At 38.1% G+C, this 498,955-nt stretch overlaps 7 protein-coding genes and 1 long non-coding RNA gene across 43 annotated transcripts; 3 read left to right on the top strand and 5 right to left on the bottom strand.

Moving 5' to 3' along the window:
- The first annotated feature begins 27,600 nt into the window (after nucleotides 1–27,600).
- ENTREP2 (endosomal transmembrane epsin interactor 2) lies at nucleotides 27,601–195,141 on the top strand. Of its 6 annotated transcripts, XR_015701556.1 has the most exons (16): nucleotides 27,601–27,843; nucleotides 87,191–87,247; nucleotides 124,359–124,469; nucleotides 136,210–136,341; nucleotides 155,988–156,095; nucleotides 165,692–165,852; nucleotides 166,470–166,605; nucleotides 172,913–172,988; nucleotides 174,949–175,539; nucleotides 179,668–179,742; nucleotides 180,437–180,765; nucleotides 182,805–183,002; nucleotides 188,290–188,464; nucleotides 192,960–193,139; nucleotides 194,602–194,685; nucleotides 195,097–195,141. XR_015701556.1 is itself a non-coding variant. In XM_087744974.1 (13 exons), exons 1-12 carry the CDS (start codon nucleotides 27,601–27,603, stop codon nucleotides 182,988–182,990), a joined length of 2,205 nt encoding a protein of 734 aa, XP_087601100.1. In that variant the 3' UTR covers nucleotides 182,991–183,002; nucleotides 188,290–188,757. The 6 variants fall into 6 exon arrangements, 5 of the variants coding, with proteins under 5 accessions (XP_087601100.1, XP_087601099.1, XP_087601103.1 ...); XM_087744974.1 differs by lacking the exons at nucleotides 192,960–193,139; nucleotides 194,602–194,685; nucleotides 195,097–195,141 and having other exon boundaries at nucleotides 188,290–188,757; XM_087744977.1 differs by lacking the exons at nucleotides 188,290–188,464; nucleotides 192,960–193,139; nucleotides 194,602–194,685; nucleotides 195,097–195,141 and adding an exon at nucleotides 163,008–163,025 and having other exon boundaries at nucleotides 27,633–27,843; nucleotides 180,671–180,765; nucleotides 182,805–184,379.
- APBA2 (amyloid beta precursor protein binding family A member 2) lies at nucleotides 184,515–312,810 on the bottom strand. Of its 14 annotated transcripts, XM_087744963.1 has the most exons (16): nucleotides 297,519–297,874; nucleotides 293,366–293,424; nucleotides 256,725–256,797; nucleotides 255,704–255,800; nucleotides 230,121–231,127; nucleotides 218,924–219,004; nucleotides 217,511–217,547; nucleotides 211,190–211,335; nucleotides 209,808–209,843; nucleotides 208,125–208,211; nucleotides 200,553–200,738; nucleotides 196,883–197,062; nucleotides 194,701–194,913; nucleotides 193,758–193,877; nucleotides 187,295–187,435; nucleotides 184,515–185,814 (listed from the first exon to the last, which is right to left on the bottom strand). In XM_087744963.1, the coding sequence occupies exons 5-16, from the start codon at nucleotides 231,087–231,089 to the stop codon at nucleotides 185,743–185,745; spliced, it is 2,268 nt and encodes a 755-aa protein (XP_087601089.1). In that variant the 5' UTR covers nucleotides 231,090–231,127; nucleotides 255,704–255,800; nucleotides 256,725–256,797; nucleotides 293,366–293,424; nucleotides 297,519–297,874; the 3' UTR covers nucleotides 184,515–185,742. The 14 variants fall into 14 exon arrangements, with proteins under 14 accessions (XP_087601089.1, XP_087601092.1, XP_087601088.1 ...); XM_087744966.1 differs by lacking the exon at nucleotides 255,704–255,800; XM_087744962.1 differs by lacking the exon at nucleotides 293,366–293,424 and having other exon boundaries at nucleotides 255,704–255,803.
- MCEE (methylmalonyl-CoA epimerase) lies at nucleotides 303,892–312,927 on the bottom strand. Its single transcript, XM_087744978.1, has 3 exons — nucleotides 312,748–312,927; nucleotides 307,455–307,795; nucleotides 303,892–304,577 (listed from the first exon to the last, which is right to left on the bottom strand). The coding sequence occupies exons 1-3, from the start codon at nucleotides 312,776–312,778 to the stop codon at nucleotides 304,425–304,427; spliced, it is 525 nt and encodes a 174-aa protein (XP_087601104.1). The 5' UTR covers nucleotides 312,779–312,927; the 3' UTR covers nucleotides 303,892–304,424.
- A 499-nt stretch (nucleotides 312,928–313,426) lies between these two features.
- MPHOSPH10 (M-phase phosphoprotein 10) lies at nucleotides 313,427–322,422 on the top strand. Of its 3 annotated transcripts, none has more exons than XM_087744956.1 (11): nucleotides 313,427–313,876; nucleotides 315,270–315,912; nucleotides 316,756–316,904; nucleotides 317,322–317,496; nucleotides 317,785–317,926; nucleotides 318,343–318,410; nucleotides 319,130–319,267; nucleotides 319,495–319,605; nucleotides 319,848–319,955; nucleotides 320,510–320,740; nucleotides 322,216–322,422. In XM_087744956.1, exons 1-11 carry the CDS (start codon nucleotides 313,560–313,562, stop codon nucleotides 322,363–322,365), a joined length of 2,232 nt encoding a protein of 743 aa, XP_087601082.1. In that variant the 5' UTR covers nucleotides 313,427–313,559; the 3' UTR covers nucleotides 322,366–322,422. The 3 variants fall into 3 exon arrangements, with proteins under 3 accessions (XP_087601082.1, XP_087601083.1, XP_087601081.1); XM_087744957.1 differs by lacking the exon at nucleotides 313,427–313,876 and adding an exon at nucleotides 313,954–314,456; XM_087744955.1 differs by lacking the exon at nucleotides 313,427–313,876 and adding an exon at nucleotides 314,130–314,456 and having other exon boundaries at nucleotides 319,498–319,605.
- On the bottom strand, nucleotides 314,465–323,154 carry LOC148050255 (uncharacterized). Of its 2 annotated transcripts, none has more exons than XR_015701558.1 (3): nucleotides 323,027–323,154; nucleotides 318,215–318,345; nucleotides 314,465–314,797 (listed from the first exon to the last, which is right to left on the bottom strand). It is a non-coding gene; the product is annotated as an uncharacterized LOC148050255 (long non-coding RNA). The 2 variants fall into 2 exon arrangements; XR_015701557.1 differs by having other exon boundaries at nucleotides 314,465–314,780.
- An 11-nt stretch (nucleotides 323,155–323,165) lies between these two features.
- FAN1 (FANCD2 and FANCI associated nuclease 1) lies at nucleotides 323,166–347,736 on the top strand. Of its 6 annotated transcripts, none has more exons than XM_087744948.1 (14): nucleotides 323,166–323,299; nucleotides 324,020–325,459; nucleotides 330,658–330,798; nucleotides 331,811–332,006; nucleotides 334,341–334,574; nucleotides 335,083–335,214; nucleotides 336,349–336,457; nucleotides 337,196–337,315; nucleotides 339,665–339,829; nucleotides 340,817–340,985; nucleotides 343,469–343,572; nucleotides 345,557–345,751; nucleotides 346,147–346,275; nucleotides 347,118–347,715. In XM_087744948.1, exons 2-14 carry the CDS (start codon nucleotides 324,157–324,159, stop codon nucleotides 347,253–347,255), a joined length of 3,135 nt encoding a protein of 1,044 aa, XP_087601074.1. In that variant the 5' UTR covers nucleotides 323,166–323,299; nucleotides 324,020–324,156; the 3' UTR covers nucleotides 347,256–347,715. The 6 variants fall into 6 exon arrangements, with proteins under 6 accessions (XP_087601074.1, XP_087601079.1, XP_087601078.1 ...); XM_087744953.1 differs by having other exon boundaries at nucleotides 347,083–347,219; XM_087744952.1 differs by lacking the exon at nucleotides 347,118–347,715 and adding an exon at nucleotides 346,699–347,069.
- Nucleotides 347,737–348,395: 659 nt separating this feature from the next.
- Nucleotides 348,396–388,875, bottom strand: MTMR10 (myotubularin related protein 10). 10 transcript variants are annotated; one of them, XM_087745461.1, is made up of 18 exons: nucleotides 388,312–388,327; nucleotides 386,775–386,835; nucleotides 379,776–379,894; nucleotides 379,392–379,567; nucleotides 373,422–373,558; nucleotides 372,224–372,296; nucleotides 371,457–371,599; nucleotides 362,081–362,171; nucleotides 359,567–359,744; nucleotides 359,050–359,137; nucleotides 358,806–358,894; nucleotides 357,663–357,793; nucleotides 357,468–357,537; nucleotides 357,214–357,284; nucleotides 356,167–356,336; nucleotides 354,642–354,812; nucleotides 353,508–353,690; nucleotides 348,396–352,964 (listed from the first exon to the last, which is right to left on the bottom strand). In XM_087745461.1, the coding sequence occupies exons 5-18, from the start codon at nucleotides 373,431–373,433 to the stop codon at nucleotides 352,365–352,367; spliced, it is 2,070 nt and encodes a 689-aa protein (XP_087601587.1). In that variant the 5' UTR covers nucleotides 373,434–373,558; nucleotides 379,392–379,567; nucleotides 379,776–379,894; nucleotides 386,775–386,835; nucleotides 388,312–388,327; the 3' UTR covers nucleotides 348,396–352,364. The 10 variants fall into 10 exon arrangements, with proteins under 10 accessions (XP_087601587.1, XP_087601588.1, XP_087601589.1 ...); XM_087745462.1 differs by lacking the exon at nucleotides 379,776–379,894 and having other exon boundaries at nucleotides 388,312–388,354; XM_087745463.1 differs by lacking the exon at nucleotides 379,392–379,567.
- Nucleotides 388,876–396,031: 7,156 nt separating this feature from the next.
- TRPM1 (transient receptor potential cation channel subfamily M member 1) lies at nucleotides 396,032–492,596 on the bottom strand. The gene is made up of 27 exons (XM_087744334.1): nucleotides 492,504–492,596; nucleotides 491,320–491,427; nucleotides 444,157–444,236; nucleotides 443,121–443,316; nucleotides 441,727–441,940; nucleotides 439,827–439,951; nucleotides 438,954–439,125; nucleotides 436,121–436,295; nucleotides 433,839–433,962; nucleotides 429,267–429,339; nucleotides 428,305–428,405; nucleotides 425,327–425,500; nucleotides 424,116–424,250; nucleotides 423,112–423,162; nucleotides 421,411–421,551; nucleotides 420,110–420,139; nucleotides 417,816–418,105; nucleotides 417,035–417,263; nucleotides 415,390–415,512; nucleotides 414,916–415,047; nucleotides 412,730–412,858; nucleotides 411,182–411,433; nucleotides 410,315–410,489; nucleotides 405,184–405,328; nucleotides 402,812–403,011; nucleotides 401,506–401,638; nucleotides 396,032–399,644 (listed from the first exon to the last, which is right to left on the bottom strand). The coding sequence occupies exons 1-27, from the start codon at nucleotides 492,594–492,596 to the stop codon at nucleotides 398,366–398,368; spliced, it is 5,079 nt and encodes a 1,692-aa protein (XP_087600460.1). The 3' UTR covers nucleotides 396,032–398,365.
- Between the last annotated feature and the right edge of the window lie 6,359 nt (nucleotides 492,597–498,955).

Raw genomic sequence — 498,955 nt, 5'->3', positions numbered from 1 at the left:
GTAATTTCAGCTACCTGGAACATCAGTTACAAAACTCATGTTTAGACAGTTGGGTAATTATTTATGAATATGGAGCTAAGAAAATACAGTTGTTTTTGAAGGCCTTCTCAGCATTTGAGACCTTAGTATTTTAATAGATGATTTTAAGCCCTTTTTAACTCTTCATTTTTTAAATTGTCTTAAGAAAATAGTGATTTGGAGTATAGATAACAATTTTTCTATTAACAAAATAAAAGTTAAATCTTGAATGTTCTGTAAATACCTTCATGTAGCCTCATAGGCATTGAAAAAGTCTACACGTAACTTTAATTTTAATAATGTCATTTTTCTGAAGACAGAATGTTTCAATCCAAGAAGATCAAAGATTTATTTATCTGTAGTAACTATTTTCTGTCAAAATGTGCTAATCTTGAGTGATGAGATCAGGTAATGTTCCTTGCAGCAATCACAGCTGAGTAAGAAATCACTTTCTGTTAAGCAAAAAATTGACATTCCAAAAATATTTCTGCTCTTGACTAGAATGAACAGATATTTTAAGCGTTTAGTGAGGCAATGAAATTCAGGGATCCATCTGTGCATCATTTTATTCTTAGCGAATGTTAAGTTCTAAAAATATTTGGAAAAGGATGCTGAGGTTCTGGTGCAGAGTTATGTAAGGATAAATATAACTATGGAGAATAGTGTTTGCTTATGGTATGTGCAGAATTAGAGAATTTTATTCCCCTATGTTTATGGGCATGGTGTTGGCTAACTAGTTTTGTCAGTATGTTTACTTTGCATTAGGAACAGCCATATTGTGACCAGTGACTACGTAGAAAGAGATAACCGAAAGAAGGTGTCTTAAGTAATTTTTGTCATTCTGTATGTCTTGGTAAATAACGAGCATATACAAGGTCAGTCTTCCTAGTAAAACTACTAATTTGTGGCCAAGTTTTCTTATGCGAATCACTTTACATGTAAGTAAAGGTGATTAAGTAGAAGAAAACAATAATTCCACTATAGAGACGCTTTTTGAGAACCTTCTAAATATTATGAGACCTCTTTTAAATGTATGTGTATTTGGAAAATAAATGACTGAGGGAGACTTATACTAATCATCAAGTATCTGCGGGTGCTAAACTTGTAGCTAACTATGACTAGTTTGGGGATGAGAGTCATGCCATGACCAGTAAGATTTTTCTGCATCTTTGAACTTCCTTCCTTGCATGCTCTGCAGTGTTGCCACTTGGCCATTTAGCCATTTTGGAACCATCTTTCCCTGTAGTCATTCCCTTTTATCCTTTTTTGTCTATGTTTTTTTGCCTGTTTGCCCACTAGTGTGTGGTCTGCTTAATCATACTGTTGTTGAAACTCAAATTAGCACCAGCCTGTTGCCACTTGGCAGCTGCATCCAGGTGTATGTCACTGAAACCTCATGATTATAGACTGTATAAAAAGCTGCTGTGTGGGGTTTTTTTTAAATAGATAAAGAATTCCTGGACATTGAGGAGTGATAGGGACCTAAACAGATTCTTATTCTTTTAAGAAATTTCTCTCTGTAGAATAAGTGCAAGCTTCGTGGCCACTATGAGCAATCTCATTGTTACAATATCAGCTTTTACCAAGCGATAAATGACTGCTTTTTCCTCCCTACAATTTTTATAGGAAATATTATACCTCACATAGTGCTGAACTTTTTTTAATGTTCATGCATCTTTGAAATTGTCAGGGATTTTCCAGCTTTTCCCACACAAAATTTAATATGTGTAAATCTGGGCTTGTTTAGACTTTAACGTTTTGGTCCATTGCAAAAAGTGAGAAGTTTTGGTGCACTTTAAAGACTTCCCCCCTCCCCCCCCATCTACATTTCCAGTGTGTGTTTAATGATATTGCTGTACTTGAGTACAGTGTTTTTGCTCATGTCTCCCCCTGGAACTTTTGCTGGTTCATATTATACTAAACTGTTCTAGAAACAGTTTCTATACCAGACAGTGAGAGGATATTATGCATATTCTTTAACTTTTGGGGCAGATTGAATGAATGCAGTGCCTAGCCTATAAGAAGATCTCAGAAGAGCATAAAAATGAGAGATCTCCAAATAGTCTGACTGTCACATGTAGTAGCTGCTCAGGGTTTTCTTTTTCAGTGTTAGTTCAAATACACTTCAAGAAATGTTTTCAGTGTATTTGGGAAAGGAAAAGCATGTTGAAAAGAGGTAGAGCAAAAGCGTATCTTGTACAGTCATAACTCTTCTGAAACAGTAGTGCTGCTCAACTGTGGTGTAGCTGAATGCATAGCTAATTTAGTTACATGCGGAAATGAAACTGTTAATTTTCAGTCCCAGTGATAAGAGTCACAAAACATACCTTTAATCTACATCTGAAAAAAAATTTTTCTAGTCCACATCGTTTGTGATTCTAATATATAAATGATGTTTTCCTTTCAGAAGGCAAATTACCATGGTAAGAAAAAGTTGCACTGTGGGTATGCGGCTGTGTCCATCAGGCCTCATGAAATGACTTGCTTTTCTTCACTCTTTTTGTACTTCAATATGGCATAAGAAAACCTCCCTGCTATGCTGTATGTTGCCATCAGACTACCTTCCGAAGGTCTCAGCAGGAAACACTCATGATTCACCGAGTTGAACATGAGCTAGCAGTGTGCCCTTGCAGCAAAGGTGGCTGTAATCGTCTCCTGGGCTGTGTTAGGCAAACTGTTGCCAGCTGGTCAAGAAGGGGATCCTTCTGCTCTGCTGAGCACTGGTGAGGCCACACCTGGAGGGCTGTGTCCAGTTCTGGGCTCCTCAGTACGAGAGAGACATGGACATATTGGACAGAGTCAAGATGGTGAAGGGCCTAGGGCGTCTCTCCCATAAGGAAAGGCTGAGAGAGCTGGGACTGTTTAGCCTGGAGAAGAGAAGGATCAGAGGGATCTTTTATATATTTATTTATTTATAAACAAGCTACCAGAAGGGCAGGGTGCAAAGGAGATGGAAACAGGCTCTTTTCAGTGGTGCCTGGTGGCATGATAAGAGAGGCAGTGGGCACAAAATGAAATGCAGGAGGTTCCCTCTGAACATCACAAAACACTTTACTGTGAGATTGCCCAGGGAGGTTGTGGACTCTCCATCATTAGAGGTATTCAAGAGCCATCTGGATGTGGTTGTGGTCAGCTAGCTCTAGGTGGCCCTGCCTGAGCAGGGGGGTTGGACAAGGTGACCTCTGGAGGTCCCTTCCAACCTCAGCCATCCTATGATTCTTCTGGCCACATAGCATGACATTCATGCTAGCTCCAGTGAAGCTGCTCCCTCATTTTTAAGAGTCTGTGTGAGTTTTAATCTATGGACTACTATGGCCTGCTAACTTAGGGAGAATCTGATTGTGTCCAAAGGAGCGTGGTGACAAAAATACTGTACTTCATAGAGGCTCTTTCCTTCTGTAAGATACCAAGGTGGCTTAAAAATTGGTTAAGGAAATAGGTGAGGTGCTGTTATTCCTACTCTGGCCTGTTGTTTGTGGAAGAAGATTGGAAGTAAATAAACATAACGGCTAGTTCTAGCTCAAAATCCCTGTTAGTGGGTTACACGTTTTTGCTGTTAATTGAACAAAATGTACTTGTAGCTGTCCATAGCTCTACTTTAACCTAAATTGTTTATATTCAGTGAGGCTTCCTGAATTAAATGGCTGCAAAGTTGCCACAGGGTAGTGTGGATGTTGCTGGTGGTGCTTTTACTGTGTAATGTGATCTTATCATGTAATACTTTGAAATTTTCACTCTGCAGACATTAATGCTGTAAAGCTTTTCTTATTTACACGGTAATTGTCTGTCATCTTTAGCAGGTAAATTAACTCAATTGTATTTGGTGTCTAGTGTCAAGAGGTATTAAAAACTCTTAATACTAGAAGTGATCTGGAATTTGCAGCGGTGGTAGCACTCTGCTGCCTAGGCAGTTGCTTTCAGCTGGATGATGCTGCAGCTCCCTCTGTCTGGGGAATCGCTGTGCTTGGTGCCTGCACGCAGCAAGGGCACTGTGACACATTCCTGCGCTGGCGGGGCAGGCACAAATAGGACACCATGGATCATGCAGGTCTTCAGCTGTTCCGGTCCGTGTAACTTCAGGGTTGAAGCTGTGGCTGTATTTCCTTCGGTATGTGTGTTCCATTGTTCCTTTTCACACCTGAATAGTTTCTCACTGAACCTTCCCATGAAGGTTTCATGTTTGACAATAAAATCAGTTCGTACCACCCAATGAAACTTGGCATACCTTTGAAAATAGAATGAGGGGAATGGAGGAGGTAACACAGGTTCTTACTAGAATCTCCTTTTTTTCCACAGTTAAATATTTACAGCCCGTGTTTTATTGCTTTAGAGAGAATTCAACAGAAAAAGATTAGAGAATTGAGACTTAAGAGGTTTTTTTGTTGTAGAACTTCTGAGATTCAGCACATGACAGAAAAGGTGTTTTTAGCTTCTAGAATATTGCAATCCATGCTTTATTTACAAAGTGTCCCTGGCAGGGACACTAATTCTCACTTTGCTTGCAGTGCAAAAGCTGCAAGGCCAGCTGTTTTAAATGATGCTAAAGCAGCCTTTTTATACATGGGTCTCTAGAGGAGAAACTTTCCCCGATTGTATACAGTTAAGATTTACCTCACCTTTTCAGTTTTTGTGTGGGATCGTTAATTGTGGACTGTTTGGCTTCAAGTGATGACTGAAGTTAGATTTTATTTGCAACTCTTTAAGAAATAGTTCTCATGCTGATTTGGCAAATGAATTGCACTTTCATTTTAACTGTCACTCCAGCGCTTACGAGGAAAGCTGTTTGCCACCTTACAGCTAATGAATGTCATAGACGTTTGTATCTAGCTGTCACAGACATTTGTTTCTAGCCATCATAGACTCATTAGTCCATTCAAATGACAGGTCCTTTCTAACATGTAATAGGCTGCCCACTGTGTTTGACTGTTCAATAATTGTTAATGTGATCCTCTGTTGAAGCAGAGGACTCCAGCTAGTAATTTGAAATGCATGCATGCATACTGTTAATCCAGCCTTGGTGTACTTATGTAGATTTTACACCAGTCTTAACATGATGTGTAAGGAGTCATGATCTCCAGTAAAAAAAGGAGAATCAGCCTTTGGATTTTTCCTGACAACAGAAAGATCACAGGAGGGTCTTGTTATGGACATAACCCAGACACTGGAATGCTATCAGGAGCAAATACAATAGAGACTAGAAGTAATAGTAATGTCAGCATAATAATTAAGTCAAAATAATGCTTTACTGGCTGGACATCATCCCCCCCCATGCCCCCCCCCAAAAAAACCCAAACAAACCAAACCAAACCAAACATCATACTTCTACATTTTCCAGCCTCAGGTTTCTAACAGGTGCCTAAAACCTACAGCTGACACCAGCTTTACTTTGCTCAGAGATCACAACTTAAGAGAACAAAGCCTACTGTGGACCTGGAATATACCTTAGGAACAGGTGAAACAATAGCTGTATCACCTGAATTTAGTAACTTTTCAGTTTTCTGGCTTCTACTTAGAGTTTTTTAAAATCTACTCTTAATTTGACATTGTGGTTGGTGAAATTTTTAGCATTTTAACTACAGACTTTTTGGAAATGCCAAGAATGAGCTACACTTACTTTCTACAATATCAGACAAACAGCACTTATTTTGTGCCATTTAAAATGAAGTCTAATCTCTTATGTCTGAGTTCTCCTTAGTCTTTTAGGCACTCCTCTGAAATAGCCGTGCAGTTCAGGCAGCATGGGAACATCCGTGCTTTTAATGTCCTCCACTGACTTTGGGATCACTTGCTCCATCTTTCTAGCTACTAAAGGGGGATTTTCTGTCCTTACTGCACATGAGGAAACGGAACTTACTGCTGCCTCTGTCACCGAAAGAGTTAAAGACAAGGACAGTGAAGGCAACAGACCTTAAAATGCTAGACTGACTTAGATGAGAAGATGTATTGATTAACAGCTAGCTCTGGGTAAATAAGTGGGGGACCCTGCCGGACTAGTTTTTCTCCTTTTTATCTTATACTGCTTGTATAAAATAAGCAATTCTGAAATCCCTTGTTATGGGCGCATATGGCAAGAGCTGTGTAATTAAGCAGTTATGCCTGGATAGAGATTGCTGATGAGACGAATGATAGATGACTGCAAAGAAGTCACTGCCTAATAATCCATGCTGTTGCCTAAGTCCTTGTGTTGCACTCTCTGGTGTGAGGCTGGGAAGCGCGCTGAGCGCTGGCATGCGTGGCCCCACCTCGCGGCAGTTCTCCGGCGCTCTGCTCGTCTGATCTGCCAGCTCCTGCACTTTGCATTGTGGTGGAAACTGGCTACTCCCTGCTGAGTGTTATGGGAAAGAACAATTAATATTTAAAATTTAAGTAGTTCGGTGTAAGATAGCATGGGAGGAAAAAACCTAACTATAAATGACTATGGACACTTCAAAATACCTTTTAACATAAATCAATGGCTAAGCTCTTCTATTGTTTTTGGGGTTTTGGTTTTGGTTTTTTTTAGCATTGCTTCAAAAGGGTTTCAAAGACTGTTTTTTGCGGAATCTTACCCTGCTAGTGCATCTGTCCTTCCACAGGGAATTATGAAAATAGCAAATCATAATGCAACTTGTGGCATAGACTTCTGTTTTCTTAAGTGCCATTTGATATGTATAGGAATGTCAGCAATTGACTCTCAGAAGGATAATCTACTTCATTACCAAATGTAAAAATTATGAACAGAAAATAGATTAAACTGCCTATCAAGAGACTCTAATATCCAGCAGTCTATGCAGAGCCCATTAACACTGCAAACCTGCCACCTCTATGCACTCTGCTGTATGTGAAGGGCATATAGGGAAACAGACCTCAATAATCAAGTCCAGCAAATCTACTGCAGTTTGTTTGCAGTAGTAATTAATTTGGTTTTAAGTCCCTCATTAGAGTATCTTTGGATACACCCTTTCCTTTGGAGATGATCAAAAGACTACTTTCTTTGTTGGCAACTTTCCCACGTGTGAAGAAGAGTTCATGGTAGGTCCTGAACTTGGGTTGAGGAGGACTGGAATGGCTGTGCTGTACTGAAATGAGATTACTCTCTGATGCTGTCCAAGAAGATTTGTTAAAACAGCTTATACATTTTGGTAAACTGTGGCTTCTGTATACATCTTCATCAGGCAGTGTACTTTTTCTGTAAACAAGCTGCTATCTACGGTTTTTCACAGACTAAATATAATTAGAAATATTTCAAATTAAGAAGGGATGATTTGTTAGGTGCTATAGTAAGATCAGTTCCTAGGATATTAAAAATTATGTTTTGTAGTGTGTTTTGCTTAATGGCAGCCAAAATCTTTAGTACAGGGTTGAGTTTGCTCAGTGGAATCTCCCACGCTTCTCTAATACCAGGGTCTTCTCAAAACCCAGGAAATGGGGAGTTGAGAGGCATTCCAATACAATTCCAATATATATGGCCTTGGTCCACTGTATTAACTGCCTTTTTTTACCATATTCAGTCCCATTCCTTATGGGGGAAAGGAGTATCGTGAGTTTTGTGGGCTTTTTCCGTTCCAGGGTTTAAATTTCCAGGCTTGTTTTCAAACTCCCCAGGACCACCTTTCCCAGCTCCCTTGAATGTCAGCTCCCAGTGACATGATCTCAGGCCCTGACAGAGAGACAGGTTCTTGTGTGTTTGAGTCCTGAGATGAAGGCTGCAGATATGCTCTGGATCTGCATTAGCTTCGTAATTCTTACTACTCCTCATAACAGCTCTAATCTTTCTCCTCTGTTCCTTCCTGGCCCCTTGTAGTCTTTCCCTAAATAACTAAGATAATGATCAATCAATCTCCTGTTACAGAGTGGAGATCTACCACTTCAGGGAACCTGTTCCAGTGTTTGACTACCCTCATAGTAAAAATAAATAATAATAATAAAAAGGTCATATACTATTTTGTTGACTAATAATACATACTCTGAATACTCACTTTACCCTCTTCTAAAGCAAAATGATCTTCATTCCTTCAAAGCTGTTATCTTCAGTTACAGAATTTACTCTTGCACAGAAATCTCTGCCTTTAGTGCTGCCTATGCTATGCTAATTACTATTAGTCCTTAATACTTGTAATGCCCTAAGCCTTGGAAAGAGAATCACAGCAGGTGAGGGAGTGGAAGCTGTCAGGCCAGGGGCCCAGTAATGTAAAATATGTGCTACCAATCCTATCGTTTTATGTTGTGAATCAAAGGATAAAGTCCTGGTTTTTGTTGGATTATAAACTGTTATTTTTATTCATATGGGATAGAAAAAAAAAATCAAAGAAAAAAACATTGTGTAGTTTATGAAATTTGTTCATACTAATGACACTTCTATCCATATCTGTAATATTGCTATTAAAAGGGACTTAATTAAATAAAATGCTTTGTGATTTATTGAAATAGCCTGTAATAGCTCAATGTGCTTTTATAGCTTCCTCTTGAAATTCCAAAACCACATTGTGCTAATGTAGCTAATGGAAAGTCCATCATTACACTACCTGTCTGTGATTTGCAAGGCCTATTAAGCCTATTTATCATTCAGCTGATAAGGAACAGAGAAGAAAGAATGAGGTTAGAATAATTTTCATAGAGGAAAATATTTTTTCAAAAGTATTGAATTCCCTAAATCAAAGTTAGTAATGCATAGGCTCCGAGCGTTGTTCTTCCTTTTTCAATCAAAAAGGCAGCAATTTAATTTGATGCTTAGATCTTTAGAAATACTTGTGTGTTAGACAAGTGCATTAGCTAAAATTTTCTCTTTATTAAATCAAAAAGACTGCCATTTCATTTGATTTGGGGGGGGGGGGGGGCGGGATATTGAAGGGAAAAAAAGGTAGGGTTCCCCTTCAACAGGAGAGAAGTTAGACAAAATCACCTCTTGGTCAGAATGAAAATAACTGATGTCTCTCAAAATGTCTGTCTTGTGTCGGCTGGTTTGTGTGAATGCCAGCATTTTTCCAGATACAGGAAGCTTACAGATCCTCCTATGTTATAAAAAGTAGCTTCACAGGGTAAAAACATAAAATGATTAAGAGGAGGCAATTTAAATTCTAGAAATGTTTTTTTAAATGTTACATATTTCAAGATGAAAAGGTCTTCAACTTTTTAGTTCAAATTTCTATCTAGAGATGACTTTAATGAACTTGAGTTCATTTTAGCCTTGCTGGCACTTTGTTCCCATACTTGAGTGGTGTTACCTACATGGAGAGCTAACAAAGCCTACACCAAATAACCGGGCTGCTGCCTCTGTGCTATGTTGAGTGAGTGTTGGTGAAGGTAGATTAGAACTGAAATATTTGGGCATATTGAAAAGGTTTTTGGTCACTGTATACAAGTAACCAGTCTGTGCTATGCTTTAAAGGTCTTTGCTGCAACTCAGCCAGTGATGCTAATGACAGCATGGTTTGGTGGCTCTGATACTGAGTTCCTGTTGTTCCACAGAGTCGTCTATTGGGGACTTTGTATGAAGTTTCTGCAACCTTTCCTAACATCTATAAAAAGCCAAAATGAAAACTTAATTGGCACTGCTGGTAACCAAAGGCACCAGTGCTCCTTGAGGCCATGAGATAAAACTGTAATTTCTCCGTGTAAATGTTTGAGCTGTAAGAGTGAGACAGTTGAGCTCTACCCATGTACCCAAAAAACTCTTTGATTTGACTTGTCTTTTGGGAAAAGTTCTTCTCATTAAATAGCATGAAGGTAGATAAGTTATCCATGTCAGGAAGACAGAATCAAGCTTTTATAGTACTATTTGCTTTAACTTTACTGCTGAGGAAAATGGTATTTTCTGATGTTCTTTTGTATGTTCAGAAAGGAAATGGTTTTGCAACAGGGATATGAAATGAGAGAAAATGACGAGAACTAAAATATCTTGTCAAATAGTCACTCAGCTTTGAAAAAAAAAAGTTTGAGTAGTGTTAAAAGAAATACAGGCTTAGAAAAGAACAAAAACTGAAAATATGCTTGAAGAAAACTGAGGAAAATAATATTAAAAACTGGAAAGGGTAAGTGGAAAAATCCTTGCATGAAAGAACTTTATTTGATCTGGCATAGAACTGTGCATCAATATGCGTGCAGCAGGGACAGTTCTTTTCTATTACTTTTAAATGTGAAGTACCATTTAATTTTTTTGTCTTGTTTTTAGGAATGTTGTGCACTATTAACAGTGTTAGATTAGGTTCTCATTTTGAAAGGAAAAAACCCCCAAGTAATTCTGCCTTCTTTTTGCTACACCTTCCAAAATTATCGCACCTAAGAGTAAAGAAAGGAATGGGAGGAAAAGTAGAACTGTTGAAATATAGGATTTTTCTTATTATAACTAAATACGTCCAAGTTTATAACTTCTGGTGAGCCCTGAGTGTTGTGGGGTTTTTTGTTTCTCAGAGTCTATCAGATAAAATTGCCCTGTGAAGGTCTGTAGAAAGATGTTTGTGATCTGTCTAGAATAAAACCCCTTGGAATGGAGCTTTAATATGCAGACTGGCAGAATCGCTACTATAGTATCGTTAGCTAAACTATAGCTTGAATACCTGCTGCAGCAACAAGCGTGCTGTTTTCTACTGTTCTCGTGTTGTGTATTTTCCTCATTTTATGGCTAGCTGAGCCATCTCAATTTGGATGAGAGTTAAAAGAACGGAGTTACTCGAACTTTGTGTAGATAGACAAAGAACAAAAGCAGTTAACAAGTATAAGCTGTAATATTTTCACTTGGATTCTTTTTGTCGTTTTGGCAGGGTGCATTGTGCTCTTGTTTTCCAGGCAGAACTAGCCAAGCGCTTTTCAGGAAATGAAGTAGGCAAGGTGAAGCATCTGCTAAACTAAAATAAAATAGTGGAAAACTTGTTCAGTCACAGTTCTCTAGTTCTTTAAATCCTAGCATTTTTTAAGAACAAGTTGGAATGTTCCCCTAGACTTTGATCAAAAAAGCAATTTTTAATGGGTTTCTGGAAAAAAAAAAATATCGTGGTAGATTCTTGAGAGTGCCCTGACAGACATCCTTCTCTTTGCAGTCTGATAATCAAAGGGAGTAGACTATGGGGCTTATCCAAGTCCTGAATTACATAGAGTAGACATCTATTTTGGATAAATTTTGGCTCTCCAGCAGTGCAACTCTAATGTAGATTTTAGTTTAATTTAGAGCTGCTTCTCCTCCAGGATAGCACCTGTGGCTTGTAAGCAGTTTTCACAAAGGTCTAGGCTATGTGCTAATTCTGTATTCATCTATCAACAATCAACTGAAAATATAAATATAAAAAATAGGTTTATTTATATATATATATATACACACACACATGCATAGCAGGAAAAAACCCCAAACAACTAGTAATATAACAGAGATAAGAAGCAATTGCAGAATGCTATATAATCACATTAAAAATGATGTATTGCTCCAGTAGCTTTATCTGGGAGAGGGAATGCATTCTCTTCTAGTTGCATAGATCACATTGGAAAGATGATTTAATAATTATGTTTCAGAGTGTGTTTATTCAGTCCTGTCTTATGTGAATAATATGCTGTTCTATCAGCTTCTACCTCTACATCAAAAGTAAAAATGTCCCTTATCTTTAATAGCAGCAGAACACTTACAGTAAATGCTTTTCTTAAAAACAAACAAAACCCCCCTAAAACTTAAGCATAGCCTCAACTCACAGAGAGCATGTAGGGCCTAATCTTCCTAGGACACTGACTGTAGTGATCCAAGGCAGCAGAATACCTGCGAATGTACTTCATTGGCAGTGTTTGCAAGTCCTATGTAAATCGAAGGCACTACTTTCAAAAAGGTATGTAATCCTCTCTAGTTGTTAATGCAAAACGTTACTAAAGAAAAAGAAGGGTTGATAAGTTCCAATAGCCTTCAGAACTCTGTATGAATGGCGAATGCTGTGAGAATTCATGTAGGGTAAGAAACATAAGCAGAATAGCAGATTTTTTTTTTCATTGTTTCTGAATTATTAAAGCTTACAAAGTTACTTCTCCAACCTCAGTAACGTTTCACCCTCATAATGGTTAGAGACTATGTGACATTACTAACACAGAATCACCACTGCTGAATAGTAGGGAGTGTTATCTTTAAAAGTTCAAGCATATATTCACCATAAGGCTCTTCAAGCATGTTCCTGCATATGCCCACTTCACGTGGTGCTGGAAGAGTCTCCTGAATGGCTTCAACTCCAAATGGAGCAAAATGAAAAAACAGAAGTATTTTCATATGCAACCATTTTGTGATATAGTATATCCAATGGAACTGTTCTTGCAAGCTCACTACAGTGTCTCTTAAGTAATGTGAGGGCATCATACATTTCACTAGTCTGAAGACTAAGACCAGGTTTACATCTTCTATGGAAGCAATGGGTGCATGTTCAGCACAACAATATATATTCTTTTGTCCTGGAGACATCCAGTTGCTTTGATTCATGGGAATTAACATCATTAGACGCCTAAAAAAAGCCCCTACTCAATTCAGTGCTGTGACTGGCCCCCACATCTTCCCTCCAACTTCAAGGAAGAAAGTTATGATCATGCATGTGACTGGTTAACTTTTATAAATTACCCAATGATTCTTTTACTTAAAATTGTTAATTAAGCCCCATATTGTCTATGTTGGTTGAGTAGGTTGCTGTAATTGTAAGGACAAATCACAGTAACATACACTTCCATGTGAAATATGTGCCTAGCACACGCCTGTCTTAGGCAGTAATTTGGTTGAATTGGGTAGTCGGAACCCTTTGACGCTACTAAAGCTAACGAACTAGTCATTAACAATGCACATCTCTACCCAAATGGATGAGAAGAATTGTTTCATTGTCCAATGTGAACAATTTATACATTTTCCCATAATAACAATTGCTTAAGTATTAACTTTCCTAAAACACTAGTGACTTCGTGATGTCCTCATCTCAGAGCAATTCTTTTTTTTCTACTTTTTTTTTAGGTTTCATTATATTAAACACTGTATTTGTAGAAGGACTGACTGAATTTTTAGCAAATTTTGAAAATGTTCTCATTTTAAAAAGCCAAAAAGAATACAGTACTGAGAGGATAAGTTGTACAATGATGTATTCGAGGACAATGTTTCTCACGTAGAAAATGATACTCATGTTTTATGTAATCTTCTGGGAATGTATATACAAATAAATGGCATGTATTAACAGAGAAGTAAGATTTCTCTCATCTTTGTCATCAAGGTGAAATGTAATTTGGGCAAAAAATGATTTGTGAGATTCCAGGATGCTGTTACACAGCTGCTGAAGCCTCAGTCTTATAAGTGTGTTGTTATCTGTGAAAATAAGACAGAATTTGGTCCTTGATCATAGACGAGTTTATCTCTAACTCTGCGATTGGCAAATATGCCTCATCTTCACTGCTATGTCATTCCATTCCAGATTCTTCAGGGATTGCAATGAATAGTTCTGTCCGTACTATATATTAAAGCAGCACTATAAGGTGTTGTGTTACCTTCTTTTACAGTAGCTATAAATTATTTGAGATTATATTCCAACTTTGAGTAAGCCTGCAACATCCAAGAGGTCTGTTTAGAGAACCTGTTTAAAAGGTACCTCTTCTACCAACAGTAAATGCACAATTCTGGAATTGTTCGCTAAACCGTTGTATTACTTCCTATTATATGTATGACAAACGGCAATTTGCACGCTGATTTCTCTCTGGCTTTGGCTACCTTTGCTCCTTCAGTGTAAGAGGTGTTTTGTCACTGCAAGAAATGTATCTGTGAAAACCAGAAGTCAGCCAAAAATGTTAACAAGTTTGCACCAATGTGCAAAGTCTCAGCCCAAGACTGCTCAGAAACAGTTACTGCGCCAGAAACCGTGTTCAGTCAGTAGTCTGATGGGGGACGGGGAGGGGGGATTAACCAGTTCTTAGATTTACATAAAATCTTCTGAACTACTGAGCGATAAATGGGCTTTTAGTGGGGGGGAAAAAAAATTAAAGGCCTTTACTAAATTTGTGTTCTCCTTAAGTGTTTATCCAACAGCTGTTCCCCTAAGGGACTCCCTTCTGAATTATTCAATTCCGCAATACAACGTATACTCCTACCCAGAGAATTGGAATATTCAGAAAGAAATTGAAATAAGAATCTTACTAAGTCTCATATTCTCTTAATGGAACAACTGCCTCCAAATTGTTCTTGGTATCTCAGGCCCCAGTGTCTTTTCAGCTGCATCGGTATAATGCTAAAGATGTGTATGAAATTGTACCAGTTTCAATGGGGGTAAATCTGGCCCTTTCGATCGCTGGTGGTGCCAGCAGGAGAAATGCTTATTGCTGCAGGGTGAAATAGAGGGCACCGAACAATCTGGCAAACTGTAAAAAGGCCCCTTGGGAAGAAATGCTTTAACAAGAGGGAGATTTAAAAAAAAAAAAAAAAAAAAAGTGTTAATTGTGCTAAAATACTGGATGAAGAGTAATCCTAGCTGTACTCAAGCTGACCTTGTTAATTTTGCTAGTTCTTAGAGAAAGAAGCACAAAGCCTTAATGAAACTTCTCACAAATTCCTTTGTTTGAAGGGCAGCAAGACAATCTGCTTAATTATTTTTGGCAGTTAAGATGAGTCTGCTTTTTAAAAGCTTGTCATAGTAACTAATACTCTGTTAGAGTAATTGCTTTTTCTGTACACCTCTCTATTTAATGGGTTTGTATTATTGTTTTTATTATAAACCCTGCAGGGAATTTTTCTCTCTGCCAAACCATTTTATATCCTTGGCTTACATTCTGCCTATATAGTTTTTGCCAGATTTTCCTGTACTAGTCTCTGATAACCACCACAATTTAAGAAGGATGTGTAAGGTACTTTTTGTATTTTTTAAATTATCACCAAAATTTTTTCCATTTTGAGAGATCAAGAAATGAAAAACAGAGGTTGGTGATTGAATAGAATTCTTCAGCATATTAAATAATTCTCATCTTGGCACTGCCAAAACCAAAGGGAGACTTTAACTCCACCTGTCGTCTTCACAGACCCCCGGCCACTGTGGCTAGGGATGCTGCCAGCACTGCTCCCCGGGCAGCCATGGCAAAGTACGCTGCTCATTAGGCACCGATGCTCCGCATTGATTTCCCCCCCGCCCCCTCAGCCAACAGTAAGCTGCTTTTGAAAAGATACAGGCAGTATTCCTTTAAAAAGAACAAACGCCTCCCACCTGCCATCATATGGTGCATAAGCAGGCAACTGTTGCGAATTTCAGTCTTTCAGATAGAAGAAAGACTGTACTGGAAGTTATAGACGAGATTATTTTCCTTGTGAGGAAACCATCTTCTAGCAATGTTACTAGGTGCGATCATTTGAATAGACAAGAGTTGCTGTTTGTTAGAACAGTAACAGAACCTCCGAAGTGCTTAAATAATAGTTTTCAGCTAGAGTGGCCAGCGTCTGTCACACTGACTTGGCCACAATGAAGCATGTGTATTTTAGATGTCCTGCTTGGAGTGATCTGTTCCTTCCAAAGTATAGATCTGAATCGTGAATCCCGTGACCTTTTTTTTGCACTTTCCGACATAAGAGTGTTAGTTCTGATAAAACATTTAGCCATTTACTTTCTGACCATCCAAACCCTGTTTTAAAGAGTGCCACACATCCATGTTGAATGAATACCCTGTTCTAAAAGCACTTTGAAGGGGAAAAAGTTTTCTATGCTGTTTAAAAACAAAACCACACCCAACATTCAGAACACTGTCAGAAATTAAGTATTGGATTTTTATACCACTTTAAGTAGACAGCTAAGACAAGCTTTTCACAGAACAAATTCATGATTTATTCTGTACTTAAATTATAGTTTTGTGCATAAATAAACCACTTAGATTACAACAATACAATTAAAGATTCTTCGTATGTACGGTTAACAATTTTACAAAGGCTTTTTCAAATATTAATTGTACATGAATCAAATATATAAAAATTAATTCTGCAGAAGTTATAATCTCTCCCTGAAGACTATTTTTTTTCAGAAAGTGTAGATTAATACTGTTTCAACTTCTTTTTGTAGTAAATATATATATATTTCTGTCAAATTCTATTTAAAAAAAAAAGTCCATATAATGCCTAATAATCCCACATATCTCAGGGAAGCACGGAATTTTTTCAGATAGAATATTTTATATGGGTGATGCATGTCAGAAGAAATAGCTTCTGTTCAGACATTTGTTTTAAACAAATAGTATTCTATTGTACGTCAGAAAAAACACTTTTCAGCCAATACGTTGAAGTCAGAAAAAGAGTTTCCCTGCAATGCCTGGACAGAGACGAACAGTAATGAAAGTTTGACTTAAAAAATAAACCTTCATTACAAGTGAAAAAAATTTAAAAAGAAATAGCAAATTGGAGTAGGAAACATAAGAATAAAAAAGAAAATGGACATAATTATAATTCAAGAGAGATTGAAAGGGTCTAATTAATAACTTTGAAATTTGGTTCTTCTCTAAACTTTTCAGTCCTTACGTAGTCGTCTACTTATTTGGCCATTTGTCATCCTCAGCAGCAGGTTCAGCTGTACCATTCTGCCAAGGGAAACGTTAGGGTTCTGGTTGACTTCCTTCAGAGCAGCGGGTTTCTTAACCTTTCTCAGTTTAGGGCAACTAAAAACTGCTGATGAAGTGTGGATCTTAGATGTTTTTATGATGGGTATTTACACAGTGGAGTTGTCTGATGATAAAATTATGCTAAAGCAATTGTTACTTTTTCTGGTGCAAGTCAGACTAATGCAATATTCTGAACGGAAGTGATTTCCTTAACTGGGTTTAAAAAAAAAATCTGTAGCCCTAGTGTAACAAAAAATAATTCTTTAATTCTTCTCAAAGTGCAGCCAGTGTAACCTTGGAGTTCTAGAACGAATGGCTGAAGAACTGTACCCCTATTACAGAAACTTTTCTTCTTTGTTGTGGTTTAACCCCAGCCAGCAACTAAGCACCACACAGCTGCTCGCTCACTCCCCCCCAGTGGGATGGGGGAGAGAATCGGAAGAGTAGAAGTCAGAAAATTCATGGATTGAGATAAAGACAGTTTAATAGGTAAAGCAAAAGCTATGCACACAAGCAAAGCAAAACGAGGAATTCATTCACTAGCAGGCAGGCGTTCAATCATCTCCAGGAAAGCAGGGCTCCGTCAGGCGTAACGGTTTCTTGGGAAGACAAACACCATCACTCCAAACGCCCCCCCCTTCCTTCTTTTTCCCCCAGCTTTATATGCTGAGCATGACGTCATATGGTGTGGAATAGCCCTTTGGTCAGCTGGGGTCAGCTGTCCTGGCTGTGCTCCCAACTCCTTGTGCACCCCCAGCCCACTCGCTGGTGGGGTGGGGTGAGAAGCAGAAAAGGCCTTGACCCTGTGTAAGCACTGCTCAGCAGTAACTAAGACATCCCTGTGTTATCAACACTGTTTCCAGCACAAATCCAAAACGTAGCCTCATGCTAGCTACTGTGAAGAAAACTAACTCTATCCCAGCCAAAACCAGCACATTCTTCTAACCTGCCATTGAAACTGTGTGACTGAAAGTGGGAGAAGTATTGGTTCAGGCTCTCATCAGGCAGGGAAAGTCACCCGTCCCTAGATGAAGAAAGCTCAAGAAAAGTGTTTTCTTATTTCTGAGGTAGGAAATCTAACTCTCTCAGACAGGCTAAAAAGAGATTTCAGTCAAGTTACTAATATTCTATAATTCCTATGCAAACTATACACATTCAGAGAAATCATCAATTTATGCCATCTAAAACAAGAAAGGCTTTTTTTTCAGGTTCTCAGTAACACATAGACACCATGTTGAACATCAGTGGTATGACAAATCTTGTCCAATATTTGGCCTTTCACATGTGCTTTTACTTGGTACTTTTGTTTGATCTCTAAGTATTTCTGCATGGTATGTTTGTTACACAGGCAGCATTATGTTGCAAATCAGTCTTTCTCAAAGTTCTTGTAAGTGTGCTCTGAACGTGCAATAGAGTATTCTTCCAGAGTAAAAGGTATTAAAGGGAAAAAAAAAATCAAAATGCTGCATCAAACTAAAAGTATTTAGCAGTTCTGTGGGTTGTGTAAAAACTTATTAAAGGTAAGTAGAGGAGTCTCGGTTAATGAGCACTTAGAATGACAAATTTCAGCCTCTGCATCAGAAGTGTTTTGTATCACCCTTTGAACTTCTTGTTAGCCACCTCTGTCCTCCCCAGGAAGGTTACAACACACAATTAAAAAAATAAGCTGTAGCTACCTTCTAGCTGCCCTCATTTTATTTAAATATCTGACAACCTTACTACCAGCACAGATTACGTGTAACAAATGCATCTAAACAGAGAAGGTTGCACAAAGTACATGACAGATAAGGCATCCGCATAAAACATCACTTGTTCGGCAGTCAGTGCTTCTCTGCATCTTAATGCCCAAAGCTATCCAGGACATTTCATAGTCTTCCCTGCCTTGATGGATCTAGAATTTAAGCTTACAGTTTGGGGGTTTTTTGTTTTGTTTGTTTGTTTTTTCTTTTTTCTCTCCCCCCTGCTCTCTTTCCTTTCCTTTGAACTGTGACACGCACAAAACCTGAAGCCCAAATTTTACTCTTAAAATGATAGTGCTTTTCTTCAAGTTCTCATTTGTAGGTTCAGATAGACAAATTTGTCTAGTTTTAAACTATGAGAGACCACCTAATAGTTGCATGGGGTAAACTAAATTGGTGTAAAATAGTCATTTTATGTTGGTGCATCCTTTGGGGCAGAATGTGTTTATTTTTAAAATAGCAGGCTAATGATTTCCAAGTGATGAAACCGAAGCACAATTACATAAAGACTTAAGGCTGTTGACTTTAATGAACATGAAACCAGTGTGTTTATTGCTACAGCAGAGCTGTTGATGTTGTAGGGGATCAGAAGCAGAAATATTAAATAGCACAGAAATAAATATGGTAGACATGACCAAATGTCAGTTCATAAAAAATGTAAGTGGAAGCCAAGTACTGTTTATCTCAGTCTCAGTTCTGGACTACTAGCTCTAACACATAACTTCCTGTAGTGCTTATATGGCTTGTAAAGACTTGCTAGCTTGGAATAATAAAGATTGTTTTATGTGAGGGAAGCTTTTTCCTGTGGTTGATCCTAAACACATCCTGTATTTCATCAGCAGTTACAACAAATTCGTGCTATAGTCGCCTATGATGCTCAAGTAAACAAATGGCAGCACAACATTTTCTTTCTTGAAGTCTTCTGCTTTCAAAACAGACTTGATGGGAAAAAAAAAAGATCAAAAAGGTTATAATAGCCTAATAAAACTTTCAATGTGCTCTGCAAGTATAGATTTCCAGACAATGTCATTTTCCTCACTTTACTCTGCATGTTGTCGCTCTGAAAACCTAATCTAGAACACTTATTTATTGAGAGCTATTTAGGGAAGGCTAGCAGTATTTAAGAAGATTAGAGAAATGCAGAGGATCATAGGGGCTAGGTAAGCAAACAGGAAAGGAAGGCAAATATGTAGATGTCAGTGGAAGTACACCTGTGCTGGTGGAAAATACTAGACTGGAGAAGAGGGTGTGAACTAAAAATATTATACCAGTATCTGCAGGTTTCTGCTTGCAGTCTAGTCCTGCTGTTTCTCTGGAGCAAGGGGACAAAGCGGTAGGGCCTCGAGTATCATCAGAAGGTTCCTTCTCCTGTAGGTCATTTAGTCTCCAAAGGAGGAGAATGAGTTTAAGACAGACCCGTTTCAAAACTGCAAGTATATGGCAGCTGTATTAGGTGTGGGTAGGTGGATAATACTGTGAAGCAAGTTTGCCTGCCTTAGAAATCAAAGTTGAAGCCCTGTGTTGGGAAGGAAGACTTCTTGTGGCAAATAGATTTGAGATATTATTTAAGAAAGTTTCTGTATTACAGTCTAACCCTTAGAGTATGGCCAAGGTCAGTGAGTGATTTGCTGTGTAATTGCCAGCTGTAGAAGTCTAAGGTTGCCTGAGGGCTGTTCCAACTTACACATGCAAGTTTTCCACAAATGTGATAAAACTGTGTGGCTTTTCTGAGTTGCTTCTTCTTCATACAATTTTTTTTGTATGTTAGTATACAGTTTAACCCTTTCAGACCTGGCAAAACTGCTATACTGTGTCTAATCATGTATGGTCAGTCATGACATAAAATACTGAACTATGACTTCTGATTAATTTGAATGTGTTTCAGATACATACAGACAGCCAATTTTGCCTTCTGAATTTTCAGCTGCATTTCATAAAGAAAAATCTCGAGAAAATGATCTGATATGTTGGAGACTGATTTAATGAATCTCAGTAGCAACTTCATACGAAATAGATATCCCAGATGAATTACCATTTCACCTAAGAGCCAGGGTTATTTTAATAATCCTTGACTTCAGCTCACCTGAGTTTCTATGCTGAATAGTCCTTCTGATTACTCCAACTATCTAAACTAGAAAAAGCTGGGTTCATCTAGTCTGGGCTTTAACTGAATCGGTATGAGCAGCTCAGCTGGCCTTTAAATTATTTAGATTACCTACCCTATACCTCTGAATAAAACTGGCATGTCTCAGCCACCAAACACTCATTTCTGGTTCTCCAAGAAAGGTCTTTTTGCCCTATGTTTAAAACTTTACTCATCTACACATGACAACTAGAAAGACTGTGCTTTTAATAAGCTACTTTCTAGAAAGTGTATCTATCCAGCTAAATAAGAGAGTTTTTCTTGTCTTTAAATTTTTGTACCATACTTTTTGGTTAATTTGGAAGCCAAACATCAGTGTTATTGCTGCTTTATTTTTTGCCAGCTCCCATTACCAAATAGTTGTGATGGAACCAATAAAACTAGGACTCTTATCAACAGAAAAGCCTGTGTAAAAGGAAAAATCAATAAAGACAAGACTTGGAAAGTTTTTCCTAATATTTTGATGGGTTTTACCTGGTAGCAGTTGGAAAGCTGTTGGTTTTTTCCTTTTATCTTTTCAGTAATGCGTACATGTCTAGGAAGAATAGGTAGATCCACACAAGCAGGTTAATTTCTGATCCCATGTCTTTTACCAGAAAATCCACAATCTCAGCAAGATACTTAGGGGAGGGACTATTGAATTTTTTTTTAATCATCCTAAACACTTTAAATCACTTACCTGTAAATCAAACAAACTAATTTATTGAAAGTTTTATTTCTTGAATCGTAATAAGAAGTTTTGAGATGTTTTTCTCAGCAAACTGTTTGACTCCCATTACACATAAAGCATAACTGTCATTTTTCTTTCAGTAAAGAAAATAAAAACCTACTTGCAAATGCTTAAAATGATTCTTCAGCTAAGCCACTAAAATCCAGATGTAATTTTTAATGAAATATTGATATTGTGCACTATTAAAAGTGATCACGTTAAGTTTTATTTGGGACTTTTAGCTACTTAATTTCTACAGTAGAAAATAATGCAATAGACTCTGGCCCTGTGAAGTCCAATCATTTTAAGAGACAGTATGAAGTAGCTAATTCTACATTACCACATTTTTTTACTCTTGGCAATGGGATCAGTAAGGAATCTGATCACTACTACCAGTTATGTATATACAGAAGTGTTGCACATCTTAAAGTTTTATAGAAGAAAATCGGTATGGTTTAATGCACCAAACAAACTTCTGTCCAAAACTTCTTGGATGATACTGGATATATATTTTTCCTTGTTTTAATTTCTTAGACCAAAATCCTGATTAAGAATAGGTTTGCTAACTTTTGCTAATGCTTGAACAGAAAATACCAGGTACTTCTTTGTTTTATGTAATTTCTATTTATTTTTGCAGAGTGATTACATTTTCTGCCAGGCCAGGGGTGATCTTCTGGGAAAGAAATCTGTCTCTTTTTTAAAAAAAAAAAAAAAATCTGAGTTCTAGCTTGCCTTTTGTAATACCACAGGGCAATCTGCTTTTCGGATCCAAGATGCATACCCAATTTCAACTTTCAAGCAGTCATAAAATGCAGAGCAATTATCTTGATGTCAGTGATGTCTTTAGCACTCCAGGACATTCATCAGGGCAGCCAATCGCACGGAGGAAGTAATGCCAAGGTAGGTATTTCTGAAGAAGAGACCCAGACTATTTTCAGATTAAAGCATGGAAACTGAGATTTCTTTCATTTTTATCTGCAAAGCTTTCCTGTTTTAAACCCCTTTGGCTTACATATGGAAGTAAATCCTATGGGTTTATATATGCTTAAATTATGTTGTTAAAGGATGCTATTTTTGTAAAACCAACTAATCTGTGATTATCTGCTGTGTAAAAACATGAGAAAACAGAACAATAGCAATGGGTGTAAAGTAACGGCAGTTACTTCTCTTTATCGTCTTCTTCAGGTCTGCTGTCTGGTTAGGGTAACGGACCAATGCATGGCTACAAGGTGGTGCAGAAAACAGCTGAGAAGTTCAGGGATCCACATATAACTCCAAGTCCTTGAACAGACAAGTGAGAGAATCGTTCCTCTGTGCACAATCACCCCACCAAGGGCAGCATTCTGCAGCCTACAAGTGGAGGAGACATGACAGTCCTCTTTGTGTTACCTCCTGGAAACAGACTTTGCCTAGGCATTGGTTTATTACAGGGCTCTTGATGATTGTGAGGTTGATGCTGTTGATTTTAATATATCCTTTCAAAAAACTTTCATAAATAGGTACTTAGGTTTCAAGCACAGAAGTAGGGCTTAGTCAAAATCTGCTGACCTTCACGGTGTTCTTTGTATGTTTTTATTCATACCATTTCTGTACACAAAATCAGTGTGCTTTGTGAACTCTTCAGTCATTCGCTTCCACAGAAAAATGCTGTAAAAGATGGGACTGGTAGTGATGTTGTACGTACGATTTGCAAAGTGAAAACTTGTCTGTAAAAACACAATAAATACTTAGTATAAATTAGTATAAAAGTGGGGGGGAGTGATTTTTTTTTTAGAGGTTCATTACTTAGCTACAAGTCTATCAGAGACAGTCGTCCTGTTTTAAGAAAAACCTTGAGTTATTGGGAAGCAAAACAACACCAAAGACAGCAGTGCCACTGTAAGGGTTAAACAAGTCTACAGGCTTAACCCTATAGTCGTTTCTTATATCTGTGGGCACTTGCATGTATCATCTCACTGTCTTTGACACATTTAGTATCTGCTAGCAGGATTTTTTTTTCTTATTTTCAAATTATAAAGCCGGCAAAGCAGGATAGTTCCTGAATGCTATATATAGTTAAAGCAGTCTTTATTATTTGGTGCCTCCTTTTCTCTCCCTGCCCACCACAACTTTTTGGAAGATAAACCTAAGGAAAGCTGATTGCCAAGTGTGAGGAAATGCAAACAACTTTTTTAATTTACTGAAATACCAGCTTCTGTTGCATTTGAAATTGAATGTCATTACATGCTTAAAAGTTGGCTTGTGAGAATATGTTGCTCTTTGGTTCTGCCAACGATACAGACTTTTTAGTTAGGTGCTTGTACCCATAAACCAATTTCATTACATCTGTAGGAATTAGGTATGTTGGGTATGGTTCCTGGTACTCTGAGGTGAAGTACGTTGGAGTGCCTTACAAGTTATTTTCAGAACAGGTCAAAGTGTAGCCATGGAAAAGTAGAATTAATTTGTAAGATATGTGCCAAGAAATAATGGTATACTTCATTTGAATTCATCCTGGCTGTTGCGGTCTTGATACTTGATTCCCTCTGAGGAACGAAGAGGGTAGGCACAGGAAGTAGAATTTCTACTGCTGGCGTTGTAAGGACCCAACATCTGAATGGCTGAGAAATTACTTGCTAAATATTAGAATAATAAAAATATGTTATCTTAAAGTCAAGATATCAAGATGCATTATGAAGGTTGGATGTGGAAGGAGGTATTTTAGAAATATTTAGAAGAAAACACACAAAATGTGTTTTCTTCTCATTTTGTGCGTATGTGTAGATATATATAAAGTATATATTTTATTTTTCAGTAGTGATACCACCTCATTTGACCAATTTCCACTACATCTTTATCTTTAGGATGTACACTGTGTGGGACAACCTGGATTGCTAGTGTTTATTAAGTACTTAGAGCTATATATACAGAGAGAGAGAGAAGAGCTGCTTAAAAAAATTACATCATGTAAAGTATGCAAATTTGAGACATGCTATATGTAAGTGACAGTGGCAGGGCCCTTGGATGTATTTTCAGTATCTATAGCCTGTAGGGCACCTTCCTAACAGTTTCCTTATCTACGTGAATTCGTAAGTGAGGCTCACTGTAACTATGAATTTACTTCTTTTTGCTCGTTTTCCATTTCTGTCATACTTGAAAATGTCATTTACTTAATTCCAAATAACAATTGCAGAGATAAAGATGCATGAAATTCACTAAAGCTGGAAGTGAGGTAGAATAAATAGAAGCCTCAATCCACCAATATAATTCCTAGTGTGAAGCATGAAGCTGCTTTCTGAACTGGTTGGGAGCCAGTGAAGACTGACAGTAATGAGACAATTACCACAGAAGTGGAATCATTATCCTGCTGGCTTCTGAGTTTTGAGGTTTTTTAATAGGCTAATAATAAGGTCTGATAGGTAGTGCCCTTCTGTCTGCCTTCAGGAAATGATCAGATTTTTTGTTTAATTAAAAATGAGTATATTATAGTGCTCAAATATAAACATGGCTACTACAAAGCTTTTGTTACTACAGTTCTGGAAGAAATTTCAGTACTGCATCCCACTTTAAGTTACACTCAATGATATGGCATTGAAAAATACCAATTAAAGTATTTCTAAAAAATCTCTTCAGCAAAATAACTTTGTTTCAAATTATTTCAAAATGATACTTCCCAAATTGCTCTCAAATCGTTCTCAAACAAATCCAGCAACTGAGACCCTTCAGAGAAAGCTAAGAAGTGTATCCAGAGCTAATTCAGATCTTCAGCAATATCTATCTACACCTGAATGCTCAGGAAAACTGGAGTGAACAAGATGCGATCTAAACTCCTGTGGATTCCTACTGGAAGCCAAAATAGTTGTTGTTTTCTGGTAGCCTTCGTTTGGCATCTTGGAAGCAGTGCACACATTGATTACTCCAGAGCTTATCCACATGTGAAGCTCACGGACAGCAGATGAGCATGTGGACTTGCAATCTCGGATCCTCCTCTGGACTGCCCGCAAATGTGGATTTTTTTCATATCTGCCAGTTAGAAAGTCCTTGGAAATGAAAGTAAATTGCTTTGTACTTAATGCATACAATCGTATCAGCACTGGGAGTTAGTGAGATGTAAATTCACACCCCTGTGTAACGTGTCCTAATTTCCCCAAGCCCTAGGGCCATCTTACTCCTGAATGAGAGCACCCAGATAGAGGTTTAAATGCATTTATTCTTTATAAGGTTTCTAATTGTCCTGCTGTTGAATAGCCTTAAGCATTTCTGGCTGGCTGGGGAATCAGCTGCATAATCATGAAGACTGCGTGGGTTCAGTTTGGTTCTGGGTTTTGTTTTGTTTCTTTTTGGTAGCCCCTTTCACTCTATTTGGCAGAATATTACAACACAGACTCTTCCTTGACTTTGAAAGATATATTTCGAAGTAATGTTTCCAACGTTGGATAGCAAACAGCTCTACTTGATAAAAAACAGTGGAAGTTAGTTTTAGTGTGAAGTGCTATGAACAAAAATTCAGTGTGATCTATTACCACGCATCCCCACCCCCCTTCATCTAGCTGTTCCACCTGGGATGTAGCACTCCTGTGCCAGCGATCAATTCAGGAATAGCAGCTGAGGCTGAGTTATTGGGGCAAGGGGGTGTGTGGTGGTGCCTTGTTTCTAACTGACTCCCATTCTGCTCATGCCCAGTCTGAGAAACTAAGACATTGTAAGCTAACTCTTCTTTTGATTACTAGTAGTATTAATTTAGTACTATTCTGCATTAGAATAAAAACTTGTAGCAAAACAGCTGTCTCTTCAGTGTAGAGTTTTGTCTCGTGCTTTTTGGATCTGATTAAAATATTACTTGCACATGTGCTGGAGCAGTATTTTAGCCATGTTGGGGTGACAGCACTATCATCTGCTATCCTTATCTGTTTTGTGGCACAGACAGCAATTTAAGTTAAAAGTAGCAAGCTTTTTTTTTTTCCTGTTACAGTAAAATATCTGAATGTTGTATGAAAAGAGAGGGGACTTCATCTTTTGACACTTCCTGTCAAGGCACACTGCCCCACTACCACCTCCCCAAAAACCGACTATTTTATGCAAAGAAGAGTTCTTAAAAGAAAAGAGAAAGGACCTCATGAACAAAGGATGTAAGCCTGGTTTACATGTGGTGTTTGAGGGTTTTTTTTTTTTGTATGAATATGGTAGTATTATAGGTACGTAGACTACACATACTAATTCCTGTATAAACGAAATTATACTCCTATAGCCAATTATGGTGCTACAAACACATTAACCCTGGGATAGTTTTACTACCTAAACTATACTGCTATATAGTGAGATGATGTTCTTGGTTTTGGGTTCTGTTGGTATGTTTTTCACAGGTAGGCCTAGCTGTTTGCAAGCAATAGGTTAGCACTGTGATTTCACTTCTGCAGAAAACTGCCTTTTAAATGTGCTTCAGGTGTTGTGGGTAGCCTTACCGTGCTGGACATTGTTGTCATGAGCAGCAGCAGAGCACAGAAGTTTTCATAAACAGAGGCTCGTTCTGGTGGCTTTTATATTTCTGGTAGTAAGGATGCTGCAAGCTGAGGCTTGTTTGTAGTTCGCTGGGGGGGAAAGAAAAAAAAAAAAAAAAAAAGGTTCAAATGACCCTGAGTATTGTGCTTTTTGCAGAGCACTGAGAAATAACCCTTCCCTTCCTCCACGGCTGGACGCCAGCGCACGGGGGCGGGGGCACCGGCTGCCCCTGCCGCACAAAGCCCAGGTGGGAGAGGTTTTCCCTTCAGGGCCCTGGCGCCCCGGCGTCCGGCCCCGGGCAGGCGGGCGGGGGCAGCCGCCTCCTCCGGCGCGCCGCGGCTCGGCGCTGTCCCGGTGCTGGGGGCGCCCCGGGCGGGGCCGGGCCGGGCCGGGCCCCGCCGCCGAGCGCTCGCCCCGCACACGCCGCTCTCCCCGCAGGGCCGCCGGCGGCCGCCGCTGATCCTCCTGCCGCTGCCTCCGCCCGCCATTGGCCGTAAACAACCCTTCCCCCTTCCCCTCCCTGCTTCTCCCCCTCCCCTCCTCCCGCCGCGGGGAGACGGGAGCCGCGGCGGACCGGGGAGCGGGGCTCCGCTTCTCCCCTGCGTGCGCCCAGCCAGCGGCGCCGGGGCCGGGCCGGAGCCGGGGCCGCCCCCGCCGGCGGCTGCGGGCGAGCCGCCCCCGCGCGCTGCAGCCCCGCAGCCCCCCCGCGCCTGCAGCGGGGCGAGGAGGCGGCGGTGGCGGCTGCCCCTCTCCCGCCCAGCCCAGCCCTGCCCCGCCCTGCCGTGCCCGCTGCCCTCCGGCCGGGGACGCGCGGGTCGCCCCGGGCGGCGGGGCAGCTCCTCCTCGTCCTCCATGCGCCGCGGCTGCCCGCCGCCCTGCAGCGCCCGCCTGCCCCGCGGAGCGCGCCCTCCCCGCCGGGCGCAGGGGGCAGGAGGAGGCGGCGCCGCCCGGCCGCGCCGTGAGGGGCCCGGCGGAGGATGCCGGTGGGCGGCGGCGGGGCAGCGCGGCCCCCCGGCGGGGCGCGCTCCCTCAGCCCCACCGCGCTGTCCCGCAGCCTGTCCCGCTTGCGCGAGCACCGCGCCCGCTCGCGGGCCATGCTGGCCCTGGGGGTCACGCAGATGGTGCTCGGCTGCCTCATCGTGGCCGTCAGCTTCGCCGCCCTGGCGCTCACCACCTCGGCCCGCGTCCGCCACTCCTGCCCCTTCTGGGCCGGCTTCTCGGTGAGTCGGGGGAGGCCTCGGGGCTGCGGCTCCGCGCCTGCAGGTGGGGGGGCGGGCGGCGGCAGCGGCGGGTCCGGGCCTCGTCGCTCGCCCGGCGGGCGGTCCTGAGGAGCGGGGCCGGCGGGTGAGGCGCCCTCCCCGCCCCTCCGGCTGCGAGCGCGGAGCCGCCCGGCAGCGGGGCGGTCAGGTGAGCCGTCCTCCCTCGGGTGCGCCGTGGTCGCCGCGGTTCCGGGGCTTCCTCCGCCCCGGCCGGCGCCCGGGCCGGGCAGCGGTGTGCCGGCACTCCGCTGCCTCCTCTGGAAGGTGAGCCGGGGTGGCTTGGCCTTCTGTCAGCAGCGTCGGATGAGAACTGGGATAACAAATTAACCTTCGGCGCCGCCGCAGCGGCTCCTGTCTCTTTCACCGGCTGCTGTTGCTGTCCCTGGCGTCTTTTGTACCGGCTCCGGCTTCAGCGCTGTCTGCGCGTTCACCTTGAGGCACGGCCGTTCCTCAGGGTCTCGGTGGTGCTCCGCGCAGATTCAGCCACGAGGTGTGTTGCGCTGACGGCAGTAACGTGAGGTAACGGCCGGAGCGGGTTTGAAGGTCCGCACGCAGCGTGGAAGGCCTCTCCGCTGGGGAGGCGCCGCGGCTTTCGGGCACCCGGAGTCCTGCCACGAGGGAGGCCGGGACGAGCCCCTGGGGAGAGGCTGTTGGTCCCACAGCACTGGGTATCTGCGGGAAGAGCTCGTTTGTTCTGAACGCAAACGCCCAAATCTGGGTCCTTCTGACTCCTTTGTGATTTTCTTGTTGACTTTCTAGGGCGTCCTGCTAGCATAAGTTTAAAAAAAAAAAAATTGCTACTCTACTCAGGTGTCCTCACTCAGTGCTGATGATCAGTGTTTGCTGGTGTGCATGGATGCAATGCACACATAGATGCATTAGTATGATACTGGTTCGTGAAAGTTTCTCTCATAAGCAGTGAAATGGGACTTGACAGTTAGGAAGAGTGAGACGTTTCTGAGGGCACTAGTAGCAGACTCTGCATTATTGGTGAAGGTTTGCTCCATCTGATGTAACGTATTATTGGTTTCAAGTATGTCTTTTCAGCTCTTTTAATGGACCAGAGAGTTTTCAGCCTTAAAAGTGTGTGTTAGAAACCAGAACTGTTAGATAAATGATTTGGGTTATTCACTTCTAAGCGCGTGGCAGAAGTGGTGTAATTTAGAAGATAACTGTTTAATGTGCTCTAATACACCATGTTACTCAATAATTTTTTCGACTCCTTCGGAGTGGAAGAGTAGATTTGGATTAATTATTTAGCTATTTTTCTTGATTTCGCCAGGATTTTTTGTAATCTTGAAAAGAAACATCAGTTTACACTAGCAGCCTTGATATTGTAATAATAATTCTTTTGAGTTTGAACCTCTGCAAGCTAATATGCAGCTGTTCATTGTGATGAGGTGCGGATTTTTAAATTAAGAATCTGGCTGCTTACATATTAATGTGCTAATAAAACAACACAGCTTAGGCAGACTTGGTTTCGTATCTTGACAGACTAAGCAGGAATGTACACAACTGATTGTGTATTCCAGTAAGTACAACAAGAATACCTTTTTTCCCCAGCTCCTGTAATCTTTGTGAAGAGAGACTTTTGGGGGTTATCGGTATGCTCTGAGATATGCCCTTTTTTGATTGTGGATGCCTTCTACTCTTTGTGCAAGGTAACCGATAAAAAAGTATGCTTTCCAGTTAGATTTCATGAATGTTACTTGCTCATCGTAGAGAAGAAAACCATGATTCCAGCCTGTGGTGTGAATTGGTAGAAGGTACAGGGAAAGTATTGCAAGACTGTTGACTAGAAGGCCTTAGTGTCCTGTGTTATCAGAATGAGGCAGGTGTATGTTGTGTCCTAAATTAAGAGCTTACTTTTTAAAAAAATAATTCCACCGTATAAATGATCTACCAGAGCATGAGAATAACCATACTTTCCTCCTAATATCCTTATCTCTAAGTCTCAAGAAATAAGGTAAAAATAGAGCAGTTTTCAAGTATGGTGAGCCTTAAAGAACTTTCTGAGGCCAAGTTAGTTGCTTATACAGCCTTTTTTAAAAGCCTTTTGAGGTATTTAGTGAGTTCAACAAAAACTGGGTATATTGTTACTCACGGCTGAAAAATATTTCTGTGGAAGAGTGAGCAGTTTTAGTTTGCTTTTGGAAAACACAATTAAAGAAATAACTAAAGGTGAATTAAGTGACATGAGAGACAAATAATTAAAGTATATTTTCTCTCTTTACTTGGTGCCAAAATCAGGCATAAATATTCACTCCCTACAAACTACTTTTTTTTTCCTCTCCCCTACTCCCCCCCAAGTAAATAACTGAGCTGCTTGATGGTCAAGTAGCAATTCTAAATTTTTTTTTTTTTTCTCTGTGTGGGGTGTGATATAGTGTAGTTTTTACTCCTTAGAAATACAAATCCTAAAACAGGGTAGCCTTGGCATTGGCGCTTTTCAGCTTTTTTTTGACACCAGCCACCCTGTCAACGTAAATGAAGGCTGCAAAAATTTGCTAAGAATCTTTAAAATGTTGTTGAAAATACTTTCCCAACGTTTGTAACATTCTAGCTGATTTAAAAAAAAAAAACAACAACAAAACAGGCTGCATATTACACTCCTCACAGAAAATTCTCTAATCAAATGCAAGGGAAGGTTCTGATTTCTCGCTTTCTTTTTGGAATCAAATCAAGTGACTGTACCAGCAAGAGCTTATTTAAAGAACAAGGCACCATAATTTCCATAAAATTTTGAAGAATTCGGAGCTTATTTAAGCATCATCCCATAAATTAAACCATTTTTCTTTATCTTATCTTTTATAGTGTTGCATTAGGAAGAGAAAAATATTTTCATTTTTTTTTTATTAAGGCATTTTAAGGTAACTAATGAGAGTCAACCTCACACTGAGCACAAGGGAATTTGGGGGTTAGGTGGGCAGGCACTGGTTGATTCTCTGCATAGGCAGAAATCATTGGCAAGATATTATAAACCGTGTGGTGAAATGCTAGGCAGTTTGTTCCCATTGCAGTCTTTCGTTCATGAGAATGGCAATTTCATCTTCTCATTCTCTCAGTTGGGTAAAAGTATATGCTTTTTCATATAAAGTATATGAACATAAATGTCTTTGATCCTTTTAAGAACATGAAGAACTGAATATTAGCCTCATTTTCATCATGGAAAAATAGCTCTCAAAATCAAGCTGTTCTGGTGGATCACTGAAACTTTTCCCAAAAATATAAGCAGTGACAAGGTTCTTTGTCTCTCCTGTAGGTCCAGAGTTGCTTGAATTTGAGAAACTATATTTCTTCACTCTTTGCCCTTTAGAATCCAAAACATACACCAATTTGTAGCTTACAGGCTTTGTATGTGCCCAGATCGATTGTGATACTTCAGCTAAGTGCGCTTAATGTGTATGGTTACTGTATCAGTGTTAGGACACTAGTGAACCACAGGCCTGATAGAGCTATGTTAGCATGATTACAAAAGCAGATGTTGCTCTTTGCAGTCATTTCTTGAAATGATTTAGAAGTTGTCAATAAGATGTTTATGCCCCCAGTCACCCCACCTTGATCCCAGCATTCAGAGAAGATTACCAGCCTCAGAGACTAGAGTTATCTCTAGTATAGGAAAGCATTAATGAAATTGTAAGTTAAATTATGAGATTACCCAGGTTTCTGAAATCATACCATGGTACTAGAAATCTTAGAAGAACATACAGCAAAGTACAAGCTATCTCTTCTTTAATATGTAGTTATTTGCCAACGGTTGTATTCTTGTGTAGAAGTGTGTTGCTTTAAGATCTTTTGCTGCATCTCCTTTTTATTAAGTTTCTTCTCAATTCTGCCTCTTTTCATCCATATCCCATTTTCAAAACAGATAAAGTCTTCTGGTTTAAAAGCAGCTTTTATGCAGTATGTCTTCAAGGTTTGTGACATACATGCTTTTTTGTGTTCTTTGAAAGAGATATATGGGGAGATTGTCAAGGTGAACTCAGACCCAACTTCTCTCTCATGGAAAATGTGAAATACCTTCTATGCTTTTCTACGTTATTAACTGAGAAATCTGAGTGTAGAGCCTTTTCTGTATTCTTCGATGACGTTGTACAAATTAGGTTTATATCCCTCAGATGATGCATAGAGGAGTTAACTTTCAAAAGCTTCTACTATCTGTGACCCTGACTCTTCCTCACATGCAGCAGGTTGTTTTAGCATGTTCCTATGCAGAATCATTGTGGAAGGGGAGCTTACAAGAAAGATGACTTGTTAGCAATTGTGAGCATTTCTCTCTTCTCCTCCATTTCAGGTACAGATTTTTTTCCTTCCTTTTTTCCCGGTTTTCTTTCCCTTTTGGGGTTTTCCATTATTGCTTGTGGATAGTCAGGTGAAATAAAGGAGGCACTAGAGTGATCGCATCTGTAGCTCGGAGGAATGACCTTTAGTTTGCATGAAAAGCCTGCTGCCAACACAGAGTCTGTTATTGTGAAAGTAGAGTTAAGCTCTTTGAGAGAAAGTAAACTTACTGCTAGCGTTGAGTGATGTATATTGTATATACTGAACTTGTAAAATCTGCTAGCACATATCATTTATTTGTCTCGGAGCTGATCGTCTCATATCTAGGACTTAAATGGTAGCGTTCTTGTCCACCTGCTGTAGGTATAAATGGAACTCTAGCATGGATATCAAGTGGTTTTGATCAAAATGTCCATTGCAGCTCTTGAGTGTGCCACATGCTTCTCTATGACAGTATATAGTATGGTTGCTTGTTGAGTACCCCTGGTTATCACACACAGCTTGAGTGCTTAACCTACAACTTTCTTAGATGAAACTCAGTTTTTTCTGGAATTTGCATAAGTAATCAGAAACATTGCTGAACATCTATTGTAACCACAGAGAGGTCACTAGCTGTCCGGGTAAGATAATTATGTTGGACTGATCACTGTTAACTCCTCACTTAAGAAGTGCAATATGCAGTAACAGTTTTAGTTACCTATAGTGGATTATGTATATTGTGTGTATACATATGTATATATACTATATATATACACATACATTATATATATACACACAATATATATAATCCACTACAGGTATAGTATGTATACATGTATATACACTATATATATATATATTGTGTGTATATATATCTCCAATTATATATACTTGTAAAAGAATTACGCTAACTCTGATTCTTTGAGACTGTCTGTTCCTGTCTACTGCTGTGTCCTTTAGTTAGCCCACCATCTCTGTTTTTTCTGACTCTACTACATGGGTTGGATTTACTAACACCTTAGGCGTGCTCTTCGTCTCCTTTGTGAGTTTGTCAGGGCTTTGAAATGTGAGCAAGCTGGGGAGGGAAGTTAACTATCTGGAACTTCGTGTCTCAGGAAGCCTGCTAGGCATGTATGTTACTGGTATTAGTAAAAAATAATCGGTGTCACCTGCATGGGCTTGCCTCTCGCCTTCATAAAATTCATGAAGATTGCAATGTGACTTGTCTAGGTAATTGATCATTATTAATTTTCTTAGCATTTTTGATTTGTACATTGTGACAATATTGTGTGATAGAAAAAAATAGAACAAAGCTGTTATAACCTGTTATTAGATGCCAGTTAAAACCTGTGGTGGTGGTGTACAAGAAGAGATCATATGCATCGTATAATCATATGGAGTAAGAAGCCTTGGGTACGTTCTCTGTACTCTCTGAAGTCTGTGGTAAGGCAGGGCTTTTGGAACAGTGGATTCATGAGTGAAAATTTTGTTTCCATACCCAGGTGGAATGATAGCAAGTTAGCTGGAAATAGGAACAATTAGAAAGAAGAGTGTTCCTTTTTTATTCTTTGATCCATACGTGGTAAAATGGCTATTTGCAGCTTTTTGAGGATTTTGGGCCACGTGTAACCTTGAGATTTCTTGTCTTCAGTGCACTGGAAAATAGCAGACTCAGGGAAGCCAGAATTATTTGTTTCATGATGCAAATCAGCTTTTATTGCTTCTGAGCATATTCTGTTGCCTAAGACTTATGGGGTTGAGAAGCACTTGATCACGCAAATTAATGTAAAAGCTTCCTGTGTTACAGGAAGGAATAGTTGAAGAAAGCAAAGATGCCCCATTATGATATGGGTGGGGGGGAGGTGTCCAATCTGTAGGGAAGAAATAGCATCAATTTTTTTTTTTTTTTTATCCTGTGTTATTATAAATTACTTCTGTTCTGAAGTCTTTGGGTTTTTTGTAGGCAGCCAGACTGCAGAATAAAAATATTACATTTTGAGTAAGTCTCTTACTGTTTTCAGCATAAATATGCGTTTATTTTTTAATGTGTAGTAGAAAGATGGGTGTATGTCTCAATCTCTTTAGGAATTAAATATTTTTCCTGAATTCTGGTTGTCCTTTCCAGATGTTCTTGTATGCTGGAAATGTATGACCATTTGCTATAAAGACAGTAAATATTGCCCTGGAACTTATAACATCTAGCTGTGTGGAACAGTTACAGTCTACTGAGAAACTTGGGAATAGATAAGTAGCTTAGCTGAAGTGGGAATTTCCAAGGTCAATTATCCAGTCATTAGCAGCTGCTGAACTTATTACACCTCCGTTTTAGTTGCATGTTGCAACTTATTGAAGGAATGAGTTGTGAATTATCATGCTTAATTGGCTATTCTTTCACAATTCATTTTTCTGCTCACTCTTGTGCCTTCTGGAATGAAAGGGCAGAACAGATAATGGGACTCCATAAGGTGTGCACTGCCTGGAAATATGTAACTTACAGGAGTATAGGTATTTCAGTGGTGTATTTAAAGAAAGATACTCTTCTAGCAGCAGAATATGGTGTGGTCATTACCTCTTCTCTATGGGAGTAACCACACTGCTTTAAAGGAATACTATGCAAATATGACAAAGGTAAGGAATTTATGATTGAGCAGTATTTATACATTTAGAGCATCACGTGCAGGCAGTATTTTAAGATGGAAATGCCCCAAAGCTAAGCCTTCCCTCTTTAGCAAAGTCACAGAATCACAGTCTCTATCCCATAACCAACGGCTACAATCTGGATTTGTAAGAACAGTGTGTTCGTAATTCCTTTAAAAGTACTTGCTCGTGCTGTTTGAAACTTCAGTCCTCTCCCCAATATAATTTGTCATTGTTATTTTTGGTAGTCTATGGATGCGTCCATATCAGTGTTTTAGTTCTGATCGTGTATGTGCTCCCTCTCACTATTCATTCACATTGTGGAGCCTTCTCACAAACTTTTATTCATGGGGGATAAAATGAAACCAAAATATGTGCCTTAAGAGAGTAGAAAACGCAGTCTGACTGCTAGTAGGTATTAAGTCTCGGGACCGGACTAGAGCTTGTCTGAAGTAGTCACCCATCCAATATATGTATAGTAGGGATGCTCTCTTCTTACGAATCAATTCTTTTGCAAAGATTTGCTCCTGTTCCATTTACTCTTTGCTAATTCAGTTAGAACCTGTAAGTCCAGTCTGAAAACTCCTGTACTGTGCAGGGGATGTGAACTCCCTACAAATTACTAGTAATCCTTTCTACTACGCAGAATTTTACTCCATACTGCTTACATCTACGTTAGTAATTTGATGCAGGTCTGCAGAGTGAAATAGCCAGTTCTGAGGACCAGATGCCAGTGCTCTGTGTGTGTTACTTTTGAGTATCTTGAGTATTTTGAGTACTTTTGAGCTAAGTTGCAGTAAAAGAGAAATACTTCTCTGAATTACTGCTGCATCACTTACAATGAGACATTGTTTTCAGATAGACTGTGATTCAAAAAAAAGGAATAATTTTACAATATTCTAACAAGTGTAGACTTGCTTGTTATTGTTAGGGTATCCAGATAAAATAAGAAAATTTAAGCACTTCAAAGAATAGGTAATTTTTGCTTGGAGGAGGCAAACTGAATGCAACTTTTGGATTTCTGATCTTTACAATGGCTTTATTTAAACATGGATAGTTGAAACAGCATTACAATTTTAAACTTTTGTGTCTAATTTATGCAGTAAGTCGCTAACTTTGCAAGCTTGCTTTCAGTTTTGAATATGAACTTTCTTCCTTTCTGGATGCCACCTTCATGAGTAACTTATGTTCTGCAGAACAAGCAAATAATGTCCTCATTGATAACTCTACAGTTTTGTTATTCCTGTCACCTATAGAGAGTCCATCTCAGCAGAATTATTTTCATGTGAGGGATATAATTTACTTACGAGATTGTTTTTGCTACTCTTTGTAGCAGAAAAAAGCATGGCTTAATCTGAAGATTTTAGGTAAGCCTTCAGTGCCAGGTGGGATAAAACCAGATGTTTTTAAGCTGAACACACTTAATCCAGAGGCACTGAGAGATAATAAACATGTAGTTTTATAATGTCACTTTTACATTCATTCTTCAGAGAAGAAACTTGTTTTCATCTAGGTAGAAATTGTGAATGCAGCTATTTTTAAGATTCGTGGTAGATTTTGACCTGCTACAGAAAGTAATACTACTCTCTCTCTTTCTCCCCCCCCCCCCCCCCCCCAAAAAAAAAAACCAAACCCAAAAAAACCAAAACCCACCCAAAAATTATTATTTCAGCCTTCATAGTAAAAAACCAATGGACAATGTCATTTATCGATAGTAAACACAGGTAATTATCTCATTATAATGCATTCTAGTGATGGCGGTTCTAGCAGAAAAGTTAAACTGAATGGTATTCTTTTGTTATAGCACTGAAAGCATTTGTTGATCAATGGTGCTAAAATAGGAGGCTTTAAATTTCTGCCTCTGAAAACAATCATCAAGAACTAAGGCACGCTCCTTAAAATAGTGCTGTGAACATGTGGCTAGCATACTGACTGCTATGTTATTCTGAAAATAACATTGGTGGAAAGTGGTTTTGTCATATATTGAAAGTAGCTATGGTTCAAACAGATTTTATCTTTCCAGAGGCTAAATCCAAAACCTTTTGAAAACTTATGAAAAATCAGACTTAGAAAATTAAATGCTGCTATGTTTCTATACAGCCAGGAGAGTAGTGTTCATGGGATATGGGGGGTGAAGGAGGCAAAGGCTCAAGTCCTGTGTGTGTGTTGCTGTGAAGGGAACTCAGTCTGTTTTACGTGTCCCAGGCGATCTGGACTGCCAAGCTACTGTCTTGACTCTGTACATTTTTCCCCCTAAATAGTAAGTTTTCCTGGGGGTGAAAAGACCACTTACTCATTCTTGCGCAAGTTCCAGTTTTGATGTTCGTGATCTTAAAGTAAAAATATATATTTAGAAAACTCCTAATGAAAGTATGAGATCTCCAGCTAAAGAGTAGTTGATCCTCCTCTTGCTTGCTTGTACAGACATGTTGGCAGCTGAGAAGTACATGCTTTGTTTTTGAAAGGCTATTGTATCTATCGCAAATGGTAATAATCAGGAAAGTGTATTGATCAGCCTATCTCTTAAACCAAATGGATGCCTTTGTACTCCTTTCTGCCTTTACAGTTGCTTTTTGAAAGCAACGTTAATTTAAGATGTGTTAGATTTGAATTTTTTGTTTTACAGTGGTTTTAAACTGAATAAAATTTCATGTGAAATACATTTTCATTACATGTAAAGAGCAAAAGGGGACATGAAAGAAGAATATTTTTCAGAGTTTTAGTTGCAAATATTTGGTTGCAAAGGATACTTGAAAAAAGTTGACTTAGGGAATGGAAGTTTATTTAAATACATCTGAATGGTATGAATAATTTTCATGCTTAAAATAACATATTAAAACCAGAACAAAGCAAGCTACGAAACACAACTGGGGGGATGGGGAGAGAAAGAAAAAATACATGTAAGATAACAAGCTTATGCCCTTGAGTCCATGTTATCACTGTGGCTGTACATGTAGGAATCTCTTACAGCTGGATCACATGATGTCCCTGATGCATCTCTGACACTTCTACAGAACCTGCTGCATGGTACAGAGAATAGCGAAGACGAGACTGGAAGGAGAAGACGGATGAGGTGGCAGGTGCACTTTCTCTCCCTGATAACATTGTACAGATTGGGTAAAATGTTAACAACTTTTCCATGTTGCCTTTTATGCATGAAGGTAGGAACTGTACCAGCAATGGTTGTCCTTTCAGAAGGACATTAGTAATGTTGCTACGGTAGGTAGGAGTAAGATTTAATATATAGGCTTAAGTCCTTCATATACCCAATTCTTCATGCTTGTTTTGGTAGAAGAGGAGACATTAGCCTTTTTAAAGGGTTCTTGAAAGACATACCTCTTGTCCTATTCATGCTTGTGTAACAAGGATTATTCTGGGCCTAAAGAATTTAGGAGGTCATTTAAGAATGACTTCCTTTCCTCCCCTTAAAAATTTCCCTTCCTTCCTCATGAAATCAGGTCATAGATTGGAAATAAAGCTTCACCATCAGACCGTACCTTGAGATCCTGTGAAATATCATTACAGTGTGCAGTAACTAGCAACAATACTAAAGCATTAGTATCTGCTTCTGAAGTTCATGTTTATTCAGTAAATATTTTCTTAGCTAGCTAAGTAGTATAAATAGTCAATGCAGCTTTTCCTTTGAGCTTTTAAAGAACTCGCACTGTGATTTGACAGACTAATTTCTCTTGGTACATAATATTTGCCCTTTGAGTGGAAAGGAACCTTTACTGTAAAAACAATAATGACAGTAGAAACAATAAAGGATTATACAGATAATAAGTATAACCAATATCAGAATGGCATTTTGCTGTCCACCAGAGACCATGTGCTCATCTTCCTTAACATAGACCACGTGCTTATCTTCCTTAACCTAACTTACTGTGAATCAAATGTCTGAAAGCTGGAATATCAAACCAGCTATTAGGAAAAGTCGTCCCCAGTGACAATACCTGTCAGCTCTAGATGAGGTTTGTCTGAAGTGTTCAATCATATCCTTCATTGGTTTGTGAATCTAAAGTAATTGGAAGGGAAGTAGAAGGAAGCAAAACCATTTTCTATTTCTGACATTGAACCTTCCTCTGAAGCAGTACACTTTTTGCTTGTGGAACTATAATTTATCACTAGACAAACTGTAGATATCCTTCCACTTGACAGTTCCTTCTTGTGTCCTGACAGTTTAAAAGCTTGCCTTACAATATGAATTGTTTGGGGTTACCTTGAGGTTTTGTCTGGATCAGCTGTTTTGGTTCCAAAACTGCACAAGTAATTATCTCGCATTATCTGGTTAATTAACCTATTTTGAAAAATAGAGAAGATAAGAAGTAATGGGCAAAAGAGGAGTCAGTTTGACAGTCACAGTTACTTTTCAATCTTTAATGTTTCTGGAACAAATGTTTTTTTTAATTTCTGGAGGGTGGTTATTTTTTGGCGTTTGAAAATTTCTTTCCTTTATCTATGTATGTTATGATTTATATAACATCGGTGAAACAAGATATGTTGGTAAGGAATTAGTTTTTCCCATATAACAATAAGTCTACATGTGCTTAACTCTAGAGCTCCTGGAAGAGAAGAATTAATTAGACTTTTTGTTTAGAGTTATGTATATTTAGGAACTGTATGAGAGTCCCCAAACAATGTATTTCCTTGTATCAACTGCAGTTGACTTAATCAGGAAAAAGAATCTGATGCCAAATGGAATGCTCCAGTAAAATGTAGTAATGGTCTGTAGCCCAAATTCTTGAAAACTAAGCTCATTTAGAAATTAGAGCAGTATTTTAAGCAATATTTCCCTAATTCAGAAAGGTCTAGAAATACTTCTGGTATCTTGCTTCAGTATGTTAACCATATAACATCAAAGATGTTAAACCAAGAAATTTTTACCTCCTTTGCCTGCCGTATAAGTGCTTCAGGATCAAGTATTTCAGACAGATAATTCAGGCTGTTATTGATGTAATTCTTCTGTACAGTTTAAGAAGGTAGACAGGAACAATGTTAGAAGTATATTTTTGCAAAAAGATTTTGCGTAAAGCATTATGGAATACAACACTGAAACTGTGACCTGTTTCAATCATTTGGCCAATAAGTTAAATCTTTAAGCAAGGAGTCATCTGATGAAAGCAGGCAAAAATATAAGCAACATCTCACGAGTCACCAGCTGCTGCAAAAGTGAGTCTTACAGTCTTACCTGTTGGATAAGTGCACACTGTGCTGGGTTAAAAACTGGCTGGACAGCCGAGCCCAGAGAGTGGTGGTGAAGGGAGTCGAATCCAGTTGGCAGCCAGTCATGAGTGGTGTTCCCCAGGGCTCAGTGTTGGGGCCAGTCCTGTTTAATATCTTTATCAGTGATCTGGACAAGGGGATCGAGTGCACCCTCAGGAAGTTTGCAGATGACACCAAGTTGGGTGGAAGTGTTGATCTGCTGGAGGGTAGGAAGGCCCTACACAGGGACCTGGGCAGGCTGGATCATTGGGCTGGGACCAACTGTATGAGGTTCAACAAGGCTCAGTGCCGGGTCCTGCACTTGGGTCACAACAACCCCATGCAACGCTACAGGCTTGGGGAGGAGTGGCTGGAGAGCTGCCTGGCAGAAAAGGACCTGGGGGTGTTGGTTGACAGCCAGCTGAACATGAGCCAGCAGTGTGCCCAGGTGGCCAAGAAGGCCAATGGCATCCTGGCTTGTATCAGGAATAGTGTGGCCAGCAGGACCAGGGAGGTGATGGTGCCCCTGTACTGGGCACTGGTGAGGCCGCACCTCGAGTACTGTGTTGAGTTTTGGGCCGCTCCCTCCAAGAAGGACATTGAGGTGCTGGAGCGTGTCCAGAGGAGGGCAATGAAGCTGGTGAAGGGTCTAGAGCACAAGTCTTATGAGGAGCGGCTGAGGGAGCTGGGGTTGCTTAGTTTGGAGAACAGGAGGTTGAGGGGAGACCTTATTGCTCTCTACAACTACCTGAAAGGAGGTTGTAGCGAGGTGGGGGTTGGTCTCTTCTCCCAAGTAACAAGTGATAGGACGAGAGGAAATGGCCTCACGTTGTGCCAGGGGAAGTTTAGGTTGGATATTAGGAAAAACTTCTTCACTGAAAGGGCAGTCAGGCCCTGGAACGGGCTGCCCAGGGAGGTGGTTGAGTCCCTATCCCTGGAGGTATTTAAAATACAGGTAGATGTGGTGCTTGAGGACATGGTTTAGTGGTGGACTTGGCAGCGCTAGGTTAACAGTTGGGCTCGATGATCTTAAGGGTCTTTTGCAACCTTAATGATTCTATGATTGTAGACATTCAGCTGTGCATCTGTTTCCCTTGTTATTATTAAAGACCAACCAGAGATAGGTTCTGTGTTTTAGAGTTATATTAAGTCCTGCCTCATTGGCAGTCCCTACAAGATGAAACAAAGCAGATGGATGTGAAGTTCTAACTAACAGCATGGACCATAGAAAATGCTAAAGGTGAATAGGATGTAAGAAGCTTATACTTAAAAATAATACGATGCTTTGTGAAGTGTTCTGTTTTCTGAAAGCAGAAAATTCAACAGTCAATGTAATTATATTTGCTAGATGCCCACAAGGAGCCTGCAGATTAACAATAATGCACAATGAGTATATTAATCAGTAGGCTCTCGTGGAAATGAGAGGTTTGATGGTAAAAATACATATAAGGATACTTTGGATGAAGTAAAAAATACTTTTTGAGGAGATCAGCCTGAAGAAGATGAAAAGTGATTTTATAATTTTATAGACAGAGATTTGAAAAAAAGGATTCCATTCTTTTCCAATTAAATTACCAAGGAATAGGCTGAAAAAGAAAAGGTAGGCTTGGATATCAGGAAAGGTGGGTTCTCTAGCATGAAAACAGATACCTCACGTAGCTATTTTAGAACATAAAGTTATAGTTGGATGAAGTGTGGTTTACTGGATTTCTCAGATGCAGGCACTAACTTTTTGATAACTTCAGTATAAGGCAATAAAATGTATTTTTAGTTTAAAAATCAGTGGATTTGGTGTCTGTTAAAGAATGCTTTTATCACTTAACTGGGAGAAACGTTTGCTCCCCCAACTGCCATTTGAAATGCCTGAGGAGTGGGAAGATGAGGATAAGCAAATAGTGTGTTCTCAGACAGGATTCACACCTCCTCAATCCCAAAAGTACTTTCTTAAGAAATGTGCTATCTGTTCCTTCTGTATTTCAATATCTGACAAGTGATGATCTGTTATTTTAGTAAGCTATAAATACTCTGTACCATTGGATAACAAGGTTGTACAAATGTGCTGAGAGAACTGTAATGATCGTAATAGTGATGAGTTCTTGCCCTTCTTTGCCTGAGCAATTAAAACTTTTTCTAGCCTAACCTGCCCATATCTTTCAAAAATAACTATAGCATGTTGCAGAGACAGTGAATTTAGTTGTTTCGCTGACCCAGTGATCTGGAGCAAGGCTTTAGGGAATGTATTAATAGATAATGCAAGGAATATTATCATTGAAATCTAGGATTATAATTGTAGCATTAGTAGATTTATAGCTTCACAGTTTATAATCCTGTGGAGCTGCAAACATATAGAAGTAACCCTCTTAAATTTAAAAATAATTTCTGCACAGTGCTTTATTGTTTGGTTTTGGTTGTTGTTGTTTTTGGGTTTTTGTTTGGATTTTGTATGATTTGGGGTTGTTTTTGGGGGGGGTGGGTTTTTTTTTTTTTTTTTATATATAGTGGGGATTTCTAGAACATGATGTTGGAACAAACTAGAACAGGGTAAGCTGACAGCTGATCTTTCAAGAGTGGACTGCTCATGGTGTTTTTTTGTTCTACAAATTGGAGGTTAGTTGTTCAGGAAAAAAGGTAATGAGAGCCAGAAAATGCTTATTCTTGATGAGGTAAGAATATCACAGTTTTGGCAGTAACTTTTCTGTCTATGAAAGTAATGGTTCTCCAGTTCCTGTGTTGAGAAGCCAGGAGCTGCGCACTGATGCTTTTGTCAGGTTGCCTGGGCTCCTAGCTCACGGTAACCTTCTGTGTGTTTGAAGGCGACTACCAAGTGTCCCTTCTATCAATAAATTAAACACTTGCAGTCTTTCCATCATGTTCTGTAGACCTATGATCTTTTCCATTGCTCTTTTTTCATCATTTAGCTCCTTCATTGTAATTATTAATCAGAGGAAAGTCTGCAGAATCCTATGTGATGATTCTTGACTGTTTGATAGTAAAAAATGGTTAAATATTTTTCATGTATAATTTTTCAACTGGTGGTGCATTTACTATAGGGGAGGAAAAAAAACAAACCCAGAAATCATTAAACTTGTAATTTATCTTAATAATAGTCCTAGTTTAATTATATGAGGAAGGCAAGAAATATCACAGTCATAAAGTTTGTGCTTACAGTGTATGATCAAAAGAAGGATAGGGTTCTTTAGAGGTCAAAGTTTTCTTCTACCAATAGAATTATCTCCTCCTGCACCAACAGAGATGAAAGGCTGACTTCCAAATGACACAGCTTTGCTAAGGGCATAAAAATAATGTCCTACATAAAAATGAAATCAAGCCAGAGAAAAAGCACTATTGAGATGGTGTTTGTGATTAGCAAGATATTTAGCAGTCTTCTCCAAGTTTCAAATACACTTCCTTTGTTAAATAGTATAATGGTGGTACCTGGGCTAGCTAGGTTGCTTTATAAAGAGTAAGCGCAGATTTGGATTTGGAAGCTGCAAATCACAAGTGTGATCAGTGATGAAAGAATTAGGAAGAGGCTAGTATAATCTCAGAGAAACCACCAGAAACTCCAAAGAAATTTTTTGAACAGTGATCACATACTAAATAACATTATTTTCATAGGCTCTAATCTAACTGCCCAAAAAAGTATCATACTTGCTGATAGTTTTTTTTTCCATTTGCTAGCCTCTGTTGGCCCACTGAAGCAGAATCTCCTTCTGATTTTTATCAAGGCATTTATTTGACAAAAATCAAAATTCACGGATCAAAAGTGGAAAAAAATGGAGACAGATAACATTAAAAAACTTATCTACATTATAGTTAGATTATAGCAAACCCAAACCAAAGTAAATTAACAGGGCAAGTAAAGATAAGATGGACTCTAAAATAGTACCAAAAGCGAATTGTTTTATCTGTATATCGTTTGATCATGGACACAAGCTATATTACACTTCGTACACTCAGATGGTAAGATTTGAGTTTTACTGGTATAAAAATAAATTTTGAGTGCTTCTTTCTCCCCCCCCCCCCCTTCCTTTTCTTTTCTCTTCTCTCCTTCAGACCACTGGCCTGCATGAATTAAACACCTGATGGTGTATAACTGTCTGGGCAGCAGCAGTAGCTTAGCAACACCAGCTAGTGCTGATGCCAAAGAACAGTGTTGGCTTTCATCATTTTAAAATGCCAGCTGGTCCTTTAATAGTTTTTCTATATTTAGAGATTAATTGATAATTGTGTTTTAACTTGTAGACCTAGGTTGGATTTCACCATCAAATTGTTTGATAAAGAATTTTGGAAGCTCATGAGTCTTTAACTGTCAGCATTGATACAAGATTTAGGAAGAGCATGGTCATAACTATAAATCCCAGAGTGAATACTGGTGATACTTGCAGATGGAGACTACAAAGAAACCTTCCTTGCTTCCTCTTCATTATAAGTGCACAAGCAAAGCTGCTTAAATGTACGAAAGGAGTGGTAAACTGCATTCTCTGAGAGTGATGAAGTTTCCTTAATAAATAGTAATGTCTGATAAATACATGCATATTTTTGAAATATGTAATTTTGAAAATAAATGAATATTGCAAATACAGACAAACATACTCTATGTGTGTGTATATATGTGTGTATACACACACTAAAATAAAACATCAAGAATGTATTTTTGTGACAGAAAGTATAAAATTATAGAAATGTGTACCTGGAATGGGTCTCAACAACTCACCTGCTCTATTATCACTGTGAGATCCATCTATAAGCATCAGCATCTCTGGTTGAGTGTTTGTTTAGATATTCCTATATTTATGTAATAAAGGAAACTTTGTTAGGTAACCTCTTTCAGCACTTAGCTATTTCTGTGTATATCCTAATATGTAGTGTAAATCTTTGCTGCAAGTTAAGCCTCTGATTTTTTTTTTTTTGTTACTATTATTCGATGGACACAAGGGCAAATGAGTTTTTTGTTTATTTGTTGTGAGCTTTAACCTACAAGAAAACTTCCACTATTCTTTAACCTGGGTAAACAAAACTAGGTCTTTCTAACTTCACTTATAAGTAATTTTCTAAACCTCTTGGCACCTTTATTTCTGACCTGGATTCTCTACAGTGGCTGGGCATATTAAATGAAATGTGATGCCCAAGCTGGGCAGGGTATTCTTGCTGAGAATCTTCGCCAGTGCTTATTGCAGCAGAATGTATACTGTTCGCTTTGTACATATAATGTCTTTTAATGTTCCTCTAACACTTTTTTATTTATGTTTTGATTCCTGATTAAACTAATCCTCCAGTCCTTTTCTGCAGTTTTCCCATTATTCTGCCAGTCAGGGCCCCTTACATCCTGAAGTATTAATCTTTTCTTTTTCTTGTGTGTGTTACTTTTTAGCAGTGTTAGAACTTCCTCATTTGCAAACATTTTTTAATTTCCTGTTTGAAATACTTGCTTTTAATTTATCAAGGTTCTTAGGCCATTCTACCAACATGTCTCCCGACTTTAGGTCATGCCTGAATGGTTATCTCAGTGTGTCTCCACAGTAATGTGTCAGTTTGGATGTGCACTTTCAAGAAGAGTTGTGCAGTTGTTTCCACAGTGTGTTTTGGTTCACTTTGTGGAGCTCTCTGAGCATGCAAACTGGATTCCTTTTGTATAACACTAAACTGGAAAATATGCTCCACCAGCGTCTCTAATGTTGTCTAATTGAGAATGGGCATTTAATCCATGGGCTCAGACTAGAGCTAGCTTTATGTGTTTAAAAAAAAAAACCAAAAAAACCCCACCAAAAAACAACAAAACAAACAACCCCTTAACAAACAACCAAAAACCCCCACAAAACTAACAAAAAACCCCACCAACAATAAAAACCCCACACCCCACCACAAAAAAACAAACAAAAAAAACCAGACCTCGCCAAACAAACAGTACTCCCCTGAAACGTGGATGGTGTGGATGTCAGCTTCTCAACAGCATCTGTTCTCTCAACAGCATCTGTTCACTCTACAGCTCTGTTCCTGTTGGCCTAGACAACTTGTCAGTGTAGTCACTGTTCTTACAAATATGATGTTTTAGTAAGCTGTACATACTCCCCATACTAATCTCACATAACAGGTTTTTTTGAGTGATTAAAAACTCTTAGGTGGTAGCTCGTGATTCGGATGTTGTTTGTGCCACTCTGCAGTGTTCTGTGCATTTCTATGGGCCATGCTTAGTTGAAGGACTCAAATTCATCTCAGTATTTTTTCTGTATTCTGATTTGCATTCCTACCCTGGAATAGCGTTAAATATCTGGTCGTAAGTATCATTTTTTGAAAAAGCCAAAAAGGTATTTTTATAGAAGGTGTTAGAGAGTTTTTCATGAAAGCTTTCCTATTAGCTAATGGACTAGTATTTTCACTTTGTGTTGCTAGAACAAGCCTTACATGTCCCTTTTTAGTTTTAGCCAGTTTTGTCTTTCTAGTTTAGTCCCTACATGATCCTCTCGATACCCTCTAATAATTTGACTGTCTCTGGTTCATTAGAGCTGCCCTTGGTAGTAGGTGTAACAGCTGTCATTGAAATGACTTTTGTAACAAGTATGTGGGATGTTTCATGTTTGTAAATCTGCCAGTTATGAATACTTAAGCATGTTTTCTGGTTCTATTTTCTCTCTTATTGTTCCTCTGAGGAATTACTGTACAAATACTTGGAGAAAATTACTTTCTCTTGTGTTTATATAACACTTCTAAATAGCTTTATAAATTGGAAGCTGGCACTATGCAACTCAAGTCATGTTTAACTCAACCTATAGCAGAAAATGACTTTGAATATTTAATAATTTTCCAGTCAAAAGTCTTCTGTTTTGATGTTAAATGTATTTGGTTGCAATAGGGAACAAATTACAGCCTTTTGCTGAAGGGTAAGCAGTGTTATAAATTCATATATGAATATGGTTTGTCATTTTCAGGATACAGAAAAATGAAGGTTGGGATTTTCAGAATAGTTTAGTAGTATTAATTATGTGATTTCCTTTCAATGTTGAATCTTATTTTCTTCATCTGCTTTGAAAATCCCAGGCTAGGACTATATTCCAACTAATATCAAGGTTTGATAAGTTAGTGATTGTTTTTCTGTAAAATGTGGAAGATGGATTTTTTTGGCTCAAAAACAACAAGCCATAACAGCATACAGAAAGACAGTTTACTTGTCTCCCTGAAGGATGACTAAATGCATGGTAAAAACCACGTTTTTAGTTTCCAAATATTGACAGCGAGTTCTAGGAAAGCGCTAAGTGTGATGTCCTGTGCTGACTCACTAAAATGCTCAGTATGAAGGCTTAGCTAGAGCTCAGGCTTTCTTTACTGTTACAAGGACTTCCTGCAGACTGCAAAGAAGTAAGGAAGGGTGAGCAATTAGGAAAAAAAATGTTTTTGAGAGGTTGTATATTTGGGGAACATAAAATCATGCAAGTGACTTTTTTTGCTGTGGGGAAAGCTAGAAGTATGAGTGACAGTCATATAGAACGATCAAATCCTAGAGTGTTTTTCATTATTATTTGTACTACTTTTAATGTTTGCAGTTTAGGTCTCAAGGATATCTGTATGAAAGCTGATTTTGCTGGTTAAATGAAAAATACAGTACCATGCCATTAGCTTGTAAGCCATGTGCAAGAGAGCATGTTTGGTAAAAGGAAGTTCTTGCCTTAGAGTTGCAGCAGTGTGTTGCTACTGTTTTTTTTTAGATAAGTGCTTTTTAAGTGTCTGATTTGAGAAAGCCTCTCTTGCTGACCACCTCTCTTAGAGATCTAGAGGTAGAAAAAGACTGGGTTTCTTTGGCTTATCCAAGTTGTAAATCAATTTAAGTGAGCTTTTCAGATCAAATTCAAGTAATTTAATTCTGTTACTAGTTACAGAATGGGCTGATATATCAAAGAGTATTTAAGAATGTGGCAAGCTGCTTTTCCTTTGAGTATTTGTAAACTGGAATCGTTACATTTTGTCTCCCTGGCTAATAATTGATAAATAGGAAATTTACTACCAATTTCAAAATCTTACATATGTCAAAACAGCAGTGCAGCAGCTTGTAGGGTTTAGAAGGTGCAGAATCAGTGTAATAGATGCATTGTCAGAGTTCTTTATCATAAAGATTTTTTTTGCGTATTTGTAACCTTTCTGTCAGGAAGGGAGACAATACCTTCAGTAAAGATGAGAGTAACTGTGATATGGGAACATGAGATTAAGTGAGGATGGATTTCTGTTGCTCAGGCAGTACCAGATGCTGGCTTTTAACTCTCTTATATTTCAGGAAGACATTTTTAAGGAATTAATGACTTTTTATATATTTGCTATCAGTGGGATAACAAGAAATCGTGGATTCTGGAGCAGAATGTATATCACATACCGAAACATGTGGGCCTGATTTGGCACTGTGCCATCAGAATAATCTTTTTGGCAGAAGGTGTCACTTTTAAAAACACATCTCTATTTGGTGCCTGTGCCCTGTCGAAACTGGTACGGCACCTTGTGAGTGGGCTTAGTGGTTTTTTAACAGATGGAGTTGAATATTGTTATGCCAGTGAATAGCTTGCAAATCCAGCCTAGGGGTAGCAGATCACAGAAATGAAAGGTTCTAAAGTTTCAGTTCTTTTCTTCAGATTCGTGTTTTGTTACCTTCACTCAGGGATTATTTTAATATACTATCATTAATGTTATATTCTGAGTTTTATGAAATGCTTTGCAAACTCTGTATCTTTCATGTTGTGCCAGTGTAATGACTTTTGGACAGAATTTAGCAGCCATTTGTTAGCTCCTTAAGGTACTATATGAAGCAATTGAAATCAGGTAGGTAAAATACCATGTTTGTTTAAAAAGAAGTCAAGTGAAATCACAGGCCTTTTCCCATACAGGAGCTTGGTTCGTGTGCCAGGGCTACCCCCCAAACTTATTCAAAGTATGACACAGACTTCTTACAAGTGTATGCCATTTTGCTTTTTAATTTAGATTTAAACTGAAACCAATGTTCTGAAGAACATATTCCCCATTTCTGTTGAGCTCTAGTAACATCTCTGATGGTTATCTTACCTGATATTTAAATATCCTGTGTTTGTAGTTATTTATGATTTGATTGGAGATTTAACTAGTCTGTTTTCTTGTATTTCAGTACTTCTACAATTTCTGATTTTATTTGTAGAAAGTAAGATTTTACGAAACAAAGGTCACCCTAGCTAAACTGGAAATGAAAAGATATAGCAAAAGGTGAGAATTGAGAGTGTTTTTACAGAGTTTCAAAGTGGCTTAAGCAACAGATTTGCACACTCGAAGAATTCTGACAAAAAATTATGTATTCTGTGTGATAGTTGCATCAATATTTTTTTAAATTTAATTTTTTTTGCTTGTACTTTTCATGTAAGTTTGTAAGCCAGAAGGAAAATATTTGAGGTCATCAAAGCAGGTATAGCTGGCTTTTTCCCTGACAAAAAGAGGCTACAGTTTACACACTGTCTCACTTGTGAACTTTAAATGCAATTATTTTGTCTTATTTTTATGAACTGATTTTTTGATCATATCTGAACAGGAAATTGTTTTTCAGTCAGTGTTTGGGTGTTGCAAGAATAGCATGAGATGCTGTTGGGTGTGGAGGAAATCACTATACACATTTGCACATAATGTACCAGTACTGACTGTGTTTGTGTAGATGCAGGTGTAGCTTGTATTATAATTTAATGTTAATGATAACAATTTTTGCCTTAAACTTCAGAGTCGGCTTCAGTATTTTTACAGTTTAAAGAGAACAATGAATATAATGAAATCAATAGTTACAGCTCAGACATGAACGTGTGGTGTAAACCAGAAAACTAGTATTATAAGAATTAAAGGCTCTCGGAATCTGAATGCTAAGCTTCAGTTAATATTTGGAGAGTGAGTAAGGTACTTCAGTCTGTAGCATGTTTGAATGAGAAAATTTTTTAACAAAGAGCCCCAAGAAACCTGGAAGATAAAGCTGTTGAACAACCCCCTTCCCTCAGCCAAATAAAACCAAAGCATTTTATGTACAAAGCAGGAACATACAATTTTAAGCTTCCTTCTAAATACATTTTAACATTTTTCCAGTAGTTGGTTTTTTGTAGAATGTCTTGTAGGTGTGTTGTTATTCATCTAGTAATCCGACCAATCATCTCTAAAAACAGAGGCAAGAACATTGTGGAAAAGCCCAGAGATATTTTTGGAGTAGATGGGAGAGAGGAAGAGGAAAAGTAAAGTAAAGAGTCAGTCTTTTAGGATCTTGCTTGGGCTGGAGGACAATGTGACTTCAAACTCCTCCTGACTCAGCTGGCCCTGATGCACAGAGCCTGGGGAAGGCATCAGGGTTTTCTGCCTCTAGAGCTGCAGTTCTTGATTTTTCCAGTTGTCATGGAACTCTTCTCCCAGTAGTCTTCTGTTTCCAGTTATCTGTAGCCCTACTTATTCCAACTTGTCTCTCCTCAGCTGACTTTCATTTAAATCTCTTAGACCTTCTTTCCCTCTTCCCAGAGTCTTCCAACAAGAGGATCATGCTTCTAAACTCATCTGCTCCAGGCTACTTAACTGCTCTGCAGCTCTCTTCCCCACTTTTTCCTGTTGCTTTCTCTGGACTGGTCAGTCAGCTTGGGTGAAGCCTTTTCTGTGCTTGTCTGTTACCAGTGTCTCATCGGGCACAGTAGCTGGGCAGCTCTGCCCTCCTGCCTGGCTTTTTCTCCTAGGAAAAAACGGTGTTGATTATTCCTCAGGTAGGAGTAAAACAAACCAACCCAAGATGCACGCTCCCTTTAGCAAAAAACTGCCTATTGGAAATTTGCCAAAAAGTACCACAAAGCTGGGGGAAAATGATTAGTAATTCTAGAAAAGTCATAACTGCTGTGGCTGCTGATTGTTTTTTGACATTTGATTTTTATATTTCAAATACAATCAAGATAGAAAATGAAAATGCTGACTGTGAAGCTATGTTGATTGTTCTCGCTGACTGAAAGTTACATCCTAGTACCTGTGGTGAGAAGAGAGTGCTTTGGCATATGTCTGTGAGCAGAAGGAGCTGCTATGCTGCATTACTAATGTATTAGCAATGAATGAATCAGAAAATTAAAAAGTTCTCTTTCTGAGTTGAGATTTTGTCCATTTCAAATTATGCAAAAATGGTGACAGTGTTCCAAAATTTGAGTTTAAGATGAGGTAGCCATGTTAATGTTCTTTGAGAGGTTGTAAATAAATTCCTAGGATTTCTTCAAAAACAAAAAGCCTCCTATGAAGCCAGATAAGGTTCCATAGGCCACTGATGTCATCTGCATTCTGAAATCTTGGACATTAAAAGCCAGCATGTAATGGGCCTCCAGGACTGAGGGGAGGCAGAATACAAATGGTTGTTAGTGGTTTGAGAACCATTTGTTAAATTTCAGGGGAATCTTGGAAATTGGTATTCTTGGGATTTACTTTTTGATGGGGAGTATTCTGTAGATCTTAGAAATATCACAGGCAGATTGCATATTCCACTTAAAGGACAGTATGCTGTACATCAATCTTGAATTTATTTCATCGGTGTCTGCGTGCTGCTTTTGGCTGGTGTGAGATTTTAATTATCCTTCTTATAACAAATTTTATTGGTCTGTCTTAAACTTTAGGAATGAAAGGATCTGCTTAATAATTACAGCTCTGATTTGTATAGAATTGCTGTTCAGTGAAAGAATCCTGTGATTCATAGCCACACCTCCTCCTGTGAACAGACTCTTCATGTCTGTTAAAATAGTATGTGCTCATGAAAAAATAAATTTCCCTAGAGCTGTAAGCTTCAATCTGCTTGCTTTTTTTTTTTTCTTTAATTGTCTACTAAATAATGTAGTTGCAGGTTAATGGTTTGGTTTCTTGAGTATTAAATAAATGACAAAGAAGCAAATGTAAAGAACAGGTATCAGTAAATAGGAAATGTGATTTTTTTTTTTTTCTATGTACAACACTTTTATTCTTACTCTTTCACAGAAATTAAACTGATACATTTTAGAACTTCTTTAACATTGTATTATGTCTTTGTTTTAGATTACTCAGTGAAAATAATGTATAGTACATAGAGAAACTATTGGGGTTTAACCTCTTCAGATTGGCCCCCAAATTTAAAACGTAAGAATTTTTTTTTATGGTCGGGTTCCAAGAAGCAGTGTTGGACTGTCATAATAATAAGTATTTCTTTTTACTCCTTGCAACTACTCTTTCCATATCACATCCATTTTTTGTGGGATTTTGCTCTAGGTAATGTCATGGGAATACTCTTTCTTTTGCTACTTAATAGGAACAAGTTGCGTGCATGAGTTCTCAGGGAAGTTCCATTGTTTATGGAGAGACAAGACAGTTTGTTGTCAAGAATAGTACTGAGTGCCAAATTTTTGTGGTATTGTAATTTCTTTAAAGATAGGCAGGGTTTTAATTTTGGTTGGTTTTTTGTTTTTTTTTTTTTTTCAATTCAGATGATATTTATTTGAGCGTCTCCAAGTAACTTCAAAACTTCTTATTCCTTTAATTGTTCAGTTCTGATTTTTGTATTCAGAGGAATAATTAAGTCTTGAATTACACTCACACTGAACAAAAAAGTAGAAGGGTTCACTGAGACTGAGACAACATATATATCAGTATATCTTCTACAGTTTAGACAGATTGTAATATTTCCAGTATTATGTTAGGAAAACTCATTTTCATAATCTAGCAAGTAAAGCAAAACAAATTAGTTTGGTAGAACACACTGAACTTTTCTGATTTAGAACTCCTAACCATAACACAACTTTGTTGATTTCAGTGTCAGTGTTTTCGTTGGAAATCTCTGCATGTGTGTTTTATTTGTTGCCAAAAGTCCACTGTTATGCCTGGAAGATGCTACATACTAATACTAGTTCTCCCTTGAGCCAAAACATAACATAGCAACAAAAGAATACATCCTTGTCAGGTGGTGGTGGTGGTATTATTATTATTATTATTATTATTATTATTATTATTATTATTATTATTATTATTATTATTATTATTATTATTTATTGTTTCAAATCCAACTCTTTCTTCAAAAAGGGTGATAATATGAGTGGATATTAACGTGTTTAAGATTTTTGAGACTGTACTTGAGATTTGCTATGAAACTGTAATCTGAGCAGTAATATATGCATTTATTTTTCAGAAAGAATGCCTTAGGTTAGTCTTATGAATCTTGGCACATGACTTAAGCAGATTGCATCTAGGTGCTTTAAATTAGTCTTCATGCATTATCCTAGGATTTAAGAATTTTTCTGCCTATCTACTGTGATAAATTTAAATTAAACGCCCTAAAAATATCTGGTTTGTTGCAGTTTTTGATTCATTGTCTGAGAGGAGAGTGATGGCATTAAGTTTATATTGCATTGATAGTATGTTTTGTAATTAATCCAGTATCTTTCGGTTGTGTGAGAGACTCTGCAGAAATAATTGTATCCAGACTAGTTCAGACATTTAACAGATCCTTCAGAGCTGTATGTGTTTACCTTTTGATACAATGCAGTTAATTTGTCATGGAATTGTTTGTTACATGAAATTACTTGCTAGGTTAATTTCTTTTGTACAAAGTAATGCAGCATATAATGAAAGCATAATAGAGCGATTGCATAATACATAGGTAATACTCCTTTCAAAACTGGGTGTGTAGAATTTTTAGCCGTGTTCAAATAGTAATTGTACTTTGATTTCTAGTAGTTCATTTTTGTTATGGTGCTAACCATTTTCACCTTCTATTGCCTCTTGCAGATATCTCATGCTGCCTAAAGCATAATCAAAGGCAACCAGTTTTCTTTGAGAAACTCAATTTTGGTGACCTTGTTCACCACTAGCTCATTCTTTTTTTTTCAAGCTTTACTACTGAAGAAACAGCTCTTAATTTTCAGGAAAATCAAGAAGCGCTTTGTAATCTATTAGCTGTTTATCTCAGAAGCAAAACTTTTAATGATGGAAACAAATATACATGGGATTCGGTGGCAAGTATTTGATGATACTGATTTCTGTTACTTTATGTGGACTGACTTAGTGTGATGGATTGTAGGTTTAGCATAGTAATGCTCGTGAAATATGTGACTAGATATGTTAATGCTTTTTCAGTTGTCTGAGAACCCTACCCTATTGCGTTCATTCATTTGTGCTCTTGCTTCTTTTCTTTAGGTGTAAAATGGCCTGCTTAATGTTTGAAAATTCTTTTAAAAAAGCTGAATCAAAATTTCATCTAAGGATCTCTATATGCAGTAAGGTTAACTCAGTGCTGACAGGGAGCCAGTGCAGTTTTATTGTTGTCCATAGGATTTTCAGTGTGGGGCTTTTTTTTTCTGTTATGCTTGATCCAGAGAATTTAACTGTAAAATAGTGTGCAAGTTAATTCCAATAAATAACAGATTTAAGCATTGACGTTAAATGCTATACAAAAGTATAGCAAAACAAATTTTTATCAAGTATGCTTGTTTTCAAGAAGAACTTATGGTTTTTTGGCAGGAAAGAGTTTTGTCCTATCCTTAACTGCTTCTTTAAGATATTAAACCCAATAGTTGTCTAGTCATACTGTGAGTTCTGTAGTTCTAAAATGATTTAAAGGGAAAGTTAAGTTTTCTTTCTTACCTATCGTACTGAAAGTAGTTATATCATTAATTCTTTTCAACATCTCTTTTTCCAATTCTGTTCTTTCTCATGCTCAGAGCTATTCAGATGCCCTGTTCTTAAACTGTATTAAGTTTAAAAGTACAAAACATTTCTCATAAAGCTTTCAAATTAAGGAAATTAAACTTTATGCAGCCTTTACACAAATGACACCAATAAACTTGATAAGTTGGATTTTACTATTATTCAAAATGTCATTATAGGCCATCTGGTTCCTATCTAGTGTGCCAGTGTGAATTTATATATGCATTTTAAAGTTCTCAATCACTGGCTACCTCCACAGAGGAAGCCCTACCTGGGAGAATCTCAGCAATCGTAAAATGTCAACTCTGCCACTTAATTGTCTGAATTGGAGTGAAGATCACCTGCATTCAGTGTATGCAGCATTATTCAGCTCGTGAGTTGTTTTTAGTTTAATTGGCTTTTCAAGTAGTCCTGTCAATATAAATGTTCATCTGGGAATACTCCAAAAGAGCTATTGTTCTGTGCTTTCATGTAATAATCTGATGCATGCAACCTTGGAAGTTTGTTATCTAATTAATTTGTATTTTTTAACAGAAATTCTTTTGAATTATTTGGCTCAGAGTTATGGTACTGCAAAGCTGAAATGGTTCATACAAGTCAAGTTGCAGCTTAGATTTACCATTATTTGAACCTTATTTGCTTTACTGAGTATGTTTTGGTTAGGAAGATAGTGCTGTGTGTTTAATGAGTGTGTTTCAGAATGGTTAAATTCTTCTGCTGTTTTCCAAACTTGAAGCCTAGGCAGCAGATTCTATACCAGATCGTACATCTCCAAAGTCTTGAGTCAATCACGTAATCTTTGCCAATTTGAATATGATTTGATACAGAATTTACTAGTAATGTTTTAACAAATTCACTAAAAATTATAATTTCAACTTTTCTGAAAAAGCGTGGCCCTGTTAAAATACTGTGGAAAACTGGAAAAATCAAGTCTTTCAGATTATTTTTAAGGTACACAGGCATGCAGGTTAATTGTTCTGGTGAAATTAAAAGTAGTTTTTTATATTTCCTGCACTAAAATATAGAGCCTGGGAAACTTCAACTGGCAATAAAGTATTTTTCATTTCTTGACCTAGGTTTTTGAAATGGTGCTTTTAGCTGTTGAACAAAACCTTAAACTTCCATCCTGGAGGTGATTGCGCTGGTGATAACATTAGTATGAATTTCTTCCCTACGTTCAGAGATATTGTGTAACAATATTTGTAAAGAATGTTGAGATCTTCCCAGAAAAGATCATAGGGCATTACACCGGCTAGTTCTGCCCGCGTGTGTGTGTGAGACAGGACTGGGACTATGAAAAGGCCACTTTTCTCCAGTGTGTAGTAGTGTGGCCAGCAATGTTTGAGATGTGGTAAACCATTTCAGCAATCTCAACCTTTCTGTATTTACCTACACTATTGACTAAAACCAAAACAAACTGAAATGTTTTCCTGTTACAAATGTTGAAGATGAACATAGCTTTTATAGAGAAACTTCCTTTTTTTAAAAAGTACATCTATCGGTATAACTTGCCAGTTGATACTTTCAGCAAAGCAATCACATTAGCAGTACCTATTAGGTTTTTAAAAATAGCATTTCTGTTTTAGAAATAGGAGCTATTAGAAGTTCAATTAAGACTAAAAGTCAGTAATGGGCGTAGCTTTTATAAGGAGAGGTCTATAGTAGACTTTATTCGTAAAATACATTTAACAGCATGGGATTAACAAAAAAAAAAATTACTACAGACATGCTTATATTTATATACTGTAATGCCATTATGTCCCTGGTTTCAAACACTTTCTTAAAAGGGATGAATAATTAACGTTTATACAGAATAGTTTTTTTTTATCAGTTTTAATGTCACACGTGTGTCACACGTGTTTCTATGAGAACCTGGTACAGAAAGAGGTAGGGATTTGTATTCCTCAATTCTTTTCTTGATTCTACTGCTAACGCATTGCATTTTGTACTGCTAAAAAGGGTGGATAGTCCGGTGTGCTGAGCCTCTGCAGTGCATACACCTTTTTAGTAAGAGGTAGATTATGCATTTTTGGAGAGAAGGTTAATTCTCTGGAATTGCCAAATGTGTTGTAAAAGCTTTTTAAAGTATCGTTCATATGAGGTAGTTTTGAAGCGCTGGAAAAATAAAGAAAACTTAATAATTTCCAGATTATTTTTTAAAAATCCAATTTTAATTAGGAAATAATAGGAATATGGATTAGCTTTAGTGTGAAAGTATCAGAGCATTATTTTTCCTACTTGTAGGAGAAATATTATACAATTATCTTTCATTTCTATAATATGTAAAATACATGTAATATATTTATAGATAATAAAATATAATTATATAGAGTTTAGCTCTGAATTTTTTTAGTACAAGATGATGAAGTTTGGAGTTTTATTCAGAGTATAGGCTCTTGAGAACTAATGTAGAAGAGACATGGGAGTTAGTAACTGTAGATGATCTCAGGAACATCTTGAGTGAATTTGTTTTACAACAATAGTTTTGCTTCATCTGAGGTCTTTGGATACTATTTTATGAAGCTGTTGTATGTCAGTGTTCAGTCGCTAGTAGACAGGTGATCATGGCATAAAGCTGTTACTATTTCTGGCATTAACTGATACTTTAAAAACAGTGTCAGCAAAGAAACAAGGCTTGAAAGGGGTTTGAGGCTGTATCTTATGAAATAATTTTTTCAGCTTATAGCAATTAAAAATGGAAGACTAGAAGTTTTACTGGGATTCAAGCTCCACGTTGAAACCCCATTTCCAATTTTTTTAAACTGGAATGTTTGAATGCAGAGGTTTCAAGAAGCTGAGCACTGTTCAACGATACTGGGATATACATATCTGCTGTTTAAGTGAAGGTGCTTTTTGTTTCATGATGCCAGTTGAAAATATAGATGTATTTTTCAAGCTGATTCATGTTGTGGAAGAAATGCAAAAGTATGGGTAAGATTGCTTACAAATCCAAACAAGGTGTGGCAATCACTAGCAGGAATAGAGGATGATTAGAAGAGGAATCAAGATATGTTGTAAAATCAATGAACTGAAATAATAAGGCTTATTTTGAAAAGATGCAAGTAACTCCGATGCTAGTACTTAGTAAAGGCTACCACTTGCCAAAATATGCACTGGGATTGGTGCCTGTGTTAAATAAAATTGTAATGTCAGTACAGTAAATTTTTTAATATGCTTTTTTATATGCCATGATATATTATAGGGCAGGAAGTAAGAATTACTCTGAACATCTGTAATTCAAGTGCACTTGAAATACATTATTCATTGCTGCACAACTAGATACTAGAAATAGCTTAAACGAGAGGGGGCTCAGAGGATGATAAAAATGATGGTGGTGTCCTAAATACTTTGTAGTGGGGTGTTTGAGACTCCATGGGTAATATTTATATACATATTGTCATCGTTCGCAGTATCAGTTTAATTACCAGGACTAGTAGGAGCTTTTTTTGATGCTGTCAGCTTTTTCTGAGAGCATTAGAATGCCACCTGTCATTTTGGGATGACTTTAAGAAAAATTTTCTGAGTTTTCAGCTACAGCTGCTGGAATGTGATGGGAACATTTAACGCTTTGATAATGCATTTCCAAAATGTCATAAACTTTATTGATTAGTATTGTACCTGACTCCTTAATCTCTTCATTAAGAATGCTGCCTTCTAATGTCAACAACAAATTGGCTCTACTGCTTTACTCTGCACCACACCAATAGAATGGGAAGTTGATGTTTTCTGACTTTTCATTTAGTTACTTAATTTTTTCCTAAAATACCTATGTAAATCTCTTAATCTCCTATAAGCCTGAAAATACTAGGTTGAAGTGGATGATATGTGTTTTTAAAACTTTAGGGAAAATGGAGTGCTGATTTTCAAATCCTCACAGAAAATAATTGTTTTTGAGAAGTACTGGAATAAAAAGCTTGGTTATTCCATTCTCTGCTATCACTATGTCACTAATGTATGATGTCCTTAACCATAAGCTTAAGCTGAACATGACTTTTAAGTTTACTATTTTTGTGCTAGATATTATCTGAAATTATTCTTGTATTTCTCAAATAGTATATGAATTAAGCTGCAGAATGCACTTACAGAAGTGGGACAATGGTGTGGGTTTTGTTTTGGTCATTTTTTTTTTTTTTCCTTTTCTGGAAAGGCAGGGAGAGGTTGCTGATAGTATCTTCTGTCCAAAAGTAATTTTCGGGGAGTGACAGAGCTCTGATGATAAGGATGACTAATTTAATAGTAGTTGAGGGAACTTCTGTGAATGATGGGAAATGCATGCAGTGGTTTAGCAGAGGTGGATGTGGATTGATGATTTAGTTTCTGAACTAATGGTGTTAGCAGTCTCACCAGTTCCACAGTATCATCCAACTGAAATGTTCCTGGAAGTATATTGTTTGGCATCTACTAAGCTGATCTATTTTATCCTCTCGGAGAGTAGGATAGATAATCAGTGTGGTCCTGCAGCTTTCAGATGCGCAACTGTGCATCTCTGTAACTGTGTTTCAAAATGCTGATTTAAGTAATGTCTGGAGCCATTTGGTCAAAGAAGATGGATTTGTCCCATATCCTGTGACTAGAATTCATGTCTTCAATAGGCATGTTTGATGGTCTTCAGAAGTTATCAATAATTTTTAGTTATTTGCATACTTGCTTTTTCTGCAGAATTTGTCTTGACACTTAAGGAGAATTCAGTGCTAAAGAGTCCTCTATAGTTGGTATTGGAAGATGCAGCAGCTGGTGGAAAAAAATCAGTGATGACAACTGGGAGGACAGGTCACTCAAGATTAAGTAACATTTATAAAATACTTATCTAGAAGGAACTGAGAAATACTTTGTTGTTATTGTTGAATTAATAAAATCCTGTCCCCCCTCACTCTTGTGGTTCTCCTTTTCTTCTTAATTTCCAAATTCTGGGATTATTCTGTGGGATGACTCGTAGTGAACACTTTCTTGTACGTGTGAGGTTGTTTCCTTGCTATGTTCTAGTTCATATTTTAGATTCTTTGCAGCATTATAACAAGTTTATATGATTCTTATTCTGATAATAATTGTGTCAGAGTAGTCTTAAAAATTATAGTTCACAGGCTTTGAAACTGTATGAGCAGATTGTCCTTGCTTTCCTCAAATCCTGGAGCATAAGCAACAGAGAGCTGTCGAAGGGAAGGTGAAGCAGGTCATACGCTGCGGTGGGTTGACCCTGGCCAGCAGCTAAGCACTGCACAGCCTCTTGCTCGCTCCCCCTGCAGTGGGATGGGAAGAGAATCGGAAGAGCAAAGTGAGCAAACTTGTGGGTCAAGATAAAGATAGTTTAATAAGCAAAGGAAAGAGGAAGGAAAAAAAACCAAAGCAAGTGATGCAAAGGTAATCACTCACAACTATCACAAGTAGACCAGTGCCCAGCCAGGCTCTGAGCAGTGGCTACCTCCCCTCAGTTCTTATTGCTGGGCATGGGATTTTATGGTGTGGAATAACCCTTTGGTCAGTCTGGGTCAGCTGTCCAGGTTGTGTCCCCTCCCGACTTCTTGCCTACTTGCTGGGCATGTTCCCCCAGAGTGGGAAAAAGAGAAAGCCTTGATGCTGTACAAGTACTGCTCAGCAACAACCCAACCACTGGTGTGTTACCAATTTAGTCACAAATCGAAAGCATAGCGCCATACAGCTGCAGTGAGGAAAATGAACTACATCCCAGCCTGACCCAGTACATCCACTATTCATGTTATGGTGATTTTCTTTGACAATCTCTTTGAGTAATTGCTGAAGTCTGGAGTGCGCTGGAGTTAACAGTTCTTAACTTCAGTAAGATCAATGTTCTGCCAATTGTTACCAATCTTTACCTGTAAAAGCTTTCATACTATGAAACAATAGGGTTCCCGTTGTTGCTAAAGCTTCGTACTTGCATGTGTAGTTTGGTTTTAGGCAGAGCAGACCTAGCCTCAGCGGTTAAGATATCGCTTCATTTTTGCAGATGTACAATATATGTTAACAGTCTTACGCTGCAGTTTAATATCTTGTATGTTTTAAGCGCAGAACCTGTCGGCATCAGGAAATAGAACTTCGGGATAGTGCAATTTAAACTCTTTAGTTATCTGAGAGTTTTCACCATGACAAAAGACTTAAAAATAGTTTCCCTAGTGTGTTGTTGCTCAATACTGGTTTTAATTCAGTTTGTGATACTGACTTGTAAACGTTTGTTCCACCTGAGGATGTAGAAGGTAATGTGAAACTACGTGACCTTGGCAAAAGCCTGTCTGTTCACGATTTAAGGTTCTCTTAAGTATAACAGTGAGAAATATTGGGAAAAGTAAGCTAATATTTTAGGGCAACTACCTAAGTAATTTTTGTTGATTTCTGCATTTGTGTGCAATGCTTTTTTCTGATGAAATGTTTTAAGAATTATAGGTATCAGTGTCAAAGATGCCTATTAATCGTTTATTTCAGATGGTGTTTCCCAGCCTCTCTCCAGGGATAGTGCCAGAATGCAGAGATTTTACATTTGTAATGATGAATTTTAGTCTCTGGAGAATTTTGCTGTAGATTTAAATGTCTATAATCACTGACACTACCACCCCCCTGCCCTACCCCCACCCCCAGATTCTGTATTTGTAGTCCAGCAGAACAGAGAAGAAATACTTGGTTAAGATTTTATACCTGTACTGAAGAAGAAAACTTTGTTGCCATTCATCTGATATTAGCTGGCATAGCATATGAGACTTTGTTTGGTTTTCATAATACAGGAAAGTACCATTCATAAATAAAACTTGTGTTTTCAGATAGCTGTTTCTTTACATTGAAGAAGCTGAAATTTTAGGTAGATAATGTTAATATGCAATATTTCTTTGATCGTTGTAGATTGGAACAGCACTCGAGTCTCAAAAATACATTACGTAATTCAAGACTATAGAAGCCGTTAGAGTTAAAACAAAAACAAACAAAAAACCCTGGAATGAATCATAATGCATGTGCAAATTTCCTGCTCCTCACCTTTCCAACCCTAATTCCTTGTGCCTTACAGCAGCACAAAAATATTACAATCCGTTCTTTAATATTCAAGTTGCGTTTATTTTCGTTGCCCTTCTTTTGGAGCTCTCTGTTACTTACACATGCTTAGGCAGGCACATGACATTTGGATTCATCAAGGTATGTGATATATTATGTTTTAACAAGTAAATTCCTTTTTCTGCATTACATGAATTGTGATATTTCTCTTAAAGATAAATGTTGCGCTCGTGCTGTAGCAAATTGATAGTTTTGAAAATGAAGTCTTTCGGGTACAAACAGTAGTAAGCAGTGTGTGTCTTAACAATTTATGCTTTACTGTTTTGTGAAGGGTGGCAGGAATTCTCCTGTACTGATGACAGGTCTCAAACAGTTACCTAGTAAACAGGTAAGCTATAAGACATGGTAAGATATCTTTCTTAGCCATTGTCAACGTTGTAGTATTGGCACCATGTCTTCGGAAGTTCAGATGTAGCATAATGCTAAGGAATGTCCACGGGAGGGGGTGAGAAACGTTCACTATGTTTAACTTTAGGGATTTAATTTAGATGCCTGTTTTCTAAACCTATGGTCTCTGTAGTTAGTGGAACGTCCAATAGCATCCTAAAGAAGAAAAATTGCTTATTACCTTTGAATATGCAGTGGTTCAGCGTTTTGACATGTAAACTAAAGTTTTGGAATGCCCTTTATTATATTTAATGATATCATTAGTAATAACCTGACTAACAAACTGTTGTAAACTTTTATCGTATCTTGAGATGTAGCGAGGGATTACTTCTATGTTTTAAAAGCAGCAGTGTAGTGATTTTTTTTCTTTGCTGAGACGGTAGAATAAGGTGTTAATTGGACAAGTGTCAGTGCTAGGTTTCACTAAGCATGGTCTGCATAAGTGCTGGAACAGTACCAAGAAAGTATTGCAGTCTGCGTCGCTGGCTTGACATAAACAAATTACTCTTCTGTGAACTGCACATTCTGTCATGCAGTATCTCTGATGCTTCTCCCTGGGTTCACTGATCATGCTGACACAGTTTCTGAAGTTTTCAGAATATGCCTGCATAAGACATAGCTTAGCTTTCATGTCAGATTTCCAGCTTTAAACGAGATAAATTTTCAGCTACACAACAGAATATTTTAAATTTTGTTGCAGTTATTTTTAGAGCTCAGGTATATATATATTTTTTTTCTGATTGCTAGAAAAATTTGATGCATTTGACTGCACTTACATTAATAGTTACAGCATTGCTTTTAGTTTTAGTGATGGTTTTAGATTGGGTCTCAGTGTTTCATGACATTTTTCTGACTTTACCACGAAAGTTTTATGACTTCACTACTCTGGCCCTCTGTTTTTCGTATCCCATTTCCCCAGTCCCTCTCTACTGCAGATCTCCCTGTTTAAGCTTTTACTCTTTTTTGTGTTTAAAAACCAAACAAACAAAAAACTGCCAGCAACAAGCCCAAACCCCACCGTTGACTGACAATGCTGTATGCTTCCTGTCTTCGTAACTCACTTTGCTTTGCTGCTGTTGCTGCTTTCCACGTCTCTTAAGATGGGAAGTAGGGTAGGAAGTCTAGTGGGTCAAAGGGAAGAGAGGAGAGTTATTGTCTCTTTTTCTTCTTCTCATGAACAGAAGTAGCCATTTTGCTGCTTCTCCTGCAGTTTTACTGTGCTCTGGACGCAACTAATCTGCAAAATGATCAATAATATTCAGCAGTACTGTTTCTTCTAAAGCTATCTTGGAATCTCTAGAACAAGTTGGTTTTGAGGTCTTGCTGTAAAATGAAGACTGAAAAAATGAAGTATGTCTCTCTGTGTTTCTCACATGTTGGTCTCTGTTTACCAGTATATGGCTAAAGAAGTTTTCTGTCCTTCAAAGCAATTATTAGCATTGTGAGAAGGTAATGAAAACACATTAGAAGATGAGTGAGGGTCCATCTATCACCACCAAATTTTTGCGGCAATCTCCATAGGAGGGATGTCAGGATAGAGATTAGGAACAGTTTTAGGTATATAAAGGTGTCTTTTCTGAAATTATTTTGAAACAATGCAATAGAACTTGTTTATTACAACACGTTAAAAGCCGAATCTGACATGTGGTATAAGGTGCTTAAGGCACTTCAAAAATTTATTGCAAGTTCATTAAATTTTGCAGCATTACAGTGAATTAGCAAAGAGCTGTCTTAATTTGCAGAGAGCCTGAAGCATAGAAAAGTGAGGTGACCTACTTAAGTGACAAATACTTGTGCTTTTCAGAATTGGGAAACCTGCTATTTGCAAAAAAACCCAGGCTTTCCGGCTTTTTCCTTTGTATTTTCTCTCTTTGATTCTGTCTCTCTTTTTTTTTTTTTTTTTTCTCTCCATGTCATTAGACCTTCCAATAGTTTTAAGTGATGCCTTCAGTCATTAATCGTCTGACTGCTCATAACCCTATGAAGAAAAGTATATAGCATTATGGTATGTGATACTGCTTTTGCGAGTGCAAGGTTAAGCCAAGGTTTTATGCTGTGTGTTGTTATGGAGAATTGGTACTGTCTGGGAACACTTTTACAGTGAGTAGGAAGAAAATTCTGAAGCAAGTGGGATGAGAAGATATAGATGAAAGTTCCTTTATATACTGAAATGCAAAAATGGCTGAGAATATAATGATTTTTTTCCTACCTCAGGAAACAAAAGTAGTATAATTTTAAAAGAGTAATTGAATCTTTTTACTAGAATTATTTATTGAGAGAATTGCTAAAATGAAAAAGATTCCCGATCCACATTAATACTGACTGAATGCTGGATATCATTGTCTTTTGTTCCTGACAGCCCCTCATCATTCTTGACTATTCTTGACATTCTTTCTTCCTCCTTCTATAAGGAGTATTTAATGAAGTAGAAGCCGTGATTAGTTGATGATGTCCATGCCATCTTAGAGATCAAATTGAATTTCAATTATAATTCCCTGTTTCTTTGTGTCCCCGGTCTCTTCTAAAGATCTCTTTGACTCCAGAATCAGCAAAAGTATATTTTGTTTGGTCTTTGGTATTCTGATCTCGTTATCTGGGCTAATCTTGTGTCTAGTCCTGCAACTGAGAAGTGCTGAGGTTGCTAAGCTGGCTTAGGATAACAAGGCTTCAAACCCATGCAGATGCTGTCCATCTCTGATTTAGCTTCTCAAGTGACTGCAACCAGTTTGGGCTGCTGGGGAATGTACTGGGTCTTTTAAAGTGACTGTGCACTGTTGAGACATTTTAAATTTCTTAATGTTCCACTGGCACTCTGTCAGGGTGTTTTATCAAGACTGACAAAGTCCAGATCTAGTGCTTTGGTGCAATCTCATTCATGTTTTGCTTATTTGTTCTTGTAAAGTGAGTCACTTGATATTCAGGACTGTCTTATACTCAGGCCAATTTAGCACTTGTCAGCTCTGCAAAATGCATTTAGCAAAACCTAAATACAAATGCCAAATTATGCATGTGCACCCATGTACTGAATTGAGGCTCATTTATTGGAGTTGTCTGTAGTCACATTTTTATACTCTTCTAAAGATAAGAGCTGGAGGAGTTTTTTAAAAATTGATTTACAAATTGCTTTATGATTGTTATGTTTCATTCTGTCTGCACTGAGATAATTTCCCTGTGACCTAGTCAGTATGCTGTATAAATAAAGATGAGTTTTAGAGGAAAAAAAAAATCTCTGAGTAAGGTATTGGACAAGTTACTCATTTTCTGGCTCTCAGATGTTGCAGAGTTCCTGTTTGTTAGGATCTCTGCTCTCCTTTCTATAGATTCTACAGTTTTCTTTTTAATTGGAAAGGAATATAAAAGTAGTCGTATATACCTTGGCATAACTTCAGCCAAAAGTTTTTTATAAGATGAAGAATTTCGTTTTACTGACCTGAGCTTGGAAATTCCTCTCACTTCTAAATTCTTCTAGTTTTAGAATTGGTCATGATTTTTTTTATTTTCTTTTGGTGTAGAAATATCTTCCTTAGAAGTATTAGTTAGGTTCCTTGTTTTAGTGTTTGCCTTCATTATGAAAAGAATATTGTAGTTGTGGATGAGTTCACTTTCTACCTACTGTTGTCACTTGCATTCCCTAGAGGAAAAGATTTCTGAAAGATTCATTCAGTTGAGACTACTAAGTTACTCTAAAATCAAAGAAACAAAAGATCACTTTTTTTCCTTTATTAAAGCTTACATTAAAAAAAAAAAGTCATTATTTTTCTTAATGTCATAACTGGAATGTGTTTTTGGGTTTTTTTGTTTGTTTTTGTTGTTTCTTTTTTTTTTCCCCCAAGCATTCATAAGATAATTTCAAGCAGCTGTGATTTACAAGTGGTAATCTTTCTTGGCCATATTGATGGCTTGCAAATTTGCTTTATTTCCTTGTAAAATTAAATAGAAATCACAGATGGCTGGGGGACTGTCTGTAGTTGGATGGTCTATTGAATAAATAATGAATTTCTAAATCAAATTAAATGATATTGCTACTTACTGAAAATCAGAATGAAATATTGAGATTTGGGAACTTACTTGGATTTTTTTTGGTAGTTGATACAGATTTAAGGTATTCTAGGGATCAGTATTTCTAAATTATTGAATTTGTTTGCTAAAACAGTCCCCTTCAATTTTTTTAAAGAAGTCACCTCTAAATTCTTGAACAAATATTGATGAATAGTCATTATAGACTATTAGTGAATGAGTGAAGACTCAAAGGAGAATTGTATTAAAATATTATATGATTTAATGTTATTTGGATTGAATTTTGAGGCTGAAAAAAGAAAAAGGGATCTTTTCCTTTAGTTAGAACGTATGTTTATGACTGCATCTGTTATATCCATTGTTTTTCCTGCAGTCTGAACTTTTATATGTTAGGGCTCATTCAGGTTTGAACTATTCTTCTTTTCCTTCTGAAATGAGAATAATTTAAAGGAGATTATGTAAAATTAAGGAAATAATCCCTTAGTGTAATGAATTGCTATTCCTTGTCTCTTTGTGAGATAAAATTTTGATAGTTTCATTCACAGTGAAGATGTCACTGAAATTTTCCTTCTGTATGTTTGAAGAGATAAAGGCACTGACAGAAAGCAGAAGACTCGCTTGTTTGTATATTTGTGTAGTTTTCTGCAACTCCAAATCAAATCATACTTCACTTAGTTTAAGGGGAAATTATTTATGCTTTATTCCTTAGCAGCATGAGAGAGAAGAAAGTTAAGAAATGATTGCAAAGAAAAATGAAGAGAAGCGCGTTGTTCTGTATGCCCTGTGTACTCTGTTTTATTCTGTCCTTGGTGGTAGTGCAGCAAAGTCTCTTCGGATTGAAAGTCAGATTGAAAGCATGGAAAACAAAGTAATTCATATTAGGAGCTGTCAGTGAAGTATATCAGATGAACAGAATACACTTTTTTTTGTTTTGGTCTTGGGAAAAGTTGAGAGGAGTTTCCTGGGGGGGGTGGATTTCTTATTTTTGAGGAGTTCCTTCCCTATGGGGGGGGAAAAGTCATTAGAGAAATTCCAAAGTATTGAAAATAAAGTTTGCTGGTAAGTAATCTCTGAGAGGAAAACAGAACTTTTTTTTTTTTGGTAAGCAGAAAGACTAAACTTTTGTGCCAGGCCAATCTGATGGTGGTTTTTTTCTGTAGTTCTATTGCAACTGATGCTTCATACCTGGTTGTCTTGTATTCCTCTGTCTTGTAGAAAGATTTTACATTGCTGCTCTACCAGTTTAGTAGTTCTATACAGTAATATTAAATATTATTTGTGGTTATTTCCCAAGTGGCTTTTTTGGTTTGCCTGCTTGCTTATTTAAAATCTGGCTTCCACACTCAGAACTATTGTGCCCATTTTAGAAGTGAGGACCTGGAGTATGAAGAGGCTGACTTAACACCACGATAAGCAGGGAGACAGGAGACAGATACTTTAAACTGATCTTCTAAATCCTGCCTTAGTACTTTAGACACCAGACAACTTGAGTAACAAGTGACTTGTGACAGGCATGGAGTGTAATAGTGAAAAACCAATATCTGTGCAGTTATTTGTGGAATGCTGAAAGACTAATCATTTTCATTTCTGTTGCATCAAGGGTGGAGAAAAGCTCTTGTTATAGGAATGCTGCTATAGAGGGAAAGAGAAAAGAAATGTTTATGTCTCCTAGTAAAGGCTGAAAAACTCTCATATGAACTAGTGAAAACATTGAGTTTTGATGCATTGTGTTGGCAAGCTTTTACAATTCATTTTCAGTGAATTTGAATGGGATGTTAGAACAGTTTTACAGCAATTTCACCACTGTTTCTTATGCCACAAAATAACTGCAAACAAATAATTGAGATAGTGCTGTCCCTTATTTCACTGTCCTCTGCCTAAAAATAATAACACTTCAACTGCAGTCTTGTCTTTAAGCCTCTCTTTTGCAGCTCAAACTATCAGACAATCTAAACCAGGTTTTTAGGTAGCTATTTTCAAATGGAAAACAGATAAGTTTTCTTTCTTGAGAAAACCAGAAAATATAGTAAAGGCTTAATCTTAAGTCTCATTGAAGTTCTTTTGTATTTAGGTTAGTGATTTTAAAGTCTCACCCTTTTTATGATGCTGTGAGAAAATACTGCAAATTCAAAGGTATCGGAAGTTTGTAAAGACTCTCTAGGTCAAGGAAGGCATTCTTTTTAGCAGTTCTACGTTATATGATTCATGGGCAGGGAAAGGGATACAGAAAAACCAAAGGCATTCATCCCTTTCTGTTTTATAATAGCAAGTTCCTCTAAGGATCTGTTATTTATTTTAAAAGATTTTAATTTTATTACGAAATTAAAGAAACTGATATCCAGAGTGAATTGTTGCAGTTATCTCTTACCCAAGTAAATAATCTTTCTTTTATATTTGCAAGCTGAGCAAGACTTTCTTAAAATAATACTATACTGTTGCCTTTCCTGGCAAAACATAAATAGTGAGTATTCAACTGTACTTCGTCATAAAAATGATTCGAAGAAAATTTAGCAAAAATTATAAATGCTAAAGAAGGTACGTCAAATTGCAGAATGTATTAGATGTTAGAAGTAACAGTTACTTTGACATTAATAATGTCCTTTGCTTGTTTTTTATAAGCATAGTGAGACAGAAAATGTTCATTTTCAGCAGTTTTCCTGCTTATGAATTTGCCATTTTGTAATACATATTTTGTAATAGTGCCTACAAGTTTGAAGTAAAAAATAAGTAAAACTAAGGTTTGTAGCTAGTTTTCTGCTATTCTATGATGCTGTTTCACAACAGCAACAAACTGTTCGGGTATATTGATTGGATTGAATAGTATAAGTTTATTACACACATTTTTAAGTTTCGGTGATTCTATAGATTCAAAGAAGTATCTCTCTGTTTTTAAAATTTACAGGTTCATTGCTAACAGCTATACAAGTATTAAGAATAAATTCTATATAAACTTAACAGATTTCTTAAGAGTACGTGGATCCAGTTTAGTAAAAAGAGACTTTTTTTATCTTACTGGATGCTAAATTGTTTTGTTGTTTGTCATCTTAAAAATTGGGAAAGTTCCAGTGAAATCCACTGATTGTCTATCTGAATTAATTAGATTTAAAAATGGAGAATATAAGTATATAGTTTATCCGCTACAGCTTCTATAGAAGTTGTCCTGTGAGACTACCGTGCGGTCCTTGCTAACAGCTGGACTTCCAAGTTTAATAGTTATCTTTACTTTTAGATATTGCTGTTTATTATTTTCTAAAAGTACATAAAATTCTTATAAAAGCCAGCTCATAAAATACAATTGATTAAATAAGTAATTTTAAAAGTTCCTATATGTCGTGATAAACAACATCATCTGCTTTACTTAGAATTTTTAGTATACCTGCAGTTCACTCTTCCTGAGAAGTAATTTAACAAACAGCTTAACAAAACGTGCTATTTGTTTGTTCTTCTCATACATTTACATTTCCCTTGGAGACCTTTATGATGAATCTAAATGCTGAGATTTTCCTGCTCAGTTGTTTCTTTGTTTCCCTGCTACAGTGCACGCTGTGAAATATCTCTTAGACCTAGTACACAAATAAGGACCTTAATGTAATTTCCTCCAGAAATGTGGCCGTGTCTCAATAAAATGAGTATTTTCTGCTAGGTCATGGAATAACAATACCCATGTTATTTGATGTACTGTGGAAAGAGGAGCTGGAGCAAAGGTGTTTACGCTGCCCAGCTTAACTGACTAAGTTAAAAGGCTAATTTCCTTAGGCTCCAAGTGCAGTCAATGGGTAGCAGTAGGTGCCTCCAGCAATTAGTTCTAAGTAGGCTCTTAATACAGTTGCATCTTCTAGAGGAGCCTATCACTTCTGACAGTATGGGAGATGAAGGAATTTAGTTATGTGCTTTGGGTAGACCTCCCACATTATCTTTTCCTTTTGTGCTGTGTTCAATGACAGCTGAATCCCATTCTGTGGCAGGACTGTGCTGCTTTGTGTCTGCAGCCGTGCAGTGTGACGGAAAGTGTATACAGCTTCAGGTAATACCAAGAAAAATGGTAAATCCCAGGAAAATCCGTACTTGCATCGCCACCATGCAGCTGGTGGCTATGTACAGCTACATAGAAATATTACTAGCACGGCTTTGGTTGGTTTTAGAAAATTGATTAAATTGATTGCTGCAAAACCAGTTCTTACATTTGGAGAACTATGATTTTACTATAAGCCATAAGCAGCAATGCCCATAAGTTATTCTGAAAGTGCAAAATGCATAGGCATTTGGGTGTAGCTCTGTGCTTTTGTCCTTGTTCATTGGCAATGAAATACTAGGAAGCTTGAAATGGTTATGTGCTCAGTATGTATATACTGCAGGAAAGGATTATTTTTATTTTTCATGTTTGCTTAATTTATTCTAACTTTTTCTTCCTCATTGTCTGTCTAGTTGTTTGCATTCATATCTTCTTTTGAACTGTCTGAATCAACAAGTAGATGAAGGAGGAGGGGAAAGAGAAGATGGGATGTACCGGTTGCATAGACTTCATTTTCATTTCTGGTGCCTGTGTGGTCTCTAACCATGTTGCTGCATTTCACTAATTTCTAACCTGTAGCCATCTAGTCACGTCAGCTGTATGGATACATACTGTACACACACCTACAGTGTGCAGAGTTCTTGCATGTGCATGAGTTTTAGAGACTGGCCAATATCACTTTATGCTAGGGTTTGTGGGAGGAGAGGAGGAGAGTTTCAACTCTAAATTTCTAGTCTAGATTGCATGTGTGTGTGCTATCACAGATATATGAATTCAGTTTTGAGCTGGGATCTGTTAGCTGCCTATATATGGAAAAACTTTCTGAAATAAAAGCTGTGGAAGCTGTAAGAAATTTGAATTTTATTTAGTAGGTTTTGAATCTTTTCTTTGACTTTTTGTCCAGTGAGAGTCAGTAGTATTGTAGATGCTTTTTAGCAATCTCACATTTCCCAAATCTAGGAATGGAAAAGAAATTGCAGATTATTTGCATAACGTGGTAGTTTCTATTAGTGTGGCTGTCACATTTTTCAATGCCATTTTGGTTTTGGTTTATTCAAGGAGTTGTTCTTTTTATCGCTGTACTATTTTCTGCCCCCTCCTGGTCCTTTCTGCCAGCTTCCTTGATACTTGCATTGATTTTTTTCTCTATTTAAAAAGAACAACAACAAAAACACCCACCCCCCCAAAAAAAACCAAAAAAACAAAAAAACAAAACCACCAAAACACTGTCTTTCTGCTAATTTTGTAGTTGATTGCCACAGTTCTGTCGTCTTTATTTTTTGCCATGTTGTGTTTTCTGTGACACAAGATAGGGTATAATTTGTGTAACAAATTATCCTGTAGAGAATCTTTTCCTAGTTAAGATACCAGTATCTGATATACCCCCTAAGCAAAGGCTCCTTGAAACGCCACACACAGGTTGTCATGTTCCTACAAATCAATAGCAATAACTGGAGAGAATCTTCCCTGGCAGCACTGGAGTACTGAGGCTGATATTCTTCACATCAGCTGCCAACTAGGTGTTTGAGATTAGCTCAACTCATGAATTTCACTTATCAGTTAATCAGCAAGCTTCAGCGTGATCCTCAGTCTGTTTGATGTTGCTAGAAAGCCAATTTTCTCTGTTAAGTGCTTTTGATACTTGATGGCTTTATGTCAGGACAACCATCGTTGTCATTGTTTTCCTGTCAACTTTATCAATGTGTACAAAGAAAACCTGCTGTCCAGAGCAGCGTTTGAAGAGGTCCATCTCTCTCAGCATTCAGCAGCTTAAAATTAAAACTTTCGCTTCTCAGATGGTAACTCTGGACAGTTAACATGGGAAGATAGTTCTAGAAACAGGTATTACACGCAAAGTTACCAGCCCATTCGATTAGAAGCTTAACCTTAGTGAAATGAAGCACAATTTTTGAAAAGACAGGTGACACCGTATCTCCTGGAATACAATCCCATTCTGTTCTGGATTTTCAGAGCTGATTTTCAAAAACATCTAATTTAGATGGAGTCTAAATGCCGAAGTTACTTTGAAGTACAAGTTCAAATTCTCAGAGTTGTGTTGAAAATCCAGGAATCTTATGTTCCTGCCTTGGTTGATTCTCTTTTTAGGCTGTGTGTCAGTATGCATAAAATGTGATAGTCCTAAATCACTTGCAAGTAAGTATTGGTCTGCCTGTCTTGTTTTCATTTTATCCTGTTGTAATGAATAAAATATTTCTAGACAACTAAAGCAGAGACATAGCTTCTTCTATGAAAGTCAGTATGTTACTCTTCTGTTGAGTCTGTGGCCAGCCAGGCTGCAGTAACACAAACATTGGAAGTGTGGGACTCTTACTTGGATGGTAATTTCAAAGCTTCTTTGTGAGTTTTTTGCGGGCAGAGACGGGTAGAACAAACCAAAGAGGCCCTGCCAGTCTTTGAAATATAATCGAGTTTGATGTACTGTGTACTCAGTTTTCTTTGCCACTGAAATTTGTTAAAATGAAGGCATTTGACAGTGTGTGATGAAGTTGGAACATGTTCATGTTTGAGCTTAATCCATTTAATTGTAATTTCTCAGGACATACTTAAGAAGGTGTTTTAAAGTTTCTGCCACTGAGTTCTCAAGAGTTCAATAAGTCACTTTACTAGAACATGGAACTGAAAAAAGAAGTAAGTGAAGACATCTTCATCTAGCCCTAACCTAAATCAATTCTGTTTCCAGTTTGTCTGAACATAGTAGTATGCTGATACAGATGTGGTTTTGTTAAGATAGAAAGAACAAAGTGTTTATATAAGGGGTGGGGAAGCGACAGAATTGTTGGAACTCTCTAGATTTCGTTGTGATTATGGCATGTACACAATAAGAATTTTCTTTCCCTGGAAGAATACATTTCCCTTGTAAATAAGATGTGAGTTGTAAATAAGATGCACAAGACCTTATTTGCACAGCTTAGCTAAGCTGAATTAAAGTGGTTTTTATTACAGTGAGAATCTAATGCTGCTCAGCCTAATGCCCATATGCGAATGGCTATACTGTGTGAAATTAATTTAAACTGTAATTTTTGTTCACAGTGGTGGATCCACCACTATAGGTCAGACATAATGCTAGTTAATCTATAATCCTTGTTAAGCAAGCATGCTTAACATTGGAATGTGAATCACTTTTTCTGGATTTTTGTTTCCTCCATCTCTGACAATACAGATGTATCTTGTATAACATAGCTTTTATTTGCCCACTAGTGATGCAGTAAGGAACCGCTGTTTCTGCAGGTCTGAATTTCTTCTGATGTAGAAGGATTCTGTGTAACCCCTGGGAACAAATTTTTAGAATAAAGTGTTTGAATCTAGTGGTAAGGTAAAAATGCATAACTACTCTTTTAAGACTGCAAGGTATTTTTCCTCTTAGTCTTGACACAAAGTGTCTATTACATTTAATAGAAGTCCTGCCCTTAGAGTCAGGTTGGAATAAGTCTTTGGACTCCTGGGACTTAATTTCTCAGTGGAGAAAGGGTTTCTCTAGAGTAAGTGAGAGTGAGTTGTGGCTGAATGGCCATTTGCAGCATTAACCTGAGTAGTTTTGAGTATACCAGGGTGTCAAAAACAACTTGAGAGAGTGTTGGCATGCAGATAGCAGTGCAAAGCTCTGAAAAATTAATGAAAGATTGAGCAGTCTTAGCATTTGCATCTAAATTTGAGTTAATTTAGACTCAGTTTTTTGGCTAGCCCGGGAGTGCGCTTGAGATCCTTCTCACTCAGTCTTCTTTTGGAAGCATAAAATAGCGTGAACCTCTAGAAAGTTAAATAATACTAGAAGGCAGACCACAAGATCTGGCAAATGGGTCTGTGTGAGGTGAGGTCTCATATGAAGATTGGTGTTTTATTCTTGCTTTATTTCCAAAATCGAGATGGAAAAAGTTTGAATTTGATGATCCAGCTTGGCTTTGTAATGAGTGTTGTACAAGATGAATTTCTGTCTGTAATGTTTCAGAGTTTGTGTATTTTGACCTTGGTTATGGTAAATTACAACTTGCTGTTCAAGTGAGTTTAGTGTTATGCATCAGTAATCTCATTGAATCTCTCACAGAGTGAAAATAGACATCATTTTAGTTGCTCTGTTATGTTTCTAGGATTCCCTCTTTCCCCACTCCCCTTGCACCTAAAATGGGTCTGGGTTTTGATTTTGGAAGTAAGGTTATACTTTATTCAGTGTTTGGACTAGCATTGCCCAAATAATCCATTGCATTAAAATCACTGAACTAGTGTACCCCATGCTCCCCAAACCTATTGCCTGCTGACAGCTTAAGAAGCCTATATATCGGAATTAGACTTCGATTAGAGGGTTTTTGTTGTTGTTGTTTTTTAATTCTTGCTTATGTTTGTCTTGAATTTGGGGGGCATGTCATATGTCAGATTTCACTAGAAAACAACTATGCTTTTGCAAAGTAGTTCTGCAGTCTTAAGCTGTAACTCCACGTCAGCATGCTACTAAAGAGCTGGGTGCGAGAACAGCTCCTCTCCGTTAGCTAGACCATTCCAATAATGTGTGTTCTCTTCTGTGAGCCTGATGGCTTTCGTTACACAATGGGATGTCATTGAAAATTCATTTTCTTGTGACAGCATTGTAGAACTTCATTTGTGTTGTTGGAGCGATACGCTGTTTTCTACTTAGATAAGTCCTTTGCTGTTTCTTTCCAATCGAATTGGAAATAGATTTTTATGAAAGTCAGTCTCAAGGGTTGTCATGCAACAGACATGCCTAGTATGCAGCTTGCCTAAAATAATGTATTTTGTTTTCAGTAATAATGAGAATTATTATAATTAAGAATAGAGCTAATGGTCTAAATTATTCTAAACGCATTACATTCTTTGCTCAGTCTATTTTGACAGTGTATCAATATGATTTCAGTCGTACAATTTGCTGCTGACAGGCTCTAAGTGTCAGGAGTTCAAGCCTCTGAGCATCCTGAGCGGGGACCTGGCTGAAATGTAATACAGTGGCTGCTGGCTGCTGATGGCACCTGCATTTCCATTCTGTGGCATCCAGGCTGGAGAGGACCAGATGGAGGTATTTCCTGATCTTGTCTCAGCAGAAAACTGGTTGAAATAAGATTTGCTTTTGGGTTGTAGGTGTTGAGAAACATTCTCTAGTCGTAGTATAGATGTACCCAATCAAACCAATGTGTTTCTGCATACTATCAGTGCTGAGTGCATTTTGTATTAATGAGTTAACATGAAACTTGCTGTTGTAGTCCATGAGAAAGAGGTATTTTGACTTAACACAGTGTGGATTAATATACTTGATATTTTTCTAGTACTGTCTGTAAAAATTAAGCAAAAACCCAGAATGACTTGGACTGCTGGTGGATTCTGCAGTTTAATTGAGGGGGGAAAAAAAGAAGAAAAAAAGAATGCATTAGTATGTTATTTCTGAGTTCAGAATAAAAGGAACTTGGGAAAAACAAGGACATTTGCATAGAAAAATGTACCTGACACAGTAACGGGGGGGGGGGGGGGAAACGGACAGAGAGAAAAATTGAAAGCTTAAATTGACCAGTCATGCAAAACTTTGTTAAATACAAACATCTCATTTAAAGAGTAGCTAATTTGCCTCTTCGCATCCTTGTTGATTAGTAAATTTGGAAAAAACAAGCTAGTTATGTAAGCAGCTGTGCTTGAGAACTCACATATAATTCTCTTTCTTAAATATAGAGCTTTTGTTCGTAACTTTCTCTTGTAAAGTTTATGGATAAAAATTGATTATATTGATTGTATGTCCGTACATATATTATAAATATGTAAATATGTTTATCTATTTGAAATATATAGCTCATTAGAACACTTTTCAAAGGAGGGAATAGCAGTGGAATACACGGAGTATATTGCATTTCTGGTTTATATCCACATATTTGTATATGTGCATGTACAGAGAAGGGAGCAATAAAAAGTAGAAAAGAAAAACTATTTTCAGCAAGGCTTCTTTGAAAAGGAAGATGAAATAAAACTGCAAGCAGGAGTCGGTGTATAGAGTTCTGTAGACTTGAAAAGGAAACTGCCAAATAGAGGAGGATGAAGGCAGCTTGCAGTCTTCAGAGTGTTTTGAGGTAAAACCGAATTGAAAGAAGACTTAGGTTTTGATCTTGAACCAATTAATGGAAGCTAAGAGTAATTTTACTGCATTTCCTAAAACTACTCTAGAAACCAAGGGTTATAGTAAAGTTTTTCTCACTTGTATGTGTCTAGTGACAGCCTTAAAACATTTTGTTGTCTTGAGAGCGCATGTTTGTAATAGGATTATGAAACATTTGAGTTTGCATTATAATCCACATCTGTAGTTACTAGATTCCATTACCCTGTGAAGTTTGCTGTAGACTTTGTAAAATGTATGAAGTTCAATTTGAAGCAGGTGCCCACGCATTTTACAAAAAAAAACCAAAACCAAAACAATGTAACAATTGATACAAATGAGAAACATCTCAGCAGTGAAGCCAATCGATAGATGGATGTATGGTTTTAATTACTCTCTTCAGGTGGTAGTTGAGTGACATTAAGTGGGATAGCAAGGTGAGAACTGAAGAGTTACTGCCTGCGCTGTTAGTAAATAATGAGCATCAGGCTCTGAAAGAGTTGGTTTGACATGTTCTGTGAGTTTTGAATTTATCCCTAAAAAATGTAACCACTTAGAAGCCATAATGACTACAAAGGAATGTATTACTTTAGGTCCCCAGGTAGTTACTGCACTGTAGCTGCAGAGCAGCAAAAATGAAATTATCGTATCATTTTTTTTGACAGAGTTCTTCTGAAGGTCAGAGATGATTGGTGGTTTGTACTAGCTATTCAGCTAGTACAACACAGGGAGGTTGGTAATATTAAAAAAAAAAAAAATCTTTACCTGGCTTCAGGGAAAGTATGTGCATTTGGATCTTTAAATCCTATTAAGTTGCAATTGATTCTCTGTTGTCTTTTCAGGGAAGAAGCTGTAAGTATCACATAAGCTTCATTTTGGAGCAAAGAACGCATCTTACTAGTGTCCTTGCTGCCTGCCATTTAAAGCATTTCTTGCCTTACTGTGTTTTATTTAACAGCTTAACCTTGAGGTGCACATTATTTGAGTTTCAGATATTCAAGACGACTTCTTACTGTTAATATGTAATTTCATTAAGTATTACTTACACTAATTGTTTTTCTAAGAACAGAAATTCTAAGTCCAAACAAGAGAAACACTGTAGGCTTTAGATATACTCATTCTGCTAATTAATAGTAATAAATTACCTTGAATATACTTTCTAGAATAGTGGGATCCTTTGAGGAAAAACAACTTTAAGAAGTACAGGTAGATACATGATGTCAGAGACATGAAATTCATCTTTAGAACCCTTGGATTGTCAGGGTGTTTGGAAGGCACCTATCCATCCTGATATTATACCTCTGCTTACACAAATTCATTTGTCCTTTGTCTCTTACGTACCATTTTGGACATGGTGACTAACAGTCTGTCATGGTTATAGATGCCTGGGAAGGGTGGTTTAGGAAAGGTGATAAATGCAGTAGTGTAGACCGCTTTCACCAAGAGTGTGACAAAAGTCAGTAGGCTAAGGGTGGAGTCAGCGTATATCTCTTATGACCATTTAATATTTGCTCTGTCCCTTTCTATCTCTAGCCTCAGTCTGTGCATCCTTAACCTTTTCTTTTATCTGGTAGCATGGCCCTGAGGCGAATCACTAATCACTCTCATTAGAGTATGAGGTTTATTACTTTTTGATTAACCTTTCTCCATGTGCAGTTAGGAATATAGCTCCAAATGATCTATGGAACTGGAGGACTGGAGCTTACTGTGTACTAGTGATGTGCAGAAGCACTGCATTTTATCTGCTTTTGGAAGCTCTTCTGAGTTTGAGGCAAAGAAAATACTGTTATTCTTGATGTTTAGATCACTTTACAATGCACTTCAGCTTTCATCCCTTGAGAAATTGTGTCAGTAATTGAAAGAGCCATCGTCTCATTACACTTATCTAAAGCAATTTCAGTCTTCATTCTTATAATTATTGGAAGAGCCCAGCAGCAAAAATCTGATTAGTGATTTCCTAACACTGCTGGAAAACAACATTTCTAGAATAATATTCTGTACTGAATCAATGATACAAGTCAAGATTGATGTGAAAACAGATTAGGAAATGTCTGAAGAAATTTATCACAATATTTTTCTTTGTCACAGCAATATGATGGATATCATAATTTTTTTTTTGGTAACTGAAACATAAAATGAAAATTCTGGAAGTGAAGTCCTCATAGCTGGGTAATATCTTTGCCTTTGTAATGGAAAAATCATGGAATCTTTTGTAACTGGAGTTAAGATAAAGTTTTCACATTCTCAACCCTTAAAGAAATTTAATGAAATAACAAAGAATTTAAAATGTACCAGTGTTTTTGGAAAGGAAATTCAGTGTACTTTTAGGCTTAGAGGTTTTTTCCCTCACAGAAATAATCTTTGTAATCTCATTGTATGGACTGCGTATAAAGACCAAGAAAATAAATATTCAGATGAGAAAACATTAACGCTTGAGTGTACAATACCTGTACACAGATCTATCATACTGGACAAACTGCTTCTAATTTCACTGATGTCTTTGGCTCACTGCATTTTAATTAAGCTTTTGACTGCTGCCTCAGTAAAACCTTCCTGCTTCAAAGGATCAAAAAGCTACCCAGAGTTGACCTGAGGTATTGTAGAGATCATAGAATCGTAGAATGGTTTAGGTTGGAAAAGACCTTTAAGGTCATCAAGTCCAACCATTAACCAGCGCTGCCAAGTCCACCCCTAAACCATGTCCCTAAGCACCACATCTACCTGTATTTTAAATACCTCCAAACATGGAAATTGCCAAAATGGAAATTGCTACAAAAGCTTCTCATGTGCTGTCTTATAATATCTCGATAGATCTTATTCTCAGTTAAAGCTCTTCACCTATTAAGCAGCATGAGCTAGGTCTTCAGTCATCTTTTTATGTCAAGTTTATTCATAAATGATCTAATAAATTTGAAAGCATGGAGGACCGGTTGCAAACTGCTTAGTTTCTGTTCTGTTTAAATACTCTTATGCTAATGGCTGTGTGCCTTATTAATACTCATGGATTATGTTATGGGACATATAAAATAATGTCATGGTGTGTTCTGTGAATGCGTTTAATAAAAACCAGATTAGAATTAAGACTGTATTGTGAGTCACTGACATGTCAGCTCTGTACTTAATATCTTATCTAAATCCCTGTTTACTGCTTTTAATACAGTTTGCATATTGTAGTGAAGTCGAGCATAACAGATCTGAACCACTTAGAAGATAAAACAAACACAAAACATGATTTTTGTTCATAATTGGAAAATATATTATTCTGAGGTATATGTGCTCCATCAGCCGTTTTTTTCTCTGTATGTCAATGGAAAAAATATCTTTTTGGATTAATCCTTTTTCTACAAAAATATTTAGTGTGTGTACTGTGATTTTATAATAATTGTTGGTTGCTTCCATAAACAAACTACAGATGTGAAACAAGCAGACTTCTGATGGGTATGGCACATATTTCGTAGGAAAACAAAGACACAAAAGAAGCTCACCCTAGAGCTTAAAAAGAGATAAAAATTGCGTACTGTTAATACATTCTGGTAGCTGTGTCAATGTATAGGTAATTTTACTGTCCTGTTCTCATGGGGCACCAAGGGATTTTGTTTCTCTGCTCTTGTTTCCATGGCAATTAGAATTAGATTAGTTTTTAGGTTCACAGTAGGTAAATGAGAGCGACAAAGCTATGATGCAGTGTTTGTGAGTCTGGAACATACTGGGGCTTTTTAGAAAATAGCTCAAAACCGTGCTTAAGTTGTTGCTTTTTTGGTTGCTGTTGACTTGCCTTGTATTTATCTTGCAACGTCCGGTTCTTGTGCTTGGGGTTAGGCAGTCTGGTGGTACTTGTGCTCTTCGTCAGTCTACATCTCCTGGTGATGTAGGCTTTAAACAAGAGAACAGTCCCTGGATTCTAGCGACAGCTGCATGTTGAAGAGTCAGTTTGCGTATCTGCAAATAAATAGCTGTATTAACTGTTTTAAAAATTCTTTAGCCTGTGACTGATTTTTGCAGTATTTTGAATGTGGTGGAATGATATGATTTTTATCAGCACCCACCGTTGTCCTGGTTTCAGCTGGGATAGAGTTAATTTTCTTCTTGGTAGCCGGTATGGGGCTGTGTTTTGGGTTTAGGATGAGAACAATGTCGATGATACGCTGATGCTTTGCTTCTTGCTAAGCAGCGCTAAGCTGGTGCTAAATAGTTGCCAAGTAGTGCTCACACTGGTCAAGGACTTTTCAGCCTCCCCTGCTCTGCCGGGGGCAGGGGGGGCTGGGAGGGGGCACAGCCGGGGGGCCTGGCCCAGACTGGCCAAGGGCTGTTCCATGCCGTATGAGGTCATGGTCAGTATATGAACTGGGGGAAGAAGGAGGAAGGGGGGACATTCGGCGTTTGTCTTCCCAACGCGTGATGCAGCCCCCCTTGCCGGGGGATGGCCGAACGCCTGCCTGCCCAGGGGAAGTACCGAATGAATTCCTTGCTTTGTTTTGTTTGCGTGCGCAGCTTTTGCTTTACCTATGTAACTGTTCTTTTTTATTTTACTTCAATTATTAAACTGTCTTTATCTCAACCCACGAGTTTTCTCCCTTTCACCCTTCCGATTCTCTCCCCCATCCCACCAAGGGGGGAGTGAGCGAGCAGCTGCGTGGTGCTTAGTTGCTAGCTGGGGTTAAACCACGACAGCCATTTAGGATGACTTTTTTAAAAGACCATTGCAAAATCACGTCACTGTTCTGTATTTGTCCATGCAGCTCTCGTGTATGTATGCATATAGAAATATATTAAAAAAATATTTTTTTTTTCTTCTGATACTTGTTCATGCATTCCTACCACCCTCACCCCAAGAGATTTTCATCCTCACTATTTTTCCAGGAACTGGAATGGATAAGTAATATTACTGGTAGATTATTCTAGTCCCCGTTTAGCTAATTCCCATGCTGTCCCGGTTGTTTTTCCTATAGCTTGTATTTCACTTACCGTCATTTTGCACTAATGGATTGCACATGCTTCAGGGAGTATTATTATCAGAAGATTCTGTACTGTGGTACTAACGTGTCACACTTCTACAGTCTCTGAGTATGTGATATTTGTGACATTACTCCCGCAATATTTAATACTTGTATTTTGTTAAATAATTATCTGCCTGTTATAAGGGCTATTGCAGATGTCACAGAAACATCATCCTTGAAGATATTTCAGCTGTTGGTTTAGTTTGTCTGTCTGAGGTACACCTAGACCCAAAGATAGTTGGGGATATCAATACTTTTTAGTTGTTCAGGTACAATTGAACTTCACCCTTCCAGGAACATTTGAGTTGGCAAAATTAACCCTTGCAGCAGTCTGTACTCCTGCAGAGGAGAGAGGGGAACCTTGGGAAGCATCAGTGGTTTCAGGCGCTTCTGAAGAAAAACAGTTGCTGTAGTGCTTTGCTGATAGAAAGCACTAGATGATGATACTACTGCTGGAAGTGCTGCTATTTACCTCCTTAGGTATAGTAAATTAGGCAGCCTGCTTGCTGCTCTGCCCTCTCCATTCAGCTGCCTTGCGCATCTGCTTATTTGTGCTGTACTTGCTTCTGCCTGGCCCACCTTGATGGACGTTGTCTAATGTGTTGTTAACAAATCCTGGTGATGGGAATTCTATAACCTACCCCTTCTAGCAATGCTGAAATGTCTTGAGCATTAGAAAGTTTTTCTTGGTGTCCAACCTGAATCTCCATTAGTGCAAATGTAAATCAATTATTGCTCATTCAGCCCTTAGTGTACTTAACTATTGATCAATCTCTTCTTTGTTACAGTCTTGTTTATTTTTGAAACTGCTGTTATGTTCCATCTCTGTCTTCTCCCCTATAAAAACCAACTTGCTTCAACCTCTCTTCATAGACATATTCTTTAAAAAGATGCATTCAAATCGAAAGTGTCTGGAGAATGACAACAAAAGGAGAGTTCGAAGTAGATATCTTTATCTTGGATAAGACATCCCTGTCAAAACTTTATTTTAACCTTAAGACCTCCTAAGTAAGGCTTCTCATTTTCCAGAGCAAATAAATAGAAAATAGAAAAAAATCTAGCATGCATTAGAAAAATGTTAGAAAATAATGATACAGAAACTCACACCAACATACAATGGTTTTTGTTTATTCCACTTTGCGTACATAAATACAATATCAAAATGTAAACATACCCTTGGACTTGCTGAAAAATCATGACACTGACAACTGATCTCCTTAATGTCTTGGGAGAAAAGGAGAAAATGAAATCTCAGTTCCAGAAAGCTGCAAGTCCTGAAATTGTGAAGAGGAGTGATTTATGGTTTCTTAACTGCATCTCAAGTCCTGTTACTAAGAATAATTAAAGGTAGTTACCTAAATGACAGCTGTATACATTTTTCCTCATTTGTAAAAGTATTCCTTTCTTTGACACCCGTATTGTTACCTTTTGTCTTACTATTCTGCATACCAGCTTGACAAATCTGCTGTTACAAAATAGCAAAAAAGCCTTTCTTAAGAAAGCATGACAAGTAATATTTTTACAGCCTACTTTTTTTAACCTAGATTGAGATGAAAATTGAAGATTTTTTTTTTTTTTTTTTGTAATTGTGTAATTTAATGTTCTTAATACCAGGCTTTTGACAGCAGCACATTGAGGGACAAGAGGCAATGGGTGTAAACTGAAACAAGAGAGTTTCAGACTGGGTCTGAGGGGTGGGAAGTTCCCCATGGGGACAGCGATGGTGTTGGTAGGTCCTGGGGTATATGTGCAGATAGGCTGTTTGGTTTCTAGGTTCACATTCACAACATACATTTTTGAAAACATATACGTACACATCTGTAAACACGTAAATTTAGCTCTTATGGCCATATAAATTTTGCTGATACTTCTATGATCGTAAGTCTATTGGTAATCATAGTCATACAACGTGTAATTGAAATTCCTCTTCTGTTTTTCATTTAGTGTGACCAAAGTTCTTGTATACCATTATATTAATTTTTTGTATCAGACTTCTTAAAATAGTTTTCTGACCTTTCATTTTAAAAGACTCATTAAATCTTTTTCCAAAATTATGTATGGATATTTGTATTATTAGAAACATAATTAGATTGCCCCAAACTTTTTATGCCCAATGCAATACCACACACAATTTTGGCTTAATGTTTAAAAAAATCATTCTGATTGTTTATGAGTAAAGTTTTTTTTTATGAGCAGTTTGAACTGAAATCACACCAAAAATACTATGTTGCTGGATTGTACGGGAAATGTGAAGTCCAAAGGAAACCATGATCAAATGCTATGCGGTGTGGAACAAGTCGGTTGAGATTAACTGGTCCAGGGACAAACCACCTTCTTGTGGTTCCAAAGAGATTACAGAATTAGCTCGTACTTCAAGGGCCCAGTTTATTCTGTGAGGCTGAAAGATTTAATTAAGATACGTGTGTCTATTACGTTTAGTTGGGATGCAGTCGAATAGAGAGTTGTAATACTTCTCTTGCATGCACTTTGCTGTTGTAAGTTGTCTTGCTATTGCTGACTGTTTGCTATCCTTCTCTTTTCAGACAAGAGGTGTCTGATACAAGGGGGATCATGGCTATCTTGTAGGCACTAACTTTCACCTCCGCAGGCTGTAGATACTTTGAAATACCACCAAGTGGTATGTAATATGTAGTTACAAAAATGATGAAGTAATTCTGAAATAACACATTGGAAGTCCAAAATATCTTCAGAAATCAAAATTCAAAGGGCATTAAAAAAAAACAAAACCAAAAAACCCCCACAAACCAAAAACCAAACCAAAAACACAACCAAAAACCCCCAAACAAACAAACAACAGTCTGCACACTAATTTACAATAAGATTAGATGTCAAAATCACAATGCTTTCCAAAAGCTGGAATTTCACCAGGAAGGCAGTATATCTTTCAGTCTTGTCTCAGAGCTGCAGAGGTGGTATGTAGAACCCTTGCATGTCTTTGGTCATCCTTAGACCATCTGTTATATCACTATTTGATTAACCACTAGGTAAAAAGGGTAAGACCTGAGTAATGAGAATTATGCATCTTCTCTTACTTTCTTTTGATTTTAGTAGACAGCAAGCGGTGACATAAAACGTAGCTACAGGTAGAGGTAAATCACTTGGAGTTGACTTTATCTGAAACTGATCACACTCCATAAAGCTCTTATAACTCTAGTGTTCAATAACACTACCTGATCGCTGTAGTATGGTGTAGCTGTTGCATACCATGGTTCCAAGGACTACTGCCATCTCTTCAGTTTCTTTGTTGATTCTAGTCTCAAGTCTCGAACTCTGGTCATTCATTGGCAGGTGGCAGCATGAGTGTTGTCTGCTCCATTGGTTTTGACTGCATGGTTAGTGTTTAAATAGAGGTAAGCTGAATGTGATGGGTACATGTGTACACAAAGTTATTTGCCCTCTGAGATTCCAAAGAACCACTCACTGGGCACCTGTATGTGTCAGGTTTTCACTTCAGACTTCCCTGTCAAAAGAGAGATGTTTTCTCAAGAAGCCATACGGGTAGTTAAGAGTTTCAGGAATATACTGTCCTCTACTGTTTCTTCTATTAAGCGAGCCTTGAATTTACTGAGCGCAGAGGAGGAATGGCCTTACCTGGCACTGAAGGGCAGGTATATATATACCTTTCATGGTGGGTTGCATTATCCAAGCACCTGAGCTTAGCCACTACCATATTTCATAGTCCGAAGAAAGAGGAGAGTTTTTTAAGAGAGTCTTTGACTCCTTTCTTTCTGCTTGTCTGAACAGATGGAGTTTCAGTAGTCTTCTCAACTGTTGTATTTTCTCTGTCCCTTAATGGGCTCCTTGTGACTTTGGAAACTCACTTAAGCCCTACTTAAGTAGTTGTGCCTTTATTTACTTCAGTATATTGCTACCTTGTCTTTTCTAAGTCACTTGGAATAACTTTTGCTAGTGGCACGAGGGCATCTGTTATACAGCAAAATACAGGGATTGATGTTGCTTTGTCAATTATACCTAATCTGTTAATATATGACAGATGATTTAAAGAGACAAGAGTTTCCATTTTAGTTTTAATTTCAGTTATTACTAGAGCTCATTTATACAGTTGGGATTGGCTTCCCTCCCCACCCCCCTGCAGGAATACTCCATGCATTTAGTAGGACAATTAAGCTGTCTATATGTTGTAATATTTCTCCTTTTTTCTAAATTTAGTTTATTGCAGTATATTTGAATTGTCATGTGTTTGAATTGACATGTCATATGCATATTGTCATATGTTTTGATTGGAAGGAAATGCAGATACATAGGATGTGGTATGCTATGGATTGTGTTTATTCAGATCACATAGAAACTAAGGATAGCCACTGTTTGCATTACTTAGTATCTTAGAAGAAGGCTAAGAAGGAATTTCTGCAATTAATGGGAATGACTTGTATGCTTATTTTACTGGTAACTGAATCCACTGACTGGAGAATTTCTCGTGTTTACAAGCTGAAAAAATGAGGAACCCTTACATTTGCAGAAAAGGAGTGGATCGCTTGACATATGGTGTATCAGCCTGAACAAGAAAGCAGGAATAAGAATAGACAAGGAAACTTGGAGTTTCCTGTAACTCATATGCTCTATATTAGTCTAGAAAAGCATTGCAAGATTCCAAGTTGTACTGAGAATAAAAGAGATCATTTGTTATATTAAACAAATGAATAATTAAACATCAGGAACTTTACATTTCTATAAATGTCTTTACCTTGATAATGGTTTGCTATATTCAATGTGGTTTTAATTAAATTAATATTTATATAAATACACATTTTATGTAGTTCAGAACAGAAGTTTAAAGGAAGCACACTAGAGAGTATATTATGTACCGTAACCATTTTGGAGATGAAGACTTGGAAAGCAGATGGTTTAACATATATTGAGAGACTGCATCATCTGATCAAAATCAGAGCCCTCTAAATTTCTAGAGACTTACCTGAGTGTGGAGGGCTGAAAATGCTGGAAAAGACACCATCAAGGGCTTTTAAAAAAAATCCTTTGTTTGCAGTCCCTGTACTGGAAACTAATTTTACCTTCTGTTTTTGTCCTGCCTCAGTATGTGCCTGTTAAATTAAATGCATCTTTTTCATGCATGAGCACAGCTTGCATTAGTGATAATGGAGTTTTCATATGCTTGTTGAAAGGTGTTCATACCTAATGTTACTGCTTTTCTAATGCTGTAGAAGTCGATGCTGATGCATTCTGTTTGTTTTTTGCTCTGTGAATCAGCACTGTTGTTATAGTCAGTGTGTACATACACCTGTAGGAATTCTGCTTAAGAAAGCTGGCAAATCTATGTTTTTTGAATGCGTTTTTAGTAGCTTTGATTTATTTTGATTATTATGTGATGGGGGGTTCACTACAATTCAGTGGGTAGAAGTTAGGTCCAAGATAGATAAATGTGCTATGTGGGCTCTGAAATCAAACCATGTTGCCAAAGTTAAGTAGGCAAGTTGTTGAAATCATCAAACTCCAATTTACTTTTTGTTTTAAGAAAGAAGAAAACCTGTGCACAGCATACATATGATGTAGCGATTTTTGAAAAACATCAGAAGACCTATAGATTGCAATGTTGAGCTATCTTTACTGCCCTTCTTGTAAGCTAATTTTCGATGATGCTAGGAGACCACAAGAATATTTACCCTAAACATTTATTCTCCTCAAGTGCTGATAACGTTTGGGGCTTGGAGAGAAGATGTTTGAAGACCTGTTGTGATCTGATCAGAACTAATTGCATCTGGCAGCTAGACTGAAATTTGTTTTAAAAACAGCTTAGTAGTACTTCTGTTTATTTTTTATTGAGAATAAAATGAAAACATTATCTTTTTAGCAGTTTGTTTCCAGCACTCTGGAAATACACATCATGACTGTATATTAAACTTCATCTTAATACTTATTTTTTAATCACACTGGTATAAACCCCATGTCTCTTCGGTGACTCTGCTCTCTTTGTTACAGGTGCTGTTGTCAGGATTGATCGGTGTTGTTTCATGGAAGAGGCCTCTTTCGCTTGTGGTGAGTGGCAATATGGCTTTAATCGTGTTATACAGTCTTTAGATAAGGGGCTAAGGGATGCTGTGGAAATAACTACCAGTGGTTTTGTCTTTGTGTAGAAGCCTAATAGCTTCTGGGGATGATTTTCCAGTGCTGTTATGTATCCTAATATTTATAAACACTTAGTACAAAAATTTTGGGACTTTGAGGTTGTATTACATAAATGATCTAGGTGACAATAATATTTTTCTACTATCTGTATTTAAGTTTTGGAGAGCCGTAATATTCATTATGTGTAAAAGAATGCAGGTATCTACTGCCCCTTCCTTGCCATTGTTACAGTCCTATCTCTCTTTTTAAAAGTGATAGCATATGGTTTAGTGATGTAAATGTAAGAACTAATGAATCATAAACATTTTGATAAATGTGTATGTCTAAAGAAAGGCTGTAGTTGATGGCGTGAAATTAAAAATGGCTGAAAATAGTGAGCATTGCTGCCTAGTAGATATGCTCAATACTGCATTATGGCTTTGGATTAATAGATATTCATGAAATAAAATATTGAAAATTATAATTTATTAATATATTTTAAAAAATAATACTGAACTTAGAAGTGCTTAGTCTGTCACTGTTGTTCTAGACAAACAGAGTGTTTGTCTGCATTTATCTTTGCATTTAACTTGCACAAAATTGCACCACAGAGAAATCTTTTTAACCATTTATCTGGATGGCAAAAAAGCATATTCCAAATTAGTAACTGTTCTCCTTTGTCTGCAAAACAATTTTCAGCTACATTATGTATTCTGTTGTGAGGCTCATGTAGTTACTTAATAATGAAAAGTAATTTAGGCTTTGTATATGCATGCTAATAACATTTTTTGTATATGCATGCTAATTAACATATTAACACAAAGCAATATTAGATTCAAATCAATCTTACTAAAAAGGTGAGATGATTGTGTCAATAAGAACGTATTAGGTAAATGTTGCCTTTGAAAAAGTGTGCCTGTGTAACATAGTAACATATGTCACATTTGTACATAGTTAATACTAAAGATAGTCCCAGGAAAAAAGAATATAATGGAAAGTATGAAATGGAAAGATCTGTATTAGTAAGAATAAGGCTAATTAGAACTTCAGGTATATCTTTCAGTATTATGAACTAAATAAGCAATGTTAGAGCTTCTGATACACATTTTTTTTTCTTTCCTTTTCCATAATTCAGTTTTCATTGTTATTAAAGAAAGGACAGATTGAGTTTCTATTGATTTACTGGTTGGTGTTTTTACAAACAGATGAACTTTATATGATGTAGAAAGCTGCCTGGTGGCAAGATAAATGTGCCCAAAATGAGGTGAAAGTGAAACAAATTAGTGAAACTAATGAATGCCCATGAGAAAGGTAGCAGGCAGGTTTCTGGACTAAAATACAAAAAAAGACAAATTTTTACTCACCACTGATGAGCAGGGAGAGCTTTCACCTTAGAACATACCAAGAAGACTGATATGTCATGAATGAGTAGTCATCAAGTAAAAATATTCAGAATTTCTCACACTTTTCCATTTAATTTTTTAAAAACAAACAAACGATGAATGTGTATATGAGAATACAGGACAGGATGGGAGTGGTCATTTGGTTGCCCCAGTATTTCTCTTGTTATCTCTTGCTGGGCAGGAACAGAAAGAGGAGGAGCAAACTATTTTTTTCGTGGTGTTACCAAAAAGGAGCGTGGCCCCAAGTGCTGTTTTCTCCATCAGTCCATCAGTAATGTAGTTCATTTTGGAGATTTTGCAGGTTTGCGGTGTTGTTTAGAGTAAGATTGTGTATCTTTGGGTAAAGATTGGACTAAATTTCTGCTCAGTGTTATGAAAAATAGCTGGTATACCTGGTTTTATTCCAGTATATTTTATATATGGGCTTTGTTAATAATAGTTCTCTACCTGGTACCTGGGAATGCTGCCTCTTTGACTGAATAAAACTAAATTGAATTGTAATAGCATTACCTATTAGAAATAGTTCGAAAGAAAAGTTCTTCTGACAGTGAAAGAATCAAGTGTGTGCTTGGTACTGAAATCTCATTTCATTTTCATTTGTGTTACACTTTACTGCTCACATATTACAAACCATTAAAACTAAAATAATTCCTCTGAATTGAGTACTTGTACAACTGTGAAATGTAACTAAACCTAAGAGTTTTCAAAATAGTTGCTTGTAAGCAACTGTAATTGCTGCTTACATCATTGGAATAAACAATATTCATGCATCAGAAATGTTATTCAGGCCTATTGAGACTTGCCTTCTGTGATTCCTGAACATATTGTAAATGCAGCCAGCCTTTCAGATATCAATTCATTCAGTGAAATGTAAATAGGCAGTCGTGGTCAGTATCATTCAAGGAAATAAGTATTAGAAACAGTAAGTGGTAGCATTAATACTCTCAGAACAGCTCACCTTCCTAAAATCTTCTCTAGGAAATTATTTATCTCCAAGATTAAGCTTAGAGCTCATGAATTAGATCCTGATTGTTTTTCTTCCATATTTCTGTATTGGCACTTGGTGGTGGTATAATAAACAGTTGGAGGAACAGGGGTCAGGGATGATGGTTTTTTGCCTCTGTGTGTGATTAAGCTGTGCAATAGCCAGTGCTAATAGTTTTGCAGTGGCTACATAGTGTCTGTTTTTTCCTTGTTGAATTGTAAATACCTTGTAGCAGTTGGAACCCATGTGTGCAGTGTGACTGTTCTGATGAAGCAATTAATACTATATAACTTCACAGCCTCATAGCACGAAGTACCATCAACATGCTAATGAATTGCATTTCTTGTGATCTGCTTATACAATACATATGCAAAATACATATGGTCAATAATTACCTTTTAACCTAATTTATAGTATTGTAAATAACTATATAATCGATTACAATACACATGGCTGTCTTTGTTGCAATGTGTTACAAGTGGTGTTCCCTAGGGCTCAGTGTTGGGGCCAGTCCTGTTCAATATCTTCACTGATGATCTGGACGAGGGGATCGAGTGCACCCTCAGTAAGTTTGCAAATGACACCAAATTGGGTGGGAGTGTTGATCTGCTGGAGGGTAGGAAGGCCCTACAGAGGGACATGGACAGACTGGATCGATGGGCCGAGGCCAACTGTATGAGATTCAACAAGGCTCAGTGCTGGGTCCTGCACTTGGGTCACAACAACCCCATGCAACGCTACAGGCTTGGGGAGGAGTGGCTGGAGAGCTGCCTGGCGGAAAAGGACCTGGGGGTGTTGGTTGACAGCCGCCTGAACATGAGCCAGCAGTGTGCCCAGGTGGCCAAGAGGGCCACTGGCATCCTGGCTTGTATCAGGAATAGTGTGGCCAGCAGGACCAGGGAGGTGATGGTGCCCCTGTACTGGGCACTGGTGAGGCCGCACCTCGAGTACTGTGTTGAGTTTTGGGCCCCTCCCTCCAAGAAGGACATTGAGGTGCTGGAGCGTGTCCAGAGGAGGGCAATGAAGTTGGTGAAGGGTCTAGAGCACAAGTCTTATGAGGAGCGGCTGAGGGAGCTGGGGTTGTTTAGCCTGGAGAAGAGGAGGTTGAGGGGAGACCTTATTGCTCTCTACAACTACCTGGAAGGAGGTTGTAGCGAGGTGGGGGTCAGTTTCTTCTCCCTAGTAACAAGCGATAGGACGAGAGGAAATGGCCTCAAGCTGCGTCAGGGGAAGTTGAGGTTGAATATTAGGAAAAATTTCTTCACCAAAAGGGTAGCCAGGCATTGGAATGGGCTGCCCAGGGAGGTGGTTGAGCCCCCATCCCTGAAGGTATTTAGAAGACAGGTAGATGTGGTGTTTGAGGACATGGTTTAGTGGTGGACTTGGCAGTGCCAGGTTAATGGTTGGACTTGATGATCTTAAAGGTCTTTTCCAGCCTGAACAATTCTATGATTCTGTGAAAACCTGGCATTGCAAAGAGCGGTAACAAAGATAGCTTTATCATTTGAAGCCATGAATAAAGTTTTATAAAATTAAACTATACACCATCTGTGATGTTCTGAAAACTGGTGAAACTGATGTTTTAAGGTGCCAGTTTCCTGCTTATTTTGGATTTGTGACTAAAACAGGGTTGGTAACACGCCAGTGTTTTCGCTGTTGCTGAGCAGTACTTGCACAGCATCAAGGTTTTCTCTTTTTTCCCCGCTCTGTGTCACTTGCTTTGGTTCTTTCCTTCACTTATTAAACTATCTTTATTTCCACCCACAAGTTTTTTCACTTTTGCCCTTCCAATTCTCTTCCCATCCTGCTGCAGGGGGAGTGAGTGAGCGGTTGTGTGGTGCTTAGCTGCTGGCCAGGCTCAGCCCCTCATACTACTGATTCTGGTTTGCTCATCGCTCTATTCATACAATTTTTTTCACAGATGCAGAGTTTTTTCTTTCAAATTTACTATTTTCTGCAGTTAAAAAGAGGAAGTTGAAGAAGCAATAAACACAAATAGTAGTTTATCAACCATTAACTCCTGACTGTATTTTACAAGAAATGTGTTATGTAGCGTTGGTACAGAAAGGAGTGGGTGCGTGGTTTAACACCTTGGAACCAAAGTAAAAACTGAGAATAGTTGTGTATTTCCAAGACATTAGCATGAGTGGTGTTTTGTCTTATCCATTCAGTAGAAGATTTACAAAAGTGTATGCACTAAGGAATTTTTATTGTGATGTTAACGTGCAGATATTTAATTACACATAGAATCTCTCATGCTAAAGTCTTTGCATAGCTTAATAATCTGAAGCATTCACTGGATTTTGTTAGCTTATCTGAATTTTATTGGTCACCACCTAGCCATCAGTTGCTTATGTTGCCAAAATGCTTTATATATACAAGGAATCAGTGTCTGTTATCAAACCAGTATTTACATTTACCAGAGGAAACACCTGGACAAAGGAGATCTTTAAATTGTTTGTGCATTAATTTTGAACAGTATTTTCCATGTATTTCAGATGTTTTCTCATTAAGCTTTCTGTATTTTTAATTACAAAATCTCAGAGAATTTGCAGTGCTTTGGGGAAATCTTTCAAGAGTCCCTTATTTGGAAGCTGAGTGCTGGCTGTGTCAGTACCACTGCTTAAGGTTAAAATGCTGTGTCAAAATAGGAGTTTGTCTCCTCATGGTTTATGGAAGTGTCTGAAAATTGGGGGAGAGCTTGTGTAGCTCCTGAGATTGAATTACCTTGTACAAAACTAACTGTGCAGTGAGATTATTTTTCTGTTACAGTCTATAGTAACTGCAAATCTGTTTGTGCTAAGGAGATTAATTCAGCCTCTGAATTGACTAGAAAGCTTCTCTGTTGCCATCTGGCATTTGGGTGATCCCAGAAAAATATTTTTACATTTCTAACTGAAAGCTTTTACAATAAACTGATAGATATAATTTTTTTTTCAAGGATCAGAAGAGTATTTTTTTAGTGTCTGTGAATGTCAGCGAATACAACACAACACTTACTAGTAAGTGATCTTTATTACTCAGATAGCTATTTAAAAGCATTTCCTATGAAATTTGCACTCCAGATACAGTTCCATGCATCAGTGAACATGCAGATCTGTGCATATACCTTTTTTTTTTGGTAAGTGGATAGGATTTTCATCATCTAAGAAAAATAAAAGGAGTCATCCTAAATAGCAGCAGTTCAACCTGCACATCAGGCACAAGAATGAATGAACTGCTGTGCAGGGTCTCAGACTGCACCTGTGGTAAGAATCAGTCAAATACTGAACTGACTTTGTTAGAAAATACTCGTCTTGGGCCAGCTTGGTAGTTTGTTGCAAAATGAGAATTTTTTTTCCTAGAAGTCCTGTGAAAAACTTGAACTATTTGAATATCAGACTTAAAACAGTTTCTTCTTTCAGTAAAAACCAGTAGAAAAAGATCTATACTGTTGTAAAAAAGAAATTACTAATAATTTTAAATAAATACATCCACATAGACATTTACCCCACAAGATGCATGGATACGTAAAACTGGTCCAAACATTTCCTCGTTGATTATCTTCTATCACTAGATATCATTGCTGAGCATAGAAGAAACAACCAAACTCAAGGAAACAGATGATACATAAAATGTGTAGAAATAACATACAAGTAAATTTCCCATATTCTGTTCAGTGATGTGGGGTGTTGACATGTTCCTGGCCATACTACTTAACCCGAGGTCCTAGAGTAGCTTAAGCAATAAGACGTGTATTTTTAGACTCCGGTAAGAAAATTTACAGCTTCCTTTCAGATGAAATCTGATTGAAATTTGGCGGGGGGAAGTCTCCCTCCACCCCCAGCTTAGCCTTGGTTTTGTCAGCTGGAATAAATAGGTAATCATAGAATCATGGAATCACTAAGGTTGGAAAAGACCCTTAAGATCATCGAGTCCAACCGTTAACCTATCACTGCCAAGTCCACCACTAAACCATGTCCTCAAACACCACATCTACCTGTCTTCTAAATACCTTCAGGGATGGGGGCTCAACCACCTCCCTGGGCAGCCCATTCCAATGCCTGGCTACCCTTTTGGTGAAGAAATTTTTCCTAATATTCAACCTCAACTTCCCCTGACGCAGCTTGAGGCCATTTCCTCTCGTCCTATTGCTTGTTACTAGGGAGAAGAAACCGACCCCCACCTCGCTACAACCTCCTTTCAGGTAGTTGTAGAGAGCAATAAGGTCTCCTCAGCCTCCTCTTCTCCAGACTAAACAACCCCAGCTCCCTCAGCCGCTCCTCATAAGACTTGTGCTCTAGACCCTTCACCAACTTCATTGCCCTCCTCTGGACACGCTCCAGCACCTCGATGTCCTTCTTGGAGGGAGGGGCCCAAAACCGAACACAGTACTCGAGGTGCGGCCTCACCAGTGCCCAGTACAGGGGCACCATCACCTCCCTGGTCCTGCTGGCCACATTATTGCTGATACAAGCCAGGATGCCATTGGCCCTCTTGGCCACCTGGGCACACTGCTGGCTCATGTTCAGGCAGCTGTCAACCAACACCCCCAGGTCCTTTTCTGTCAGGCAGCTCTCCAGCCACTCCTCCCCCAGCCTGTAGCGTTGCATGGGGTTGTTGTGACCCAAGTGCAGGACCCAGCGCTGAGCTTTGTTGAACCTCATACAGTTGGCCCTGGCCCATCGATCCAGCCTGCCCAGGTCCCTGTGTAGGGCCTTCCTACCCTCCAGCAGATCAACACTCCCACCCAATTTGGTGTCATCTGCAAACTTACTGAGGGTGCACTCAATCCCCATCTGTGCAGCGGAGAGGCAACATTAGCGTAACTGAGTTGAGACTGTAAGAGAAAAAACAAGTAAAAAAATGCACACCCTGGGAGAATGGCAGAGTCTAAAGACATTCATCACCTTGGATGTTATTGTTGGCTTTGATACTTGTGTGATGCTGATCTGCGATGCAGAATGTTACTCTGCTTTAACATATCCCTTGATCACTCTGCAGTATCATTTCAGCATGTGTATTCTTTGAATTTGTTGATCAAAATGTTCATTAGGAACCCTGCTATTAGACAAACAGTCATCTTTGAGGCTGACGCATTACTTTAAAGGTTAACAAAACACTGGGTAAAAACAACGACATCTTACATACCAGAGTTTTGCAACATTTCTGATAAACTGAGATATGGTTGAATGATGAGTATTGCTTGCTTTCAAAAAGAAACTTGGAAAGCTGTAATCGCTTCTACTTGCAAACCAAATCCGATGCTGGTTCACAAAGTAGGTCTTCTAATATAAAGCTGTAAATTTTGCTCAGAGCTGGTGTGGACTGGAGTTGTGAACCCAGGCTTTGAAACTGAGAGCAGAGTGTTTTTCTTTGACCTCTTTTCTAGGAGCATTGAAGGAAAATACTCAAATTCAGAGAAGCTGAATGCTAAATCAAGGGGAAGAGAAAGGAGGAGGGCTAGGACAGGAAGGAGGAATTAAAATGTGAGTTTGGCAACATGAGAGAGACTGATGTCAAAAGCTGTTAAGAAGAACAGGACCTAGATGAACAGAGAGGAGTGCTAGTGAACCAAAAGCATGCCAATAAGGAATCACACAGTGGAATTTCTGATTTTTTGGTGTAATTTTTAAATATAGTGCTGTAAGCACCATAACTAATTAATCCTGACTTATAATAGATTGTATCTTAGGTTTGAATGGCTTTGGTGAAGAAAGTGTGAGCTGTAAATAATCTTTTCCTATAGCTGGGACATAGTTAAGTTTTCTTTGTCTCTTCCCTTCCTCTTCTCACATTCACTGAGAGCTAGTTGTGTAAAGCACTAACATGGCTATACTGCTCTGGTAACCAAACTAGATCAACTGTCTCTGCATACGACTGCAGCATGACTGCAGTTGTACCAAAAGTCTGTGAGACAGTATCTGAAAATGAGGTTAATGTTTTGTTTTGTTGTTTCTTTTTGGTTTTGGGTTTGTTTTTTTTTTTTTCCCGCTAGTAAATTCTCTTTCCTTATTTAAAAAAGCAATTTTCTGCCAAACCAGGCTAGTAAATATCAGATTTTGGGGCCTTTTCAAATCAGCCAATAACTGTCATTCTTTCATTCCTGCTCCTTCCTTACTCCCAAGGATGTATGTACCTTTCCTACACTGGTTCTAGTAACTGTGCCAGTGGTCTGGAGGAGACTTCTTGAGAGAAATATGAGTACTTTCCATTTATCTGGCTACATTCCAGCACCCTACATGAAATGCATGGCAGCAGCTGTGGACCTCTTTTGTGTCGCCTCATGTCGAATTTGGGTCGGTAAGTGTTCAGATGCTCCAAGGAGGGCATTTTTAATTTACTGAATGCTGTTCTTGGACTGGATACTTTAGTGAAGAGAGCAGCTGAAGAGGAATAGGAGAGGAAAGAAACAGAACTGCAATTGAACAGAACAGGTCTGTTTTAGGCATCCTTAGCTGCATCCTGATTGAGCAATTCCCACAAAAGTTGGTTGTAGATCTTTCAAATTTTTTTTCTTTCCTCAGCTTCTGGCAGCACTTAAAGTTTCAGTAGTAGCAGGACAACCACAATATTTACTCTTTCCTTTCATTTATGCTTTATGTGTAAATTTGCATTTCCAAATACTTGAAGAAATAACCAACTGTGTGAGAAGGAAATGGGGATTTCTTAGGGTTTTGTTACATAAATTACCTTGATGAATAACATAACTAGGTAAAATTTATAAATATTTTATATTGCTATGCTATATTTAGTGGCTAGTTTTGGGTGTACTTGTGCTGGTTTTTGTGTTTTGTTCTTCTGTGAAGATTCAAGTGATCAGATTTTACTGGAGCACTTCTCAGAAAGTAGATTTCAAAATATTTCTAAAAGATGCATATAATTTTAGATGTGCATTTGCAGGAACGTGCCCTAGTGATGTTTGCACAGTTATTCAGAAAATAGAAGTTATCTAATCAACTACACTTGCGCAATCCAGCTTGAACCTTCATATTAGTGATGAGACTGTGGAAATTAATAGCATAGGGTATTTTATTTACTATACATTAACACCATGAGAGAAATGATGTTTTCTCCAAAACTCTTTAATAGCGCAGTATTAATTTTATTCTTAGGTTAAAGTGCCACAACCTCTGGATGCTGTTTCTGGCTTGAGCCTTTTCTGATGGCTTTCTGAGGCATTTTCCGATGTTATGCATGGATCATAAATGGGGAGTTTTTCCTGGACAGGGAGTAACTCTGGGTGGCTAGAAAGTAGCCTGTCAAATATTATCAGCTTTCCTATCTGAATGCTGTTGATAGATGCCTGTGCCTTAAATCTGAGGCTTTTGAGGGGTTTGTTTTGTTTTGTTCTCTTTCTAGAATGAGCCTTCTCTGAATCTTTATTAGATTGGGACACTGTTATTGACTCGTTTCCTCTTGTTTAAGCTGTTGGTCTTGCCTTTCTCCCGTCTTCCTCCCTAGTACCAAGTGTAAGTGTTGTGCTTTAGTGCAACTTTTGGTTGCCAAAAAGAAGAGCTTTTACATGTGTGCACACGTGTGTGTGAAGTGGGGAAATCAGAGCTTGGCTGGAATTCCCACCTGTATCCCCTGCCCTGAGAGACCTTTTCCCAGCGTATGAACTGCTGGTTTAGGCCGTGAATTAATGCCTCTTGTTGGATTGAGTAGGGGATCCAGAAAGTGTGCTCTTCAAAGTTTGCAATTAGAGTGTGTGTAAACTCTGATTACATTCATGTCCCAAATTACTTTTTGCATGTAGATTAACATAAACGTTTAGATTTTTAACAGTGCACTGTCTCACCTGTTGCTGTTTTTTTTCCTAAGACTGCCAATTCCTTTCTTCTCTAGTATATGGAAACAACTGTCAGAAAAACCTACTCCTAGTGCCATTTTATTAGAATATACCTGACAGAAGAGAAAGAAGGAAAAAAATGGAGAATGACCCAGTAAAGCTGCGAACTGGGAAAGCAACAATGCTTGAGACGAAAACAGAGGAAGTGAATCAAAGAAATCTTTATAAAGGGGGAGAAAGGTGTCACAGAGTGAAGCATCTATTTAGAATGAACGTTGTGTCCCCTTTTACCACCTAACACTTCTCACAGCATTTTCTTGCCTGGGTCGGTCTGTCTGCATCTCTCTGCTACCCTTTCTACAAAGGCTGCCTGTTCCGGGGCCCAGCTGCCACCAGCTGTCACCCATGTCAGAATCTAGACTCCTCTGTTGAGCATCCATCTGCTAATTAGTTATCCCTAGTGGCAAAATTTTAAAAGACCACAAGCAGCTTTTCCTGAAGAGCAGACAAAGCCTGCTGGGGCATAGCACTTGCCCCTTCCTAAACAAGCACATCTTAATTACCCTTAAACAGACCCTTCTACTCTCCATCTGCTCCCATTGCATCGTGTTGCCGTGGCAGCAGCTAATGCTAGCACAGTACCATGCAATAGGAAACTGTCACAGTTCCAGTGTCATTCCTGCTGCTTGTAATGAAGAGTATGGTATGAGTGCTACATTTGCCTTTCTTCAGTCCATCAGTAATTCCTCTGTTCTCACACGCTTTCTAAATATATCTGCTAATGGTTCTTCCATCTCATTTGCTCCTTCTTCTAGAAATGCAGGCTGCATCCCGTCTGGTCCTGGAGTTTTTTTGCAGCCTTTGCACAGTTTAATTTCTTCCAGTCTTTCTCGGTGTGAGTGTGGTTTCCTTCAGCATTTCTTCCTCCTTGGTAAATAATCTTAGTTTCTGACATCTGCCTCACTTCCTTTGTAAGCACTGAGGAAAAGAAATTATTTTTGTTTAGGGATGTCTCTATCTGTCTTTCAGTAAAATACTTATTTCATTCTTTAGAAGCCTGCAGTTATCTTTATCATTCACTTTTTGTTTATATGCTGGAAACATCCCATTATTTACCTTTGCTTCCGTAAGTAACTTCCTTTCAGTCTTGAGTAATCTTTTCATGTTATGGATATTTAAGTCCTATTCCTGTTCTTAATTTTACCATGTGTAGATCCTGACCATAAAGCCATAAGGAATGAAAGAACTAACTACCCTTAAATGCCGAGAGTTGGTTAGAACTTTATATTTTGGTCACGACTATGGTTAAATGCATTTCACGAGATGAATAAGAAATGTTTGTTTAACTGTATCAGCACAAGAAAATTTAGGGCATTTCAAAGGCTAGATACAAGTATAGAAATGTTAAAAGGCTAAAAAATGAGCCACTCATTTTTACGATATTATACCTTCATAAAAAGGAACAGATGTAATTGTTAATGTGTATTGTGTAAAACATTTGAGATGTGCAGCAAGAACGCAGTGTTTACTTTCTTGAGTGATATTTCATGAAAGTGCAGGCAGACATGTCAAGTGGAGAAAACTTCTGAGGAAAAGCAAGCCCCTAATTCTCAAAGCAGAGTGAACATTAAGTGTGAGATACTTTAAATTTATTATTACTCTTGCTATTATGGCAAGTAAAACTCTGTACTTGCACTTTTGGCATATGAATGATAGTGACCAAAAAAAGGATTTTACCACAAGAACAAACCTATTTGCACCATAGAGAAAAGGAGTTTGTGACAGTTAATAGGAAATATGAAATGTTTGAGGGACTCAGAAGGAGAAAACATATTAGAACCTGTAGAGGGAGAGATTAGTGGGGGTTTTGGTGTGTTTGGTTTTTTTATTTTTTAAACAACTAAGATTAATAATTTGATGCTGAATATTCAAAAAAGAAGTTCTTTCAATTCCAGCAGTTCCGTTAACGCCTGTAGAGGTTTCTAAAAATAGTAAAAAGTAGTAAGACAATTCATTGCACTTTATCAGAAATTGTGTGGAGATGATGGAGAGATAAATGATGATGTTTTTTGTTTTCAGATTACAGAAATGGAATATCATTACTTTGGGCCCTGATAGTTGATGTAGTCTCAAGAATTTTGGAAGCACTGAAGGGTTTCCAAAGTCAAAAGAAGCCAGATAGGAGCTTTGAGAGTAAAGGAGTCAATATATTTTAAAATTGTAAATACGTATATTGAACAAAATATGTGCAAAACCAACTACTTCTAATTTTTCACATTTTTACTGGTTTTGACATCTCTGCCTTGTAGAGTACCAATACAAAAGTGATTACACACAGTGTAATGTAGAAGCAGATTGATATTAGAAGCAAAAGCTATTTTGGTATCTGTGATTCATTTCCTACTGAATTCCTACAGTTACTAGATTCAGACTTCCACTGAACTCAATTGATCCCTGTTTATTCACAGTGTATAAAGCATAATCATTGCAGAAGATTTTAAACTGATGACTCAAAATGACTTAGCAGACTTACCTGGATCCCAGATTGGAAAAATTACGTTTATGGTTCAACATTTTAGTTGCTCATATATTGCAATATTTAGTTGCTCAGTGTTGCAAAATCTTTGGGTAGAAAAGCTGCACAAATCCATGATAACGCAAACAGAAATAGACCACACTCAATTGGATGCTATGCTTTCTATTTCTACGCCATAAAATAATACAGTTTTAGAGGTAAAACTATATAGTTTTTCTCTAGATATGTATTTAAAAACTGTTCAGAGCAAAGTTTTTCTGCATTTTGTCATATTTCATATTTTACTAGGATTTTCATTCAAAAGGATCTGTTCACTCTCTTCATCGTTGTCATAACAGTTTCATATTAGGAAAGGAAAAGACTGATATCTATAAATAATACAGGTGTGTCTATTCAAAAGTAGAAGTCTAATAGGATTTTGACAGTTTTTAATATATGGGATCTAATCTAGTGTTAGATAGAAGCAGGCAGTGGTTGGTTTTCTACCATATGGTAGATTTCATATAGCCATGAGCAGCAGTAATAATAATTTATCCATATGTATGTTGTAAGACGCTTAATTCTGAATTGTATGTATTTTGTGCTCAGGAAAAGAGGCAGTACATCCTAACATCCAAAGTAACATAGTAAACAACTATTTTTAATTTAGCTTCTCCTTAATGTGTTTGTTTTCAAATGTTTTATCGTTACATATAAATTTTCTACTAAATATGTGACTTTCATTCACCAGAGGTAGAGACTCTTATCTCTTCAAGGGGTGGGGAGGGATAAACTAAACAGGCTCTGCAAACTCTATCAAAGAAACAAAAAAATAACCACCACCCCCCCAAAAAAAAAGTTCTCATCTTCCAAACTGGCCAGACTTTAAGCTTGATACAGTCATGCTCTTCAGCGCAGTGCTGTATGTGATCAAATAGAGCCACCTCCAAAAAGTGGGGGGAAGGAGAAGGATGTCTTTTCTGTTCAAAGACAGTAAGCGATGAAAATTATCCTCTCAGAGTATTCCAGAGCCTTGAACTCCCTGTGTGCATCTGGCAGCAAAACACAAATCGACTGCTGCCTCTGAGATGCTGCCATAGTGACACTATTCTACAGAGGCCCATGAAGATACTAAATCCTTTAAGCTCCTGTAATTTCTGTTCCCAGTATAGCAAGGGAATGGACATGGGCAGCACAGTCAGAAGGTCAGAAGCAGTCTCTGAGCTTTTTTTTGGCCTGTGATTTTACAGGTGTTCTCTCTTTGCTGATTTCCACAGCATTATGTTGATTTCCATAGCATTACAGTATTGAAAGCTAATTAAGAGGAAAAGCAATTGAGTCTTTTGACTTATTTTGATCTCTTTTCAGCTGCTATGTTTGGTCATCAGCTGAGCTTGTTTATTAATACTGTTACCATGTTTGGTCTTCTTGAAGAGCAATGTAATTAAAAAGTCGATTTGTTGACATATTTTTGTTTCCATTTGAGTTGAAGATGGATTAGGAGGTCTCATTTCTTCTAACTTGGCATTTTTAATGAAAATTCAGCCCATCAGAATAATTCAGTGGCTTTATCCTGTTTGAGGAGACCTGCAGTTTAGGGTCGTACAAGTGACTACAGCATATACATGTTTTTGAGTGTACTGCTAAATACAGAGATGAATGTATCGTGAAGTTACTGATCTCTCTTTTTTTCTCTCTCTGTTGCTTTGCCGTATGATTTCCAAAAAAGCTTTACTGTAATATCCACTACTAAAATTTTTAAAAGCTATAAAGCTATACTGTGTCTGCTTGGTTTGCATTCATATTATAACCTGTATAGTCGTATCAGCATTTTATGTATGTAGGGATTTGCTTTATAATATAAACAAGTGACAACTATCAGGAATTGGTAGGAAAATGTTCATGCTTTCTGGTGTAGCACTAGAAGAATTGGAAATACAGGATAGTATATGTTAAACTGCTATACGCATAAGAACCACAGTAGAGAATCAGTATTTGCATTTGATTGGAAAAACTAAAGATTTGCTTCTTGTTAACAGAGCTTTATTTGCAATAGAAAAGCATATACTGGTTTTCTCCGGTACTTTTTCAGACAGTAGAGAAAACAGCAAAAACCTGACTACTTTTTGCTAGAATCGTCCTTGCATGTAAAAGTGGATGCAACAATAAAAAGGACATATATAGAATGGCTCAAGACATTGTATACTTTCCCTAATACTAAAGTGGCAAAAGAATTAGAGATACATAATATAAGCAGTCTGCCTGCCCTCCCGCTTTTCTTGTTCCCCTTACCCTGATAAATTTTCACTTGTATATGGACAGAATGGAGGAGCATAAACTTACTTATGCACAGAGCTAAAGAAATGTATATGTACATTCACACAGACAGACACACGAACATATCTGCAGTGCAGTATACTGTGGGGATTGCGTGGGAGGGGAAGGGAGAGGAGTGAACTCTTGTTAATGGGGCCCAGTGAGCAAGGAAGGGGTATTGTTGCCAGTAGCAAACAGTTCTGCCTCATGTAATCAGCGTTATAGCCAGTCCCCTCCATTAGGGTTTGTAGAGCAAAACATGTTGGTTAGAGCTTACCTTGGGAAGGTGCAAAAAACCGCCTGTGTTGGACAGGCCACTCCTGGGGTCTAGAGAGTTGGAGCAGTCCTAGTGCCACAGTGGAGAAATGAGAAATCATTCTGCACTCGCTGCTGAGTCATGTAGGCAAGGAAGCCTGGGAGCGAGAGCTGGCAATCTGATGCTGCTCTGCGGATCTTAGTCAGTGTAGACCGTCCCTCTGCTGATCAGGTCTTTTTTAATGGTCATCAGCTTTTAATTGAACTGTTCTTCAGAACAGGTAAATAGAAATACGTTGTTCATGTCATTTCCCGTGTCCTCCTAGTATAGGATTTTCTTCCATCATAAACAGTATATGCTATAATAACATAGAAAATTAAATTCTGCTTCTAATCTAGGAAAAGAAAATTATAATTTGATGTATTTGTTTTATCCATGTATGTAAAGGCAAAACTGGTGACTATGTTTTTCATCCTCTAATTTGGATAACTGGAGTAAAGCTGCATCTGTATGGTGTCACTGGAGCTGGCTAGTTGGGCAGCATGGAAAGTGTTTGTTAAACTGTATTTTGATGTAGAATGGTGAGGAAACAGTAACTTCAGAAATTTATTTTAGGCGAGAGGAATTGCATTTGAAATGTTTCTATTTAAAAGTAGAAGAAATATTTGCGTGAAGTAATAGGAAGTATTTTGAGGGGGTGATGGAGTTGGGCATGGGTACCTCATTCTTTGTACAATCAAAACTCATGGGATTTCAGTTTAGTGTGTGCAACAGATGGAAGGAAATGCACTGTTATCCAAAGAGAATCTAATTATCCTGTGCTTGTCGAAGAAAAATACTTAGATTTCGGTGGGATTTGTTTGCCAGGTGAATCACAGTTTAGATCCTGAGTTACACATGCCTGTGATCAAGTGTTTGGGCTTCCTTACTACAGATGCTCTAAAATCTCACACAACCTTATGGATTCAGTTCTACCTCAGATATATGAGTGAATGTCTTAGAAACTTTAAAGTTCATGTATTGATGGATCTCCATCAAATTATTCTTGTGAGTCTTCCATAGAAGAAGAAGAATGTGCAATTTTTCTTTAAACAGCCAAAACTATAATGAGGTTACCTTAGAATTTAATTTGGAAAAACCACTGTCCGCATTGAAGGCTTGCCTCATAAACTGTCTGATACTGAAAATGCTCATGTAGCGTTGATATAATTTAGCAGTCGTGGCTTGCTGACCTTGCTTACCTGACAGAAGCGTTCTTCCTTAATGACGAAAGTAAAAGTATTCTGATATGATTGCTTTCAGAGAGACCACACAATTATTCATTAATAAGAATAATTGCGCATGAGTAGTTAATTGCTATTAATATTTTGGGAAAGACAGATGCAAGATATCTGTGTATCTGACCTTTAAAACCTGCTTCTCTCTAATTATGTTACTGCCAGGAAGGGCTGCTTGCATAGGTTTTTGACGCCTGTCCTTGTCAGCAGGACAACATGAGCTTTTATTTCCTCAGAGTATTCTGCTACAGATGTTATGGAAGGTTAATTTATATGGAGTAGCATTTCACCGACACTTCCGTGGAGGTGAATCCTTCCAGCAATGTCACACTTGCAAAAAGTAATATATTATATATATGGAGGACCCTATTAATGCAGTTGCTATGGAAGTATAAACTCAGTCTTCTGTAGATTTGTTTTAAAGTTACTAGAGTGCTCACATTTTTTTTTAAATATATTAATTTCTAATTACTGATTTAGCTGGCTGTTTTGTTTAAATATGGATTGCTTTGTTTATATACAAAACTAATTCAGAAAAACGTCATCTTTCCTAACCTAACCATGTTCTGCCATTGTCATGGAACATTTTTGAGAAATAGTATTTTATTAGGTAATTTTTTAAAGTTTCAATTTTTACTTCCTCAGAGAATATGTTGGAAGGAAAATTAAACTGGTATGGCTGAGGTAGTTGCAAGTTTTACATCTGGCTTATGTGGTCAAAATGCTATTCAGAAAGCATTTATGTTTGAGGTGTTTATGATCACACTGGATATAAACTCTGCTTTTTCCACCCAATTGTAGAGCCACAGCAGTCATTTTTGAAGCATTTCAAATTGGGAACATTTTCAGTGGCATTAAAATAGGTTAGTGCTGTTTGCTTTCTTTCTCTTTCAAAATCATATTTTAAGTTAGATTTCATGTGCATGGATTTTTTTTATTTAGGGAAGCACTGGTGTATAAATGGAAATGTCAGTGATAATTATACAATATAAACTACTATATAACATAATTTTTTTTTGTCAAAAGGAATTCTGTTGGCTGCCTGTACATATAGTAAACATCATCTGATAATTTTTTTGCAATATTAACTGCAGATCACTGCAAGATTCTTTTGAGTGCTTATTTTCACGTTGCAAAATTTGTCTGAGGTTCTGTAGTGTACCAGCTCTTATTCCCTCTTGCCCTTTTAATAGATTATTTGACAAAACTTAAACTTGTTCTCTGCTATGAAAATAATTACCAGCAAGCTTTGATTTGTTAAAATTGCCGTTGGAAGTGTGTTGCATTACTGAAATACTTCAAGAGAGGGCTTGAATTTTATCTGCAAAAAAGTAAAGCTCCTTTTCTTGTTCCTCTTTTATATAGTAGTAGCCTGTGGGCCACTGATGGTAAGGTCAGTATAAAATGCACTTTTCACATGAGTGAATGTGAAAAGAAGTATGTCATATTGTCTACTTTAAGTTTTAAATATATTGAATAGTATAATACAGTCTATTGAACATGTGATATGTATGATGTAATTATATAATTTATATTTTAGAATATGATTTGTTATTTTATATTTATGTGTATTTATATATTTGTATATTTATTGGAAGCCCTGAAAGTTTGGGTACTTTGTAGCAAGGGTCAACATGCCGAATCTTAGAGAATTTGAGAGAACCAGTTTCAGCATGTAAATGTTGGGGGGCGCAAAGGGGTGTGTTTGTCACTCATGGAATAGATTGACACAGTCAAATGCCTTATAGGCCCAAGGTTTCTAGCAGACACAGAAAATCTGTTTGTTTCAGGAACCTTTGGTGCAAAGATCTTGAAAGCAAATGGTTAAGACTTTTAGTATGAATTTGCATAAAGCAGTGGTAATGCCTTTGCCTGATACGTGTTCATCCTCATGTGGCAAGTGGATGCCAAAGCAGTGCCGAGAGTATGAGGCTCCCTTTTGGAAAGGATCCTGTTGCAGTGTGGCTGCAAAATCCTTTTACTTTTTGCTTCGTCAGAATTTCTTCAGCTGTGGCTGCGGTCAGCACCTTAGCAAAGAATGGAAAAATAGAAGCAAATAGGCCTGAAACCTGCAAGTTAACTTCTGTTGCTGCTCATGGGGTCGGGGAGAAGGAGGGGAGGACAAGAGGGGAATGGATTATTGTTAGGGCATGGGAAGGGTTTGAAACTGGCTGAAAAGTTTTTAGATATCAAAATTAATTACTGCAGATCTAGATCCAGAAGTGTTTGCTGCCCTGCTAAGAATGGTAGGGAGATGGTATAACCAGCAGAGCAACTAATAAAATTATCTGTTTGGACTAAGCTTTTCATTTTCAAATAGGACTGAAAGTTGTCGGTGCTTCATTCTCAAATTATAGCTTACATACTCCATGAGCTGTACGATTCTGTATAGGAACTTTTGTTTATGCTTCAGGGGAAAAATGCTTTGGTTACTAAGCTTCGTAGAATTACACTTTGTTCCTTTTAACACACTTCAGAAAGGTGTAGATGTTAAAAGTGTTGATTAGAATCAAAATAGTAGAAAATTAATAGATGCTGAAGTATCTAGTTTTGACAAATTTCTACTTAATTAATGTTTCTGAGCTGAGAGCACAAAGGCTTTATTACTAAATCAGGCCCCTTGTTACACTTCCCTAAAAAATATTAACATAAACTGTAAATTGATACTGCTGTAATATAACATTACAGAAATAACAAACATATATTATTGTATGTATAATATGACAATGCTAAACTCACTGTTGTGTTGCAGTCCTTTAATCTGATAACACTTGAGGAAATCTCTATGGCCATCATAATTTCCACCTATGCAAATTGCCTTTACTGAAAGGGAGTTTCTTGAAGGTATTGAATAGAATAGTCTACTCTTATTATGAGGTATTAGAGGAGATTTGTTTTAATATAAATAGATCTTTCCCTTTATCTGTCACTCTCTACTCCTGTTTACAGAGATAAGGTCGCATTTTGGATTCCAGGGTTCCTGAAAAGCCTGGGAAACATTACCAAATCCCTAACTTTATTATTGTTATTGTTATTTACTACACAATGATACAGGAGAAAACAAAACTACTACTTCTGGTCTTTAAATAGATGATGTTCTTTGTGGTGCAAATCGTACTGGAAACACAGTGCCCCTTCCTGTTGCCCACTGTGCTCTTGTCAACAGCTTTCAGATAATTATTTTGAAGATATGACTTGCTGACTCTTGGTCGAAGCTGGTTGCTACTCTAACAATAAATAAAATAGAGTAGGAGAGAGGCATAATTTCTTCTTGTAAATTAAAAACAGTAGCGTTTATTATAATCTCAAATAGCATAATTTTTGAAGTTCTAGTTAGGTTTTTCCACAGAAAATTTTTATAAAGAAATATAGAAATGACAATACAACCAAGCAACTAGTAATAAATTCATTAAGTTACTAGATCTATTTGAATGAAAACAAGTTAATAGGACCATAATGTGGTCAATTAAATCATGTACACCAAGTTTAATTTTAGAAGTTTTCATCTGAAATATTTAGCTTTGAAATTAGAAATAGTTGCATGTATTTTAATATTTATACCAAGGTTTCGGTTTTCTCTTCAAAGGTTAAATAGCCTCATTAGACCTAGTCAAAAGAAATTTTATCTGGAGGAAATGTAATTTAATTTAATAATGACTGGAATTGAATGGTTCTATATATTTTAGGGTTAAACGGAATATAATTCATGGTTATTAAGATAAAAGCATTAAAATCTTTAACCTGATGCTGTGCCACACAGCAGGGAATATTTCTGCCTATTTAATACAGAACCTTGCTTTAGACCTAGAGAAAATATTTTTGTTCAAACCTTTATTTTAATTTAGGCAAAGGGCATGGAATGCTGAATTAAACACATCTGAAATGCCAACGCTTTTTCATTTTCGGTCTCTTCTTGGCAAGTGCTGAGAAATAATTTTGAAAGTGATATAATTGAATCATGAAACAAAAGAATCTCTATTATAAGGCAAATAACGGGAAGCCAAATTTTGTTGTTTCTTGTGCACTTGCAAACCATTAGTTAACAGTGTTGGTTTGATTGACGTTTCTGTGTAGTAATTTTTTAAAATGGGCTCATTTTAAAATTATGTGCGAGTTGTCTATTTAATTCTATTATCTGTAATTAAATGAAGTTTCAGTTTTATCTTCTGTTATTTTTGTGTTGTATGCTATATAGCTGAATAAATTACAAGGGCAGAAGGGATCAATAAAATCATGTGCTATGACATCTTAAAATAATAGCCCAAACAACAACCTTATCATGAACTGCAAAACTTGCTTTGGAGTTGTGGCATGTAGTCCAAAATATTTTTTTATTAGTTCATGGTAGGACTTGGATTGATGGACTGGATTGATGGGCTGAGGCCAACTGTATGAGGTTCAACAAGGCTCAGTGCTGGGTCCTGCACTTGGGTCACAACAACCCCATGCAACGCTACAGGCTTGGGGAGGAGTGGCTGGGGAGCTGCCTGGCAGAAAAGGACCTGGGGGTGTTGGTTGACAGCCAGCTGAACATGAGCCAGCAGTGTGCTCAGGTGGCCAAGAAGGCCAATGACATCCTGGCTTGTATCAGCAATAATGTGGCCAGCAGGACCAGGGAGGTGATGGTGCCCCTGTACTGGGCACTGGTGAGGCCGCACCTCGAGTACTGTGTTGAGTTTTGGGCCCCTCCCTCCAAGAAGGACATTGAGGTGCTGGAGCGTGTCCAGAGGAGGGCAATGAAGTTGGCGAAGGGTCTAGAGCACAAGTCTTATGAGGAGCGGCTGAGGGAGCTGGGGTTGCTTAGCCTGGAGAAGAGGAGGCTGAGGGGAGACCTTATTGCTCTCTGCAACTACCTGGAAGGAGGTTGTAGCGAGGTGGGGGTCGGTTTCTTCTCCCTAGTAACAAGCGATAGGACGAGAGGAAATGGCCTCAAGCTGCATCAGGGGAAGTTTAGGTTGAATATTAGGAAAAACTTCTTCACTGAAGGGGCAGTCAGGCATTGGAATGGGCTGCCCAGGGAAGTGGTTGAGTCTCCATCCCTGGAGGTATTTATAAGATGGGTGGATGTGGTGCTTGAGAACATGGTTTGGTGGTGGATTTGGCAGTGCTAGGTTGATGGTTGGACTTGATCTTAAGGGTCTTTTCCAACCTTAATGATTCTATGATTCTATGATTAAGGTAAAAATAATAATAGTAATAATTTAAATTATTGTAATAATAACAACAACAAAGTATAATTCCTGCTACTTGATTTAATGAAAAGTAATCCTGTATTGTTAGGGTGATATGTTGATAAAATTTTTGAGTTTCTTCAAAGTTTTCAAAGGGACCATTGGAAGAGAGTATATATACAAACTATTATCTGTTACTCAGTATAACAGGTCTTAAAACTTCATCATACTATTATTAGAGGTGTGATTATTTAGGGAAATAGGCAAGAAGAAATGTTAGTCTGAAATAAGGTAAGGTATGAACGTACAGTGCTTTGGCTACTCACATAAATTTCCCATGAGTGCACTATTAGCCATAAAAATGTTATTTATCCCTTGGTGAAACGAGATGAACTGCTTGTCTGCGTTGCAAGGATAGAAATGCACGTGTTTGTTTTGGAGAAGCTGACTTCACAGAAAAGTCAGAGATCTTCATATTAAATTCAGCATCCATCTGATCCAACAGGTAGCTTGTGTCTGTATCCCAGATAATCTTGCATTAGCTTAGTACTGGCACAGTTGCTGATCTCACCGCTTCATGATGCTTGGTGCTCATAAATTTTCAGTTTTGCTTCTGGTTGTGTCCTTATGCATCTCTTTCAGGGAAACCATAAATTTTGTAGAATAAATGATAACAAATGGTACTCTGTGTAGACTGTGTAAGCCAAAGCTTTGTGAGCAAAATACCATGCTGCAAGTTTTTAATCTACTTATACAGTAGTTTACAGAGACAAGCACATCTGCCTCTGGCTATTCTTGCTGCTTTACAAATCATAAATGTGTGAATTAAATTGTATATATTTTAAACCACATTAAATACATGCATACATATTTAATGTGGTTGGAAAATGTCTGTAGTATCTAATGTCAAACTAGTGTCTCAAAAAATCTGCTTTCTACAAAATATTTCAATAATGTAAAAAAAAATAGTTCATTCAGGGATGACTATGACCTTTCAGAGAACTACAGGACAGGAGCTAACAGGAGAAAACACAAAGATGCGGTATTACAAGTAGAGAGGATTGGCAGGTTTGCAGAAGCAAGCTTAACATGTCAATTCCTGATTTTTCTCAAAGTACACTGCACAGTAGTGTTGAGTAATATGTTTCACCAGCACAGAAGGTAACATTTTCTAAGTGTTAGTGTCTTGACTATCAAACCACTGAAAACCATGAGTGGAAGTAGTGATTGAAATGCCAGCAATGAAAAGAAAATCCTGTTTTGTATATATCTCCAAAATCAAAGTGTGAGGAATGAAATAAAAGCTTGTTTTTACAAATATGGTTTCATCAGATACAATATTTACATCACTTCTGGAGGGCTTCGACTACTTCGCATAGAGAGACTTCTTCCTCCTTGTAGTAGGAAGTCATTCTTCAAACCATATTTAATGCGTGCTGTTCCTTTTTACTGTGCTCCTGATTTATTCATATGCAGTAGTTATTTTGCTTTACATGTTTGCGTATTTTCTTCCACATAACAGGCATAAAGGTATGTGCACCCCCTTGGTATCAGGTACTGAAAACGTAGGGATGCTATGTATTTGATATAATTGCTTATGGCTAAAGTTTTCAGTGAGTCAGCTTTCACACAGTTACGTTTGATGTGAGGTTGTGTTGTATTTTGACATTCAGTTGAAAGTGAAAGTGCAGACTACTCCTGGGAAGATGGCTCATTCTGGATTGGCTTATTCATCCTTGAAACTTTTTCTTCAAACACTTTAAGGGGCTTTGTAACTGAAAAAATGCTCTATATGTGCTTTAGTTAGCAAAACCAAACGGGTGTTTTCCATAAGAAGTGGTACAGTAAGATTCAACACATTGCCAAAAGAAACTTTTGAAGCTCACTGAGCTCAAGCTCACAAGGCTGGACCTTCAGAAAGCTGAAAGAGCTCTTGATTTATGTATTCTGGTACATAAATTCCTGATTCATACTTTTTGCAAATAGTTAATATGGTTAGATGCATGAAGGTACTAATGAAGTTATACAGTCTCAAAGTTCTCACTTCTGATCTCTGGAAAAGGCGTTCAGTTGAAGTAGCTTCCCTGAGGCCAAACAGCTGGTCATTAGCAAAGCCAGAGTTAGGAGAAAGACATGCTACCCTGTGAAATCTGTTTGATCCTCTGGCGTTACTTCCTTCCAGCGTTGCTTTGTACGAGTGTTGCTATATCAAAAATATATGTACTCGGTATCCTATGTATGACTTGTTGCTAGTGGGGTAAATGCTACAGAGGAGGACTTAGAAGTTGAATTATGCTAAATGCTGTATGACGGAGAAGTTCAGGACTTGGCATTCAGTAATACATATAAAATGCTAGCTATTATTAGGAAAGAAATACAGAACAAGCCATAATATCTTGTTATGTATGTCACAGTTTAAACCCACATATTGAATGCTGAGTGTAGTTCCAATTATCTCATTGGAAAAGCATAAGAGAAAGGTGACAAGGAATAGCGATAGGTAAATGATTCTTTGTCTTGAATAAAATAGATTCAATTTTACCGAAGGCATTACTGGCCTGAAAAAGATCAATAGGGCATAATTATTCATAATTTTTCTTAGCAAAAGGTGGCACCAAATGAAATGGCAAGTTTTAGAACAAAGGAAGTATTTTTTGCAACAGCTCATAATGAGATTATGGAACCTGTTGTAAGGAAGCTAGTTTAACCATTTTTTTAATCTAAACTTCATGCCTACAGTTTTGAAGCATCACTTCAGGCATTGGTTATCAGGAAAACATTACTCTACCCACATGAGAGTTAGCCCTTTGAAAGTGCACACTAAGTTGTTACATCCCTAGGTGAAAGATTTAGAGGTGCTCCTCTCTCCCTATAGGCATCAATTAGTTTTCAACCATGTCAAGTCCTGGTATGAGACCACTGGGTAGATACTCATCCAGCGTGCAGTGTTAACTGTGCTGGGTCTCAGTGTGTATCAGTATGGTTACTGACAAAGACCTTCATCCAAGCTTGACACCCACAGAAAATTGTCATTGGAGATGCCATTGAGATTCTTATCTAGCACAATCTTTACAGAGAGCTGTGGAGATTAGGCTTCTGTTGGTGGATTGTCCTGTGATTGACTTCACTTGGAGGGCCCTGATGATCATCTGTGGGTAATTTGCAGTAATAGAGGAGGATAGTATTTAGAATTATACAGAAAGTGAATATTAATAACATGGAGAAGAAACTGGAGTTACTTACCAGTATTTAAGAGTTAAGGAAGAGTTTTCTGTATGTATTCACTCTCCACCTCTATTCTTTTGTAGTTTGGACTTCTTTGACCTCTTGCTTGAAAGGAAACAATGTCGTGTGGTCTTTGTGCAAATATGGAAGAAAAAGAAGGGCCAGTTAATGAACTGGAATACAGATGCTCATTAGGCACAAAATTTTTGGTCTTAAATGGTTGTAATACATGATTACGCGCTGTATGAGTATGCGAATGCCACATATTGGTCATAAGCTTACAGGTTTTTTTAAGAATTTCACGCCTTCAGTCTTAATTATATATTATCATGTCCAATGCATAGTCCACACATTCAATGACTTCTTTGATCTTAAAGTGAAAGCTTTGACCAGTTTCATATTTGGCAAATTTATTTCTAAAATTCATGTGCAGAATTTTCAGTATATTAGCAGTATTAATTGAGAAGATTAGATAGCAATGTAGAGGAATGCATTGGCACTTAGATAATGGTTTAGTTAGCATGGACATTTTTGGAGTATTTCCTGGTTATAGAAATTTAATAATGTCTGTTAGTTTTTTCTTTATTTTATAATATGATGCATTTAATTAAATATGTAACTGATGGTTCCATTCAGACATCGTGAGGACCCTATCTTTGCAAATATTAATTCTGCAGTCAGGAGTCCCTAGGTATGTGTATTACTAGCAGTTTTAACATTTTTTTTTTTTTTTAAAGAACGTGGATGATACTGAATTATCATTGTAATGGAATTCGAAGTTCTCTCGTTATTAAATTTTTCTCCTTTTGCATAAGAAACTGTGTCTTCTCAAACTTACTTCTTTAGAGTAGTACTAGCACACTATAGCTTCTCCAACATGTTTTTTGTTTGATGTACAACTTCAATGAATTTTATTTTTGGTAGAAAGCTGTATGTTGGCAGAAAATCTGAAATGTTAATGTCTTCTGTACCAAGTCACAAACTGCAGTGTATGCTAGAGTTGGTGGTTCTCTTATTTCTCCTCTTTTTTCCTCCCAACACATCAAGAACATATTGTGAAAGACACAGTAAGAGTAAGGCAAAAAGGTGGTTTGAGCCAACTATCTCAAGGATTAAAGATTTCGGTTTTGCAGGTAATACAGTTTTAATTGTGCCTTTGGGAAATAAGATGAAAGGAAGTCTAAAGATTATGGGAAAAACAAAAGAGAAGAAATTGCTTGAGGCCAATTGTGGAGAAAAAAACCATATTAAGAGACAAAAATGAAAGTGATTGTCATGGTTTAACCCCAGCTGGCAGCTAAGCACCACACAGCCGCTCGCTCGCTCCCCCCAGGTGGGATGGGGGAGAGAATCAGAAGGATAAAAGTGAGGAAACTCGTGGGTTGAGATAAAGACAATTTAATAAGTAAAGCAAAAGCCACGCATGCAAGCAAAGCAAAACAAGGAATTCATTCACTACTTCCCATCGGCAGGCAGGTGTTCAGCCATCTCCAGGAAAGCAGGGCTCCATCAAGTGTAATGGTTACTTGGGAAGACAAATGCCATCACTCCGAATGTCCCCCCCTTCCTTCTTCTTCCCCCGAGCTTTATATGCTGAGCATGACGTCATATGGTGTGGAATAGCCCTTTGGTCAGCTGGGGTCAGCTGACCTGGCTGTGTCCCCTCCCAACTCCTTGTGCACCCCCAGCCCACTCGCTGGTGGGGTGGGGTGAGAAGCAGAAAAGGGCTTGACCCTGTGTAAGCACTGCTCAGCAGTAACTAAGACATCCCTGTGTTATCAACACTGTTTCCAGCACAAATCCAAAACATAGCTCCATACTAGCTACTGCGAAGAAAATTAACTGTATCCCAGCCAAAAGCAGCACAGTGATGAAAAAGAATGGAGTGAGAGAATATATCAGGTTCTGTAAATCCCTTTGATTTTTTTGGTAACATCCATAAAATTAAGATGATCTACTTTGGGACATTCTGAAGGCAGGTGTGTGGTTGTATCTACATTTAAGAAATGTGCAGGAAAAAACATTCACAAATAATCTCACTGAGAATACTAATAATTTTCTAAAAGTTGCTAATTATCAGATTGCTGTAGCTATACTGTCTGCTATTCTTAAAAATTACCTTAAAATGAGCTATATTTTTGAACACAATAAAATGCCAAAATATGTTGACCTGTAATCATACATGTTTTTGTACAGTATCACTGTTTGAGTATTAAATTTCTTACACCCAAAAAATGTTACATGATGGAAAATAATAAGGAATCTCAAAGTTTTCATAGGAGATGGACATCTGAGAGCTGCCATTGTGTGTGTATGCACAGTGCAAGAAGACACTTGTATTGAAAAGGTTCATTATCCTTCACCTTTTTCAACTGTCCCATGTTACGACAAAAACAATTCTCAGACAAAAACATGCTTTAAGCCGGAGTTATAGGTAAGAGAAACTTATGATACATTAAAAGAATTTTGCAGACATGCTCCAATCAAAGCATTATTCATTTTTACAGAAATCTGGTTCTGCACAGATATGGAAGTGTAGATTTAGGGCTATCAACCTCTCTTTGCCCTAGAATCTTCAGACTTTCCACGTTCCCAGATCTTCTGAATTGCTGTGTACAAACCTATGTTCCAGTATTTTTCTAAAGAAACAGTATTTATGAAGTCTCTCTCTTTGTCTGCTGTTTCCCCCCAGTAATGTTTGAGCCAACAGAACAATTTTAACCAAATCTGACAGAAGAATATAGGTTTTAAAGAGAGAAAAATCCCTGAAGTATAGATAAAATTCGTAACTGAGTAGAGAGTATAACCTGAATGAGTGTTCCCACTAAGGGAAAGACTGTAGCATGACTTGAACACTTTTTCCTATTTGGTGGGCTAACTGATCTGCCAAGCACACCTACGTTGGTCAGACAGCACACGCAGTTTGTAACTAGTCGCAGACCCGTGGTGGCTCTTGTTGGTGGCAGATAACTGGACAATGGAAAGATAGAAGGAAAAGGAACTTGAGACTTTGAGAGGTGATAAGAAAACATAGAAGAATGCAATGTGAATAAGAAATGTGGTTGAAACAAAACTTCATAGGAAACCAAGCTTCATTTTTTACAGTACTCATAGAATAACTGGTTTATTTTTAGGACTGTTTTTCCATGTTCTTCAGAAGTTAAGGTTTCTTCCAAATGTAATTTTAAGTATAGCTATAACGATCATCACAAAAATGTTTTTGACTCTGACTGAACATTTTAATATTAATTGTTTTTAAAGAGACATTTTACTTTCCTTTTAACCACTAGTCCTAAGGTCACTGATGAGAATAGAGAAGGTACCATAAATGTCCTATGTTAGCATTTTTAGACTTTATAAGTTTAGCTTTAATGGTGAACTTTTGGCAACATAGAATTGCAAGCCATTTTTAGTCTCTTCTACCCAAAATTCAAGTGTAGTATAGGTGGGCAGAAGTTCTTTTGTCATTGCAGCGGATTTAAGACACCATAGTGCCTTTTAATCTAGCTCAGTTACGATGCCAGAACCATCTCCCACAAAGACCATATTCTGTCTCTCTACTTTCTGAGAACTGAAGTAGTTGCTGAAATGAGAACAAAGTTGGCATAAATGACTCTTGTCGTGGAAGTTTTGGAGCTTCCACAATATTTTGCGGGAATATAATTACAAGGGGATGAGAAGGGAGAAGAAAGAAAATTAGAACAGTATATGGTTCTGAAATGCAATTTTTTTTTTCCCCCCAGGATATCTCCCTTTATTGACATGTCAGTAGAATTATTTTCTTGAGTCCAGGACAATAAGGAACTAATAAGGAAAACAAAAACAATTTATATGGTGATGTACAAATGGATTATATTACATACTACTTTATCTAGAAAGTATGGTGGGGAACTACCATACCTTATAGATGACTTTTAGTTTCAGACTTCATATCTCAGAAGCATCCAGACACCAGTGTAGATGCAGGTTTCATACAACTTCAGACTGTCGGGCAATATGGTTGTTTTTAAATGTTCTCTCTGCTATATTCAAATGTGCATTTCATAGAATAAATCAAGTAAAAATCTGTCCTTAGCATATCTCTGTGAGGGTTTTTGGTATTGAAGTACTAAGTTTATTTCTGTTGTTGAAAAGGCATGAATGACCAGTATTGGAATAATCAAGATAACAGGAAGATAGTTGTTCACTTGTATTTTTGTTCTATAAAATACAAATGCAATGCATATTCATAGTGGCACTTCAGATCTTTTTGTGGGGGTGTTTGTCCGTTTTGCCAAACTGGAAATTCTTCCTTCCTGAAAGAGATTGAACTGTGAAAGTATTGAATATTGAATAGCAATATAGTCTTCAGTGTTTGTTGTCTTGCAGTATGATTAACAACCACTTTGACACTGATTTAAGCTGTGTATTAGTGTCAAACGAGTGAGTGAGTTTTGAGGAATATAGCTGTCTTTCAAATTAGTTTTTCATGTTTTGTTGCTCAAACTGTGATGACTGAAAAATACAAGGCAGAGTTGTGACATTGATAAAAGAAATGTTCTTGCGATGACGTATGCAGTCTGTAAAACAACAATTATATTTACATATTTTCATGTTATTTATTAAATATACCTGCCGCCTTAGACATATGTCCTCTTAAGAAAGTTGAGAACATTGCAGAACATTCTGCTGTGACGTGACTAGGAAGTGATGTTTGCAAAAGTTCTTTCCTCATTTTAAGTATAGTCCAGCGACTAAGTTTTCCAAATTACACTTTAAATATTTTTTTATTCAGTTATCAAAAATAGCATTGTGTCAGAAATGTGAAAAAGGAATAACAATGATCAGAGTAGGAAAAATAAGTGATAACTGCACTGTATTTTCAAACATTTTCAGTATATCCAGGTCTCCTTAGTGTTAATGATTACCATGGTACTCTTTATTTATTTTTAGAGGCATGTTTACAAATCTGGCTAAAGATAGGATTACAAATAACTTCCTTTATAGCGGAAAGATAACATAACCTGTTAGGGTTGGGGCTTAAATAATTTTTTTTTCCTTTCAATATGGAAGGTCCCTTATTATGGGCTGTCCTTTGTAAAGGCATGGTGAGAACTGATTTTTCATTCTGTGCAGATGTGTATGGTGTGGTCTCTTATTAAGCATACCTGTTGGGATTGCAATGATAAAAACTCATTCTTGATATACTCTGCATATTTATACTTAAAACTGTTTTCAGAAATGTGTAATTCAACTAAAACCAATTTCTGGAATATGTAAGTGGGTTAATCCCTTGCCAAATTTCAGTTTGCTTTCTTTCACCTGATGCCCATCTTACAGTATCCCTTAGTATTTTGCAAAATATTTTGCATCAGGTTGATACTGCAGAAATAATCAAGGCTTATCAGCGCATTCATGATAATTAAACCTTTTTCTTTTGATTGGGATAATCTTTTCTAGTAATCCCAGTTGTTTGCCCGAGAGGTCATGTCAAAAGAGAATTTACAGAGAAGTGCATATATGCATTACAGTTGCATTGATAGCATTAGGCCAGGGGCTGCTAAGTGCCTCCTTGTCAGAATCCCAGAATGTAGTATTTCTATTTGTGGATTTGTGCATGGTGGGTGCTCTTTCTTGGTGTCATTCATTTCAAGTAATTCAGAAGCAGAGGTTATCCTGAACACTGAATGTATGATTCCCTTTTTCTAAGGACACAGAAATGACTGAAAGGCAGGATTCCCCTGTTCTTTCTTTCAAAAATAATTCACCTTTGAAGTAATGATCAGAATGAGATGCTCATTCTACTGGAGAACATAAAAAAGTCGTCTGCGATCCTGCACGTCTTGTCTTTTATTTATGCTTTTTTCAGTGATCTGCTCAGTCAGATGAAGATCTGTATAGATACTTGGCCTAGCAATGAAGTCTCTAGAAGTGACCCCTATATGAAATAACCCAATATGCTTAATTTCTTTTTTCTCAAAAGGCAATGTACCTACCTCAGACGTGAATCTTTATCTAGATAGTGAACCTTAATTTTGCCTATGAGGAAAACACAATGGAATCACTTCAAAGCATTTGCAATACTTTAGGAAAAAACGTGCACAAATGTATAAATATGTGGAATATGTATATATCTACATTATTCAAAGAAACATTAATAGAATTATGATAATATTTTTTCTTTCACTATATTAATCTTAATGCTTTATGTTCCTTTTTATGCTTACAAGTTAACACAAAAGGGGAGGAGATTAAGCAGTTGTGTTAGTTAAGTATGAACATGTTGTGGGCAGAGCGAACAGCAGGACTGTGCGTGATCTGGCATCTCTTCTGTTTTCTTTATTGTTGCTGCTGAAGGAATGAAATGAGCCAGTGCATTTGTTTCACTTTGTAGAAAGATAAGCTTCATAAATATTGGTGGCTGGCAATCTGGTTAGTCCTTGAAGGCATATTACTCCACTTCTGTTTTATATCAATATGAAAATTCTTGTTTTGCAATTCTCCACCAGCACGAGCTGCATTAAGGTTGATAATTTCCTGTATTCTGTACCCTAAACAGTTTTTTCTTCACTGTTTTCAATATTTTTCACAAATGAAAGATATTTGGCTGTTTCTTAGTTTTGTTTTGTACTGTATCATTTCACTTACTTACTACTTACTACTAAAATTTGTATCTGGAAAAAACCCAGAAGAATCTAATGGTTAATTCTTATTCTGTCGAAGGATCATGTTCAGTACTGTTGCTCTGAGCATCATTTCTGCTTTAAGCTAATGTTATTCCATTTGAACATTTCAGTAATGCAAATTAAAGCCAGATTCTTCTTACCTGTGAGGAGTGTAAAGGGGAGCCTCATGTGGCTCTGCCCTTCCTTATTTCCTGCGGTGGCTCTTCAGCTCTTCTGCCATAGCATAGCACCAGTGCAGCCTTTTTTACATTGCTGCATTCTGCCAGCTTTCTGAAGGAATAAAGAGTAATCAGGGGAGAAATTGTTTGAATTGTAAATTTATTGTTGGCTCTTCTCCAAAGTTTTGGGAAGTATAACTTCCAGCACAGCAGGTAAAGATACCTACATCAAATGTCTAGTTATAGTCCTAAGACTGTGAACAAAATCATGGTGAATTTCACAGGGCACTGTTGAAACAAAGCAACATTATAGTTTAGTTAAAGACAAAATCAGAAATAATCCTTCATTAATTACTTTACTGATCAATTAATTATTCAATCTGATGTATACAACATTTTATTTATGACTGCTAAGGAAAACCGCAACTCTGTAAAAGTTTTGTAAGAAAACAATAGCATGAATCTAGACTGTTTCCAAAATACAAATGGTGAAAATAACACATACCCTTCCAAAGAGGATTTTTCATCAATAAATTTCAAACCACTCTGCAAAAAGTTTTTGTGTTCACATTCCCATTTTACTGATAGTCCAGCTGTACATATAAATCTATAATTAAATAAAGCCAGAAACTTTGACTGGGAAGGAGTCTGACAGAACCTGGAGAATTTGTTAGTGTAACCCAGTCCCTAAACTTTCATTGAGGCTTTGATTCATGAATAGGCAGAATAAAAGGAAGAACAAGGTTGATCCCTGTCTTTTCCACCACAACTGTATTTGATGCTGTGGTAGGAATTTCAAAGACCAGCTCTAGCTGTATTAAACTCAGCTGTTGAAATTCTGTGACACAGACTTAAAATTCACCAGCTTTCTTTTAATGAATTAGGTGGAGGTGGCTGGTTTTGAAATTTGTAGTCTTGGATCAAGCTTTTTAACTTCTTTATGTGATGATCAAGTCGCCTAGAAAGTGTTTTATTTTAGATTAAATCTGAGAGATTCACATAATCATATGATCATAGAAGTTGAGACTTCTGCAAAGAAACAACGTAACTGATGATTAAATAGAAACTGGTAAGGTTGCTTGCTGTTGCAATCTATTCCTACAACCAAATGTCCTTCATCCCTCTCTTTCAGGAATACAGCAAACACATTCTATTAGGCTCTGGCCTCAGCCTCCCTTTGCACTGGGAATTTTTTTCTCTTTTTGGTGGAGAGCTGCTGTGAAGGCTTTATCTTTTAAGTAGTTTTATTCTTAAAGACAGAAGTTATGAGAAGACCAGGAGAACCTATTTCATCTAACCTGAACCTCAAAATTATTGAAAAAAAAAAAAAAACCCAAATGAAAGAAGCAGACTAAGGTCATGAAGAGAATTAAGCTAGTTATATTATTCCCGGTGCAAGATGACATCTCAAATTATGAGTTGTTATATCATTGTAAATCATTAGCTAATTAGTTTTGTAGAATTAGTTTAGGACTATGGTAACATTTAAGTAGGAAATCTTATTAACATTTCTTCTATAGAGTGCTTTGTGTAGAATATCAGCTTTGACTTCTCCAATTAATTCTGCTAACTCCATGTCGTAATAAATCAATTGGCTTCGCTTTTTGTTTATGTACTAATTCTCGGTGGCTCTAAAGCTTTTGGAGCTCAGTGGTATCAATGCATCTTCCCGAATACTAGGAACGCTTTGTCTTGTTTATGTGTCATATCTAGAAAGGTAAAGAAAATAATAGTATAGTTTTAAAGGGGCATTAAGATGTCATAGCCCTTCAGTGTCTGACACTTAATTCTGTGTTTTCTTCAGTGTAAGCTCTTGCCCTTGGTCATTGGGTTAACTGCATCTTACATCCTTTCCTAATAGTTTCATACTGCTCCTGCAAGTATGTCACGTGGAGCTGTCAGAGCAAACATTCAGTAGCTCACTTTCTGAGGAAAATTTTAATGTGAAAATTAGACATACTTAATTTCACAAATAATGAATATCTACCTTCATCTACAGTGTTTCATAGTGTAATGTTGGCTCTCCATCATAATCCACAATGACCACTCCTTCAAAGGGTTGCAGGTATGTTTATCTTTGCTGATGTACTTGTGCCAATGTTAGGAAAGACTGATTTGTGATAAAAACATTAAGCACACTGAACATTTTTTTTTTTTTTTATGCCTGTTAATGTGGTAATTGATACTTTTATGCTTCCTCTTCTCCGTTGTGGCTTCCAGCGTGGTGAACTTCACCTCAACTTCCAGTTGTGGTGAACTTCACCTCAAAAGTTGTGATAACAGGATAACAGACGTGTCCTATTCCATTAGTAGAAAGCTTTTTTGGTATTTATCTGAGAAGCTTTAAGGAAGGATATTGGAAATATTTAAATTGCTTTTATTAGGCTCTTTGCAAGAGGCAAGGTAGCTGCAAAAGGCTTGCACTGGACGTGAGTTTTCCCTTCTAACTACCTGCCCAGCCCAGCTTAGGTAGTGCATTGCCCGGGACATTGAGAAGTGAGGCGTAAAATAGCAAAACTGGGAAGACAAGTGTGAGAGAGACCTTCAGTGTTTGATATGTGACCGTGTCACTGGTGGCAACTTCTACACAGAATGTGAGACTTAGACCCACAGAGTAGAGCAGAAGTTGTAAGAGCCTGTTACATGATTTTGACAGAGTGCTGGATCCTTCTCTCTTGTCTTTGTAAGAGGAAGAGATTACTTTGGAAATGCCGATAGAGGTTTCATCATTAATGAATGCTGAAATGGAGAAAGTACTGTAAAGAGAGATAAACCTGACATAGGTTCTAAACCTTGTTGTCAGCTGTGATGCTTGGAAGAATGTGAAGCTGGTAACTAAAATTTGTAATGCAATTTCTGTCCTTTGGTTAATAATGTGGAGATTACAGAGGGTTTTTTGTTTGTTTGTTTTCAAAAAAGTGCTTGAGGTAGCTTTCAAGAACTATTTGGGACTCTTCTTGAAGGTATGTGACTAATGAAAGGCATTTGGAGCAGAGCTGATACAGAAGGTTTTCCTTCAGCATAGAGAACTCTATTGTCCTTGAGCTTTCAGAACTTCGTAGACTTTATAGAACTTTGTAGAATTCATTAGCTGAGAAAGGATTCTTGAGTAGCAAGTGCTGCATTGGTTCTGCCAGGGACTAATGAGGGGACAACTGAATAAATAAGGAAAATGTTTTAACCATGAAGAATTAACTACTATTCAGTGTTGTAGCAGGAGAGCTATAAAGGGGATTTGGTGTTGAGATTCTGTGCAGTTCTGATGACTTTATATGGAAGTTATATGTCAGCAAAGGACTGGATTTCATCAGCCTTAGCATCACACCATGTATTTTTCATTTCCTGTGAGCCTACCCAAGTCAATCAGCATAAAGTTGGAGGATGTTTGCCTTTTCTTACTTTGGTGGTTTTTGCAACAGCTGAAGTTTCATATGCGAACTGTGCTTGTCAGGGAAAAGGTGTCTGATGTTTAAATTTTTTTGAATCAAACAAATTTTGATATCCATTTGCATACCTGGCTACTCCTTTCTGTAAGGCAATCAGGGCTTCTTTAAAGACGTGAATTTTCAGGAACATGTGTATGGTTCATAAAAGGAATATGATATAACCAACAATGTAGATTTACTCCAGGAGAATTTGCAGTACAAGGTTAGCAATTGAAATACCGGCAACATAAAAAATAAGCAATAAAACAAATAAATAAGAAGAAATCAATTTCTTATTTTTGTGAAAGTTCCATTACCTGTTCAAAAGAATTTGCAGTTAAAGGGCTAGAATGAGTATGTTAAAAATCATGTTTAGTATGTTAGAAAGCTCAATGCTTTAACAACTGTCACTCTATCAAGTATGTTAATTTTTGCCTGTATTAGCAAAAATAAATGCATAAAGCTCTTGGGTTACAATGATTAAATATACAAAAATTAAGAAATAATAAAATGAGGTGATATATAAATATTGAGTCTGCAAGGTGTCCGTTAGTGCAGATTTTATACTACTTTATAGTATTAGTGTTTCTCTGCATATGTGACAACATAGAGAGACACAGACATTATCTAGTTGCCCGTTATTATGTGGTAGCAGTATGTCTTTTATTCTAGAAGTTTTGACTTTGACACAGATTTGTCACAGGTTCTTTTTCATACACACAGTATAAGAGTATTAAATTGTAAAAACACTTGAAATCTTGTTTTCTATCAAAATATACAATGGAGATATAATTTAACCCTTAGATGTATCAACTGGGAATTTTTCTGTCAAGTAAGGCTTTGGTTGGTGAAGAGCGAAACTGTTCAAATTCTTGTTTTTCATTTGAAAAACATCAAAAAAGAATCAACCATTTTGGATTTAAGCTTGCCCAAAATATTTGTAGCCTTTGCACTGACAGAAGATAACATCCTGTGAGAACAGTGACCAGAAAGATTGTAAACTATGGGCCTGAATACGGAAAAAAGATGCCACGGAATTTCTTACTAATTCCAGATAACTCAATAGGAGTATGAGTATTATATGGCAACGTGAACACCGATTATTTAAGGTGGCCACATATTGAGGACATATTTATTCTTGGCCTCTTCCTGCTTGTGCCTTTCTATCTCCCTACATATTGAGTTTGCTACATATTGAGATTTCTGTCTGCCCACACTGGGCCAGGTTTTTTACGTTCAAAGCAATAAAATGATAAGTAAGCTGATGCAATAAAGTTAATGATTGTTTTGACATATTTTGAAAAGTGGGGAAAAGAGTAATTAACACAATGGGTAGTTGATATGGAGGATGCTGCTTAAATTGTAAATTTTAAAAACCAAGTAGTTATGTATATCCAGAATTTTATTCACCTTTTTTCCCCCAACTTGTACGGACTCATGATACATGATATTCACAAATACTTTTCCTCTTTAAGCTAACCATATCCTCATCAAAAGTGATTTAAATTGTTTTAAGACTACTTTTGATTATAAATATACTTTTTTCAAATCATACTTGTTAATAATGCTCATTCATAAAACCCATTAAATTTTCAGAGTGTGTGATAAAAGTGGGATATAAATGGATGATTTTGAAATAGCTGGAGGAAAATAGATGATAGTCAAGTCTAGTTTTTATTTAGCTTTCTCATACAGTGTGAGACTCAGGATGTTGTCAGATTAGAAAATATTCTACTTTTTTCTTTCAAATGTATAAAATGTTACCATCCATGTAATTGTATGACAGGCTGGAAGTTCTTGAATGTCTAAATGATATTTTTTTTCTTATTTGCCTCTTGCAGTGAATAATAATAGGCCGTTTGTTTTTTTTTCCAGATAACCTTTTTCATGCTGCTGTCTGCAGTGTGCGTAATGCTGAACTTGGCTGGTTCCATTCTCTCTTGTCAGAACGCTCAGCTGGTAAAGTCCCTGGAAGGATGTCAGTTGGTGAGTAATGAAAAACAAGTCTCTTATAAAGGGCAATGGATTTTATTTTTCATTTGTTTGTTTTTTATACACATATTTCTTTAATTTTCAAAACAGTATGTGTTTCGTAGAACCATCTATAGGCATTACAACATGAAAAATCACGTTGAGCAAAGTTTGAGTTAAAGTGCTAACGTATTTACCGTGTTTTGTCACCTCAAAAGCAAGTTGTAATATTAGAAAGACTTGCTTCTTAGTGTCATGGTACAAATTGATGCTTAAACAGAATAGTTGGAATACAGACCACATCAAAGCAATGCAGTGATTACCATTTGATGTCAGCAGCATCAGGATTTCATCCAATAGCTCCTTGTACAGCCAGTGTATTTCACGGATGTACTGATAGTAATGTTTTGGTATGTGTATGTTCATATTTTATTTGCCAACCTAAATTAGTTCTTTTTTTTAATTTCTAAAGCAAATGTATGTTACTTATGTTACATAAAATACAGAATAATAAAAATTATCATGATGTGGCATGCTCTAAGTTGTTAAAAGGTACAGTATACTTAAAGTCTTTATGTTTTTAACTGAAGAAAAAAGTACATATGCATTGAACTCTAATATATTTTCTGACATAAACTAATGAAGGTGTCTACAGAACTAAACTCACGTCTGAAATCTCTGATTTCAGGTAAGTAATCAAACAATGATTCCCCCCCACTTCAGGAAACGAATGACGTTAAGTTGTCAGATTGACAAATGGACTGGAGAATGTTTATAGGTATAAAGAGCAGCAGATATAAAGAGCATTGAGAGCAGCCCTGAGGAGAAGGACTTGGGGGTACTGATAGACGAAAAGCTGGACATGAGCTGGCAATGTGCTCTCGCAGCCCAGAAAGCCAACCATATCCTGGGCTGCATCAAAAGAAGCGTGGCCAGCAGGTCGAGGGAGGTGATTCTGCCCCTTTGCTCTGCTCTGGTGAGGCCCCACCTGGAGTACTGCGTCCAGCTCTGGGGTCCTCAGCACAGGAAGGACATAGACCTGTTGGAGCAGATCCAGGGGAGGGCCACAAAAATGATCAGAGGGGTGGAACGCCTCTGCTATGAGGAAAGGCTGAAAGAGCTGGGGTTGTTCAGCCTGGAGAAGAGAAGGCTGCGGGGAGACCTTATTGCAGCCTTTCAGTACTTCAAGGGGGCCTACAAGAAAGATAGGGATAGTCTTTTTAGCAAGGCTTGCTGCAACAGGACAAGGGGTAATAGTTTTAAACTAAAGGAGGGTAGATTTAGACTGAAAGCAAGAAGAAAAATTTTCATGATGAGGGTGGTGAAACACTGGAACGGGTTGCCCAGAGAGGTGGTAGATGCCCCATCCTTGGAAACATTCAAGGCCAGGCTGGATGGGGCTCTGAGCAACCTGATCTGGTTGCGGATGTCCCTGCCAATTGCAGTGGGGATGGACTAGATGGCCTTTAAAGGTCCCTTCCATCCCAAAGCATTCTATGATTCTATGATATGCATCAGTGCTCTTTTTCATATAATCTGGCTGTTAGTAGACCAATCAATCTGTTTAAACTGTATGAGTATGCACTCACAGGATTCAGTAAGTATTAGGAGTATGTGCACATACGCACCCCAAGACATTGATTTCAATGATAAAGAGAAAAGACATTTTTCTCTCTAATGCCAACAGATGACTTCACAAAATGCTTGTGCACCTCTTCAGCCATTGTTTTCCTCTTTTGTTGTCAGGTTTTTGTCCAGTAAAACTCTTCAGGCTTCCGTTTGCACACAATATATTTAATAAAACTATGTTAAAAAAATATAAAATGTTTCAGCAAATATTTTGAAAGGCACATGAAAAATACAGACCAGGAAACCATTTGGGTGTGACCAGTCACATGTCTTCAACTTGTTTAGTCAGCTTTTAAGCCTGTGTTCTGTATTCCTGTCACCCATCCTGTTTCAGAGGTGTATGCCTGCAGTGCCATCAGTTAGGCAGTCTGGAAAAGCTTAGGTATTCTGCTAAGCTTTCTATGGTGTTTGCCAGATAGCTGACTCAGTGGAAAACCAGCAGTGACCCAAAGAGACGAAGGGAGGATTTTCCCCTATAAAATATTCGATCTAGGAACCTCTTGATAAAGTTCCTGCCTCTGATTTTGATGGGGAGTTGGAGTTGTGCTGCAGAACTGGAAAAATCAGCTGGTGGAACCTGAAGCTGTTGTAAGATGTATTCTGTACTTTGGAGTGCTATGGGAAAACAGCTTTTCTGTTGTGGGGTGTTGGGGTTTTTTTCATGAAAAAAAGAAGTATCGTAGGTATTTTTTGTGGAAGATCTTTGAAGTGAGTCTTACTAATTTGTTTTGAGATCCTTGCTTTGATATTAGTACTATTTAGAAGACTTACAAAAATGGCTTCATGTCTGCATTGAAGAAAGAATAAACAGTCTCTCAAAATGAATGCTTTCCGAACCGTATAATGCAACCATGTAACTATATTATGTGACCTATCTGCTATAATTTTCAAACATGGTGTTTTGACCTGGAGCATCATTGTAATGAATATCTTAGGCTTGTGTCTAGACATATGCCGTGCTGGTTGATGCATGGTGTTCCATATTCTCAAGCAACGCCATCTTGCTACATCTCTCAGGTAGGATAGTATCAAAGCCCTAAGGAAAAAAAAGGAAGGAACGTTGGAATTTTAGAAACATTAATTTACCTCTTCCTTGCTCAATAGCTCATTGTTTGATTTGTTGGCAAAATCCCCTAGAATGTCTGTACTGTTTGAATACATAAATTATTTCAGAACCAACGTATTCTTAACTACTTACTGGTTTTGACAGTTAATTGACTATAATAATAAATGAAAAAAATGTGTGTGTATGTATATAATACTGAGGGGAGCCATTCATACTTGTGTGTGCAGTCTTTCACTTCTGACTCAGTAGTAACCAGTGTCATTATGACACGGTTTTGACAGACCAGTAAGCTGTGTGGATAGAATTTAAAGGGAAAATCCTGTCCCAGATGGAGAGGAATGCATGTAGCAAGAACAGTGCTACTGGTGGTGGTGCAGCTTAGTGCATGGATGGGTCTTGCTGCGTGTATGTCTGCTTTTCTAGTTCCTTTTAGGCAGTCATTAGCAAACAGGGCTACTCAGCAAAGCCTGCTGAAAAATCCCTATGCCTGCAATTCAGTTGCTTGCTCAGACTACTGTTAACTGTGATTATGCATGTGCTTGTTGGAGTCTACGTTTAAACATGTTGACAGTATTTATCATTTAATAATACGACCTAGCTGTATGTGATCTCTGTTTTGATATGTATTGTGATAATGTATTTGTGTTAGGATCCTCATAGGCCTTTGCACCAAGCAGAAAGACAAATGAAAAGAAGTGTTTTAATTTCTCCTAATACAAGCTATAATAGAGCTATAAAAGGAAGAAAATCAAGTTAGTGAGAATCAATAACATGGCATTGCAGGGACAGAAAGTTGAAATAAGCAAAGTTCTGTTTAATTAGCATATTCATAGACAAAGCAAGCACTGGCTCCGGCCAGTGGTTAGATGTTCACTACCAAGAAAAAGACCTGAGTCAACAGAAAGTCTTTTTAGTCTTTTAAATGTTCTCTTCAGTGACCTCTCTTCTGGTTATCAACCCTGTGTCTCCTCTTCAATTTTGGTCAGAATCACCACCTCTAATAGGAAAACTACTGCTGCAGAAGTAAGCAGTGACTGAGCTGTGCAGTTGAATTGTCAGATTATTGACGAAAATTAAAAGGAATAAATTTGTTTTGGATAAGGTGAAATTTAGAAGAAGAAAAAAGTTGGTTCATGAAGAACTGCTGTTCTCCCCACCCCCCGCCCTGCCCTTGGCTTCTTGAAAAAATTGTGTTTCAGCTGTTTGGGATGTTTTCCACGTGGAAATTTAATGTAGTTTCAAAATACCCTAGATTCAGTGATTTTCATGGGACCACGTTTGATCTGAACTTTAAAATAGCCTTGGGTTCTTTAACTGTAAGATCATAGAATAAATAAGATCATAGAATTGTTTAGGTTGGAAAAGACCTTTAAGATCATCGAGTCCAACCGTAAACCTAACACTGCCAACTCCACCACTAAACCATGTCCTCAAGCACCACATCTACCTATATTTTAAATACCTCCAGGGATGGGGACTCAACCACCTCCCTGGGCAGCCCATTCCAATGCCTGACTGCCCCTTCAGTGAAGAAGTTTTTGCTAATATCCAGCCTAAACTTTCCCTGGCGCAGCTTGAGGCCGTTTCCTCTCATCCTATCGCTTGTTACTAGGGAGAAGAAACTGACCCCCACCTCGCTACAACCTCCTTTCAGGTAGTTGTAGAGAGCAATAAGGTCTCCCCTCAGCCTCCTCTTCTCCAGGCTAAACAACCCCAGCTCCCTCAGCCGCTCCTCAGAAGACTTGTGCTCTAGACCCTTCACCAGCTTTGTTGCCCTTCTTCGGACACACTGTATATTTGCCTGCCTACTTCCCTCCTTTGTCTTGCCTTCTCTAGTCTTGTTCTAATCAACAGGGAGGGAAGGGTGTGGTATCAAACAAATGCTTTCAGTGGGCAGGCCGAGGGTTCGCAGATGGAAGCAGGCTTTGCCCTTGGGTAGGCATTTTGGGATTAAGAGGTTTGGTGGGTGGGCATGTAGGACCTTCCTGAGGAGGTGCTTTACCCATTCGTTCTCTTGTGGCAGAATTCAAAGGAAACCCTTGCTTGCTTCTCCAGGTTAATGCAAGATTGTCACTTAAGCAAGAATCTTGTAAATAGCATTTTACATTTTTTTCCAAAGCCCAGTGTACTTATCTAGTAAATCGTTATGTTTCATTTGTACTTCCCCGAGCTTTTCGTTCCTGCTACAGATGGAATGCGCAAATTTTCCTCTGGACTAATGACAGGATGAGCTGGCAAAAGAAGACGCAAATGTTCAAACTGCTAGTTTCAATTTTCAGAGCATGGTGAAATACTAAGTAGCTTTGCCACAGTGTGCTGTACTAGATGAGGGCAATTTAATTTCATTGTGACTGTTTATCCTATCATAATTGTTTCCAAAAAAACCCCAGTTTTTTTCTGTTCAGACCTTACTTTTTAGATTTTCCTTACTCAAAATCACATTTCAGTCAGGTTGGGGACTTGCCTGCGAATACTTCGTATTGCCATGTTGAAGTGCTTGTACGGATGACATTCTAGAGTTCTGTTCTTGTAGACTACCCACTGGGAGAGATGCGCTGTAGTGAGCAACACTGCTTTATGATTAAGCACAGGATTTGACTCAGAATTTGGTAATGTATTATGTTGAATGTATTTAATTATTTTATTACTGTTTTTCACTCAAAAAGGAAAAATACCAGTTTTTTAACAACTTGTTCTAAGCCTATATTTCATGTTAATTCCTTAGATGGCTCACTTTAGTGTTGTTGATCTGTGCAGTCCTGCACTATGTGACTGGGTGTACATTACCAGAGCTCTAAATCCTTTGACTGCCTTCTAGGATACAAATTTACTTTCTGGGATACACATTTACTTTATGGCAATGCAGCTCTAGGAGTCAAAATCCAGCTTTTGTAGGCACGCGGTTTGAGATACAGTTAACAACCCATCTAACTGTACCAGACAAAATTATGGTAGTAAATTTCCAAGCACAGTACAGTCCAAAAGTCAACTTCAAAATAAATTCTGTTTTACTCGTAGTATTTCTGTCAAACTCATTCATGCTGAATGTAGGGCTTTAAAAGTGATAATAGTATCTAGTGTATTGTGGAGTTTAAAGTCAGAAGTGTTTCACATGTAGAGTAGTTCTTTGAAGAAAAAGAATGAGAGAAAAGGGTCTTATTTTGCTTTAAACACTGGGGATTTGTTGTAGTTTCCATAATATGTATTTTTCTGTGAATATGAAAAATGTGTTCACCATATGTTAGCATTTTGAATGTGTAATTTGTGAATTTAGTATTTGTGCTCTTTATCTTGCAGCTTAGCAACATACAATACTGAGGAACAAAAAAATACCAGTAGCTTTAATGGCTTGTTATGAAAATTTAATTGGAATTTTTTCCCCATGATTAGCTGTAGATCCTGCAGCCAAAACCTCAAGATATTGCTTTAAGTCAGTGAGAGTAGGATGTGTACAGAGCAGTTAGACACTCAAGCTGTTGATTCATGTGTGTATGAGAAACAACATTTCTGCCTTATGAATTTCTTTTTCAAAAAATTGATCTCTAAAAATTGTGCTTAACATATGTGGGTAGAGCAATTTATATATTTTAATTTATATTCTATTACTGCACAAGATGGAATTTTGTTAGTGACATTTTATTTCTTGCTCTTTATTTGTTTTTACTGGGTGTACCTGTCTTATTGTAAGTCACTTATTCAATTAAAAATAAATCCTCTAGTTTTAAGCAAATTTACAGCTTCTTATTATTTAGAAAAGTAGTGACGGGGTCTATCTCTGTATTGAAAGACTGCTTATAATTTATTTTTCAGTTGTACACCTGAAATTGTCCTGTGGTTATAGCAACATATAAAGGAAGACTCCTTTTTCCCTGCATTATGGTTAGCTGGAATAGACAAAGCAAGGAAAAGCAAAGCAAGTGCAGGTTCACATAGAAATGAATGGCATAGCCCAGTTCCAGGACTGAGCTTTCTTTCTATTCCATTTTGTGCTGGAGCTACGTTCAATTCTGTCCATATTGGAAAAATATTTTAAAATTCCAGGAAAATATATGTACTACTCTGTTGTTCTTATTCACTTATCAGTTTTTTTCTCTTGATATTTCCCTACCACTCAACTTTATTCCTTACTGGATCCTCCTGCTCTTTCTCTTTGTGGAAGCTGCTGTAATTGGCTAGAGTTCCTTCCCATAAACATATCAGTGAGGCTTTCTTGCACTTCACTGCCTTGTTTTCAACTTTTGAACTTCTATATTCTGTTTTGAAATTTTGTCCTGCTGTTTTTATGTTCCCTATAAAAAACCCTGAAGGTTGATTTAGAAGAAAAAGTAAAATCTATTACTACTTTTACTGGAAGTTTTACATTTGTAATAGGGAAAGGGTAGAATGCAAAGGAACACTGTTACTTCATCCCTGACTTACCCTTTTTCTGAGAATGTGTGTGCACTCAGCAGTAATTTCTTCTTCGTTAAGACCCCTTTGATACCTAGACAGAATTTGTTGAATTGACGCAGATGAAAAAAGTCTGGTCTGCACACATTTCTGTTACTTTATTGTAACATAGGGGGCTTTGTGTGTGTGTGTGTGTATGTATTATTAATAAGTCTGAAGTTCTCTGTGTTCTTTGTTGTTGGAGGATTCTTTACTTTTTTGATCCTCTGCTGCATAGAAGTCAGATTTTAATGTTTTTATCACTTTTGAAGTAACAGTACTGCTTTTTGGCAAGATGAAATAAACTTAAAAGACAATTTATGCATGTAGGCAGCTCAGGCTGATGCTTGAAATCTTAAATACTGCTTGAATGAGGGTGTACTGGGCAACTGTCATAAATGTGAAAGTACACAAACTATACTGTGATTATCGACTGTGCTTAGTAGCATGAGTAAGAATCACAAAGTGGAACTCGGATATATACAGGAAAACTGATGGTGGGGAGTATGTGCAGGGGGTGAAGTGAATGATGCTTTATTCTTAAACTCTGCCAACCAAAAAGAGATTTAAACACAGCAGAGAGAGGAGGAAGAACACGTTTTTTGAGGCACTGCTGATGCAATTGTGTCTGAGGCTGGCAAACACCAGCCCTGCAGCTGGAAGGAGTAATCCCAACTCCTTCTCCCTGTACCGATGTAGCTCTGTTGTTTGTGCCGCTGTCTGGAAGCCACAAAGTGAATGGCATTTGAGGTCTGATCTGGACTAAAAATAAACCACTCCCACACAAAATAAGAAAAGTTAGTTTTGACAGTGTTTAGGTCGCAGGATAGCTGCATGAATTCTTGATCCTGTCTGCACAAGTGCGAGACAGCAGTAGGACAGGGATGAGCATTCTGGAGCATGAGGGCTCAAAATTGCTTTCAGTTGCTGTATTGTTGAAAGGACGAATGCAATGACATGCTCAGCCTTTTGTACTGCTCCCCATTACAAAAACAGAAGTTAGCAAAGATGTCGCTTTGCAAACGTTGAAGGAAAAGGTGCACAATGGGAAAAATTGCTAAAAGCTCTCCAGAAATGTATGTCTAAGATTAAAATAGAGTTTTGTTTTGCAGCCTGGTGGCAAATCTTAGGTGGTTTTGAATGTGTTATGATTTTTAAGATGTCCCTATGTTTTGCAGGAACTTTCATGTAAATGATTCTCTTATGTTTTGTTGTTGTTGTTTTGTTTGGTTTTTTTGTTTGTTTTTTTTTGTTTTTTAAGAATTAAGTTGAAGGGAGAGTTACTGGGCAGTACAAAGTTATGGAACATCTTTCAGAATGAATCGAGATTCTCTCATAGACAGGGAATCTTGACCAAGAAAGTATTTCTCTTTTTAGCCTTATTTCTGTGACACCTGTTCATTACATGAGATAAAAGGAGACTTGGGATATTAGAAATGTCAAATACATCCCATCATGAGCCGGTGACTATCTTTCATTGAACAGGGGCAGCATGAATCAGAGACTAAATGATCTTGCAGTAGATAGCTTTGTCTGAAGTCCATTTTCCTCATTATAAAAAGTTTTTAGCAGCTGAAGACTATTGATTTGCTCTATGCCTGGTGCTGGTATAGCAGGTGTGCTGTAGCATTCTGGCCACTGAATATGACGCAGCTCTAAATTCAAAGTGTGAGTTTCTAACTTCCTCTGTAGCATTTATCTAACAGTTGACACCATTTCCAAAGAGGTTCAGGAGCAAGACCTCCCCAGTGGCATTTAGTGCTTTGTATTTTCCATTGCTCAGATCTTTCACTTTTTAAAGGAATGTATTAAAAGATTACAGGAATTGAAAAAAAAAACACTGTCTGAAATTGTTAAAGCAGCTTTGTGAATTAAATTGTATGCTGATTAGAAATAAACAACACAACTAATAAAGGTGCTCAAACTATATTTTTTTTTTTCTTTATTTCTTTTACAGTGCCTATGGCTTAGGGTATGACCAGTCTCTGTGAGCTGCCATAGACAATTATTTCCAGTGCTGCCTTTGAGTATATGGGAAATGGTATGATTTACATACCCAGATTTTTTTAAAGCCTTTTTGTAGCAAACACTACACATCAAGGTTATCCCGCCAGATCGCCAGCCGACCCGGGCTTTATACCCCCAGCAGTAGGCGTGTCATGTTATAAGGGGCCGAGACAAGGGAGGGTCGACCCTTAACTCTTGCCGTACAGCACGTGATCTTCCGGTCGCCAGCCCTTATCTTTACTACACCTTTTTACAAATTATACTGCCTAGAGGGCAATCAGTCCCAGAATTGAAGCCCACTGAGATAGCATTCTGCCCTGAGCATGTGTCGTGGTTTGACCCCAGCCGGCAGCTAAGCACCACGCAGATGCTTGCTCACTCCCCCCAGGTGGGATGGGGGAGAGAATCGGAAGGGTAAAAGGGAGAAAACTCGTGGGTTGAAATAAAGACAGTTTAATAAGTAAAGCAAAAGCCGCGCACGCAAGCAAAGCAAAACAAAGAATTCATTCACTACTTCCATCGGCAGGCAGGTGTTCAGCCATCTCCAGGAAAGCAGGGCTCCATCAAGCGTAACGATTACCTGGGAAGACAAATGCCATCACTCCGAATGTCCCCCCCTTCCTTCTTCCCCCGAGCTTTATATGCTGAGCATGACGTCATATGGTGTGGAATAGCCCTTTGGTCAGCTGGGATCAGCTGTCCTGGCTGTGCCCCCTCCCAGCTTCTTGGGGTGGGGTGAGAAGCAGAAAAGGGCTTGACCCTGTGTAAGCACTGCTCAGCAATAACTAAAGCATCCCTGTGCTATCAGCACAGTTTCCAGCACAAATCCAAAACAGCCCCATACTAGCTACTGTGAAGAAAATTAACTCTACCCCAGCCAAAACCAGCACAGCATGCCTTCATCACTGTATATGGCAAGCATTCATTCATCTGCATCTCATCTGGTAAAGTTCATTATGTATTTTTAATGGACTCTGATTTCTGCTCTTCCAACTGCTGTTCTGGTCACCAGCATGTGAGCAGAGTACTAGATAAGCCTGATAGGAGTGACACTAAAAAACCCCCATATATTTAAATATGTAGCTATTAAGATTATATGAACAATTTAAACATTCTTCAAGGTCTTAAGCAGTAAGAAAATATTCTGTTGAAATGATTCTACGTATAAGGCTGTGTGAGGTAATTCTACAAGGAATGCTGCTCTGTGTTCAGGAAATTGGCAACATCCTAGGGAGAATTTGAATTAAAAACAGTAAATGCATATTTCATTAGGAAATTTTTTGCAGATTTGTGTCTGGAAATTTTTTTTTTTTTAAAGAGTTAAGTAACATGGTGATTCGGATCTCTCACCACCCAGCCACTATGCTTCCATCTTTACTTGGAGGAATACAGGACTGATTGAGTATGCCTGAATGGTATATTGAATCTTTTATTCTTTACCTGAAAAGCCATGGAAGTTTCTCATGAGTGTCATTCTCTACTGCTGATTATTGGAGTATAGAAACCTGGGATCTGGTATTTTTAAACTCATAGTTCAAGGAACTCCGATGTGATAATAATTACTTTTCTCAATACTAACCCAGATTGAATTGCAACAAGTGACCTGGAGAAGTAAGGTATTGTATCCCATTGTTAACGCCTTAAATAACCTGCAAAAATGGGAATGGAGAAAGCATAGAAATACCCAATTGAGAAAATTTAAAGCAATGACAGTTCATATTAACAGACTAGGTAAAAACATGTGCGACATTACATTTTGGCTTAAAAAAAGTCTTTTGGGAAGGAAGCAGAAAAATAAACATTGCTATGGTTTTTGTTTCTGGGTTTGTTTTTGTTTGTTTGTTTGTTTTTAATGAGGAAGTCAGAATCAGTATAATAAATATTTTCATTGAGCTGAATGGGATTATTTTAGAATCACTCCTAGATACTGTAACTTTAATTTACTTTTTGCAAATGATCAGGGTTCAGTATTCTTAGCGAGGCATGCTTTAATGCAAGTCTTTGAAGAACAGAATACATAGTGCCTTTTAAAATGTGAAAACGTAGAATGCTTATTGTATTCAAGACAAACTGAACATAGGAAAATAGAGAGCAAACCTTTTCCAAAGTAAAAATATATATGAGATGACATGTACATCCTACTTCCTCCACTTTTTCTTCATGCTGTGTTCTCTTTTCTCAAGTATATGTCATGGTTTCTCTTGTAATTATTTTTCCACCTATGTGTAAGTGTAAGTTACATTTGCGATCATGACTGCTTCATGTATTTTCTGACTTTTTTCCTATTATTCTTTGTCTTTCCCCCTTGGGTATGATTTGATGTTTATTCAGTTGAGTAACTCTGGTTTCATCTGCCCCTGTAAAGCAAATTTTTTTCAGAGAGAGGCATAAAAGGTAACACCCTTCCTTGGTTTTGTATCCTTTTTCTGTATTTTACCTGGGTTTATAGCTTGTATTAGCCAATGGAAGATATTCTGCTTCAGGGGATTCTGCATAGAGATTTTCATTTTGCATTTAGTTGTCATTACTGTCATAATAAGTGTAAATATAATTTTTGGGAAGTGTATTTCTGTTGATTTATACTTTCTCTGACCTTTTTTTTTTTTTTTTTTTTTCCATCCACAGATTAAATTTGACAGTGATGGTGTCTGTGTTTGCTGTGAAATGCAGCATCAAACATCAGGCTGCAGTAACCTGGGAGAAACGCTGAAACTGAACCCTCTGCAGGAGTGCAATGTTGTGAGGCTGACCCTAAAGGTGCGCTATAAGAAGAATTAACAGTTTATTTCAGTTTTAAGTAGCGAGTACTGAACAAGACAGAAGTGTGTGATGAAGGGAGTAGCTGGTGTTCTTTGTGTATATATATATATATATATACACACACACTCTTATATGCAAAAAAAAAAAAAAATCTTCATTCAACAGAATTTAGTCCTTCTATGCATGAAAATGGTTTTATGTTACACACTCAGTATCTGTATTTGTATAGCTAACTATTTTGTAAGAGGTTATTTAAGAAACAGAAGTTACAATTGGTTATGACTGACACTGGAAAGTATACGAACAGGTATCTTTCATGTTACTGCTCAAGAAAGCTAGAATCAAAGGTGGTGGTTGGTGTTGTTTAGTAATGTTACGGTAGACTGCAAAGAAGCACAAAGTACTAGCAGAATGATGAAGTATTTAATGATGTACTGCTAGCACAAGGTATTAGCAGTATTTCAGATGGGAGTTACTTTGGGAGAGAATAGTATGTGTTCTTTTGGGATAATGCCGGAAACATGCTTATAGACTGTTCTGCAATATTATAAGAAGATAAGAATCCTGTAACATTTTGTGTTACAACTACCCAGAGAAAAAAACTGAGAGTATATATTAAGAATATTGTATAAGTGAGTTAGATCCCAGTGTAGTTGCCCACATCATTGCTTTACTTCATTGTCACCAAACTAGCAAGACGTGGTGTTACGTTGGTTTGGAAAACAGTAAGGAATCAATGAAAGAACTGGTCAGAGAAAAGAACCCTAGCCTGAGAGACAGATATTGATTCATTTTAGGTTTAATTTAATGATCAGCAGAACTAACTCTGCATCTGTGGCTCTGAATTTCAAAGTATGTATTTTAATAAAGTTAGTAGAATATAATGGAGTGCAGTAGTGAAATTCAATGTGATATGGATCTTAGGGATTTAGATTATAGTGTGAGGCCTGAAAATGCTGTTATATTGATATTTGAAGCTATATTTTAAAGTTCAGAACAGGTAGAAATCCTACAAAAGGTATATAATAAATATCTAAATGTTCTTCAGCTTTGTTAAGGAAAAGAAAAAAAAGAAAAACAACTACTAAGTAATGAGGATCAGATAGAAATTAAAACCATTTGATATGGCCCCAAAATTAGGTAAGAGCTCTGTCTCGGGTTTTAATGAGGATGATAAAGGAGACTATGGGAGCAAAAACCTATTAGGTAGCAAGAATTTAGTAGGTGGAAAAGAAGCATAACTTGACATTTCTGGTCAAAAAATAATAGTTAACTGCTACTCGGAATGCTAAATTCAGGGCTGTATTCAGTGGTGCAGTTTCAGTGAAATGTGTTATGAGAAGGTAATGCAGGAAAATAACTTCTCAGAAAGACATTCTTCAAAGTATGACAGATGCAAAAACATGAACCTGTCATACAGAAAAAGCTGACTTGCTGATCCTATAAAAATAAAGATTGAGGGAGCATATGGTTGCTTGCTGTAAATATGTCAGTAAACTTTAATGAGAGAGAAAAGAACTGTTTCTCGTTGAGGACATTCTCAGCATATGAAGCGAGTAGAAGCAACATATGCTAGAAATCAGGGTAAGGTTTCTAACAAATACAGCAATAAGAATAGAAGCACAAAATATAATTTCTTCTAAAATGTAACTCATTTATAAAAGGAATTGATGACTTATCTGCTTGCACTAGCAGAGGACTGGTTTAAACACAGGAGTTCCTATGAGTATAGTCTGAGTGCAGCTTTAATTCAGTATGTTCTGAATTTTTCATTTAAGAGAAGGTAGTTAGGAAAATAACCTTTCCAGAAAGTTTCTTAAATCTTTTTCACTTTTGATTCTACGTTTGCTTTCTATTTGATTTTGAGAGCTCTATATTCCTGGCTGTAAATTTAAGAACAGCATCCTAAGCCATAAGAAAAAAAGATTACAGCTCGTTAGGTAAACAACGGACAGTGATAAGGCTCGCCTTCTTTAATTGCAATTAACAACTACAATGTGATTTTAAGAGAACAGATATTTTAGTATCAAAAGCTCAATTGTGCACATTGTTTGGGGAGCCAGAAGGAGAGAAAGTGTAGAGTACCAGAATTAAGATTATACACCTTTATGTATAACACATTTCATGCTCCTTCTCTTTATTGAGGGCGGGTAAAATCTCATGTTTCCATGAAGTCATCCTTGTGTTTTTGATGGTAGCAACTTTGGGAGCTGCATTGTGAACAGGGCAGTTGTGCACATATCACCTGTCTGATCTTGTTCCCAGTCAGTCAAACAAGACAAGGAAAAGTAACAGTGGCTACCAGTCTCTTATGTATGCTAAATTGTGCTGGGATCATGCCTTGCATGATACTCAGTGGGGCTTTTTATAGTTGCTTTGAAAAACTTCTAAATTTTTTTTTTAATTTGTTTTTGTCATCTCTGCTCTGATTTGAATTATCCCTTTATGCTCCTTTGTAAGTCGACATTCCTTTCAAACCCTGAATGAACTACCCAAACATTTTAATGGGGACACAAGAATTACCACTACAATATCTATGATCACGCATATGTACATATAGAGATATGAGCATTGATTGCAAAAGCTGACTGAGTAGGTGATCTGTGAGAAGTTCTAATTCCTGTGATTATTTGAGTAGTGAAATTTCAGCACAAAATTATATGTTACAGTAAAATGGACAAAAATACTCTGCCGTTTCACTGTTGTAAGGGTTGGGGACTCAACTCATTTCAAGGACAGTGAATTAGAGTTTTATTTATTAGATATACTTGTAGTCTTGTCTGCACATCTCCAGCAAAAATAGCAGTTGCATGATGTGACAAACTACCATTAAGATCTGCAGGTACCCAAGTCTGATCCATCTGCCCTGTTTTACAATGGAGACATTTTCTGGTCACTGTTTTTCCCCAGAAGATGCATTTTCTACACGGTTTCCTGCATTAATAGCTCATAAGCTGTCCTTGAAAATAAGGTACCTTGCTTTCCTCTGGATACTCAGGGTCGATATTCTGTGCTGCTAAGGAACGTCAGTGTCTCAGTATCTTGATTTAAACAGTAACTGCACTTCTAGAACAACTCTATTCTATGTTAGGAAGTTACTTGACTTAATTCAAAAAAAATTAAGGTAAAAGTAAATCCTGCCTGTTTACAAAATTAGTAAAAAGAGTTAGAAAGGTTTATTAAGAATCAGATGTACAGAAATGAGATGATGACCACAGATGGGATGGACTTAGGGTGAAGTGTCACTAGCATCAACTTAATCTACTTTTTCACAGAGCTGCCACCAGAAGGGGCAGTTCGGTATCTGGCTGTTTCCTGCCGCTGAGTTTGTTGGTTTGGATTTAGCAGTCATGTCATCACAGAATGAATCTGTTCCATGAACTGATCTGGTCCAAAACTCCACAGCATCTGCACTGGCCTTTAATGAAAACAATCTGGCACTGAAATCTACACTTTCTTCTGTCACACAGATCCGCCTTTGGGATTACTGAAATTCAGGTCTTCACCTGCTAGGTAGAGTGCAGCGAAGTGCTATAGCCAAGATGCCAAAAGGAGCATCTGCTTGCCTGTTCCTTCTGAGTCATCTGTTTCAACAGCAAAGTTCACTCTTAGATTGAATTCCGCTGGTGTGAAACTAGGATTTATATGCTGAACTTCATATCCCATACAAACAATATTAATAAATCATGTAAATCAAAATGAATACTTCAACGAAACATGTTTGCAAGGCTCGTGTGTACCTCACTATTCACTCTGGCCAGTTGACTGTTAGGTCCAGTTTCATGAATGTTAATGATAATGGATTCAGGTGAACTCTGGTTTAAGGAGATTTTGGGTTTATAATCAAAGATATAAGATGGTTTTACAAATGTAAGAGGGGATACTGTTATACAAGGAAATTTGCCTCAGGACATTCCTTTTAATATTTAATGATTTTTGAGAAAATAATTTTTATGGGATGAAATATTAGAAATCATTTGTCCTCTGCTACTTGAATTTTATGCAGACTTACTTTTGTCTTCTGAACTTAATTGAAGAGGAAAAGATAACATTATTCTTACAATAAAGAGATAACATTTTACTTACAGTAAAATTCCTAAAAGAAAAATACGAGCTGAAGCATGAAGTTATGGCAAAATGTTTTGTTTTATTGATACATAGACTGCCATACCTTACAATTAATGGAATCTTACAGAACTTGGTATTTTAAAATCTTAAAAGGTCCAACATATCAAATCTCTTGGGTAAAACATAAACAGCTCATTATTTAAATATCTGGAAAACAGTCACTTGACATAAATTGTTTGCCAGAACCAATAGATTTTGTGCAAATTATAGGTTGTAACTTTACTTTATCTTGTGCTTGGAAGCAATTGGATATTTTTTCACTTTCTGAGAAGGACTTCAGTTGAGCTTGTTTTGCTCTTACCTTCTGTCCAAACAAGAGAGGAGTGATTCTAATGCATAAAGTAGAAGTTCATGGCCAAAGATGCCAGGGTTTGTAGACTACTAAGGGAACTGTGAAACAGGACAGGAGCACAAACCTGTTATGAGTAGGCCTGAATTAATTGAAGAGCTGAAACTCCACTGGAAAAGTTCTTAGAGGCTCACAAACTGATGAAGATTTAAAAGCAGTGCAATACATAAAACAGCCAATCAATTTAGTCAAGGTGTTATCAGCAGTGTATTACTTTCATAGAATCATAGAATGCTTTGGGATGGAAGGGACCTTTAAAGGTCATCTAGTCCATCCCCCCTGCAATTGGCAGGGACATCTTCAACCAGATCAGGTTGCTCAGAGCCCCATCCAGCCTGGCCTTGAATGTTTCCAAGGATGGGGCATCTACCACCTCTCTGGGCAACCCGTTCCAGTGTTTCACCACCCTCATCATGAAAATTTTTCTTCTTGCTTTCAGTCTAAATCTACCCTCCTTTAGTTTAAAACTATTACCCCTTGTCGTGTTGCAGCAAGCCTTGCTAAAAAGACTATCCCTATCTTTCTTGTAGGCCCCCTTGAAGTACTGAAAGGCCGCAATAAGGTCTCCCCGCAGCCTTCTCTTCTCCAGGCTGAACAACCCCAGCTCTTTCAGCCTTTCCTCATAGCAGAGGCGTTCCACCCCTCTGATCATTTTTGTGGCCCTCCCCTGGACCCGCTCCAACAGGTCCATGTCCTTCCTGTGCTGAGGACCCCAGAGCTGGACGCAGTACTCCAGGTGGGGCCTCACCAGAGCAGAGTAGAGGGGCAGAATCACCTCCCTCGACCTGCTGGCCACGCTTCTTTTGATGCAGCCCAGGATATGGTTGGCTTTCTGGGCTGCGAGAGCACATTGCCAGCTCATGTCCAGCTTTTCGTCTATCAGTACCCCCAAGTCCTTCTTGGCAGGGCTGCACTCAATCCCTTCATCCCCCAGCCTGTACTGATACTGGGGGTTGCCCAGACCCAAGTGCAGGACCCTGCACTTGTCCTTGTTGAACCTCGTGAGATTCACACAGGCCCGCCTCTCCAGCCTGTCCAGGTCCCTCTGGATGGCATCCCATCCCTCAGGCGTCGACTGCACCGCTCAGCTTGGTGTCATCTGCAAACTTGCTGAGGGTGCACTTGATCCTGCTATGTCATTGATGAAGATATTGGACAGCACTGGCCCCAGAACAGACCCCTGAGGGACACCACTAGTCACTGTTCTCCATCTGGACATTGAGCCATTGACCACTACCCTCTGGATGCGACCATCCAGCCAATTCCTTATCTACTGAACAGTCCGCCCATCAAATCCATATCCTTCCAATTTAGAGAGGAGGATATTGTGGGGAACTGTGTCAAAGGCCTTACAGAACTCCAGATAGACTTTTGTCTTTCTTTCTTGACTGTCTCTCAGTCATCTGATATTGCTGTGCAAGTTGGCTTTTATTCAGGTAAACCCAGAAAAAATGGAGGAGGGTAAATCTTTTTTATACATACACACACACATATGTATGTAAACAAACAGACGCAGACATAGTTATAAAACCATATCATCTCTGGATTACATTGCTGATTATACTTCAGGCAACAACCTACGTCTTTTCCAAGATGAGACCAGTACGAATGAGATGCCTTTTTTTGACAGTGTTACCTCTGAGTGAGCATAACATGCTGACACGGGAGTCTGCACTGAATGTGTTGGTTTGTAGATGAAATTTTAAGGAACTGAGTTTTTCTTGTAATGTTAATTAAAGTATAAGGACTGAATTTTCCTGACAGCTTTCACCTGTGGAAATTATTCCTTCTTTCTAAGCTCAGAATGTCCCGAACTTATCAAAGACATGTGTGCAACAAAGCTTATCTTCTTGAGACTGTGTTTTGAGAGGATGAAGTTAGGTATTTAGAAGATTGAATTATTTTGTGATGTATTATTACTGTCTGATATTTGCATGTAAGAGGAGAATGTTATGCCGCTTTGGTTTAGTAATGATCCAGGAGGGTATTTTTAATTACTTTAACAGCTTACACAGCCCAGAATACCTACAGTCATGTATGCTAGTTTATGAATTTGCTATTTAAATAATTGCTTCCTACTTTACTTACAGTGCTTCTGTAGAATGGTTTTCTGACTATACAGGCTAGGGGAAAAGCCTATTCCCCCCTCTATTTTCAGCATAAATATTTGGTTTGGAGCTGCTAAAATTAAAGTACAATATAAATAATAAATGTCTTTTTCAAGTTCCTGATTCCATTAATTAGTTTGTAAGCTAGGCATCATTATTAGAGATTTATGTAACTTGTGGTTCTTGCAGTCTTCTGTGTGAATCTTTCTCTTCCTCTCCTTTGAATCCAAATTTATTGTTACTGAGTTTCCCAATGACCAAGCCTACCCATATGTTTAATTTTTTTTCCATTCAGAACATGCTTTCACTTGCAAAACAGAGGAGGATGACTCCTAACGTGTTCTTTGGAGCTTTGGGAACAGGCTTTCCTCAGATTTGCTGTATGACCAAATGCAAAATATTTAATTTTGCTGAATGACTTAACCTAAAAGACTTCATAATTTGCTTAAAATTGGATAAAGCTCAGTGTAGAATAAGTAACTTCCTATCAGATTTTTAAATGCTGGAGTTGTTTCATGTTCCTTAACAGGTAACTGAAAATATTGTCTATGCTCGGAGTGTATTTACCATACTAGATACCATCAAAAATAGAGTCGTTCAGTGTGGGCTTTGTAGTCCGAATAGTTGAGCTACAGGTATTCCAGAGTTCTAAGTAACAGTTGTATAACAGATGTAGTCTGCTCGTACTTTTTCTTCCTCGTGAGTGTTTTTGTTCCTAGCTTAGGCAATGAGTGAATATGGTTGTGAACTCCCATGGCTGAAAAGCTGCCTCTTTGAATAACTGGAACCTGTTTATTACATACTTGTCCAGTTATTTTATGGACCCTTAGTCTTTCAGGACACTCTAACTAACATATCTCCAGTACTAAATTTAATATGGGCACCTGAGTTAATGAGAGATACGCAAACTCGCATCCATCAGAGAAGACCTTTTTGAGGTTGTTTTTCTTAAGTAGCAGTTGTGAACTGCTTCCTTAAAAATATAGTGAATATTTTAGACACATATAAAATAGTGTACTGTATTGTACTTTCGTACCTTAAATCTATTTTATGGAGCATTGGCTATTTCTCCATTTACAGTTCAATGTGCATTTGAGACCCATATGGTTCAGAATTGGTTCTTTGTAAGCAAAGACAGTCTTCCTAGTATTAGAGCAGCTATTTTTTCTAGTGTTCTTCAGACATACCCAGTTAGAACAACTGAAGTTATAATTTGAGTTAAAAGGATTGTTGTCCTTGAATTCACGAATAGAAGAAATATGCAGACACTAATTTCATGGGTGAAAAAGCTTTACTGCTCATTATCTCTTTTCAGGTTGTAGTATAAGAAATGAAGCACCGTAATTGAAGTCAATCAAGGAGAAAAGAAATCATCTTCACAGAACTGCAGAAGTGAAGCTGGTTTTAGCCCTTGATCAGCGTGGATGTTTAGATCCATGTGTTCAGGGCTACTGATTACAGAGTGTTCTTTTTACACATCAGCGAGCGTATTTTACTCCTTTTATTGTATATTGACTGAGCTCTCAGTGCAAAGGATTTAAGAGCCTCAAAGACTATGAACCTTTTATTTCCACAGGAAAACAGTCTATTGAGCCAACAAAATGCGAGTGTGTTGTAAAGAAAGTTGCCAGTTCAGTATTGTTGCACAGGTTAGAACTCTTAAGAAGGTACTGGGTTTGTGCTGTGTAACTTACTTTTTTGGTAATATGAACATAAGTAACACACTTCACAAAAAAAAAAAAAAAAATTAAATGTTGTAAATAAATGTGGAGATAGAGAAGTAAGTGGGGACAAGAAGCACTGATCTGTTTCCTTCTAGAGCAAAATAGGTTAAAATACGGTTTCCCAATTCTGTGTAAGCAGCACAGCCGGAAAATCTTCTATATAATATTTGACAGAAAGAATGAATATTTTGTCATAATAGTGCTTCGTCTGTGTGGTATGTGTCTGTATTGAATGTTAAATTCCCTGGTTTGATCTTCATGCATGTAACTTAATTGACAGTACAGTTCATCGCTATGATATGAAGAGGCAAGGGAGTGATTAAGTATTTACCAAAGTCTGCATTTGAGTTGAGTTGTGAAGGTGTCCAGAGATTCTTGTTTTATTTTCGCTTACTTGATTTTTAATCTGTGTTTAGTGAGTATGTAAAAGGAATTACAGAATTGCTGCAATAGTATGGTAAAAGGAGGCGGATTAAGCAAGGACATCGGTGTTTTTTTCCAAATAGCATATAATTTTATTGGGCTTATACTAAAGTCCTTTGGTGTGACCATCATAACTTGGCTTTATTTCAAGCCCTGACAAAACAGTAGTTTGTGGTAGGTGGTTACGTAGAGAAAGGATGTTTCAGAGAAGCTTTCTGGTTTTTGACTTGGTGCTTTATGCATTTGATGAATAAAGTGTGTATGAACAAAATGAAATGCTCTCATTCCCAAGGTTAATGTGTCTTACTGCTTTTTCATAGCTATGAGTTTGGAGATATTGTATACGTGGAAGCAAAGTCCTTTAGGAATTCACCTTATTGCCTGGTTTTGTATGTAGGCTGCTGTCAGTCAAGTAGTACTTCCCTTCCAGACCTAAAATTACATTGAGTTTTTGCTGTTAATGTTGAATACACGTATTATTGCAGCTGGATTGCAGCTGTGGTTGAATAATGTGGCTTTTCTACAGCTGCTTCTGGAAGGCAAGCAATAGTAGAGAGAAATTTAGTTAACTTTGTTTTCTAAGATGAAGAAACTCTATGGATATGGCTCACCATTAGAGCAAATTGGTAATATTCCAGTTTTGCTTTATCTTCGCTGTGATAGGAGGTGCAAATTATGTTTTGAAGGGCAAAATTTCAGAAGGGTGAAAACCCTTGCAGTGAACGTTCTTTGCTTATAAAGGACCCAGTTCTGCCACCTCTTCCATCACTAACAGGGGGCTCACGCCATTGTCATTTTTCAGTTTAGATTCTGTCTCATTCCAGAGATTTTCTTTGCTTCTGTCACGTAATTGCATGTGCTAACAGCTGTTCTAAATTGCTTTGCTAAATGATTGTTTCTACAGTTGAGTTATCGAAGTAATAAATCGATCACCAATTTTTTCCAGTTTAATACCATCTGACTGCCTCATCACCCAGCAGTTTCGTGGAAAACTAAGAACAAACTGCTTTTTCAGTATATTACTGTACGTTTGTTTTTTTTTTTTTCATATGAAGTTCTCACTGAATATCCTAAAATTATATTTTTGGAATACAAAATATAAAAAAAATTCAATTAAACATTCAGATTTTTAAAAAAGTACTCAGGTTTTGTAATACAGCTTTTATTTTAATGTATTCCATAGGCTTTTGGGCATAGTCTCAGATTTAGAGAACGTGCATTTTTATGTAGTCACTTTTCAGAAAAGTGGCACACTAGAAAATGTAGGTTGTGTCTTCCTAAGACTCTGCAACAAAAAAGAAATGGATGATGTGTAGCAGTGCTGAGTGCGATTTGCTTTTATTTCATTTTTTGTAATTTATCTTAAATATTACCTGCTGGTAATCTTCATTTTGATAAAATTTGAGAGATAGTAACTTTTGCCAGTGTCTCTTCCCTTCAGTCACTCACCAATCGCAAAAAATCCCTGCCATTTACTTAGCAGCAGTCACTTGCAAACTGGTGATGGAGAGGGATACAGGAAAGAGGTAAAGATGTGGGAGCAGAGTTTCAAGGGTTGAGTATGGAAGGGGAAGGCTCAGCAACCTAAAGCATTGAAGTTTCATAACTGTTTTTCATGTTTTCTGAGCTCACTGGCATAAAAGTGGTGAGGATCCTTGGATATTTGGGAAGACAGTTGGGGTTTTGAAGAGGATGGCAGGTGCCCTCTTTTCACAATGAATTTTGTATGTAGAAGCCTATGAAGTAAGCAAGATATTTGTATGTTTTCTGTGGGAGAGGAGCTTTATTTATACTATCTTCCTATGCTTTGTCAAACTTCAGCTCCTTTCTGGAGGAAGGCTTGTCGGGGGGCGGCTGTTCCTTTCTCCTCCTTCCCTAGCACAGCCAGGAGCCGCTACAACTACCATCGGTAGAAACTAAAATGTAGAGTGGAAATACTGAACTACAACATTCAGATAATATTATTAGTAACTTTCACAATTTGAATCTGTTCAACAGTGCAAAGAAGCTCTGGTTCTAGACCGAGAAAATTACTTCCTATTCGCTTTCTTAATAGATGGTGGATATATGTACAGACAACTTAGTAATATTCAACTGAGACACAACTGTGTTGTCTATTTTTACTGAATTTCAATTTTCATTTATCTTTATTTCTTAGAATAAAATAATTAAGTAACTCTGTTTCTCATTTCTTCTTACTAGAACATACCCCTTTTAGAAAACATCCCAGATAATGGAATAGTTTTATTTTTGATTGTAGTTTCAAATAAAGTTAACTTTTAGTAAGGAGGAGGAGGGTATTGGACATTGTGGTTAACACAGTTTTACAGTCTTGAATATTATTATCAAGGCACATTGCTTACTTTTTGTGATCTTGTGTCTGTGCTAGTAATCTGGATCTGAGAAATATGATTACTCAGACACTCAGTAATGGTTATTCAGGTCTATCATTGTTTTATTAAATTGTTGAATGTATTAAGTTGAATATGTTTTGCTCTCCAGGAAGTAGAAAGCAAGAATTCCATTATGTGACATTCTGCTATACGTGGTATTACAAATGCAAGATACACAGATGACTGTCTCATATAGGTCCAAATTCTAATGAGAGACCTTTTTTCGTGGTGGGAGAGGGAAAGGTGCACCTCCAACTGCACTCCATTAACAGCTGCTTTCTGATGATTTCAGACTGCACTACTGTCTTCAGTCTCTGTATTCTTTCCCTGAATGAGAAGTTGGCTGATCGATTCCCTGTTACTAGAGGTCCACTTAAGAATCCTTTGCACATGGATAAGAAAATTGAAAGGATTTCAGTTAACTTTCCTGCGTCCTCCTTGATTAAGAATGCTTCTGCATTCAGTCTTTTGAATTTAAGGCCTTCTTACATGTGGATCATGACAGGATCTCTGTCCTACTCTCCCATCTCTCATGACCTACTCTAAAATGACGTTCTTTTACTTTGAAAATTACAGAACTTTTTCTAGGCTTGCTTCTTGTTTAGTCTGGTTTTTGCCCTATCGTATAAAGCTGACGCTGGATTCTTCTCTACAGTATCAATTAAAGTAGGTGGTATCACCCTGTGGATATCAGCTCCACTGAAATGCTATACATCGTCAGTCAAATCAGTTTCTTCCTCATTTCAGTTTTTGGTAGAGATGTTTTTAAGAGGAATCTTCTGCTTCTTAGGGTGTTCAGTAAGACTTGACTGAGAAATTTAAGTGGAAATACTTTAGTGTAAGTGGTAGTAAGGTAGTGCTCAAGTAGTTTTCTGTGTGTGGTTTGGGGGTTTTTGTTCCTTTTGAATTTCCTTTGGGATACTTGAATGTAGTTTCAGAAAGAGCAGCAATTGTCTTCCCAGATTGTGTTTGTAAACTTTACTCCTTGCTATTGTTACAAAGCAATCTGTGACTGTCGATCTAAGTGTCAGAACTTTAACATTCTTTTTTCTTTTAAGAGTGTAATTTGTGTGATTTAAATGTTGAACAGGGGTACTTGTCTCCTGAAGGGGAATAACTTCCGCTAGCTTGTCATCCAAACTTGAATAAAATTTGGGTATCCTCTGTTGGATTAAGAAGAGAAAATATCCTCTGTAAAATAAAGTTACCTGTGTGAATACTTCTCTTAAAAGCCCAAAGGTATCTGGAAATAGGCATCTAATATTTAACAAATCATGGGTGTAAGCAACTGCTTATGTGATTTTTAGCTCATGCCTTGAAGGCATCAGTGTGAAAACAGGCTGTTCCTTTCTCCTCCAGCAGTGCATGTAAAATATCATGACGCATCTGTTGGACTGAGGTAACAGAAAACTCACCTGCTCTCTAGATGCTAAGTGAAACACGGAAGACTTTGACACAAGATTTCACTAAATGATGTTTATTTTGAATGCCAATGCATATGCAGCTTTGTCCTAGTCTCCAACTTTCATTTTCAGACCTGGACAAAAGGAATTCTGCAGCCTTTTGGGGGAATATGCTGGGTGCCTGTTTTGGGTGTCTGACAGTTCATTAACTCTCTTTTCAAGAGATATGAGCAAATTTACTAGAGATTAGTATGAGGGCATAAAGGAAAAAGTGTGTTTTAAAGTTGACTTCTGGTGTATTTTCTGTAAACTTAGTTTGTTGAAGGTTTGCAAGATAGCAATGTTGTTATTTTCTCCATTACTTGGTAGAGAAATGTAGTCAGCAAAGTAGTCTGTAAATGACACTTAGTTGCAAAGATTACAGCTTAGACAGCTTACATTCATCAGCTAAAGTCTAAAAGCAATTCCATTAAAGAGAAGTAAACGTGTTTTGAATGCTCAAACACCATGTAGGATATCCAAAAAAGGCATTGGGGTTCCCTTTACAGGGCCATGATTAAGGATTTTAAAAGAATGGCACTGCAAAATATTAAGCTGACATTTTGCTGGGGAGAGACAGTTACTGCATGATTGGATTCGGCTAACTGTTGTCAGTGCCTGATAGAACACAGCAATGCAGGCCATGACTTTGGTCTGCTTAGATGTTCAGGGCTTCCAGACAGAACTCCAGGATTTTTAAATTGCAGTTTACACAACCTGTTCTCAGAGTCTTTTTACCTTTCTAAATAGTAGCCTAATTTTAACGACAGTTACAGGTATCTCACCCATGTGTCATCCACAAAAATCAATATTCAGAAAGAGCTGAGGCTGACTGCTCAGTGGGACTGTAGTACGCCAGGGACTCAGTGTGCCAGGTCATGTTTCTGTAATTCTGGAAACATGTAAAAAGCAAAAGGAACAGTTACAGCTTAGAAAAATCTGGTTTTTATATGAACTACTAACAACGCATCCCATAAGGCTGTCTTCCAGTCTAACAAGTAGACATAAACCCCAAGGAGAGGTGTTTCAGCTTAATTAGACTTAATGCATGTAAACAAGAGAGAGGAGACAAGGAATAGCTCTTCTGTTTCTGTTCAGCCGCCCCTGACATAAATAACTCTGTGATATATTGCTGCATATTAGATCTGACCGAGAGCTCCAGCTTTATTTTTTTGCCAAAATTCAAAATGAAATTAAATATATGTGTAGTGCCAAAATGGCATTTTTTGCTGAAACATTTCTACTAGCTCTGTTACAGACCTTACTACTTTCAGACTGGGGAAATGTTCAATTTCATTTTGAGCTAAGGTTTGAAAGATTTGCTTCTTGTTGTTAAGTAAGATGAAACTAAAAGGGTCTATTCTATACTTGCATTATGGTATTATTAGTTAATATTTGTTTTTCACCAGATAGTTTTCAGCTATTATGCTGAAGAAAGCACAGCAAAGGAAGAGAGTGCACACGGATAAAACTAGCTTTTGAAAGCTTGTTGATAAATATTTCAAAGCATCTACCAGATTAGTGTGCAACCCCTTAATAAGAGCTAAGGAAGTTCATTTAGCCCCTTTTTTAAGGTTATAAAGCTCATACAGTGGTTTTTGCCTCTGTTGATGGCCCAGAGTTCTATCACTAACATTTCATGGAATTCTGTAGTTAAACCATGTTTAATCTCAGAAACAGTACAAACAATTTCTATCTTCTGTTTAAGACAGCACTTTGTGCTATTTTGTCCAAATTATTTGTCAATTGCTGTATTTCTTCTTTTGTTTATAACCTTCATTTCTCCAAATATCTCAGCGACTCCTCCACAGTTACAGGATCGGCCTATTCTCTTTTTTACAGCATGTTTCATAAGAATCCTACTAAGAGAAGACAAAAAGCCGGTCAACACACATGCCATTTAACCTGGACAGCACACCTTTTCTTGGCAGTCTCTGCTTCTTAGTTTGTGGATTTATGTGAGAAGAGGGCTATACCTGACACCACTTACAGTTTTGGCTTGGCAGAATCGGTTTGATGAAGTTGCTTTCTTGAATTTAGTAGCTACTCGAGTTTGCTGCCAGCATGCATTCTTGGGGCTCAATATTGAAATTGAAAACAATGTTGTTTATAATGCTGTCTCTCTAAGAAATGTTGACACGGGATGACTATTCCACAAAGGGCTAAATCCCAATGTCTGCATCTGCTGTTCCACACACAGCCACATTTTCGTGCAATTTATCTAATATACCTTTCAACATTTTGGTGGGCTGAGAGCCTGGTGCTCCAGACTCTTTGTATGGCTGAAGAATTACATTCCTTTTGATCTTATGCTCTGCTTTCATTCTGATGATCTCCAGCTGAAATGTTTTACAAGACCACAAATTTTGTGTGACAAGCATTGTTTCCTTCTGAGTCCGTTTTGAACTTGCAGGGATGTAAGAGTATGCTTATTTCAAGAATTTACAGGATCATAAAAGGTGGCTGTGACTACTGTGGAGGAGAAAGCGTAGGAAGTGGGGGAGGGTTTCTATGAGAAGGTAATCCCTATTGAAGATGGGATAAATTCCCAATAGATACAAAGGAAAGGTTTAGTTTTAGTATACTTTCTGCTTTGTGGTTGTTTATTTTGGAAAATGTGTGCTTTTAAAATTTTTACTGCAAAGTATTATTTTAATTGTTCTAATAAAGGCAGAAAACTTTGAGGTGCAGTAGCACAAAAACAGTATCAAAAGAGCAATACTGGAAACAGCTTAACTCAGTAAAAGAAGAAAAAAATTAGATGTTCTCTCCTTAAGTAAGACATATGGATGATAGTGTGAAGAAGATTTGAGAATGCACAAGTATCCTTTGTGGGACCACAGTATAAATCAAAGGTGTCTGTTATTAGGGAGGGAAAATGCAATAAACAGTTCTGTAGGTAATGACACAATTATTTTGGTAATTATTAAGCTGTGAAAAAAATGGAATGCTACAACCATGAAATCTTGCTTTTTTCATAAATCAGTATTAAATTCAAATTCAGCTTTTGAGCTTTAAGGAGGGACATACTTGGGAAAAACAACCGGCCACAGAGAGGCAGCTCACAATGCCATCTGACTCCTGTGGGTGGGTATACATCTGAATCGATCCAGGCTCGCTTCCAGGCGAGTCTGACAGCTGCTTCCACTCTTAAAGGGATTTGTGTCCTCTGCGATTAGTGAGTTAAGGTGTGGCAAGAAAATTGTATACATAACCTGCAGAAGAATAATTCTACGTAGTACATTATACATATCAGAGCATTAATTATCATATAAACATGCTGAAGAATCAGATTTTTGTCTTAAAAAGATAAAAATACCTAGAAAAGTACCGTGTAAGAGAAAATTGGTTCAGCCATTTGTGAAGAGCAAAGCATTGTATTTCACACCATTACAGATTCGTGTGTTGTTTTTTCTGATTAGTGTAGTTCTTGCAGATATCAACCAAAAATCTGTCACTAAAGCTCCTTTCTTTTGTATTTAATACAGATTTCCTACTCTTTTAAACCCCTATAAATGTAGCTGTCTGTGGCCAGGTGCTGTGGAGAGTTAAGATTGTCCCTGTTGTGGTTACCGCTTTTTCACAGACATTTCCTAAAGGACATTTTCATTGTCATCGTGTTCCAGCTGGAATCTGCATAAGCACCTACACGGTCTTTCTGGTAGCATGTTTGGCCATGGAGGGTTTCAGATCTTGAAAGCCTGTTCCGGCTCACTTGCTATGTATAGTTGAATAAATGAGTGTCCTGTGAGTTACCCAATTACTTGTTCTATAGGGCACAGGGAGGAAATCCCCTGAAAATGGTAAATTGTCTGAGGCAGATTAATGTTTGTTTGGGGGTGGAGGGGAAGAGGAGAAGAGTTGGTTGTTGGTTTGTGGGTTGATTCCTGTTTGAGTTGAAACAGACTTTAGGGAAGAAAAAAAAAAAGTAGTAGTCTTGCTTTAAGGAATACCTAGTGATGGTGAGGATACCACAATCATTGCTCAGTTATTACCTTCACTGTTAAAAATTTAAACTTAACGTCTTTTCCAAATTTGTTTAGCTTTGCTGTCTTGTTACGTTTTTGGCTGATAGATGTCTGCTCTTTATTGATCTTTGTGAAATACATAAAAATTCTGCATCACTGCATTTGAAACATTCCAGTTGTATCTTCACCTTCAAAAAGATTGCCGTTGGGAACAAGGCGCTACCTGTTGTATGCTCAGCCTGGAAAAGGAGTCTGTGGAAAGCGGGCTGTTGTTACTGTGGACACTAATCCCTGCCCTACATAACAAATGTAATGCTGAATAGCAAACCGAGTTCCGCTACCCATGCGTGGCAAGGGAAAAATCTCAAACCACAACACAGAAGTGGTCACCATTGTGAGTGTCCAGTCCGGGACACTACTGCAGCTCATGGTTTTTGCACAGTCAACTTACTTTGTCTGTTGTTTCACAATAGTTAGCAATGAATAAAAATTAAAGCAATTGATTTGACACTGTCTGGAGAGGTTTTCTAGAATTACTGGTAGGGAATGAAAAAATAACTAAAAATGAAAAGCATTACTTGGTTTTACTCTGTGCTTTAGAGTGTGGGAGGAAGGAATTGGGGGAAAAAAATTTTAATCCTTTTTCTCTATCCATGTAGTATGAAGTGGGTTTGGTTTATTCCTTAGTTTTTATAAATGTGAGATAATTGTAATTGAGAATGAGGTTAAATTTTAGGCTTTTCTCCAATAAAAATAGTTTTGTCTTTATGATGTTCCTTCTGTCCTTACCTAGTAGCAGGATGAAGAGGGTAGTAGATCTGCAGGAAAGGATCTGGGGTTATGGTGGACAAAAGACAAATCGATGATATACTGTTGCAAAAAACCTCGGTCATTACTGCAGGATGTGCAAGGATGACTATGGCTTGTAAGCACGAGAAATAATCCTTACGCTATAGTCAGCATTCGTAAGGCCTCGGTCGTGCCCAGTTTAGGATTCTGCATTTGAGGAAAAATGTGGACCAGCTTGAGGTGAACCAAATGAAATTACTGAAAATGATCAGAGGCCTAGGAAATTGTCTTAGTCGAGGATTGGAGGAAATGGGGGTAATATGTCATACAGGAAGGGAGGGAATGACTTAAAGCATAATAATAGAGCTTAAAGGTGTAAAAGTCTGGTGTGTAATAGCCTGTTCTCAAAAGCTAAGGAAAAAAAGGAGCAATGGTTTTCAACTGTGGGATTGACGAAAGGAGGACACTGATGGTAAAGATAAACATTGGAATAGTGGGATGAAGCTGTGGGATCTTTAGGAACAGGTCAAAGAAACATCTGTGACGAGTGACAGAGGCGCAGTGGAGCCTATCCTGAGGCATGTAAGTTGTACGAGGGTCTTAAAGACGCTTTGGATCCTAATTTACAACTTTGATGTAGATTGTATTGTTTAGCATAAATGGTATAAAGTTATACATTCAGATTAGCTAAATCTTTTGGTTCTAAATGGCTGTAGTAAGCAATGAATGAAGTTTCTTGCTGCTAGGAAATAGTCCTATTTCTGCCCTAGATCTTGTGTCTGCCTTGGTGTTCTTTACCTACGTTTACCTATGGAAAGCAGAACGTGCAGGATCTCAATCTCTTTTTGTGCCACTAATTGCATCGCTAGGGATTTACTTGCCTGTTTACCTCCGTTTGAACTGTGTCTGTATGACTTTGTATTTGAATGAGTCCTCTCTATCACCTTCTGTATGTGAGTTAGAGGTTGGCCCTTCCAGTATTTTGCTGTTGATGCTATTGATTTGTTATTCCCCTGGCTGAGGGGCTGGCCAAGACGACAGAAAACTACTGCCCAGATCAGCAAGAGCAAATCTGGCTCAGTGTAAGCTATTAAATGACTGGAACTTGTTGACCCATTTAATGTCTGCCTGGTTCCCATGGCTGGCATTTCCATCTTCAAATGAAGGTCACTTGCGGAGCGTGCAATTACAGTGGGAGGAGTAAGTCTGCACCTTCCTATCATTTTTTCAGTCCTGTTGGAAAAGGAAAGCAAGCAACACATTGATTTTATCACATGGAAGTTATTTTATGCACTGGCAGTGACTGAAATATTCTGTTAAACTTGGATCCTACAGAATGTTCTTTACACAGTGAGTGTTTTTACTCATGGTATATTAACAATTTTGATTTTGTTTTTCATCTGTTCTCTGTGATGCTTTTTCTCAAATACTTGCTGTTCAGAATACTAACTGAGCCACGTAATTGTCACAAGTGCAACAGCTATGCAATTGCTGTGGAAGGATTGTAGTAGGTTTGAAATGTCACCAGCATGCTCAATCAGTGTTCCTTTTTACTGGCTGTTGGGAAAGTAAGAACAAACCCAGTGACTGGAAGAGATGGATGCTTTTTTTTTTTTTTTAAGTATACCTTTGCTATAAAAATGTTTCAGTTTTAATTCAAATGTTTCTTTTATTTTATTCTGCTTAGTAAACAGAAACGCTTTATGTTCTATTTTAAATGTTTGGGGTTTTCTCAAAAGACAACACGGCCATATCAGCACAAGGTGAAATGCCCGGATGTAGTCACTGCTTTTCTCTCCTATCTAAAAATGTTGCAGATGCATAGAGTATGATACAGGATAAAGTTCTCTATTTCATACTAGAGTTTCCATGGGATTTTTTAACACACAACCGTAAGTTGTAGGTTTCAACTACTGAAAGCAATGAAATTTCTTGTATGTATTTTCTTTTTTAATCAGAAGTCTGTTTCATAGTATCTTTCTCGTGATAGCTGTAGCTTGGAGTCCACTGTGAAAGCAGTAATTTGTCTTTTCTTTCAGGGAACTGGAAAACTTGAAATATCAATATTTCTGAGGAAATCTCTAATACCAAATGTATTGTGAGAAGTGGGGAATGGAAAAATGTTTGTTTCTGTAATTGTTCCTTTTGCAGACTGGATTAAAACATTACTACGAGCTGACTGATTTCCACACAGTTAATTGAGGCCATAGCAGTTGATAGCAGTTGACGGTGTTTATTATTATGAAATTGCTAAAAATATTTCCTGTCCTCTGTGTCCCTGAGATAAGAGATGATATTCCGATGCATGTCTTTTCACAGGACCTGTTGTTCAGTGTGTGCGCTCTCAATATCATCTCCACCATTGTCTGTGCTTTGGCAACAGCAATGTGTTGCATGCAGATGGTTTCTTCTGATCTTCTGCAAATGGTGAGTACGTTTCAGTGACAACACAGGGTGTTGTCCAACATAACATATTGTCCTTACCTGTGTGTTCTCATTTGTACCTACTCTTTGCTTATAAACTTAAGCCTATTTGTGTGTCTTTGTGTACTATTAGAATGTGTGTGTACACGGGTGTATTTTTTTATCTGCATGCATCTATGTAAGTATAGCACACAGATGTATGCAGTATGAATAGCTGCTGTGTTTAAAATGTTTACGTATTGGAGAGTTACAATGAGGATTTTGCAACTGGGAGTATGTTATTTTTGTTAACGAGGTTATTAACGAGATTCAGGTATATATGCACGTTAAATTTTCTGTCATTACATGTTTATTATCTTCAGTTTCCACACTCTCCAGAGCATTTACTTAGCTTTGCGATACTATTTTTCACTACTTTTCTGGTATGAGAACTAGGAGTTCAAAACTGGAACTTTTCACAGCCCTGTGCCAATAACTGTGTTTTCATAAGGAAAACAGGTTCAGCCTCTGAGTAGCACCTGTGTTTAAAACATTAGTCTGCGGCATAGCCAGCTGCATTACAGGATACTGTCTTGTTTTGGTTGGACAAAGACAGCTTTCCTATCCCAAATGAGTGCTGTGATTCTCAAGGTTTCAATGCAATATTGAAAGAAAAAAAAGAAAAATTTAAAATCCTTTGTATTTTGCAGGCCAGGTATACTGTTTCTAGCCCAGCTCTATTACTGGCTAGTCTAGGAAATCATCCTCTGTTTAATAAGAGTAGGCAAGTGCACAAACCTAATACCAGTCATTTGTAAATCTCTCGTCTTTTAAAAGTTTGCATAGATAGAATACTGGCCCAGCAAGTTAGCTGCAAACCATTTACACAACAGAGAAATGTTGTATAACCTGCCATGCAGGCATGTGGTTGATTTAAAAATAAATAAATAAATAAATAAAAATACGCTAGCTGCCATGGCTATTGATTTGAGTTTAAGTGCATGAGTTACAGAGATAACGCTGTCCTTTCTAGACAAGTGTTCCAGTCACTGGGTTACAAGCTTAGTTAAAGAATATCTTCAGCCTGTGATCTGGTGTTTACTTCACGTAGTAGCAGATATAATACATTAGGCACATTACGTCTACATAATGCCTACAAATGGTACGTAAATGCATTTTTTCATATAGCACTCTGTGTATTCATACTGTGCATGCTTGTAGAGGCTTGTAAACAGAGTTTATTTAATAACTTTTTTGGGGATGTCAAACAGAATTGACAAAAATAATCATTTCAGCTGATGACACATTGTATTTTAAACATTAAAGGATTTTTATCATATCGTAGGTGTTCTTTCTTTTCATGCACTCCCCCCCATGACATTTGCTTTTTACCTCACAGTGATGACAGGGAGATGAAGTGATCATCACACCTGGAAAGGTCTGTCTGTCTAGCGTAACAATGGTAGCAGTGATCCAGAAGTGTAACCATATATATTCCAGGAATCTTAACCTACACTTAATTTTATGGTATTTAGCAGTGTAAGAGGAATAAAAATGTATAGATGATAATAAACCAAGAACAATATTAAAGTGGGCACATGCAAGAAGCGGTAATCTCAACAGGAAGTCAGATACCTTAAAAGCACATTATTCTTCTCTCTGCCACTTCATTCTTTGCTTCCTCCCTAAAATTCTTTCTTTTCCGCCTGGTGACGGGGCCACTATGTCAGCTGCTTTTTGCCTCCGATGCTTTGTGCTTCCAGCTTTCTCTCTTCCTGCTTAGTTGTCTGTTCTCCCACCCTTTTGGCTCTATTGACAAGAATTTTCTTCTCTCTACACCAAAGAAAGGAATTATATCTTTCTTTCTACTCGAGCCCAGTCTTTTCTTGTTTATCCTTAAGTTTTTCCCTTTTTTTTTTTTTTTTCCAGGTTGCTGAGCCAGATTACTACCAGGCCTAAGTGAGCGTAACTTCCCCTGGGGCTACGCTGACTTAGACCAGCTGAACTCTGACCTGAGGATTTCTTTTTCTTCCACTGTTTTCAGTCTATTGTCCCATGGTCTGCAGTTCCCTTTTGCTCTCCTGCACCCAGAAATCGGATTTGCTTCCTTTTTTCTTGCTTGTTAATGCTTGAGTTGTGCTTTTCCCCTTTGCTTTTCACTGAGGTATGCATCTTCTCTTAGCAGGGTTGCACCATGCTGGAAGTTTAAGATAGCAGCAGCACGAGATACCACCCCTTTTAGATGAAAAGGTTTTAATTGTTGTGCTGATTCTTTTACTCTGCTCTTAGAGTATTCAAGAGCTACGTAGGCTTTCCTGTAGGAAGAGGAGGCATAAAAATATAATTCCTAGCCAGCAAAAGCATTATGCAATAGGGAACGTCCTCCTCAGACATCGTTAGGTTATCGTTAGGTCATCAGTTTTGTGATTCGTGTGCTGTGTTAGTGTTCTTGTCTCAGAAATTAATCCGTTAGAATGGTGAATTTTTGCAAATTTCAAATAATTTCAAGTTTTCTTCTGGCATGAAGAACATGTTCGGTGTGCTTCAGGTATTTATTGCCTAGCAACGTAAAACTGGTAGATAATAGGGTCTCAAGAAAATCTGCAACAATGTTTCATGGTATCTGCTTTCTTGCTAACTTTTGCATATGTGAGTATCTGATCCGTACAAGCAAACTGACAGTATTTTACTGGAAACTGCCACCTTCTGATGTACTGATCTTTTAGTAAAAATGCCCTGAAAAATATAAACGCAAGCTGTCCGGTAGTAAGATTAATTTTTCCAATGAATTTGAAGCGGGTTTTTTTGGTTAAAAATAATCCCACCAAACAAACATTTGGTTTCAAGCGTTAATGAAAAAAATACTGCAAAATATTGCAAACTATTTTTATTGTGTTATACTTTAGTTTCCTTTTTTTAACCTTTTTTTACTTTTGTTTTTACTTTTATAGTGTCATATTGGGCAGAAAAACATATTTTCCTAGGTTGTTCTTTCTTTGAGTTGACCGTTTCAGAATGTACCCCAATTTTTTCACGTCACTTTAACCTTCCTCACCCTGTTAAGTATACATAATTGCTCAGGAAAAAAAAATTATCAATTGTACTAAAGCTGCAAGAGTAAGTGATACCATCATTAAAGATTGAAATAGCATTTGTTAAGTGTTTCACTACTTCAGTAGTTTAGTTTAAGGCTGCACGCCGTTACAGGGCTTCCCGGAATGGTTCCTTCTGTGTACGCACCCCTCCAGCAGACAAATGTGAATCAGATCAGATTATATCAAGGTTCTGTAATGTGAAGAAATATTTCTTAATAACCAAGCTGTCACTTCCGTGATATTTCATTTGTTGCCTAAGGCAATTTCAATTTGCATCTTGTCTGATGAACGGCTGCTGCAAAAATTCACACTGTTTTCTTCAAAAGGTAGCTGCCCGACTTAAACAAAGAAACACAAGAAATTACGCCCACTGTGGCCAAGCTAAAGCGTGAAGGACACCTATTCCAGTCCTTCTTCCACTCCAAAGATGTTTATGTAGTACTTACCCTAGAAGTACTGGCTCTGATACCATTCAGCGTGTTCTGATTTTATCACCACCACTGTTAGTAACTGTTCTTCATGTTACGTGATATCCAAAACAATCTGTTGTTTTGTAAAGGAAATAAGGTAATGATGACACATGCAAGCTGTAACATTTAATTACTGTTTTCATCAGCCGTAATGATAATTCGGCATGTCATTAACTTAATAGGCTGTAGTTAATATTTCCACTCAAACACCTCAAATAAAGCACCTCTGTATGAGGATAATATCTTCCTGGCGTTGTTTAACCCCTTATCCTGGTGGAATAGTAATAAAAAAAAAAAAAAGTTCAGGATGAAGCTTCAAATTAAGTGAGAATTGATCTTAAGTTATTACATAATTTTTACTATTTAACCTAATCATATCAAAACCTAAATATTACATTTTTTGGCACAAAGCTCACTTAAAGGTACTGTAAAGCCCAGGTGACAGTCCTTTTAGAAACATCCATTGCAAGTGACATACATCCATAGAAACATCTTAAATGTAAAGACGGTTGGATAAATATTCCCCTCACCCCCACCACAAATAAAAAGGTAAAATAGAAACCTTTGGTGTAGGAAAGCTTGTGACATTTTTAGAAAATGTACCATGTTCCATTTCACATTTTATTGGTATAATAAGAATATTTAATATTTAAGACTATTTCAAATACAGTCAGTACTTCAGGAGAGATGTAGTGTCACAGACCAGTCCGTCTGAGACTACAGAGCTAATGGCTTGTGATGGTTATCGGAACAGCAACTGGAAACGACACAGCAGAAAAATCTGAATCTATGTTTTCCTTATCATAATATCTTCTGTGTTGCAATTTCCCTTCAAGATCAGGGACAAATTAGAAGAGTCAGCCGTGATCCTTCTGTTCTTGCAGACAATTAGTATCTACATTTCCCTCCAGGAGATATTGATTCCAGTGGTTCAGAAAAGGAAAAGAGCAACCTGTCCAGGAGGAGGACAGTTAATTGAAGACAGAATTACAGACCCAAGTATATTGTAAAGAGCTTTTCCTATAGATAACATGCCAGTATTTAATTATATGCAATTAGAAGTTTTTATTTCCCATTCCCAAGAATTAGCAGGTTTTAATAAATTACATATAGAGACTTAAATGAGGATAACGAACCCTCCAAAGGACTCATTTCAAAGTTACACAGTAAATTTATTAAATGTGATATGGAAGGCAGAGGTAATTACATGCAGATATGGGAAATAGTCTAGATGAGAAGATTCCCTTAGAGCACACGTCACATACTGATGTATGGCAATTACTGGTTTAGGTATGTCATAGCTGCTAAGCAGTGAATCCCAGCACTGTCGTTTACATGGAGTCAAGAGTGCTGATCAGCTGCAGAACATGTAGAGTAGAGGATGTCTTTGTTGATGTTTAGTAGGGGTGTCCCATACCTGGAAATACTGATGGAGAGTTCTTAGTCTCACAGATCTCAGGTAGAAGGGCTTACCACATTGTATCCTAGTGGGTAACTGTTTCATTAGAGAATAATATTTACAGTCATTATCTGCTGTCTCTTCAGTTCCTTAATTGAGACTCCTCCATCAGCTTTTACTTCAATATACTCAAAATATTCAGAACATAAATAAGAAACTCTAATCATTCCAGTCACTTCAGTGACCAACTTTTAGACAGCCTCTCAGTGAAGAGCTGGAAATTTGGTCTGACAATAAAAAAGAGTTTGACAGTCTTATTCATATGTATCTAATGGTGTTTATTTCCCCTTGAAGAGCTACAAACTGAGAGAAGAATTCTGTTATTCTACAAAGCACTGCCTTCTTCACTGGGAAGTGACAGCATATGTGTCTTGCTACAGGTTCTAAGCCTGCTGAGAAGGTCACTGGCGTCCAGCCCTAGATCACTGGCTGTGTGGACTTCTGAGTAGGATGGCATGCGGACCCTTGAGCATAACTGCATTTTCAGAAAGCGTTTACCTCTTCTGCTCCTGCTGGAAGTGGTGTGCTCCTAACGTTTGTGTTTCTGATTCTCTGCTTGCGAACAACTTGCTGCTGATGCCATGGCTAACTTCTGTATTGAATTCAGGTCCAAGAAAGAAGGGGGTGCAAAACTGCAGCATTGTACAGCTTCCTCGTTTACCCTGCTGCAACCGGATAGCGTATTTTATTCTTCCCTCATAACTGCAAACCAAATAACAAAATAAGTAGTTCTCAGTATGAAATAAAGATGAGGACTGTTTAAATCAGGCTGTTTAACTCTGTCAAAGTTAGGCATGCCCAATTAAAACACATAAAATTCTGTGTGCAATGTGAGCACTATGTTATATATCCATTTAGCACATGCACCGATCTATGTATAATACCTCTTAGGTGTCAGACACATTCCATGGACTAAAGTAAGGCCATCTTTAGGCCAAGGATGAAAAAAACCCCTGCATATATATAGTAGTTTGAATGCTAGCCCGTAAGGTGGGCTATTTCCTAAAAGAGGAGCGCAAATTCTAGCTCTGTATGTCGTTGCCTGTCGGATTTCTGAAAGCTCCCAGCATCCAACAACTCCAGGTGGTCAGCAGAAATGGCTGAGTATTTGGGAGTTCCAGAGCCAGGGGATATCTATTTATGCCTAGTAAATATATTCAAAATACCTATTGATAGCTATAAATTATGCAAAGCTTTTAACAGTGTTGGCTATTTATAGTCTTTACTGGTGGTGCTATTTGTTGTTTATGCTTGTCTGCAACCATTTTCTATCCATTGCTTCTGCAGTGGCCCTTGGTTTAATCCCAAAAGCCTGGCTAGGAGACCTGCTTTGAGAGTTGTTCCATAGTGTGAGCTACGGTTTTTGAAATGACATCAAATGCAACTTGATCTTGTTTATACTTGTGACCAAACAGGCCACCCCCGTTTTTGATGTGGCAGTCCTTGCTGTTGCCTGTCCTACTTGCCATCAACATTTTGAGACTGATTATCTAGTAACAACTGTCTTCTCACACCAAAACCATGTGTTTCCTTGTGAAAGCATTTGTCAGCGTTCCTCCATCTAGTCCAGCTTTGTCAGCTGTTTGCATTTTCTTACCGTGTCTTTTTCTTACCTATGGACTGTGTATTAAGTCTTTGCTGAGCCCCTGCCGGCCTTCACCATTTGAGACTAACTCTTAAAGATTTTAAAAATACACTTTACTGTAGGTAGAATAAACTTTTGCAGGCTAGTAGAGATTAGTAGATAGGGTAGTATGGAATAAGATATGATTTATTTCCCACTTAATAGCTTTCCGATTGTTTTCTCAAGGATGTCTGTTCTTTGTGATAATCCCTTATATTTGCTACTGTTTCATTTCCTGCTAGTCTCCCTCTTACAGCCTTTTTCACTTTTAATTTCTGTGCCTTCCAGCAGGATGATATCACACAGGTAAACTGTTGTTTATGAACACACACACACCCCCCCCCCAAGTATGTGCATCTTTCATGTCCGTTTTGCCACTCATTTTCAGTGTTGGTCACACAGAGTTCATTGCCATGATTTGTATTCCCAGTAAAGGTTCTTGAAAGGGATGCAAATGATTCTACTGTTAAACTGAACTGCATCTAAACATTAGGTCTTTTCCGTCTTGAACCACAGCCTCTTCTGCCCTGTGTAAAACCTTTCACTTCTGTCACATCCCGCAAAACGTATGCTGATAGTTTACTCACTGTAAAAGTGCTATGTGTTCAGTTGCCTCGCTCCGAGGGGTGTGAAGTGTATCGCTCCCTATATGTCGCTGAATGAAACAAGCTCCAGGGAACTTGAGAACTGAGAGGATGGAGCCACATGTTCTCTGGTGCGACCCAAAGCTTGGGTTCCATGGCAGTATGTGGAAATAGTCTGGGAGAAGGTACAGAAAGTTGTAAAAGAAAATTGGTTAGTTTCCAGACTGTAAAAATGACCCAAATTATTAACTCTCCTAGGAAAACTCAGTGTAGTTCTGAGTTTGGTGGGATCAAGTAGGGTACAAAATGTGAGCCAGAGTATATAGATGTTTGTCTTCATTACAATAAATCTTTATACATCTTTTAGGTCACTAAGTTGAAGTTCGTTTTGCTTACCATTTTCCTGTAAGATTCTTCAGTGTATTTGGGATGGTAGCAGACTGATGAGTGCTGGTAATTATATCACTTAGGGCAGAAGTTTGGTGTTTAACAGTTAATATTAATGTAATGTTACAGTTTGGGAAACGGCTGTTGAAAGACCAGGTGAATTTAGACTGAATGACCGTGAAAATGTAGTTTTATTCTGTAAGACAAACCTGTAGAAATGTCTGATGGTACTCAGGATAACAGCATCACATCTTACATGAAAGAGTGCTTAACAGCATCAGACATTTAATGTAACGAAGTGTAAATCAAGTAGATGTCATGTACTATCTGTAGACTTCAGTGGCTGAAAGTCATTGAATTGGGTGTAAGATGTAATGATCTAACATATTCTGCAGAGGAGGTTATTTAATAGTTGCTTGCAAAAATATCTCTAGAGAGCCGATTCGTAAGCAATTAATAGTTCATTTTCACAAACAATTGAAATTGGTCCTCCTGACCCTCTGTTGTGTTGCGTTATTACAGCTTTGACCTTTGAAACAACATACATAGAGTGTGTTTAGTAGAATTAAGATGTAACTCAACCTTTTAAATACCAAAGACTAGTATAATTTCTGTGGTAATGTAAATTCAGCATAGCTGCTGCACCAAATTAAATTTGAAAAAGTGAAAAAATATAGAACTGTGACATTAAAAATTCAGGTAATTTACTTTCTATTTGCTGGATCTCCTAAGCATAAGCATTTTCCCTTTTATTTCACTGCTTCTTAAGACTTTATCATGGATTTAAACAAATCATAATGTAACGAGACAACAGTACAAAGACATATATTCTCTTGTTCCAGTATAAAAAAGAAATGTGCCTTCAGCAAATTTTCTTAGCTCACTTGTTTCAAAAGGCAAGAGCTAAAGACCAAGTCACCTACTGATCCAAGAAAAGTGATATGACAGCAGAAGCTTGCCTGGAGAAGAAAGAATTCTTCTGTGGTTTTGGATTGTCTTTTGATCCCTGGTTATCCATGGGGACCATATCAAGCCAGGTCAAGGTGGCTGGGTTCCATGTGATCTGCAGAATGGACTATAGTTGATACTGAAGTAGTTTAAGCCTCTGCTAGAAGGCTTGTTAAGTTACAGTGCTTCTGATATTGAACGTATCAGAATGGCTTCTTGATATCACTGCTATGCTAGAAGCTGATTAGGTTCCTGTCACAAATGTTGACAGTAATGCTCAGTATTATTACTTTTTATTATTCAGTGTGGTTATTTTCTTTTTGGTTTTGAGATGTTTATATAGAATAAATGTTTTTCTCACTTTCATGCCAGTATTTAAAACCTTTATACCACATTTAAGTGTGCAGTGTCTGTATCACCAAACCATAAATGGCTATTAAGAATATTTTGTTTTACAAGAATAATAAAGAATTGTTATAAATGGCCCTTTTTTTGGAAGGGAAAAATAGGTGGGATATTTGTAGTTGTCTTATTCAAAATGCAATGAATACGTGGTAGCTTGTGTCTAGTTTGTTTTATTTGGTTTTTTTTTGGGGGGGGGTGGGGTTGGCTTTTTTCTCTATAAGCACAAGGCATTTCAGATTGGAAACAAAACCATGCAAACAGTTATTTTAGTAGCTGTATCTACTGTTCATCAATTATTAAAATACAGCTGATTATGTAGTGCTATAACAAAATTGTATTACAAGGTAGAAGTATTTATTGAAAAGTTATTTCATTTTAAATGTCTATGTTCTGCATCCTGTAAGAGTGACTGAGGCACAGGCCTCTCTGTCCTTAGTAAAACCTTGTGTTATATTTTGGCAGTTTGACTCGCACTCCTCACTGATCTCAAGTATTCTTATGCTTCCAGAAGTGTCTCTTTCATTTCAGCATGAGTATTAATGAAATTGGGTATCGGTCAGGGTTGCTAATACTGACCTTTTATTAAAATTTTTGTTATTGGTGATGATGTTTCTACCATCTGAAGGAACTTGACCTGTTCATTTTCAGTTTCTGCCGCAGAGGCCACATTCAACCAATCCTGACTGCATGACTCCACATGGAACTATCCTGCATCAAACCTTGGATTTTGATGAGTTCATACCACCAATACCACCTCCGCCTTACTACCCACCAGAATATACCTGCACACCAGTGATAGAGGCACAGAGGTGATTCTTCTTCCCTGTAGTTACAGTCACTGCATAGTTCTGAGCTACAGACTATGAAGCTTTTTCAAGGAATGGGAAGCCAAGTAATGTCCTTCACTTATATTAGGTGCTTCTTTTCCAGAGAGATGACATACATTTTTTGCAAACTTGTTAGGATGCACCTGGAAATATTTATGTTAAAGCACTGCCTTAATAGGGAAGTGACTGAACTTAGCTAAGACAAGGATAACGATATCTAAACTTAAAGCAGAGATCAGCTTGTGGGTAATCCTTTCACAGTTGTTAACATTATATACTTGAATTTGAATATGAGATCTAATTTTCTAAGGAAATCATTGCAGTTAATGTGTATTACTGTGGAGTAGTGAAGGACATTAATGACTGCAAAACGAGCTGGTAGAGATGGCTGGCATCCAAAATGAAATACAATTTTTAAAGCTACCTTGTGAATGCGGGTTTCCTTTTGGTTGTCTAGTAAACTTCTTCAATATAATTCTTTGTAGTATACGGGCTTTGAATTCAGAGAACACTCTGCATCACTGTGGTGTAGGTAATAGCTTACCAAATAAATCTAATGCAATTTCTTAATAATTAAGTTTGATTGTATTTTTAAACAGAGCTCTCCATTTGGATTTTCCTCATTCCCCATTCAGTGCTTTATATGAAGTAACCATTAACAGCCCAGCAATGCTGTATCCGGCTGAGCTGCCCCCTCCTTATGAGGCAGTGATTGGAGAGACGCCTGCCAGTCAGGTAAGGAAAGCCACAAGAAATTCTTTACATAGTCTTCCAATTTTCATGATGCGAAACAATTTTAGATAAATTTAGTGACCTAAAATAATGTAGGAGTTAATTGTACTTTGGGGGAGCAACCATTAGAAAATATTTATATTCTTTAAACACATTTTTCAGACCATTCTCTTTAATAGGGTTTAACTTACAAATTTTACTTAATGTGTATTCTCCTTATGTTCTTGTGCGTGGTTGGGCAAATGCTTATGTGAGTAGTAATATTTCAGCTGTTATCATCTGTTAAAAAAGTAGTATGATACTGGATTGTCAGTAACAAAACCTAGAAGAATGGATTGGAATCACCGAAGCACAGTGTTTTTCCTTATTTGAAAAGGATAATGATGTTCTAAAATGAAATTACATTTCTTAATTTCTGTAGGTAATAAGGAATTAGGAAGCAGGTTTAGTGTTGGTTCTTACAATGGTATGCTCTGCTCTTGACAGGATGCCTGGAACTCAGTGCCAAATTTATGCTGTAGTAGTTGTAAGATACGGCCTCCCTAAGGAGGCTCCTGTCGGGCACCAAAGTGCTAGAAACTGATTCCTGCCTCGGTGTTACACTAGCTGATAAGAAACCATACAAGGCAAAGATTTGAATGATAAAAGGATAGGGACGTGTTCTTCCTATGAAATAGCAATGAGTAGTTCTCCATCTATTGCTTATGCTTTTAGCTGTTACCGCTTTTGATAGCTTCTGCTGTTATATGGCAGAAACAGTTACTCCTGAGAGTGCGTGACACCTTTATTCTGAGCTTTGAGAAAGGATCCATTATGCTTCAGACAAAAATTTGCATTACACTTTTTCCCTTATTTTTTACTATACAGTGTCAACTCAACTGAAGCTAGAATTGTAATGTATCTGCATGTACAGCCAAAGCTGATTTGAGCAAAGTTTTGCTTGACGTGATTTGTGATAATTGAATCAGCTGTCACAAATGGGAAAATACTTAAAATTGCTTTTAGAAACTGTGATTTCTTGCAGGCTGCAGTAAAAACTCAAGGACTCAAACCTTCTAGGTATTGCTTCTCAGCTGTTAATAGCAAACTGTGGAAATGTGTGTGTTCAGGTTGGCAAATTGCACCCACGTTACAGAGGGGAGTACTTTGCATTTCCTCAAAACAAAACATTGAAAAGTTTGCTAGTGATTTTTTTCACACTGGGGGAAACCACAACTGGAACCACAAAACTAAATTACACACAAGAAGCCTATTAAGACAATTAATAAGACAAGTGTCTGAGAAAAAAAGAACATTGAGATGCACAGGCCCCGACAAAAATGCAATTAAAAAACTCCAAGATATGCCTAACTTTGCAGCTTCTATGACTGGCACCACCTGCCACAATAAACAGGCCAAACGTTGCGCTACCTTTGATTTATTTGGCTCTAATATAATAAAATGAATCGGTATGTGAGGGAACTTCTGCACAACAAAATTGGAGTTTCCAAGGCCATCTCCCTTCTAAAATTTTTTTATCCAAGTTCCATCCTTTTCGCTTTACAGTAACTCAGAGGAACCTGCAGGCCCTGGAGGAGTCGATGTTTTTCTGTGATTAAAAAAAATAATTGGCAAAAGCGACATGAATTATACATGGTTTGGGGGGAAAGAAAAGGATCGTATCTGTGATAAGAATTCGTATGTAGTACTAAGTAAGGTTTAGAAAAGTGTTTATTTATACTTAAGCATGAAATCACTTTGAGCACTCTTGTAACTGGGATTACACTTTGCATGAGCATCGACATCCAGCAGCACAATAGCACCAGCATATAACAAAAGTATAATTTAACAAGACATAATTTAAAGCAGCAGAGTCATGCTTTATGCAAGAAGAGCATGAGCTTTAATGAGCAGATGTATTGACTGTTATTTTTTGGTATCTGGGGTCAGTGTCAGTGTCTTGCCTATTACTCTCTGGCCACCTGGTTTTCAGAAGTGTTTGTTCTAATCACAAGTGAAAACAAGTGGTGATTTTTAATTTCTAAATTATATTTTAATTATATAGTTTCTTCCAGGAGTGAGTTTATGTATGCCTGATAGTTGCTGGTTCAGAGAGCTTGTAGGAGCAAAATAACAACAGGTGCTGAGTATCAGAAGTGAAGTGCATTGGCAATGCTAACTAAAGCCTACACGGGGACTTTGCAGCCATGTACTTTTCTTGACAACAAAAGCACTAATGTATCTTTTTGCAGTGAGTGTCCCAGTCGATCTGTAAATGGAGGAATGGAGCCAAAGTCTAAGACAGTTTTAGGTCTACAAGAGGAACAAAATGGAGTCCTAAATTCTTACACGATGCAAATGCTCCCATATAATATGCGCTAAGCTACAGTACAGTATGAACTGAAATAACTAGATTTATAAATCCCTCAAAGGCAGACTTTGCAATGGAAATCACGGCAGAGCTTTAGCTACAGAAGTGCTTCTGGAAACCATTATGTAATAACGTCATAATTGTAAAACCTCTTGCTGAGCATCAAGCGATAGGTTTTGTTTGTTTTTAAATGGATTGAGGTCCTTAGACTTTTATTAAATTGTATCAAATTAGACTCAATATTTCATGCATTTCACGTACAACAAACGTCAGTGCTAATTTAAGTGGTTGCATCTAGGTAAAAATCTGTACTGATTAGGAATTCCCATTTTATGACTATGAAAAAAGTGTTTTTCACACTGTTTTCCATGCAAAGTACTGACTAGGATATAGAAAAGACAACAAATAGATCAGGGTTCTGGGCGAATTATACCAGTGACTGTTCTATAAGGTTTACTAACCTGTAGGCTGTGCAGGCTTGTTAAAAGCATGTTTTTTCTTTCCTTTTCCTATTGATCGCTTAGTGACTGTCTTTACCAGCTTTATGTCTGAGGATGTGCAAGTCAATAAGGTTTTGTTACCCTAGGCTGTGCAGGAACCTGTCTGAAACCATGTGCCATCCCTATGTGAACCAAAACTCTGACCTGACTAAAAATTGTCAGTGTTATCTCCTACAATTAAAATCACGGTTCTCCTTCCCCCAAGCAAGAAGGTTAATCAACTCTAGAAGCATATAAAATACATTCAGCAATTATTCTTGTCAATGGAAAAAGAACAAGGGAAGGAAAAGGAAAAATTAACCCATTGATTGGATAAGTTTAAATGGCATATGTTTTGCAAAATATGGCTAAATAGTAAAAAAAGTAGAAAAAGAAACCAAAATTCAAATTATATCCCTGATTTCTTCTGCATGCCTGAAATCTTGAAATTTCTTATTTTCCCACTATTAAGGATGCTAGTTAACAATGAGGCCCTTAAGAGAGAAACCTTAAAGATAACGAGTGCTTTTCTGTATGTGACAGATTTTATATAGAGCGGAATAATCACCATCTTCTGTTTGGTCTCAAGAAGCAATTTCCGTGTGTGTAAATTTGTCCCATCTGTCATATTGTTGGGGTTTGGTTGTGTTCAGGTTGGGGTTTGTTGTTGGGTTTTTTTGGGGTTTTCTTGGTTTTTTGGTTTGTTTGGTGGCATGGTTTTGTGCGGTGGGGTTTTTTTGTTTGTTTTTTGTTGTTGTTGTTGTTGTTTTGTTTTTTATTTCCAGCAGTTGTAATTAGAGAAAACTGTAATATAATATAGTCTGCACTATGTAAGCAAGCATTCAGAGGTTAAGCTGAGAGGCCATGTCCTTTGATTCACATAGTAACGAGTCACCTCTAAGAATATTATCTTTATGCAGCCCCATGTCTTTAGGTATGTTGCTGCAAGGTTTTCAGCCTGTGTAGGAGCCTCTGAGATTGAGGCAGAGCCTGAGAAGGGATGTGATGTGTGCTGGATGAGCTTTTGTGGCCCTCTAAATTCCAAAGGATGTGAAAGGCTGATACAAATCTCATTGCATGGAAGAGAGTGCTGAGAACAGTTCCTCTCTGTAGTTTCCTCGAGTGAAACAGGCAGCCTTACCCTAGGTGAGCTGAAGGACTCTCAAGATTAACACCTAACTGCAAGGTAAACTAGTTTGTCTCCTGCCCACGTTGGAATACACCTTGGGCCCGTGGTGTGTTCTGTGCAAGCTCCGTTCCAACAAGATGTCAAAGCAGAGTATCGATAGCTGCTCTGTGGCTTGTGTCAAATGAGCTTAGTTGTCTTACTCCCAGGTCAAAAAGTTCTGTCAGCACTATCATTGTTCCCTTTGGCAAACTGAGCAGAAAATTAAAACAAGACATGAAGATCGAACTGTCATAATCTAGAAATGTTTGTGTAATAGGAATCTAAGGTATGTAAATACAATGTACGTATTTCTTCTGCCTGTAAAATAGTGTATTTTTCTGGGGAGATGCAATGCTTTCCTTTCAAGAATTGCTAAGGCAGCTTTTTTTCACAAGCCTTAAGTTTGCTTTATATGCTGTATAATAATGTTGTTATTTTAAATTTACTAGATCAAAGCCACAGATGGTTCTTTTTCATTAGTATGGGTTTGCGAAAACCTCAGCCTTGCATATAACTCATTTTATAGGTTTGAGGTCATTTTATAGGTAGTAGACAATGTCACTACAGCCGCCTGGTGACTGGGAGAATGTAAAAGGTCAATAAATGTTTCAGCATAAATATTCAGCAGATATTTTCCTGTCAATGATTAAGAATTTGTGAAACCACCTAGATTTAAAAAAGAACCCCTAGATTTTTAAAAAGAAACAAACACCCTTAAAACATTATATTATTTCTTCCAAAATGTAGTTAGTCTGATTGAATTTTCTCCAGCAACAAAGAGCATTTGAGAACACTTCTTTTCCAATTAGTTCCCATCAGTTCCACAGTTAGTTCCTAGGAATGGTCTGCAACTTAGAGTGACACCACTAATTTATTTTTTTTTTACCACAGATGCAATATTCTGCTTCAATAAAGAAAGATCCTTTAAGAAATTTCCAAGCAAATCGTTTAAAAATATGAGTGACTTCACCTTTGCTTCCCAGTTCTCTATCCATCTATTGCTGAGTTAAAGTATTTCTGGTCCTGCTCTTTGTTTAGAGTTGTATCTGCTAACCCTTAGACTGAAAATCACTTTTAAAAACTAAATTTGTATCAGAAGTTGTTTCCTGATCACTTGATTGTAGTAAGCTATGGATGGATGGATGGATAGAAAAAAAAATTAGTGAGCACAGTACGTTATGCATATATATGTGTGCATTAATCTACACTGGCATGTGAACTGGAAGCTATTTCCTTAATAGCTTCAGAGTAATAGTGTCACATTCAATTTTTTAGAAGGCCAGATACAAATTAAGCTCTTGACAAAAAGGTTTTCAATAAGGTGACTGATGGTTATTTCTAGACTCTGTCACCAACTGTAATAAGCTTTTACTAGTTAATTGTGGCCCTACAGACAGAAGCAGATATGATGCTTTCTGCTAAAGATGGTATCAATGTCATTCCCTTCAACTTCTCTTTTTGTATTTTTCTCATTTATTGTTACCAGCTATTTATTGGAACCATTTTTTCAATAATCATGATCCCAAAGAACTGCTAAAAATCTAATGAGACTGGCAACAAGGTCCAATCCAAAGTCTATTAAAATCAGTGGAAAGCAGATTTCCTAAATTTCAGGTGTTTATGGATCAAGTCTTTCCAGCAGGACTGACTCTGCAATTTTGTTCACATGATTCTCAAAAGTGAAGGGAAGTTACCCACTTAGATCCATCCTTTCATAAAAAAAGGTGAGTCCTAGTGTTACCTCCCTTCAGCAATCTCCGATAGGCTGGAGAGCACCCTGCATCAGCCACATTGGGTGGCAATGATATTATAGGGATTAAAAATATATTAGGTGTTAACATCTTAGCAACTAACCAAAGGAAGATACTGCTCTTGTGCTTGTTTTTATGCTTTCTGTTGTTCTCTGTCCTATTTTAGGGTGATATAATGTGGTGTAAAAAAAGTGTAATATGGAAAAATGCAGACTGTAGAAAAAGAGATTGCTTGTAATAGAACCGTTATTTTTAAGCATTGCAGACATGAAGTTTTGTAATGTGGGCCTGCAGCCCCAGCTGCCTGTGAATTCAAGATGAATTTAGCTTGTAGATCCTGGAAAAAATGAAAAATCGCTTTAAGCACGTTCTTTGCCCTGCTTTTGCTCCTGACCCAAAGACATTGTAAAATACTATATCTTTAAATAGCTTTCAGTCTGAATAGCAGCTTATATGACAGTTATTTCACATTGTCAGGTGTGTTCTTAAGATCATCAGCTCTATACTTTGTTTTGATAAATTGCAGATTAATGTGCCGTTTCATTAAACAATTTTCATTTAGGTCACTGGTACTGATCAGCAAGTATCCGAATCGAGTGTGGGTGAGAGGAACATGACCCTGGACTTCAGCACACAAGGTAATCATAGCATTATGTTTGCCTACTTGAGAAAGATGTAGTAGGATTTTTGAGTGGACTTTTCCTTCTGTTCTGCCCTTGCCGATGGAGCAAGGAGGATTTGCTTTTAGATTGTTCATGGCAAGAAGAACCTTTTCACAGTCATAAACTGATGTGGCTGGAAATGCAGAGGAGAATTTTGCTCGACAAAGCGTGCTCTGTAAAGCCCTTTGAGGCAGATACGGCAACTGTCATTTCTCTTTGAAGAGTCATGCACATAACTGGCAGTTTGTTTCTCACTATCAGCAACATGGGTGCCTTCCTGAGAGTCCCCATGCCTGGTCCATATAGTAGTTTCCCGCGTGGCTTCCAGAAGCCTGAACAGGAAGCTTGCTGCCTGAGGCGTCGATGTTGTGAATGCAAATAGATGAGTAGCAGCACACAGCCTGTTTGTTTAAAGTTTAAAAGTTACTGGAATAGGCCTCCTTAGCATGTCTGTTGATATGGAGGGCTTCTGAGACGTTACGGCCACAGTGGATCATGAGATGTTGAGCAGTTTGTATGAAATAATTATTTGAGTAAAATTTCGATTAAATACTTTTTCCACATCATATTCATATCATATTAATGAATGGACTGGCAGGTGGTCTCAGGTAGTACACTGATGGGCAGAGAGGTGGGTGGCAGAGTGGTCCAAGAAACAGCAACAGTCCTCTCTCGCCTAGCATCCAGAATGGGACTGATAGCTGAGCAGATAAGTGAGGAGCATCTGTTCCTACACAGACTATCTGTTCTGTGAAGAAGGATTTCAGTTTCCAGAGCCATCAGTGGTCACCTTTAACTACTACTATTTTTTTTTATTTTTTTTTTTTAAACTGCAGTGTTTGACAACTGCAATGGAGTGTGACAACTGAAGGGGACTAGTTTTTATGTGCTGCTGTTAACAAGGGCTGTGGCTACAGAGCTAGTTCCCAGAGTTCATAAGTACATTTGGACTTCACATCCACATATGAAAGTCTAAATTTTAAGACCAGTGCTAGAGTTTTGACTATTGGGAAGCAGCAGACCAGCTCTCAAGCCAGGGTTTTGACATTACATATTGTGCTGTGTGCACATGAAAGTGAACTACGAAGGTCCTCAGGCATGTTTTGTTCATGTAAAATCAGTCAGGTGTCACCATTCCTTGTCTTTTGAACAATGATTGCTTCTCATCTGCTTCAGGTCCCTCCTCCTGCTGTCTGTATTACCAGAAAAACCATGCCAGTGGAAGAGTAGAATAGAAAGAAGCTGTAAATACAGCTCAAGGCCCTTGAGTCCAGGTAGCAAATGGTACAAACAACCACACTCTAGTTATCAATTAAATCGAATCAAACCACAGAGAGTTCGGACAGCGAAGATCTGTGCTCTGAAGACAGGCACAAACTGGATGCTTTCATTTGTCCATGGAAACTTTATAGATATTTCAAAGCCTGACTTAAGGGAATATGTTGCAAAGAATCATCTAACTAGGTAAAAAATGTTTGGGGACTCATCACAAATATAAATAGTCCAATAAACCACTACAGCTTTGCACCTAACACATAATAACCAGTGCATATTATGCCGTTTTAGCATTATGTCAATGTATAGGTGTATTTCCATTATTGATGATTATGTCCTTTTGGGCAATCTTACGATTGCCTCATGTTACAAATTTATTTCCTGGAAGCCCCAAGAGAAAATAGTTGTTGTGATTCATTTTATGTAAGAAGAAAATGTCCTTCATAAAATCTAATTTCATGAATATTTGACTTGCATTTTGACAGCTAATTTCCCTATACTATAGAAAGCTTTCTGCTTCCTAGACCCCACAACATGGGAGCACTTAACAAACGTTCCCTAAGTCACTAAAAGATCCTAGTTTTCTATTCTGAACAACACAGTTAAAATACATTGGTCTCATCAATATGGTTTATTTCTCTCTGAATCTCTTGTTTTGCAGTTTCTGTTGAGAGCACCTCTTTGATGGTCTCTGAGGCTGTTGATATCCCAGACCATAGCTGTTCCTCTGAAGATCTTTGTTCGCTGGAAGTTCAAGGATCTCTCCATTCTGCAGATCTTTCTCCCTACTGTACAACCCCCAAAGGGGCGACGGACCAGAGCTGCAGCACTCTGGATTACAGCACCCGCTGCAGGTTCCACAGAACCTGCTCAGAGGGTTTTCCTGATGAGGATGACAGTTCCCACAGCCGAGTCTCTACAGACAGGTCTCAAGGGCAAGAAAAGAACTGTGCCTGTGGCAGGTCCTTGGACTGTTCCTCAGAGAATTTCAGCCCCTCAGAAAGAGAACTGCAGAGTTCTGCTCAAGAGAGCAATGCCACGCCGCCTTTGAAGCAAAAGAAAATCTGTTGTGCGGTCTTTAGCCAGCCTCCTGTCCCTTCCCAGACCTCTCCCTGTTTTGGGCCCACAAATACTTCATCGTACGCAAGCGGCCGCGAGAGTGCTGTCCAGCAGCATCAGATTACAAAATACCGAATTTCAAATATAGTCCGATCAACTAGTGACCCTGTATCATGTTCGTCTTATACAGAAGGTAGGTGTAGTACCACAAGGCTGATAGAGCATGGAACAAATGAGCGGTATGTGATTTATGCAGCAATTGGTGCTGCTGGAAATTATATGAAGCGTTCCAGTGAGGGTTTACTTATGTGTGAAGGCTTTAGTTCCATGCACATTTTCTAAATTCGAAAAATTTTAAGAAAAATGGAAATGGGAAAAGTGACAGAGTTAAATTAATTTTGGCTTTTCTAAATGGTACCAGCCTTTCTGCAGTGCTCAGAAAACCACCTCTTGAGGAGATGCTTCCACCTCTGTATTACTGTTATATTGAGCAGCTAAACTAAGTAGCTGAATGGTAGCTGGGGTCTATTTAAGAACCAATTAACTGGGCTGTCATGCTTGTAATACAGCAGCAGGTTGTGTTTCCTGAAGGTGACGCTGACATTGGCAGTACTGGTGCATGTCAGAGGCAGGCAGTGTGACGGCGTAGTGGCAAGTTGGACTGTAGGGTGAAAAATTTTAAAGGACAAAGAAATGAAAGATGAGGCACGTGACAAGATGATAAATGAAAAGGAAAGCTTTTGACTTCAGCTTTTGACATAAGCATCTTCTGATATGAATCTCCTTTTAGACAAGTAGGGAAGAAGAGAGGAGACAGCTGAATGGTGTATCTTCATAAAAATCTGCTTGTTAGTGGAAAAGAAATGTTTGAGTTAGTAGAGAATGGCTTGATCGAATAACAGCAGGAATGTAGAACCATTAAAACCATTTGAAAAGTGCAGGTTTTACAAAAGGATGTAAGCTGTTCAGAGAGATTCAAAGGGGTAACCTGGAGAAGTGGTTTGAAAGTAAAGATTAAAAGCTTTTAAGATGTCATAGATTGTGCTGTTACAGATGCGTTCACTGGGCTTTCTGAGGGGTCTAGAGGAAGACTAGCTCAAAACAAAAGTAGACAAAATGCTGACATAAGTGGTTTCATTTAGGAAGATGAAGTGTTGGTTCTCTTACACTTTTTGCATCGTTATTGTGTTTCTTTGAATTTCAGAGTCCTCATACTTAGCTCAATAATTGAATGTCTTTTACCTTTATAAATCTGGCCTCAGCATCCTGTCCAGGAAAAGTGAATCTTTAATCTAGAAGTCTGCATTTATTTTATGAAATTTACTCTGCTAGGATATATGTGCTATGAAGCTGCTGTGCAGACAGTAAGTAGGAATTTCTGAATCCTTTCTACTGTGCCAAAGACAAGAAGAACAGACCTTTCTTTTCTGGATCACGCTTTGCAAGTTTTCCATATTGTGTTCCATATGCTCTTTGAGCAGCATTTGAGGGAGAGATTACTGTAGGCAGCCATATCTATGTGTTCTAGCTGACTGCTGGGACACTTGGTAAAACTGATGCTCTGCATTTTTAACATGTGCTAAATACATCCATCATCTTTTCTGGAGAAGTGGCATTATGTGAATTATTTTGACTAGTTTCCAAGTTCTTAGCCCTACATGAGTTGAGGGACATGGGTTGAACATCACTGAGATGTAACTGGGCTTAGCAACGATTGTAATAAAGGAGCAGAGATGGTTCTAGAGATACTGATATACACACAGCGGGGGGGGGGGGGGTGCAAGAGAAGAAGCAACTCGGAGGGACTGTGTTTGTGCTGACCTAGTTTGCCATTGTTTTGCTGCCTACAGAAGACTCTTTAAAATGAAACCTTTAAGAGAAGCACTTGAGTCTAGATGTGCATATTTCTTTCATTTCTATGTTTGGCAAACTACAGTTTGCAAAATTTTACTCTGTGAAGGTTTTCACAACTTCACATCACTTCCCCTTCCTCTACTTTTTGTTGAACTTTATTTGGAAATCATACATAGGTTAGAAGCAGCACAATTCTGGTAATGTGTACTGGCTGTTTGTAGCAGCCCTGAAGCTTATTTTTCCTAAGCTGTAACACACAGCTGAAGTTCTTTATAGTCTTTATAACTTTGGAAAGGTATTTGATCTATATTTTTCATGACTGGCTATTGGTATATAGATCTCACTGCAGAATTTTAAAATACATCCAGAGTTGAACAATAGGCAAAGATAAAGGGTTTTTTTTTCAGTAACGGACTTATTGTTTAAAATTGTCCTGGAGTAGAACTGGTCAAATAGACTGACCATATGAAAGCCAGAACTGTAACTATGGATTGTTAATACTAATAACTCATGTAAGAGACATACTGCAGATTTTGGAGAACCAAGGGGTGGGGGAGCTTCAGGCATGTTCACAAATGGGAAAATATAATGGTCAGATTGGTAAGCAGGGTTTGGTTTTGTCTTAGGACCTTGTCTTTCTACTTTAAGAAAAATTATTAATTTATCTTCTGATTAACCTCCCTATATAAGTCAATGTGAAGAGACATAGGAGTGCAACCTTGAAATTTACTGCATAGAGTTTTGTTAAATGGGTCTTGAATGTTACTGTGATTGCGCTGCACGTGGTTTGGAACATAAGTTATTTGGCACGGGGATGTTGCACGTGTGCAACAGCGTAGTGACACAACAGCAATGAGATCTAACAAATTAGTAATCTGGGAATTTTAATGCTGGCATAAAACTCTGGGCTTTTAGGTCAATAAAACACAATTCATGTGCTTCAAGCACATCTTGACATGATGGGGTCTTTAGGGTATGTTAGTCAGTAATTCTCCTATTAATCTTTTAATGCTGAAAGTGAGCTTGTTTATTTGTGTTGAAATATCTGTCATTCGTAGTAGAGAAATTATAGATGAAAGTTTAGTTTAATAGGTGCCTTTATAGTCACTGCGTAGTCCCTGGACAATGTAAGTATGGTGGGTTTGCATATAATCTCTGTAAGAAATAGTTCCCTCTTAAAAAAAATTACTTATAGATTAGGAGTTTGCATGTTTTTCTCTCTTTTCCCCATAAAGTTTATCATAGCAAAGGAGGACAAAATCATCTTCTAGCACTGATGTTTGTTACAATAAACTTAACCTATAATCAAATATGATACAGTGTGACTATATCGGTTAAGTACCTGAGTGATTATTGTAGTGTCTGTGTTCCAGCTAATTCAGGATAATGTCTAGTGGTGTAGTTTTGACTGTGCTGCAAGTACATTAAGCAGTATAATAATGGATGGGAAGACAGAACCGCTGAAGTGTCTCCTCTTAATAAGCATGCCATGATTCATGTGTTGCAGTACTTCAGCATAATAAAGCAAATTAAAGACAGAATAGAAGCTGTCTCTTTTAATTTCTTACAGATTTCCTATGTTTGTAGCATCTTACCTTTGTTTTCCTTCATTTAATTATTCACTCCATTAGAGAGGATTATACCAGCTTTTCATTATAAACTTTCCCTGAAGATATGGAAGAAAACCTCTTCTAATCTAGCTAGAAGTTCAAAATAGTTTTCAGTCTTGGAAACAGATGTAAACAGCCTTAGCATAAATGTGAGGGTTTATTGCATCTTGACTGTCACAAGCTTGAAATCAAAAAGACTGCACTGGTAACTACTGTATAGTGTGATCTCATCGTCATTGATCCTTGTGCTGGCATCCCAGAAACTCGGTTGTTAGAAGGCAGCTATGTCCAGAGCTGTTCGTAGATGCTCTGTAACCACTTGGTATTGATTGGATCATCAGTAACCATAATGGTCATCTACCCATTAATTTAATCAGTGGTGGATAGCATTTGTCCTGCAAAGAATGCGAATCTGTAAAAAAAAGGAGGTAGAAATATTGAATAAAATGCTGGTTTTGTAGAAATAAGAGGGATTAATCTTTCTCAGTTTTTCTGTTTTCTAAGATAAACTCTGTCTGCCAAGGAAATACAGGAAAGTCTGAGGTCTGCCCTTAGCAGGGATCCTTCTGTAGCTTCAGTGCTTAGGCCTGAAATATTTAGGATTTGATAGCTGTATAACGGAGAAGAAACCATCAAGCAGGAACTACATCTTTCTGCTTGTATTTATTTAACAGCTTATAGGACATTTCTGTGTATCGTAGCTTCTCTTTATGAAGGACATTTTGAAAGTAGTATTTCTTCTGAGTAGTTTCATTCTGTAAAGGAGATCATAAAAGATTCCAAGGTATTTTTCCTTGCTTTGGGCAGAGGATAGCAGGGGTTGATTGTGCTCTTTCTGTCTCTCTCTCTGGTTAAAGGTGATAATTGTGCCTGGACTCCTATATGTAGCCAGCGTCAAGATGCAGGATTATCTCCAGCTACAGTAGAAACAGGTGAGGATCAGTTTTCTACAGCAGGATGATGTGGGTTTTCTTCTTTTGGTTTAAAAATAATTAAAAGCTTCTGATAGAGAAACAAGCTCTAGAAGATTTGGGGCAGAAAAATCACTTACTAACAGCATACATATGATGTACAATGCTGATGGAACGAGGCTTTGAGTGAAAATAAATGCTGCGAATGAAGTCCTCTGTTTTAGTTTAGCATTTTTGCTTTCTCTGTATTTCTTACTAATCTCTCTTGCATTATTCACTGCTTATAATTTTTGAGGCCTAGAAATAAGGGGAAGTTTATCCTTAAAGTGTGTGTGGGAGGGAATTAAAACATTACCAGTTACATATATAACACTGAGTAGCCGGTGTTTCCCCTTATCATTAATGTCAACTGAAGTCCCTGAAAGTAGAGGTAACAAAAATGTCTGTGATTTATGATGTACTTTAATTACCCACCCACTCGTTCTAAATGCAGTCCTTCTTGGTCATGGGATAGAGTCTTACTCTTGACCTCTGGTTAAATACCATTTTGCCACGTTTCCTTGATTGCATGTTTTTGTTATTCTTCAGAAAAAAAACAGACGTTTTATGACAACGTAAAAATTTTTGTGACAATATTTGTTTTGCCTTTTTTCTTTTTTTTTTTTTCTTTTCTTTAACTTATTACTTTAAAGATATTCTTCCCCCCCTTTTTTAGTTCCTGTTTCTGGTTCTCATATGGCTGCCTCTGCTTGTCAGCATTCTTTGAGCAGTTTCCTACCAACTGGAAAACAGAGGGATACAAGGAAAACTGATCTACACCTAAAGCCAAAGGCTTTGCACACAGTGTCAAAAGAGCGACCACACTCTTTAGTGGACCTTAAGGCCTATAAAGACACAAAAATTTTAGTGGCAAAATTTTTGGAATATTCAAACTGTAATCTCCCTCCAGAAGTACGTCACGTAGTGAACAGCATACGATCAGTAATAAAATCTGATGAGAGACACATGGAAGAAGCCATCTTCAGTGCCAATATTATAGACCAGGTAGGCCATTTAAGTTCTGAAGATTTGTTCAACTGTGATAGACACATACCTTATTTAAATGTTTTTACAGTTTTAAGTACTTCAGAAAATTCCTACAAAAGTTTTTTTATAGTAACATGGCTTTAGTAAGAAATAATTAATATTTATTGGGCAGCAATGCAATTTACACTGAAGCACTCATAAATGCATTTAAAATTCTTCAGCTGGACCCAGTAAAATCCTAGGACATCTATAGGGAGCGGATATTTACACATTGATAATCATCCTCTCTTATTTCCAATGTCTTTCTGCACCTGTGACTGTTCCATACATGAATTTGTGTTTATATACGGATATACACAGAACTGACTTGGATCTGGTGTTTTTTCAGGCAAATGTATTTGTACAGCATAAGCTACTAGCTGAAAAGAATGGGCAGACATACAAGCAGGGCCGTGATCTATCGAAACAGAACAGTGCAGTTACCCTTACTCCTGGCTAGAAGAATGATAATGACCCTTACTATTTTTAAGAAAAAGAATTGAGAAATTGTGCTTTTCCAAATGAAGGAATAATGCATCTTCTCACCTTGAGTGAGAATAAAACAGACACAAGGCTTGGAAGGAATCCTATGAAACAAGGGAATTGGTAGTGGCAGCAACTTTTATTATCTAATGTATGTTTAACGGTAAATCTTTTTTGCAGGAAGAAAGGTGATGAATCACCTCTTGCTAGCATTGTTACCAGAATGATAGCTACAGAAATGAAGTTCCTTTTATGTTGTCAGATTTGAAAGGCAGAATGCACTTAGCACTGACTAACCACATTCAGGTTGCCCGTAGGGTTTCCACAGAGCTGGACAGATGATTAAGGATTACACGCTTGGGGGCTGTTTCCTCTCCTGAGATATTGTAATTCCTATCTAGGTATTAGTCTGCTGATCCCTAAGTGAGGGACGCTGGCTAAGCATTAAAATAGGAAGTAATAGCACTTAAATAGCACGTGAGATAGTGTGATGTGTAGGAGGAAACAGACAGCATTTAATAAAGCTTGCTGTAAGATTGTTTTTGCTAACTATGAAGTAGAACAAAGAAGTAGCGCCGTATCAGTTACCTCTGTAGTCACATGGGTAGAAAAGCAGTACTATCACGGCATACTTAACAGAGTGTTGGTATGGAATTAAATTTTAACATTTTTATTGCTTTACAAAATGTATAGGTCATTAAATCCTCAAGGTTAGAAAGTTGAAAACATTTTTCTTTAAATGGAAAAGCCATAGTTTCTCGCAAAACTAAACAGTATAAAAATACTTGAGTGTTTATGTAGATCATAAAACCAGAAACCAATGGCCCAATGTTTATCTTGTGTGGATTTCTTAGATTCAGGGAGACATATGGTTTTTTCACCATTTGTTATTTCACCATTTCATTAAAGAAACCATTTTAGGAGTTATTTTTTCAGACAAAACCCATCATTAATTAGTGAAAGTCCAGGGCATCCCAGAAATCTACTTAAGAAGTCACAGAATTTTTGGTAAAATAGTTGTATAATTCAGGTTTGTGAAGTAGCTTGACAGTTCTATTAACACCAACATGTTTGTTTACCAGGCTTGCAAGGTTTTAGTTCTCTGCCACCCTCAGCAAAGCTAGTGAAGCATCTCTTTCTCCTAAAAGAAACAGATGAGTTTAATTTGCTCCAAACTTGTATTTGCTGCTGCCTTTTCCACAAGTTTCCTTTTCATTCGTATAGAAAGAGACAAATACTTGTTTGCGCCTTTGTTGATTAAACACTACAGTACAGATAGGAAGCCTGATGCCTTCCAAGCCTGACTGCGCCCTCCAGTAGCCGGTACTCAGCCCTGACCAGCTGTAAGAGCAGGAGAAGCGGGAGGGTCTCTGGATGGCTGCGTAAACGCACATCTCCTCTGGGACAGTTCCATCATTAGATAACTTAAATGAAACGATAGTCAGGGACTGAACCTTTTAAATGAAAACATTTCTTACCCTGTCTTCCCCATTTTTTTCTTTTTTCCCATTTTCCATTCCTGCCCATTTAAACAGGTAATTACAAGTTCCCAGCAGAATGTGAATACCTCTAGAAAGCGACTTCAAGAAGATCTTCATCTTCAGAGCTGTGGTGCTCTGAGCTCTCCAGTTGCCTTCTTACGTAGGTCCCATATCGCTCGCAGTTTAGAGCGGGACAGGCCTCACAGTTTAATTGGAGTTTGCCGGGAGACCATCCTTTGATAATATTCGCAGGTACGTGATTCCAGCAAAGAGAATTAAGGAAGAAACCAGGACTGGGAGAAATACAAGTAGTGGATGACTTAAAAAGGAAAAAATGTCTTCCTTTGGAATTCCACTTTTTTCCAACAGCAGGAGGAGAACACCTGTTTTTCTGAATGTAAATTTCAGCCCTGATTTTTGCAAAATTTTAACGGATTTATTAGTAAAGTCATAACAAATGTTTTCCCAACCAGAAATGCGTTTATTTCACTGTACTTATAGAAATGCTACTGATGCTGCCTAGCATTTCTTGAAAACCATTGCAAAACCGCCAGAGACCGGCTGTACAACTTAAAAGTTGTATTTATTTAATGTACCTCAAAGTGTTTTAACTATGATCAGTGTTTTAATAAAAAGTATTTCTGGACTTTGCTTTTTCAACAACTGATTTGGATAGAAATGTAAAGGTGATTCACACGCACATACAGTGCTGCTTCGAATCCATTTTTCCAGTGTCTTTCATGCCAGGCTAACTGATCTGTCCCTATTAAAACTGCCCCCCCCACCCCCGCCCCCGGTTGCCCTTTTAAATTATAGTAAAGGCTGCAGTGTGGTTTATTTTTGCTTTGTTCTGAATGCTCATGAGTTTATTAATGGAGTAGCGTATGCTATTGAAAACTGACGTTTAAGTACTTTGCGAATTGTGACCAAAAGATGCATTAGGGAAGAAGTCTTTGAATTTCTGCATTTCCAAAAAGCAGATGTCACAATCTTTTTACAAATGCCAACTGTTAGGAAGTTAGATGAATTTTTATCTAGCAGAGCCTTGAACATTTTTTCAAAAAGAATTGTTACTCCAATTAGTAGTTTTGACAATTGTATTACTAAAAAATGTCCTTGTGGTTCTGCTGCATTTATGATTTATTTAACATTGATCTTTTTTAAAAAAAAAAAAAAAAAAAAAAAGGTAAATATCATTGACACTAATTTGATTACCAGCATAACACAGGTCTGCCAGCAACGTCTTCCAGTGCAAGCTTCATCCTGGCTCTCAGAGGAAATTGGAAAGGCCTTAAACAAAAGGTTCTCATAAAGAACCTACCACAGGTTGACGTTTCAGGGGTTTAATTTTTTTGCAGCAGTGCTTGTCAGTAGCGTTAGTTTCCATTTGAGGTTTAATCATATACTGGTTTCATTTGTGTCACTCTGAGCTGGGCAGACATCCTGTGAAAAGGTCACAAAGGAATGTAGCTGAAGATGGGTAGTTTAAGTTTTACAGAATCATCCATTTTAATGTATTTTAATTATAGCATGCTTCTGTATTGATGTGAAGTCATAGTGACATCCAGTGGCAACAAGGTATGCTAACTGAAAGCATCTACTCTCAAGATAATAATGATACACAAATTGCTAATTCAAGAGATGAAATCCTTTTTAAAAAATAATCTGTGACCTTTGCAACTGCACTTAGATGAAGAATTAAATTATCTTCTGCTTGGATTTTTTTTATTACGTAAACTTACACAACAAACAAAATAAGCAAGCTTCCTTTATTATTTCAGATTTATTAGTGATAGTAGGTTAATTCTTTCCTAAGGTCAGTTGCATGCAACACACTACTCCTTGAAGTACAGTCATCTAAAGCTCTTCAGTTACTGCATGGTAAGGCTGCTTAAGTCACAGTGTATTTTCTTCGAGGCCTTGGCCAAAAAAAAAAATCTAGACGAAAAGTTACACCAATTAACATTTATGTTATCTCATAAGGAATACAACTTTACTACTAGGTTTTTTATCTACGCACATTCTAATACTGCTGATGGTGCTAGGTTATTTGTCAAAACAATTTACATTCAGAACACATTGCCTTAGGAATAAGAATGCTTTATAAAAGACAGAAACAGGTAAGCATGGCTTTCCCATTTTGAGCTAATATAAACAAAAAGGTAATATGCAAAAATTAAAGAAAAAAAAAAACCCAGCCCAACACATACATTACACAACCTGTGCAATAAGTTATCCATGAAATAACTCTGTTAAATGATAAAAATCGCAAGCATTAAAAATAAATATGTATCTAAATAAATATTTTGATTTTAATCTTGTGGCAATTATTCTTTATTTAGCATATGAAACACTTGTTACATGTTTATGTTCACACCTTGCCAAACAGGTTACACTTGTCATAACAATACCAAGTACTACAGTGGTTTTCTTTACATTAGAATCTAAAAGTTTTAACTGCACACTGATTCCTTTCCACTGAAATACCATATTCGGCACCAGTTTTAAAATTATGCAAAGCCGTCAGTATTGGACCTCTTTATGGGACTGGGATTTTTTTTTAACTTGAGGCAGCCATAACTTTCTCTAATTGCTTCTTTTTGCCATTTCCTGCAGTCTCATTCATCAAATATTCACATTCACCGTGTTATCAAACAAGACAGACATACATACATCACTCCACATAAAGGTTACAAATAAATATGTTTTAAGTTTTATGAGAAAAGAGTTTAGAAGATGTTGCAAAATACTTAAATGTTTTACAAAGATTTTTGTCAGCGATTATTGTCCTTGACCATCCTTCTCATCACTTTTTGGCAAAGAAATAAAAAGGAAGGAGAGAAAAGGCAGAGACACCTGTCTGTTCCTTGTTTCGGAGTCCTCAGGTCAGCTTCAAAGCCTTTCATTCATAAAAATACAAAATTCTCTTCCGCTATGAGGGCTTCAGCTTTGATGGAATCATTGAGTTATTTTGCTGCAAGAGAGTTGCATGCTAGATGTATAGGGGTGTCTCTTGTCCGGTTAGAAGCCTGAACATGGCAGCTGGCATAGTCTTCATGTGAATCTGTCAATTGATTTACACAGAAATTAACAGAATTGTTACTAGTTTAAAATAATCCGTAAGGCCCAATCTGGCTCTCCCTGTGGTGTAAGTGCATTTATTGTCCTGGTTTCTACAGATGAGAATGTTACCAGAGTTCCTAGTTCAAAGTTCTCTGGTTCTAACAAGCTGGATTGCTGTCTTTGCTTTTTTTGTGCATTCTTTTTTTTTTTTTTTTTTTAAATGACAACGACAGGATGCAACGTCATATAGCTAAAAAGACACCTAAACACTTTCTATTGTTATACCCTACTCCAGTTACAGCCCTTAAAAAGAAACAGCACAAACCTCTCTGAAAATTCATTTTGCTGTTCTGGTATTAACTGAACTTAGATTTTTTTCTTCTATCTTTCTTCCCTCTGGGACTGTCGTTTTGTACATATTTTCTCCTAATTGGAGTATGATCCTCTGAACGCAAAACTTGGACTTTATCACCTGATATTTAAATGCCAGTGAAGAGTTTGGTGGAACAGGTTCTCTCATGGCCGGTGTTTTTAATGTCTTTCTACAAGGAGTACGGTGATAAGTGTCAGAGGAGTTTTACAGACTACCAGGATTAAAGGCATCAGGTAATCAGAGTTGTATCAAAAATGTAGTACCAGCTGTTACTACAGACAATGCAAGAGGAAGGCAGGTAAACTTCACTAACTGATAATACAGACCTTCACCAGCCATATGCTGCCTTGATATCTTGGTCTCTTCATGCAGGGAAAAAAAAAGTTTCATACTGTCCTCGTATGTTTAGTGAGATGTTATGCAGCGAAGAGGTACCGTAAAGGCATAGAGGCTCTATTGAAATTTACAGCTTTGTTCCTGCCAACGTGCACGTACTCTGTATTATTTTTCAACTATCATTTTCCATGGGAAAACAAGTTATCTTTGATTTTTGGCAAATGAACTAGTGTAAGATCTGGCCAGGGTTGTGTACGATACTACCACTAAATTCAGTAGGGATTTTGATAAACTGGAGGATCTTGTTTATTCATTGCTTATTTCTCTAAAAGTACTGGAGAAAGATGTCTTTAACTTATTACCGAGGTAAGTCGGAAATGTTCAGTGGAAATGAAATTATTAAAATACATATCAATTGGAATCTCTTAGCTCTTTGAATGTTAATTTATTTCTATGGCAGATGCTGTAGTGATAAGCCAGGAGATATTTTGATAGCTAAAATGCTTGTGCGATTTCTTCCCTTAATTGATTGGTTTAATTCAAACAGTAGGTTGAAGGTTCAGAATCATGGCAGGAACTCTTGAGTGGAAAAATGCTGTGAATGTGCATCTAATTGTTCAAAAATCTTCTGCTAATTGTTTGTTATTAGTGCTCAACTCCAGTTTACTGAGATGCTGGTTTTAATACTATGTTAAGACACTCTTTTCAACTGAAAAAATATGTTCTTTCAACAGTTCAAATTCCTTGATAAAATATTTAATTGTTTTCTTACCTCTCCCACTGAATTAGACAACGCTTGTACTATCTTCTCATGAGCAGTGGCAACAACACTTTGTCCATTGATTTCAATAATACGATGTCCGACTCTTACCCCTCCCCTCTCAGCTATTCCACCTCGCATCAAGCTGCAAATCTGCCAAGAGAAAGCAAAGTTTATTAAAGTTTAGGAATGTCATCATGTAGCAGTTACTAGGATTTAATACATAATGACGAGTGGTGACACTGTAAGGATTCCAGAAGGTATTTGTGAAAAGTATTAAGCAATACTGTGAGTTTTTAAAGGTTGGTTTGGTTTTTTTGGTTTTTGTTGGTTTTTTTTTTCCCCCCAAAATTTCTGCAAATTACAATTTTTATTTTCATTCTCATGGTCTGGGAACATCACCTAACACAGTGATACAGGGTAGCAGCCATGCAGAAGAGTGGAGTTTGGGGGAAGAGAGAAGTTTTAAGTACTGTTGGGACAGGAGTGATTTTTAAGTATTTCTGACTGTTCCACCTGGACTCTTTCTGCAAACTACGACATTATTCTTTCTGAATAACGGGAAATATGAAAAGTGCTAAAGTAAAAATTAATCTACAACAGCAATTTTTTCACATACGTGGGGGAAAAAAAAAAAGATATAAAGCTTAATCCTTTACCCTGTACAAATGCTAGTTTAGGGTGAAGGAGAGGCTGATGCTATGCAGACTTTCTATATTTAAAGCTGGTGATCGGTCAAAAGGATCACAACGATATGAGGAAAGATCTATCTCAAAGTTACAAGGAAGAATTTTTTTATGATGAGGGTGGTGAGACACTGAAAAAGGTTGCCCAGAGAAGTTGTGGAGGCCCCATCGCTAGACATGTAGAAGGTCAGGTTGGACAGGGCTTTGAGCAACCTAATCTAGTGGATGATGGGAGTTTGGACTAGATGATCTTTAAAGGTCTCTTTCACCCAAACTGTTCTGTAAGTCTATAAAATGTGCAAATTCTGTTTCTTTTTACAGGCTGTTCCCAGCATAGTGAAGTATGACAACTTGTTTCCTGTGCCTCTGCATGTTGGAAAAGGGCACTCTGCTCTCCAGAGCCACTGCTTTTCTCCATGTTTTACAGTGCTGCTGGCCATAGGGAGCTTAGGATGAAGAAGGCAAGTCAGGCCACTGTTTCAACTGGCAGCTGCAGGTACCACTAAAGAACCAGGCACAAGTTTTGATGTTTATGCCCCATGCAATAGGGGAATAATTCTACAAGAAGAGTTACATTCACCAAACATAGTCCCAGCAGACATTGCTACTTAAAATTATTCTGAGGTTGCAACATGCGTGGTGTACAGGCAGAAAGAAAAAATCTCAATCCAGTATGGGAAATTTAAAAGAATGTTTCCTCCTTAGAAACAGTATCTGTGCTATGAGAGGGCCCTCCCTGACAGACTAGGCAGCTGTATATTAGATAGAAATTGTTGGTAAATTATTTCAGAAGACTTAAGCTCACGCAGCACATAAGGCAGATAACGTATAGCTTGAATCCCTGGAACTGAACAGAGCTTAGCAGTGCTGAGATTTACCTTTTGTTTACTGAGAAAAACCTGTTCTTGGAGGTAAAGAAATGAGTGCTAGAGCATCCAATGATGGCTGGTTCTGCAGTTACTGTCAATGGTTAGAATCATATGCCAAGAACTATTATTTGCTGAGATCTGGTAATTTGCTCAGAGCTAAATACAAGTATGATAAGATGTGGCTTGTGTCCCAGTGAGTTTGTAATCTAATTCAGAAACATAGTATGCGGGGAGATGGCCAAACTGGAATATATTGAAGGTGAAACATTGTCTGGGGTTGACCAGAATCTTTTTTGTATGACACTAGCAGTTTCCTTTAAATTCCTCTTCACAAATAACAATGCTATAAAAAATGAAATCCCTTCTTACTCAAAGTTCAGGTTGCCTGATATGGGGAGCAAAAATATATAGTTGTTCTTTGCTTATAAAAGGCCTTTCTCAGCTATCTGAAAAAAGACTTCCTCCTGCAGTGAGACTTTTCCACCACGCTATCATTAGTGGCTGAGCTTTACCTACTGTGGTTCATAAACTATTTCTCATGGAGTTTTATGGATAGAGGCACCATCAGGCCCTTCACAGAATTGTGTCTTGAATTTCAGTCACGTACGATGTATTGTTTTGCAGGTAGTCTACCTTCTAATCATATAGCTGACAAGATAAGCTGTACTACATAGATCTTCTCTTTTATAGAAAGCTTCTCAATTCAACTCACTATTAGAATAAGTTTGCTCCTTGCTGTTGGGGATTGTATGCAGTAATCTGAAAGGACAAAAAGCAGAATGTGCCAAAAGAAACCCAGTAAATATATTTTTCACAGTATAAAAGGAAATACAGAGACAGTACAGCCAGCTGAAATAAAAGCTTTCAGAGCAAATGGAACTGTGACCTCTCACCTCACTGGCATAAAGGAAAAGATAATGGCTTGCGTATCTATCCAGAGCACCTTTCATTGTGTGGCTCTCAAAGCACTTTTAATACCTTCAGTGAATTTCTTCTTTCTAACAGCCTCAGACATAGGAAGTGGTCTCTTATCTTCATTCAAGAATGTGATCCCTCTCTGGGGAAGGGAGTCAGCTTTCTTCTTGTGAGCATTAACTATTTTAATGAGGTAGAAAGAGAAACAGACACAGAGCCCAAGTGGCTCTGCCTAGCCTCACAGATCCTGTTAAGCTAGAGACAGAGTGCAGATGTAAAGAAATAGACTGTACTTACAGCACACGTTTATGTGGCTCCTGTATTTGCAAGGGGCTGACTCAAAGCAGCCTTAAGACTTTTGTCTCCAGCCAGTGGAGCTATGGCAGATTAGGCTGGAAAGTTTAAGCTGAGCAGTACCACTAAGTAAATATGATTCTATTCAGCCAGGATTGTTTAGCCTTCTATACTTGTTGAACATGGTGAGAGCTGTAATATTATTAAATAAAGCGTGATGGATCTGGATCTTCTTGTAAGCAAGAGCCTGTACTCTATTTATTATGTAAACTGAAGAAAGAAAAGAAGAAAAAAAAAAAAAAAGGAGGAAGGTGTAAACCGTACTGGTTCAATCCATTCAGCTGTTACATATTCTGCAAGGTCTTAGACAAGCTGCAGTGCATCATATGTGGAACTTCAGTACCTTCACAATCAGTTTTATTGCAACTACCCATTGTGTAGCAAAACATTAAGGATAGAACAGTGCAAGGCAAACTAACTATTTATTCTATGTAAATGCCTTAGATATAATCTGTTAAAACAGGTTTCTCCTCATCTCACTCCTATATTTTTTCCCCAGACAGTTTAAATAAATATAAACAAAAGCAAGGAAGAAAAAATAAACTGTCCGTTCTGTTAAGTTTTAGCTAGTTTTACTGTATTTTTAGATAGAATTGTGCTAGGCTAGGGACAGGGTAAATACACTTTTCTGAGACAGTGTCTGAGCTCTGAGATCTAGACTGAGAAGTGGTGAATTATCAGCAGTAAAAATACAACCGGTAATACACAGATTTTTCATAATTTAGGAAAAAAGATAATGATGTGATACAAAAGGACCGCTTATATTTAAACATAACTTTAAAAGAAGGTAGCATAATGATTTTCAGAAGGTGGCTGATAGGTCACCTTATGTTCACCTCCCCATCACACAACATTCATACTTGTTTCATATGTCTGCACAAGATTTCTTTTTTTCTGAGTGTTTTACAGTTCAAATTTTAGATTCCTTTTATAAATATGCAATGAAACATTTAATTTCGCAAAATTAGCACTGTGATTTATGCCGTTGTGCTGTTCCCTAACTAAAACTTCCAAAAGCTGCACTACTAGCACTCCATGAAGCACAACTTCAGGCTTTGCATTAATTAAACTATGCAGAATACAAAAAGAAAAGTCACCTGCAGCAGCCCAGTCTCTGCATCTTCCTGATACCCTATGCAAGCAAAACCCAGCTCAGATAGTACTTTTGTATGTCTAGGTTGTTTATGAGCTATTCACTAATACAATAGCTGCACATCCTGCACAGATGAGATAGGCAGAGTGAAAAGGAACCACCGCAAAATGACTATCAGAAGAGGCACAGAAATAAGTACCAGCTGTATGCATAATGAGGTAATGGCATATCAGTAGGAGACATTTATTTATACCTGTTCTGGCAAGACATTTATTTCTTCACTGTGCTAATGCTGAGCCAACAAAGAATAAGGATATTATTTCTGAATCCTGTGATAATTTATAACAGTTGCTGGCAATTACAAAACCGCTTTTTAAAAGTTCAGTGTCAAACCACCAGAGAGGTGTACTTTGCAGAGTTGTATTTTCAAATGTTAAGTGAAGTAAGACAGAGTTTATCTGAGGAAGGACTTCTAGGCCTTGAAGCTCGTCTATATAGCAGCCTAACAAAAGATGTTAATCTCTCCTTTTTGTTCATTGGCTTCCATATTCAAACACAGAATCTTCATAAATTAAATGTATTACAAAGCTTTCTTTTTTTATTATCCGAGAAGGATTTTTGTGCTGAATTTGGTAAACTTTATACTGGATGTCATCTAAATGTTGCTCATTTAGCTGGAATGAATTATGACCATCCAGTGTGGTGAAGATGACAAATGACCAGTAGATGGAGTGAGTACACTATGAAAGAAAACAACCACAGTCTGCAGAATTTACTAAACTAAGGTTCCAATTATGAAGATGATTAGTTGGGACAAGGTGAATAGATTGTCTCACAGACTCTCTAACTGCCTCTGTCCATGGGAGGACATGATATGCTGCTTCTAATCAACCTTGGCCTGATTCTTTCCCCTAGCCCTGACCCAACCCTCCCCCAACGCTGTGACAGGCCTCCTAAAGAGTTGATAAATGCACAATAGTATTGCTCCTTGTTCCTTAAATATATTTTCCTCTTTTTATCACAGCACCAGCTGAACATACTAGATTTACAAAGGATAGCAATTAGGAAATAAAACAACACCTCATATAGTGTTATATGCTGTTCTTGGCACTGGCACCCTCTGTGAGATCTTGTAAAACCAGATCCCATCCCGTTCATCCTTTTTATACCAAGACTTGGGATTTGCTAACAGTCTGAACTACCAGCAATAACCATACCCTCTTAACATACATGTCCACGTAGGTGAAAGGGGATCAAGCACAGGCAAAGTAGGACAGAAATATACCACACACCTGATTCTTCTGTATTTTTTTACAGACCTCTCTCTGCTCAAGTGTCAGAGCATTAATCTCAAACATGACAAATACTTTAAACCTCTGCTTCTAAAGGATGTCAGCCTGGGGTAGGTATCACTTCAGAGTGCTTCCAGCTGGACCAGGGCTTGTAGCGGTGTTCTTTATACCAATCTCTGCTGTGACCACAACATGATACGTGATTTTAGGTAGGAACACGTAAAATGTAGGTACAATAATAACAGAGATGGCTAGCAGAGCTGAAAATCTACTAATGAGCCATCTGTTTGCTAAACCACAGTAAGACCCATAAACCATATCCTGTGGAGTTACCTGCTACTCTTCCAAGGGTGGCAAACAGAAATCTGGCAACTTCAATCGATGAGTTTCACAGAACAGGGGACCAGAGCCCACAGTCCTTTGTGATGTGGTTTTCTGTGTGAGCAGCCTGATTATTTTTTTTCCTAGACTGGAGGAAGAGGAGATGGTGATGGTCCTGCACTACAGACAGTCCCTAATGCTAGTATCAGCCCCCAGAAAGGCCAGGTGACTACCCGAGCTAGTTGTGTTGGAAGTTTGCTTTGGAAAGGTATCAGAGAACGGCTTGGGAAGGAAGAGCTACAAGAGGAGGATCCTGAGCTGCATTGAGTAAGTGTTACCTGCCACATTCATTCTCCTGTTTGCTGCTGTTATTACAGGGAAACTGAAGGGATACCTGGGCCACAACCTATACAATTACTTGTAGTGAGAGGTGTTTAGTTTTAACCAGAGGACTTTATGATTACATTCCCTTGCCCACTACCATGTGATCCAAATAAATTATGCACAGCGAAATAAAAATGAAGTGTCTTCGTGAGCATGTACTGAAATTCAAAAAAGAGAAACAGGATCAGAGCTAAGATTAGAATGTTATAATTGTAAAAACCTGTTTCAGCATAACTTTTCTTTGCAACTCTGGCATGCTAATGACAGAGTTATACATGAGTTAGCTGATCCAGATATTGTACCAAACAATCTGGACTATAAATCTTGTGGCTGTATTATGTAGGAAAATCCCTCAAGAATGGCAATACTTGGTCTCCTGGTGTTGTCTATTTGCATTATACTACTCAGAGCTGTGATTATAAGGTTTTGATTAACTAAGGAATCACAGTACAAAAAGTGAGGTCATGTGCAAGGACTTTTTCAGTACTTCAGTGTGTTTCAAGAAAGAAAAAAAAAAAAAAAAACACAAACCCAAAACACTCACTGAACGCAGAAACTTACAATTCCATTCTGTACACTGAAGCCCAGCTGGTATTTTAAGTCTGGCCGTTTTATGAGGACAGTAGTAACAGGAGGACAGCTGACAATGTTCAGTTTGACTTGCGTCTGATTCTTGAGACCCTGTAAGATATTCCAAAAGTTAATATTTCTGAAATGGATCTTAATTTCCTCTTTCATTAGTGGTTTCCTAATTGCAAGAGTATAAAACAGCTGATCTGAGAAAGAACAGCTAGAGTTAAGAGAAATCTGTTGTTAACTTAGAGATGTATTTCTCAGTTTCCTTTATTTCCTAAGCTATTTGGCCCAACAAAACATATTAAAACTTTACCTTTAATTACTATAGAAACTTCAAGAAAGTTTTCAAGAAAAAACAAAACTGATTATTGCTTGCTCTTTACCAGCATCTGGCTAATTAATCTCCTGCTGTTGCTGCTCTTGGTAAATCTGCACAGACATTAGATTTATTCTCAGTGATTAAAAATAATGCATTCTGAGATTCCATCGTGTCTGGGGAATCTTCGTATGCTCACTTGATCTGTCTTGCAGTCTACCAGCCTCCATCCATTTGATGGAACCCAAAGAAGCATTGTAGGTTTTAATCCTCAGATTTTAATTTGGAGGCTGTGGGGAAGCCTGAAGCTTTTAAGATAGCTAAGTAACTTAATTTAGGCAAGGGGGGGGGGGGGGGGGGGGGGTGTTTGGCCTCGTTTGTTGTAGTCCAGTAATAAAGATGCAGTCAAATCCTCCAGTCCTAAATTCCTATGCATTATCACCCCTGAATCTCTGTTTCTAATTCTACGTTTTGTTAACAACAGACTACTTTTTTTTTTTTTTTTTTCTTCAGTGACATGAAAATCTGCTGGAAATCTACAGGGTTGCTTGTCAGAATATTGCATCTCTGCTGGCTTACAATCTACAGCATATACTTGTAAGTTTGGGGTACCTTTATGATCCCTTGGCATGTTGCAAGAGGTAGACCAACTAAGCTGGTCCCATTAATGGACATAATTTGGTCTCCAATGCTTAGTTTTCCTGAACGGGCTGCAGGGCCTCCATTCATCATGTTAGCCAGAATAACGGTGGGTAGAATGGATCCCCATCCAGATTCCACAATCACTACCCCAAGAATTTCTCCCTTCTGTTTTTCTAGCTGGAGCTGCAATTAAAAAGAAAAAAAAATGTTTTTTATTTGATTTGTCTAAATTTGAGCACTAGCATCTCAGTTGTTCCTGAATAACGCCTACAAGTTACAAAAAGAATTCTATTCTTTGCTGTTAGGTAGTAGCATGACTTCAAAAATGCTGTTAAAACTATGTAACACATACCTATTTCTTTTCAGGGGTATCCTCCACTTGTTTGTTGGAAGTCATATAGGTCCTTATAATAAGCAAAAAACTAATACATTGGTTAACTCTATAGAAAGTGGTAGAACTGAATACCAAATGAATGAATGCCAAAGAAGTTTTTATCCTTCTTGGAACCTGGCAGCTAGGGGAGGTTGTAACATTTTGTGGCTAAGGCAATGCCTCGAGCACAGGCTTGAGTTCAGCTCCACTTCTGCCATCACTGCTCAGGTTGTCTCTTGATCTCAGGCTTTGTCTGTCCTTACTTTTAGGCAAAGATCTCTTGATTATTATTGTTGTTGTTGTTATTATTAACATTATTATTATTATTATTCACATTATTGAATATACTTGTGCCTAGGATGTTAATCTAAGATCCCTGATGTGCTGATGTAATGTAAATTACAACTTCTCTTCAATTATGGTGATGCTAACTGTTCAGTAGTCGTAGCATATCTAACTTTTACAGAAGAGGAGTAAGAGTTTAAGTAGAGAACATACTCTAACAAAATACTGGGAATTATTTTCTTTCAAATGTGGAAGGACAGGGACATCCGTAATTATGGGAATCACAAAGGCCACCTGACTTTAGTTGAAGATATCAAGGCTTTGAACCAACCAACCAGTATGCCACAACTCTGTCATTGTTCAAACATTCATAAACCAATTAGAAACAAAGATGCCACAAAAATAATGACCTTTTTAATCACTTTGAAATGTGACACATTTGTATTTTTCTGTTCCTATTCTAAGTTAAACCAAGATTTGTTCAGCTGAATTTTCCTTGTTTGCTACAAGAGAAATATTTTTCATGCTTATATGCACAGGAAAACACTTTATTGATATCTAGTGACCGCAGACATATAAAACTACACATCAAATCATAACCTTTCTATCTGCAGGAATAGGTGCAAATGTGCTCTTCCCAAGAACACACATGCCGCACAAAAGAACCTGCAGTGCTAGAAAAAATGAGTATAAGTAGGAAAGCTGTGACTGAAGGATTAAGCAATTTGCAGTTCATCTCAAAGTCAGATTGCTTTAGGACTCAGCATAGAAACTCTGACCTTTGGAACACGGGCCAAACCTCTATCACACTGCAGCAATTAAGACAAAGCAGAATCTGGGTGCAACTGCACTCACCCCATTCTGGTTTGGAATGCCCAGTATTACGGTGACTTTTGTATGAAATGTAAAATGTGAAATATATGGCTATTGTACAGAAAGAATCCATTACGTACAAAATCAAATGTAAATAGTTACACTTATGTAATTTGGGGCACTTAAGGGAGATTCTTGCCTTTGTATGCATTATGAGTGAGAAACTCCATTTCATGTGGCGGTTTGGCTGGTGTTCTAATAAGGGTAGAGAAATTGTCCTGCTTAGTGGCACAGCATCCTGGATTCATGGTCCTTGTATCTATTAAGTAAGAAATCACTTACAACGTGCATTAAAATGGATTGTCATCTCTCTTTCTGTATCAATACATTTTTAAAACATAAAACCACCTTATGCTGTGTACTGTGAATAGCTCAGAGCTTATCTATGTCAGGTGTAAATGTACTTTGTTATTGTTTTGATCAATGGAAGCAGAAAGACCCTGAAAATGAAAAGACGACATTCTAAAAACTTATAAAGCTGCTTTTAGTAGCACAGTATTGATGAAGCAACACATCTTGAGATGTAAAGTCATCCTTAAAATGCCAAAAGATATTTTCATGAGAACTATATTCCTCTGAAAAAATGGATCAATCTGAAATGAAATTCCAAAACTAGTTTACCTCTTTGCAGTTTTCTGAATTGGAAAAGTGTATGAGATCATCATTGTACATCTCTTGGGTATTGATGATGTCACTGTATTCTTTCTGACTGAGATCCTCTGGGTTAATTCCATTGGCTCTTAAAAACTCTTGGTAAGCCACGCTGAAAGCCTGACCAATTGACTGAGCTATCAGCTGTGCCTAGAATGTAGAACAAAACACAGCTCAGAGAAAGGACTGATAAACAGTCTACCACTGAAACCATAAGAAACAAGAAGGAGACTGGATTTTAAGACGGAGTCAAAATAAAGGATCCTGCAAAGTTGCTGTGTTAGTATGGATATAAAGTCACTTTAAGGTCAGTTGTACAGAAAGAATCCATTACATCCAAAATCAAATGGCAAACTCCATTTAAAAACCCTGCTGATCTCCTTTCATCAGTATGTTGCAGTAGCAAGCAGCCATATGCTATTTATGTACTCGTTCCAATAAACACCAGAGAGTACTGGCTTTGTACCAAAATGGAACAGAGCTTACAGAAAGACTGTCACAAACCCTGCTTCTGATCGCAGTGAGTTTGCAGGAGTGATGAGAGAACGGATGCTCTGCTTGCACATGCCTTCACAGACATGTATGCACTGATGATTTTGGTTGTTATGTCACCTGCTGCTTCTCCACCTTGGTTTTATAGGACTGAAAATACTGCTTCAACAAAACCATCTGCTCTCCTATTACTGCCATGATACCTGTCTCGTATTCCCAGCAAACCAGTAATAGCCCTACTTACCCATTACATGTCTACAATAGCTATTCCCATTAACACCTTGACTAGCAATGTCAGGGGTGCTTTCAAGAATGCAGCCAGAGCCATGATTATAGCTTGTTAATGTTAAGAACAACTCTTTAAAATCCCCTGTGTCTTTATTAATTTTTGGAGCACTTATCTGTGCATGCATTTTACTACAGTATGCAATAAACGGTGACTTCCCATTACAGTGAGCCGTATAGCGAGTACAATTAATGGAACATTATAGTGACTGGTATTTGGATGTCTCAGAAATCTATATACATTAGAAAGAAATCTACGGAAACCGACGATGATGATGATAATACTAACAACTTTGCACATCCAGCACACTGCAAAAATCAACTAATTAAAGAATTATTGAATAGCCATAAAATTTACTTCCTTGTTCCACTAGATGGCACTGGAACAGAGAGAAACAGAGGTAGACATAAGTAAAAGGAATTCGTAGTCAACTTTTTCTCCACTTGATTTTTTTTTTTTTATTTTCCTATTCTGAGTTTACTGCAGCTCACAGGAGAATGCCACGTTGAGTTTTGTATATTTGTGGTTTTCAGGTACTGTATTCTGTCATCAGGGGATATGAGTAACTCCCAACGATCTGCGAGGAGTTAATTGCATCTTGCATCTTAAAAATATTACTAATCAAACCTGTAAAACTATGCTGGAAATGCAACCCACTTTCTTGGACAGTAGGCACATGCTAAATGCATTATGAATGCATAGGGGTTTCTGGACAACATTGTAAATCTAAATCTTCTTGCAATCTGCCGATCAGAGATGCAGTGTTGTCTTTGATGATAAAAGGTGGTTTTCTTATTTCATTTATGCTGCTGTACACAAAAGCACCAATCTGCTTGACTGGAAAATGATTTTAGAAAATCAAGGACATAATTACCCTACCCAGTCACAAATCGTTCCTTCATATTTTAAAACATCTTTTCAAATCTTATCAATATATCAAGAGGTTTGTAGTAGTATGGTAGTAGAGAAGTCATCAAGAATGTTTTTATATCATTCCATTATTAAAGTTTGTCACCAGTCCTTATTGACTTCTTTTTTCGATCAGCAGTGCCGTTGATTTCTCTGTGGTTAGTCCTTTGCTTTCACCTCCATTCTACATTCTCAAAACAAACATGTCTAGATGTCATATTCTATTCTATTACTACTAGTTAACAGCCAGTTCTCACATCTTAATTTCATCTATATCTCCAAGTTTTTATGAATGTTTATAAAAGTCTTCAGTATTATGTACAACTTCGAGATAATGTAATTAAGTTGCTTGAAAAGGTCACCCCAGCAAAGCAGTGGGAGAGCTGAGATAGTAGGTCTGAGAACAATCCCAGTCTAGCACTCTAACCTTTAGACAATGCCATTTCTCCTTCACAGGCTTAATTGCTTTAAAATAATGAAAATGATTGCTTAGCTCAAAAAATATGCAACCTGTGAGTTATGACTAGCTGAACCAAAGAACTCAATTATTTTTTAATTGGTATGACAGAAATTATATTTAAATCTGTTCCTATATAATGATAGTCAGAAATTTTTAGTACTGCCTATTACTAATACCTGTATGTCAACTGTCAAGTTAGAAACAGACAACAAATTTTGCTTTTTCTGTTTTACTCGCTTGGTATTTTTTTTCCATGACCGTTGTAGGTTGAAATTGCCTGGTCTGCCACTTCAGACACAAATATCTATTTTGCTACAAAAACAAACCTGGATGTACAATAGCAGTAAAGCAAGGTTATCTTCCTTTGCCACAAGAGGTGAAGGCATGGCACACTAGCACTTTTCACAGGGGTGAAACAGGATGCAGCGGAGATGTACAGAACTCTCTTGCAACCACTACTTCTGCCATCCTATTTTGAGAATGGCTCCAAAGTTCTTTCATCTTTTGGTATTTCTGATGCAAGTGAAAATTAGAACCTAAATTCTGAAGTGGTCACTCCTTTTTTAAACGGAATTTTAACAAAAAGTGGTTTAGGGCTAATATGGTATTAGATCTCAGAGTATCTTTTGGCAAAAAATTACTGAAATTATACTCTCTGTTGTATAGATGTTCTGAGAAAGTAGTGAGAGCGAGTTCTTCCTAGCCTTTTAACTTAAGAATTGCTAAATTCTTCTGGCTGTGAAGAAAAATTTCTATAAATATAGAGGACTATACTTCCTTAGCTCTATTGCATTTATATAAAAATTTTAATTCATAATCGTTGCTAGGGATGAATAAAGAGAACTGAAAAATAAACAGCTGAATGTGTTCTTAAATATCAAAGGATCAAGTCACATGTTTGAGAGTATGCGTACCAACTACAAGTAAGCAAGCCATAAGGGAATAAGGACTGGGTAGAGGGCAACCTTGTGCCAGGCCTGCCAAGCTGGTAGATGTTCTCAGCAACTTGGCTTCAGTTGAAAGAGGTCCAGAACAGTTCCACCTCATTGCCAAGTGTCTGGAGGCTTAAGTGTGTCACTATGTGCCAACGTGCTGAACTAAAGGATCCAATCCAGGATGAATGATCAATCTGATATCCCATAAGTTAATTTTGGCCATGAATGGCCATCAACTTCCAGACAACTCCAACTGATTAGGTACTAAAGCATTTGGGGAAGCATTGTTGAAAGAACACAAATGATTCTATAACACATGAGACAAAGAGTGGGTATTTTGGGACTGAAGAGAAGACACGAATTTGCGACATGAATTTGTGGAGACAGAAAAAAGATAGGAATATGGACAAACAACTGGCTAATGTTTCCACAGATTACCTGTAGCTTCAATCAGAAAAGATTATTGACAACAAAAATTCATTCAAGAAATCAGATGTAATTTCAGAGATTCTCTAAATGACATATGTTGTTTAAATAAATTTAATTCCATTTACTTACATCCTCTGATTCAAAGACATGGCATATCATTTTGTACTGCTTTTTTCCTTCCTGGGCACCAGGTGTTGTTTCAATACAGTCTTGAGAAGCTGATCTTGGCATGCGACGTCGCGCCATTAAAACCACAATGTTACCAATGTCGGCAATATATGAGATTGTGCGCAGCGCATGATCCATCATTGTTTCCTACATAAAGCAAAGAGAAATAAAGTCATTCTTCATGCCTGCTGTTATTCTATAAATGCTGCATCTTCCCTCTCCTTGATGGCTATTGCTTGAGAACGACAAAAGCTACAGACGTGCTTTCTATGGGCCCGGCTCTGACACCCCTTACACAGTAAATGGGCCCAAACTCCAACTGAAGGTATGGTGGCTGTTCAAGAAATTGGCTTCAATGGAAGTGTTGCCTGAGCAAATACAACATGGTTGTGTTGTAAAGCAATAATGAAGATCTATACTAATGTTTTATAAACATTTTGTATTAGTTTTGCTGAATGTAGCAGATGCATTTCACAATGACAGAACATTTTAGGGAAGTCATATGTATATAAGAAAATGTTATTGTTTCCCAATTTTTTTGAATCGTGTCCTATAATAGCAATAATATCTAAGGTAACATTTTCTCATATACATCAAAGCAATCCTTACTTTTCTTTGTAAAGAGCTATGAAGGCAGTATTTCACCTTCTCTGTAGGCAGAATTTTTAATACTTTTTTCTGGCTACCTATATATCAGATCAGTTTGGAGGGAACTCGTCTAGTGTCTGGGCTTACAGTCAAAATCTTATTCCAGTCAATGTTATCAGGCTGCCAATTCGATTGTGCTGGGAGAACTCAACTCAGAAGAGCTGTTGCCTGTGAGAATGATTTTAAGTGGAAACCTGTCCAAGCTTCATCCTAATGAACGCTTCTAATGTAAGAACACCATGAAGAGTACTAAATATGAAGTCTTGAAACTTCCTGCCTCTGTCTCAAATCCCTGAGCTCTGCATCCTTTTAATTACTTCAGCCTTTAAAACTCTTATTTTACTTTCTGCTATTAGCAGGGGAAATCCCAGCCTACTACTTCTAAATGCATTTTTCACAGGAATATATCATTATTCAGTGGCTTTAATTAAGTATTGAGTTGCCTGGGACAAATGAAAACTGAGTGCATATTTGTAGTCAGAGAAGGATATGTTGCCACTAAACTTGTTATATTTCAGGTATTACTATTTTATCTTTTGTTTCCATCTCCAGTTCATGCTTCTATCAACTGTTTCTTATATAAAAGAGCAATGAGTTCCCAGAAGGAAGAACCTTCAGGGACATTTTATAACAGTTTCTGTGCACCACTAAGTATGAACTTGTAGTAAGTTTTATTATATCTGAACTCAGCGTTAAGATGAATAAATTAATGTGGCTCAACAGCTAGCAGTCTCGTTTTCATTAAAATGTTTCTGTATGTAAAATAACGTTATTTTAATCAAACAATGTACGTGACATTGCTGCAGTGATAATTTCAAAGCCTAATATATTTTGATATATTTAGGACTGTAAAGACAAACAGAATTATATACTTGTTTACACTAATGTTTTAGACAATTATTTGTACCTTCATACAGGTTTTATTCAGGATACTGTATAAGCAACCTGATTTCTCTTTTAGTTGTTTTTTTTTTTTAATAAAAGTAAATAAAAAGCCACAACTTCTCTAAGTTCCCAGAAAGGTGTGTTGCTATGGAAGATGTTCCATAATGGTAAAAACCTTTTAGGTTTAGAATGAGAGTTTTAGGAATGCTCATGCAATCAAGTAATCTGATTGACTGTACTTCCTTTTAAGTACCTTGAAAAAATCACTGCTACTGAAGTCTGTGTATAATTATGGAGGAATAGAAATGCCTAGGAAAAAAAGGCAATATAAATTATGTTAGTAACACTTATCTAGCAGATATTTTGACAATTTAGACAAAATATTAGAAAAAGCCTCCTAGCTATAAGGACCCATAGAAGCCATAAAACTATATTTTAAGGCAGTGATAATTTACATTTTTTCCTGAGGAGACATTCAAGAACTGTATGTTGCTCTTCACTATGTGACTGTGCTGTCCCTCCTCACCCCCCTACTGCCCACATATCACCATCTGAGTTGAGGTGCTTGTCCTCTGTACTTGGAGCAGTCAGCCTTTGCTCCTTCTCAAACAAAGCCAGACTCTACTTTGCCGTCATGTGAGTGAAACGCCTGTGTCCCGTTACAATGGTCACACGATGTGTGCACTTCTTGTGTGACAAAGAGGAGACTGCAGGAGGCTCATGAGAGGTAATTTCAATATCAGGCTGACAGGGTAATTAATTCAGCTCCCAGACATGGCTGGTGTGCTGTACTGAATCCAATCTGTTGCCATTGGGTGAACATCCTTGGTTTAAGGCAAAAAAGAGTCCAAATCATATTTTTATGGGACATTTCAAACCTGAGCTTTATAGGCTTCTTAAACAGGATGCTGCTTACTTTAAAACCTTATGCTAAGTACTTATTTTAATTAAAATAAAGCCTTCTATTGAAACAAAGACGAAGAAAGTGCCTCCAAATCATGCTTTGTTAGCTTTGTTTTCTATCGTTTCTTTACATATTTTGCTATTGTAGAGATGAACTGTTCTCTTCTTTAAGAAACAGAAAGGGCCCATCTGAAAATTCCTTCTTGCTGGGGTCAGTAGTCATTTTGGAGGGTTTTCTAGACTTTTATTTATTGCTCAAACTGGAAACAACCAGAAGCATAATAGTTTTATTGATCAAACTAACTGAGTATGTCCCCTTCACACACAAACCCACCCCCCCGCCACCCAAACAAGTAAAAACATCCACCAAATTTTGCCTGAATTGGAATAAAAAAATACTTATTATTGAATCAATTTATTTTGCTTTACTTTGTGATCTCTATTAGTTTTAAGTCAGTAAATTGCTTTCTGGTGTCTAACATATCTTTGGTTCTTGGCCAAGACTGAGGTTGTTTCTGCTGCTTTTGGTATCTGCTTGGATATATATGTGGATATTTCCAATGTGAAGAAAGAAAAATTGATTACAGGTTTGTTGGGTTGGGTTTTTTTTTTAGCTAAGAAGGCCTTTTGGTTTTGTTTTTTCTGTTTTTTTTTTTTTAAATTATTTGCTAGTGGCTCGTGAGAATATCCCACTGAGCAGCATGAGGTCAGTTTTCATCTAACTCAATCAGATGACTGAGATACCCTCCTTGCTGTGTCTGTAGTGGCAGGGTTTCCTTGATATCTGATCTTCAAAAAAAACCTATAATGTGCTGTGAGATAATACATGATTTTCATCATTTGTATAAGCAGCAGCATCCTTTATATAAACAGCTATTAGTTTACCATTAGTTAAACAAATCTCTAAGGCCTAAGAGAGAAAGATTGTTCCTCAAGTCGACGAAAGTAATTGTTTTAAGAATTTCAGTACAATTTAGCTTGATAGAGAGGGGGGGGGGAAAACCCATTGTTTTTTAGAACCACCTGTCTTATCAAAGAGAATCACTACCCATAAAATTATTGTAATGATTCTTCTCAGGCTTGAAATATAATGTTCTATGCTTATCCCTAAACTATGAAAAGTGATGATGGTTAAGATATGGTTTGGGGGGTGTCTCTAAGGGTTGCAGGGGCTCAGTAGGATTTATAGCACTTCTCTCAGTATGGAAAAATGTTTTATAATGGACATCGCTCAGCAGGATCTAGGGAGCTCTGCAGAGATAATTGCTTTTCTGCAGAGATAATTGCTTTTCAGCAGTCTGTACTAAGTATTCTGTAAGGGTGTAATCATACATGCAGTGTGCACAAGAGTGAATGGAATGGGAAAATGAATGCATTTTATCTCACCTGCCAAGAAGGTCTTTCTGTCCTTATTCTCACGCAGAAGTTACTCAAAGGTTTTTTTTGTAATTTCCCCTTGTAGGGGTGAACGCAGTCATTCCCCCACTCCCTCCCACCTTTGTCCTGTCTAATGCAACTACAATTAGGAATAAGGCAAATAATATATAGTGACTGTAAACATTTCTTTACTTTTGACTTAACTTTTTCCTCTCTCATTCTATATTCCATTCCACTCTCTTTTCCATTACCATTATCTCATTTTCACCTTCTCTCCTCCTTTGTTACTTTCCCGTGAATCCTTCCATCTCTGCCCATCTGCTTCTCTATTCTTGCCCTCATCCCTTTTCTAGGCCCATCCATTCCATCCTTGTTATCCTTATATGTGTCCTTAGAAATTCAGTCTCTCCCTTAGCCTTTTTTAAAAGCCCTGTTCGATCTTCTCCTGTCCAGATTCCCCTTTCTCAGAATCTCCCTTCCTTTCTAAGGAACTCTTTTAGAATCCCATTTGTTGTCCCTCTTGAAATGCAAAGAACACCCGAAGGAGGAAAACGTAAGCATCTTCCAAGCTTTCAAGCGATATAGTCCTGTGGGAGTGTGAATTAGAAGCCTAACGAGTCAAAAGATTTTATGGAACCAACCATCTACCAGAGGCTCTGCATATACACATTTGTGACCTCTATATCTGTCTTTTTCTCTGATAGTTTTCCCAGTTGCTTCACCCCCAGCTTCTCTTCACTGAATGAGCAAGAAGATGGGAGAGGCTGCTGTGATATTTCTGCTGTTTTCGTGCAGTGACTGCAAACCTGTAAAGCTGCAGCAGTCGGGGAAGAATTGCTCTCATATGAGGCAGGCATGTGGCCAAACCTAAGGTTGCTTCTACCACATACACTAAAGAGGTGGGCAACCTGGGCTGAATGTATTCAGTAACTAAATGCATAAGCAACTAAAAAGTGGCAGGGGTGCCATTTCCTAGTGTTGCTGAGGGCAACAGAATCACCAGAGCTGGCTCTGTTCCAACGTGGCAATACACCTTACTGGTGCTACTGAGCATTTTGAGCCCTGCTGCATGTCATTTTTTAACAGAGAATTTTACACTTTAAATCAGCTGCTACCTCATGTGAGCTATACAGATGGATTAAAACACGAATGGCACACTGCAGAAATAGGTTTTATATAATTGATAAAGCCATGAAAGAACAGATTGTCTCTGCCAGCTGCCACACCAGCTGCAATAGACCTATGGTAATTACACCAGTCAGGAAACTTCACTAGCACTGAAAAGTATTACCAAGCCAAAAAATGCAAACGCATGCCGACAGCAATGCTAAAAAGTCATGGGGATAAGTCTCTTACAGCTCTCTGAAAGACCCACTGTAAAAAAAAAAAAGAAAGCAAAAAACCCAGGGCAAACACCAGAGAGCTTGTAATTATAATAATTTCCAATATTGCTATTTTCATCTAGCTGAACAGCTCGTACTAGACACCATTCCTCATGGTGCATTGCATTTTATATCACTAGACATCTCAGGGGAATCAGGAGAATAAGATAACAGTTACTTTGACAAAGTGTTTATGGTCTGCCTCAAAGGACTTTCCTTTTTTATTTTTAAAAGGGTTGGTGTTCAGCTGAAATGCTGAATATTTAAAGAAGGGAAAGATTGACTTCCACTAAGACTAATCCTTACTCAACAAAGAGAACTTATCTTTATACTGCCATACATTCCAACTATAAAATGTAGCTGTTCATCTATCAATAATTGTCTGTAGTCATCTTTACACTGATAATTTCTAGCATTTTATTTTCTGCTAATGCAAAAAGTCATAAGCTTTGGTAATATACTCTCTGGATGATGCATGTTTACCATGAGGTCAAAAAAAGGCTGAGCTATAATAAATAGTGGTATTGGTTATCATGGATGAAATGCAGTATCAGGACGATTTATGGATGGCAGATTGTAAATACTGCTGCCCATGTTAGATGGGATATTCTACTGCTCATCTGGCTCCATCTCTTGGGAGTTCTAGTGGCCTGTTAAGGACACCTGCATATGTTAAAAGAAAAATAATCCATTTCCTGGAGATACTATCATTACCCTCATATTAAAAGATGGTCACGCTCTCTTATATTTCAGGAAGAAGTAGGTGCCTCATGGTTTGCACTGTTAGAAAAACAAATTACGTACTAATTGAAAACAAACCAAAATCCTAAATGTAGAGTGCTACATTTGTCTTTATTGAAGTATCTCCTATAGTTTCAGCTCAGTTCTTCAGTTAGCCATGATATTTCTGTGCTCTGATGTTATATACCAGGATACAAGTTCAATAACCATTTTCTCTTTCCATCTTCCAAGTTGTTTATGAAAATTATTGAACAGTACTACCTGAAAGAAACATGCTTGGGAGTCTCCCTCTGCTCTTTATCTCTTTATGTTGCCATCTGTATGGCAATATATCAGAAAAAAGTGCACTCTCAGAAATTTTTTTAGCCTGCTTGTATCCCTTGTATCTAGATCATATAATCTAGAAAATATATACGTGATAAAAGTCTTATTTAAGTCAATAGGTGATGTGTGCTGATTCTGTGCCATAGACAAATATATTCCCTGTCACAAAAGAAAACGATTGATTTGACATGATTTACTTTTGACAAATCTGTGCTGACTCTTACTCGTCTCTACTCACAAATTGCCTACAAAGGGTTTGTTTGTTTTGATATCTTTCTGACAGTTGAACTTAACTGTAATCCTTGGTCTGTTCTGCTACTAAAAAAAAAAGACTAAAAGACTAAATATTACCTTCATAAGTTCTGGAAGAACATAACTGAAAGGATAGGATAAGGTCGCTCCAACCATTTTTCCAAATACTACAAGATGAATTTTATAGTTTGGCTCTATCTAGCTTAACTAAGCACTTTCTAAAAGGTTTGTTCTTTAATGTAACTTGAGGTCTTACCATTTTTCAGCTGCTGTTCGCTGCATACAGTGGAGTTTTTTAGTGAAAACTAAAGCAAAAATTGTCATTAAAATTTCCCTTTTCAAAGCCTCTTCTAAGAATAAAAATTTAAAGGCTTTCTGTAAGTATAATCAAAGGCTAAAAGATCTTGTGAGATTATTATACTAAATATTGGGATCCGTGTATAAATTATATGTATTTCATTGTAGATTCCTTAAAAAAATCCTGCGTATGAAGATCGCCTCTTATTGAATATATTTATATATGTATTCCTAGAAGATGAGGCTGATTATTGCTGTGGTCTCCAGATGCTTCTTTAATATGAATAATCAATAATTTGCCTTAGGCAAAGACGATGGTAGCTCAGATGTGGTTTATGGAAAAATAGGAGGTTAAATATTAAAAATGGCAAGATACGAATAGCTTAGTCAAAGCAGCAAATATTAGACTGTAAATCTGGTTACTGAAACTGTTTCTGAGAAACAGGGTACGTGCATTCTGAAAGACTTCTGAATCTTTTCCTGAATTAAATTATAGATCTTGGTAACATGCAGACATTTTCCAATACATCAAATAAGCAAAACTGGTGTCAGTATTACTATGTTGGCAAATAGCAAGTGTTACAACAATAGTAAATCTAACACTGCTCTTTCTGAATATTCTCACAACAGTTAATTTATCCAAATTTAGTAAAGTTTCCCACTAATAGTATAAGAGCTCAGTCTAACTCAACATTATTCTTGAAGAGTTTTAATCATAACTTACCTGTGTGTCTGCATTTAAAACTTTGATTCTCTGTGTGGAGATGAACAGATCCACTTCAGTCAAGGCCTGGGAATCTCCCTCTGAAGTCTAAAAGACAGATGCTCTGTTACAAGGGGAATTTTAATTTCCTCTTTAGAATGACAAATTCACTGATCACTTCAAGCATAATGTGATGTGAGGCAATCGCACTGTTAAACCACTACAAAGACAGCTATTCAAAGGTGTTTCTAAATACATGCAAAGAATGCTTTTATTGCATAGAAAGAGTGAAGCATACTCTGATTTAGTGGGTAAGTGAATTTTCGGAGCTCGTGGGACTGACAGCTTAAGTACTAAAATTCTCTATTTATAGCCAGAACAGGAGAAAGAGTATGGCTTTTTGTTCTCCGCTGTCTCATGGATGCACTTCAGTACTTGAGGCACCGGAATTGAGAAAGTAGGAGAATTGAGAAAGTGACTTGCTCCCCATCAGCTGCTTAGCTATTGACATCTTCATCAGCAAAAAAAGTGCAAGCTGGTGGTCAGTACTGTGGTGGGTTTTAGGGTTTTTTTGTAGAAAACAAAGAACTGAGCACTGAACTCGTATTTCTCTCATACCACAGAAAGTCATCAGCTGACTTTTAGACCTCAACTTCTGAGCGCTGCTCACTAGGGAAACAGTTCCATATCCCATTACAAAACATGGTCACAGAGCAAGTGGGATTACAGCGTAATGCCACATTGTTTCCTAAGTGTGAGTCCTGGCTCTGCCCAGGTGGTGAGAAAACAGGAGAGAAAGTGGCAAAGCAGCTGCTACCTCTCAATGAAGCATCATCCAAGAGCTTACCTAATACTCTGAGTTCCAGCAGGAACCTAGTTATTCCTCCAGGCTACGTGTCCACAGTGCGCTATTGCAACTGGTATTTAGCAGCACCCATGTTAGCAGCCTCAGAATAAAATAGCCACAGACTGTAGCACCCTGTGCTAAAGGCAGGCATCAGTCTCCAGGTCAGAGGCTGGTTCTTTGATGAAACAGTGCAAGGAAGAATCATGGTTTTGCCGCTCTTTTCTGTAGTTATGAAGACTTAGCTATGCCTATATTTAATTCAGATTAAGTTATTTGAATTAAGTCTCATCCAGCAAAATACAAAGCAAGCATATACTTTGGCAGAGATTACTTGCATTGCTTCATCCAAGACCATCAAAAAAAGCAAAATCAATTTTAGTGATATTTTTGTCAACTGTATTTAGTTAACTGAAGTATAGTTTTTAACTGAGTGAAATGTCTCCTGTATGAATTGTTCCAGCTACTACCTGGTAAATTTATTTTGTTTTTAAATATTGACAGTAATTTAATAAATATACAGTAAGTCACAAGCACAGGAAATACCTTTACTGCTTTGGTTAGTAAAATAAAAGTAAGCATTAATTAAAAAAAATCTCCCGGATAACATTGGCTGTATATCTGGACTGAACAAATCACAGGTAGTCAACAGAAGAAGAGCAGCAGACTGGCACTCCAGCAAATGAACAATGAAGAAAATGAGTTCATTTTATTCCATCCAGTGTTCTACTACTTAACAAAGAAAAAAACAAAATGACAACTTTATGAGGACCCATAATGAAAGACACAACACTCCATGGAGAACAAGTGCAACAAAAATGTAAGTAAACATTAGCATTCAAGAAAAACAGTTTACACACCGCTTTTTTCTTGATTTTAGCCGCCTTTTGCATCCTCTGAGGAGTAGCATAAAAAAAGAATGCAGACAGATGTACACACAAAGAAAGAGAAAAGACAGTGTGGGAAGTCAGGGAAACCTTTTGACTATGAATCCAGACTGTTAAAAATTAAAAATTTGGGGGCAGTGGGAGAAGGATGTGCAAGAGAGAAAGATTTGTTTATATCTTATGCAGTTCTCAAGCATAATTGGATTTAATGGCATTATGCATGTTGTCAATCGATTACGAAAAAATTGGTACCAGGGAGTGTTGTCTGTTAACAGCTGCTCGTAACATTTATCTTGCTAAATATGCAGCAGTCTAAAATGAAAGTACATACACTATTTTAAGCTCAAGATTTTCTACCCATATTAATCATATGTCTACATATAATTGTTGAACAAAACGTAACTCAAGCTCTTTCTATGGCTAGCTAAAGTAGTCAAGTATGCCTGACAGATTCGGATTGGTATTAATATATGAAACAGTTTTTAGGGAGTTAACTGCAATAACAGTTACTTGTGCTTAAGACATCACAATATGCTAAAAAGAAATTCAAAGGTTTGGAAAGTTTAAAGAACCGGACCTTTCTTGCCTTCCATTTGTTTCTAAATGCCAAATCCATCATCCATCATGACAGTCTTGCTAAGTAAATGATTTTCCCAAACTGGTTTCCTTCAAGAACAGGCAATTTTTACCAATTAAATATTTTATTGACTAAGCACATAATTCTTATATTAGCATTTAAATCTACCTTTTTCTAACCATGTGTTTATTTACATGAGGTGTTTACAGCAGATTCACAAAAAATTGTAAAAGAAGAATCTCCTACTTGGATTATTAACCAAAAAAAGCATTTTTATACACAGCTGTATGAAGCAGTCTATGCTACATTATTTACACAGAAATTGTTCCCTGTAAATAGCACCAAATCCAAACACAATAGTGATGAATCTTCTTGTCCTAAAAAAGTAATAATTCAATATATTGAGAGTAATCTTCACAATTTGTAGTAAGTTAAATTTATTAATGACATAAGAGGAAAACCATAGTCAAACAAATATCCTGTGCTTTGGCATTGGAATATTTCCTAATTGCAATCTGCAATTTGTCTTTAATACTTGAATTCTTCAGACAGCTTCCAAACAATTTTGAATAGACTCAGAAATAATTTATATTTTGTTCCTCAGAGATGCTGTATGTATCTTCATAATAAGCACTGGAAACTAATGGTATTTACAGTACTAGATCTATACTCACATAAGTGCACTTCAGAATAGGTTTGAAGCTGCAGATCCTGTACTGTTTAGAGATCAACTGTCAAAGGATCAGAGAGTATTCTACAAACCATAAAAATCCCCTACCTTAACACGGCTCACTGCCTCTTGGGCCTGCATCATTCTTATGTTTTTGGAAGGGTTGCGCTCAGAGAGCAGCTGTGTAGAGCCCAGGTAATTGGCTGCAAAGATGATTCCATCAATGAGGTCTTCAGGTTCACAAGGTCCTGGAACTGACATGAGACATTTACAGTTACTGCCTTTCAAAAGAGGGTAGAGAGATGAGAAATTGAAAAAAGGTTATTGAGGCTTGAACAACCTTTTTAATACCTTTTCTAATATGAAGCAGGTGAAGAAATCCAGTGCAAAATAAATTTCCTTATAATTATTAAAAAAAAAAAACATATTAACCAAACATGCAGTATTTAAAACATTGCATAGTGGTTTGATTGTAGAATCGTAGAAGAAAATAATTGGAAAATTTTTCCTGTGCTGCACTGATAAACACATTGGAATTATTTGCAAGTTTCAGAAATGCCGATACGTCACTTTATCATAACTTTCTTCCTGTTTATATGTATGACTGTTACAGCGCATGAGCTAAACTTCTGCTTGAATACAGATTTGAGTTTCCATATTTTTTGAGATGTTTGTAGAAGTACACAGCCCCCAAACATCTCTGGCAAAAATACTGATGAACAATGGGCACAAAGGTGTACTTCCCTTCAGCGAAAGTCCACCATGAAACTTTAACAGTTAAGAAAGTTTAGGAAACAAGAAAAGTAGGCATCTTGATGCTGTTTAGTCATGTGTAAGGCCTGAATTCAGAGACTGATAGAAAATACAGTTCCCAGGCAGCTACAGATTGTATAAACTGAGAGCTGGAGAAACATGCTTCTTGTATAGGAGTTCAATAAAATGTTCACAGTCTAATCAATGGCATCTGCACAACAGGTCATACAGACTTTTCCTCTGAAAGCAGGGAAGTCACAGAAGGCTGTTATGGAAAAGGAGAACATGGAAAGAGTATGAAAAATTTCATGTCAAAAAAGAGAGGAAAATAGTGGAACTTAAAAACATCTTGATTTTTTTTTTTTTTTTAAATTTTAGCCTTCATTTAACAAAATGCCTTTGCATGCACTTAGTATTAATTACATAGTGACTTTGGTGAGATTCTAACATTAACTTGTCTAACATTTGGCAAGTTGTTTCTTTCCAAGGATGAAAAAGAAGGGGCAGGGAGAAGAGAATAAAGGATAGTATTTATATCATACTGGGCCTATGCTCATCATCCTCTTTATTTAGCTGTTAAGCTTTACATCTAGCTTGATTAGATCAACAGGAAAGAACAGTCATTCCAGAGTTCGGCTGAAATCTCTTAACAGTGAATATTTTCTGTTCCTCAACAGTTTTATAAAAGAAATTTGCTTTGAGCTGTATCAACTTGCCAAGCTGCTAACACATTTTTTTGAAGTACATCAGTCTCGTGTGAGGAGAAAAATGACACTGAAGGGAGATGCTAATTTAAAAAAAAAAAAAAAAAAGCTTTCTTGTACAGTGGATTATTTCAATTTATTTATAATCAATTGAATGTGGAAGATTAATATATGGAGAAGGAAAAATATACAGCATGCTATGCTGGTGAAATTTACTGAAATAGTGGTTTGCACATATATAATTTTAGTGAGCATTCCTATCCCTCGTTTTCCTGTTCTAATTTAGAAAAAGTCTTCCAACAGAAAATAAACTTGATTAAAAGAAGTGACTTCCTTCTTCAAGCAATGTTGCTGACACCTATACTTCCATGCCACCTCACATTCGCCTGCTGGAAATGTCAACCTCCAGCAAAAAAACCCGTCTTTGTAATTCAGTAATCAAAGTATATAAACACAAATGTATATTTGTACCAGTCCTGCACTCTTCAGAGACCTGATATTAACTAACAATGCTCACACAAAATGGAGCTATTTGTTTCGCTACAAAACACCATAGTTTCAACCTTCGAAAGGACAATTATATACCTCAGGAGGACACATTTTGGTTTAGATCACATCCGTACAAATCCAGTAATGATTTGGATCTTCATTATAACTCAGAATAGAATTCTGTGGAATTTAAAATTCTCAGAGTATTGGGAAAGAATAAAAAAATATCATGACAATCTCCACTGAAAGTGTGAAAATCCTCCATTAAATCCTTGGGAAGCTACTAATTTAAAAAGTCACTGAAACTTTTCATGAAGGCCAAGTCTTTCAGTACCTCAAAAAATGATCCTTGTTCCTGCAGCACTAATTCACTGAATGAAATAAAAGAAAATTAAAATTCCACAAGAACTCCATTTACTATGTCTCCGTTCCTCTTTTCTTACATCTTTGCACCATTACATTTTTCAGCAGATGGATAACATATTTTATATGGTACCTCTTCTGATGATGTTATTCATATGTCTTTTCAGGCCTAAAACTTAGTCTCGTACATCTGTACTTCTTTCAGCATGCAACAAAATATTAATGTTGCATCATATTGACATCTCATTTCAAGGGTAGCAAAGAGGGAAATTAATTAAAGATGTGAATTTAATGTTAAGTTAGCAAAATTTCATTAAAAACCTGCATCAACACACTCAGTCAAAATGAAAAAGTGGCTTTAATTTTGTTTTCCTTCATTCACTTCAGGCTAAGTAAATCAGGCTAAATTGAATCAAGGTTGCTTAAACTCTAAAATACACTTACCCGCATAATGTTTAAATCAGTTTAACTAACCTGCTTTAGTAGTTAATTTAGATTAATTTTCTTGAAATATTTTGTGTGTTTGAAGACAGGTAAAATTGCAATTCTTGGTACAAATCCTAATATAGTCATTACTACATCAAGAAAAGACCAAAATTCTAGGAGTCTGCAGGATTTGTCAACAAAAAAAGTTGTGCTGGTTATTTAAAACTTATCAGGCCCTTAATTTACTTCCTTTCTATCCCAAAAGCTCTGTCTGAACTCAGGAAAGCTTGTTTTCTCTTCAATTATTTTCAAGAATGTAGAATTTGTCACGCTTCTGGTTATATCTGTGCTTTGTACATCTTTGAGCAAGACATTTTTGTCTTGATTTCCAAGTCAGTGATAGGCTACGTCAAAGGCACTTTCCTGTTTCCTAAGGACATCTTTAGAGATCTCTTTTTACGTATACACTGCTACCATCTCCAAGCATGAAACAGTAATCCCCACCATATCTTAGGGGTCTGTGAAATTAATGAGTGTTACAAAAGAAACAACAAATTCTTCTCATGTCTTGGCTGTTTGGTGACAGCAATGGTGTTTTTGACTAATTTGTCTGAAAAACTTATTGAACAAAGAAATAACCTAGAGTTTTAAGGAATTTTATTATCCTAAGTTTATTTATTTGGATTCTTTAAAGATTGGGGTTTTTTTTGGTTGGATATGGTTTCATCATCTCTTCATAGCATTAGAAAGTGATTTTTTGCAGAATCATTATACTAGCAACAAATTCTGCAACATCATGTATAAAACAACAGCATGTATAAAATGCTCATACCACTAGCTAATACAGACCCCCCTCCTCCCCTCCTTCCCCCCCCCCCCCCCCCAAATACCCACATATTGGGCAGAAAACATTTCCAACATAGATTTCCCATCATGAAGGCAATGTAAGCAATTGGCAGGTAAAATAAGACATCTGTTGGAAGGATGGAATGGTATGGAAAATTGGCAGGGTCAAATTGGGTTACCTGAGTGTTTTCTTCCCTTATCTCTGACTGCTTTAAATAATATAAAAATGCAGACTTGGCTGAGGTCCCAGCTCATCAGAGCACTTAAGCATGCCCTTGACTGTAAGCATGTGTCAGGCTTACTGATGAAGAAGGGAAGAATAAAAAAGTAGATTTGAAACTTGAAGATTAGTTCCGTGTGAACAAAGATTGGCATTTTATGTTGAGTATTGGTGCTTAAACGTTAGATAACTGTTTCTGAAAAATCTAACTGCAAATTCCTGTACTATCTTATCAATGCAACAGAGATTACTTGGTTTTCTACCAATCTATTAATGCAACAAGTATAAACATGTTTCTAGACTAAGTAGACTAAGTCTAAACATTTTTAAATTAACTTATTGTTTGTATTCATAAAATAAGAAAAAGAATACTCATTCAATAATTCAGCGTAACTGATTTTAATAATCTGTTAGGAGCATATTTTTATATTTATTGAAAATCATGTGTAAACCAAGGATTCAGACAGTGTTTAGAGACTGCGCTCAGAGCACAGAAGCACTTTCAACTTCCTGCTGAGAACCATCATACTCCCGGGAGTCGCTGAGACCTTAGGGTGCATGGCACTGCAGCAGATTTTGCATAAGGAGTAAATGGACACAGGGCATACGTCACCTTGCAGAACGCCTATCTACAAGTTTCCTATTTTGACTCATTTCTTTACTTCATCGTGGTTGTGACCGTGCAAGGGAATGAGATCTATGGTGAAAGGACAAATATGGAGAGCAAAAAAGCCAGAACGCCTGAACATGGAACTAATTATTACTACAAGCATGTAGTGGTACTACTACTGAAACAATTATACTAGCAAAAGGACATGTTTCCAATATTTGTTGTGCCTGTTATCTGATTTGTTTTTATGTCCACATGGCACATGAAAAATATTATGTATTCATAGAGATATAGATATAGCTACTGTAGTTAAGGAGTCGTGCTGAAAGTTAAGTGCCTGAACAGTTGAATATTAATATAACCAGGATATGGTTGTGGTATTGCCGTCAAAGCTCAGGGAAGAACAGGGAGTGTTAGCTGACAGAATCTTTCCTTATGTGCAGTAGGGTCCTGTTCCTTTTGGGACTCTACATACAAATTAATAATAAAAACTGTTTTTCTTTGAATTCAGAGAGCAGTCATGTTAGCTATCATAAGCTCCTAGTGAGCTACATATTTATTTGAATTAGACAATGCCATATAATACCTGCAATAGAAAAAGCCTAATAGGTAGCTTATCCTCACATTCTGTGCGACTATAGAAAAAATTCAGAGAAAGCAAAATGATTGAACTAAAAAAAAAAGTATTCTGTTATCTAAAAGAGTATACTGACTCCTTTCCAACCGAGAAGTAAGCTGATTGGTAAGAAAAGAAAAAGACATAACCTTTTTATCCCAATAAAATTAAAATGTGCAGTTGTATCTGCACGCGCTGTGAGGGGTGAATTTTCTAGTCTGTTTTAAAGCTCTGCTTGTGCTGGCCTCCCTTTATAGTTGTCCACTATACAATCAATAGATGCTTATTACAAAGTAGCAGCTTGCTTTCTTGTCTCCGCCACCTTTGGGGAATGCATTTAATTTACCTCTATTTAGGACCTGTTAGCCATACATGCCAAGTGGTATCTGTAATTTCCTTCAGATGTCAATCTGTGTAAAAGGGGCAATCTTTGAACTTTCCATTTGCTCTGCCTCTTCAAGGAAATGACTAAAAACCGAAGTTGCTAGTCAAGCTGATGAGATGAGGGAATAGAAGAAAAATGTGTTGAACATTCTAGTAGTATTCTAAATTGCCGTAAGTTTTCCCCGAGTTGAGAATAGCATTAGAAATCAAGTTTTTAACATTCATTTATGGTTTCCATTGTGAGGAAAAGTGTGTTCATGGTAGATCTAAGGGGTCAGATCCTTAGAAGTTTCCTACTGTCTTTTCTCACTTTACAGTGTAGACGTTTCCTTTGCAGGAAAAGCTGTATGCATTTTTCCCATACAAAGTTCTTCAGCTGTCTGTGAATCAGAGAATGATAATGTTTTCCACTAGGCTTTTCAGTATAATCCCATTTTATCTCTGTCCACCTTCTTGTCCACAATAAATTGACTTATTTTTCTCCAAACAGAAAATATGTAATAGCAGTGCAAAGGAGATTGAAGAAACACATGAAACATAGTTCTCCTAAACAGAGGATTGGATTGTCATATCAGGAGAACCTTTCTGTTTGTGCCAACAATTGAGATTCCCAGAGTGCAATAACGGGCATCACATCAAAGTGATAGAGGGGCTGCTCTGAACAGTGAAATGACTCCTTCCTCTGCACAAAGTCATGAAGAACAGGGTGCTCTTACACCTTCATAAATCTCCACCCTGGTGGGGCCCACTGTTACCACCTTTTTTACCCCCTTCCAGATTTGTAGCTGTCTCCATCTTCACCTTAGTCCTTCTGAGAGCTCTATCTCCTCCTCCTTTTTATCACCACCAAGCTCCGATTGCCACAGAGGGGGATGAAAATATTAAATACTTCAATACTTAAACTTTTCAGCTGTATTCTCTTGGGTTTGAGTGGTTTTTAGAACCGTGATCTTTAAAATACATTAAAGCATGTGCTTCCGTTTTATCCTACTTTAACTATGGATGATGTAAAACTTACCATCAACAAAACTTGGAAATGAAGAAACTTTCTTTGTCTGTTGAGAAATAAAAATGGTATAGCTGTAACAAAATCATTTTCATAAACTGAAGTGAATTCATATTATATTTAAACAGCTGACCATTGTTTATGAAAAATCAAATTTCTCTGTATAACTTCTGCATAGCCACTATTTAGCACAGTGAAACACATTACATCACAGTAATTAACCCAACCTAACTGGTTGGTGCTGTTTACCTGGAATCTCAAAGCAGATTAAGCAGATCCCACCACACAAAAAAATAAAGGAGGGTGGGGGGAAGAACATGAAAATGAGCTAGGAAGTCAGCTGTCAAATGAGCAATACAAACCAGCAATTCCCAGTCCAGTAGTTTGTCTACTAGATCACATTGCCTATTAATGATATCCCAAATTCCCAATTAAGAACATTTAACAATATTATACAAAGCAAGATTCCGGGTCAGTGAATAAAAAGAACTGTCCCTGATTGCACAGTACGTAGCATTATACTTAATCTCAGCAGGGGCCACAACAGTGCTCTTTTTATGCTGCTGTCTCTATTCTCAATAAACTGATATAGTCCTTCCATTTGCTTGTCTTTTGCCAGCCTCCTCAAGCATTCCTGTCTCCAGGAAAGAGGCTCATTTCTCCATTATGGGAAAAGGCTTGAGAAACATGCCTCTTCATTAATGTAACACGCTAGAGGCTAAATATGTTGTATGTTTCTGAGAAAACAGACTTCTGCTTTTAAGTGTGAATTTCATTTCATTGTGTCTAGCCTCAAGCATAACCTCATTCTGCATTCTTAGATGTCTTCTTTGTGCCAGTCTTCAGTGACAAGAGCAGGTCTGCCTATCACTGCATCTTTTTCACAGCTGACTGAGCCAGGACACATCTTACCACAGAGGCCACTCAAAAAGATGTGAATCATTTGAGCCCTCAGCACTGAATGATGTGCTTGATATTAGGCGTTATTTAAAGAGAATTATTCCTGTGGGAATTAGGCAGTCCTTTGGTTTCAAAGACTGACCTTTGGGGGCGAGGGTGAAGAAAGAAAAAAAAGCAGAAGCCAATTTCTTTTTGATGCTACTTTTGCTCTCCAATAATCCAAAAAGAGAATTTTTGAAGTGTTCTCCCTATTCTGTGTGTCATCAGAAAATTTTAGGCTTGAGTACATGCCGTGGACTGTTACGTAAAATGAATGTGGCAGCAACAGTTTCATGGGTATATCGTTCAAAGACTTTTTGGAATATGCAGATGTGGTATTTATTGTCAGTTCAGGAAAAGAAACAGAACCTAAGTGTGTGTGTGTGAGGGGCAGAAAGCTGACAATTCGGTGCCTGCTTTCCCTCGTGGAAGCCTGATGGCGGTAAGATAGGCAGCAGAAATGGCCTAACGGCCCGAGGTACCTACCTCAGGTGTATTATTATTGTCAACTGGTCCATTGAGGTCTGAACGCTGTTGCTTCCTTGGCTGCTCTAAACCATTGCACATCTATAAGAAAAAAGAGAAAGGATTCCAAATCCTTTTGTCTTCTCAAAAGCTTCAAAGAGAGCAGAGATTTCAGTGGAAGTCCATGGTGCAAAGACAATCAGAAAAGTTTCACTAGATGAAATTACATTCAGAAAATTTTAATAAAAATTCATAAAACATTAACATATGAAACTGTATTTAGCATGTTCTCCATTATTTTACAACAGTCATTGGTCATGAAGCTGTTCTGTGTAGTTATTTACATGTAGTTATTTATATGTATTTATATGTAGTTACTTATGTGCAATCAATATTCATTACTGAGACTGAAATGTCATAATGTGACATAATAGTTAGAATTTCCTATTGTAATTTAGCAAATATGAGATTCGTATAAAAATGTTGAGCTGTTTAATTATAATAAAAGATCTACTTTGATGTAAATAATACGACATTTCAATTATCATTAAGTAGCCGTTATGCTACTGACTTAAATTTAAACTAAATGATTTTATTTCAATGCAAATTTTTCACATAAAATTAAGGCAAATGCTGACATGTTCAGATTGTTCAGAAGCCAAAGTCAGAATTTTTAAATGTGTTTATGCTCAGTACTGGACAAAATCAAAATAGTCCTAACGGCCACCTCTGATCTGAAAAACAGAATCCTAGCACTGAATATAGGATTCTCTGTTCATGGGAGATACCTCATGGCATTTCCCTCCTCTTGGGCCACACAAATCTATACGATGCTGGAAGCACAGTTTCAGGCTTCTGAAGAAATGTAAAAAAGGAAAATATAAAACCTTACACAAAGAAAATACTAAGTCTTTTAAACCATGGAACACTCTTTTTCTTCTGAGTTCCAATATTCTCAGGGGCAGAATTTCTTCTCCAGACCTGACACAAGTCACAGAACACCAGCACCAAGCACAGGGAGCACCTGTGTCCCGTGCGTACTGAGAAAATGAAGTGCTCATGACTCCCAAGTTTCAGTGTTAGAAATCTGGAAAACCAAGGTGATTTCTGGAACAAATTTTTATAGCTTAGGATATTTCATTTTCCTTTTTTCTCAGTTTCCCCGTTATGTATAAAAAAGAGTGCCTAAATGCCACTGTCATTGTAAGGCTTCACAAATAAGAACTTGTATCAACAATTGTGCAAATGGAAAACGCTGAGCCAGTGTTATTTCAAAGGGTCAGCCTGAATGTTACCTGTGAACATAACTCCTTGTCTTCTGACTTCCAAATGCAATATGTAGCTGTACTCAAAGAAAGTTTGCATGTTCATCTCTAGACGAATTATTACCTATGAGTAATATTTAGTCAGCTGAACAAAATGTGCTAATGAAGCAGGCACATTAGAGCTATTCGCTCAGTAATGCTAATTCTCAGGTAGGACAACATATACAAAGCAAAAATTCACAAAGTAGTAAGCAGGATTTTAGGAAAGAAAAGACTGTCTATCTGAGATGATACACACAGAGCACCAAGACTTGGGGACCCACTGACTAGTGCCCTGTCTACATGGCTGTAGTAGCTAAGCAGCTTACCATATCCCTGCTTATAAATGCTATTCTGTTTGAGACAAGACAAATGTAATTATATTGCATGGCTAAGCTAATATGGAGCAATATGTGTTGATGTGGAGTGAAATATATTAATAAGGTAAACAAATATCTAGAGGGCTTTAATAAAACAAGCATAATAATCATACATTATTCCCTAAAATAGTAGGATTAGATCAAATATGCTTTAAGCAGGGAAAATGACATGGCCACAATGAAGATAGATACATTAAACTGTAAACAGTGACAGCAAATAATTAACTCCAGTATGTACAACAGAATGTTAATACTTTTAAAGCTTTGTCACTTCTGATTATCACACACTTGACTGAACTGAAAATGTACCTGCACATAAAGAAAGAATTGGTTGACTGGTTTAGGAAGTATACTGTGGGTGCCGTAAACATTATTGAAACATGTCTCTGTCACAAATCTTACGTGTCAATGGACTTACTCAGCCCTGGGGATCATAATACCAATCATGCTCTCTGGTAATAGTTGCATATATAATTCCTGTAGTCTTAATATAAAAGTATGACTAAACACTTGGATGACATTTCCATTTTGATTTATACATACTGTAATTTACGGGAGTTCCTATTTTCAAGATTTTAGGAATATAAACAAGCCTTGCTTGTTTATTGTTTCCTACTGACATATGTAGTATATATGTGTCACACGTGTAGTATGTTTGTTGTTGTGTATTGGCTGGGTTCCAAAGAGAAGTCTGTGCAGAATACATGATGAGTTGGGATCAATCACATCACCTCTGCAAGGAATATAATAAATGTTTTTTATTTACTATTTGGTGTCTGTACAGGACGGTGATTTTTTTTTTTTCCCCAGTGTTTCGCCTATGTGTTTAGGAGCCCCAGTCTAATTAGGCAGAATCTCAGGTACAAAGAATTCTTCCATTTCTTTTATGCACATCTATGTGCACAATATGTTTCACCTCTGGCTGATCTATTAACACTTTGTTCTTCAAAAGTGTTGTGATGGGGAGGGGAGGGTGTCACTGCGAGCACTTCCTCCAAACAAAGCTGAGTTTAATATCACATTCTTGAGATCTTCTCAGCTTTGGAGTGTAGCTATGTCCCTTCAGCAGCAGCAAGAAATATCAAGTAGTCAGTCAAGGGAGCTGTGCCTGTCTGAGACTTTCTGTGCCCAACGTTTGCCTGCAAATATGTGGGCTGTTACAATGACCCTTTACAAATTAAGGGTTGAGATATTCATGCTAAAGAAATGTTTGCTAACATTGTATCCCAGACTGAAAGGGCAGAAAGAAGTACAGGGAGAAGGGCTTCCCTTTTTTTCCATAAGACTTACAGTGTCAAAGGAGAGAACTATGCAGAGTAGGCATGGCTGTATCTCCCGTACACAGTTACAAACCATGTGGTCTCATATATATGGAAGGAAATGCTTCTAGATCAAGGATGAAGGGACTGTTTTGGAGCTTCTTTATGGCATAATTTTTATAAAACATAACATAAATTCTGGTATTCAGTATGGGCTGAAAGTTGGTTCATGCTCCCAGGTGATCTAACCCATGTCAAATAAATTATCATACTCAATACTTGCTTTCTTCATGTTTCTTACAGAGTTTCCAATTTATATTGTTGTTTTAAGTGTTACAATAGCTAGAAAAATCACATTTGAGGGAAACACTTAGAAGGTATTATAAATACTTTATACTCTGATTTGCAGTTTAGAATAGGACCTAAAGCTAAACCGGAAATCTGGAACTGACTGCACACTAACACAGCTATGTTAAAAGTCTCTTATCCTAGGATAAGATTCTGGTAAGAGGACAGATTCTCTAAAAGAAAGATATAAAAGTATTAAAATATTAAAGGTGTAGCGTTATTAATACTTTTGCCTCTGAGCAAGTACTGAGGCAGTGTACAGTATCATGTGAAGGAAGGTAGGGCAGCAGAAAATGGCATCTTTAGGCTGAGAGGAAAACCAGCCTCTACTTATTTGAGGTCACTGAAGCACCTAGGCACATCTTTCAGAAATAAGCCTGCAGCTCTACCCATGCCCTGTCTAGCCCTGTCCTGATGCCTAATTGCCAGGCCTGCAGCCACCTGCGCCACCCTTCTCCCACCAATCTTGCAGGGCCCCTCCCAGCCAACCAGGCCCCCTTTATAACCACCCCTTCCTGCAGTATAAAGTCCCTCTTAGCTAGAGGTGAGGGCTGGTAACAATTAAATTCTGCTGTTTCTTAACACTACTGGTTGTTTACTCCAGTGTGAGTTGTTTAGCTTTTTAGTCAAAAGCTCATCTTAGCAATATGGTCCTCCTCAAAGTTGCCACCTGTGATCCTGAATGCTGCTGTGGTGCTCAGTGCTGATGAAGCCAGTTCCTGCTGGGGAATGTTCTGCTGGAAAACAGCAGGTTAGTCCCTTTCTTGATTTACTCAGAGGAATAATTTGGCTGAGAGAGGAAGGAAAGATTAATTTTTTCAGAATTGTTAACCCTTTTTGTAAAGAGTTGGTAAGCAAGCACTGAGTACAGCTCAAAGACATGGTAAGGCTTTATTACTATGTTTAAACAATTGAATAATGAGGCTTATGATGTGTACCTGCCAATCTCTTTACTAGCAACACTGTTCAAATATTACCAAATAATGTGTTCAGAAACCAATGTACTGGCTTATATATTTTGAAACTCATCTTGAAGACTCATAAGCTTCTTGGAGAAGAGATGTTTTGTGGTAGGTTCCAGTTGAAAAAGGTTCCTTGTGGTAGGCTCCAAGGAGAAAAAACCTTCTTGGAAAAGACATGTTTTGTGGTAGGTTGACTAGATTAAGTTACCTGTTGCACAAGTAAATCAATAGATCTAATTGACTTTTCATCCAGGTTTGCTGTCTCTCTAGAACAAAGATAAAGCAGATAGGTATTGTTATGTTTGCCACTTAAGCATAAAACTTCAGTTTCTATTTTCAACTTCTATGATCTTCTGTTGGTTTCTGAAGACAGTTTATTATTGGGCTATGTGTCCGCTTGATATTTAAACACTACTAGGTTTATAGAAACACATCAAGATGCATCTAAAACATCTTTTTGAATCAATAGATGGTAACCTAGTAACAAGTCTATTATGGCAGTACTATTCCTATTAAACTACATTGACTGAAATAACTTCTCTTGTAGATGCTGGTGATGTGTAGTGGGAATGGCTTAATGAGCTGCTGCATTAGTTATCTAACATCAGTAACATGCTGTTGTCAGCAAAAGCAATTTGACCCATCAGGATACACTTACAAAGATAGAATCTGAATGAGGAAGTTCTTGACTAGCTGAAGGATTTCTGATTTTGATCACAGAAAAGAGGCCGGACTTCACACTCTATTCTCTCACAAAGATTCCATTACTTATGTGCTAATTTAGAGGTGGTGCTAGCATATGTCAGAAGTGAAGAGGAAAATATTTGTAGAAAGGAGTAGTTCCAAGTAAGCAAGTCAAGTTAGAGTACAGCACTGGTGTTATAAAAAGAGAAGGAGCCAAAGTAAGTTTAGAGACCTAAGCATTCCAGAAAAGAATTTCAATATTCTATCCAATTTCAATAAACATTAAAACAATCACCAATTGATTTTTATCATCTTAAAGAACTAAGAGTTTTTTTGTCCTTGCATATATTTAAAATTGAGAACCAGCCATGATAAGAGTTTCAGAGAAACAGCTGTGTTGAATGGTGCATTTTTATGTGGATGTAGCTTGGAGTGCATGCTGCCTTCTGCTTTGAACTTCCCAGAGAAGACTGTCACTAATGCCTCTTTAAGTAAGAGGCATTGATTTTGCTGTCTCCTGGTGTTGGGAGTTTATTGCTAAAAAGTCATGACTCAGCCAATTAGCACAGAGAAACTGGTTTTGTTTGAGAATGTTTGGACTGTTTAGCGCTTTTCAGTAAGTACTTATACTTGCTAAGTTTGGGAACTGTTACTCCGTAACAGATATTTAATATCTCTGCCCCACAGCTGCCTAGAACACATGGGAGAATGCAGCAAGCTTTAATACTCTTTATTTACACCCATTTGTGTTTTCGACAAATCCTGTCAAATAATCTCATAATACTCAGACTGAATTCCAGTAAGACATTCCTAAGATACAGGTTTTCTAAAATGTCTATCATCTTAGCTGCTTCAGACTGTTCTACGGGTGAGATCTTTTATGGACAAAAGACACCTGGATTTGGGCTCTCTGCAGCAGAAGAGCACTCTGCCCATGCCAAGAGAAGGGAATAAACCTCAAATATTTTTGTCAGTACTGAGCTCTACTAGCACAGGTAAACAAAACACAGTAGCAGCACTGATGTATGCAAAGGTGCTAGAGAACAAACTGAGACAAAAAAGAAGACTTTGTAAAACTTCCTTTCACAAATTTTTTTGTTAGTAATATTTTATCTGTCTCTGAATGTCCACGTTGAAAAAGTGTAAGCCTATATGGAAGTTGTGAAATGAGACTAACACTGCAGAAGCTCGTGGTGTCCCTACCAGGGGAGCTGGAGCATATTTGGTTAGGTTCTCAAATGTATGCCAGTGATAGGAAAGTATGACTGAGAAATGAGAAGCAATAGGATTCACGTGTCACAGGCAGCATCATTAAAAAGTAGACTTCCCCCTAAGATGCTCCTTCTTAATGGTGATAATGGCAAATCCCTGTTTCTTCAAAAGGGTATAGGTGAAAGTAGGGTGTTGGTGCTGTTTAAAAACTTTATCTTTTATTGTTAGTAAATAAATTTGTTTGAATAGGGTAGGAGAGAATAAGCATACTCAGGAGTCTGCAGTCTGAAATCTAAGTAGATGAGACATGAAAGACCAAAGGGCTCCTTAGACTGTCAATGCTCAAGTGTTGAGTCCCATAGTCATCTTTAGTCCCCACTCATCAGAAGTAGCTCTCAGGCCATGCCAATGTCAATATTTCATAAAAGTATGACTCTAGTTGGGATGAAATCAGTAAAATTTGCCACATACGAGGTTCCAGAGAGGAGCAATTATTTAATTATGAGTCCCACTAGTGCAAAGGACATCTTCCATTTGTATTATTTCAGCTGCTGTCCCATGTTTTGCTAACTTTTTTCTTGACTGCTTCTACCATTTTTTAATTATGCTACCTGACTGTATAGAGTTAGCATTAACTTAGTATTAGTAAAATAATAGGCAATGTCATTGTTCTCTGCAGATGTCTTATGGGTGCAATAATAGAAACTAAAGTTCCAAATGCTGTCAGGGAGCAGCAGGATGGGCCTGGGACTGCCTCATATCATACTGCTTTGTGGGGAGGAAGCAGGGCAGCATACATTGCAGTCAACTGATCTGGAGACAAGCTTTTTGTGGGTCAAGCTTTGGTTTAGACCAGGCCCTTGTTCATATTTTGTGCAGTACAAGCACTCATCTGCAACAGGAGACTACTCATTTTCCACCTAGTAAACTTGTTCCTAGGTTGATTATTAGTGTGCCAAACCAACAATATTCTAGCTAAACTTGAAGCTATGCAAATGTAATAGTATTCCAAAAAGAAAAAAATTTCCAAGTCAACAGCAAGTACTTTCACACAGGAACACCACATGAATTTAAAATTTCTGGTCATACTGTATACTACTGTCAGCTGAATGAACCATTCAGTTCCTCTTCTTCCTTATTCCACCTAAAGATATACCTAAGTCAGTTAATTAATGTTTATTTTACAATAAAAACTGTGATAATTCAGGAGAATACATCAATAGGGTGTCTGACCATATTAGACTTCTCTGCATGAAGCTGAAACATATAAAATGAAATTATAAGCAAAAAAGAAAATTTCTTCATGTGTCGGATAAATTAACAATTGGCTCAGTCTGAGATGACTACGATGTCAAATGGAGGTGGAGGAAACTCCTAGCTTGAGGAGGCTGTTAAATTTGAGTTGTGTCATAAAATGCCCAAAATATTCAGTTTCAACTTCACAGATATGCCTTTCTTAAATAATGTACGCATAGAAAACCTGCAAGGAATAAATGTTGTACTAAGCAATGAGTTAGAGCAAATATACACTCTAAATGTGTTCTAGGTTTTTCTCAGGCTTGTCTAGTGCAAATCTTCTGCACTTCCTTAGGGGTATTTACAAATAAAGGCTTATACAAGCAAGCTCATATATCCCTAAAGCTTTCAAGGGTGAGCAAGTATATTCAAGACTGGAGACTGACCCACACTGAAAGTAAAATGAGATGCTTACTTTGTTTTCCATTCTCTGTAGATTGTTGGGTCTTTCTTAGAAGTGACTACTGTTCTCTGGGGATTAATTGCTGAAAACAAACCCAGCAACTGGAACCTTTAAAATTGCTTTTGTCTACTGGTTATTTAACATTTTGTATGTAAGACAATTGCTAGCATTTATCATGGGCTAAGAATTAATAACTATATATTTTTAAAGGTATGTAAAAATGTATTGTGTATCAGTTACTGTTAATTAACCTGAAATTTTATGCAGCAGTATTACCACCTATGGGAGGCAGGAAAGGAGGAGAGGAACAGAAACATGAAAAAAGGCTAAGGACAGCAACAGTATGTGCATAAAACCACAAAATGCACATTGCTGTTTGCTTATTGTTTACAAAAACTGACATACACATAGTATCTTATTTTATCTTCAAAGCATTCAAATCTACATTTACTTAAAGAATCGGGGCAAAAAAGTGTTCCATAGGCAATATGTATCTTTCTGTGTCATCCCTCTCACCATGATATTTTGTACTGTGTGATGCACACTTAATTAAGTGAAATCTTTTAGCAAGATGACAAAACCAAGGATCTTCCAAGTAAATTCTCTGCAAACAATAAGTTTGGCATGTAAATCTACTGCAAGTGGCCTTGGGTTTTTCTCCTTTCACTATGTAAGAACTTTAATTATTGTAATTAAAATAATGACTACCTCCATTTCACAAATGAGACAGGTTCATTTAGACAATACACTAATTGCATCCATCCATCCCTTAGACACTTTATAGTAAATAATAAAATAATTGAATGCCCCAGAAGAAAAAGAGAAAATCCTCTGCACTTTATCTGAATTCTTTGAGGTCCAGTATCTATGTTAAAGGTCCAGCCACACCTCATGTTAAGGACATTTAAGGACCTATTAAGAATAAAACTCGTTTGGCAGAAATGGATACTGTACTCTTACTCTAATGCCCTCACAATGAGCCTGATTTTTAGGTAAACCTGAGGATGATAAGCAACCTGCAGTAGGTGAACAGAACACAGCAAGATAAGACCAGTCTTGTTATGATAAACACATTCAAGTAATGCTTGCCAAAGATTATTTAACCTGCTTTTTAATCTCTTTTATATCCCTGGAGGCTTGGGGTGGAAGAGGGGAGAGTCTCCTCATGTCTCCATTTGTGAGCCTCTGTATCTCCATAGGAAATGCTGCTTCGCACCTTTATGCCTTGGAGACATATGTGCTCTTCTCTTCAGTGAAGGTGCCCACAGCAGCTTTGTCTTGTCTCCTTTCTTACAAATTAAATGCATGTCTTGTCACCCAGTTTGTTTATCCCTTCACGCTGAACTGAAATGGATACCTGTACTGCTGTATCTCTGGCTGAGAAACGACTTCCTTTTTCTCTTCATATTTGAAGGAATGAAATATCGTGTATTGTTTAATGCTCTATCCATTAGACAATAGTTTGTGGGTTTTATAAAGAGTGAGTGTAGAAACTCAATGGCTACATGCCAGCCAGTGGCTACCTATCACAGCAGCACTTCCTCCATTATTAAGAGATTAAGGCATTGGCCCAAGACTGACTGAAATACAATTAAAGCTCAGACAGGCAACTCAGAAATACTTAGGTCCCTTTGTTTATTTTCACACCAGTGGCAGTTATATCAATATCCTGGTGTTACAAAACCCCCAGCTGCTAGCAGTTTGGAAAGAATAATAATAGAGATACAATGCAATCTAGCTCAACATCTGCTAAATAAACTTTGAAAGAGTACAAAAAGATGTTGAAATTAAAGTCTGTTTTGATTTCTGGTTTGAATTGGCAATCATTCAGGGGAAAAAACCCCAACAATTTCTTATTCAAGCGTATAGAAGAATTCACAAACTTCCTTATTCAAGAGCTCCTCTTCTTTTTTGTTTTGCAAATACTTTCAAAACTTAGCAGCAACACTCCCATAGCAGCTACTGGTGTACTGTGCCAGAAAGACCTAGTTCATCATTAGTCTAAAACATGCTACTAGACCTCTCTGCTCCTAGCCAATACATAGTAACTATTCAAACCATTCAAGATCATCAAGCTTATTCACACAAGCTAGAACTTTTGTGCTGGCAGTAAGGCACTGAATATAGTAAGTTACACAATTTGGTTCTAATTGTACTTCTGAAAATAGAATGTAGAAATGAATATTAAAAGCTTGCTGTAGATATGGGAAATCTAAGATTTTTTGTTCATATTTGTAATAAAGGTCAACCTGTTTCATCAGCATATACTTAAACATTTGTTTTCCTCTCACTGTTTTTTAGAGGAACTGACATATTATGTCTGTTTTTAATGGAATCATCTAGGTTAAATTGTTTAACTGTGGGGCAATTAACTATAGAAAATCAAATATTTATAGATTTGATAAAGGTGAAACAGGAAACTTCTACTTTATTAAAAAAGCATTTTAATTAAAGATAAAGCAAAATAATTCACTTATCCTTACTAGTCTGTCATATAAATACATGTTATGTTTTACGTCTTTTAGCTAGATCTTTCTTCATTGCACAAGATAACTTATATTCAGCTGCATATAACTTCAGAGATGCAAAGTCAAAGCTTTAAACTGACCTTAAAGCAAAGGGAATTAGATATGTCTCTCTATAAGGAAGTAAGCACATTCAATTTGAAACTTTAAAAAAGAAGAAAACCTCACACCTCTGTTCCTCTAGAAAAGCTTGAGCTTCATTCCCAGCTTCTTTTTTCTGGCACTTAACATCAGAACAAGAAAAGATCATGCATGGTTTAAATGAACATCTACGCTGTTCTTGTGATAAAACTGCTTAACAGGATTTTTGGTACAAGTAAAGCCCCTATTTATTCCTTCTTGCCAAGGTCAAGAGATGCCCAGCTAGTACAAACCCACAGTAATATGCAGGTACTTCTTGCAGTTGTTTTTGACATGCAGTATCTGGCCTTGGCATATTTCTATTGAAAATGAAAGAAATTAAAAGTAATCACCCTCTAAGGCAACAGAACAGGAGCCCTTAACAGAAGAAAACCCCTTCAACTATTTCAATGCTGACCCCAGTTCTATCTAGTGTGTTACTGCAGAATAAAAATACTGTAAATAAACTAGTTTTGCCCCATGCATCTGGAATACCTTGTTCTACTTAGAATTGTCTGTACTCTGCAAAACCTCTTTCCTAGTTCTCTACCTAAACTGACTACATTCAGCACCTTTTTTTAAACATACAATGTGATTACATAGCTGTGAATGCAATACAGAGTAAAAAAGTAAAAATATAGCGCGCTGACTTTGTTTGGAATACATAACTAACATAATATTTGCATAATGCCTCTGACAGTCTGATTAAACAGAGAACCTCATACCTGCTCTTGTGGCCACTTCTGTCTGTCCTCTGGGGTTCTTGACTTTGCTTTAAAACCTCTAGGCATATCTCCACTGTGCTTAGAGGCAGATGGGATATTCAGTGACTTTGGCCTCCCCTCATGCCTGTTAGCACTGTGAACAGCTTCTCCCTTTGAACAAGTCTCTTTATAGTCATGTGCCATGTTTTCAGTCCCAGTGTGCTCTGGACTCATTTCTGTTGTACTATTAATGCTGCTCATGCTCATACTCATCTTGATTTCTGCTACAATCTGGTCAATGTCCTCTTCCTGCTCTTCCAGCTCTGCATCCTCTTTTCTAGAATGGTATGGTGATATTGCCTGCGAATTTCCATTAGCCTCTGCTGGGTAATAGTCCGGATAGCCACCTTCACTTTGACAATACTGTATGTTTTCTTCTTGGTCTTGAATCTCCAAAGATGACACTTCATCCTCCAAAATCTGAACACCATTATCTTGACCTTCCTGCCACTCTTGCCTGTCCGTCACCTCATTTTCATCTTGGTGCTGAATTTTACCTTCAGCCCATTCTTCTACAGCTTCCTGACATTCATCTGTTTCAACACGGTGTTCCTCATGGGGAGCATACTCCTCCCCATTGCAGTCCATTCCTTCCAGGTAACTGTCATCCTCTGGACAGTATCTAATGTAATATGTGATCCCCTCTTCTTCTTCTGGCAAGCCTTCATCATAGTCCTCCTCCTCAGAGGTGTTATTCACATAGTCAGAGCTGGAGTCACCATCTCCACTATGATCATTGCACTCATGTTCCACAGGTGTGGGGCTACCTTGTCTGACAGTTGCTAGTTCTGCCTCCTTTGCTGCATAATCTTCAATAGGAAGGTCACTTTCTTCATTTTCAGGCTCCCTGTTGTGAGATGAAGTAGGGCAAGTTCTCACTCTGTGATCCAGCATGCTGGCTGTAGTGCTTTGATGTTTCCTGTTTGCCATAGCCAACTCCTTATATGACAATCATTTCTAAGCAATTACTGCAGGGAAGATGGAAAAACACGCATTCAGGAAAAGGTCATCAGTAGAGATCAGTGATGTTAATAGGAAACAAACTGATAGATTTATGTGGTAAAAAGGATGTGTTTGTAGATATTTAAACCAGATTCACAGACAGCTAACTTTTAAAATGCTCATGTTATGGAACCATGAAATCAAAGTAATAACTTGCACACTGAAAGGAACAGATAAAGAGAAGGTTCTACATTTACGCTAAATGTATTCTAGTGTAGGATCTCCTCTGTCAATTTGACAGAGAATTAATCCTGAACCTTGAAATTAGTTTTCAATTTCTCTTTCTTGCCAGTAAGGGGTAATACATTGATCACTATGCAGTAAACAGGAGCTCTTTTCAATTTTCAGCTTAGGCATTTATTTAATGTGTACTGAAAGCATACATTTAGAGTCTGACCTGCTCTTACCAAAACTAACAGAAAATAATTATTATAACTTGGCAGTCACATAAGGCACTAAAGGATAATGCACTGCTATAAAAGTTATTAAAAAAAAAAATCACTCACTGGTTTATTAGCTCTTACTAGCTAGATGCCATTAAGTACCTCCCATTGTTAAACCAAATATTTGTTTTTAGAATAGACTAGACTATTTCAGTTGGAAGGGACCTACAATGATCATCTAGTCCAACTGCCTGACCAATTCAGGGCTGACCAAGTTAAAGCGTGTTAACGGCATTGTCCAAATGCCTCTTAAACACTGACAGGCTTGGGGCATTGACCACCTCTCTAGGAAGCCTGTTCCAGTGTTTGACCACCTTCTTGGTAAAGAAATGCTTCCTAATGTCCAGTCTAAAGCTCCCCTGGTGCAGCTCTGAACCACTCCCACATGTCCTATCACTGGATACCAGGGAGAACTCAGCACCTCCTGTCTTCACGTCCCCTCCTCAGGAAGCTGTAGAGAGCAATGAGGTTATCCCTCAGCCTCCTTTTCTCCAAACTAGACAAACCCAAAGTCCTTAGCTGTTCCTCATAGGACATGCCTTCCAGCCCTTTCACCGGCTTTGTTGCCCTCCTCTGGACACATACAAGGACATTCACATCCTTCTTAAATTGTGGGGCCCAGAACTGCACATAGTACTGCAGGTGAGGCTGCACCAGTGCTGAATACAGCAGGATAATCACCTCTTTTGACCAGCTGGTTATACTGTGTTTAATGCACCCCAGGATGCCATTTGCCCTCTTGGCTGCTTGACTCATATTCAGCCTGCTGCCAACCAGCACCCCCAGACCCATTCCTGCAGGGCTGCTCTCCAGCCACTCCTCTCCCAATTTATACTTGTGCCTAGCATTACGCTGTCCAGGTGCAGAATCTGGCATTTCGACTTCCTGAATTTCATCCCATTAATCATAGCTCAATGCTTCAGTCTATCTAGATCCCTCTGCAAGATTGTTTTTCAAACAATCTGATCTATATGCCAGGTAAAAAGACACATTTGCAATAAAAGCTCGTTAATTCTTCCCACTAAATAATTGTGCTACTTTAAATTACATACTTTTGTCCAAATACTGGATTCTAAATAAATAAGCAGAGATTATATGAACTGTATCAAAACCAGTCAAAATAAAGAAAATGGGTAATTCTAGACAGGCTTAACAACTGTGATCTGCTGTGTGTGATTTGGATGGGGAAACAACGTAGTTTCAGTATATATGTTTCTCTGTGTTTCATTGTTGTATGCTTATAAGCTTGGCCTGTGCAGTTGCTTAATTGGGGTGAACTGAGCTCAGACATAGGCTTCTGAAATGCACCACACAACTGCATGCTTTACTATATGCATATAACAAAGGCATGTCAGCCAACCACATGATCATTTTGACATAACCAGTTTCCCAAGTCTTGTGTGCACAGATAGAGCAATAAAACTAGCATGGAGCTAGAGGATACAGAGATGATAAATTCGTAATGCCTAGGAAATTCAAAAATATCTTGTCACTGTAACCTAAAACCTCATCAATATCCCTGCAGAATTTCTGATATCACAAGGAAAACCTCAAACCTTGGTTTGTGATAAATACAGGAATCCGATGCATCTATGGATTAGTGCAGTGGCACCACATGACAAATCTGAGCTCTCCCTGAAACAAGGATTCTAGATTCTGGGATACAAAGCAGAGATGCATGTTAGTCACAGGAGAAGACATGAAAGGAAGCCAGTATGTGAAGCTCTTTAGTTATTGATACCTTGCAGAATTAGTCTTGACAGAAAGCTTTGAAGTAAATAGTAAATCTGAAGTATTAAATGAGAAAATCAGAGGAGAAGGCAAAACTTTCCCAGTGATTACTTGCACCTTCTCACTATTAGAACAACTAGCAGAGTTACAAGACTTTCTCAATATGATCTGTATGCTCGCTATGATCCCTTTAATAAACTACCTATCAATTCTTACTTTGGAGTCAATTATAAGAAACTCGGAACACTGAGCCATCTGTCCACTAGTGTTGCCTCTGATTTAGTTAGCTCTACTTACTGCAAACTAAGGCTATTTCTACCCTGTGACTGCAGTATAAACAAAACTTACTTTACATTGGATTAAAGTAGCAATCTAGTCACAACACTGCAGTGTTCTGCACAGGCTGCAAAAAACTGCCCACAAGCAAGACAGATTGCTTGTCTGACCAGATCAGGAACGAGTAAGCACACTATACAAACATGTCTAAAACAAGTTAAGACTGAGTGCTACAAAAAAGATATTTTTGAATGGCAACACAATAAAGAGCTACAGACACCTCCTCTGTCTTAACTGAAAGTTATTTCTTGACAAGACCAGAACAAATTAGTATCTCTTAGGGAAAGAAGTGTTCTCATCTGCAGTGGCCTCAGTCTACTAGTCATTGGAAATGTTCTCTATATTAAGTAATACTTAGAGATTTACAGTGCTGTAAACCCTGCACACAAGTCACTACAGTGTAGCTGAAGATAAAGAAGCACAAAGCATGTAATGCGAGCATAGTTTGAAACTCATGACTCAGATTTTCCTAAAGCATATGGAGATGAGAACCCTTTTTTTAGCCAGCGTAATGGAGTTTTTCCACCCACATCTAAGAATCTTTGTTTAGTATCCAGGCCCTGAAACTGCCTTAAGTGATATTACTGCAGTGATATCCTTTTATAAATTCCAGTAGTTGAATGTTCATAGATGTTCCTTACCCACAAGAAAATCTGCGCCATGCTAGATATTGTGTAACAGTGCATGTCACAGGAAGCCCTTCGTATGTACTCTGAGAGCCAAAAGCCAGTGGCTGGACAGGGCATGAGACTAGAAGGGAGGGATGGTTGATACCTGGTAGCCACAACAGCTGTGAGGAAGTGGCCAGGTTACGGCCTCTGATAAAACGGTTATCAGCTGAGCAGCATTAATGGCAGCAGCTGCAGTTCTCCCCCAACAGTGGCATGTGGAAGTGCAGCATATGCACTATGGAAGGGACTGTGAAGGAAGAACTTCAAACAAATAGTGGCAGACTGGAAACTTTTTGGAGCATAGGTGATAAGAAATAGAGAAGGGAATTCCTCTCAAGCATGTCTGGCACTGACATACTAGTAGAAGGACATTGGAAACCGGTTTTCAGTTAATTCAGTCTGAGGACATGACTGAAGACAGTGCTTTACCCCTGTATGCTGAAATTGAGGCACATGTTCCCAATGGAGGTAAAATAAGCCTGATTTTTCAATGAGAGGCAAGGCTGCTCTTAATACTATGGAAACTGAAGTTGCAAAGCAATCTGTGCACAACAATTACAATTCTAGTCTGCCTCCTTACCTGTGCCATCTCCTCAGTCAGGCACTACTTTTTAGGAAACCAAGTACTGATCACATTAAAATAAAAAGGCAGAATTTATTATTCTCAGCCTCTGAATTGCAGACTGAATGTGCGCTGACTGTACCATCTTCAACTATGAAATGTAACTTCTACAACTGTACCAACACATCTGAATTACTAAACAGAGTTTTCAAACACAAGTCAGAATTGCTCTTTATGGAGCTGCACATTCATTTCTGTCAAGGAAACAAACAGCTGTATTTTAACTCAAATATTAGAACAGCCAAGGTAGCCTGCTTTTCTTGCACTGTTTCAAAATCTCTCTCAGGCTTCCTAGAAAAGTACTTTAGTCTTACATTAGGTTTAGCATAACCCAAATCTTTTAAAACCTAAAATAGTTCTAGGTTTTTTCTAAGTTGTTTCAGTCACACAGCAAGGTGCTAGTTCCCGATGGCCACAGGTCCAAACTCTTCTGTCTTCTCACCTATAGAGATGTTAGTTTATCTATGTGGATGACAATTAACTGAACGCAATGCATTCAGATTTTAAAAGAACAGAACCAGAACTTGGATGGTTTTTGAGAAATGCAATAGATACCAAATTTTTACCACACATTCTGCTATTCAGTCTACTGTGCAGAAGCCTTCTGAGTCACCTACTACAGGGATTAATACTTTTCCTAATTTTCTCAAGAAATCTATGGTGTTAGAAGGTTACATAGCTAATATTCACATATCAGTTACTAAGAATGCTATTGAAATTGGAGAAAATACCAGATTTCTGTCTAACACTACTCCAATGTCCTCTGAAGCGAAGACAGGAGTAATGAGTTGCTGAATCCAGAGGCACCTTATGAATAAAGGCTTCAACTGGGTCAGCAGGTCATTTCCTCTGCTTGGTGTAAGACTCCCTCCTACTTTTGCTATCTCAGCTCCCTCCTTGATAGTGGAGACTTAGGTCAAACTTCTGTATTGCTCCAAGTGCATTTTTCAACTTCTGACTGGGGGGAAGTGTTCCTGAGAACATGGGGGGTCAGTGCTGTATCCTTCTTCATTCTCCTCAGGATTCAGTAATTTTATCTTCCCGAGACAAGCAAATACAGAGTTGTATTGTACAGCGCACCACTAAAGCTCCATCAGCATTGTCAAGATTAGTGATTAAGGGGCCAGGTTATGTAGGGTTCTTAATAAAAATGTTTTGCTTTCAATAATGGTTTTGCTTTTTTTTTTTTTTTTTTTTTTTTTAGTTTCCCTGCCTCAGCTCAATGTTGAAAGGAAAAGGAAAACAACCTCCAGAAAACACATGTTGCATTCCTACATGGCAGTAAAAAGGAGTATGCATAGGAGAATCAATCTCTTCTGCTCCTAGAAACAGGACTACTGGCTTACAGCTGGAATTTATTCTAATCAGTGCTCATTATAGAGTCATTAGCTTTCTCCTGAATTCCTTGCACCTAATCCCAGACAGCTGCAGAGAGGATTTATGGAACTTAACATTTCTACATCTTTTCACCTGTGTAGAAAGATACTTTCACTACTTTCTTCCCATGGAGACAGACCAATTCAATTAGCATTAAAAATGGGAAATAGTACACAATTGTAAACATGGTGATAAAGTGAAATACCCAGTATAATACTCCTGGCTGTGTTTAAAGAACTGCTTTACATATGTACTTGCTTCACAAGCTGAATAGCATTCTAGTGGGAGCAAAACAAGGTCTCTGACAGTTTTTCATTTAATGTGCATAGTGATCTGAGGGGATTGTGGGTTGGGGGGGTTGTTTAGCTTCTTTTGGCAACAAACATGTACTACTGCATGCTTATCCACAGCCGAATGATCTTTTGAGCCCTGCTTTTGCAACCTATAGGTGAACCTAAGAGTTTTACTGGCCTCAATTTGATATACCTGCTTTATTTTGCAAGGCCTCTTTCCTGTCCTTACTCCTCCCCAGGTTCCTTTCTTCATCTACTTCTCAGTCTCCTTTCTCCCACACTTCAAATATCTGCACCCTTTGTCAGTTTTGACAAAATTCCCACACAAGTTTTGCTTCCCTGAAATTGTTCAATACCTCCTATTTTCCCCAAATACCCAGTACAATCTAGCTACTCTTAAATTGGTTCTAAAAAGATATAACTCTCTACCCTTTATAAGTCATCTTCTGATGTAAGTGGAACATAAGTATTGCAACACAATTTACTGTCAGGCTAGATTATAGCACATATGGCCTACAGCCTTGCTTCTCTGCTGCTGAGTGGTGTTTTCAATGCACTGCTGCCTTAACCTATTCCATATGGTAGCCTTACACATTCATAATCAATAAATGCTGTAAAAAAAATAACAAACCCCCCCCCCCAAAAAAAAACCCCAACACCCAACCCTTTCAACACAGACATATGTTTAGAACTGCTATATTTATCATTACTCAGTTCAACTGTAACTGAGATAATAGTATTTTTCAACAGAACCGCACCAGAAAATTCATGATTGCTGGACTTCACACTAATTATACTAGTCTCTTCTCCAATAAGCAGATAAGTTAAAGTGGAAAAAATCCAACTTCATTTTCTTCAAAACAATTTTAATATCAAACTAATAGTATTTCTCAGCAGGCTTTCATTACAGAAGACTTAATAGACTACCATCTGCTAAGTCAGCCAAGATGAATTGAGACTGATCCTAGACTGGGAGCTAGAATTTTTAATAAGCAGATAACAGAACACGAGCCTGCCATGACTATGTCAGGTTCTGCAGTCATTTGATTCCCCAAGGCCAAACTGCATTAACTTCATATTAATTTTTCAGTAGATCTGACTCTACAGACCATGAGAATTCATCATGCAGAGCTCCAGAAGCAGAGTGCAGGATAACCTGCCAACTCTTCTAAAAGCAGGTATAAATGGGATTCTTACTCTCCTAGGAACCCTGATCCACTTGTGTAATTCATAGCAGACTAAGCATGTGGACACTGATTTCAGAAGGAGCACAATATCTCTAATGAAGGAAAGGTAGAAGGGTATATAGCAAATGAGGACTGGGGATATTGGTCCCCCATACATAGAGTGTGCCTGTGTAACACTGATCTTCTAGCATCTGCATATAGAAACAATAAGATTGTGTCCTACAATCAGAACTACCACAACGTAATTAAATTAAAGTCATGTTGTGCCGTTCAGAGTGGCATCTCAATTTTACTGAAATTGAGAAATGTTTCTCTGAGTAAGGCTGGCACGGCCTGACACTATTAGCCAGGCTTGTTAAAAATGTCTAGCCCTTTTCTCTAAAGCCTTTGAATTTAAAACAAAAAAAACTCTACAAAACCACAACCCATTATTTCAGGGAGAGGAAAGACCTAGGACAGAAGTTTCAGTTCTTTATTAGGACATAAGCAGAACTGGTACTTTTATGTCCAGAATGTTAGATCTGCACGTGCAGATCTGCACATGCAAATATGTCAAATGCATGCATGTTTTTTGCTCAATGCAAGTCCAGCATATCCCAAAATGCCTGTTTCTCTGGGATTTTTGTGGCCATAGATGATGCAGGTGTGCTGTTTGAACCTGCAAGTCTTAGAGATGGCCAATTTTCTCAGCCCTCCCCAAAAAAAGCCTTTTTGGAGGGGAAAAAAACATCACCAAAGACACCGGAGAAATCTAGACATGTGTTAGTGCTAAGCTCTAGTCTCTGTGACCTGGTGTCTTACTTGGAGCTGGTTTGTTCTTTAGAAACCAATGAAATGGCTTCATTCACCTATTTGTGAAAATATACCATAAGGAATACTTTCAAGTAAGGAAGTGTCTGGGTCAAAAATTAGTAATTTTTAGCAGCTTAGATCTGATTTTTCTACTGTGAAACCTGAGATTGAAAACTGGACTGAGGTCTAGCATTTGTTTGTGTACAGAACTCCAATCTGAGTACTGACAGCCTAAGCCAGCAGTTAAATTGGTCTTGTGAATGCCACTTCTACGTTTTACGGTATATGCTAGCTATCCTCGTTCAGAAAGCTTTCTACATACTTTATTAAAACTCTTTATGAATACAACAAGTATTTAGGCAAGCCACACGAATGCAACCTTGCAGACATATGTCACTTTTCCACAGTGCTATTGACACTATTTAAAATAAAATCAGGCGAACTCAAAGAGAATTAGAGAGGACACTGAATTTATGGGGAGTATATTTCTTCCTATGAGTTGTCATGCATAAACAATACATTTGATGAATTTTTAAATTACTAAGATGACTTTTTGCAGAAAAGCCTGACTGAAAATGGTCAGAAGCCATTTAGAAAATAAACTTCAATAAATATAGTATATATGAATAAACCTGAAGTGTTTTGTCAGTGCTGTTGACAATTTAGGACATTTCCAGGAAGTTTAAAGCTTAACTCGATGTGAATTTCCAGTTTCTGTTGGCTTTTGCTAAATGCCCTAAACAATCCTTTCTACTTCCTCTTTCTTCGAAGAGAATTTTCATCCCAACCCACAACAGGAATGAGAGGGCTAACAGAAGCCAAACAAGTCTTAAATGCGATCTTTTGCTATTTATTTTAAGATATTTCTGCTCTCACATACTTGACCTCTTCTAGATAGTGGTCTAAAAATAAGAATTGCAAACATAAAATGTGGATAGAATTAACAGCAACTTGCTATTTAGATTTTCCATATTTTTCCTTCATTTAAAATAAAATCCAGCAAACTTCACATAAGAAAATACGTTTTAAAGCACTGTTGTCTGCAGCAAGCAGAAACCTCTTGGGCTTTAGAAACGCATTTTCTTTTGTCCTGTGAAATTCCATTCAAAATTATCCAATTTTAATCTGACTCTTTCTCTTTTCCATGAGTGCCTTTAGAAAATGTTGACAGTCTGTCAAAAACTTTTTACAAAATCAACACTGTAGTTAGATGTCTTTCAATATTTTTTTTCTCAGCCTCTTCTATTAAGACCTAGTTTCCCATCTCCCTGCTGGGCCGATGTAAGGCTGGGGTTCCCTCAAGTCCAAAGGAAAGAAAGTACTTCGCACCCTCTGAATAGACAAGCCAGAAAACCACCAAACGTCTCCTGAAGAGAAGAGATGACCTATGTTCCCCCAGTGCCCATAGCTCATATAATAACACCATGAGTTTGGTAGCTCAACTGCAGAGGCTAAGTGGCAGTGCTGAGAGCAGTTGGGGTTCATACAACACTGACCATGTGTTCAGCTGTACACAATCCCTTATTTTCAGTAAGGACAAAAATAAAGTAGGAAGTTACAAATTAAAAATATCAACAGAAGTTATTTAAACTTGTTAATTGTAGCAGCAAAAGTTCCAGATTCATGATCTTCCTTTTAACCTTAACTTGTCGCCCTCATACAGTGTACATATGTTTTATAATTTTATGATTACATATTATTTTATACCACCTGCCTTCTGCTTTGTTCAAAGCACAGCTGGGATAGTCTAGGAGGAAAAACAGCTAAAGGGAACTATAAATTTGGTGCTATTTAGTGTTTCAGAGCTTCAATTTATCATCTAAATATTATTTTAATATGCTTAAAATAATTGAAACATAGAATTAGAAAACAGCAAGAGATTTGCATGGGAAACAAAGAGAAAGAATGATTTTTTTTTATTTTTTTTTTTTAAAGAATGAGGGAAATGTGGGGGAAGTGAAAATGAGCAGCATCTAAAAATAGATGGTATTAAAATACATGACTTGCTAGTTATCTCAAAAGTAGCCACTAGGGTCTTTCTGTGTAGCTAAGGGGAAAAATAAAAATTCTCTTATCGTTCACTGGTTACTCAAATGTGTCTACTGTGAATCTGAGGTAGTCACAAAAGACATTAATTTGGAAAAAAAAAATTACTGAACAGGCAAACAGGAAAGAAAATTATATATCCATTTTTACTCACATTTATGCTTATTAATTTAACAACTGACAGTAGAGTGAGAAATTAAAGTTCTGAGATAACAAATGCATGTTTCTGTATGTTAGGATTATTTCAGTTGCAGTCTTGCAGAAATTCTGCTTAAAGCTACAACAGCTGCAGTATACTAGATACCTCAACGGCCTAGGATTTCCAAAATACACATCCCTGTATCCACAGGCAATGCTTTTAAAATGGAGCAGACTGTCCTGAGTTACTACCTTGCTATAACAAAAATTTGTCAGCAGTCAGGTTGCGTTCTGAGTAGAATATGAAATGCATATGCATATATTGAAGAAATGAATAGCATATATTGACCAGTCGTATCTAATGCACACCTCCTCCTCCCCCTGAAAGCAAAGAGAAACAATAGATAATTTGCAATGGAATGTCTTTTGCTCCTGTTAAACCACATCAGCATGATCCCTCAGAATATTTGAAATGTTTCATTACCTCACATGAAAGTGAAATCTTTACAATTACTTTTCTATAGGTCAGACAATCTTCCTTTCATGATATTCACCAGATGATATCAAGAGGTATTGGAGATGACTTAACTATTTTTCGTATTTTTAAAAGATTGTACATTCTGAACTATGTTCTTGCATTTCTTTTCATGGCATATAATATTTTCTCTGTTTAGTTTAATCTAACAAGCCTTTAAAATGCAATAATTACCTTGTAAATGGCATTCTAGAAGTGCTCTATAATTAGAACCCACCAACAGAAATTAAAAGTAGAACAGAGACAAATATATGCTAAAGACAGCATAAAATCCTATGGCATTGCAGAAATGGTATTCTTGAATGTATATCTCAACTGAATGTAGCTTTTATAATTAAAAAGATTAGCTATTTCCTGCTGAAGTAATAAAAATATGTGTAATCACATATTTAATTATAATTTATTGTTGATGTGGCTTAATCATTCTTTAGTGTTTAATTCCACAGCTCAAAGAGGGACACTAAACCTGTAGTGCCATATCGATATAGTTGCTTGAGTAAAGATTTTAGGACTAGTTATCGGTTTTGCAGTGTTATGCATGCTATAAAAAAAAAAAAAAAAATTATATATAACCTCATTAGAGATATCTTAAACTGGGCAAGGGACAGAAGCAGAATATTTTTATTCAACAGAATAAGATGAGCCTCTAAAGTTAAGGCAATGACATTTTATGGCCTATTCTTGTGGCTGCCCTGCTCCAAGAGATCAGTTTTAAATAATGAAAAAGTACCCCTCGTGTTTTACCTGCACACAAATGCTTCATTGATAGCTATGCAGAGGCTTCAAGTTTAAAATTTATTTCATAATAAATATAAATTTTAGTATCTTCTTATGATTATTGTATTTCCTAATTCACTGGGAATAAGGGAAAAATAAAGTATATATTAACATTCTAATCATCTTGAGTGCCATCACGCGGCACGTGCAGGACAACCGGGGGATCAGGCTCAGCCAGCATGGATTTATGAAAGGGAGATCCTGCTTCACTAACTTGATCTCCTTCTATGACAAGGTGACCCACTTAGTGAATGACGGGAAGGCTGTGGATGTTGTCTACTTGGACTTTAGCAAGGCCTTTGACACTGTCTCCCACAGCATTCTCCTGGAGAAGCTGGCTGCTCACAGCTTGGATAAGTGCACTCTGTGCTGGGTTAAAAACTGGCTGGACGGCTGAGCCCAGAGAGGGGTGGTGAATGGAGTCAAATCCACTTGGCGGCCGCTCACGAGTGGTGTTCCCCAGGGCTCAGTGTTGGGGCCGGTCCTGTTCACCATCTTCATTGATGATCTGGATGAGGGGACTGAATGCACCCTCAGGAAGTTTGCAGGTGACACCAAGTTGGGTGGAAGTGTTGATCTGCTGGAGGGTAGGAAGGCCCTACACAGGGACCTGGGCAGGCTGGATCGATGGACCAAGCCCAATTGTATGAGATTCAACAAGGCTCAGTGCCAGGTCCCGCACTTGGGTCACAACAACCCCATGCAACGTTACAGGCTTGGGGAGGAGTGGCTGGGGAACTGCCTGGCAGAAAAGGACCTGGGGGTGTTGGCTGACAGCCACCTGAACATGAGCCAGCAGTGTGCCCAGGTGGCCAAGAGGGCCAATGGCATCCTGGCTTGTATCAGGAATAGTGTGGCCAGCAGGACCAGGGAGGTGATAGTGCCCCTGTACTTGTCACTGGTGAGGCCGCACCTCGAGTACTGTGTTCATTTTTGGGCCCCTCACTCCAAGAAGGACACTGAGGTGCTGAGCGTGTCCAAAGAAGGGCAACGAAGTTGGTGAAGGGCCTAGAGCACAAGTCTTATGAGGAGCGGCTGAGGGAGCTGGGGTTGTTCAATCTAGAGAAGAGGAGGCTGAGGGGAGACCTTATTGCTCTCTACAGCTACCTGAAAGGAGGTTGTAGCAAGGTGGGGGTCGGTCTCTTCTCCCTAGTAACAAGTGACAGGACGAGAGGAAACGGCCTCAAGCTGCGCCAGGGGAAGTTTAGGTTGGATATTAGGAAAAACTTCTTCACCGAGAGGGTGGTCAAGCATTGGAAGAGGCTGCCCAGGGAAGTGGCTGAGTCTCCATCCCTGGAGGTATTTCAAGAACGGATAGATGTGGTGCTTGAGAACATGGTTTAGTGGTGGACTTGGCAGTGCTAGGTTAACAGTTGGACTCGATGACCTTAAGGGTCTTTTCCAACCTTAATGATTCTATGATTTGTGAACTCATGTTTTTCCCTAATTAAGAAAATTAATGGCTTCCCAGCTGCAGTGGCTGCCTGGGGATACCAAATTGATGTGAATTCCACTGTCTTTGAAGTGAAATGTTGTAATAGTGACAAAAATTTGTTTCCATAGTGTAATAATGCAGCCTAAACCCAAAGCTAAAGCAGCAGGAATGCTTTCATCTGCAACTACGAGATTCTTCCTGTATTCAGCGTAAGATTAGAATTCAAATTTAATTGTGCAGAAAACTTTTACTGAAGTAACAATTTGAGTAAATATCTTCATCTGTGAGCGATCCTACTCTGGAACTGAAGTTGTTTATAACTCTAGGACAATGTATAATACAAACACAATTCTGGCTTCCTACTGCTCAACTTCCCTTCTGCCTCTGTAAAAAGAGTTCAATTTGTGGTACTTCTGCCTTGGTTTCTCTCCTACAGTTTTCCAGTTAGCAGTAGTATAAAAATTAATGGGCCTATCAAAGAGATAGTAAAAACTTTGTCAAGATCGAGCTTCCTGTGCTAGTTCACATACATTCATATAAAATTTCTTGCCCTTTTTTTGAAAACTGAAGCTCTGCCTCTGTATATCTGAAGGTTATTAATGGATAGGAGCCAAGACTTGCTCAAGAGTCTAAAGTCTAGGGTGGAGGTGGAAACTAAGCCCCTTTCAACTTGGTGTCTAAGATAGAGCCCCTTAATCATTTACGATAGTTTTACTCTTTCAAATTACTCCAGAATATGCACAGACTTTCATAGTGAGTGGCTGTGCAATGCAAATGGACTACATCCCCTCTTGAACTCTTGATGGATACTATGCTCTCGTTTTCCCATTTGCCATTTCCCATTACTGTTGATTCGTCTCCCAGAATCAACAGTAGTTTAAATGTGAATTTGCAACCTCATAGTAAAAGTCTCCCTGTCTACCTCTTGTCTCCTTACTGAAGAATTGGCTTTGAATGGAAATTTTAGTCTTGACTACAAGATTTGAAAAGAGGTTTGAAAGATGTTACAGTCTCTAATGAGTTATTGTTTTCCCGATAACAGAGAAATCTCTTAGAGTTCATTCTGCAGTGATGGAACTATCTCCTGTTGCATGGAGATTCTAGTACAGAAAAGGGTTGTTGCTCATAGCAATCAAAAGCTGCTTTTGAAGACTTTATTCCAACCTCAGTTCTTGATTCCTACACCTCTATTGGCGCAGTGTCTGTTGAAATGTAACAAGACTTAATTTTTTTTTGTGTTTGTTCTTATTCAGAAGGGTTTATTTTACTCTTTTAATGTATATCTAGCTATGCTATTTTGATTTTGAATATGTAATACAATTTAGTAAGTTATAGTCTGTTTTTTTTAATATATCTTATATTTAAAGTAGGATATTAATATGATGTGTATAGAAGTATTTTCCCTAGTTGGCTTTCCTGGGAAAGGTTATTTTAGAATGTACCAGTGATGGCTACTATAAATGCAAGCAGTGAACTAATCTGCACTTCACACAGCAGAATCCTTTATCAGGCACAACACAGGCATGCAAAGAGATAAGAGGAGCAGCAGGTCTCCAGGCAGTGGAAAAAGGGTACAGATGGCAAAGACTGAAGGAAGGTTTTCAAAGGTAGAAATGGCAGTTGACACATCTAACTTCATTTACGCATTTAAAGTGTACCCCATCTTCTCTAAATCTCAGACATGCCTGCTGTTTACATTACACATAACAAAGAACCAAAGCTAAAATTGCAGATTTTTTTCAATGACATGGGGGTCAGCCCGAAGAACAGTGTCAATGAAGATCCTGTGGTGAAGCCATGCTGATTTGTGACTTTCACACTTTTGCTCTATTTTAAAAAGTTTGTCACTGTCCATATTTCTTCCCTAAAAGGTTATTCTGGAAATCAAGAATAAATCAAACACAGCAGCAATATCTCTTTCCTTTAGCCACCTCTCCCTCTCCCATTTGATTCCAGTGCAACAGAACAGGAGACACTGCAACTTAGCTGTCCCTGGATCCCACTGCTCCGGGGAACGCTGAGCTTGGTGTTTAAGCTAGCTTTCCAGCTGCCTTGAACCAGGCTACCAACTGGCTCAGGTTTCAAAGACATTTTCAGTCCCTACTGATTTCTTTGCAGAATAATTTATTCCATATCCTAAAAGTGCTCTGAATTCTCATAAGTTGCCTCTGCATATAGAGAGGAGTCAGTTGCAACCTCATATTCTGATATTATTTCTATTATTTTATTTCAGAATATTATATATTAAAATACTGTAAATAATACAACATAGATTTATTTTGCTTAATCCATTATTGGTTTTTAACAAATAAGTAAATGTATATTTCAGATCTTGCAAATACTCACTTAGACAACATTTGATTGAAATCAAACTAATTTTTTCTCCAATACAGCATGTTTTAAGAAAACTGCGTAATGAAACAAGAGATTCTCATAGTTTTTAAATTGTAGTTTTCGCTCTGGAATTAAGAGCTGTAATACAGTTTTTGTGGGTAGCTGAAGGCATCTGAAGTCTCTGATGTTATTGGGCAGGAGGAATGGAGTTTATTACATTCTCAACAATAGGATTCAATTACACCTATTAGCTTAATATAGGGAGTACTTTTGATAAGAGAAGTCCATTGTGGGGTGGAGAAGAGCCACAAAGGCTAGCCTCCAGGAGGCTTTGAATGCAGCCCGGACTCCCTATCTTGATAAATGGTCTTTCACAAACTTACCTGAGCATCAAGTCTTTCTACACTATCAGATTGTTTCCATTGGAACAGTGATGATGGAAGTGGAACATTTCAAATCCCATGACCAATCAGTGTTTAACTACATTCCAATCAACGTATACCAGCCAAATAGTTCTGTGCTACTTCACCATCTTTGCTCTGGCTTTATTGCAGTGTTTACCCATTGATCTTGAATTGCAGCAATTCCATTTCTGCCTAAAACAAGCCATGAAGTTTGCTCACAGATAGCCGTGAGTGCTACATATTCTGTTGGTAATGATTACTCTGAAGAGAAATGCAGGTAATACCGTGCTTCTCTTCACAAGGGAAAGACTTCTTTGAATGTGTCCTGAGGTGAATCCTTAGTGCTCAACATGAGATGGTACAATACTCTCTGCTATTAAGCCAGCTGATTAGCTGTGACTCTTAACTGCTTGTGGGAGCACACTAAAAATAAAATGCCTTTCTTGTCTTCTGTTCCATGACAAAAAGCTATGGCCAGCAATAGCAGTAGTTCTTCCTACAAGCATGTGTGAATCACAAAAGTTACATGCTGTACATCAGAGATGCAATTCAGCAATACATATAACAGACCTTTGTTTTTGCTGATCATTTAAAGAAGGAAACAAAGAAACATGCATTGTTTCTGAAGCTTTGACACACTGAAAGAGTAAGGAGAATACAACTAGGCCTTCTTTTAGTGAAGAAAAAGATTGTTAGGGAGGGAGGAGAAAATTAAACCAGAGTTCTCCCATTTAAAACTGTTGTTAGTCTTGGACAGAATTCCCCATCCCTTTTTTTTTCTGCTGCAGTTGCAATACAAAATACTCTCCAGCATATGCATAGGACTACTCCAAGGAGAACAAAAAATATCAACCTGAAATAGCCAACCCAATGAAAGTTTTATAGACTAAAGAAACACTAGCAGCATAATTTATTTTAGTGGACATATTAAGCTTTCACCATCTGCTCTGCCCCTAATTATAAACGCCAAAAGAACATATTTCACAGTTAAATCAGTAAGAAGACATTATTCATGCACTTATATGTTACTTCTACACTGACACTTCTGCAGTGTTCTTGTACTGCCTACGCAATTCAGAGCAAGCTGCTCACATCTGAAATCGAACTTCTTGGTAAAAAGTATTTTTCAATAACTGTTTCAGTGGGAGATTATTTGATGTAAAACGTATTTTCAAAGAAAAATAAGTGGGAGAATGAAAGCCTTTTGTTTTGGTAATAGCTTCTTGGAGGCATATATTTGTATTCCATATTAATCCCAAATACAAATGTATATTTTATACATTTTTCTAATTTTTCATGTGGTTGTAATAATTAAAACTAAGCACAATTACTCAGGTGCTTGATGTTTTACAAAAATTATGCTTTTTAACAAGTGAATTTTTTTTTGTCACAGGGTGAACAAAATTTTTTAATAATTTCATAGCTTCTTAAATAAAATTTATTTTCTGTTAATTCACAGAAATATCTACCAGGTATTTTTGCTTATATCTCTAATCCTGTATTGAGTGTTTTCTGTATTTATATAAAATTTCATTACTTCAGGGGAAATTTAAAAATAGATACAAGAAAATTAAAAAGTATTAAAAAAACAATTTGTGTGAAGTACTCTTAAATACTTTGCTAAATCAAAGTGATCAGATAGGGGCCTCTAACATGCCGTGGAGGAATAAAGTTAGTGATGGGTTAAGATCTAGACCCTTGAATTAGTTCTCAGTATACACATATGACTTTAGAGAAGGACAGAAGAAATAGAGAAACCAAGTCATGTAATGACTTGCTAAAGATCAAGCAGCCTTTGGATGAGTACATTTTTCTCTGCTTTCTTGCATTTTGTTCCCCCTGTCTGCTTAGATGGTGTGTATGGGTGTGTGCGTGTGTGTGTGTACAGTGCCTACTATAGGAGTTGCTTTAAGTGGTGTTATAATGTACCCTCCCCTGCACCACTTCATAGCAGAAGTAGCCATTACCCTCACTGGGGAAGGTGAAGGGGAGCAGCTACTTAAGACAGAAAAATTGAGCAATTTATAATGCTCACATGATCAAGTTGAAGACCACCTAAAACAACAACAAAAACTCTGCAAGTGAAGCTTATTAGTGATTATTTGAGAGAAGCAAAGGAGTTTGAAGGGAATTGATACTAGCTTAGAATTTCATCCTGTAGATGTATTGAGAGTACAATACAAGAGAACCCTGAACTGTTCTCTCTACACCTTGGTCAACTACAAGGCTCTGCTAGCTGGAACTGTGTTTAACACACAAGATAAAGTGTTAGCATTATATTAAACTAGTATGATATTACATACCATGTGACATTTGGTATTGCAGATTGTGCTATCCTCTGTCCCGCACTTAAGGAAAATAAAATAGAGAAATCTTCCCTCTTGATACACCATGCCTTGTTTTGGTTTAACAATTTAGCCCTTAATATTTGCTTGGCCTTGAAAGTGGTAAGCATGGTAGTTGTGTGATGAAGAACCCTAATAATAAAGAGAGGAATGATCAGACTTTTAGACTCGTGTTAAAGGAGTACAGCTATCATCCAGATAGTCTGGAAAGCACAGGAAATCTTTAGTAATACAGTACAGAAAATAGGAAAATTAATAGGAAAATTAACTGGAAAAAATTTAATTGATATTACATGGTTTGCTGAGGCTGAACAACAGAAAGAAACTTGGCAGAGCACTAGAGTCTTATGAAGAAGGATCTGAACTTTTCTTCTGAAATATAATTTATGTTCCTGAATGGGACGGAAGGGACCACCTTTTTCACTGACTTGGTCCTCTGCAACAAGTAAACTGGATACAGACATTTTTTTATACAACCATCTAGAGACTGGCCCTGTACTAGCAGCCACAAACTAATTTTTTGTAACAGCATGAAGCTTATAGGACAAAATTATCAAAAGATCTAGATCATAAAGTGCTGCTAAGAGATCAGGAGAAATCAAAGAGATTGCCAGCATCCTAGAGAATTTTCTACATGAAAAGAGCAAGGTGATGCCAGGAAGTGGATTCTTTCCTATGAAATCAGAAAGGGAACAGAAATCCTTTGTCATTCTAAGCCGGGGAAATATTCTTTCGTTACCCACACAGGCATATAAATAAAATGCACCAATACTCTGTAAAAACATCAGCTTGACAGAAAATACCAAGAAATGTCCTTAAAAATAATTTTGATTTGAAATGAATGTAACCTATTTGTTTCTGCAAGTGGCTAGAATTTCATTCTGCAGACAATCTGACATGACATCCTAACCGGCTTAGTTAGAAGGACTTTCATTCTAGACTTCTATTTTGCAGACTCTTTTTTTTTTTTTTTTAATTGTAGAAAACTAGTCTTTGAGCTTGTTGAATTTATTTTTTTCTCTTTTATCTGCAACCTGAACTATTCTGAAGTTGAAACTTTATATTCTGTAGCTGTTGACAATGAACATACGCCCGCTATCTAAAAAGAAAGAAAGGATAATGCATTCATTTTTCAATTTCATGTATGCTTATACATGGACATATGTGTATGGGACTGTGTCTCTGTGGGCATACAGGAAACTATCCAAAGGGACTCCTGTGTGTGTGAGTACATCTGACTGTAAAAAAGTATGATGGAATAGGGATCCAGTGTCAATTGAAGGCAATGAAATAATGTTCCCCAGTATCAACAGGGGCTGAATTAGGACTCAAGTAAATCTTAGCTGAACCCAATGCACATACAACCTTTTCCTTTCCTCCCCATAATTTTACACACAAAATTACAAACATTTTCAGTGGAGAAAACCTCCTCACAATGAATACATTGGACGCGGCAGTCTAGGTTACTCTTAATTTTGGTGCAGTATAGACTCCTACCTTTTGGTATATAATTTTAGGGTTTATGTGAAACTAAGCCTTAGGAAAAGCTTGTTCTGTGTGCTCCTCAGAGATTGTATGAAACATTTTTTTTCCTTCCATCCTCAGTAATTTAAACTGCTAACCAGTACCTGTAACTCCGTAAGTCTGAAAACATTACATATTTTTTCATATGGATGTGAGCAGAAACAGCTGGTCACAGAGTGTGGATTGCTTGCCATCAGTTTTCTCTCCTTTGTATTCCTGTCGGATATTTTAATTTTAACTGAGGATAGAGGATTTAAAGACAAAGTGAAAGTTAAGAAATTTAGAAGCAGTAGAAATTACTTGTCTATTCTAACTGTCTCTAGGTAAAAACTTTCCATCTTTTTACAGCACTATTTAAAATATCCTGCTTTCACAAAAAAAAACAGTTTGGTTTTTTTTAGAGTCACTAGGTATTAATTACATTAAATTTTATGCATCATATTTTAAAAAGGAAAAAGGAGATTGGTAGACAAAAAGTGGAATAAAAAATTAAAGGTTAAATTTTGTGCACAGTCTAAGTTTTGGTATAGAGACTGTATGTAGGTGTTCGTATATGTGAGTACATGTGGAATTATGTTCTTGTGTCATTGAGATAAAATGATCTGAACATTGAGAAAAGGAATTGTATTCGCTTTTCTAATATATCTTGCGTATTTATGCTAGCAATTATGAAACTGCTTAAATAAGACCTGTAATATAAAATCTTGGGGAAAATACATGTTTAAGTGTATCCAAATCCACTACAACTATGAAGCAAAATCCCTTCTAAGATGGGACGATACTTGGACTGTCTTTAATTTCCCATTTTACATTGTCCTCAGTCATCTGGAGCTCCTTAATTCTCTTGGAGACACTATGCAGTATTCTTTTTTTGTACAGGCTCTTTTAATTACAACAGTCACTAGAAAAAAAAAGTATGCTGTCAGTGTGCTATGTTAGCAGGTCAATTTGCTAGTCACATAATATTAAACTGACTGTTGTTCAAACATAATCTAATTTACCTTGTGTGCTTTTGTCTCAGTTCATAATGTTGTAGGTGTCTGATGCAGATTGTTAGCAAAGACAAAAATCAAATGTTATTAGGAGAAGGAGACAGTTTATGCTTTCATTATCTTGAAATAACTAGTAAGGACAGATTTTTCCTTGGTGTGTTTTTATATTGATTTTCTGAAGTCAATGATACTATGTTCTGTCCTATCACCTAAAGACATGGCTGAAATTTTCAGGCAGAAGGTGATTTGGAGATGCTATATGTTTGCTGCTCTTTAGGTTATTCAAGACAGCCTGTTACTAACAGCATATCTGCAGTCATTTTAAGCCCGCATTGCTTGTGTTTGTCTGAGACACCTACAGCATTGATTACTGTAGCATGTTGTCAGCTTTGCTGTGTCAGCATGAAAAAAATTCTTTTGATGTGGAAAAAATAGAAGTAGGCATTCAGTGTGTGCTTAGCACCATTTGTGACTGTAACATTTAAAGTGATTCCTATAAATGCAGAAAATATTTTTCCCTTTTCTCCTCAAAAGAGTATTTCCTCAGTTGGACTATACAAAATTTATAGATGACTACAATAAATAAAGGAGCAGCTTTGATTTAGTTTTTTTTTTATAATACAAAGATTCTAACTTAACAAGTTCTTGATTGTCAGCATGCATTTTTCTGTAGTTTGTATTAACTAGCCTCATAGCTGCATGTTCATGCGCTAGAGGAAAACAAGCCCTTTCTCCTACCTCCTACACTAGTAACATGCTTCTCCAATTCTTTTCTTCTTGCACATGTTTTCAAGTAGCCCTTGCAAATAATGAAAATTTAAAAAATGGAAAATAAAGAGCTACTCTCAGAAATACTTGTGGCTGCCAGCCAACCTGTGCAAGACCAAGGACCATGACTATAGCTGGTTAAAATTGGCCAGGAAGAATGTTAGAACCAAAATCTTATTAGAGCACACATTGATTGGTAAAGTGCCTCCTTTCCTTGTTGTCAGTATTGTCTCCTGATTGGCATTATAGCAATAAGACTCAATTAAACCACTTACTAGCTATAAGTAATAACAAAGCTTTTAAAGATATTATGCATGTATTCTGCATGCGCTTAAAAAAATAAAATGTCTTTGGTATGGATATGTACGAATTAAAGGAAATCAGAGAAAAAAGCAGAATTTTATTTTTTTACATTAACAATGAAGGAAAATTATATTTCCTTTCATTTATTTGTAGATAGCATTCAAATGAAAAGCATTTATATTTGCATCAGTAAAATAACTTAAGGTCAGCCTCACTAAATATTAAAACTGAATTAATGCAGGGGCATAGTACATTATCCTCAACATTTAAGAAGCTGGAAATGCTTTTGAGAATGCATGTCAATATTCAGGGAGGGTTTGGAAGCAAAATAATCAGGACTTCTTTTAAATGTAGAGCTTGCAGACAAAGTATGGATCCTCTTTTTTAGTTGCTATATTTTAGACTTATATTGTTTCAAAGTACTGGTTACTTCCATATGCAGGTAGGTTTATATTATTTTAACATTAATAACAGTATTTATTGTGCATTGGAGACTAACATGTATCAGTTAGGATCAGAATTGTTTACCTGACAATAAGCTCATTTAACTCTCCCTGCTCCATCTCACACTCCTCACCCAGAAAAAAGCCCCCAAACCCTATGGTTTCCACATTGCTTGGCAAATGGGGAAAAAGAATCAATATGAATTTCCTTCCACTTGCTACCGGAATAATTACACTTACAAGATGTGTTAGGCGATTTGATAGCTAGGCTCTGGTGTCTATTTATGAAGTTTACTCTTACTTGCTCTCCAAAATATGTACAATCTGGGTATGGATTCTCACTCTGTTAATTTATTACAAATAATTGTTCCCTTTTATTGCCTTGAATAATCATCTTGTTTAAAAACTGATCAAATGAAAGAGATATACCGTGATTTCTAGATCTGGCTTTTTTTTTTTCTTCAGTATTGAGCATTTTAGTGTTATTTCTTACTGTACGCTGCAAAACAGGTGAGAAATTCTGCCCTTTTCAGAAAAAAATAGTGAAAGGCCTTAAGAATTCTCCTGGAATGTGATGGGTCTTATTTAACTTTTTATTTGTATTATGTTGGATGATCATGGATAAATTGTGCAAGACATCTGATTCTCACACAGTATTCCGTGTTGTTCTTTCAATTCAGGCTAATAGAGCACAAATTAAAACATTGTATGTGAACAGCAATCTATTCAATATCCATGCACATTAGTTCCTGACAATTTTCTGACTCTGTGTTGCAGATAACCCAAGCAAGGAGGTACAAAAGTGGCTTAGCATAGCTCGCAACCCCTGTGCTGTGGGTGTGAGCTGCCATAGAAAAATGCTTATGCCTGAGGTACTCTTAACGACTTACCCTGGGTGTCTCCAGCTTATTGTATCATAGGCATGCACTCATGCACAGAGACCGTGACTATTAAAATGGGACAAGTAGGATTTAGATAATACAAATAGAGAAACAAAATTAAATTGGAAGTGCATTTTTCTCACCAGCCCTTTCAGTGATAATTCAAGGACGGTCACAATAGTAGTGTGTGTTTATGGATATTTTATAAATCCAAGTACATGGAAATTTGCTTCTGTGGCTAAAATATTAAACTGGAATTTCAGTTGAATCTTAAATAAATTTTTCTCATTTTATTTTTATTTATAATTTCTTTCTAGTTATGTTTTTTTAGATGCATGTCTGAATTTCATTCAGTACTACATGCTCTGAGAGTACTTGCATGCGTTTTATTTAGCTAGTGAAATTCTAATCATTTTCAGCAGAGTCTAGGGGACTGTTTATGACTGAGCAGGACTGACATTCTGAGCAAGATTACCAGTGAAAGTAGATAGAGAAAAAAATAGGATATTTGGTTACATGTTTGGAAAACATAAAAGGAAAGAAGCTTGATAGCTAATAAAAAAAAAATAAAATCGGCTTAATTAAGTTGATTCTTATTTCCCTCTGCCAACTTTGTAGTTTTGAACATGTAGCTTTTTTTTTTCCCCAGTGATATTATCTTCTTAGCGACTGTATGAAAGGCCAAGCAGAAATTGCATATGCTTTGAAAATAACGAAATCGAACAGATCCAAAGCTGCAAAGATAAACTAAACACACTGGAGAAATAATTTTTGCTAATCCTTTTTGGTTACAATATTCTTACAGGATGGTAGTTGTAATAGCCATAGATAATTTTTTTTTTTTTAAATCAAAATCCTTCTAAATACCATGATAAAAAAAATAAAGACAGCTGTTTTGTGAAAGCTGAGTTGTAACATTTCTTTCAGGCATTCCTATCTCTCATCAACAGAGAGTTTACCCTGAATGCATTTGCTGCTTTGCGACTTAAGATAAATGAATCAGTAAACACATTTTCTAAGTGAGTCAGGAGCAAATTTTATCCATTGGTACAACATTCTATAGATTCATAGATGCATTATAGATGGATGGTTTTGATCCCTAAGCTAAGCATCCAGGCACAAGATAGTCAAGATATGCAACAGCTATGGTTTACTTTGAGCTAATGAATCTCATTATCTTTGTGTTACCAAATGTTAAATCATTGGCTTGAGGCCTGTTTTGAATAGCATGCACAGCTTAATCATGTGAAAAGAAAAAAAGGTGGTCCTTATTTTGGAGAATTATATTTTGAGACAGAGACATAACTTTAGCATTTTGGACAGCTGTTGAAATTATAAGAAACCGAAGTAAAGAAAAGGAAAATGTGTGATAGAATAAGATGTGGAAATCTAAAATCTGAAATTTAAAAATATCTAGTCCATAACACAGATTACCAGCACACTACTCTTACTCAAGAAAGATATGGTATAATATTCATAATCCCAATACCCAGAGTTCAATTATTTTGCAGTGAGACCCACTTGTATGGCTTGATAATGAATTTGGCAATGACAGGAATGAAATGAAGGATAGGAAAAGTTTAAAAATATGCTAGTAAAAGAATAAATGTGACACTGCTACATTTATACTTTATCTTTACACCGTGGAAGAAACATACTCCCCTTCTCAAAGGCATTAATTCAGAGAAGAAAATGTGAATGTGAGAAAGGATTTGCACTGAGATTGTTTAGATTCACGTGTCGTCTATTGATGGAATGGAATTACAGTGCTTTTGAATGGCTCTTGGTGCAGTAGCCTGGAGACTGAAATACTCTAGACATCCACAACATAGATCTAGTACAAGCAGTTAAAATAACCCCTTTTTTTTTAGACAGCAGGCTCCATACATGGAGATAATTGTTTTAAGGTGTAAGAAAGATGACTGTTAGTTTGCCATGCAATGACCATACAGTCTTCAGCTTTTCTCCAGAAACTGTCTTCAAAGGTTTCTACGTACTCCTACATGCTGATGAGATTAATGCAGACATGAAATTGGATATCTGTAAACTAGCAAATGGTACTGCTATGAAACTCCTGAAAAAGGTTTGTTTTTAATAAAAAATTAAGCCTGCTTATTTTTATGGTTATGTAGTCAATCATAGTTAATAAGGAAAAGACAGTTTACCTGTAATTAAGGTAGTAGATGCAGGACTTCTCCCTGAGAAGCATTTTATTTTTCCTTGGTTGAATGTTTCTTGGAGAGAAGGCATGTTAAAGAAGCACTGCTTATGAAAAAGGACATGAAATCCCAAATCAGTACAAAGATCTCTTCTATGTTGTGCTTTACTAACATTAACTTCTGTAGGGCCTTAATACTCAGTAACCAAATTCCACAGTACTCTGCAACTGAAGTGCAACACTGCGTTCAATGTGTTTCTCATAAGGTATTAATGCTGTAGAAAGCACACTAAAAAAAATAAAAAATTTGAATTTCAGAAAGATTGCTTTCAGCAGCTCGACTCTGTAAACACCTATTACATCTCTCTTTAGAGATATCAGAGTTTTGTGGAACGCTTCCTTGCTCAGAAGTGCCTCAGGTTAATAATTTTGTCTTTGATTACTAATTTTCATCCAAATAATTTGACCTGCTGATATATGAGGTGATTTTGTGCAGTGACTTTGTCTGGTATGTCCTAATGACAGCAGTGATGTTTTTTGTATTTGGTATTTTTGAATTTTAATGAATATTTTGAGTGATAATTAACTATCCTCTGTGGACAAAATCATCTTTAATCTAAATTGCGTATCTCTGCAGATAAGAGATCAGATTCTCTGTAGTGTTGATTAAAAGAGCGAATTTTGACCTAAGTGTTTGGAAAACTGATGCATATGAATTTTAATTTTATATCAATCAAAATTCAAATTTATGTAAGTAACTGATTTTTAAAATAGTCCTAGTAGTAATTCCTGAATTTGTGTGAATAGAAATCGGTATTTAGAACTAACGCATGCCTCCACGTTTATCACCTTAACTTATCTGAAAGGGTAGGACTATCTTGCAGCTATTCAATGGCAGAGTTTGACTTGGGTAATGTGGTGTGCTGGCCTAGAGGAAAGGTTATCGGGCCCAGTATCCCATCTCCCAGAGTGGCTAAAAGCAGATGCTTAGGGAAGATAAGAACAGAGTGATATCTGATGAGACTTACCCAGAACTGTCTCCCTGCTTCTATGAGTTTGGGACTCTCTTTTAATTGCTTTTTGCTTAGGACATCATTTTCTCTGTGGAAAGAGACAGGATTGGTGTCAAATTCTTCATTTTTAAAAGAGACTTTAAATGAGTCTCACAAATAAGTGAGACTTGTTGTAGAGAAGAAAGATGCAAGTTTATTCTGTTTTACCTAAGAGACATTTCAAGCTAGGTCTTGTTCACTGAGTATGCTCTGTCTCCTGTGAGGTTAAGTCTGGTTTGCATTTTGTGATGTTATATTTAGTTATGCTTTTTCCAACTTATTGCCTGTAACTTAATAGAAATAAGATGTCTGTGGCTACGGTGCTAATTTGGGAACCAGGAAATATAGGACCAGTTCACATACTTTGAGTACTTTAGCCTGGGTCCTCAATGGGTGGTAAGCATGCATTTCTGAAATCAGACAGGCAGCTCCATATTATAAGGGTATGGGTCTTACATGCTGATGAACTACTCCCATTCTCAGAACTAAATGATTGTGTACATACTTTGCTGTACAAGGGCTGAAATAGCCTTTCAGGTAAGCTGTGCAATACACAGAGATACACGGCTTAGTTCTGCCAGATATACTGAGGTCCAGTATGCATGCTGCTTCTTGGACCTGCTTGAAAGCAATGAGTGTGGTATTTAAGAAGCTGGCCTTAGAGGTGGCCCTGCTGGACCTGCAGTGACTTAGTGGAAATCACTTCAAGTACAGATGCCAAAGTATCATTTGTTTTCCCTTTATACAGCACATCCTAGTCCCCATAGCCAGAGGGAATGGAGAGCTGACAACAGAAGGTAACAATTATTCATTGTCAATATCCACTTAAGTTGCAGACTTCTTAGTTTAGAGTACACATCCTTCATGTGCTCACATAGCATCTACCACAGCAGTATGTAGATCAGGTCACTGCATGTCTCTAATTGTAATACCAAATAATAGTTTAAAGCATTGTGGTCAGTGCTTTGTTTTCAATAACTATTTATGTGTAAACCTACTGAGCTATAACAGTATTATTCAGAGCACATCTAAATAATTTTACATTCAAAATACTTATTTAGGAGGAAAGGTCTTATTTTTATAAGATGTTTATATACAAATTTTCTGCTGACATCTTATGGAAAAGCTGGTGGGTGTAAAGGTTTCAAGCCACCTTGAGTACCTGCTGAAGTGATTGACAGAGTATTTATCTTCTAACCAGTTGTTATAAATTGGAGAGGATTTTACTGATGTGCAATTTATGCCTTAGACACAGAGGGAAAAATCTTTCTAATCTTGCTTTTTAAATGAGGTGATCATCTACTATGGAGCGGTGTGCCTGAAACAAGCTGGATGCTACGGATATTTATTCAAAGGTTGGAAATGCAAAATCCCATGACATAATTCACTGCTAACAAAACCTCTGATTATCTTAATTATCTACTGTTCTTACTAAATCTTTATTTTGTAAAATGTCTTATAATTTAACCTTGCAATTTGCTGATTCTGCTTAACAAAGGCAGACTATTTCATCTTGAAAAGAATTAACACAATAGTCTTTACACTTATTTTATTATTTCAAAAGATTTTTTTATTTGTTTACTAAATCTGCCAGCACTGCAAGTATTTGTATGAGTTTGAAAAAGACAATGTTCTGCTAACAAGAGAAAAATACAACCTAATCCTCTTATGCTGATTGAATGGGGAGGGTGTTAATAGATTTCAGCAAGATTTTAGAGGTTTCGTCACTGGGAAGAACTTCATTCAGTTTCAAAGACGACTCTTCTGTAGTTTCACTGCAAATAATACTCAGCGATATCTATTATTGACTGTATTTCCACCAGGAGAATGGTCTGAATACAGTAAACTCCTAAAAGGATTCCTGTATCTTTTCTTTTTTTGGGGGGGTGAGACTTAAACCCAAATGTGGTGAATAAACGGCCATGTAATAAATCATTTTATACTTTTTGGACTGTGGTTAACAATTCATTTTTGACCAATTAGAGCTATCTGTTTCCAGCTAGCCAGCTGGAAGAATTGCTAGTATTAAAAGTCTATAGACTACTAGCAATACTTAATTGTTATGTCTTAGTAGATACTCCTTATGGGGAATCTGTCAATTGTTAATGCCTGCAAATCTAATTTCTTTTAAGGTTTGACTCATTAAAATGATGCTGTCAATCCTTTCCTGTAACCTTTTAAAGAAAATTTCATTTTTTTCTTATGATAATGTTAAGTGAGCACCCATGAAACCGTTCACAGGACTTCAAGGTCACTAGTGATAAAAAGAAGTCTTTTCGAAGAGTTGTTATACACTGAGAAACAAGAAGCTATGGTTGGGTGTGAGCTGCTAACCTGGTAGTTAAACCCTGAGTTATTAGAAAGTTAAGCATCTCTGTTTTCTTCTACGAATGAGGCCTTTCCAATGACCTACTTCCACAGCTACTGTAAATTGACAGTCTCAATATTCTAACAACCTTCCCCTGCAGCCATTTAACCATTCATTGAATGGATGCTCTTGGAGTAAGGTCGAGAATGTTTGGCTTATTGTTCTTAAATGGTACGGTTTGAAATGTTTTGCTGAATCTCCGGGTTTCATTTAAAGTGACCTATTCTGTCCTTCTATTCCCTTCTACATTATTATTTCAATAGTGTACTGTATTTACCTCTGCCTATAACCTGAAAGTAGTATTCATGAAAAGAAAGCTATCTTTTTTTGCACAAGGCTGGGGAAGCACATATATGAAATCATGGTGCAATGATTAATTAATTGCCTATGGTAAGTATTTCCAATTTTACTGTGTTAAAAATTTGAACAGATGCATCATGTCAAAAAGATTCAAAAAAATCTTTATTTGGTAAACTGTAAACTAAAGCATAAAATGTTCATCAAGTAAGTTCTGAAACATTAATTGTTTGTATACTATGTATTTTTAAATAAGTATCAAGTTTAAGAATTTCTCTTCCTTCACAATAGCAAAAGGACACATAATTTTAAAATAATGGCATGCTAAAATGGTTCTATTTTTTTTCCCTGTGATATTATGTTTTTCTTTAATATGACATCACCTTTTTGCATGAAGAGATACACTAAAACATGGACTTTTCTAAGGACATTTATTTCAAAGAAGAAAGTTGATGGTAATAAAAGCAGAAAAGTTAAAGGCATAATTCTATAATATTAAAATAACAATAAAGTAGCCTCTCTGTAAATGAAATTGAGCCAGGATGAGAGTTGGCAGTAGTTGTTCAGTGAAACCACAACATTTTCTCAAAGAATAAATGGAGCGGAATAGAGTTGTATTGGTAAAAGTTCTGTATTTTATTAACATGTAGTTCACATGCATGAAGTCTGGTGTGCTTTCTTGTGTGCATGGAAAGGTATATGCAACAGCTAACAGCTCTTAAAAGCCATGTGTCTGTTGAAGATACAAAGTGTTGCCACAATGCTGTTATGATCTTTGCATCTACTCTGAAGAGCTAATTTTGAAATAGCCATAGTTTTCCAAAAGCTATAATGAAAATAATTATTTCAGATACACAAATCTCAGGAATATGTATGGTTGCTATATTTCAGGTGGAAATGGATGCAACCAAATGGAACATTTTTATTATGTATATTTAATGGTGAGGTTGAATGAACTAACATTACCTTATAGTTATCTGATATTGTTAACAGATAAATGTATGCTGTTATATAAATACTCAAAGTATTTAAATGGTAACTTTTAAATGGCAAGTCCACCATTTTTGAAGAAAAGAATATTGGCACAAAGAATGACAGGAATTGCATCACTATTATGCTGAGAACTTATTAGAAATATAATTTGGTGTGGGGGCCAGCATTCTCACTGACTGGTTGGGACATTACTGCCTTGGCATTCCTCAAAAATGGAAAAATACCAGTTTCTCTGATGAACTAACTCATCTTTCCAAATTATGTTAAGATCAGAATAGCCCCATAAGTTTTCTAGAGAGATTCCTAGTCTTTTTCCTAGTGGGAGCAGGGGCTGAAGGAGACAAACTTATAAATTTACTACTTATACCTATGTAGATATTAGTACCTCTACCTATGTATATGAGAGATAGACAACTACAGAAGCAAGTATAACATGCATGACCTCTTAGGGAAGCCTTATTTCCATCTCAAGAAAATGGGAGGGTTAAACTGCGTGCCTGACACCCAGCTTCCAAAATTAAAGGTTTCTAATTTGTGATAAGCTAAGATTACTTTTGCGTGTGTGTGAACCTATTTAGCTAACATCCATGGAGTTCTTTTATATCTATGTGATAGCAACAGAGTGCAAAGCTTGCTCTAACAGCTTTAATTGAACCAATTTTCTTTCCTTTATTACTGCATGTCAGGTTCAAGAAGAGCAGTTTTATTTGTAGCCGACAGTAATCTCAGGTCTAGTTTAGTATGATCAGGAGTCTGGAACTCAGTGCACGGCATATCTCAGATTACCAGGCTTCAGAAAGCAGTCAGTCTGTGTAGCCTGCACCACAACATTAGGGAGTTTTCTACTAAAAAGAAATGGTCAAATACACAGCTTAGACTTGTATCTTGTGGAAGAAAATCTCATGGAACCAACAGATTTTACGTTTCTTCTTACTGTAAAGGCACTTTTTTTGCCATATCATTTTTTTTCCTAACAACATGGAAATTTGGAATTTACACATCTTGTAAAAAGTGCTATTCCCTCACCTTTGAGGAAGTCCCCAAATTTTGTCTCACCTTTTGCCTATACTCCCAAATCACTAGTCACTGTATAGGTTTGATGCCTTAAAAGGCTCTTCTAGGAATTTCCCATGGTGGATTAACATTTTTTTCCATGTTCTAGCCAAAATAAATTTTATCTCACCCTTGCATAACATTTCTGACTGCACAATACACCTTCCAGTTGTTGTTCAATCCATTTCAAAACACTGAATTGTTGTAGAGACTGAGGAAAGATTCCATATATTAACAGACACTTTAGGTGGAATAATTTGGTTTTATTACTGAAGAAGTAGTTAAACATACATTAGGGGCCAAAGGAATAAGTTTTCCTTTAGTAGTTTTCCAGTGAACAATCTTTTCAAAAATATACTAGTATGTAGAGATAAGAAGGAAATTTAGTTCTGTTGTCTATTTTTTATTAAACATTTTAAGTTGACAAAAAAAATACTGTGTTAGACTTAAGAGTTTGAAGAAATTGCAATAGGTGATGTTTTTACATGTCAATTGTGTGAAGCCAGATTCTGTTAGTATGGATTTGTACAGTTGGCCCTTCTGACCTCAGTAGTTTTCTCGCAGACAAACATAGCTGCCTCCACCTTCAGTGTCTGTTTTGTCATGTTTGAGTTTCAGCCACATGGCCTCCCATAGTAACATTAGCACTGGCTGATGTTACGCTTATAGCGACCTGTTATAATTTAGTGCTAAGTCAGTACGGAAGCTGACCTTGTTATTGAGATAAAATATTACTCAGGAAATTGCAAGATGAACATAAAAAGCATACAAATCCGCAGGAGACAGAAAGATTGCCAGACTTTTGAGTAGCCTCCATACTCAGCAGAACGGTACTCTACAAAGCATTTTACAACTTTGTATAATCCATTCTAGGACAGCCTAAAAATTCTACCAGAGCTCTGGATGGACTGCAAGTTGTGTCACAGTGGCCAGAATATGTTTTAATTCAATTGGCGTATATTCTTTGTGCGTAATAATCATAGAATCATAGAATCATTAAGGTTGGAAAAGACCCTTAAGGTCATCGAGTCCAACTGTTAACCTAGCACTGCCAAGTCCACCACTAAACCATGTTCTCAAGCACCACATCTATCCGTTCTTGAAATACCTCCAGGGATGGAGACTCAGCCACTTCCCTGGGCAGCCTCTTCCAATGCTTGACCACCCTCTCGGTGAAGAAGTTTTCCCTAATATTCAACCTAAACTTCCCCTGGCGCAGCTTGAGGCCGTTTCCTCTCGTCCTGTCACTTGTTACTAGGGAGAAGAGACCGACCCCCACCTTGCTACAACCTCCTTTCAGGTAGCTGTAGAGAGCAATAAGGTCTCCCCTCAGCCTCCTCTTCTCTAGATTGAACAACCCCAGCTCCCTCAGCCGCTCCTCATAAGACTTGTGCTCTAGGCCCTTCACCAACTTCGTTGCCCTTCTTTGGACACGCTCAGCACCTCAGTGTCCTTCTTGGAGTGAGGGGCCCAAAAATGAACACAGTACTCGAGGTGCGGCCTCACCAGTGACAAGTACAGGGGCACTATCACCTCCCTGGTCCTGCTGGCCACACTATTCCTGATACAAGCCAGGATGCCAGTGGCCCTCTTGGCCACCTGGGCACACTGCTGGCTCATGTTCAGGTGGCTGTCAGCCAACACCCCCAGGTCCTTTTCTGCCAGGCAGTTCCCCAGCCACTCCTCCCCAAGCCTGTAGCGTTGCATGGGGTTGTTGTGACCCAAGTGCGGGACCTGGCACTGAGCCTTGTTGAATCTCATACAGTTGGCCCTGGCCCAACGATCCAGCCTGCCCAGGTCCCTGTGTAGGGCCTTCCTACCCTCCAGCAGATCAACACTTCCACCCAACTTGGTGTCACCTGCAAACTTCCTGAGGGTGCATTCAATCCCCTCATCCAGATCATCAATGAAGATGGTGAACAGGACCGGCCCCAACACTGAGCCCTGGGGAACACCATTCGTGAGCGGCCGCCAACTGGATTTGACTCCATTCACCACCCCTCTCTGGGCTCGGCCGTCCAGCCAGTTTTTAACCCAGCACAGAGTGCACTTATCCAAGCCGTGAGCAGCCAGCTTCTCCAGGAGAATGCTGTGGGAGACAGTGTCAAAGGCCTTGCTAAAGTCCAAGTGGACAACATCCACAGCCTTCCCGTCATTCACTAAGTGGGTCACCTTGTCATAGAAGGAGATCAAGTTAGTGAAGCAGGATCTCCCTTTCATAAATCCATGCTGGCTGAGCCTGATCCCGCACGTGCCGCGTGATGGCACTCTAGATGATCTGCTCCATGGCCTTTCCCGGCACCGAGGTCAGGCTGACAGGCCTGTAGTTCCCCGGATCCTCCTTCCGACCCTTCCTGAAGAGGGGCGTTACATTTGCTAACTATCAGTCATCTGGGACCTCCCTGGTTGACCAGGACTGCTGATAAATGATGGAGAGTGGCTTGGCAAGCTCCTCTGCCAGCTCCCTTAGTATCCTTGGGTGGATCAAGCCAATCAGGATGGGCAAATTTTAATCTCAGCATATTTCATAAAGCAGCATTTCTTAAGCAGAATACCCCCCCTTCTCCACCAATCTGTTAACAAAAGAATATCTCTAACTACTTCCATTATATGGTCATTATGTTTTAGATCGAAACAATAGGACGTGCTTTCGGAGATGCATTGCATGCAGGCAGAAAATGAGACAAGAGAATGTTCTCACGTATGTCTTTGCATCTCTGCCTAAATAGGACCTGAATCATTCAGAATAGTTATAGCTTTGTACAATATGGTTTTCTACATCTGTGAATTTCAATAAAAGTTAAATGTTAATAATAAACCCATTAAGGTGAAACATTCACTTCCCGCTCTCTCAAAAATAAAACCCCAAACATCACTGAAATTTTGAAGTCAGTACAACTAATAAATGAAAACAAGCAAGTACTTTGAAGCAAGTTCAATATTTTGCTCCTATGTCACAAGAAATAGTCAGTATACTGCTCCTTAATCTAGTATTGATTTGTCTGGTGAAGGGAAATCTGCTTCAGAGAACATGACACCTTCTGAATTGCAGTCCTCTAAAAATCCTACAATATCTGAAAAGTGGTATATTGATGTATTTCAGAAATGTAATCATCCTATAATTTTCTATTACATTAACTTGTGTATTTTAAAGAAATCAGTGAAAAAGAATGAATTACACCCTTGCAATATCTGAAGACTTGTAAGAAAGCTGCTAAACTTCAATGACTTCTTTAAAGGCTTGCAGTTATGTTCAGGTACGTGGCAGGGGATGTCCTCAAAATGTGGCACTTGATAAATGAGAGAAAAGGGAAAATGTGAAACGGAGTAGAGACTGGCAAAGCAGAAAGAAAATGCTTAAGAAGGATCAGCAGCTAGACAAAGAGTAGTGACAGATACTGATGAAAAAACCCAGCCATGCAGCTGGGACAAGAATGTCACCATTAAAGAATATGCTGTTGAAACTAATGATAGGAGGCCTAGAAGATTAATTTTAGCGTGTCAGGTGATCTAACACTATGCCAAAGTATTCTTCTGTTCTTGTCCTTAGGCTTATGCTAGCAAAACTCACAAATTCAACCCCCAGAGTTAAGATCACTATAAATTGTCCTAAATTATGATTTATGTGCTGTAGTATCTTTAGAAAATCTGCCTGTTAGCTCTTCAGTGCGGTAAAGCCATGACGCACTGTGCATTTCCAAGATGAAAAATAAACATCCATGCCATATTTCTAGTCTCACTCTTGGATGTCAGTGCTGTGTTTGGGGCTGGCAGGCCCAAGCTGTTAGAATTCTAACTACAAACATGCAGTATCAGTGACTGCTCTGGTATACAGCACTGTTGCACAAGTCCTGCAGGCATAATGAAAGTGATAGAAAACTGTACTAAAATGCCATAGTGTACAAATCATACTGACTCTGGGAGACCAGCTAGAATGCACTGTGTTCTTATCTCTGCATCAGGCACTAGGGGTCCACCAATAGCATCTGCATTTATACTTTGTCATCAGACTATACTCCTATGCACTTAAGGCATTCTGCACAGACTCATAGTGTCTGTCCAGATATGTATAACCTTCACGTTGATTTAGTTATGGGCCAGTTATAAGTTCCCATATCTTATGTTCGCAGATTAATTGCTGGGAAGTTACAGTTTGTATAAGCAGAAATGTTAGAAAAGCAGGATGAACACAATCTGGATTGACCTCAAACGAATTTGGATTCTGGTAAAGTATTTTTAACTTGGACAGCTTGGGGACAGCAGTATTACTGGTTTGTATTATAAGCTTTTCCAGCATCTCTTACTTACATTACTGTTATGACTATTTGATTAGCACAATCATAACAGAACTTCCCATCTACGGCTTACTGTTGCATATTTTCATTCTCAGCAGGTTACCCTCTGATCTACCCCAGTTTTAGGAATTATTTTCTTTCCACTAAACAAAACATGAAGGTCTCCTCCACAGGCATGTTCAGCTCAGAGTATTAGGATCACAAGTGTGGCTATTGTTCTAGCTATGTCAAGCAGCCTTAGTGCCTGCTGCTCTGTGTTTCCATGGAGGAGAAACATTTATTAAATGTTATTTAAAGTTTTCTAGGACAGAAAACTTTACCAGACTCACAGAGTTGGGAAAAGATTGTTCACCTTCCAAGTGCACAGGCCTGAAATGATCAATTGCTATATAAATTCCTATTTCTAGCTATAATAATGGAAACTGTTTTTTGAACTGCCAAATTCTGCAATCCATGCTCGGGAACAGCTTCCACTTGATGTGATGCTTGAGAAAGTTTTAGGCAAATCTGCAGGAGTGGAAACTAAAGGCAACCCAATGGCTGCCTTCTCCGTTCCAAGCCAGTTCTCGTCATACCACTTATTCTGGACTCTCTTTGAGAAGAGTCTCCTCTGTGAGAAAAACAACTCAAATTGATCATTACATTGAGTTACGCTAGTTTGTTAATTATCAGAATATGTTAAGGAGGAAAATGTTCTCAATTTGCATCTGAAAAAACTGAGTCATTGGGGTCTCTCCTTTCAGAAGCTGTTGGGAATTTTGTTTTCTAGTGCCTAGTTTGTCCCTGCTTTATTTTATCTTTTTAAAGCAGATTTTATGTACCCACAGCTTCCTAATTAGATTCAACAGAACATATTTAGCTGGAAAAGTAAGTCCAAAGCACCTCAAAAGACACCGATACCCACCTGTTATCCATAGAAAATGGCCACAAAAACATCTTTACAGACTGTTACTAATAACTAACGTACTCTTCTGAAATCTTTCTTGAGTTTGTTTGAAAGAATGGAAACAAAAAGCAACATGAACAAAAAAAAGTGCCTGATGGTAAAAAAATGAATGTAATTTTCTCCTGAATTGGAAGAATTCCATCAAATTAGTGATTTTTAATCAGCGAAAATCTTGGATTACATACAATCTGCTTAGTAGCTCTTGCCTATTACAAGGTGAGAAGCCTACATGAAATGTGAAGTATCCATAAGTAAAAAATATTTCTGTATTAAGAACAGCTATTCCAATTATGTTTTGACAATTCCTAGCATAATGTGACTGAGTGGGCTTTTGGACCTCATGTAATACATGCATATCCAAAAATCTGGTGTTTGCCCATTTTTAAGGAAGGTAAGGGTTCATAGATGGTCACACACACAAAAAAAGGCTTCTTGCTTGTTCTCTCATTTAACCCACAATAGACAAAAGAACATGAGTCCATCACACAACCACTCAACATTCACAGAAAAGTCAGACCAAATCTGTTGCAATAGATTCTGCCTAGTCAGAAACAACCAGCTGAGACTAACGGTCAGTCTGCACACTAATAGTGAGAACCTCAGGGTGCGGGGAGTGACCTGGCTGGACACACTGCTCTTGAACTTGACAAGCATACTACAATGTACAGAAGGATCTAAGGAATTAAAGGGAAGGACAGACAGGGGATTCACTATAGAAGAAAATGTGTGCATTAGGGTAAGCCAGCGTAGACAAGGGATAGGGTGTAAGAGGATATCAACATGCTTCTTTTTTTAGAGGGTTTGAAGAATTAGTAGCCTTTGATTTTTTATGGATCTGTTGTCTATGTATTTGCCTCAGGGCACCTCTATTACTGCATGCTTATCAAATCCTGTACCTGTAAGATTTTAAAGGTTTTAGTATTATTCTAAGGCCATTTTTCAACAATGTTTTCTCATTCTTTGTGTATTCACACCTCAGCTGAAATTTGTCCAAACAGCTGAGCACCAAATGTACCCAAGAACAGGAAAAACCAAAGTACAGAGTAATTTCCTTCAAATGTCTCCTCAGCTTCACAGGACCTTTAAAATTACAGAAAACTATAAACTAGCAACACGTTATTTGAAATTACTATGTATACAAAGTGGCCTTAAGCAATTTCTATCGCACTGTTTTTCCACAAGCCTAGCTTCATTTTATGTTGGTAATGTGTATTGAATCATGCTTGGAGTTGTTCTAGTAAGATGATCCTCCATAGTATTATTTCACAAATGAAAGAAATGCATATCCATCCACTGGTTCAGAGGCCTAAAGTCCTCCCAGGAGTGTCACAAAAGGAACATAATGTTCCAAGAGCTGGGTTTTGCTTTCGGATCACTGGTTGAGCTGATGGATGTGAAAACTCATGTAGCTAGATGGTAAGCTATTGGCTACAGTTCTAAGGAGTGAATAAATTATTTTAAGCTTAGTAGTAATTTATGCTCACAAAATGAGTAAGGGTACCATCTGTTCAAGCACAGACAATATAAAATTCTTTTAATTTGGTGTTAAATTGCTCACTTGTGACATAGCTGTGTCACTGGTGAATACTTCTTACATTGAAATCATACAGAAGCAGAAATCTACCTTTTCTGAACAATGGCAGGAAATGACCTAGGCCTATAAGCAAGGTAGATGTCATGACCTTGGAAAAGTAAATAATTATGGAGTAATATGTGGGGGGAAATTTGAATTCTTAATGGGGGGAGAAATGAGAAAGAAGGAAAAATTTTATTAAAACCACTTGGGAGTTTTAGATGGTTTCAGATTATCTCACCTATTCTCCAGAAGTCTTAAAACTTGGAATAAGCAATGTATCTCACACCAGGAAACACAGGCACTCTCTAGGCTCAATTTATTTCATTTCCATTTTTCTAAAAAAAGCCTTGACTAACTTCTGAGGACTGACGTTCTCATTCATCTCCCTAGAGATCATACAGTCATTCCTCCAAAGTAATTTTAAATAGGTTAAGGCAATGGACATGACATGCATACAGAAGCTGAAAATCTGCAGTAGAATCCAATGATTTTTTAATATATTTTTTATTTTTATAGCTTATCTATGGTATTATCTAAAAATAATTCATCTGTGCCTTCTTCTAGAGAAAGTGGGATCATTTCCTATACTCTATAAATATTTTTACTAATTCTTACTGGAGAAAGATACAAGTTAAGTTTAAATTACATGTTATCGTATTGGATAAAAGAAATTATTAGTATAATAAAAACTGAGAAGAATGACCTGAAGTGGATTTGGTAAAGAGCTATATCATACTTCTTTCTCTTCTCTCTCCCGAGAAGGATGGGAAATCTACACATTCCTCCTTGCTGTGCTGGCAGTTTCCTGAGTCAGAGGAAATTAATTGAGTCTACTATGGTTTACTATTCATATTACAAAGTACTAGACATAATATCTGCAGTGGACAGTCAAACACAGAACAATAAGATTTTCCATGTCCTAAGAAGTTCATGGTTCAGCTACAAAGTAAAAGCCAACAGACTCCTGCAAAGGAGAACATAAAGACCGTAATACTAGGTCAATCACAGTAAACACCAGTATTAGCACTTCAGTTGGCTCTCTACCCTTCCTTTTTTGGGGGCGGGTAGGTAGTAGAGGCAGGGTAATTTGCAGGATATAGATAAATCTTTTCAAGTGTTTCATAACACCTTCTCCTAGATGCAAAAGCCAGCATGGGAGTAGGCCTAACATGCTTACTAAAAAATTTAACAAATGGGTGATGAAGTCCCATATCTCTAGTTGGCTGCTGAATAGTAAATAAAAGAGGAGAGGAAGAACTTTAAAGGTTTTCACTTGACCAACCAGATTTTTTTTAATCATTATTATTATTGTAATGGAAAAGGATGCAGTGCTGACAAGAGAATAGGTGATGTGGTCACACCAGAGGTGTGAGAAAATGATCTTTGTAGTGGTAGCCTGAGTAGATACAAGAAAAGAGAAATTGCATTCACTGAGGTCAGAGAAAACATTACCGAAATCAGACATGACTTAATTAGAATTTGTAAAAGAAGTTTACTTACATGGATACGATACAGAAAGAATATGCTACATTTAAGAAGGCACATGAAAAGGGATATGCTATTTGCAGGCCTGAATGACAGGTAAAAGAGTGTTGTTGTCTAAAGTGACTGAGGAAGGAAGTAACGGGAGTATAGGGTACAAAGACTTCTGGTTTAGAGGTGTGTTGCTAGGATATTTCTGTTTTAGGAATATTGACAGAACACCTAAAATCCTGAACAGAAGACAATGTCTGGAATAGAGGTGCAAGTGTAAACTGTCAGTCTAGAGAGGGCAACTGAATTTGTGTTTGAGATTACTGAGACAAATGGTATGGAGAGAAATAAGACAGAACAATGGACAGAGCCATACAGACTTCTACAGGAAAAGAAAGAGACTCCTTGGGAAGGTATCTTGAAAAACTATGTAGGGCCACAGAAACAGACACAGCCATGAAAGACTGACAGAAGAGGGCACAATTTTAAGAAGAAAATCATGCTGGCAGTGTCAAAGACCGTTGAGAACAGAGCAATGGTTCTGATCTTTGACCACCAGAATGAAAAAGTCTCAAAACAGAAAACAGCTCTACAGCAGTGTCATATGAAGACTGCAGTTTGGTCTAACAGCTCAAAGAAGAGAGAGGAATAGAGCTTGGGGGTGGGAGGGAGGAAATTTCTATATCCTTAAATTTTTATGTATCATCTCCTTCAGTATTTACAATGTGCCACTGCAAACACTGTGGTATCACCGAATTTCTTCCACAAAGTTTGTAATAGTATTTTTCCTATGCACAAAAGTATCAAAAGGAATAAAACCAATCCACTTGATTAAATAAACAGGCATGCATTCATTTTAAGAAGTTAGTGCGATCTGTACTTAACATATTGAATTTCTCGGTACAGCCTCCATTTCTGAGGTCACCTTGATGTCTTACAAAGTTGTATTTGGAGTTGAAATAAGAAGCAAAATGACCTGTGAAAAGGGTTTTCACCCACTAGGTTAATGACAATGGAACTTCCATGTTACTGATTCTTTATTTTAGGGTCAAAATCCACAAATCAATTTAAACTTTTAATAGTAAAACCATGCATGAGCTCATATACATCTCTCTCTTTATGGAATCAAAACCCCATGTACTCATTCCAATACATGCATACTTAAATGTATTAATATTAGGTAAAAGCATATGGTAAAATATGGTAATTAATATGGTAAAAGCATAAATATATATATTTATGAGGCACAGAGAATGTATATACTACCAAGTATCCTCATCACACCAATTAGAATATAATACAAAAAATAAGCTGATGTGATAAAGTGGTTTGGCAGATGAAATTAGGTGCTTTTATTTGCAATGCTTTTAATCTAACTTTTCCATGCATAGTTCCCTTTTTGGTTTGCAGTTGAGTACTTTATATTAAGAATTATGTCTTAATTTGGAATTTTTCTTTTTTTCCTCTTTTTTAGGGTTTAGACCAGATTCTAAAAAGATTATCTCTGCAGAAGGGTAGCAGAAACACTGCAGTTCAGGGCAACGCAGACGATGTTTCTGCACAAGCTGGATAAGACCATGAAGAAACTTCACCTAGAGTAAGTGGTATCATTAATATTCCAAGTGCTTTGTGAATAGTCATGCAATTACTACCATGCACATTGTTTAATAACATCACTGTATAGGGCTACTCCAGTGTGACATAACTGGGTTCTCAGAATCCCGGTTTGGCAAGCCACTTCTGTGCCTGCTGTGCTGCTGAAGTACTGGAGGTACAGAAGTACACAGAGGTACAGGGACACCTGTGCGCGTTCAGAGCTTACTGCTGTGCTCAGCTGAGTAAGGGTGGGATTCCTTCCAGCCCTGAGTGAGGCTGAGCAAAGACAACTGGTCTGCTAAATCTGTTTTAGGGTATTGGTATTGCCTTGCCTGACTAGAAGAAGTGACTAAGCAATGACAGGATCTAGTTGTAGTCACCATTTCAGTATTTGCAGACGTGTTTGAATATGGCTGAGGTGACTTGCCCCAAGACTATGTGGCTGAGATGGAAATTCTCACTAGGGACCAGAAAACTTTTCCAACTTGTTTTGTAGCTCTGTTGAACCCTTCAGCTCTGCAGGGAATAAAAGCTTTTTCTTTTCTTTTCCCATCACTAGTCTTGCAAATGGATAGAACGGTCCTCAAAAAACTGGTGAAACTGGACTACAAAGGTGTTATATAGGACATCTACATGTACGTCAAAATATTGCTAATTCTCTCCTTATGACACACTACAGGCAACTTGAGAAGTTAATTCTGAACTTTCTATAATGAAAATAGCTGAAATTATTGCAACAGGAAGTAACATAACAAAAGGAAAGTTCTCTGTATTTCAGTGTGTCTGGTTTTTCTATCTGCAAATTTTGTAGTACTGGTCTCCCTTATGATGTTCTACAACTGCTGCTGCAGTCATGCAAATAAGAGTTTTTAAACAACAGAAATGAGAAATTAAAGTCTTCTAAAAATTTTAGAGGAAGTGTTTTTTTAAACTCGAAGCAATTTCTAGTGCTGTTTCTAAAACTTAAATTCATTTAAAGTTAATATTCTATTTAATTATTTTGCTTTAAGATATGCAGTCTTTTATAACACACTCAGTAAATTGTCTCTTCAGTTATTAAAAGTCTGTGAAAGAAAGTTACAGCTAATATGGCACGTTTCCTAGAAGCTGTACCCAAGATATTAATGCTTCCTACTGAAGTAATTTAAATAGGCCTCTGAGGTCAATCACATCTAATTGATCTTGCTGTAATAACTCGGTTCCATAGCATTCTAAACACATTCTCTCCGCTTATTGAGATGCATTTCTTGTACAATAGGATTATACAATCTGCCATTTATATTTCACTGTACATTATTGTATTACTACACTATTTTATTATAATGTCCTTGAGATCTACAGTTAGAGATCAGTTAATTTTCTCAAGTCCTTTACACAGTAGGGCTTAGAAGTACTGCAAAACCTGGCTGCGATAAGATTCAACGCTTGGGATCAATGCCAAAAGGTGGCAGTGAGCTGATGTACCACTGCACCATACTGCAGTAGTTTTCTAAGTCTAACCCACAGAATCATGTATGCACTCTGAATGAATAAGCAGCATTCCAACACAAGCATTTACAGAAATACTGCCAGGTTTCCTAGCAAACCTGACCTGATGAACAACCCCACAGATTTCAGTCAAATAAAGCTTTAGCAAGTATGTATTTTAAAGGTCAAGGAGGGAATAACTTCCTTTTTGGAATAAGAAGGGCCTGTGCTGTACTCTGCTGTGTTGGCAGAAAAGAACTGTTCATCCTCATGTTGAGGCATGAAGTTGTAAAGGAACCACAAAAATAGAGGACTAATGCTCGGGCAAATACAGGCTACTATGCCAAGATGTTGCACAAAGGACATATTCTCCAAAAAGACTCAAAAGAACTGTGCCTAGTGGATAGTAAGGATAATGAGTATGTGGGATTTTTTCTTAAAAAAACCCCACCGTTCTTCAGAGTTTTCTACAGCAGTCCTCAGTAACCTAGAACTCGTACAACAAATATATGACTCAAGTTGATTATGAATAATAAATTATGGGTTTATTATCATGAGTAATTTGGGGAGCAGGGGGCTTCAGGGAAAGATAACTTGTTTCTTAGTTATTCTATAGAAAGAGTAGACATCTTATTTCTGATCAGTTACTCCATTGGAGTTGAGAGATGGATCAGAAAAAAAAAGTATACTTTTAAGACCTTATGAATTACAGGAGTCCTGAGTTGGTCCCTGGAATGTTCTCATACCCCTCCCAAACATATCTATTTTCCTATTTCAATTAATCTTAAACTATTTAAATGTTTTCATGAGATCTTGCCTGTCTTAGGGCAGTATGTAGACATTACTCAAAAGAATTATCAAGAGAACTAAATAAAATTTCTCCTGAAGGAATTATGCTTGGTACTACGTAAATTACATTGATCATGTAAGGAGCTAAATGCCTTGAGAACTGTCTTGTTATCTTCAAGGGAAGTATTTAATAATGTCTCCGATAAACAGAGATATGTACTCTTTCTTACTCTACTTGCATTTGGGCAGGCAGAAATGCACATAATGCAATGTGAAGACAGCCTTTCTCTCTCTGTCCATTTACAGAATTTTAAATGATGCTTCCTCTGTAGTCCAAAGCCAGATTATAAATTGCACATAGATTATTCTTCCTTTCAATGCTCTGTATTTTTGGCAGTGGCTAAAACCTCCCTTAGTGTAATTCTGTTTGAACCACTAAAATCATATGCTATTAAATTACTTGTCCATGTACATATAAAATAAAATCTGAATTAATTCTTCAATAGGTTTATGTAAAAATATACATTTGACAGTGCCAATTTATTAATTTTTACTTGACATATGAGATGCTTTATGTCAGCTTAAATTGCAGAAGATTTTTTTCTTAAAGAAAGAGCTCAGGTCTTGTAATTATCACCTCAAACCTTTGTTTAGTTCCTGTATGTAAAACCAGACAGACTTCATTCAGTTACTCATATCTGGGGCATGAACAGACTTCTTCCTGCTTGTGCCAGCAATTTAACATCAACTCATTTCTTTGATTTCTGAAGAAACTGGAGAAACTCAGAATACCAGACTGGCTTAATTTATATGCTAATATATGATGATTTCATTGAAGTACTGCACTCTGAGATCCCAGATGCTAAATAAAACAGAACATCAACATTTTGGTTGTGCAAAATTGAAGTATTATCTTTTTTTTTTTCAAAAAAAAAAATGTTTCAGATAAATTAAAATGAGGATAATAGTTACCCATTTCGCAACAGTGCTGGGGTGATTAATTAACCAATATCTGTACAGTGTTGTGAAGATGAAGAACCCCTAGTTTTATCATCACCATATGCTTTCATCCATTTTATTAGCTGCAGCATGGAGAACAAAATCAATAGACTGTACAGTATCTAAGTGCTTAGGACTTCAGCAAATAAAACATTTAAACTCTGAAAAGTGAAATAAGGCCCCTACAAAAAAAGCTACAGATATATGACACAATTCCTAGAAAGAGTTTATCCTTATTCCACCATTGGCATATTTACTCCTGGATGATGAGGACTAGTTTTCTGCAAGTTATTAGTAAAATTACTGGACTTAATTTGAATTTACAGTGAATGACTATATGGCTCATTCATTAAGTTCCCAGTTGTAGTTTCTTTTTCATTTCACTGCAGTTTTTCTGAGATACATTTCAGCAGGGACTCAGTCACAAAAAAATGTATTGCCAAGCAAGGCGCACATAGGAACACAGGAAGCAAAAATAAACTTCTAATATTCTGACACTGACTGCGTCTACTAGATTACATGGTAACGATAATCTGTATTTTACCTATTGTTAGGAAAAGCAATTTATGATTTGACTTAGATCCAGTCTAGGTAGTAAATTAATGTAAATTTTAACTGTACGTAAATCCTGATCAATCTCTTAATTTCTCTGATTACTATGCTTGGATATTTGTTACACTACTGGAGAACACATCTAGTAGAAAATTGCACTTCCTCATTAAACTGCTGTTTCCCAAGACACAAATCATTTAGACAATGTCTGGAGACTGTCAGGAATGTACTGCTTTTATAGTAGCATAAATATTATATTCTCTTAACTAGGAAGATTCTTAAAAATACCAACAGCATAGAAACATCTGAGGGAGTATGTATTTTGCGGTAATCTCTTTTCTTACTCGAACTTTTCTAATTTTATAATCACAAAACTTAATTTCAAAGTGACATAGTTAGAACATTAAGTATACTTCAAACTCTTTAGGGATCACATTTAGCTAGCTAGTGACACCACAGTTTACAACCTACTTTATTTTCACTTTGTAAATGCCTTAGTTTGTTTTGTTTTTTACAAAATCATGGAGTCCACTTCCCTGTAGTTAGCACAGCAGGCTGGTACAGAGAGCCTTGTCTGTACCTAATTCATTTTTTCCTAAGGCAATTTGTACCATCTATCCCTTTATCATCAGTTTTATAACAGAGTTGCTGCAAAACATACACACACACACAAAATTACACATAAAAGGATACTTAAACTCAACATATAATTGAAATTAAATTAAATTTTAAGAAAAATTAATTAGTCTTCTTATTATTTTCCAGAAATCAATTATTTCATAAATGATGCTGGGGGTATGAATTTGAAGTTTAGTTCAAGAGAAAGGGATGGATGTAAAGTAACACAGAGGGCTCTTAGAAATAAACTGAAATAAGAAATAAACCTTCCTTTACGTCATGCAAGTGTCAGTAAGTAAATGATGCCTATGTACATTATGTGGAAGAAGAGATATTAAACTGTAAAATCTCAAATATGTGTAATTCTCTTCTGTCAGTTCTAAGTAGCTCTGAATACATCATCAGTTGTTTTGTACCCTATTAGGATTATGATGAGATGTCTCTCAAAATCCCTTCCAAAATGTTCCTATTTGCCTCTAATCCATATTACTGTAGTCACTGCAGATTTTAAACAGCTAGGCAAAGATAATTCAATTTCATCAGTTCAACCTCAAACCATAATGACAAGATCTATTCTTATTTATTTTCATTTTCCTATTCTGCTCCAACTGCAGCCCAAAAACATCGTAAACTGTGAAGCAGCAGCCTGGGGAACAAACATTTCATAGGTCTGCACAAGAGGACTAGAGCACCTTATTAAAAATAAATGTTAGTGCTTCAGTAATGAAAAAGCCCAATCCTGCAAAACCTTAATTGTATGGATAGTGTCACCTTTCCTATACAAGCATGAAAACTGAAGGCTCTAAAATTGCTCAAGGGGCTGAGGATTAGCTACCTAACTAGGGCCTAAACTATCAAACACAGTGTTTTCTATTCTTGAATTATTAGTTGCCATTCTGAGAAAGATTTTCTTTGCATCCAGAAGCACAATTATGGCAAGTAGTTGGAAGAAAATAAAACAGCTGCTATTCTGCATAGAAAATCATTGCATGTCACTAGTTACAGACAATAAATGAAACACTGGCAAAAATCCACTACATTATATCCCAAACTACTCCTGTTTACACTCTATGCAGCATAAAAATAAGTGTTGATGTCTTATCACTGTTGTGCAGGTCTGCAAATCTGCATCAGATTTGATTATACTGCATGACAAATGAGAATGCTCTTTCCAATTCTCAGCCAGCCCGATAGACTACAACTACACTCTTGCAAAACTGCAGCTGCTAGGCAGCATATCTTGTTTGTTCAGGACAAGCTTGATCTAACCGAGATTTTTTTTCTGTACTTTTTCACCTTTCATTTAAGCTCAAGTGAATTTAGGCCTTTTCCTCAAAATTCTTTACCACTGAAATCCTGACATGATGCAGAGGAACTAGCTGAATAACCCAGTGAAGACACTTTTTAGCATGACTGCTATTTTTCACATCGGTACAGAGCGCTGAGGTCTGGGTGAAGTTAAGGAAGCAGACTTAGAGCAACTGATTAAAGAGAGACAAAAATGCAGCGTATGTATAAAGCAGCATATCAGAAACAAGCAAAAGAGATAGCTATGTATCTTTAAAACATATTTGCAACAGATCAATTAAGGAATTAATGTTTTTTGTGGAATTAGGAAGCAAGGATGACTAACGAGAAAATTATAGGACACACAAAGATAAATACACTATTAAAAAACAGCAGTACAAAGTACCAATGTGCAAACCAAATGAAAAAAATATATTCCAAAACAGGAGCACGCACTGCAGGCACCTAACTCCTATCTTACTCTGAGATCAAAGTGTATGTTGAGGAAATCTGTAATTAGCAGTGCCTTCTAAATGAAAATACAGTAAATGAAAGCTAGTCAGAAGAATGGGAAGTGAAAGATGGTAGCTCTTGTCCACTTTCAAGCATTAAGGATAATCAAAATGTTCCCATTCCAAAGCAACACAAGCTGTTTATTTAAGGTAAAGGGAGATGCAAAATCATGTGGGAGATTCCACAGCCCTCCTCTTGTCTCTCTGAAAAGAATTAAAGGACTCTCTTCATTTAAATGTAAAGGTGTTTCTATAATAACAATACTAAATGCTGTAGCATTGGTTGGTCTGAATCCACTGATCAACACAGTAAATCCTAACTGGTGAAACAATGACAAAAGAAAAGCCCAATTTGCACAGTGCTTTGGAAATCAACACCCACTATGGCATTTTATCCCTTCTGAGATTACATGGGCAAGCCCAGAGCCTCTTCCTTTCCCAAGCACTGCTCACCTGGATAGGGTTTCAGTTTACTACTCCTAAATCACTGAATTCCTAAATCAATTGATATACTGTTTTTAATCACTATTCTTGATAGCATTTCTTCCACAGGTAGAAGACTCTCAGAATAGTCTTGACTAAAGATAGTGGCAGTGAAACTGGATTACAGGACTGGGGGAAAAGCTGCCAGTTTTTTCTGCCATGATCTCTATTAGATCCACAATGTCTGACAGATAGAGGTTTTTAGAATTAACTACTGGCCCTGCCCATGCCTCATCCTGAAGCTAACAGCCAATCCTGATCAGTGTTGTCCTTAACACAACTGTACATCTTTGCTGCAGACATCAATTAAGGATGACATATTTCACATCAGGCTATATACGGCCCTGTGACACTGCACAAGAATTCATTAGGAAGACTGAAAAGTCTAATATTTTTCTTTTTAAATTATGATTGCTTTAAAATAAAACCTAAAACCTAAAAAGAGTTTTAATGCAGAGCAGCCATATTTTCACAAACATAGCTGGAGATACACCTGGGGCAGAAATGTTCGAAGCCCAGGTAAAGAGACCCAAGAGCATCTCTTTTCTTTGCACACACACAAATAGAAGAGATTCATTTGTTCATTTTTTGTCTATGTGTGCTTAAGAGGCCATATTCTTGTGTTTATCTAGATTTCATTTGATAACTATATATCAGGTGATTATTGTAATTCGTGAATATTTCCTTATAGTATTTTTCTGAAGCTTCTTCCCAGGTGGCAACACCTAATTATTCTTAGGATGATCATTGAACGCAATTGCTCCAAACAGCCACTGACAGCAATCATGGGATTATTTCAGATGTACTTGCTGGCTGAGTTACTGGGCTCTATTTCCTCTCCTTTCTAGTGAAGAATAAATTATAAGTTTGTTTTGTTTTAAATCAGAGAGAGTTGGAAACAGCATAGTAAGATATGACAGGTTATAGCAAAAATCAACTCTTGAGAATTCTTTTATTTCCCCATGCCAAACTCGAAGATGCCATAAACTCAAATCCTCTATGCCAGTCATAAAATTTTAATTAGCTAAGCTAAAAAGAGTGGTACTGTTTACCACTGTTCTTATTTGTTTCTTAAACTGCTAGATTTAACACTACTAAAATAGATTGCAGATTGCAAAAGGCCATCACTAGTATATTAATACTCCACTTCAGCATACACGTGAGCATTCTGTTCAGCTTGATTATAATTAATCAGTAATCTAGTCTCTTGTTTCTCACTGCCAAATGATAAATTAACTACTAGCTACATTCATGGATGGAATATTAATTTATACAATGCCCTAGGGGTACTTCTGTATGTAGTACAAGATGCCTCATGAACAGATCTCATTCAAAGCTTTAGTAGAACTATGAAACAAAACAGAGTAAATCTAGTCAGGATCAGCTGCAACTATATTAAAACTGGAGATACCCATATCAGCAATTTTAGTAAGCACCACTGAGATATTTAAGAAATTAAATTTAGACATCGCATGGAAGAATTAATTCCTCTTTTAAATGCACAAAATCAAGGACCTTTCCATGCAAAAAGTTAGTATTTTCTTGACGTTTGTGAAAAACGCTTTGACTTTTACAAGGTCAAATTATGTTCTCCGAGTATAACACTGTATGTGTCTTGTGTAATGGGGAAATTTGCCAGTTCTAGAAGTGAAGTTATTTTTTTTCCCCTAGCTGTTCTGCAGTACCTACTGAAGCTTCCCACTACACACGTGAGGACAGCAGATGGATCCAGAGGTTTCGCCTCTGGCCTTGCCTCTTTCATCATGCCTTATATGCTGCAGGCTTCATCTTGCAGCATCTTTTGGCTTTCTAGTGCATGAAAATGACCTTTGCACAAGTGCAGAAATGATACACAACTATTTGCCTCTTCCATAGTTGTCTTTCTGGTTTCTCTGCATTTTTCAAGCCTTTGAATGTCAGACAAGACAGAGAAAGTATTATTTTTTAATACAGGGGGAAGGAAGTTCCATGAAATATTAATAATCTTGTGGCACTTGGCAGTACCAAAATATGCTTAAGATGTATTATATTGCAAAATTACAGTATAACAGAATACACATTTCTGATTTAGTAGCACTGAAAACATAATAAAACGTGAAAGGGAAAATTGTGTCCTCAGTTTTTCATAGTCCAAAGAAAACTGAATACAGCATGAGCTCTTGGTAAGACCATAGGGGGGGACTGCAGCCTCTCTATAAAATGCTAGACTACATTTTGGTAGCTCACAGCATCCCAGCCCAGAATGATCAAATCATGGCATCTGGTCATTTGACTACAAACTGCTTGAGTTTTGAGCCTATCAGCAATCCAGAATGGCTCTCATAGCACAAGAAATACAGCACAGGAAAATGCTTGCCAAGAACAGGATGAAAACCACTGAGAAACAAACAGGGTTATTTTCAAATTTCTAACATAATATTATTCATTATTATGAAGCTTTCTCTCACAGGAATTTTTAAAATTCCTTCTCGTTCTAAAATCAATCACTGCAGCATACATAAAATAATTTCAAGCTTTAATTATATAAGAATAGGCAATGTACTTTGAAAGCAGCATAAAGATTTAGCTAACTCAGACATTTCAAGCAAGACTCACATTTTGATTTCACCTTCTGTTCTTGCATTTTAATGTTCTAAGCATCCTGCTTTATAAGAAGGTTATCACTTATTGCATGGCAAGTCTCAAAGAGCTCCTGTTCTCTCTGGACCTGACAGGTCCGTCTCTGGTACAATCTGATAGGAAATAGCTGAGCCGATGTGAAGCCTAGCAATGAATGGGGGCAGGGGAAGCCGCTACAAGCACTGACTGCTAGACCTATGCAACTGAAGAATATTGCTTAGACGGGAAGTGGCAGAATCTCATCAGCTGACAGCTTACATCTAGACTACTACAGGAAATAAAGTACTTATATATCAAAGTGTATTGTATGAAGCTGCCCCTACAGGAATATGAAGAGCTTGTTTGCACGGAGCGTTAAGACCTCATAAGCTACTGCAACCCATTTACAGTCACTTACCTTGGGTATCATGAGGCTTTGATGTAAGACTCAGTCACATCTTTGTTTACAACCTTTGCCAAGGCTTGGGGTGTCATTAGGCACACAGAGCACAAGTTTGACTTCTTGATTCCAGATGCAAGGTTTTTGGAAAGCAGCAGCATTGGATATGTGCTTGTGAGCTTCAGCTGTTGTCCTTTTGAAAGGCTGATCACCAAATTTATCAGTAGAGGGCACAAGAAAGCAGCATTCCTTATCAAACATGCATAAAACTAAGGGAGAGCTCCCAAGGTGACTCCTCAACAAGCCACTAGGTTAGCATTACCTACTCTATTTAAATTAAAAAAAAAAAAAAACAAAAACACAACCCTGGACCTATAATATATAAAGCATATGTAATGTTGGTTGAATAAACACTATTAGTTTGTTTGAGATAAAATTCACGATATTAATAACTGCAGGATGTTTCAAACATTCAGCTGTCTGAAAACCTGAATGTCTGAAGATGAGGATTTATAAATTGCAAATGAAAGAACTAGTCCCTAGTGATATCAGGCAAATGAACAGCATGTTGGTAGATATTAAATCCTAAAGCATAAATAATCTCCTTAAACCTACATCTGTGAAACCTAACAGTGAACTTACAAAAATATCTGTCCCTTATGCTCAATAGAAAATAATTTAAGTAAACAAGGGATGAAAAAGAGGGTGGCCAAAATGCTCTTCACTATTGGGTTGTTGGATACAGAGGACCTCGGTAGAATTGACTTGATTTAGTTGTAAAGAAAAATGGCCCACCATCCTGTAATTTGCAATGCAAATTTCAGCACATTATTTAATGCAGTTAAAAAAAAGCAATCACCTACGGGTGGATCATCCACAGTAACCAATATGTTGTAAGTGCGGATATCATCTTTTATCCTAAATTAGGGTAGGTGGAGTTTTACATTTAGGATGTAGTAGTTCCTTTGAACGCTGTTTCTCTGCAGCTTAGTTTGTATGTCGTACAGACAGATCTTTCAGTTTCCAAAAAAGTACCAAGCACTTACACAAACGTTTAAAACTTCCACGACAGCTGTAGATGCTCTGTATATTGAAGGTCCAGGATCTTACAACTCTATCAGGAAGAGTTAATTAGTAAGGTGAATATTTAGAGAAAGCCTATTTCCAATTCTATTTAAGGACCTATTTTCAAATGTTACTGTAGTATCATGTTAGGGAAGATGTAAATTGGGAAGATCCAGACTGAGTTTTCTGAGATGTAAACTGTCACTGCTATTGTATTATCAAGGCAAAGAATGACATACGGAAAAAGTCTTCTCTTCACCAAGTCAGTCAAAAACATTTGACACAAAATTTGGTACCTAATTTGCCTATTTCATTCTTAGTTGTTTGTAACACCCTGTATTTGTTTTTATGTGATTTATCTATATTTGTGTATTCACATCTTTCTCCCAAATCAATCTCCCTCTGTCTTTCCATTTTAAAGGAACCAAATAGGTTCTTGTTACCTACTTCATATTTATACCAGAATCCACAGAGGTATGACAGTAAGGGATTAAGGGTCTTTTTTTTTTCCAAGTATCTAGTTGAAGAGCAAGAATATATTTATGTATGTATTTATATTCACATAGATTCAGGTATGTAGCTACATATATATGCAAAGCACTTAACCCTCTTCTTGGTTACTCAGATACTTCACCAATGACTGTCTATAATTTACAGACAGAAGATGGCAAAGTGTCAATTATGTAAAAGCTTTGAGCAGATAAACAAATGACTACTCTATGCAGATTTCTACCCATGAAATTGCAATACCAAAGATAGTGATCTTTTCTTTTGGAGGATGGAGCTATGTTTTACCTTTTTTTTCTCACTCAATATCTTTATTGCCTAAACAGGCGATTTCAAAGCTTTGTTTCTTTCCCGACACTGCATAAAGAACAAACAACATTCATCTTTCAGTGAATACGCACTTTGAAGTCCTTGCTAACTTCCAAAACATGCCACTGTTTCTCTTTGGGGAGCAATGAAGCTGACTGGAAGGGCAAAGGGACAACTGGTGGTGCTTTATAGATTCTGACAGTAGTCTTTGGTAAGGAGACAGAGTCAGCTCGAAGTACCAGTTTTAGGAAAGTCTTGAGGTTTCAGAGAGGCAACTCATCACTCAAATGCTCTGCAAATAGTAATGATTGGTATAAAAGACCACTATGCTGTTTTGAAATACTTTCATGAATGATTCAAAATGGAAGGTGTGAAATAACATCAAGGGTGAAGCACAATTTTTAAAAGAATTTTTCATCCTTTGGGATATAAGGGAACATTGCCTTCAAACTCAACACACACAATGTATGTGGATGAAATAAAATATGCAATTAGCCTGCAGTTTCAAGGTTTCTTTGAAAAAATGTGACTTTGGCTATCTCAACTGCCTACTCTAGTTTGAAAAAGTTTTTCACTAAAGGTGGAGAGATCCTTTTCAAGAAACCCACAGGCAAAGTTCAAGTGAAATCCTTGATTGAACAGACTTTTCTGTGCTGAAACTGTAGGTATTAACTCTGTTGTTTAAAAGGCTCCACTTAAAGCCAGGAAGTCAGACATCATTAGCTACCTAGGCTCTGATGCACAAGTCTTATCCCATCAGATCCTAATGGCTTGTAAGGGAGAAGAGAGGCATGTGGATCTTGTCTAGTTGGAAATGTTGTTGAAAACTGAATAACTAAACTTCCTCAGACAAAGTAGGGCAACAAACCACTGGTCTACTCCTGATCTTGGGTGGCTCTGGTAAGAAGAGGAAGGGATTGAATGTTTATTTGGAAAAAGGCATCTTGATTTTATGTGATTTCTGTAGCAACACAATGGGATCTTTATGATTCAAGGAAAAATCAAACAAGTCTGTTGCTGGGAGATGAAACCCCAACAGATGAATCACTTCTGAGCATAGTTCCCCTTATAACATCAGCCTGCTGAAAGTCTGAGGAAGCATTTATTTCCCTTTAGACCTTCATGATGAGAAATGAATGTTTATCTCACTTTTGCCAAGTCATTATAGGGAGAGCAACTGTTTCAAACACTGGAGACACTAGATCCTGCCCTCTACATGCGTGTGATAAAGTTGAAATGTTGTCGTTATGAAAATAACAGTAAGCACAAATATTGGAGCAGAAATTGTAGATCAGATTGGCATGAGCCTTTGGCAGTTCATACTATGCTCTTTATATAATTTTAGACTACACCTCTTGAATAGTCTTTGACTGTATGCATGTCATTCCTCCAGGCTCAATAACTACTTCGAGAAAGTACAGGAGACTATATCTGGCTATGTCGTCTTTGTCTTCTCTGCCACCCTGTGCTCTGCTAGAGATGGGAACATTGAGAGTTCTAGTGATCTATCAAAATCCTAACTATTTGGAGATTTTAAGCCTGTTTTTTGGGTTGAGTTTTGTTTTTCTTCACACACATGTAGATAGGCTTTGCCTATCAGTAATTGACAAGCTAAGTAGGCAAAATGCAGCCACAGAATGGGAAGAGGCTGAAAACTCACTGTTCTGCCCTATTCCAAAAAGCATTAATAGAGCTTCAGCCATTCTCATTAGTAAGTGTACCCTGTGGTTGAATAAGATGCAGTGTCAGCAGGGTTAATTAGATCTACAGTTGGCCTAAACAAGAGATTTGTTTTGGACTGCAGCTGACCTAACTGCAGCATGTAAAATAATGGTATCACATGGAAAAAATCATATGTAACAAACAGATCTATCAGATAAAAGGCATTAATCCTGCAGTGCAAGGTTGCTGTACTCCAGTACAAGGGAAGGTTACAATTGGGCAGCAGTATGAAAGACACTTACGCACAGGAAGCCTCATGCTCCATATCTGCCTATTACCTTACTTGGGTCATATTGGCTATCAAAGGACTAGGAGCATATTAAAGAAGCTTTAGAGATAGATAAAAAAGCTAGTAAGAAAACAAGAATTTCCCCTGCATTTTATTTCATTTGTCGTAAGATAATTCTGTTTTGCTTAACACATTTAAACAAACACTACATTTCCTAGGCTGTTAGTGAATGTAGCTATGCACTTAGGTAACCCTTTCGAGAATTAATGTTTTTCCTTTCAAAATGAAACAGTTGACAGATCACTGAAAGATCTTACCTCAGCTGTCACATTGGTACATTGTGGGTCAGTCTATTTTGTATCTATCTATGAATTTTCCAATTCAGTACTCTGCATCCCTCATCACCAAACATGCAGTAAGTAGCTACTAAGGCAAGAATGTAAATGGCAATATGAGTCTTGCTAATACTTATTCTTCAGTGTTCTGATTATTTGTTCATAACAGATTGGTTCATCTTCAACTAATGCTCAGGACAGTATGTGTGTAAATTTTGGTATCAGGTTTAGAATTAGCAATGTCCTGTCTACAGTTACATATATATGTATGGCACAAAGCATTATGGTTGGCAGAATATGATCCTTAAAAAATACTATGTATTATGTAATTGTTGTGCTCATTGGGAAAGTCAAATGTAGACTAATTCCTCTAACAATTGGAAAAATTCCTATTTTTCTATCATTAAGTCAACTAGGTTTCATCCTTCTAAGCTTAATGGCAGCCTCCTAGTGGTAACTAGAACTTCCTGCGTTACAAGGGAATGTACAGCTATAGTCCTGCTGGGGCTAGTGGGACATTCTGGGGGACCAGAGTACTGCAGGGTAGTTTGTAGCTTGTAGAAAAACTGAAGTCTTGAAATACTGTTGAGCTGCACCCAGTTCAAATCAAAGGTTAACTTCCAGCCACTGAAATTGCAAAGGTATGACACAGTTCCTTAATAACAGAAGTTGCCCACAATTGTAAAACAACAAGAATGTAACACCATGCAGACCCTTCCTGGGCTTTCTCAATGGATTTTGGCAGGCACTTAGAAGGCTTCCCTGCAGGATACAACTTTGTACCATCATATATAGCCTAGCATTGAAAGGCTATAATCAGCTTCTCTGCCCTTTGATATCTCTCTATCAGATTCAAGCCCTGAACAGTCACATAATATTTTCCTTTCCATTTAATTCTTCATCCTGTATTTGCTCTAGTAACAACTGTCAGCTGGGGGCAAATAAATCCTAAATTATGTGTGTTGTGGAAAAGCCAAATAACCAAGATTTCATTATGTTAAGTATTTTGCAGCCATTTCTGCCACAAAGAGCTTAAAAATCTATAAGTAAGTCCACAGGTGACAGATGAATGAAGTGGACTTTGGGGAGTTTGTTTAAAAAACAGAAACAAGTACACCCACACCCCACACATTGACACAGTACTGGTCAAGAACAACAATGGAAATAGTGTAATAACTGCAAAGCCATCCTTTTATAGTCTCCACGGCAGAGAACTTTTTTTCCACATGCTACTCATATTTACATAGGCAAATTATGTAACACATTCATTTATAAAGGTAATTATTTTTATCTTCATAGTTCAAGCCAGCAAGAAGGTTAAGAGGAAAATTCAACTTAATATCAAAACCGAATTAAGATTTTCCAGTTAAGTACATTTAAGCTATTTTAACTGATAATTATAGGCATACCTATTATTCCAAATTTTCAGTAAATGTTTAGTCTGTGTGTTATTGATCAAATCCAGTGTTTCACACCCCTGTTTCTACCATAATATGAGGTTGTATTGGCTCTGTACCGTGTTTTCACACTCCTGAAATATTCTTTTCCTCTATCAGATAAATGTAAACAGAAGATACCAAACCATCGAGTCTATTTACATAGGTCAGTCTTTTGAGCAATGACAGTCTACTGCTGTCTTTGTAAATGCCTACCACAAAGGGGTCCTATACACTTAGTTGGCTCGTAGGCTCCAATACAATAAAGATTTTTAATTTTTTTTTCAAGCACCTCCATTTCATCCAGGATGCAACTACGTTGTTTAGTTTAGTTCCACATGTACGGTAAACTTCAAACTTTACTGTTTAAAAACTGCTGTTTGAATTTCCCCCATTGCTTGTCTTTATGATATGTAAGGGTCTCTGCAGTCTTCAGCATGCATGCTGTGACAGGGAGCCTGGCATGCAGCTCAGCAAGAGAAACCACTCCTGCTGAGCCTCACAGGCCTCACAGGATGGTCTGAAGAGAGAGGAGGACGAAAGACTACTACCAGTCCAGTCTGAGGAGATGATAGTCATTGTGTTGATGGGACCAACATGTTACAAGTGGTCAACCAGTCAGTTGGGGTCAACACCAGTTGTCAGCCCCAGTTAGAGTCACAAGTTCATCTGATGATGAGAGAGATATCATCTTAAAGGCAACATGGACTTCATCCTGTCAAAAGACAAGATTCATTGTACCAGAGCATGGGGAGGGTGGGAAACTTAGAGCAGCAGTATACAGATTTCATGTTTCCCAACCTTGCTATGATATTTACCAGTACTATAGTAGGCTACTACATTACCTTAATTACTACATTAATTAAGTTAGGATTATCATTACAGAGATGAAAATATGTAACAACACGGACTATTTACTGATAAAACAGCTGGTTCAGAAACTCTGGATGGCATTTGGCTTGTTTATATTTATTATGAATGGTTATAAAAATGTTAAGTATCATCAGAAAGAAAACCAATAACTCAAGCTTGTATCATTCAAACAGATGCTGGTTAATATTAAGGAATTTATTTCCACTACAACTGCTATAGCACCGCCAATCACAAGAATTTCAAAATTATTTAGAGGTATCATATTGTCCACGGATGTTTAAAGTACACATTCAGTTTCTCCATTCCTGGAGTCTGTGTGAGTAAAAACTCAAAGCTGCGATTCTTACACACCAACAGCTGCAGCCTCAACTAAACCATGAAATATCCTAAGACTCCCAATACTAAAAAGTGTTAACAAATCTAAGTTAAATCAATGTTGGCTCAAGAATAAGCCAGAGATTTTACTAAATTGTGAGTTAAAACCTCCAAAACAAATATAGCGATATGCACAAAAAAAAAATATAATACTGTCCCAAAGGGCTAGTAGCGCTGTAATAAATACACACACACCCCCACACCCAATACTCAGGTTTCCCTCATTCCAGTCTTTAGGAAGCAAGGCATAGATTACTAAGGATCTTTACTATGTTTTGTACAAAGTACCCTCTCATGAAGCAAATCATTCTTGCACCAAAATGTGAGAAAGATGTTTGTATGACAGAAAGCAGATCAGCTAAGTTTGTTATTCTCCTAAATGCTACTGTACAAAGCAAGAACCACGTTAAGACAGTACTGTGGATAAACCTTTAGGCAACTATTCCGGAGATATTGCTATTATTCCTGGTACAGTCTCCCAGCAGGATGAATGATTCTGGGCAAGTCATTTCAGTGACTCCCTATCTGCAAAACAGGGCCATCAATTTATTTCCTTTGCTTTGACACTTTCTGATAAGAAGTTCAAAAGCTAAATCTTACCTAGCATGACAGTACAAGAGAATTACAGTACCAATGTATACATCTTATGCTGCAATAAAACTGACATGAGATTATTCATCCCTAGAGTAATATAATCTTAACAGCACTTTTTTTCCCTCAAATCATTATTTCTAATTAGATCACCTGCTAGTTGGTGGGTCCAGATATTATGTGTATGAGTTGAATAATAAATGGAGGACAAATATCAGATGAAACACATGCTGTAGAGATAATTTATTATCACTGCAGATAGGTGTGGAATAGATGTGCTAAAAACCCTAAGGTGGTCTCTTTCCAAGTACTGAAAACAGCGAGTATCACAACAGACACCTTCTGTGCCTTTTACTTAGGGAAGAACAGAGGGAGATTTCCACCTACCATTGAAAACACAAAGAAAAACCCTTTATTATTAAAAAAACAAAACCAAAACCAAAACACCAACACAACTGACTTAAAGGCACACTCCTGATACCACAGAGGTATTTTCACAGCAAATCTTCCATCAAGAAAGCAGGCAGTCACTTACCAGGAACGAAGAATTCTGCCACCAACAACCTTCATAACATTGGAATCAGAAATGCAATGCAAATCAGTATTTACTAGGAAGTGTTCCCCTCCACTGCTCATTTTATGCCTCTGATGCAGCACTGAGCATGGAATTTCTAGTCACCAAAAGAATTCCTTCCCTTTCTCTCTGTCATCCAGTATGCGACAGCTCTTATCTCCTGGGCCATAATATGTCAAATACTTCTACATAATTAAAGCCACACTGATTCACTGGCTAAGAATATCACAGGGATAAGTTTCTTTTTAAAGCTGCCTTATCTCTAATCAAGAGTTGTCTTCCAGTAACACAAGATTTTGTGCCTAAAGGACATTTTATATATACACACACACACATAACATTCCTTTCTCTTCCACAACCCAGCAACAGCAAGAAAATATCATTATACTGTGATTTTCCTTTGTAGTGCTAAATCAGAGACTATGAAGGATGACAACTAAGGTAGGCAAAACGCACGTTTTCGTTAAGTATTGAAACTACAATTTATAGTCCTCCCTTGAAATAAACCTTTTTTGCACTACCAAACAGAACCTTTCCATATTTCATTCATCTCTGGTTCGTTCACCTCTGAGATTTGTTATTATGGTGGGGTTTATTTAGGAAAGAAAATAAAAATCTGTAGAGGTCAAAAATACATTAACAAATTGGTGACAAGGCTTATGTCTTGTCAGGTTATTTTATATTTTAATGTACTGTTAACAGTTCATTCTTTTTAAATGCAAATCTGTTAAGGGTAAATTTAAATATCAAGGCAAGCAGTTCTGGTAGCATGGCAACAACATGCTATGCTGCATAGTAAGAGTTTGGAACCGAGGCAAGTCTTTGCTTCTTTCCCATACTGGACCACTTTATGAGTAGCAATATTTCTGTTCTTTGTGTAACTGCCTTTATGACTATTCCTACATTAGTAGTTGTAGTGGTGTTTGAAACTCAAGACAGCACAGCAACCCTATGAAACATGGCAGCAGTCAGGATGGCCATCCTTAATAGACAGAAAAGCTACAGATTAGAAGAAAACATTAAAAGGAAAAAAAAAAGGATATGCTTAGTAACAGTGTTTAATACAAGATTTCATTCCCAAGAGAGAGATTTGGTGTGGATTTGAGGAATATAGCAGTTCTGAAGCAATCTTGCTTCTGAACAAGAAACAAGCAATCCCATCTCCATATACTGCCCCTGATGTGTTGAAAAGGCATCTCTCAGCTTTTAGAGTATGAGTTTGAGGCCTATTTTAAGATTTGACTAAACCAAAAGAGTGCATATGCCCTTGCACTGAAATTATATTTTTGTGGTAGCTGGTATCAGTGATTCTAGAGAGTAACGTCAATTGCTTGATGTCATTTCACTCTTGGTGATAAGGAAGAAAAAAAAAAAATCCTATCTGTCATTCCAGAACAGAATCTGGTCTGTGCAACACTCATTCTCATCAGTTGCTCCAGTTGTTTCAGTAACCAGGCACTCTGGAACATATTACCATTTTGCTAGGGCAGGAAAAGGCAAAGTTAACTGGCACTTCTGAGATTCCCTAGAAAGACAGGCTAACCAGTAAAGTACAGCAGATGATCTTCTGATTTTGAAGGGCACAGTGGGTGACAGAAAGTCCACCCAAGTACCTTTGTTTCTGTCCAGGGCATGAAGGTAGTAAATATGTGGAGGGCTGTGTGGGAATTTTATTTTCTTTATTATTCTTTCTTTTACATAAAGATCAGCTATTTCACTGAACCTGAACACTGAATGCCAAACACAGCTACTCCTTCTCGGACATTCTTATAATACTGTTTAGATAGGTGCTGTCCTTGTGGAACTTGGGCTTCTCACCCTATGTTACAGCTTGTATAGAGGGGAAAAAAATGCTGTTTAGAAATACTTGTCTAAATGTTTTTGGAATAATTGAGCACCAAAAAAAGACAGACATAGAACTGGAATTTTTTGCGCCTTGGTAATTGTTTATACTGGTTTAATGCAGACAACACACTGATAACTTCATAGTCTTGTGTTTCATACAATTTGAGGCAGGTATCACCTTGATTTTAGAATTGCAGCTAATGTTTCATCCAGGCTCCGTACTTCTACCTAAACATTCACTCTTTTGGAGCCTACACTTCAAAAATTCCTGTCACTTCCTCTTCCTCCTCAGGGAATTTTCATACACAGGCATACCACTAGCACCACCACCAATACAGATGTTGTCTTGTTGCCCCTCCTTCTCCTTCCCTTCCTTCCATGTTCTCTTGCTTTCCGATATGCTAATTTTATTTCCCTAATCAGTTTAGCACTCCTAAAGTAAGTCAGCACTTACAGATCTACAGGTCTCTCCCTTATGTAGAAGATGAGCTTTCTCCAAGTTTTATTACCATAACCACTTCAAAAGTGCCTGCCCTGTCACAAATGCTTTGTGACACCAAGAGTTGGTTCCACCTGGCTTTTGATGCACTTTGTTTCTTTCTTAGTATGAAATGCTGTAATGACTTCATTTTCCCTGTGATTAAGGATTTCTGCGTGCTACAGGGTCACTCTGCATGAGACCAGTGGTCTTTTGCATGGCAAGATGCCTAAGGAGTCCCTTCCAGAGGCCCTTAAGAGATCTGCCCATGTGATTCTCCCTAAGATGGGCACAGTATGTTTGTGGAGAATTGAGGTGACATTGTCACTGCTGTCTGTTGCTAGTTTGTAGTGCAACTAAGGTTTACATCAACTGTTAGAACCCGAGGATATGCAAGGTCTTCTACACTTATTCCTACGCTTCCTTCTTCAGCAGCTTATCCAGAGGAGCAGACCACACAGTGATCCCAGAGGATCATTCTGATGTCATTCCTAAATCCTCAACTGAATGAAGCTCTTTCTGCAGATGCAGGCTCTTAACACAGTGAGATGGAATGATGGAAGTCTATACATAAGAATAAGAATTCTCCATCTCTGTTTATCTACTAAAATATGAATTTTCTGTTCAATTTTTACTGGAATTACTGTCTCACTAAATCCCCCGGAGAACCCTGCAGTGTCACGCTAAGATAATCATTTGGCTGTCACTCACAACAAATCCGAAGTGGAACAACTGGAAAGTGGAGATGACTCTTCTGCAGTCACTGCAAGAAAAATACCTTACTGGAGAAAACGGAAATGAACCCAAAAAGCCCTATGTTCCTGTGTTAGACAACATCACCTGGCATTCTGGAATAGAGTGGTCAAGCATCTAGATCTGCACACCCACCAGAAGAGTGTCATCACTCATGGTCAGTGTTACAAAACTAAAGTTGGGTTGTGAGCTGTTCGTTTAGTTTTTTTTTAAAGAAGATGTTGCTATACTTGTGACAGTAAGAACTAACTTGCCTGCTATGACTATATTACGAAATCTTAGCTAACCACTTACTTAACCACTTTACTCAGGTGAAAGAATTTCACTAAATCCTTCAAGGATTAGATCCTGTGAACCCTTAACACACAAAAGTAGATGATATATAAAAGAAAAACTTGCAAGGTCAGGCCTCTCTCTTGTAGAAACATTTTAGGAATAAACCCAGCAGATTTCACTCTTTGTAAATGATCAGGGTTACGGCACAATTGACCTGGGGAGAGGAACTTCTGCAAAGGTTGTAGTTGACAAGTGCGTCTGTGAGGCGTAACTCTCAGAAAGTAAAAGGAAAGACAGAAGTCTGGAAACAATGCCAGCTGGTGACATGCTCACAAATAGTCCTAACATCAATGTACAAAACTAAGTTTAAAAACTACTTCATTCAATTAATAGAATTATAGAAATTATTACTGCCTTTTAAGTAATAAAACAATAACAAGCTATTCCTATGTGGCTGAATCTTCATTACTAAGTCTGTAAGTAGAAGGGCTATTTTCTGAAGAAAACATGATCTTAATAGTTCAAAACAGACAACTATCCCAACATAGTCCTCCGTGCAGCTCCCACTGGTAGTCCAGGTGGGTATCAGCAGATGTCTGCGTTGCAGAAGTACTGCTATTTGAAAATCCTTATCTAGACTCCAAACCTCATACTGGTTATAACTGACATATTTCCCCATTCCAAGACTTTTTGTATACCTTTTTGCCAACTTTCCTTTCCTCTTCATTTACTTCTGTTTCAAAAGAAAATGATCCCTTCATGCACAAGTATACTTCAGAGTATGCATCTCCAGCAGTATTTCATGCAACCTTATCATCTGAGAACAATGACACTTCTTCCTTGTCATCCCTTCCTACAGGGCTTCTAGTTCTCCCTCTCTTGCTTAGGTGGAAGTACCCATTAATCCCAGAGTTTTCCGTACCAGTCTCTGCTCAGCTCTAACTTACTCCTTTTGAAGTGCAAGTCACCTTCCTCTGCTGCAGCAGGTGAATGAAGACAGTAAATACTGCAACAAAGAAGGAAAGGAATGTCACGTACTCAAATGACAGTGCAGTTACCTACAGGCATCAGAAACAAACAGTTCATTCTATATGCCTTTTTACCAGTTGTATAAGACTTTTCTTCTGGAAAATAGTATCATTAGCCAAGAGAGACTTAAGTTCAGACAAAACTGAGAATTGGAATGAAAGACCTCTTCTCATAGATGCCATGATAAAGCCTAAGTGCTGCATGTTCAGCTCCCACAAGCAGCACAAGCCTAAAGCACTGAACACTTCAGGAAACACATAGTGCTTTCTTGAGCTGCTTTTCACACAGCTCTCAAGGCAAAATGGGTCCTCAGAAAAAAAAAATCTTACGTTTTAATGCTCTCTCCAGTAGACTAAAAGCATTTGCAAGTATCCAAAGTACTTATAATGAACGTTTGACTCAGCAATTGCATGTTTTGTGGAGTGTCTAAAAACTAGTGAATTCTGATTCTGCTTTCAGCTCCTCCTCTTAACTTGTGAAGTGCATGTGACTGCATCAGTGCTTTATTTTCTCCAGCTATAAGAACTACCATTATGTCTCTTCTACTAATGTTGCAAGGTTTTAATTGCCTCACAGGAGTGTCAAAAGATACTACGTAGAAAGGTTCTTCCTTGCAAGAAGTATGTTCTTGCTTTTGTTTATATCTACATTAAAATAAAAACATTTCAATCAAATATTTCTTCCTTTGGAGGCTTATAGTAAGCTATTAGTTTGTACTAACAGTAATGTGCTATTACACAGGTAATAGAGGCCAATGTATCATAGTGATACTACACTCCGTTTTTGCTGAAAAGCATGGATTAGCCCTAGAATGGAAGCTCTAGTTCTTTCAAAAAAAAAAAAAATTAACTTCTGGAAACATGTCTGTTTCTTGTATCACATACGGAGAGGCACAAACATACAACTGTTCATAGGATCATAGAACAATTCAGGTTGGAAAGAATGTCGGAGGTCTCTTGTCCAACATCCTGTTCAAACCAGGGTCACCAGTGAGGCCTGATCAGGTTACTCAGGGCATTATCCAGTCTGGTCTTAAGAACCTCCAAGGACAGAAACCACACAACCTCCCTGGGCTGCCTGTACCCATGTATGATTGTCCTTGTGGGGCAAAAGATTTTGTTTATATCCAGTCTGAACCTCTCGTTTCAACATATGCCTATTGTCTCCCATTCTCTGCCACATATACCACTGCGATGAGTCTAGCTCCACTTCCCAGAAGACCTCCTTGTAAGTACTGGAAGGCTGCTGTTAGGTCCCCCCAAAGCCTCCCTTTCTGCAGGCTGAGCAAGCCCCACTCTCATCACAGAGCCTGGCCTCCAGCCCCAACCACTTTGGTGGGCTCTAAAGAACTCCAGTTCATTAATACTTTCCTTGTACCAGGGGCAACCAAAACTGGATGCAGTCTACTGAACAATAAGTAGAGGGGGATAATTACTTCCCTTGATCTACTGGCTGCATTCTTGTTCATACAGACTGGGATGCTCCTGGCTATCATTGTTGCCAGGGTACATGGCTGGTGCACGTGCAGTTTGCTGTCCGTCAGGACCTCTGGGCCTTCTTGACAGGCCCGCTCCCCAGCCTCTATCATTGCAATGGCTTAAAGCATGAAAACATTGCCTTGTTTATTTAAACACAGATTACAGGGGAAATGGATATAAAAAGTCTGCAAAAGCACCTAAAACTTGATGTGTTCAAAGGCTACAACCAAGATTTCATTCCAGACAAAACCAGGATCTTCCGTATTTCTCTCTGTGAGCTGGTAGCCTGGAACAGATCACTTCTTGCTAGATTTCTCTACCTCCAGCACAGGAATATAAACTGGAAGAGGTTTAAACCATGATATTTTCACAAATTATTTCTTAGCAAATGTTCTTATCAGAACAGCTGGAGAGATGGTAAAATTATGCTTCTTGAAGTTGTTCCTCATGTTCACAGCAAAGGTCACTTTTTAAAGATAGAGCTCTTGTTTAAATTCATGTCCAGTCTCCAGCCTGAACTGGCATTAACCAAGTAACCGTACAAAAATGCTTTTTGAGAGTCTTCCTTAGAATCATAAGTCTTTGACCAAAGGAGCTGAGCAGCAATGGCCTTTTCAAGAACACTTTTCCTTTATGATCAGAGGATCAAGGAGAAGCAATAATGGAGCTGCTGATTAGAGGCAACATTGCAACACTGCATTTTTAAAAATAGCATTAGATATTTGCAAGTGCAGATAAGGGCTAAACCATCAGAGAATTTAGCTTTAGGAAGCTGACAATCAAGGTTTACAAGGACAAGTCAGCAGCCTGAAATCCTATGAGCCCAAAGTGGAGTAAGGGCAGTGGCTTCCCCTTTAGTAGTTTAGTACCTATAGAACAACATATGGAAAGAAAAGCTCTTTCATCCTTGTCTGTCCCCTATGAAGGAGAATCTGGACTATACAGTGATAAATTGCAATCTTAAGCTTTAACATAAACTTCAATCTTATGCTTTTCAACATACAGATAATCAGCACATACTGTATTTTTACTTAAGTGGCAACAAAGAATTACACTAAAATTCCTCCCTTTTAAAATTACCTTACATGGAAATACTATTGCTTACACACAACCACATAAAACTATGATAGCAGTTGGTTTTGTTTTTCAGTTCTGCTGGTTAAGTAATGAGGGATTCTTGGGTAAAAGGCATAATACATGAAATACCTTTTCTGCAAATGGATTTCCCAGCCCCTCCTGGGAGATTATAGGGTGGCCTTGACCAGGTAATACAACTGAAACACTACTTGCATTTTTTACCCAAACTGGTCACAGTAGTTTAAGACTTTTCTTAAACATCACTGCAATGCCCATTATTTCTGTACTATCAACGTTGTATGATCTCTTGTCTTTATTTAAATTTCTTTTCTTGTACGCCCTCACTAGCATGCAACAACCATTAAAACGACATTGAGGATGCAAAGTACGTAAATCTGAAAGCGCAGACTGCTAGTTGAGGCAAAATAAGCCAGTCTTTGCCTTTCCAAGACGCAGCTCCAAACGCAGCATTCCCTTCCTCTCCCCCACCCCCATCCCTTTTGTTACGGCAATACAAAAACCCCCCACGTATTCAAAAAACTGTTCAAAAAGGGGAAAACAGAGCATGCGATGATGTCTCATGCTGTTTATCCCAACAAAAAACAAGTATTCTTCATTGAGCAGCTTTTTCCCTCCAGACCTCATGATGAAGGGAACGGGAAAAGAGTGGATCAAAAGCTCTGATCCATTTCCTACACTGGAGGCATGAAATTAGAAACAAATAAAAACTCTTAGCGGTGCTGCATTACATGAGGGCTCCTCTCGCATTTCCTTTGACTCTGTTAAGACAAGCAGACTCTTAAGCCTCCCGCCCTCCACAAAACACAGACATTATGCATATGTTGCACTGCCGGTCCCTGCTTTACCGAACGCAGGCGTTAAGGCACAGCTGAGGTGAGGCGGTGGGGATGGCGGGCTGAGCGGAGAGCCCGCAGCCCTCCCCAGAGGGAGCTGATGGCGAGCCGGCAGCGCGAGCACCCGCTGTCCCCAACGGCCCGGCTCTGGGGAGACGTTGCCAGCTCTCCAACGGCTGACAGGAGGCGGTGGCGGCGCGGATCCTCCGCCGCCGCCTCCCCGCCACAGCGGGCAGAAGAGCGGCTCGGTGCCAGCGGGGACATGTGGGCGTGCGGCAGCCCCCTGTGCGGGAGCCCCGCGCCGCCGACCGCGACCACCCCAGCGGCGACGCCATGCCGCAGGGGCTCCCCTTCACCCCGGCTCCCCGTCCCCTTGCGGGTAGCTCGGTTGCCTGAGGATGAGGATGCGGCGGGGGCAGCTGCTCGCGGGGCGGGCAGCCCCCAGCCCCGATTCTGAGGGGAGCAACGGCCGCGCTCCCGCGGGGCGGGGGTGGCCGCGGCGCCCCCTCAGCGCCCGCCCGGCCCCGCGGGCTCCCCGCTCCCCTGAGGGGAGCTGCAAGGATGCTGCCGCCCCACCCCCGGCAGAGCCGGCGGAGCCGCTGGTCCCCGCGACGGCGACGACACCGGCCGCCGGTCCCCCGCCCTGCGCCCCCGCTCCTTACCCCTGCTGGCAGCGGCGGGGCCGGTCCCCACCCCGCGCCGCGGCGGGGACCCGGGGGCAGCTGCAGCCGCTCTTTTGTGTGCCTGCCTCAGCGCCACACACCGAGACGGCTGGTGGGCCCGGGAAGCTGCGTGCGAGAATACCGCCGGCCGCCCGGGAACCTGCATGGCGCATAGCCCAGCCGCCGCGGCGCCTCAGGGGGGCCGGGCCGGCGCGGCGGGGCGGCCCGGAGTCCCCCGCCTCTCCTCAGGATCGCCTCCGCCCGTCCGCCCCGGCCCGCTGCCCCACACCGCTCGGTTGCCCCCGGCCCTGCCTGCCAGCCTTCGTGCCCCCAAGCGCGGGCGTCGCTCTCCGCTCACAGGGTCCTGCTCGGCCTCCTCCCAGCGAGGTTGGAAGAAGTAATGGCAGAACTCCCTGTGCTGCCCCACAGAGCGCCGGTGAGGTGGTGCCGTGTTTGTACGCCCCCGAGTTTCTCACAAAATGGCACAAAGAGCGGGTGGCTTGGTGATGTGGACTAACCTGTCAAATATGCTCTTCCACAGATCCTGAAGGCTGGAGGCCCAGCTGTGCGCCCGCTTCACGCGTGCCCCTGGAGGAGCTTGCCCAGACCTGGAGGCTGAGGAGAGCCGGCTGCGGGACGCGTCACTCCTGCACCCCCGGCCTGCAGGATGGAGCAACCCTTCCGCCCGGCTGCTCTTCAGGAGCCCCTCAAGCAGCAGCGGTAGGCAGGTATGTTTGTTGGAGGCCTCCAGTCCTGCTGTGATGCATGGCGAGGCCACCCTGCACCGGTGGTCTGTACACCCAGGGACCCTGCTTTGGTGGTGGGCCATAGCATATGTTGTTTTCTGTAAGTCTTCCATACCATTTTTCTGTGAAGTGCATTCCTAAATGCTAGCTATGTAATCCTGCTAGTTAATGACCTCAGGTTTCCCTGTTGCTCAAGGTGCTCCAGTGCAAAAAAAATCAAATTAAACACCAAAAGTTTGAACATTACAGTAGGGGACATCACTGGACTTAGTCACATTCCATCATATGGCCAGATTTATGAGATCGAATCATGATTTTTATGCCCTTATGCAGATAACACATAGATCCCCCCATAAAGATTAAAAATGAAAGACGCGATTTGTAATATTTAAAAGCTTACTGAAGTGGGTGGGTTTCTCCAAGAACATTTCTTACGGTGAATGATAAACATAGCTGGTTCCTCAGGCCTTTTATTAGAAACTACTAGATCTTTCTACTGCAGCTAGGTGGTGGTGATTACTTTGTATATGTGAGATCAAGTGCTCTTAGGCCAATTATGACAGCACTTGCTGATAAGTATGCAAATTTGAAACTTGTAGCTATTCTTGAGTGTAAAAAGTAACCTTTCTCATGATCGCAAAAGTGAAAAGCTGTCTTAATGTAATTATATTGCATTCCAATCAGCTAGATATCAATGATGTTCACTATAATAGCTGTGTGTCCAACTTGGAGTGCTGGGGTAGCTATACCAGTTGCTTAGCACCAAGTCAAATTCCATGTACATGCAAAGGCCTTCATGGAAACACCATTTTGTGTTTTTTTATTCTTGTTTTTTGTTTAGTTGTTAAGATTTCTGTTAAGATTCACTAACTACAGAGTCGCCATTTCCTACTAAGAGGCTATTTTCTATCATGCTTTTCTATGGTGACTTTTTTTCATCTATCCCTTTCTATATCCTAATTACTTAACTGATTTTGGTTCTCTTCGGAAGATAATGAGGACTCAAGCATTACATAAACTGTAATGCATGTATGTTTTACACAGAACTACAGAAAGTTATATATAATCTGTAGATGGGTTGTTTAAACATTTGGCAAGTCATGTTTTAATTCATATTATGAATTCTCAGAATCGTTAACTTGATGAAATAGCCTCATATATATAAAAGGAAGTTTTCACTTTCTCAGTCAATATACCAAAAGTGGTATTCCCAGCTTGATAGGGCAGGTATGTGCTTTCTTTTTGAAGTTACTGCAGCTGCAAGTATTGTATGACAACGAACCTCTAAAAGACTGCAGGGGTCCAAAAGGGAGTAGGATATATTTTTTAACTTCTTAAATTTAAGTTCCTAACAAACATTCTCCCTCCACCTCATTTTGGAGACAGTGACTCAGACAGATGGTTATTATAGAAAATTACATACCAAAATGGAAGGTAAAAATAAGGTGCATAATATCAGTCCAATAATGCACCTCTCTGCTACTTTTCAATTTCTGGAAATAATCTTTCCCATACAAGCCAGCCACAGATGCAGAAGTAGGATATTCCCCCTAGTTAATACAAACTGTGCATCGTCACGTTGCCTTCAGAGTACCCACAGTTACTAGTTACTTCAGAACGTTTTTTTTTAAATCATGATTTAAATGTATCTTTATTACTGAAAAAATGCAATGTTAAAAATAAGTAAAAATCTTCATTAAAGATATATTTTATAGAAGATTTTAGTATCTATTTGCTATTTTTATGTTAACAAAGCATAACAGTTAAAAGATCACTTTAGATTACACCTAGAAAAGTCATGAAGTGCTTCAAAATGTATCGTTACTTTAAAATGTTTGAGAACTCTTCCTCACTTGTGAATCTATGCTATAAACTTTGCAGTTAACAGTGCTGTTCAAAAATATGCAAGACAGTGCAAATGAACATGAAACTAGATAGGTGACATCATTTTATAGATATTTAAGGATTATACCATTCCGGGAGGCAAACATCCTTCCTTCATAGTAAGATAAATATACGTTTCATAAAATGTTCAAACTGCTTTGAAAATGCTTATCAAAGGTGACAGATTTTGCATTCCTAAGAAGGTGAGGTCTTCCATTTTAAAATGTCAGCATTGGGCCAATTAATTTATATATTGTTGTTAAGTTGTCATTTCCATATTAATCTTACATGATTTGATGTTCCAAGTTTAAACTGTTGGTTACCTTTCTGTGTCCAGTGCCACCCAGCACCCTTATGAGAAGCACCAGGGCTACCATTTTAGGGATTTCTTGTGTTTCACAGTCCAATAATTTGGCCAACAAGACAACTGCTTTGGTAAAAGAATCAAGTGTTTATTGAAACAATTAACTCTAACTTTTAATTAAGGGTTCTTGAGTCCAACAAACCCAAGACAGATCACTACAGGAAGAATTTCTTGTAAGGAGAGAATCAAATGAAGCACCAAAGGAATGATTCAGAGCACCTACTGTAAGTACCTCAACTAGATATTGTAAACTTCTCCATGTTTCCTGGTCTTTCTATGAGACATCCTTGGTCACACCAACTTCTGTTCATCTATCTTAGCAATAAAGTCCAAATCCAAGGACTGTCCTTAACAATAGACAGCAATGCTTCTGCATGTGCATTAAGGAAGTAAACTCTAGTCTCAGCATTAAACACAGAAGTATTATCCGCCCAGTAAGTGGTCTGCAGAAGCAAGTGCCATCTTCAGTTCCTCTTGTAATTCATTCACAGCTTTCTAAATTTTCAGGCTCTGTTAACTGTATTAAGCACTGTAGCTGTGGCATCATGATAGAGTAGATTCTTCCAAAACTTGTGATAAATTGGGTAAATATGGTAATAATGAAAGCAATTGAATTAAGAATGAAATACCCAGTGTTTTTTGGTTTTTTTAATTCAGGTGAATTTATTGCAGTATAAGCATGATGGGACCAGAGTTTTTGCAGATTTGCAAAACTGTACAGATTGCTTTTAAAAGGCATGTAGTTAGTTCTTTTCTCAGCTTTTTGAGTTTGCTTCTAGGTTTGTCTCATCATACAGAATGGGATTCATTCCGCAGCCTGTTCTCCTCCTCCCGCCTAAGAGAGACTTGAGGATTGCATAGAGGAAGTCAAAAAAGATATTTTGCATCATTTAATTATGAGCCCTTTAGCTGCCTGAGTAATGTTGATGGAGTCCAGAAAAATGTGTCTTGTCTGCCTTAGGCAGCATACAATGGGAACATGCTTGAGCTCAGAAGGGAAAAAAGGCACATGGAGAGATTGGAACAGGGAACTTGCACTTGACAAAATGACGGGAGTTGACAAAATTTACTAACAAAATATTAACACTTCATCTTCTGAAAAGCTTGACATGATCAGAAAAGAAGGCTTCACTGTACCTTTTGGAAAACAAACAAACAAACAAACCAAATACCCATTGTCAAAGCCTAATTCCCTTCCAAGCTAATCAGGCTGCAGTTATTTGAATCACTGTTGCTCTTCCCAGAAGTTGTATACTGGTGCAACAGGGGTATATCATTAAGTGTCCCTGCACTGGTAGAAATAAATCACAGTTCTCTATTGCTCCAGTTTCCATCCCTGAATTTCCACTGTTTTTCTTTATGTTATTCCCCTTTTATAATCATGGCAGTGACAAAGGGTAAGGCCCATATATCTAACCCCCCTGGAAAGCCTTAGAAAGTCAGAACAAAGAATGACTTGTGAAGGCTCTCTTGTTTAAGATGAAGGACTAGAAGTTTGTTACAAGTACAGGGGCTGATCCTGTTCCCACTGAAGTCTGTGGGGGTTAGGCTTATGAACAGGAAACTTCTTTCAATGAGTCTTGGCTATCTTCAGATTCTTCAGCTGTCCAGCTCTCTTGGCTATTCCTTCCAAGTCTAGAGCTCCAGAGATGGAAATTCTTATATCTTGTAGCACATACCCAGCCAAGTAAGGGGACCTGATCCCACCAGATAGTAAGAGCTTGTAATAAGCATGCCCCAGTTTTGGGTATTGACTAATTTTACATACCTAAACTCTTTGTTTGGTTGGTTGGTTGGTTTTTTTTGGTTTTTTGTTAATATTTTGACTTCCACCTTAGGAGATAGACTGTGAGTGAGATAAGAGCATGACTTAGTTATGATGAACAAAATACATCAGCTGACTTAGTGCTAGGCAACCCCACTGCAGTCAGTCAGGAAAATTGCTGGTTACTAGCTAACAGTATTACAAATCTTTTTCTGCTAATAAGTTGGGGAGCACAATGAGGCAAGTGGAGTAAATATTGTTTATTCAAAATCTCCATTCCCTAGTACTATATCAAGCTACTACTCTGAGTATATCGATGTCAATAACAAAATTCCATCTCCTTCAGACAGGACAAAGAAATGGAGTATGAACCTAGGGAGGACTGCCCTGTTTTCTGTTGCACCAAACTAAGGGTATTAGGTTCAAAGACTTCTGTTCAATTATCTTGACATGTAACCAGCAAGGCTTCTAGTCTTGGCATTCCTATGCTAGTTTTGCAGAAAAGATGCCTCCCTGTCTTTGAAAGAATGTAAAGACAAAAGCAGCTTTGCTAATAGAATGTCTCCTAGAATGGCAGAATCATATTTCAGGAATATCAAATCATCCTGCTTTTCCATCATGACCCTTAGGTTTTCTAAATTCAAACAATTTCGAATTTAGATCACAAACTACCCTCTAAACAGTGATTTGATGAAATGCAAGAACCCTGCAGAAGACTGTATTTTTCTTAAAATATGACAGAAGGAGTATTTATTTTGAGTACAAAACTATCTTGTTTAAAAAAATGCATGGCTGTGCAGAGTTTTTTTCAGAAGTAAAATTAATGAAGAAGCATCAATGTCTTTAAAGCCCTGTTTAAATCTCAGGTCAACATTGTACTTGTATTTTATTGTAGCAAACATGACACAGAACACAAATAACTCCATTTCCATTAAGTAAAAATTCTCCTAGACTAAAATGAACTTACTTCATATCAAGCTGAAACTATTCACTGTATATGCAAAGATGTAGGAAAACAGAAAATTCAGATTATGGTTTAACTAGGAAAAAATATTACTTTTAAGGATTAAGAAAACTAGAGAGAGAAACAGCAAGTCTTCAATTTCTACAGCTGGCATGTCAAAACAAACCTATAAAATAATGTCTCAGGACAAACATTGCTTGCTTAACATACACCAATAAAGCCAAGTCTGTCCATGAATAAGTCAACAAACTGTGACTGCAGTCTATCAAAAACATAAGTATGCTGGCGTGCTTTCTGATGTTAAAGACTGTACATAACAAAGACTTATGTGGCTTCTGTTTTCCACTAATTTTGTAAGTGCTTTTGCATAGGAAAGCAATATTTATAAAGTAAGTGAAAAGATTATTTGTTATTTGTTTAGGTCTTTCCAAATATCTTCCTATGGATAAAGCTTGAAAAACAAATATTCAATACCTGAAAAAACTAAAATGTGACAAGTACATTACAGTTTGAAATACATTTTGAGGTGCTTTTCTCGCATTGCCTGCATATCCACAGAGTTCATAAAACAAATTTATGCATGGTAACTTCCTTGGCTAACTAATTGTTATGCCAAGGGAAACTTATTTACTGATTGCGGACACCCATGCAATAATGTAAGGATTTTTTTATTGCATGAACCAATCAATCAGTGTGAAGCACAGACAGTGAATGGTGAACACGGAAAATACAATGATCCTTTTTCCTTTATTTCTAAAGGGAATATCTAAGCTATATTGTTGTCACCAAGAAGTGGGTCTCTGCTCTGAAATGTAGAACAAAATAACGTGGGATGACCTAGAAACTGTACAGTTTCTGTGGTTACAGAGGTAAAACCATGCTGCAATCATGAGGCAACAGAACGTAAATTACTATGTTACATATGTAACTTGGCTCATGTATTTGTCTTTAGAATCACAAAGAATTGAAGAAATGTCAACATACTAATTCTGAAAATCAGATCAACAACAACAAAAAAAAGAAAACGACCCTAAATCTGTAGCACTATTTCAGTACTCAAAAGCTGTACTTAATCCACAGGAACTACAGTGAATTTTTAAAGACTGAATACAACATCAATACTCCCAGCACCAGCTCAGTAACTTCACAACGAATCTATTGTTTTATTTATGAATATTGCAGCTCAAGCTTGCTCAAGTTCCACAAGGACTCCGTAGCAATCTTTAGGGTGAAGAAAAATCACAGGTTTGCCATGTGCACCTATTTTTGGCTCTTCACTCAATATTCGTATCTTTTTTTCCTTCAGTTCTGTCATAGCTGCATTTATGTCATCAACCTTATAAAAGAAAAATACAGTTCACACAAATTAACATATTACAATGTAGTATGCAGATTCTACATTTAGGAGCAATAATATAATTCCTTACTAAAATGTTATTTCTAAATTCTAATACAATTCTGAAAATAAATTAAATTATAAAACAATTTTAAGGTATCTAGTCTTAAAAATAAAAATCCTACAGAAGTTTGCATTTGTTATTTGAAGATTTTATAAAATATTGTTTAAATAGATTGTGCTATATTTAAGAAATTATTAAACAAAAATCACTCATGCACAAAGCCCATTGATTTTTTTATGTTGTTACTTTATAGGATCTCCATAAATAATCTAAATGCTGCATTACTATTACTAAGAAGATCATATTGCTTTCAAACTATCAATAGCTAAAGAAGAATGCCTCCCTGTCTAATTGATAACAGAACACTGACTCATTAGATGCTGGTTAAAAGGGAGGGTAATGGGCAGGAGGTAAAAGGAAAGTCCCTTTTAGATTTATATATCCTCCTCCTGAATAGGTTAAGCTTCATAAAGTCTCCCAAGAAAAACCTTGGAATTATCAGAAACATACCCAGAATATGACCTGGTTTTCCTATTGAACTTAATTATAATAATAGCCTTTAACATAATATTTCAGTACAGTTTCCTGCAGAAATGCGTAATTAACAAAAACATGGCTACGCTGTATAATGTGATCTTAAGTCTGATGTCATGTCATCAGATGAAATTTGAATTTTCCGAAACTTTAAATGCACTCATTCTTTGAAATAATAAAATTAGCACTCAGTTTAGCAAATCCAATAGTCAATAATCAATAAAGACCTAGAATTAAAATAATAGCATTGCTGTTTTTCAAGACTGAGGTGTCTGGACATAACTTGATGAATAAACTTGCATGATGCCATTGTAGGGAAGAAGGAAATACCTAGCTTTAATTCAGAGGAACAGACATCAGTTAATTCCTACTCATCTGCAGCAGTTTTGTTCATGAAATTCTGAACTCACTACAGTTCTTCCTACACGCAACTACCAGTCGGCTAAAAAAAAAAAATAAATGACTGTCAAGTTTTATCTAAAATAAAACAGCGCACATAATGTGTGCCATAGCCCCCTCCAGCTTGTTTTCCCAAGCAGAAAAGCTACTGCAGCTGCTGCTCTTGTCCTGCAGAGATGGCCAGAAGAGGAACTGTGTCTGGGCTCAGCTGGAATGAATTACTGCATCCCCAAGGAAGCAGTGAGAGTAAACAGTGGAAACCCTGTAGGTGCATCCGTGTTAGGAGAGTATCGGGCTTGGATTTCTCTCTTATTCTACCAAGTGTCCAGCATGCATTTCATTGCAGCTATTAAATTCATTTACAGCTGGTCAGGAATAATTTAATTTCTTCGTCAAATGCTTATTTTGTCTGAAACAAATTCCCTATCAAAACATCTGTCTAAAATTTTCCTTTGAATAATAAGACATAGGGAAGAAATGAAAAGCATTTTGATAAACTTGTCAGGCTTCCTCTCCAGTATGGAAAGAATTTTTACAATTCAGCTTTTTGCAACAGAATTGTTCATAGAATGACATTTCTACAAAATATTTTTTAAATTTCAAATGAACATTTCAAATTGACACTGAAGTTCTTTTATAGTTCTTCTGAAAACTATTTTTGCTCAACTTCAGAAGATGACATATCTTTGAAATTGTAAGATTTTCCATTCTGAGGAGAATGGAAAATTGGAGGAGGGAGGTTAATATCTTTTTGATTGACTATGGTAGTGACCAAATCTCTTTTCAGTCCCACTTAAACAGCAGGTCAACAATGGATTGCTTTTTTCTCCATGTAAATTAGTCTATAATCTTTCATTTGTTTTTATGTGGAGACAAACGTGAGGGATTTAGGACAATCTTTTTCTTAATTTTTTTTTTTGGCATAGAGAATCTATTAGTGCGTTACAAGACTTCATTTAGGAAAATCTGGCTGCAAGTAACACCAGCTCACCCAATTAATGGAAATTAACTGCTAGATTATGACTTCTGGCTTGCTTGACCTGCTGTATACAGTTATAAATTTTCTTTTTTATCACAACACTTCTATGTTGTCCAATATGGTATAATTAGCATGTCCCATTCTTCTCAATTTTCATAATTAACAGTATGACTTCCCTTGACAGCCACGTTTGGTTTATCTGCAACAACATCATCTCTCATACAAAATGGAAATCTACATAGAACAATTTCAGCTGGTAACAAATATTTATTTCTTGAAACATCTTAAAAGGGATTACGTATACTTGAAACCCTTGGGAGCTTTGAGCTTTTTTTGCTGAGAAATGCCTAAAACTTCTTTTTCTTGTACCTATAATTAAGTACCACTAGTCTTACAGAGGGCTGGAGGTTTTTTCGGTCTTACTACAAATCACTTTTACTTTTATTGCTGTTTGGTAAGTATGACTGACAATCTTTTTTGACTTCTGTATACAAATACCAAACAGGAAGAAACTTCTGAAAATCTAACTATGCCTTAGCTTAAACTTAGAACTCCATCTTTTTCCAGTGTATGTCCTTTCTATGTCAGGAAGTTGACGCCTGTCAAACACTCTTCACAAGCCCTTGGGCTTGTCCACCTTCCACACTGGATACCTAACCCTCTCCTCCCCAATTTAATCTTTATAGCATAAAAGAGGAAAACATCATCACATAGCTCATGAAATTGAACTGTGATTTCCAAACCAGAAAAAAGGCATTTTTAAGACTTCTTCTTACGCAACATAAATTCTCACAAGTATGACAGCCTTATATATTTGTTCTTGACACAGGCCAAACCTATGAAAAAATGATGCATACTTTAATATCTCTATCTTATTATATGATATATTGTGTTAAAGTACCTCAATGCAGATATGATGCATTCCTCCAGTCTTGTTTTTTTGCAGAAAGTTTGCAATGGGACTTTTCTCTCCTAAAGGATGTAGAAGTTCCAGCTTTGTATTTCCCAGTTCCACAAAAACAGTGTAGACACCATGTTCCGGAAGAGCAACAGTCTCGCTCACCTGTGCTCCTAACACATCTTTATACAAGGACCGAGCTTTCCCCAAATCAGGTACTGCAATTGCTACATGATTAAGTTGGCCCAGTTTCCACAAACAGCTTGGAACATTTTGAGAAGAGGAATTTGATGATGACAGAGTTCGTATTGTGGGAGCTGCAGTCTGCAATCTGGTAAGAAGTCCTGAAAAAAGTGAATAGCACTGATATAATGCTTTTGAGAAAGTATCAATATCTGCTTTTTCCCCTTTTAATGAGGCCTATGTAACTCCTACGTCATAAGCACACCAGTGTGCAAAGCTGAAGGTAGTCTGAGACCAAGGAAAGAATTATTCTGTAGTACTAACAGCTCAACAAAAATTATGTAATTATGTATGTAATTATTCAGAAGTTTAAAAACAAACAAACAAACATAAATTTGGTGTAAATGCTTACATATGCCTGTTAAAAAGACGAATACATGGCCAAATGTAGTGGTCAACTGTATAATGTATTTAAAAGTGACTTCTGTATTTTTCAGAGCTTCTTACAAAATAGAGAAAGAAATGAGGATATGCCTATACATCTAAAAATTATAAGAAACAAACAAGAAAACCAAAACAAAACCTTGGACAGAACTGATACTGCAAGATCCAAAATATAAAAGACTTGAGCTCTCAGCTGTCAGAACTAATTCCAGCAAGGAAAGAAATGTCATGTTGCATCCGAGGCTTAAGGAATCCTAAAATCTCCTGAGATGGATTTCTTATTTTTGCTTTCTCCAGTGATTAAGTCATTCGCCCTTCTTACTTTTCACATGCCTTACAGACCTTGTAATTAGTTTCACTGATCTGTTTCAAGATGCTTAGAAATATTTCAGTTCTGAGTACTGGGAACAACATAATGTCCAACTGACCAATAGCAATTTAGAAGATTATCTTTAAAAGGTCAAAATCATAATAGCTTTTTTAATGCAACTAGTGCCACTGACTTCAGTGTGACTTACAAAAGAAAAATAATATGATTTGGCTCATCATAAATGAAAAGGTAATTATAAAAAAATATTGGATGACCATATGACACAAAGGTAAGGGCTGACATGTAGACAAAAGATGGAGAAGTCATGGAGAAACTCAGTGCCATGAAAAACTGCTTAGATATCTACAGAACTCTTCACAGACTGTTCTGACAAGGCAGTACTGAACTTCGCAGAATCTGTGTCAAATTGCTGTGTTGCTCACAAATAGTTCTAGGGTTTCTTGGGTTTTTTTTAAAAATAACAAAAAAAGATATAAAATGAGGATACTTACAAATGAATTTCATTAAAAATTAATCTGTCAGAGTACTAGAATCTGAAGAGGTTGGGGGTGGGGGAGAAATTGTGATCATATCAGTTGTTTCTAGCACCAGAATTAGAATTAGATGAAAGAATATATTCATAAAAGCCACATTTTAATTTCATGCCAGTTTGCTTTAGGCCATGTCAGAGTTCCCAATGCCTCAAGGCCAAGCTAGAGGCATCTTAGCATTTTGGAAGTCTTTGAGGCATTCTTAGCTTTAAATTCACAAATGTGCTATTTTGCTAAGAGATTGTGCCAAGGATGCACTGAGATTCTGGATGCTTTGCAATACACTGAGGATAGCCTGGCTTGCATTTTTTTCAGACTCTTTGTAAGGTTAGTAGTAGCTGTAATTAATCAGCTAGCTTCAGTGTATGAAACTGAGAACTACCATTTCACAGGAATTCAAGACTCTACAGCTATCAGTTCATTTTTCTTCACAAAGACAACTGATGCAGTCCTTAAATCTGAGCCTTTCTGAGCACTGTGCTGTGATGGAAGAAGTGCTTGCGTGTATTTGAGACTTAAAATTACAATGTGCAATGTACATACTTCCAAAGACTTAGTATCACAAAAGTAAGTCTATTCAGAATCACCTGATAATACTAAATCAACATCCTACGTTCATAATTTCCAGAAACTTGTCCAATTCTGCAAGTAACTGCCCTGAAGTATTTCTGGCCAGCCTTTCACACAGTACCTCCTGTCATCTCCTTCATCACAGCCAGAAGTTCTGGACAATTCTTTTTCACTTGTTACCTTTAGGCTATCATACTGGCATAGTGGAGTAAGTCAGTATTTCCAAGTACGTTTCAACTTTTTACATGTTAAAAAAATACCCTAGCAACTTCTACACAGAAGAAAAATCCTTGTTTTTCAAATGTCTATGCTGAAACTATTTTGGAGATAGACTTGCCATCTAAATGCAGCTGTATCAGGGGTGAACAAAGCAATTTCCTGAGGAGGCGATGCTATGCAATGCTTTATAATGTATAAAATAAAAAACATGCAGTATCTAGTTGGCATAATTAGAGGCATGGATAATTAGCTAGACTACAGTTTGACCAGATCACCAGAGTAAATAATGCATTAAAAATTAAAAAAAAACAAAACAAAAACACCCGCCATAGTCTTTTCTGTCCACCCAAGATTCTACCTAAGTAGCTCTGTTTCCTACAATAATTTCTGAAGACCTGATTCAATTCTTGCTGAAGCAAAAGATACTTTTCCACTTAGAGGAGGTCAGTATTCTCCAAAAGAGAAAAATCCTTTGAAAGATAAGGACCACTTACTATAGCATTTGTTGTGTTTCCTAGAGCCTTTTATTGTTTCATTCCTTCTTCCAAATATTAACAGACCACAGTTCAGTAGAAATACTGCCAATGTAGATTTTTCAAGCAATCTTTACTGATGGGAAAGGCCAAGATTTTTCCCATTCTTTTTGACATCTCCCATGTATAATTCTTGCTGTACTTCATACAGGGCATAAGACTACATGGTTATTATAATTTAATTTGTATTGTGTCTATTTTCAAGTAAATTGACAGAAAGTAGGGACACAGACTGTTACTCAGCTATTACTGAAGCAATAGCAAAGAGAATAGAAAATGCTATTTCTGTTGCGTTCTGCCCAAGAAGCATTTCGTTTTTGTGGTGTTTCCTGGAAAGATGATAGATTGAAAAAGTGAAGTATATTCCTAGGATTCTTGTAAAGTCAAAAATCCTTAATGCCCACTCATATGACACTATTACTTATGCATCTCTCCATTTCCTCCTCTCACTTAATGGATTGGGTGGTAGAAGTCTATATATTTTTCCTATGAGTATGTAAGGGCAGAGGACTCTTCAGCAGGTTTGGGGATTTGTTTCACTTTATACTATGAAGTCTTGTGAATTTATCCTAGCTCTAGTCATATGCCTATAGAGCTTTAATTTTAAACCCATAATTACCAGTATGAATTGGCTGAGATTAAACAAAGAGCATTTGTGTTTTTCTTGCACTATATAGATTAGTAACTGTATAGATTAGTTACTTAAAATTCTAATCTTCTTATTCTAACCCAGTAATCAAAAGATGACCCTGCAGTGAAAAAGAAAGCTTTTCAGCAAACATCAGATTGAAACCCCATCACTTTCATGTTTCAAGGAAAGAAACACTTATATTTATGCATATATCACAAAACTGGTGCTATTAACTGTTGTGGCTAAATTCTTCAGTCACAAAAGCATTTCTCTACTGAGTTAAGAATTATTCAAGTAATTCTTAACTTTCTCCAATGTTAAAAACATTACTTTCTCTGCCTCTTTTGAAACCAATGGATACTGTCACAAAGTATCTATTCAAGTATCTGTCCTGCTTGAAAAACTGGCATAGGCTGACCAAATTCACACATGCAGTTGCTTGTCCTGGTATATACGGCATTTGCCCCTACTTTTTTTTTTTTTAAGACTTCATTTTTCAGACACTGACAACCAAAGCTGAATTTTTCTAGATATTTTGTCCTTCAGAGAAGATTCAGCTGACCCTGCTCTTGTATATGATTGCTGGCTTCCTAGCCTCAGTGATACTGCAGAACATATATTACCTTCTTCAGCTTCATTTGAAGAATATTTTTAAATGGATTTATTTGGGTTTTATTCTATTAATGGTTGACTGATCTACTAGTGTTATGCACATCAGAGTTTACACATGTACAGTTGTACCGAGGCTTATGCTCTGTAACAGCAGGTTATGAACATGAAGTAACAAATCTAAAGTACTCATCCTTCAAATGTTTACTCATAGGCTCGCAGCTCCTTATGCGGGGCAGCGTTCATTGACTTACATGGCTAAGTAATCAAACGCCAGCCAAATCCAACTGAATTGAGTCATGTTCTCTATGGGGAGGTTACACAACCGTGGGTTGCAGTAAGAAGAACCTTGTCACTGGGCACTGCTCTATTGTCAACCATTTCAGGTTGAGAAGAACTCCCAAGCATGGAGAGGATGCTGCCGCCATAGGGAGTTTGGCATACAGGGGCTGTGTATTAGCTCTCCGGACCAAAGGGAGGAAGGGCATAGTCTGGCCATTCTTACATCCCAGCAACTTCAGGGTGGCGTTAGCATCTTGGCAACTTTGCCAGCCCGTAAGGCAGCCATAGTGCTGCTCTGCTCTGTGCTGGAGGCGGCTTTTGGGAATCACAGGGGCGCCGTAGTTCCTAGAAACTGAGTCTCACTTTGCTGCGGCTGTGGTTTCTTCCATCGAAGTGCAATTGCAGAAAGGTGTTTTCATTCCCACTATCCCACTGATGGATCACTGACAGCACTGAGTCCCTCATTCACTTTTCTCCTGCAGTCTGTGGCTACCGAGTAAAGTAGTGTGGTTTAGGTACAGTGAGTTTAACCTGCCCTTACTTACTGTAAAGAGAGCGAGCAGTCCAGATAATTATAATGAACGGGAAATGATTTTGCATTTGACCTCCAACTTGCACCTTAAAAAGACAAGCTCCTCCTTGCGCCTTAAGTATTAAGCTTGGAGTTTGCTGCCTAAGTTTATTCTAAGCCAGACAATGTCAGTGGTTCGTACAGCCGTCGCCTGGATCAGAAGACCTTGTTTTTATTTATAGGAGCAATTCTGTTCCGTTGGGGCCTGTAAGGCTCCCACGGAGAGCCTCGGGCCCGCTCCCGCACCCCGCGGCGGGCAGGGCCGGCGCCACGCGCAGAGTGCCCGCCGCCGCGGGGCAGGCGCTCCAGGCCGGAGCGGGCACCGAGGCCCGCGGCCGCCCCGTGCCTCCCCCGCCCCGCCGCCCGCCCCGGCCCGCCCGGCCCCCGCGTTACCGGCTGCCGCGCGCCCCTGGGAGGCCGCCATCTCGCCGCTCCGCCGCTCGCAGCCCGCTCGGCCGCAGGCAGGCGGGGCCCGGGCGCGGGGGAGCGGCCGCCTGCCGCCGTCAGCACGGCAGCGGCCACCGCCCCCGTCGCCGGCGGGGCCCAGCCGTCCCCCGGCCGCCCACAGCTGGCGGCGCGCCCGGGCCCGGAGCCCCCGGGCGCGGTGACGGCCCCGGGCTCTGTTTGTAGGACCGGCGCCACCGGCGCGTCGTGGCAGGAGACGCCGGCGGCGGCAGTGGCTGCCTCACGGCGAGGGGCTGGCGAGCCCCGGCGGGGCCGGGGCGCGCCGCTGCCCGCTGCCTGTCCCAGACGGAGAAGGCTCCGGCGGCCGTGCGGCGAGCCGCTGCAGGGGCGGCTCCGGGCGCTGCCGTTATTTCAAACAGAAAGTGCAGAAGAGGCCGGCTATAGCAAGGGACATCTGTAGCGAGAGGGAGTTTTCTGACTGAGGCATTGTGCAAAAGGCTCGGGACAACGAGCAGGCTGTCTTCTGGTGCTCCGTCCCTGTGGTGTCAGGGGCATAGGGGCAAGCCGCTGGGATACATCCTAAATGGATGAACAGCTTGTGCCATTTCAAATCCGGTAATATCCGAATAACTAAAAGTGCAGATCAAAATCAGTGGTCCAGATGGGTATTTAAAAGTCCCCATATATGACACTCTCTGCTTCCAACCCGGGTTGTCACGTGTCAGATATGTTTACGATGTTCGGAGAAGCGCGGGTACAGGTCACACTCATGCCTCTGCGGCGGGGCCCCGCTCCACACAATGGTTTTGAGGGTGCAAAGTGCCCGTGAGAGGAGGCACAGAAGTTGCATAGCAGGGCTTTGTTTTCTGTGCACTGAAAAGACTTCTTTTTTTGGTAGGAAGGAAACACGAAAGCAGCAGAGGAACAGCAGAGGCAACAGCAAGAAGAAAGTTAAAGGTGGTCACGGTTTTGTGACCGGGTGCCGAACGGCCGCAGGCTGGGAACAGCAGCAGGCCGGGCGCGCGCAGCCCGGGGGGCAGCCCCTGCTAACGCGCTTCGCAGCATGGAGGAGGAAGGGATCGTCTCCCCCAACGGCAGCAGCAGCTTCTTCACCACGGTCTGTGGGTGTACTGCTTAATTTGACTTTATAAAATAAACCTTAAGGAAGCTATGTGGTGTACAGTAACAAACCACTTGAACACTAGGCAGTGCTCGCTAATTGCGTTCCAAAATAGCCCTTGTATCTAGGTCAGAGAGACAAAACTGCGAAGTAAGATGACTGTAGCTTTACTATATTTAGAGCAGGTTTTTCAGGGCTGATGAACATCCAATCTAAAGCAATACCACGCTTTTCCAAGGGGAGGAAGCAGCAGCCGTCAGCAGGTGGCTCTGCGATACCCTGCGTGCGGTGCAGCGGGGAAGCGGGTGCGACGCGGGCAGGCCGGCCGCTTCTGCGGCACGAGCGCGGGCCGGGAGGCAGAAATGCTCCGGGCGGGGCGGCGGGCCGGAACTCCTGTGTGCGGAACCTCGGCGCCGGCCGCGGGAGTCGTCCGGACCGCTCAGCCGGCGGCCTCGAGGAGGCGGTGCCAGGTTGCTCCACGCGCCGCGGCCGGCGGGAAGATGGCGGTTGCCAAGACGCTGGAGACGTGCCTCAGGGTGGCGGGCGCCGCCGCGGCGCGACCGGAGCGCTTCCTCAGGTACCGCCGGGCTGCGGGCTCCCCAGGGGCTGGGGAGCCCCCCGATGCCGGGCCGTGTGTGTGCGTGTACGTGCACGTAGCGCTCTGCGACTTGTGCAGGCCTCGGTGCTCGGGGAGGGAGGCCTCGTGCCGGCCGGCGCCCCTCAGCTCCCCCCGGTGCCGCCGGGCTCTCCTGAAACGCGCTGTTAGCGGCGCCGAGACCTGGCCGCGGCTGCCGCAGTATCCTATTCCTTTCGTCAGCGTTCGGGAACTAGGAAACGGAGGTTTCTGTGCTAGCCAGCTGTGTTGAAGCGTTGGTAGGTCTAGAGAAAAAACTGGAAGAAGCTACCCAAACATAAAAGCTGAGGAGTAAGGCAGTGGAGGAAGACAATTACCTTTCCAAAACCAAGGGTCTGTATCTTGGATGTTTGAGGTGTTTAGTGCTATACTATTCACTTCCCCAAAACGTCTTGAGTGCTTAAATCGATCAAGGTACAATAAGATGCGGCTGTAGAAGGGTAGAATATTCTGTCCAGCTGCTACTTCATACACAAAGTGTAACGAAGCTGAAAGGCTTGATAATTATACTGCCTTTATTTCTAGGAATGTTTAGTAGCAGTACTCCAAGAGGTGTATAGGAAGTTAAGCAACAGCAGTAGTTGTTGACAGGTGCTATTCTGTAGCACTGAAATACCTAAGCAGATATAAAAAGAGCTGCAGTGTGGCCATGTGATTAACTTAATAGAAGGTGTAAAATGAATGAAAGCTGGTAAATTCTGCAGTAATATTAACTGTTGCGCTTTTTAAAGCTCTTAACTTTTTTTCTACTCTTAGTGTGCAAGATGGACTGGCTGCTGACTTCAGAGCATTAACAAAGACTCTCTATGATTTGAATAAAGCTCTGGGAAGTAATATAGTTCGTGGGGGTCCTCTAAAAGAACTGGTGATAGAAAATTTTGATGAAGAACAGATTTGGCAACAGCTAGAGCTCCAGAACAATGCAGTTCTCGATTTCTTCAAGAAATCCATTGCAAGGGATGCCAAGGATGAAGATCTTTGCCTTCTCTCAGACCAGGAAGAGGATGGCTCTGATGCAGAGACCAGCAGCAGCAAGGAATTGGAAGACAACATAATGGAAGCAGAAACTGAACAGAAGAATGTTTATACAAAAGATAAAGCTAAAGAAAAGCAAAGTAAACTCAGAGAAAGCGTAATGCAGAAATACAGTGATGAGGATTCTGATGTTGACTTTGATATTGAAGCACTGGAGCAACAAACTAAAACAGCCAAGGAAACCACATTGAAAAAAATGGGAAGAAAATCTATAGTGGATGACAAGTTTTTCAAATTGGCTGAGATGGAAGCTTTTTTAGAACATGCAGAGAAGGAAAACAGGGAGGAAGAAGAAGATATTAATTATTTTGAAGACATCATCTCTGATGATGAGGAAGAAGAGTCTGAAGAAGCTGAAGTCAAAGTAAGAATATCAGTAAATTAATTTTCTGATCTCTCTCTTCCTTTAAATCAAGATCTGATATCCGTTAGGGTGACTATAAGTTGTTGAACTCTGAGTAGAAGCTACCAAGTTAAATTTGATTAGATGACTGATGATTATTTCTGAAGCTTTACTTTAATAATATATTTGACATGAATATTTGGTAACAAAACATCCTAGTGTAGAAGAACATACTGTCCTGCTAGTACAGTCTCTCTTTAGATGGGTCTTGGGTTTTTGCATGAATAAAGGAAGAGAAAGTATGTCATAAGAAATAAGTGACTTTGCAGAATTGGTGACCCAGCAGATGAAAAAGATGTGCCACTCAGCATTGACATCTGGCAGTTAAAGATCACTAAGGTGACTGATGCAGAGCAAAGGGCTTTTGGCAACTTATTTTCTCAGGGACATGGCTTTATAACTCTCTGATTTAACTTAAGTGGCTGAGTACTTGTTTCAAAAATAAATCTTTTAATATTATCAGAGATCCTCACTAGCAAGTAAGAACTATGCCCAGGGTGTAAGGGAACATGTACGTATTCCAATGAGCAATTGGCAGAATCTACTCCTCTTTGAGTCTGTATATGTTGAAATTGGAAATTAATTTAAGTGGTAGAATATTTTAAATACTTGTAAAAGAGATTAGTTTTAATAAGATGCCCCACCACAGGTTAATGCTTCAGTAAACTGAATTACTGATACACAAGTAGTGCTATTCCCCAGGTGCTAAAGACTTTAAAAGACAGGATACCCTTAGACTTCTGTCAGTCTAACTGTTTTGGTTTGTTTTGTTTGGTTTTTTTTTCCCCTCTTCTCCCTTCTTAGCCAATTAAAAGTTCTAGAGACTTGACATACAAAGATTTCTTTGATCCAGTTGATGACAATGATGATTTAGTAGCTAATGATGTTGAAGATGATCAGGAAGAGGAAGCAGACAGTGCTATCGAAGAAGAGAATGAAGAAAGCTTGTCTGAGTAAGTATATGCATTATTTGCAGTTGAAATGACCTTGTAATTTTACACTGAAGTGAAGTAGAAAATAAAGTGTGAATTCCAGGCTCGCTTTGGTCATGGTTTGCCATTCTCTGTTATCTGTTGTATGTTCATGGTTTGCATTGTCACCTTATTTAAAAAGTAGTTTATTTACTTAAACTTTGAATATTGTTTCTTGATATTTATTTGAATAAATCATTTAATAGCTCTAACTTCAGTTTTTCAAAGTTATTTTTTTTAATATATAGAAGTTTCTCTAGTGTCCCCTGCCTTTAGGTTTCAGTGAAAGCCTACTGTATTTCTTAACTGTGGGTTAGTTGTAACAGGTAAACATCTAATGGCTGAAAAAATTATAGAGGCTTTTCAACCTTTATTTTATATTAAATTTTAATGTTACAGGGTCGAGGATATGAATGAAATGATGATGGAGAATATAAGAAGTACAGAAGCCTCTAAAAAAGTTACTTTTAGTTTGCCAGATGACAGTGAGACAGAAGATGATACTGATATGCAATTAGAGAAAGGCATCGATCCCAGTGAAATAAAGTCTTCTTTTGAGAAGAGACAGGAAAAGGTAATTGTTTCTTTATTTTGCTAATACTTCGAAACAGTGGCCAATATATCTATATATTTTTTTAAATGATTGTGTAATTTGTTCACAGTCTGGCAAATATGAAAAGGCTATTTACAAATTAAGGAAAAAAAAAAGTGGCTTATCTACATCACATATGAGGGAATATATGATTGCATATATCTTTATGTGAAGAGGAGTTAGAAGTACCTGAAATAACTATTAATTTCTTGCCTTGAGTTTATTTGTGAGCTCTATGTTTTAAACTTCTTAGGAAATTGTGTTTTTCAGATGAGAAAAAAAATAGAAAGTTTAGAAGAAGAGTTGTTAGAGGAGAAACCTTGGCAGCTTAAAGGAGAAGTAACTGGACAAAAACGACCTGAAAATAGCCTTTTGGAGGAAACCGTGCTTTTTGACCATGCAGTCCGAATGGGTAAGTAGTGAGAGATGGCTTTCCTGAAGCATGTTGCGTACCATGGTGGATTTTCTTTCCTTTGACCTTGCTGAAAACATTTGTGACTCGAGCAGGATAACAAAACGCTAAGTTACACTTCTCAGTGCATTTTTGAGGTGGTGCGTTTTCATGGTGGAAACTACAATCTTTTTTGTTCATTTTTAGCTTAACTGAAAGTTCATTAATTCAGTGGCAGATTTAGTCATTTACAAGCCTTACATACTATGATTACTCTTTTCAAGATAGAGGAAAACATTATTTACTTACCTGACCTTCAATTACTACATTTTTGTTAAGGCTTTACTTTCTTTTTCTGTTGTTTGTTTTTCATAGAACAAAAAGTATTTCTTGCTGGAGAAACATTAATCTTAAAATTCTTCTCTTTCTCCTCTCAGCACCTGTGATCACAGAAGAAACTACTTTTCAGCTTGAAGATATCATTAAACAGAGAATATTGGATGAGGTTAATATTATCTTACTTGTTCCTCCTATTTTGTTCATAGACTTGATTCATAGGGCACATTCCAAGGATGAGTTTGAAGCTCTTAAAATATTAGATGTAGAGTTATCGTAATTAATTTCTGCAACTGGTTGTTCTAGTCTTTTGCCTTGATGAATGTGTCTTTAGATTTCTAAGGAGCTCTGTTTTTACGTGCCTGTTATATGTGAGGTTTTGGTGTGCTTCAAAAAAATGAGTGTTTGCAGATAAAACTATAAGGAGTTTATTTGGAATATAATGCCAGTCTGTAAATTTTGTATATGACTGTAACTGTAGTGTTGTGAGTGTTCTGAATACTAACCAAAACTCAATTGTTTACTTTATTTTTCTTAAAGGCCACTGATAGAAGATTTGTATCCCACACCTTGTTGTCTTATTGTTAGTTGAATAAAAAAAAAGGTACATACGGGAGAGAGTGTTTAAGAACTTAGGAAGATTACACATTTGTTATTTGTTATACAATTTTTACCCTGATTCACTAAAAATAAGCAGACAAGCTAGAGTTATAAGTCTCTTATTACTTTTTTCCAAACAAAAGTATGAGACTTCATGAGTTCCTGGGAAGCCACATGCATAAACTAGTTAATGTGTCAGATAAGTAATATGGAAAATGTTCTAAATAAGCTGTAGCACCTGATAATCGACTGTAGTTGTGTTTGGTCATTAATTTATGACTTTCTCAGGCATGGGATGATGTAGTACCAAAAGAAAAACCAAAAGAGGAGGCTTTTGAATACAAGAAACGTATCGCTTTGGATCATGAGAAGAGTAAACTGAGTCTCGCTGAGATCTATGAGCAGGAATACATGAAACTTCACCAGGTAACGTAAGCAGTGCCTTTTCTTTTGTTTGAAGTTCACATCACATAATTTTATATCTTCATTAGTGCACTGCTAACTCTCCTTTCAGCTTTATGGAAGTACTTCAATCTTTGTCTGAGTGTTCACCAGTGAAATGGCTCTGAATTCTATATTGTGCTGTTATCAGTCTTGCTAAAGTAAAATAGCTTTATGAATGGTGTTGCAGTAACATTGCGTTATTAATGCAGCAGAAGACTGAAGAGGAAGAAAATCCTGAACACAAAGAAATTCAGGAAATGATGGATTCACTCTTCCTGAAGCTGGATGCGCTTTCTAACTTCCACTTCACACCCAAACCAGTAAGTACATAAGTTTCATAAAGCTGGAGTTTCCCCCCCCCCCCCCCGCCTTTGAAACTGGATACTTTTAAAATATATTTGGGAAATGGAAAGTAAAGTAAACATGGAGTGTTATTGAGCTGCTTCTTCCTTCATATTAAATGCACTATAATTGCCTCTAAACAAATATTTGGTATCTTCAGTTAGCTGTAAGCTGCTGTGAGATGGTGTGCTCAGTCCTGAATATCTTTCCTTATTTCTAGCCTGTGCCAGAAGTTAAAATAGTTTCAAACCTTCCAGCTATAAGTATGGAAGAAGTAGCACCTGTTGCTGTTAGTGATGCTGCTCTCTTAGCACCAGAGGAGATCAAGGTAAATATAAACAAAAATCATGTAAGGATCTGGAGAGGATCTGTATTGTTGATAGAAGGGTGTACTGGCTGCCAGATCAATGGAAGAATTCTGCCCCCTCCCACCCTGGGTTCCTCACCTTGTGGACCTTCTTGCCTAGCATTTTTGTGGTGGTGGTGCTTGGGGGTGTTTTTGGGGGGTGGAGGGTGCTTTTTTTTTTTTTTTTGATAACTGGAAGGAGGGGAAAGAGTTAATTTTATTTAGCTACACTAGGCCATAATATTATGCTTTGGTTTATTCTTGGCTATTATGTGATGGTCATTACTTTTGCCACCATCTATATGGGTATTTGGAAAGGGAAAGCTAAATGACAATAGGGAAGAGCTACTGGCATGTCTTTGATCAATTGTACAAATCTCACTTCCCAACTCTTGCCAGTTTTTGGCCTTTGCCTTAATGTGGCATCGCCCTGAGCTGGCTAAACACTTGAAATAATGGAAACCTGAAGACAGATTTGAGTATTGTGAAGTGAGTCTTTTGCACGCTTATGGATCTAGAGATCTTGTTCTTTTTAGGAAAAGAACAAAGCTGGTGATGTAAAAACAGATGCAGAAAAGACTGCCACAGACAAAAAACGAGAACGAAGAAAGAAAAAGCTTCGTAAACGTATGAAGCTAAGAGAAAAGGAGAAGCGTCAGAAGCTTCTTGAAAAGATGAAACCAGAACAAGGCACAAAACTTAGCAAAAAAGCTGCTGCAGCAAAACTGAAAAAGCTTACAAAAGAAGGCAAAGCATCTCTGCTCAAGGTAAGGCTCTCTTAAGTAGTCCTGTATAACTTAGAGCTTCCCAGCCAAAGAATATTAAAATCCCAAGGGTAGATAATATGTAGCTAGAGAGAGGAAAAGGAACTTTATCCCAAAGAATTAGGAAGTATAGGGTTTGGTTTCCCTCCCATCCCTCTTGGCACAGCTACATCTCCTAATCGTTCTCCATCCCCTCAAAAATTCTTGTACACAAGTAGTGTATCCGCTTACCACCCAAACCTTGTTACCTTATTTATGTCTGAGCAAATATAAAAGGTAAATGTAGCTTCTGGAAAAAAGGTAGGAAGAAAACATGGAAAGGGTAGATGCATACTCCTTTTTTCTTTCTTTTTCTTTCTTTCCTCTCACTGCCCCCCCCCCCCCCCTTGCTTTCCCCTGCATTCTTTTGAACCAGAGTTTTGGAAGTGCTGTTCTAATCCATGCTCGTAGCTGCCTTATGCAAAGTAGCGTTGAATGCCTTTTTAGTCCTGATTTGGCCAATAATTCTGACAGCATGATGTCAGTATAGAGATTTGAAAAAATACAGCTCTGGTTGCACTTTGCAGTGACCCCCTTGTTTATAATGCATATATATGTAGATGTTATTGCTTTAAGTATGAATAAATCATACCTAAATTGTTGTTGGAACCTTTAGAAGCTTACTCAGAGTATGAAATATATTTGAATTTGTAAGCAACTTAATCTTTAGATGTGGAAAAATATGAAAAAATTGTATGATACAATTACTTCATATCGAAGTATATACACAAAGCAGAAATGATTGTTTGCATTAGGTACTACTTTTTATTTATTTCAAAGTTCACAAGGCAGTGTCCCTGCAAATGCTATGACTTACGCTCTTTCCTGCATTTGAATCGTTCCCTTGATTAAATGGGACTACTTGCGTGCATAATTGAGGATGGGGTTTCTGTTTAGTTCTTTCTAAGCTTTGAGTAACTTAAGCTATTTTGAAATAGAATATTCCTATTTTATTTTCTACTACTTACTGTGGAGCCTTCTCTCATCAGATTGATTTTGTTTTGCATGCTATAAAGCAGTAAACCTGTGTACCACCTATGATGCCTTATAAATTACATTTTAAAAATCTCTGAAATTGTGAGGTATTAGACACTAATAGGAAAAGTAACTTGATTACTTCTAAAACATTTGTGCTTACCTTTTCAAAAGGAGAGCCGAACACAAAATATAGGTATGTAGTTGCAGCTCGTCATGTGCAAGGATCTGTTCTTGATGCCTGTTCTTACCTACCATGCTAACTGCTAATTGAAAGGGAACGTACTCTATTTCTTTCAATAGCAGGAGTGGTATAAGAATGTGGTGAAAAATACCCTTTGAAAATCAATTATCAGATATTTTTTTGTTAAGTCAAATACCATTATATGTGAGTAGCTAGTAAGTAGTATAATGGCACTGTTTGTACATTTCTTGGTTATAACAAATATTTTGTCCATTGACAGGATGAAGGTAAAGACAAGGTCTTGAAATCATCCCAGGCCTTCTTTTCTCAACTACAAGATCAAGTGAAAATGCAAATCAAAGATGCAAACAAATCAGAGAAGAAAGAGAAAAAGCAGAAAGCACTCTCTGTTCATAAACTGAAATTGTAATTCACCTTTTTATGTTGCATCTTGTATATATTAAAATATTTCTACGTGAATGCTGAATTTGAGTAGGTTTTATTCTGTCGATCTTTAAAATGTTCTGTGAACTTCTAAGGTGATGTAAAGAGGCTTTCCTTCAGGTTTTGCTTTTATGTTCTACCATAGAACTCTGATTTTGTCTTTTATTCTAAAAAGAAAGCTGCTTGCCAGGGGTGGATACCTAACCATGTAGAATATTTGATATTTGTGCTTTGACTCTACAGTCTTTTTAAGCCATAGGCCATAGCTTTTGTACCTGCTGTTGTAGTAGCTCTGTAGGTATTGCAGGAATAACTGCATTTGTTGAAGAACTTAGGATGCAACCTGGCAGTATAAATTGGAAATTATCAAAGAGGGAGGACACAGAAGCTTTTTAAGCCTGCAGTAACTCAGAGTAAGCAAATTCTATCTTTTAACTTAAAGGATATTTCTCAAGGTGGAAATATTTCAGTATTTGCTCTTTTCCTGCCTGAACAACAAAACAAGAACGTTCCAGCTGGTGCCCCTCTGGTTCCCCTTTCTAAAGAAAGGTCACAACTGTTTTTCACCATTTGTTGTTAAAGGAAATGTTAAATCTACAGAGGGCAAGGTGTTTAAAATAAATAGGTCTTAGTTCATGCGTTCTTACCGGAGTGCGGTTCGCAGGCTCGGCGATCCGCTCCCCAGGCCTGCGCCCCGCCATCGGCCATGCATTGCGCGGGCCTGGCGGCGGGGGCGGGCGAGCCGCAGGCCGCTGCGTGCCGCGGGGCGGGGCCCGGTGGGTCGCGTGGCCCGAGTGCCCGCCTCTGGGGGCGGCCTTCGCGGGTGCCGCCGCCGGTCCGCGCGCCTGGCGCGGCGGCCGCTCGCCCCCCCTCACGGCCCCTGGGCGGCCGCGGCGGAGAGAGGCGGGGCTGCGGCGCCGGTGCGCGGGGAGGCGGGGTCAGGCGGGGCGGGCTGCGGGCGGCCTCGGTTGGGCCCCTCGGCGGCCCAGGCGAGGGCAGGCGGCGGCCGGTGGACGGGGAGGGGTAGCGGCGCCGGCGGGGGCGGGCAGGCGAGGGGCAGAAACGGGCTGGGAAACCGGAGGCGCCGCCGTCCGCCTCGGGAGCGCGCGCGCGCAGAGCCGCTCGCAGCTCCGCCGCGCTGTGCGGAGCGGCGTGGCCGGGTCGGGACAGGCCGGGGCCCGCGCAGCCCGGCCGGCGCCGTCTCCTCGGCGCTGTCAGGGGCGCCCCGGGCACCTCCGCGTGCCTCCGCAGCCGCGGGGGGGGGTTGGCACCGAGAAACGGTCTGTCTGCACACGCCAAACAAGAGCGGGGCAAAATTAGAGGGCTTGACTGTATCCTTACGTTGAATTTAAACACGGGGAACACAGCGTTTAAATAGTCAAAGTGTGTAGTGGTATTTCCATTTTTTAAACCGTTCCCATCAAGCCAGCTGCAGTGCTCAGCGTGACAACCGTGATGTGCTTGCCCGCTTGCCTAGTCAGAAGGTAAAGGTACTGTTGCATTGTAGCAGTTAAGGATTGCTTCACTTTTCCACTTGTAGGGTTTTATTTTTTCTTCACTGTTCATCTTGGTTGCATTTGGTACTTCGGAAGATCTTTCACTCAATATCTTTTTTTTTTTTTTTTTTTTTTTCCTTGAAGGCATGTCAGAAGATTACACATGGAAAACGCAAAGCCAAGAAAACGTCTTTTTTTTTTTTTCTTTTAAGTATTACAGAATAAGGAAATACAGCCCGCATGAAGTTGCCTGTGCCATGTAAATGCTTTGAAGTTTTGTAATGGCAGAAGATACGTCTTCAGAAATTAAAAGACCCCGAATAACTTTGTCACTCAGTAAAAATAATAAAAAAAAAGGAACAACAAAAAAAGCGGAAGGTAAAGGAACACCATCTATACCTCCGACATCCTCCTCTATTATTTCCTTTTTTAACAATGTTCCCCCTGCCAAAATTACCTGTCCCATGTGTGGGCAAATGGTGCCAAGATATGGAATAAATGAGCACATGGATGAAACATGTCAGAGAAACCATGGTGAGATTGGCATCATTGATTCAGCGTTCAACTCTTTTAGGAATGATACTCCCCCAGCTGGAAATGTGAACAATAATTCCAGCCCATATTTTTCAAAAAACCTCTTAAATCTAGAAACAAGTCCTCCCAAAAGCAGTTTACTGAAAACAGAAGGGAGTGCAGCACAACAGATTAGTCCTTATTTTAGCAATAACAGTTCAGTCTGTAGTGTTAACAATGAACCACAGGCTCAAACGATTAAAATGATCTCTTTGGGAAGCCTGTCATCTAAACTGTCCAGAAGACGTATCCAGGGAAGAAAACAGATTGTGTATAAAGAGGTCGAGTCTTCACCTCCAGCTGTTCACAATATGTGCAAAAGTGCTGCAGCACAGGATGATGATGAAGAGATTTATCTTGGGCATGGTTCTCAGAAAGAAAATCAGCTTGCTTGGAGGGAGCACCAGGAACAAAGCTTTTCAAAGAAGGAACCTGAATTTCAAGAAGAAACAAAAAAATGTGATGGAGACGACCTTGTGGATATTGTTCCGGTATCATTACCAGCTGATAACATTAATGCCAAAAGGTTACCATTTGGTACAAGGAGCACCAAAACAGAAAGTAGGTCTGAAGGTGTGATACTTAGTCCTGATAAATTTGAAACACATCTAGCCATCTGTACTTCAACAGACCTGACCAATAGTTTGGAAGTCAAGACTCAGGCTCACACTCAGTTTGTTCCTTCTTCCAAGAGAGAAGTGAACTGTGGTACACAAAATTGCTTGAGCAAGGGTGATGTACAGGTACTTCCTGTGGAAGTTCATGAAGACTTTAAAGATGAGATTAATCATACTTTGTCAGAAACTGTGGAAAAAGTAGAATTTCAAAATTCCATTGGGGACATTTTAGACAAAATAAATGAGGTTAGCTCTGTGCCCAGCTCTCCTGGTCACCCATATTACCTCCAGAATTTTTTAGTGGTGCTGCGAGCAGTATTGGAGAATGAAGATGATGTCAGACTGTTTGATGAGCAAGATATGAACATTATAACCAAGTTCTGCAAATTATCAGGTATCTTTTTTTTTTTTTAATATACTGTCACGTTACCTCTTATAGACAGAACTTTTACATAGTTTTATGTGAAGAGTGCTCTACCAATGGGCAATTTAACTTGATAAATTCCTTAAGGGAAAAAGCTCCTTTTTCTCAGGAGATGTATGCCTCAGTGGCTTCTTGTAGGTAGACTTTTCTAATGTTCCTTTAATGGAAGGTAATGATAAATAGTGGAAACTTGTAAGAAATAAGGAGAGAATGATTATGTATATTTCTGTTTTTTTGGAATACTTTTACTGTTTTAATGCTATTTTTCAGAATCTTAAGTTAACTTGCTGCTGCTTTTAAATGCATTTCCAAGGAAGGAAACTCGTAGCACAGAAGAAGAGTAGCAGTTAATACCAGGCTTTTGGTGATTATTACGTATGGGAATTCTACAGAATGGGATTATGAAGAGGCCTGTGCTGGATACATAGACCTTGAAAAAAATACTTCTGAAGTAGCGTTTGTGAGCTTTGATTCAGCACATTTAGAGATTACTTTTGTGCTTGGTGTGAATCCATGGTTATCCCTATGATTATTATCCAGAGTTTAGAATGCTAGTTACTAATTAACAGTCATTTTCTTGTAGGTTGCTTAGTACTTTTAACTCTCATTAATTTCAGTAGGAGCTACAATGTTGGAGATTTAAGCCCTCTGTATTTAGAGAAGATCCAAAGCAGACATGTTGTCTGAATCCTATACTCATATAAGTTTTACAGTAAAAGCATGGCAGAAACGATGCAAGTTAAAACTAACCCTCCAAATTTTTATGTACGTTTATAACTTGTCTTAAACTGTAATTAAGAGTGGTTTTACCAGCACTTGAGCTGCAAACTTGGAGCATCAAAATGGAAATAAGCTTATAACAACTTCCACAAGAAAATTTGTATCTCAGAGTACTGCAGGCATAACCATTTATATTGTTTTAAGCTACTATGGCAATATACAACTGCCTGACAAAGTATTTTTAGATGTATTCTGATATGAGCTCAGTTCATGCATCCGAGCTGAACATAGAAAAGAGACAGTTACATACATACCTGCTGGTAAAAATAAAAAAAAAAAATCAGAAGCAGGCTGAACTTACTAATGTATTGTGTTCATTGAGTTTGGCTTAACTAGCAGGCTGTAAAGTTTATCACGCTAAAGAATAGTATTTCCCTGTGTGAAACTGTTGTATATTTTGGTCTTTTTCCTCTCTGTAGATGATATTCATTTTTTCTGCACTAGTATACAACAGACTGTTTCCCCATTGCAAAGTGGAAGAAAACTGTTCTAGCTGTTCAGAGCGCTTAGTTCCTTAATGTTTGTTTCTATAAAGTTCCAAATGATATTCTGGATTGACACCACAGGACATTAGAAAAGAGATTATCAAGGTCACGACTTGTGATTAGCAATTACGTGAAATTTTTTCAAGGCCAATAGGAGACTTTCAGTAAGTGTTCTTCTAATAACTTGTATAGATGTGGAGAATAACAGAATGAGGTTAGATTAGTGTATATGACATCACAAGGTTTTTAATACAGGATACTGAGTGACAAAAGTGGAGAAGCGTTGGCTTGAGCTTTTTAGGAAGAAATATAGCCATGATAAGTAATTCACAATCTCAGTTCCTTAAAAAAAATTGAGTCAGTGCAGATCTGTTTCTCTAGAAACTTAAACTGTGGTGGAACAGTCTCAGAAATGTCTTTTTTGACTTAAGATGTTCTTCCAAAGTTTAGCAGCTGGAAAGGACCATATGAACACTCTTCATTTGCCCTAGTGGAAAAGTGAGCTGAGCTGACGCAAACCACCTTAAGAGATGGTTGCTAAAAAAGGTGAAGAAACTCCAGAGGAGGAAGTAGGGCTCTAAACTTACACAGGTGTTTCTGCAGTGGTTACCTGGTCATGGTTAAGCTCTTACAGATTATATTGTAATAGTTACAATTATGCAGTAACACCAAACATTTAAAAAAATTAAAGAATAATACTAACATAAGTTATGAGAATATTGTAAGTAAGATGAGATCATAACATAGGACTGTATTTGTCAGGGAGCAGCAAGAGCAGACTACCCTGCATGAGAAGATGAGCCAGGAGCCAAAGGGGACAGCAGGGCAGGCAGGTACCACATCCTTTCCTCGCCTGCAAGGGGCATAAGCCCACATTGCCGAAGGAAGAGCCGAGTGGATCCAGTGTCGGCCATGCTCCAACGGTGGCAGGTCTTCAGGCAAGCCTGTAGTGATGAGGCAGGTGCAAGGTGAAGCCAGGTCAGCAAGGTGTCTGGCTGGGCACTGGTGTGCTGCAGCAGAGCTTAGGCCAGAGTGCAGGCTACCAGCCTGAGCTTAAGTACAGCTCCGAGCGAACAGGGGAAGGCCCTGACAAAGCCTCACACAGCTCTTCCCAGCTGCACTGTATCAGAGCTGGCCTTGAACATAAGCAGCCAAACCTGTGGGGGCTGGGATGGGGTTGCAGAGTCTGTTGGTGCACTCAAGGCCATAAGAATATTAATATAGTTAATTTTCTCCACCTAAATGTGTATACAGTGACATCTTGGAGCCCGATAATGCCTTGTTTAAGTAAGTTGCGATAGTTAAAATGGCTATATATAAAGAAAGAATGGAACATAAGCAACAAAACTCTTGTTATTGGCTCTCTGAGGCAAGCAGTAGATGCCTATCATTTACATCCAAAGAAGATTTACATCCAAAGAATAACCTTACAGTTAGGTCATTAGTGGATGCAGGCTTTGGCTACTTTGGCAAATACTAAAAGAGACGTTCAGGATACAGCTTCCTTATTTCCCCACTCCCTTCTCTGGATGAGTACAAGATTGATCAGTAATAGTAACTTGTTCTGCTGAATAAAAGAAGTGCTTGTTTCTCTTTTAGTGGTGTGATTTCAGTATTCCCCCTCACAGGAGTTGAATACAGAAAGAATTATTTCAAAGTGGTGCTGATAAATCCACATCTGCACTGGCTGCGAGAGTCACAAATAAAACAATGTCTCTTTGCAGGGTAGGAAAAACGCAATGATTCAGCTATGAGAAGTGATCAGATAGCATTAAGTCAATAGATGATGAATTCTGGACAAGCGACAGATGGATGTCTTTACCTTCAAGAAATCTTAGACAGAATACTTTAAAAGATCAGGGAGATGGGTTATCTGTTCCACATTAGAAGTTTCAACCAAAGCAGGTGTTGTCTTTCAGTTATCATAACACAAAAAAGCCACACGTGCTTAGTACCGTAGAGTTGCTTGAACATAGGTATTCTCCAGTACTTAATTATTTTCTGCTAAAATGTCTACCATTCTTCAGTGAGTTATCTCTAATGCTTATTATGAAAGGAATTATATCTTTAAAAGGATTGAATTTGAATCAATCCTTCCATCCTTCCTGCCCAGTTTTCTCAAAAGTGGATGGCCTCGATTTGGATGTAGAGCACTGCCAATTTTTTAAGTACTGGAAACAGTAAATAAAAGTAGGGAAAAGCAGAGGTGTATCCATAACAAGTAATCTGCAGTGCAATGTCAGGCTTTGTGCTCAAGACGAGATCTGTCTGAACTTAGGTGTAATATTAAAAAAATATTTTTTGTATTCTCCATGTTTAATTTCACTGTATGTTGCAGTTGGAAGAATTTAAAGCAAGCACATAGTTCTAGTGACACTACTTAATACACTTCGTGAAGTCCTCCTTCCAACTTTGATACAATGGAAAAATCGTATCCGAGAAACATTGATTTATAGTCACCAGTGGAACTGAGGTACAGAAAACTGAACAAGAAAAAATAATGTAATTTTTTTCTGTTGCATTTTAATGAGTCATAGAGGGTGAACTTTTGTAAGATCTTCTGCATATTTTTGCTGATAATATTTCAACTTAGAGCAAATTTTTTATTTCAGTGATACACCTGAAACTTTCTTAAGAACTACAAAAGAAAAAAAATCCCCCAAATCTTCAAAGGTAATGTACTGCAGAATAGGATGCGTAAGAAGCAATTAATTGCTTGCACAATACCTCTTTATCCTTCTATTTGTCATTCAAATGCTTGAGAGAGAAAGCAGTTCTCACTTGCCGGTATTGGATTGCAGCCCTAGTTTGGTCAGCTTCCACGGTCTGGAGAAAGGATGTTCATGTGTTACTCGACCTTTTTCCAGAGTTGTAAAAACTGGAGGCAGACTTCAAAGAAGTTACAACCCCACAGAGAAAACAGAAACTTACGCGTCTGAATGTAGTTCTCTCAGTGAACTGATCCTGGAAACATCTTGGAAATCCAACAAAAAAAAAGGCTGAAAAAGTCTTTTTAAGGACAGGAGAATAGTTAAATAAGCATGTAAAAGTTAACTGCATTTCTTAAATATATCTAGGTCTGGTATATCTAGGTCTGGTAGTGTTCCAGTGTCTGTTTTTATTAATGATCAGTTTCAGTTAAGCAGCAGCAGATAGGGATACAAAAAATTAGAAGTTAATGAGGGATGAATTGGGTATTCAAAAGGGAGCTGAATATAGTAACAATAGCTGGACTGTTTTCGGCTAAGATATAATAAGCTATTTTGTTGAATTTCATCATTGTTAGCATTTTTAAAGAATTTTTAAAAGGTACTTTAAGAGAGCACTTCCCTGGTAAAAATCAAATTGGTAGGAGGGTTTTTTCCCTTGTTTTCAGTAGATATATTAGTAAAATTAAGCTTATCTTTGGAAAAATAAGAATCTGAAGACTACTACACAGTGAGGTATTCTGTGATTATGAAATCATTCTGTCAGACTACAGCTTCCTTTGTTCCCCAACATCAAATAGTTGGTTATTGAATGAGTGTTAAAGAAAGCAAAAAGACCTATTTAACATCACAATATGCAGAGTTTGAAAAAATGAAGTTGTCTTTTCCTAGAAAACAAATTCTTAAAGGGTAAGCATGTCCAAAATGTATTTTGGCAATGTTCATGACTTAAAAAATACATTGTAATAATTTTCTACCTACAAAACTTGAAGATTCTAATCAGCAATAATTGCTTGGAAAGGTAAGTTCTGATACTTTACCAAGTCTGCTCGTAGAACATGGGCAGATTTAAAATGTGTTTTAGAGGATATCTGCATCAAAGTAATTTTTGTAGGCAAGGTAGTGATTATGCATAGTACTATGTTTTAGAATTTAATTTTCTTTTTTCCTTCCCCGCTTTAAATAAAATTTGCAGTTCGTGGGCAGAAGTTATATGTGAGACTTTTTCAACGCAAGCTGAACTGGTTAAAGGTGAACAAAATAGAGTATGGAGAGATAAGTATGGATTTGTCACCAATAATTGAAGAACTGGCTGAAGCCGGATTTCTGCAAACAGGTATGGCCAGCATTAGTAAACGTTAAAAATATTGCAAATAAAATCTGCAGTTGTGTCATGTTAGAGTTGAATGCACTACATGCTTGTCTGTGCCTTGAGAAGATAATTAGAGGAGTAGAATAAAGGTTTCAGGTAGATGAGTTGTGTTGTGTTACCTTAATAATAAAAGCAGTTGGTGCAAATTAGGTAATAGGGAGAGCTAAATAAATGTCAGGGCTATAGGTGCAACAATAGGTCTTACTTGCCTTCACCAGCCTCATCTCAGACGCTGACCTGCGCAGCCTCTCTGCATCGGTCCAGGAGCTCTAATTAATATCCTTCAGTACTGCCCTGAGCTGTCTTGCAGGCACCCTGTCCCTGGCCTTCTCCACCCCTGGCTGGCTGGACCTCCAACCAATACTGCAGGTGTTTGTTTCCAGTCTTGTCTGTGGCCGTGTACTGTGGATGGATCTCAGGCGTAAACTGGAGTCTTATGTCTGGCTCGTCTCTTAGATCGACCCTGGACCTGATATATCATCATGCCTTTTCTGGGGCTGCCAGTGGAATCTGTTATAAAGACTTCTGCTCTGTCTGTTCTGTTCATTTACGGTGGGACTGCACCAGGGTTGGTGAGGACACTGCCAGTGCTGTGGTCACTCTTGACTCCTGGCTCATCCCCCTTCTCAAGCAGCTTTGCTCTTGCTGCACTTTTTTTTTGCATTGGGCAGAGTTTTAATCATGAGGAAGACAAGTTTTTCTAAACAGCATTTTTTTGTAACTCAGCAGAATTTCTTTATATTTGCTTTTGTTTTGAAGTTGCAAAGGGATTTTTTTCTGATTATTCCATTCTTTCAAACCGGACCTGTCAAGAGAATGAATTTCAAGCTGAACCAGCTAGCATCAATAATACATGTTTGAAGAATCTAAATCATTAGATTAGTACTAGGTTATATGAATGTACTATACTTTGAGCTGTTGCTTGAGTGTGTATGTATAGCACATAATGAATATGTGTGGATCATTTTACTTTCAGAATCTGAACTGGAAGACCTGTGTGAAGGGTTGGATTTGCTGTCAGCCCCTGAGCTAAAAACATTGGCAAAGACTTTTCACTTGCCAAACCCAAATGGTCAGAAACAGCAACTTGTGGATGATTTTCTGAGGTTGGCAAAACAACGTTCAGTCTTCAGCAGGAGTCAGGCTGGGATTGGGACAGTGATTTTGAAAAGGTAACTCTGTTTGTAGTTAAATTTTGCAGGTGAATGTAAGTTATGCTTCAGAGGACTCAATCTAGATGCCTTTTGAAGAGAGGAATGCATTTAGTAAATTTATGAATAAAAAAGGGCAGCATTAAATTCTGATTCACAGTGGGTCAAACAGAAGGGTAAATATTAGACTTTTTTTAAACTATATCGTGCTTTTCAGCTGTGGGCATGATTATCTATCTCCAAAGTTACTCAGTTACACAGAGGAACATTTCTGAATTATTTAAAGCAAAATCTGTGCAGAAAAATGTCTAGCAAGACATAAGGAAAGTCATTGCTTATTAAAACAACTATCTGATGTTCGTTTGCTGGGTGAGCTCTTCTAGTAGAATTAGAGGGGAGCAATAATCTCTTTTTTTGTGATTGACTTTGTACTTTAGCATAGAGCCTCCTTTTCAGCAATGTTTTTAAAGGGAAAAGATTGCTTTCTTGACAAAGTGGTGTTTCTTTCCTGTGAATTTTTTCACCGTGGCTATCACAGCTGTGTATACGGGATGCCCTTGACTTCCAGGTCTTCTGGGGTCCAGATTCAGGTTTAAGGTGTCATTCTGCCCTAATAGGAGTGATTACGGCATTATCGTTCTTGGTGTTTAGGGCTGGATCTGTAGCTAGAACATCCACAAAAAGTCTAGGAATATGAACTAAAGTAATAGCCAGGGTACTGGTGCTAGGGTACAAGTTGGTTCTGGAGTTTATAAGCTTTCTTACCCAGTTACCTCTCTTAGTAACTAATACCAAAAAGTAACTGAATAGTAACGCTTATAAACAAAGAGTGCTTGTCTAGCGGTTAGCATGTCTAGTAGGCTGGAGAACTAGGGTCTGAACTCAGTAACTGTGGAACAAAATGCAGGTTGGGTAGAAAGCTGACAGATAGCAGTATGTATTGCATTTGCCTCAATAACATAATTTGTCTTTCCTGTGGTATTCTTTTCCAAATGAGAGCGACATACAACTTTGTCAAGTTTTGCATAGCTACATTTATTGGACAAATATCCTCCCGGCCCCCCCCGAAATCTATCATGTGATTTTCCACAGAATTCCTTGTATTGAAAGAGGCCTAGTATTGGAAGAAGAACTTTAAAAATATCCCTCCATGAAGAATCATTACTACATGAATCAGTAAGGTCTTCTTTCCTTATGCCAAAAGAGAGGCCTAATGCTAGCTTAGTGCAGGGCTTGCAGAGCTTCACAACTGGGAGGTTTGCATAGTATGGCTAGCTTCTTTAAAGTAGTTTTATTTGGTCTTTGTCGTTCTCAAAATACAACAGGAGCTCTAGTGGTTCCCATTCTGTTAAAAACAGTATTTCACACTGGTGTCATTGTCTCCAGTAGCGTTGCACTTCATTTGGTCTGCAGGAAAACAGGTGAAGTAATCATAGCCACAGCCATGATTATCTTGTGTTAGAGGATGCTGGGACTTTGTGATAAGTAAGGATGTTTTAATTTAAGGACTTCGGTTGTTTCCTCATTCCAATCCACGTATAGAAAACTTCAGTATGAAAATACTTTGTATCACTTGAGATTTCATTTTTTCTCTTTGATACTAGATATTTGAACTATATGACGATGCGTGATGCATAATTTGTGTAAATATCTCTAACAGAAACAAAATTGTTTTCAGAATATTGGCTTAAAGTATACAAAGGAAGGCTGGAAAAAAATTTGTTCAGGAAATGGAAAGGAACCTGGGAAAATTAGTTACATTCCAGAAAACGTCCTTGGCACTGGGTTACTCCCTACTCCAAGAAAAGAGGCTGATAGTTACTTGCTCAGCCACATCAACTTTGGGAATGTAATGCTCTTTGCTGTAGTTGACAGCAGAAATACCAGGTACCTCTTGAGATCAGAGAAAATCCTGGTTTAAATCTGTGCTATCCTGTGGACAAATAACAGAAATCTTGTCTTGTATGAAAAGGCTGGATGAAGATATGCTAATGGAGATACCCTAAAACAAGGGATCTCAAATTGTGGTCTGTAAACATTGCCCCACATCTTGTTGTGTGTTGGAACTGCCTGGCATAGCAACAGGAGGGGCTGCACCCAAAGGGCAGTTAGTTCCAATTCTATCTGCTTGAAGTTTGCCCCTTAAACTTTTTATTAGTTAATGCATTTCTTTGGCTTTTCACTAGAGGTTACATGCACTATATAGTTTCTCAAGCTGCTTCTTTCAAGGAAAATCAAGTTTACACACTAATTGGCTTGAAAACAAAATTATTCTCGTACTTCATTCAGTATATTTGAATTTTTATATGTGATGGTAAAAACCATTTGTTACGATCATTTTATTTGTCCTTCCAGGGTGAAGGAGCTGGCTGGAAAATCTGTCAGGGTCTGTAAAGGCCCTCGGGCTGTCTTTTCTCGAATTCTGCTGCTATTTTCACTGTCTGAGTCAATAGAGGATGAAGAAGCTGGTAGTGCTGGTCAAGGCCAGCTCTCCACAGTCCTTATGGTAAACATGGGGCGTATGGTATTCCCCAGTTACACTGTAAATAGGAAAACACGGGTCTTCCAGGACAGAGAAGATCTTATCAGGTAGGGGGAGCTTTGGCAGTTTGGAAATCTGTTTATTTCTAGAAAAGCTTTACTACTGTACTTGTGTGGGCAAATAAAAATTTATCATGTAGAACTCCAGAGGTAAATAGGTAGAAGTCCACTTTTGCAATGATTTTAAATGCATTTTTGTAGCCAGGTAGGACTTGTAATTCACAGTGGCTTGCATTTTGAACCAAAATAGCATATTTATTTGCTTCATTATCGTCTGCTGATGAAAGTTGTTTTTCATTTGCTGTGATGATTATTAGAATGGACTCTGAACAAAACAAGAAATGCGTTCTGCAGTTTATAAGTAATTTTAAACATAATGTACCCTGCTAGTGTAAACTCCGCTCATCCTACAAGATTAAGAATAAAGTTGACTGCATGGTTCAATGTCTTTGGAGACTGGAAGGGAGTTTTTAAGAGGGGTTGTATGGAGGAATTGAACTCTTTTAAGTATAAATGCTTTTTGAGCCTAATACAGTTGTTATGTTTTTTCCCTTAGGTATGCAACTGCTGCTTATCTGTCAAATGATATAGCCACTGCAATGGTAAATGGCAACTGGGAAGAAGCTAATCATCTATATATGTGTGCTAAAGAAACCTGGAATGAACTGAAAAATCACCCCTCTTTGAGGTAGTAAACTGGAAACTAGCCTAGTGTTCGTATGAAACTATTAAGTGTATTATCTTACTTTTGGTACTTTTCCTTTTGAGAAAGGCTTATAGACTAGTGATATTATGTAAGCCTGATAAATTTAGAAGCTTTAATGTTCTTGAAAGCTTTGAACTTCCTGGTTGGTTGTTTAGCTTTTAAATGATTATACGAAAAGGCCTTTTTTATAAAACCTTGGGAATGAATTGGTAGACATGGATAAAGCACTAAAACATTTCTGTTCTATATGCTAGCGCAGGAGAACAAGAGCCTTATTTTTCCCTTGTCATAGTTTGTTTTCATGGCTTTTAGACAAATAGCAATAAGCAGAATTTAAAATTCACTCTGAACAAAAGAATGTTGCAAATGTTATGGGCAAACATACTGGGTTATTCATCTCTTCAGGTTTCCAAGTGGGTATCATTCAGGAAACTTTACTAAAGATCTGAGAACTGAAATAACGTGTCGTTTTTGAAGTGTCCTTCATCAGCTTTTCTTTCAATTATTTTGGTTTCTGGCTTAATGATACACCAGAAGTTAAAGCCTTATGTTTGGCATTATATTCATTTTCATGGCAACTGATTTAAAATAGCATTCATAGAGGATCATTTGGAGCTCTATTCCATTTCACACTGAAGACAGTGGAAAAACCTATTTTGATTTCAATTCAAAAGATTTTGTCTGGAAACATAGAGGTGCCTACCCAAAAGATGTTAGTCATCTTTTATAGCAGGAAATGCCTGTTATAGCCTTTTTCTTTTGTTCAGCTGTGTTTCTAAAGTTAACCTTCTGACTTACGAGAACAAGTTGACAGTAACAAAACATGATGTAATAAATTACTGTTTTGTGTCTGATGTAAAACTTATTAACTAATAATTCCACTGCTGTTGAAACCAAAATATGTTGTGCAAGTGCAGCTTGCACCTGCTACCTCAGCTAAACTATTTTCTTACCTTTGGGTTCTTGACTTGGCAGCTGGGATAGTCAGTTCAATTTTGATATATAAGGCATTTAATTTCTGTGAATTAAACTTTAGGTATAAGTATTATTAGTAAGAGAATTTTAAGAATTGAAATTGCCATCATTAAATTGATCTGAGCTGCTCTTATCTTTCAGCTATCACAGAGTTTTACCCGAGTATCTGCGACATTTCACAGTTGGCTGGGTGTATACAAGAATCCTTTCTCAAGGTGTTGAAATTTTGCAGAGACTTCACATGTATGAGGTAAAGTGGTGAAGTGAATAGGAATACGTGTTTAATGTAGCATTGTACATCAATTTATATTTCTGATGTGGCTGGGAAATGGTGATGATGTTTGCCAGGACTTGTTACAGTTCTCTTAACAGGTTACTTTTAAGGAAAAAGAGCCTTTTTTTCTTGCTGCTTTAGAAAGTTTTAAATTGTTTTGATTTCTGCTTATGCTTTGGGGATTTACCATATGTAACATACCATAAGACTGTTGCTGAGACATTGTTCTTTTGTTATTTAAAGATATCTGTGTTTCACTAGATTTGGTTATTGCTTTTAAATAAGAGAATTCTGGAAGGAAAGTCTTCTATGAAATCCCTGTCTCTTCACCTTAGGAGCTAACATCTCCAAAGGCCTCTGACTTATATGTTGAAGCAAACCAGATTATACTGAAAAAGGCTTTGCCTCTGCAAAAAGGCAACAAGTAATATTCAGGTCTTTTTCATACACAATAAGGAATACAGAAAGGACAAAAATATTGTATTTTTGGCAGCTAACCTTTAAGTTTGCATAAAAGTATCTCTATTCTAGTGTTTTAATTTAAGATATACCTATGCACCTGAATACATTGGGTGCTGGAGTAAAAATGGAGTTTGAATTGTGCAGAGACAAAGTTTTATAGTATCCAGTAATTAGAAGGGAAAGTGACAAGCTAATTATATAATGAAACTTCAACTTGGTTTTCTAACTCAATAAAATAATCTGTTGCTACAGGAAGCGGTGCAGGAGCTGCAGACTCTTCTGTCTCAAGAGGTGTATTGTACTGACAGCAGAGGGCGATGGTGGGATCGCCTAGCTCTGAATTTACATCAGCACTTGAAAAACACTAAGAAGGTATCTTCACAACTGCATGCTGTAAAGCTGGAAACACTGCAGTCATTGTCTGAAAACATTTTTAAAAAGCATTTCATATGAGAAGAGCAGCGGGGTAGGCTCTCCTAAAAATGCAGATATTGGTAGGAATCCCAAGGTCAGGCAACCGGTTTCTCCTAAGAAACTGAATATTGAGTGTACTCTCATCCTTGGTTGGCCTGCTTTCTTCTGTTGTGTAGAACACCACCGTTTGACTTGAAGGATTGTATGGAGTTATCAGGCAGCAGCTTTCTTGCTGTTCTGCCTTATAAATTTGCCCAGTGTGTGAGAAGCAGAGAACTTTCTTGCAGTAAACACTTCCACTTCTGAACCTGAGTGATGATGAGGCCATATCTGGAATGAAAAAACCAAACATGATTGGAAGGAATTTTTTAATGTTTTCAAACAAAAAATTAAGAGAATTAAGTCCTTGGCTAACTGTTGCCAGTGGGGAGAAGGTTGTCTTCTATATCTGGACCAGTTTTGATGTGGGGTTTCTACTGTAAGGGGTCAAGCAGTGGACAACCCCATTTCTAATCTGTTACTTGTACACAGCTCTGGCAGGGTTATCAGTCTTCAACAGCAAATTTAAACTATTTCCATGGTCCTACAGGAGAGACCATAACTGACCACCCTTAGACTGGTAAAGAATAACATTAATGGTTTTAGATAGCATGTAGTACAGGCTGTGTTCATCCTGCTCTCTTGAATTCTCTTAGGAAGGCAGAGGAGGGGAGAAGAGGTTTTGAGGTAATCTTCGCTTTTGCTGAAACTTTGCCCTCTTCCCTTCCAGTAGGACACACATACCAGTAGGGTGTGTTTGTACAGGCAAGACACAGTCTTTGTGCTGTGGGTAAACTTGCCGGTCTCGAGTCTGAATGATGCAGTTCAGGCTTTTAGAAACACTGTGTGCACGGTGAGCGGTCTTTGAGTTTCCTAAGTGATTAGCTGGCGTGTAGTGGAATGAGAGAAAAATAACCATATAGGAATGGCAAGGATTGTGTGCAAGGATTATTGTAAATCTCTGTAGAACTTCCTGGCACTTCTGGAAAGATTTCTGCAGCAGAATGTAAGGAACCAGAGAAAACTGCAAGCTGCAGTACAGGTTGTGCCTTTGAATTCCTTGTGAGCCAGCACCAGCTTTTCACAGACTTTCTTTTCAAGAACCACAAGGTGTAGAAGCCGCTAACTCATTTCAGGGCTCAGTTGCAGTTCCATGAATTTTCTGTGCAAGAAACAGCAGGTGGTAGTTGTATCAGCTGCTGGTCTGAGGATTAAGTATAGGAAATTACGTCCATTTTTCCTGTCTGTTACATACAAAGGAGAAATATTGTCAGTGATTGAAAATGAAACTCTGTAGGACTGTTTAGGTCACAGTGAAGTATGGGCAGACTGAAAATCAACATTTAACTAAAAGACAAAGATGACCAATCTAATTAAACACACCTAAGATACCTAACTAATTTGGCAATGAAGAAGAGAGATAAAAATAGTTTTAAGTCCAGGAACAGTAGCAGCTGTAGAGTTATATAAAATAAGCAGAGAATGACTTATTTTTTCCCTTGGTGTTGCTACCTTGCCTCACTAAGGCTATTGAAAATTGGGATTAAAATGCTGGTATTTTGTGTTGCATTTTAACTCTGTAAGTCTGTTAAAAGGAAATAATATCATAGGCTGTTAAGCGTCTGCAGTTGTCTCTTCTGCATCTTATACCCCCATGTCAAGCTTTTTCCAGATTTGGAATTAGAAGGTGTACAAAGGAAGAGTTCGTCTCAGTTCCTTATTTATAAATTAGGACAGAGTTCCTTTCTCAAGTCACAGAAAGAGAGGATGTCAGAACCATGATTTGAATTAATTTTTGGAGTCCATATTTAACCCTGGATGTTCTTCAGTGCAGTAGTGCATTGGACTAATATTTGTTCTGTGTGTACTTTCTTGCACAACTGATCTGGTCCTTCTGTTTCCATACTACATGCTGTTAAGAAACTGGCTTAAAAATATTAAACTGATTTACCTTAGAACCAACTCCTTTTTTCTGGTCGCTTATGTAGAATTTACACTTCCTTAATCTTGTAGTGATCAGTACAAATGGAGAGTAATTTCTTTTTACTGTACTAGTGCAAATTTGAATCCACAAACCTACTAGTGCAAAATATTACTTACTAGTTAGAACTTCAGTACATAAGTAAGAAAGGTGGCCTTGTCTTACATGCTGTTTTTCACATTGACATTTTTGTGCTCCTTAATCAATTGCTCTTTAGGGCTTAGTAAGAGCAGACAGATGTGCATAGGTCTTTCTAAATTATTGCTTGTTACCTTGCTCTTTGCTAGGCCATTGACTGCATTAGAAATGGGCTGGCAGACCCATTTGTACGTACTGGGCATCGTCTCTCTCTCTACCAGCGGGCCCTACGAATCAGAGACTCACCGAGCTGCAAGCAGTTCAGATGGCTGTTTCATGACCTGCCGGTCGTAACTGTGGAGGATGTGACACACGTAAGTGAAGTTGCTGGTGGTTTCTGAGAAGTAACAACTCGTGAGGTCTTTTTGCTTCTGACAAGAAAAAATAATCTGGGAGACTCTTGTTACGTGCTACGCACCAGCCTCTGGCTTATTTGTGCTGCAGGAGAATGAGTACAGATGGGTTTCTTAAACAAAAGCCTCTTGTAAACAAATGTTTCTACTTGTTTAATAAATGGTCAGCTTCTTAGCTGAAGTTAGTCAGCTTTACAGTGATTTAATTTGCATTGCTTTACTGAATACATGTTACGAATCTGATCAGCTATAAACTCCACTAATTCACCAGCAATACTGTCAGAACCTTTCTGTCTGAAGAGTCTGATCAAATCAGTGCATTGCCTCTGGTGTCTTCAGGCCAAGCGTTCTGCATGTAAGAGGAAGTAATAGTAACCTTAACATGTTGTCAGCATTAGATTAATGGCTCAAAAATGCAAGTTTTTTTTAGTAACCTTTGGGAGTTATGCACTCTAAATATGCGCTCTGCAAATACGCAATGTGATGCACTTGCATCATATTAGAATGGTTTTTTTTAACTCATTCTTTTCCCTGCCTTTGCAAAGATAATTGTATCTGGGCAAAGTCAGAGCAGAGCCTCACTTTCTCTCTCGGCCTCGTCAGCGCATATCTCCCTACAGCCCTTCTTTTTCTCATTCCAGAGTCAGTCTCCTCAGTCATCTGTATTCTTTCTTCCTGGTCCTATAGAAAGACTACATTCCCATCTGCCCAGCATTTTTGCCAGACATTTTTTTTCTGAAAAATTTGCCAGTTTGTAAAAGTTAAACAGAATGATTTCAAGGGACTGGCAGGTTAAATTTTATTTGGTTGATTTTTGGAAACAAGTCTGGTTCTCATTTTAAGAAAACTGAAAAGGAGGTATGTGTGTTTTAGGAGAGATTCAAATACCTAGGCTAAAGCTTTTTATATGTGATGCTGGAAAGTAACTAGTTCTTTTAATACGTTCAGGTTACAATCAAAGGAAAGATGTGTCCTCAGATGGGAATGGGAAAATCTGTGTTTCTAATGGAGGATATTGGTGATGAAGAAGGAGGCGAAGACTTCAGTGTATCCACAGTCATGTGCTCAGTTGAGGAACTGGCGTTAACTCATTACAGGCAGAATGGCTTTGATCAGGGTAACAGTAACTTTTTTTTTTTCCAGTAAAATAACCGTGGGAGTAAAGAACCAATTTCCTAAGCAGTTTAGTTAATAGACCAGTTTTAGCTTATTTCATTAGACCATTTTTTAGTCTGATTCTGTTTCCTTCCCAAACAGCTCTAATATGAAATTTCTTTACCAAAATGCTCTAATATGTATTTTCCACCTGACCTGCTTCCTCGCCTTTCATTATTTGCTGCCTTCGTATACCTAAGGTGGTTTTGAAATGTGTTAGGAGAAAACCCAATGTTTCTTTTTTCTCCATAGAAAATCACTTACTTTGCCTTTCTTATCAGTGAACAGCTGTTTTATTTGTTAGGGGTAAAATGCTAGGAATGTCATTTAAGGGAGTGTCATTAAGGAAAAGTAAACTTCCACTGATTTTTGGTACTAGGTGAACATGGGAACAGTATATACCACAGCAAGGCACTTAGCAACCTCTTCTGAAAAGGATTGATTTTCAGCTCTATTAGTAGTTGTTCGTACATTTTTACAACTTAAGAGCTGTGAAAAGCCGTGGACAAATAAGAATATATAGGTCTGTTTTACAGGAAAAAAGAAAAATACAAAAAGGTAGGCAGGTTATTTTTTAAGATAAAATTTATATTTTTGCATAAAATATATATTTTAATATATAATATTATATTATTGGTACGTTCCCAAATACTGTTGCAGGAAAAATGGCCATATCAGAAAAGGGTAAATGGGAAGGTGACGATATTTAGAATTTGGGAGAACTGTGCTGAAGTCCCCACTCGATTCCTCACTCCCACCCACTCACCATCCATCCTCTTGGCTCAGTGCCTCAGTACAAATTTGGAGCACGCAATGGCCATGTGTGATGTAGTGGTAGGCCTAATGAAAAGAATGCCCAGTCAGACAGACAGACAGACAGACACACACGCTAACGCGTGCTCTCTCTCTGGAATATGTATGATATATCATACATGTATAATACATGCACACTATACTATATACTCTCTATATAATAACATACAGTGTATATTCTATTATCTATATGTATTATATGTAACTTTACATATAATAGACTAATAACAGACCGTACATCCCAGAACGGTTGAGGCTGGCAGGGAGTCTCTTCCCTACCATAGAATGTCACGCTCAGCAAGAAAACTGGGAGTGGGGGAGTTTGTCCAAAGTGGCTGTTGCTCAGAGACTGGCTGAGCATTGGTCTGCTGGTGAGTGATTGCTTTTGCATCACCTTTCTCCCCGCCCCGAGTTGTCTTTATCTCAGCCCCTGAGGGTTGTGGGTTTATTTGTTTCTCTTTCTTCCTCACTTTTGCCCTTCCAGTTGTCTCCCCCAGCCCGCTGGGGCAGGAGGGGTCGGCAAGCGGCTGGGCTTAGCTGCCATCCAGGGGCAACCCAGCGCAGGTTTTAATATGTAAAAATACGTGCGTGTGTGTATGCACATATACATACGTACACTTTTATGTATATAAACATATATACATATATGTACATATACATACATGTATACCTATGTGTGCATACGTGTATATATACATATATGTATATACGTATTATACATGTATATGCATATATACATATATGTGTGTGTGTGTCTCTGTGTGTGTGTGTGTATGTATACCTATTATAGGTCTAAATTTAACACCCCACCCCCCCCCAGCCCTCATGGGCTGATACAAAGGCAATTTAATAAGGCACAGGGATGGAAAAAAACCCAAGATGATGCAAAAGCAATCACTCACCACCAGCAGACCAATGCTCAACCCGTATCACTCAGAAATGTAACATAGTAATAACAAAATGTGTTTATATATATAAAAATGGTTTATATTACATGTATACGTACATGTATACATACACCCATAATATGTATACATACATGTGTATGTATATGTGTATATATGTATATGTATGTGTATATGTAAATGTAATATAAACCATTTTTATATATACAAACATTTTGTTACTAATGTAGTACATTTTTAGTATACTGGCTGGGCATTGGTCTGATATGTATACATATATATGCATACATGTATACATATATGTATATGTATTGCTCCATATATATGTATATATGTATGTGTATATGTATAATATGAAACATTTATATATATATAAAAACCGTGTTGTTATTAATGTGTTACTTTTTAGTGCAAAACATTAAAACATTTTGTGTATTAAAAGTTGCTGAAGTTAGAACAATAAACCTTATTCATGACAGGGCATAGTAATTTAACCCTACGCTGTAAATGAGGCCACTAGCCTGGCAGTAGAAAGCAGTAGCAAATTGTAGAAGTAATAAACTGCATTTACAACTCGATGCTGTAATGTTAGTATATACTGACTTGAGCTGCGTATAGACCTGACCATAGCACGTTTCTGGTTTGGATCTTGATGATTTAGTACCTTCTTCGTATGAGATTGCCGTAGAAATTAATGTTTCCATTTTTATTAAATTTTGCCCTTTAGGTATTCATGGGGAAGGCTCAACATTTATTACGCTGTATGGTATTCTAATGTGGGATATCATTTTCATGGATGACATACCCGACGTTTTCCGAAATTCCTATCAGGTAGTTTTGAAAGGCTTTCGTCAGTTACTTTCTTTACCCATTGCTGTAGAGTCTGTAACCATGTTAAAAATCTTATTCGGGATTAGATTAACATTTTATTCTGAGGGACTTGCCAGACAGATCTTGGTGTTTGCTTGGTTTTATTATTTGTTATATTGGGCTTGTTACTAAAGGGCCCTCAGTAACTAATTGCTATGTAAGTCTGGATTGACTGTCAGATAGGGTGGGATTTATCTGGCTAAATGTGTATGATGTCCTGTAGCTGAACTCACTGGTCCAAGTTTCCTTTACAGTCAGTGGAAGAATACTGCTATACCATTGCATTGTTCATCTCATTTGAAGGTGATGTGTTCCATTAAAAAAAAAAAAAAGGGTTTATTTCTTTTCAACAGCCTTTAAAGGGAAGTCACATTTTTAAACTCAGGTTTGTTAACACCCTCACCTGCTCCAGCCCAGCAGGTTTATGCTGAGGGGGAGATACATTCCCTCAAGGCCATCCTTACATAGTCCCTTAAGCAAAGAATGTAAAAACCTAGCAAATCAAACAGTACAATTATTTTATTAGGCCAATAGGACTAAACACAAAACTATGAATACATGAGTTGTTCTCTGTCCTTCTAATCTGAAGTTTAACCTTTTTTTTTATTTTATGTTGACTTGAATTATGAGTCTGTATACAGTCGTGTCTTGAAATAATTTCTTAAGCCACGAGCACTTTATTATAAGTATGTTCTTGGTCATGTCCTGGGAGAGCTACTCAATGATGAAAAGAGGGAACGAACTTAGTACAGAGGAATGGCTGTTCTTTGAAATGTCTTTTACTCCTTGATTCTTACATTCATCTGACCAAGTAAATGCAGGGTTGGATACTGTTTGCGGAAAGAACTGAGATGGTTGTCCTTGCTTTGGAATGTTGAGGTGGGACATGAAGGCACTTGCAGGCTCATAGGCAGGACAGGGAGGGGACTGCTGTAGTTCCAAAGGCTGCACAAATACTGGTAAATGGAATGCATACAAATAACTCCTCTTCTTGTGGAGTACCTGCTGTTCTTGTAAGATGACGTAATTGTATGAATGTCATGTGTTAAAAGCACGTATGCTTTGTCAGGGCAAACTACCATTCGCCATAGAGCTTGCCTTTGAAAAAAGAAAAAAAACAACAAAAATAACCCTTGTATATTTATATGTTTACAACAAACTCAGTATTTACAGCTCATTTGCAAATTTATTTTTTTTTAAACTGGATTTTACGTATTAATGGAGAGCAAAGCTATCATGAGCCTCAGGTGTGAACAAGGATGAGCTGAAAGCTCGCACCTGGTTCCCTCAGTCATTCCTAGGCTGTATTTATGTGGGATTTGCTGTGGCAGCAATTTGTGTAAGGCTGAAATTTGCCATTTTCTAAGCGCTCTGCATTTGATTTTGAAAAGCTAGACTGGCACTCAGCTACTACTTGCTAGCCTTTTTCAGCCGTGTTCAAAATGGAATCATTGCTGCAGTGACTTTATACAATCGTGTGTTCAGCGCCTTGCGTGAGGCTCGCTGCTTTCAGGCAGCTTGAGGGATGGTACGCCCCAGCGTCATCACCACTTTGTTCTTCCCACCTCAGACTGCTCCCTGCAGCTGAGCAGTCTTGATACGGAGTCCAGGTCCTGACTGGAGTGGTACTGCCCGGAGCGCTAGGGGAGCAGGTAGCTTTTTGTCGTCTGTTAAAGGAAACCTCTGTCTAGTGGTCAAGAACCAACAGAGCACAGGCTAAGAGGTGGCCAGCATTTGTTGCACTGGCATCGGGCGTTAAAATACACGTAAATCTTTTCCCATTTAATGAAGGTTTATGCGGCGGACACGTTCAAGTTAAATCGACTCAGTGTTTGAGTGAATTTGTAGTTGAGATAAGAAAAATATGACGTAGGGCATCATTGTCATTCTTGGAATTGCTGCTTTGCTGGCAGCTCCTCAGAGCTGTATTTACCTTTTTATACAGACGTTCCCCCTGGATCTCTACACTGACCACTTCTATGAGAACAGGAGGGCTGTCATTGAGGCCAGACTCCAGCAGCTTCACACAGCTTCCTCAGAGACACTGGCAAAGTTGATCGCTGACATCTGGACCACTCAGGAGGGAAAAGCAGCAGCCCTGGTTAGCTGGGGGCGGTTTACTTCCCTCCAGCAAGTTCAGGTAAGTAACTGTTGTCCAGACCGGGCACGCGGCTTGGTCAGGCTTGCTGTTAAATCACACATGGCCCTAGTGCGCTCACGGCTTGTACTGAGGCACGGCGCCAAGACTGATGGTGAGTGGTGGGAGGGAGGAATTGAGTGGGGACTTCAGCCCAGTTCTCCCTGATCCCAAGTACTGTGACTCTTCTTTTCTGATACGGTCACTTTTCCTGCACCAGTAGTTGGGAACACAGCAGGGAAATTGCTGTAGATAGCATCTGCTTAAGTTTCTTGTTACACATGACGAAACAAAAATGTGAGCTGGGCCGTAGAATATTCTTGTGAGAGCTGGGAAATGGCTGTACAGGAAATTAAATAAAAAAAAAAAAAAGCCAACTACCAAAACTTCTCTTCCAGAGCCTTGTCTCTTGCCTTGGAGGAATGTTTCTGAGCGGTGTTTTTAAGCGACTTTCCAAAGATCTACGCCATTGCAGAGGGGGGCTTCCTGACCTGGTTGTGTGGCGTACTCACACTAATCACTTTAAGGTACATTGGCAGATGATGGAAATACTCAGTGCTCAGCTGAGCTTACCCTTAGGTATAAAACCTTCTGGTTGGTTGTCAGCCCATACAAACTGTATTTTCCTGTTGTGGTGGAGTTAAACCTGCTGCTCATCTGCCTAGCAGTGATGGCAAGTAGCGGGGGATTGTTTGGCTGCTCTTTCATCACATTTTGCTGTAGCTGTAACGGACATAATGAGAAACAGCAAGAGGTGGCCAGGTATTGTTGTAGAGTAGGGCTTCAATTAAAATTACTGTAAAGCAACTGTTATCAATCAGACGCACATTCTGACTGTTGTTAGCAAGGGGTGCTAATGTCACCACTTACACAAAAACTTGAATATGAGACTACAACAACTCTGCTACAAAAATTGAGTAAACAGTCATGGTTTGTGTCTTGCATGGTAGTGGAATAGGTATAGAGGACTGTTGGCCATCTCTCAGCTGCTGGAGCAACTTGTTACCCATTCAGGAACCACAGCTGCCTAGCAGAAATCAGTTCTCCAGCCCATCTGAATAAGTTGCTGTCAGTATCAGCTGGAACGGGTGAGGTTGCAGATGATCGATTTTTTGAGTATGTGGTATCTTCATTCACCAGTGCCTCTGTCTGTGCTTTGGTGCATATTTACTCTATAAAATTTTTCTCTTAAACTTTGGAACATGGGTTAATAATTTAGCACCCACTGGGCCTTCCGTTGTGCTAAATCTGTATTATTTTTGTTGCAAATAACAGCCATAAAAGAATACTTACATTAGTCTGTGGGCGCTAACGATCCTTCAGTTCCTCCACAGGCACACTACTGATCGTCATCCACATTTCTTTGTAGCTGGTGGAAGTGAAAGGTCCCAATGATCGCCTGTCCCACAAGCAGATGGTCTGGCTGAGTGAACTGAAGAAGCTGGGTGCTGCAGTAGAAGTTTGTCACGTGCAAGCCGTTGGAGGCAAGAGTAAACGCCTCAGTTGACAACAGAGGTCTTGATCCTGTGGGTAATTTGGGTGTTTTTAAAGGAACTGGCATGACACACCACTGGCTGCTGCTTATTAAAAGTAGTTTCTTCTAAAGTTCTGGTTTCTTGGATCATTACTGTAGTTTTTTAGCACAAAACACTCTAAAAATAGTTTGCGAAGACTGTCGGTATGATTTACTGTATGTCACTTTGTGCTCAGAAGAACAAACAAAGCCTTTTTCTTCTATACACCAGTCATATAACTTATTCTATGAAAGGCAATCTCGGGGGTTTGCCCAGTAAAGAGAAACAGCTGCAGTCACACTGGTCTCCACTGAGAACATCCTCTACGAGAAAAAACGGGGGGGCCTCAAGTCCTGGTCATTTCCACGTTGCCTGTGTAGCCCGAGTTCATTATCTTGTGCAAGGTGCAAGCTCAGCCCCTTTCCAGGATTGTCGGGACCAGCGTGGTTCTCTACCTGTCCCCACCTTGTACCATGTATTATTTTGGTTTTTCACTTTAATATAAAAAAATACAGCTGGTCAATGATGGCATAGAGCAAGGCATAAAACTTTTTTTTTTTTTTTAAATGCTGTTTTAATGTACTGGTGTGTATGAAAGGGTAATTTATTTAACAGCTCGTTCTGTTGTGACTATCATCTGTGTTATCTGTATAAAGGGGAGCTAGTTCTGGGAGTAGACAGGAGTCGTTCAGTGCCAAGATCACTGCACTTTTTTGCAGTGCGTCACTCATTATAGTCAGTTTTGCCCCACATAAATTGATGTGTTTTCTCATTCAGAAATAAGTCAGTCAATTGAAATGGAACCAAAAGGACAAATTCTAAGACACCAAAATCCTGTGGGTTTGTCTCAATTTTAACACATAGCCAACATCTTTTCTCTGGAGTCTTCATTCTCATCTTGAGTAAGTTTTCCTGATATCGGAAGTTCTGCTTACCATACAAACAGCAGACACTGTAATAGAATGTAGTGAGAAATTCAGATCATTTGCACATCTTTTTTATTAATCATCTTTCCACAGCACAGTGTCCCTGCTTTCCTTGGAAAAAGGAAACAAAACACACACACCACCACCCCCACCCCCCACCCCCAATTTTTTTTGTTAGAGGAAGTGAAAGAAAAAAACCACCTGAAGTTCACTGTGGAAAGGTATGAACTTTTATTTAGTCTAATTTATTTCACATTCACAACTCAGCATCAGGATTTTATAATCCTCCTGGCACTGCTACTTTACTCAATAAATCATTATCAGGCACAAAGGTTTTAGTTTCAGTTGAAATAGCGAACTCTAAACCATCACAGCAACAGCATTAGAAACCTACTGCCTAAAGCAATTTGAGGTACAGATTTCCGTCTCTTACGTTAGAGGCAAATTTAAGATTTCATCCTTTGCTTAAATATATGTTAGAAATTTTTTTGGTTTTAATGTCTTTCTGTCTGAGAGCAAGCCAAAACCTTTGCCCCACTTGCTACATTTTCATTAGAAATACAAGGCAGTTGTTAATATCCAAGTGGTATTGCAGGCAGGTGCACACTAAACACACGTGCAGGCCTGGGTATACATATACACACAAACACACACTTCTCAATGCATTTCTGGACCGAACGAAATTTCTTTGATACATGGCAGTAAATGGTGAATAGAATTGTACTACCACGATCACTAAGTCTACAGTAAGCTCCACCTCGCCGTAATTAATGACACTGGAGGTACACTTCAACCTATCAACCAGCATTTCGTATTTCCCCCCGCGTGGTTTACAGTGTAGTACAAAATCATGATATAACAGCCAGTAACAGCCAAAATATAGTGCACGTTTTCTAGAAACAGACAAAAAAAGATAAGCTTCTTGGTAATTTTTCTACTCTTGCAACACCAAAATGGCATTAACAGTATCTTGTTTTCAGTGGTGAACAGAAATTACAATTTGAAAATGTGTACATATATACACACACACATATATATAACACTTGTATGTCAGTATTCTGTACATAGACGTTAAAGATAGGTACTCACACCCCAAAATTGTTTTGAAAGTTATTAAAGATATTCAGAGCAGTCCCTACTGACGATTGATAAGGCAACTGTGCAGAGTGGAGAATATTTTAAAATTAACATTTAGTACCTGTCTTTCAAAAGTAAATTAAAAAAACATCAAGACGTTTAAGTTAGGAGGCAGGCAGGCAGGCAGGCAGGCAGGGCCACACAGCAGTTGTGCAGGTGCCTGGGGAGGCCAGGCCCCGCCAACACCAGGCAGCAGAGCCCTGCCGGCAGCTGCCCGTCCTCCCCGCCGGAGGTGCCCCGCGCTCCCCGCCATCGCAGCCTCTGCTTGCCTAACTCCCCTCTTTGAACTGTGTAAAACTTCTTTTTAAGTCTGTTTGGCAAACAGATATTTAGACAGGTTTTGCTTATTATAAAGGCATATTATTTTTAACCCCCTCCCATGCTATATATATATAAAATACAAAGACCATCTGCAGCATCTGTACACATCTTAGAACTGAAATGTAAAAATGTCTGAAATCTCCTTATAAAAGACAATCCTGTTTAAATATAGTACCCATTTTTCCCCCAAAGGGTACTAGCCTAAACATTAATATTTCTTTTTTTATTCCACCAGCTGCCTGTGTGGAGTAATTTATTTACACATTTTTGGTACCTTTAAACCAAAAAAGTTAGACTTTAAAGGAAAAAAAAAAAAAAAAAAAAGAAAAAGACACCATAGTTTTAACTGTAATTTTAAAAAGAAAAAAAAAATGGTACCAAAAGACACTAAGCACACAGGTTGAGGTCTTTTATGTCAAGTATCAGGCCAGGGAAAGCAGTAAGCTAATGAAAAAAAACCCAAACCAAACCAAAACAAAGGCAAACTAATACAAACATTGGAATAATGAATTGAACAAGTTAGATGGCTGCTCCAGCAAGCTTGTAAATAAACACAACTAGTTTGTGGACCATGTAACATGCTCAGACCGTCTTGCAGCATTATTAGGCAATTGAGGTGAATACATGTTTTTTCCTCACAACCGGTTGGCCAGAAGCAATCGGGCATTATGGCAACATGCGTGTGCGTGTCCGCATGCAGACGCACGCACACGCTCAGCTGCTTTGCATAAAAACAGGCTTTTGGGGGTGCGGTTAGTTAAAAAAGGAAGTCTACCCCCCCTCCATTAGCTCCCACAGCTTTACACTGAAACTGCCTGCTGACCCCACCGCACCGAACGCAGTGCGAGAACGCAGCACACCCAGCGCCCCCAGCAGCCTTCCACGTTACGTGAGTTTTAGCCTGGGGAAAACGGGGTCCTGTAGGCACTGGACTTCTTAGCACAAGCTTGCACCTGTAAGGCCACTCCAGATGCAGATTCTCTAAAATAAATACTTGAGCAATCTTAGACATCCAAAACCCACACTGTGATTTAGGCTGTGCTGAAGACCAGTGTGGTGTTACAAATAAAGAGCTCCAAATCCCATCCCTCCCTGCCTTTTTTTTTTTAACCGTAATATACTGTGTATTATCATCATACAGCTCCCCCCACCCTGATAACTGGGTGGTCTATCCTATAAGGCCTTCAGTGCCTTAACTCGTGAGTCAACACCTGAATAGAGGCTCAGTGTTGGTTCAATAGCATTTGTTTTACACAGAAATCGGTTAACATAAAGTACAGCCTTGCTGTTACGAGAAGGTAGTCGACAGAAGCCTTAACCGATGAGGACGATACATTACTATCCCTCCACCCTCCCAGTATACTTTACTCTCTTGCTTTTCTCCCTATGAAACTTGAGGCTTTTTCTGGCACAGCATCCAGGGGAGAGGTGTCATTTAAAATGTTTTAGACCAAAGAGGAGGCTGCTGAATTAAGCAGAGGGAGGCTGTTGAATTTAACTCCCTCAAGCAGTGCCTGTCCATTGCACTGCCCCTATGGACATGCAAGTCTGTAAAAGGGCGGCACCGCTAGCCACTCTTCTGCCAGCACTTGCTTCCAAGTGACAACAGCACCAGCACCCCTCGTGGATTCGGCCACCTGGAGCACATCCTCCTTTCTGGACCCCAGTGGGGCTTAAGTATGAACTCTGCCGAAAGCTACTTCATCCTACAACAGGATGGGGGGGTCAGCAGGGATCAGGATCTGTGCAGGGATATAATGCTGTGTATTTGAGGTGCTTATATAAAAAAGTGAGGCTCGCATGAGACTTACAAACAAGCTTAACCTTAAAGAAGAAAAACCTGCTGTCTCTTGAGCTGGCCGCCTGTTATTTCCAGAAACGGAGAGGGGGAGGCAGGGGATGGAACAAGAACTTACCATAACGATCTATTGTAAAAAGCTGGGGGAGGGTCAGCTGCATTGGAGTAACCTCGCTACTGTCTCCTCCCAATTAAAGGCACTTCTAACGCTACTACAATACCACATCTACAGTAAATGTTTTAAGGTTAACAGTGCATTGTCCTGAAGTTGATTCCTATAGTCTAAAGTCAAGCTCACGACAAAGAGCACAAATCTGACTACTTGTTAATGAATACATTTTGGGGAGAGAAAGAAAAGGGAACAACCCCCCCCGACGGATACACACTGCATTAACAGATATGTAAGGCGATCAAGTCACAGAACATTAGTATGTATGTATGTATGTATGCATGTAAGTATTCCTCATGAAGAGGCAATCTGATAAAATAGTTTGTTCCCAGATTTCAGCTGTCGGTCTGTGTCCACTGCACCTAACTTCTTTGATTTGCCAAGCTGTTCTGACACAAGAGTCACTTCAGTCACTATCTGGGAAAAAGGGTATTTCAAGCAGAACCCTCACTAGTGACCACACCAAGCCTTTCAATTAGCTAATGAAATGCTCCATCGCATATAATGAGCCAAACCACAAAAATACAGAAGGAATTAGGGACCAGAAGCCCTAGCAGATGAGAACTACTGAAGACAAAATTGTGCGATTTGAAGCATGACTCGCTTTGCTTTTAAATATTTGTGCAAAACTTACGTAATGTTTGTATATAAAAATTATTACAGCTTTCAATGCCGCATTTAGCAGTGTTAACTTAGAAAAGACAAACTGATATGCTGTATTCTCCCCAAACCTTTAAACCATCACATCATCTTAGTCTTCATTTGCAAGCGTCTCAGTGGATAGCCAGATTTTGGCACCACTTAAAAATTTGCTTAAAGGTGTTCCCAGAATGCTCCGTCTGCATAGGTTCCCTACAGGAGAAAATGGGAATGAGGAGGACAGAAAGTCTGGGGCCGCAGAGGTGTCATTTAAACTATTTGCTCTGAAGTACATCCTGCTTTGATCCAGTTCCGAGCAGCTGCCTTGCAAAGAAGAATTGCTTTTGTACTGCCGAAGACTCCGGTTTAACATGTCTACTTCATCTGCCAGCAAAGAAACTTTATGGAAAGCAGTGATGAAGCCACCGTGATTAATCTGCGCCTCAGGAACCCAGCGGAAGTAGCACAGTTTCCACAGTTTTATTTGCGTTCCAGAGATACGGGGTAGAATTACGCCGTGCAAATCAACAGGCTTTGCAAACCAGTCTCTGAAGTACTGTTCCATACTGTTACTCTGACTCTCTGTTTGCTGCAAAAAGTCCGGTTTCAGTTTTAGTATCAGAGAGTTTCTTCTTGGAAGGAACTCTTGCTCACTGATGATTCCGTTTTTTAATGCTGGGGGGACACCTCGCAATGTGGAGCTGTAGTTTTTCTGCAGGAAATAAATACTGGTCATTTTCCGGTTTTATGCTCATTTGAATAGCAGATTTCCCTGAGCTGCTAGGATGCATCATCCAGAGAAATGATGTGACCTTTAAACAGTTCTGAGCTTATGAGTCACTACTGCAGGGCTCACAGGGCAAACAGCGTGGCCACCCGTGGCCTTTAAAGAGAAATACGTATGTTTTCTAGACTTTCTAAAACAATGAATGATTGAATCAATCAGTATTCACTGAAAAAGCTGACAATCCTGGCGGAAAAAAGTGGCATGTCATCACTTTTCCATAGGTAAAATAATGCAAATATTGGCAGTGAGCTCAGCCATATCAGAAAATGTCCTGGAACACAAGGCTCAACAATTTACATCTTTACTTCCACAGAAAATAATTTCTTTAGGCTGGGAAGCTAAGAGAATTAACACCCTATTGCTAAACTGAGGGTGTAAAACACTATATAACTGTAAATTTTTAAGCATTAACACCTTACAGTTAAGCACAGAAACAGCCCATTCACAGACAGACATCACTATAGTTACCTTTGAGCGCTTAAAAGTTTTCACCGCTCCATTTTGTACACATGGTGCACTCTTTCCAATATACAAAGGGTTGTGAAAGAGCAGGCGATCCCTGCTTGTAAACTGAAGAGACCAGTCCCAAACACAAGGAAATCGGAGGCCTTTCTCATCACCCAGCTGAATATTTTTGCTTATAGCAAATTCCTGCAAAAGGTTAACATTTAGGCATATTAAAAATCAAAGAAAATAGGCTTATTCACAAATCTTAATTATAAACTAGTGCATAACTACTGGGCAAAGAAGAGCAGGGATAGAATTTAGAGGTGGCTGCCGATCAAAGCAACAGAGCAGCAAGATAGTCTGCTGCTGGATACAGCTGCTGCTGGATGCTGCTGCTGGGTACAGCTGTACTCCATTTTTCATTTATGCAATGCAGAGGCAGGACTAATGCTTACTTAGCAAAAATGACTTTTCAATTACATTAAATTGCTTGTTTGTTTACTCTTAAACCCCCCAAACTGTTATTTTGAGAATACGCTAATGGTCCCTCAATGCTCTACTTCTTTGTAAGGTAGCTACCTACAACTTTAAAGGCAAGATCTTTAACAAAATAAGTATGTTTGACTTCTATCAGCCATCAAGTGTTTTCTACAAGCAGTTCTGATAAGCTCCGGTTTTCAAAAACAAATTTAAGTGTTCGGTTTTCTAAATACCTTCATTGTGCAAATACTATTTGACCTTTACAGTCTTTTCCAACTTTTTCAACTATTTAAACAATTATGTCAAGAGATTTCAAAGTTCGCCTGAAGTGTGAATTTCTACCTATTGCCTGTCATTCTGCTCTATCAGTTCCAGATATAAACCTGTTTCCTAGAGGAGTACAAATAATAATGTACAATAACAATGCTTTTCTAGAAAAAAATAAAAAAGAAATTCAATAGACTTTCTTCTTGAATAGTTAGTTACTGTCTATGCAAAGATCACCTGAAACAACATTCTAATCATATTCATCTGGGGAGCCGAATATTTTGCCCTGAACAGAGTGTGACATTTTGAAAAATACAAAGGAATACCATTTAGTGGAGATGATGTAATTTCCAGTAGGGCATGCTGAAGTCTCTTATTTGAAAAGTAGGTGTAACGCTTCATACTCACAGTGCTTTCCTTTACTCGCTGATGAGGACAATTGAAAAGGAAAGTGCCAAACAATGAGATACGTGCACTGTCGTACAATATGGTCAAGTACATTTCAGAAAACTCGAAGGCCGCTGGGTATTGTTCTAGCAGCTGCCAAACACAGTCAAGAAACATCAAGAACAAAGGAGACTGGGGAAAGAAACAGAGAATTATTAGATTTAACATAAGCTTTTCCCAAGCCATACCAATTTCTCTGCAGTTAGTGCTCCATTAGGGTATTTAGCTATACCTCTGGTACATTCCTTAACAGGGTAAACTATTCGGAGTATTGTATTTTTTATGATTGCATGCAACTGTAATATCCTGTATTCCTGTTTAGCCACTTTCACAAGCAACTACGTCAACTGGCTTTCTCAGCACTACCTTTCCACAGCCTTCCCTTCTCTGTAAGAAGCCAGTCAATTCTTTCCTGGGCTCTCTTTGTACTCACGCAGCTGCAAAAATGCTTTCTGCCATCTTGTGTGTCCCTCATAATTTCCAAATTAGTGCTTGTATGAGCCTTCCTTACTACTTGGCTTTATTTTCACAACGTATATACTTCCTTCTTGTTTGAAATGACTGGAGAGCTTATGATTCAGCCACGTTAACTTCTCACTATACTTTCTAGCTCTTTCCACAGTGGCCCATGACTGGCAAAAGTATAAACTATCATTTATATAAAGGTTCAGAAATATTTTCCCGGTTTCACTCTTCTGTATATCCTTTCCTAGGGTCAAAATATCTGCTTGCTCATTATTTCCCCCTTGGTATTTCAGTTTCTTTATCCCTTCACACATTTTCTCTGCTTACTGCTCAGTGTCCTCAGTTTATTTGTTGGCTCTGCTCTCTGGGGTATTGCTTTTCTGTTACTCTCGGGCATCGTCCCTGAAAAAGGCTGCTAATCTAGGGTCCTCTATTTTTCCAACTGCAATTACAAGTCTCTCCTTTACAATGAAGAGGCCAAATAAGATTAGCTGGAAATACTGAAAATCAAGCACGGTGCTACCCTCTATTAACCTGTTTGGCAGTTGTGTATCAGTTCATAAAGCCGCAGTGCTTCTCTATCAGCTCAATACTTTGAAAAGTACTGCATATTGACATGACTTTGCATTCAAAAAAACGAGGATGAAAACAGATACCCTTGGTAAAACAAACAAAACAAACAACCCCCTCCAAACCCACTCCTAACCCCCTTTTATTTCAATTTAAAATGTGGGCTGTGCTAGCATCTGTAACAGTGCGATGTTTTCACGTACAACACTGAAGCAACATAAAAACCCAGCATCACTGGATTGCACCTGGTGTTTCACTGATTCTCACATGGCTGCAGAGGATCAAGAAAATATTTCTCTATCCCGGACAAAGACTCATTTTCTCTGATATTAGTTTCACGAGATGTGAAAAGATTCTAAAATTTTTTTATTTTTAGATTTCTGTGTGAATAAATATTCAGGCTGATATTAACCAGATACTGTTATCATATACAAATACAATTCATTTTTACCTCTTTGTCAGATCTCTTTAAGTGGTTACACCTATCTAAAAACTGATATCCTGCCATGACCCATTCCTTCTGTATTAAGCTTTGAAATCCAACAATTGTTCGAAAATAGGGATCCAGCATGACTTGAATGAGAGAAGCAGCCAGACAGCTCAGGTCCCGTCCCTCTTCCTCTGTGAATAACATACAGAATGTATGAAGTACATAAGGTATATATGCAGAAATACAGAATTAGATCTCAAAGAGCAAAAAGCGGCAACTAGGTCTAATGTTTTTCTTTGAATTTCTTTTAAAACATGCTTTTTGCTTCTGTAATTGTTCTCATCGTTTAAAAAAAAACTAGAAGAAAAAAAACACCTTTTTTTTTTTAACTGAGACTCATACTATAGAAAAGGTTCCTGCAGTATCCAGCACAACAATGCATTCATCAAGAACAAAATACCCACCCAAACACCTGGTATTTAAACGAAGATGTGCTGAGAAGGAGGGTGTTTGCGTTGCTGGAAATTTTCAACATATTTTCCACCCTGAAGCAGTTTTTGGAAGGCCATTATATGGGGAGAGTGGGACATACCAGCTGAACGCGTCTTGTAAAAATTACAGAAATTACAAAATTTCTGATGTCAATATCAGCAAGTTTTTCAGAATCTTTTTTTTCTGGAATATCTGTTTGCACTTACACAACAGCAGCCACTGCTAGTGAACTACTTTTGTATATAGGACCTCTGAATAAAACTGGTATTGCTTATGCAAGGAGTATTAGCCCAATTAACACAGTACAAAAATTCACCCTGAAGTTTTGATTCTATCGTATCATTATCAGAATAAAACCCACAAAGACTCAAAGTGAAATATTCCTTTGATGCTATGGACTATACTACGGTTCAGCTACATAACAAAATTATTTTTGTTTCTAGTTCTTCAAATGCCTAAACCATTTAGAAGCGATGGGGTTTATGTATAAAGATTACAGTTGATTTTATCTAAATGTGTTTATTGACATTATCATACTAATGCTAAGAATTACAGCATGCTATATGCTTGTATTACCTTGTAGAACTACAGAGACATGCTTACACTCCATCATATATACAAGCTCAGCAGAATGCTTAAGAAACGATCTAGACAGAAAAAGAAAGTGATACAACAGTTAACATAACAGGTTCACACTCTAGTAGAAAAAAATATTTGTGATATCTGTATTTACCTAACTCATTTATTAAAATAGAGAATCCTTCAACTGATGCACTGCTTGTGAAAGTTTTTCACATCTCATTAACCGTCATATTATTAATGGTACAAACCTAATATACTCTAACCAGTGAGTATTTTCCAGTGAGGATAGCCATTTCTCTTCAGTTTCTTCAAAAGGCTCTGCAACAAGGAAAGTAATTACATTGCAGAACAACTTCAATTAACTATCCCTGTTAGCCACATCTATTAGAATTTGTTGTATTTCAAGAAAATAACCACCATGAAAGAAGGATAGTCCAGCATACCATTAACACACAGCTGTTTGAGTTTGATATGTGCAGCCTGGATTTCCTGGATGCTGGGGAGACACTTGTCCAGATCAGATTTGTAAACATCACTTCTCAGGGGATGGCTTCGAGTTATTGCATTACAAATCCTTAGTAAGAAAAAGAATCAGCCATTTTATTACTGGAGAGGAGAGAAACAGTCTTTCAAGAAACATGCCAGAGTCTTTCACTGCAAACAACTAAAACCACATATAACGTGCATCTTATTAAAAAAAAAATTTTCTAGTTTATATTCAGGAGATATATTGCTCCTGCCACAAAGCTATTGACTCAAATATTTTTGATATCTGCTAGTTACAAAATAAAAACATGGAAACGCTGGATGATTAAAACAACATGTTTGGGAAATGAAAATCTGAGGCTGACTTAGAGCTAAATAGCTCTATTCAATTTTGAATTTTCCACAATTTTTAGGAAGACTTATCTATGCTAAATAAACAGAACATATATAAAGTTTATAAAGGCATGGAATCTGACAGGGTTTCATATAAAACTCAAGAGCTCCAGCCTAACACACACAATGCAAGTGTTTGTACTACTACAAAAAGTCACCCTACAAATTAAACCAAAGAACAAAAAATACCAAGCTAGTAAACCACTTACGCAAGGCTCTAAATGCCTTCATTTTTCATCAAGGACAGTGAATGACAAATATTTCACAGAAATACCGTGTGCACTGTGGCACTAAACCTACAGAACTGTATTTCCCCATGCCACAAATAAATTAAATAATTTTTACTATGCCTTGCTGAAGCAGGCAAGAAAATCTCCAACATAAGTTGTATTACAGTAACATCACTAGAAAAGATTAAGTCTCATCCTTTTATCAATAAATTCTGTCATCTGAATGACTAGCCGCCTAAAAAATAAACATCCCTTAAAATTTGAAAAATCATTCAGTATTCGAAAATGAAGTGGACCCTAACCAGAAATTGTGCCAGAACTATATTCAGAGAACAGTTTCTCAAAAGCTATTGCACTACAACATTATGAAGCAAGTATCCTCTCAATTACCAATTGCTGCTGTGATACAGTCACACATAGTCACCACTTGCGTTATTCTACGCATCTGATTAAAGAACAGCATAACTCATCATTTACCTTTGATCAATTCTTCTTTGTTGCAATACATCTTTAATGTTGGCCATTCTTACAAGGGCACTCCCATTAGGGTGATTCCAGGACCATAACTAATATGGGAAAAAAACACAAAAGAAACAACAAAATAATGCAAGTTAGTGTTATTCCATAGAAATTTTTTTCTTAATGCTAATTGGCATACATAGCTTTAAGATTAATATTGTACAATGATCAAGAACAGTAACAGAATAAAGACTACACTTACTGGCATTCGTCTCCCAATAAAAGAGTAGGAGTATAGCTTAAGGTCTTGATCTGCTAAGGAAGATGGAACCACAAAATATTCTGGAAGGCTTGGGGAAAAAATAGGATACAAAAAGTTACTTTACCCTACGTATTTTACTAGCTTTTCTCTTGCTGCAATGCTGCCTTATCAACTCTATTAAGCTATAATGCACCAGCCCCTACTACCGCAGTGCTAACTGGTTGTCCTCTATGCCTGCATGATCTTACATATCATTGGTACAGCTCAGACGTATTTGTTTAGAAATGTGCATGTTTCAGAGGGAAGCACAAAAGCACGAAAGCAACAGATGCCAAAATATGACATTTCCTTTAATGACAACACTTGCAGGACCTTTCAACTGAGGGCCTCTCCAGAAAGCAGCACATTTAAGAGGTGAAGTGCACAGTTAGGTAGGATGGAGGCTTTGGTAGAGGAGACAGGAAAAGACAGCGTAATTGCCTTGTTTTCTTCTACTTGCATGATAAGAGAAACTTACCAAGTAGATATCATATAACCTTCATTGACTGAACAAACTCTCCACTCTGATGCACCTGTCCTTTTGATTTCTCTATCCCAATCGGAGTAAGTTTCAAACAAAGGTGTCTGCTGACCACTGGCACTGCCGATGCCGCCACCACCACCACCTCCTGGGTCTATTCCATTCACCTTCTTTGCTAGGAAAAGAAAATTCATCAATGCACATTTTAAAAAAAGAGGAAAAAAAATTTAAACTCTTCACCTTCCTAATTACAAGAATGAGCCACTAGCATCACGACTAACGTTACCTATTTTTGTATTACAAGAGATCAGTGATTTAACGATAGCTTGGTGATACATGAAGATGTAAATGTATTTTTTCCTGCAATTTCAACAGAGAAGCAACATAAAATTGGTATGCTGTGCTGCTTGATAGAAAGCAAGACATACTAACACTCAGGAACAAACGTTATCTTCAGTCACAGGATTTCTCTCCTCAACATGCCAAAATTAGAGATGCTTTCAAAACATGAACCCTTTATAGCCTACCCTTTAATTAGGTACCTTACGAAGAAAGCAAAATAAAAATTATATAATTTCAACAGCTTTAACTGGCTGCTGTATTAACAGCAAATAAATTGAAGGCCAGGTTAAAATATATATATTTTTATATATATATTTTATATATATATATATATATTTATATCCACACAAAAAGATGGCCTACCATTTTGTGGCTAGAGACCCAAGAAGACACTTGAAGCAAATTTTTAGATGAAAGTGAAACTGAAAGTCAACCCTATTACCTCCCCCATGAAAGCTCCTAGCTTTAGCAAGCGTCTGTAAAGATCTAAGTGCCCGCCCAAACAAAGCAGAATACAGCGTTATGCCTCTACTGTCATCTCAGTGATTGTGTAGTTTCCTGATACTTTCTGTATCTATCAACTTCATTCTTGCACTACTACTCGGACTACTTATGTTTTTCAGAAGAAAACTGGACTAAAATCAGAATGAAGTAGTTATTCAAAGACAGTCTACAGAGAAATATGATAATTACCAAAAAAATGTTATAATTTTACTGTTCAATGGCAGGATATATAATTAATGAAATAGAGCCTGGGAAAAAATTAGGTACATCTACACCAGAGCAACGCAGGCTCTTTATGTTCCTCACAAAGCACAAAGACAGTATTTCAACTCTTACTTTACTGGGACTAGCAGGGATAGAGTCATAAAACACAGTGCTGGAATTGTAAGAGTAAAGCCATAGATCTATGCTACAAACACCAGGGTCCACAACAACAAAAAAGCTCCAACCCAAACCAAAAGTATTTCAAACTCTTTTCTCTAGCAACTGCAGCATAGCAGAACAACTATCTTTTGCCATTCTGGTCTGCTGCTCCAGAGGAACAACATTTTTTACCCACCTTATGTAATTCTTCCACTAGGTATTTTTCCATACAGCAAATAGCATTTTAAGGACAGAGTAAAGGCAACTTTGTGACAGACTAACATTATGTTCACACTCCACTTCAATATTTTATTGTAATTTTATCTGCAAATCAGCTTCCTCCCTAGTACTTTATAATGCTAAAGACCTTAATAACCGCCCGAGTTTTATCAGGTAAAAAATTATATGTGTAACTATGGGTGCAACATAATCACATGCACACTTATTCTTGTGCATGCACAGGGTAGTCATGTACATGAAAAACATGCATTTTTGTGCAAATTTGGAGGCCTGAGCTCATAATTCCACAACATTCAAATTTTGTTACAGGCAGCTCAATGGTTTCTAATGCCAGCTGCTGAGTAAACATTTCAGTACCACAGAACTACATCAATGGCACTTTCTCTATTTGGAGGCTTGTTATGCTAGCACTGATGGTTTTCAGCTGTGTATTGGCTGGGGAACACTAAGCAGTGACCGCACAGCATTACACTAGAAATCAAGTTCCAAAGGCATCTTTTGCAGGCTTACCTAACTGACAAGGTTCAGTTGGAGATTGGCCTTGAGCAGAGAGGGTGTGCTCCAACTCAGCAGGGGTGGTGGAGGTTTTGAGTGGTAAGAACTGCCTAGTAAGCCTCTAGGAAAGAAGGTATGGAGTCCCAAGTTGCACAAATCCTCCTGCAATACCACCAGAAGAGAAACTTATTCCCAAAAGAAGGGCAGGTGAACAAGCCTGCCTGATGGGAGATTAGCTAGGTACCTAGAGTACCAATATAGACATACAATAGGAGGATCGAAGCGTGAATTGAGAAATATGAATATTCATGCCGACGTTAAGTGCTGACATAGGTAGTTTTGTTTTGTTTCAGACAGGAAAGACATTTCTTTCGACTTTGGTCGTTAATGTCTACCACAATGAATGACTTATAACCGAAAGTAAGAGGTTGGGTGCAGGACAAGCCAATTTTATTACCCCTGGAGAAAGCCTCAAATGCTTTTTTGCCACTGCTTCTAGACAGAAGTCTTACTAAAATTACATATAAAAATACATAAAAAAAAGAATCAAAATACTTTCATGCTTACCTGGGTTATGATATATTTCCCCAACATACTCAAATGCAAAGAGAAGCTGAAGATCCGTTGGCTGAGAATAATGAGCTATTGCAAGGCACACCTAGGAAAGAAATGTTTATTACTGTTATTTATAGACATAAAATCTATTGCCCTTAATTATGACAGGGTGAAATATTCAGAGCAAAAGTTAAAAATTAGTCTTCTGATGTTTTATTTCCATATTTTATTTGAGAGGAGTGAATTATATAGTTAAGCATACTCATATTTGCCGAGAGACCATTACTGTAATCATAGTAGGTGAGTTCATGACCATCTATCAAGAGTGATTAACTGATAAGGGTGGACTAAGTTTCTGCAAGAAAGGTCAGACTGTAGCAGGAATCCCTAAACATGATTCTCTGTATCTAGAGACAAGCAAGGACTTGGAGCTACTGTGCTGTGCCTGCCTACCTGCATACAGAAGTAAGGAGGAGAACAGAGAAAGAAAAGAGCACAACACACAGGTGGTAAGCACAGTACAGCAAAATCTCATTTGTAATTGGTCATTCGACAATTTTTTTTTAAATAAAGAGTACGTATCAATGTAGCATAAGAACGGCCATACTGAGTCAGTTCAAAAGGTCAAACCTAGCACTCTGTTCCTGACAGTGGCCAGTGATCAATGCTTAAGGAAGAGGGTAAAACCAGAGAAAGCATATAATGAAATTTTACCAGGATATTTTTCAACAGTTCACAGTTCAGGCACTTCCTGAACTAAAATCTGGTATCAGTATTCAACAGCATTTGACAAATACTTCTTCTACAAAGTTGTCAGTTGGGCCAAGAGGTTTTTGAAGTGCAACTTCCCTTTACAAAAGCCCTGTTGGTTCTCCCCTAAAGTATCATATTTAACCAAAAGTTTGTATCTAATTAACTTTTTATTATCTTTTCTACTAATTCACCCCATATAGGCATCAGGCTTACCAGTCTATGCTACCCAAAATTCAATCTTCAAAAATTTCTGCTCTTGGAAAGGAAAATAAGAGGTTGCCCTTTGAAGAGTTCCAGGACCTATGTCAATCCTGCATCTCATCAAGTTGTATTCCAAAATTATGAAGGGCATTGATGAATATAAATGAAAAGCAAATTGTCTGGTAACAGAGAACAGCTTTTCCCCCAAGTTACTTGGAAATAAGTAATTCATGGTGGGAGATGTTTTCTTCATGTTAGTCACTTGTAGTTTATTTGTCAGCTGAATGGCAGGCCAATGATTCTCTATCAATCTCCCATTTCAATAAAAAGTGAGTTTTTAGGGTAGGTCGTTTTGCCAAGTGTGAGGGATCTACAGTTAATTAAACATGCCAGTAATCACCCCCTTCCCAGTCCCCAGCTGATCTTGAGAACTGAAACATCGGCCAAACTTTCTGAGGGTAGCAAGATGTCAACTTCATTAAATTTTGGCCTAGCCCTTATAGGTTCTGTCCCAGATGACTGGATTTCATTCATAAAAGAAACCCACCCATAACTTCTAGACGCCTGCAGGCTTATAGCAAGCTCCAACACTGCCTCTGACAATCTGATGCATTAATCAGGTTTAACCAGGCTGAGTCACAAGCCCTGCCCTGGGAAGGAAAATTCAGTAGAGATTTAAAATGAGAGACAGATGCATCCTCAGAACAGCAGAGATTAACCTAGGGCACAAGGAAGAGTCTTGTCTAAGTCCTTCTATTCTTTGCAACAGTCTCTGGACCAGCATCACATAAGCAACTGGTTTTCTACTTGCATAAATTGTTCATTTTGGTAGAACCCTCAGATTACTAAGAGTGCAAAACATGGTTTAGAATTAGATACTAGACCTCAAATACAGTCAAGCTTTGCTAGCCTTTGTCTCTTTAAATGTGGATATTCACTAATAAATATAAAAGATCTGACAAAACCCCTAATATCTAGAATAATCAAATTCAGGAAGAAAAAAAATTTTCAAGTGGAGATTGGCACTGTTATTCTCTAAATTTCAGGACTTGATTTGGAATCTTTAGCTTTGCCTTCTTCCCTCAGTATTTGCTTCTGCATTTTACTAAAATGTACCTCCCTTATCTCTAAAGAAAATATTTAATGAAAAGGAGGTTATAAAACACAAAACTCTATTCCACATGTTCAGATACAGAAATTCCATGTGACAAAGCTTTTAATTAAGGACAAAGACATAGTATAAGTGCACATTACCACTGCCTAAAATTTTTTGCTTCCATTTTCTTCCTTCCCTTCAACTCTCCACGAGTTTTTATATTTGGCAACATGTTGACACCATTTATTCAGTGGTTAGCAGTTTTGGATATTATTTTTGAAAAACATTCTGTGCATCCACGAAATTGTCTTCTGTTAGTGAAGGAAAGTTTTCTTATTGTCATAGACATAAAAGAACAATTTGCATGACACACAACTGACTACCGGCAACATTGTGCCACAGGAAAAAAAACTTGAGAGCTCACTTATGCTAAGTTCTGCACAGAGAAAGCTATTGTACTTTTACTAGCTTGTATGCAACATATATTGCATTATGGAACATTTGCCATATTTTTATTTACTTTGGCTTTTGATGGGGACATTCCTCACTATTTATAAAACCAGTAATGACTGTAGACTAACTTGAGTTGAAAATGGTTTTTCACAAACACTCCCCAACACAGGAATTCCTATCGAGTCTTAGAAGAACAGTTGCTTTAACATTTCTCCCCACACTTTCAGTTCTACAATGAAACTGCAAAAGAAAGTAAGTGGACAGGACATTCCGGGGCAGGGTGGGAGCAGGGGAAGGGGGCAGAATAACCCCCCAGAAAACCCAAACAATAAAAAGTGTCCCTAGTAATGACTTTTCAAATGAACATTTATAAGCTCATTTCCAGGATTTGATAAAACATTGAATAACTACCACAAAGTAACAGGAAGCTATGCACATTTTATTAAATCTTGTGATTTCAGTGTACAAATCAAAGCTGAGAAGCCAGCTATTCCATAATACTAGGCCTCTTTAACAGACTACTTTTGCCTATCATTCACAATGAAACAAAATGGAAATCTGGGTACATACACATTTTGACTTCCATTTTTCTATGTAACTTTTCACTACAGTAACTGATATTAGCACAGCTACTCCTCATCTTCATTTATGGGAGCGAAGGATGTAGCCTTTTACTATGCTGATCTACACTCAAGGCTTGAGGATGAACTCCAAGACATTAAAAAATTCCATTGTGCTGCCAAATAACACAATAGAAATACAGTAAAACCTATTTTTAAAAGCATCAGCTGAAATCTGTCATTTACTTGCCACATCTGAGAAAGAGAGTATGTGTGCCGTGTTAAGAGGGATAAAATTGTGGGGGGGAGATGGTAAGCATTCAGATCTGGTTCCCCAAAAATATGAGACCATAGCTGTGCTTTTGAACCCAGCAGATGAAAAATGCTCCCAGGTGTTCCACAGTATAGACATAACTCACAATACCAGGTATTGCATGGGTAAAACAGTCCACCTGTAGATTACTCTATTTCTGTTATTAAAAAAAAAAATCTTTACCTTGCTACTGTTTTCATTTTTATATTTTAGACAAATTTCACTCATATATACACTAAACAAGTATTAAAGACATTCTGATTTTCAGTTTATTCCTCACTAAATCCATATAGTAGTTTTATTGTCTGAAAGTTTCAAAAGACAAGCACATTCCACAGATCTCAGCAGATTATCACCATAAGTAGAAAGCTCTTAAATTGGAAGACAAACATGTTTTACAGGAAATGTTCTCATATCAAACTGAAAAATGTTTGGTATTCTTGCCAATTTACAATTGTGTAAAGCTGAAGATATTTAGGCTCAGTCAAATAACTTGTTGTTTCCAACTGCTTGTTGGAAAGTTCATTTATTAAAAGCAGTAAACACAATGGCTGTAATTATTTCATAGTACAAAGGCCACTTCCCTATGTCGGTGTCCCCTGTTCAGCCCCTATCTGAGAAAAATAATGATACTTTCAGGGCAAGCCCTCCTCTTTAACAAGAGGAATTTTACCAAGGATGAGAGCTTCAAAATATTGCTAATGCTCTTGGAAAAGAAAGAGTTTTGAACAGTCATATTTAAGATGTGCTAAGTTAGCATAGCCCTGCATTTCACCTCCTCCCCTAAGCCAGGCTACCTGTCTTATGAACTCACTGGAAGGATACTATTTTCCCTTGCTACTGCAATTCCTATTCTGAATAGACACCTGTAGGAGAAAATCATGCAACCAGGACCAGATCAAGTCCCATGGTCAGAATTTGTTAATCTTCCTAGGCAGGAAGTCTGCTTGGGAAAGTAAGCTTTCAGGTAACAAGACTTTCAGCCCTAACCATCGTGCACGTTCTCCTAGCTGCTAAGCTATGAATTGTCTAACTGAGAACTGGTTGTTTTTTTTTTTTTCACTTCTATAAGATTTCCAATACCTGATATGCATAACACTTAATTTGGTTCGAGTACAAGTAATCTACATGAGAGGAAACAGTACAAGGATTTCAGAAGCTGAAGTAAGTTTTTACATATCAGAATCCTTGTTTGTACAAGAATGTGTTTGAATTCTAAGTACAGGTTTCCTGAGCCTTAAGAGAAATATTTAAATACACTGCTGTTTTTTAAAATACCTTTAGATAAGTTTACTTCTGAAAAAAGTTTTCTTCACCCCCTCCAATCCCACTCCAAAGACCATAAAGATAACAATATCTTCTCGTGCATTCCCAGTGTCTTGAGATAGTATGAACTTTGTGATCTGTATAAACAATTAGAACAAGGTAATACAGAAGTTTGGAAAAAAGAAAAGACATGAGGAAGGGTCAGGATCATTTGTCCAAAACTCTGAGTTTTGTATTATTCTTCATAACTATTAGGAAAAAATTGTTCCACTTACCCCAAGTGTTATGACACGTGAGAAGCCTAGTTTTGATTGCACAGAAAGCAAGATTTGAGGTAAGTAATTTTCCTTCTGTTTTGATTAAGCATGTGTTTCTGAAACTGCTCTCATACTCATTTAAAAAAGCTTCCTGAAGGAAAAGAACTGAGGGAGTACCAGGAGAGAAAGGGACTGAGAAAATGGAGATATATTTAGGAAACGGGAGATTATAGGGTGTGTGCCATTCTGGTGCACTGCCAAGACTCATACGCATGGTGAAGCAACACGCTATCCATCATCTAATAGTCATAAGATCTAAAGCCTCACCTTTTCATACATTTTAATTTCTTAGTCTAATGTCAGGTATAGCAGTGGTTAGAAATTAGCAGGAGTTTTCAGTTTGACTGTTTGTTGTGATTTTTGGAACAAAATCATTCCTTTTCCTTTAAGGAATGTGAAACGCTGCTTCTTTCACACTGCCTAACTTAAGACTTCCCCAACTTGCTTACCCTTGCTTCCCCATCCTCCACTTCCTCCCACACCCATCTGGCTTTCCTTCCTTTGGAGAGACTAGAGCTTTACTTTAGAGACAAAACAGAATTAAACTGCTAAATAGTGACGAGTGCGAGTTTCCATTCCCTCTATTATTCCTTAACTCGTCTCCCAAATACTCAATAATAAAAATGAGGAAGAAAATATTTACTTGACTGATTAATGTTGAGACAGTATTTTATTAGCATGTGTTGGCTGTAACTAATGTTGAAGGTATTTTTCTAATAGAACTGATTTTTAAGCTTCTTCATAAGAATTTACCCCAAAATAAACTAATTCACCTCAAAATTCAATGTGTTCTTCCAATTTGTTTCTGCTTAAAGGTAGAGAAAAATAGCTCTGAAAATTCTACCAATATTACCCACGCATCATGTCTATAGGTAATCAAGTCAGTCAGATTGTCCACATCTGAAGCCTGACTGCTTTCAACTTGGATCCTTCGTTTCACACTTACTACCAAAAAGAGACTCAGAATGCTCTCTATTCTAATAGAGCAGCTTAATTAGTAAGGGTTATTCTCTCTTATGCCCTGTTCAGCAAATATAGACACTCATTTAGGAACAGATTAGACTCTCTTTGCCAACACCAATTTAAGTAACTGAATGCTGTTGAGTATTTCCATTACATTCAAGGAACTATGCATGAAACAAATTACTTAACCGTATAAAGTTAGTATCTGTTCTCCTTGTAACTATTCCATATATTTAAAGCTCATTTTTAAATAGTAATTATCAAGTGTATTGGTTTTATTTCTTTAGCTATTGCTCTAAACAGAACATTTGCTAGCATCTGGCAACAAGTTAGAGACATTTATACCCCCATAGTTTGAAGCGTATATTTCAGTAGGTGGATACTTCATTTTGACCTACCAGTGCTTTATTCATAGGATGATACTCCTCTGTATTACCAGGGTGACATCTAGTTAGGAATCTCCCTGCTCTGATTTGTATAGCTGACTGTATTTATGTAAAGTTTGCTAAAGGAAGCTATTTATGATTTATAAAGCACTAACATGCAGGTCTCTTGCTTTACAGAACAGAGGTTGTAATGCTAACTGTAACATCACCTTCCCTTCCGCTTATTTTAAAAACAAGTGAAAAAACTTCAGTCATAAATAGTTCAGATATTCTTTTAATTATAGCCTGCACAATTCACCAATTCCAACAGAAATTTTGAGTCCTGCAGTTTCTCAACACTAAGCACCCTAGAAAACCATAAAGCACATAAGCACAATTTATCCAGTTCATTTTTAACTCAGAAGGTCTTCACATCTAGCTCCAAAATGAGCATAAACAAATTTGTGAGGAAAAAAATATAGCTGACAATTATTTTGATTTTTCTCAAAGAGATGACTGGAGATTAGGCCCCCAGGTCAAAAGGAAAGAGGAGAAGCTGGAGAGGGTCTAGTGGTGGGCTACCAAGATGACTATGGTCCTGAAGTACATCTTCTGAAGAAACTGGGCTCATCTAGCTGTGCAATAATGAGACAGCAGGAAACCACTACCAAGAACTGGTACTCAAACTACTCAGTCTTGCCAGATGACATAATGGGCAGCAGCCAGAAACTCATCTTGGGACATTCAAGCTGGACGTCAGGAAAAACATGCAGCACTGAAACTGGCTATCCACAGAGGGAGAAGGCTCTCCATCCTTGGTGGTTTTCAAGATACAACTGAACAAATCCACAGCTAACCTGATCTAATCCTGGCAACTCTGAAGAGAGAGGTGGACTAGGTGATCTCCACAGGCTCCTCCCATCCAGCACCTCTGACCCCATGGTCAGTTCTCTACAACATTCTCTTGCTCAGAAGACAATGCTAGCACACTCAGCCAAAGAGAAGATCAGGAATTCGCTCTCATCAGAACCGAGTTATACTTTAAGTCTTGGTCCTCCCTACAAAAGTTATGCACACACAATTATTTCCAAGTAGACAGCTACCCATGTCTTCATGCACAAATAGCTGGATGTAAATATATATTGAAGAGGCCCTTCAGAACTATGAGGAGGCCTGACCACCTTCCTTTGTTTTTAAACATCAGGACAGCCTTGCTAATATGTACTACTTGAATGGCAGGAACAGAAACCAGATAAAGTCTTTCAGGAGTGTGGTGCTACCATGCCATTTAAATGCCAGAAAAAACAAAATACCTCTATTCAATACTAGTTGTGTTCACCAGGACCCCAAAATAATTTAAGCAAAATCCTGACAGAAGAAACCTGATCTAAGGCCCTCACGGTTTTAGACATTTATATTTTAATGCCAGCAGAATAATGTTATTATGGAAACGTTAGATTAGGTTAACAGAAGCTTATCTCCAGTCAGTAAAAGTGTGCTTCTGTGATACACCCACACAAAGCTGCAGTAACCTACTTGATGCATCAGAACTGCAATACTAGCCACACAGCTGATATTAGGATTTGCACAAGTTTTCTTCCACTCCTGTAGTGAGCACATTCTGATATTTGAAAACGGCAACTGTTGCACTTTTGGTCACCACCAGGTACTATCTTTACAACCACACAGATTCAGATCCTTCTGGATCTCTAGAACTAGCTGTTCTTCCTATCAAAACAAATCATGTTAGACCATGTAATTATAAATGTACACAGCAAAGGACTTCATAAAAAGGTTTCGCTTTTTGTGCTTGCACAAGTAAACGCAGCACAAAAAGTGTTAATGACATGCTGAGTTTCTGCTCTCTTCTTCCTTCCTCCAGGCTAATCACTCTTCTTAGCTGTGACAGCCAATTAGAAACAGTTGCTATAAAGATACTGCAGTAGACAGGCTGCTCCAGGGGGATTTCAGAGAAGCTGTGAAAGGAGAATTGACTGCTGGAAGACTGCCAAACATGAAAAGTTACAAACAGCAAAGGCAGCAGGCAAGGAGGAGCCTAGAAAAGTAGCAAGGAAAGAACAGTCTGCTTCATTACTGGGCTTCTGCCCATGAATCTCTATGAAAGGATAAAAGGTGAAGAAGGGATGAACTGGTTCATCAGCGACTCAGTTGGTAACTGCAAACAGACTTATGTCTGGGCAGATGGTTCTTAGGGCTTACAGGGTTAAGCTCGAACTTTATCCTATTGAGAAGGGGAATTCTTAAGCTCGGTGAGCAACCTGGGTCATTCCTTACGAAACGACTGCTGTGCCATGCCTGGCCACGAAGTGGTGCTACGGAGGTCAGCGGAGCTGTGACTCAAATAACCTATGGCACCCATCCAGAACAAGGAAGCTGGTGAGTTCATGTTGTTATGTAGACTAACTATCTCTGATTAGCAGAAACTCATTTGGACCTTACCAGGTCAAATAACATTGTATGATTTGGTTGAGACTTATGACAACAAGTGTTAAAACTGCGGAAGGAATGAAATTTCTAGGAATGTACGGACAGAAGTAATTCCTCATGTCAAGTCTTTTCTAAGACTGTTCAGAAAGAGCACATAGTTTTATGTAGATTAAACAGACTGGTCATTCCAAGGGCTCGTTGGAGAACTTGCTGTGTGAAGCAAATAAGAAGTGTATATATAAGATAGTACACTTTACCTACAGGTCAATTAAGCTTCTGACTTTCAGAAAATGTATCAAAGCTTCAAACATTTTCCATAAAAATGTAAACATCTGTTGTACAGATGCAATGCAGTATTCCGATTTGTCTTTAAAAAGATTCGTTTAATAAATTAGTAATTTTTAGAAGTACAACAGATACGACAAGAAACACAGGTTTATCTTATATGAAAAGAAACAGTTAATACATCACGTTAAATTTTTCACCTAGTAATTTTGACACTAAAAATCTAGATATTCTCCTGTAACAGAATGTAATTAGTTTGCAGTTCTTTCTCCCTAGTTCTCTATCAAAACATAAAACAAGATGTTCTTATTAGCACAGCTGTTGCTACATGTAATGACTACAAGGCAAGATTTCATAAGAAGATATACCTTTTTTGCACTTTCAGGACCCGCTTCATCAAAACGAAATCTGACAATACGAAAGTCTTTGCAATAAATTATTAATTCAGTTGGATTAAATTTAAGTTTTTGGTTGGGACCAAGGACCTTCTGCTTCCTCTTGGTGTCATTCACTGCAAAGAAAAGGAAGTTATTGGACTGTGTTTTGTAAGTATACAACACAAGACTCACTCAAACAGACAGTAATGCTGCTACCAGCAGTTTTTCATTTAATAGTGTATTTCAGCTGTTCAACTGAGGTAGAAAAATCTATAGGTCCTCCTGTTGATCAATCTCCTTTCAAACAAGTGGCTGAATTACTGTTTCCTGTATGCCCAGATTATTTTTGGCCATCAACAACTTCACAAATAAGGAATTAACATGCAGTATTCCCAAGAGCAATTTTTGTTCCCAGACAGTTAATTGAGTATGCTGCAATGCCCTTCTGATTTACAGTAACTGGCATATATGCTGCTTTTTTTTTTTTAATTTTTTTTTTTTTACTTGGATGTATAAAAAAGTGCTGGAGTTAAGACTAAGATTAACTCTATTTCTTACATAAAACTCAAGAACGTAAGTATAGTAAATTGCCAGGTGGTCTAGACCTGCATAGACAGGCTGTCTCTCTTGGCCTATGTGTCTCTTTTTCAAATAGAGAACCTTAAGCGTCAGAATTCTGCACAACCTAACAAGCAGTTAACAGTTCTGAACTGAATAAGTTTAAAGCCTGTCATCATACTTAACTATTTTTCACATACCTGTGACGATCTGCTCAATGCATGTTAGTGGGACATCATGTTCACCAAGGAGGAGGTTTTTATAATGAAATTTCTGAAACACATGAACTCATAGCCATTAATTGCAGTTCTGCAGTTCACAACCAGATATACAGCACAACTTTGAAGAAACTATGATGAAAATCAGGCATGCCTAGACTTTTCTGACATGTACCACCCTTGCCTATTCACAGGCAATTAGAGATTGTGGAAACAGCTCTCTTGTGCTGGTGAATGCACACCAAACAGTTTAGAAACCCCGATGGAGTATGCAAAATAATCCCACTACTTGCACTGAATTTACTAGCCTTAAAAATTGCTGGCATAAATTCAATACAATCTGAAGTGTAAAATATACATATGATACAAAAAAATCTCCAACTATTACTGTAACCATAGAAAGAAAAAAGCATTAATTCAGCTTTCAGAAATAAGTTCTGACAACTACTTCATGTCAAAACTTAATTTTTTAAAGTAGCTTTGGTCAAACTTACTAACCATTACTGAATAACTATCTGTCTACTTTCAGAGCTTTACACATGCCTAGTTAATGGAGCGTTTCTTTTAAAAGCCCAAAATGAAAGTGAAAACTACTGAAAATAACATACAGCTCACAACTCGGTTTTCCAAACAGTACTGTATGCTCTGCTGTTCAAAAACTGATTGAGGTTTTGAATATCACATGTTCTGCTTTGACAAAGGGTTGGTTTCTTTCTCCCCTTTTCTTGTTGCTTCATCTACAATGAAAACTCATTTCATGGTTACTTTATCCTCCGTCAGTAATGCAAATAAAACTTGGACACATTAAAGGCTTTGCTGATCCGACGTTTGTCTAGTCAAAGGAACATTTACAAATTATCTTCTTCAAGGAGAAAGATGTTTTTATATAATTCCTGCTTTGGCTTCTGTAAAACCACTTCCCAACGAAGCCTCCAGAAACAGAGGTAAATAGAGCTGGCTGTACTTCCATACCAAACTTGCTCTGTTCTGATACTCTCAATGAAGGGATGGAATAGCAACACATTCAGAACAGGACAGTGGAACCTCATCATTTAGCCTGCTTTGTTTTAGAAGGCATCATATTTATATCAGATATGAGACAGATTCACTGTATTCTAATTAAATCCATTTTACCTATCACATTTGTTGTCATGATGTAGCGATGCGAGTAATAACAAACCTGTAGTGGCATCGGGTCATCCGTAATAAAGGAAATCTTGAAGTTAGTGCAAACCAATTTGCCCCACAGGTCATACTGACTTGTATCTGTTGCAATGCATTTTCTTACAAAATTTACTTCATTTACCACAATTTCACCTAAAACAGAAAAAGGGGAGGGGGAAAAAGAAGCCTATATAAATCTTGTAGGTACGACAATACTAAGCCTGTAGTACCAAGAAACTGCTAACTCTTTACCTGTTTCAAGTTATACACCTCTTCCGGGTAAACCTGGAGTTTAACTAACACCACACCGTGGAAAAAAGAAAACTGCCATTCCAGAATAAACAGTGTGCAGTAGTTAAAGGCAAGGAAATACACATCACTTTCCTTAAACCCAAAGATCAAACCCTGCAATTATTCACTATTAAAAATTCATCGGTTTGGACAACAGTGTCTTTTAAACAAAGACATACATTCATGTAGTTCAGCTAGTATTTATTTTAAAAACTGAAATTAGCTGGCTATTGTTAAGTACTTTAGAGAGTTTTATGAACTTCATGAATTCAGAATAATCAGTCCACATCTAGTTTTGCATTTATAAACACATTTTTCAGGTGATTTCATACTAAAAAAAACAAAACGGAACACATACACATTAAACACTCCTTACTATTTCAAAGTTTCTACTGTGACCATCTAATGAAGGAGACCAACCATTTCCTTTTGCAAAACAGAAGATCCAAATGAAGGAAAAAAAAAAAAGTTATGCTAATTCACCTGGGATAAGCTATGAAATAAAAAAGTATACAGGCAAATGAGACTGAGGACCATTTAAAAAGAAAAAGTAAATTGCTACACATAATGTTACTTTTTAGTTCCACAAGAGACGTTTCTGAAAGCTAAATAGTAATTTCATTCTTACTCCAGGAAATGAACTTAGTCATTTATTTCGCTCCTGCGTAGGGCTTCCGCTTCTGTCATCACATCAACCACCACCTCCTGCTGCTGCTGTCTACCATAAATAGTGTGGGAGTGGAAGTGTGTTCAAGAAAAGTGAAATTTTATACTAGCTGTAGGTTTTTGTTTCAAAGACTAAGGGCTAAAGATTGCTAAAGCCTGATTTGCTCATAGTAGGTTGGGCATATTTAGTCCCAGTTGCCCAAAATGTCATGTCAGAGTGTCCTAGGCTCTGCAAGAAAACAGTCAGTTCTTTGGGTGACTATAATGGCAGTAATCAGTTATCTGTATGCCCGATGAGTATGGATACAGCTTTGAATAGATCGCCCATCTGTCTCCTGATCTAGAGAAGGTATTTTCCTCAGGTAGTTATCACTGCACACAAGTAACCATACATTCAAAAAACTGTCTTTAGCATTCCAAACACCTGAGAGGAAACACACCCTTTGCTAGTCTTGAGACCCAGTCTCTGCACATGCTCCTCATCCTAAACTAAGCTGCCCTACTAGCTCTCTTCCCTTAATATGATCAGGCATCAGCCTGGAAGTCACTAAAAGCAGCAGCAACAGAGTCCCTGCTTTTAGTTCAGTTGTGATAAACAGCTACAAAAAATTTCTTGGACTAACTCTGCAGCCTTGAGCTGGCAGAATTATGTTGAGTTTCCTGTAACCATTTGAAGATGTAAGGGGACAAGTTTCATTGACCTGTGGTTATCATATACATGCATAATCCATACCAAAAGTGGCAAGAGTTGTGAAAATGCTCTATAAACAGATGTGCTGGAGCTTTAAAGTCTTTTCTCAAACATTACTAAACAGTGGTTAGCTTTTGCATTTGAAAAAAAGAAAGTCTGATTCTGACAGATTCAGTACAAATAGTTAAAGTTCAGGCAAGTCCACAGCAATTGAAGACAATGGCTTATAATGGAATACACGAGAATGACAAGCCCTACTCCTGTTAAACACTGTAATGAAAATGTTTCAATACTTTTAGCAGAGTCTGGCCTGAAACTTCTTAACGCCCAGCACTTTTTCTAATAAATTATTTACTTTAACTGCAAAAGCCCAAACTGTATATTAAAGCAATTCCTTCTCACAGTTGGTGTTAATCTTCGACTACTCAATGCCGAGTTCTCAGTCACATTCTGCCTATGAAGCTTCTCCTCTCCACAAAGGCAGTTGTTCTAAACCTAAATAGTTTTTATTCTTCCTTCTCTCAGTACCTCCAGTGTATCACTGCATTTCTAATAAAAAGATATGGAGAGCCAAATACACCATGAAAGGAAATGCAACTTCCATGGGTATTTTTTTTCCATATAACTTTCTCTTATTTGTTATCAAGCGTAATATTTTTTTAGTATCACACCAGAGACATTCGTGCTAAAAGCACAAATTACTATTACAAAACTATTTCATTACTTCATGTCTTTGATGCTACAAAACAGTAGAGAAATAAGATCCATGCAAACTTCTTCAATTCGGATCTACTGCAGTTTAAAACATGCCTGCTACATCATTCTCTTCACCAAAGCCAGTCCTTTTTACTTCCCTCCTCCATTCCTCATAATTGTGTGGCTACACTATGACATGTTAATACTAATTCTATTTTACTGCAACTTCATTTATTCTCATTTCATCCAACGTAAATACGTCCTGGATTTTTTGGCCTAGCTTCTCCTTTGCACTCAAGTTTACAGCCCTAACACAGAACCGTCAATTTTGAACCTGAGTATTATAATATGGCAAGACAGAGAGTGCATGCATACCAATTTCAACTGAAGGGTTTAAACATTTACAATGAAGCATGAGAAAGTTTGCAATGCAAATATAATAGATGCAGTTTTCAAAAACCTCCAGAAACTGAACTTCTTTTTTAAATGCAGGTTTGGAATTTTATATTGACCCGGCTTTTATCCCTCATTTGGACGTCTATAATGAGCAATATAAAAAGATGCAAACCTTCCAACTTAACTCAAATTTAGGAAAGCAGATAAACAATGTAAGTAATACAAGAAGGATTCATTGTGCAAGACCAATGTATCTGTAGTTGAGTAGGTGATTTTTCTATACAAGTGTCAACAACAGAGCTATTCAGAGATATTACACTGCACATTTTCACAATGTAGCTGCTGCTTTTTTCCAGTAAACAGTCACAAGCTGTTCCAGACAGGGAACAGCAGTCAACACTTCCATGTGACTCGGACAGTCAAAGAATGATCTCAGAAGACAAGAGCAGTTTGTTTAAACTCTGACAGGAAACCAGAAAAAAAAATTACAGGTTGCCACCCTTATATATAAAGCCTAATGATGTTCAATAAAAATATTTCTACATTGAACACCTGAATCACAAAAATAACACAAAAGACTGAAGGATCTATCTAGCTAATACATCTTCCTCTTAACACACAGCCTCAGAAACTTAAACTTGAGAAAAATTCTGCTACATCTCCCAAAAGCGATCTGCAGAAAGAGTCATCAATAGGTATCACAGCTGCTGTGCAACAGCACCAGTGTTTTCTCCCCAGCCTGCAGTCGTACTAAGTGAGCCTGGTTTAGGCTTCAGGGCAATTTATTCCTGCAAAATTTAAGAACACAATCCCTAATCAGTAACAGCCTAAAATAAAGGATGTTCTGCACCATTTGGCCTACTACTGAATAATTTTTTTGTTATTTTTGGTGCCATGCCCCACAGGATCAAGTTTAATTTTTTTGTTTATCTTATGAAGGTAGTAATTTGTAACTTACTATCAGGAACTCTGGATATAATAGCCTGCATACATGCAAATCACACAAAATATCTAAAAAGTTTTCTTAGCTTTTTTGTGTTTTTTGGTGTCAGTTTAATCACTATTGGTTATCAATGACGGCAATCAGACAATAAGCAAATTTGATAGATCTGAAAAACTAAGCAAGAACTGCTAGAATTAGCACTGCATTAGAACTTATAAATGGAAATTTCTGTATTTTCTCTATTGACCAAGGGTCTGGATTCTTTATAGCAGTAGGGGATGCATAAATAATCCTCTTTCACCTATATAGCCAGGTCTCATGTTTGCTATTTTAAGATTCTGTATTATCTTAGCTTAAAATTCAAGAAATATGCCAACAAAGAAAGAGACCTCAAGTAATTTCCAGGTTTTCAGTTGTTCACTGAAGCAGTTGCCAAACGCTTCCATCCAAAAGAGTTTCTAGCACAGTTTTCCTGCCTATGAATACAGAAGGAATATAGCGGAACAGTGTATCTTAAAACCTTAGTTTTCAGGGAAGAAGGTTGATTGAATAGCATCTACAACCACAACCTTACTCACGTATGAGGTGAAACAGACTGAACAGTATTCAAGAAATCTAACAATACTGTCTGAATACAAAAATGCTGCACAATGAAATAAAGTAACAGAGCAGTTTACAAGGCGACATATTTATGCTGTATTGTATGTATATAAACACACACATACACATATATATCAATACATACACAGAAAGACAGCATACACGCACATGCATATATATATATATATATGTTAAAATTGCTAACATACAATATTTCTAGCACAGTAAGAACCTGACACTTACTGGAGGCAATGAATGGCTGAAATCAGACTCCATAAATGAATAATGCAAATCCTACAGGCTCAAGAAGTTTGCAGGTACCCTACATATTGCTAAGGGAACTTTTTCAATGCTGTACTAGAAGCATAAGAATAAATTTATTAGTATAAACTTTCTTTAATCAGCATTGAAGTTCTAAATCAAAATCTGAATATGTTTAATGTACATTCAAGGTCTAATAGACATAAGGACAATAGAGGGTATTAAGTACTTTACACAGTCATATAATGCCTACCTAAATTCATAAAAACCTAGCACCTGAATACACCTAGGAAAATAACCCCCTGTTCCTCATTTATAATGCCGATAGTGATTATACCCAATTAAGCAACAGAAAAACAGCTTATGTAAAAAACAGTCTAAAAAGTTCACAATAGAAAAGCTACAGTTAATTCAAGCAGCCCTTTAACCATTAAAAATGCACATCAGTGACTCCACTTGTACTTAGAAAGATCTAAGTCTAAAACTGCTCCAAAATTATTGGCAAATAATTAACTTCTGTAAATTTCTCAGTAAGAATTTCCAATAAAAACTTCATTAATAAGTAACTGAAATGTAGAACATCTTCACCCATTTAGCTGCCTTTTCTTAGCTGTTCTCTTGTAGAGAGAATACCAAAATTGTATGAGTTTATTAGTATGCGCCAAGCATTTAGATGTAAATGTCTCTAATCCACTTCTAAATGAATCTTCTGTTCAGTGTGCTCAGCCACTTCCAAACTTAAGAAAAAAGTATTTGTAAGCTCATGACATAATTGTCTTTTATCTCTTTTCTGATTTTCATGAGGTCTTACAATGTATTTACGGATTTAAGGTATGTGAAGACAAAAAAAGCTGCACGCTAGTGTAGATATCACCCATCTTTTTTTTTTCCAACTATTTTCCAATACTTTCACAATTAGTTAAAAAATAGGCTACATTTATTTTTCTGTACATCTGCAGAAAGCAAAAGAACAAAAACAAAGTAAAAATGTTGTTCCAAAAGCACAGCTCAATACTGTGATTATTAGGGAATTAAAACCAATTTGGATATATTCTATTTGCATTAATTTTTAATAGGAGAACCTGGGATTTCTGTCAAAAAAAACCCCTAACCACTGCTTGGAGAGTGGTGTGTTTTAAATGCACAGTACCAAAACAGCTTGCTTTGCCAATCTGATTAGAAAAATTGTTATTAAAATATCATATATGAATATTGTACAATTTCTGTAGTGTGCTAACAAACAGAAAAAGAGAAAGAACAGGACAAGAGCTTAGCTAAATTTCAGAAATGCTCAGAAAGGAAAAAACCAGCAAAAAAAGTAAAGACTTCTTCGCAAAAGTCTTCAAAGAACAACTATTCTTTTCCCATGCACAATAACAAGATTAAAATCAGTATTTGTCCAATAATGGCTAATCTTTGTGAACCTTGCAAAAGAAACTGACCAGAGGAGGGATCTGAAAAGATAATTGCTTCTCTGAACTAGGATGGGATGCTCCACAAAAGCTTCCCCCACACTGCAGAAATGCAGTGAAGGACACAGGAACGTAGAGCAGGCAACCAAGAGGAGGTCACATGGCAAGAAGGGTACATCCATCATGAGCAAGGCTCTCATTAGCAACTAGATCCAAAACAAAACATTGCAGCAGATTAAAAAGCTGATCATGCTTACAGAGTTGCTTTAATCCAGCAACTTGTATTACCCCTAAAATGGAAACAGTTCCATATTCAACATTCATTCCCACTTCAACCCTTGTGCTGGCACTGCCATTTGTGAGAGACTTTGTTAATCACATCAGAGAATTGATCCAGTTGAAAATAATTCTAACCATGTATTTTTCTTCCTTTTTTGTCAGTCCTGATTTCATCTGAATTAGCTCTCTGATCTGGCTTGTTCTTTGGTTGCACAAAGAAGTGTCAGCACCAAGCAGCTAATAGGAACACACACCTGTGATGAGAAAAATGGAATAATAAACAGCTCCTCTTGGCATCAGTATATATTTTTAGGCCAAATTAAAATAATCCTATCACCAAACACCACCACCACCCCCCCCCAAAAAAAAATGTTTTTGCGATGATTTGGTCACAGTTCTGTAACGTGAACAATAGATAAGCCAGTGAGGAGGGAGAGTGTTTTGTGTTTTGCATATTTTTAGTCTGGCTACATAAACTACAGATTCCCAAAGCCTGACTTTGCCTAAACAATATAATCACTAACAATTTGAGAGGAATGTGGTTTTCAGCCTGTTATTCTATAACTATGTCACCAATAAAAGATACAGATGCTGTTCTGAACTTATATTACTGGGTCTAGCTTAAATTACTCAGGTTTGGCTTAATAAATAAATCAGTACAGAAACACATGTTCCTTAGAAATTAGTTCACTGAAGACTTACTTCACTGGAAGCAAATATAATTGCCAGGAGACAAAAACCCCAGTAGTTTGGTCAGCTGGCAATTCAGAACCTACACTAACATTTTATCCCCCTTCTGGAGTTTAATGACTTGTGGCATTAAATATATGTAGGACAGAGTGGGCAGAAACAAATTACTTTGGAACTGTTTTGCAGAATGCACAGGCAGAAACATTAAAATATTTAATTTTAAAGCATGTTCATCCTTCTGTCTTTAAAGAAGGATTTCCATATTGCCCTACAGCTAATCTGTTGCAAATAGGAAAGCAGTTCGGTAGAGATTTACAATACTTAAAATATATTACTATCAGAAGCTTTAAGAAATGCCCTCTATGTATAAAATATATTACTATGAGAAGCTTTAAGAAATGCCCTCTATGTATTCATAACAAAGAAGGCAGAACAAACAGACTCCATCCACTAAAATCCACTTGCAAGACTGTATCTGGAACTTAGATTCTACATGCAGACTGCCTTAGTAGTACTTATATCATGCCAATCCTTAAAAAAAGCAAAACCAAAAACAAAACAAGCAGTTAACTGAACCCAAAGCATGCCTGAAAATTTACTTTGAGTCAAACAAACAAAAAAAGCTATAATAGAAAAGAGTATTTACTATATACTTACTGTAAGTGATGCCTCATTTATTCTAAATATAAGTCAAATGCTTGGTTCATTTTTAAACTTCTTGCAGTATGAAAGATTAGTTTGCAGAAAGCTGCTCTTTCAGATTTCAAATCTAGAATTTGAAACTCTCATAATTTATTTAAATAGAACTTCCGGTAATCTTTGTGTAGACCAAAAAAAAATAAAAATTCTACTTTAGGAAAGCTTTAGGGGATTGTATTACTTTCCAAATTGTCATTCTAATGTTCTAATCTGGCCATTCTGAAATGTTGAAAATAATTTCATGCTCTTGTATGACACTGATTCCTGAAACCGAGTTGAAATTACAAAGCTATTTCACTTATTTGTCTAATATCACACCCTAACTTTAAAAACAAACAAACTTTTACAGTAACATTTCAATTTCAAATAAGAAACTTGATGCAGGGAAAAACCCCTAACCCTGCAATATGTCGTCTTAATCAGCTGCGCAATGAGTAAGAGAGCCTTGGCTAGCATACCGCAACACTGGAAATAAGAATCAACAACTGAATATGCTTTGGAAACAATCAGAAACCGACTTCATACAAGTTCTATTCAGTTATTATCAGCATTGATAGGCCAGCACTACTCACCATCAACAGATGAACATCCTTAACAGATCAAGCAATACCTACTTGAATATCAACAACTTATTCCAGAAATATACATGGAAAAAGGCACTGACAGTAACAGCATTAGTACCTGTACCAAGCAATTAAATCATCCCAGTTTCCCCTTTGAGGTGTTAAACAAAAATGATTCCTAATACACTAGGAATGCAGACCTGACAAATCTCTGGGGTTACGCATTAACCTCACTAACTCGGTCCCTACTTCTTCCCTGTCCCTCCCCAGTCACAGCGCAGGCATCACGCACTCACACTGCAACACCATGACCTCTGTTCTCCAGTCCTGGGACACCACACGCCAAATGAAAACACCAAGAAAGAGGTGCAGGGGTTCAAAGCAGTCAGAGGCAAACGTACCTGAGGTACTAATGCACAAGGGTGCCTCACCAAAAAGCGTACTTTCCTTCTCCTATCACAAGATATGTTGCAGCTGCTCTGGAACACATGACTTAATGTACCAAGGATTTGCAGAAAGCAGGAAAAAAAAAAAAAGAGCTGGGAGCTAACTTGTGAGAGAATCAGACACTTCTAAAAGATTTAAACTTTCCATGATACAGTCTTAAAAACCTCCCACAATTAAGTTTCTATAGTCAGTTGCCTATCTAAGGGCACATGTACACAAAAAAGCAAGTGAAAAAACAAAAAGCAGGTGGTCAAGCCAATTAGACTGGCATTATTAGATAAAAGCCAAATATATCCAGTGGCAAAAATCTTGAACACAATATGTAATTCCACCTCAACAAGAACACAGCACAACTGGAAAATGTTCAGAGGTAACCAAAAGGATGATTAAAGATATGGAAAGCTTCCTTCTTAGGACCAACTAAGAATACTAAGCGAGAGGGAAGCAAAACAGAGTGGACATGCAATACAAGTCTGAAAATCACAAATCACATGGAATGGAGGAATATGGCTTGACGTTTGCTGTGTCATACAAGAACTAAGGTTTATCCAAAGAAACTAGATGGTGGTAAGTTCAGAACAAACGAATAAATGTAGTTTGTAACAGCATATAATTGAATTGCTGAACTCCTTACCAGATGAAGCTGTGGTGATAGAAGTTTACATGGCTATAGAAAGCAATGGGATAAATTCATGTAAGAAAAATCCAGCAAGAGGAATTAAATATGATAGCACTGTCTCTATGCTGCTCTGTAACTCCTCGCTTGGATCTCCCCATTACATTCCTCTAAGAGGAAAGTCCCCATGCCACACATTGAGGGAAGCAGGGAGGGCAGGGAGTGCTGCTTGTCCTGTTCTTCCTACACGCCTGCTGTTGGCCACCGTCAGCAAGCGGTGACATCTGACCCAGTCTGGCTGTACTTATGACCTGTTTATAAACCCACCACGGGTGTGACTGCACACCAATGATGGCACTGAAGTTGATGTCTACAATCTGACCATGAAACACGGTGCAGACACAGGAGACTGTGAATAGCTACTTTGCAACAGCAGCTCACCACCAATATTGCTTTAACTTGCCTTAACATGAGCAAGCCTTAAAGATAAAAAAATACTATTCTAATTCAATTTGCTTCTGTAATTTTACTGTATAAACTGTTAAAAACAAAAACAACTAAACCATTTCTGGCTGTTTTGCAAAAACTTCCAGGTAACAACTACTAACTTAATCAATCTACTAGCAAATTAGTATACTGAGCAACACTTTAAAATAATTACTACAAGCAGGTATTAAGATTCAGGAGGAACAATCCTTTTCTCACACTTAATCAGATGTTCCATTAGTGACATAATCTCCTGCAGAACATCCTGTGTGAGCAACAGTGAGGACCTTTTCGCCTGATCTTGCCTAAACAATGGTATGGCACTGCTTGCGGTGCAGACACTGGACTGGCTCATTATCCATCCATGTATTGCACCTCTCTGCACACTGCTTTGCCATTCAAATCATGAAAACACACACTGCATTACATTCCAGTTATGCTGTACAATTTTTTTGAATGCTTAAGCTGATGTCTCAAAAATGCTACAGACGTTGTGGAAAATAGGCTGCAATTGATTACCAGAAAAAAACCCACACCTTCAAGTTCAACCACTTTAACTTCATTCTCCCCTGAAGTACACAAGCTAATTTCCTACTAGCCAGGCGAGGCACTTTAACAGACTGACTGGTAGACTACCTGCTATTTCTCTATTTTTCATCTTTGACACACTTATAAAACAAGCTATGCAAACAAAGCAAAAAAAAGTGAAACTGTTACAGAGGCCAATTCTTCAACTAATTCTGCAAAAGCCCTTGATCAGAGAGCTACACTAGGAGAACAGAACTGCAGAAAGAAAAAGAAAACATACTTGTAACTCCATCTTAAACCTGTATCATGTGTTTTGTAATGAAATTATACCAAATTCTATAAAATAATTTGTTTTTCCCTGCCGCAGTATCAGTGTTGCCACTTAGAACGAAGGTTTTACTTGCTTTAAATGATGTTTGTTGCTTTTCCTAATACACCACCCTCCGTAGGGGCACACAGTTCCATGAGAATGCAGACTTTTGTTCCAAAAGCTGAAGACAAGCGTCTCTATTCCTCTAAGCACCAGAGGAAACTTTAAAAACAAACTCTACAGGTTAAAAGTAGATTCCAATGTAAATCCCAATTCTCCCCCCACCCTCCCCAATAAAGAACTCCTCCTTTTGTAACCTGACTCATATTATTTCCATGTCTGGAACTCCCTCTCCTAACCTCCACTGCACAGAAATACAAGTTAGACAGTGGGGTATTTAGCTACTTTGGAATTTCAATTTTTAGTAAGCTACTCGCTCAAAGTGACTATGTTTTACTAATCAAAAGCTTAATACAACTATTTGCAGTTTTCAAAGATTACTAAAGCCAGTAACTGCTTGTGCTAATATAATTTACTTCCAAAAGAACTCCTTAAAAACTCCACCAATTAAAGAAGCATAATAAACATCCAGCCACTCAGGTTTAACTCTGTTCCTGAGAGCAAAAGCAATTTCACACAACTATTAAGAGTAGGATATTAGGAATACCATACTCAAACTGTACTTGCAACGGAGTACAAGTCAGCCTTAGTATAATTAAATGAGTTGGAATTTGGCCAGAAACTTGGGTTATGACAAATCCAAAAGCCAGCCTATCCAACAGTACAATGTGTGCTTGTTTATACACTTTTCTACTGCACCATTCGATGACAGAAACAAACAAAAAAAAAATGCATTTAAGCTGGTGCTTAACTTTAAACAGGAAGAGTTTCATTTAAGTCATTTAAAAAAAGTCACTTCTAAACTTCCCCCCACTCTCATACAGACTGATGCTAAGATTTTGTCAGAGCTACTCTGTGGCTGTACAGAGCAGTGAATTTTATTTTTAAATAATTCAAAATAACACCTTAGAATGATATGGAGGTGGACATTTTAATTCTGTGGTGAGTCATACTCTTTCAGTAGGTTTCTGTATAACCTGGGGCAACTTACTACGAATGCCCCAAAAGCCATCAAATGCCGATTTCAAAGATAGTGCAGACAAGGGAAATGATGCAAACATGGTATAAATATAAGCCAGTTGAGAAAAACAAACCCAGTCAGCACCATTTTAAGTGTACTTCGGAGTTTCACAAATAAAGAATGAAGCACACTGCAAAAAGTTACTGCACAGAAGTTGTTTTCTGTAACTGCTCATGCACGTGTCCCACAGTAAAGGCAAGATGTGTTACATTTTGAGAAAAGCAATCTCATACTGCCTTGCATTTTCTGCGGAATGTCTCAGAGAAGAACATGCAGTCACTTCCTTGTGAGTCAAAGACCTTGGATGAATATCAACTGCAACATAACCAATAAGATGCCAAGTGGTAAGCAGAAGTTTTGCAAGCATAAAAATATAACTGTATTTCAAATACTGAGCAATCTTAGCAATGTATTTTAAGCTATTTATGCCTTAAGCAAAATCTGTATTATTTTGTTTCATGAAGAGAGTCAGTCAGTTTTTATTTACTCTTTCAGTTGAACCTCCTCCACAATATTTCAGCCTCTTAAGCTTAAGGTACCTCACTGGACCATACCATATCAATTAGTACTGCTTAATTAACAACAGTCCCATACGAAGCAGTGATAGAAATAATTTTTTAAGAGTAACTTGTTTATTCTATTGATCACTTTGAAAGTTAACTTTTTATCAACTTAGACAACATGATAGCAATAGCTTCCTACGTTAGTATGTGTGCATAAATTTGTATTTGTTAACATATAATCTGAATGCTAAGAAAAAAAATGCAGTATACCATTGTTTTAAACTCAAAATTAGCCTTAGAAACAGCAAGCCAAATTTATTACTGTGATGTACAGTTTGCAATGAAAATAATCTTGACAACAGTAAATTGTTCCTTTGGTATCTGAAAAAGGCTGTTAGAAAACCTCATTGATCAAAGTGTCATTTACCAAAGATTATTTCTTGTTTAAAATATGGATGTCATGAATATCCTACAGTTTTATAAATATGTAATTATGAACAATAATAAAAACATTGCTTTTCTCATCCACACACTAAAAAGGTTATTCTGCATAGGTTTAAAGACACTTATAAATTCCTAAATTACGTAACATATTCAATATGCATATTCAATAAGAGTAAATTAATAAAGATGGCCTTAGAAGTCTTCCAACACAGAAGTCCATCATACCTACCTACTGGAAAGTCTATTAATATTTTCCTTTAAAATAAAAGAAGACTACAACACATGCTATGGTAGTGGGTTCAGCACACAGGCAAAGGTCTGACTACCTGACAAAAATGTAATTACTAGTAGTCTTCCAAAATGTGTCATAAATGTTACAAAACTTAGACTGGTTTCATTTCAAATATTGGCAATAAAACCAAGACATTATTCTACACATACTAAAGCATTACACAGGCAAAATTGCCTATGTATTTATTTAGTGTTTCAGGCAGGTTAGAACAATTTTCTACAGTCACAAATATCACTAGCTTTTCCTACTTAGAAGTTATATTCCCACAAGGAGCACGCCAAGATTGAAATATATCAAAGTCAATAATCACAGTAAAATAGTAAACTATTTACATTTTACCAATTCTATTATAATAAACAAAAGGCTTAAATATATCCTTGTTGAGGTATCTGCCAAATTCTTGATTTATGCCTACCTGGCAAAAGCACTGGTTCCAGTTTTTTAACCCTTGGTTCTGATGCTATATGGTCTTCAGTCTGAAGAAAAAAAAAAAAAGAAAAAAAAAAAGATAATGTACTTAAGAATCAGAACTTTACAGTCAGTCAGACACAAGCCTGATCTATTTGGGCAAAGGAGATAGTTCTTTTAGCTTAAAAAGCTGATCTTAAAGAGCTAGGATACAATCACAGCGACAGTTTCCTGTGAAGATATTAACATTTTTGTGTACATTTAGCTCTGTACCAGAAGAATACTATAACATTTAAAGTGCTGATGTTTAACTACTTGTGTAACCTAGGCTATAACAAGTCACAGGACAAATGAAAAACAATTTGGCTTGACATTCTGTACAGGCTCAAGTCCTACAACAAGCTTTACATAGATACGGACACTCAAGTTCGCACAAAACTCTCTACCAACTTTTAACATGCATGACCTTCCAACACAGGAAAAATTTCCAAAAAAACAAGGCCTAGAACATATACATGACTATTTACATTTTAATTCCAAACCTTAAAAATAAAAATACTTCTATAAAAAGACTGGAACCTTCAGTGAAATAACCTTAATGCCTATGGTTCTTACACTGATATCGCCATTTCCCAGGACTAGGACTGTCCAGAACCACGTTGCATCGACATTTCACTTCTACTGAGAAATTGTGAAAAAGCAAAAACGAGTCAACATGTCAAACATGTTGCTAGAAGAGGTCCTGCCTCATCTAAAATAAATAAATAAAAATCTGGCAAGTGCACACCCAGACCACACAAAAAATCCTGGTGATTCCACTAGATACACTTGATACTATCGGTACGCACTATGTATAGTATTCTACTATATATACTTGATTTTCTTATTTATGCCATGAGCCAAGTTTTAAATTTGAAACGATGGCTACAGTGACACTTTAATTATTTGCATAGCCGACAAGCACCAGCTGTTTTCTCCTCAAAATATTCCACAGTGCGAACGTGGATAATGCCAATCCCACCCAGCACAAAGAGGAAAGCGAGCCCAAACACCTGAAGCATTATTCAGAACTTTCCAAAACAATCTCACGTTGGCCGGTTTTAATCAACACAAGACTTTCTTTTGATAAAAGTTCCACTCCGCGACCAAAGTTTGGGCTCGCCACCAGCATACGCTCGCTTTATGTTTGTGTGCGACTTCAAAGACCAAGCAGCCAAGGGGCTGCACTCCAAACCGATTGCAGAGCTTTTGTTTCCCTGTGCGACGGGGGATTTCTGGGGGCCCTCCGGAAGCCCCTCCAGAGAGGCGCAGGTGCCGGCTCACCGCCCCGCCAGGCCGGCAGCCCCGGGGCGAGGCGAGGCGAGGCGAGGCGAGGCGGGGAGAAGCTCCGGGCAGCGCCCCGGGCCCCGCTCCAGGCCGGCCCCGCCGCCGCCGCGCCGGGAGGGCAGCCCCGGCGCTGGCACCTCGGCCAGGGCCAAGGACGGGGCCAGGGCAGGGGAAAGGAAGAGCCGAGCAGGTCGCTAATGGAAATAAAAGGCTGTTACCTGAGGCAGCGGCAGAAGGTAGGACTTGAAGGTGGGTTTGGGCTGCTTGAGAGAAAACATTGTCGCTGCCGGCGGGGACCCCGGCGCGCGGGGACGGAGCGGCGGGCCGGGCCGGGCCCAGGAGGCCCCGTCCCGCGGGGGCAGGGTGTCGACGCCCGCCGGCTCAGGCCCGGCGCCCCGCAGCCACTCGGGGCTGCGCGCTCCCAGTCACACGGCCCCGGCGGGCGGCGGCGGAGGCGGCCCCAGCGCACCCTCCTTCCCCAAGGGAGGAGTCAGCCGCCTGGGCAGGCCCGGCCTGGGGCTGCCGCAACCCCTCATGGAGCCCCCGGCGGCTCCCTCCGCCTCCCCGCGAGGGCGGCCGCCTGCCGGGCCCAGCGGCTCTCTACCGCCGGCGGCGGGCAGGCGGCGGCGGCCCCGGCAGGCGGCAGGCCGAGGCGGGCTGTGCCGGGGCGGCCATGTTGGGGGGAGCAAGGGGGCGGGGGAGCGGCCTCCCTACGGCGGCGCGGAGGGCCCAAGCGGCCGCGGCCCGGCGGGGCCGCTAGCCCGCGCCGGCAGCCGAGTAATGAACGTTTTATCCACTTCTAACGGACGCTTCCCGTAGCGGCAACGGCAGCCAGCACTGTTATTCCTGACCAGGCTGCCAGTGGGTTTCGGCTACCGAATCTCACCGACGCCCTGGGAGACCTCGCTCGCTCCCCGTCCCCTGTCTCCGGGGCGGAGCCTGCCGAGGGCAGGCCGGGCGCCCGCGGTGGGAGCTGCTGCTCGGCGCTGCCGCCGGGCAGGCGGCGAGACGCTGCCTCCGTCCCTGGCCTTCGTGAGGGGAAGGCAATCACGGACACGCCGGCCTGCGGTGGCGGGGGGAATACTAAAGCGAGGAGTGAAGCAGAGGATTTCCACAGTTCGGCCTCTGAGCCACTTGGAGACTCTGAAACCTCTGCGTGGGGCCTGCAAAGGCAGGTTTTTATTGCAACCCAGGGTTGTCTCAGATCAGCAGTGAAAATCCAGCTCCAGCATGAATCAACTGCTGCTACCAAGTTCTTCCTACTGTCACCTTGTATACAGGTGTACCACATCACAGCCGTAGCACGTGTGTGATCTATGGACGAAGCCTCCAGGCTGCTGCCGCGCAGTCACTCTCTTGCTCGTCACTGTGACCATGCTGACCGCTGGAGGTGGATGCAGATGTAACATCCATGTAATTCCCTTTCCTTAAGCTTTCCAGGCGCTCATGGATTGCTCACTTGAGCTTCTCTAGAACATGGAAATAACACAGTCACCCACCTAAACTGCCCAAATCTAAGACTGCTATCTCTTGTGATAAGTAAGAAACCGACTAACGACTCACATGGGCCCTTGGCACCCTTAAAGGTTCATGTTGCAGGTGTTCATGTGAGCACTGACTGCAATGAACTTGGCCTCCACAGTAGAAATAACCTCCTACAAGAAGCAACAGTTTGGATGGAAACGTAGCTTAATAGAGAGCCCCAGAGTGGGACCACACAGGTCTGTCAGCTGTGAGATCTAAGGAAGGGGGAGAGTCTGCATTCTCCTGCTGGTAGTCCAAGCACAAAGGAATTGGGTAAAACCAGCCAGGCCTCTCCAGAGTCTGAAGCCAGGTCTGATGCATCGAGTAGGGTAAGAAGGGCTGCTGGTTCCTGTGCCTGCTGGTGCTCCCCCCACGGCTGGTGCACCATAGTGATGGTTCCAGCTACGAGCCGAGCGTAGCTCACTGCAAGGCCCGTGGTTTAGGGGCAAGAGTTAAAGGTCAGGACCTGCCAAACTAATTGCTGGTATTTGGGCACTTCAGCCTCACCTTATTAAAAAGCATGGGTTTGGTCAGCATACTGTCATTTTTCTGTAACAGCTCACATGCAAGGTAACATCAGTAAAGGCCCGCTACAGCATAGTAGTGTTGTAATATCACTGTGACATAAAGACAGTAAAGAACTAGAAGACTCCAGAAAAACAGACACATTTTTAGACACTAAATGACGCATGCAGCACCCAGCATCAGCTGCAGGGTCAAGGTCTTCCCTTACTATCATTAATAGGAAGCACATTACATTGCATTATAGCCCCTGGGATTTTTTGGTGAAGTCAGAGGGTGGACGTTTCATGAAAGAACAGACTTTGGGGCACAATCTGGATTCCTCAACGTAGATGAGATGCCACGCTGATGCCAGCAGGGAGGTTTGTTTGAACAGAGAGAAGGGAAACAACCCACTGGCACCTGCCTAGGTTGAAGAAAGAAGTACATGTGCATACATTTAAAGCTATTCAACAGCCCAGGGGAGAACACCAGCAAGCACCTCCATAACAATACATTACTTTTGAACTTGCAGGTGGAAAAGATAAACACAATCTCATTGTGTAGTTTTTTTAAAACAAGTGCACCTCCTTGCACAAGGGTCCCGAGTTAGTTGGTGCTGGCAGACAGTTCCCTTCACTTTATCCTGTATTTTCCATACAAGATTTTTATTTTATGCTGCAAACGTCATTGTCTAAGTGGCATTATTCAGCCTGGCATGGTCTCAGGCTCAGCCCCTGTCCATTTTAGAGAGTGCACTGTGTTGCAGAAGCTGCTGGTGTTGTAATGCTGAGTGCCCAACAGTGCTGTGAGAGCAAGCCACAGCCTCTCTCCTGCTGGTCACTTACCCCTTTCACAAGCTAAATCCCCTGGATGTTTGCTAAGTGAGAAATACTGCGGGACTTGCCCTCATCTTTATTCTTCTTTAAAGTTTTTTGTTCATATTCAGAACATTGTTGAAAGGAAATTAAAATCAGAAAAGGGGGAAGAGAAAGCAAGAGGGCGAGGAAGGCAGAAATTGCCCAAATCAGCTACGTTTGAAATTCCATATACAAATTTGCCAATGATGTTGAAAATGACAATTATTTATGCTACATCAGAATTACAAGAGTGTTTCTGCATCAGCACTGAGCCTTCTGAGGAGTGGCTGCAAATGCAATCTTACTCTTGAGGGAATGAGCACAGGATAGCACAAATTTCCGTTAAGGAATGCACTGACACATTTCAATTGCAGTGCTGTTCTGAAAAGGAAGAAACAAAATCAAAACTAAGCTCTCAGATCACAAGATTTGTGAGGATTGTTGTTGGAACTGGTCCCAAGTTGCCACTGGAAGAGTTTTATGCCAGTGGGAAAAGAAAGCTGATTTGACAGAATTGAGTATTTTGGAGGAGCAAGTTAATTCTGTCACAACTTGCAGTGGGATACAAGCAGGCACTGCAGACAGGCAGAGCAGGACAGGCAAGTAGGGTACGGTAGGCTGGCAGGGCAGGGCAGACAAGGCAAGAGGGCAGGCAAGGCAGGTCAGGCTAGGCAGGCAGGCTAGGTGGTTGGGGGGGAGGGCAGGCAGGACAGGCAGGAAAATCGTCTGGATCCCCTGACTTCTTTTTGGCAATGCACTCAGGTGCCTGCCCATCTCCAGCCATCCCGGCTTGCCTCACTTGCTCACTTTTTTCAAACAGTTCTGCTAAACCAGGTTTCTGAGAATGCCTTTGTTCTACGAGAACAGTCTTGAAAGAATGGTGGGAAGCTAGCTATGCAACAAAGCCAGCTGAACTGAAAAGACTGCAGATGTCTATTTTTATTCTCATGAATTTAAAAACCATCATTTTTCACTCAGTGCAGTTATTTTCCTTGCCTCAACATTAAGTTATTCAGTGGTATCTCCTGTGTGCTAGACTGGCCAGGACCCTTACACTTGCCCACTGTCATGGCCCTCCCAGAACCAGTTTGGCCTGCTGTCCTGGTGGTATCACGCCCCACATGCTGTGTGACAGTTTCCTGGGGCCCCTTTTTACATACAGTGCAAATTGTTTGTAACAGTGAAGATAATTATCTGCTTGGCTATGGCTGTGATGCACAACCTGCTGTATTTGCTGCACATCAGATTACGTATCTTCCTAAAAGTTCTGGTACAACCTCACAAGAGAGCTCTGTGGTTGGGGAAGTACTTTGGCTTGTGCATTGCAGGAGGGCTGGGGTTAAATCAGAACAGATTTTCATAATGGTCCCTTTTGATCTCTCAGCAGATTAGAGAATGGCTTTCATTAGACATGTTCAAGAACAGGTTAGACCACCATCTGTCACTGATGCTATCAACATTGCTTAACTTGTCTCAGTATAGATGATCTCTTCCAGGCCTGTATTTCTATGGCAACTTATGTGTTTTCATAGCTTTCTGAAGAATGGCTCAATTATTGGTTTGAACTCTTGACACAAAAGACACAAAGACATACGTGTTGTCTGATTTCACAGCTGAGCTATGTGCCCAAAGCTACAGCAAGTATGTGGTAAGTCTGCAAAGTCAGGGATTCACTGATGAAAGTCTTCTGTTTATCACTGAAAGCGTTATGGTTTATGATTTTACCTGGACACCTCCCTCCTTGTGCACTCAGTAGTTTGCACACCCAAGTTGCCTCAGCCTGCATTCAAAAGCGTGGGACTTTTGCTGGGGACTTGTGAAGAAGCCAGCCCTACAGGTCTGTATTACCTCTCATAGAAGGAAAACATTATGCCTTAAATTTGTTAAGCAGTTGAAAAAAAAAATCTCTTTCTTGAGTGTCCTTGATGAAGATCCAGCAGAATAATATTTAAAATGTGATTATTTACATAAAACAGCAACTTGGATAGTCTAGGCCAAAGATATACAAAAGATATAAAAACTATGCAAAGGTTTTAGTTTCTTGAGGTATCTCAGGAAAAAAGCCTCCTTTTCAAGCCACATCTGCGAAGTGGAAGTAGTATTCTCAGCGTGGAGAGTTAATGACATTGAACTCTGCTATGTTACATAAGGGTATTTTTCTTGTTAATCATTATGTAGGTATTACTTGCCTGGAGTTATTTGGAGCTGTTCATTGGTACAGTGTTCCACCTTGGCTTGGGCTATTTCACATAGGTATTGTGATAGTGACTATCACATTACCAGTGCTCCTAAACGAGAATCCAATCTTTTTCCATGGCCATTTTTGAAGGCTGTTCGTCTGCTCAGGTAATAGCTTGCTAAGCATAGCATAGCAGTCCAATTAGTGCAAGAAAAGGGAGATGCTTACATCTAGAATCATGCAGGATGAAGCACTGCAGTTTCATAGGGGTTTTAACGTAGAGACAAAAGAGGAGCAGGCAGATGAAATTACGCAACTCCTTTTTCATTAACTTTAACACCAAGAGAAAGGTGGATACAAGCACTTAAAATATTTTGGCTGAACAACTGCAAAGAATATTTTAAAGCCTATTATCAAGACATACCTTACAACCATTGTAAAGATACAGGGCATCAACCATAAAGCACCACTTTACCATATCAAATTTTGTTTCTGCAGATAAGGCTGAAAGTTGAAAAAAGCAGATGATGATTGCAGTTTTAAGGAAATCTGTAGTTCTTGTCTCACTTCTCCCAAGGCTTGTGGTTTGTCAGCCTGCAATCCAAACTACTGCTGTGTACTGTTTTTTGACTATGCCAACCGCCTGGACCCTGGCACCAGTTGAAATGGTCATTAAATGGCCATATCAACCAGACCCTTACATCTGTTTTGCCTTTCTGTCTGATGCTGGATCCCAATGGGGGATCAAAATCCACAATTAGGCTGAAATATTCAGCTCAGGTGACCACTGCACGCAGTAGAGCATTTATTTGCAGTGGCTGTAGCGAGAGGAAAACACCTCTAGGGCTAATGTAGCCTCATAGCCCAGTAAATAGGGTATTGTCACTGCTAGTAACAGGCCACAGGCTTTATACTGACTTTGTAAGGCCTCAGGACTGAGGCTTGTCAGGATTGCTTTGCCTGAACTTTCCTTCACCTGCCCTGAGCTGTCCCTTCATTTGTTTAGCTGTGAAAGTAATTTTTCTAATGACTAGGAAATTCAGGTGTAATTGTAGGATTTGAAGGCCAATGAAGAAAAACAAGATGTGAAGTTGATAGCAAATATAAATATGTCCCTAAGTAAGCAAAAAATAAGGAAAAAGAAACCAGCACCATCAACATCAGGCTCATCCTAGTGAAGGACTGGGATGCTGACAGCTGGCAATACTTCCTCACTACCCCTATGGCAGCCACTGACCGTTAGACCCAGAGAATCAGTGCAAGTGTGAGCATAACATCAAAAAAAGGGGTAGATAGTAGGAAGTATGCGTGTATCAGTTTTACCTTATTGGTTTTTTTTCCTGTAGTAGTATAGTAGTATTCTTTTCCCTCCTCTATTCTTGTCTCTCCTCTCTTGTAATTCGATCTAGACTAATAATAATAATTCAGGTATTAGACTGTTAGAATTTGTGACTAACAATAAATTCCTGACTTTACATACAAGGTGTGTCTCCTTCTTGCTCATAACAAGACTTTGAGTGTAATACTAGTTTAACTAGAATCGACCAGTCAGACAGGACAGTGGTGCAGAAGTGATATGCTGGCAACGGCACTACTAGGTGGGACCCCAGCAACGTGTCCAAGTGCTGCTGTCACTCTGAAAACTCACCTCCTCCATAGCAAGTGCTTGGCAGCAAACAGGCTTTGTGTCAGTGGGTTAACTACCCAGAACACCTGTAACAGCGCACGATCCTGTGGATCTTGCAGATCTGATGAAATATCCTGTTGACATCCTTGGTCATGCACCCTCCTCATGTTCCTGTTTTCTGACAAGGCCTTACAGATACTCATATTCTTTTAATTTTTATTTCAAAGGACAGACACACATTTTGCCAAAGACGATAGTCAAGCCCAGAACCTAGGAAAGCATCGAAAGAAGCAGTATGGAGAAACCATAGTTGGAAGGTTTCAATGGCTACTTTAATGCATTACTAAATAATATGGAAAAAGGACTTTCTTGGTTCTCAGGTATCAAAACCCAACATCTAAAATGGAAAGAGTGACTGCAATAAGAGAGGCTTGCAAGAGCAAAGTCAAGCTAGTCCCAGAATGATGCAATGTAAAAAGGGGTAATTCATGGAATCAGCTGGTATAGTTAAGAACCTGCCTATGTGACTATTACAATTAGTCACTGTGCTTAAAACATTTGCCTTGAGGGAGAGGGAAACGTCTGTATTGCAAGCTACTGTAAGGTGAACAAACTTAAATTACTTCAGTGTAATGTCTCTGTGTAGACGTAGCCTTAAAGTACATACTCTTTAGGCTTGACCTGGTTCAGTATACATCAAGCACATAATAAAAAAACGGTGAGTGGAATTCACAGTGACACTGCTGTGGAGTCACCACATAATTAGCAATAGGAGGGATGCATCTTCCTGAAAAGCAGTATTAAACATGCCTCTTCAGAAATGCAAATTCTGTGCTTGCATCCTTTCAGCCAGTACTCAAGAAAGCATGTAGGCAGACATGCAAATGTGTTGATCGTTATTCTGTTTAGTGTGCTCCAAAGCTACTATCGGTCTTCTATGCACATACAGAGCCATATTTAAATCTTATTAAAATGGCTGTATGTCTAAAATACCTCTACCAAAGTCAGTGTAGTTACTTCACATTTAATGGCAGAACGGTTATCATTTCAGTTCATGCTATGCAAGAGCACAGAAAACATCCAAGCCTTATAAAGTCATCACTGTATAGAGAACTTTATGGAAAATTACTGGCAAATGTTAAAAAAGAAACTTTGCTTAGAAAATGTTCAGCCCACGCACTGCATAAGAAAAAACAGGTAGGTGAAGTGTTTTGATATCATTATAGTGAAATATTTGTTATACTGAATTCATTTCACATCTTTTTAATGTGTTTCTTTACAAATATTTTTACACAAAGGAAGTAAATAAATACAAAGGTAAAATGTTTTTGTTTGAAATCTATATGCTATCTGATAAATTTGTAATGTAAATGCTAAAAAAATAACTGGTCAAACAAAGCATGATTTCACACACATTTTATAAAGACAACGTAACAAGAGGTATGCAACACACCGTATTTCGTTGCACAATGCATACTGCTTGTTTAGCAAAGTCCTGAAAAGCTGCATCCCTTTGTGTTTGTTAGTGAATCCGTTTCTGGTGAGCGTGCAGGCAAACAATAAAAAGGCATTGGCAAATTGGAGGCTATTTTAACCACACATACAAAATGGCTATGTAGTTGCATAGAATGGTAACACAGAAGTAAACATGGAAGTGAAACAATTTCAAATGTCGTTCTGTTTTTATAAAATGTCAAGTTCCCTAAAGTGGAATAAAAGAGAAGCCCACATGAAAAGCAAAATGTCAACACTGTTCTGACAACAGTGAAACCAGTAAACCTGTTAATAAGACCAAGCTAGCAAAAATCCATAGTAAATGATGACTGAACTTTCAGAAAGTTCAGCTTCATGCAGTTACCATGATCATTCAGTAAGGTAACAGTACTTGAAGGTGTAAGTATGGATGGGGTACGAAAATATAATAAAAACAATAAAAAGCTGATGCCATCAATGCATTTGTAGAGTCTTCCATCAATCTCTGCATTTCAAAATGCTGTAAGCAGCATTATCAAGGGGGATACTGAGACCTACATACTGTGGAGCTGATGGTGGGGGAAAAAAAGAAATTCTGTCTTTTCAAAATAGTATATGAGTAAGTCCTGATGGTTAATGAGTTAAGCATAAACTTTTCACCAGTATTCTGTGAACAAGTAACATGCCTTTAACTCATTTTCTTTCTTGTCTGTTCAATGGTACGCATCCCCTGCAAAGAGAGGTGCTGAACATTTGGGAAAACGCAATTCCTAAAAGGTAACAGAGAAGAATGAGGCAAATAACATCATACTATTATGAAGAAAACTATCAAAACCTAGTACTTAGAATGCCACTGTTGAGACAAGTGTGCTTGGAAACTGTACCTATAGCTGTGGATTTCCAGTCTTAGTTGTTGAGGGATAAAACACACTTTCAGTGTAGAGACTTTTTTCCCTTTGACATTTCTTTTTGAAATTTACTCAAAAAAATGTATGGAATTTCTGTTCTCATCTGGAAATTTTATTTTTTGTTTAGACTGACTCCTAGAAACTGTTCTTTGTTCCTCATGTGTCATCATAATGAAACTGCAAAATGGAAGATGAATTTGTCACAGTAGATTTGCTTCAAACATAGATTGGCTACATTTTGATCTCACCCGATCAGAACACCTTTCCTGTTTTGTTTTGTTTTGTTTTGTTTTCCCTTGCAGGCATTTAAAAAAAGCCAGATTGTTACTCTACATGGACTTCTATTGTAATCTCTATTTATGCAAAACACTAATGCAGATCTTGGATTCATATTATTAAAATCTCCATATAGATCATATACTTAAAATCTCCCTAAACATTTTGAAACAATGATCACTGTTTTTCAACAGTTTAAGGCTGTCAGCATGCTTTGGGGTGCAGACAGATACGATCCTGAAAGCAAGATTATGTCACTAAAGTTCAAGGACAGGTCAAGAATATGTCTACACATGGCTTTCCGGGTCAGGTTTCTCCAAACACAACCGTATTTTGCCACTCAGACCTACTTTAGTGGATGAAAACTGCTATGTTTTGCCTTTCTGAAAGAGGAGCTAAGAAGCATGCATGAAATCAGAAGTGAAAGAGGGGACTGCGTAATTTTTCCTTGCTTCCAACAATTTTGTTTTGATCTGAAAAACACAATGGCCACAAAGAAACCAGCTGCGTAAGTAAGGATAAAAACTAAGGCTGGTTAAAAATGTGTTCAGTTTAAGAAGTCTTCTGATAAAAAAGAAGAAAAAACATTTTCTAAATTATTTCATGATAATATTGTCCTTCTTTCAAGAGCTTTTATAAAAAGCTTGTCAGTAAATGAGCTTATGCGGGAGGTTGAAATGGAACTAAGAAAGATCTATACTGTTGGCATCTGTGGACTGTGCCTATTTTTTATCTGCCCTTGAGATCTCCCTTTCACCTGACCCAGCAAGCATTTATTTAAGAACAGAACGTATATCTATTAAGTTTAAATTGAAACAAATATATGCAAAATTCTTCTTTAGAAATGAATTTTAAAATCCATAATTTGTTCAATTAATCATGCTGCTTTCTTGACTGTCGATAAAACAGGGGCCACAAGCCACTTTAACATTCAGTTTCTGTGGATGCATTTTCTTGCCTAGCTTTCAGTTCTTCTGTTGCACTGCCAAATGCTACCACCAAATTAGTTACACTGCTGGCATGTCCTGGTCTATTTAATTTGTCCTTTACAGACTTGGCTTTCCGAGAATGGCTGTGCAAACTCTTTGACCGTACTGATGGGAACCCAGAAGTCCTTTCTGGCTTTACTGATAGTAAATTCTCTTTCTCAGTCTTGACAGTGGCAGGCATAGAGGTGTAAGAGGCACTCATACCTGCTTCACCAACATCGCTGTCATCATCTGTGTCCATCTGTAACTGTTTCTGCTCTGCTTGCCTTTCTGCTTCAGAGATAAAACCGGGGTATTCTGGAGGACGTTCTTGAGAAAGCTGCTGCTCAACTTCATATTTCCACTCGGTGGCCCATTGTTCAATTGTAGAAGGGCACACCTGATCCATGATGGTACTATACTCTGTGGTCCAGTTGTTAACCCCTCCAACCAGCTTCCCACCCTGTGCAAATATAAAGCTCCTTGACTTCATCATAGTGGTTTGACAAGCACTGAATGTTTCAGGAGGAAAATAGCGCATTGCTTTAGATTTGTCCAAGGGATAAGAGATGGTTGCTTCTAACTTGGTACGTTCTACTTTTAACTGAGTGTTCTGAAAATCTGATCTTGGTACTGACTGTCTGTTCGTAACAGCATCCATCTGGTTTATACTTCGAGGAACCATACCATCACTCTTGCAAATCCCCTGCTTTTCATCCCCCAAACCACGTGAACCAGAATGGGGTCTGGAAACATTCTGAGCAATTTCTAATGTAGATTTACTGTAATCTGCTGTGGTGACTGCATTAGCACTAGAGGTATAATGGAGACTGGTGTGGTGTTCTGGAACCAGCATCCTTGGGTCTGCTTCATCTTCTTTGGTACTGATAGAATGGGCTTTTTTACGCAATCCCGTGGCTGGTGACATAGGAGTGGTACTGTCATCATATGTTAACTCATCGCCACCGACATGGTATCTGTACATGCTGTAGCCATCAGAGCTGTTAACACTGCTTTGCCTTAGGAGATACGCAGCATCACACTCAGATGAAGCCCGTGAACGTGTATACGTCAGCTCAGATTTGTCAATACCTGCCAGCTTCTCAAGAGCATTCACCATCCGACCAGATAGTTCTTCCAACTGAGAGAGTCGAAGGTCAACTGTTTGAAGAGAAGCTTTCATAAAATGTTCTCTTTCATTCACTTCTTCTAGCCTCATAGACATATTTTCAACTCTGTTGGGTATAAAAGAGGAAGCATAGAACAGAAGCTGTGGAATGGTGCAGTAACACGTTATAGGCACCCAGCTACTGATTTCTTCAAAAGGCAGAATTTTGTGCTTTGTATTATGCATCATTCTTTTTTTCCTATGTGTAGTGTCAACAGCATGCACGTTTTCTTGTTATCTATGCTTTCTATACGCCATATTAGAGGGCTATTTGAACTTTGCCCTTATTTACATGCCAGACGAGTACAAGAGTTGCAGCCCTTAGGGACAGCCAACTATTAACATTTCTGAGTGTGTCACCCAATTCACCTTCAGTTGTCCTCTTTCACTGGGAAGCATCAATTAAGTATATGAAGAATACTTTCTAATGACATGCTTAAAATAGCATCAACGCATGCTGCAAAACAGGTTTTGTAGCTCTATGAGAGAGAACGTATGCTGGCGTGTATGGGATTACTTTCGCTCTTGAAATACCTTTCAATTATGTACCAGCTGAAGGGAATGGAATTATTGTCTAGTTCAATTAAAGTAACACTTTTTCCCATTTTCTTTTATCATTTATATCATAATGAAAGTGATGGTACCGTAAGAATGCATATAAAAGTAATGCATTAGAATGTGACTTAGAGATCATACACTAGTAAATCAACTGTGGAAATTAAATTAACATTCTTTTGCTCTCACACACAAAAGATGACGAAGCATCTGGAGCAAGAAGCCATAAGAAATAAGCAAATCTGCTTTGTGGCCATAGACCATAGTGAATCAGTGAGGCTTACCAGCCCTGCTTTATTCTCTGCCACAATACCTAGGATTTTGACAAATTGCCATGGATAAATAGTGCAATAGAGACTACTCAAATACATGTAGCAGATTTCATTTACTTTTCTATTCTCAAACTTCACATATAATAATGCAAGATGTTCGAGGCCTCCCTTCAAGAGAAAGATATTTATCCATTAAAGAATTATATGGCTCACAGAGCTACCTCATAACAAATGTTAAAAGGAAGATAGATAGATAGACAGATACAGAGTAGTTCATCATCAAAATACTGTGAGGCAGATTAAGGTGAAAGAGTGTTTAAACTGTGGATTATTTTCACTACAGGAAGAATTTTTCATCATTTCAAAAGGAAGTGACAAAAGATCCCATCCTTTGACTTACTTAGAACTACTAACAGAATAGACAAAGCCTTTGGGAACAGTCCTGCCAAGTGACCTGGTAAAAAAGTGCTGCTGCCATTATCATTGTGTGCTTACACAGCAATATGCAAACATTACCTAGTCCTCAGAATAGCTTAATGATTTACATGTGAATATTCCCTGTCTTTTAAATGGGGAAGTTCATACTGAAAAGCTAAATACCTTGTTCAAAGCTTCCAAGAGAATCTGTGGCAGAGATTAAAATTCAGCAGTTGTGAGTGCTGGACCCTAGTGTAAACCATAGGTCCAAGGGAAGAATCCTCAGTGCTTTTGCCATTAAGCTCCAACATGTTTCTTATGGTTGGATGAGCTGTTGGAAGCTCAACAAGTAGTAATTTGTTCAAACTGATAAAAAGCATAACTGTGATCTTCAGATGCATGACAGGGAAAAAAAAATCACCATGAACAAAAATGTTCTTATACCAAAGCTACCCAAAACAGCAGCTTTAGTGATGTACCAGTAGGAACAATAAAAAGCTTGCTCTTGTGAGAGATGCACCTGCACAGATATTTACTCAGGATTCAGATCAGTTTCTGAACTGGTGGTGGTTTTCTTCAAGATCTAAATCTTTTGTACTTTAACTCAACTTTGGTTATAATGAGACACAAAAAAGCAAATATTGTTCCAGATAAGTGGCATGGTTTTTTTCTTATAATAGGTACCTTTCAGAGGTAACTCTGATGCGTTCATCATTAGATGATTGCTGCTCATCCTCTTTTTCCTGGAAGTATTCTTCTACACACTGCTCTTCAAACTCATACAGGTTTTTTAGCTCTTCATCATTCAGAAATAACTCTGTGCAAAACAGAAAAACAAAATATGAGTTTCCTTTTTCTAAACTTCTGGCAGTCAATTTAAATCCAGTTTAGCGGATTTTTTTGGACATATGGATACTGCAGATTCTACTCCTGCACTAAATGAACAAGATGATTTTGCAAATAGGGAATGAGCACTTAGCCAAAGACGGCCACAGCCCTGAAGGCAATGTAATGCATTATGACTATCATCTGCTTTTATGCCCACCCACTGGGGGCTATATTTTCTCAATGACCTTTGCACTTTTTAACAGCAGTGCTACGCATTGAACAAACTGACTAGATTTTACAGGATAATGACTAGGGCAATCTCTGCCCGTCTGACTGTTCCTTCATTCAAATATTGTTCTTAAAAGGATGCCAGTTATAGGCAACAGACAATCTAATGTAACAGATTATTTCCTAGACATTCTTTGGATAAGAGCTTCAAAAATTTATAATTATGTAAGGAAAATCCAAGGCAAATATAAGCTTTCGGGAACATTTCATCCTTTATTTGAATTTGTCTCTTTGTATTTGGAGGGAGTGTTACATTTACTTTTTTCCCTTTTTTTTCTTTTTTAACTCAGAAGCATATAGTGCAGAAATAGAAGTACTGACAAAGCATGTTTCTTGTGAAATGTAGAAACACAGGGATAATTGTGAGCATCTGATTATTTCAGTGAGGCATATAATGAAAATAATAATCAACAATTACAGAGTATGTTGGGAGAAGAATCCTCACAATTCCCCTGTGAAATGACAGATAAATCACTAACATGGAGAAATGAAAGTGGGAATACTCTTAGACACAGATTGCTCACAATCATAGAGCTGACACTACAGATGACATTTAAAACTGTGATCCCTTCTTCTCAATTTCCTATTCGCCCTTCCAAACATATGGACTTCACTAGAACTTGGTAAAACTGGATTAAGTAGATGCCATGTCACTGTTTTAAGAAAGCATGTTAAAGTCTTCATTAGCAGCACAACATTGCATATTCTCAGGAGTCCGCAATGCTCAAAAGCTGTTAACTTGATATAAATTTTGTCCCATACTGTCTTCTGCAGATACACTTGACCATGAACAAAATAGTTCAGTATTGGAAAAGCTGTTGCTTTCTGCTAATATGGTGCAAAGAGCTCAATTTAGAGAAGATTTCTTGCATACTCAGTCCCCTGTCACGTTCATCCTGGTCTCCTTCACCCTTCTTGCAGCAACAGCAGATTCGCTTGATGATTATGTAGATGTGGCTGAAGATAATCATTGGCGGTGGGAGGACAGGTCTGTCATGGAACGTCATGATCAGCTGGTACCGCTGGAACTTCCAGACTTGGTTGGATATTGATTTTACCTCAAAGAAGGTATTGCTGAAAGGGAACATAGGTACAGTTTCTATTAGACCCCTACGTTTACTTATCATTGAGCAAGTACTATGTTGAAAAAAGCAGCAGCTAAATAACAACATGAGGCCACATGACTTGCTTCGTTCAGCTCTTTGTTGATGCTGCTGAACTTGCTGAACTGATTAACTTGAACTCATGATTTCACCACTCCTTTTGAGGGTAGCAAAGCAGACGGTGCTCTGCATCCCTTATGCACCACCCAGAACAGTCCTCCTCTTAGACTATTTGTTCCTACTGTATAAAGTCCTTTAGGTGTTAGTGAAAAGAAACTTGCGCAATTTATGAAACACATTGTTGGTATTTTGGGGCTTGGTTATAAAGTATTTCTTTTAACGCATGCCAGTATTTGATATTACACAAAGTATTAAATCCATGAAAGGTATTTTGTATGCTAAACCCAGAAGTGTCACATGGTTTGCCTTTAATATGCTAATCAGCTTGACCTACATAGAAGACTTTCCAAGTTTTCACAAAATGTCCTAAATTCAAACTGTATTCACTCAAACTTCTGACTTGAAAACATGGTGCATATTCTTGTAAAGGAATTTGTTCTTGGAAGCCATGGCCTCATCGTTTCTAAACCAAAATGAGGTGTGTTATAAAGATGTTTTATTTTGTAATTCAGTAGATATGAAAGAGTATAAGTGATAGTGCTCAATCCAGAGATAACAGTAGTCAAGGTTATGAAATACCAACTATGAGAAAGCAGACTTGATGTTCTGTCTTAGATAAAGCTTTTCAAGCTATTTTGAAGTATGCTCAGACAGCTCACTCCACTTCAATGATGATGATATACTGGCACTTCGTTTTTTATATTTTCTGTCCACTTCTTTTCTAACTTTCTGTGTTTTGAATATCTACATTCACAAAACCAGTTAAAACATCTCTTTGAAACCAGAGAATTCTTGAGTACATATAGCTTTTGGTTTCTTTTGACTAAGTATACATGAAATTATTTTCCAATGATAAATGACAATCTGCCTGCATTCTGCGTCTCCTGCATAGCAGAAACTCCCCAGCTAGATCTCACCCCCTTGCAACCATGCTGGGATGGCAGGAGTTAGCAGCATGACCTAATTCCCAAACTGCTGATTCCGTGGTCCTTCAGCCAATAATAGCTACCATTGTATCTTCCCCTTTTCCCTAGCGATGTGACTGGCATTTGAGCACTTTAAAATTCATGACCTTTTAAGCTACATACATCAAATGAAAGACAGACTTTGTGAGCTGTAGATTTCTGGGCACACGATGAACTAGTTTTGTGGTTGTGACACCAGCTACCTATGCCAACAAGCCCTCCCACACTACATGTTTATGGGCATCAAAAATGGATCACCTGCTTTTCTCAAGTGGTGTGTTCGGAAAGTCTTAATAGCAAGTAGATATTTCTTTTTTTTTTTTTTTTTTTTAACCCCGAGGTCATGACAGGAAAAGCATGCAACATAACTGTGGGTAGAAAGAACAAGCAGCAGAAATTTATTTAGTTTTACTCCAGAGAAGTCTAAACATAGATTTGTGGAATAACATTAAGAATGGGCATAGTGCACGTTGCTTGGACTAGCCACAGATCTTGGCAACATGTAGCCATCCTTTCTCTTGGTTCAAGGCAATACAGACATACAGACTGCTCTTCTGGGTCATATAAGAACTCTGCAGGGCCCTAATTTCTTCTTAATTAGAAGCAAAACAAGAAGAAAAAAGAAAGAGAAGCCAGATGATGTAGTGATAGTGGAAACACCTCCTGCTTTTGGTGTTCAGATTTTCATTCTGAAGTTCTATCGCAGAATCATGTTTGCTAGTGGTTACATGGGCTTCCATCATCATGTAGCAGCTTTCATGGATTCTGGTTTTTGTCTTTCCAGAGCAATCTTGAGGCCTGTCGCTATCCGCTAAATGGTAATTGGAAGTAGCCAGATTCTCTCATATGCATTACTGCAATTGCTGGCAAATTCAAAGCAACCGTTCCTCCACTCTTTCCCAGTGTATACACTATTCCAAGTATTTGCTAGTCATGTTCATACAGTAATTAGGTTCTGAGTGCAAGTGCAAACCCTTGCAAAATCAGTTGATGGGCTCTCACAGAAACTTTTATCTCGGCAATAAGAAAGTAAAGATAGTGCATGATCATTTACATACTTGAAGACAGCAATCAGCAGGTTTACCAACAGGATATTTGCTACCAAGAGGTAACAGGCCATAATAGCAGGAGTGAGCCAGGCCCCTGGTATACATGGAGGGAGGCGTTTACCATCATCATCATAAAGATTGTCCCCACAAGGAGCTGAAGAAAAAACAGGAAAGGTATTTTTCACAAATTGCCCAATACTTAAAAACATTATTCACATTTATTTAACAATGACATGTGCATAAAATTTACCAAGCTAAACAAATTTTGTCAGTTTATTTCCAGTAGCAAGTACGTATAATTTCCACTTCAAGTTCTGATTCTAACTAAGCATACAAAAATAATTTCCCATAATAGTGAACAGAGAGGCAGCTCAGAGTTTACTGTAGTGGGGGTTTTTCTTCAAATTCATATGGATTTGCTTTTTCTTCATAGTAATAGTCTAGGACAAGATCTTAATGTGCCCACGTACATATTAATAGTGGATTTAAAAAAATTCTCCAACCAAACTTACGTGCATACCTTGCCAAAGATATAAAAGGATTTACTTAGTGGTCCCAGATTGCTGAGCATAAATTAAACCTTTATCAGGGCCCTGAGGTGTACTAAAGAGGCCTTAATGATCCTGACCAGCTTCAACTGGGGTCTACACCTACACCCCCTATGCATACCTGTCCCTGCCTGAGCTATGTCAGGTGTGCAGGTCTCAGCCCCGCCTCCTGAATGGACCTTGAACCTGCGTTTGTCCCCTGAATGGACCCTTCTTCTGTCTCTGGCCCTGTCTCCTTTTGCCCCTGGCTGGACTCCCTAGATCAACCCTGGACTATTATTTGTCCTGTCTGGGGCTGTGAATGTTACCAGCAGATGGCCCTGCTGCCACTTCTGGGCCAATTTCTGTTTCCCTTATTTTTCACAATATTCTAAATTTTAGATAAAAATTTAAACCAAAGAGATAAAATTATAAAATGAAAATGGTAGTAACAGCAAAACACACTGGTGAGAATGAGACAAAAATTGAGAATATTGATCAAACGGATATAAAATAATTGCCTGAAGTAATCCTAAGAATACAGAGGTTGTCTTGGGGTAAGAGCTGTCTTGGAGTTGGGTATATGCAGCGTTTGTTCTGTCTTTAAGTGCAGCGTCAGCATATCTGATTTCGAACATAAGGCTAGCTTGTGGAACCATTTAGTAGCAGGTAAAGTGTTTATCAACCACAGGTTCTTTAGCTGAAATCTTGGTAAATACTAAATCCAACAATGAGTTCATTACAATTTAGTTTACATGAATAGATAAACCTGTATTTTTAAGCATTTTGCAAAAAACCCAATGCTTCAACCTCACCTGAAAAATACTTCAAATTATTTGAAAACAGACTAATCTTATTTACTGTGGACTGAAAGAGATATTTATACTATGATTAATAAAATATATTTTACTTGGTTTTCAAACAGCAAACCTACGTTCTTCCTTTTTATCATAAAGAAAGTATAACAGGAAAGTCAAGTGAATCATAATATTCACATGGACCAATGAAAGTACTGCCAAAGAAACACTAACATTGTATCTAGGTAATCAAAGAGAATTAGTTATACTGTGACACTCATGCATCATAATTTTAAAAAAGAATTATTTTACTGTGAATGCACTAGAAACAAGTCATAGCAACCACATAACCTCAGTTAAAACTTCTGATCTGCAATCTGTATTAAAATAAAATATTTTTCCTCTGCTTATTTTCAAATGAAACTAATACAGTAGCAAAACAAGATTCACACATGAATATTGGATGAGCCCTATAATTAAAATGTCACTATCTAGTGAAGAAAAAGATTAATGAACATATTCAGCTAAATGTGATAATCAGCTCTCCACAAAGACTTACGATTAATTTCCATGGCATAGACTGAACAGCATTCCAAAGGAACGAAATAGAAAAGGAGGCAGGGAGAGAAAGAAAGAAAACAATAGAATAATACAGAAGAAAAAAAAAAAAAGATGATTGAAAATACAGTTTTGCTGCCAAGAAAAGATAACCAACTCAAATGTCAGAACAGTAGAGGCATAGGCTTAGAAATGATGTCTTTGTTAAAAATGCATTGCATTCTGCAATTTCCTTTTCATGTTCTTTTCCCCAAATGTTATATATGGCAGCGAATTCATGATATTAATAATAAATCACAAAATGCTTCTGGCAGATGATCACTTAAACATACACGATATTTCAGGCAAGTAAACAAAACTGGTGGTCACTACGAACACAAAACAAGTCAAAATTATCACACAAAATCACTCTTTTAGCTATTATGGAAACATGGAAACATTTCCTCCTTTTTTTCCTCTTTTTTTTTTTTTTTTTTTTTTTTTTAAGAACCACCCTGGCTTTGAGTCTGCCAGCTGTTTCTATTGAATAGCTATGTTTCCATCAATAGTCATGATACTGATGTTATTACAGTGTACAATATCATTAAAGTCCACTTTGACTACTGGTATGGATACTTGCTTGCCAACCCCTAAATGGTGATTGTAAGAAAAATCACACTATTGAAAGAAACTCAGCCAGGCTTCTCTATTGTTTAAGAACATGTTGCTGTTGAGTACTAGATGCCACTAACTTCTTGCTCATGGACATCTATATGGAATGAACCAAACGAGCATCCTGGGTTGCATTAGGAGAAGTGTTGCCAGCAAGTTAAGGGAGGTAATTATTCACCTCTACTCAGCTCTGGTGAAACCACATCTGGACTTGTGTGTCTAGTTCTGGGCTCCCCCATAGAAATCAGACATGGACATACTGGAAAGACTCCAGTAAAGGGCCACAAAGATTATTAAGGTGACTGGAGCATCTTACAAATGAAGGAAGGCTGAGAGAGCTAGGATAATTTAGCTTGGAGAAGAGAAGGGTCAAGGGATATCTTACCAATGTTATAAATACCTGATGGTGGGTGGGAGTAAAGAAGACAGAGCCAGACTCTTCTCAGTGGTATCCAGTGAAAGGAGAAGAGGCAGTGGGCAAAGACAGAAATATGGGAAATTCCATTTAAACCAGGTTGTCCAGAGAGGTTGCACAGTCTTCATCCTTCACAATATTAAAAACCTGACTGGCCAGTCCCTGAGCAACCTGCTCTAATTTACCCTGCTGTGAGCAGGGAAGTTTGACTAGATGATCTCCAAAGGTGCCTTCCAACCTCAGCAATTCTGTGATTTGTGATCATCTTCTTTAGGTGACATCCTATCCTCAGCAAAGCTACTCACAAAAGTCCAACTACTTTCTTTCAGATGGAAAATTTGATGTAATAATTTTTCCATAAATTGTTTACACTCATGGATCTTAGCAAAACTACGCATAAGCACTTGACACAGAGTCAGGTCAGACTGCCCACAGCAATCACTCCCCATGACTTCTGAAGATGCTTTTGTGGTGTGTTTACAGAGAACCACAGAAAGATCAGAGTGAAAATTTCTTATTGAAAGCTAAAAAGGTCTTCAGAAGTCAGTCCATAGACTTCTAGACATAAGAAACTTACAGAATGATGATGCAGTCTAGTTGCACCAGTAGAACTCCTTGTGTAGCCACTTTTACTTCAATATTAAAACAGTAACAAAACCACACATTTCCAAGTTAGCTTATGTTTAAGCTACTGACACAGCAAAGCTTCTGACCTGAGGTTAGTGGAGCAAGTAGCTGGACTGAACTTGTGTAACTGGAGAGCCTGAACTTTTTTTCCCCAAAATCTTTCACACTGCTGAAGAAAGATTTCTAATTCAAAGGATGCTGAGTATATAACTGAGAAATGACTGGAAGCATGAGAGAAGTTACTTACACTAAAAAGATCAGTACTGTTGGTAAGGTCTAAGTTTTGATTTATAAAGACACCAAACCATCTACATTGGCAAATGTTCTTTGTCCAAAGTGAAGTAGGATTTGAATGCACATTATGAGCCACAAAGGTAAGGGATACCCTGTTACAGTCTATTCCTCCCCATGGGAGAATTAACCCACTTGGGAGATCCTGAGTTTATCCTGGCTCACACGTGCAGTGAAACTGCAATATCAGAAAATAAATAACTGGCTTGACCTTTTATTTGTCAAGAGTAATTTACTGTATCATAAGCTACATTAATGAGACAAGCGTTTGTAAGGAAAACGAAGATGATACGATCTTCGCAACAGCGTACACTGTTCAGAAACAGATTAATGACATTTTATTCCTTTCTAAGCAATTAAAGTACACTTTAATGACATTTGGTATAAAGGTTTCTCATGATGATGGATCTTTATGGTTTTTGAACTTAGACTTCACAGTTACTTCAGCCTTCCACTTTACTACTTGTCAATATATGCAGATGGTTGAAATAACACATACACAATGCTGAAAGAGCAGCTTATATTATTTCAGATAAAGCGCAAACTATGTGATACACACTAGAGGAGGCCAGCTACATGTTTGACTGTACAAATTTCAAATATTAACACAAAACTAGCAGTAACATGACAGTTTGCATCTTCTCTAAAATGCTGACAGTTATTTTTTAAAACTGTGCAGCTTTTATATAAGAAAGGCTATTTCCACACCCAGAGCTAATCAAGCAGAGTTTTCCTTTTTTGCTTTGTTCTTCCACAGGTGTAGAAAAGAAGAACATGAGTGATTTATGAAATGGAAATGTTTCTGGAAAGTAGATAGATGTATCAATGGGAGTATTAGCTCATTGCCTGTGCTGTGAGTTGGATATGAAAGTATATGTATATTTTCATCTCCTGTGCAAGGTATTTATTCTTTTCTTCTTCTGTTGGAACTGACTGTTAGCAAAACACTGGTTCAAAAGAACATTTCAGAATGATCTCTCTTGATCCCTGCAAGTAAACAGAACACTTAATACTGTTATACTCTTGGACAGGAGAGTATTCCAGACTATATAGCTCTCAGTGTTAATGGAATTTGAATATAAACTGAAAGACAGGACATGCAGGCGGGGAACAGAAAATTGTTCAGTCTCTGGAGTCCGTCACAAGAAAACACCAACAATAATATAATCATAAAGACAAAACGCTACTTCCAAATTAAAAACAATCATTAATTTGGATCTGATCATCTGCCTCAGAAACAGGAAACAGACTCTTACTATGAATTCTACTCTTACGGTCTATCTGGTCTGCGAACACCTCTCCATAGATCATCCAGTAGGGCATATAGAAGATGTTGCGAGCTAGTCTCCAGGAAGGCTCCTCATCTGGGTGCAGGATAGCTTGACGGGCTACTCCAAAACTCATCAGAACGACAAGCATGATGACCACAAAGTAGAGCATGTCAATCATCTGCATGGAGAGACGATACAGAGGCTATCATCACCAGGTAGTACAGTATGTCTGTTTGCCAGCATGCATGAAAGTAAACAAGAAAGTATCAAGAGAACAAACACATTCCCCTGGATAATTTTCTTGATATTATTCTTTGACTTTAACTACTGCTCATGAATTAAGCATACATAAAAATGCAGTAAAAACAGTCATTTAAAGGAATAGTAGATTTATATTTAAAAAGACCTAAAATGCTAAAATCTTTGCTATTCCTATTCTCTTTTGCATCAAGTGCACTATGCTGTGCTTTCAGCACAGACCTCTTCTGTGGTTGCAAAGAGATGATATAATTGTTGCTGTATCATCTCCTGTCCACAACTGATGGTTTTGTGGATGATCCCAGTGTATCGGCAATCTGTTATTGCTATGGCTTTGGGAGGCAGAAAGCAGGCAAAGTGAACAAGTTTCCACAGGCTGGTTTAAAAAATAAAAAAAAAAAAAAGAAAGAAAAAAGATTCCCTCTCAAATCAAGCAATTATTAGCAAGAGCACTGCATCTTGTGTGTGTGTGAGAAATTCACATGGCAACTTTTTCACAGCCTTTATTCAGAGTCCTACTCAGATGGACAACCTTTTTTTTTGAAATCAGAACTGAATGTAGTTTCCCATGAAGTTCTGAAATACATAATTTACAGCAATTTAGGCACTAACCATCTTTCCAATCATCATGACGTAAGGTCCCAGATATTTGTTCACACCAAAGATATCTAGTACTCTAATGTACCAGAAAATGATATCTACGCAGTAAATCACTCTTCCATAACCCATATAAGGCTGGTTCTGTAGGCGAAGAATTGCTCCTATCATAAATACTGAAATAGCCACCAGGTCAGTAATATTCCAGTATTCCTGGAGCCAAACTTTCACTTTTTGGCTCAGCTTGCCAGGCTCTGACATCAGAATCTGAAATAAAATAAAAAAAACAACAAAGAAATCATTAGGAAAAACTCCAAGTTACATTTTTGAAGTAATGGTCATGAAAAAAGACCAATCTTGTCACATTCAATAAGTGTCTGAGACCCCCTCCACCACCAGCAAAATTTGTCTCAAGCAGCAATATTTTTAGTTACTAGCAGGCAAAATTTCCTTTTCATAGAAACATAGAAGGTTTGTGTTGGAAGGGACCTATAAAGATCATCTAGTTCAACCATCCTGCCACAGGCAGAGACATCTTTCGCTAGATCAGGTTGCTCAAAGCCCTGTTGAACCTGACCTTGAATACTTCCAGGGATGAGGCATCCACAACTTCTCTGGGCAACCTGTTCCAGTCTCTCACCACCCTCATCATAAAAAATCTCTTCCTTATGTCCAATCCAAACCTACCTTCTTTCAGCTTAAAATGGTTGCCCCTTGTCCTGTCACTACAGGCCTTGGTAAAAAGTCTCTCTGTGTTTCGTACAAGCCCCCTTTACATATTGAAAGGCTGCAGTAAGGTCTCCCCAGAGCCTTGTCTTCTCCAGGCTGAACAACCTCAGCTCTCTCAGCCTTTCTTCATAGGAGAGCTGTTCCAGCCCTCTGATTATTTTCGTGGCCCTCCTCTGGGCCCCCTTTTCACCTTTGTTTCTATTTTGGCTTTATTAAGCCTTTTTTTGTTGTAGGTTTTAATGAATAACATTTAAATCAGGAGATCTGGCTTGCTGACTTGGCATCCATATTTATCTCCAAATACAGTTAGTATGAGATGTGGGAATTGTGAATCAGAGAGAGACAGGGTAAGTGCAAACCACACTGCAGCATGTGAATACAGCAGAAGATTTTATGCTATCTTCCTCATACAAAAGTAATGAGATTAGTCAGATAGTACTCCTGGCCAGTTCCCCCAAACGCCTCTCTGTCGGCAGTTCTCATTAAGGACTGCAGCAGTAATAAAAAGACAGTACCTACTGAGATTTCCTTCATGGGTTATCGCCCTGCCCTTCCTTGGAAATACACATAAGAGAATGACAGCATTCATTTTGACTACTGACCTCAGGGTATTTTTGCCTGACCTTTCTGCCCAATAAGAGAAGGTTTTAATGTACGGGAATGGGTTATAAATGAAATTCTCTCCAGTGATGGGCATTTTGGGACTCTGTGGATAGGAGAATCTTCTCTCTCATGTATGGCTTCTCAACCCTCTGCACAAGTCCACGCCATTATTACCTCTAAGACCGACCTTCATTTTAAGGATTATGAGATGTTGGTATGATCAGACTTTACCTCTCTTACTTTCTCTAAAGCCAACGTCACAATGTAAGAGATGACAATCCATTCCTGGACTGATGGCCACCGTTCCATCCGCACCAAGATGATATAATTAAATAGCATCAAGTAACCGAGGTATGATATCTACCAAAAAAAAAAAAAAAAAGACATCATTTATGGGCTTTAGGTGATGGATCCCAGGATCCTCCTTCCACAGTTAGGCAGTATTCAATTACTTGAGATGACTTCCACACACACAAAAAAATCAGTCTCCACTAATTTCCATTAGGAAGTTCTGGACTATTAGCATAAGTCAATAAAGCTATCACTCAGTTTTCTATAACTACTGGTGTAAAAGTCAAACTGGTGATGCTGGTGTCTCCGTGCCTCATGGCAGTCTTCTGTGACCAGCCAAACTAAAAACTTCAGAGATCTTGGAAGTCCAGAGTTAAGAAACTAAAATGGATTCAATGGCTTTGCAGAAAAAAAGGGAAACAAAGCAGTAATAAACCAGAAGACTTTCCAGGGAGAAAATGGAGTTTTCTAAAGAATGAGATATGCAATGTGAAAGGTTTACCCACTATCTCAAAACACATCTAAAGCAGAACGGGGAGGCAGGGCTGTGAACAGCACCTGCCTGGAGGGGTACGGGAAATAAAGAGCCACACAGGCCACTTGCTTTTCTCCACCCTGTAATAATGTGGTTGAGACCATCTAGGCAGAATAAACTCTTTATTTAAAGCCAGAGGCATACAGAGTTCATATATCAGTCCCTACAACACCTCTTCCTATGCTTGTTACTTAAACCCATCTGCATGAATATGAACCAAAATATCCCATGCTTGCAGATATTTTGGTTACTTTAAGTAGGCCCTAGTTTCAGGAGAAAATTTCTTGCTGAAGCCTAATTCAGTAAGAGCACAGAAGGCTGCATCACCATGTCAGAGAAGAAACACCAAACAGAAGGCAGGAATATCCTCTTAGCTGAGGGGCCTGCATAATGCATAGAAGAGAAGCCCGGCCTAATTATGACATTCATACGAACATGTATGAATGCATATACTGAGGCTATGTGTGAAAGATTCAGGTGTTGAAGACCCTTATTTGCACAGGAAAAAAGATTTTCTTCTCTGAAGGAAGTGGGCCTGCTGCAATGCCCTTCCTATAGCTGCCATGCACACCGGCAGAGACCACGGGCCTCCAGCAGCTGAAGGAATGACAGATGCTGTGGAACATATGATCCAGGCAGCTGAATTATCTCATTTGTTGAAAGAATCAAAACAACAATTCCAAAGCACTCTAAATCAGGCCCTTTGTGCCTGGGGCTTTTTTAATCTACTAAAATGTAATTCCTTTACACTGTGAAACCATGTTGAATACTTTTATTTGAAATTAAATAGGAATTTTGCTTTTAAATTATTAATACAGGCAGCAGAAAGGGATCAGTATAGTGTTTTGTGATTACAATGTGCTAAAACTAAAAACCCACATAATATTAGGACATACTAGGTATTGGAAGTCTTCAAATAAAAAAGAAACCAATATCCTTTTTACAGGGCACACACAAAATTTATGAGCAGTAGCATGAACACTTTTTCTGTTTCATTAAAACAGAGTTTAGCACCAGATAATTCTCAATGTACTAAAGAAAAAATCAGATGCTTGTCAGAAATAAATCTTTTAGTTTAGATTGGTTTTAATTATTTAAATAAGAGAAAAGTACCTATTAAGTCTTAGTGGACTGGGATCTGTGCTTCCATTTAGGTTGCACTTATCTGAGCCCAACTGTCAACAGAGCAAATAGCAAGCACTGACACTATAGCATTACTTCTTGGGTCCTAAAGTGTATTTCAATGCAGAACAGGAGCCAGAGCCTTTAGAAAGCAAGGGAATCCATCCTAGTTTGGATTGAGTGACTGGATTGTGGAGCTTGCACTGAGTTTGACATATGATTAGCCAGACAGGGCCTCCTTCAAAGTGTGTAGAGCTTTAGAGGCTTACAGCATAAGCTTCAGTTATTCATTCTGTTTCATTGTCTACGCATTTTTCTCTGAATAAAGGGAGTGCTTCACTCATCGGATTCCATGAAAGTCAGCACTATTTATTTATTAATTACTTGGTTATTATTTTTACATTGGAATCCTTTAAGTTTCACAGGTGTGAGAAAAAAAATCACTATCAGTTTAATCATCATGACTTACTGTGTAGAACCAAAATTTGACGATAGGTGCATTATAGAATTCATAGATCTTCGTTCCAATTGGAAGGCTCTTTTGTTTTTTATTTCCATTCTCTTCATCTCCTTTTCGGGAGCCTGTATCCACATTTGCATCCTGGAAGACCAAAGTTGTCAGTTTTCATCAATATAACAGAGTAAAAATAGTAGCTTTTCCTCAAGTACAGCACCAGCCAACTGTTAACTACACGATGCTTCCTCTGAGCAACAGACATCTTTTTAAAAATAGAAAAATACAAATTCCGTAAATCTGTGCAACTACACAGATAAGTGACACACCCTGAGAATCCAGCCTATACACTCCCAAAACTCTTCACTGATTTTTATCCCACAGAGGCAGTTGAGATTTTACCCTGAGTGACCTATGACATAATCAGAGAATTTAGAAAACTGAGCACTCTTGAGATATTAGAACTTCCTAATAATCTCCATTACTGACCACATTTTCGTCCTCCTTTTCTCTGCCTTCCTCATTTTCTCTTGATGTCTGGTAAGAATAATCATCGTAACTCCGAAACTCTAGGAAAAGGATGGTGGGAGGGAAGAGAATCCCCATTATAACCTGTACAACAAGAAAGAATTCAACTCAGATGGCACTATTCGTTTACATTAATAGATTTCATAACAAGGCAAATCCCATAAACAATATTTTCTTTTGTATAGTATTCAAGATACTCTGCTATCCTCAAACCTACAAAAATGAATAAGTAATACTTATGAAGCATTAGCAATAAGGTCTTGTATGGAAAGATGGCACCCTGGAAGGTTTCCCATCTCCATGAATACACTGCAATTAAGAAATTGTGCTCCAGAATTAGAGTTGTGCAGAGAAATTCCATGGAATGGACACAGTGGTGGTTGGAAGAGGGTTTCAGGTTTGTTACTAGAGTTTATAGTTACTTTAGTCACTACTATAATTAGTTTTAATAGCTAAAAAATTTGTGAAAGGTAAAAGAACCTTTGCAGATAGCACTGGGAGAGTTCTTTTACTATATGAGATTGCTGAGATACAGAAACGCAAGCATGAGGTGCCAAAGTACAGAAAAAGAGCAAAGAAAAGAATGCAGGTAATGAAACTAGAACATTAGCAGGTTGATTAATCCTTTGGGGAAAAGAAAGGAAATCAATAAACAGATTTAGAAAGCACCATGATGCAATCTGAAAGGCAGGACAATTGCCTGAAGATTTTAAACAGGTTTAAGAGGGAAACATGAGAAAGTGGAAATAAATTGAGAATGACAGAAAGAGTGAAATGTGTATGTCAGCAAGCTTGGGAGTAAGATCTAGGAAGACAGGCATGGCACTTTGTCAGTAATGGGGGATTTAAGGAAATAAGGAGGTGAGACTGAAGGTGGCATCATCATGATGGGCCTCCATACGGGTGACAGCAACTGCATAATATAACAAAGAAAGGATTATATTCACATGAAAACACATACAAGCAAACACTGCTCTGCTTCCTTAACGTTGGCTCACTCATGTTTCTCTTTTGTGCCAGCCTCCTCACATTACTCATTTTTTTTTGTAAATCCAACAATCAGGAAATATAAAAAATCAGTAAGAGAGACCATATCATCAAATCACAGCAGAGGGAAATAAAAATCACATAGTTTCACACAATGCAATTGCACAGATTTCACTCTTTTCAACACTTGAGTCTCAACTCTGTGTCTTCCAGTACAATATTAAGCAATATAAGTAGCATGTGTCCATGTCTGGTTTGTTTTCTCTCTATTCTGATTGCGTGGACCCCTAATGGAGATCTTTTTGCTTGTATCTAACTAATTTTTAATCAAAGGTGTATGTTTTCAATGAACAGATCTCATCATTCATTGAAAGCCACAACTTTGCTCTCAGATTCCAATCATGCTAAGCCTTTTATGGATTTATATTTTTCTTTGTCATGGGGTAATGTTCCTTAGATATCCTGAATTTGGAAACAAAAAAAAAAATAGCTTTAAAACAGATATGTTCTTGAAACATCTATAATTAGTAAGCCAATTTGTTCTATGCATACGCTATGTCTAATGTAGTGTTACATGCAAAAAACTGTATCTTTGAAAACAACTGCAGAACAGAAATACCTTAAGGCCTGGGTTTTTCCGCATGCGTAGTCTCCCCATCCACATATCTGTTAAGAGCATCTGGCTGCATGTGTGGGCAATGAAGTCCCTGTGTTTAGCTGCCACAGCCAATTTTAGGCAGGTAGAATTACTCCAGTTTTTCAGTTCATACGTCAGTAGTTTCATGGCAATCTGCTCATCATGTTTATAGGACTGATCCAAGAGTTCAACAGCCAGTTGGCCAAAATCTCTGGAAAATGCAAGATAAGTCCAGTGAAGTTTGATTTAGAAATGAGTGTTTGCTTGCATTTGGGGTTTTAATTCCATTCGCACGGAGTCATGTTTTTCCACAGACATGTACAATGACAAGAACAACTGAGTCTCAAGCTTTATTTGGGACAGTCTATGAAAGTTCCAAACAAATTTTTAGTGACCAGAGAGAATTAGCTTAGACCAATAACATCTTAAGGCCAGTTTAGATATATTATCAGATACCCCTTAATTTATGTGAGTAAATCCTGAAAATACCTTTGTGAAATAAAACTGGATAGTTTTACAGAGAGAGAAGCTGAAGAAAGAATGTGTTCTGTCAGAAAAAATGCAAGTCTTCTCCTCGCTAGTGTTGCCTTCAGATTCTGAGACCACATTTTGGCTTGTTTACTGTTGATAAATTGGCTCCAAATGGCATTCTGTCAACCTATGTTCTAGAAATCAATTGTACTTTACTGAAAGTAAAGCTTCTCAGCAGGTCAGACAACCTCCTGTATCAAGTAGACATGAAGTCTGCTCTGTGTCTACTAACTTTGAGTTGTTGTCTAGATCCTGAGAGATGTCGTCCACCAGCTCACTCTCAGAAGACTCATGCGCCATAGACTTGTACAGTTTACAGGCCACAAGTGCCTTGGCCATGGTTTCCTCCCCTCGCTGCCAAAGGAAGAGTGCCATCTTTTGCCGTTTCATCAGCACGGCCCATAACATCAGTTCATGAAAGGGATACTGAAAGCGGCTGACTTCTGGGTCATCCACATCAATATCGATCTCTTCCTCCTTTTTCTTCTTCTTCTTCTTCCCTTTGGTGGGAGGCTCATCATCCTGGGAAGAAAAGAAGAAAAAATGTTCCCATCAGTTTTTAACAGCTTACCTGACAATGGCACCATGCACAGAACGAGTACTGAGAGGACATATTAATAGTTAAAGTTCTAATTTGTTTTTGCTGTTTGCTACAATGAATGTCAGTAGCAATAAAACTATGAAGAACACGTGACAGAGCATGCACGGGGCTAGCACACACAGCTTAATATTTTATTCAGAGAACCATTTCTTCCATACTTAATTACAAGTCACCCATCTTGGATAAGTACAGTAGAACCCTGTTGTATTGAAGGCATCACTTTACACTGCTTTGTAAGCAGATCTCTACTGTGTGTGTAATTGCACAAGTTGATTTGCAATGAAGTAATATTTAATGAATTCCACTGCAGTGTCAATGGAGCTTTACCAAACCTGAATTCACTACGAATAGGTTCCACTGTAATTTCTCATTTGGTATGTTTGCATCTATTCCTGAAGAACAGTGCTGTTTCAAACAAAGCAGTTTTTGGACTGACATGCAGGTGGAGAGAGTGGTAACATGCAAATGGAAAAGACAGGCAGACAGCGTCTTTAAGAACAGCAAGATACTAAAGGAGTCTTCACCTTTGAATAAGCAATCTCCTCTTATGTATGCAGTGCAAACGGAAGGTATAAGTATCCCATTTCTTAAAGGGATAGGGAGGATAGGCCATTACTACAGGAACCAACATGGAAGTAACTGAAGGGAGGTAAATGAAGCAGGATCCTGAAGGGAGAAAAGCCACGATGGGGAAAATTAGGGTTTCAGTAATGTGGGAAAAACATTGCATATATAGGTGTAGACAGAGCTCATCATCATTGTAGACCTTGACTCCAATCTCAGAAGTGGATCACAAGTAAAAACAGTTACAATTCTACAAAAACTAGTTTCTGTTGAAGCAAGCTCAGCATAATGCACTATTTTTTGATAAAATATGAACTTAAATCCAAATTCAGGGTTCAAGCCTCACATCCCAGGTTTCCAAAGACGACTCTTCCGCTCAACAATTAAGTATGCATTTCTCTTCCAGCAGTTTTAAGAACTCCAAGTGGTGACCTCCATCTCTTACAGAAAATTCAGGGGTCTTTAATTGCATGCACGTGAAGAAAGTGTTGAGCATCTCTGAAGCATAGGACATAAAATCTCAAATGGAGGATCAAAAATTAGGTCCTCCTCAGACTAGGAAAATCAAATCAAAATAAAGCCCTGGGTAAGAAAGACAAAGTGCTAAGGAGTCTAAACTTCCTGTTTTAGAGCTGCTAACACTGGAGATGAAAAAAACCCGAACACTTGGAGTTGCATCAATTTACTGACCACTTCAGCAAAAGAAATGTGAATTTTTCTTTTCACCTTTTCTTTCTCTTGGAAGAAGGGAGTGGGCTACATCCACTGTCAAGTGGAGAGAACACTTCAGTTTGTGCCACAGAAAACATTTCTCACAGAAAGAAATAGCAAAAATCAAAACGTGCTTTTGGAGAAGCACTAAGCAACCTATGTGTGAGCAACGTTGATTAAAAAGGGTCACACCTCTGAGGGGATGAGCTTTTGGCCTTGAGCCATTAGAAAACAGGAAGCTGATCAGAGAGATTAAACATAACCTGGACTTTCTCTGTAGAGAAGAAAGCTGCTTCATGGTTAAAGGGGATTTGACCATAAGCAGCACTGTTGGATTACATTCTCTTTTCAATATCATTGATGTTCGCATCTGAATGATTAAATCTACAATATGTTTCAACATGGAATGTGTTATTACATTATAGTGCTAAAAACTGCCTGAAGACTATTGAGCAAAGCTTTAAGCAGCTCTCAAGACCTTACCCATAAAAAAATGTCCAAGTATTTCATAGGCTGTTTGCAAAATGGAAGATCCTGTCTAGTTGAAATTTACTTCAGCCACAGTAATACTGAAAAAGCTAAGAGCAGGAGCAGAACTGTATCAAGAAATGCTCTGATAAAACCAGTAATTTACAATAAATCCAACTTACCTCCATCCCTAGTAGTTTAAGAGCTTTTGGCTGAATATTAAAAATAGAAAAGACAATCAGTTAGACGGGAGGGAAAATTCAAAGACCAAACAATACCAAAGAAAAACACATTTTCATTTACAAATGTACGGTGTTTATTATTAAACTTACTATTCTAAATAATTGTACCAATAATGGTACAATTAATTAATCTCCCTATTAATTGCATTTGCAGGAAGGCAATGGGTTAGAAAATATTTTCCATCCTGCACTCAAGTGAAATATTTTGATTCAGATGGAAGAGTTAAATGAATCATTCACTAATACACTGCTTTGAGAATTTAAATCACCACATGGTCACAAAAGCTTGAAAAAAATAGTGCTTCTAAGCACACACAGGGTAAGGATACCCACAGGAAACTAAAAAATATAATAGATCTTCAAACCTCTCACAATTTCCCAGTAAAAAAATCCTTCTGTCCCATTGTGAAATCTCTGTTCTACATTTTATGTAAAAGGTTTATTTGTTTTTTCCATCAGATAGTACTACACTATATAGGTACTATATATATCGGCTACAGAATACTTGGGCTTTGAGTGGCCTTTGACCATTTGTGGGGCTAGTTTCCTAGTGTGTTTCTTCGTGTGGGGCTTTCTCCAATTAGGCTAGGAAGCTTCACTTGACCTTCAAAGCTAAACGAAACAAATCAATAAGCTAATGAAGAAGAATATTCTATTTGCTTAGAACAGACCTTTTAACAAAGCAAGGGCCATGCTTGATATTCTCAGGATTGGTACATGACTATGAAATGCTTTACTGAGATTGCAGTGGCTTCCGTAGGGTAAGTAAGATTTATGCTCAGAGCAGGTCTTTACAGGACTTACTGTAACAGGTTCATAGCTCTTCTGTATTCAGACTAAACTTTCTGCCCTACCCAAGTTAAGGCTACTGTTGGTTATAATTACTTGATCAATAGGCCTGGCTTGACCAATACAGTTTACAGTTACAAGGAAGCTACAGCTTCAAGTAGGAATAAGTAAATATGCAAACACCACATTTAGAAATGCTTGGATCGTAAACTACTGAAATAGGAAATTCACCTCCAGATCAACGTATTTACCACCATTTGGGTCCTCCCATCCTTTAACATAGATGTTTTACAGGTTCCTTATATAACTTCACTACCAGAGTTTCAACTTCGGTCTTGCAGCATTTCTTTAGAATTTAACATGTAGTGTGTTTCACAAAGACAAAGGAACAGAATATTACTTATTTTTTACTATCAGCACGATGGCCACATCCAGAATGAACTCATTCTTACCCTCTTTGGTCCAAATAAATTATTATAAAGAGTCCGAAAACTTTTTCGAGTATAGTTGCAGCGATAAGCTCCACCCATGAGATATTCAAGTACAAGACCAATATCTATTAGGCTGATATGATAATCTGGTGGAAGATTTCCCTGCCAAAAAATAAAAAAAAAAAACACCAAAATAAGGACTTAGGATAAGAAAACATAACATACATTAAATTGCCTAGCTAGACATACCATGTCATGTGTAAATTGGCACATGGGTATTATTTACAGCCACTGGTTTCAGTCTCTGAATATTTGTATGAAATTAATGGTAACTGATTCACATAATGAAAAATTTTTGGGGCCAGATTTTGTTTTGTTGTTGGCAGTATTTATAGTTGAGGACAAATATTAATTTGATTTACTTGTACAATATGTCAGTGTCCATAAAAATCTGAGTTGTTTGCAAGGGTTATATTGATGAAATTAAATAACTTTGTACTGATCATCATTAATCCAGTATAAAAGCATGACTTAATTTCATGGTGAATATCAGGCCTACTTTGCATTTTATGGAAACTTATATTTCATCATAATATTATCTACAGAGTTAAGACTACAATGTAGAACATGATCTAGATTAATGTGCAGCCCAAAATCAAAAAGAAAAAGGCAGACTGTAATTTCCATTGTTGCGCTTAAAAACTGGATAGTGGTATTGACTCTACTAGAACCATGAGCTGAAAACTATGTTTCATTGTTCAAGCTACATCCTACAACAATAACTGATTCTACAGCACCACTGAGCAGCTGCTATGATGAAACAACTATATCCTAAGCAAACACATCACCTCCATGTTAACCCAACTGAATCCCCGAGACTGCCGCTGAATGAGTGAGCCATGAAAATGCAATGAAAAGGAGAGACAGACAGAAAGCAGAATGCAAAAGAACATTAGTAACACTCAAAAAGACAAACACTGAAGGAGAAAAGTGTTAAACTATGAAGCAGATCAATATGAATTATACATTAACTCAATACTGCGTAATTCCCACATCTCAACCTCTCGGGAATAAATGTAAGTTTTCCTTGCAAAAAGGAATACAGGCTATTTCATGTAGCTGAATTTTACTGAATAAAATCTCCAAAACCTCAAAGAGAGCAAATACAACAAATCTTACAATGACTCTATTCACGTATAATGAACGAATTGACATGTAATGGAAACAAATGAATAACAAATTTAGAACTTGTAGCACTGAGAAACAGAACAGATTTTCTCCCAGGTAAAAGCAGTATTGATGGGAGAAAAGTAACTAAAAAACACACAAGGAAACAAACAAAAGGGAACAAATTCTGTGCTCATGAGTGGGGCTTCCAGTTAACCTAGCAGGCTTCTCCTTCTACTCCTCTTTTGTAATGCTGCATTGGGAGCTTCTTGTAGAGAAGAAACAGTATCAACCTAAATCTCAAATGATATATTACACCACTAGGAGCTTAACTTTCCTCTCCTTAGTTTTTAAATTACTAGCAGTGCAGTACAGCCATACCCGATTTAGACTGACACCACTGTTTGTCACAAGAAGTAGTTTAACTTTCCTTTTCTTAACAGCTACCATCTAATTTCAAAAGTCTGCTTTTCCCCATGCTATGCTTGCTTTTACTGTTGACTCACATGATTAATGTAATCATGCAAATGTAATGCTACTGTTAGTTAAGCTTACCTTTTTCACATCTCTGACTAGCAAATGCAGCGTATTTGGTGGACCCAATCTCTGAAACAAAAATCATTCATGGTCCATTAGAGCTTCAATTCTTCAGATTTTTTGCAAACACAAATGTAATTAATGATCTGGCACTGTAAGCAGAACTTTAGGCAACCATGTGCCATCACACTCTGCAGGGGTGAAAAGAAGGAACTGGGCTACAATGACAAACACATTTCTATCAAGAGCTGTGTAATCCCTTTCTTATAATCCTTTATGTGGTGATTCAAGTCATAGCAGTTTGTGGTACTGTCTGAACTTGTACTTGCTGCAGGAGCCATAAAGGGACTGAAGGACTAGACTGAGGTTGTATGTTGTATGAATGCTGCCCTACACTACCTGCCACTTAAATGACGGGAAGAAAAACAGTCTAGAAATAGTTATGTTCCTAATGAATTTGCTGTGGGCTGGGTTGGGGAGAATTTGAATAAAAAAGCGTGATGTTCTATGGTTTTGGGAAAAACATTTTGCTTTGCTGGACCACAAGGAAAAAGGATACTAACTTCTGCAATGTGCTAAGAATAAAAGTGCTGTGTAAGTACTTCGCCAAATTTACAGGCTTATTTCAATAATATTAAAGTATACATACATGAAAAGTAATTGAGATTAAAAGTAAATGACCACTACTGGCTGGTATTAAATTTTTACTATCTACATTAGTTCTTTAAGTGTTCTGAAGGTGCATTTTAAATACATCACTATATTTACATAACAAACTGCAATGGCTTCTGAAAGCTGCTGTAGGCTTATTAATTAGGAGTGTGTATATGTAGGGAAACAATAGGACATTGTATGTAGTAGCAACGGCTCCCTTTACCGCTCTCCAACATCTGTGGATTGTCAGGGCTCAGAGCTTTTTGGAAAAACAAGCATATCTCAGAAGGAGAAGAAGAAAAAGGATGCCCCTGTTAAATACAGTAGCAAAGATATCACAGGGAATTTTATTATTTCTGCTCACTCACGGTATTATAAAGTTCTTCCAGTCGAGGAATAGTGAGGAAGTGCTGCATGTTCACTCCATTCTCAATAAGTAGTTTCACAAAGTCCACTCGATCCAGAACCAGTGCATCCAGCATAGCCTGCTCCAAGGAATTCACCTGAATTGCAGAATGGAGAATGTGAGACTACATGAGCACCGAAGAGTTGGTTGGCCAACAACCACACACACTTTCATTACTTAGGATATTCTCAAGTTCCCAAATATGTTGATTAATCTCTAAGTGAAAAGGAATTTAGAAAATGATATTTTACCCATGTTCAAGTCAATACAGATGGTAGAGTTTTCCGATGAGGTCTTGGGCGAGAGGAGAGCAGTGAAAGAAACCTTTAGCAACACAACTGTAGCTTTCAATAATTTTGTTTAGTATTTTTAACTAAACCAAGCATATCATGCTTGACACATGTGAAAAAGAGGTTTACTTGCTCAACATGACAGGAAAAAGTAAAATTTAAGAAAAATGCACTGTATACTCTTAAGAAGAGGTTGACATAATTTACCCTGATAACTCGCATATGTATCACCCACTCAAACTGCTGCCTCACAGGGAAAGCGCAACATATAATGCTGAAAGACTCCAATCATTTGGGAAGAAGCACGTCCTCTTCCCTTTAGCTTACCTTAGCTCCCCTTAGCTACCAACTTAGCTTTGCCTTTGGAAAATGTTGGTCAGGAAGTCTAACGGATCTTCTCTTAATATGGTCTAAGAGGTTTGAACCCAGTAGGAGAGGGGAAAACCCCTTGAGCAGCAATCCCCTTGACACATGAACTTTAATCCAGACAACAGAACAATCTAACGTATTGCAACTGGAAAACGAAGCACTTAGAAATGGAGATATTTAAACTGCCTTCACTGGATAAATAACATGTACAAGGAAGGATGAAGATGTTCACTGGTGTTCTTATTGCCTTCTGACAAGTGCAGGGAAGATGCAGCAGATAAGCACTGAGTTGTACTGTTGTGGTATGGCTGCATGTGGTGCACACAGGATAAGAGAGGGATTCCTGGCTCAAAGACTGAACAGTATCCCTGCAGACTCTACTGCTGATCTTGTGAGACTGTGCAAATGAGGGTTCTATAGAATGAAAATATATATTTTCCTTCTCTCTTTGTCCCCCCAGGATGAAAAAAAAATGAATTCTTTAACAGTTTTAATACAAATAATCTTGTCTCACCCAGTTCAGGAGTTCAAGCTTTCTTGGGTCTGTTTCTTCTTCTGGCTCTTCTTTTCCTTTTCCTCCCTTTTTCTTCCCTTTTCCTTTCCCTCTGGCTGCTTTAGTCTGAGCTGCTGGAGATTTCTTTTCCTTCTCAGTAGCTGTACCGTCAGGAGCTGTAAGGCTTCCTAAAGGCTGTATTTAATAATGCATTAGAAGTATTAGAAATCTAACTGATCGCAGAGTGACTATTTCAGTGAATACACTCCTATTGAACTCACTCCCCAGTCACCACTTCTCACATGCAGTCAACTAAAAATTATAATTTCCTTAAGTATAAGGACCTTTTTGCATAGCCACAGCTTTACACTTTTTTTAAAGCTTTTATGTCTAATGTAGTCAATAACACTGAAAGTCAAAGTAATGAAGTAGGTAGACTGTGGAGGATTTCTCTCGCAAAATAAAATCAGTGCAAGAAGACTGGGAAGAGACACTACTCAGTTGTGTGACTGTGGTGGTTTAACCCCAGCCGGCAACTAAGCACGACACAGCCGCTCACTCGCTCCCCCCCAGTGGGATGGGGGAGAGAATTAGAAAAGTAAAAGTGGGAAAACTCATGAGTTGAGACAAAGACAGTTTAATAGGTAAAGCAAAAGCCATGCACACAAACAAAGCACACCAAGGAATTAATTCACTACTTCGCACCAGCAGGCAGGTGTTCAGCCATGTCCAGGAAAGCAGGGCTCCATCAGGTGTAATGGTTACTTGGGAAAACAAACGCCATCAGTCTGAACGCCCCCTCCCCCATCTTCTTCCACCAGCTTTATATGCTGAGCATGACATCATATGGTGTGGAATAGCCCGTTGGTCAGTTGGGGTCAGCTGTCCCAGCTGTGCCCACTCCCAGCTTCTTGTGCACCCCCAGCCCACTCGCTGGTGGGGTGAGGTGAGAAGCAGAAAAGGCCTTGACTCTGTGTAAGCACTGCTCAGCAGTAACTAAGACATCCCTGTGTTATCAACACAGTTTCCAGCACAAATCCAAAACAGCCCCATGCTAGCTACTGTGAAGAAAATGAACTCTACCCCAGCCAAAACCAGCACGATGACACTTCAGTTTCTTTGCTCTCAGAGAAAGCAATAGTTGCCAAAATAAACAGCAACAAGCATGATAAGGAGCCAGACAGAAAGAGCTTAACAAGAATTTTACATGATGCCAAATAGCATCCATACTGAGGAGGCAGAAAGGAGAGGGAAGGGAGCCACTAACGGGTTCATTTACATTCTGCAGACAATATTTCTGTTTATACCTCCTTCAGACACATTTACTTTTTGCAACGTCCTTCCCCTTTCCAGCCTATCTACCCAAGACAGGCACGCACACGTGCAAATAACTTGACGCTACTGGTCTGTGATTTGGAGGCTTAACTTGCTCCAGCTAATGCTTAGGTTATATAACCTCCACGAATGTGTAAACTGGATTACAACTATCCGTGCTCTGCAAAGAGAAGTACAGAACCAAGCCTTTAACAAGGCTTGTGTTCTGTGATTTTGTTCGTCTTAAAAATATGTTCTCTGCCTAGCTACCATGAATCCATTCGTAAGCCTGGACAAAACTGCAACTGCCAACTTGCAGCACAGGCTACTCTGAAAGCAATCTTTATGAATTTGAAATGACAGTGAATCGCAATTGGCTGATACCGTTTCCAGAAATTTTTGCAGAGTATGAGTATGAAATAGGTCAAAGCAGTAACTGGCTTCAGTTGCTAGGCGATACCTCTGAATCTAACCACAATAATATGGAGATTGGAACGTTCTGTCCAAATAAATGCTTTATAGTAATAATACTTCATCATCTTTAGGATGAGTAAATCCTCTCTGTATAAGCATTTTAATGAACCTTGAATATTGGAAACATCACATTACTAGAAATGAAGGAATAAACCAGCATATGCAGCAACATTTGTTTAAATTTAATTATAAGGGCTTCCAAATTAAATAAATCTCACCATTATGTATAGCATGCACATGAATAGTGTTCCTTTGAGTGTCATTTTATTGCATAGTTTCAGGAAAGACAACTAATTAAAAAAAAAAAATCTTGCACTTCATTCTTACTGCCTCTTTTAGGCTGATCTCCTCATGACACTTTACAGTAATTCAACAACAGATGGTTCGCACAGTAAAGCAAAAAGCATGAATACCATGAGACACAAAAGTGGCTTAAATAGAGGATTTTAGTTACACAGATGAATAAAGGCACTGCAGTGTTTCAGCATTGACTTCAACTAGTGCAGCATCAAACTCCAATAATTTGAGAAAGAAAATCCAATTTCAGGACCTAAAGCTTTACTGAAGATCTGCTTCTTAGTTCATTTGGCACAGCTCTGCCTGCCAGAGGCCTGTTTTCTGCAATGGTTTCTTCTGGTCATCAGGATTTTGCTCCATTAAACCAAATAGAGATTTTCACAGCTGTTAATGAAGTGAGCAATACAATTCCTTCTAAGCAGTTCCGTGAATTCCTTGCCACATACTTTAATAGGTAGCTGGGGACCTTGCCAACTGCTAGCACATGTCAATGACACAGACCGTCAGATGTCTACGCAAAGCTAGTGCATCACACAAGTTCACTGGGGGTGACCAGGACTGCTATTGTCCAGCTGTATGTAAGGCCACAGACTGTTTCCAGTAAATGCCTTTTTTTTTTTTTTGGCTTTCAAATCCCACAAGGAACCTTAAAAAGGTTATTTTTCTGCTTGTCATGAAATTGCTTTTCTTTCTTTCACAGAGTTTAAATTACTGCTAAATATTTGCAAATGGCATCATTATAAGGAAGTTTCAAAACAAATAGGTCATTCTTAATTAATGAGATATCCTACATCAGTTCGGCATGAAACAGAATTCAATACTGTTTCTCCTGCCAACAAAATCCAAGGTGTGAGTATTCCACCACTTATTTTAAATTGTTAACAAACAGTATGATTAGGAAAACTTTGTCTTACTGGCCAGTGGTGTCCAAAGACAAAGATTTGGCTGCGTGCAATGTCTACACGATTCCAGGCCAAAGCCAAGCTGAGCTGGTCTGGAGCAGATGCATTGGTACCTAAAGAGAAACACACAGATGTTTAGTATTTCATGCATGATGAAACAAGATTGGACAACCTTCTGTAATTCACTTCTCCAAGAACTACAAAAGAGCAAGCCTGACTTCATATCATACTACCATTATAATAATTCTACCACAAAGCAGTGGATTCATCAAATCAATTTATAGCCTCTTCCATTTAACCCCATAATACTAATTTCAAAAGGATTAATCAGATTCTCTCCCTTTTTTCCTTAAAGTTCCCACATTGACTTTATATTCTGATGCTAAATATAGGCATTTAACTGTTCTAGAAGACTCCTCCTCTCAGCTCCTCTGGCTGACGCTGTAGATATGAGTATAGAAATTCCTCTCTTTATTTCTTAGCTTTGGGGACTCCAGTGATCCCATACTGAGCCCATATCAACTACTATATACCTGCAGACAGAAACAAGTTGTTTCAGCAAACATAACAAACTCCAAACAAATATGGAACTGATCCTAAATTTTGCCCTAAGGCTTAAAGAGCACAATCTGAGATCTGGAAAAATCCAGATAGTCTTTTAATCTTCCCACCTTTTCTCCTAACTTTATTAGTATATGCTAGAACTGCAATAAAATGTGTTGAAATATCAGTAGTATAGTTGTTGCAGCATTGCCATCCCAGGCTTTCAGGTGAGGACAGCCAAACAAAACTTTCAATCTAGATTTTATGCTTCAAGCTAATCTGAACCTTAAGCCAAGCATCTTCAGGTTACTTGTTAGAATCGAACTGAATAAATCAAAGACTTAAACATCAAGAATGAACCTCAGACGGTGTATAGTACTGTCTTCTTGGGATCAATTTCTGCATCCTTCCTAATTGCTTGCATAACCCACCTTTGAGGAGAGCAGTTAAGATAGACATCTCAATGTCCTGTTGCCCTTCAGACCCCATGCGGAACACGGTAATCTAAAGGACAGCATAAAACCAAACACACAAAGTTACAACACATGAAAGAGAGAGACTAAACATGTGGATAGAAAAAAGAGCAGAATGTTGAAGCTTTGTTATTTTCTAACACTTGAGATTTTTCAAAAAGTACAGTCCCACTAATTTTTTCTTTGAAATTTAATTTTCACAAAAGCATTTAATTAAATTCTTTAAATAAAGGTATCCTAAAATATCCCTGCATTGGCAAACGTGATGAACTTCTTCAAAATTCTTCACCAAATCTGTGAATTTTGAAAAGTAGTGACAAAATCTGCCATGCCAAACTGATTGTTTTCTAACAGTTCTATTACTTTCCAGTAGTAATGGAAATGCCAGCTTGGAAATGGAAATGCTAGTTACCTGAAATAACTATCATAGAATTAATTTTATTGATGATAACACTCAAATATTTTTTAGTTGCAGGATATGCTACATATTGACAACCAAAAAGGCAGAATCAACTAATAAAGAAAAGCAATAATTTCTAGTCACATTTGCTTAGCTGAGTCCATTACAATTCACTGATTTTAAAAATAGTAATTCATATAAAGCTTAGCCATTGAACTATATATTAAAAGATTAATAACTCAAAAGCAGAATAACCTAATATTCTATGTTGATTAAGTTAATACTGAATGCAGACAAAAAATAACAAATTCTTAATTTTCCAAAAGCAACTCTTCACAGCAGATGCTAGCATTAAGTACTGGAAATAGCAATTTTCTCAACAGTTGGAATAGATTTTGCATGAACACAAAGATACATGACATTACAATAGAGAAGAACTAAAGGAAAAATTCTATTAATTAACAAGAAAGCAAACAAAATTATCAACAAATGCAAACCATAAGCCCGCTTAGGCTGCACAGTCAGTGTCTGAATTTTGCTGAGTATATCAGGCCTGCTCTGATGCACATTTTAAATTCGAAGCAGTTTGACTAAGGCAGCTGTGGACTCTCTTTTCTCAATCAATTCTTCTAGGAAGGCTGACTCTCTTACAGTCAGCTTATCATGGCCATGCTTATTACCAACTTGACTTCTGATGAAGGCATATGTATGGAACTAATCTTGGCACCATACAAATGTAAATATATCAACAGTACGTCTACATTACCCAGACAATCTAAAGACTTCACATTTGGAGCCCTTAAGTAAGATTTTATATAATCAACTGGGCACGCTAGTAATACTTCTGAAAGCGTAAGAAAAAAGCACAGATGGCTGTCTATTTGATTGCAGTACAGAGCTGCATTACTAGAAAATACAGCATTTGACATATTCTGTTCCAAGTGGCATTTGCAGCTGGATTAATCCTTAGAGAATTTAGTTCTGGCAAAGGTATTTAAATATATGTTGCTAAAAATCATTCAAAATTGCATAATCTGGCTTCTATGAACCCAAGAACTAAGTAGTATCAAAATCTGACCAAAAATCAAGAAACGGAAATAAAACTAAAATTGACCTTCTCTTCTTGCAGAAATCCCTCCCATACTAAAGGGAATTCAGTGTCAAATGTAATGAACCTTGGAGAGAAAAGCATTGGAGAGAATGAGGGAAGAAGGGAAACACAATTAGAAGAGACTTCTATGATACTATATAAGACGGGAAACTACTTTAAGCATTTAAGTATTTAGCTGTTATCTTGAAATGCAAGCAAGCACTCCCTTGGCAGCTGAGATCGACATGATAAAGAAAAGTCAGAGGCACGAGCCAATGCCCAGCATAATCTCTGGAAAAAGGCCAGCTATTTGGAGAGTGCGGAGAATAAGAAACTGGTAGAAAGTCTGCAAACAACCCGGCCATTACTTGACACAGATTCCCATCCCAATCCTATGTCATTTTAATTGTCACAGGACACCTTCCTGAAAGGCTTTGAGAATGGCTTTGTAGATTAATCCTGAGAGCCACTGGTCATGTTTTTTCATGTGTTCCTTGACTTAGCCAAAATCTCCTAACTTCACTGAATATTTTGCACGAGCTTTTACCTGTGAGAGGCTAGGCTCCTATGGCAGAAAATATACAACAGTACAGTTGCCATTATACTCTAAGAAATAATTTTACTTAACATTTGAAAATTTTCAAAACCAATTTTAGTGTCCATCTTCCCAAAGCAGGAGAAAGAAAAAATAGCAAACTTCTTTATAGCATAAACTTCCTTTATGTTCCAAATTCTTTGCTAGCCACCTTTCTACTGATGTGAGACTTAGAGAGGATTGAAAAGTAGAACAGGACATCTCAGAGAATCAGAGTTCATTCAGTGGATATGATGAACTGGATTTCTGGAGGGTTTTTATGCTCCTCTTTGTTCCTTGACTGGAACATCAGGGATAATTCTAATCTGATAAAAGTGATCTCATTTCCAGTGTTTACTTTAATTGCTCAAGAGTAATGTAAAAATAATGCCTTGATTGGTACGTTTATCATTGGGAGCAGCTTGTATAAAAAGAGTACTAGCACAAAGCTTAATGTACAGATTTGAGGAAGTTTCTTTGCGTTATGATTAGTACCACTGTGCTAAGTTCAGCTGTGTATCCGATTACTCTAAGTGGGGATCAAGTGGTAACTTTCTTGCATTAGCCCTTCACTCGCTAATAATATCAAGTCAATATGAAACCACACAACAGAAAATGATGGAACCAGAAGCATGCCTGTGCATGGTAGTGACAGCTCTAGCAAAAAATGATGGGACTGCTCATGTTCTGTGATCTCTGTGTAAATCGGGTCAAATTTTAGACAATTTGATTCAGATCTTACTTGCACAAAAGCTATTACTTAAGAATCAATGGCACTTACACAAGTAACATACAGGGGCTGCTCTCCTTTTTCACAACAATGCACCTGACCTCATGCTCAAAACTAAATCACTGCACCGATACCGAAGTATGTATGTCAAGGCTTAGATAACTAAAAATTACATTGTATTCATTTTCTTCGCTCCAAATCTGAGACTGGAAATGCAAACACCGGCAGCTACTACATGCAGTATTGCCATGGCAAGTAACAAGCAAGTACTCCAGGGAAAATACTTATTTCCCGTCTCCTGTCATACTTCTCTGGATACCAAAGCAGGATTTATTATTTCTCATCAAAGAACTAAACACTTACTTCGAGAAATCAAAAGAACACTCCATACTGAAAAGAGTAAGAACTGTAAGGAATGCTACATTCAGTTTATTGTTTATTTAAAATTTTAAGAAAAAATCACCTATTGCAGACAGTATTAAACCTGGGAAGGCCAGAGTTTAGAGTTTGTCTCCAAGCTGACCAAAGACAGAAAGTGTGGGCTGTATGGAAGGAAAACATTCTTAAAGGAGCACGAAACATCATTTTTCTAAGAACTTAGAAAAAATTCCGTCTTTTCTCAGCCTCATGAGAAAAGTTTCAGCTGTCATTCAAATACTTTCTTTATAGCTGCTCCTGTTATAGGCATCAATTCCTTAGTGATACAATTAGGCATCCTGAAAAACGAAACTGCCCCACATTTAATGCTTAAATTCAATAGCAGTTTGGTTATCTGATTCCCTACACACAGTCTGAGGAGAAGGTTGTGGTAGTTCTCTCTTGTTTCTGTCTAATAGAAATATGCAGCTTTAGCAAAAAACATAAAAATATCAGCCATACCAGTTTCACCTGTAATTTAAAAAAAAACACAAAAAAAATTCATCAGACTGTTCATCTGCTATTAAAACAGCTACTTAGGATTTCTATGAAAGAATGAAATGGAATTATACCAGGACTCAAGGGAGAGATCATATTTACCAAAATTCACTATGACAATTAGTCAAGGGAAAACACTCAAGGATTCATTTTGCCTGCAAAGGCACAGTAAACACAACCTCAAGACACTGTTCACAGATGACAGATGTGAATGTTAAAGATTTTCTTTTCCTGAGCACACTTTTCTCTGTAGCTGGGATATGGCAGACGGAGGAACCTGACTGAGGGGTACAGTATATAGAACAGGCCTGCAACAAGCCAGGATCAAGCAAGGCTGGGACCTTCACGAACACTTAATGTTTCAATTTCTTTTGAAAGACCTCAATAGCCCATTTTACTGGAATGAAAGTCTGTGAAAAAGTAACTATATCAGAAGACCAAAACTGTGCTGATGCACTCTGAATGCTTACAGCTCCTAGGAACCCTTTCTTCAGTTATCCTTCCTCTACATTCTGCAGTTGATCCTGGTTTTAGTGCATTTATCTCAGTGTCTTAGTCTGCCTTGTGGAAGTTTGTGAAAAAAGACTCCTATCAACTTGCACAGGAGAAGAATCTGAAATTGGTTTTAGAGGCTTTCCAGAAGACAAAATCTCTTTCTTGGCCTATGCTTATGAATGAATGATTGTCTATGTTTATGGAGCTATATGGAGGGGAAAAAAAAAAAAAGTTTACACTGTAACCCTGGGAGAGTGGCACTTGAAAGTACTCTATAAAGTCTGGTCACAGAAATTCTCTTTGTGAACTACTTTTAGGACACTTACAAGTTCTTTTTTTTTCATGCACTCCATAAGAATGACGAACAGCTGATGAGCTTGATTCCTGTTGTAGTTAAAGGTTTTCTGGATGGTAACTAGAAGCTGGTCCCTAAGGGATTCACTTATTATCCTAAATGAAAAATGAGACATAAAAGAAGACATTGCCAGAATTAATATATATGCAGAAGGCTTGCTGTTTGAGAAACCATTTTTCATCCTTCATTTTGAAAATAAATGAAAACACACAGCATCTTTGCATTCAGTACAGGTAAGGAGTTCATGAAGAGTTAACAGTAATCAAGAAATTCATACCCAGACTGGCTTTTATGCATCTCAGTACCTCAGCATTGATTTAAAAACTTGCAGGGAACTTGAACTATCTTTCACCCTGGAATATAATGCAGGTAGCTCTTACTCCTGTTATATATTATAGATACACTTTAGTTAAGAATTTCAGTCTTCAGATTTCAGCAGTACACCTTACAGGACCCCCTACCTTTGCCTCTAAATGTTGCAAGGCCCTTTGCATATAGCTAAAAACCCAAAAATATTTCACACTACTGGTTATCACTACTGGTTTCACCTTGGTTATCTTGGTTATCCTCTTAAACAGAAGATTTAAATTGCTAGCATATCTGAAACCTCATAATATTCAACTGAGAAACAAATCAAAAGGCGACTAAAGAAATTAGATCAAAAACTTTCTAGAAAGGTCAGAAATGTTTGATCTCTCAAAGTAATCTGAAACAGAGCCCTTCGATCTTCATTCAATAAAACACATGTATTTTCAGATGATGGCCAACATTACCAGCAGACATTCAAAGCAGTGAGACAGCTGAGCCTGTGAAGTGCAGTAAAATTCAAAGTTCATTGTGAGAAAATTATTCTTTTAGACAGCAGGGCTGGTGAAAAATTCTCATTACAGACCTGCCTTACCAGATGAATGCATTTATCTCATCATAATTATTGGAGAGAAAAACGGGACACTGCACTGGGAGAGAAAGTCATGCAGTGAGTGCATCTCAGACAGACTGATCCTAATAAGCTCTTTCAATTACCTGTAAGCTGATAGGAAGGATGAATGAGAAAGGAAAAAAAAAGAAGGAAAGTTAAGGAGCCTCGGTCGACGGAAAGGAAAAGAAAGTTGCTGAATCATAAATACCGTTGGTACTGTTGGTAGGATTAAATATGTAATATGTGTAAACATCAAAAAAATCCAGCATCAGAGCTGCTCTCCGAATGCAGCAAATAACATCTGCACTGCTTGACTTCACTAGTTGTCTGCTTAATATTTAATCCAAGCTAAACTCCAACTTCAGTCAAGGAAACAGGCTATTTCTTCGGTGCAATATGGGTGTGTCATACCCTAATCAAGACTAGGTTTTTGCCTGAATCTGGCTACTAAAGATAAAATTCTGATATTAACAAAAACGATGGGGAATGCATGTTACTTGACTGGGAGAAGCAATATTTTAAATTAAAAATGCAATACTCTGCTTCCACTTGGAGTATTTGTCAGGACAGATCTTTTACTCTGCAGAGCAGATGAGCTTTATGCTGCTAGCATAGGCTTTGTATCTTCTTTAAACTAACCGTACTTTCTATCAACCAAAGGGGCAGACAATCAACCATAAAAATAAGAGATTCCAGAAAACTTTGGATTAGGAGTGACTTTTACAGGTTCATTTGGGCAATGGACAGGAGGGCTGTGGAGCAGAATGCTCCAGACAACATCCTCCACTCTGTTCATGTCATCAGGAAGCACTGCCCTGAAGAACCATCACAGATGCAAAAAACAGCAGGAAAATGGAAGGAAGCCCAATATTTTTTCAGCTGGTCTGGCATTCTTGGAGAATGAAGCTCATTCACACAACATACTAGAATCAGGCAGTACAAGTTTTGCAAATACATGCACTAATTAACCTCAGCCCTGGCCTGAGAAAAAGTAATTCTTGGGAATCGCTTGTTCCTTGCTTCTAACACGCCCAATCCAGCATCAAGTATAGTGCAGCAAATTTTGATGGAGCTTGTATGACAGTGTGCTGCACTGAGAGCAAGCTTGTTTCAATGGACCATCAAATACATTCCAAGTGGTAACAATTCGTACTCATTAACACCAGGGCTAAGATCAAACAGGCAGCAAAAGCTGGCTGACAGCAGAATGCCTCTGTTAGTAGCATTCTGTCCCTGAGGTATTTTTTCATGAAGCTTTAATGAAAGCAAGGCAGATAGTCCTACATTGTCCTCCCAAGCAAGACACAGCTTTGGTGACGATCTCAAAATCTTACCCTCCTTCTTCTGAATACTTGTGCGCAAATGACAGAATATCCGATGCTCGTCCACTACCATCACATATCACGACAGGGAGAGGGGGTTCTTCTCGTAGACACTCTAAAACAATGGAGATCACATTGGGACCCCCTTCCACTATGAGCCCAACTACAGGAACACCTTGTCCCAGCCCTGCAAAAAAACAGAACAGAAGCAAAAATAGAAGTGTCATTGAAACTTAGTTTAAGAGGTTGAGATATTATGAGTGGATGTAATTTCTGTGTTACAGCATCACTTCAAACCAGAGCAGCTAGGAAAAATGATGGCCATTTCATGGCCAACACCAGGAAAAACGTTCATATGCCATTTCACAGCCCCAAAAGGAAAAGAGTAAGATGTGTCTCCGCCCTTGCTTTTGCATCAGCTCCATACTGATCATTTATTCACTCACTGTTGGTGAACTGTAATCTCTTTTGACAGACACCATGTACAGATAAAACAGCTAACATGATTCTCCTATTACTTCACTAGTTTCACTGTTACTTGGATGGCTCCCAGCTACTGTGTCTTTGATGCTTTAATTCTTCATTGGTTACCTACAGGAAGTCTTCAGTAAGGTGACATATACCTATGCTTTCTCCTAAAATAGAAAATATGAAATTAGTGTCTTTATCATGAGGCTGAAATGGCTGGCCGATGGAAGAGACGACAGCTGAGCATCCCTTTGCTGTCCCTGCCTCACTGTGATCTCCAGGCATAGGATGACAAAGGGAAGCCCACAGGTCACATGGTCTCAGTAGCCTTGGTCACAAGATACTTTTGGAAATGAAGGACAAAACATTACCTGGAGGCTGACTAATCCCACTATTATAAGCATTTGAATTCAGTTCTTAACCTGTAAATTGACCAGCGCTTTATAAAGAAGATGCACTTTTTTGTACAGCTGAGAACGCGTGAAAGAGTTCATATTTTCAACCTTCATTCATCTCTGAAGAACAGGAACACCATGCACAATAACAGCAGAAGCTTCCTGACATCCTCCTGTCAGTATACCCCAGCTCTGGTAAGGAGGAGTCACAGAGCATGGGCCGGCCTGTGTGTCCATGAAATCCTTAATGATTCCTGCTGAGATTTCCAGAAGAGGTGCCTGTGCTTGAAGTGATTAAAAAGAAACAAAACAACTCCCTGTATGTTGTTACTAGTAGGTGTACTGCAGCCCTTCACAGAACTCTTAATTCCTACGTGCATTCCCAATTTTGTCCTTCTCATGACAAAAATCACCAAATGCTACTTAAATCAGAACCAATATCCCCAGCCCCAGTGGTACTAAAAGAAATGATACAGAACATCTTGCCTCTGGGCCCCGACTTCCTTATCTTCCAAGCCAGTGCTCCCTTTTACAATGTTACAACTCTCCCAGCACTTCCGCAGAAGACAAACATGAAAAAAGCATAGCTAACGTTAGCTATTTCTAATGTCTGTGGGCAACAGCGCACGACACTGTCTCCACACTGAAAGGCAAGGGGCATCATTTTGGTGAGTTCAGTTTCTTAAGCTTACCGTAGGCAAAAAGCAGTACTTAAAGACCTTCCAGAATGTTTAGGTACCTTGTGGCTGATCTCTAACTGCGCCTTCCGGCTTTACCTGGCACTCTACTTCATTTTTCTACTCTACCTATAAGAGCACTTAAGCCCTGTTAGAAACTTTTGTAGAGTTTAATGCCATTGTCATTCAGAATGTTTGTTTTTTCTTATTTATACAGGCCTACACAGCTTACAATGGCATCTGTAAGAAGTCAGAAAGGCAACTGGTAGAACTGATGTCTATTCTCCAGTAGCTCTTAATTGAAGCGTGGATTCAAAGACTATTAACTTTTTTGCAACCATTTTTAATTAGGCTGTTGTCATGTTTCTTTGTTTTTTTTTTAAAGTTGCTGGAAAACCACAGCTACTAATTTTTTTTATTTATTTCCTTTTTTAAAAAATCAATTTTTTCTACAAAAATGTTATTGAAAAGTTGTCTTTTACAAGATTTTTTTCTAAGATAATGACAGAAAGAATTCTAGAAAGTTGTTTTAGAGAGGCTGTAACAACTGGCAGAAATTTTAAAACTGCACTAAACTAAATATAAAAGCACTGATGTGAAATTATCTGGATAATGGCTTCACTAAAAATCAAAATCCCAGCTGAGTTTATCTGGAAGATCAAAGAATTTTAAGTGTGATATTTTGGACGAAACAAATTCACATAAAAGAGCAAATAAAATGTTAGTATGAACATTTGGAATCAGAAACCACTGAGCTGCATAGGATTCCTGTAAACAGGAACTGTACAAAATCACCCCATTCTGTGTATTTACTGATGCTTATGAATTCTGATGCACAAATTCACATTAAAGAGCAAATAAAATGTTAGTATGAACATTTGGAATCAGAAACCACTGAGCTGCATAGGATTCCTGTAAACAGGAACTGTACAAAATCACCCCATTCTGTGTATTTACTGATGCTTATGAATTCTGATGCACAAATTCTTTACATTTCCCTTCCTTTAAATGCTTACTGCTTTGAAGCTTCTCCTCACTATTATTTGTCAGCTTTTCTTTCTCCCTTTATGCCACGCAAACCCAATACAAATCCTTACTTTTCTGGGTTTTCCATGCTGTTAGATGTGGGCTCTTTCACCACTTATCAGACAGCATATGTTCTAGTTTAGTCACACAGTCCTGATCAAATTCCTGCTAGAAAGAGCTCGAAGAAGCGTTTAATTTCAATACCTTGAAGTATTTCAAGCCCTTCTTCCCTCCCTTCCTTTAAGATGTTATGTTTACAGTTTGCCCCACTGTACTTACGTGTGTTAATTTTCTGGAGGGAAATGTGTTTTTCCAACTGACGTCGTAACTTTACTTCAGCTCCGTATTTACCTAGCGTACCATTGTCTGCCAGAATGAAGTGGGTATGGGAACTGTTGAGCACAGAGAGCTTACTTAGAGGGTTTGACATTGTTTGGTAAACCCGTGTTACCTGTGTGTCAAAAGGATAGATGCACCTAGATTAGAACTAAGAACTAAATGTGAAAATCCCCCACACTGCCCAACAGAACCACATGCCTTATGAGAAAACAAATCAACCTGATCTTTATAACCAAAAATAGAGGAAAATTAGAAATGGAGCTTGCTTTTACATTCAAAACTTGAACTCTTCACAGCAGTGTTTTCTTTGGAGGATGACAGTGACACCTGTGCACTCTCCTGCCTGTTCCCCTAAGCTCACTAATGTACCCTCCTTGATCACACACTGCGTCACATAATCCTCTTACTGCATTAGAAAATATTCTGGAGTTCCTAGTAATGAATAAGCCACTGCAGAGTACCCATCTACAATAAATGCCAGTCTTGTACACATAAAGGCTCTTATATGGTATTTAGAAGTCTCAGTACGCCACACTGAAGTTAGGACCTAAAACTGTCACCATAGAGAGGTCTCTACTATCAAAAGCAATGGAAACCTCACTAGCTCCATATTTACTTTGAGGTCATATAAGACAACCTGACAAATATATTTAAACGACAGCTTTTCTTCAAGAAATTGTTCAATTTCAGCTCTTAGGCATGCTTAAGAAACAGCAAAAATATTAATACTCTAAAAAGATGAACAGTGTACTTTGTTACACAGCTGACATTGCTAATTACACAGGAGTTAAGACTTACTCCTTAAAGACTTACATCTTTTCCTATCAGATCTTCCTTGTTTTCTACAATGCCCCACGGTGCAATTCCTATGGCACATATTCGTCCTCTGGATTTGGAAGAATGATCTTTCAGGGCATCTCCCACATGACGAATGACACCTATAGGTACAATTAATTTAATTCATTCTTGGCACTTTTTAGAGATCACTAAACAACAGAATTTTCTTTTTGCTTCTCACGGAGCTACCTGCTTTTCTGGATTGCTTTCACTACTAACCTGGTATCTCTATAATAGAACACACAATGCAGACAAATCCATGCTTTTATTTTGTAATAGGTGTGTGTAAATCCTATTGCCTTTTCACATCCTTGTTCTGAATTCAATGAAGTCTTTGAAAGACTTACCCAGTTACTTAACTTGCCACAGTGTAATGTGTACCATTGTCTGGAATTATATTATTCATTGTACACAATGATAAACACATATGGAATGCTATCACTGCGGTCTGAACAAGCAAAAGCTCCAACCCTGTAGTTATCTAAGAAACATGTTTTCACTTAAAAATTATTCTGAATAGCAATCATCATCTTCCCTTAAACTCATTAGACCTTTGTTGTAAAATGAAATTAAAAGGAATTAATTCTTATCTTACATAGTTTTCTGAGAAATAACTTGATATCAAGATTTATTTCAGCTTAATAAAGATATTGTTATAGAAATATTATAATGAAAGTTTGCATCTGATTGTTTTTTGAAGATCACTCAGAATTGATATTAACATAAATGAAATTAATTAGAAATCAACTGGTCTCAAAATATATATAGGGAATCACCAAACATGTCTTTCAAATTTTGGACATCACATCAGACACTGTTTATTTGACAGAATCCAGGAACAGCGCCAAAAACCTCCTGGTGGAGTTAAGTAGAGTTGCTGTACAACTGATGATTCATATGGTCAAAAAGGAAACACAGAAACAGAAAACTGTTTCAGGTGGCCAGAAGATCGGAGGAAAATGCAAACAGGAGATTGCAATGTCTTCAAATAGAGACTTTTACAACTGACTTCAGGTTTGTGTTTCAAGAGTGCTAATTTATAGTCATTCATTTAAGAACAAATATCTTATATAATTTCAAGACAGAGCGTGTGCACATGTGGTGGTGGGTGATCCCATGCAGACAGTGACTCAGGGACACGGCATTCAAGGTGGATTATCAGTTGATCACTAACTCTCAGAGAGATCACACAGACTAAAGGCTAACTCAGTCCTTGGCTGCATGAACAGGGAAGTGTCAAATGGAAGCAGAAAGGCTGCTTTACTTCAGGGATTAAAAGCTTCATCCAGCACTGTCTCAAAAATCACAGTGTCCAAAATTCAAGAAGGCTGTTGAAAAACTAGAAAGAGTTCAAAGCAGAGGTGTGATAATGACTGAAGGACTGGAAAACATGCTTAGTGCGAGAATTTTATGGAACTCAGCATGTGCAGTTTGACAAAAGTGCTGTGTATGAAAATATACCTTTAGTATAGGAAATATACTTTTAGTAACAGAAAGATCTTTGTACAAAAAAAAAAAAACAAACCAGAAGAAGCTAAAGCTAGGCAAATTTGGAGTAGGAGGTTTCTTAACTACAAGGATAACCAACCACCAAAAAAAAAAGTATTATAACTACTGGTAGATTCCTTGCTACTGAAACCAAGGTTGAAATTTTTTTTTCAGGGGAAACACCGAGTAATGCAAATCGATATTGACCCAGGAAAACCTTATGGTCAGGGCTGGGTAGGAGATTAACACAAATGATTACAATGCTCCTTTTTTGGTCTAGTGGCTAATGACTCATTCATGTAGACTTAAATCTTCTGCCTGTGGGAAAGATTAGTGAATGAACATCACTGAATTCTTAAGTAAACTAAAAGTGCTGGTAATTCCTTACCTGTACTAACACCTCCAGTGAAAATCCAAGCTCCTGTGGTCATGGCAGCCTTTATCAGACCTTTTCCAAATACTTGCTTTAATTTAGGTTGCATTTCAAAGTTCTGGAGGCCTCCATGGACAGAGATTAAGAGTTTGGGCAGTTCCAGTTGCCAGTCTTTCACCATGAGATGCAGCAGAGAATCTGGTTTAGTGTCATATGACACACGGATATACTGCAAAGAGCAATGCATAATATTATCACTCCATCTGCTCTGTAAATTGTCTATTGACTGAGCAAAGAATGGTTATATTAAGCCTTCCATCTTGAAGAAAGAGTTTCACAATTTTTAAGCAACACATTATTAAATTTCTCTTCTGCTTGTGATTAGAAAAAACAGGTTGAAACCTTTCACTTTACTATTGACAATTTACCATTCACTTCATGCATTTTAAAAGCACCACTTTCCTCTCTTCACCTGCAAAACTGACTGCAATCAAGTGATCCTAAGCTCTTATTGCAAATCCGCATTGTTGGGAGCTACCTATGTGAAATGACTGGAAGGTGTTTTGTATGTTCCTAAAACCTCTGGTTTGACTGCCAAAGAGAAGCAACAATCTTCATAAGAAATAGGAGGCTTATGTTACATTTTATCCCATTCACTGCTGATGTACATATTTCTGCCTCCAAAGCAATGATTTGCATTCTTCTCAGTTTAGTTCCACCATTGTGATTTCTTTTCAAACTACTACTCTATCAAAGAAAACTATGAAATAAACTCATGTTTATTTCTGCTTTAAAAACAAACAAACCACCACGAACAAAAACCACCAACCTCTCCCATACATTTTGTACGAGTTTTTGCAGTGTGGTTGTTTCCAGTGGCAGTCTCAGCAGAGAGATAAGAAAGCAAATGGGCAAAGAAAGAAATCTAGGTTTGGATTTGTTCAGAAGAGAGGTAAAAGAGAAAGAGATTTTTTACAGCAGCCTGACTTGCTGTTACTTCTGCTGCTAAGAAAACTCAACAGTCCATTTTCCAGCTCTGTCAGGCCTCCATCTTTCAGAAAGGCAAGATTAATTACCGTGCTGGGTTATTTGGCCCACAAATCTAATACAAACAGATGGAATCTTGGGCATTAATACATGCAGCTGCCTCCTTAGCTGTTATTTACTGACAGTAATTTCAATGAAACTGTTTCATCAAGACATTATAAGGTGCTACCTAAGTATTAGGTATTATTTTTCTCTTGCCTTCTCTCTCTCTCCTTTTCAGCATCTTGTCCACACCTTTCTGAGAGAGCAAAGAGACCTCCTTTGATTTCAATGGATTATGCACTGAGTGAGCTGGAATCCTGACGCATATCTATTAAGCTAACATACCAGATGAATACCTTAGCGTAGCCTATGCTCCTTACCATGGCCTTATTTGAATGTCCTCCTCCCTGGAATTCAAGGTTTCCATAGGCATCAGTTGGGTATGTTTGGGTGTGTTTACTGACGGACCATTTCTCTGGCTGAGCTTCCACTTGCTTTGTTTCTTCTCCATTTTTATTAGCTGTTATACTTGGAGGAGGTGGAATATGTTGGTTAATAAGCTGGCCACAGCAGCACCTGTAAGTTAAAATTTGAAGTGACTTTGATTACAGTATCTTCAATATTGGATAGCAATTTAAAAAAGAAAAAAAAAAGGAATAGATCAGAAATTATATTTTCAACTGACCATGCCTTGCGCTACATGAATCATAGAAACGCCTCTTCTAGGTCTTATCTGCTGTATTTGCATACACGCATATGCCACAATTACCAGCCCACAGGTGTTTCTTAACAACCAAAGATAAAAAAATTCACTTCACTTCTGTTATACACTGGAAAGCTGTTCTAGGCTAAAGGACAGGGAAGGAAGAAGAATGCAGAACAGGAGCAGTGACCATCTGTTTCTTACTCAGAGGTGATAGCTAGCATGTGACAAACTGTTACGTTATCCAAACAAGCTGGACCACAATTTAGGCAGCCCATGCAGTAGGAGTAATATTAATATTTGGACTAAGAATTCCAGTCCCCCTGTATAGCATTGTTATTGGTAGTGTCATACCAGCTGTGAAGAGCAGTACCACTTGCTTCACAGTGCATATTATTGCATCTTTGCTTTCAGAATTTAGTATGAACTTATGCCCTGGTTTGCAAAGCTAGGAACTAACAAGTCACTGCCTCTCCTGCTGCCCTTATCATCAGCTGCCTCTCCTACAGAGCCTTATCATCTCTGTATGACATGTCCCATGTCTCTGTACAGACTTGAGTGCAAGCATGTCTTGCACTTTTATTCCCCCATCATCTCCCTTTAAGGGCAGTGAGTAAATTGGGTCTCCGTTTCACATGTCTAAATCCAAGTCAAGTCCAGTTTCTTCAGCATTAACCTTTTCTGTTGGCCAAAACAAAAATTTCAAATGTTACCTGCTAATGTCTTTGTTGTTGGCAATTACATAGATGCATTCTCTTTTTGAAAAGGTCTTCTCTATCCAAGCCTTTTGACCCTTAAAAGGAAGAAAAATTAAGAAGAAACCTACTGAAATATTTCTGTGTGGCAGATACAGTAACATTTGCCTTCTATTTTCAGCTACTGTTTTTAAAAACAAGCACTGAATTCATTAAATCACTTTTAAACACCAGATACATCTACTTGTGAAGCACGTAGGTGATGTGAATTGTCCATGACTTGGATAAAATTCAAACCTTGAATGTGTGTGAAATAATTTTTTCCTGTTGTAAATCAAGTTCCAGTCATTCCTAAGGCATCTTCCTCTTAACAAGATGTGTCTTAGGAGGAGGCATTCCTTAAATTAACAGAATGTTTGACAGAAAAAGCACAAACTCTTCAGGCATGGTGTATCTGTGAAACAGGAGGAGGAAAACAACCTTGAAGACAAAACAAAATTGTGTTCGCCTATTATACTGTGTATACGTTGCAAACCAGAAATTAGACCAAGCTCACAGCCATTTTAAAAACAACGATGTGTAGGCAAGCTAGAACAAAAATCATAGATCTGCTCAATGTGGTTAGAAAGTCTGTTGCAGAAGTGTAGTCCAGTTGAGTTTGGGAACACTGAAGGGAGTGAGTTCAGAAATAGCTGCAGGCCAGAGTTTCCCATAGTTTCTTACTTTCAGACCCCAGGCTTTCTCTGTCCCTGCAACCACCAGCAAGGCAACGGATCATCATGATTGCAATAATAAACCAACATTTAGTGGTGAATTTAAAAAAGTGAACTAAAAAGCAGCCTTTTAATTTTAAAGAAATCAAAAATGTTAAAACACACTCACGATTCGATGACACCAATAACTTTGCCTTGCTGATGAAAGCTGCTTCTTCTGAATTTCAATTAGGAAATTGTGTCTTAATTCATTTTTCAAGTAGCAAGCAAATGTCATATGTTTTGCTTTAGTTTCCTCTGTGGAAGTGAAATTAAACTTTTGCAGAGACAAAAGCTAAAAATTACACGAGAACTTTCAGGTGCCTTCAACAAAAAAAAAAAAAAAGGGCCTTTCCTAGAGAAAGATCTAAAAATCTTGCTGATTTCCTGACTTAAGAAAGTCAACTGCAGATTTCTCTTGGATGAATGCTCTGTCAGCCTGTCTGGTAATAGCTTCGAGGCTGGACTAGCCCCCTAAGTGCTGCACAGTCTACAGCATGATGAATAGAGGGTGTGGTAGTTCATCTTTTTTTCTTGTGTGAGCAAGAGCTGCCTCTGAAGTTCCTTTGTTTGTTGACTTGTTAGTTCCTGTCTGGCTTCTTCGTTTCCTCCATCATGTCTGAAATACTAGGAGGGTACATGAAGTTCCCTCATTGCAAATAATTGCAAATAACTTTAAAACCCAAGCTTCTACTTCACGAAAAAGCTGTCCATAATCTGTCCAGGTATGTAAACGTTTGCCTCTTTCAGGTGCTTCTGGGCCAGAACACCTTGACGGTCAGTGGTTTGGGAGATCCTGCACTTCTGCTCTCCACTCTAATATACTTACTGGTTTACCAAGGCAGAACCACTTCGTTTCATTTTAAAATGAGTTATTTGGGAGCTCATAGCACCACAGAGTGAGGAAGAGTTAAGAACTCATTAGACGAAACTTCATGTAGCTTACAATGTTACTTGCTTCCTGAATGACAAGGCATATATTTCAGGCATTCAGCATAAAATGCTTGATTATGTAGCAAATTTTGAAGGAAGAGAGTATTAAATTTACTATCTAAAAGGCTGTGTGACTTGGTCAGCTTTCCTGTGCCAACTCCATACATCCTTTCTTCAAATGAACCTAAAAAGCCTTTGTTCCCAAAAATATTTAAAAGATTCTTTTTATATGCTTTCTGACAAGGCTTTTACAAGATGACAAGTTTTAGCAATAGTATTATTAGAAATAGAGCTCAGAAAATGCTTTAGTTTTATAGCAACGGAGTCTAGTTATTGAGGTGCAGGTCTAGAAAAGTACAGAAGAAAACACTCAAGACAGGGAGATCCATGAGGCTGTGGTATGCGGAGGTGGGTGGTTATATCAAACAAATGCCATTTACCTGTTCAGAACCAGATTTAGCTAATTCACAGGTATTCAGGCCGTTCAAAATGTTCAGAGAGACAAAAACAGTCTATTGGATTGGAATTACACTAGTTTTTCAAAATTAACCCAAAATCACAGTGTCCAAATTCACTGCTGCTCTACAACTATGTCCAATGTTGTTACTTGTGCTTATACACACCATACTAGCTTATGATCTTTAATGTTATAAAATGAACTTAACAGGAAACTGTTACAGAGGTTATGTCATTTATCTGTTTTTTAAATTATATATTTTAATTTTTAATTAGTTATAATTGATTTAGGTTTTATTATTATTTTATATATGTTAAACATATTCACCTTTTTCCCCAAATAAAAATTTATGTGTGGTCTCTGAAAACTCCTTGACTGAGTGACACAAATGCCCAAATCAATCCCACAGTGCAGGAAACACTCTTCGAAATATAAATGGAAACACTCTTCGAAATATAAATGGTAACAGATGCTGCACATTTAACTGTTCTGTAAAGAATACTGGAAAATGCAAGCTAGAAATATCAAAACAACTTGGATTCTTACTCCGTCACCAAGTACTGCTTTACCTTATTTCTCGTAGTTTACTGAAGAACAGAGTTTCCTTTGCTATTTTGTGTGCTTCATGTAAAAGCAGTTAATTAACCACTGGATTAAGTCACAGACTTAATATCTGTGTTTGGAAGAAAGCTTTTGCATCCTGGTATCTAAAATGAGCTCTACAATACAGCTGAGCTCTCAGCTGTGCAGTCATTCTTAAAACCGCTCTCATAGGAGGTCTATTATCTACTGCTACATTGAAAAAAACCTTACATACTCACAACTAAAAACCCTGGTAGAAATCAGTCACTATAGGCACTACAGCTGGACAGCGCATTAGGCTTTACTGGCTTATTTTTCTGTGCTTAATGAGAGGAAGGCAAAAGCAGGCGTTACAGATTGGGTAAATAAAACCTCAGCACATTTGGTCAGCCTTTGAAGTTTCACTGCTTTTGTCTATTTAATCTGCTTAACCAAAGCTTCATTATAATCCAGTGCAAATACTTGAGCAGAAAATGGGAACTTTCCCCACTTATTTGATACAGATTCTGTACGTTCCTCTCTCTGGATTGAAATTTATTTGGTTTCTTGAGGAAAAATATAAGCACGCATACTGTCTATCGTGAGTTTGAAAAAAATAAGCGCTTTTTAACAGTCTTGGAATGGATGAATTGTTAAAGGACTACGACAGATCAGCTACAGTTTTCAGACCAATAGCCAGTGGGAGCATTAGGCTGACAGACAAGTAGTTGCTCCCAGCAGGATTATGGCACTAAAAAACACTGCACATTTTCCATTCATGTCTAAGAAACACAAAAAAGCAAGATCCCAACTTGTTGATAGTAGTGAAGTGCAAACCTGCTTATTATTGCAAATCCTGAATGTACTAATCAGAATCTAATTTTTAAAAAACACATTTCAGATGTTCAGTGGCATATTTTCTCTCCTTTACGAAAACTGACAACGGGTCTCCTAAATTATGATAAAAGACAAACCAAACCAAACCACTGCTAATTTTTGGTCTTCAGCCTAGAAATCAATATGTTGCCAAGAAACAGTATTAATTAATACTGTTTATATTATTCCACTTTATGGATTTGTTAGTTCTCTTTAGCATTAAAAGAAGGTATCCTCCTGCAGAAGGTCCTCCTGCAGAAAGGAATGGAAATCAGTGTTGTTGGTTTGTAAATCATGAGTTAACAAAGTCAAGACAAATAGTCACCTTTCAAATACAGCCATTAATAAACACAAGAACTAGTTCTACAAAGACCAGTTGTCCTTCGACTATCACAAACAAACTACACTATTTGCTGAGAAACATGCCTATCCAGGGCTGCAGACATGCAGTAACTGAAGAGAAAATTTTCTCTCACCACCGCACACAGACAATTCCAGTCTGCTGATAAATTAACATTAAATTTTATGTATTTCACTTCACATATAACCAACCATTCAATGAACAAGTACTGAGCCTGAATTTCAGGCCATACCAAAACAGAGCCAGCAGCTCTGTTTCACTGCAGCTTCATGCAAGAGCAGCAGGTGGGCTCTGGACCAAGGCACCTCTGGTGAAAATCCAGGGTGAGAATCAACACAGGAGAGCAAAGCCACTGGAAACATCATGCTACAAACTCTTACACGCCATTGTGCCACCTGAAGCTGTGAACTTCAGTTGTCATACACCTCTGCAGGATAGCAGCAGTATTTAGTGTCTGTGAACAATCATAATGATAAAACTACCACCAAAGGAAGTGAAAGAATTTGGGGGGTGAAAGGGGGGGTGGGGATGAGAGTCATAGTGTCAGCGGAGCATATCCAAAGCCCAAACTCAACCAGACCTAAGGCCAATGTAGTTAGCCCTGTCAACTGCCACGCTCCCCAAAGAGAGATGCTCCACGCAACAGGGACACGTCTTTGCTGAATGGCTTGGCATGCTTGACTTGGTCACAGGATGGGATGGGGCTTTGGCCTTATCTTGCAACTAGAGAGCATCCACTGTAGGACAGCTCTTGGGCACCTGGAGCCCTACGAAAGAGCACACGCTCCCCAGCTGCTGCACTCCAGTGAGGGTTTGCCTGCACCAGGCACAGCTGGTCAGCAGACAAGCGGGCATGCAAACAACAGTGCTGGGTGCATGGAGTCATGTACAGGGATCAGACGCAGCAGACAGTGCCTGGCACACAGATGCAACGAGGGAGTAGCAGGGGACCAAATGAACGTACGTCATGCATAATATGGGGTTTGACAAAGCCGTTCAGGTTAAATCAAGCACAGAATTACACAAAGATGGAGTTGGCCAGGCAGCAGAGCTCACTTCTGTGGAATAATACAAATTACTTTCACCAACAACGTGTTAAGATGTGGATTGATTATTATCCTTTACAGAAACATTCAGCTGTAACCCTGTTCACACCATCTTACCAACATTTCCTGGTAATCCTCCTTTAGCTTGCAGTATGCTGCAAAAGGTGGTATCACCAGGGAAGTCAAATCTCAACTGTGTTGCCCAATTATTTAATTAGGATGCTCTACAGAATTAAACTGGGATTATTTATGCCAGATTTTAGCAAAGAGATGTTTGCTTTGATGAGACAGTGAGAGAAAGAAGTAATCCGAAGATGGAATGAAATTCAAACCATGTGCATGGTATGTGTATTCACCATGTATACAAGTCCACAGAGTTTTGTACATGCCATGTAGGTAATCACATGCAGTCGCTGTTACTTGAGAGAAAACAAGTAAGAACTCTGCCCAATAAACACTTGGGAGAAAAAAGAAGAAAAAAAATCATTATATTAGCAGAATCCCTGTTATCTGGAACTTAAAAACTGATATTAGAAAGATTTCTATTTTGTGCTGCCTTTAAATGCAACATCCTAATTCCACTATCCACCATTCTTCTTTGCTTTGAAGGAACAGTTTTTCCAGGTGCCCAACTAATCAACCTTTCCGGTGATTAGTTCCACCCAGAACAACTGTCCTCCCAATAACAGCGTTCTTACTTGGAGAAAAATACTCTGAACTATGTGACAAATGTTAATAGCCAATTTTGTAGCCACTAATGAACTGGTAAGATCTTACTGAAAAGTTGTTCATTGCTAAGAAATACAGGGCATAGTTTCAATTTGAACCCGTGCCCTTGTAGCAACCTTGTCAGGGAACCATTTGCTCTGTGGTTGAGACTAACAGACAACAGGCAGGATGGCACTGTCAGTAAGCAATGCTGTTAGTTCAAATTGAGGCCAGAAATCACTCCTACCTTATTACCAGTAAGTAGTGCTACACTGTACAGAGAGCTGTAATGAGCTTTCATGCCTTCATTATGTTTTGTGTTCCTGGCCTACTGGTGAGGCATGCAGCAAACATCCACCAAAACCAAGAGGAATAATTTTCTCTCCACATTCATTAACTTAGGGACACAGTCTACAAAAGGAAGTAACAAGCTCTCTTTTCAAAGTTAACACAACTCTGCTGCATCTCTTCGAGATACACAGCTCTTCCTCAGAGGCCTACAGATGTGAAAAACAGCTATAGCCTCAACACCACAGCAGACCTGGCTTGCTCTGACATGGTTGGATATACCCAGCTCCAGCGCAAAGTCCGTGGAGGCACATTAGTAAAGTGCGTTGGATGAGCTCAGACACCCTAGTGAGAGGCAGGCACAGCTGCTTGGGCACAGCTCAGCATTAATGTAACTATACAGCACAGCTAATGCAACTAAAATGAAGCAACTAAACAACCATTTAGAGCACACCACAGGACAGCTTGGCTCAGCGCTTTCCTGCAGAGAACGTACCGTGTGTAGTTTTTCAATGGAGAATTTTTTTTTTTTTTGCGTGCAATGCAGAAAGAAATTCACTGACCAGGTTACACCCCACACCTACCACATTTCAAGGTAGCAAAAGCCATTCCTGCAACAGCTCACCCCCATCCCTTACTGTACCAAATGTCAGAGAAGACATTTTCTAAGAAATGTTAACAATAGTGTATAATCTTCATTTGTCACGTATTCCAGTTCTGTTACTAACTTGTCGAATCCTCCTTTTCCCTTTACCCTTTCTTCTGTAGATGCTAGGGAGATGAGGAACACAAATATATATCTGTACTTAGCCTCCTTTCTGAGATCTGTTTTGGATTTTTTTTCACCCAAAAACCTTCGGCCTGCAGATACTCCATATAGCCAGTTTTACTCCAAGATGCTAGCATGGGAAGTGTTGAGCAACTTTATCTGTGGGTAGTGGCGTCATTCCTGCCTACAAGTAACCATTCTCAAGAGGCCCAATATAGCAGAGCGGATGAGCAGGGAGAGACAGCAAGCAGCCTCCAACATGATGCTAGCCAAAGTACCCTGGTAATTACTAGTTTCTTCTATAAAATAATTTATTAATAATTCTTATTTGAAGATATAAGATGACCCTGGTATCTCGCTCTGACAAGGCTCAGGAATGATTTTTGTACTGTAACAATTACCTGCCCTGTCTAACATAAAGACTCTTTGCTAGATACAGTTTTAAAGGAAGTCAGGATGCTTCCAGGTTATACGCCTGTGGGATATTTCTCTTAAACTACTCTTAACTTAAGCCTTTAATACAGGCTATTCTGACCTGAAATAGAAAAATGCTATTATCATGAAAACCAATGTGATTCAACACCCTCAACAGCAGATCTTCCTTTGTGAAATTCATCAATTCTTATGAAAACATAACCAACGTAACAAGGTATTTCCCTCATTACATAACTAAGCCTATGAATAGTTCTAACTAAAACTGCCCACGTGCTTAATTCTCCTGGTTATTTGTGGTTTACAAAACCGTGTCAACAGATGTTAACTATGCATGCAAAGACTAACCTGCACTTAGTGATGCAGATGCAAAAAACATTGACTTGGACTAGAATACTGCCTCTATCTGAGAGAGATTTGGGTCATTCAAGTCCACATTATTAAGAATAATGACTATTAGAGTAGGAACGATAAAAAATGTGCTTTTCGGAAAAGAGGTTAAAAATGTAAGTGCTTCTTTGATGTAAGAGGTTACAAGTTACTAGTTCAGAGATAACTTCTATAAAACTTCTGATAAGCCAGTTAAACATGCTGATTTTTCATACATGATGTAATAGTATGGTTTGAGACCTTATAGTCATTTTTCTTTAAGAAACAGGGTAAACCATGAATGAAAAACATTTTAAGAGAATGACTACATGTTGTGTGAGATATTACTTATCTATAAGAGTTTGTTCTAAATGTACAGTTCTAATTAGTACTTGAAATGCAGAGCACACTGAACAGGTAGGCTTGGAGAATTATACTGACATTTTCAAAATATGGTGAAAGAAAGGCACTATTTAAGACATACTGCTAGGCATGTTAATAAAACACACTTTAAAATTACTACAAAGTAAAATTTCTATATTCACAATATAATACAACATATGCGTATCAGAAATCTCTAAAATCTGGACATGCTGAACAAATATATATTTTGAGAAAAGATAAAGAATATTTACTTCTCTCCTCTGCTTTCTGTAAATATGCACTCTTTTTGCAAATATGTATGTAATATACATGTTAGCCAATCTGTCCCTTAAGAAATTAACATTAGTTTGCAGTATATACAGTTTTCCTGAAAGCAAGGTTCTCCAGGTAGAATTCTGTTCAATAGTTTGGCTGTTGAAAATTTGCAACTTGCTGTGGCTAATTTTACACTTGGTAAAGCAATTATGTTCCAGGCCTTAGCTAATATGTAAGCTTTAACAGAATATGCCGCAATCAGCCACATTTTATACCCTGCTGCTTTCTGTCATTTTCAAAAAAGAAAGAATTTCCAGCTAATTTAACTCTTGGGCTGCAAGGTTTGCACAAAATTATTCCTTATAATCTTTCAGAAATCATTATGAAAGCATTGGAACTCAAGGGTTAAATTATTTCCTGGAGATGATAAATATGTATGTTTAAAATATTGTATTATATATACACCTGAGAGTTGCCAACATTCATTGAGAACTTTCTGAAAACTTGAGTACTTTGGGACTGAAATAATTACAAAGGGTGAGGGCAATGGGAGATTTCAAATTAGTTTAAAAGTTTTCAGAAAATTTGGTTGATCTTCTTTTCAGTCCTCAAGCATCTAAAACCCTCAAAGCTGTGAGAGAAAAGAATTAACATGTGCCCTAGAACCAGAAAAGAGCATCTCCAGCGATGTTCCTGGACTTTTTTTTCATGGTGTAGAACACATTGTTTTTCTCTAAAGAGAGAGGAGAACACATCTAGCTTCAACAGATCATAATACAATCCAAGAAACACAACACAGGAACTACTCTGCCTGTACTGACATACAGTATCATTTACAGTTATCAAATACTATGTATAACTCATTAACGTATTTGGCTTTAAAATGTTAGCTTCAGTCTACCATTTGAATTAAAATGATAGTGGGGAAAAATTATGATAAAGATTTCAGTTTACTGGATTTAACCCACTATCAAAAATGGAGAAGAAAAATTTTAAAGGCTGAATTCGGGGAGCTAAAGGAGACTTCAACAGGCCAGAAGCTGTGTTCATGGCTGTCTCTGGCTTGACAGGGGAATACAAGGATATGCTCTCTTGGAGCTACTGTTACTCTGAGATGTCCGTCCTCAAGACCCCAACTGCACTACAGCAGACGGGGTAGGAATGATGGAAGAGTGGATGGGAGCACCATTCTTTGGAGTTGTGATATGAAGAGCTAGGGGGTAACAAGGGCCAAAACTGAGCTTCCTTGGCTCCTCAATCATTTGAAAGATTGGTATGTGAATACTCAGGGATCACATGTAGGTTGGATCTCAGTGAGGGAGTTCTCATAGAGACTTCTCACCTCAGAGCCGCATATGCTTTATGGCAGAAATGCATTGCTTCAAATGACAACAGCAGCATTGTTAATACAAATGTGATGGGGCTGCTGATGTTTGTTATAAGTCTTTCACTGGGAAACCCCCTTTACTGGCAACCCTCACTGAGGTAAGGAAAACCACCATAAATTATGCCCTTTTCTGTTCTAAGACTTACATAATACCTGACCTACCATCGGACCTTGATAAACTCAATTGGAAACAAACACACACAGACAGAGGCTTGCTTATCAGAAGGCTTGCTGCCAAAAGCGAACTCCAGAAAGTATTACTGGCTAATTTTGAAAACTGAAAACAACCCCAAAACAAAGCAAATTCCCAACTTACAAAGCAAATAAAACCCCAGAACTCCATCCCCGTTTGCTGCACAGATAGCTCTAAACTAGCAGTCAAAACATTGAAATATGTAAGATATGTTTTCACCTAATTTCTCTTTGCCAGCATTTCTACATCTTATTACAGTCATACCCAAGCAATTTTCTAGTTTTGAAATGTTTCGAGGCACCTTTTTTGGACTTCAAAAATCATTTTGTTTTCTTGTAATTAGTACTTCAAGTTTCACATCTTTCAAAATAAATGAGAAATCTAGGAAGTACTCTAATCAGAATACTGTCATTTCAACTGAATTATCTTTCTCCAATCAATTATAGGTCACTATACAGGTCTTCAGCGCAGATTTCAATTATACTTATCCATGCTAAAAAAGGTAGCAAAGCAGAAGATGATCAGGAATGAAATGAAAAAGCATTTAAAATCATGTCCTACCTGCTTGTCACTGGAAGTGTTTCAGAGTTTGGAAAGATGAATTACATCTAGAATAAATAAATTGCATTAACTCTGAGCTTCTGTTCCATCTTTCTGTTTATTGTTCAGACGTCTCATTCATCTTACTGTTAGGGCTTCCAGTCTCTCTGAAGTTCATGAGAATTCCCAAGGAGATGGGTTTCCACCACTTTAAGAAGAGAATCTCATATGATAAGCATGTGAGCAGCTTCTTTGTTCAAACCAATCTCATGACTCCCTTTGAAGGTAATCCTTTAGAAGTCTCATGACCCATCTCCCTGCCCAGAGGGTATTTTCATCTCATGGTGGAACAAGGCACAACAAATCTACTTTGATAGTGCCCAAATCTCCAATTTGTTAAACCTCCTTTCCTCTCTTCAAACAGTGGATGTACTTGCTGTAAAAATGCCGGCACTGCAGAAAGGCTAAAGCAGAGAGCTGAAACTTTTAATTTGAAGTATCCCCTCCCTTCTGCTAAAATATCAATGTTATTTGCATAATTGAGACAATTGGACATAATAGTCCTTTCAGGGGTCCTCATTAGATGTACAGCTCTACATTCTTTGGAAAGAAGAAAAAGGAGGTCATACAGCATTAATTATATCTAATCCTTTTTAGAACAATTTGAAGTTGGGCAAAATGCTGTACTAAAACAGCTGAAGTCGTAAATAAGCCATTCATTTTGTAACTTTACATATCACATGCATTTTCATACCCTGTTGCTTTTGTCAATTTAATTAATTCCTTTGCTGCGAAGGGCTTCTTTTCCATCTTCTCATACTTTTAAAACTACCAATAGCAAAGGACGCAGTGTGTTGCAGGTAGTTCTTTTTTCTGCTCTAACTTTCAAACATCTACCTTGTCTTGCTGTGCCAGGTGCCAACATAATGCAATAGATAAGGGTGACATCTAGAATCACATCTAAGGATCATACTATGTACAGCTAAAGGCAGTCTAACTCCCTGCTTCTGCTGCACTGCACTGTGCAGACAAGTAGCCTGCTAGACTCTAATCTTGTTTCACTGTTCCTGTATCTGATCTCCAATGTACTGAACACGTACCTGTTTGTGACTGGCAAAGAAATATTTTACAGACGTCATTTCAGCTTCTGTCCTGCCCTAAATGCCAAAGCATGCAGCTGAAACAGCTTTGTTTTAGAACCAGACCCTGCTCTTCCTAATGAGACAAAGTTCCTGCTGACTTCATGAGAAACAGCAATGGGGTATGGAAGAATTAGACATGCCTCTGGAAAACTACAATGCCAAAAAAAATCAGGACTTCATTTCTGTTTGTGGAAATGGTAAATTTTGAAGAAAGCAAGACACTAGTAAGAGAGCAAGAAACCAAAGCAAGCAAGCAACTAGGTCTGTTGTGGGGTACAGTGCTCGATTAATAATGGAAATACAGAGCATTCCTTGATTTAGGGAATTTTTTACTTGAAGCTTTCATCCAAAGTTCACTAATGAGAGACTTTCTATCAATGTATTCAACAGATAGAGAAACAGCGTATCACAAGTTGCATAACTTTCTTTTTCTGTGCTTTCAAAATCACGTTGCTAGTTCTGACCTCTGAAATCACATCAGGCTTAAGTTCCAGTTGTTGCAGAAGCTGTATCCTGTTCAAGCAAAGAGATTGTCTCAAAGCCACTACCCACCGTTCTTGAAAGCTGAGCATAGAAATGGAGGACACGCGATAAAGTCAACAGATGTTTCTTTTTCCAGTGAAAACCAGATTTCTGACATAGTGGCCTTTATGGAGCCCTCTTGGATCTGGAATGTGATGTACTCTGTGAGCCAGAAAAAGTTGACCTAGTGGATAAACTGCAAGAAATATTACCAAAGATATATAAGCCAGAAAATCTATTAAAAAAAAAGCCATTTGGGCACTTAACTCCCTTCTGAAGATGGAACTCAGACATGAAGTGTTCTTATGCAAGAACGCGGGTTGCATCTACAGTACCTGCATTTGGAAGACATGACACATTTTAAGAATTAATATTGGAAACATCATGCCTGTCCGTTTTATTCTTCCATTTGTTAGCTCAAACTGCAATGACAGAAATGTACACCTGAGAAAGTACAGTATTTTTTAAAACCAAGTGCAAGTTTTGCTGACTCTTCCCTTAACGGAAATTTGATAGGCATGCAAGCCTGCCAGCATACCCCTTCTACACCACCGTAACTGCTCTAGCACCTCAGTTTAAGCAATGAGACTGATGAAAGATAAACAAGCCATATGCATCTACCCAAAAGGAAAAAAATTGTAGCTGTTAGAGTGTTCAGTTTAAGGTGACTGAGACCAAAGCCCCCTTCTACAAGCAATAAGAACATTTTCCTCACTTTCTATTGAAAATAAAGAACAAGTTTTGAAAATTCTTAAAAACACAAATTTCAGACTGGGTGTTTTAAGCAAAGCCAAAGCTTGTCAGGATGCCTACACTCTAACGAGAATGTTCTGAATAGTAGTTCAGATAAAACAAGATATCATTCTATGTATTTAAAAATATAACGATAATATAATAATAATTATATAATATAATAGGAATTAACTACCATGTTCCGGGGGGTGGGGTGGGGCAGGCAACAGCCATGTAAAACCAAAGGGACTTATACACAGTGTGTGTAAAATAGACCTTAATCAAGTTGGCTAAAAACCTAATAAACATGCACTTCCGTTGTCAAGGGCGAACAGCCTACCGTCTGCTGTGCTTACCATCTGAAATGCCTATGACAAAATTCTGCATGGTAAGAGGAAGAAATCACTGGTGTTTAATTCCAAATATATAATTCTGTCAAGTTCAGCCAAAGTGCTCATTCAGAGTTCAAAGGAATAACACACATGAGTGAAAAAAATTACATTCTCAGAGAAAATGCCACTACACAAAAGATAGTTTTCATGGATGCCTGCACTCATACTATGGGAAGGCTCATGGCACTTGGGAGTTTGTTTTGTGACATGGCTTGATATAAATGCACTCTGAAGGAAAGGGATAAAGATATGCATCTCTCTGCTGCCCTCACTGTGACTGTCTCAGAAAAAAATTCCCTTGGTTTCCGATAGTACTCAGTACCCACATGCTTTCAGGGAGTAAGGGAGAATGAAGAACTGATGAATTTGGTTTTATCGATTTAAACAATATCTCCACACACAATATACAGGCATTAGTCCATGCCAAAAAAAGCTTTATTTACATCCTTCACTGTCAACACATGCCCTTATTACTTCCACTGCCAAAATAAAATATGCTTGCTTCACTGATAGCGAACAACTTTTATTTTCAAAAACTAACAAGTTGTTACGGTTTTATTACAACTGCTGCAAATCTAATACCTGGGTAATCAGTTATATTTAAGTATGAATAATTGAAAACTCAGTAAACAACTGTTTTTCCAAGTGATAAGTTTTGGCTGGCATGTTTGATAGCTCATTTACTGAATGCAGCTAAGAGCATTTTCTTAACAAAAAGATAAAAAAAAGATAAAAAGATTTAAAAGATTACACTCTTCTCTAATCTGATGTATTTGCTGGGGTCCCCCAAATGTGTCTGTATCAATGAAATCAATACAAAGACAGACAACGTATCATTTCTCTTCAGATACTTACTGGTCTTGAAACTGCTCCCCTAATAGAAGCAAATTAATTCACCTAGTACAAAGGAAATATTTTTCCCCTCTTTTTCTTCTTCTGCACTCTTTATGTAGCATTCTGTAAGATCTAACAAGCCATGTCATGTAGAGACTAGTGCATGCATATACCAGAAGTAAAATTTATGGATAGCAAATGTGGGAGCTGAACTTTGAAATGCCAAAATACAGTGTAAAGAGATGCAATGGTTTAGATTTTTCTGCAAAACTATATATAAAATTGTACATGAGTAGGAACTGAGCTAGACTACATGCAAAACGTCTGGGGAATATATTGTAATCTTCCTCACAGTCATTATCAGACCAAATGCAAATTTGAAATGTTCCAGTAAACTATAAATGCAAAAGTCATAAAGGAGTGAACAATAATTACATTGTGACATAATTAAGAAAATGTTGAAGAAGGGGGCGGTGGGGGAACCACAAAAACCAGTACCAAAATCCCCTTGGGACCTGAGTTTCGACATTTGAGAGGAACCGAGTGCTACTTAGAAGCCAAGCCTGTTATCATAACTGAGACAAACTGCAGCTCAAAGAATCCCATTTTTTTCATAGCTGAATTAAATCTTGAACCAATGACTAGGATTTCACAGAATGCAACACTACTGAACTACTGAAAGTTGTGATGAGCATTAATACAAATGTCACAGATATGGAATGTCAGAATAGATGAGAAATGACACGACAGCAATCTGCCTGTGAGGAAAAATAAGCTAGCTGAGACTCAGTCAGGAATGGACTAAGATGAAAGGCTGGACTGCTCATGACAAGCTTGTTCACATGAAAATGGAAGAGGGTTATTTATTCATAACCATCCTAATAATACTGTTTTGTAACAGCAAAATTCATGACCATTCACTGCAGTGCTTTGATTGGCCACAAAGAACTCATGAAGCAGTAGCACATATGAAAAGACAAAAGAAACCCTTGAACTACAGGTCTTTTAATTATTCAAAAATTTAATCGTTTTTAAAAGTGCATGTCCCAACAGATTCTGGTACAACACATACCACCTAATGCCACTATCAAATCTGCAACTAAATGGACTATTTGAAAAACTCAAAACCAAGACATTGGCAGAGAAGAGTATCTGAGTGTCTTGGGCTATGATCACTGTGCAAGACTGAATGGGTGAACCAGATTCAAAATCTCTCTGGCTCTGGTTATTCTCCTTTTTGCTTGGAGGCAGCAGTTAGCATTTGGTCCAGATATACACCACCTGAGCACAAATGAAAGGCTTACATAAAATGATCTGGTAAGCTCAAACAAATCACTGTAGTCAGTGACAAAACACCCAAGGCAGAACAACATTCTCACCAAAAGCGACTATAATTGTTGCTCAGGAGTAACACTTGAGTCTGCAACACGGAACATGCTGGTGAGGTGGCTGCAGTACAGAGAAGGTAGGGCTGTCACCTACCTTACGGCATTGTGGGCTAAAACAAAGCACTGATTGTAGCCTCTAGAGCTGCAGTAAAACCTGAGTTCATAAAAGCCAAAAAGCAATCCCAAAGAAGAAATAGTTTGATAACAAAATGATCATAAATCCTCTTAATACCAGTGAAGAACTACCCAGGCATTCTGGGCATTGAACAGCTAATACAAACCACAACTCAAAAGCCTTAAAGTACAAACAATTAACAGTATAACCCATGAACAGAAGTGGTGAGAAATGACTTAGTTCTCAATCTGATTCCTATAAAGCAAGCTACATTTATTGAAATGTGATAATCTCTGCACAAAATGGGTTTGGATGTGCAATGGAATTATCTGCCTAGTTTGAAGTACAGGCTATTATCCCCAGCAAATTTATTATGACCTTAAGTAGGATCTGATGAAACCACACAGTGCAGCGGCAGTAAAAAATATGTTCCCCTTACTCCCTCCTTTGTATAAATTCCCAGTCTGCAAGCCACTGAAAACACCGAGTTGCTGTAAAAAATGTACTGCTTCTTATGCAGGGAATGAGTGCTTTTAGGTGAATAGGATTGTAAAATAAATTTGATGGTTTCTTTCAACTTCGGTATGTTATCACTGCAAGTCTTCTCTTGATGACATATATGTATAACTAAGTAAAATAATTGTCTTCTGTACTGCCCAGGTTCATCTCTGAACTCATCTGCAGCATTCCTCTAGAGTTCTGTCAAGTGATTAGAATTTGAAAGAGTATTTTTAAAGCAGAACAGAGGAAAATCAACACAGCTTTTTTTTTTTTTTTTTAATCTGGTGGTAATGCAAGAAAGGCTGTTCCATCCTGTGAGAAGTGGGAGAGAAATGAGTTATTTCTGGCAAGATTGCACCCACTGATAAGTGTTTTTGTAATTCAGTCAAGTGCCATAAGTACTACTCCTCCCTCGTGGAAACGCTTTTAAACTTCACATAGCAACAGTGGCAATTGCATATGTTTCATAATTCTTTCTCCCTCCCCCCTTTTCTTTGTGTTTGAAGAGGCTTTGTACAGAAAAAACAGCAACGAACTGTGTGTTCTGCTTAAGTACAACTGACATCAAAGATGAGCTGTAACAAAGAAAAAGTGCTGATCACTCATGGCAGCAACATACCAAACCACCCATGCCATCCCCCTCCACAGGGGACCGAGTGCTTGAATTCCTTTCCTACCTGGACTGCTCACATCCAGGTTTTAACACAAAGGCATTTTTTTAACTCTTGATTCTGTAAACGCTTACGCATATGCTTAATTTTATAGCCATGAATAGCCCCCCTGATTGCCACGAAACTGTGCCATATACAGAAAGCTGTTCAAACAAAGTTGATGGGACAATTCAGGAGCTTAAAGCTAAGCCTGTGTCTTAGTATGCAGAGGATCAATAGTTTTAAAATGGCATAAAACGGTGTCTTCTACAATAAAGAGAATACTCTGTGTTTCGCTAGCAGTGTTCATCTGAATAGTTCAATGCACAAACATGGATTGTCCCATTTAGCCTTATACAGTAAAAACTATTTACCTGCTCATAAATTTTTGTGAAGTTAGTATTATCCCCAAGCCAAACAGCTTGTAGATGTTCTGAAATCATGGAACATGTGAATAGAAATCTACTGTCATAAATGCAGGTCCTGATGATGAATACATGGGTTAAGATAAATTAAAACCACAGTCACAGTAAGTTGCTGAAACAGTATGAGGCACTGCAGCTTTCAGCTTTGTCAAGCACATTATGTTCCCCTCAGTAATTAAAACAGCAATGCCAGCAAGCAGCAAATACTCTCGTTAGAGAGAGTCTGAAGTTAATAATTCTTCTATGAATTACCAGGGGGGGAATCCTAAATCTTATTTAGTTTCAGCAATCTTCAGCTGCACAACCGCTAAAAAAGAATTTAGGAATTTTTCCCCTAGTGTATTCAGTTTTACATTTTTCTGCACTTATTTTCTCTGCTAACAAGTCTGGTAGTGGCTGAACAAATGCAAGTGTTTTTGAATAAATGCTCAGTTTCATTATATGCCATGAGACATACGCACATAATTCACCCTTTAAACTTGCATTTCCAACCTTCTCCTCAGACTAGCACTTACATAAAAGAAACACGTGGGTCACAATACCATTATTTCACCTTGAAAAGTCGTAGAGTTTGCAAGTCAGTATGAAAATTTATGTAGACGACCTTCTATCTTTCTATTCAAGATATTCTTATCAAGTTCTCATTGACAGAGGAAAGCACACATTTCAAATATGGCAGCCCCAAGCTTTATTATTTCCCTCTAGAAAGACTGTGGTAACTTAATGTACTTGGTGATTCTGTACACCATCAACAGGTACCTAAGCACAGAGTAACAACCTAAGCTTAACCCTTACTGCCGTTCTAAGCACGTATTAATATGCTGAGCTTAAGCTTTACTACCAGTCTGCCACAGAGCTGTGCAAGAGAAACATACAGCCCCCTGCACCATCACAAAAGTAGCTGGAGAGGAACTGTAGCTGGTGACAAACAGAGCAGCAGCGTAAGCTCCAAGCTGCGTCAGCACACAGGTTGAACTGCAAAATATTTACAAAGGCTAGAGTCCAATCAACTAAGGTTTGTTGGAAAACAACCTGTGCCTCACTAATGCTCTAAAATATGAACTGTGGATTACTTCTTCATTTCTGTTTTGATAGTTATATAACATTACAGCACCTACAAATAGATTTACCTGCTATATAGGCACAGTACAATAGCCATTTTCTTGACAGGTGCTAATCTAAAAATTGGAACTGGAACAACAACTGAGAGCGATATGGGAACTGAACTGCTTTCCAGCAAAGGAACAGATCTCATCTTGTAAAGCATGTCTCTCTCTAACATCAGAGACAATCTTCTAATACCAGAAACAGTAAGTGTACTCCCCTGCTCCAGCCCTCCCAACTCCGATTCATTACAAATATAGTAATTTTCAGATTTCTCACATTTTCACTGGCTGCTGCTTACCAGGCATGTTTCTGTGGTTGGAAGAAATAGTGGCAGGAACCTGCATGGTGTCTTTAAATAGGAAATAGAACAGAATATTTTAGCCTTCAGAAATGATGCTTAATCTGATAAAGGACACCCCTACCAAAAGAAAAATTGCCATAGATTGGCAGAGGGAGAAGAAGGGCAACATCTGTTTCCTCACAAGAAGAAAAAACCCCAACTGCTTGCTAATACATACAGCTTCACTAAAAATATGTAGTACCATGTGTTAGTTTTGTGATGATCAAGAGCCAACACATGGAAAAAAGAAGCTGATCAAGTTGCATCCTTTGGATATGGCTTCTCAGTACTTCTTTACTCCCTCATCATCATCACCAACAGTGCCTCTTCCTGCACAGCGATTTCTGCAGAACAATGACTCTCATAAGTTTGACACATCTCTGACTACAGGGCTGCAGCCCAGCTCCATTTTAAGTCTCCTTTTGACTCAACGTTGAAAGGCAACTGTGAGTACAATAAGTACTTACTTTTTCATATCACTCATTAAAAGTCATATTGAGGCTGGCAGTCATATTCCTCCATACTTACCTGAGTATCTCTGCAGTTCTTAATACAGCTCAGAAGCAGAAATGCCTGTGGTCATCCAGTAAGCCACAGGACAAAAAACTGGAAATAAAGGTCAAAGTGAAAACCAGTCTTTACTCCTAATTATGGAGAATGTTTAATTAAGCCATTGGGAAAGCTGAAAAGAGAATAGCAGAAGTATAAAAAAAAAAACAACAAAAAACAAACCAAACAAACAGGCCCACCTCTCTCTCAAATTGAACATCCTGCCTGGACAAAACACGTGTGGATGAAAAGCAGTCACCTGGAGCCAAGCGTAGCCAAGACTAGCATTATAGAGATTGCTCTATGGGGAATTTACCTTCCCATAATACCCTTCAAACAGGGAAGAGATGCTTTTAATTACACAAGCCTTTTGTACTCCTCAGTACTCTCAGGCTATCTGAACATTTTTCAGAGGAATTTTCTCGGATTAACTCTAGGCCCTATGCACTGAATACCCAGCAGCAACAGGTGGGCACTAGGTGTGTTACAGGCTGCACCTTCTGATTTCATTTCACCTACAAGGAATCCAGTTCATGCATGTTAGACCGTTCCGTGCTGTGAACCAAAGCGGGAATGAGTGGGAGATTTGCTTCACAAACCTCCTCCTGCTCTAAACTGAGTGTGACGTTCACACTCAGCTACCCAAATTGCTCCCATGGTTAAAAGAAAAAAAAGAAAAGGAAAAAAAAAAAAAAAGAAAAGAGGGACAATTTTCTTCTTTTAGAATGAAAGACACGATTGACTTATTTTACTTAGTTTTCTTACACACACACACAATGCCTAAATACATGTTATTTAAATAACATGGATACCAGTAAAAGCAAATTAATATTGCCCCCATGAAGCTTGAACTCTGTGCTGTAAAAGTGAATTGATAAACGTGCCTTTAACGAAATAGAAGGGAATTGTTAACACTATGGGGTGTTTTATTTGGTTTCTGAGCTAGTTTTAGTCAAATCAGAACAACTTTTTAAAAAAGGAGACTGTTATCCAGTCACTGGGTTCTACTCAGGTAGTTAGTTCTTCAGGTAATATATTCACTTTGCACAAAAACACCCTCAGAGAACCCCCAGTTAAAAGGTATTTGTCTAATTGCCCTAAAAGATACATCTTGAATTGCTTATTATACTAATACAGCTCTAATTTTGTAATGGTCTTTTACTAACTTAAATTGATATTGAACCAATGTATAGTTTGCAATAACTTAAATTATTCTCAATGGAAGACTCTAATTAATTAGTTGTTTCCCTTAGCAAAAGAAAAAAAGAAGCGAGTTCAAAGAACAGATTTTTCTGTTCGTTCTCCCAGTCGGTGCTACTGACATACCCATCACAAGACTGCTTTTCTGACTTGTCTAGCATGTGAGGGAAGTTCATTAAACACAGAACACAGTTTTAGAGTAAAGCAGAAGTTCTGAAATTTAAAACAAAAGAAGTAAACAGAGTTTCTAATGAAACTCTAACAGGCGTTATATGGGAAGACTTGACCATATCTCTGTGCCTATTTCCATGCTGACTCTTACAATTTCATCTGAAGAGATGATCCAGGTTCCCTACAAAAAGTCTGGTACCCTCCTGGATCTAATGTGAGGATTTGAACACTGAAGATGTGGAAGCACAAAATACATGCTCAAAACCATTGATCTGAGCTTCCAATCATGCACTGCTATTGAGACTGAGAGCTTGCTAAGGCAGAGAGAATTTTTTTTCTGTTTGTAAAGAACAAAGCATAAATACAGACCACATATCTATTAACTAAGGTACATGTGCAATATATTATACACACCTTTTAAAAACATGTAGAAATCCCCTGGTAATCTAGCTGTAGCAAACACATCTACGCTGCTTTCCTGTGGTAGACTGAAATCTGGGGCGTTATCTCCTTTCCAAGACCTCTTCTGTAATAATCCTGCTGGAATGTACAGTGTGTATCAACCTTCTTAGCCTGCCTTTTAAGAGTGAATGTTTCTCATATTTCATCAAAGCTATACCATAACAAGTTACACTTACAGAACTGCAGTGCTCTAGTTAATCAAGTTATTTGGGGTATGTTTCTCTGAAGTAACTATATTCTTTGGCTGGAACCCATGAGAACAACTCTTAGATGGCTTTCCGGTTTGCTTTCCTTCCATTTGTGAGCTTGCGGGTGCATGCTGTTTGGATCTTATACTTATCAGTTTTCATTAATGTAGTTCTATTAACTCGCATGGTATTTGTTCATTCAGTGAAGGTCTGTAGCATTCCCGGTTATTTTTTCTCGCTTTTCTGAGGGAAGGCAAGGAGGGGGAAGAGGGAGAAAAAGCCTAATATTGATCTAAACTTTCTGTTACCTGAGCCTGTTTAGGACATTCTTCTCTACTATGACACTGGTTGTCTTTTACTGAAATTCACGTAAAAAGTTTTGCACACTGACTTCTTGCTATACTTGCAGATAGGCTTGAACAAGAGCTCTCTTAGCTTACGGCTGTGAAAAACAAGAAGATTTCAAAGTGTACTTCTATACATCCCACTGCATTTATCTTAATGTCCTCTGAAGCGCTTGCCACTGTTTTCCTAGCTTGTCTTGCATTAAGACTGTGGTTTGAGAGATACAGGTTGGAGTCTCTTCTTGTCTTGAATCCTCTTCTATTCCGAAACTGTCATAGTTCTGAAAAATCATGAAATGATGAACTCCTTTCCTTCTTGAATGGGTTCCTGAACAGGTCCAGAAGAGTACTAGATCTTTGTGGAGGGGCATCCAGCCACACTGAGGAGTTTAAGAAAGGTCAGTACAAATGAAGGTACAGAGATACTGTCAAGTCTTAGTGCACATAGCAGAGCCATCACCAGCAACTGTATAGTTAGGTAGAATCTAGTCTTTCCTTATCAGCATTATTCACAATAACTGAAGTTTTTATTTATGTCAGTATTTGACTTGACACAGAAGACACTCAGGGACAAGTATTAAAAAACAGAAAACAAAACCCTATCTTATAGATACTGCAAGCATTGCATTATAATCATTAATCAACACATACTCTTCCCTCATCATGTCTTCTTATCTGCTCTGCACAGAGTGGCTTGCCTATTGCTTTAATTCATAAAGGTACTGACCATGTATTATTCACTGCACAGATTAATTCAGATTCTTCCTTGTCTTGTGCATACCTCTCTTTACTACATTTATTACTTTGTTCACACTTCTGATAGAGGCATTTATACACATTATATAGGTATACTTAAATTATGCCGAAAGATAAAAACATGCCTTGTCAGGGAGCGGTAGAAAGCATCAGTGTGCTTATTTTATTGGCTTTGCAGGCTGGAAGTTCCCATGAAAGATTAGGTAAGATGATTTGCGCCTTTTAGTTGCAAAGCTCAAGCTAAGCTGGACGCTCTCAGGACATGTTCTCAGCACTGTTTGATTTTGCTGAATGTGCAGTTCCACGAAACTCTGATTACTACAGAATTACAGCTCACTGGCATAAACCATTAGCATGAGATCTTACTTTTTTTTTTCCCCCCGGCAGTCATTCAAGAAGGGTACAGGGGAAAGAAAACAGCATTCTAATACAAGTGTCGTATAGGAAATAGACACGTTATTTAAAATACTGCCAGCAATCTTCATTTTATTTTACCGTAATGCTATTTCATGCCTATCAGTGAACAAACCTGTGCACAACAGCATGGGTTTGTTTTGTCAGGGAAAAGACCAATGAAACATTCAGGACTTTCCTTTTTTTTGAACATGAAAGCAATATGCTTGATTTACAGTTACAGGCTGCAGGTTAAATGAGTCTTTCAAAAAGGAAAGGATTATGATCAATGCTTTCAAGCACTGAAATGCAAGACCAAATAAAACAGAAGCAGAATGCAAAGCTACAAGCAGGAGCTGATGAAAGTGCGTTGTAATTCAACATGCTCTGCTGCACAGCTAAATTACAGAGACCAAACACCTCTTTCACTTCTCCAACATAGAAAGGTGGGATTTGTAACATTTCTCTTCAGTCTTTTCTTGTGAATAGCTTTCAATGTCTAAGCTATTATGTGCTTCTCCAACAAAGAGCTGTTTTGTATCAGAAACAGCAATAGTGTAAAAATGTCACTTGAGAACTTCTTGACAGTAAGTGCATATTCTTTTCACTGTAAATTAATCCAAACAGGAGCCAAGATTCAAACAAGTCACTTAAGCATCATACTGAAATTTTCATGGAGCATACATATCTACACAAAGAACCAGGTTTAGATTACCTTGTAATATACTTACAAGATATTTTAGCAATTACTTGCTAGCAGTTACTAGCATTTTTTATCATCCATCCAATCTATTTATTGCTTTTAAGTGCAAAAATGGTCATTCTTACAAATACTCATCTTTGTCCTTCAGAGAACGAGAACGCTGATGACAATTACTGCAGCAGAAATTGCTAATGTGCTCACTGCTGCAGCTGTGGGATGCTGTTACACACATGGAGCAATCATCACCTCAGTAACTGAAAGATATCTCATTTTCAATTGCACAGATTCCACATTAAAACTGACATTAGGTTTCCTTTAGTGTCACTAACAGAGATCACAGCTGGTGGAAGAACCTAGCCATGGAGCCTATGACTCTGCCAGCACCAGCACTGCCTGAATGGAATGAATCTATGACCAGGAATTCTAAAATGCATCTGTCCATCCAGGTTGTTTCCAGAAGTTTCTACTACTACCTGTAACAATAGTACCATGACTGAAAAATCTGCAAATAAAGATGATGAGTTTGCACACTTCGCTGGCTGAAGCGCAATTCTTTGCTGACAGCTTGGGGTTGCTTTTATTCTTCAGTCATGTTTTTTACACGGGGAGCAAAATAATTAACATTTGATGCCTTAAGCATTGACTAGTACTGTGATAAAACTAGGCAAAGCTAACAGATGTAGAAGGCTGAAATAGAAGTTACTGTATTTAAAGACATGTGCTATGAAATCACATCCTTCCCTAAATTCATTATCACAAATTTCTGATTCATAGAAAAATGAACCTTGAAATGACAGAAAATCAAACCAATTCTAAGGACATGTGGGACATGCTTTTTGATTGAAAAAGTTGTAAGTATCTGAATAAACGTGCTTCAGTTTCCAAACCTGCAGAGCTTTTAAAGCTACTACTCACACCCCACTACTCAGTGGGAGATATGAAGGATTCGCAGCTTCCAAAACCAAGATTTTTTTAACAGGTTCCTCTACATGGATTTAAAAGCCTAGATGCAAGCACCCATTTTGAAAAATGTTGGTGTTAGAAGTTATAAATCACTAAAAGCACAACCTCACTGTACAGTTGTATTGAACAAGGATAAGAAGAAATAATGTAACAGACAATATTAGCAAGCATTGCTTTATGTATCAGAATGAATTTGTATCTACCACAGATAGAAAAGTGAGTGAATGAATAGGATTTCTAAAGTTGCATGGAAAAATAAAGCCATGAATATATACCTCTATTTTAATCTTCTACCTCGAATGCTTTGTACTGCTAGGTGAAGAGAAAAGGGATTTGGCATGCGCCAAACACAGCAGGGCTTGCTGGGTTAAGCTTTAATGGCCAGGCCAGAGGGCAAGTTTTAGAGTTTACTCTGGTTGGTACCATCTCTGACAGAGGGGAAGGTTTATCAGCTTGTAACTATGGGAGGTAGTAAAAACCAAACCAAACCAAAACCAAACCACAAGAAAACCTTAAATACTTAAAAGTTATATTATAAGATGCTCAGAAACTCTGATAGCTCTCTACATGATGGTAGAAAAATTAAACTTTCTAGTCTGCAACTTTAAATGAAAGGTGGATATGGAACACAGGTCCTGAACTGGAGTAAAAGTATTACAGCTCTGGTCGCTACCAGGGTGGCACTGTAAATGAAGACAGCTTTATTAGCCGGAAGGCTCATGAATTCTACATTTCAAGAACCCACTAGTGTATACTATCCTCATGGAAAGATCATTGGCATTTTAGACTGAGAGCTTAAAAACCTAGCTTCACTCACTACTGAGTTAGACTCCTTAAACAGCAACAAATTTTTACTTGTTAAACTAAACTAAGAACATTTCTTTAAATTCCCTTTTTGGTAAAGAGTCACTCGAGCAATGCCTGTTTGCTTGGCCTCATTAACACACAGTTTGGTGAAAGATTTGTTTGCTACAAGTTTGCTACTGAACAAGAACAAATCCCCAGAAAAGGGGGAGAAAAAGAGGCAGGATTTATTTCGAGGACATTAAAAATGAAAAAAAATGTGCCAAAACCACTTGGCATGAGAAACATACCAGCTGTACTTCACTAATCCACGGCTGATCCTTGGAAAGAATCACAAATCCACTCAACCAGCAGGCTGAGTGCCATTTTATTGGCAAGAATTGAGAACAAAATGGAATCAAATACATACTCATAATATTGGCTATTAAAAATTTTGCTTGGGTCTGATAAAGTATGTATTAAGGACTCTTTGTTTAATGCAGCCACAGAAAATGAAAAAGTGAAAATAGAAAAACTAAATGTAGGAATTTTTTAGAAAATCGTTTCATTATTATGGCCTCATTGCTGCAAGACATATAGCCACTGAACTGGCCCCAAGTCCTGCACTTTGGAACTGTTTCAATGACAGCCAAGAACTGAACATATCACTAAGAAATACCCAGATGTATTTCTTTCTGTTCATGGCTTATGCACGCTGCCAGAATAAACATGGAATAATCTGTACAGTCCATGTCTGTGCTATGCCTGTACCGGCTGACAGCTACAGGGTATCACCGATACATATTTTGGCGGGTGTGGTGTTTTTTTGTTGGAGGGAGGTTGCTTTTGTCCTTTTCTTATAATAGTATTTACTGCCAGCAGAAGTTGTCAAATCCACACATTTTCAACTCCCCTACAACTTTCCCACATCTTTCAGTCTGAATTATAATGTACTCCGCAGCTTCATGCATTTAGTATAGCTTTTGTACCAGCTCAGTACAACTTTGGCAAACAAAACCCTAAACACAGACAAAAGACTAAACCCATCATTAGTTGTTTTGCTAATGAGCTTTTATAATAAACACATCTCAAAAGTCAAAAGTAAGTTTAGTGCTATAAATTACATAAGTTGGGAAAAAGTTACAGAAATCATTAAATAGAGCAATCTTGTGGTGGTTCAGAGTTATATTAGATAATATTCTAGGTAATTTCCTTTTTCTCATGTTTATGACCCTTTGATCAACATGTGAGCATTTCTCAGCAGCAGGGGTTGGGGGGGAGAGCACGGGGAATGAAAAAAGAAAAGGTAATACAACCTTTGCTTTCAGTGTTCCTGTCCACAATCATGATAAAATAGCTCTATGATGTCTGCTTGATTAAAAATTAATTGCTGTGGTAATTTAAAGATATGTCTTATTTAATAATTAATGTATGGGAATTAAATTGGACTATTCACTGAAGTCTTATTATAAGGTATACTCAGAAAAAGATCCATGATCTTCATTGTATTATTAAGGGGGGGAGAGGATTTTATTGTATCTTGGAGAAAGAACTCTTCTTGTCACATCTGTCTTGTGCAACAACTGGTCCTTATTTTGGCTCACTACTAGGGAAAATACGAATTTTAGTGTAAGACTTCATAGTGAGGTCCTTTCTATATAGCATAGCTCTATCTAGTGGTTGATTAATTCAAGTGCACCTGACTGTTTAAAGAAGACTAAATTATGAATTTGATGAAGGCCAGGAAAGCCTTAGGAAGGTGGCACTTTCTTATGCTGATCTACTGTTGTCCACCTTGCCTAAGTCTGGAAATAACACCAAGAAAGGTTGTACTACCAGCTAAATCCTGTCTTCACATACACTGGTGAATGTGATTCCATGGAGAGTTCTCCTTGTAATGAACACATTTTTCAGGATAATTTGCAGGAACAAACCAGGGGCTCCAATACTTATTCAAGCAGGGTATCTAAATATGGGCCTGACAGATAAACCCTTCAAAGTCAGCTGGACAGTTCCCATGCTTAATTGTATACACATGCTTTTCCCCCTAAATTGGGATTTACAGTTGTCAAAATTATTGTGGGCATGTTTGAGCAATGTGGAAGAGGTGGCTGGGAAGCTTCTGTTTAACCATTTCTGTGTCACTGTGGGAGACAGGAATGCTTGCAGTTGTTCCCCAGCCTCAGCACTGGATGGTTAGGGGCAGTGCCCTGAATGCTAAGAGCACAAGTACTGGCTTGTTCACCTCGGAAGCAGGATGATCTATCTGCATGCAATGGCTGCAGCATATTGTGGGGTAATATAGTCTTCCTTAGCAGGACTAAGCTGGGTACCTCTCCATACCCTCTGTGCTCTGCAGCAGACATGCTATGGGAGAAATAACTTGGTACTGAAACCTACCAGATCAACATGACATGTTGAATCCAAAAAGCTATGAAGTCCGATTCAGAAAATGCAAATGGCTCCTACATTTTTTCCCAATCTCATCATCATCCATCTAGGAGATATACTGCACACTAATCTGTGTCACGTTCTCATCAAACAGCAGGGGGAGAGCTGCTAAATTCTGTCCTGTGTAACCGAGTAATGGATTTCATCAGCACAGGGGAAAGGTCACTAGTTTTTGCTCGTAATTACAAAAGCTCCACAAAAGTATGCCTACAGTTTTCCCAAGCTCATCGGGCCATTTATCCAATGGAGGCTTAAGGAAATAATGGGCATTCAGATAGCAGTTACTTGATTAATGCTCTAATGATAGTTTTGGTTATTAACGGTATAAATAACTATAGTTTAATTTAAACTATAACAATCCTACTACACATCCCAGCGTAGCAAAATTAAAATAGCAATGTAAAAGCACTGCAGTTGGTGAAAAAAAGTCATGCCTGCTGCATATAGCCAACACCAAAATACAATGCGCAATTTTAAACACTGCTTAAGGTTAAGCCCACAAAACAGTTCTATGAAATTAGCTTTGAATATTGTATAACTTTTTTCTAGAAAGCCTGGAAATCACCTCTCCTTTAGAATGATTAGGACACCTGAACCGGGGGCCTGTCAGTACTCCTGGCACTGGGATTAGGTAATTCTGATCACTGAAAGCTTCAACTGTAAACAGTCTCTCTCATTCACGCTGCATCTATTTCTCTGCATCTGTTTCTCTACATATAGTTCCAGAAAGCCACTTGAACATAGCTTCATTATTTTGTGCACAGGAATTCAATAGGTTTACAGCCCAGTTTTCATGTCCTTTTCAACTCATGTTTTGTCTAGCATTTCTGCAATGATGACACAGGTGACACAATAAATTACTCAAATCTGCTCTAATTTAACTTGTATTCTAGCAAAACAGTAAAATGTGTTTGATGTTTTGTGTGCCTGTGCATAGAAAACAAAAGTACTTACCTGTTTCAACACTTTGAAGAGCAGTAATGAGAAGTTTCATACTGACACGTATAAACTAATGAAAATGTAATATTAGTAGAACATTTTACTTTATCAACATAATTATTTGAAAATCAAAGCAAAGTGATTTCACCAAGCTAAATACACCCCCCAGTCTTCATTCCATGAAAATTTCATAGCTTCTGTTCTCCTTTCAGAGACGAAAAATCAAGATGACAGCCAGATTTACCGACTTGCCCTTGTTCTTGATTCAAGCATAGTTTGCTAATGAACTAGACCCATAAGATTAACAGAGGTTAGTGTGGACCATTTCACGTTATTTTCTACCAAATAAAGTATGAAACTGCTCAGTTTTCTAAATGCTCAGTCAGGTGCCTGAACAGAAGCACCTGGCACCAATTCAGATGCATGGTGTATCAAAGACATCCTCCCAGGACTAGCATCCCACAAGCCTCGCACCCCACAGTGTCTAATGACAACCTTCTCAGCAGCTAGAAGCCAGAGAGGATGGGAAATGGCACTAACTGCTTAAGTTCAAGTATCTCAATTGTGCCCTTGTGCATTCCTCCTAATAATGCTCAGTTACAGAAAATAAAGATAACATGGCTCTCCCTCAGTGCTAGGAAAAATAACTTCAGAACATTGTAACTTAAATTAAAAAATATTTACAAATCCTACTGAGTGACACAGGTAGTTGAATGGCAGAAAGGTCAGAGATTGCATTAGTGGTTTTATTAATTCCAACTATTAACACTTTATCAACAGCAAAATGTTATTACCATAGGATTTATAATGGGGAAGGCAACTAATGATTAAAATTAACTAGGCCATAGACTGGAGTTGGACACTAATGACAACTGCATTGGACTAGCCATTTTTAACAAGCCAGTTATTTCCCTTCCCATTATTTCCTGACTATGATATGCAACTGCAACGCTAATCCAAAGCTCCTGGAAGACAGCCACCCCCTTGGCTCTGCTCCTCAGGCTGGCTCTCAGCATCAGTTCATATTTCCAAAGGCCCAAACAGACCAGGACCCATATACCCTTAAGGCTACATCTCCATTCAGAACCCGCCTCAGCTGCTCACATCTCTCAGTAGTCAAGCAGATGACAAGAGGCAAGACAAAGTGCCGAGAAGCAGAGATAAGGCATTCTGGGCCATGGGGATCATCACTGTGGTTGTGTGCATGTGGGGGGAAACCAAAACCAAAAAATACTTTCAGATGAGGTTAGTGTGGTACAGAGCCTGGCCACCCTTGGGTCCTACAAGGACCCTCCTTCTCCCAGCCTTTTGATTTACCAGAAGGAGATCTACATGCAGCAACTAGTTAACAGCAGAGCTACCATTAAAACAGAACAAAAAGTAGTGTCACTTGATGCGAAGATCCTTCTGAGAAGGTGGAAGCATTTCTCTGGTAAATTAACTATTCTGAAGACAGAAGGCTGACACAAGAGTTTGGGATTGTCTAGGATGAAAGACACTGCTCAACAGCCAGACTTACTAGTGTTCGGTGAAGGCATGTCATGTCATGTCAGTGTTTCAACACTCAAAGCTAGTAACTTAGGAAACGGACTGACTTTTCACATTTTAAGCCCTCTGTTCAAACCTAGGCCTGACAAATACAAACAAAAACATGTCTGATACACTTCTGGGAATGAGAAGAGTAAGGATTTTGTAAGAAAGGCTCAACAAAATTGTGAAGTGAAATTAGAACCAAATACCAAAACAGGTACAAAATTCAACAGCAAACTTAAAAGATTCTCAACTTGGGATACTAAGTATCAGGTTCAAGAAATCCTACCCAAACATAAAAGACTGTTTTCCAAAACTAATGAGCTCCGGCTGGCTTCCATGCTTTCATACAACTTGCAGCTAAGCTGTAGAACTCCTTGGTGAAGGATGCTGTGGAGACTAACAGGCAACAACATAATTTCATATAAAACCCCTCCCATATTACTTCTAGTCCAGACAATCCCTACCTTAAGTATTGCTGCACAGGAGCAAACTCTGATGGAGAATAACTACATCTTCCCCTCCGTTCCTACAGCACTCCCTAGACTGTCCTGTTACAGCACTGGGCAACACAGATTTCTGGTCTGACCCAGCACAGCTGCTCTTACATTCTCACACCTTACCTCTGAATTTAATAGGACATTAAATGGAAAAGGCTTGTCAGCTCATGAGCAGTACGCCCAATTCCCACCTGGATTTTCAATCTTCAGTTTTATGAGCAAATTCTTCTCCATAATTGAAAAATATTTAGGGGACTCAAACTTCAATAAAACCTAGGTAAATTATTAAGTGATTAAGATGTAATTTCACAACAGCACACCCTGGGCTATGAGCACTGATCCAGCTAATCACATGCTGATTAAATCTTTTAAAAAGCTTTGGAATTTACCCTTTGCTCTTCGGTTCCAAACTGACAAAGATTTTGCTTTTCTAAAGATATAATATAAAAATCACTACCAACAACGTAGAACTGGACAAAAGTGTTTACTACTTAATGTGAACATCAAAACAAAAACCTAATGCATTCCTCTTCACCTGTCAATCTCCTTAAAACACATTAATAAATAAACCAACATAGAAGTTAATGATTTACTGATGAATTATATTAGGAATAGTCTTGGCTACCGTGTATCAGAAACAAGAGAGGATAAACCCCTGAATAACTTATTTCTCCCCTTTTTTGTGAAAAAAGATTTGTAATACATGACCTGTGACAGAAAAATTGGGAAGGAAGGAAATTAAAGTCAACTAGGAACTCTGGAAATAAAAAAGGAAAAACATTTAAATGTCTATTCTGTTAAAAGAATTACAAACAGTACATTTGGTAGAGCTTAGTAACCACTGTTTGCTTTCCACTGGTAGAGGCTTAAGCCATTCAGCTATTAATCACATGAAAGTAGATATTAAGGAATATTAATCCATACCAGCTGTTACATCTTTTGCTGTGCTATTATTAGAGATTAATCTTTATAGAACAAGGCTGCCTTTTCATGCCATTTGCAAGACAACATCATACAAGCTGATACTGTTTTACAACACATCTTCATGTTGAAGAAAGAAGGAGATGAAGGGGTTGAAGAAAGAAGGAGATGATGTCTACATGGTGTACATTCAACTTCAACCTTCAAATCTAAGGCACTTATGTTTAGAAGAGACACTGTCACTGTAATCAGTTGATTAGTTAATTTTTATTGTGACTGTAGAAGATTGCTTTTATAGCTTGCTATTTACATCAAAAGAAAAAGGATATTCTCTTAGTGATACTGAATGTTCTCTTGTGGAAAGTTCAAGGCCATGTAATTTCCTATCTTCAGTAGCAGGGAATGAATGCAGTTAAAACCATCTAATATGATCTAGCTGATGGAGCCTTAATGAGGAATGTTTAGGATTGTAACAGAATTTTAACAAAACAGAATCAACACTGTGAGTATAGTAGTTTCTAATGAAGTATAAAAACCCTGTTAGGTGAGCCAGGTTTTTAGAGGAGCAATTGCTTTTACTGGTGGATACACTTCATAGACAACTGCATCTGCAGACTCTAGAGAAATGCCTGTCGGATCACATGTTGGTGGAATGCCAATAACATCACAAAAAGTATCACACTGTTCTGAAAAAGTAAAATTACTGGCAGAAAGAGGCCAGCATTACCCATTAAAGATTATGAGATTACCATTAAAAATAAGCTTCTAATCTGTTTCTTGAGTTTTGGATGAGACTGTACCAGCTACATTAGGGAAATCAGTTGTCATAGTTACAGAAAATCCACATTCTCTATACCTGCATTCTCCTCGTTTTGTTAAATGCAAGATTCTTCTCTAATTATGTTGCAATTATTGATTGGAGTACCTTTGGTTTTTACTCATTTGGACTTTAGATTGATCTTACAGATTACATGTGTATTAGTTCTATAGCACAGCCTAAATGGTTAGGAAGAAGCTCTTTAGTTTAGGGTTGTATGATTCACTCTTCTCCCACTCTTCCTTGTAATGTGCACAATATCTTCTCAGCAGCCACTGCTCTTTCACTGTCCCCAGATTCGCAGAAGTCCTTCAGTGAGTCCCTTTTCTCAGTCTGCCCGCGTTCTGTCTGGGAAACCTGATCTGCTTCAGCTGGTCAGCTGCTCCCTCCACCGCACTGCCTGAACCCGCCTCGCTCTTTGACAATCTGGCACGTACAACTGCCTTTCACAGTTTCTGCTACCTGTCTTTAATCCTCTCCACCTTCATCTTCATCTGCTGATGAACCAGCTGTTATTTATATAACATTGGTTTTGATGCCTTTTCCTCTCCTCTCCTCCCAAATAAGTACCTTAAAATTCTGCTATTTCACTCTCCTCTTCATGCCGCTTCGCAGGACAAACTGGCTTTCCCATTCCATTCTGCTAATGCCTGTCTACAGGACTTGTCCCATCTCCAAACCAGATAGATGGCCAACCTTACAATGACACTTCTGCTGCTTCATGTCAATAATTTGGCTGCTAACAACTGGCAAAAGCACAGGGCAGACAGAGGTCCTCACAACACAAATGATAATGTACATATTAGGAGGTAAAACTGGAATCCAAAGGTAAGCCTTTAAGCAGTTTATCTCATTGCTTACTTTATTTAAATTAACAGGGTTTGTGTTATTTTTTTCTTGTTTCTTTCCTCCCCTGCTCCCCCCCCCCCCCCCAGCTAGCTCTGAAATCATAAGGGATAATATATGAGAACAATCAACCATTTTTACAGTTAATTAGGAGTCAGACAGCCAGTTTTCTAATAAATATGAATCTATGTAAAATCCTTCCATTCAGCCTTTATACACCTCGGCCACCCAGCTGTGGAAGGCTGTTGCAGTGAATCCTTGAGCTATATACATCATGAATGTACTTTAACGATCCTCAATTACATTTCTCTTTATTTTATGTATTAGCAAATGACTTTGAAAAACATCAGTTCATCTCTTCTTGGGTAATTCAAATCTGTTTAGAATTTTGGACAGTATTTACTCAATTTTCCTGAAAACTTGAGAAAGCTATGAAACATGAATAAAATGTACCCTTGCACCTTCTCAACACATGGAAGTTTGCTGTTTTGCAAGCTGCATTCTAGGAATGAATGGCTTGCTTCTTCTTGCTCTTTTGCTGATGTTTGACGATTTTACCTTTCACTGCTTGTCTGCCTCTCATGGATTTTGACTCTCCATTTCCAGTCCTTTGGATAGCCAAGGCTTTGCTTATTTTCCATTTTTCAAAGTGAGTATCTTTTTTTCAGGCATCTACACCAAGAGAAAATTGATGTTTGGCAATCCCGAGGAGGGTTTGCATGAGCAAGTCCTACATCATAGATTAGTTAATTGGAGGCTTGAAGTGGGGATATATGATTGGGGAACACTAAATCAGTTTTCTGAAAAAAAGAAAGGAAGTTGCACTAGAGATTGGGGCCTACATAGAACAGAAAAATATTTATGCGAAGTGGACACGACACGTAACAGAAAGGGAAACGGAGGGAAAGTGAGTTGCCCAAATTCACAAAGTAGGGTGGATGGCACAGCTAGTAACAAAACTGTGATGTCAAACTGCTGATCCCATCCACCACATTGCCTATGAAATGGCTCTTTCTCAATGCTTTCTGACTCTTCCTTTACTCTGCCATATATGTTTTTCACCTCATTTTTAAGGACTGACTAAATTAAAAGAATCTTCGTCACTTGTGGTAGATTCTACAAATGCAGAGTCTGAAATTAAAAAGCACCAGAAAAGTTGTATTCATTAAGGCAATGATTGATTCTTCAAACTTAGGAGTGGAGAGCATTAAGTACCCCAATCTATATCCTTCATTGCAAGATCAACTAACCTGCTATCACTATGCAAGACATGAACTAATACTGCTTTCCAGCAAAATTGTTTTTCCTTTGTTTATCCACACTTGTGTTTTCTAGGTGAAACAAAGGGGCAACCATTTGGAGCATGGTACCACTTAGCGTCACATTCTGTATGTCTCCTGCTACTGTAAAATCCTCATCTGCTTCAGAAGCACTCTTGCACAACTACTTGTTGCTCTCTATGTTCGAGAGTCAGAGAGAGCTTTGCAGTATCCATGAGCATTTGCTTCAGTTTTTAACAGGTAGCCACCCTTGTCAGATTGCTTCTGTAAAACTACATTCGAAGTGAAAATTACTCAAGGCTTTCTGCTGTGATTTTTCCCTTCTCAGAACTGCATAAGGCTTGTTTGCAGACCTTCAGAGGAGAGATGCTGGTAAGCAAGAACTGGCAAGAGGTGCAGCATGAACCAAGCATCTATGGCAAGTTTTTGTGAATGAGACTAGGAGTAATTTGTGTTGGGAAACAGGCAGTGAAGCCCAGTTACGGAAGACATAGATGCATGAGAATCCTACAGTTGCCAAGAGTGAATACGAACAGCTGGACAGAATAGCATTAAATTGCTGAAAAGTAAAAAACATTATTCCATAATTCACAAGGTGATTCTGGCATTCAGTATATGACATGAGTTCTGGGGAAGGATTTTGTTCTCTCCATGTCCACTGCAGTGCCACTTGTGGTTTCATTATTACCACAGGCCCAAGTCAAGCATTAGGGAACATTTCAAATATATCATCCCTTAAAACTGAAGGCTCTGCTCACGTGCAATATGAAAAAGGACAGTTCTCCTGCTGTTCCCTTTGTTAGCTTCATCTTTTTCTAACACTATAGAATCTTGGTACTAAATCCATGCTTTCACTGATATGGCTAGCCCAAGAGAGTCCAGAAACGCTTCCTATTACCCCTGCAACTACAAGCTGCAAACTTGCACTGGCTCAGCAATTTTATGTAGACAAAACCCCTCTCTCCTCTCTCCTTCCGGCCCTAGGCTCCTGTAATAGGTTATTAAGATGCTGCATTTCAGAGTAGCACCTCTGTATGCATTATTTGTATGCTGTTCAAATGTATAAACGGGATGAAAGGTGTTATATATGTACATGATTGTTATGTGCTGGACACCAGGCCCAGCCTACTGTGACACTTGCAACTCATAATACATGTATTGATCCTGCTGGACAGTCTGCACTTGCTGTAAATTGTGGGGTTTACGCAGTATTTGCCCAGACACGCAGATGTTCTGTAAGATATATGCATGTTCCTTATAAATAACAGCTATCATCAGTTTTAAAAGTTTGCCAAACATTTGGGCTCAAACACACTAAGAATGTCAAAAAGCTCCCACAAAACTCATGACATTCTCATTGCTGGAAGCCATCATGACATAACAGTTGTACATAGGCAGCATTTTGGTTAGAGGTACATGAGGCTTTAACAGCTATACAGTGCAAGAAGTCTTGTCTCTGATTCCATGCTTACACCCTATCTTGAACAGTAAGCTTCCATGCCTTTGTGGTAACCTGTCCTTCATGCTACAGAACACATATTACTCGCTGTATGCACACACCATCTGCTCCTGTTGGGTGTCTGCAGCGTATCGACTTGCAGAGAAGGGGTTTAGTGCAATGCTGCATGCCTAGCTGATGCTGGGTGAGTCATACCTGCAGAATATAGGCTCAACTCCTTATGAACAATTCCTGACAACAAAGAGATTCCTAAAAGCTATACCTTACAATGTCTGTCTTGAGAAGAAACTTACAGGATGTCAAGAAAAATGTCATGGATGTGCCAAGGAGAACCATTTAGTTCCACATTTCGAATTGGATAAATCCTCTACTATACTGATATTCTTTCTTTGGATGGTGTGTCACAGCAAAACAAAAGCCTTATAATTCACTTGGCCAATTGTGCATCCTGCTTAGGGGGTTAAAGGATTTATTTCCAATTCCTATTCAGATCAGCTGGTACTGTCTAGCACATACTCTATTACAGACTGCTTTTCACAATGCTCTTATCCAGTTTGTTGAAGGACATTAAGATACCAAATCACCACTAAACTGATTCACTGTTGATTCAGCAAGGCAGTTCAGTAAAAGAGCTGGTGCTCTTTGTAAAACAGCATACACAAGCAGAAAAGATTTGTCAAAATTGGACAAATTTATATACTCAACTATAACATTTTTCAGTATCTGTTAAGAACGCAGCTACAGTACTGATTCTTCGGTGATAGTCATGGATTATTCTAATTTGACATTCACTTCTTTCATTAAACAGAAGAGTACAGCCTGTGCTACTGTCTCTAAGTTTGGGAGTCTGTACCAGAGATCACACGCTGCCAAGTACAGTTTTTGTTTGAAAATGGGCAACTGATAGCCTATTGGCCTATTCTCCAGACACAAGTCTGCCTCTTATTTTTCTTTAGGGCCATGAAAGTCTACCTGTGATGACAGTTGGAGTATTGCCCTGATATTTTTTGAGCATTAAGGAAGATACAGAACCTGCTCTGCTGTACTTAGACAGAAATAAATTATTATACATAAGTTATTTTTTCACTTCCATCACTCAGCTGACTCCCCAAACTGGAACAAACACAGCACTGTTATGTCTTGAGCCACTGAGACAATGGCCAAATTTTTGCACAATGAGAATTTCTTAATCACAGCAGAAATTTTGGGGAAAAAAAAAAAAAAGATATTTGAAACTCTCAAAAGGAATGTGTATGAACATGATTTCACTGTTACCAAGTGATCTATCTAATCATAACTGTAATATTAACCAGTTGCAGACAACTGTTCCAAATAAACCTGTGAGCTAATCTTTTATAAACCATCAAAAGGTATGGTAATTTGGAGGAAATCACAGCTTCTTGACAAATAGTTTAGGAGCAGAAAGTAAATCCATCCCGTTAATCTTTTTTTTCCTGTTCAAAGTTTAATATTACCATAAGCAAGCACACAAAGCATAAAATGTAAGATTAACAACTGCAACTAACTTCAAGGGATTTTGCATTAATTTTCAAGCTTCATTAGCAAACGGTAAGACAGATCAAAACAGTGACTTAAAGGGGAGACAAAATCATTTTTCTGTCTAAAAGATAAATTCTCTCTGATCTAAGAGAAGGTATTCATCCTTTCCTGTCTTTTCTCTGGTTTGTCTAGTCATTTACAAAACACAGGACAAGTTATTTTCTTTAATCTGAAAGCCTAATAATCTTTCCACCTTTGTAATCCATGAAAGCTTTTCTAATGAATCAATGGGTAACACTGTACTACCTTAAAAAAATTTTTAAAAGATCCATTATACTTTCTATAGTAGTGCTCTTGAGATTTTCGAAGTTGTCTGATGTATTTAGATAAAATATTCTTCAAAATATTTTTTTAATATTCTAAATTTTTTTTTTTTACATTACTGTTATTTGATAGCACCACATTTGATAGCCAGGAAGAAGACAGTGATGTAAGCAATAAAGCAATTAAAAATATATTAGTGTCTCTATAAAAGCTTCAATCTGAGCATCTGAGTATATCCTTATACAGATAATCGCAGAGAATTTACAAGCATGGAAAAGTTATAGGCAAACAGAAATAACATGTAGAGAAAAGCTGTTTCAATAAAATGGTTTTCTCTTCAGAGGAACAGAAAATGAGTCATAGTGAGTACATCTTAAAGACATTTAGATCAAGTCAATGGAGATCGTAAGCAGAGATGACAGCACTGGTTAGTACTACAGAAGTCATTTGAAGTAATTCCTATTAGTGGGAATGACAGACCAGTGATGTACATCCAGATAAGATGCTTCCGTCTTTAATAAACTGAGATGTTTACAAAAATGAAACCAAAACACAGATGTAAGTGTGCACACACACAAGCATACTCCTTTTCTTAAACACTGTGGGTGCTCACATTTCATTTACAGCATTCTCTGTTGAGGCAGAGAATAATGCCTTTAATTGCAGAGCAGGTAGCAACAGGTGCTTTTGTAAAACTGCTCAAGAAGTAAAATGTCATCTTCCTCTAGAGCACTGCTGTCAAAGTCAGGGGAATACATGGGAAAGCTAAGCAGAGTAGAGAGCTGAGTAGAGATACTTGGCCCTTTTAATTACTCTTGCTATTCAGCACTACTGCAGTAAAAATTGGGAGTCAAAATCATGGACCAGGACCACACACTGTTACACATTCCTCAGAAAAAAGGTTCATGAGAGTGGTAAAATGGAAAAATTATTAGAGTGGTAGGTGAAATTTTCATTATAAATCTCTATGCTTAGCTACATCGCATGGCTTTAACCATTTCCAGCCTAGTTTTTCCAGATGTATCCCAAAGCACTACACCCCTACAAAACACACACATTCAAGACTAGTTTCAATCCCTGTTTTCAGCTGTATCATTAGCAAAAGTTTCCATTCAATACAAAACATTCTCAAGCACAAGAGTGCCAAGATTTCCTGGTCGAGATGTCCTGACTCCCAGAGATGATCACTTCCATTGCCTGTATGTAGACAGCACGCTATCAAACCTCAAAGAGCCAACCAATATAATTTTTCAGCAGAAGTAACACTCCAGCTTACTACATAAGCCTAAAAATCTATTTTTTTAATGAACTCTAAAAATAACATTTTTCTCATGGAAGGTAAAGTTTTTGTTTCCAAAATGAACACTAAAGCAAATAAAAACCAAAAGAATTAGGAAAACTAAAAGAAGCAAGCCATGAAGGGAATTTACAGCTTTTAAAAGACAACATATTTTTACAATCAGAAGTCGAACCTTGTTAAGAAAAACAAAATGTGTACTGTGTTCCTTCTACCTTCACTTGACTAGTCTTTCCTATGGTATTAGTGGGACAAGATTAAACAGTTTTTATCTGAGTATTCTACTCTGACTTTATTCCATTCAGGAAGTAAAATTCTGTATGCTTTGCAGTATCAAGACAGGCTTGGGGACATTAAAAAAAAAAAAAAGCTGACTACACCTGGGTCACTATGTGCACATTATGGATTTACTATTCCGATTTGTCACGTTTAAGTAAGCCTAGATATATAAACCAACATTTTAAAGGGGAAATACCTCTCTAATTTCCTTTATCATTGTTTCTCTGTATTATTCAATAAATAAAGTTAATACTATCAGCCTATGAAGCTACTGCTTATCTTTGAAAAGTCATTTGGTTGACAAAGCAAGCAATATACAGTTGTTCATGAAACAGAAGTGTCTTGGAGGACAGCCTGGTTTTTCACACTATTTGGACACAGCCACGAGGCACCTAAGAAGCAACGTGCAAGTAAAGGGAAAAGTTACAGAAAGTGACACTGTTGCTAAGTATTGGCTGATATTTCAATATGCCACTTTGCTTTATATCTATCAGAGGACAAAAAAATTGAACCCACTGCAAACGCTTTAGAGCCTTCCGTTTTTCTTCTAAGTGTTTAGGCTTGGCCCTGGTGACAAAGACATTACAGCTGAAGTACTCTTCCTGCCCCCAGCACTCAATGTCTGTAATAGGGCCCGTAATATGGGCATTACGTGCAACCTGACAATCTCTTTAGCAGAGAAAAGGGCCAGGGTCCCCAGTTAGTACATAAAAAAACCACGGCTGTAAATGACTTTATCCCTAAATAGTGCTTGCAATTCACGTGGTGATGGCCCATGACCATCAATCTCTGCTGAAGAAGTCCCCCAAACCTAGACATATTCTTTCTTGCGTTCACAGATGGCCGTGACCAATATTTCACATCATATACAACAATCTTTTTTAAGAAGAAAACATTTTAATACATACTTAGTTGCCTGTGTGTCAATGACTAATTTCCTCTAAGATGCTGCCAGACATTTTTCTCTCAGTTATGTTCCTTCAGACTTCCTTTCACCCCTTTAATTAGAATCTGACTCTAACATTGTAACGATCAGCAGAAATTAGAAGAGGGTTGGAGGAGTTGGAAGAGAAGACAAAAACTATTTCTCATTATTTGAATGGGGTCAGTTTGAAAAAGGCCAGTTGAGCTGGAATCTAAATAATCCTGAGCTGAATTTAGTCTATATTTGTTCCAAATGAATCTATCAGTCCATGGACAAAAGATGTATTTAAATTCTCTTCACAGCTGAAAACTAAGAAACACATTCTTAATAGTCATCTACAATGTGCAAGCTTATGACAACAACAGTGACTTTATACATTATAAAGCAATCACCTCATGTCTTCTTCCTCCCCCCTTGTCTTTTTCATTCATATACTGCACAGCACATCATCTAACCACAAACTGTATTTCTCATAGAATCTATCTGCTGTAGATGTTCAGTGAATCACATCAAAATCCTTTACACATCCTATCAGTCTTCTCATTGATTGCATCTAAATTTGGCATGAACACTAAGTATCAATAGTCATCAAAATATGATTTTGACTATGGAAAGGAATAATTACAGGCTAGCCCTCTTCAGTGATATTTAACGCAAAGAACCTTAAGACTGTGCTTGTGAAAGAACTCCCATAATAGGAATAAGATTCATTGCCAGAACCAGTGCAATGAACATGACTGATACCTCTGACACTTAAAAGAGCACAGAGGGAAAGAGAATTGTTCTCGTTTATAATGGTACCAGCTATTTTAAAAAAAAAAAAAAAAGAAAGAAAAGGGGGAAACAGTGACTCCAGCTGTTTCCCTCAGATTGTACTATTTGGGTAATTGCAGGCTTACCTTTTGTGATCCAGATGCTGAGCCCTTAAATGAAGTGCGTTTGAAGGAGCCACTCATCCTCCGTAAGGAACCTGTGAACTTTCCTCCTCTTCCTTTCTTAATCCCCTGGCCCTTACCCTCCATAAGGGACCTAGTACCCCAGCACCAAAGAAAACTCCGATTTTAGACATGTAGTCTGAGCAGTTTTTTCCTGAAGCCAACAATCATTAAGTTACAGCTTAAATAAAAAGAGAGACAGATTCATAAAACAAAACCAAAGGACTCCTGTGCTGATATGCACCCTGTCACAAGTGTTACCAGCCAGCTAGACAAGCAGAAAAACAAGGCAATACACTGCTACAAACTGGTGTCCCCCTCCCTCTTCTCTACTGACTCTATAATCAGGCTTAATGCACACAGCTTCTGCAAGCTATGGTTTTTAATGGACAGAGATTTAATAAATGGTGATTGAAGGTAAATCTACTTTAGAAGCAGCAGCCCAAAAGGTTTTTATTTGTGCAAAGCACAGGGCAGTCAGATGGAAATTATTTTGGTATCAGTAGAAAGGCACATGAAAAGAGCAGATGGTCCTCAGCAGACTATGGGTTAGAGGCCTGGTGGAATTCTAAAGGATATAACGGCTGATGGCGAGTGTGCCTACAGCAGCTCTCAGGATGACAGAGACAAGGTTTTAATAACAGGGTTTTGAAAGCAAACAACCCATAAGATTACAAGTTAGATTCTAATCAATTAGGAAATATGGGTTGTGGCAAATAAGGTGTGGTGCGTATTATCTTAATGAATTCTTATTAATATCTCAATTCATCGATTTTTGTAATATTCTGCCTAAATATGCAGAGTGAAAGCAAAAGGAGGCAGTTAGGAGACAATAAAGAAGAAATGAGGAAGAGACAAGGTACTTTAAAAGAATGACAGAATTATTATTGACTAGGAAATATCTAGTTGGCTCCAGAAGACTTGCCTTCTCAGATATGAGCCAGGAATCTGTTAAAGAGCCTGGTTTGGAAAAGAAAATTGATGAGAGCACAGAGAAACTAGAGATACATTCTAGAAATATACACGGGAACTGCTGATTTGTAGCTGTGAGGTAAGTCAGAAACACCACTAACTTACAGGATTTAGTTATACAATCATACTTTTTATTTATGTACTTATTTATGTTTTTTTTTTAGGTTCACCCCTTTGTCCCTCAATAGAGATGGAGTGGGTGCCTGCTTGCAGCTGGTTAGAGGAGGCATGGAAAATTGTGTTGAAAACCTAAACCAAAACAAAAGAAAACTGGAAGGGGTGATTGATGGAGATGCACCAATTTTGTTGTTCTGGTAAGCACAGCCATAATCAAGAAAATCAAATTTTCCAGGTTGGCATGGATAAGTAGCTGACAACTTACAACATACTTAAAGTTGCGCTGGGAAATGGGAGAGTAAAAGTTCCATGTTCTGCAGGAGAATCACTTCTGTTATATTAGTGCAAACAGTTTGTGGGGTGTTAATGGAATGTAGAGAGGAAGGCACGGACACCAAAGGGTCACAAAAGAGGTCTTCCTTTCTAACCATTCATTAAACCTAGGCAAAACCAAGGAAGGTAAAATTAGCATTTTTGACAAGACTTTTGACAGCAGCTGTTGTGTGATGTTGTTTTAAGACATGGCTTGGCTTAAGTGAACAAGAATGAGGTAGAAGCTGGCAAATGGAATATAAAAATCTGGCAAGGACAGTAAGCTGACAGAGCATGGACAGAATAATCTTAAAGGCAGTTGTGATCAGACAAGCTACTTTACAAAGTAGTGCTTCATAATTCCAAGCACACCTGCTCTCCAAAGGGTCCCTCCATTATATCTGGTCAGTTAGCAGCAAAACATTGCAATTACTGCATGGTCTTCTGTACTGTATCATTGAGTTAGTTGCAGAAGATAAAATATTTGGGTCAATAACTACCCTGTTGTGAGTTTAAACCGTTGTGATCTTTGAAACAAAACAAATTACTTCTATTTATACCAGAACTTGATTTGCCCAATCCTACCTTTTTTCTCTATAAAAATCATCACTACATTCTGGGACATATTGTCAAATGGTGGTAGCTATTACAGCAGTCACTTGTATCAACACTGACAGATTTAATGAGCTGAGAATATGTCCTCCTGGTCTAGCATCTTATTTGATAATTATGAACAAAGCTGAAAGACATTCAAATAATAGCATATGCTGAACATTTTTGTTTTACATTGTAGTTTAAACAAATACAACATGAATGCTGTCAAGGAACAAAAAAAAAAATATTCAAGCCTCCTTTGCAGTTCCTCTTCCTCAGCCACATGTGCCTGAATGCAATGAAACAGAGGTGCGTCCTAGTCGCTATTTGTGATATCACCTCACAAAGAGGCATCATGTTATGACAGTGCAATTCCCTGAAGTGATGTTGAGCTGCATTACTCAGAAAGGACGACTACTGGTATTTTGGTAAAGGACCAAAATGGGAACATGTTTTTCAGAAAGCAGAAATTCAGAATATGAATCTGTTCCCGAAGATACAATGTGAATAAGGAATTCATCAACTCGGTCCTTTTGGATCTGTGATTCTAAGACTTCTGTCTGAGCTCCCTGCAACTGTTTTTCATATATTTTAAGGACCACACCGGATTTTCACAAGTCATCATTACTCAGGAGGTGTTCGCATCCAAGAGCCAGATGAAAGCCTTCCAGCGATCAATGCAACAGAAGGTGCTGAATACTAACCCCAGTTGAAAAATCAGGCAACTAAGTTCTGCTGATGTTCTTGTCCCCACCGTGTTTATGTAACACTTCATGGGCTGCTTCCACTATACTAGGGGAACAGAAACATGCACTATGCTGGCACTTTCAACAGCTCCGTGATTTAGAAGCACAAGTTTAATTGATTTTCCAAAAGAGCTTGTGGTTTTAGGAGTGCAGTCTCACATTAGGAAACCTTTTAAACAAACAGTTACTGAAGGTCCTGTCTCACTTTGGAGTTTTCAACTTCATCAGTTGAGCTCATTCAACAGTTCGTGTGGTCTAAATCAGATCTGTGTAACCATCTGGTTTAAATGAGCACTGGGGGAGGAAAGGGTAGTAATCTGTTGCAAAAGGATGTGGTTGAGAACGACTGAGTATCTGGCACAGTACAGAAGTGAAAGACCCTTAAACTGGGTCTGAAACTGAACAATCCATGACGTGAAAGGACACACCTGTCCATCACCCTCCGTGTTTTGCTATAAAATCAAATTGGTCAACCTTAGATTATGAAAAACCTAAGACCATACATCCCCATAAAAGAGCAAGTGGAGTGCAGGCACACTCCATTTGCAAGATCACCTTCAGGGTCCTTGACAGCCTGCTCCCTGGGAAGAGTAGGATCCATCCATTTCAAAGTACACAAAAGTAACATACTACGTAAGACATAAGTACCTGTGTATCCTATAGATACCACACCATGGAAATTTAACATCTGCAGTCATGGAAAGATCCATGGCTCAAAGGCCCTATCACAGTGTGTTTTTTAAAAAGTGAGTAGTTTGATTAAAGATAGCTGTAGTTGTTTCAGCCTGTAGAAAATCTAATATGGACTAAATTGCTGTTACTGTTCGTGGTCAGAGCTATTCTACGACATCACATCAGTGATGTCTGATGTCAGTTAAAAAAAAAGTGATAGATTTAAAGCGCTGATCTACAGTCCACCATGTCAGCTGAAATGTTTCCATTCACTTTGGTAGTCAAACTAAATATGGAAAGCCATAGTGCATAATCCGATGAACTTTTATTTACACGGACAGACTGGGGTAAGACAGGCTTATACCTGTATAAAGACTTAAATGTAAAAGGCGTGTAGACTTAGGCCTTCCTTCACTTTGTATTTAATATGAATATTAAACTAAACACAAGTTTCTTTCACAGGCAATGGATTATAAAACAAAAACTAAAAGCACTTTTTTTTTAATAGGATGTCTTTAAAGAATATTTTGTGTAAAAAAAGTATGTCAGTGTCCTTTGACATTTCTGATACACTAAGAAAATCTAAACAGTCATGTGTTTAACTAAAAAAGCCCCTACATTCCATTAAGGGTATTCATTAATCAGGCTAAGAACAGGAGTGCTGGTATTGTGCTTGGTGCTCCATAAATGCTTTTCCAAAAAGGCTTATTCCGAGATAGTCATAATTAGTTACGTTGTGTTTGCTACCAAAATATCCAGACAAGTGTCTCCACAAGCAAATCCATCTTTCACTTCAACAGGAGTTTTCTTTCATATGGACATGAGCATACGCCAGGATTGTCTGAAATCACTATAGTGCTGCAACCTCTTATCATTTTGAAGTCTTACAATTCTTCAGAAACCCACCTGTTATTCTGTTACTGGCAGGATAAACCTGCTGCTCTTCCAAACTGAAAACAAATGGGAATGTCAAAATTACTCTTCAAGATGATTTAATCCTGTTAATCCATTTATGTACTCTCTACAAGTTGGCTAGCTTCAGAGAGCCAGTTCAGTTATTTAACCTATTTTTAACTTTCAAAAACCCAGTCTCTTCCAAACCATTTGTCCCTCATTGTAGTACATATAAAAAGCTGCAGGAGATCAGACTAAAATGTCATAGTTGTGCACAATAACCTCCAAAGCAGATGACAGAGGGCCTCTGTGAAATGAGCTGGAGCAGAATCAAACTGGATAACATTTTATAGTCAAGGTAAAGGAAAGGAGCAACAATTTTCCTGACTACTGAAGTGCTTTGCTTTCCAAAGCAAATTTTGCAGCAGTAGATTCACTTTTGAAAGAATAATATGAAACCAAAACTGTAAGTACAAATGCTCCTCATTCTGGAGTGATGCATACTTCAAACTGTTAAAACCAAAAATATTCAACATTTGAAGAACTACTACTGTTTGGCTATACTGGCTTCTCAGTGGTCTAGTAACAGCATTGCAGTTGCCTTTTCTCATTTCCTCACATTCAATATTTTCCAGCCTTCTTCACCCCCAACATCTACACAATCAGATGTGCTGGTCATCAATCATGCAGATCACAGAAGCAGTACATTACTTTTATGTCATGAACAGAAAGCTATATCAACTTCTAGGTCTCATTATTAGCCAAGAGAAACAAAATGCTCCGCTACAACACCATAGTCCATTATAAAGTCGATTGCTTTTAGAAAAAAACCCACCACTTTCTTCACCTAAGACTTTTATAGTTTTCTTCCCTCTCTTTACCAAGAACTAAAGAATTAGGTTTTAAATTTTTCCTTCTTGTTCTTTTGAGGGCTTCTCCATTTGTGCTACAAGTACTTTCAAATTTGTAACACTTAAAAACAGAGATAGGAGGGGATGGAGGAAGGAAGGAAGGGAGAATCTAATGACAATAAATACAGCTTTTATCAACATAAATGCAGAACAGGCAGTGATAAACCTCCATAGTGGGGTACAATAACTTAGTACCACACTAGAGAGAAAGGTATTGAGGTCCAGACACTGGGGGATCAAAAATTACACAAACATGGAGTAACTGTGTTTATCACAAGCTCTACTACAACTATTGCCATTCAGCTTCCAAATCACTTTTTCTTTCTTTTCTTTTTAATCAAAAACTATCTTTGGACAGTTGATGACATTACGTGCAGATTAAAGAGCCATGTTTTACACGTTATATTCAGGGCTGTAATTTCTGGCCTTACTATTAACATGAATGAGACCTAAATGAGTAAGTTCATGGAGTTATGAGAAGAAATAGAAATCAAACCAGTCAAACAAAAAATTCCAAAGCTCTATGTCCCTAAAGACAAGGGAAAAAAAATACAAAAGTTATACAATTTCAAGTTCTGAAGAAGCTTGAACACTTCATGAAATCATGATATTTTTCCTTGGCAGTATGATAATTTTCCAGGCAAAGTGCATTTCTTATTTGCAAAAAAAAGCTTTATAATTTTGCAATACAGAGCTTGACATCTTTCTTAGGTCTGAATAGCTGCAACTCAAATGATGAAGAGCATTCGGAGAATTTTACACCATTTTTACAGAACTCTATTTAAAACTTCTTGTGGTCAACAAAACTGATAGTGGGAGCACCATGTCTTCAATTCCCTTTGACAGTTCATGCTTCAGTTATACAGTACATTATTGTTCTATCTCAGTTATACGTCTTAGCTATTACATACTTCAACAATTCTTGATTCTTTAGTTTCTAACCCTGAAATGAAGCGTAGACAGAATATTGTTCAGTGCTGGTTACCTACCATGAGAATGACCACGCTGTAGGTCGCTGGGGACTGCTGTCTGCTGGGCAGAGAAAATTGACTTCTTTCTCCGTAAACTACATATCCTCGAAGCAATGCTGTAGTAACCTAGGCAAAAGCATATTTGGATTAAAAATAAAATTAATAAATAAAATTAAAACTCTTTACACAACAGAACTCAGACAGCATTTAACTGGCAGGTGACATCTATAGAAAAGAAGTTCCATTTAATCAACTCCACACTTGAAAAACTCAGAGGAAGACTGTAGGCCACTTTGTGGTACTTTCACTTGAGCATTGTCTGTTTATCCATTCCAAGTCTTTTTTATTTAGCACTTGTCTGTCCCCTCTCTGCTTCTCTCGCAAGAAAAAAAGCAGGTTTAAAGTGAAATTAAGCAGATCATGAGACACGTGGACAGAAGAGAAAAGGTAAAGAAATAACCTCTGCTTGTGCCAGTGGGCCTGTAAATTGGTGCCTGTGTTACCACCCTCACATGTTAGAAATAGTCTGTACGGATCATATAAACAATAAAATGCATGCCAGTAATCTTATTTCCATAACCTGCCTAGGGAGTAGAACCTGCAGAAACTCACCAGGTCTCTGTCACCTCATCCTCGGGGATAGACTCAGCTGCCCTATATTCATAGAATCACAGAAAAAATTAAGTTGGAATGACTTTGAAGCTTACCTAGTCAGTCTGACCCCCTGTTCAAAGGAGAGCCAACCTAAAAGTTGGATCAAGTGGTTCAGGGCTTTGTCCAGCTGAATGCTGAAAATCTCCAAGGACAGTGCTTCCAGTCCTCTGGGCAACCTGCTCCAGGACTCAACCATTCCCCACTGTGAGGAATTTTTTTCTTATGTACCTTTGGAATTTCCCTTGCTGCAACTTATATCCATTGTTTCTTCCTTCTGCACCTCTGAGAAGAATCTGGCTCCATCTTCTCTGTAACACTCCTTTACTTAGTGGAAGACTGCAACTAAATTCCTCCTTAGCCTTCTCCTCTCCAGGCTGGACAAAGCTAGCTTTACATCAGGTGCTTCCATACCCAAATCATCCCAATGGCCCCCCCACCGAGACATTTTTCAATCTCTCTCCTGTACTAAGGGGCTCCCAAAATGAAGACAGTGTGAGTGCCAAACAGAAGGAATAAGGCATTTCCCTCTTCCTCATACAGCGCAATACACAGCCTTCATCACTACGAGGGCACACTGCTGACTCATCTTCAATTTGCTGTTCACTGGGATTCCAGGTCCTACTAATGAGTGGACTTTGCATTTGCCGTAGTAAAATTTTATTAAGTTTGTGTTGGTTGATTCCTCCAGCTTGTTGGAGGAATACACACACACACACACTCCCCCTTGGTATTGCTGGAAATTTCCTACAGGTGCACACTGTCCCATTTTCCAGGACATTGAAGGTGTTACACTGTATCAGCCCCTTCTGTATCACAGCATTACACCTATGAAGACATACTCAAACTGAAAATTGAAAGTGTGTTCATCTCAGCAGTTTAGAATTACTGTGCTGAATTGAAGCACAGCAGGATAACTTGGAGTCTGAATTTGTGATGGGGGCGTGTCTTAGATCCCGCTATCTTAATACAGCAACCTTAGAGACATCAAAAGAACAGTTCTACAACAGGCAGAAGTCCATTTAACTGCAGGCTGAGACAGCTGAAGACTTCTTGCATAGACAGGGCTAGTCGTCAGCTGTTTAACAATTTTCCACGTGGCTACATGATCACTAGTACTAACAGTGGTTGGGTGGGCTTAATTTGATCATAGAAGAACGCCATGAGTTTTTCTCTTGCACTTCTGTTGCTCCTTTCCCCTAAGTAGCCTCCAAAGTACATTAAAGGCTGCTCATATAAGCAGAGAGATAGTTTTCGGAGGGCTTGAAAGCACGTTGGAACACATAGCAATTTAAAGCACAATCGGCTTCCATCTAAGTGAGTAGGTGTGTTACATTAGAAGTGGAAATGAAGAATACCTTGTGTCACAGAACATGGTGTCGGGAGAGCATTTTTACAGGCAAATTTGTCCAGCACTGCACGTTTAACATTCATGTGCTTTCAAACAATACCACAAGAAGCTCTAGTTATTATTAGCAGTGACTTCATATCTGATTAATAAAACTAAATGAGTTACTGGGTTTCTTCCCCTTGTTTGAAACTACCTAGGATGGAAGAAATAGCAATACAAGAAAATGATGACTGAGGACAGCACAAAATATTAAGTGCATTCATCTGCTCCTGCCCTATATACAGTGTATTATACTTAGATTGTATTGCCTAGAACTTAGTAGCTATTTCTATAGCAATTTTCATCTTAAGATTCAAGTGACTTGAACATTAAAAACCTAAATTTCAATACCCTTGAGAAGCAAGGAAGCATTCTCAGTTCTAACAAATAAGGGAGCAGCTGAGGCACAGGAAAGTTGAATTACTTGTTTATATCTGTGTGATATAAAAAAAATAAGAAGGACCTCCAGGTGTGACACATCACCTTTTTTTTTGGTTGGATTTTTGTTTTTTTCCTCCCACATGTACCACTGATGGCAGTGTTGATTACCAGGAGAAAAACCAGTAAACAGCTCCCAGCTTGACTGGATTGCACGTTTCCTTATGCATTAATTACACATGTACTGGTAGTAGTGGATATGCACCACGTGTCAGGAAGGCATTAGATAATGCCTTCCATGAGAAAGATAATAGACCCATACTTTGCACATCAATATAATTTTCTGCTTGGGCTCTCTTTTTTTTTGTTTTTCTATAAATATTACCCAGATAACTCATAACAGAAATCCAACTCATCATTTAACAGATAAGGAACAGTATAATTGGTTAAAGGTTCAAATATTGATAAGAAACTCACTTAATTTTGATTGCTCAAGCTCAGACAGTTCCTGACCTAATTCTGAAAAATGCTGAACAAGCAACAGCTCCTATAATAGCAAACGAGAGCTGCCACATTTCTTCAATTCAGGTTCTTGTTGCCTCAAATGACTTTTCAAAAACTGAAGCAGATAAAGGCCCTTATCCAGCATATAAGACCAGCTAAATTAATCTCAGTGGGCATTTGTGAGGATCTAGACCATGGTTAATGGGTATTTTTGAAAATTCAGGCCTTGATGGCATATTGTATGCCACGTCCTTATGTACAGTAATTTACTTCACATGCAAATTGACTACTAATATAATCAGAGAGCTAGTGACATCTTACTGCTGTTCTCAAAGAGGCGGAGCTGAAAACAGGACAGTGGATCCCTTCACTACTGCATCCCATGTTCAATTTCCAACCAAGCTGAAAGAGCTGGGGGCACATTTAGAATCAGCTTGGGAGCACTCTGACCCGTCACTTCCTTGTTTCATCCTAGGCTTCTGCAAACGGCTAGGTCTTCCGAGCTAAGAAAAGGGAAAGAAAAATCGATTTGTTGATTTCTGTTTCTTCCAAAACATGGGGAGGTAAAACCTGAATTCTAAAAATTGGACTATGAAGATAATAATAATAAAAAAAAATTGTATGCAGATTAAACTTCATAACTGCTTTAGGAACACTAAAACAGAATAAACAAAGCTCTTTAGAAATAAAGCAGTGGTTCAGTTTGAATATTGAATTTAGATGCTAAGTTACTACAGATATTTCAGGCCTTCACTTAGGATAAATCTCTGTTTTACCTGTACAAAGCCTAAAACACTGGCTGTGACATTTCACTCTTGGTTTTGTTGTTTAGAATGGCAATGTTTCATTGCTCTGGGCTTTTATGAAAGCAAACTAATTATTTCAGCTCCCCTAATGAGGCAAAGATTGAATGTACTGTAGAGTTTTCAAATTGTTTTATGGGCAAAAGGAAGGGAAAAGATAATTTAAAAATTATTTCCCCAGGTCTATTAATTGCTTCAACTTTCATATGAATTGCTACAAAATAGTTCCAAGACAGTGGAAAGAACCTCACTCTCCACAACGCTTGGTTCTACTGGCTTGTGCGCTTAGCAACTAAACTGGTACCAAGGTTCCAAATAATTTGCATAAGGAATATGGATATTTTGCATGAACTGCTGTCTTCAAAAAGTACCATGTGACCTCAGACAGTCAGATCAGATCAGATCAGGAAACTGGGCTAATAAATCCCTGTCTCAGAAAGGCAGCTATGGTTTAGAACAATTTTGTCTTTTTGTCTCTCTCCTCCTGCAAACTTCCTAAAAATAGTAGTATTTATTTTCAAGTTTATTAGCACACGGTTATTATGAAATATTTGTTTTGATAAACCAATACTTTTTGACTGAAACCTGTTTCACTCATCCAATCAGCTACATAAACAAAGCATTTCCATATTGAAATAAGAAATGGAGATAGATCCTCATTTGAATAAATTTGTGGAAGTTACAGGGCAGATCTTGGAAATTTAAGGTTTGGGCATTTAATGCGAGTATTAGTAGAACTAAACCCAGGCCCAGTTAGTTTCTCATGAACCTGAGAATGCAGTAGCACTGGTGGAACTGATTAACCATCTTCCATGAAAAAAAAAAAAAAGCAGACTTATGATGCAATAGTTGGTTATTACTGTATAGAAGAAATAAGAACGCAAAATCTGAGTTTCCATAAATGCAACATTTTCAGTAAAACTATTGAGTTTTAGTTTTGTGAGGTAAATAGGCATGTTTCCAAAAAAGGTTTCAAAAAATATGGAAGCTACTTCTGTGGAGAAAAATGTTGTACTTACGAACAATATTTCTCTAGCCAATGGCATAACTAGTGGGTTAAAAACTCATCTAGGTGAACAAGTAGATAGTTCATGAGCTCTTGTTCATTGTAAGAAGCAAAGCAATTTTCTATTTATTTTGTCTTCAAAGCCCAATTAAATACAATGTTAAGTTGTCCGTAACAGATATTGATGGAAGCAGATGAGAAACATCACCAAATCTTGGATAGCAACTTAACGTGCAAAATTATACAGCATGAATTACAATTGGAAATGACTGAATTGCTGTAACAGGAGTAAAATCCTCCTCCCTCTCCTCTGTGTAGAATTTAGCTCTGAAATTGATGAATTCAGGACCTGTATCTGCCCAGTTATTTTGAAAGAAGCACAGGCGGCCTGTCATCCTTGGACCAGGTGAATTTCTAGTCCCCTTGCCTTTAGCTGTATGCAAAGAATTAAAAAGATGAAGCTTGGAAAATAATTATAAAACCCTGCATTCAGTCCAGCAGTTCAGAGAATACAAGCCATGCTGGAGCTGGAGATCTTCAGTAATTGGTATGGAACAACGTAAGTGTGCCAGCAGCTCAGTCATATTGTCCTATGTTACTCTGGATACAAAGCTGAGTCTTTAAAAACATCCTAGGATTTCACATCTACTTTAAGGATGATGACAACCAATTAATTACAATGAGGTTCATTCAGTCTCAGCACACTTATAAGTAACTTTCCTTTTAGATAGACAGAAAAACAGAACTCTTTCCAGTCCTCACAGTTATAGCAATACAATAAATTAGATGACAGAGAGGATTACACTGCACTTTATGTGATTATTTTACTGACCAGCTTTGCTGCAACCTTCTCCATTTTCTGTGCATCATCAACCCTGAGGAAGGACTTCTCACTGGACTCAGACTGATCTATGTGACAAAGAACTTCCTTGTAGTTCATTAAAATACCTATTAGCCTAGACTGACAAAAGTACTAACAGAGTATCCACCCCTGGATGACCATTACGATCAGTTTGCCTGAATAATCTGGTCAAGATTTTTCTTCATCTTTCCCTGTGTTTTCATTATTTTCCAAGTACTCTATATATACTCAAACAGTTAGATGTGGTAAATAAAATGTCTTTAAATATTTCCTGTTAAATACAGTTTGAAATGTTTTTCTCCTATGCATAAAACATGGCTGAATCTGTCTGTACATTAATACAGTTACTTTTGCTCTGTAATAAACATGGAATGCTTGCCCTGTTACTGCAACAAACTGGAGCTAGAAGGGAGCACCAAGAATCCATTGTGCTGGGCAGACCGGAAAGATGCTGGGGGCCTTATGGGTGTGAGCAGGGTGACCCTAGATCCAAAATGCAGAAAAGACTGATTTCAGAAGTAGAACCATTGCCACTGGTGGTGGCCCCCCACTGAAAATGAGATTCATGCCAGGTGACTAATGTGTACTGTATAAACATAGACAGCAATCAGCTTCAGCCTCACAATCTTAAAAGCAAAAGGGATTTTGACATACATTTCAATGAGGATAGGATCTCATGACAGTAACAAGAGTTTTCTTTTTCTTCTCAGCTGAGCAAAAAATTGTCATCATTTCAGTATTCAGTACACCACTTTTTCCAGTGCAATACTGTGGTCTCAAACAAAGCTAGTTAAGTAAATCCAGAACATTTCCATATCTACCAGCAACTAAAATAAGGGCTGAAAGAAAGAATGTTTCTTACTTAGTTAATAACAGAGGACTTGAAAGGATAGTGAAGAAAAAGAGAGAGCTGAATAATTAAATCATAAACAAAATGAATAATTTAAATACAAGTAAGCACTGAAGCCTTGAACCTGCACCACTACATACTAGCCCACAAAACTCCACTAATCTGAGAACTGAAAGAATGCGCCTGTTAACTCTGGAAGGAAGTAGCTTATTTCTGCTTCCCACCACAAGGCAACATCTACAACTGGTGACAAAAGCCCTCTCCCTGCTTGGGTAAATAAGGAAGGTCTGAGCAGCAGGTGCACTGAAACTCTGCTCATATTCAACATAGTAAAAAATAATGAAACAAGGCATCCTACTGTGCTCCATCATTCCCGAGATAGAGGAAGCAACTGCTTCTTGTTGGGAGATAACTGAATTGCTGTCAGTTCTAAAATGGGGGAAGGACAGACTTCCATTAGATGATTTGTTAATGTATCAGTTCTCTTATAGCATTGAGTTCCATTGTGAAATTCCAAATACATAGTTACTAGTGCCACATCCATTTGGTATATTCAATGGTAAGTACTTCTTCCCATGATCATTTGGCAACTTGGTTCCCACTCACAAGTAACACTTTTTTTTAGTATCACCAGCTCCATCTGGTGGATATTCTGCAGCATATATTTTCTTGAAGGGAAAGAATAGGATTTTCTAACACAGTTTTGTCTCTCCTCCCTTTAGAAATATAAGCATTAAAACGTCTAATATTTAATTCCTTTTGCATTATATTAGCATGTGGGAAACGTCAAATATGCTGAAATGTCCACCTTTATTTACAGAATCATAGAATTGTTTAGGTTGGAAAAGACCTTTAAGATCATCGAATCTGACCATCAACCTAGCACTGCAAAGTCCACCACTAAACCATGTCCTCAAGCACCACATCCACCCGTCTTTTAAATACCTACAGGGATGGGGATTCAACCACTTCCCTGGGCAGCCTCTTCCAATGCCTGATTACCTTTTCAGTGAAGAAGTTTTTCCTAATATCCAACCCAAACTTCCCCTGACACAGCTTGAGGCCGTTTCCTCCCATCTTATCGCTTGTTACTAGGGAGAAGAGACTGACCCCCACCTCGCTACAACCTCCTTCCAGGTAGTTGTAGAGAGCAATAAGGTCTCCCCTCAGCCTCCTCTTCTCCAGGCTAAACAACCCCAGCTCCCTCAGC

Source organism: Nipponia nippon, unplaced genomic scaffold (assembly GCF_047370975.1).
Source record: "Nipponia nippon isolate SJK-2023a ecotype South Korea unplaced genomic scaffold, ASM4737097v1 scaffold_9, whole genome shotgun sequence".
In the NCBI taxonomy this organism is placed as follows: Eukaryota; Metazoa; Chordata; class Aves; order Pelecaniformes; family Threskiornithidae; genus Nipponia; species Nipponia nippon.
The sequence above is the reverse complement of the archived record's forward strand: the minus strand, read 5'-3'. Positions and strand labels throughout refer to the sequence as shown.

What these genes read in the sequence shown, in the direction of transcription:
- ENTREP2 (XM_087744974.1), top strand. Translation starts at nt 27,601, where the DNA reads ATGCCGGTGGGCGGCGGCGGGGCAGCGCGGCCCCCCGGCGGGGCGCGC. An exon ending in CTTCTGATCTTCTGCAAATG is followed by an intron (nt 156,096 to 165,691) that starts GTGAGTACGTTT and finishes GTTCATTTTCAG; the next exon opens with TTTCTGCCGCAGAGGCCACA. An exon ending in GAGAGACGCCTGCCAGTCAG is followed by an intron (nt 166,606 to 172,912) that starts GTAAGGAAAGCC and finishes ATTTTCATTTAG; the next exon opens with GTCACTGGTACTGATCAGCA.
- APBA2 (XM_087744971.1), bottom strand. Translation starts at nt 231,089, where the DNA reads ATGGCAAACAGGAAACATCAAAGCACTACAGCCAGCATGCTGGATCAC. An exon ending in TCAGTGTACAGAATGGAATT is followed by an intron (nt 187,436 to 193,757) that starts GTAAGTTTCTGC and finishes TTCTCTTGGCAG; the next exon opens with ATTTGCAGCTTGATGCGAGG. An exon ending in TGTCTAATTCAGTGGGAGAG is followed by an intron (nt 185,815 to 187,294) that starts GTAAGAAAACAA and finishes ATCAATTGACAG; the next exon opens with ATTCACATGAAGACTATGCC.
- MCEE (XM_087744978.1), bottom strand. Translation starts at nt 312,778, where the DNA reads ATGGCGGCCTCCCAGGGGCGCGCGGCAGCCG. An exon ending in CCAGGGGCGCGCGGCAGCCG is followed by an intron (nt 307,796 to 312,747) that starts GTAACGCGGGGG and finishes CACTTTTTTCAG; the next exon opens with GACTTCTTACCAGATTGCAG. An exon ending in TGCATCATATCTGCATTGAG is followed by an intron (nt 304,578 to 307,454) that starts GTACTTTAACAC and finishes TTCTTTTATAAG; the next exon opens with GTTGATGACATAAATGCAGC.
- MPHOSPH10 (XM_087744956.1), top strand. Translation starts at nt 313,560, where the DNA reads ATGGTTTTGAGGGTGCAAAGTGCCCGTGAGAGGAGGCACAGAAGTTGC. An exon ending in TGACCATGCAGTCCGAATGG is followed by an intron (nt 317,927 to 318,342) that starts GTAAGTAGTGAG and finishes TTCTCCTCTCAG; the next exon opens with CACCTGTGATCACAGAAGAA. An exon ending in GCAAAGCATCTCTGCTCAAG is followed by an intron (nt 320,741 to 322,215) that starts GTAAGGCTCTCT and finishes GTCCATTGACAG; the next exon opens with GATGAAGGTAAAGACAAGGT.
- FAN1 (XM_087744948.1), top strand. Translation starts at nt 324,157, where the DNA reads ATGGCAGAAGATACGTCTTCAGAAATTAAAAGACCCCGAATAACTTTG. An exon ending in GCAGAATGGCTTTGATCAGG is followed by an intron (nt 340,986 to 343,468) that starts GTAACAGTAACT and finishes TTTGCCCTTTAG; the next exon opens with GTATTCATGGGGAAGGCTCA. An exon ending in TTTTCCGAAATTCCTATCAG is followed by an intron (nt 343,573 to 345,556) that starts GTAGTTTTGAAA and finishes CTTTTTATACAG; the next exon opens with ACGTTCCCCCTGGATCTCTA.
- MTMR10 (XM_087745459.1), bottom strand. Translation starts at nt 388,371, where the DNA reads ATGTTTTCTCTCAAGCAGCCCAAACCCACCTTCAAGTCCTACCTTCTG. An exon ending in CAAACAGCTGTGTGTTAATG is followed by an intron (nt 357,538 to 357,662) that starts GTATGCTGGACT and finishes TCCTTGTTGCAG; the next exon opens with AGCCTTTTGAAGAAACTGAA. An exon ending in AAACTTTTAAGCGCTCAAAG is followed by an intron (nt 352,965 to 353,507) that starts GTAACTATAGTG and finishes TATTTCCTGCAG; the next exon opens with AAAAACTACAGCTCCACATT.
- TRPM1 (XM_087744334.1), bottom strand. Translation starts at nt 492,596, where the DNA reads ATGCAAAGTCCACTCATTAGTAGGACCTGGAATCCCAGTGAACAGCAA. An exon ending in AACAACAAAGACATTAGCAG is followed by an intron (nt 443,317 to 444,156) that starts GTAACATTTGAA and finishes TTTAACTTACAG; the next exon opens with GTGCTGCTGTGGCCAGCTTA. An exon ending in GTTCGCAGACCAGATAGACC is followed by an intron (nt 405,329 to 410,314) that starts GTAAGAGTAGAA and finishes TTTTTTCTTCAG; the next exon opens with CTCCTTGTGGGGACAATCTT.